The sequence below is a fragment of the Equus przewalskii genome, chromosome 2 (assembly GCF_037783145.1).
Source record: "Equus przewalskii isolate Varuska chromosome 2, EquPr2, whole genome shotgun sequence".
NCBI lineage: Eukaryota > Metazoa > Chordata > Mammalia > Perissodactyla > Equidae > Equus > Equus przewalskii.
Genome location: NC_091832.1, coordinates 44,304,390 through 44,874,590, shown reverse-complemented (window position 1 = coordinate 44,874,590; position 570,201 = coordinate 44,304,390). Strand labels below are relative to the sequence as shown.

The 570,201-nt window shown below is 53.2% G+C and overlaps 6 protein-coding genes across 73 annotated transcripts; 2 read left to right on the top strand and 4 right to left on the bottom strand.

The window, feature by feature from the left end:
- Positions 1-238,263: 238,263 nt before the first annotated feature.
- On the bottom strand, positions 238,264-367,343 carry NPHP4 (nephrocystin 4). 29 transcript variants are annotated; one of them, XM_070611049.1, is made up of 33 exons: positions 366,688-366,827; positions 365,750-365,912; positions 365,581-365,648; positions 361,181-361,353; positions 353,835-353,987; positions 347,785-348,005; positions 345,598-345,770; positions 344,402-344,466; positions 341,470-341,625; positions 329,408-329,544; positions 327,093-327,274; positions 326,260-326,386; positions 312,503-312,685; positions 304,692-304,830; positions 284,220-284,281; positions 282,227-282,334; positions 281,954-282,102; positions 281,609-281,800; positions 280,952-281,139; positions 267,985-268,145; positions 264,605-264,785; positions 258,886-259,011; positions 255,962-256,173; positions 251,530-251,756; positions 251,111-251,297; positions 249,678-249,761; positions 243,191-243,347; positions 242,594-242,679; positions 241,963-242,048; positions 240,663-240,834; positions 239,793-239,972; positions 239,361-239,504; positions 238,264-238,804 (listed from the first exon to the last, which is right to left on the bottom strand). In XM_070611049.1, exons 11-33 carry the CDS (start codon positions 327,155-327,157, stop codon positions 238,664-238,666), a joined length of 3,357 nt encoding a protein of 1,118 aa, XP_070467150.1. In that variant the 5' UTR covers positions 327,158-327,274; positions 329,408-329,544; positions 341,470-341,625; positions 344,402-344,466; positions 345,598-345,770; positions 347,785-348,005; positions 353,835-353,987; positions 361,181-361,353; positions 365,581-365,648; positions 365,750-365,912; positions 366,688-366,827; the 3' UTR covers positions 238,264-238,663. The 29 variants fall into 29 exon arrangements, 28 of the variants coding, with proteins under 28 accessions (XP_070467150.1, XP_070467145.1, XP_070467137.1 ...); XM_070611044.1 differs by lacking the exon at positions 366,688-366,827 and adding an exon at positions 366,350-366,445 and having other exon boundaries at positions 281,954-282,105; XM_070611036.1 differs by lacking the exon at positions 347,785-348,005 and having other exon boundaries at positions 281,954-282,105; positions 366,688-366,884.
- KCNAB2 (potassium voltage-gated channel subfamily A regulatory beta subunit 2) lies at positions 367,087-458,179 on the top strand. 19 transcript variants are annotated; one of them, XM_070611072.1, is made up of 17 exons: positions 367,087-367,227; positions 403,527-403,655; positions 404,850-404,891; positions 430,065-430,108; positions 430,938-430,975; positions 438,829-438,908; positions 441,572-441,616; positions 443,844-443,888; positions 444,898-444,941; positions 445,976-446,062; positions 446,887-446,931; positions 449,876-449,961; positions 452,123-452,243; positions 452,378-452,472; positions 453,460-453,580; positions 453,942-454,030; positions 455,180-458,179. In XM_070611072.1, the coding sequence occupies exons 2-17, from the start codon at positions 403,579-403,581 to the stop codon at positions 455,267-455,269; spliced, it is 1,149 nt and encodes a 382-aa protein (XP_070467173.1). In that variant the 5' UTR covers positions 367,087-367,227; positions 403,527-403,578; the 3' UTR covers positions 455,270-458,179. The 19 variants fall into 19 exon arrangements, with proteins under 19 accessions (XP_070467173.1, XP_070467177.1, XP_070467180.1 ...); XM_070611081.1 differs by lacking the exon at positions 446,887-446,931 and adding an exon at positions 387,276-387,560 and having other exon boundaries at positions 367,149-367,227; XM_070611075.1 differs by lacking the exon at positions 367,087-367,227 and adding an exon at positions 387,276-387,560.
- Positions 458,180-458,714: 535 nt separating this feature from the next.
- Positions 458,715-525,502, bottom strand: CHD5 (chromodomain helicase DNA binding protein 5). 11 transcript variants are annotated; one of them, XM_070611019.1, is made up of 42 exons: positions 525,148-525,502; positions 515,149-515,276; positions 507,375-507,554; positions 502,889-503,007; positions 502,053-502,291; positions 500,259-500,383; positions 498,520-498,643; positions 497,737-497,903; positions 497,341-497,562; positions 496,066-496,272; positions 495,665-495,876; positions 493,515-493,646; positions 493,307-493,415; positions 491,917-492,108; positions 491,630-491,830; positions 488,391-488,528; positions 488,180-488,301; positions 487,166-487,339; positions 486,623-486,764; positions 485,305-485,436; positions 481,319-481,493; positions 479,922-480,046; positions 478,609-478,840; positions 478,345-478,455; positions 477,842-478,014; positions 476,847-477,021; positions 476,250-476,342; positions 475,942-476,030; positions 475,490-475,623; positions 474,892-475,036; positions 474,336-474,495; positions 472,557-472,636; positions 472,190-472,322; positions 467,877-467,966; positions 467,110-467,247; positions 466,760-466,868; positions 464,953-465,085; positions 464,356-464,551; positions 463,412-463,575; positions 463,187-463,301; positions 463,021-463,074; positions 458,715-462,450 (listed from the first exon to the last, which is right to left on the bottom strand). In XM_070611019.1, the coding sequence occupies exons 1-41, from the start codon at positions 525,224-525,226 to the stop codon at positions 463,067-463,069; spliced, it is 5,922 nt and encodes a 1,973-aa protein (XP_070467120.1). In that variant the 5' UTR covers positions 525,227-525,502; the 3' UTR covers positions 458,715-462,450; positions 463,021-463,066. The 11 variants fall into 11 exon arrangements, with proteins under 11 accessions (XP_070467120.1, XP_070467119.1, XP_070467126.1 ...); XM_070611018.1 differs by having other exon boundaries at positions 458,715-462,380; XM_070611025.1 differs by having other exon boundaries at positions 481,319-481,436.
- A 6,044-nt stretch (positions 525,503-531,546) lies between these two features.
- Positions 531,547-538,317, bottom strand: RPL22 (ribosomal protein L22). Its single transcript, XM_008532266.2, has 4 exons — positions 538,182-538,317; positions 536,242-536,346; positions 533,997-534,121; positions 531,547-531,746 (listed from the first exon to the last, which is right to left on the bottom strand). The coding sequence occupies exons 1-4, from the start codon at positions 538,191-538,193 to the stop codon at positions 531,602-531,604; spliced, it is 387 nt and encodes a 128-aa protein (XP_008530488.2). The 5' UTR covers positions 538,194-538,317; the 3' UTR covers positions 531,547-531,601.
- Positions 538,318-542,401: 4,084 nt separating this feature from the next.
- Positions 542,402-557,826, top strand: RNF207 (ring finger protein 207). 11 transcript variants are annotated; one of them, XR_011537614.1, is made up of 18 exons: positions 542,402-543,164; positions 543,259-543,449; positions 544,136-544,268; positions 545,431-545,575; positions 545,671-545,752; positions 545,827-545,902; positions 545,982-546,107; positions 546,565-546,611; positions 546,888-546,960; positions 547,048-547,116; positions 547,558-547,626; positions 547,712-547,809; positions 548,603-548,789; positions 548,963-549,148; positions 549,416-549,645; positions 549,785-549,902; positions 554,847-554,927; positions 555,818-556,761. XR_011537614.1 is itself a non-coding variant. In XM_070611062.1 (18 exons), exons 2-18 carry the CDS (start codon positions 543,259-543,261, stop codon positions 555,987-555,989), a joined length of 1,905 nt encoding a protein of 634 aa, XP_070467163.1. In that variant the 5' UTR covers positions 542,402-543,164; the 3' UTR covers positions 555,990-557,826. The 11 variants fall into 11 exon arrangements, 7 of the variants coding, with proteins under 7 accessions (XP_070467163.1, XP_070467162.1, XP_070467168.1 ...); XR_011537612.1 differs by having other exon boundaries at positions 548,882-549,148; XM_070611062.1 differs by having other exon boundaries at positions 549,416-549,467; positions 555,818-557,826.
- On the bottom strand, positions 557,166-566,246 carry ICMT (isoprenylcysteine carboxyl methyltransferase). Of its 2 annotated transcripts, XR_011537615.1 has the most exons (6): positions 565,591-566,246; positions 564,737-564,825; positions 563,695-563,864; positions 562,700-562,917; positions 560,192-560,572; positions 557,166-557,893 (listed from the first exon to the last, which is right to left on the bottom strand). XR_011537615.1 is itself a non-coding variant. In XM_070611090.1 (5 exons), the coding sequence occupies exons 1-5, from the start codon at positions 565,783-565,785 to the stop codon at positions 560,390-560,392; spliced, it is 855 nt and encodes a 284-aa protein (XP_070467191.1). In that variant the 5' UTR covers positions 565,786-566,246; the 3' UTR covers positions 557,166-560,389. The 2 variants fall into 2 exon arrangements, 1 of the variants encoding a protein (XP_070467191.1); XM_070611090.1 differs by having other exon boundaries at positions 557,166-560,572.
- Positions 566,247-570,201: the final 3,955 nt, after the last annotated feature.

Sequence of the window (570,201 nt, the reverse complement as noted above, 5' to 3'; positions counted from 1 at the left end):
TGGCACAATCTAAACCTGGTCTCTGTGGCCCTACAGCTCAGATTCCTAGACAATCTCCTAACCTGCCCCCCTCCCATCATTAAAATAAATATCTGAAGTCTTTACACGATGCTCGGGCTGCACAGGCCTCGTCCCATTTGACCTTGTCGCCCCCCCATAAGGTGGGCGCCATTGCTGTGGGCATTTCACAAGGAGGAGGCTGAAATGAGGCGGACGAAATACCTCCCTGAAGTCACACAGCCTGGAGGGGACAGAGCCAGGATGGGAGCGGATCACAGGACTGTGAATTCTGCTGGATCCCCAGAGTGAGGGGGCCTCATTCGTCACCGGCCAGCCTGGCACAGCATTGAATAAACACGGAGCCCTGGTGCCCAGGGAGAATTTCACTAACTTGCAGAGAACAGGGGTCTAGATGGGGCTGAGGCCCGGCCCTATCAGACTTGACCCCATTAGGTCAGCCCTAACCCTTAGATGCGGGGCAACTTATTTCATCTCTCTGGGCCTCGGCGTCATTATGTGTAACACAGAGACAATAATACCGACTCAATGGGAAGATATGCATGTGAGGAATAAGCATAGAAAGCAGAGAATATACGCACAAAGCCCGGCGGGATACAAACTCTCAAAAAATACAGCTCTTACTTTGTAAGCAGAAAAGCAGAAAAGTCACCGATTCAGAAAAAGGGATCTCGGTCAACTTGCCGCAAAATTCAAGTCTCTTGCTGGATGCGAAGGGAACGGCCGTTCTGAGGCTGTGGTTCAGGAACCGTCCTGCACGTTGGGGCCCTGAGGGCATGTGTCCCCACAGGCCAGGTCCAGGGCTCCAGGCAGCCAGGCTGTGCCTCGGAGGGACCAGTTCCAGGCAGGGCCCGTGGCTGGCCACGCAGGACTGGGAGCCAGTGGGAAACCCAGACCCAGGCGGGAGACCCTCCGGGGGAGGCGGAGCCAGCAGTCCCTCTCAGGCTGGAGGAGACAGGCAGCTCACCGCAGGCCAGGCAAATGCCAGCCTCAGGGGCTTTCTGAGCCTGGATGGCATCCCACACCTGGCAGGACCAGTCCCCTGCTGCAGCAGGGCAGTGGCTCTGTGGCAGTTTAACATGTGAGCAGACCCCAGCCCCCTACCACTCCAGCCTCAAATGCCAACCAAATCTGAGCTTTGGGGTAGAGTCAAGCAGATGCCCCAGGCCCCAGGCAGCCTGAAGAAAACCATCAGGCCAACAGGACGGCTGCTGGAGGGAGCCGAGGATCAGAGGCAGGCAGAAAACCTAGGAGGTATCAGGGTCCTCTGGACACCAGCCTGTCTTGCAGTCCCTCATTCAAACACGGACGTGGAGGACAGGAAGAATAAGTATTGGAGAGGATGTGGGGAGAAGGGAACCCTCATACACAGCTGGTGGAAATGCAAACTGGTGCAGCCGCTATGGAAAACAGTATAGAGTTTCCTCAAAAACTTAAGAATCATACGATCCAACTATTGCATTGCTGGGTATTTATCCAAAGAACATTAAAGCACAAATGCATAAAGATACATGCACCCCTATGCTCATCGCAGCACTATTCACAATAGCCAAGACTTGGAAGCAACCTAGGTGCCCATCAAGGGACGAATGGATAAAGAAAATGTGATATATACACACAACGGAATACTACTCAGCCATGAGAAATGACGAAATCTGGCCATTTGTGGCAAGGTGGATGGATGTTGAGGGGAATATGCTAAGTGAAATAAGTCGGAGGGAGAAAGTCAAATACCATATGATCTCACTCATAAGTGGAAGGCAAAAATAACGACAAACACATAGAGACAGAGACTTGGATGAGTGGTTACCAGAGGGGAGGGTGGGAGGGAGGAGGGCAAAAGGGGTGATGAGGCACATGCCTGTGGTGATGGATTGTAATTAGTCTTTGGGTGGGGAACATGATGTAATCTACACAGAAATCAAAGTACATAACAATGTACACCTGAAATTTATGTAATGTTATAAACCAATGTTACTGCAATAACAAATTTAAAAAATAAAAAAAAATGGATGTGGAATCTTCCAGAACGAGGTGCAGGTCAAATGAGATAAAGCGCCATGCAGCTTTGTTATTGAGGAACAATAATTGGACCTGACCTCATGCCCAGCAATGGAGGAGTGGTTCCCTTATAACGTAAAACAGAAAGCTGTAACTGGAGAATAGAAAGCTCTCCTGCATTAAATGTGAAGTTGGAGGAGAATAATGTCCTTAATAAGTGGTATTTTTATTTTTATGCTGTGAGATTTATCCTGCATGCAAGAATATATATACATGCACGGTTTGAGATGAGTGTCACTTAAGATCATCATTTCCTGTGCAGTCGAAGGCCCGAGCCACTCCCCTTCCCAACCCCAAGAGGCACTCACCAGCCTAAGTTTGTTAGTCCCGCTCTTTTCCTCCTGTGGTTTCTCCACAGATGCGTGTATCCTACACATTATGTTGTTTAATCTTCCAGGCTTCAAACGCACTACGAGTGGGTCGCATCCGTGTGTCCTTCTGACCTGCTTCTATCACCAACATTTTTTTTTCGGAGTTATCCGTGTCTAAGTACACGCTATAGTTCCATCACTTCTACCCCAGTTGCGACGCACCACAATGTATTACCCGTGCTGCTGGTGATGGGCGTTCGAGTCGTTTCCTTTGTTTTTTTCTATTACAGATCAGACTGCTGTGAGCATTCGCGTGTCCCGGCGTGTTTCTGGGGTTGGGTAGCCGGACGTGGGACTGCTGGTTGTAAGGTAAGCGCATCTTCAAATGTACGGGAGGGCAAATTGCTTCCCACGGTGCTTGTACCAACCTGTGCTCCCACCAGAATACTGAAGCTGCTTCGTGGCCTCTCCCAGTTTCTGGCATTGTTGTACATATTAGTCAGGGTCCCGGCAAAAAGCAGATTGCTCCGTGAAGAAGCATAATGAAGAGACGACTTCCCAAAGAGTGGACAGGGCTAAGAGAAGGAACAGAGGGGGTGAGGCAGCCAGGGACTGGGAGAGCCAGAAGCTGGTACCACCCCTAGGGGTGAGGGGACAGGGGAGGGAGGTGTGGCCAGAGCCCAGGGACGTGGGGAGGAAGGAGGAAGGCTGCCCACAGGAGCTCCAGGCTTGGAGAGAGGCCGCTGCAGTGGGGCTCCCACCTCTCAACCTGCACCAATCAGAAGCCAGCAGTGACGTAGCCCACGGAGGTCGGCCTGAAATGGCACAGAGTAGGACAGGAAATTGTCAGTCCATCAGACTTTTGTATTTGTACCTGACTGTTGGGGATGAGATGGTTTCTCATTTTGATTTCAGTTTACATTTCCATGCTTACTAACAGGGGTGCGTATCTTTTCACAAATTTTATTGGAAATTCATGAATCTTTTTCTATGAAATGCGTATTTGTGACATTCGCCCACTTTTCTTATTGATTTGCAGGATCTCTTTGTATCTTTAAGGTACTAATCCTTTGTCAGTTAATGGATAGTAAATATCTTCCCCGGTTGGCAGTGCGTCTTTCACCCTCTCCATGGTATCTTCAGATAAATGGGAGTATTTAGGTTTAATGTTGTCAATGTACCCATCTTTTACCTGATGATTTATTTTACAGTGTGTGTCTGTGTTTTACTGGTCCATCCATTCATACACTCATTCTCCAATATGCTCTTCTAAAAGTCTTAAAATCTTGCTTTTCCCTTTTAAGAGCCTTATCCAACATGTATTCATTATTTCCATGAACACCATGAGGGGTGAGCATGTGATTTCATTTTTCCACAAGAATAAACCACTGTTGCAATGTGACCGATTGGTTCATCGATCAGCCGCTCCTCTCTCCACTGATCTACAACGCCACCCCTGCGTACATCCTGCTGTCTGTTGCTGTGATATGACCATACTGTCTTGATTTCTATGGTTTCCTAATAAAGTTTCCATTCTATATTTCTTCTTCAGGGGTATTTCGGCTATTTTTGGATCTTTACTCTTTCATATGAATCTTGAAATCACAGGTGAAGTTCCACATCACATGCTACTGGGATTTTGATTGAAATTACACTGCATCTACAGGTCAGTTTGGGGAGAATGGACACGTTTATAATATTGTCTTGAATTATCCATAGATAGGCAATATATCTTAATTTCTTTAAGTAATTTAAAGATGTCTTCAATGAAGCTTTTAGGACAAAGATCTTGCATATCTTTCATCAGATTCATTCCTAGCTTCCTTTTATTGACATTGCTATTTGTAAGTCATATTTGTTTAATTTAAATGTTTAATTCATCAATGCTGGTGTGTAGGAAAGCAATTAAGTTGTATATTTATCTTATATCCAGTAATCTTACTAAACTGTCTAATCAATTTGTACAATTTGTCTCTTCATTATTTTGGATTTTCCTAAGACAAGCATATCATTCTGTACATAATGACAGTTTTATTTATTCTTTCTGATCTGTATATTTTTATCTCTTTTTCTTGTCTTATTGCACTGTTTAGTTCCTACAGTGCAGTGTGGCATAGCAGCAGGGCTAGTGGGTATCCTTGGCTTGAAGAAATGCTTTAGTTATTTTGACATTGGATATGATGTTTGCTAAAGGTTTTTAGAATCTGCATCAGTGTTTTGGAGTTTGAGTAAGACGAGTTTCTCTCACAGAAGAGCAGTAAATTTAAGTAAATGCTTTTTCTATATCTATTGAGCTGAACATATCTTTTTTTCCTTTAAGTTGTCAGTGTAGAAGAAATATATTAATCTATTTTCTATTTTTGCTTTCTGGAATAAAACCAACTTAATCACAATGGATTCTCTGTCTAATACCTTGCTGCTGTATTTGGTTGGCATATTTTTAGGTGTTTTTCATCTATGTTCATGTTTGAGAGTAGCCTGTAATTTTCCTTTCTCAAACTACCCTTGTTTTGATATCAAGATTATATACTTCTCATACATTGATTTTGTAAAGCTCTTCTCTGAAAAATTTTGTATAAGAATAAAATTATCTCTTCCTTGAATAGTAAAACTGTCTAGATCTGGTGTGTTCTTCATAGGAAGTTAAAGAACTAAATTCAATTTCCTTAATGGTTGTAAGAATATTCTGATCTTTCATTTCTCTTCAGTCAGTTTTGGGAATTTATACTTTCCAAGGATTTTGTCCATTTTGTCTAAGTCTTCAAATTTACTGGCTTAAAATTGTTCATGATATTCTCTTATGATCTTTTTTGATTATGTGGCTTCTGTCCTCTTCATGATATATTGGGGAATGAAGTGAGTCAAAAAGTAGACTGCAAAACATACCAAATTACACACCAAAAATGTAGGAGTATTTATGGCTGAGTAGTTACTTCTGAATTATTAATAGTTTTTGTTTTCTTCTTTATACTTTTTTATATTTTCCAATTTTCCATAATGAAGATGTATTGTTCTTAAAACCAGAGAAAAAACAAATACCATTGTTTCAAAACAAAAGCCATCCCATGCTTAGCAGCCAATCTACCAAGATAGTTGGGAAAACCTACCCAGAGAGGTGGGACAGCGTCCTAATTCTATCTTCAGGCTGGAGGTATTTTGACCTTTCAGAGCATTTTTGCATCTCCTTTACTTTGATTTTCTCCATTTCCATCCCACCCCCCAGAGAGCCCATAAGCCAGGCCAGGAACCGCTATCCCCTTTACATATGAAGAAGCCCACAGAGGCACACAGGCCCTGTGCCAGGCACGTAGAAAACACTGAATAAGTGGTTCTTGCTTCCGCTGTGGTGTAAACTGAGGCCCCAAAGGATTAGTGACTCACATTAAGAAACAAAGCAAGACAGTGGCCCGGGCGGCATTAAAACCCATTTTCTGAGGGAAGGTAGAGGGTCTGAATCGTGACCAGGTGGAGACTCTGGTTCCCCGTTTCTCTAGACCTAGGCCCTCAGTTTTCTAACCAGCCTGGGGGGCCTGTGGGTTGAGGGATGAGTGGAGTCGCCACTCTGGGGATGTTTGCTGTCTGGGACCAGTTCTCTCCCTCCCACCTCTGGCCCCCTCCTCTCCTCTCCTCCCCGACTCCACCTTCTTCCCTCTCTCTCTCCCACCTCCCATCTCTCCATTTCTCTCTCTCTTCCTCCTCTTTCTTCATCTCTTTCTCTGTCCCCGTCTCTCTCTTGCTCTTTTTCCTTCTCTCCCTCCATCTCTCTCTCCCTCCTCCCTGGCCCCAAGATCAATAATCAATGTCAACGCCACACAGCAGCCCAAGTTTTCCCTGGATTTCAGTGAAAGGAAAACCTTTGGAAGAATCAAAACAAGGTCTCCCATGTAGAACCTGGCCCGTGTAGGTGACACTTCCACTTCCACTAGCACGTGATGTGTCGAACAGAACATACCCTGGACCTGGGAGGACGAGTCTCAACGTCAGCTCAGAAAATCCAACTGGACACCGGGCTGGGGGCTGGATTGTTTCTGGGTGGAGCTGAAGCGTCAGAACAAAGCTGCCTTTTCCCGTTTCAGGTTCTGGTGGCTGCTGGAGTATCCTCTAGAGTTTTACCCAAGTGGGAGGGTGAGATGGAGGCCCCTTGAAATCCGGTCACCTCGTCTTTTAAGAGGTGAGTGAGATCTGGAGCCCTGGGGCCACACCACCCGGGTTCAAATCCCAGCCTTGCTAGCTCTGGGAGCTTGGGCTATTTTTTGTAAAATTTATAAGCCTCAATTTTCCATCTGTAAAGTGGGAATGACGATAGTGCCTCCCTTGGAGAATTAAATGCAAATGTGAGGGTGAAGTGTCAGCTCTCCCCGTCACTGGCCCTGCTGATGCTGGTGGAAGTGCACAGGTGGACTTGACGAGAATCACTGTGCAGCCTCTCCCAGGTCCCGAGGGGCAGCGCCCCAGGAGTAAGTGGAGACATCACTCAGATGCGAAGAGGAAGGCTGAAGTACTCACACTTGGCCTCCCATCCGTTACAGTCCTGATTCCACGGGCTCTCCCTGATCCCACAGGATCTGCCTGGTTCCACCGGATCTGCCTGATCCCACAGGATCTGCCTGATTCCACAGGCCCTCCCTGATCCCACAGGATCTGCCTGGTTCCACCGGATCTGCCTGATCCCACAGGATCTGCCTGATTCCACGGGCCCTCCCTGATCCCACAGGATCTGCCTGGTTCTACCGGATCTGCCTGATCCCACAGGATCTGCCTGCTTCCACAGGATCTTCCTGATCCCACAGGATCTGCCTGATTCCATGGGCCCTTCCTGATCCCACAGGATCTGTGTGATCCTGCAGGATCTGCCTGATTCCACAGGTCAAGGAGCCATAAGGGGATCTTGCCTCTTGCCAAGGTTGCCAGGTGTTCACCTTGGAATTGGAGAAACAGCTCCAATTAGAGACATAGTAAATTGTTCAGCGCTGGGCCCACAGGGAAGCTAACAGGTCTGACCTGGGTCCCTCCCCGCATTAGACCCACTCTAACCAGGGGACCATCAGAATGTGTCAGCTCAGAACAGGCGCCCAAGAGTCCTAATTTTGGACATTTCCCTTCCTCTGTCACAGTAAAGCTCAGATGAGCACACATCCTTGGGAGAGGACAGAAGGTCCACACCCTGCACCTGTGGCTCCGTCACAGGTTCTTTCTAACCCTCCCCCCACTTCAAAGAACTTTGAGTCATGAACCGACTCCGGTGTAGGAATTCTCAGGGTTCCTGACTCAACTACAGATTTCAAGTCACAATTCTGTTTCCAAGCCCGAGACTTGTATTTACTCATTTCTGTATTTACATCAGTTTACAAATCAAGTAGGTGTTGGTCAGCTGCCCTTTGATTTGATTCCAAGAACCCTGTGATCAATTGCCCACAGCAAAGACCTCTGACCAGCAAACTAACCCCCATGCTGCCTGTATGCCCACTTCCCCTCCTTCTCTGACGGCTTAGTGTGGCTACCCGCCTCTGTTCTCCTGGGGCCCCTGCCCAGCTGCCATTGCTGTTACAGTCCTAAAATTACGGCCAATTTTCAGTGATACGGGGGCTTCCCTCTCCATTATATTGTCAAGTCCTTGGTAAAGGAAGTGTGATCGGGGCCTCCTCAGGGACATAGTGTGTGTGTGAGAGAGAGAGAGAGACAGAGAGAGAGGGAGTAGTTGGTAAGAAGGGAGAATGTCATAGATCCCCTCCATAACTGCACCCCCTTTAGTCTTTAAATCCCTTCCTCTATTATGCCAAGAAGTTTGGGGATCTCATCTTCACTTATTAAGAGCTAATTCTGAGCCCAGGTTAGCATTAATCAGCAAGAAAATGACTAGGTCCCCTCAGCTGATCAGGGTGGTCCCTTACATTACCTCTATACTGTGCTGTAGATGTGTCCAAATTATGTGTCCCCAGGACCTATGAAAACGACCTTATGTGGAAGTAGGATGTTGCAGATGTGATCGAGTTAAGATGAGGTCATTCTGGATTAGAGTGGACCCCAATTCAATGACGGTTGTCCTCACAGGAAGGGGGAAGTTTGGGGGGAAATGGCAGCAAGAACAGGAGAGGGAGGAGGTCCTGTGACCCGGGAGGCAGAGATTGGAGTGATGTGTCTACAAACCAAGGAGCGCCAAGGACTGTCGACAACCACCCAGAGCCAGGAAGAAGCAAGGAAGGATCCTTTTCTAGAGTGTCCAGAGGGACAAGCCCTGCCCGTGTCTTGATCTCGGACTTCTAAGCCTCCAGAACTGATAGAATGTTTCTGTTGTTTGAAGCCCACAGCTTGTGGTCCTTTATCACAGCAGCCTCAGGAAGCTAACAGAACCTCTGACACTCACAATACAGTGCCTGCCTCCCCGTTTATAAATTGAACCCATAAATTATGTTCTTTCTCCTTGGTTCACCACCCTAAACATTCCTCCCCACATACATGAACCCAGACTTTTTATGACAGGAATTAGCAAATCCTGCCACTCTTTTGTAGGGCAAGGCTTCTGGCGTCATTTCATTTTGCAAAGGGTCCCCTGGGACATGCCAAGGTCTGACTCTAGTAACTGAGGACAATGGAGGGAATGAGGGATGTTCACTCTCTCACCCAAGGGAGCTTCACCTGGATGCGGGGGACGGTATCCTGCGGTAATGAAGGAAGCACTTCGTCATGCAAGGGATGGGGGCCCCTTCCCCAGAGGAGTTCCAAGGCTAAGCAGAGGGCTGCAGATTCTCCCACCTGTTTCTAGTCCAATTTTCAGGTTTCCGTTCTTTCCTGATCAGTGTCCTTTGTCTTACACACAAGACTTGGAGAAACCGTGAATTCAACTGATGGTGTAATTCAGCATTCTGCAGAGCAAGCTCAGAGGGCTTTGTTGTTATTGGTTTTTGTTTGTTTGTTTTGTCTTTCTGCCAGCTAAAAGATGGATTCTTACAGCACGGTCACAGAGGGTCCCTGGGCTTTGTACCAGGCCTGGAGCTAAATATTTGGAGACTGGAGCTTTGACCTTCTCTTGCCTTTAGTTATTCTGTACAGCAGAAATGGCCAGGCCACTCCTCTAGTACTAAATTGTCCATATATCACAGTTTATGGTGGTGCCAATGTGACCCCTCCCTCTCCATGTCTCTGCTCTACTGAGCCTGGGATTCCAGGTCATTACAGGCAATGACGTCATTAGCTGCACACTATGGACTGCCACTTTTGCATCCCAGAATATGAATTGGAGTTTGCCTTCCTCCCACCCCATCCTGTAGTCGTGATTTCTAATGGCTCCAACTATCCAGTCTCTCTTCGTTGCAGCCTTGGAACTCTCCTGCCACCTGCTAGGAGAGCACAGGACTGGCCAGCTAGACATTAGCTCCACAGCCTCCTGCAGCCAGATGTGGCAATGTGACTAAGCCCATGGGATACAGCAAAGGTGATGCACGCAGCTTCTCAGTCATGTTCCCAAAAAGAAAGATGATTTCCCTCCAGTTCCTCCATCCTTCTTCCAAGTGGCCTGGAAACCATGTCATCTTAAGCCAAGAAGCCACACGTTGAGGACAGCAAAGCCTTCCCAGCACTCAAATGGCTACGCGAGAGAGAAATATCCGTTTATCTTGTCCTAGCCACTCTACGTTGTGGTCTCTCTGACATAGCATCTCAGCCTACCCCGTAACTGATATAAATCCCAAACTTTCTCCCTATCCCTGAGGGTCTCATGTGTCCACTCCACTCCTGGTGTTAATTTATGCATTAGTTCTTCGTAATAAGCAAAGAAACCGACTCTTGGTAAATTTAGTACAGGCCAACACACACACTTTAGAAAGCTATCCAGTCCTTTCAAAGTCTATAGAAAAGTGAGGGACTAGGCTTTAAAATGGGCGGAAACCAAAGGAGTTATGGAGGGCCAGGCAGGAAAGTCACAAAGCAAGGTTACCTGACCTATACGTCCACCATCACCACTGCTGAGAAGAAGAATACCTAAATCGTCCCCAAGAGCATGAAACACTTACGGTAGACTCAAGGATCTGTGGGCACGCATCTGATTGGCTGAGAGTAAGTCATGCATCTACCAGCTGGCATCTGATTGGCTGAGAGTAAGTCATGCATCTACCAGCTGGCATCTGATTGGCTGAGAGTAGGTCATGCATCTACCAGCTGGCATCTGATTGGCTGAGAGTAAGTCATGCATCTACCAGCTGGCATCTGATTGGCTGAGAGTAGGTCATGCATCCGCCTGCTGGCTGTGTGGAGGCAAGGCAGCACTGCTCCACATCAGGACCATACACAGAGGGGGATTCCCTGAAAAGGAAGCCCATGTCTACTGTGATACAGGTTAGAGAAGGGTCCATCTCAGCACCCAGGTCCTCGTTCCACACCTGAGGGCCTTTGGGAGTCAGGAGGCCTTTGCTTTAGGAAAATAGGAAATTTTGAAACCTCACAAGTTTGGACACCACGTGTAAAAAAATTTGAAACAAGAAAATTTTGGGGTCTCAGCGAAGCAGCCATTTGGATAGGGGGCCTGCTGCCAGAAGAAAGCCTGTTACTTGTTTCCCAAGAACTTCCCAAGAAAATCTTTGTTACTTTAGAGAATGTGCTGGAACCAGGATCTTACTCTCAGTCTGCAAGCTAAGAAACCAAGAGCATGTCCACCTCGCAGATGTGTACCCTAGTAAACAAAGCTGGCAGGCTTGTTGTATACCATCTCAACTCTGCTGTGTTGGTTTATGGGGAGAAACCTGAAGACGCAGGGAGCAGAGCACTCACTGTGCAGGACGAGTCCATTCTATCCCAGGAGGAAGACTGGCCGGGGACGCTGATCATAATCAGAATGCGTTTGGTGAGCCAGGAGTTAGAACGAGGACAAATATTTAACTTGGGGGAGGCTGAGGCTTCCATCTCACTGTGGAGGTGGACTCGCCAAGGCCTGGAACAGCCGAGACCACTACTGGAGACCCCTTCTCCCCAGACAGGGCATAAAACAATTCAGCCATTTGGAAAATAGTTATTGAGGGCCTGCCATGTGCTACAGTGTGTTAGCTTTGGGGATAAAATGGTGTGTTCAAGAGACAAAAAGGGGCCCATATGGCTGAGTAACATTGAGATAGAAGAGGGGTGAGTGGGCCAGATGGGGGCCAGGGCACGCACGGCCTTTAGGCCCAAGGAGGTGGGTTGGAAATTTATTCTAAGTGAAGTGGGAACCCACTGAATTTGATTTATATTTCAATAAACTGAAGGAAAAGCTAGGAGTTCCACTGAAAACTGTTGCAATAATCCAAAAATGCTGGCTCAGCCTGTGGAGCAGCCCGTGGATGTGGAGAGAGGAAGGGAGGTTTGAGATCAGGGTGCGGGGAAGAGCTGGAAGGCTCCTGAGAGACGGGGTGTGGGCTGAGAAGGAAGGAGAAGGAAGCGAGGACTGGGGTTTCTGGCGGGGCCTGCAGCGAGCAGGTGGTGCTGTTGATCAAGATGAGAAATGTCTGGGTCTCTGCCGCTTCTCCCCGACCTGAGTTCTCAACTCAGTGAGGAATCAAACTAAGAAGTAGCAGGTGGCAGTTGAAATATCCCTTTTGATGGGGGACAAATCAGAGAACTGTGCGCCTGAGGGCAGAGGGCGCCTGAGAGGAGGGAGGAGCCGAGGGGACTCCACTCGGAGTCCCTCCCAGATAAAGTGCTCCCCTCCCCAGCGCAGAGCAATGGGAAGTGCCTGATCAGAGGAGCTTCCCCCACCCACCCGGAGGGAAGCTCCAGGAGGCAGGGCCCAGCCCCATGCATGCACTCCCGACAAGGATGATTGAGCCAAAACCGGATTGGAGGGAGATGAATCTGGGATGTCCATCAGACAGCCAGGCGGAGCCGTCAAGAACGCAGGTGGTTTGAGCCAGAGGAGACGCCCGGGAAGGAACTACAAATCTGGACTCATGCATACACGTGAGCTGTTCCAAGGGGTGACACCAAGTGAGACCCTCAGGGCAGAGGTGCAGAGGGAGCTGAAGGCGGCCTTGGACCCAGCTGGTGAGGAGGCGGCATGGGGGGCTCCCAGTCGTTCTTCTCTTCCAAGCAAAGGAGCCCCCCTGGCATGTTCCTCCCAGCCTTTCCCTGCCTCCTCCCCCGCTCCTCCCCAGGGCACAAAGACTACCTCATTTGTGAGTTTGGAGGGAAGGATAGGTGTGTGTTTCCAGCCCGAGCCTCCCCATGAGTGTGCGTTTGGCTCTGCTGGCCAGGCGGTCAGCTCCCTGGGGCCCGGCCCTGCAAGGGAAGCCTTCAGTGTCCAGCACGGCTCAGGGACCCCTCGGAAGGGAAATCCACCTAGTTCTGGGCTTGCATCCAGGAAGCCCACGTGCCTGCAGCTCCCACTTGGCCTCCAGCGGCCAGCCAGGTCCGTAACAAAGACACCTGGAGGGTCCACGTCTGCCTCATTCCTTTGTCTCATCTCTCAGTGGATCCAGGACTCAGGCCGGGAGGGGCGTTGCTATTTATTGGGCCCACTCAAACCCCAACACGAGCCATGGTGAAGTCCCAGCCCAGCTGATCACGGTGAACCATCTTTTGGGGCTTCTGTGGCTGACAAGCCCCAGTACTGACCTGTTCCGTTTTTTTTTAAGTCAATACAGCAACTCAGGTTAGAGGGCAGGAGGGCCTGGGGTCTGCTTCCTGCCTCCACACTCACTTGTCTGGTTTTACGCATCGTGTAACCTCAAAGGGATGACCCTATTTCCACGCCTCTGTGGGGACGCCTGCTCGTGCCTCAAAGTATCCACTCGCATGCTCAGCTGGAATTGGGGGTCATTATTATGGGAACCAGACAGACATTTCTTCATGAAGTGTCTTCAGCAACCCGCAGCAAAGTAATGCTGTCAACAGGCTCACAGGTGGATTGCGGTAGTGTTCAGGAACTGTCTCCAAACGCCGCGAGAGCTCGGCCGCCCACAGGAGCGCTGGTTACAGATAATAAGTGTATCCCGTAGCCTGGTTGGAGGTACTGCAGACACTTGGAAACAATAAAAACTTTGCTTAATTTTAAAAAAACATATTCCACCCTAAAATTTTATTAAAGCCCTTTGCCCCACTCCCCATTAAGTAGCTTAAGTTGGTGATGGTGACTGTGCACCCAATATATATTATGACATATACGTACATAAATATATATTTGGATGCATGGCCAAGTAGTTCTCTGCTTCATGAAAGGATCTACTTTGGCAAAGCCTGGTGTAATTCTGGCCTTGATATATATAATATATATCATACAATGATGCACACACACACACGCAGAACCGGGCACGGAGCCTGGCACACAGTAAGCACCATGCATGTCACTGTCATAAGCAGCCAACACAAAGTCCTTCTACAGGTTCTTGAGCCACCTGAGCACAAAGCAAGCCTGTGGCTCCCTGGGGTAGTGAGCACCACAGCCGCCTGAAACAGCTGGACAGAGCAGCTGTTGGAGAGCCAGAGGGGCTGAAGTTCCCCGAGAAGACAAACAACACTGAGCAGTCTGAACGAATGCATACACTGACTGAATGGACAGTGGGTCCCACGTCAGTCTCCAAACCCCCTCCCCAAAGGTCACCCAAGACACCTCCAACCTGTGCAGCCAAGGCAATCATTCAAGTTCCGTTCTGGGGTTCCGGGTCCTCCATGGTGAGTGCCACCCACTTTTCCCCCCCTGTTGTGTCGGGGGGAGCTTCTCCAGCTCTCAGGGCAGAGGTCTGAGTTTGCAGCATCAGTACCTGCTTGCGGTTCCGTCTGTAAGTGGGAATTCTCTCCATCTTCCTCTCTCTCTTTCCCCCAGTCTTTTTCTCCTCCTCATCTCCCGCCTCATCCCACCGCAAAGACCCTGGCGTGCCTCGTACGCCTCTACAATGTCCTCCATGCTCGCCTCCCCATCCACAAGCACATCACGTGCCTACTACGTTTACTCTAAATTGCAGTTGGTTTCACTAAAATGGGATCGTATTGTGTGCATTTCTCTGTGTGGACAGAACAGAGAGAGCTGGCTATTAAACACGAGGGGTGGCGTGACCACTATGGTTCTAGGGAGACAGGAGAGAGGGCTGGTGACTGATCCCATGAGGGTGGAGTCACAAGTGACTTTCAAATGCCAATCTCGGTGAATGCGAACAGCATCTCAAGAAGGGACATTTAGAAAATCCTGGTTTGATGTAGGAAGGAGGGAGAGAAAGAGAAGACGGGGAGGGAGGGGGAAATAGAAGCAGAGCTGGAATCCCCCATCACCGCTATGAGTTGGAGCTGTTTGTGGCGACAGGGACAGATGTGTCCACGGTTCCCCCCCAGGGCCCAAGACGTGGAACCGGGAGGACGAAGGACAGCATCATTCCCTCCAACAAGGCGGACGGAGCCAAACCCACGAGCCCGGCCCGGAGACCCTCGGAGACCGCCCTCGGGGGGCCACACGCCCGGAAAGATGGGCCCCAGCAGACTCTCCCCAGGGCTGTGGGGGTTACTGTCAGATCTGCGTGTCCCACTGCACTCTCCTTGAAACCCAGGCACAAGCACGATGTTCACACACCCTCCCCCCATGAGCCCTTTTTCATCGAGAGCAGGTACCACAACCACCTGGGTGCCCCGCGGGCACGAGTCAACGCGCGGCACCCTGGGCTCCTGCCACCAATGCCTGTGACCCAGTCTCCACGCCACCAGGGAGCAGACACCACTCCGAACAGACACTGGTGGCAAGTGGGGGTGACGTCCACTGACCCCCGAAAAGAGTACGGTCCCCTCTGCTCCCCTCCTTGGTTCAAGCTCATCGAAAATCACCCACAACGGGAGGAAATACAGGGACTAACAGCAGGTTGGTAGTTCCTCAGAAACTAAACTAGAGAACCATGTGACCCAGCAATTCTACTCCTGGTGTAGACCCCAAAAATTGAAAATGGGGACTCAAACCAGGACATGTTTAGCAATGTTGATGGCAGCACTACTCACCAAAAGTGGAAACATCCCAGGTGCCCCCACAGACAGATGGATAAACAAATGTGGTACATTTATGCAATGGAATATTATTCACCCATAGAAAGGAATGAAATTCCTAAAGAGGCTACAATGTGGACGAACCTTGAAAACAAGCTCCGTGAAAAATGCTAAACACAGAAGGTCGCATATTGTAAGATTCCATTTCTGTGAAATGCCCAGAATAGGTGAATCCACAGAGACAGGAAGGGGACGTGTTTACCAGTGGCTGGGGGACGGGGAACGGCAATGACTGCTCACGGGTCCAGAGTCTCCCTTGGGTAGATGAAAATGTTTGAGGACTAGACAGAAGTGATGGTCGCACAGCATTGTGAATGCACTAAATGCCACTAAATGGTTGACTCTAAAACAGTTCATTTTATGTTATGTGGATTTCACCTCAATGTAAACAAAGCTAAGAGCTGGAAGATGCATTTGAGCTGGGCTTGGAAGAGCGCAGGCAGACGCCGAGGCCCGGAAGCCCAGGAGGCCTTGAGCGGACGGCAGGCCCCTGACCCTGTGGGAAGCCCCTGGAGCAGGCTGGGACGGCCGGTCAGGGTGGAGTCCCGGAGGGCCGTGGAGGACAGGACAAGGAGTGTGGACATGGTGCAGAGCTGGTGAAGACAGCGACTGCTCTGTTCTAGAAGTCGCACTGGACAGCAATTTGGGGGGCGGATCAAGGGCGGCCCTGGAGGAGGCCTTGGCCAGCTGAGAGACGATTACCGCTGTCCTGGCAGAAGGTGGTGGCCGCGGAACTGGGAGAGAGGGTGGAACCGCGGGAGACGCATGGAGGACGAGTTCACACGGTGGAAATGCGATCGAGCAGCGCAAGGACGACCCCGAGGTGAGAGCAGGATGTGAGCCGGAACAGATGCCACAGGCTCCCCTGAGGGTTTCCTGCAGTGGCTCTGTGTGTTTTCTCATTTATCCTGACGAAACCCAGTGAGGAGGGACTCTCGTAATCCCTATTTATAATGGAGGATGGGAGGGAGAAATGCTCGGTGACTCGCTGGGGTCCACAGCAGCGGGATGCAGAGCGGGGACTCAAAGCTGGCTCCTCGGGCCTCTTCTCTCTCCGTCATGACAGCCGTCAACAAGCCAGCTTTGAAAAGCAAAGGTGGGATCGCCACTGAGGACTTCCACCAAAGTGGCTGAGGGAGAACAGTTCAAACCAGAATGTCTGCAACTGGGGCTCACGTGGTTGCAGGCAGAAGAGGTGCGAGGAGAGTGGAGGTCGGCCCCCAGTGATCCAGTCTGGCCAAGGTCCTCCCAACTTCTCAGCCAGAGATAACGACTGTGGCAGGTCTAATAAAATGTCCACGTCGAATCCCCAGAACCTGTCATGTGACCTCATAGGGCAGAAGAGACTTTGCAGATGGGAATAACTTAAGGATCTTGAGATGGCAAGAGGATCCTGGATTATGGGAGGGCACTAAACGTGATCACGAGGATCCTTCTAAGAGGGAGGCGGGACGAAATTTGACACAGAAGAGGAGGAGGCCAAGTGAGCACAGAGACAGAGTTTGGAATGAGGCGGCCACAAGCCAAGGAATGCCAGCGACTGTGACTGCCAGATGCTGGCAGAAGCAAGGAGCAGATTCTACCCTAAGAGTTTCCAGAAGGAACCAGCCCTGCCAACCCCTTGCTTTTAGCCCCACAAGACTCAAGTCAGACTTCTATCCTCCAGAACTGCGTTACACCACCAGCTTGGGGGTAGTCTGTTACATCAGCCATAGGGCACCAACACCATGACCAAGCTAGGGCTGAAACCCTGGTCTCCAGACCCTGCCTCCAGAGCCAACAAACCTCCAGGGCACAGGAAAGTGTGCTCCCAGATGCATCCTGCTGACCCAGGCCAGGAGTGGCTGGAGGTATCTTCAGTCAACCTTTACAGCACACAGAGAACGCGAAGGAACCCGGACTGCAGCAACGGTCATGGCTCTCCCAGCCACAGACGCAGAAAACAAGACACGTGGAAGGGAGAGCGGGGTGGGCATGTGGCTCTGAGGGGGGAGTTACTTGCTGTTATGTCACAGATTTAGTTGTTTCTTTTTCCAGAGAATTCTACCAGCAGAATTTGGGACACACATTTTATCCCTTAAAAAAACTCACAGAGACACATTCTTTTATCCTCACCACATGTCCTTTCCTGTTAGTTAGGAAAATAAAGATAGTCACCTTGGGCCAAGCCGATGGCCCATCAAGTCCAGGAGTTGGTCTCCAAGATTGCTGCCCAGGGATGGTTTGAAATAGTGATCTTCTTTCAGTTAATTGCCGATTTCTCACTTGAGGCCAGTTGGCTGAAATATTAGCATCTGTAGGACAGGAAATTGTATAAGGCAGCTCTTCTGGCCCGTGGCTCCCCAATGGGGTTCCATTAGTGGAGACAAACGAGCGGTCACCCCACATGCCCTGAGCTCAGTCTTCAAGGCCGGCCCGCTGCCAAAGGCTTCGGAGGGTGGTCTGTGACGTCCCCCCGGGAGCAGGTGGGCCGGAGCAGGGGCAGCCCCCCAGGGAACATAAGGGTGCTGGACACGGACACAGCAGATCCGGCTGTAATCCCAGAACTTCGGTGCTGGAGGACACGCTCCGTCCACAGTGAGCCCAAGGTGCGTGCGCTAGTCCACTCAGGCGGCCAAAACAAAGGACACAGGCCGGGCAGCTTAAACAACAGAAATTCGTTTTCTCACAGTTCTGGAAGCTGGAAGTCCAAGGTCAAGGTGTCGGCAGGGCTGGTTTCTCCTGAGTCCTCTCTCCTAGGCGTGTAGACGGTTGTGTTCTCCCAGTGTCCTCACATGCTCGTCTCGCTGTGTGTCTGTCCTCATCTCCTCTTCTTATAAGGACAATAGTCACATTGGATTAAGGCCCAATGGCCTCGTTTTAGCTTAATCACCCCTTTAAAGACCTATCTCCAAATCCAGCTGCATCCTGAAGTCCTGGGGTTGGGACTTCAACGTATGAATTTGGGGGAACACAATTCAGCCCATCACAGTGCCCCGCCAAGACTGTCCTGCTACACACCCCACCCAGGGAGTACAGCCAGCTTTCTTTCCCCCCATCCGTTCAGCCGCTACTGCTTGACGTGTTTTCTCTCCCCCTTGTCGTCTTTCAGAAGGAAAGAAAGAACATAGAAACAGACATGAAAATCCAGCGAAGCTTCTATCGCCTGGGAGCGAGCCAGCAACGTTCTTGAATTACCCAGAACGGTTGACCCCGTCCTGCTCTTGGGGCAAGAGAAGCAGTGCACACAGAAGGCTGACCGTGCCAGCGGGCTTGTTTAGAAAGTGAACCAGCTCAAGAGGTGTCCTGGGGCCTGAAGAGAAACAGCCCAGGTCCACCCTCCTTCCACGGGCCTCCCTCGAGGACCGGGCACTGCCTTCCAAATGAGGCCCTGACCGCCACCACCCCCACGCTCCATCTTGGTCCCACAATGGGCTTCCCAGGGTGAGGAGGGGAAACCATGACTCTGTGATTTTCCACCACAAAATCTGCATTTCTTTCCCCCAGTTAACCCCCAGGCGACCAGAAAATTAATGAGGCAGAATCTCTGTTTCCCTGGGCATTCCAGGGACCAGAGGCCAAACTCTAATGTGATGAGGGATAATGGGAGGCCCGGGGACTAGCTGTGTATATTGATTCAGCTCCCGGAGAACCTTCGATTCTGCTCTTGGATTCTCCTCCTGACTCGGTCCCCAGCTTTTGTCTAACTCACTGGCGTCTCTCTCAGAGTGAAGCCAAGGATTAGCTAATATTTGCAGATAGAAAGGGCTCCCTCCAGAATAAACATGAATACCATTATGCCTGGGTCCCTGGCCGGCCCAAGATCCAATTGCAAAACCTCTTCGCCCTTTCGGACAGACGTGGCCAGGAATAAAGAGGAGACAGCATCCCTTTGGAACTCTGGCTCCAAATCCAGAGCCAGGACACAAAGCCTTCTCTGCACAGAATGGAGAATGGGCATCTACACGGAAATCGGCCCTCCACCTAGAGACCCCCGGGGATGAGGGAGACGCAAGCCCAGCAAACTTCCTTCAAAGTTCCATGAGGCAAAGATGAAACCCATGGAAAATGTCACCTGTGAGCATAGTCCTGCCCAGATGGGGCCTTTGGTGGGCAATCCAGAGAGGAAGGGGCCCCCCTGGATTCTGAGTTGGAAAGCTCCTAATAGTGGCCTTCAACCTTCCTGATGCCCAGAAGCACAGAGCTGCACTGCCAGCTGCAGGCCACGGAGCCCAGGGAAAAGAGAGAAAGTGCTGCGAGTGAGTACCTTGTGTTCCTTCATGCATCTGGCAAACGTGAGGCCCGCCCCTACCATTGTCGGCCTCGGGGAAGAGCGTGCACAGAGGCCCACGTAGAAATCACGCTAGCGAGCTTGAATGAAACGTGCTCTGGCCTCCCACCTCGACGCACATCCGTCCCAATGCCCCAGAAGGCCAGGCTCAAATTTAGAATGCTCCACTCCCTGAGCTCAGCATCAGAACCTGCACTGCAGCACGGGAGAGCGGGTCCGGACCCCAGCCCTGCCCCCACCCACGAGCTTCTCTCCCACTCTGTCTCCGTCCTGCACAGGAAGCAGTCCTGTCCTCGGAGTGAGTGCCCAGACCAAGCTCTGACCACACCCTCTCTCACAGCCCCTTGGCCACCCTGGTTTGTCCTGGGAGGATGAACTCAGGTGTGCCCTGGAAACTAGCTCAGGGATTTAGGGCTGGAAATTCTGGGGCCCTGGGTACCAGAGCATGAGCTAAATAGGTGGGGTGGGGACACAGGCTCCAGATGAGCGTGTCTCCTGGTCATACACACCTTGCTCCACCAAAGGAGATGGGGAGGTCCGTGGCTGGACATGGCGCTGGGCCCAGCACACACACGCACCGCCTGAGCTCCTCGGCTGATCACCTCTTAGCCAAGCCGTATCCGAGGGACACCGAAGCAGCCGTCTCGAGTCCCCACAGCAAACCCTTTGGGTACAAAGTGAGATGTAAACAAATTAATAATGAGAACAACAGAATTAACAACAGCGCGTTTCCCTGATCCTAAGACACGGTTTTTTTCCTCTCTTTTTAGCTTGTCTGGAATTGGGACACATTTTGTAATTATGATGAATGCTAAATATAATGGGGTTTCACATTCTCTCCCAGGATGCTGTTGTTAAGTCGACGGTGCCCCCTACAGTCAAAGGCATCTTAGAATTGGGTCTTTCAGGGATCAAGTCCTCATCCTGGCCCTGGCTCTGTAGGGTGAAGACCCTCTGTGGGAATCCAGGGACCAGAGGTGTCAGGTGGGGGCCACTGTGGGGCTGTAAAGGACCGGAGGAGCTGGGGGTGAGGGGAGTGGGCTGGAGGGGCTCCCCACTTCTACCTGGGTCCAGAGGACTTCTCGTTTGAAGCAGCAGCACTTGCAAGAGATGGAGACCCAAGACCTGGATTTCAGTGCCCGTGTGACCTCCCACTGGGTGTGCTTGAGCCCCGCACGTCCCTGGGCCTTGCGTTTTAGCCCTATTTCACCTCACAAATATCACAGACATGGCTCACTCAGCACCACTTCTCCAGAACTGGCTCTGGCTGTCTCTGCGTGAGCAATCACTGCTTCACTCCAACCAGTAAACATTCCAGAAAGCGAAGTTCATTTCCTCCGAAGCAGGCGGGAGCCGCCGCTCGCCCTTCCAATCAATAACTGATTATCTTGCTTGCAAATTCAATTCACTGCCTGAAACCAGCCTTCCTTGATGGGTCCTGACAGGTCCGATTGGTTCGGTGGAATCTGTCAAAGGGAAAGGTCTCCCGGGGCTGGGGGGTTCCACGCGGGCCCGGGAGATTGGGGGAAAGGGAGGGGGCCCCCTGCTCCAAGCCCTCTATCTTCCCGGACCCCGGAGACCCCATCCCAGAATAGCAGTGGAACCCCAAAATTTATTCATTGAAATTCAGCTTCAGCTCAAAAGCGTGGGCTGCAGGTGGGAGAGCGCAGACCCCCGACCAGTGAGGGATGGACGGGGGAGCGCCCGGCTCAGGCTGGTGGCAGAGGATGCAGTTTGAGCTGAGCTTTGGAGATGACAACTCCCCTGTGGTCTTAAAGCCAAGGACCAGGCGGCTTGGTAACAGGACCAGGGTTCCTCCCTAACAGGGATGCACGCTGCTAGAGCGCCAGGAGGCAAGCATTCTTTCCATTCGTTCATTCCATTCGTTCATTCACTGGTTTGCTACCATCGCCTCAATCCTGCACTGAGTCCCCTGGATACCAAAAGAATGACAGCAACTCATCCTTGAGGGGGGTCATCCATTCACTCATTCATTTATTTCCTGGATATTTATTAAGGCTGCACCAATGGCCTGGAGCTGTGCTGAGCCCCAGTGTAGGAACAGGACTCAGTGTCCACCTCTCAAAGAACTCATGACAGGACCACGATCTGAGACAGGGCGAGGCGAGGGTCCCGGGAGGGATGGAAACCGTGCAGCCTGGGACCCCTCAGAATTCACTCAGAGTCCAAAAATGATGACAGAAGTTCCGCTGTAATTACATTTGAACTATTTTTAGCTGTAATGAAAAATCAACACGTCCACCAAGGTGTTAATGGAAAGTTTCACACCTCGGAGACCAGCAGCCTGCTTCCTGGCTGGAGGGTCACCTCCTCCCTGGCAGGGCCTGGAACAAAGTCTCCGCCACCCTCCCCGTGGATGCATCCCTAGCGAGAGCGTCGGCGATCAGGGGGCTGTGGGTGACTGCATGGGGGAAATCAGCACCCTCCCACCGCTCCCGCGTGCGGGCTCCGGTAACGCCTGGCAAGGGCCCAGCTCACGGCCGTCTCCTCAACACGGAGAAGTAACCCGCTGGTGTGGGGTGCAGATGCTGCCGCTCTGGGGACGGTTTAAATGCTTCCTTAAAACCTGAAGGCTTCCTGTCCACCTTTGGTCTTGATAATAAAGAGAATAATTTGTTTTTCAAGCCTGGGTGCCAGTCTAGTTGAAGAGAATCTTAAGATTGCAAGGTGGACATTTTATCATTTATAACTATGTTCCTGGAAGGATCTGGAGCTTCATGTCAAGGTCCAATGGAAAACCTTCTGAAATAAGTTGGATGCTGAACCACCGCCAATTTCCATGACCCCAGTTTCAAATGTCGCGTGCATCAACATAGCTCTGTTGTTCTGATCTGATAAGAAATGTTATGAATCTGAACTATTAAGATTAATTGATGCCAATAAAATGCTGAGTTAATCCTTTGTTTACTTTTTCTAATTTTTCCTATGAAAAGTTTCAAACATACAGCGAAGTACAGAGAATAGTGTAATGAACACCCACATACCCACAAACCCCGATTTAACCTCAAGAGTATGTCATCACCACGAGAGCAAGAAGTTGGTGTGTTCTGTTCACAGACAGACCCCCAGCAGGCCAAGTGCATAAGGAATATTTGTTGAATGATGAGTGATTGTAACCGCTATTGCCATTTCACGAGGGAGAATGGGGTGAAGGTAACAACCATGACCACCAGAACCCGGCTGGCAGGGTTCAGATCCTGCCTCTGCCACTCAAAGCTGTGTGACCTTGGGCAAATCCATATCCTCTCTGTGCCTCTTGTCCAATGGCCGCATCCATTTACCACCTTTGCCTGAATCAATTATTCCAGTAGGGATTGAAAAGTGGTTCTTTTCTAATTCTAACAATCCTTTCACATTTGTTAGCTAAGATTTTTCTCTTAAGAAATGTCTCTCATCAACAAGGGATATATTATTGCTTATTTTCAGAGTAAGAATGTTGTGTTGCCAGTGGCTTGTTCTCTCTCCCTCTCTCTCTCCCTCCCTCCCTCTCTCTCTGTCACACACACAGACTCTCATTTTGTCTGACTCTGCTTGCCCTTTTGAAATATCATTATAAACGTACAGGTTTTTACGTATTCCGCATGATGCAATCATTTTTTATGCTCCTGCTCTCCCATTTTGAGTAACGGGAGTCCTGTCGTGTTGGCCCTCGTGTTCTTTGCTGGGAACCCGACGGTCTTTGACAGCTTCCGAGCTTTGAGGCCCAGCGAGCCGTCCCAGGGCAGGCTCACCTCCTGCGTTTCCCGCCCCAGACCCTGAGTCAGACACTTTTCCCCAGAGCCCTGGTCCCCAGCCATGAGGATGGAGTGTTGAGACCTCGTCTCGTTGCTAAGGATGCTTTGTGCTTCTGGGCATTTTTGGTGGGCAGCACCAACACTTGCATTTTTTAAAAAACAAACATATCTTGAGATTTTGCTGATATTTCCATTCAGACTTACCATTGTACGGATTTTATTTAATTTCTTTGATTTCATAGTGGTATCTCTTTTTTCACACTAAAAATCTTGGACCTTAATGATATAAATATAATCTGAACTTGCTTTATTTTTCTACGTAACACTTCTAAAAGAGTAATACCAATATTACTAAAATAATAAGACTTTCAAAACGAAACAAGATTTCTTTACAGCACTGTTGTACCTTGAGTATATTGACTCAGGATGTACACTCACAGTACTGTGTTCTAAAGCCACGTGAAATAATTCTTTTCACTATATAGTTCTTTTTTTCCAGCTTTGTTGAGACACAATTGACATATAACATTGTGTAAGTTTAAGGTGTATAACAGGTTAATTGACATATAACATTGTCTAAGTTTAAGGTGTATAACAGGTTAATTGACATATAACATTGTGTAAGTTTAAGGTGTATAACACGTTAACTCGATACACTTACATATTGTGAAATGATTCCTACCATGGCGTTAGCTAACACCTCCATCATGGCACATGGTTGCTATTTCTTTTCAGTGAGAACATTTAAGATGCATTCTCTCGGCAACTTTCAAGTATGCAATACAGTATTATTAACAGGTATTCAATGATTAACTACAATAGTACATGCCATGCCAGACTATGCGGTTCTTCCAATTTTTTCCAATTTTCATTTCTCTAGAGATTTTTACATTTATTTTTGTATTTATAAGCTTAATTTTATCCCTGTTACCAAAGTAGAAACTATAGAATAAGATAAATTCAGCAAAGTGTCGCTTTCCTCCTGCCCCTCCTCTGTCTTCCATCTGTCCCTTAAGAGGTAATCATTTGTATGAGTTTTATTCAACAATAATAAGCTATGTACACAAGTTCACACTTTGATTTTTTTCCGTTTAAGAATTTATCCTGGAGATCATTTCATATCTGTGAATAGATATTCCTCTCATTAATTTTAATTGAGGAAAAATTTAAATGCAGTATTTTGCACAGATCTTAACTATAAAATTCAATAACTTTTGGCAAATATATGTGCCAATGTTACCAACGCCTCAGTCAAGGTGAACATTTAATACAATATATCAATCAAGGTGAGTATTTAAGTAGATCGTCCAGAAAGTTCTCTTGTGCCCCCTTCACCACCCTAAAAGGCAACCGCGGGTATGCTTTCTATCATCAGATTACTTTTGCCGGTTTTTAAATTTCATATAAAGTAGAATCAGCATGGACTCCTGGTCAGCATAATATTTTTGAGATTCAAATATGTTTTTGTGTGTATCAGGAGTTTCTTCTTGTTTCATTGCTGAGAGGTATTGCAATGTATGGATACACCACAGTGTGTCCATTCAGCTATTAATGCATACATGAACCGTTTCCAATTTGGGGCTAGTATGAATGAAACTGATATGGATATTCTTATATGAGTCTTTGTGAATATATATTTTTGTTTCTCTTAGTAAATACCAAGAGTGGAGTTGCTGGGTCATATATCAAGTTTATATTCAACTTTATGATAAACTGCAAAAATGTTTTCCAAAGTGTCTATTATTTTGCATTCCTAGCAGTCATGTGTGAGAGTTCCAGTTGTTCCACATTCCTGCCAACACTTGGTATTGCCAGGTTTTCTCTTTTTTTAACCATTCTTAAAGGTACGTAGTGCCATCTCATTGTGGTTTCAGATTGCATTTCTGTGATAACTAGTGGTGTCAAGCCTTTCTCATGGGCGTGTTTGTCTTCCACATACATTCTCTGATGAAGCATCTGTTCAAACCTTTCGTCTATTTTTTACTGAGTAGTTTGTTTACTTTTTATTGAGGTTGAGCATTCTCTACATATTCTAAATACAAACCACGTATCAAATATGCGATTTGCAACCACTCTCTCCCCGTCTGTGGCTCGCCTTTTTATTCTCTTGAAAGTCTTTCACACAGCACATGTTTTTAATTTTGATGAAACCCAAATTATCCTTTTTTTCTTGTATTGATAATGCTTTTAGTGTCGTATTTGAGGAACCTTCACTTAATCCAATGATACAAAAATTTTCTACTGAGTTTTCTTCCCAAACTCTGTCGTCTGACATGGTTATTTAAACTAATTAAAATTAGATGAAACAAAATTCAGTTCTTCAGTCACACCAGCCACCTTTCAAACGCTCAGCAGCCACAGGTGTCAGTGCAGGTGTGCATGTTCTACTGAACAGCATCGTTCTAGAAGTTTGGGGATCATAAAAGGCAAAGTATGGGTTGAGGTTCTTTGTGTGTGTGTGTGTGTGTGTGTGTGTGTGTTTGTGTGTATTTCCAATTGTTCCAGCATCATTATTGAAAAGAATATCGTTTTTCCATTGAGTTGTCTTTGTACTTTCATCAAAATCAATCGCCCATATATATGCGGGTTTATTTCTTGGCTCTCTAACCTGCCCTGCCCTTTCGCCAACACCATGCTGGATCCTCTATTGTGGCTTTATGACAAGTCTTGAATCGATAGTGTGAATCTAAGGCAAGAAGTGTTCTCTCCTCTTCTGTTTTCTGGAAGAGTTAGTATAGAATTAGTATTAATTTTTGTTTAGTTTAAATATATTGTAAAATTCACCAATCAGGCCAACTGAGCCTGGAGTTCCATAGCAAGAATTTTAACTACAAATTCAATTTCTTTGACAAACATATAACTATTCAGGCCGTTTCTTCCTGAGTGAACTTAGGTAGTTTGTGTCCTTCAAGGAATTGATTCATTTTCAATTAAACTGTCATATTTATGGGCAGACAGCTGTTCGTCACATTCTGTCATTGTCTTTCAGTGGCTACAGTGTCTGTGGTGACTCCTCCTCTGCATGCACGATACTGGGTAATTCACCTCTTTTCTCTTCCATTGCTCAGTCTGGCTTGAACTTTATCAATTTTATTGATCCTTTAAATAAACAGCTTTTGGTGTTGTTGATTTTTTCTAATACTTTTTCTATTTTCAATTTTGTTGTTTTACTCTCTTTATTGTATCCCTCCACCTGCTGTTTTCCATTTAATTTGCTCTTTTTTTCTATTCTCTTAGAGTGGAAGATTAGGTTATTTCATGCAGGCCTTTCATTTATATAATATAATTATTAAATGTTGAATTAATTAATTAATTTTTAATAATTAATTGATTCATTTTAATGCTTGAAATTCCCGTCTAAGCTCTGCTTTAGCTGCATCCCACAAATTTTGATGTGTTGTGTTCTTATTTCCACTCAACTCAGAATATTTTCTAATTTCCCTTTTGGCTCCCTCTTCGCCCCAAGGGTAATTTAGAAATGTGGTGTTTAGTTTCCAAGATTTTCCAGATATCCTTCTGCTATTGATTTCTAGTTTAAATCTTTTACCATCAGAGGAAATAATTTCTATCATTTCAAATCTTTGAAGTCTGTCAAAGTTTTTCATAGAATAGGGTTCATCTTGATGAATGTTCAAGGCATGCTGAGTAAGAATGTGACATCTATTGTTTTTGAATAGAATGTTCTACAAATGTCAATTAGGTCATATTGGTTGAAAATGTTGCTGGGTCTTCCATATCCTTTCTGATTTTCTGTCTGTTTGTTCTGTCAATTACTGAGAGAGGAGTGCTGAAGTCTCCAAGCATAGTTGTGGATGTGTCCATTTCTCCTTTTAGTTCCATGGTTTTGCTTCATATATTTTGAAACTGTGTTGTGATGTGAAAAGTCACTTAGGATTATTATGTCCTCTTGGCAAATTGACCTCTTTATAATAATGCACTGTCTCTCTTTATTCCTGGAAATATTCTTTGTTTTGGAGTTTCTCTTGTCAGATATTAGCATAGCCACTCCAGCTTTCTTTGTATTGGTTTTTGCATGAAATATGTTTTTCTATCCTTTTATTTTTGACTTATGTTTTTCTATCCTTTTATTTTTGACTTATTTATATCTATACATATGAAGTGGATTTTTTTTACATAATATATAATCAAGTCTTACGTTTTTATCCAATCTGTTGATCTCTGCCTTTTATTTGGAATATTTAACCATTTACATTTAATGTGATTATTGACACGGTTGAATTTAGGTCAACCATGTTATTTTTTATTTTCTGTGTGTCTCCTCTGTTTTCTTGTTCATTTATTCTTGTTCCCTGCCTTCTTTTGACTGTTTTGATGTGGTAATATTCAATTTTAATTTTTCTATTGGCTTTTGGTTATCTCTTTGTACTATTATTTAGGGCCTTCTCTAGGGATCACAATATTCATACCTAATCCATCATGATCTACTTAGGGTTAATGTTTTTGTGTCACAGTTACTCCTCATACTCATCAATCCTTGGTATGGTGAGTCTTTTTAATTTAAGCCAGCCTGGTGGATGTAGTGGCATTTCATTATGATTTTTAGTTTTCACTTTTATATCTAATGATGTTGAGCATCCTCTAATGTGTTTATTTGCCACTGGCTTATCGTCTTTGGTGAAGTGTCAGTTCAAATCTTTTGCCCATTTTTTTATTGGGTTGTTTTCCTTATTACTATTGAGTTGTAAGAATTCATTATATATTTGGGATATAAGGTCTTTAGCAGATGTATGTTCATAATATCTTCTTATTTTCTATATGATGTTTGTATCATCTGCAGAGTTGTTCCATTTCCCTTTTTCATTCCTCATATTGGTAATGTGTTTTCTCTCTTTCGTTTTGATCAACTTTATTAGGAGTTTATCAGTTTTATTGATCTTCTCAAATAATCTACTTTGAGCTTCATTGGCTTTCTCTGTTGTATACCTGTTTTCTATTACATTTATTCATGCTGTTGTGTTTATAATTTCTTCTCTTCTATTTTCTTTGGAGTTGGCTTGGTTTTCTTTTTCTTGCTTCTTGAAGTGAAATATTAAGTTATGGAGTTTTCAGCTCTTCTTCTTTTACATGTATAAGGCTATAAATTTCTCTCAAAGCACTCCTTTAGCCACAATCTACAAGTATGATAGGATGTGTCTTCATTACCATTTAGTTAAAAATATTTTCTAAAGTCCGAGTTTCCATTGTGATTTCATATTTGAACCATGGGTGACTTAGAAGTGTGTGGCCTAATGATCAAGCAGTTGGAGATTTTCTAGTTATCTTTTCGTTGTTGATTTCTAGCTTAATGACACTGCAGTCAGAGGACATACTCTGAATTATTTTGATCCTTTGAAAATTGTGAAGCTTTTCTTTATGAGCTACTGTATGATCAATTTTGGCAAATGTCTCATGTTCATTTATTCAAGTTAAAAAAAGATACATTCTGTCTTTGTTGGGTGCGATGCTTTATATATGTCAATTAGGTCCATTTGATTAATTTGTTGTATCGGATCTTCTGTATCTTGACAAATTATTTTGTCAGCTTGTTCTTTCAGCTACTGGGAAATATGTCTTAATGTCCCTCACTATGATGGGTGTGCCTTTGTAACTTTCCCATTTTCATATTTTCTCAGTTTTTGGTCTTCACTTGAAGTATAAACTTACAGTGCCATCCTGACTGGGAGTCCACTCATATCTGCTTTATATACTGGAGTTCATGAAATATTTCATTTGGGAAAAATAAGTCCCACTTCTGATAAAGAAAAATGTTTGAAAATTGGCAGAGAGGGTTTCAGGAGAGGAAATGCTGATAATGGATTCTCTCCAGCCTAATAAGTAAGAAAAATGTAGAGCACTCCACGTCTCCGACTAACTCTCTCCCCTCTGCCCAAAATGCCATCTCTTGGGAAACATTCCATTAGAAAGCCTAAGGCTTTGGGCTACAGAAATCATTCCCAAGCTTCTGGAACTGGGAATTAAAATGCAAATGAGTCATCACTGAGTTAATATTTTCTATTAGTCAATTGAAATCATGAGAGAAATCTAAGTTGTCTGGAAAGAGAGGGAAGGTTCCAGGGACCCAGAGCAGGGAAGGAAAAACTGACAGAGGCAAAGGAATATGGCAAAGCTCCCCTTCCCTGACCACAGGCTTCAAAGGATGGACCATGCAGGATGGAGGGTTGGGGGTTCTCCTCTACTTGGAGTGATCTCCCCAGGTCCAGGCCAGGCCACAGAATACGGGGCTTTGGGTCTTCATGCAGCTAGGAGCTGCCCCCAAAGAGAAGGACTTCTCTGAGTAAAAGCGACCCTGACTCACAGCAACTGTGGGCAAGTTACAGCACCGCTCAGTGACTCATATGAGCAAAGCAAGTTACATGCTCCTGTATACAGCTGTTCCCCTGGGGCGGGGCAGGGGCCGGGGGTGTGACAGAGAGTCAACTATGAGAGATATCCTGAGCACCGAGCACATGCCCGGCTCTCAGCAAGGCACCACAGAGACTCTGGGGGAAGAGCCCCACTGGCCTTGCTCTGGAGGAACATGCAGTTTACAGAGAAAAGGCGATGGACTCATAAACCACCAGAGAATAAGGCAAGGCAACCATGGGAGACTCCAGAGCCAAACTCGTGTGCTATGGAAACTCAGAGAAGGGAGGGTTCAGAAAAGACTTAGTTATCAGGAAAGCCTGAATGAAAGGGGCGGGGCTTCACAGACCCTTAGAGGATGGTCAGGATAGAGAAAGAAAAAGAAGAGACCATCCCAAGCAGTGGGGACAGTGTGACCAGGACAGCGAGGGAGATGGAAACGTGTTGTGGGCACTGGTCAAAGCAGCAACGAGGAAAGTCTGCCGGGCAGAAATCTGCAAAGAAGACGCTTCTATTCTAGGATGTTCACAGATCTTTTTTTAAACAGCTTTATTGAGATAGAACTCATATACAATCGACCAATTTAGATTTTACAACTCGATGGTTTTTAGTACAGTGACAAAGTTGCACGACTATCATCATGATCAATTCTAGAACATTTTCATCACCCCAAAAAGAAACGCCATACGCACATTAGTATTCCAATGTATGGATACGCCACTTCCCACCAACCTCCTCAGCTCCAGGCAGCCACTAACCTACTCTCTGTCTCTGTGGACTTGCAGGTTCTGGACATTTCATATAAATGAAATCTCTTATGGGCTGAATTGTGCCCCCACCCCCGCCCAAAGAAAATTCAGATGTTGAAGTCCTCACCTCCAGTATCTCACGATGTGGTCCTGTTTGTAAATAGGGTCATCGCCGATGTAATTAGTTAAGTTGAGATGAGATCGTATCGGGATAGAGTGGGTGCTTAATACAATATGAGCTCTGTCCTTGTAGAAAGGGGAAATTTGGACACATAGACAGACACACACAGAAGGAAGATGACCTGAAAACACGGAGAGAAGATGTCTACAAGCCAAGGAACGCCAACAATGGCCAGCAAACGCCCAGACGCTGGAAGAGAGGCCTCGACAGACCTCCCTCATAATCCTCAGACGGAACCAACCCTGCTGATCCCATTGATTTCAGACTTCTGGCCTCCAGAACTGCGGGAGAATACATTTCTCTTGTTTAAACCACCTGATTTGTGGTGTTTTGTTACGGCAGACTGAGAAAAATAATACAGAATCGTACAATATGTTATCTTTGTGATTGACTTCCTTCACTTAACACACTGTGTCCCAGGTTCATCCACGTCGTAGCAACTGTCAGTACTTCCTTCCTTTTTACGGCCGAATAACAGTCCGTCAAATGGATCCACCGCGTTTTGCTTATCCATGCATCACCAACACTGGGTTGTTTCCACTTTGGCGCTATTGTGGATAATGCCCGTATGAATGTTCCCGTACCAGTTTTTGTGTTGACATATGCTTTTATTTCCCTTGAGTACATACCCAGGAGTAGAGCTGCCGGCTCATATGCTAACTCTACGTCTAAGCTTTTGAGGAACTGCCAGACTGTTTTCCAAAGTGGCTGCACCGTTTTGCGTTCCCGCCAGCAGTGTGCCAGGGGTCTAATTTCTCCACACCCTCACCAGCACTTGCTGCCCTCTATCTTTCTGCTGTGGCCATCCTGGTGGGTGTGAAGTGGTGTTCAAGAATCTGTTCTTAGTCTTTTTCACAGCCAGGCTACACACAGACAGCCATGATCTAAGACATTCCATGCTATTTACAAGCATAAAACCAATGTGCCTTCTGATCAAATGCTACCTTTACCAAACTCTAACATCCTCTCCATTCCACCTGAAGAGCAACTAAGCTGACACAGCACCAAGTGACCTCGCCACTCAGCCCCGGTCCCCAGGCCTGCCCCTTCCAGTCAGGGGGTGGGTAAGGAGCAGCACAGATGTCGCCAGCTGTGCCTCACATCTTTGCTCGCAGTTACTATAGAAACTGTCTTAGCCACAGGCTCTCCCTCGCCTTCTAGATGTTAATAAACAGCCTCATTATGTTGCAGAAAGCACTTTGGAAAATCAGCAGCCCCACAGTTTCATCCTGGCCAAAATTAATGAGGAAAGATGGTGGGGCTTTTTTTATTGACCGTGAGGGGGGAAGAGTTACGGCTCATTTGTGCGCTTTTGCTGTATTTATGTTTTATGTATCAGAAAGTGATTTCCACCTCCATTAGGCATCACTAATGCCCTCATTACATTAAAGGTACGGACCAGGAATATTTTTTGCACATCAAACCACCAAATAAATTGTGGTGAAAGATATTAGGAAGGATAATGCTTAATGGTCAGCTGGGCTGTGCTGCCCGGGGACAGAAGCTGTTTCTCAGCCAAATGTCGCTGAGAAGAGAGAGGTCCGGCACTCTCTGTGATGAGAGAATTGATCAGGGATGAGGGAGCCTCACAGACAGACTTTCAACCTGGGTGAGGCCACAGAAGAGCTGTGAAACGCCAGCCCCAGCTTCCTCATCCCTTAGTCGGGCATCGTACTAGAGGTGAAGAGGCACTCAGTACTCGAGATTCCTCCAGGGGCGAGCAGGATCAAAGGGAAAGAAAAGGCCCCTGCTTCAGGGAGCTTGCATCGGGCAGCCACACTGCAGGGTCACCGTGGGGACTGAGTGAGGCGCATGCATAGAGCTCCCGGCACCCAGCAGGTGTCGTAACGGGTCAGCTCCCTGCAGCCAGGACATCGCAGGCCCAGAGAGCAGTCACAGGGAGCTGGCAGCAGAATCTGACAAGCTAGTGCCTCTCTCCGTGAGAGGTGGAGAAGTAAGAAAGGACAGGCAGGGTGGGAACATGGCCCCGGGAGGAACCGTGGAAGACAACAGCATCTCTCCAAGGCCAGCAGCGCAGGCTCTGGGACCCAGACCACCCCGGTCTCACTGTAGCTCCACTACTCACTGCTGTGGGGCCCAAGCAGGCTCCTGGCCTCGCTTCTCAGTTTCAACATCTAAACAGTGAGAGTGGCTGTGGGGACTAAACGAGACAGTGCACTCGGAGTGAATGCTCAGACGTTTAATGAACGTGAAGTGACGGCACTGGCAGTAAGAGCAGCAGCAGAATGACACAGGCGGCTTTTGAGACCAAAGGAAAGAGGGTTGGGAGCCAACATCTCCAGCCTCTGAAAGGCTGCTGTGAAAATGCCATCGACACCTCTTCTGAAGCCTTGGGGACGCTGGTGGCCACAGCAGGCTCATCTCACTCTCTGGTGGTCAGTCTGGGAGTTGAAGACATCCTGGGTGACAGAGGCTTCCTTCGCCTTGTCTCCAACTCACCTGTCGCAAGCTCACATGTTCCTAATCCTGGGTTCCTAAGATTTGGGGAAAAAATTGCCTTCCTGCTCTGCCAGCCTAGTGTGTGCTGTGCCTGAAAATTCTCCCATGTTTTCATAGCACTGTGTCGCAGCACTTCCACGGATTTGCCTCCTGGAGTCTCACAAAAGCTGCCGGAGGATGGGTTTGAGCAGGTGCACAGGAATCAGGGAGACCAGCTCAGGGCTACACACATGCCCCAGGGTCAGTGACGCCCGCAGGGAATCAAAGAAAGGAGGTGGTGGTGGAAGGAGGAAGTGGAGTCCAGAGTAAACAAGGCCAGAAGAAGCAGGATGTGGGAAACCGTTAGACGGAGAAGGGCACCAAAGAGAAGATTCCAGAGAGACTCCAAATTCCAGCTGGGGGCGCAAAAGATGGGGGCTGGGAGAGCAGAAGGGAGGGTGCAGAGTCAAATTCCAGGCAGACGGAGATGGAGGTGTTGGTGGAAATGGCAGGAATGACTGCAGTTGGGGCAGAGTCTTCGGAGTCAGCTCTCAGGATCCATCAGGAAGACAGGGAAGGGACAGTGGGGCAGCGGCAGAGAAGGCTGGGGGAGAGGAACGAGAGGGGACCCCGAGAGCTGCCGGGGGGAGTTGCTGTGTGGGGTCTAGAGGCTACCAGAAGACTCGGGGTTTTCTTTACATCGGCTGGGATTGTGTGAGTTTCCTGTGGCTGCTGTAACAAGTGACCAAAAGCTAGCTGCTTAAAACCACAGAAATGTATTCTCCCACTGCTCTGGAGGCGAGAACTCCCTAGTCAAGGTGTTGGCAGGACCACGCTCCCTCCAGCCCTGGGGAAAATCCGTCCCTGCCTCTTCCAGCTCCTTGGCGTTCTTGACCCGTAGACACGCCACTCCTGTCTCTGCCTCCGTCTTCACCTGGGGCTCTCCCTGTGAGTCTCCATCTTCTCCTCTCCTTCTAAAGACGCCAGTCATTGGATTTAGAGCCCACCCTAGTCCAGAATGATTGCACCTCGATCCTTAACTAATTACATCTGCGAGGACTCTATTTCCAAATAAAGGCACAATCTGAGGTTGCAGGTGGATGTGGATTTTTGGACTCTGCTCACCCCACCACAAGGAACTACTGGAGGGTTTGGGGAACAGGTAGGACGTGATCTGACTTTGGTTTTGAAAGGATCCTGTTGCCTGTGTTGAGACAGGCTGGAGAAGAAGCTGGGAGGCATGTTAGGATGCTGCCATAATCCAGACAGTGATGGGTGGCCTGGACCAAGCCGGGGCTGTGGAAGTGTGATCAGTAGGATTCTGGATCAATCTTGAAGGAAGAACTGAGGGGGCTTCCAAATGGGTTAGATCCCTTTGCCTGCTAGCCCAGCCTCCTAAACCAACGCCTGCTCTGGTCTCAGATCACTCCTCGCCTTCCCTGGCCATCCTCGATGCTGCCTATTGCAGTGCCATTAGCTCTCAATCCATCAACAGGCCTCTGAAATGCATGCTGCAGCCCAGGGGTCTCTTCTCATCCATCACAGCCTTTGGCCCACATGGCTCAGTACCCTTGTCCTCTCTGGAGTGGGAGGGGCAGCCTGTGTCATTCTGGTTAAGGCAAGGTGGCAGATGTGCCTTGGTGCATGGATTGAGGTGCTGGTACCAGAGCCCAGTCCACACGTTGCCTTTACGTGTGGTGCAGAGAACTGCCAGCCCCCAGTGTCCATAGTAACCCCCAGTGGGGGACAGTGGTCCCTCAGCACCCTCAGGGGCCTCAGCATAGCTCCATGCTGATGTCTCATGCCCACTGAGAGTCAGTCATGCTCCAAGTGGGGAAATATTATGTAAAAACACCTGCCACCCAGCCCCTTTGATTGCTGCCACCTAAGTCTGGTTTAGAGCATATCAGGGAGCTCCATGGAGACGTTACTTAGGGACCACGGTGGAGCTCTCAAGAAGCCTGAAGTTGTTGTCCCCACCAGTCAGAGAGGGTTTGATAAGGAGCAGGATGCCCTCTTGAGAATTTCTTTCAAGAGAAAGAAACTATGAAGCAGTCACAGAGCCCATGGGTGTTCCAGAAGTGGGTACAGAGGGACTGGGGGGAACACCAGAGGCAGGACCCCTTGAGTAAGGTGGTGCCCTAAATAAACCTCCCTGGGTTTGGTTAAGGTCCAAGGAGAGCCCGTTTCACTCCTCCCCCATGTGAGCCTCTCGGGGAGATGGAGCCGGGTCAGCCGGCCGGGAGCCCATCAGGAGCCCGCAGTCAGCTTCAGGACCAGGTTAATCACTTCGGAGCCCAATGTCAAAGCCAGAGCCTGGAGCCTTAGGAGCCACGCTCCCCCCGCCCAGCCGTTAGGGGAATTTAGCAAGGGCCTTCCCATACCCACTCCCCAAGTGAGAACTCCTGTGTGATTTTCAAGACTGAATTAGGACTGAATTTCCCACTTCTGGCCAGAGAACCAAGTGCCCCAGATATCTGGAAAGTGGGTGTTCAAACATCATCACCCACAGGCAGAGCAAGTGGCAGTTCCAGTTCCAGGGACCCAAGAAGCAGCCATGGGAGAGGCCCCGTCTATCAGCAGGTCTAATGGGAGCGAGGCCACACCTGCCTCCAGGTAGCTCGGCCAAGAATCAGATGCCCCAGCCCAACCCGCCAGGCGCTGGGCATTTTCAGCCTCTTCTCTCTGGTGGAGCATCTATATCGCAGGCGCTCGGAGGCCTCACTCAGGCACAGACCCTGTCCACCGCAGGGCCCAGAGCGCAGACGTTTGGCTTCGTCATCTTGGCAAACAATGGGTTTCAAAACCTTTCTTCATATGCAGGCCCATCCAGGAGGAAAAGGACCCCAAATTCCCTCAGCACCGTGGACAGAGTGGGCCTCACCAAAAAGAACATCACTGCCTTTTCCCAGATGCCACTCAGTAAGGGAGAGAACAGATAGTTTCCTGAGCCAATATTTTTTCAGATGTATGTAACCACATAAATATTTGCACAATTTGTCTTCAATTCTTTTTTGGAACAAGGTCGGGTTTAAATGAATAACAAAATAATAATATGGACTATTAGCTAAAATAGAATGTAGCTAGAATCATAGGTTATCTGTATTTTAATCCTACATTTTGACTTAACATTAAGGTATAAGCATTTCCCCCGTATCATTATGGATTCCTGAGTCTAATTTTTAATGACTGTTGTGTTTCTTCAAGAACTGTAATTTACCAAAGCCTTTTCCGCAGTTGGTCATTTATTCCCAGGGCTCCTGAGTTGTAAATGTTTCAATGAACATATGAGCCAAATTATTCATTATCAAAGCATTCGCATTTGCCATTTTCCTTGACTTGTGTGACTGGGCTAGAGAAATGAGGAGCTGGCATGGTCCCTGCCCTCAGGGAGTCTGCAATTTATGGGGCTGGTGGGGTGGAGGGGAGGTGGGCAATGCATATTAAGCAATGATGAAAGACTGCAAGGCCACATATAAATGGGGGGGAGGAAATGGGTGGTGCAAAAAAATAAAAAATATATGAATAAAAATGTAAAGAAATAGAGCCAATCATAAATAAAAGTGTATGTGTGTGTGCACCACACACTAACTCCAGAGAAATCTAGTTCCAGAGAAAAACTGAGAGATGTTGACCTGTTGTAAACATTGGTAACAGTGGAGCCCCCGCCATTAGTAACAATGGAGCCCCCGAAGACTCTCCCGGTCGTACTCTGTCTGTGGCAGGGGAGTTGTGTCCAACCTGCATTGTTTGTTTTGAGCTTCTGGGCAGCCAGCAAGGCCTGGAAGGGATGGAGGAAGATCAGCCTGGAGGCCCCAGGGAACAAGAATGACTGACGGACCGAGACTGTCTCTGGACTGCGGCTGATCCTCTAAGAAGCTATCTGGCCTGGGGAGGAGGGTGGAGGGGTTTATCAGCAGATGCCGGTGTGCTCCCCCCATGGGCCCCCATGTGGCAGGAGCAAGGCCATTCCTTTTAGCCCATGCTCCCCTGGAGCTGAGCGGGTTAATGTTCACTGTGCTGGGCAAGTTGCCCTCCTGGCTGTTAAGATTCACAGCTGTATATGGAACACAACAGACTGTGAAATGTAATAAATCTGGAGTTGCCTCTCAATTTCACCAATAATAATTAGCAAATTAAAATGGAAATGTCACCACAAACCCATAAAAATTCTTAAGTGCAAGATGGAAAACTCTCTCAGGAACAGAAATGGCTTTTGTCCGTGTAATACCCAGGGCAGACGCACCATCAAATGTTACACAGGATAGCCATTGCGCCCAGAGAGCCCAGCTCAGGGCTGATTAATCCAGGGGTCGGCTGTCTTCACGTGTCAGCAAGCTAACATAACTGGGTAATCAAGCCTGCTTTATGGAGCCTGTAATACATGGACAGGGGGCTAAAGCCATCACTCTAACAAGGCAGAGGGGAGCCAAAAGCATGCCAGCCACACCTCGACTTCTCTGTGGCGAGCACCCTGGCTGCCATGCATCCGTTTGGCCAAACAAGAAGAGGACTGGGAAATTATGAGCAAACTGTGTACCATCTGGCTTGCATCTTGGAGAGTTGGAACCAGAGAAGGCCCCCCACTCACAGCAGAGCCTGGCCATGAAAATTCTCTCAAACAGGTCCTGGGGCTCTGCTCCGGAGCATCAGCCGTTTTCCCTCGTAATGGCCACAGGCTCCCTCAAAAGAAAACCCAAAACCGTTTGAAAAAGAACTTGTTGATTTCAAGATTTATTATAAAGCTACAGCAATTGAGATAGTGTACTATTGGCATCCACATCAACAAACAGCTCAATGAGATAAAACTGAGATTCCAGAAACAGAGTCACACATATATGGATAACCGGTTTTGCTGTTTGTTTTTTTTAAAGGTACTAAGGCAATTCAACGGAGAAAGGATAATTCTTTCAACAAATGGTGCTGGAACAGTTGGCTATCCATATGCAAAAAAAAGAGAGTGTTGATTCATACCTGGCACCATACATAAAAATTAATTCAGAACAAATCAGAGTTGTAAACATAACACCTAAACGTTATAAAAGTACAAAACTTCTAGCAGAAAACCTGTGTGACCTTGAGGTGGGCAAAGTTTTTTTCACATGATACCAAAAGTATAATCCATACCATAACAAATTAATAAATTGGACATCATCAAAATTTAAAACTTCTCCTCTTTGAAAGATCCTATTAATAAATGAAGGGATGAGCTACAGCCTGGGAAAGCAAGAGCAGAAAGCATATGTGCAACGAAGACCTTGTGTCCAGAACACATAAAGGACATAGAAAAAGAAAACAAATGACCCAATTTCTAAAAGGCCAAAATATTTGAATAGATACGTCACCAAAGAAGATGTCCAGATGGCAAATGAGCACATAAAAACATGCTCAATGTCATAAGTCATTACGAAATGCAAATGAAAACCACAATGAGATCCCACTACACATCTCTTAAAATGTTTAAAATTCAAAAGATTTTCCAGAGCAAGTATTGTGAGCATGTGGAGGAACTGGAACACTCACGCACTGTTGGTGGGAATGTAAAATAGTGCAACTGTTTTGGAAAACAATTGAGAATTTCTGACAAAGGTAAGCCATACAATTTAGCCTTTCCATGCCAAGATATTTACATTTACCCGAGAGGAAAGAAAGCATGTGTTCACACAGAGTCTTCTCCACAGATGTTCCTAGCCTTATTTGTAATGGTCAAAAACTGGAAACAACCCAACCGTCCACCAACAGGTGACTGGATAAACAATCATGGTATACCCACACAGTGGAAATCTACTCAGCAACTTAAAAAGAAATGAACTATTATACATGCTACAACATGAATGAATCTCAAAATAGCTATCCTGAAACCGGCCAGATCACTCCAAAAAAAAGAGAGTGTACACAATATGATTCCATTTCTATAAAATTCTAGAAAATGCAAACTAGTCTATAGTGACAGAAAGCAGACCAGTGGTGCCTAGGTATAGTGCGGGGCTGGGACACAGGAGGGACAAAAGGAAAGGATTAAAAGGCACCATAAGGAACTTTCAGGGCAATGGATGTGCTCATTGTCTTTAGTGTTTTGTTGTCCTGTTAGTTGGCTCAGGCTGCTGGTACAAAGGACCGTGGGCTGAGTGAATTAAAGAACAGAATGATTTTCTCACAGTTCCAGAGGCTAGAAGTCAAAGGCCAAGGTGTCGGCAGGGTTGGTTTCTTCCGAGGCCTCTCCTTGGCTTGTAGGCAGCCGTCTTCTCCCTGTGTCCTCACATGGTCATCCCTCTGTGTCCTAATTTCCTCCTCTTACAAGGACACCAGTTATATTGAGTTAGGACCCACCCTAATGACCTCATTTTAACTTAACTACCTCTTTAAAGACCCTGTCACCAAACGCAGTCACGTTCTGATGTGCTGGAGGTTAGGACTTCAACACGTGAATCTGTAGGGTATGCGTTTCAGTGCAGAACAGAGGGTTTCACAGGCGTACACTCATGTCGGATTGCTCACCTTAAATATGTGTGATTTAATGGAGTTAATTATACCTCAATAAATATGATTTTTTAAAAATATTGCTCTCTGATTATTTTGTTTATTTAATAATGAACTCTTCCATTGCATAGGATTTGGTTCGTCAAAGTACGGTTTGAGCGCAGCTGTTAGGAATGAAGTAGCCTCATGTGATAAGGCCCACTTGTATGTTTCTTTTCCCCATTTTCTCGTAACTGTTCATGCTTTGCTGTGCTAGCTTCACCCTGGAGCCTGACCTCCCCACGTTCCACACGGACGACAGGGGAAGATCCAGCGCTCTCCGTGGTCCTGAAAAAGAACTATTCGGGGATGAAAGCAGCCATTTCAGTGCTCAGCTTGGGCTGGTGGGGCTGTCTCTTGTCAACCTCTCACTTTCTCAGATGCCCTGGTAGCTGAAGAGCCTCGCTGGGAGTCTTCCTGGACCCAATCAAGGACATATTGCTCCCCTGTAAGCAACTTAGAATTCCTGGAGAGAAGAGCTAAGCTTGCCACTCCTCAAGCGTCCCCCATAAATGTTAACCCTCACTCTGTCCACAAATGTCCACATATGCACGACGTCACGATCGTTTTCAAGAAAAAGTTGATGTTCTACAGATTTCTCTTCCTCTCTCCATCCTTCCCAGCAGATGCCTTGATCCCCAGTTTGCCTCAGAAAACCTGGGCATGGATCTGCTGGGAACTGTTGGACAGGACCCCTTGGAGGGCCTCCTTCAGGCAGTTCTGGGGCTCACTTTTGTCCAGATGACATGGTGCCTTGGAAAAACAAGCAATCCGGGGAGAGAAGGGAGCCACCCAATTCAAATACGTCAGTCAGTGAGGACAGCTGGTTCTAGGGCAGCCCTTCCCTGCCCTTCTACCTCATTAGTCTGTTTATTCCCTGCATAGCGCTTAACACAGTATGCCTGCATCACTCTCTGGAATCTAAGCCCTACAAAACAGGGATCTTGTTTTTCTCACCCGTTGTGGTACCCCAAATACCTAACAAAACCTGTCATATGGTGGACGCTCAATAAATGTTTATTAAATGAGGAAATTGGGCTGTAAATGCTTATGGGAAGTCCTGAACCACCATAAGGCTCCTGCCTGGAACAAATCCGATGCATTTGTCCCCCTTTATTTATAGCAGCAGGCAACTATTTTGCTTTAGGAGCTGCCTCCAATGCCCAGGGGCGGGTATCTGAACCTTACCCTTACCTCAATCAGAATAACTTGTTTTTGCTTCTTTTATATATTGTGGTTCCATGAAAATTTTTGTTTAGAAAAAAAGAGATGTCATTATTTTTTAAATGTCTACGAATCACTAGTGTAGACTCAAATGGAGAAAGAAATCATGTCATTTTAATTAGGCTTCTTTGCAAATGACACCCTTCAAGACAGTGTTCCCTTTAAGATCTCACAAATGGAGTCTACAATAATATAATGATATTTTCAATATCATTCCATGTTAAGGAAGTTTTACAAACCACCCAATTTGTTGATTCCAGAGTTTGAGGTAGGAGGTTGGACCAGAGAATTTCTACCTAGTTTAATTGGTGCCTCTCTCTCTCCTCCTCTGCTTTCATCAGAGGCTGTGCGAGACGGGCATAATGCTGCCCAGATAGAAAGCAAATGAGAACAAAAGAGGTGGCAGAGGCAGCTGAGAGGAAATTTGGCTGCCTGCAGAGAGCAGAGCTGGCTGGAAGGTGGCAGCGATGATGCGGTGGGTCTGTGATGCTGGGGAGCCAGGAATCGATTATGCTGAGAAGGGGGAGGAGAGCACCGCCTTCTTCTTCAAGTGCAAACGGCTCCTGGTTTTCCCATCATTCTAGTCTCTGTTATGAGCAGTTCAAACCTTTCCAGAGTGGTCATTCCATCACACGGCAGCTCAGACCAGGCCTGTCCGGGAGACAAAACCCACGGCTTTCACAGGTGAAGCTGCTGACTCAGCATCTGGGTGATGATGGAGTGGACTCAGACCATGCCTCTTTCTCCCTCGCCCATCCTCCTGGTGGACAGAGGCACTTAGGTGTGGGACAAATGCCCCAAGCACGAGATACAGGACAAGATTCTGGGATTGGCTCCTGGACTCCCTGAACTTTACAAAGTGGTGAATTCAGTGCTGAAAATGGAGAGCCAGCAGCCCGTCTGAGATGAGCCCCAGCCCCCACCATGAAGGCAGGGGTCTTTGCGCCCCAGTTGGGGCTTTAGCTCTGCGAACGTCGAAGCCTAGTGTTCCGGTGGAGAGCGCCTGGCTAACTGCCAAGTTTTGTCCCCACATGAGCATCACCCTTTGTAGCTCTGATAAAATGAAACAGGATTGTAATGACCAGCAGGCAGAGGCACATACTGGAGTCACATACGGGATTCCTGCTGGGAAAATGCTAGAAGCCTACCCTTAAAAAAAAGCTCACAAAAGAGAATTTCCTGTGGCAACTCTCCTATACCTCAGATCTTTCTATGTAACTTGGGTACCATTTTACCCATTGCCCTTGCCCCATCAAGGATCTGCCTGCATGAGTCACCTATGTTGCCATACCCTCTACTGGGACAGCCCTAGGAGCAAGGCTGTCCATTGCCTATTTGCTTGGCTGGTTCCAACTTTAAACAGCTCAGACTTTGAGAAACTCCTTCCTTTTATCAGACAAAAATCTATTTCTCTAAAACCTCAATTCTGCCCCTAGGTTCACACAGAGAAAGAAGTTATTTCCCCTCTACAGAAATATCCATCTAACATTCAAAGGCAGACAAACGCCAACTACTTGACTTTTCTGTTCCAGGACAAACATTGCTTGTTGCTTCAACCCTCTTCAGAACCTGTTTAGATCTATAAATGAGGGTTTTCAATGTGTTATCAAACACTAAAGGCACCAGAAGTATGTCTAACTAGTAGGGAATACAGTGAGTCTGTGAGCTCCCAGATTCTGGGCACCCTGATTCATGTGTTTTCTGGCCTGTGGAGTTTCTAGAATTTGCCTTTCTCCCCATTTTGAAATTGGAATGTTTTTTATCTCTAATTTTCTGGAATCTCTCCCATTCGCCATGATTCCTCACGTTGCCAAGTGCTGTCTATAATTAAGCCTGCAGCCTCTGTGCGAGGATGAGACTGGATAAGAGCCGGAGACGTGAATATGCCCAAGCAAAGAACCAGAGGGTTCTTTTTCCTGCTTAATCCTCACGCACAGGTTCATTTTTCTTCCAGATCAACCCCATCATGGCAAATGCACTACTCACCCATTTTACCGATGATGAAAGCAAGACACAGAGTCGTAAGTGATTCCCAAGGTCCTGAGGCCAGTTGGAGGTGGATCCTCAATGATACCCCAAAGCTTCAAGCTCCCTGCACTGAGCCTCAACACTAGGAAGAAGGATTCCTCATCATTCTGGAATGTCCCCCACAGGGCCAGTTGCAGAGACAACAAGGCTGCCACCCATGATTATCTCCATCTCTGGATGGGGAGGGCAAAGATGTGGCACCGACAAGGGAGCATTGGGAGGTGGCAGGTAAGGACTGAGTCTGAGGCTTGAAGAAGCAGCTTTGCTCTGTGAGTTCTTCCGCGCCTCCCAGCCTGCATCGCGCTCACCCAGAGGCCCGGACACTTCACTCCTCACGACACAGGGAGACTATCTGCTTCCTCTGGATAGCGGAATCCTAAAGGCAGGCCACAGTGTGCCCCTCCCTGTGCTGGCCCAGGGGCAGGGACCTCTAATAACAAATGCATCCTGCCACAGAGTCTGAAATGGGGCCGGAAGGTGGCAGGAATTGGGACTTTCCAGTGATTTTTATGTTCCCTTTCAGAATGGCTGTAAAGAAAACAAGACATAAAATACCTCCCCTGTATAATTTGCTGGTTTATAGGTGGTTTCATCACTTTTTTAAACGGCTATCCAAAGTGATTTTTATGTTTCCCTTATGGTTGGGACTGAAAGCTTTGAAAAAGCCAAGAAAGCCAAGGAAACAGAGAGGCCCCAGGGGAGGCCAGGCAGCTGTGGCGGCCGGCAGGTGCGGGCGGTCCTCAGGACTCGCACCTCTGCTGGCTCAGAACTCTGCCTGCAGGCTGCATGGTGTTGGCCTGAGGTTTGACTCCCCTAAGGGGGAGCAGGTGGGGCTCCCTCGAGTCTAAATTTAGAGCTGAAAGGACTACACATATCTGGGCGTACAGCAACGCTGTATTAATAAAGAGGAGGAGGTGGGATTATGCTGCATCCTGCCTCACCTTGACCACCTGGTGGAAAACGGCTTCCCTTCGCTCCATCCTTTACCACCTATCCCAGCACCCAGCGAGCTGCTTCTTAGCCCTTACGGAGAGTTGCCATCATTTCATTGATCTGAGGCTTCCTTGCTTATTTAATTTTTTATAATAAGGACGAAAATCATCTAAGAACTTTACTAGCACATGATTTAAATATTTAGACCTCCTGCAAGCATTTGCTTATTGCTATTTATATGAACTTAGTATTATTTGAAACAATTTATTTTTAATATCAATTAAATGGAATCAAGCCAAATTTATTCAATGTTCAAGAAAGTATTAAATGTTGGACTATTAAATTATATTTCCACTTGACGTAATTATAGACTCACAGGAAGTTGCAAAAATAGTACGAGAGGTTGCATTGTACCCTGGCTCCAGCTTCCCCCATGGTAACACCTTACGCAACTGTAGCAGACAATGCCGTGCAGGAAATTAACACTGCTGTCATCTACAGGCATGACGAAGACTTCACCAGTTTCTGTAGTCACTCGTGTGCGTGTCTGTGCATGCATGTGAGAGAGTGGATGTCTGCGTGTGTCTGTGCATGTGTGTATATCTGTGTGTGCATGTGCATTTCTCTGTGTGTGGGCACATGCATGTGTCTCTGTGTGTGTGCGTGTATGTGGTTCGACTCAATTTTATCACATGTGTAGGCTCCTGTAACCACCATGATACAGATACAGAGCGATTCCATCACATGAAGACCATGACACCAGGTTACGTTTTGTGCGTGTGTTCACTTGGATGCCCGGAGGACCGGTTCCCCTGCCTATCACCACCGCACAGTCGGCCTCACATGGCGCCTCCAGAGAGCACGTGCCACCATGTGTGTTAACGAATGCCTCTACACCCAGGAACTCCTCAATAGCTCTGGACGTGAACGAATCTGAAGGCAACACTGGGGGCGGCGAACCAGGTTTCCTTCTGGAGCTTATGTGGGCCCCTCTGACCTTGGAGTGGCCCCCAGAAGCCCACCTACTCCTCTCAGCCCTCCCCCACGTTCCATACTCACAGATCCACTCCACTCACCCCTCCAGTGATGTGACAAGAGGGACCCTTCCTGGTTGGGGACACTTCCTCAGGGTCAACTCAGGAACAGATGATGATGGTGACCACCAAGTGACCCACCCCTATGGGGCCTCTAGGCTTTTGAACAGTGACCGAGAAGAAGGCAGGCGGGGACTGGGGAAGCAGCAACCCTGCGGACAGCCAGGGCTATTTTCCCATTAGTCCCCCACTGTCAACGCAAAGAGGTTAGAAGACACCCCCGCACCTCCATACTGTCCCATCAGGCAGCCCTTGGGGAATTCCTTCCTCTCCTTCCTTCAGAGGTACTCTGGGAGCTCACATCAAAGCAACGCCACCAGGATTCTGCTACTGGAGAACGCCCAGTGTGTCATCCCCTGGGCGTTTACTGGGCACAGCAACATCACAGCCCATTCCTGGTGGCCCTGGGCCAGAACACAGGGCCCTTGGCCTCCAGGCCTAGAGATGGCCCCAACCCCGTCAGTTCCTTTTGCCTCCGTCTTGAACCTGCCTAGGACCCCGGCCCATGTTCCCCATCTCCCAGGCGTCCCACAGCACCCATGAGAATGGAGTCCACGGCTGCTTTCTGTGGCTTATAGACTAGTTGATGGTTTTTAGATCCTCCTGGCCACCCGTGTCCATGGCAACAACAGCTCTCAGCCCTCCTCACCACAGCATCTTTTGTAATCCCAGTCTCCAAAGGGAACGAAGACCACTGGCCTCTCCTGGGCCTCAAACGTCCCCTGAGATCACAGTGGAACGAGGTAAGCAGAGGCTACCATCAGAGCAACCATCAAGGCTTGGAAAGCTGCTGTGGGGGCACCAGGTCCAAGAGGTACACATCAGACAGAGCCAGAAAGGGGTCTGGCCTCCAGGGTGGGGGTAAGGAGGAGTTAAGCATGTATTCTAAACATACAGTTAAAGCAAGCAGCAGGGGCTTCATCTGTGCTCAGAGGGTGGCCATTTGGGACCTCACCATCCCTGATGAGGCTGAACAGATCTGGGCCTGATGGCCATTTCTAGACGGCCCCTTGACCCATCTGCAGGTGCAAGAACTGAGACAGAGCAAGTCCCGAAGCACCTAAAGCATCGACGAGGGTTACCACGTGGGTGATGTTGGCTCAGCCATGAGTTACGGCATCTCTGAGAGTTACAATAAGCTCTGGCCCCCAGACAAGGGCAGAGGCTACCCCTAACCTGCAGCCCCACAGCTCCCTATCCCACCCTAGTCATGGCACCTAGGACTCCAGAAGCTTCTAGAGAGCTGAGACCATTGCATCCTCAACATCCAGCCCCATGCTTGACACACAGAATACCTATAGTTTACAACACTGTGTCATGTGCTTTAAAATACGTTAACAGACAGATCTTATGTTGTGTTCTTACCAAAACCACATACACAGAAGAGCTGAGGACACTTTTGGAGGTGATGGACATATTTAGCACCTTGATGGTATCATGGGTGTTTGCATATGTCCAAACTCATCAAGATGTATGCACTAAATGTGTGCAATTTTTTGTATATCAATTATACCTCAATAAAGCTAAGAAAAAAAAGAATGTTCTGAAAATGTCATTGTTGAATGAATGAAAGAATGAGTGAATCAATAAATTAGTGGACTAGTTTGGTGAATGTTGGGACTAAAACAAACCCTCATGGCTGTTTCGTGGACACTCAGCTTCTCGTCTGCCCACCTCGCCCCCGGAAACCTTCACGACAGTTTCTAGGACCCGGTCTCTGTTAGGTGGGACTCTCCAGTCTCTGCAGCGGGACGTGCTGCCTTCCCAGGACACTCACTCCATTTTGGGGACACTAATCCTTATATAGCTATTCCTACGTTAAGCCAAATCTAACGCATTAAGACTCAAAGTCGTTAAAGTTCGGGGGAGACAGAACTGTGTCATTTGATTTGCTCACCAAAGCGCAGGTCAGATGGAAAGGTTTTGGTCCTCTGAAAAATACTCTGACAACAGTTTTTTTTTAATTTTAATGTTATCATTTTGCCTTTTCAGAGAAAGAGTTTCTATTTATCCGTGATGAGTAAATGCTCCTGAAATCCGGGATTACTGACTCTGACCTTTTCTTTAACCGCAGGTAATAAAACGAACGGGCAGATGACAGAAATGTAATTTGAGGATTACAAAATTGATGGGGAGGTAGCACATTGAAGAGGAAAGTGATGATGATTTGAGTGAGAGAGAGAGAAGGAGGTGGAGAAAGGAAAACTTAAAGAAATTGTTTCCCCTGGACTCTGGGCTCTGGAGATGAAGATGTCGGTGGTCGTGTCCTGTCCACTCCCTGGCGCAGGGGAAGAAACACTCCCTAAATATTTTTTGAGTAAGGAAGTGGATAGGTGAATGACCCCACTGTCGGGCAATCATAAGACAATCCCTATAGAACATTTAGTTCGATATCTGACACGGGGCCACCACTTGGTAGATATGGGATAATTTTACTTTTTTTTTTTAAAGATTGGCTCCTAGGCTAACAACTGTTGCCAATCTTCCTTTTTTCTTTTAAGGATTGGCACCTGGGCTAACAACTGTTGCCAATCTTTTTTTTTTCTGCTTTATTTCCCAAACTCCCCACCCCCCACCCCCGGTACATAGTTGTATATCTTAGTTGCATGTCCTTCTAGTTGTGGGATGTGGGACACCGCCTCAACGTGGCCTGACGAGCGGTGCCATGTCCGCGCCCAGGATCCGAACCCTGGGCCACCACAGCGGAGCACTCGAACTTGACCACACAGCCACGGAGCCGGCCCCGATAATTTTACTTTTATCGTCATCGTCATCTCATCATCACTGTCAGTCTCATATAACGATGTCGCATCTGAGAGCAGAAAGCCCTGGGTAAGCCAGGTGTGTTGCTTACCATTAATTCCTACCTTTCAAAATACTGCAGACACCTGGTTGCAAAGCCAGGCCTGTCTCTGATTGCCATGCTTGTATCCGTTGGTGTTACGAGTTGAATTGCATCCCCCAAAAAGGTTTGTTCAAGTCCTAACTGCTCATATCTGCTCGTGTGACCTTATTTGGAAATAGGGTCTTTGCAGATGTAACCAACTTAAGATGAGGTCATACTAGATTAGGGTGGGCCCTAAATGCAGTGACTGGTGTCCCTATACGAAGAGAGAAATTGGGACACAGACAGAGACACACACAGAGGGAAGAGGCCACGTGAAGATGGAGGAGGAAGGGCACTGATGCATCTACAAGCCAAGGAATGCCAAGAACTGCGGGCGGACAACAGAAGCTAGAAGAGACGGGAAGGCTCCTCCCCTAGGGCCTTCAGACAGAGCGCGGCCCTGACAACACCTTGATTTCAGACTTCTGGGTTCCAGAACTGTAAGACAATCAACTTCTTTTGTTCTAAGCCCCTACTTCATGGTTATTTATTACAACAGCCTTCGGAAAGGAATATAATTGTGCATTTAGTCAATATGTATTGGCATCTTCTATGTGCCAGGCACTCTGCAGGGCATGGAGAACAGAGCAGGGCAGAGAACACAATCCCTGCCCTCACACCTGTGTGTGCCAGGTGCCAGGTGCTCAGGGTACCAGAAAAATACGCCAGGTCTCAGCTATCATGGATCACGCAGTGGGGACAAGAAACAAAGGGACAAATATCCATGTGACTTGAGACCAGTCCTAGGAGAGAAGCGCAAGCTGAGCTGAGGAAGCAGAAAGAGGCTGCTTCACGGGGGCTGTGCTTCAGGCCCCTGAGCTGACTTGACGAGGGGAACGCGTCGGGGCAGGTGGAGGTGCTGCGGCTTAGTCAATAGTATAATTTTATGTTATGAGAAAAATGCACTTTTTGTTCCTGATAGTAAATTTCTGAAAGTAAAAATTACTCCATGAAGTCCCTTTAGCTTGTGAAGAAACATAGAAGGCAGTGGGATTCCCCGCCAGGGGCCTGACCCCACAGGAGGGCCATTAGGGGGATGCTCCAGGTGGGCAGTGGGACACAGCGTGAGAGGTTGATGTTCGCCAAAAGAGTCCTGGGTTTAAACAACTGTGAGAAAAACTGTCCACTTAGGGCCGGGCTTCGACCTGCTCGGAAGAAAGCTGGCAATATAAGGAGGCAAATTCCCGCCAGGGAACTCAAAAAAACCTCCCCAGGACCTCTGGAACCAAACTAGGCCCGCAGATGAGCGCCGAACTTTGTCCGTTTTTAGGGAAACCAGGGCCAGCCCTGAGGACCACAGCCCAGCTCAAAGCAGCCCAACACACTGTGATTGACAGCTGGTCCATCCAATCGGGAGAGGGCTTCCCCACCCCTCCCCACCCCAACACCTCTTGGGTCTCAGGGCCAGTTAAGCAATGAACCTTTCCACTGGGCATGTCAATATATTTAGGGGAAAATCATTTTTAAATTGTAGGGTCAAGCTCAATATTTTAAAATGTTTGTTTTGATGACTTCCCAAGCTTTCCGAATCTTAGCTAACTTTGGGAAAGGATGAAAGAATTGCCAAGAGGTCTCCATGACCGTGGGGTAGGTGAGGAGAGGTGAGGGGTCTCCAAGGTGGAGGCTGTTGAAGCACTGACTCCAGCCTGGTCATGTCACACGTGCAGCTCCTCCAAAATACAGAAGCACAAGCCTTCTGAAGAGCTGTCCCGTTCAGCTGGGCAGGCTGTGCACCGCCGGTCCCCATCTGCTGTCTGAGCTTCCGGTGTCGCTGTTGAACGAGACTAATGGAGCAGATAGCTCAAAGGTCTCCAGTATGGAACACAATTTCTCGAGGCTCATTTAAATATTTCATGTCAAAAGAGGGACTTGGCTGGTAGATGTCACCTCCCAGATCCTTGTTAAAATGCGTAGGAGGCTCATGACCGTACTCTTGTTTGGCTAGTTTCTCTGTGTCTGTTGAGATTTCCTTTATTCTCAGATGATGCCTCATCCATCCAAGTGTCTCTGCTCCAAAGACCCCAGTAAGGGTCTCCGGTAATGGAAGAAGGCATGGGACCCTCAACCAGGTTAGAGAGTAGGGAGTAAGACGTTGCTTAGGGAAATACATTACTGGTTCAACTAATACCCATTGAGCGCCTGCTCTGCCTCGGGCTCCTGGGGGCTGCAACTAGAGTGTAAACAAAGCAGGTAGGTTCCTGCCTCCTGCAGCTCACGCTGGGGTGCCCCTGGGAGGGAAGGACGGAGGCCCACGCCTCAAATGGAAACCATCTTATGTTAATGTAGAAGAAAGAAATCCAGTTATTCACGTATTGAAAATCACAGAGTAAAACTTGCACATCTTCCAGCTGCTGAAACTAATGAGAGAGAGCGATCTTCAACTTGGAGGGCATTTCAGAATGTGTGGGGTCGGGGAGGTAATTAGATCTTTCTCTTAGTCAAAAGGAGGATGCATGAGTTGGCTAGTTCTGTTATCAATTTTGAGCAGATGAGATACACGCAAGGGAGAGTATTCCAACAGAACCAAAGAGTAAACCTGGAGAGGAAGTTTCTCGTGTTTTATTCTAGACAAGCTGTGGCTCCATAAGCATGTGTGCACGGGCCCATGTCCCTCTTCCACACAAAAGCAGCAAGCCATAGCACATAACGCCTGTGTCACCCATCTGGTGATGCACGCTGACGACCCTTCCAGATGTGTATATCTAGCTCTGCCTTTCTGTACAGGCTTCAGAGGCTCCACTGTAAGGATGCACCACAATCGATGGATCCAGCCCCCTGATGGTGGACATTTGGATTTTTCCATTTTTATTCTGGTGGATATTCTTGTGCGTACATCTTTGTGCACACATGCAAATCTATCTGTAAGATTAAATCCTACACATGGACCTCCTGAAATAAAGGGCATGGACATCTTAAATTTTGATAGATGCCAGCAAATTGCTTTCCCCCTGAAAAAGATTATCCCAATTTACATTCCCACCATAAGAACAATTATTTCCTTACCTTTTTTTGTCAATCCAATAGATCAAAAAATGCTGGGCTCAGGGAGGTTTCAGTACTAAGGATGAAGTTACTCACTTTTTATACATTTAAGAACCACCGCTATTTCCTTTTCTGTGAAATGTGCCCTTGGACAACGGCTCGAGGAAGCTGAGCACCTGGTGCATCCTCCTTCCCTCCACGACGGTCACACTTCTCACTGCCGATCCCCATGTGTCAGCCTGGCCCCGTCACCACCTGCTCTCCCACGTCCGGAAATTGTGTGGCACTTTTTAAAGCAAATTGGAACCAATTCTGTTTGATGGTTTCTGTGCCCTCCTCGAGACAGCTGACAGTGCGCTGGCATCTTTCAAGACCAGGATGTGAGCCAAAAGGTCTGGAGATGTCTCAGGAGCCACCTGAGAGAGGAAGGACGGAAGGCCAGAAGAGAGCGAGGAGAGGGCTCTGAGCACCCTCTGACACAGCACGCGGCTGCAGCTGGCTGAGCGTAGTGACTGCTCCCCCAGAGTGGGTCCTGGCTGTGTGTCCTGCAGCCCACAGCTGCACCCTGCTGGCAGAGCGCTGGGCCAGCTGCCGCTCAGGTAGATGAGCTGCAGAACCACGGAGTGGAATGCTAACATCCGGGTGCTGACATACACCCTCTCGGAGCCCAGACTGCAGGGGCCACTTCCCACACAGACTCTAGCCCCGGGACCGCGAGTCTTCTGTGCCCCGCCTGGTCGCAGACAGCACCAAACCCTATTTTGGGGCAATGCAGAAAAGTGTCTCTGGATGCCGAGCCATCGGTGGGCGATGCTTTCCCTCCTGGGCTGCCCGCAGCCCCAAGTTTGGGTTTCAGTTGCCAGGCCCATCTCGTCCTGGGGTGAGGACAGAAAGATGCAGCGAACCACAACACGAAGACCGAACCCAAAGCCAGCTGTAGGCTTAGACTTGAATTAGTAACGGTGCTTCAGTACCAGCCCATCTGTGGCAACAGATGTCCCCATTGGGCTAGGTGTTCATGATGGGGGACTGTGGGGGTGGGGAGAGATGCATGAGGACTCTCTACTTTTCCCACAATTTTCCTATAAACCTAACACTTCTCTAAAAATTAAAGTTTATGGGGCCGGCCCCATGGCCTAGTGGTTAAGTTTGTGTGCTCCTCTTCAGAGGCCCAGGTTTGCAGGTTCAGTTCCTAAGCTCGGACCTACACGGCTCATCAGCCAAGCCATGGCGGTGACCCACATATGACATGAGGAAGATTGCACAGATGTTAAGTCAGGGGCTAATCTTCCTCAGCAAAATAAATAAGCAAAGTCTAAAAAAGTGACTCAGAAAAGATTTTGATCCAAAACGTGCTTTCACATCCTCTCTGGTATTTGTGGCATTTTGTTGGGGTGCTTGGACCTCCCTTTTGGGCAATCACAGCAAGTTTCATTGGGGTTGGACCGAGGCTGGGATATTGAACACCTGAACTCTAAGGTTCATCCAACAAGCAGGAGCAGAAGGAGGGGTCAACGTTGACAGGTCAAACAAGGGCAGAAATGAGGTGAGAACGGACTGAGCTCAGAACTCATCAGGGTCCCACGGGCAGAGCTGTGCACAAGAGTCCCCGGGAGGTGGAGGAGCTGTGGGACAACATCCCCACCTGGAGCCCCCTCCCCACGTCTGCTCCGTCTACGCCTCCCTTCCTGCTCCATCCCATCCCCCCGCCCGTCCTCCCTATCCCATCACCCCACCCGGGAACGCCGGGCTCCTGGACCTCCCCTGCACGGGAGAAAGGGGCGGGGGAGGCAGTAGTGGCTGTGGCATCGCCAGGGCCCTGGTGTCCCCTGCCTTCATCCATTCAGTAATGGCACTCAAGTGCCTCGGAGACTCCTAGACCCGGGGCTGGGTGTCCGCCTCCGTGGCACTCAGCGTCTGCGGCTTTGAGTGTGAGACCCGTCAGATACTTCACTCCGGTGGTGAGAAGAGGTGCATAGCAGCCTCCCAGGAACTCGAGCCGGACGGGCCAACAGCAGACCCTGAGTCAGGCCCCAGGGAGGCCTGAGGACCCCGCCATCAGGGAGCTTGCACAACAGGTGGGAAAGGAGCCGCTGGAACCTGAGCCAGAGGAGAGGGAGGCGGCCTCATGACCTCACCGGAGGATACTGACACGGGGATGGAGGTGGGCCTGGGAAAAGGCTTTTGCACCAGGTGGTATTTGCCACCATGTTGTTGGACACGGGGTTTCTTTAGGCCTAAAGCAGGGAGTGGGGCCACCTCTCCATTCAGGAGCGTCACAGTCCAGCTTTCCAGTTGCTGTAGAAAATGCCCCCTCCCCACCCCCACACTCTTGTCCCCACATGTCCCCCATGCTGCCTGGCCCAAGCTTTCTTTGGGAACAGAGAGCAAGATCAATGGCCAAAACCAAGAGGAGCACAGACAAGCTTCCTGGCTGCCCAAGCTTCTCAGGAGGGCCTGCCCGGCCATGGGGAGCCAGCGAGCGCCGTGTGGGAGGAGGAGGGAACAGGCTGTGACATGGAGGTGGAGGGTGCACTGCATATTGAAAGTCCAGAGGTGCCCAGGCCAGCCCTCACCACAGCCCGTGGATCCCCCACCCCCCAGTTCATCATTGTCCCCCACAGGGACGCTGCCTTCTGCTGCCGCCTAGGACTCGTCCCTGTGGACTCAGACCACATGAAGGCACTCTGGGCTCCCTCCCTGCAGGGGACAGGCAGGGGGAAAGGGCAGCACCCAGCTCCTGAGGGGACCTCCAGGGAGCTGGCACCCTGCAAGTACGTCCCGCTGCCGATCTCGGCTCACGGGGCGCCTTGCATGTATTTCCTGCAGCGCCTGGACGATACTATGGGGCCATTGCCCTCACCCCCATCACCAGGATTCCCAGGACAGGGCCTGGTGCCAGCCGCCTGCATCCCCGGTGCTTGATTCCTGGGAGAGATGAACTTAATCTGAAGGCTCCTCTGGTTTAAAGCCTCACTTAGTAGGTAAGGAAACAGGCCCCAAGGGGCGGACACCAGTCAGCATCCCAGGGATGGGGGTCCAAGTCGGGGGAGGGCTGAACCTCTGGCTTTCCGCTGCACAGGGTCGCCTCTGCACCACCGAGTCAGTGCCATGCATTCCTGCACTTGCGGACTCCCCCCCACTTACTGAGGCCTCACACTGTGCGGGGAACTCCTCCAGCCCCCGGAAACCACAGTGTGCAAGACAGCAATTGTCCCTGCCCTCCTGGGGCTTAAAATCCTGCAGAAGGATGCCGTGTTCCCCAAGGACTCACCACACATGTGCCCTTGGTCTAACTGTGCAGCCGGGACCATTTGCAAATTCGAAACGGGCTGCAGACCTTGACAGGAGAGTCTGAGGAGGAGGAAAGGGCAGCTGGGCGGGGGCAAGGGGAGCTGGCATGAAGGCGGGCGGGCGGGCTGGCTGGGAAAGATGATGACTGCAGTCCAGGGAGGGGCTGCTGTGGAACGGCGTGACCCACGGCAATGACAAGAACCAGCGGAGCTCCACCGTTTACAGGATGCGCTTGGGGAGGGGCGGAGGTTTATGAGTTAGCAGCCTGACACAGGAGGAGATGAAGGCTCTGGTGGAGCAGAGGCAGGAGAACTCCAGCGAGGGGCTGGACCGGGGGCCAGACGACTGCAGAATCAACAAGATGGGGTGGGCGTGACGAGCACAGTGGGAAATTAACCTGCGCAGAGAGAGGTCTGGCCTTTGCCCTGGGCTCCTGGGAGGGACAGTCTGAGCCCTGAACATCCCTTTGATAAGAGTGTCCTTGTATATCTGGGGTCTTGGCCACCAGAGAGTCTAACAACGTGATTCAGGGGGAGGGCTGCAGGTCACATGGTGTCACCTCAGCCTCTGTCGGGGCTGGAGCCTGAGGTCGGCCGTGGGGGTGGTCAGCCGCGTCTAGGTGACTGGGCCCCAATGAAGACAGGACACTGAGGCTCAGGGGAGCTTCCCCGGCGGGCAGTGCCCTCTGTCTTACGGCCACACGTCACGTCGCTGCTGGGAGGAGTCATCGCTGCCCATGCCTCCAATGGAAGCTCCTGGAACTTTCCTGGACTCTGCCCCATGCCTCCTTTCCTTGGATGGTTTTAATTTGCAGCTTTTCACTGTAATAAACCATAACCGTGAGTATAACAGCTTTCAGAGAGTTCTGCAGGTCCCAGCGAGTTATCAAACCTGAGGGTGGTCCTGGGGACCCCCAAACTTGCAAGTAGCATTGGATACGAGGAACTGCTGTCTAACATTACAGAGTGAAGGCCAAAATGGGGTCCAAGTCTGGGAAGCCGGAGGATGCTCGCCAGCACAAAGCAGCCCACATGGTGGTGACAACGTCAGTTTGGGACATGCAGAGTTTGAGGTGCCAACAGGGCACCCTAGGAAAGATGCTGGGAGGGAGTCATGAGGAAGCAGCTCCGCTCACTCGCCCTCCGTCGATCCATCCATCCGCTGGGGAACGACAGGATGCACCAGCAGGACCCATGCTGCGCACGGGGATCGCCACGGGAATGAAACACACGTCGGGTGTTGTCTAGGTGCACATCAACAGGCGAGCAAAAACCACATGGATGTGCGCTCACAAATGGAGGTGATGAAGGAAGAGGAGGAGGTGCAGTAGGAGAGGACAATAGCAGGCTAGCAACCACAAGGGCCGGTGGATACAGACGGCTTCTGCAGGAGGAGCCATTTGAGCTGAGAGCCAGCCCGGCCAGGTGAGGAATGGGGTCAGAGAATTCCAGGCCTCCAAGAAACGGCTCCATGAAGGCCTTGGGCAAGGAGAGCTTGGGGTGTTCAAGGAGCAGAAAGATCAGTGTTCTTGGGGCCCAGTGAACAAATGCTTCTGGAAGGAACCAGACAGTAAATATATCAGGCTTTGCAGGGTTTACAGTCTCTGTTGCAATCAGTCATCTCTGTCGTTCAGCATGACAACAGCCGGAGACAACACACAGCGGGACGGGCGTGGCTGTGTTCCAACAAAACTTAATTCACAAAAACAGGCAGCGGGTTGGATCGGTCGGAGCACCAGGGTTTGCCAATCCCTGCCCTATGGTTGCAAAGCTCGTGAGAAGGCTTCCTGGGACCGCCCCTCGAGTTTTCCCCGGGGGTCCTACGGCTCTTTCTCTCCCAGCTCCTCTCCCACCGCGGAGTCCTCTGGACACACCCCAGTTCGGTCTGCCTCCGTTTTCGTGTGTGGCCTGACGGGTGCATAGAGGACTCAGGTCTCTATCTTCCCTCCTCTGACACCACTCTATAAAGGAAACCCAAACTGCCTTAGTGCCCAGACAGGCACCCATGGCCGCTCCCGCTGGCTCCTCGCACACTCACCTCTGTGCTCCTGTCTGCGCCTCCATCGTACATGCACGCAGTTGACTCAGGGGCCCAGCCCGAGACCTCCCATTTTCCTGTTAAGTTTCATCTTGTTAGAATCGACGCTACCACTTGAGACTGTCAGGGCTGTTTTAAATCCAGCTTCTGTCACCTGAATTCTTTCCCCACTTGGAGCTGTCACAGAAACCATGTTGGGGGGGAGGGGTGGCGGGAGTGTGGACTCGGGCCAGACCACCTGTTAGAATCCTAACGTGTGCACAAGATTTGTGGACTGAAGCAAGTTCCTTGCCTTGTCTGTGTCTCAGTTTCCCCAGCTGTAAAGGGGGATGTTAACGCTCCCTCACAGGGCTGTGAGCACTGGCCGAGGGAAGAAACGGAGAGTTCATTAAACGCGGCAGGTTCAGACCAGGCTTGGCTCCTAGAAAGAGCGCTCTGAGGATGAGCACTGACATGGGTACCGAAAAGGCCCAAGTCTATGCCTGCAACCAAGTCATTGAAGGAAAATCGTTCTCTGAACAGGGCTGAGGACGGGGCCCTGGGGCATCTCCCCAGGGACGTCTCTCCTCCAAACAGTCAGCCCACGGTCCCCAGACGCCACCAGTCAGCCGGTAAGGATGGCATCTGACCAGGGCCCTAGGGAAGAAGGCAAGGAGGGCAGGAGACAGAGGATGTCATTTAAGTGAGATTCCTCGGGGATGACCTTGCCTAAAGCCATCCCCTCCACCCCCAGCAATGCCTCAAGTTGCAGCTTCCTGGCCCCTCCTCCTGGCCTCTTTAAAACACAAACACACAGGGAACCTGGAGGCTCTTAGCTGGACAAGCTGCAGCTCACACTCACTGTGCTCTTGCTACACACCAGGCATGGGCAAAGCTCTGGGTCGTGCAAACTCACTTAATTCACCAGCTCCTAGAAGGCAGGTGCTCACCTTATCCTTGCAAGCTCAAGGGACCTCTCAGAACCTCAGTTTCTTCATCCGTACAGTGAGGATGACGGCACTTCCAGCCCACGATGGGGGCTTGTGAGGATTAGCTGAGTAAACACACATAAGATCCCCAGAAGAGTGACAGGCCTTAGCAGAGTGCCACCTGTTACCACACGGTGCGGCCAGGAAGCCATGGCCCCTCGGAGTGGTGAGGCCCACTTCCAAGTTTCCTCCGCTGGCGAGGAGCAGAGCTGGGATTTGACCCGGGTGCCCACCCCAGTCCCTGCCTGTCATGGCTGCACCCTCCCACCTCCTGTGAGCAAGACAGTGGGTCGGAAGCCCGCCTCCCTGATGCTCTGAGGCCATCCCATTTCCCGGGGGTCACGGTGCCGGCTGAGGGAAGAGCACCCAGAACTCAAACTGGGCCGCTGCCTGCCACACTTTGCCCCAGGCTGAGGCTGCCCCTTCGGTCCCGATGAATCAGATAATCAATAGACCCTCCAGCGCATCCAGGCAGTAAAAACGTCTTCATGCAGGAGAGCTCAGTAATTAACCCGGGCGTGGAGGCTGGGGTTTGTTTGGCGGATGCAATTGGCTTTTGGAAGGAGGGGTAGAAGGACTGATGAAGGCCCCCAACATTCAGTCCCGGCTGGGGGGAGGCGTGTGAGGGACCCAAAGACTCAGAGTCCCCGTCTTCTGCCAGAGCCAAGGCCCCGGGCTCCACAGCTGGGAGAAGGGAAATTTGTCTCTGACAGAGGCAGGAACCAGCTGTACCAGTGAGTGATGCACATCTCTTGCTCTGCACACACACCATTAATCTAGCAACCAGCTCGGGCCGGGGGGGAGATGGGAAGGCTCGGGACAGCCAGGGGTCACCTTTCCCATCACAGAGTCCTCAGCCTGCCTGGGCAGCCGCCCCATGCACCAGTCCACCTCTGGCTGAAGGTCAAAGAGAGCACGACAGCCAGGAGGCCGGGTGGGCTCGGGGATGCAAACCAGGAGCCTAGGTGGGTGTAAGAGGGAGAGACGGCAGGGGTCACATAAGTCGGAGGTGCAGACCTCCTCACCCCACCCCTTGCCCCAGCCCACCTGGAGACGGGTCTCAGTAGAGGCCACCAAGCAGGACCTCCCTCCTGGCCCCCGCCAGGCACCCAGGGGAAGCAAGACAGGACAGACAAGATCAGGCTGCTAGGGTGCACTGAGCAAGCCCCGCATGTACTGTTCCGAGGGGTACAACCTTGGCATCACAGCAGACCCAGGTTGAAATCCAGACTCTGACACTTGCCAGCCGGACACCTGAGGTCTGACCTCCGGTTTCCTCTTGAACAAGGCGGGGTGAGGAGAGAGTAACAGTGGCTGTGCAACAAGGGGCTGTGGAAACACAATCGTGCACGAAACGCTCTTAGCACAGAGCAGGCACAGACACAGCCCCTGGCGCCCCGCCTGGTCCAGGTGTGGGGACCAGGAAGGATAGCCCCCAAGGGTCCCTGCTGACTTGACTCAGCAGGGAAGGCTTTCCAGACAGCGTGGAGTGAGGAATTCAGGTTGAGGGGGAGCGCGTGCCTGCAGAGCGCAGAGGTGTGAGCCCCTAATCCCCATTGAAACGGGCCAGACCAGCCCGGGGGCTCCGCTCGCTGGACGGTTGAGGAGCCAGAGTTGGAGGAAGGAGCCGCGGATCATAGAGGCTTTTAGGCAGAATGACCCAGCAGTCAGAAGTCCCCTGTGTGCGTGACTCAGTCTCCCCAGTGGTCCCCAAAGGAAAGGAATTAGGCACCAGGCCATCCAAGGCGGCTGGCTCTAGATGCTGGGAAATGTCTGTGGGAATCGGGGCTGTGATTCAGAAGAGACAGAGCCGTGTGAGCCCGGACCTGGGAGCCCTGAACTGGGAGCCATCTCGGGGGACGAGACCATTCCAAGTGGGGACTCTGACAAGTCTGCCTTCACAAAGGCAGCTGCCTTTTTTGAATGTTCACTGTGTGTCAGGCCGGGTACTTTCTGACCTTGACAACCCTGCAAGTAGGCATTATTACCCCCATTTTGCATGTAAGGAAACTGAAGTTCAGAGAACTTAAGTAACCTGCCCCAGGTCACGCAGCTGGTAAGTGTCGTGGCAGAACTTGAACCCAGGTCATTCTGACCCCAAATCTCACAGTGTTTGTGGATATGCAGGCCCTTCTCTTCCCGGGGAGTCCTGACCCTCTGCCCTTCTCTAAGGCCCTATAAGTAGGTTGCAGCATCACCTTATACCTTGGACCAATGAGAACAGTAATTAATCGTGAATGTGAAACGGGGGCTTTCCGAGTGCCAGGCGTTCGTCCAAGCACTTTCCCCGTGCCGTATCACTCAATTCTCTTAACAACCCCAAGAGGCGGGTGCTATAAGCTTCCCCATCTTGCAGGTGAGGAAACTGAGGCGTAGCAGTCAGGTCTGTGCCCGAGGGCACGTAGCTGGTCCGTGGGGGAGTCTGCGGAGCACAGGGATGGCTGAGCGCTAGTGCCTGCGCACCCACACCTCCAAACCCGCCCTTGAAAAGGCGTGACCCGGAAAGAGCTGACATATCAGCGGGGCCCTGAGAAAATGATTAATGAGACCCAGGCTGGGAGATAAGGGGAATAATGTGCTGTCAGAACGCACCCTACCCTGCCGGCTCCGGGCATGCAGATGACTCGGGGTGCATCCAGCCCACAGGACACGAGGCGATGCGCCCTGCTCCTCGATCCCCACAGCTCCCACAGCCTGTCTGGGGTCTGGACAACACTCTCTCCCGTTCCGCCAAGATAATCGCTGGCGGGGACCTGATCCAGAAACGTCACCTGAGCGCACTCTGGAGGGAGACTGCTGGGAGGCGTTGCTAGGAGACAGGGAAGAGCGGAGCGGAGGGCGTCAGGACCAGGGGGCTCCGCGGTGCAACAGCAGGCATCACGCTCAGTGTCCAAGGAGCAGGAGGATAAATGGATGGATGCCCGTCTCGTGATTTCAGTGAGCTGGATCCTACCTGACATTGACAGAGGGCTCAGAGGATAATCTGAAACCTAATTGCTGGGTGTTTTGGTTTGGTATTAGAGCCGTTCCACTTGGTAAATATCAAGGACTGGATGCCTTCCCTGATGCTCTGGGCAAAGTTTACTGATGCTGCCCTGGCAGTGAATGAAGGACACGCAGAGCTGGAGAGAGAGAGGGTGCAGGAAGCAGAGAGGGGGAGGAGGGGAAGGAAGCCACCAGGCCAAGCCCCTCCAAGACATGTCTCCCCACAGTAGCCACACTCTATGCTCCACATGCAGAACGAATATTCCAGGGCCTGGCTTCCTGCGGCATCTGTGCATGCTCCCACCCCAACCCTACATCCCGGGACCACCTAGACGAAAAGATGGGGAGAGACCCTGGTGGAAGCCAATGTTCTACTCCTCAGGCAGCAGGCGTGTGAGGGCCGAGTCAGAGCTCCGGAGCTGGGGTAGCAGTTAGCTTTAGCCCCATGGGAGGAGGCGTGCGGAGGGGCTCCTGTGACCCATCTGCAGCAGGAAACAGCTGCATCTTAGAAATATAACCAGGAGTCACCTGAAACAAAAAAAGAAAGAGAGTTGGATCCTTACCTCACGCCTTGTACCAAAAGAAATAACAGATGGGTCCAAGATTTTAATAAGAGGGAAGGAAGCGAAGAAAGAAGAGAGGATGCAAGGAGAGGTAGGAATGAAGAGAGAAAGAAAGAGGTTAAGAGGGAGGGAGGGAGAAAGACAGAGAAATCATTAAAGTATTTGAAGAAACCACAGTTTTTTAAAAAAAGAAATAATCTCAGATGAGGAAAGGTTCTTTTAACAAAGATACAAAATCTAAGAGCTACAAAAAGATAAATGTTAAAACAACCACATAAACATGAAACTTTTCTGCAGGGTAAAAGCTATCATAAACAGAGCTTCATTCAGTTCTGTTTCCCTGAGGATAAACCACAAAAGTGTCTGCAATTCCTATATGCGTGGACTTAATTTCTCTATTAAATCAGAATTTCCATAAAACTCTGTAAGAAAAACATCCAAAAACCCAATAGAAAATGATAGCTCACAGAAAAGGAATTATAAACAGCTCTTAAACATATGAAAATAAGACCAACCTCATCAGAACAAGAGAAAAGCAAAATAAAACCACAACAAGCTAACATTTTTCATCCATCAGCTTGGCAAAGATCAAAAGTTTGCTGAAACATCATTGAAGAAGTTGTGGGGACATAGCTGGGCTCAGACATCACTGCTGGAACAATAAATTGGGACAGATTCTATCCATTGTGATTGAACAATATCTACCAGAATTACAAGTGGACACACTCTCTGATTTGGCAATTTCGCTTCCAGAAATTTACACTGCAGACACACTCCTGATGTCTGAAATCATGTACGGATAAGACTAATTATTACATCATTGTTTTAACGAACAAAAATTGGGAAATCACCTGTTATTCAATAGAAGACTTGTTATTTAAATTACAATTATCCCTAATAGCATCCAGAATACTATGCAGCTTTAAGAATGAATAAAGAGGGGCTGGCCTGGTGGCGCAGCGGTTAAGTGTACACGTTCCGCTTCGGCGGCCCGGAGTTCTCCGGTTTGGATCCCAGGTGCAGACATGGCACCGCTTGGCACGCCATGCTGTGGTAGGTGTCCCACATATAAAGTAGAGGGAGATGGGCACAGATGTTAGCTCAGGGCCAGTCTTCCTCAGCAAAAAGACGAGGATTGGCAGCAGTTAGCTCAGGGCTAATCTTCCTCAAAGAAAAAAAATTAAAATACTATTAAAAAAAGAATGAATAAAGAAAGGATGCTCATGGGAGCTGGCCCTGTAGCCAAGTGGTTAAGTTTGCACACCCTGCTTCAGCTGCCTGGGGTTCACCTGTTCGGATCCTGGGCGTGGACCTACACACTACTCATCAAGCCATGCCGTGGTAACATCCCATATAGAGGAACTAGAAAGACCTATGACTAGAATATACAACTATGTGCTGGGGCTTTGGGGAGGAAAAAAAAACAGAGGAAGATTAGTAACAGATGTTAGCTCAGGGCCAATCTTCCTCACCAAAGAAAAAGAAAGAAAGAAAGGATGCTCAAAAACAATGTCCAAGAAATGTTGTGCGGTAAAAACACCGAGTGCAGAACAATGTGTATATCGAACCTCTATTTCCGTAAAATAGGGGTGTATCTGAATGCACAGAGGATCGGCATTATCTCATGACTGCTAATAACTTAAAAGTTAATGCAGGCGAGACCTCTCTTTCTTAACACTAAAAACCCGAGGGATCCCACCCTTTAATTTTCCTAGCTCCCGTTGTTTGGCACATGATTAGAATGATCAGTTCTTTGAAAATTTGTAAAACCGTCCATACAACCACCTGGAGCTGGTGCTTTCTTTGTGGAAGATTTTTTTATGATTGATCTTATTTCCTTAATGGTATCGGACTCCTCAGGCTTTCTATTTCTCCTTGATTCTTGATTCGGTGTGCTTGGGAGCAGAGCGTGTCCATCAGAGAGACTTCTGGAGAGAGAGAAAGCCACAGGCTTCTTGTCTCCTGCCTGCTAAATGTTCCACATTCTGCCATGAGTCACACTGTCCCACGTTCACTTCTCAGAGCGCTCAGAGATCTAGTGTGGCCTGCCAGTCAAAATGTCAGTCCAAGGGTGGACCACGGCTTCAGCTTGAACACAGCTGTCAGCCACAAGTAGTCATGTCTGTTCCCTCCCACAGATCTGGCCGGTCTCCTACTACAGGCAGAGTGCTGATCCCCATTGCCAGGTTCATTGCTTGGGGTTTATAATCTTGCACGAGGTCCCTGTGGGGGTCGGCCTCCATAATCCTGATCTACCAGGAGTCTCAAATGGTGGTCCAAGGCCAAAATACAGCCCAGATATTTTGTATTTGGCCACATTGCCCACTTTTCCAGAACTGCTTCCTGTATCACAGCAGGTTCAGTTCGGGCATTTATGTGACCTCTGGCCTCTGAGAGGATATGAGCCCGAGACCCTGCGAGGTTGCCACCCAAGAATGAAGGACTCATGGGGGTCAGAAGAAACTGAGCTTATGTCTTGCCTCAGCCTTGGTCTACGGAGCGCGGAATCTCTGGCCCTCAGTGTCACCGGGCCTGTGAGACGAGGGTGGGGCAGCTGTCCACACGCAAGCGTCTCCCCAGTTGATGAAATCCCTTCTCAGTGCCTCTCACGGGGCGTTGACGGAGGCGAGGAGCGGGCGGCGGGTCAGCAGAGCGAGCGACGGAACAGGTCCCAAGGGGCCTTTCAGAGGATCTACACATGGGGCCGAGCCACACGGGGACCCAGAAAAGAGGACAGACAGCACAAACCAGAGCGGGGTTGGGAAGATGGATCAGAGTAGGGAGACAGGGGCGGCAGCTGCCGTTTCATCTGTGGCCAAGTCATTGCTGGGTTTTTGGACATGTCAGTGTGATGGCTGAGTAAACGGCTCTGGGACCAGGCGAGCTGATTCAGTGCTGGCTTGGCCACTGCCCGGCCAGGCAACCTTGGCTGGTAACCAGGTCATCGTGTAACTCCTCTCTCCGCCTCACGCCGCTCACCTGGAAAGCAGGACAATAGTGCTCTGAGGAGGCACTAAGCACATCACATGGGTGAGCCCCTCGAGTCCCCACAGTAACCCCGAGAGGCAGGACCCACCCTCAGCCCCATCTTCCAGATGAGGGAACTGAAGAAAGAGAAATGAGGGGACCTTCTCCGGGTCACGGGGCCTGGAAGACGCTGAGTGGTGGTTGGAACCCAGGCAGTCTTGCGCCAGGGTCTCTGTTTCCCCCTACGCAAGGATTCAAGCAAAAGAGTCTTTAGGACCTGGCATGGCACACACTGAAACCTCCATAAGGGGTGGCCATTATTAGTCTTTCTAATAGATCAGATTCCTTCCTCTCCCCTTCTGGGGAAATCCCGTCCACCCTGTGAACACCAGTCCCTTCCCTGCCGGCCCTTCGAGAGGTGTGGGAGCGTGGGCCAGCCGATGCACGAGATCATCCTCAACTCAAGGCTGCATTGTGGTCCCCTCACAGCTCAGCCACACTCTCCTCAAAACGCGTTCCCACCGAGGCCTTCGCACATGCTGCTCCTTCTCCCTAAAATGCTCTTCATACAGGTCTTCTCATGGCTGGGCCTCGCCAGTCCCCTCTCAGTGCCAGTGTCACCAGGGTGCCCTCCCCTCTCCCTGACCCCACGACTTCCAATCCTCTGCCCTGTTTTCCCCTGAGCACCTGTCACTGCTGAAATTGTCTGCTTTCTCAGGGTCTGCCTCTCCCACGAGAATGAACCTTCCGAAGCCAGGGGTCTCGTCTGTCTCAGTCCCCACTGTGTGCCCAGTACGCAGGATACTGCCTGGCATACAGCAGGTGCTCAGCGATGATTGGCTGCATAAGTGAACAAGTGATCAGATGCATCCCCGGCACAGAGGCCACTTGCACGGGATCTCACGGCCCCACAGATGGGCCACGGAGCCCACTCGCCTGGGGATGACATCCTACGGCTCTGTTTACGGATTTGGCAGACGCGTTGGATGTGGATGGAGAGCCAAGAGGCTGGCTTGTTGGGAGGTACGTGCGGATCCATTCTGGCCAGGAGGTTACCCGAGGAGATAGCATTGATTAACACATTAATAAATAACTTTCTATTAAAAGATGCTCAGTCGCTGGGGGATAATTGCCTTGGAAAGCAATGGCCCCTGAGTCTTCTGCAGGCTGGCTTCCTCCCGCCTTCCGTCCCCTAGTAAATCCTCACTGACTGTGCTCTGTGGCCCAGCCCTGCGCCTGCCCCTGGGGACGCAGGGGGCCTAAGCTGGGCCTGTAACAAGGACGGGAGGACCAGGGGCCACTGAGTCCATGGGCCTCTCCTTACAGCCCGACACCAAACCCCGCGGGTGGGGGCCTCAGCCTTCCGTTAGTCAGCTCTCGCCAGGCCGTGCCGCCGTAACAGCTGCCCAACCTCGTGGCTACAACCTCAGGCTTTACTCATCGCCCATACTGCGTGCCAGCCGTGGCACAGGCGGGCTCTGTGCTCCTGGCTCCTCCTCTCCGGGATCCAGGCTGCAGGAGCCCCCACCTGGGGCAGAAGGAGACAAGACCAGGGACAGACCCTGAAACAGCTCTGGAAGCTTCTGGTCAGACTGGAACATATCTCCCAGCCTCCCCAGTGCTTCAGGCAGGGCCCACCTCCAGGTGCACCTCCCCTACGTCTGGCCAGAGGGATGGTGGGGGCTCCGGGTCACAGCTTCAGGTTGCTGGGGCTGTCGTGACCCGTACCACAGACTGAAGGAGGAACACAACAGAAATGCACTGTCTCCCAGTTCTGCAGGCCAGAAGTCCCAGGTTTGGGTGCCGGCAGGGCCGGATCCTTCCGGAGGCTCTATGGGAGAACCCCTTCCAGGCCTCTCCCCAGCTCCTGGTGGTCTGCGGGCATCCTCAGCGTTCCTGATGCATCAGCTCATCTCTGCTTCATCTTCACATGGCGTTCTCCCCGTGTGCACATCTGTGTCCAAATGTCCCCCCGTCGTAAGGACACCAGTACTAGTGCATATGGGCCACCCTGCTCCAGCGTGACATCATCTTAACTAATTACATCTGCAATGACCCAATTCCCCACTGAGGTCACGTTCTGAGGTACAAGGGGTCCAGGCTTGAACATGTAGAGTTGGGGGAAACAAAATTCAATCTGTAACAGTCAGTAACTCAGGGCTTATCCTCAAAGTCACCCGTGAGGCTAGTCCTACGGCCCAGGGCTCACCCCACCCACGGCCTTGACCCCTCCGACCCTGCTCTTCCTGCCCCACCCCTGCAAATCCTCCAGGCAGCTGGCCCTTGGCTCTGAATGCCAGTCACTGCTGTCACACCCTCCTGTCTTGGGCTGCCTCCTGTTACCAGCTGTGGCCAGATCTGCCCCCAAGGGAGGCGGGGGGCATGGTGTGAGAAGCTCAGACAGACACGGGTTCAAATCTCACCTCCTCCACTTAGTGGGGTGTGACTTTGGGGGGACGTTCCACTGCCCCGAGCCTCGGAGTCCTCATCTCTAAAATGCTGCTCGGGAAGTGGGCCGTGAGGAGCACCAGGGCCAGACACACACCCTCCTCCTTGTCCTGGCCTTGCGCTGAGCCCCTGGGACCTGCGCCTGGGTCCATCTGGGCTGGACAGGCTCTGACCCCACCCCCCCACACACACACATGGATCAGTGCATCCCGCAGAGAATATTCTGGGTCTTGCTATTCGTGTGGCATAGCCCAGAGCTGAGTCCCTCTCCTGCTTCCCGCCACATCTGTAGCAGCAGTCAGGGCCTCGTTGGGGAGTGAGGAGTCTGCCGGAGAATTTCCCATGTGTCACAATATTGGGTGTGTGTGCGTGTACACACACACACATACATACACACACACGCTCATAAGCCTGCCTCCTCTACCTCCGTGGAAATTCCATCAACACCCCCACACCATCCTTAGTCTTCGAGGGGCAGCCTTGCGCCTGCCAGAAGCCACCTGCGACCCCGAGCTCCGAGCACTTGCCAACTGCCATGTGGTTCCTGCAAAATGACACATCAGGCACACACACGCTAAACGCAAATGAACCTGCATGATTATTGTTATTACCATAATTACCAGGGAAATGAGTGATCCTGAGGCGCCTGCAGCCCCACTCCAGGGACCCACTTGCAGCCCTGCCTCAGCACCACCACGGCTGCCCTCTCCACCGGACACAAAAGCCAGCCCCCTGAGCTCTGGCCCACACCCCAGCCCCTCCTCTAGCCCTGACTTGCAGCAAAAATCAGGCAGAGGGGGTGACAGAGGAGGGAAATCCCGGCTTCTGTGTGAGGAGAGCCCAACACCAGCCCGGTGAGGAAGGAGGAACCATCACTCCTGCTCACAGATGGGGTCCTCGATCTCTGAGGGTGGAGAGCTTACTCTCGGGTAGGACCCACACTGCCCGCCTCCAGAGCCGTGGCCTCACCTAGGACCCCTCACGAGCCAGTGCCACCTCTCAGAGCAGGGGACTGAGGCCAGGCTCAGTGACACACCTGCCCCGAGCCAGCCATTCCAGAATCTAAGACTAGGACCAGGGCCTCTGCCAGAAGCTTGGGCCTTTCCACCCTCAGGCTGCCCTGACAACCACGTCCCCCGCCCCCCAGGAGGGTCCTCCCTGATGCGTGTGGACAGCTACTTGACGCATCCCTTCCACCCTGTATTCAGCATCCAAGACCTCCGGTGGCCTCCATGATTCCATTACAGATGACTCGTGGATGCTTATAGTCACCTGTCAGGAGTCCTTCATCCCTGTCCAGCCCTGACCCCTAGGGGACTTCAGAACTCTTTCCCAGTGACCTTTGACAAGGCTCAGTGGCCACTCCCCAAGGATTCTCCCGGGGCTGGAGCCCAGCCATGCAAGCTCCTGGCTCGGGGAGGCCCAGGGGCGGAACTGCAATCAATCACTCGCCATCCTCCGTGTGCCTGAGCAGGTGACCTCACACTAGCTAATGACAAGGGCGTCTGGCCAGAGCATCTCCTCCTCCCAGAGCACAATCCCAAGGCCACCCCCACTTCTTCCCACCTCCGCGGAGCACCCCTTCCCAGGCCCTGCTCTCGTGCGCACAGACGAGTGTGCCTGGGGCAGGGGGCTGAGAGGCCTCAGTCCTGGGCAGGGTCATGTCACACATGGAAAGGGAGTGTCATGGTGTCCCTCCACAGCAAGCGGCTCTTGGCTCAGAGGGCTACACCTTCCTAACTGAGCATGAGGCGCTCAGGTGCCTCAGAATCAGCAAGATTCAGCTAGAATGCAGAAACCCCATAAAGAAGTCAGCCAAACTCAGCAACCTCACAGCTCCGCTCTGGCCTCAGAACCTGGTGTGTGACGGCTGAATTAAAACTGTCCAGGAAAATAAACACTTACCAATAAAAAAGGAATGAAAGGTTCAGTAAAGCCCATGATTGAGCAAAGCAGGTTTCCTCCCCTGATGGTGGTGTGGACAGAGTGAGGAAGTGGAAGCATTATGGCCCAGATGAAAAAGTACCCCCGAGGACCAGCTCCCCAGCCAGCCATGAGCCACAAGCAGGGCTATGCATCTGTGTGTGCATACGTGGTGTGGAAGCACATGCTTACATGTGCATGTGTATTTGTGTGCACACTTACTTGACATGTGCATGCTTGCCTGTGTGTGCACGTGTGCACAAGTGTGTGTGCATGCACCTGTGTTCACATGTAGTGGGTAGGCACATGTATCATGTGTTTCCTTCTTTTCCTCCCCAGGTACCTGCTGAGCACTTACCAGGCAGGCACAGAGTGAGACCTGGGGATCCAGAGGTGAAATCTCCCCTCTGTGCCCACAGGGAGTGTGTGGTCCGAGGGAGAGACCGGAATAAGCAGGCAATTGCAATGCAGCGTCAAGAGCCACCCGGGCTCTACAAAAATGCAAAAGAGGGGCACCCGCACCCTGGGCTGGGGAGGAAAGGCTGTTCACAGGAAGGGAACCACACTCCTCCCAGCGAACCAAAGGCAAGCTGTGAGCCTCCCCATCTCTGAGGCTCAGTGTCGTGTCCTGCACAAGTGGGCACTCAGCTAGCGTTTGCTGGATGAACTCTTCTGCAGTAACAGATCCAGAGAGCCTGTGCCCCGTGAGCCCCAGCCCAGTGCAGCAGCTTGTTGGGTCCCTGCCCCCAGCTAGCTGCTCAGACAGCAGAGGGGGACGAGTGCATCATGGGATTACTGACGATGAGCCCAGTTTAACTCACACAGCCCTTTTTGCTCTTCAAGTAGCTTTTCGCACATCATCACATTTAAACTCCTGGCTGTGTTTACAAAAAGAATAATTTAGCATATTAACTTAGCATATGGATTTATAATCCTTTTCCCATCTCTGAACCAGAAACATTTCCACAGTCATTCAATGAGTCACACTTCGGTTCCTGAGAAGCAAGCCAACAACAGTGACAATTTATTTTAATCCCCACTCCAGTCTTTGAAGTCAGACAGACGTGGATTCCAGCCCCGGCTCCACCCCTCGCTGGGAGAGCGCGGTCCAGGTGCTGCCTCACTGAGACTCCCTTTCTTCATTGTGCATCAGGGAAAATACTGTTTCCCCCACAGGGCTGTGCTGAGGGTGACACAGGATCACACAGCAGTCAGGACGGGCCATTTATGCTGCTGCAACAAAAGGAAAAACAAGAATCTCAGTGGCTTAAGCAACAAAGCTGACTGCCACGCAGTTTCATGTCCATCAGGAGTCAACAAGCGGGGAGAGGTGCGGGCTCATTGCAGTCACCCAAGGACTCAGACAGACGGACTTTATCCCCAAAGTTCTTCCCCAGTTGCAGAGGCTAAGAAAAGAAAATACAATGAGCCTCATGCTGCTCCTTAAATCTCCTGCCAGAAGGGATGCATGTCTCTTCTTCTCACAGGCTGCTGCCCAAGATGAGTCACGGGCCATGCCCAAATTAAGAGGGCAAGATGAATAACCATTTCATAGGGAGGGGCCCCAAATAAGTGAAACGAAGATGCAGATCGTTTGTGTCAAATACCAGTTAGTTCCTTCTCACTTCCTCCCAGCCTCTCTTCATTCCTTTGAGTAGGTGTTTCCTGTGTCCATTATCACTTCAGTGCCTCCATCTCCAAATGCACCTTCCCAGATGTGCAAGGTGATAACCAGTGGAGATGGGGTCTGCACTTGAACTTCCCTCCCCTTGACTTCTCATGTGGCCACGTGACTTGCTTTGGCCAGTGGAATGTGCTGGAAGTGAGTGCATGCTAATTCTGAGCCTAGGATTTCAGACGCCTCCATGCTTCACTCTGCCCTCTGTGCTTCTGCTATTGGCATGAGGAGGACGTGCTCAGGCTAGCCCCAGATGCCGGGAGGAGGATGACAGACACTTGGAGCAGAGGCAGCTCAGCTGCTCCAGCCTGAGCCAAACTGTCCAGCCAACCCACAGACCCAGGAGTGAGAAATGGCTGTCTGTTATCGTGGGTCTCTGAGGCTGGGGTCATTTGTCATGCAGCAGGAGTTAACAAATACAAATCCCTACCTCACCCTCCCTATGGAACAAAGAACCGAAGGATTCAAAAGGAAAACATGAAAAACAAATTTCCCGTTTTTAGAAGAAAATAAGGGACAATGGTCTTATGACGACAGGATAGAGAAGGGTATTTTTTTTTTTAAGGATTGGCGCCTGGGCTAATGACTGTTGCCAATTTTTTTTTTCTGCTTTATCTCCCCAAACCCCCCCTGTACACGGTTATATATCTTAGTTGCCGGTCCTTCTAGTTGTGGGATGTGGGACGCTGCCTCAACGTGGCCTGACGAGCAGTGCCATGTCCACACCCAGGAGCCGAACCCTGGGCCGCCACAGCAGAGCGCACGAACTTAACCACTCAGCCCCGGAGCCGGCCCAGAGAAGGGTATTTTTTAATAAGACAAAAAACAAACATCATAAAGTAAAATACTGACAAATGTCCACTATATTAAAAGCAGAAATTTTGGAGTGACAAAAAAGACATGAAGAACATTAAAAGACAGAGATAATGCACAAATAGGGAAAATGCATTTGTAAAGTATTTGGCCATAAAAGCACTGATATCCAGATCACAAAAAATATCACTCACAAGTCAGCCAGGAGAAACCAGAGACCCGAGAGAAAAAGGAGCCAGAGACCTCGAAGCAGTTCACAGGAGAGGAAGCCCAAAGCACCAGCAGACATGACACGGGGGCTCAGATGCAGAGTAATCAGGGACTGCAAATTACAACAAGGAAATACTATTTCACGCCCATCAGATTGGCAAATTGTTAGAAGGTGTGCTAACAAATATTGACGAAGATGAGCAAACAGGAACTGGCCAGCGGCTGCTGGGAAAGCAAAGCACAGCCATGGTCTCGAAGATCAGAAGGCTCTGCTTCGAGGGCACAGCTGAAGACTGGCACATCCCGAGACCCCAACTCCCACCAGGGGACCAGCCCATCAGCACAACAACGGGGGGCGGGGGCGGTGCACATCATCTGCTTGTCAGAAATGCGGAATTCTAGACTCATCCAGAAAATTTTGGTGAAGGAAAAAACCAAATTGCAGAAGGATATGTGTGGACTACTATTTGCATAAAATTTCGCAAACAAAAAAAAGACTATAAATTCTTTATGGACATGCATACTCAGTATTAAAACATGGACGGGGGGGATGCACATTGTCTTCACAACAGAGAGGGGGAAAGAGGTCAGTGGAACAGATCCGGGACATGTAATTCAAGCAGCAATGGAATCTGTGTTGTTTGATCCCCTTAAAAATAAACTCTGAATCCAATGTGTCATAAAGCTACCATGTATGAAGTTTAACTGGTAGGTACATGAAAGTTTTATATTGTTATTCTCTACCCTGTTCGGTACGTTTGTAATATTGTGTAATGTGTTAAAGAGCTGATATGGCCTGGAAGGAAGTTTCTAGAAATGGTGACAATGGTTATCTCTAGGTGGCAGAATTATAGGTAGGTTCTTTTTCTCTTCCTTTCTCCACTTTATTATCTCTTTTTCCTTTTGTGACGATTGATTACTGTTCCCATGGAAAAGCATGCATTTTAACCCCCCGTGTCATAAGCACGCTGGGTCCCAGCTGGGAGGACGGTGCGGTGGGAGCACCGTTCACCTGGGCAGCTCTGCAGAGAAAGATAGGGACACCGCTCACCTGCAGCCGAAGCGTTGAGAAGGCTCAAAGTGAAATGAATCATTCCAGTGGAGCTAAATCCCTGCCTTATCTCACTTTGTATCCTGAGGCTGATTAATTTAAACTCCAAAATAAAATAAACATCAGCTTTAAATAAGGATTAAATACTCAGCAGGGTCCTTAGTCGAACAAACTGACACTGTACATTTTTGTAGTATGAATGGAGGGGGCCCCCGGGTGGCGATGGGGGGGCGGTGGGGATGCTCTGAGCAAAGGAGAGAAAACACCCAATGCCTTGGGATTCTGGAGTGCATTCAGCTTTAGTTTCTTGTCTGGATGCCAGCAGAAAGCTCAGGAGCCACAGAGTGGCAGCTCTTCACACAGGAGGAGGCCTTGTGCCCTGTGTCCCCAGCTGCCCCTTGTCCCCAAGAGGGGGGCGTTAATGAGGGGAGTAGGGTCAGAAGACTGGAGGAAGATCCTGATGTTCTTAGAAAATAGCAGAGAAGAGATCCTCCTGTGTGGGCATTGCTAACAAGAAGCTGCCAAAGACCCCTGGCTCCCACACAGCCACTAATTGCAAGAGGGAACCAAGAAAGGTGGGGCGGGTAAAGGATGGGGTGGAGCTGTCTGACACGTGAGCCTGGAGGGACACACAAACCTGAGTCAGGGAGGAGGGAAGGTAGCTCATGGATTCTTCCAGGCCTGCAGCACAAAGCCAGACCATCACCACAAGAATGAGCTACTTCTGCATCCCGACCATCCCCACCCGTAGTGGTACCATCACAGAGCAGAGCCAGACTGCATGAGAGGCCATGTGCAGCATGAATGCAGCACCAGAGTGGGCTCAGAAGGTCCTAGACCTGGGCCCAGCTAAGCTTCTGACCAGCTGTGTGGCCTGAGCAACTCACTTCCCCACTGGTCTCCCTGCAGGCTCCAGGATGATGAAATCCCTTCAACAGATGTATAGTGAGCACCTGCTTTGTACAAGAAGCCACTGCGTTATTGGTTGGGCTATAAGACAAGCCACAGTCCCCCAAAGGTAAGCACTGCAGTAGCTGCAGAGCAAACTCAAGTTGCTACGGCCAGGTAGGGAGGGGCGGGTGTTAGATAGAGAGGCAGGAAGCACGGCAATCTGGAACATTTAATGATGGACCCCAAACACAGGGCTTCTCTTCCTATCAAAATTCGTAGTTGTCCCTTCAAAGCCGTCCCAGAGGTGCAGAACAGCTGAGAAACATGCAGATCAGAGAAGAGGAGAGAGCAGAGAGCACATTCTTGGCATTACCTGCTGCAGGCTTTTTGCAGGAAAGAAAGCAACCCCCCTGGGTCCGTGGGTGGCAGAGAAACGTACAAGAAGACTTGTTGACTATTCAGTTCATGGACTTGGAACATTTGCAGACTGAGAGCCTGAGTCTTCCCTAACCCAGATGGCACAGGGTGTGCAAGTACAGAAGGGACCAAAGTAGGAGGGATGGGGAAGCAAGGCAACAAGAAGGAGCCTCTCGATGTGACCAACCCAGAGACAAGGCTCTGCCAACAACAGCAGCGAGGAGCAATGAGGGCTTGCTGGTGTGCAGACATCACGTGTGCTGGCGAGCCCACGTGAGAGGGACTGCTGTCATCTGGGGCGTGGAGCCGTGAAATCATCACACACAACTGGGAGAACATCGGAGAGGCGGGGTAAATTTATCATCTTGCTGTTTGCTTTCTATCTTTCCCCTCTGTTGTTTGTTCCCATTTTCCTCTTTTTCTGTCTCCTTTTGGATTAACTGAGCATTTTTTATTCCATTTTATCTTCTTTGTTGGCTTATTAGGTTTAACTATTTTGTTTGGCTTGGCTTTGATTTTTGTAGTAGCTCTATGGTTTATAGCATACATCTTTAACTCATCACAGGCTACCTCCAAATGATATTATGCCACTTCATGTATACTATAAGACCCTTAAAATAATAACTTCCAATTTCCCCTTTTGGCTTTTGCGTCATTGTTTTCATGCATTTTGCTTCTACATATGCTATAAACCCTGTACTACATTGTTATTATTTTCTATTAAAAGGTCAATTATCTCTAAAAGACGTTTTTCAATGTTTCATTTTTATCTACATATTTAAAATTTTTGGTAAGTACTCTTCCTTCCTTTACGTAGATCCAGATTTGCATCCGTTATCATTTTCCTCCTTCCTGAAGGTTTTTCTTTATAATTTCTTATAGTGATAATCTGCTGGTAATGAATTACTTAACCTTTTGTCTGAAAGTCTTTATGTTACTCTCATGTTTGAAAGATGCTTTTGCTGGGTATAGAATTCTAGATTGACAATTATTTTATCCTTCTGTATTTTACAGGTGTTGCTCCACTGTCCTCAGGGTGGCATCATTATCGACTAGCAGTCTGCCATCATTCTTATATTTGTTCCTCTCTACATACTGTACTTTTTTTCTAGCTTCTTTTAAGATTTTTCTCCTTATCATTGGTTTTGAGCAATTTGATTACGATATGCCTTGATGTAGTTTTCTTCATGTTTCTTGTTCTTGGGATTCATTGAGATTCTTGGATCTCTGGGTTTATAGTTGTCATCAAATTTGAAATTTTTCACCCATAATTTCTTTAAATACATTTTCTTCTCCTCCCCATTGCCCCTCTTTTGGGGACTGCAATTACACATATATTAGGTCTGTTGAAGCTGATTCTCTGTTCATTTTTTTCTCTGTGTTCCATTTATGATAGTTTATGCTGCAGTGTCTCCAAGTTTACTCACCTTTTCTTCTATGATGTCTAATCTGTTGTGAAGCCCATCCAGTGTGTGTTCATCTCAGACGTTGTACTTTTCATCACTAGACGTTCAGTCTTGGTCTCCCATGTCTCCACCTGACATGCTCAGGCTTTCCTCTACCTTCTTGACGTGTGAAAATACAATTATAATAACAGTTTTAAGGTCCTTTGCTAGTAATTCTATCATGTGTCATTTCTGTGTCACATGCGTTGATTGACTTTTCTTCTCATTATTAATTGTAGTTTCCTATTTCTTTGAATGTCTAGTAATTTTTTATTGGATGACAGACAATGTGAATTTTACCTTCCTGCATACTGGATATGTTATGTTTCTATCAATATTCTTGAGTTTTGTTCTAAATGCAGTTAAATTAACTGGAAAGATGTTGATCCTTTGAAGACTTTCACTTAAGCATTTTTAAGTGAGACTAGAGCAGCTTTAGCCTAGGGCTAATTTTCCACAAGGCTGAGGCAATATATTTTTTTGAGTACTTTACCCAATGTCTCAGAAAGTATAAGATTTTTCCACTGTTGCTGGTGGGAATGCCAAATGTGCCTGGTTCTGTGAAGGGTTCAAGTAATGTTCCTGCTGTTCCATTCAGATGGCTCTTTCTATGGACTTGGTTAGTTTGCTCACATACACGCCATGGTCAATATTTAGCTGAAGAATTGGAGCGTTCTCCATTTGCAATGTCCTCCTCTCTGCTACTCTGGGTACTCCATCCTGCATAATTTAGCTGCCTTGGCCTCCCAGGACTCCCAGTTCCCTCTCCTCAACTCAGGAATATCACCAACCTCAGCCTGGGTCCTCCTTCCCTGGGCTACCTCCTGAGAACTCTCTAGGCAGTAAGTTGGGACAATCGTTTGCCTCTGCTCATTTGTTTACTCTCTCTCAGGGATCACTGTTGTGTGCTACCTGATAATCTGTTATAGAGTTAGGATTTGAGCACAAATTGTCTGACATCAGAAGACACACTCTTAACCACAGAGCCACACTTGTTCCTCAGTCCCACCTTGAGGGTTTCACCAGCTTCCTAGTGAGGAGCAGTTGGGAGTTGTCATCAGCACTATCCTACGTATTATTAGCAAGTGTCGGATGTCCTCATCTTACTGCCCAATAAGTTGCCTATCACTCACTCCAGGGCACGTGTCCCATCATCACTAACTAAGGTTAGTTCTTCATAGTCTCATTCCAAAGGTGCTGAGCCAAATCCACTCAAAGTGTCATTAGCAATCGAGATCTGGATGTCTAACAATTACAGTGAAGAGCCAGTCCTCAGAGCCAGCACATCAGGGACGCAGCCCCTATGAGAGAGGGGGTCTTAGGAAGACCACTCTTGGCAAGTACTCCTCATCCTGCGAACCTGGTCTTGAGGGGCTTGTAATATCGAATAAGGGAATTAAATGTGATGATTTCTCAGAATTTTTCCCTTAATAGCTATGAGTTTATAATTATCTACTTCCCCTCAGGGAAATAAAAATCGTGATTCCTGATTCACCAGTGAATTTAGGAAAAGGAAGTAGAGAAGACTGGATCAGACCTATTCCTGGAATACACTAGACAGCTTCTGGGGATTAAAATAATGACTGCTAATGGATATACATGTTTAATGTTTCAGTTACTGGTAAAATTAATACCCTGTTTAATATTAATAGAAGTGATGGATGTCTCTGGGGTTGTTAATCTGCTCCCTTTCCACTATGTCAGATGTAAAAATAGCTCCCCACGATTAGCCAGGTGGGTGCAGACGGGCGATGGCGGGGAGGAAGGAGGGAGGAACTGAAGAGTAATAATGGGATGGTGACAACAGCATGCATTTTAAATGCATTATGGCTCATCAGAATTCTAAGGGAGAACATTTTCTTCCAAGTACAGATAGTTTTTCAAACTTCATTCACGAGTTCATTCTTATTCAACAAATATTTATTAAGAGCTTTCCATACGGCACACACGGTGCTAAGCTCCTGACCACTTTACCTCGTTTAATCCTCACCTCAACCCTTGGGTGGGAGTGCTATTTTTCCCATTTTAAGGATGAGAACATTGAGGCTCAGTGTCCTACAGGCAAGAACGGGGCAGAGACAGCCCTGGGCCAGGTTTCTCTGAATCCAGAGCCAGCACTTCCAACTCCAGGCTTTTAAGGCTTTCTTCTTCCAAAGCATCTTTAAGCCTGTGACCACATAAACACTGCAAGAGGTAAATAGGAAGGTGGGACAGAAAGTGAGGGTGCTGAGGACTGGAAAGCCAAGTGCTCAGGCCCTGACTCCACAGGCGAGAAGAAGACTTTGGGGAAAATGCACGTCCTTGACAGCAACTTCAAGATTCCATCACAATTAAATAAATATGTGTTGAGTTTCTACTATGTGCCAGGCACTGTGCTAGACGCTGAGAAAACTGTGATCCAGAGACACCGCGCCTGCCCTCAGGAGGCTTATGTTTTGTAGTCTATTGGAAGAGACAGACAGACAGACAGAAATGCAGAGGAGCCACTAATAGAGACCAAACTAGTAAATGGACAGAAATAAAATAAACCCAAGCTGTGTCTGTGCTATGGAGGAAAATGAGGTGGTGGGGACCGACTTAAGGAAAAAGTCATCAAAGCCCTCTCTGGAGACGGCTGCCTGTGACCAGCCTTTCGGCAAGCAAGAAAGACCACCCCTGTGTCCCTCAGGGACAGGGAGTGCTGGGGGGCTGAGCTCAGAAGGGTCAGGAATGGGGTGCCCCAAGTGTCTGGCAACAGAAACTGCTCCAGCAGAAGATGCTCCAGAATGAGCACCTTCCAACCATTTGCTCTCCCTTCCTTTCCTCCTTCTACTCAAGACCGGAATCTCGGAAGTAGGGTGAGGAAGGGGAGAGTCCTTTTGGCCTGTTTTGGGTCATGTGACCACTCCATGGCTGGGTGACATTCGAACATCTTAATTTTTGCCATCTCATCAAGGCTATTCATAACAGTGGAGGGGAGATTCTCCAAAAAGTCAGGTGATCTTAGGAACAGAGAACAGATGCTGCAGTGCCAGAAAAGTCAACCAAAGGAGGAGACACTGGCTAGAACTGAGACTGAAGAATAAAGAGAAACAAGTATTTGAAAGCGGAGGGAAATGCAGTCTAGAAAGTGGGGACAGCATGTGCAAAGGTCCTGAGATGAGTTTATAAAGTCACTTTATAAGAAGTGAATTCCATTATCTAGAGAAAAGGAAGTGTTCTGTATGTAAAGATATACAAATAGAGCAAATACATATGTGTGCATACATGAAGAAGAAAGAAGAAGATGAAGAAGAAGGAGAAGGAAGAGAAGAAGAATGGAAGGAAGGAAGATCATAGATAGATAGATAGATAGATAATGAAAAGATTCATCATTGAAAATATAAGTTTACTGACGTAGGTAGATGGATGGATGGGTGAACAGAAGGTTGGATGCAAGAGTGGATGGATGGATAATTGGTTGGATGGGTGGGTGGATGGATGGATGGATGGATAGATGGATGGATGGATGGATTATGGATGGAGGGACAGTGGATGGATGGATAGAGGGATGGGTGGATAGATGGATGGATGGATGAATGGTGAGTGGATAGTTGGATGGATGGATAATTGGTTGGATGGGGGATGATGGATGGATAATTGGTTGGATGGGGGATGATGGATTGACGGATGGATGGACGGACGGATGGAAGATTGGACAGATAGATCTTCCTGAGATGTTGATATTTGGCCTTGTCCTGCAATCCTGTAGCATCATCTTCCATGGTCCTTAGATAGGTGATTGAGTGTAAGGGCTGGGATTAAGGTGAAGTGAGAGAAGCACAAGCTGTAGGGAGGGGCTCACCCCCAGTGTCGGGCAAGTGCCCTGCGAGTGAATGCCTCCTTGAATTTGGCACCCTAGGAACCTCACTCACCTCACCCTACTCCTGGCTTCAGTGAGTGTTACCCACACACCTCTGGAAAGGAAATGAAGTCCCCATTGGAAACAGAGAGCTCTGTCAGTGCAAATGCTCAGGGTGTTCTGCTGGTCTGTCCCCCTCCAGTTCCTCGATCCTTCGCTGCAACAAGGTGATGCACCAGAACAATCATCTGCATGGCTCTAGACCCAGACCCATGCTGTCAGCTTGCTGTGTGAACTGGAAGAACTCTATTCTCCTCTCTGGGCTTCTGTTTCCTTCTTTGTAAAACAACGGTGGTTGGGCTTCCCTCTGGTTCAAAACAGGGGTGGAAAAGAATGGCAGGAGGCTCCCCAAAGCCTTCAAGGCAACGCTTCCTTAGAGAGCTCGCACTGCCCCTCACCCACTTTCCCAGTATTTTCTTCATTTGTTGATTTTTACAAATATTCTTCCTACGTATCCAGCATCAGACTGGACACTGGGGTACAACCATGAGCCACGCAGACACTGTCCCTGCCCTCCTTTAGCTTAGAGTCCAGCAAGCAAACCAGGTAGTAAATCAAGAAGGCTGCCAATCACAGCGGTAATGGCCGCTGTGAAAGCAAAGTCCAGTGGACGACAGGACACTGGATAGCAAGCCTAACCCAGAGTGCAGTCAGGGAGGAGGAGGTGGCTCCCACAGAGGAGCAGGAAGGGATCAAGTAGATGACGGGGAAGAGATGACAGGTGCCCCCAGGTCTCGCCCTGAGGCCTGGGGAGGTGAGCTAGACCCCAGCTGTGTGGATCCCTCGTCAGGCCCCAGGGAACCTGCTCACGTGTGACAGCAGTGCTGCCTCCAGCTTAGAGAACGTCACCTTGGAGTCCTTACAAGCCCTTTACTCCGCCTTGTGCAGCGGGGTCTCGCGGAGCAGCTTTGAAACTGCTACTTGTTGGAGCAGAAGCAGCGGAGTGTCATTCTCGACACACATGCCCTGTGGCAGCCCGACAGGAGGGCTTAGAAAGATGACTAGGTGTCGGTTCAGAGGACGTGATTGCTGCATTCGCTTCTGCTTTTGATGTTTCTGACTCCCCTCCCGTCTCCCGGCTGCGGCCTGAGCCGCACAGAGCTCGCTCTTCAGACCTCATCTCATTATCCATTTTCCCCCGATTGCGTATTTTAGGGGCTGGTAATAGGGCTGCCTGCGGTGCTGTGTGTTACAGCTGACGGAGCCGCAAGGCGCTAACACCCCCACACTCCCCCACCACACGAAAGAGACAAAATATTTTCATTTCTAAGCCTCTAAGCCCAGAGGGAAAGAAGTTATGCAACTGTGTGATGCTGCGGCTGCTTAAGAGCCTTCGGTAGCTGGGGGAGGAATCGAGTCTCGGCTGGCTTTTCTTAAGTAACAAGTGTCTGGGCCACCTGACACCGCCAAGGAGAAATGAGGTGTTCCCAAACGCAGCCGCCTGCACATCCACGTGTCTGTCGGGAGGCGTCCGGCCCTCGCTCAAGACAGGCAGCTTCCGGAACGAAGGTGAGGACGGAGCCGTGCGAATCCAGCACCGACTATGCAAAGGTGCTGTGCCCTCCAGTCTCCAGTTGCGTTAATCTGAGTGTGTATTCATTATCCACGCTGTGTAACAAATTACCACCAATTTATCAGGTTTACAACAGCACAAACTCATTATTCGCTCTCAGTTTCCGTGGGTCAGGAGGCTAGGGACAGGTTAGCTGGGGTCCCTGCTCAGGGTCTCAGCAGGCTGAAATCAAGGCGACAGCCAGGGCTGGCATCTTGTGGGAGCAGCTCACAGTTTTCTTCCAAACTCGCTGGTTGTGGATGAATTCAGTTCCCTGCAGTTGTGGGACTGAGGCCCTCAGCTCCTGGGGGCTGCCCGCCATCCCTCCCATGTGGCCCCCTCCACAACAGAGTGGTTGGCTTCTTCAGAGTCAACAGAAGAGTCTCTGCTGCTTCTAGTCTCTCTGACTTCCAGGCCTTTTTTTATAGGGCTCACCTGATTAGGCCAGGCCCACCCAGGGCAATCTCCCTTTTAATGAACTTAAAGTTCCTTAAATGAACTGACTAAAGATCTTAATCACATCTGCAAAATCCCTGCACCTTGCCTTATAATGTAACCTAGTCAAGCGGGTGCCATCGCATCCTATTCATAGGGGATTACACAAGTTGTATACCCCAGAAGGCCATCTTAAAAAGCTGCCTGTCACAGCTTACATCATCATATGTACACTGCCTGGCCTCAGTGGCACTGCAGCTCGGACTGCCAGGGTTGAACCTCCGTTCTGACTCCCTCTAGCCGTGTGACCTTCGGCAAGCTACCTAACCTCTCTGTGCCTCAGTTTCAACAGGTTCACTGATTGTCCCCACGTGATAAGTTATTTCTGAAGGTTAAATGACAAAGGCATGTGGCCTGCTGAGCACCGAGCTGAGGGTGCAGCGAGCGCTTGGGAGAGGCCTGCCGTCATGACTTGGCCTAACCCCATCATTCTTCCCCCGGGAGGTGCCAGGACAGCGACGCTCTTCCCCCTCAAGCAGCCCCTCCTGCTCCCCACCTCCAGCATCCTCCTCCCTCCCAGGAGCAGCCAGAGATGCAGCAATTTCCCCTCGGTAATCAAAGCACACAGGGCCGTCGGCTGGGCTGCCAGGGGAATTTATGAACTCCACGGAAGCTGGTCCTGCCACGAGAGAGTGTGTCAGGGGGCCACTTCCGAGGTAAAGGCAGAAAACAGCCCATCCATCCCTGCCAGACCCTCCCCGTGGCAAAACACTAAAGCACTGCTGTCCTTGTCCGCATTTCCCAAACCTTCCACGGCGAGCCTGCGTTATTTTCATAATCAGATCGAAAAAGGCCCTAAACCTGATTTTTCATAGAAAAGTTTTGTGGTCAGAAACGCCAGCTTCTGCCAGGTTGCGTCTGCAGGTGGAGCCTTGCCAGGATGCCTGAGAGCTTGCATTTTTGTTTTTTTCCTTTTGTAAAACAAAGATCCATTATGCAAATCGATGGTAAAATTTTTAAAGCATCTTGGCCTGTCTCAATTAATTACAGCCTTCATGGGCCCAGCAGCAGCCGCAGCGAGTCCTTGCGGTGCGTGGAGGCTGCCCTGAGAGGCTAAGCCACTGGCCTCGTCCTGCCCTGGGGACCTCTCTTGTCCACTCAGCGCGCACCTGCCCTCCTGGCCACGTTGACCTGCTCGTCTCACTGGCCGGCTGGCCACCACCCCTCCCCACCGTCATCTTGTACACATGCATGCACCCACCCTGGCAGTAGCTGCTGCTCCATCCTCCAACAGGGTCCTTCTCCAACTGGATTGAAACTAATGGCCTGTAATTTATTGCTCAGCCCCTACGCTGCTGGCGAAGAGAAAGCAGCCGCTTGGCTTAGTTCCACCCGGAGAGAAGAAGGGAGTTAGGCCTCCAGAAACAGTAGCAGTGACCGCCTCTGTCCTCAGGTCTGTCCTCTGTCCCCTTCTCAGAAAAAAGTGTGTCCAGGCCCTTCCACAACCCCTTCTCTGTCCTGACAGCTTCTGAGCAACTGCCAGCAGCCACACCCAGACCCGCCGGCCCCAAGTCTAGAAGGCTGAGTTTTCCCTGACAACCACCCTCCCTTTTCTGCACATCCCCGTCCACCTCTCCGCTAACCCACCCACCCCACGTCTACCTTCTGCTCATCTCCAGAACCGTTCCTGCCTCATCCTACAGAACCTCACTCTCAAGAAAGGAACTCGAAACTCAGCCTCACTGAGGTCTAAGTGGCCAATAACCAGTAAAGGTATTGGCTATGGGCCCCCATCCCATTCTATTTGCATTTTAAGAGGAATCAAAGGATGAATTCTTTGTACTAGTTTACTGAGAAGGCTCAACAGGACAAGGCATAAACGTAAAGCATTTCATTTCCCCCAATAACTACCCCCAACAGTGCTGTTAATCTCCCCCACCCCTTCCTCCTGAGTGCCAGGGGCTTTGTCAATATCTTGGGATGTCTCGGTCATTAGAGCCACTCAGTTCCTAGAGCAGCCTCGTGTCAATAGTCAGGGGGTGTGTTCAGACCAGTGCAGAAGAGTAGCTGCTCTTGCAAAGAAAGGATGGACAGTGCACAAGAACTCAGGCCACGGAGGCTTAAACCAAAAGAGGAGATTTCTAAAGTGGGTAGAAATCCAGCCTTCATTCCTGGAAGAAGAGCTTCTGTTAAGGTTGTGGTTGTCTTGGTGCCCTAAGGCCCAGAAAGGCTGGCTGTGTACATGTTCCAGGGTGCTTGGGGCCAGAGGCAGGCTCAGAGGCCCCTGAGGACACGATGACTGATGGATGAGGCCACTCCAAAGGTTGCAGCCATGGGCAGAGGCCAAGGAGCATGGTCCATCTCATCCTTGGGGGCCATCTCAGCCTTGGGGGCCATCTCAGCCTTGGGGAGCCCATCTCAGCCTTGGGGAGCCCATCTCAGCCTTGGGGGCCATCTCAGCCTTGGGGAGCTTCCACTGTCTGGAAACCAGTCATTGCCTGGAAGTGGGGTGGGAGGGAGAGCCCAGGGCTTCCCAGAGACCCTGTCAGGCGCCCAGCCCCACCTCACCCTCTGGCCTAGAACATCCCAGCAGAACCAACCCCAGCCCTGCAAACCCAACCCCTCAACCCCTCATGAGCCCCAGGACCACCTCTCCCGGGAGGAATAACTCCCACCTTATCTGGAAGGATACTGCCCTCCCTTCGCACCCGTCTTTCCTTTCCTTCCTTTTCCCCCTTCATACGCGTTGAACAGAGTCAACAAAGATTTTACAGCATCCGCTCCACACTACGGCGTTGTCGTCTGTTTACCTGGCTCTCGGCCCACGCCTACTCACCTGTCTGCGCAGCCTGACTCACCTTCTACCTGTTACGCTGGGTTAGTAATTAGCATCATGAAAAGCCATGGAAGTGAGAGCCTTGAGTTGAGAGCAGCTGTATCGATTCAGAGGTCTAGACAACAGCCCAGGGCTTCGGGCGGCCTGCCCCACTCCCCCGACAGCCACGCTGGGCCACAGACCAGAGCCCGAGTGCTCGCCACGGGCTGGATGCTGCTGTGAGCTTCTTCCCAACAATGTCCTCATTTATCCTCAGGGTGACCACGCTCAGTGGCCCTGTTTTGCAGGGCTGGAAAATGAGGATCATCAGCCTAACTAAGGATCCAGCCCAAAGTCACAGAGCTCATAAACGGCACAGCCAGGATTCGAACGCGCGTGGGTTCCGGAGCCTGTGACTCTAACCAGGGCGGCATCCTGGTTCCTGGTCGAAATGAAAGGACAAAGAGAAGAGCCCTGGAGAGGATGGAGCAGCAGTTAAGAGAGAGAAGTAGTGAGTGAGAGGGCCTCTTCTGCTGAAACCCTGCCAGCCACCACTCTGTCCCCAGTGCTCAAAGGTGTGCATTTAAATTCTACTGTCAGACATTTGAAGCTCTTGGTGCCAGCCTCACCTGACCCTCCAGCCGAAGGATGGCGGCGCTCACCAGGGAATCCATCCCAACCAAGACGCTCCTTTGCAAAGATGCTGAGAGGAAGGAGAGAGACTGGCCCAGCTGGGCTGAAGGGGCCACCCAGGAACGGAACATGAAGTCAAGCCCAGGACCCGGGTTCAGATGGTAACAGTTGCCCATGTCTCGGCCCCCAGGCTCCTGCCCCGATAGCAGCCTCCAAATGGAAGGCAACCCTTCTGCAGATGGTTACAAAGATGCCCCCAAAAAGAGGGTCACGCTGAGAGCCAGGCACAGGCGGAGTGAAGGACGCTCGTACACGGGCTCCATCCAGATGAGATGGATGTGGCTGTGCCATCGCTGCCACCTGTCCCTTTCCGCTGGAGCTCCTCAGAGTCCCCAGCTCAGACCCAACGGGGCTACTTCCAAGAGGCGCAGTTGAGATCCAGGAACCTCACACAAGGAGGACGAGGCAGGCACGTCCTGAAGCCGCTCCCCTAAGAGCAGGAGACGAGTGGGGGCACTTTCATTTCAATCTGGACCCATCTGTTTAGGCTCGTGGAGTCTCGGGGGCACGTGACCTCGATGTTCCCACTCACACCTCAAGAGAAGGCTCACAAGCTGAAGGAGTTGCATTTCCCCCAATTATTGATCCCAGGTGGGGCTACTATCACCACAAGACTCGGGATCCAAGAATCAGGCCCGGTGTTCTCCTCTTTCAACTTGAAGCCGGGTGTCCCCTGGTCATCCTTTAGCTGAGCACGAAGCTTCTAGCGGGAAGCCAGAGAGGGGGACCACCCCGTCCACCAGGACACACGTTTCCTAACACATGAAGCAACGTGGGTGCATCACGTGCCATGATGTGAGACTCAGAGCCCAGACGTCACACTTCCACAACCGGGTGCAGACAGGTGGCTTTGCCATGCTGCTGGAGAGAGAACACAGCTTCTCGCCTTGATCAGGAGCCAGGCCAGGACCTGCCAGAGGACTTTGTGGGAAAGAGATGAAGCAGGAAGTTGCAACTGGTGGCAAGGTGCGACTTTAGGCCCAAAGAATGTAAGCCCCAGCATGAGTCCTCACGCTTCCTCACTAAGGCAATTTCCTGCTTAGGCCATGCTGGCAGGGCATCCTCCTGCAGTGTCCAACCTGGGCAACCAGACATAGCAACCCTACCCACAGTACAAGCAAGCAAGCAAGCTAAGAAGTTTTAAATGCATAGGCAAAGAAGTAAATCCCGAAAGTATGAATTGCGCAATCTCTCCATTTCAGGCACAGAGATACAAAGTTGAATTAATAAGATCTGACCCTGCCAGCAGGGCCCAGAGAAGGCAGGGGTTCGGTCCCTGGGCAAGCATTCATGTGCTCTCAGGCCAGGCCCTGGGGGGCTGAGATGATGGAGCTGTGGCCTCATCCCTGGCTTGCATGTGCTAAAGGAGGAAGGAACACACCAGATGAGCCATAGACAGCATGATGAGGACTCAGGTGGACACACGAACAGAGAGTTCTAGGAGCCCAGAGGAGAACCTGGCACTCTTCCAGGCCCGTAAAGCCCTGAAGATGGAACCCTGCCTCTCTTTCACTGCCCCCACCCACACTGCAACCCCCACAACAAACTGCCCCACACCCTCCATGCTCTTGGCACTTCTCTCTGCCATACTCAAGCTGTCCACCTGTCTCCACCTCTGTGGTCCTCGGGCCAGCAGCATCAGCCTCACCTGGGAGCCTGCTGGGAATGCAGAATCTCGGGCCCCACCTGATTCTGCTGGGGCTGAGGCTGCCCTTTACCCAGACACCCAGGGACTGACTTATACACATTTGAAAAGCACAGTCAAGAGTGACACACACTTGTCTGATACAGCCTCTCCTAGGATCCCATAGCGCTTCGGCTCATCCATGACGCCTTTCCCCACCCTCTCGGATGCAGACAGACTGTTGGCCCCTCCTTTGCGCAGCCCCGGGCCCTGCACAGAGCCTGCCCCGCTCTCCCCACAAGCAGGCCGCATGCCCCTTGAAGGCAAGGACCCAGGATGATGCCTCTAACATCCCTGACGTTAGCCCATGGCCAGGCACATGTGATGCGTGGTGTTCAGTCACAATACAGATGTGCTGAATGAATTCATAAACTGTACATGGGCTGTTTTATCTCACCACACCCTTAGTGCACTGACCAGAGGCGATGAGAGGACACTGGGTGTAACTATTTAAAAATCATCCGACGTGTTCACTGCCGTTTAAAATGTTCAGGGACGAGAAGGCTGTGACCTTTTACAGAGAGCCGATTAATGTGAGGCCTGGGGCCGGCAGCGCAGCACAGGAGCCGAGGGGGAGCCCGGGAAAGTGGCCCTGCATACAGAGGTCGCACAAGGGATTCCGTTTGTCCTTTTGTTCCTTTGTCCAAGAGATTAAAAGCCCCTCTGAGCTGGCTGCTCTGGGAGCTGTGTGGGGCTAGGACGGGGGAGAGGAGCATCGGCACGCAGCCCCCCACCCCAGCCCTTCCCGGGAAGACAGCAGTGATCTGAAAAGGAAACATCACCCTTCTTTTCAAAGTAAATTAAATTTCAAAAGCAGGAATTGAGCAATCGCCACATCTTCGGCATAGAGACACAAAGATCTCCAACACCTGGGGACACCTGCTCAGATAGTTTGGGGTCTGAGCGGTCTGTGCCCGCACGTCCTTCGAGCTTCGGCAGCTGACCTGAGGGAACTCAGGCAGTAGGGAAAAGTCCAGTGGATCTGGGAAGCAGAGCACGAGGAGAAAGATGCACCCGGGAGGGAGGACACACCACAGGGGGTGGGTGGGGGCAGGGCCGCAGTTACTAATGCATCTGGATGAAACCTCTAAACTACAATTCAGGGAGACTCTCTCCAACTTTGGAGCACGCAGAACAATAAACAGCTGCCTGCTTTGATTAATAGCCAGAGCAGCGTGGGCTTTGCCCAGCAGTCCGGGCCTGCGGCAGCGTGATGGCTCAAAGGCTTTCCCCACTGGGGAGGGCGAGCCCCTGGTCCTCCTACCCCAGGATTTCCCGAGTTCACTCCACCGACCTGATGGGGGCTGGAGAGGGTGTCTGGTCAAATAGGTTGGGGAAACAGCAAGTGGAACAAAATCTCAAAATCAGAATTAAGTAGGTGCCTTGACGGGGCTTCTCAGAGACCCACCGTGCTGACCATGGTAGCCGTGACTCTCCGAGAGAGGCAGAGGGGGCAGGGATGAAGCCCAGGACCCCTCTTGGGTGGGAATGCAGGAGTTTGAGGGGAAATCTGTGAAAGCAACCTGGAAGAATTCACCTTCTCCCCTGGGGACACAGCCTCGCAACGCCTCGGTCCTCTGCACCTTCCATCCTGCCACCTGAACCGTTAAAAAGCGACACAAAACACAGCCAGCCTTGTTCTCGGCTCTTCCAACAGTGTCAGGGTTCAGCCTTGGAGGTTGCATTAAATGTTGAGGACAGCTTGTAAGGGACAGGAAGGGACAGGGTGGGCCACCAGGCAGAGGCAGAGAAGGCTTCTGGGGTTGGGGCTGGAACATGACACGAGATACAGTTGAAGGAACCCGGTCTTTAGATGGCAGGAGGGATGACCAAGGAGAAACCATCATTATTACTTAAAGCCTATGACTGCCTTTAGAGCTGCTCCCAACATCCAGGTTCTCTCCTTCTGAGCAGAGAATCAGTTTCCGCAGTCCTCCCTGGACTTAGGGATGGTCATGTGACTTTCTGTGGCCGATGAAATGGGAGGAGAAGTTAGATATGATCATGTGACTTATTTTGGCCAATGGAATGGGAGCAGAAGTTAAGTATGATCATGTGACTTGCTTAAGTTAGGTTTGGTCATGTGACATGCTGTGGCCAGTGGAAGAGGGGCAGAAGCGTGTGAGCCTCCAGGCTTCCTTCGCTGGCCACTGGTGCCCAGTCATGCTGCAGGTGGTGAAGGCTCTCAGCTTGCTTCCCAGAGCGAGGACAGCGTGCATCAGAGCCCCCAGCCAACCCAGCATGCACACGGAGCTTGAGTGAGAATATACCTTTGTTCTTTAAGGAACAGAGATCTCGAGGCTGGTTGTCACCGCAACAAAATCAACTAACTGGGAAGAGGTTGAACTAACACAGAGGTTGATCCCAGAAGTAAGTGCTGCTGTAGCAAAAATCCAAATATATAGCTTGAGCTCATGATAGGCAACAGGCGTTTAGGAAACTGAGACGGTAGGCTGGAAAGATGGTGGCCCGTGTTCTGCGGTGGCGAGACATCTGGCAACGCTGTCGCCTGTGGGGACTTGAGAAGTCGATCAGGCACGCAGCAAAGCTGTGGTTCTGGGGGACGGGGTTGGAAAGGAGACCGAATAGCATGTTCTGGTCGCTGTCGGAATTTGGCAAGGCGTTACAAGAAAGAGGTGCCATCAGAAGAGAAATGGCCGGCGTGCAGACACGAGTGAAAGGGAATGCGGCCAGTTCTCCAATCGGGTCTAGGAGGTCTGGAAGAGCCAATTCTTCCCAACCCCTGGGGGTAAAATTAGATATTTGAGAAAGGTGTGGAACCCCAAAGGCTGACAGAAATTGAGCCATGTGGCGAAGGGCCAAATCCAGGGAGTGCGTGTCACACCCAGAGGTAAACTAAGGGATTTGGTGGCTCAGCGTAACAGCCCAACAAGAAGTGTGACAGCCATGGATCCTTCCAGCTGCACAAAGCAGCCCAGGGAAAAGAGTCTGCAGGTGTGGCTCTCCCACCACAGCCTGAGGTCTCGAGGGCGTTGTGATCACGTCTGAGGAGAAGGAGGAGGCGTGGGGTGAGGAGGCACAGAAATACAGAACGCAGGAGAACTCTGCCTCCAGAGGCAGGGGGGCTCTGGCTACTGGAGCATGCAGCTGACCAGACGGCAGATGAGGAAGCCACAACACGTTTGAGAGGGCTGTACGGCCGCAGGGACCCCCAGCGTGAACAATGGGGTGCCACGTGCATTCAAGACAAAATGAGCCTTGGCCTTCCACAGGGCCGGAGGCCGGAGGGCTGGGAAGGCTGTCCATCCCCAAGGAGAACACAGTCACCGGCCTGCCTCAGATGGCGGGGGAGGGTAGTGGGAAAAGCAAACCCTCCTGGAGGATGGAGCCAGGTGCTGCCAAGGACCAAGGACGCTGCTCCCTGGGAGCAGAAGCAGAGCCGAATCAGAGAGCATTTCGCACCTGATGGTAGAATCGGGCCCTCAATACATTCTCCCGGTGGGGGGATAGGGGGTTCAGAACTGGAGACTGGTGTGATATTTGGAGGGAGGGAGTAATTTGTCCTTTTACCGCTGGATATCCGAGCATGAGGGGCCGTGCCCAGACCTGACGCAGAGCCCTCGAGCCCCCGAGACCCTGGCCAGGCCCCGCTGGCAAGCCTGAGGCTCCAGGGCTGCCCTGCAGAGCGGGCTGAGAGCTGGCAGGGCCCCTGGATATTTATGTTTGGAAATATAGCGTTTGCTGATTAAAAATAGAACTAACTATATCTTTGTTCTGCATAAGAAGACAACTGTTTGGGGGAATTATAGTTTCCCTCCCTTTCGAATTTTCTGCAATCTATGGCACTTCCAAGCATATAGAACTTTTCAGAATATCTCTAAGAATAGCTTCTCCCAGGATCCATAGAAAGGGCATGAAATTTACCCTTTTCAGTGGAAAGAAAAGTGTTTCCAAACCCTTAAAAGAGTCTCCCTTGTTGGAAGCCAAATGAAGTCGCCAGGACAGACGTTCCTGGAGGACGTCTTTTGATCACACCGGGGGTGAAAGACTGCGCTGTTCTGGTGCCATGAGGCTCCGTGCTGCCCGCTGTCCCGCCCACCCGCCATCCTCTCCACCCCCTCACCTAATTGGAGGGGGCGTCTCCACAATGCCCCCACGTGGGAGGGCCATGTCTGGGACCCTCCGAGGGGATCTTCAGGCTCCCGCGGCAGAGACCCCCAGTGGAGCGCAGGGCAGGCCGGCTGCGCCGCCATGTGAGTCAGCACGTCCCTCCGAAAACGATTTGCAGTCACCGGTAATAGAAACACATCTAGAACGAGGCAGTGAAAAATAAAGAGGAAAGGAGACAGTTGTACAGTGAAAGCACACAAAACTGGAATAAAAGGAGAAACAACAGACTGGGGGAAATAACAGCATCAAACATGACAAAGAGTCGATATCTCTCCGCGGTGAAGACGCTGTGCAGCCGTGTCTGGAGACGGCGGGAAAAGGCGGAGAGAGCCGAACGAGGTACCAGGCTATGCGAGCGTGTGTGTGTGTGTGTGTGTGTGTGTGTGCATGTGTGTGTGAGATCAAATGTGACTGGCCGTACTGATGCAGGATCCTGAAACCAACTCAGTCCCCAGGGGCCACAGGGAACAGAGGAGCAGCGGGGCCGGGACGGCTGCGCTCAGACCCCAGCTCCGCTGTCTCTCGCTGCCGGACCTTACAGGCGATTACTTAGCATCTCTGGCTCTGTTTCCTCGTCTGCGAAATGGGAATAATCACCAGATGGCTGGGCAATTAAAGGATACGACACACATAGTGCCCAGCACCCCAACTTTTTCACTCTGTGCTGGAGACAGACGGACAGATGGCCCCTCGGAGCACAGAGGCTGGAGGCCCAGAGGCTGCCCGTCTTCCACGATGGCAGAGAGGTGCAGCCTCCAGCCTGGGGTGTAACCAGAGAATGGCCCCAGGTAAGGCAGGACGCCTGTGAGGGGTGGGGCCCAAGGAGCCTGCCTGGGCCTCCTCCTGTGTGGACGCAGCCCCGCCGCACACAGGGAGGCAGGAGAGCGCAGAGGCGAGGATTGATCCAGTGCTCTGGGTCCGACCACCCCACCGAGGTGCGGACCTCAGCTCAGCCAGCTCCTAACGTGACGTGGGCCAGTTACTCAGTTTCCCCCCTGGGGGCGAGGACCAAATGAAACACACCACAGGGCGTGGCACCCAGCAGGTGGTGCTGCTCCTGTTTTCACGTGCAGCGGGGACACTGAGCAGAGCACGCGCTTGGGGCCACACCAAGTGCCTGGGTGGGCAGGTGCCCTCTCGGTGCTGGTTGCAATTGGCATCAACTCTCTCTTTGGAAGAATTCCCTCCTGCTTCACAATGAACTCACGTGGGGCCATGGGAACAACCCCAAGAACCCCTGAACGAATGGGAGGAGGACAAAGGCAGGCTGGGGACACTCACATGGGGTGACAGCGAAATAACAAGAGAATGTGAACCCACGTTGAATGAAGAAATGCAAAGTATAGAACTGATGAGGTGCCGCTCTCAATTAGCAGACAGACATTTTTATGATAATAAGGTTGGGGAAGCTGACATTTTAATATACAGAGAAACATTCTACAAAAATTCAAACACTCAACCCTGGAGAGAGGTTAAATAAACACCATTCGAAGGAACTCTGTCGCCATCTACATGACCACGGGTGGGTTTTGTCATATTATTTATACTTTTCTGTAATTTCTGAAGCATCTGTGTCCTACAACAAGCATGCATGGCTTTATTGAGAGCAAATGCATTAGTTTTTAGTGTATGCCTAGAGCTAAGAGGCAGGTGTTTGAAAATAGGTGTACAAGGTTATTAAGTCACAACGAGTGAATCTGGCCCTCTGTCAAATGTCCTCGACTACAGCTAGGCTATAATTTTAACGACACAAAGTAATTAGGTAAACCCATCTGAGCTAGTTTCCCAGGACTCTAAAGCAGACCCCACGGGCCCAGTGAGCCCAGGCCCCGCCCCCGCGACTCCAACCCCAAGTTCTTTGAGTCAAACTCTGAACGCCCCCCAGACCATCTGCTCTTCCTCTCATTGCCACCACCGCCGGCCCCAGCCACCTGCCCCGGGACCCACAACATTACAACCCAGCCAGTCTCCCCGCCCTCACACTCCCACACCAACTGGTATGGGTGGAAGTGTGCCCCCCAAATAGGCAAGTTAGAATCCCCACCCCAGGGACCCAGAATGTCCCTGTATTTGGAGATGGAATCTTTGCAGAGGCAATCAAGTTAAAGAGAGGTCATTAGGGTGGACCTTAATCCCGTATGATGGTGGCCTTATAAAAAGGGGAAATTTGCACACAGAGAGAGACATACAAGGGAAAGACTATGTGAGGACACAGGGTGTAGACGACCATCAACACGCCAAGCAGAGAGGCCTCAGAGGGAACCGACCCTGCCAGCGCCTTGCTCTCAGGCTTCCAGTCCCCAGAACTGGGAGAGGATGGATTTCTGTAGTCTGAGCTCCGCCGTCCGTGGACTTGGTTACAGCAGCCGCAGGGAACTAACGGAAACTCTTGCTCTACAAGGCCGTCAAGGGGATTTTTTTGAAAATCTGAGCATGTCATAACAATGCTTGAAACCATCTAGTGACTTCCCAATGCTTTGCAGACTGAGATCCTAGCATAGACGGCAGGCCCCTCCCAATCTGGCTTCTTCCTCCACTCCCACTCCAGGACATTCCAGTCCCGCTCACTCCCCCCGGTGGTGGCCATCCTTCCCACCTTCCCGCTTTGTCACACACACACACACACACGCTCTGCGTGGGGCACTCTTCTCATCCCCTCCCTCTCTTCCCAACACACAAATGCACACAAACTTATGCTCGCACACACACACGCACCCTCGCCCTGCTCATTTCTCCTGCTCAGTCGGAAGGTGTCAGTCTAAACAACACACCTCAGCAGGCCCTGCTCTTTCTTCCAGTGGCTCCGTGGACACTTGGGGCCAGGTTGGTTTCTGTTTGGGGAACTTTCCTGGGAATTGCACATGCTTAGCAGCATCCCTGGCCTCCCCTCACTAGCTGCCAGTCGAGTCCCTCCCCACCCCAGGTATAACAACCAGAAGTGGTTCCAGACATTTCCAAACATCCCCCAGGGACAGAATCACCTGCGGCTGAGGGCCACTGCTCTCAATTGTCAACCCCACAATGACATGGATGGCATCTGCCTTCCTCACCATCATGTGTCCAGCACCAAGAGCAGATCCTGGTACCTGGAGCTGGGGTGTGCCAGACGGAAGGACCATGAGCAAGGGAACCAGCACATGCAGTTCAGTCTCTGTGGCCCAGCTGTAGCCTGATGCTCGCTTTTGCTCCTGGTACAAGAACAACCCCAGCACAAAGGCTGGGGGTGCCCACGGGAAACCCCCTCATGTAGTGGACACTTCCTGGTTCCTGTTTCTCTCTTTCCTGGGCCTTTGTGTAAACTTGTTCCCCATCAAGGTGAAAGCCAGATAAACAAAGATGAACCGACAGAAGAGCGAACAGCATCTAATCCCTCCCAGGCGGAGAGATAACATGCCACCTCTCTAGTGGTTGTATTAACAGTTTAACAGAGCTCCAAGCGCTGAGGGCCGGGCAGGCCTCCCCAGCAGCCAGCGGGACAGCAGAGGCAGGAGACGCACAGGGACTCTCAGGCGCCCATGAACGGCTCGGCCCGGCAGTCTGGGGGTCTGTCTGTCAGCACCTTGGTGTCCTCCATTCCCCAGATATGGGGAGCCCCTGCTGCCCACCCAACCCCTGAGCTCTGCCTGCTCACCCCATCATGGGTGCAGCCCTAGGGAGAGAGGGGCCGGAAACAGGGCCCAGTCCTCGAGCCGGGGGCTTCTCCTCTTGGCACTGTTGACTCTGACCTTGACTGGGGCAAAGAGACCGAGGCCCCCTGAGAGCTGAGAACGCATACAATGTCTTCCCAGCACAGAACTTGGCACACAGTCAGTGCTCAATAAATGTTTGTTGGCTGGAGGCAAAGAAGGCGGGGGCAGGGAGAGGGGAGGGGGAGAAGGGGACAACAGGTGTATTATGCCTGCGGCCAGAGAAGGCAGGTGACGAATCCAGCTACGACACTCAGAGCAGGCCCCACCACCCACCTGGTGCTCCCTTCTTGAACCAGCTGAGGAAGTCATCTGGAGCCTGAGGACCAAGGGCGGGCCTCAGGAGCTCCTCAGAAGCCAAAACACAGCGGCCTTGGGAATACGGCCGGGCTCCTGGAGGAGCTGGGAAGGCTGGATGGAGGCAGTGGGGTCAGTCAGGATGCTCTGCTGCAGCAGATGGATCCCTGCCTGCATCTGTCCCCACAGCGCCCAGACCACCCTCCCCACTGAGCAAGCTCCAGGAGGACAGGGGCTTGGCCTGGCGACTGCCAGCACCGCACAGCGCCTGTCTGTCCCGTCGCAGGCATTTGAATGGTGGATGAACGCTGTGACTAGGTGAGCGCCCAAAGCGCTGGGCTCAGGAACGTCAGCTCCGCCTTCTGCTGGAGACTCCTCGCAATGTATGGACCACTAGCCAAAGAGCAAGAGCTCCTGTTGCAACCTTCTTAATCAAACAGGCTGAGTTTGAGGACCCAGCTGCCACTTCCCTGCTGTGTGACCTTGGCAAGCCGTGACCTTGCTGCCGTCATGACTTCGCTGCTGTCCGCTCCTGCCGACACGTTCCAGGTACTTCCTCATGATGCTGCTGCAGGGACCAGGTGAGAAGACAAGTCTTGAAGCACCTTATAAACCATAAGGCGGCTGGTTCCTTGTTATCACTCCTGCAATTCAGCAAGGTACCTGAGTGAGCTTCAGCTCCCCGTAGGCAATTTGCCATCAGCTCTGCTTTGCATGAAAGAAAGGAGACACTGAGCCACCGCTGACCCCACCAGGGTCTCCCGGGAGCTGTAAATCTCCCCCTGGGCCTTAATCAGCAACCAGCCCAGCTGTCTCCCCAGCAGCTGGCTTCCTGAGCACCAAGGGTCTTTGAATGGCTGCTGTTTTCTTTATCGTCTCATCCCACAAGAGGCACGTCTTCGAATGGAGCCCTCATTACTTTCACATAGATATACAGGTCTGGGCCCAATACTTTGCAAAATCTTTTCTAAAATTATCAAAAAATGCACCCACCCACCTGCCCCCCACACACACATACACATGAATTTGAGTCGTGTAAATAGGATTCAACTTTTCTGCTCTGCTGAGAAATGCTGCAAGAAAAGTTGAAAACCTCATGTCTCAAAAATCAAATCAACAGGCACTTTTGAAAAACTGACACATATGAAAAAACAGAGAAAGAGAAAAAAGGCTTCCTTCAATGCCCCACCCAGGGCCCGCTGTGCGTCCACTGAACTTGCTTCAAGTCAGAGCAGCTTCACGTTCTGCTGACTTCGCCTGCTGGTTCGAAACCACAAGCCATATTTTTAAAATAAAGGAAGAAAGCCCTCATGTAATTTAGTGGTGGTGATTTGTCACCCACTCCTGAAAACAAATGCCCTTGGCCGCGAAGGCCAGCAGATTTATCGAGAGGGAAGATCTATATTTTCTGCGCTAAAGTGACATTCCCAGGTTGGGTAATTGCTGCATAAACAATAAGTTACCCATTGATTAATTGTGCTTCCAGGGTTTTCCGGAGAGCTCTTCATGCAGACAGCTGTGTACACTCTAGCAGTGAACCGGAAAAGGCAAAGGCCTGGGGACTCACCCCCAATAGGAGGGGACAAACACCATTAGCTGGATTTCAGAACACCCATCTATTTCACAAAGGCGTCCTTCGATAAGGGATGGCTGAGCACACTGGATGCACAAATATTCTCCATCTGTAAGGAGAGACTTAAAAATATACTTCCATGAAATACACTGCACACCTATCAGAACGGCCAAAATCCAGAACATTGCACCACCGAATGCTGGCAAGGGTGTGGAGCTGCAGGAACTCTCGCTCGCTGCCGGTGGGAACGCAACACGGTGCCGCCAGTTAAGAAGAAAGTTGGGCAGATTCTTACAAAACTAAACTTACTCTTACCATATGATCAGCAGTCACACCCCTCAGGGTTTACCAAATTGGGTTGAAAACTTGTCCACACAAAAACCTACACAGGAACGTTTATAGCAGCTTTATTCATAAATGCCAAAAACTGAGAGCAACCAAGATGCCTTTCAGCAGGTGAGTAGATAAACAAACTGTGGTACATCCAGACAACAGAATATTATTCAGTGATAAAAAGAAATGGGCGATCAAGCCATGAAAAGACATGAAGGAATCTTAAACACATGTTGCTAAGTGAAAGAAACCAGTACGAAAAGTCTATGTACTGTACAATTCCAAATACGTGACATTCTGGAAAAGGCAAAACTATAAAATGGAATGGATCGGTGGTCGCCAGGGGTTTGGAGAAGGGAGAGATTGAATTGGTGAAGCACAGGGAATATTTCAGGGCCATGAGCTACTTCTGTATGATGCTGGCAGATATATGACACTGCGCATTTGTCAAAACCCGGAGACTTTTACAGCACAAAGAGTGAGCCTTAATGCATGTACGTTTTTTAAAAATCAGTTAGGCAGTTGGAGGGCCCCAGGATGGGATGGAGACTGTGACAGAAGAATCTCCCTGTAATACGGCTGCAGGACACGGCCTCACTGAAGGAGGCAGCAGGGGTGGGGAAAGTGCTGAGCTCAGTAACTCTATGAATGAGTGGAGTCCGATAGGCTAAAGACAAAAGAAATTGGACGTAAGCACCACACTCTGGTTGGTAAAGTTGCCTCCTTCAGGGTACTGGTTAACAATTCCAATACCACTATACATACGTTCTAGGATTGAATAAACAAGTAAACAGATGCAGGATGGTGGGAGCAGGTTTCCCACTATTGGAGAGGAAGGTTCAGACAAGGGGAGGAGGCTGGAATGATCCACGTGGTGATGGATCAGACTGGAGACATCAGACGAAGAGACAGATAGGGAGATAGATAAATAGATAGATAGATAGATAGATAGATAGATAGATAGATAGATAGATAAATAGATAGATCATGTGTGTATATACATGAGTTAGTATGAGATCGTGATTTTTTTAAACTTCTGTGTGTTTTTCTATTGTTAATCTGTCTTTTTTTTTTTGGTGAGGAAGATTGGCCCTGAGCTAACATCTGTTGTCACTCTTCCTCCTTTTTATTCCCTCCCTAAAGCCCCAGGACGTAGTTGTATATCCTAACTGTAGGTCATTCTGGCTCTTCTGTGTGGGATGCCACCATAGCATGTTTCCATGAGCAGTGTGTAGGTCCACACCCAGGATCCAAACTGGCAAACCCCAGGCCACCAAAGCAGAGCATGTAAACTTAAACACTCGGCCATGGGGCCGGCCCCTGATATTGTGATTTATAATAAGAAATACATATTTGCTCTTCATCTCCATTTCTGGCACGAAGCTCCTAAAACGCTTGGAATTTCCTAAGTGATAAGAGCAGCAAAGGTGTCTCCCGTATGCTGATGAGGCGGCTTTTGGACACATCTAAGGGTGGGGGCTGGTGGCCAGGGGAACCAACCATGTGATGGAGAGTTGGAAATTTCAGTCCCACTGCCGGAGCTCCAGGGAGGGGAGAGGTGCTGGAGGCTGAATTGGTCACCAACGGCCGATGATTTAATCCATCCTGCCTATGTAATGGAGCCTCCTTAAGAATCCAAAAGGAGAGAGGTCCAGAGAGCTTCTGGGCTGGCGACACATGGAGATGTGGGGAGAGTGGTGCACCTGGAGAGGGTGTGCAGCCTCTGCGCCCCATAACTTGTGCTATGCATCTCTTCCATCTGGCTCTTCCTGAGCTATAACCTTATTGTAAACCAGTAAACTCATAAGTAAAATCCTTCTCTGAGGTCTGCGAGATGCTCTAGCTAATTAATCAGACCCAAGGAGGGGGTGTTGGGACCACTGATTCCTAGCTGGTCAGTCAGAAGCACAGGTAATAACCTGGACTCCCGATTGGCATCTGAAGTGAGGGTGGGGGCCAGTCTTGTGGACCGAGACCTTATCCTGTGGAATCCGACACTATCTCCAGGTAGATGAGTCAGAATTGTGTTGAATTGGCTGGTGTCTGGAGAATTCCTCGGATGTGTAGGGAAATTCCCACACACACCCACATTGGCAATTGGTCCCAGAACACCTTTTAATTAGTAAACATACACTTATTTCATTGCTCTGTCCACCGAGAGGACCTAGAAGCAGTGACATCCCAGTTGCAATGAGCACACCCAGCGCCCAGATCTTGGTTTCTAAATACCATTCTCCGATAAGAGAGACCAGGGCTCCCTAAAGAAACGGCTGACTCCTGGGCTGGGACAGGACATATACCAGATGAGCCTGCAGCATCTTGTAGTGCCAGAAAATAAGAAAGTGCTCCAAAACCACAATGATGGGGGTGTCTCGAAGGGACACAGGAGCTGGCTGAAAGAGCTCTCAATGGCCAAAGCTGGAAAGATTTGAGCAACAAAATAAACATAACCCAAAGTATAAAAGGAAAATCCAAGAGTCCATACTGATATAAACAAATGGTTGAATAGGTAAATAAATGGGTAAGAATAGCCAAACCTCCCATCCAGAGGAATTCTAACTAGTTTACATAGATACTTCCCCCTCAAGGAGGTGGAGCATAAGCCCCCAGCCCCTGAATGTGGGCTGTGCCTGCTGACTGCCTTCTAGAGAGCACGGCAGGGAAAAGAGAAAGGAGTAACTTCCCAGTGGAGAAGAACAACAGACTCAGCTGGGTGACCAAGGTCAACATCCACAGTGGTAAGTCGTGTTGATAGCTGGTTGCTGTGACATGATGTGATGAGAACAACACTGCTCCTCTGGGGTCATCCTCCCAAAAACACGTCACCCCCATCGAACCGTGAGAGAAACATCGGACAAATCCCAACAGAGGGACATTCTCCAGAACAGCTGACCAGCGCTCCTCAAAACTGTCAAGTCCCACAAAACAAGGAAACTCTGAGCGGCTGTCACAGCCCAGAGGAGCCTAAGCAGACGTGACAACTCAATGTCACGTTGTGTCCTGGGTGGGCTCCTGGAAGAGGAGAGGACATCAGGGGAAAACCAGCGAAATCCGAACAACATGTGGAATTTAGTCAATAATACTATATCAGCATTGGTCTGTTAATGGTAACGAATGTACCGCATAAATGTAAGGTGTTCAAACAGGGGAACCTGAGAGAGAGGCCTATGGGAACTCTCTGCGCTGTCTGCAACTTTTCTGTAAATCTCAGACTATTCTTTAAAAAATTATTAAATATAGATATGTATACACATATGCTGTTTTATGTCAGTCTCAGCCTATGATAGTGATGCTCTTGGCTGAGAATGCCGAGCCCTCACCGGGCCCAGACTACCTGCAGGAGCCAATGTTGCAGCCCGACCGGCCCTTGTGGTTCTTATTGTGGTTGCAGGACACCCAGCAACACCCAGCGGGGAACTTTGAGGAACGAGGTTTTTACTCACAGGTCCTGAGGGGCACGTGGCACACCTGGGGCCACACAGTGAGGTCGCGGGTAGAGAGAGAGAGTGCACACAGGGACCTGGGGTTCTGGCTCTGTTGGGGTCGGGGTAGGGGGCCTAGGGTTTCTCAGGTTCATCTTTATTGGTGGATTTAAAACATAAGAGGGGATCTAAAGCTCGGAGGGAAAAGCGGAGTTGCTGGAGCCGTCAGTTACCTGGGTCGCCCAGCCCTTTCCAGAGGGGACCTCATGGGGCGGGCGGCCTGGCTCCCTATCTGGTTGTGTAGCTGACAATGCATTTATTCGAGATGGGTGTCTTTGAAATGGATGCCTCTGCGATCAAAACCTTCATGTCAGCCACTTACTACACACACACACACACACACACACGAATACACACAAACACACACACAAACATACACACAGTCCCCGGCTTACCATAGTTCAACTTACGGTTTTTCAATTTTACAATAATGTGAAAGCAATGCGCATTCAGTAGAAACCGTACTTGGAGTTTTGCATTTTGCTCTTTTCCCGCCTAGCCACGTGTGGTCCGGTGCTCTTGTGATGCTGGGCGGTGGCCGCGAGCTATAGCTCCTGGTCAGCCACGCCATCACTTACAACCCTTCTGTACCCAGGCGACCACTCTGTTTCTCACTTTCTGTACCATATTCAATCGATTACATGAAATATTTGACACTTTATTATAAAGTAGGCTTGTGTGAGATGACTTTGCCCAACCACAGACTCATGTCAGTGTTCTGCACGGGTTTCAGGCGAGGGAGGCTAAGCTAGGATGTTTAGTAGGTTAGGAGGATTAAATGCATTTTTGACTTAGGATATTTTTAGCTTACGATGCGTTTATCCAGATGTAACCTCATCATTAAGTCAAGGAAGATGCGTATATATTTCCACAACAATCCTGGGCACCGATACAGAGCCCCCACCACCCCCCACAATCACAGGGCAGAATTCTGACAGCCAGACAGGAACGGCCCCCACACACTTTACTCCCTGAGGCGCTGTCGTACCCCTGATTCTGAGCAGACTCCATGTGCTGCGGTGGGACCTGGGGCGGGGGGTGCTGGAGGGAGGGTCAGAAGAGGGGGAGGCGCCCAGCAGCCTGGGTCTCTGGGCCGTGACCTCATCCTCACCACCACACCCAGCAGGTCCCTGGGGCCTCTCCAGCACGGTGGGCACTGAGGGCTGGGACAGCCAGGCAAGGCCACCGCACCTGAGGCTGGAGCCACCTGAAGTCGTATTTCAGGAAGATTTCTCTCAACAGCAGTTACACTTCTTTTTAATGCTTTTGCTTTGAAGAGCTAAGCATTTATTTTCTAGATATTCTAATTACGTTTTTAAAAATAAGCTTCCCCAGCAAAGGGCGCTGGCTTCGGCTCCAGCTCCCGTGAGATGCCTCACATATCTTGCCTTGCTTGATCTCATAGTAACATCCTAGGTTCTCTTACTCTTCTCATGTTGCAGGTAAAAAAACAGAGACTCGGGGCTGGCCCCGTGGTGTAGTGGTTGAGTCCAGCGTGCTCTGCTTCAGTGGCCCAGGTTTGCGGGGTCAGATCCTGGGCACAGACCTATATACCGCTCACCAAGCCATGCTGCAGCAGTGTCCCACACACAAAGCAGAGGAAGTTTGGCACAGATGTTAGCTCAGGGCTAATCTTCCTCAAGCAAAAAAAAAAGAGGAAGATTGGTAACAGATGTTAGCTCAGAGCAAATCTTCGTCACCAAAAAAAAAAAAAAAAAAAACCATAGAGGCTCGAGTCGATTAAAGACACAGCCCAGGTTCCACAGCTGATGGAGAGAAAAGCCAGGGTCAGGCCCTCACAGATCCCGTCCATTCTCCCCTCCTTCCCCACGCAGTCAACGGTGGACAAAGTCGGGTCTGCTCCCGGCCCCTGTAGCAAGCCTCAGGCAACACAGTGCCCCTCCCTCAGCACACAGCGCGGGAAGCCTGCTGTCAGCAGGCGGATCTGAGGCCCCCGGGGCGAGAGGCCAGTTCTGTGCCGCTGAGACAGAAGCCACAGCCGATCACCCCAGCCGGCCGCATCTGGGTCCTGCCGCCTTGAGCAGAGAGAACGCCATTCACCAACCCGCCAAGGCCCGCTGGGTGCGCCTCATCCTTGCAGCCATCGCTGAAGGGAGGCAGCCACCGGCCAGGCAGAGCTTCCCCGGCCCGGCGCCCTGTGCAGACGCAGCGGGACAGAGACAATCACAACCGTTAAACTGCGAGGCCCTCCAAGGGGTGAGGAAGCGGGAGGAGGTGGGAGGGAGCGATGGTGCAGATTCACCCACTGGGAGGCAGGAACACGTCACTCTTCAGAGAGACAGTGGTTTGCCTCATCTGACTTTAGGGTTTATTTTATTTTCTTGTTTAATATGTGAAAAGTCCTGGAGGTCTCTGATAGAGCTTGCCAGATGGATCCCTCCATCTCCATAACACATCCACACCTGCCTCTTGTCGCCATGGCAACCATCCTGGTCCGAGCCTCCCAGCCCTCTCTCCAGGGCCTGCCACTGCCTCCAAATTGTGGTCTGAAGCCACACAAGTCTGGTCTTTATTTCCTGGGCTCCTCCCCCACCATGTCCCCACCTCGCCTCACCCCCTCCACAACGAGGTCGCCAGAGAGATCTTTACAAAACAGAAATCAGACACAGACACTCTGCTGCTCAAAAACCTCCATGGGTTCCCCTCCCACTCAGGAGAAGCTCCTCCACGTGGTATGTGACCTCTATGACCTCACCCTGTCCCTTCCTCCCCTTCGCTCTCTTGGCTCCACTCACACTGGCCCCCTTTCCTTCCTCAAAACCCCAACTCTCGTTCCTGACTCAGGGCCTTTGCACTTGCTGTTCCCTCTCCCAGAGTGTTGTTCTCCAGAATCTGTGTGTAATAGGTTCCTCCTTCCCCTCAGCTTAAGTGTCACCTCCTCAGGGAAGCCTACCCTGATCACCAACCTCAATTCTCCCACCCACTGTCCCTCCCCATCACAACTCAGTTTATTTTCATCCTGACACCAACTGCTGCCTGGTCCTCTCCTGCGAATTTGCCAACCTCTTTCCTGTCGCTATCCTGGACTAGACCGCACGGCCCTTGCAGGCATGGGTAGGCTCTGCCTTGTTCCCCACTCTGTTCGAGGCTTCTGCAACACTGCCTGGAACACAGTGGGTCTTCACCTGGCTGGAGACCAAGGGAGGAGCTGAGGGTGCAGTTCAAGTCCAAAGGTGTCAGGGGAGGTTAGGCTTTTGTTCTGTTCAGGCCTTCGACTGATTGGATGAGGCCCACCATGTTATGGAGGGCAATCTGCTTCACTCAAAGTCCACCAATTTAAATGTAAATCTCACCCATAAACACCATTACAGAAGCAGCCAGAATAACGTTTGACTACATACCTGGGCATCGTGACCCAGCCAAGCAGACACATAAAATTGACCATCACAAACCCCAAATGGGATAAACCCAAGGGAATCTGTGCCAAGACGCATGGTAATTGAACTTCTGAGAATCAAAGACAAAGAAAAAGCAGCCAGAGAAAAATAACCCTGACCTATAGGAGAATTCGAATTAGAGCAGATTTTCCATTAGAAACCACGGAAGCCAGAAGGAGGTGGCACGAAATTTTTCACATGCTGCAAGGAAAGAAGAGTCAACCTGGAATCTTATATCCCATGGAAATGTCCTTTAGGAGTAAAGGGGAGGTCAAGATGTTCCCACATGAAGAGAAACCAAGAGAATTTGTCACTGACAGACCTCCTAAAGAATGGCTAGGGCCTTCTCAGTGGTGTACCGGTTAAATTCACATGCTCCACTTCAGTGGCCCAGGGTTCACAGGTTCGGATCCCGGGCATGGATCTACACACTACTCATCAAGTCACGCTTTGGCAATGTCCTACATACAGAATAGAGGGACACTGGCACAGATGTTAGCTCAGGGACAGTCTTCCTCACCAAAAAAAAAAGAATGGCTAAAGGAAGTTCTCTAATCAGAGACAAAAGATTTTTAAAAAAGAGACCTTGGAACATCAGAAAGGAAGAGAAGACATAGTAAGCAAAAAAAAAAGAGTAAATAAAATTTTACTCTTTTTTTACTCTTTTTGAACTCTTGAGTCTTCTAATTATGTTTGATAGCTGAAGCAAAAATTAGAACACTGTCCACTGTGATTGCACAGGTGTGTAGAGGAAATATTTACAATTATATTATAAATGGGGCATGGTAAAGGGACATAGAAAAAGGCAAGGTTTCTGTGCTTCATTCAAACTACTGAAATGAAAAAGCCAGTAGACTAAGGTAAGTGACGTGTATATAACGTAACACCTAGAACACCGTGAAAAAAGCCTAACAGAGAGATGCACTCAAAACACTATAAGCAAACAAAGTGGAATTCTGAAAATGTTCAAGTGACCCAGAGGAAAGCAGAAAAGACAAAATGAGAAATGAAAACAGAGAGAACAAACAAAACAAATAAATAAAATATGGTATTTAAGACCTAACATGTAAATAACTACATTAAGTGTACTAATGAAAAGACAGAGAGTGGCAGGGTGGACTTAAACCATGCCTCAACCAGACGCTTTCTGTAAGAAACTCGCTTTAAATATAACAGGATTGGCAGAAAGTAAAAGGATGGAAAAAGACATTATGCAAACATTAATCAAATGAAAACAGAAGTGGCTACATTAATATCAGGTACAGTAGGCATGAGAGCATAGAAAAGTACCAGCAACAGAAGGGGACATTATATTATGACAAAAGGGTCAGTCCACCAACAAGACACAGCAATCCTGAACATGGATGCACCAAACAGAGTTGCAAAATATGTGAAGCAAAAACTTATAGAATGGAAAGGAGAAATAGACAATCGGCAAATACAGTTGGGGACTTCAACAGCCCTATCTCAACAACTGATAGAACAACCACACAAAACTCAGCAAAGATATAGAAGAGTCATTAGCACGGTCAACTAACAGGACCTCATCGAGATTTACAGGACGCCCCACCTGACCACACACGCACGTTCTTTTCAAACGTACGTGGAACACACACCAGGATAGACCCTCCCTGGGCCATGACAAACCTCAAACGTTGTAAATAACTGAAACCATACAGACTATGTTCTCTGACCACAGCGGAACCACACTAGAAGTTCATAACCGAGAGACAATGTGAAAATCTCAAACACCTGGAAACTGAGCACACTTCTATGGGGGAAAGAGAAAAATCTCAGGAAAAATTTTTTTAAAATACGTTCAAATGAAAGCACAGTGTATCAACACTGCTAATGCAGAGCTGAGAGGGAAGTGTACAGCACTAAATGCACGCGTTAGGAAAGAAACGGTCTCAAATCAATAGTCTAGGTTCCCAACTCAAGAACCTAGAAAAAAAGAGGAGAATAAACCCAAAACAAGCAGAAGGGAGTAAATAATAAATATAAGAGCAGAAATTCATGAAATTGAAAACAGGAAAATAATAGAGAATATCAATGAAACAAAGAGCTGGTCTTTGAAAAGATCACTAAAATTGACAAGCCTTCAGCAAGACTGAGAGGGAAAAAAATGTAAAATACCAATTACCAATATGAGACATGAAACAGCGGTGTCACCATAGAACCTGTAGGTATCGAAAGAATAATAAAGAATGCTATGGACAACTCCACACACAGAAAGTTGACAACTTTGGCTAAGCAGACCACATCCTTGAGACATACAAACTACCACGACTCACTCAATATGAAACGGAGGGCTTGATAGCTCTGTAACTATTGAGGAGATTCAATTTGTTATTTCAACCTTCCCAAAAATGATTTCTCCAGGCGCAGATCACTTCAACGGAGAATTCTACCAAACATTTAAGGAAGAATCAACACCAGTTCTACATGGTCTCTTCCAGAAAACCGAAGAGGAAGAAATATTTCTTAATTCATTTGATGAAGCTAGTATTATCCTGATACTAAAACCAGACGAACACAGTTCAAAAAAGAAAAACTACAGAGCCATGTCCCTCACAAACGTAGACACAACATCCTTAACAAAATGTTAGCAAATATAATTCAGCAACGCGTGAAAAGAGTCGTTCACCATGACCAACTGGAACTTACTCCAGGGATGCAAGGCAGGTGCAATATTTGAAAATTAACCAGTGTGATCCACCATATTAACAGGCTAAAAAAAATCACAAGTCATGTCAACCAATGCATAGAGAGCACATATCAAAATCTAACTCATTAGCAATAAAAATGCCCCCAAAAATGGCAAGAGAAGTGAACTTCCTCACCATGACAAAGAACGCCTACGAAAATCTACAGCTAACATTTTGCTTAATGGCATAAGACTGAATGCTTTCTTTTTCTTGCAACGAACACCTGGATACGGAAATTTAAAATATATTACCATTTATAATGACCAAAAAAAATTAAGCACTTTGTTATAAATCTAACAAAACATGGACAGCACTTGTATGTTGAAAATAACACAATTCTGATGAACGAAATCAAAGATCTAATAAATAGACACATCGTGTCCATGGATTGGAAGACTCCACATGGCACAGATGTCACTTTTCCCTAAATCCCTAAATTTACGTACAAGGGTAACACAATTCCTAACAAAATCTCAACACAATTTTTTGTAGATATAGACAAGATTATTCTAAAATTTATTTGGAAAGGCAAGGGAATTAGAATAGCTGAAACCTTTTTGCAAAGGAGGAATAAAATAGGAGAAATCAGTCGACCCAATTTCGAAACTTGTTACAGAGCTGCAGTAATCAAGAGCATGTGGCATCGCAGAGGGACAGACACACGGGTCAGTCCAACAGAATGGAGGACCCAGAAATAGACCCTCACAAATATGCCCAACTGACTGTTGACAAAAGTGCAAAGCAATTCAGTGGAGGAAGGATAACTTATTCAACAGATGGGGCCGGAGCAATTGGGCATCCATAAACAAAGAAACAAAACAAAACTAAACTAACTTTGTTCCTAGACAAAAATTAACTCAAAATATATCACAGATAAAGTAAAACGTAAAATTATAAACTTTTAGAAAAAAATATAGGAGAAAATCTTTGGGACTTAGGACTGGGCAAAGATTTCTTAGACCTGACACCAAAAGCGCAATTCATAGAGGGAAAAATTGATACATTAGACCTCATCACAATTAAAAATTTTTGCTCTGTGAAAGATCCTTTAAGAGGATGACAAGATCAGCGACAGAGTGGGGGAGAACGTTTGCAAACCACGTACCTGACAGAGGACTAGTATGCAGAATACACAAAGAACTGTCGAAACTCAACAGTCAAATAGCAAACAAGTTCTCAGCATCTGTAGTTGCTGAGTTGCAATTGACAAATTGTCATCCTATCGTCACCTCTGGTGACCCGCCCGGCGATCGTGATTCGGCTGACGTCCTTGCTTTACGGAAGAGGGAAAGGAGATTTAGAGACTTGCCTCTGCTTCACCTCCTTGAGGGGCACAGAGCTGCATTATTCTGTTTCTTAATTTATCTTTTTAATTGTGTGAAACATACATAACATAAAACCTGCCTTTTTAACCATTTTTAACCATACAGTTCTGTGGCATTAAGTACATTCACATTGCTGTGCAGCCATCACCATCGTGCATTTCCAGAACTCTCTTCATCTTACAAAACTGGAGCTCAGTCCCCATTCAACACTAATTCCCCATCCCCTCCCCCCAGCCCTGGCACCCACCCTTCTACTTTCTGTCTCCGTGAACAGGACTCCTCTCGGCTGGAATCCTCTCGGCAGGACTTCTCCCTGTGTGCCTGACTTATTTCATTTATCATAATGTCTTCAAGATTCATCCATATGGTAACATGTGTCAGAATGTCCTTCCTCTTCAAGGCTGAATACTATTCCAGTGGTAGATCTGGATTTGAACGGCCCTCTGAGAAGCCAGCCCGGCTGGAGGCTGTCCCCTGAGCCCCGTGTCTGGAGCCTCCAGAGGGATGACATCACCTTTGTCATAAGACTCTACATACGGGGCCTGGAGAAGGTGCCCAAGGTTGACAAGGAAGATAAAAACTAAACTGGTTTTGGAAAAGGCACACGGTTAGCACAGACCGAGCAGGGGTCTGAGACCCTCCAGGGACCCGGCGGGGGTGCAGGAGGCTGGGTCCAGGAGGGCAGACGAGGGAGGAGGTGGCGGGAGCGTGGGTGGGAAGGGAGACTGGCGGGAGGCGCTGGGGTGCTGATGGGGATTTGCAGGCTGCTCCCCCAGCCCTGTTCTCTCACTGCTGTTCTAACACCGCGCCAATGCCAGGAAGGGCTCAGCAACGACGCGAGCGAGGCCGGGACCGTCAAAGCGCAGAGGAGGGGTTAAATATTGTTTAGGAAACCTCTTTTCCTCTAATTTATGCTGTGCCTTTGAAGATGAAGAAGGCTCAGGCTCGCAATCAGGGAGGGGACCGTGAACATCTCAGGACGGCAGAGGATGGGGGCTCCCACTGTCCTGGGGAATATCAATTCCAAAGGATTCTATTCCAGCACATAAAGGAGCCAAGCTTTTCAAAGAAAATCAGCCTTTCATAAAATTTCTTGGAAATCTAGTCAAGAAAGTGTGTGTGTCTCACTCAGATAACACTGCCGTATTATAGGCGTTTAACTCCGTCAGTGGGCTGTGGAAAAGTAAAGCACCCATTTAAGCCGAGTGTCTGGAGCTGCGGCCCGGTGAGGAAAGCCTCGGGCCCGCGAGGGCTCTGGAATGACGGGGTGGGGTTGCCGTGGCGAGCGTGTGCCCGATCCATCTCTGATGACAACCTCAGAGTCCTTGAAGGACCCCCCCGTCAGCACCACCTGGAGGCCCATTAAACACAGGTTCCCCCACCCCACGCCAGACCTGCGGAACCCAGACCTCTGTGGGGGTTGCCAGGAATCCGCATTTTAACAAGTTTCTCAGGTAATTCCTATGCACGTAGCAGGATGCCACAGCGGGACTCCTGCCTCAGTTTCTGCCGAGGGCCAAAGTCAAGAAATGCCAACAGCCACCTTTGCAGAGCGCGGCAAGGTACCGCGCCACCTGTGCGTGACTCGCAGCCTGGTTTCCCTGTCCTCGGCCTGAGCCACCTTGAGGGCATGAGGAGGACAGGCGCCGAGGAGGGCAGGGCGTGGCTGGAAATCGGCAAGTCCACCTCTCTAGAAAGAGGCGAGTCTGCTGTGGGGATCCTCTGGGGTGAGGGGTGCCTCCCCTCACCTGAAGGAAGGGAGAGGAGCTCCTAGGAGACCCCTGGAGGGTCTCACGTACGGCCCCAAGAGTGTGCAGGACACAGATGGAAGTCAACTCGCTCCCAAAGAAGGGTCTGCAGCAGAGGCAGCACTGCCCCCGGCGGGGCTGGAGACAGGGCGCCTGCCAGGGAGGTGACACGCCACCGAGGACAGGGCCTCCTGGGGACAGATGGCCCCACGTGGGAAAGATAATGTCCTGGGGCCACTTTAAAGAGATTCTTCCCAGGAGGATGACTAAGGGGTGGGAGTGGGCGGCCGGGACCCTGAGGCAGTCCCAGGAACCACAGGAGGGCCAGGGGAGGGCTGGCCTCCGTCACGGGCCGCACTCAGAGGGGCCGGATGGCTGGCCGTCTCCAAGAAGCCCCCAGAGCTCTCAGCGCCAAGTGCCCGCCCTCTTTCTCTCCTTGCTCCAACCTCAGAAGGACGACATACTTTGGCCTGAGAGGGCAGTGAAGGTTTGAGCCTGTCAGAGTAAAGAAAGCCGCAGGCCCCCGGCCCCCACCGCAGGCTGCCGGCCTGGGCCAGGCCTGTGCTGGGAGCAGAGACACTGATGTGGCAGGACGACCAGGTTTTGCATATTTTACTGGACTAAACACACTAAAGAAAAATCGGACCACTGCTATAACTAAAAATGACAATAGGACTTTTATTTTCTGAGGGGGACCAGAGACATCATAGGGCCTGTGTGGGATTCTATCCAAGGGACACGCCAGTGACCCTGCAGGCTGAGTCGTTCAGGCCTGGCGCTCAGCGTGCCCACGTGCCCCATCACGCCCCTGAGGCTTCAGCAGCTGAAGGAGAACCCTGAACGGCCTGAGTGTAGGGGCCGGCAGCAGCTCACTGACGCCCCAGAAACCCCTGGGAAGCTGAGCTGACCACTAACGGACTCAAGTCTCCCAGCGACTGAAAACCAATCCTGTAACATAGCCAACCACAAGGAGAGTAGGGGGCTCAGCGCTGTTGTCTCATGCACCCCGTCCCTGCACTGTGCACCCTGAATCCACTCAGAGGCTCACCCCCGAGAGGTGGCCAGACAAGACCTTTGACGGATGTGTCAGAGACCCCTAATTGCCTGCCCAACATCCATTCTTGCTATCTTCCTTAGGAACAGAACCCCATTTTTATCTGGGCAATGATGAGCCCAGCTAAAAGACTACGTATCCCAGCCTCCCTTGCACTAGGTGTGGTCATGTGACTCAGTTCTGGCCAACGAAATGTGAGCAAATCCTTATATGGTACTTCCAGAAGGCTTCCTTAAGGAACATGGATGGGATGGCTGGAGTTCTGGCACCTGTCTTGGACCATGAGGAGGAGGGCGTCCCGGAGTGTTGATCTCTAACAGCTTCCTACAGCCACCCACTTCCAAACCACTGCTGCCGAAAAAGGCATATAAACCATTTATCTTCTTTCAGACATTGTTGCCAAGAAGTTTTCGGTTAAATGCTGCAGAACCTAATCTCGGCTGGTGGGTGTATACAACGACCCTCTCACAGACGCCAACTCAGCAAGCACACTGCCAGCCTGGCACACGGTGGGCACTGGGAACAGGGTTAGCTTCAGGGGGGAACAGCCCTTGTGAGGTTTTGGCCTTAGCTCTCTACAGCAAGCCGAGGTGATGCATTGAGTTTACTGAAACCTCCTCCTAATGGGTCTTGGGGGCAGGTGACAATGTGGCGTCTGCTGACGGAAGTGATCAAGGTTCCAGACGAGGAGTGAAGGCCTGAGCTGTGAGCGGACCCGGATCTGCAGGTCGCAGGTTGCCCTTGGCCTGTGATGGCTCTTTGGGGAGACAAAACACAGCAGGCATTATGGGGTAAATTGTCCCCCCCAAATTCCCATGAAGTTCTAAGCCCTGCACCTCAGATGAGACCTTACGTGGAAATAGGGCAGTGCAGCTGTAAGGAGTGAAGATGCGGCCATGCGGCCTAACCCAATAGGACGTGTCCTTATAGAAAGGGGAAATTTGGACGCAGCACACGCAGGGAGAAGGCCCCGGGGAGACCGGAGTGACGCTGCCACAAGACAGGGAACTACCAGAAGCCAGAGGAAGCCTGGGACATCCTTTGCCAGCACCTATTGAGGGAGCACAGCCCTGCCGACACCTCGAACTCAACTTCTAGCCTCCAGAACTGTGCGACAATAGATTTCCGTTGTTTAAGCCATTCAGCTTGTGGGACCTTGTTACGACAGTCCTAGCAGACTAATACAGCAGGTTACACCGCATCAGCCTTGACCTATCAGGAGTTTACATGAGAAACATCACAGTTCACTGACTGGCTGGTACTCCATGTTTCTCGGGAAGGAGGACAGGTGGGAGGTAGGAAGGATGGGTGGCTGGATAAATGGATGTCAAGATGTGAGTGCATGGATGGGCATGAGGGTAGGTGGGTGAAGAGATGAATGAATGAATGAACGAACACACAGGACAGCTACCAGATGCCGCAAGCATTCTGCAAAATACATCACATGCCTACAAGTGCCCACATGTCAGTCCAGCACGTGCAGCTGGAGGAAAGGATGCATCGCCCGTGGATCCCACAGAAATCAATGCAACCTCAACACCGGGAAAAGATAGGCCACCGTTTCTGTAAAACCGCCACAAACTGCCCCGATCAATGACTGCATCCATCTGCCTTACTTTTCACGCTATTTTTATTCCTCATGAATGACAAAGGGGTCTCAAAGGAGGAGGCCAGAAGCAGGGTTTGCTGCAAGGGGACTGGGTGCATATCCCCAAGGGAGGTGGTGGGGGCAGGTCCTTCCATGAAGGATGACCTCTCAGAGGATTTCTTCGCCAGCCAGATGAGATGAGCAAGGAGCAGCAACAAGGAGATGCTAACTCCAGGGGATGCTGTCCTCCTCGGGAGGCACCTTGGTGGCAGGTGCTGGTCTTCTGATACAAGAGGGTGCAACCACTAACTAACCAGAATTAGATGGAACTGAGGCACCAAGGACACAGCCACCTGTCAAGGTGCAGATCCAGGCATTAGAGTGAGCAGTGGGACACCCTCCCACCGTGAGCACCTGGAGGGCAAACACTCCCCAGGGGCTTGGTGTGGGGAAGCGCCATCCCGTGGGCCTTGACCCAGGTCCAGAGGCATGGACACCCGGTGGTTGCAGGAGAAGGAGCAAGCAGGAACGAGGCCTAGGAGGAAACCCTCAGAGCCAGCCTGACCCTAGGATGAGCCTGCCCTCCGATTCCAGAACAAGGCCCCTGCCTGTCATTAACCCCCACTGGCCGGGGGCGCAGCCGGGCCAAGCAACGGAATGAAATAAACCAACACGGTCAGCGCCAGGCTGTCCCCAAGCCTCCAAGCACTTAACTGTACCAGTCCCCAGCACACAGGCCACCGGGTTTCTCCCTCCAAAAATAATAACTATTGGAAAGAACCCTGTGCGTGATGAGAAATCTCTGGAAGCTGCTGCCAGAAGACGCCGTTAGTTAATCTACTCCTTTCTGAAGCTCTGGACTCATTTGGCTGGGCTTCTGGGACGCTCGTTGCCAGCGCAGCCTCGGCTAATAAGTAATTAGGAGATAATTAACATTTGTAACATACAATAGGAAACATCTGGACCTACTGACTTATTAAAACCTAGGAACCTGATTAATCAACTGTGTAGTGAGATATAAAGCAGCCTCAGGTTGGGGAACTGGCTTCCTTGGGCTCAGCCTTTCCCACTTACACCGCACCCACCCCACCCTCGGGTCTCAAAGTCGGTGACACTCAAGTCTGGACTCTGTCCATCCGGGGCGCCCCTCCCCGGCCTCCCCCCGCTTCCTGCTCCCCCACGGATCTTCAAGGATTAGAGGGAAGCAGAGACTCAGCCCTCTCCCACCTGCCAAGGTTCTCCTGGGCCAGAGAGACAGGCCAATGACGTGGGTGCGGTGGCGCCCATGTCCCCATCCATTGCCTTCTCCTCCTGCTTCCTTTCTTCCTCAGACAGTCACCCAGCATCTCAGGGAGAGAGGGATCCTTGGGCATGCCCCCCTCAGATGGGACCACGGCGGCAAAGACGTGCGGGACTTCGGCTGGCCCCTAGTCTGCTCTCTGCCTCCGTTCTTGTCCCCCCTGCTCCCTCCTGCTTCTCCCCGTCATCTTGCAGGCAGCAGGGCAGGGGCAGATGTGTGGGAACACATGTATTTGATGAGCCCCACGCTCTCCCCAAGTGCTCTGGTTTCCAGCCAAAACATTAGGATGTCGCTCCACCAACTAATCATCCTCCCTCAGACAGGAGGGGGCTGAGATGAAGAAGCCGGTGTCTCTGTGAACGTGGGGAAAGCCGGGGAAACCCAGTGACAGCCGTGGAAATTCTCCCCGTGAAGTTCCGCCAAATGGAGGTCCTGAGGCTGCTCCTCGAACGTCACGCGAAGCCACTCCTGGGGTTGTTCTTTGAGAAATCCAGGTGCAAGCCGCCTCCATTCACGCTCTTCGGGGAGAAGCCTGAAGAGAAATACCCCAGGAGATGCCAACGAGGGTTCGGGTCTCTGGGACCCCATCTCCTCCCTCAGGCGGAATCGATTGGTCAAGGGGTGGGCAGTGATGCGGGCTGACCCAGCGAGAGGCCTATGCTGGGGTTTTTCTCCCTCGAGATAAGGGACGAGGCCTGTCTTGTCCCTCTCTTGGCTGAAAGCTTGTGACGGAGGCCTGGAGCGGTGGGCGGCCTGGCTCCTGACTTGGGAAGGTGGCATGCCCGCAGGAACACAGCCGACACACAGGACAGCAGAGGGGACCGGGGACAGACAGCCCAGGGCCCTCGGGTCCCAGTTCCAGCAGCTCCGGACCCTTCCCTGGTTCAATTTAGGGAACCAATGAATTCTTTGTGTTTCCTTAAGGCAGTTTGGGCTGGGTTCCTGCTATTTCCAGCCACAATCTGCAAACACAAATACCCGTCCTTGGTCCCAGTCATTCCTGGGGAAGGTGCAGTCGCTGAGCTGGAGGATGGGCTCAGACAAAGAAAAAATAAATAGAAGAAAGTGATATCTACAAGTTAATATAACCAACAAATCAGCAGGGGAAAAGGTTTAGTTTACTTAGAAGAATGAACTATTTTAAGTATTTTTAAACCAAGGCTACCCTCCTTTGCATGCAGCCAGGAAGGTTTTAAGCGGAAAGCCTCTCACTTGGTCGTTTGCAGACAACCCCTCTTGATCCAACCCCTCCGTGGTTCTGAGTTTTCAGCAGATTCTTTTTTTGAGTGGATTTCACCCGGCTTTCCAATGTATAAAGTAGATGAGATGGGCACTTCTCGGGGGGAGATGGAGACCACCCCCTACCCCCCAGTGGAGGAGGCAGAAGGTGCTCAGGGCAGGACTTTGAACTGAACAACCAGTGGATCCAGCCCCAGCCCCCAGGGAGCAAGGGAAAACTCCTCGCTTTACGGGGCCGACACTGCCCCCACCCCTGACCTAGAATCCTGAGATGTGGACAAGTGAGAAGAGACCACCCCAGGAGGGGACTGTCCAGGCAGGAGAGCCAGCCATGTCCTGAGCCCAGTGTTCTTCCCTGTACCCCTTGTAGTTTCCATGACCACCCAGAAGCATGGGTACCACTAGCCCCCATCACAGATGGGGACCTGAAGCTTGCTGCTGGGAAGTGGCGGGCCAGGATTTGAGCTCGGGTCCACCTGGCTCTCAAATCTGTGTTCCTCTGCCACCTGCTCTGGGTCATTGCTAGGTCATGACCCTTCACCCCGAGTTCCTTCATCAGGGTCCTACCCCCTCGTGATCAATCAGAACACAGCAGCAGGTGGCGAGGCACTCCCCCAGGGCCGGCTCACCATGCCAAGCAAGACTGGCAAGGATGATCTCAAGAGGCAAGCTGGGCCCTCAGCCAGCCCTGGAGGGAAAGCGGCCACAAGAGAAAACCCAGTCACTTAGGGCCACGAACTTACTAGGCAACCAATTTGCAGATAGCCTGTCCTTAACTTGCGCCGCCGGCAAGGTCCGCGCTGGCAATTTGGGTCTATCAGCCTTTAAATTACAGCCAGCCGTACCACTCCGTCAGGCCTGCCGCCGAGCCGAGATGGAGCTGCCCGGAGTGAGTGACAGCTCCAATAAATGCATTCCTGCCAAGAAAATAGCATTACCACGCAGAGGTGCTTTGGAAAGTATTGAACTTCAGGAAGAAATAAAATAAAAATAAAATGGCTCTGGCGCTCCTGGGTGTTCCGTCATTATTGCCAGACGCAGTGGGGAGAGAAGGAGGCCCATCATCCGATAAATCTCTCTCTGTCCTTGGTGGAGAAAGGCACTGCGTCCCAGCTCGTGAGCTAGTCCTAAGCCCGTGTCTGGCACCAGTGGGGAATCTTCCGGGGTCATCCAGGGCAGCTTCCTCAGTCACAGGTGTGGAAACTGAGGCCAAAGTCATGCAGCAGGTCAGGTCAGGTCAGTGGAGCAGAAGTTGGTCGAATAGGAAAGCCCACGACAGCCCGCCAGGCAAGACTGGCTCCCCAGTATGCTCTGCACTGGGGGCAATCAAGGGCTGCCCGCCCTGGGCCCAGCTTAGGGACCCGTGCGGCTGCTGTGCAGCCTGTGCAGGACACTGTCTGTGCCCTAGAGGAGTAAGGAAGGGCAGGATAAAACCAGAGAAGCCCCCAGACATCCCCAGCCTGCCACTGACTCCCTCCTAGTATGCTGATCGGCTCCTCCAGCGATGGGCTGAGTTCTAGTCCGAATGTTCAGCCGTCTGCCCTGGTCTACCTGCTCCTCCGCTCCCCCCCCAGCCCCCATGTCCTTGCCTTTCCTGGCAAATGAGAACCATCTGAGGCCCCCATCCTTCTCCCTCTCTGCTTCTGGAAGGCTTCTGGGAAGACCACGGGGTAAGCTCAGTGACAGCAGGCTTGCTCTCCCACAGTTGCATCCCCAGCCCCAGGACCGTGCCCGGCATGCAGCAGGTGCTCAGCAAACTGGTCACGTGAATGGACAGAGATCCAACAGTAGACCAGGCTTTGACACAAATAAGAGACTGGTTCCCCAACCCTTCTCTTTGTGGCCCTCTTACCTCCTCCCAGAATGCCCTGGCTCCTTCTGCACGGAAGACTCACGATCAGGTGACTGGACCTCCGTGGGATCCCCAGGTCTGCCCCTGGAGTCTGAGACCCTGCCATCCCCTACATCCCTGCCACACTCCCAGAGGAGGGGGCGCTGCCTGGTCTCCCTCCAAGTGTGTCCATCTCACGCTTCAAACGTCAGAGTGGAACCAAAGAAGGGCTGGGCTGGACCCAAGCATGTCCCCAAAGTCACGCTCATGTAACTCTGGGCCATCACTTTGCTCCCTGAGTCCAGTTTCTTCAGCTACACAGTGGAGGTAACGGTCCAACCTTGGAGGAGTTGAGTCGGGGAGAAAGAAGAAAACTTGCAAGTGCAGGTGCCTGGAAGTTGGCCGCACGGGGCTTATCGCTCTGTTGTTACTACAGCCTCGAATTAATCCCTGATGCTCCAACACCCCATCCTTCTCCCCCAGGAGCACGATCCGCCGCTTCCCAGCGTCTGTGCGAAGGGTTTGATTCTGAAGACGCGCTTCTTACGTCTGGCCTCTTGTAATCCTCCCTCCGTGGATTTATCTCCTCGCCCTTATCATGCGCTGCTTTTCTCCGTGATGTTTTGCAGCCGCCTTTAGAGTTAAACAATTGGAAACAATATCCGAGGCCTCAGGAGTGTGTGCCCACATCAATGCAACAAAGAATTTCTAAGATGAATTGTCGACTTCTTGAGTAGGAAACCTCTGAAAGAGGGTTTTTAACTGATTTTCCTGACTCTGGCTAGGCTATCATTCACACCCACTCAGGTCTTGGCGGCGAAATCACAGCTCAACGTCACAGGAAGAGCACGTTAACCTGGGGGACGGTCTTGTCGATCTGTCTCAGGTGGGACAGCAGCGGCCAGCCAGAGGCAGGTGCACAGACAGGACAGGTGAGGAGTGGGCTTGTCACCTCCAGTGTGCATGAGGCCAGGCGTTGACACCACAGCTGCCTGCAGATGCCTCGTCCCCTGCCGTCACATGCATGGTGAGCCCCAGGAGGTCGCCGGGTGGGTCTGGAGACCAGCCACCTGGGACTTAGAATGCCAGGGGTCAGACTGACCTTGACCTTCTGGGCCACCTGGGGCTCCAGCTCTGACCTCAGACACCTTGCCTCTTACAGGAGGAGCAGGAACTAGATCCGAGACTTCGTTCCTCCCTCCAAGGATTTGTCAAACCCCTGCTTTGTGGAGGCCCGGTGCCCTGAGCAGGGAAGAGAGCAGGTGCTGGGTTCAGGTCTCCAACTAAATGTAAATAATAATAACATCTATATTAAAACTTTCTAAACTTAAGCATGCCCCGGGCTTTCATCAGGTGGCAGGTGTAATGCTAACAACAGCATGAGGTGGGCAGGATTCTCAGCCCCACTTTACAGATTGGGAACCAAGGCACAGAGAGGTTAGGTAGTATCCCCAAGGTCACACAGACCAAGACTCTCACCCAGGGCTGCCAGTCCCAGAGCTTGAGTTTGTATGCATCACCCTGCTCTCAGAATAACTACAAGTAGCCTGTATTAGTTCCCTGTTGCTGCTGTAACAAATTACAACAAACCCAGTGGCATAAAGCGGCACACGTTTTTCTCCAACAGTTCTAAAGTCAGAGGTCTGGAATGGGTTTTACAGGCAGAGTCAAGGTGCTGGCAGGGCTGGATGCTTCTGGAGGCTCCAGAGGAGGACCTGTTCCTCACCTCTCCCGGCTGCTAGAGGCCGCCCGCATTCCTTGGCTCATGGCAGCATCATTCCAATCTCTGCTTCCGTGCTCACATTGCTGTCTCCTCTACCCAACCTTCCTGCATTTCTCGTCTAAGGACCTTGTGATGGCATTCTGCCCCCGGACGGTCCAGGACAATCTCCCATCCCAAGGTCACGTCTGCACGCTCCCTTCGCCGTATGATGCAAGCTTCCAGGTTCCCAGGATTAGGATTGGCCATCTTTGGGGGGCTCATTATTCAGCCAACCACAAACCCCAACAACAGCAGGACGTGTGCCCTCCTGATTACTCCCCACGGATCTACAGAGCAGATTTTGTCACCCATCTGCTGAGTGGCAGCCCAGAGTGAAGGTCTGTCTGACTCCTGGGGAGCACCAGGACCTCTAGCTCCCTCGCCTCCCACTCACCCCCAACCCTCTTCTCCAGGAGCATGCGGCCCCCAGCCCCTGTGGGAAACACTCCTGCCCAGAGCGACTCTCCTCCTGCGGACTCCCTGGCACGGCCTGGCCTCGGGCTGACCCCGGACGGGGGGCCGGATGGGCAGTGGATCTGCAGAGGGTGGTCTCCAGAGTTGTTTCCCCAGGAAGCCCCTCTGGCGACGTGAGGAGGGAGCACACCCCACAGGACCCACGCGGAAGCACCAGCTGGGTCAGGAGGGAGGGGCCAGGAGGGGTGGGGAGGAGCCTTTACTGTGGTTTCAACGGGGGGAACAGGGCAAGGAGGGGAAGCAGGCAAAGGACAGGCTAGTTTGAATTATCTCCGCGGGCTCAGGGGCATCGGGGCCGTCCCTGGTTATCTGTCCCTGCCCCGGGTGACTGGGGCAGGGGGAGGGTGGCCCAAGGGTCAGAGCCTGGTAAAGAAGGTGCTTGGGGGGGGTGGTTCTGGCTTGGATGGTTTGCTCCAAGGTGAGTCGTTTACTGTCTCTAGGAATTGGCTGATTCTGAGGGGGGCAGTCTCCCCAGCGTCAGCGAGTCCCCAGATGTCAAAGCAACAGAATGTAGAGAATAAAAGATGCAGTTAACACACATTTCCCCTGAAATCAGCCAGCGAGTTTCTGGGGCCACCGCTGACCTATACAGAGGCTTTTCTGCGAAGAAGGAGGTGCCCATTCCTCCAGGCAGAACCAGCCCTGAGCCAGGCACGAGACCTGGCAAGCAGAGGCTAGATTTCAGCGCCTGTTCCGCTTCTAGGCCATGTTCCCTTGAGCAGTGTACAACCAGCACAACCGTTCAGAGGCACTGGAAGGCCCTGCCCTCCCTGCCGGGAACCTGATCTAAACTCGTGCCTCCGGCTCAGCTGCTCTGAGTGTGCCCGCAGGGATAGAGCACCAGGTCAGCCTGAGTCCCATCGGCGCAGGCTCTAGACACAAGTCTAAAACTTCCAAGCGAGGCGGAGCTGTGTTTCGAAATCCTTGGGGGGTAAACATGCAGCTTGTAAGAGACCAGCAGGGGACAGAAACCGTCAGAGAGGAGCGAGTCGTCTCTCACGGGACATGCTGCCTTCCGGGGTCTGCTCCGAATCCCACCCTACCCGCCGCCCCAGCGCTGCCTGACCAGGCCGGGCCTTCCCTGGGGTTCCCACAGCGAACCGTGCCTCTGAGCCTTCTGTCCCCAGATCGGGGGGACTTCCCCAGAGACAGCAGCAACCCCCACTGGAAGCTGGAGAATAAACCTTCCCCCTTAGTTTTCCTCTGAAAAGACCAGAAGGACTCTCGCGGGCCTGGCGGCAATGGGCCATGTGGCTGAATTTCAGCGCTGTGGGTTCTGCTCTTGGTGAGGTTTATTTTTTCCAAGAAGAAGAGTGAAATGAAGTGATGTCCTAACCTCTGGCTCTAACATGTTCCGTGAGAGGCAATTTCAAAGCAGAAAGGTCAGTGGAAAGGAGAACACGGCTTCTACAACCGGAGCCCGCAGAAACGCAGGCACCCGGAGGCGCCACGGCCGCCAGCCCCTGGGTTCCCGGGAGGCTGGGAGCAGGCTGTCGTTCAATCAGGATGTTTCAGCAGGGCCTCTAGATTTGGTTTAGTTCTGCTCTTTTTCGGTCAGATGTTACTGAAAGTCATATCCGGCTGTGACCAGCCCTCGAAGGCCAGCTCAGGGGAGCCCCTATCTACCACCCAACCCCAGCCTTGGGGAAGACTCGGACCCCAGTGGCCCACTCTCCGCACTCTGCCGCCTCCTGCAGACACGAGGATGCCCCGACGCTGGCCCCGGTGTCACGGTCAGAGCCCACATGTGCAAACAGGGTCACGGCTGCAAAGACAAGAGACACAGCCCCACAGGGACACTGCACCTCACCACCAACGGTGCAGGCAGCTCTCCCTTCAAAAGGGGCGAGAGCCCCCCAGGCTAGGACATCCTGGTCCAAATCCACAGGGTGGAATTTCACAAGCAACAGTCCCCAGACCCAAGCCACACGCTCTCTGTAATAAACCATGTCTTCAAACGCAGATGTTTAAAGTGTGAAGTGGGGACAGCGTTTGACAGAGGAACGTAAAGTTGAACAGCATCTTCAAAGCCACCTGGCCCCACAGCCTGTGTCTGTGATGGGGACAGAAAGGCCCAGACAGGAGAACGTTGCCACGGTAACGGGAGAGGCAGAGCTGGGACCACCGTGGTGTCCTGCCCCCACCCGGGTCTTAACACGCACCTCCAGGGGGAGCCGCCACGCCTGTGTGAGCTGCCCTCTTCTCTGAAGCCGCCCGGCCCCAGACTTTGAAGTCCTGTGTGTTGAACGGCCTCCTGAACCAGCTGGAAGGACCCGGGAGGCTCGCTCTGTCCCCAGCCTCCTTGGCCGAGAGGCCGTCCTGCGATCGTTAATATCAACTCTGCGCATTGGACCAGCCACACAAGTGGAAGGAAAGTGGCAGACAGAGTCAAGGCCACGTCTTGTGCCGCAGGAACGTGGGGGCCAGGGGAGCGCCAAGGGGCCCTGTTGTTGGAGACGAACGTGCAGAGCTGCCAGGCCGCCGGCAAGATGAAGGCGCCACCGGAGCCCCCGGCGCTCTTGCTGCTGCCACCGCCAGATGCTGCTTCCTTGTCTCTGGAACCTTCCGACAGTTGCCCAGGTGGTTCTCGTGACGGTGGCTCCTGCCACCGAGGCATAAAACAAATCCAATATGGGCTCGAAAAAGAGCAACGACTAAGCACACAGGCCTGGGAGCCCACGGCTCCGAGTGAGGACAGGCACAGCTGGATGCCCCCCACGGGCTTCAAAGCCCCTTCAGGGAGCAGGCCAGAGGGGTGCCGCTGACCTGGCTTGAGCTGGGCCTGCACCAGCCAGGGGCCAAAGCGCAGACTGTCTGGGCTGGAGAGGGAGCATGAACCGCGCCCCAGAGACAGCTCCATGGCACCACGGGGAGCCTGAGCTGAGGGAAGGTGGAGGGGCCTGGGAGCCCAACTCTTCCGTGCAGGGCACTCACTGAAAACCCCTTTGGCTGGTGGAGCAGGAGGGCTGCCTCCGCACCCCCTGGACCATGGGGTCACAGTCCGAGGGCACTGCAAGGTCCTGAGTGACCTGAGCCCGTGATAATGTCATACACACCGAGCTCAAGCAGGCTCAGACCACTAAAGAGCTATAGCCTCCGTCCCCACTGGGGACAAGAGAGAGGTGGCTTCTCCCGGCAGGACATTCAGCAGCACCTCCTCCAGGAAGCCCACCCTGACTTCCCTCTGCCATGAGACAGCAGCCCTCCCGGGGCTCTCGGAGCACCTGGGCACCCTGCTCGCCGTCCATGCTCTTGACACACGTGATCCCATTTGGAGCTGCCTTAATCCCGTTTGGAGAAAGATGGATATAAAAGCTTATGTTGCACCGAATTTTAATTTTCTCTTCACTTGTCTCCCCCTCCGGCAAAGACCGTGTTTGCCGTTGCACACAGAACTCGGCGACATGCCTGCCCATAGTCAGGGCTGAAATAATAAATGTCGCAGATCTAAGAATAACAATAATAATGGCCGCCAGGGCGGTGGGCTCTGGGCCAGCACGTGCAGACCCTTCACCTGCTGGGCCCAGAGAGGCCGCTGTTCTGGACCCAGGGTGCGTGCAACAGACCGTGTAGAGGGGCTCGATCCCTGGACCCAAGTTGCCTCGCTGCTCAGGGACAGAGGATGTGGGATGCCACACGGCCACCCGACACTGTGGTGAGCTCAGTCCAGGGTGGGAGGCGTGGGGCGAGGGGGATGCCATCCTCGCACCGGTGCAGGAGGCACACCGAGTCCTGGGTCAGGAGGCCTGGGATCCAGCCCGTCCTGAGCAGCCCACGGCAGCCAGGGAGGGGCCTCACCCCACCCCACCCCACCCCCAGTGTCTGAGCTCCCCGGCCTTCAAAAGGTGTAACACTGTGTGGACATAACTCGAATCCTAGCGCTTTCTCGGGGAGCCCTGGAACCCCTCCTGAGCCTGGGAAAGTGGTGACAGGTTTAGCGGTCCAGCCTGGGAGCCAGAGGAGACAAGGAAGACAGGAACCCAGCGATGGGTAGAGTCGGGGGTCATGAAAAATCACCCGGGGTGGGGGCGTCCCGGAGGGAAGAACAAGCCTAGAATCCTTCCCACGCCAGGTGCCTCGTCTGTGTCCGTGCCGTGCGCCGGCAGGCCTCCAGGACAGCTGACCCTGGTGCAGACCAATTGCTCCAGGCCCGCGGTGTGTGTGGATGGAGTGATAAATTTCATCAAGTGTCTTTAAACAATTAATGCCTGCAAGACCACTGGAAATCCTGACAATTAAGTCTGAATTAAATGCCACTTGGAAATTCCACTTTTAGGTCTAGACTAGCCATAGTCAATTCAAGTTGATGAGACTGAACTGGCATTTAAATGTAGACAGGAAGTGGAGATCAGGACCCGACATTGAGGCGGGGGGCAGGGGGTGGGGGGTGGTGCGCATCCAGTGGGTTTTGGTCTGTTGTTTCGTGGTGCTGTACTGGGTGTTTGCCTCCCCCTCCTTTTGATGACATTCTCTGACCACCCTCCCCATTCCTAGATATTGAGTTTGGGTTGGGTTCATTCCAACCCTGGTTCCAGAAGTGGACATGTGACTCAGACTTGCCCAATCAGAGAAAGGCGCTTCTCTGGCCATAGTGAGTGGTCCAGGGATGGGCATGTGATCCCAGCTGAGCCAATAGATGCCATGGAACTCTTGCCGGGCCTGCTGGGAGAGAAGCCTGGAGGAAGGTGAGACTGGAGCAGTGGCAGCTATCTTGCTACCATGAGGGCACAGCCAACGAAACAACAGAGAAGGAGGAGAGCAAAAGCAGGAAAGGGAGAGAGTGGGTCCCAGGGACTCTGAGCCCCTGGATGAAGCCCTCTTTTCCACCAGATGGTTGCATTTTCCGTCACTAGCCACTGACAAAGATGTCCCAACCAGCACTCTGCTGCAAACCATCCCCTGCCCCTAGCGATAAAGACCAAGGACACATCTCCCGTTTTTAAAGGAGCTTTGCAGCCGTTTGCCCTCGAGGTTTATTTTGACTTATTTCACAGCCTTGTCGAGATGCAGGTGGCCAGCCCAGGGCGGGACTGGCCCCATTCGTGTTTCGTGGAGGGACTTTGCATGTGCGGGGCTGACTGGGCGCCCGGCTTTCTCGCTCCCTGCACTGGCCTGGACCAGGGTCGCGGCCAGGGTGCTGCAGGTGAGGCTTTTGCACACCCCACGAGCCAGCCCCTCTCTACATTCTTTGCCGTGGGTGCCTCGCTCCCCTCAGCCAGTCCAGCCCTGGTAGGGACGGTGCCCCCACCAGGTGGGAGCCGGACCACAGGCCACAGCAGATGCTGGAAGCCACTAACCCCGAGATCCAGCCCCGTGTTGCTGGCCCTGGGCAGCTGCTTCTTGTCTTGGGGCTTTGCTGTCCTCATCTGTGAGATGGTAGGGGTGACGAGGGGACCTCCTTGGGCCCGGCTGGCCCTAAGTTGTACGATTCTTCTGAGGACTTTAGGGCAGCAAACCAGTTCTGAAGACCGTCACACAGCCGTGCCCGGTCGGCCGCATCTGCAGACCCCTCCCGGTGCCTCGGGCGGGGAAGGTGGGAGCTGGCTGTCTGCACCCCGTGACCTCAGCAAGATGGAGCACGCTCCCGACTCTGTGGCTCCTTGGGATGCCTGGGCCATGAGAAACTTCCAGACGAGGGGAATCACTGTCGACTGGACAAAATGAACCTCCTCTGCTGGGGCACCCGGGACACGCAGCCCCTGCGGCCTGTCCAGGCTGGTGAGCAGGCCGTGGCAGCCTGCCTGACCTCTGCTCACTGAGCCCTCCTCCTCTGGCCCCCGGGCTGAGCACCACAGCCCCTCGGCCACATGTGGCGCTGCAGCGAGCCCGTCTCATGCTCTAAGCCCTCGAGGACGAGCAGGAGCTGGTCAATCCCCGAGCAACCTGCCAGACACCCTGTGCTCCCCTGATAAACAGACAACTCCAACTCAGAGTGAGATCTGTGCGCCGTCTGCAGGACACGAGCCAGCACAGCGTGGGGGTGGCTCAGCCCCACCTGGCAAGGGAGGCACCCCAGCTCCAGGAGACACGGGGGTCCTCCCGCCCGCTCTGCCTTCCAACCTGCTGCCTCCAGCTCTGCAGCCGAGAACAGGTCCCAAGGTGGAGAGGGGACAAAGAGAGGAGACTCTGACTGAGAAATCCAAGCAAAGCTTTCCTGGATCTCTCTCGTTGCTGCCAAATTTCCGGGTCATTGCTGGGTGCCCCAATAGCTCCGTCCTCATCAACATCGCCCCCTACACGGTGAAGTCCTCATAGCTGTCCTCAGGAGCACGGGGCCCAGGTCCTGAGGTCTGAAAGCCCCTGGTCCAAAGCCCAGCTCTACCACAATGGGGAGCAGTGACTTATCATCTCCCAGCCTCTGCCTCCTCCTCCAGAAACCGGAAAGGACAACAGGATCGTCTCATAGGAGCGTTGTGATCATGTGTGCACAGCACTTAGCAGGGAGCCTGGCACAGAACGGGCCCTCAGCAAAGTGCAGCAGCTGTGCGTTCGGGTCTCTGCAAGGGTCGTGGACTCTGCCATCGTTGGGCTGCAGGGGATGGGGCAGGCAGCACTTCCAGGGGGAGATCCTGCAAAGGCTGATCACCGCAATGCGCCCATTGGTGTCGTGGAACAGGAGGGGGCAGAGCAGGCTGCCAGAGGGGCCCCTGGAGGGGGCGTGAAGCTCAGGTAGGATCTGGGGTGGCATTGCCCAGGGGGAGACAGAAGCCCAAAGCGGAGGTGAGGATGCTACATGCAGTGGCAGTGGCTGGATGGGGAGACATTCTGCCCCTGGTTCCTGCTGTAAAAGGCCACAGGGCCCCGGAGCTGGGAAGAGCAAGGCCATACTGAGAGTCCAGGAGAGCTCGGGGGGCCGGGTAGGGTATCAGCATTTGGAATGCCATGGGGCTGGCTGCAAGGGGGAGGGCCACTGCAGGCAGCAGCAGGAGCCAGCAGGATTTAAAGTGCTGGGGGTTCCCATCCATCCCCAGACACCAGCCTCCCTGCCAGACTAGGCTCCAGGTGAGCAGAAAGAGGGCTGGCTGTAGGCGGTCAGCTCCCCCTCGCAGGGGTCCAGCCCAAAGTCTTCCACATGCCGAGTACCAATGGTGCACATCTCTCACCTTAGCACTGTTGGCATTTTGGGTGGAATATATCTTTGTTGCGGAGAATCACCCTGTGCATTGTCAGATGTTTCACAGCATCTCTTACCTCTACCCGCAGCCCTCCCCCAATACACACACCCCCATTGTGACAACCACAATGTCTCTGAACTTTGACACATGCCCTTTGGGGGTAAAATAGCCCCTGGTGGAGGCTGGTGGGTTAGTGAGAGAAAGAATTAAAGGCTTTGTTTCAGAAGAGAGTAGAGAAAAATAATAAATGCTCCCTCATTCCTTCAACAAATATTTATTAGGCAATTATGTTGTACGAGGCACTGTTGACACGGAGTCTGCAGTCTGACCATAGTTGTCTACAGTAGGAAAGGCACCCAAATGTGCCTAGACGTTTGCTTCTTTAAATCTTGCTCCAAATCTATTCTCTCTTAAAGATGAAATGCAACCTTCAGGAGCCAGTACACCATCTCCATCCTGAAATCTTCCCCAAGCCCCGGGTTGGGGCCCAGCGCCTCTCCTCTGTGTTCGCCCAGCAGCTGTACCCCCTGAGCCCCCCCTGCAGGAAGCTGGCTTTATTCCCATGCACCCCTGTCTGTGTCCTCTTTTAGGCTAAACTCTAAACAGACCTGCCCTGACATCTGGCTCACTTTGCTATTTCGTATAAGCTGTTGGCATTATGTGGAAATTTAACCCACAAGAACTCTCCTATGTGTGCTTGGGGTTGCAGGGAGGGGAATGAAGAACCATCTCTCTACGTGCTTACCTTGGACCCCAACTCTCTTCAAACTAGACCTGTTGTGCACCGTCTTTTATAGGGAGGGCACAGCCAAAACACAGACACGCGAGAGAGGAGACCCCTGGGACCTGCTCTTCCAAGGGCCCAGATCCAGGCGCTGGATGGCAAGGCCGTGCATTCTTTTGACCTATGTATACACGGGAACCTAAACCCACCCCTTCTTGTCACGAGTTTATCTTCAGATCCAGGCACTCAGCACATTGCCCAGCACGTTATAGATGTTCTGCAAAGGTTTGCAGAGCTGAAATGAGCCGAAGCTAATACCACTGCTTTGTTATTTCTATGAAGCTTTCTAGTTTCATACAGAAAGTGCCACATCCTCCAATCTGCATTAAGCGGTTCCCTGCCTAAGGAAGCCCACCGTCCGCACCATGCCCTCCGCTGGGAAGCGCAGCTCACGCAGCAGCGGCCCCTGAGCAGCAAGGGAGCTTCAGAGCGCCAGCAGATGCCCCTCAACTTGCCAGCCTGCAACCCCAGCCTCAGGAACAAGGACCCAGTGACCCTCGACAACCCACAAACTCTGATGAGGAAAAGAGCTCCCCAGTCCCTGTCAGGCAGCCCCAGTCACCCTCCAGGGGAGACCCCGGGGGCCCACAAGCCCTGTCTGGGGGGGCCTTGGGACCCACCTTGAAGATACCTGTTCCAAGAGCTTCCCTCAAGAGGAGCAGAGAGGGGACTAGATGTGAGGACAACCGTCAAGTGAGTTCCCTGTGCTGTTAATTAAAACCTGAAAATGCAGCTTTGGAATTTCATTAGCAATCTAAGTGCAAACAATAGAGGTTTTGCGGGGGCTTTTCTAACACATTGATAACCCTTCACTCACAGCTAGAAATGCAGATTGCGTTACGTAAGTGATGAACAATAAAGCAGAAAAGGCACTTGTCGTTTCTGAGAGTCACAGTGTCTCTGGCTGTCAGTATTCTATCACACCTCACTGGAAAAGGGCCTGTGAGCCAGGGTACCTCAGGTGGCCGTGAGCGCAGTGCCAGCCAGCAGACTGAGGCTGGAGGGAGACACCAGCTCCGAACAAGCTGGAAGATTTGCAAAATGACAAGAAACTGATGGAATCACCCAAGTCTGCAAAGTGGGTGCTTCTCCTCCAGCTCCCCCACCTCCCATGGGAAGGGGGTTGGTGGAACGTGGTGGGGATGGAGAGAAACGGGCTGGTATCCACACTTGACTTGGACTGACACCTGGCTCTGGGGCAGGCACCAGCACTGTCACCTTCACCAGATGAGGGAGCAGGCTCAGCAAGGCTGAGTTACTCACCACTGGGACATAGTTCTCCAGGGATCTCATGTTTCTGCACCTCCTGGAGAGAAGCACTTACTGCTTTTTTTCCAGACTATCTTCCCAAGGGATTTGAACAGCAAACAGCCTTGGGAGACTGAATGACCATCTCCCTCCAGCTGTTCACGGTGTAATAAAGATGACGTCTCCCTCCCAGGCAGAGGCCAGGCAGAGTGACTTGCAGCCCATTCAAAAAGATCAGGGCTCTCTAAGTCAGAGTCCTCAGTCGTGAGGCAAACGCTCTGCACACACAGCACCTAGGCCACCTGGTGTCACTTCTGTGGAGTTTAGGAGACAAAGGGGACCAAGGAGACCACGAAGCTGGTGTTGTCTGCTGTGCGGTGAGTAACAACAACCTTTATGTCTGCCCCAGGGGTCTTGTGTCTTCGGCCAGCATCCACAAAAGGGTGGCAGGATGGCTTGTTAGCTTGCAAGTAGGGAAAAATCTTAGACTCAAGGTTGCTGAACTTGCCCAAAGTCACACTGTCAAAAAACAAGCAGCAGGCTGGGATTCCATCTCAGCTCAGAAGTGTCCCAGAGTCTGAAAGCCTCTTCTTTCACCACACTGCCTCTTGTTCTCTTGTGTGCACCAGCCAGGAGCGTCTGGACTTGAGGGAGTCCTGTCCTAGTCATGCAGCAGGAAATGGAGCCCCCACCTCTGCAAGGAGAACCAGAACTCGGGCTGTGCCCCGGGGACGCAGACTCTGAGGGGCTGGCTGCAGGGGCCTCTGCACCTGGCTACAGGCCCCTCTGGTAGCAAAGGCAGGGGGGCTTCGCTTTGTTTTCTGCTAGATTCCCAGTGCCTAGAAGAGCATGTGGCACAGGAGGTGCTCAGAATTTATTAGAGAAAGGGAAGGGAGAGAGAGGGAGGGATGGAGGCGGGGAAAGGGGGGAGGGGGAGCAGAGGGTCGCGGCAGATGCTCTTGAGGGCAGAGACGGGTCTTCAGCCAGCTCCCAGAGTCCCAGAAAGCTCAGCTCGGGGAAAGTCCCACCCTGCGGCCCTCTCACTCATCTGCTGTGCCCACTAGCCAGACTCTCCCTGGCGCCCTCCCCATCGTGGGCATGCAGGAAAAACGTGATGAGTGAGTGAGCGAGCAGGTGAATGAGCGACCAGTCAATGCAGCGTTCTGTGCCATCACTGAGAGCTTGCAGGTGCGGGGCTCCACGTGATGCCTTGGCCCTGGGACTCTCCTGTTGCAGCAGAGAAAAGATACATACATCAAAAGTGCCCAGCACACTTAGGCTGTTAATAAACACCTGATGGGTGAGGAAAGAGGCTCAGAGACCTGAGCTATTTTGCCCACGAGCCAATTTCTAGAAAGTGGGAGAGGCAGGATGCTGTCACGAGCTGTCCCACTCCCCAAAGGATTGAGGACCCCGGGACACCTCACCTGCCCCGACAAGCTCTGCCCCTGATGCCACATGCCCCCCGGACCAGGAGAGGCTCCAGGCTGTTGGCCGGCATGCTGCAGAATAAATGGACCCTCCAGCAGCCGTCTCAAGATGGGCTGTTAAGCTGCAGGGGCTGCATCCTGCTGAGGTGTCTAAGGCCCTGGTGTAACCTTATTAAGCTTTTCTGCCAGCGTTAAAGGTTACCCACATCCAGTCCTTGCTCGCGGGGCCTGCACCCCACACGGCATGCGTGTTGAATAATTAAAGCAAGGACTGTGTTCCTGAGCAGAGCTGTGTGACCTTCTCCAGGAAGACACAGCCCCTGGGGCCCCTTGGGCCTCTGACAGGGTGTCCGGCCCCCGCCTCTGCTCACCCAGCCCCCATCAGAACAGCCCGAGGCCAGCAGTGGGCGCAGTGGGCATGGAAGGGGCCCACTCTGTGTCTCCAGGATGAGGTTTGGTTTGCTGAAAACATGGTTCGTCTGGGGATTGTGTCTTCACTGGACTGCTTTCTGATGAGTTTGGTTTGGGGTTTTAGAAAGACATTTAAAAAAAAAAAAACTCAGGCTTCCTTCCTGCCTCTGAACCTGCCAAGGCGTGGGGACCCATGGCTGCCTCCCAGTCTCCCGTCCTGTCCTCTGGTGAGGGAAGGGAGTCTCTTTGGTTCTTGTGTGCTCCAGCAGGCCAGCTGCCAGCGAGGCCCAAGCCTGAGGGCTGACCCTGTAGCCCTAGTCGGTGCGCTTGCTCCATTCGGGGACCAGGAGCAGGGAGCAATGAGCTTCCCCTCCCTGCAGGCAGACACACCAGGTGCTCTCCAGCCTCCGGGTTCACAGGTAAGCCAGGTGCTGGCCTGCAGGACCCCAGGGCCTCCAGGTTCACCAGTAAGCCAGGCGAGGCCAGGGACCCCTCATCCTTTGAATTTTGGTAAAAATGATCCCAGTGCCTCTCATGCCTGTGGGGTGCCATGTGTCCTCCCAAGATTTCTGCAAACCCCAGAGTTTTCCGTCCTCAGACTCCGCTCTGCTCTGAGTTCTGGCTTCCACAGGACTCGCTGTCTCTCGTTTTCTCTCTTCTCTTGTCTCTGGGCTGGAGCTTCGTAAGTCTCACCCCCACCAGTGCCCCACACAGGCATCTCGCTACCCCAGGCTGACTAGTGGCTCCTTCAGAGGGCTCTTACATCTCAGTGTGGACGAGCAGAGTGGCTGGAGTGAACAGAGGATCTTTGGCCATCCAGCCACTTCTCAAATCTGGGCTTTCTGCAGGGTTCTCCTGGGTGATGAAGCAATTAGAAGCACCCACCAGTCAGTCAGATCAGATCAAGAAAGTTCCCAGAGCAAAGGATGACTCAGTGCTTCAGCTCTGGAGGCCCAAGTATGGAGCACTGGGGAAGGAACTCCATCCCAGGGCCCGTCTGTGTCTCTGTAAGCAAAACACCGGGATGCCCGACATTATCCCGTCCTTTAACAAGCTCAGCAAGGCCCTGAGCCAGCTCTGCCCACGGAGGACCCCAGAGACGCCGCTCCACCCTTGGGGGTGCACTGCCCAGTGTCCAGCTCTCTGCGGGCTGGACTGTGCCAAGTGGATCATAAGGAGTAAGACGCTGGTCCCAGAACTCCCTGGGCCCAGTGAGGACCCCCAGCTCTCGAGTCCCTTCCAGGCCTCCAGGAAAGTTCTCAGCCAGGCCGGCTCAGACGAGCTATTCCCGTGGACTGGAGGGCACATGAGCGGGCAGGCGTCACCTGGCACTGAGAGGCAGACTGGTGGAGTGAAAGCAACGAGGGTAGCAGGGGTCGCTCCACTGCCCCCACAGTCAGTCACGTGCTCCCTGCTCCTCACTTGGTACCCTGCCTCTAGAGAGACGCTCATGGAGGGAGACCCCCATGGAGGGAGACCCCCTCTGACAGCCAGCTGACCTCGGGAAGAGCAATGCGGCCCTGACCGCCCTGCCCTGGGCACCCCGCCCCCCGTCTCCGTCAGGGAGTCAGTGGCTCCCGGGCTCCTGCCCCTTCACAGCCCGGCAGTCTCCTCTGCTTCTGCCAACCTCGTGGCTGAAGGCCTCTGCAAGACCTGCTTCTTTCCTTGGCCGAAGCAATTTGCCTGAAAAAGGTATCACGGTGTAAACGTGGAGGAAGATTTGGAATCCTGAGCGGCCTCTTCCAAACCATCGCCACTTAGCAGCGGTCCCAGGAGCGGCCAGCAGGGCTGGGGGAGGGGTTGGGGGGTCCTATCCCTGGAGGCCAGCCCCCGCTTCCCATAGGTCTCCAATTAACTTCATTCTAAAGCAAATTTAATGTTGGAAATTAAGTCAAATGTGCTGTCGAAACTGTTATGTAAGCAGCTTACTTTGAAAGACTGGGGCCAGCGATGGAACCTTGCAAAGCGCTTACATCAGCTCAGAGATAACAAGCCGCTGTCACGAAGGGCCCTGTGCCTGCTCCCAGGCCTTCAAGGGACCTGTCAGAAGGCAGAGCCGGCCACTCACGGCACAGGTCAAGCCGGAGCGGAGCCCCCACCTGACTCCCACCGCCCACCTACAGACACGGGAGCCCAGAAACAGAGGCGCCAATGCGCAGAGACGCAGGACAGCCTCTCAATCGGGCTTCTCCCGCACCTGATGGGAAGCGGCCTGCGGAGGAGCCTCACAGGGGCCCCCGGTTTGCCTGAGCTCCCTCTGCACCCCACCCACCTTCCACCTGCCTCTCGGGTCCAACCCCTTTGCCATTTTTAAACTGGCTCCCGACCCAGCAGTGAATTTTCTGCAGCACATTTTCATCCCATAAGAGAACTTCCTTCACAGTACTTTGCACGCCTGTCGCTCAAGCTTGCTCTCGATTTCTTCTGGGGGGCACAACGCGGAACTCCTCAGAAACTGTGTCTTATTCATCATTGCTTCCAGCTCGTAGTACACACGCAGGACAATGGTCATTGAGAAAAGAAAAGCAAATGGCCATTACACAAGGTTCAACCTCCCCGCTGATCAAAGGAACGGAATTAAATGAGATTCCTTTTCACCTTTCAAATTTATCAAGAATTTTTGTAATAAATTTAAAAGATACTATTCCAGGTAAGGATAGAGTAAGACAGACACTCGCAAACACCGAGGATGAGGATGTAAATTGGCATAACCATCTGGAAAACAATCTGTCACTTTGTATCCATCAGCCAGGCTAGGCCAGGGTATCCTACAGAGAAAAACTGCAGCAGACAGTAATGGCTCGTAACAAAGTTTTGATTGTTTCTCGTGCCACATGTCCAGAGCGGTTTGGTTGTCTGCATATGATAATGTTCTTCACTCCAAGATGAAGCAAGAAACATCTAGAATGTTCCCATCCACTGTGGCAGGGGGAAAAGGAATGTAGCAAACAAGAACTGCCCCCAAACTGCTGCCCAGTGGCGCCGCACATCCCTCTGCTCCTGTTTCAAAGGCCAAAGGCAGTCATGTGCTTTGACCTCTAGCACAGCTACGTGATAAAGGATGGCTGGATAGATAGATGGGTGGGTAGATAGGTAGAGACCCACATACATACATTCATACATATATAGAGACACACATATATACAAACATACATATGTAGACATACACATAGATGCATAGATGGATGATGGATGGATAGATGTATGCTCCATGAGGGCATGGATTTTTCTCTGTTTTTGCATGGTAATGATTTTTATGTTTTGAACAGCACTTGACACATAGTACAGTTTTTGAAGGGATGGTTGATTGAAGGAATGGATGATGGATGGATGGATGGATGGATGATGGATGGATGATGGATGGATGGATGGATGGATGGATGATGGATGGATGGTTGGATGGATGGATGGATGATGGATGGATGGTTGGATGGATGGATGATGGATGGATGGTTGGATAGATGGATGGATGGATGGATGATGGATGGATGGATGGATGGATAGATGATGGATGGATGGATGGATGGATGAAAACTGAAAGAATGAGCACTAACAAAAGCAAGAGTAAAGGCAGGACTAAGAGAAAACCCATAAATGGGAAAAATGGCCCAGAGAGAAGGGATCTAACCTCCTGAGGGCTGGAAGATATCAGGAGAGAAGGCCAGTTTTTTAACGGAAACCCAGTTGTGTCCCAAAAGTATACATTTGGGGCATTTGGGACACTCTGATCTTTGTTTTGTAACTTTAATTCCAAAGAAGGAATAAAAGACGCTGAAGAATCAATCTCTCTCTGTCTGCCCTCCCCACCCGCCTGCCAGCTTCATAAGAACACACTGAATGCCAACTCTTTATAAGGTAAATCCAGGGAATGCCAGAACCAAGAGAACTGGCACCTGACAGTCCTGGAAGATCAGGGAAGGACACTCAGAAAAGGTGACCTCTGTCCCAGGCCCTGACAGATGGCAAAGAGTCGGCCAGCTGAGACACCATGACAGCAGCTCACAGGACAGGGGTGGTAAGGAGAAAATTAGACTTAGGACGTGAGTTAGTCAGTCAGACCAGCTGCTGTAACAAACATTTCAGTGGCTTCACAAAAACCCAAGTTCTGGCTCCACCAGGGAGCAATCCACGATGGAATTGTGAGGTGGTGCTCCTGGCTGGTTCTCTGTCAAGCAGCCCAGGCGCCTTCCATCTCTTAGGTCCTTAAACTCACTGTCTGGTCATCTGGAGGAGGAAAGAGAGCAAAGTAACCCGCAGGGTGTCCCAGGCCAGGCCTGGAAGGGGGCCCTTGCTCTTCCATCACTTTCCGTTGTCTAGAAAGCAGTCACGTGGCCTGCCTGACCGCAAGGGAGGCTGGGAAATGTCATCAAGCTGAGTGCCCAGGAGGAAAGGACACAGCTAGTAGCATCCAGCCAGATGGAGATAATCGTACTAACTCCCTTCCACCCCCTCAAGCCCTGTACACTCTGAGCTGACCCCCACGCCCACCTGCACAAACGTTCAGCCACATGGAGCCTCCTGCCTTATCATCATAGGGCATCCTGGCTCCCTCCCGAGAGCCAAAGGGCAGACTTTAGAAAGGCCTCTACTCCCTTTGTCTGGCTTCTAAGCAACAATAGCACAAATGAACCACCTGGCAGACCTCATTCTGGGTGTTTCACGTCGACCAGCCGGCTTGTGCCTCAGAAGTAAAAGGGGCGAGGCGAAGAGAGGGAGGGAAAGAAGGTGAGCCGTTGTGGCGTTCCGTCGTAGTGCCTTCCTGGAAGTTCATCCCTGCATCCGTTCCGCAAGTAGAAACTGTGCCCACTCTGTCTCCGGCTGTGTGCCAGGGGCTGGGGATATTTAGTGAAGGCAGGAGGATTCAGTCTTATTGGGAAGACAGAGAAATTGGCAGCGATGATCCAGCATGATGTGCAAAAGGGGGAGGACAGAAGATGGAGAGTCTGGGGAGCTTTGCTGCCTTGAGCAAGTGGGACGGGGACCACAACCTGAAGGGAGAGTGCAGTTTGCTGGATGGAGGCAGAGGAAAACCGTTCCAGCCAGAGCCAAGGGTGTGTGCCAGGGCCGGAGCAGAAGGAAGGCTGAGGCCTGGGAGTAACATCCTGCAGGGGGCTCAGAGGGAGGGAAGAGGAGAGACAAGGCGTGGGAGAGGAGGGTGGGTGCAAGTGTGACCAGGTGGCTAGGAGCAACCCCGAGGACCAGGAGGCCCACGGGCAGGAGGGACCTGGAGGGGAGGGAGGCCGGGGTTCCAGGGCCCCTGAGGGAGGCGGAGAAGCATTGTGAGCCTTTGCTTTATAGAATGACCATCTTCTCCTGCCCTCCCCCGTGAAACAGGAGGGGAAGGGACTGACCATCAGAGGGCAGCCCAGGGGTCGCGTCCTCCCAGGACAGACCTGAGACAGAAAGCTGAGATGACCACAGGCGGCCACGCTAAGCAGTTAAGTCTACCTGTATCTACAAAGACAACAGGTGTATTACTTTCCAAAGGACAGGAAATCAACTAGACATCGAGTAGGCACCTGTCAAAGACACACCAACATGTCACCAGCCTTCCCGGAGGGTCAGAGGTGATGCCTCTAAAACAAAGCAGAGAGGACCTGGGCCTCCGTCCACAGTGAAGGCAATGGCACCCGCAGGGACCCAAAAAGATTCTAGAGACGCTAAGACTTTTGGATGGAGCAGTATATGGTAGAGGTATTTGGATAAATCCTTCATTTTCTGGGGTCAACATCTTGGGAGGAATTTCCACAGGTTTCTCATCTCGACCGCTGACCACGAAAATAATGTGAATGACTATTTTCTCAGTAGTCCCAAATAGCTAGTTCCAGATGCCGAGGACTGAGGTTAATTCACGCAATGAGGGGAGTCCTCGGGCATTGGGTCCGCATCCCCTCCCGCTTGTCAAACCCCTCGACTCATTGAATCCCCGGTTCATTCTGAAAGCCAAACTAATTGTTTTCAAAGCCAAACAGTCACCATGAAGGAGTTCAAAGTAAATTTTCAAACTTGAAGAGAAGATATTCCATGAGCACTGGTCTTTGGAACCAACTGTGGCGGGTGAAAACCCTGAGTGGGATAAGGAAACCTAAGATGTGCTGGCCCCATTCATACAGGCAACAACCCAATAACCGCCAACAGTTTATCAGGTACTTGAGAAATCCGTGATCTGTCCAGGACACCTGAGATAAGGGGAAAGCAGAGACACGAGGGTGCTGAACCAAGGAGAGCTTCCGGACCTCCGATGAGCTCGGTACAGAGGACAAATCAAGGACCTGAGTTCCCATAGCACCCAAGCACCAGCACCACCTGGGGAGACGCTTTTCCAACACAGTGTCTTAGGCCCCACCGGGGTGAGGACGGGACCAGGCCAAGAACGGAGCATTTGTAACCAGTTCCCGATGACTCTTATGAAGAGCTGGACTGGGGAACCACTGCTGTGGTCGCAGCAAGAAACTTGTCCTGGATCCTTCCAGAACATTTCCAAAGCAGGAAGCTACCCTGATCCACCTGGAGCTGAATGAGTGTCCAAAGGCCCTCGTGTCCTGGCCCTCGTCTCACAATGTGCCCTTTCAACTTGATGTGCTGCACGTGCACACATGTGTGTGCTCATGCACACGCAGGTGCAGACATGAACACGCACATACACAAGCACACAGGCACATGCGCACACTTATACACACACATATGCATAAACACACGCAGGCACAGTCCTGGGATGTGGAGAAAGTTGGGCGTGACTGGCGGGCCCACCTGCCTCCTCCCCCACCACCTGCTGCCTAGAGGCCCTGCTCTCTGCTTGCTCACTCCTTTGAGGACAAGCACCTGCCCTTCCTTTGATGGGCCTGTGCCTCGTGCAGACTGAGAGCTCGGGTGGGCTTGGCCAGGTGCCCGGGGCAACTTCAGCTGCTGTTCTGACTGCACGGGGCCTGGTGAGGTCCTGGGAAGATTGGCTGGGGGCAGGAAGGGGGCGGGTAGTGGGAAGGCAGCATCTCTCAGTGTCAGCCAGGTAGAGTCCCTCTCAACACACAGAAAAGGATTTCCCAGGCCGTCCACAGCCCCACCATCCCCACGGATGCACTCGTCTCTTGCCTGCAGGGGGCTTCTGGATCATTTGACCAGATGCCTTCGTTTGACCTTAGGTTGTCACCCTGGTCTTGGTCCCTTTGGCCTCCCCGCCGAGGTGAACTCCCCTGCACATGCCCAGCTGTGACCTCACGACCCCCTCCCCACCACTCTGGGCACTGATGGGGAATGAGCTGAGCTAGCAGCTGGGCCTCAGACTCTGGCCACATGGGCATCCTGCACCTGCAGCCCGCTTCCTGATGTGTTGGGTGCTGTTCAGGCCCCGAGAAGGAGGAGGAGTGTCGCCAAGAGGGAGAAAAGAGCAGTGGTGTTGGCTTCCAAGCCCGCTCCACTACCTGCTCTGTGCGACTTTGGGTGACTTATTTATGCTCAGCGCCTCACATGCAGGCCAACTGTGCTGATGCCCCTGCCCACAGGTCCCAGCACAAGGATGACATGTGATCATAGGTGTAAGGAGTCCTGCACGGTGCCCGCCACACAGGAGGCTCAGAAATAAATGAGGTTACAGCAGCCCCCTCCCAGGAGAAGGAGAAGCAGCATCTTTGGGAGAGAAGAAGTGTGCCCGGAGGTAAGAATTCCAGGAGGGTGGGAGCAGTGACCGAGCCCCTTTCTCCCTGAGCTGCTGCCCCATCCAGCTGACCTTAGGGCTGCTCACGTTCAGGAAGAGGAAAGACACAAACTAGCCACAAGTTTGGTCCCCCTAGGGCCCCCCTCCCCTCTCGAGGAGAGATTTGATGGCCCTTCCTGACCCCTCAGAGGCTGTGCCCACCCCAAGTGCCTGAGGTCCCAGCAGGAAGCTGGCCATGGGCTGCTGTCAGCCGGGCTCCTTGCCTTCACTGAGACCCTGGTGGACCCAACTCTGTGGTCTCAGCGGTGGATGAGACGCAGTCCCTGAACTTGGAATCACAGCCAGGAGGGAGGGACAAACAGCCACACAGGCTGCCTGCGGCACCGGGAGCCTGCAGCACCCAAGAATGAGCTTCTCTAGGGTATTGCCAGGCAAATCTGGTGACAGCAGGTGGGGGCCGTGGTCCTCAGCCAACTCATGAAGCCAGTTCCAGGCCAGGCTGGCTCTCCCCTCCAGGCCCCCCGACCCCCTGGGCGGCTCCTAGTCTTCCGAATCCAAGGACACTGTCACTTCACCAGGCAGGAGCTGCTCATCCCAACTGCCAGGGGAGAGTGTGGAGGAGCCCGGTTTCTACACAACCTCCAGGCTCTGCACGAGGGCTCCGGTCCTGCTGGGCCTTCCAGAGCTGGCGGCCGGCCCCTCCAGGCGAGCTCCCATCACTCACCTCCTCCCTGAGCCCACAGACACAGAGCTGGGGGAGGCGGCCCATGGGGCCCACAGCTGCTCTCAGCCTGTGCTCTGCTGAACACCTGGCAAGAGCAGAATCCTGCCTCTCTCCTCAGCAAGGAGTGTCCACTCCAGCTGGGGAGGCAGCCCATCCCACACTCACGGACACGCATCCTGGGACAAGCACCCCCTCCCCACATGGTCCTGGGCATATGGAACAGTTCTCACTACGTGCCCTGGGCGACAAGAGACTTGGGCCAGGCTGAGGACCATCATCTCCAGGCCCAAGAATTGTCCCAGGGCCCCAGCAAGACCTGCCAGGCCCTTCCATGAGACCTACTCTCTCAACACTGCCAGAGGCAAGCTCTGTGCCCTGTGCACTGAGCCGTCTGGGTGAACCACAGTTCCAGCACAAGGAGGCGGGCTCCTGGGAACGTGGCCCCCACAGCAGGGCAGCACGGAGGCCTGGAAGAAGTCAGAACCCCACCTGCCCAGTGGAGCCCCAGATCCAGCTGTGCAGGAAGCTAGACAAGCCCGGACTCTGGTTGCTTGGGCACTATCATGTGTGTCTGTGTGTGTGTGTCTGCGTCTTTGTGTGTGAGTGTGCATGTCTATGTGTGAGTATGTTTGTGTAAGTGTGCACATGCGTTCCTTCTTTTCTTCTTTCTTTTGTTTATTTATTTAATTACCAACAAGCTACTTTGACGCTTTCAACTAGAAGAGTCCCAGCGAGTCCAGGCATGAAGCAGCAAGCCCACATTCCAGGAACTCCCCGTGCTGACCGGCGGGGCTGATGCTGAATGCATCCGGGATTCAGAGAATCCAGGGGTCAGAGCGGGCCCCTCAGCTCTGCTTCTGGCTCAGCCCCTGCCTAGACCTCCATGAAGCCTGTCTGAGATGACCTCAGAATTCTTCATCTGAGATTCTGCTCCAATGACCAAATTGAGGCACACACAGACACAGACACAAATACACACACACATGCAGACACACACAGAGAGACAGACACACACACACACAGACACAGGACACACACACGTACACACACACACAGACACACCTACACAGAGACATACAGACACACACACAGACACGCACACACCTATGACGCTCCCAGCCTGGCTGCACAGGGCCCTTGAGGCCATTCCTGGGAGGCCAAGTTTGCATGGGCTAATCCACATTTTCCTCCCAACACTGGCCCGAGGACTCTGGGCAGAGCCTGTCCCAGGTTGAAAGGGCGCCCAGAGGGCATCGAGTCCGGCGCCCCGCCTTCCTCCCTCTCTCCACCCACCTGCCAGCTCGGGACCCCGCAGGAGTGAGCTGTGGTAACAGCCAGACGCACAGGCAGAAACCCACACAAAGACTCTCTCACGCGTGTGTGTACATTCCAAGGAAGAAGTAAAAAAAATCCCCCTCCCGTTGCCATGGCAACTAACTCGGAGCTGCGGCAAGAGCTTTAATTGGAAGTGCTTATTTGGCTGAAACCCCAGGAATAATCAACAGGAGATTAGGAACATTAAAAACCAGCAGGAGCCACAGAGCATCTTGGAGGAGACGGCGACGGAAAGGACAGTCCCTCTGAAAACTCTCTTGACGAGAATAATACCCGTCATTACCATCTGTTGAGTGACGGCGTCACACCAGGCCCATGCCCGGCGCTTGGCACCCATTGTTTCATTGAATCCTTCCAATGACCCTTCAATCATTTCTCCCATTTTACAGAGAGAGAAACTGAGGCTGGGAGCAGTTAAGGAGGTTGCCCAAATCCACATGAGATGTAAAGCCACCTCGGTGGCTCCAAAGGCCACCGTGTTTTTAAGCCCTGGGCTGGGCCTCATGTCTTCCAAGAGCCACCAGCATCCAGTCCCAGGACCCCCGGAGCCTGCAGCTCTTGATCCCCACAGCATCCCAACCGGTGAAGCCCGCAGCTCAGCTAGCCAGAGGGCCTGGGCAGAGTCGACCTCCAAGACACCAGCCAACACCTGCATCCTCCCCTCGGCTGCCTGCCTCTCTGCTCCTGGCCTCTGGCGTCCACCCTCCAGCCCGCCGTGGACCTGCTGACCCCTGGTGGCAGCCATGGGGACTGCCCTGAGACTTCAACTTCCTCCCAGACTCCAAAGAGGGAAGGCGCTGGTCCGGGAGGCTCCCATGAGAGAGCGTCTGGGAAGGTGCCAAAGCAAGATGGGAGGGACAGCTTAGCCAGCAGCACCCAGCACCTTTTGCAGGTGGCCTGGAGTGAAGAGAGAGGCTGCAGTAGGTGGCAGAGGCCAATTAGTGCCCAGGCATCTTCTGGGCACCTCAACACTGCCCCCAACCACCAGCAGCTGGGTGAGGCCCCCGGTCCCTCCTAGAGGGCAGCAAACAGTGCCCAGGCACAGGAGCTGCCCCATGCCAGAACCCTGGCGGAGTCCGAGATGTAGAAGGGCGCGGCGGTCTCTGATGACCGCAGGCAGGGCCCTGGGCCCCGAGCTTCATGTCTCAATCAGAGTTGGTGCTGGTGCTGTCTAATAGCAGGCTCTCCCGGGAGCCACCATCACGCCAAGCACCCCGGCACCCCGGCTTCGTTCACAGCACTATTTTGGGAGCAAATAGTGCCGGGCTGCGGTGCTGGAGGTGCTGGCCAAGCAGCCCCAGCAGACGGGCGCACACGGAGCCCACCCCAATGGTGGCGACAAGAAAGCTACTCTCACCCGAACGTTTATCCACCTGGCAATTTAAATTACTTTTTTAAAGCAAGTGGCATTTACTCAGTTGGCATCTTATTAACTTCCCCCCCTTTGAACTACTCGAATATGCAAGTCACTGTTATTCCAAATAAGAGGACTTACAATTCAAATAGTGAGGGAGCAGTGTGCAAAACAGCGGACGCCCCACTGGGGGTCAGCGCCGAAGGCTGCAAGGCCATCGGAGCCGAACCTGCCAAGCTGTCCGTCAGGGACATCTTGATCGCAGACTTCTCCAGAACTGAAACAACAAATTTCTACTGGGTAGGCCACGCAGCCCGTGGTACTTTGTTACAGCAGCTCTAGCAGACTCATCCAGATGACCAGACTAGGGTTTCTAGAGCCAGCAGAATCCAAGAGAGATTCTGACAAGTAGGATAATCCACTGCCTATTCCAACGCTCCCTGAAATGCCGCTGCTCCCAGATCTCGTTCTGGGGAGGAGAAGCCCAGCCTGCGCTGACGAGCTGAGTGAGAAGAATCTTGAAAAGCTGGCTCAGCCCTGGACCCATTACACCTGAAACTTTAGGCAAGAACGTCACCTCGCCGCCTGTCCCAAGGGGAGATCCCCCTGGATAGCGGAGGCTGAGGACGGCGGGAGGCAGGTGTTCATACAAGCATCTGCCTCCACCAGCCTGGAAGTAATTTTTCAAAACAAAGCGAGATTGAGAAGCTTCGAGCACAGGCACTTACCGGGGTCAACAGAACCATTTATCTGGAATTATTCTAAATAAAGCCTCGTGTCTGCCACTTGGATTCCATGCGCCCCTCCAACAATGGCAACAAGTTTCCGTTATTAAGAGAGAAAGCTCTCAGAGCTGAAGGGGCATGAATATTTGCAAATTCCATGCAGATTCCACTTTTCTTTTCCCCACAAGCCAGCTACTTACAGAGCCTTTTGGGTAGAACAAGCAGCCCAATTAGAAACGCTTATTTGTCCTCTCGATTCCAGGGACAAGAGCTCCCCCCTTTGTCACCTGCTGGCCGCACGCACAGAAGCATCTGCAGGCCCAAGCTGCAGCTGCACCCTGAGCCCAGACCCCACTGCTGCGGGGGTGGAGGCTGGGGTCCCACTCCCCACTGGCCCCCCGCAGACCCTGAGCACCCTCCCTGAGGCAGGGGAGGTGGGAGTGGGTACAAAGGCGAGAAAGCTCTAGACCTCATTGGCCACGTGGTAGGTAGACCAGACGGCTCAGTGATGCCAAAGAACCGGGAGAGGACAAATGTTCCAGGAACACGGGAAAGCAGGGAAGCCATGCCCTGGGGTCAGAGGAGGCAGGCAGAGGTGTCAGAAGCTGTGGATGGAAGTCAAGGCACCAACTTAGCACGGGAAGTTGAGCTAGGGAGGGGATGCTGGAGAATGAACCTGCTTCCTGGAGACCAAGTAATGCAGAGAATGGATGCTGAGGTCCCTACCAGCACCCAACACAAGGGCACTCAAGAGTCTGCTAAATACACAGCCTAGGCCCTTTCTGTCTTGGGTCCTCAGGGTCTGGATTGGGCCCCTGCAAAGTGGCACCCACCCTTCTGGCACTAAAGTGGCAAGTGAGCACAAATTGCTGTGTCCTTCATACCCAGAACTATCATTTCCCATCTGCCTCCAGGACAGCCCACACTCAGGGCCCCGAAGGATATCCAGACATGATGTAGAGAAATAGGAAGAGTCGAATGAAAGCTAAAAGTCAGACTGATGGAAATGAAGAGCTAACAGTTATTGGAAAGTTTCTGTTGAGGTTAAATATGGCAACTAATCACGCAACAACCTTGGAGGCAGGAACTACCATTCCTAGCATTTTGCAATCCAAGAAACCAAAGCAGAGGAGCTGTGTCACTTTCCCAAGTTCATTGCAGCCGGGCCAGGAGCAAACTCAGTCCCTCCAGCTCAGAGTACAGCTCGTGCTGTCCTGACGCGCCCTGCTGATCCTGAGCTTCCCTAACCGCCCCTGGAGACCCTGCCGGAGCCCCTACAGCTGGGAACTTGTTCAGTGAAGCTATGGGACGAGGGAGAGAGGTGCTTAGGACTAAACCAGACCAAGAGAGCCTCTGGTCCGATCCTCTCCCCATTTCTCAGGGGAACAGGCAGAGGCCCAGAGAGGGGAAAGGACCACACACTTCCTCAAGCGCTCACTCCTGGATGTTCTACATCCTTGCGTGACTGAGCAAGACTAAGCGGATGAGCCAGCAAGAAATCCTGCCACTGACCTGGAAACCTCGGGGGTGAGCAAGCCACTGAGAAGCAGCCCAGCTTGCTCGGGCTCTGGGGTGACGTGCTGATGGAGGAGAGAGCCTCAGGGACGATGAAGGGGCAGACGAACCCCATGAGGGGACCGAGCCCTGTCCCAGAATAGGACCACAGCCCAGAGGATTGCTTGCTCTACAACTGAGCTGAGGCACTGACCAGCCCCCTTTTCTCAGCTTCTTAAACAGGCCCCTGCAACCCGGGGCTGGGCGGCTGTCCAGAGACGGTCACTCCTCCAAGGACGCTGTAGGGCTGCCAGTAAGGTGATTTACTGGAACAACGTAAGTCTCGCTGGTGGGGATTCTGGTCACTGAGCTGCAAACCCTTAAGGACAATTCACCTGCTCGTTCGTGAACTCTCCCTTCCCATGGACACTTCAGTCCACCGTAGGAGCTGCCCCGAAAGGCCTGGGAGATATCAAGGAGCAAGGAAGCAGGCAAGAGAAACACGGCTGAAGACGCCCTGCCCCGCCAAGAGCCTCAATTTCCCAGCAGCTTTCAGGCCAGATTCTGGGCTTCCCGTCCTGCGGAGAAGTTCCATGAACAGCAGGGGCCCTGCCCGGGTGGCCACCACAGCGCACCCATCTCCAGACTTTCCTGTTTGGGCTCATTTTGCATCCCATCCCTCGTATATCTGTACTTTGTAACATAAAAATAACGCTACATCCCTAAACCTTGGCGATAAACGAATGCTGGAGATGTCTCTCGTTCAAGTGGATGTAACTGCAGAGCAAGGCTCTGGACCTCTCTTGGCCCTGGCACGTGTCCCTGGGCAATGTGTGCAGGGGGCTCTGCATGTGGCCCCGGTGTCTCACTGCCTCAGCCCAAATCTGAGCTCTGCTACTTTCTTGGCCATGTGACTTTGAGGGAATGAAGTCACTGCTCTGTGCCTCAGTTTTCTCATCTGTAACACAGGGGCAATGACAGCGCCTACGTCATTGAGAGTTGGAGGGCTAAAGATCCCCTGCAGGAAATGTGCTTGGAACAGTGCTGGGCCTGAGAGTTCCTACTGGACTGGTCAGCTTGCCATGCTGGGGAAATCGGGATGGCTGGGGACCGGCCTCGGGGGACTTCTCTGCAGAGCTCAGGAAGCCCACCAGGTCCTGGCAGAGAGGCAGGAGTGAAGGGGACAGCAAGTGAGCTCCCAGCCCTGCTGACCCAGCCACCAGGAGCCGGAGCAGGTAGGGAGGCGGCGGGGGAGGCCGTGGGGCCCACACTGGTTCTCCATCACGGCCCCACTCCCAAAGGGGGCTTTTCCTCCCTGCCTCTTCCCGGGCAGCACTTTCGAAGCCGAGACTTCACACAAAAGTGGAGTTTTCAATAAGAGGGGCTGCAAACCTCATCCCTTTCATGGCAAAAGAGCACGCACTCATCAGAGTGGCCTGCCTGAGCCGCATGGCGCTCAAGCGCTCCTCACGGCCCCGGCTTCAGGAGGTCTCCAGGTATTCCTTGGCGTGCAGCCCTGCTGTCCTGTGCTGTGCCTGCTCTGTGCTCTGAGCGAGTGGGAGGCGGGCTTCCCCTCTCTGCACACTCAAGGAGGCCCCTGAAAAGGCGGCATCCAGGAGGGGGCAAGGGCATCGGGAGAAGCTCTACAAATCCCATCCGGTTAGAGTACCAGGTGGACCCTGCGCAGACATCAGGAGCTTGAGGACGCCCACCTCTCCAAGGTCAGACACCATCCCCCCAGGATCATACCTCTGGAGCTGGCAAGAGAGGGGCCTGCGTGGGCAGGTAAGGGAGACCCCCGGCTACGACACGCTCCACGCACAGCCTACAGGAGGGTGTGCAGGGAGCAGGACCTTGTCCGTCTTCCCAGCCCTTTCTTCGGTGAGCGAAGCGAACAGCACCCTGTAGTAGTTTTCAGTTGCAGCCGTGTAAATTGCAAACTTAGTGATAAACACAAAGTTATCTCGCAGCTGTGTAGTTCAGAGGGCTGGCATGGGTCTCACTGGGCTGAAACCAGGAGGTGGGCAGGGCCACGTTCCCTCTGGAGGCTCTGGGAGAGAAAACATCCCCTCACCTCTTCCAGCTTCCAGAAGCTGCCTGCAGCCCTTGGCTCATGGCCCCTTCCTCCATCTCCAAAGCCAGCACCATTGCCTGTCTCTCTGACCTTGCTCCTGTGCTCACTCTCTGCTTCCCTCTTCCACTTACGAGGACCCTGTGAGTGCGTTGGGTCCGTCTGGATAATCCAGGATACTGTCCCTCTGTCAAGGTCAGCTCATGGGCAAGCTTGAGCCCGTCCTCAGCCTTGATTTGCCCTCACCATGGGGCCTACACGCTTACAGGTGCTGGAGATTTGGACTTGCACATCTGGGAGGCCATTGTTCTGCCTACCACATACCTATTGCACAGATGATAATGACAACAAACCACAAACACCTATTTGGTGCCTACTGTGTGCCGGGAACACAGCACTACATGCTTTCGATACATCAGGCATTGTTTATTCCTCTCACCGGCCCTGTGCGGTGGACACACTATCATCCCTGTTCTGTGCACGAGGAGCCGAGGTGCCGGGAGGCCAAGGGATTTGCCCAAGGTCACAGCACCACTGCTGAGCCCAGGCCACTGGCCCAGGAGCCCGGCCCTGAGGAGCACACTTAACACCCAGAGGCTGCAGAGCTGGCGCCGGGATCCTGAGTGCACACCAGCCCCCCACGGAGACCAGCACGCGTCTGCGCTGGGGGCTCCGTGACAAGTACCTGACCCCCACTGAGGGGCCAGCAAAGCCTGCGGCCCCCGAAAAGACAGACTGTCCAACCTCAAGCTGCACGAAGGGGGCGCCGAGAAGTCTTCGAGGAAGCCAGTTGTTACCTCAGCGACAGCTCGGCCGCGGCCCCTGCGGTCCCCGGGCGCCCACTGAAGCGAGAACACGGCATCTCGGTGGCAACACAGAAGGCAGCTCATCTAGACACTTGTCATAGCTCTGGGCCAGCTGTTAAAATAACTTTTTGGTTGTTATTACAAAGTAATAGATGTTTATTGCAGAAATTTTAGAAAATGCAGACAAGCCAAAAGAAGGGAATAAAAATTACCCAAGATCCCAAACTGCAAATGTACCACTTGACATGTTTTTGTACATCCTTCCAGTAATTTTCCTAAGCATTCATTTCTGTGTTTTTCTAAAATGAGCTCTCTAAAAATGGGCTCATACTTTTCTTCCTGCTTGGCAAAACGCCTTTTCTCCCGAGAGTATCACGAATACGTGGGGGGAGAAAGCGCTCTCCCCTGCTCACCCCCCCTCCACCTCAGCCCCTCCCCAGGAAAGGGAAGCTGATGGGGCTGCATTTCCTGATGGGCAAGGTGGTCTTGTGTTAAGAGATTGTACACACATACACGCACATATACACACATATACATATACATACACATGCCTGTATACCCACTACACATGCATTTATGCACACCTATATGCATGTGTGCATATGTACATATGTGTGTGTGCACGTGCTTGCACACATGCATGCTCATATATACACACATGCATATGTGTACGTATATGCACACTCAGGCACCGCTCCCTCCTCTCCCTGCTCCGGGACGGTCTCCTGCCCAGGGCCGCTCTTGGACTCACCCTGACCCTTTTGCTCTGCCCGCACGTGTCCTCACATGGGCACGCTGGTGCCCCCATCCATGGTCTCTGCAGTCTGACCTGAGAGGGCGGACGAGCCTTACTGCGGCCTTGAGCCCAAGCCCTGCCCTCTGGGCTGCTCTGCAGAGAACCCAGTGTGGGGGGTCACGGGCCTGAGCCCAGCCAACAAGACCCCATGTGCGCTGCCCGTCTGCTCCTGCTCACTGGGCACATGTCCACCTCGGGGCTCCTGGGTCCCCTGGCCAGATGCCATCTAAGAGACCCCAGCTACTGTCTGGTGGTGGCATCTTCCTGCTACACTTTCCCAGGACACCACCATGGGGAACTGCAGCCGCGGTGCAGACTACGTGACCATCCCCCGCTCATGGACAGAGAGTCCCCAGTTGCCCCACTTAGTACACACAGTACCGTGATCAACACCACACAGCACGGCTGTTTCCTGAAGATCCCTGCAGCAGAGGCAGGGAGGGTGCACAGCCCCAAGCGGGTGTGATGAGACAGGGTCGCTGTCGGGGGAGACCAGTGGGTGGGGGCAGAGTGATGGGGGGCCCAGGGCCTGGGAAGGAAGGCACTTCTGGAGTCTTCTTTAAGTGCAAGGAGAACCATTGCAAGATTCTAAAACCATGGCTCTGGCCACTGTAGGGACACAGTTTGGAGGGACTTCCTGGCCTAACTCGTCCCTCTGGTCACTCTCGATCTCCTCACTGAGGTGGCCTGCCAGGGCAATGTTAGTCTTGTTGGAAGAGAGCCAGAAGCTGCTCTTCGTTTCTGCCCCAAAGGGCGTGTCTCCCAGAAGGGCACAGAGCCGGCCTACTGTGTCCAGCCTGCGCCCAGCACAGGGAAGGACCCTCCAAGGGAATCCTTGTGGTACCAGGCCCAGCCGTGCCCGTCATCCTGCCTGCAGTGCCCCTGCCTGAGGCAGGCTGCCGCCTGCCCTGGGAGTGGGGGGCCTTCCCAAGCTCCAAGAGGAGGACCAACAGCAGAACTGCTGGGAGTTAACAGGAAGGCTGAGGGAGGACAGGCGGAGGCACGGGTGCCTGGGTCCCGCAGGGGAAAGGGACACAGGGACAGGACGGGCCTGACGATGGTGGCAGCGACGGCACCTCTCCTCTGAGGCCAGGAAGCCGGGACACCCCCTGCTCAGGGGCCGGCAGCCAGAAGGGCGCTGAGATGTTTTCCTCCTCCCAGCAGCCTCGCATCAGGAGGCTCTGATCCTGGTTTCTGACGTTTGCGAAAGGCTGGTGGCTGTGGAGCCTCACCGGCCTCTCCCTGTTGTGCTCCCCATGTGGACAAGCTGAGAAGAAAGCTGCGGGCTCCCTCCTTCGGTGCTGACAGGAGATTCAAACTACACCAGCCCTGCCCACATGGGACCTCTCACCCAGCCCCCGCCCTAACCAGGATGAAAGCCGGGCCAGGCTCCCATCCCCGCTTGAGAGGCCTGCCCTGTGCCTCCAGGGACCTCTACTGTGTGAGTCATAAGCTTTTCCAAACTCCATTGGGGGTGTGTGTGTGCATGTGTGTGTATGTGTGTGTGTTTGTGTGTGCGTGTGCGTGTGTGTGTGCGTGTGTGTGTGTTTGTGTGTGTGTGGCATTGTCAGTCTTGACGCAGGAACCAAACTCTGGCTGATGGTCCCTCCTGCTTTTCAGCTGACCATACAACTGCCCAGCAACCCAGGCCACAGGGCCCCTGGCCTGGCCCCAAGTGGCAGGGAGTGCCACGCTTTGGAGCCCCCTTCCTGCCAACTGTCTAAGCCCTCCCCCAAGGCCTAGGATAGGCAGGGCGCCCCAAGAATATTCCTGCATGGGTCCCGACTTGTCTCCTTTGGGGTGCTCTCTGCCACTCCACCTGGAGCCTGGGATCACCCAGATGCCCCAAAGAGCTCTAAGATTCACAGCTGTGGGGTCCTCTCGGGGGCCCAAAGTCAGGCTTCTGCTCTAGTGGGGGGGCCCTGCCGAGCTGACAGCTCCCGCTGACCTGCGTGGTGCATTTGTCATGGGATTTCATGAGACCAGGACACCAAAACAGTGCCAACCTGTTGTTGGGTGACTCTCATTCATGTCCATCACAGGATGACTTCGAGGCTCTGAGCCTCGACAGTGCCCCGCCAGCTTTGGGCTGGAGCCCCTGTGTGGGCTCCTGCCTGTCTCTGTGCTGACCCTGGGCCAGCGTCCTTCACGCTGTGCGCCCCTGGTGCTGGCTCCCACCTCTCACCCCACCCCTCTGCAGTCTCTACGCTGCAGGTCAGGCAGTCTCCAGGGAGGGCCGGGCCTATCTCTTCCAAGGTCTTTTTTTTCTTTTGAAGCTTTTATTTTCTTAAAAATTCGCCAATGTGGAATCAAGCCCCTCTTCCCATCCCCTCACCATTCTCTCAGATAAAGACGCTGTTAACATAGTGGTCTCATATGTCACCCAATATTTACGGACAGTGAAGGGCCCACTAAGAGCTTTCTGATGGGCCAACACATCCCTACCTGGCAATTCCTGTGTACACGGACTAATGCTGAACATGAAGTTACTACATTAACTGCCTTCACAATATCTTTTAAATTCAGCTTTTTATTTTCAGATAATCATAGATTCACAGGCAGTTGTACGAAAAATACAGAGATCCACGTGCCCTTCACCTTCCCAGCGGCAGCATCTTGCAAAACCATAGGACAGTATCAAAACCAGGATATTGACACGGATACAGTCAAGATACAGCACATTCCCATGGCCACAGCACCCCCCCATGCTGCCCTTTTGCCATCACACCCACTCCCGTGCCCAGCCCCCTCACGCCTGCAACCACTACCCTGATCCCCCTTCTGAAAGTTTTGTCGTTTCCAGAATGTTATACACAGGGAAGCATACAGCGTGCAGCCTTTCAGGGGTGGCTCTTCTCACACAGTGATGTTCTCTGGGGTCACCAGCTGTGTTGCCGGGGACTATTCCACAGCACGGAGGGACCACAGTTTGCTCAACCACAGGCTGCGGCAGGGCTTCTGGGTTGTTTCCAGGTCCTGGCTGTTACAAATCAAGCTGCTACAGACATACGTGTGCAGGTTTTTGTGTGAACGTAAGTCTTCATTTCTCTGGGATAAACGCGCAGGAGTGCAATCGCCGGGACATATGGTAGCTGCGTGCTTAGTTTTTTAAGAAACTACCAAACCGTTGTCAGGAATAGCTGTCCCAGTTTACCTTCCCTCCAGCAATGTAGAGGTGGTCTAGTTTCTCCACATTCTTGCCAGCATTTCGTATTGTCGCTTTTTTTTATTTTAGACATTCTGGAAGATGTGTAGGAACGTCTCACGAGGGTTTTAATTTGCATTCTCCGCTGGATAGTCAAGTTGAACTTCTTTTCGCCTGCTTATCTGTCATCTGTGTATCTTCTGTGGTGAAATGTCTGTTCACACCTTTTGCCCATGCTCTAATTGGATAGATTTCTGTGACCTGAGTTTTGAGAGGTCTTTATATAGTTGAGATCCTACTCCTTTGTGGTTTATGAAGATTTGCTCCACCCTGCAGTTTGTCTTTTCCTGCTTGTAACAGGGTCTTTCACAGTGTGAAAGTTTTAATTTTGAAGAAGCCAAATTTGTCACATTTTCCTTTTATGGATTGTGCCTGTGTTGTCAAATCTAGGAACTGTCTGCCTGGCTGATATCCCCAAGACTTTTTCCCACTTTTTTTCTAAATTTTCTATCTTACCTGTAAGTCCATAATTAGTTTTCAGTTAATTTTTGCATAAAGTGTGAGATTTAGTTCAAGGTTTAATTTTTTGCCTCTGGATGTCCAGCTGCTCCAGCATCATTTGTTGAAAAGGCTATTGTTCTTTCTTCCATTGAATTGCTTTAGCATCTTTGTCAAAAATCAGTTGAGCATATGTGTGGGTCTGCTCCTGGGTTCTCTGTTCTGTTCCCTGTGTGTCTCTCCCTTTGCCACTACGACACAGTCTTGACTAACATGGCTATGTAATGTCTCATATCAAGTACACTGATTCTTCCCACTCTATTCTTTTTCAAATTGGTCTTAATATTCTAGTTCCTTTGCCTTTCCAAATAAATTTTAGAATAATCTGGTCCAACTCTATAAGAAACATCTTCTGGGATTTTAATAGGAATTGTGTTGACCTAAGATATCAATTTAGGGAGAACCGACATCTTTACTATGGTGAATCTTCCAATCCACGAACAAAACTTATTTCTCTATTTATTTAGATCCTCTAATTTTTCATCAAAATTGTGTATACAACACACAAGCCCTGCACATGTTTTGTTAGATTTATACCTGAATATTTTATTTCATTAATTTTGAGCAGTTGTAAATAGTATTATGTTTTTAATTTTGGTGTCCATGTGTTCATTGCTAGTATGTTGAATTATAATTGATTTTTGTATGTTTATTTTGTATCCTACAAACTTGCTGGACTCATTTACCAATTCTAGGAGGGTCTTTTTGTAGATTCTTTGGAACATTCTAAAAAATGATACCATCTACAAACAGCGACAGATTTCTTTCTTCCTTTCCAACCTATATGCCTTTTAATGCCTGTTCTTGCCTTATAGCCCTGGCTAGAACGTCCAGCACTCAGCTGAACAAGAAGGGAGAGAGTGGGCGTCTTTGCCTTATTCCTGATCTTATGGGGGAAGTATTCAGTCTTTCACCATTAAGTATAAGCTTAGCTGTAGGCCTTTTGTGGATGCTTTTTATCAAGTTGAGGAATTCCCCTTTATTCCTGCTTTTCTGAGAGTTTTTATCATCAGTGGTGTAGAATTTTGTCAAATGCTTTTTTCTGTATCAATTAATATAATCATGAGATTTTTTTTCCTGAGCCTGTTAATGTGGTAGGTTATACTGATTGGTTTTCAAATATTGAACCAGCCTTGCATTCCTGGAATTCTTTGGATACGGTGTATAATTCTTTCTATATATTGCTAGATTTTATTTGTGAAGATTTTTGAGTCTATATTCATGAGAGAAATTGGTCTGTAGTTTTCTTGTTTTGTACTGTATTTGGTTTCAGTAACAGATAATGCTAGTTTCATAAAATGAATTGGAAAGTTTTCGCCTCATTTCTATCTTCTGAAAGAGATTGTGTAGAATTGGTATTAATTCTTCTTTAAACATTTGGCAGAATTCTCCACTGAAAACTTCTGGGCCTGCAGATAACATTTTTTGGCATTTTTAAAGTATAAATTCAATTTCCTTAATAGTTACAGAGCTATTCAAATTATCTATTTCATCTTGGGTGAGTTGTAGTAGTTTGTATGTTTCGAGGAAGCAGTCCATTTTTCCTTAGTTATCAAATTTATGTGCACACAGCTGTTCGCACTTATTCCCTGATTGTCCTGTCGACGTCTGTGGGTCCTGTAGTGATTTCCCCTGTTTCACCCCCCATTATGCTTTTGAGCCCATCCTCTAAGCTTTTTATGTCATCTATTGCATTTATCAGTCTAAAATGTCCACTTGATTCCTCTTTATATCTTCTATTCCCTTTCTGGGACTTCCTATTTCTTCAGTGAGACTTTCTGCTTTTACATTTGTTTCAAGAGTATCCATAATTAAGGGGCTGGCCCGTGGCACAGCGGTTAAGTTTGCACACTCCACTTTGGCAGCCTGGGGTTCACCAGTTCAGGTCCCAGGTGTGAACCTAAGCACTACTTATCAAGCCATGCTCTGGCGGCATCCTACATATAAAATAGAGGAAGATGAGCACAGATGTTAGCTCAGGGCCAATCTTTCTCAGCAAAAAAGAGGAAGATTGGTGGTGGATGTTAGCTCAGGGCTAATCTTCCTCAGAAAAAAAGTAGTGTCCATAATTGCTCATGAAGCATTTTTAGCATGGCTGCTTTAAAATCTTTGTCGGATAATTCTAACATCTTTGACATCTCAGTGTTGATATTTATTGACTGTAATTTTTCGTTCAGTCTGAGATGTTCCTGGTTCTCAGTATGAGGAGTAATTTTTTTTACTGAAACCTAGACATGTTATATTATGTTGAGACTCTGTTTTAGATGGCTTTCTCTGGCACAACTCCAGCAGTGGAAGCAGGAGAGCGGCTCTGCTTCTTTGCTAATAGGTGGAGGTTCCCCAGTCTGCCTCCACTGACACCTGATTGGGGCAGGGGGCTTATCATTACTGACAGGCGGGGGCTGGAGTTCCAGCTCCCCAAGTGGTCTCTGCTGACACCACACTTAGGGTGGCCTCATTACCATTTCGTGATGATGAAAGTCCAGACTCTTCATCAGACCTCCTCTGATGCTGCTCCAGAGAGGAGAGGAAGGGGCAATTCGCCACTTCTAGGTGGAGGTAGTAGTCCAGGCTCCCCATGTTGTCCTCACTGACCACACAGGAAAGGGAGACCTTATTCCTTGCTGGCAGGATGAAAGTTCTCTGCTCGGCCTTCTCTGACACCACCCTGGTGGGTGTTTGGGGGCATGTATTCTATGGACTTCTAAGGCATCACTCTTCAAAGCAAACGAGTCTCCCCAGTTTCTTCTCTCTTGCCTCCAATCAATATGGTGGCATTGTGTTTTCCTGGGTCAGTCGTGAGATTTGAACAATGACAGATGGACATTCCTTGTGCAAATGAGGTGCCTGCCTATCCTTCCTGCTGGTGTCAGTGTCTGAAAGGCCCGGAGGGTCTTGATACAGAGATCTCATTCTAAGGATGCAATGATTCTGGCCTAAAGATTCAAGAGAAAACACCGTAGAGAGAGGAGTTGCTCTATGTCTGTGCTGTGAAACCACAAGCAGTGACTGTAACATGAGAAACAGAGAGCTCATTTTTGTTCCCATTTTCCTTCATACTCTGAGTAAGAATTGCATTTGTGGTCTTCATCAGCGAAGCAGAGCATCCTTCCAGAGTCACCGGAAGCCAGGATCACAGACTACGCAGTGGATGATGCAGCACCGCGAGTAATATTGTAACCAGCATTAAATACATGGTATCAGGGGACTGCAGAGTTGAGTTTCACAGTTTTCTGGGTTGTTTTTGTTTTTGTTTTCCTATATTGCTTCAGTACAAACAGGCTCCAAAGCTCCAGGGCTCTCTGAGTCATGAATGTAGCTGCCTTTTTCTCATGGCAGGAGAGATGAGATAAACCAAGAACAGTGCATTTAACAATAAAGAAGAGGAGGTTTCTGGACCTGAGCAGGAAGAGATGCTGCCTGGACACTAGGAAGAATCTTCACGTTTATTGAACAATGGACAAATACATAAGCTCTTCCTTCAACTTATTAGTCTAAATCTACACCGATAAATCACTGTACCTCGCATAGGCCCATGCATTTTGCAGTACATTTTAAAATGGGCAAACTTGTCCTGGAATGTAACAACCCTGGGATGACCGTGGACACTGGTCAGAGCTGGGGGCAAGTGGAGGAAGGAGTAGAAAGGGCTTTCCTGCTGGAAATTTCCAGACGCATCCTGAGTGCCAAGAACTGAAGGGTGGGGCTGGTTCCCAGCTCTCTCCAAAAGCCAGTGATGGGGCTTTAAGAAAGCCAGGCAGATCTCAGCATAACCGCCTCCCTTGGAGGGTCCTCCCCGGCCCCTGCCTAAACTAGGTCTTTTTGATATGGAAGCATTGACCTCAGTGTGCTCCTGGAGGACCCCAGGGACATTTTGGGTCTCCTGGAATTAGTGTCAGCTCAGAGCCAGAGTCCAGTAGTCCCTGAAAGGCCCGACTATTTCCCTTCCCATGATGCAGTCTCCCTGGTAAAAGGCCGTAGGGCCCTCTGGGGAAGGCTGGGAGAAAAGTTAACGATAGAAGTTTTTGGCCACGTGGTGGGTCCTTCCTCAGGGGGACCTGGACTCTTCATCCAGGGCCTCTGGGTCTGTGAACCAACTCAAGTCTGGGAGTTGATGGGGGCCGAGACTCTGTGACTCTGCCTGCCCTCAGGTGACCGGGCCAGCCCCTCCCCTCCAAGGATTGTCTTCCTCCCGCTGTCCTGGGAACCACAGAAAGAGGCACAGGCGTCCCACAGGGGCAGCTGGGCAGAAACAGACCCTGCCCAGCTGAGGCGGGAAGGAGGCCAGCGGTCCCCCTTCTGAACTGGATGAAGATGAAAATACAAAATGGCAGGAAAGCTGCGTCAGAGGAGTCGGCTCGGACTGAGGGCTCCCTCCCTCTCCATCCCGAGTCTCGGCTTTGGGGCCCTTTGTGGAAGGATCGGGCCGGTCAGGGGACACTTCCCAGCCCAAGAATGGAGACTCGGAGCTGACCATACCCAGTGAGCAGGAGCAGGAGGAGGCGGCCATGCCTCAGGTCCTCAGGGGATCCTGGCTCCTCCACATCTCACCCGGTCCTCCCACAGAGGAGGTTCGGGGGGGCGGGGAGAACAGGGGTTCCCTCCCCAGGAGGCCAGGAGGGCTATGGATGGTGCGCTGTGCCCATGCCCGCAGCAAAGCCCACTGGCCTCTGCCCTGGCTGAGCGCCACCTGCCTGGCTCACTGCGACTTGGGCACCGTCCGCCTCTGCCTCTGTTGAGAGTGTCTGCTCACAGGGGATGAGGCGGCGATTGTCTTATTAGCTCCATCTCTTTGCATTATAAATGTGCATTTTACAAAAGTCAGGAAACAAAGGAAAAAAACACTGATCATTTTATTGGCCAAACACAAACATAAAGGACCATAAGCTGCAGGATAGAAAGCTTAGAGCACAAAAGAAAGAGGAAAAACCAGAGAGGGTGTGGGGCTCAAGGCAAATGCGGTCCGCTTCCAGCTCTCAACACCCCTCTTCCCTGCCTCCTGGGGCCACTGCTCCATGCCTTTGCCTCTGACCCCCTCACGCCCACCCCCAGCCCCTGGCATCCACTGATCTACTTTCTATCCGTATGGATTTGCCTGTTCTGGACATTTCCTACGGATGCAATCAGACAGGAGGTGGTCTTCTGTGATTAACTGCATCATCTCTCCACCTCAACACAGGTAGACGGCACACTCTGTCTACCATAAGGACACCCGTCTCTTTTTGTTCTTTCGTTGTTATAAAGTCTACCATCCTTCCGTGGGCGAATCCAATACTCGGCCGCATCCAGAATCGTGTAGCTAATAAACGCAGAGCCAGCTGGAGACCTTCAGCGGGACTGGCCGTCCAAAGTCAAGGCCGGTCCCTCCACGGCACAGTTTCTCCACCTCGGCACTCGACACTGGGGGTGAAAGCACTTTGTGGGGAGCTGTCTCGCACAGTGAGGGTTGTTTCCAGCATCCGTAGCCTCCACCCACAGAGGCAGTGGGCGAGAGCGCTCTGTAGTGGGCAGCAGGGCACAGCGCAGGGAGCACGGCTCTGGGCTCAGACCGCCTGGGTGGCATCCTCACTCTGCCCCTTACCTGCTGAGTGGCCTGGGCGTGCTGCACAGTCTCCTTCTTTCCACCTGTAAAATGGGCCTCCGCCTCCCGGGGGTGTCGTGAGAGCTGGGTGTGAAGAGGAATAGAACGCACTTGGCAAAGCTTCCAGCTCACACTCAGGGCTCCCCAAAGTTCAGCTCACCCCCATCATCCGTTTCATCTGAGGGGCCCGCCTTTCCAACCAGGCACCTGCCTAGAAGTAGAGGAAAATGGGCAACCACAGCCTCAGACGCTTGGCGAGGCCCCTGCCAGCCCCGGGAGCCCAGGGCTCCTGACCGGGCCCTCGCCACCGGAAACAGCATCTACAGGCCGAGGCCCCGCCTGCTCCGCTGAGCCATCCTCTGACAGGGGGGCCGGATCCTTTCAGCACAAGTCAGTTCTATCAGAGGAAGACGTTTCCCCGGCAGTGGGACAGCTGCAACATTTAACGAGCCACGTCCCCCCTGGGAGCCCACCTCTAGGACTAGTTCCAGCCACATATGTTTTCGTTTTTTCAAAAGGCAAATAAATGGGTCAGAAGCCAACAAGGGGCACCGGAAGCTCCTCTGGAGGATAAGTTCCGAAGGATGAAGTTAGAAGCTGAATTAAGGAAGATTTAATGAGTTAGAAAGGGATCAGAAACAGGACAAACCCAGGGCGTAAATCACAGATTGATCATGGTAAAGGCAAGGCTTGCTAAGGCATGAATCAATAGCCCTGGGCTGACTCGCATCCATCTGCCTCCCTAAAGGGTTTCCAGAAATCTGGGGCTGAAATGGCAGAGGGGGCAGGAGGCTGGAGGAAGAAGAGAGTCGCCATCAGCCAGGAGATGACAGAGGCGTCCCCGAAGACAAGGGAACGCTGTCGGCTGTCCCGCCGTCCCCTGGAGCTCGTCTCCCCCAAAGGCGCTGGGCGGGAGCTCCGGGCGGGAGCTCTGGGCAGGAGGAGCCCACTCCATCTTTCATTCTGCTTAGGGGGCCCCCCTCCTCTGTGCTGGCCCAGTCCTGGCAATGACGGGCGCCATCTCTAGCCCTCAGTCCCGCTGAGGTCGGGGATGTAAGTTAGCAGTGCCAGCAGGACGCCCACCTGGGCCCTTGGGTTCAAGTCTCTCCCTCCTCCCAGGACCCTGTACCACCCCCGCCCCTCCCCAGGGAAGCCTTCCCACCAGCCGTGCTGGGAAGTACAACACATGGATGTGCCAGTTGCAGGCAGGGAGCCCTCCACCGTGTCAGCCCCCTCTCAGCCCTGCTCTCACAGCCTTCCCCCTCCAGGAAAGGGCCTGGTTACCTTGCGAGCATGACGGGAGCAGAGGTTTGTAGGGCCAACCCAGCTCCTCTTTCGACACTGACCACTTCTGGGTAGTCAGCCCCACACCTGCCACCCCTACCCACTCCAGGCTGGAAGTGCCTGAGCATTGGTGCCCCGGGACCAGCTCCCTCAACGCTTGGCTGATGCGTTCATTTGCTTGGACTGCTGTAACAAAGTCCCACAATCTGGGGGCTTAAAAGAATGGAAATTTATTCTTTCGCAGGTCTGCGGGCCAGAAATCCAAAGTCAAGGTGTCGTCAGGGCCGTGCTCCCTCCGAAGGCTCTGGGGGAGCATCCTTCCTGCCTCTTCCAGCTCCTGGTGGCTGCAGTCATCCTCAGCTAGCGTCCGCATCACTCCATGTCTGCCTCGGTCCTCACAGCGCCTCTTCCTTCTTCCCTCTGTGTCTCCTCCTCATCTTTTGGGGACACCAGCCATTGGATTAGGGTCCACCCTAACCCAGCACGACCCCGTCTTAACTTGATGACATCTGCAAGGCCCTATTTCCAAACAAGGTCACACACACAGGTACTGGGTTAGGACTTCAGCAGATCTCTGGGGAACACCAGTCAAGCCTTCGCAGCTGGGGGAGCTCTGAGGTGCAGCCTGGAGCATGAGGACCATGGACCAGCAGCATCGGCCTCATCAGGGAATGTGTTAGATGCAGAGCCCAGGCCACCCCAGACCTGCCGGGCAGGGTCTGCTCCTGACAAGATCCAGGGCCCGGGTACTCTTCCACACTGCTGTACAGAGGTCCCCAGGGGGACCTACTGCAATGGCCTCAACCCTGCCCCTTCCCAGCCCTGGCATGTCCCCTCCCCTGAGACACATCCTGGGGTCTGATTCCCCATCAATCGCTCACACTCACTTCCCTGTCTCAGTGTCTACTTCAGGGGGTCCCACCCAAGACAGCGGTCGAGGGCCCAGAGATCCTGATCCTTTCTAGAAACCATGGCCCACAGTCACCAGCTCACCCAGAACGCAAACATTCAGGCCATTAACCCACCACACCCAGGCAGGCGGTGGATGGAAGAGAGGCCAAGAGAAGGGGCCGGTTCTGGGATGCTTCCTTCAGCCCACAGCACTGGGCGAGCTGACGGCCTCCGGGCACAGATGCAGGGGCTTGGGGAGAGGAGAGGTGGAGTGAGGGACAAGGGCTTGGCATTGGCTCCTGGAGAGCAACCCACCTCCTTGCCAGCGTCGCCCTACTGCCTGCCTCTCCACAGTCTCTGCGTGGGCCAGCGCTGCCTCCAGGGCCCTCCCTGGACCTCACAGGGGATTAAGAGAGGGAGGGTCCCTAGCGTTGGACGGAAGCAGAAGAAGTAGCCTCCCCAGACGCCCCAGGCCCCCGCTGATGGACCAGGCCCCACCCGATTTTCTGCGGGATATTTTGGGAGATGGGAGGACCTGTGCCAACTGCGGCTTTGATGCCCTCCAGGCCAAGGAGCAGGTGCAGCCGCTTCTCATCTCCAAGCTGCTCGGCGTTCACCACCTGGAGACGAGAATCCGGACTCGTTTGCTGTCTTCAAAACACATCTCCGGTCTCTTTTAAAATTTCCCAAAGAACAGGCTGACCTGCGTGTTACAGGACCGTCTCTGTTCCCATCAAACAAGAAAATCACTTCTGGCGGGGAACAAGCTGTCCAAAGGCTCCTCACAGAAGGGTTCTGTGGGAGCTGACCTCACGGCGGTCCAGCCCTTTTCAGACTCTCAGAAGGCTCAGGGAAACTGTTCCGGGAATGTTCTTAAATGCCCGGAGATGCAGTGCTGCTGCAGCACCCACGGCCTGGCTGTGGGATGTCCGGTCCCACCACACGACACCACGGGAGGGCAGCTTGACCCCCGCAAATTCCCAAGAGCGAGGGATCCAGGGCTCAGGCACGTCTGGTGCAGACGCACAAACCCCAAAGGACGAAAGGGAGTGGAGCTCAACTCCCTAGAGCCAGCATGAGTTTAATTCAACACTCACTCATTTGGTGCCTTTGATGGGGCCTGGGAGGCGGGGTTCACACGTGGGCTCAGGGGTCGGGGTGCTGGGCTTGGATCCCAGCTCAGATCCTCCTGAGCCACAAGGATCCCCCTCGGTGGGTTATGTGACCTCTCGGTCTCGGTCTTTTCTAGTCTGAAAGCAGGAATAGTAAGAATATCTACCGCTTAGGGTCATTGTGAGAATCGGAATTCATGACATGCATGATGTGCTTAGAACAGCATCTGGGAACAATAATGAAACCCCACACAAACGGGCTGGGCCGGAAAGGGGGTGCATTGGTTCCCACAATTGGGACATCCAAAGGGTGAGACCAGCCTTGAGGATTCCAAAGATGCCACCACGTCTGTGTGTGTGTGCCTGCACACATGCATGGGCACGTGCCTTCTCTCGGTCTCTCTCCCTCCCTCCCTCTCTCAGCTCCCCAGTCCTCCGTGTTGCCTTCACTTCCAGGCGGGCTTTCCCCACGTGGCAGCAGGATGGCCACCAGCAGACCAGGAGGTCCTGGCATTTACTGTCTTATGGCTGGTGATGGGAGGATGGGGGGCAGGGACCTCTTTCCCCATTATTCCAGCAAAAATCCCAAGAGCAAATCTGATTGGCCCTGCCTGGGTCATGTGCCCACCCCTGAGCCACTCACCACGGCTGAGGGAGGGAGCTCTGAAATTGGGCAGTGGAGGGCACATCATGCATGCTGGACTGATAGAAAGTTATCAGTTTCCACTGCAGTGTCGCTCAGTAAATTTTTGTAAACATTAGTTGTTTTTTTGTTAGGACACAGAGGGTGAGGGGGGAGCATTTTCTGTGTGCAGCCCCCCAGCCAGGCACTCCCTCACCATCGCAGCCCCCAGCACAGAGCTCCCCAGAGGCCAGGGATGGTGCCCAGCCTGCCTCACCAGCCCTATCAGAGCTCTGCTCCCCTCCCCTCTCCTGGTGCTGTGAGCTCTGTCAACAAGCTTCCAGGGGCTTCCCGGCCCAGCTCAGCCATCTGCCGTCCCTGCCCTCAGCTGGTACATGTCCTCACCCACCCTACCCTGGCCCTGCCTGGGAACTGTCTCCTCTGAACATCAGAATCAGCTGCTGGGCGGTCAGGGGCTGGTTGGTGTGGCCCGGGCCCTGAGCTCTGAGCAGAGGCTTCGGGCGGAGGGGACAGGACAGGGCAAATTGCTCACTGCTCGCAGAAACGGGCCTTGGGGCGCTTCCCACGGGCAGCAGAGCCCTGGCTGCTCGCCACCCCTGCCTGGAAGCAGCATCGGAGCCCAGGCACAGAAGAGCCAGGGAGCTCCTGGGAGAACCTGGTCCTAGGCCGAGGGTCCTGCTCGCAGGACAGGCAAGGGACAGAGGAGGACAGCAGGGATGTCACAGGAGGAACACGGATCTCTCTGCCAACAGCACCAGCCCCTCCACCAGACACTCCACCAGCTCTGGGGGTCCACGGCCCACAGTTCCCTAGGACCGGAAGCTGGCTCCAAGTCACACTCACGCACGAACTGGAACTCTCTGGCCTGCGGTGTTAGCCTCCGTCAAGGGGTGATGATGAGGTCGCTGACCCTCACCGAGCTGGCCACGGGAAGCCTTCTGAACGCACAAGCACATTTACCTCTGCTGAATGGCTGTTACCCCTGCCTCCTCACACCAGGAGGTTAAGCAAGGAGCCCGAAGCCCCATAGCCAGCAGATCAAGGGTGGAATTCAGCCCAGCCCTCTGACCCCAGAGCCCCTGCCCTGGCTACTGTCCACCGCCCAGGGCAGCCCAAGAAGGCAGCCAATGGGGCTGGGTGACCAACAGCTCTGTCCGTGCAGAGGAGAGAGAAGCCAGCACCCCAAGTGAAGGAAGACTGCCAGTCGGATGGGATGTGGACCGCCCAGGCCAGCATCCTCCCTGGGGGACAGAAAGGGCCACTCAGTGCAGCCCTGAGGAGCCCAGAAGAAGAACTGGAGGCCAAGGGTGTGGCAGTGTCTCCACGGGCATTTAAAAGACCCCCGGCACATTCAGAGGGTTCCTAACCAGCACGGGGTCCTGCACCCCAGTTTATCCAGAATTCCATGTCTCTGTCTAGGGCCTTTTCTGAGCAAGAGTCCCCAAGGGGTCCATGATGCCCCCCTCCTCAAGTTAAGAGCCAGCCCTGTCTGAGATGATGGACATGGCACCTTCTACTGCTGCCCCACTTCCCTGAGGGGCACTGGGACCCCCAGGCCATGCTCAACCTGAGGCTTGATGACTTTTGCTGGGGCACCTGCTCGCCTCCCATGAGATCAGCACGACCACACTCTGCACTTGGCAGATGGGGAAACTAAGGCTGAGAGAGGAGAGGGGCGAGGCCAAGGCCACCAGATTCTAAGTGAGAGAAGGATCTGGTTCAGCTCAGTTTTGCCCAGCTGACTGTCTAACCACTGAGCCGCATGGCCCCGGGTGCTCAGTGACTCGGCCGGGACTCCCTCTTTCACAGTGGCCCCGGCAGAGTGACGAGCGTGCCTCAGGCTGTCTCCTGTGAGGGTTCAGGAGGAAGGAGACGAGCGGCCACCTGTCCCTTTCATGTGCCATCTCTCTTCCGCACATCAGTCACAGAAAGCAGAGGAGCTCGCCGTCAGCGTGAATGCACCAGTGAAGCTGTGTGGAAACGGCCTTGCCTGCGTCCCCCCCTTGCTGGCCCTTAGCCCTGCCAGGCGACAAGCCACTCCAGGGATGTGAGACTCACTCTTGACGGGCAGTACGTAGCCTCAGGTTTCAAAAAGGGTGTCTGGCGTCAGATCTGTGAATTGTTTAACAGGATTAATCTGACTCGCAAGCACTCTGCTGCTGCTTTGTTCCTGGTGAGACGAGCGCTGGGAGGAAGGAGCAGAGGCAGGCTCGAAATCCAAGGAGCCCGGCTCCTGCGCGTCCCCTGGGAGCTCCCACCACCAGAGCATGGGCCTGTCGTGTTTGTTACTGAGACGCTGTCAGGGCCCTGGGGGCCACTGGAAGAGAGCCGGACCACTCTGGTGTGGCCAGCGGGGACCGAGAACCCCGGCTTCCCCCGCAAGGTCGCAGTCATTCAGGATCTCGGCAGGCTGCCCCTGCATCCCCACGCCTGCCCGCCTTACCGCCAGCCCTGGCCCATTCAGGTTTGTCCAGAAAGCCCAAGACCCAAGATCCACTGGAGCTGCAAGAAAACCCCTGGTTCTGCTTCAAGCCTCGGATGCCACAGTCAATGTCAGAACCAGATGGTCTGGGTCAAGGGACCTGGGTCCAGAGAGAGAGGTGACGTGGTGGTGTATACATTGAGGGCATGAGGTAGAGGGGAGATCCAGATGGCCTGGGCTCATATCCCAGCTCTGCCACTTTCTAGTGGACAGCAGTCAAGCACCTTAACCTCTCTGGGCCTCAGTTTCATCATCTGTAAAGTGGGGAGCTGATGCTGAGAATGGGACCTGCATCCCAGCGGCCGATGTGAAGGTTAGACCAGTGGGTACATGTCCAGCACTCAGGACAGTGCCTGCCCCAGGAAGCACACTGCACGCGCTGGCTGATGCTATTACACTATAGCTCTTACATTACATTAAAGATTAAATTATTATATACCATATAATTTTAATATAAATTATGTTATTACATTGTAATTATTATATCATGTATAATTATTATAATTTGCTTTATTTTAGTATAAAGGATTCTAGCATAATCATTTATAGACGTGGACTCAATTATAGTGTAATTGCTGTTATATTATAATTATAATATGGAATAATACTATTATTACCATGCGACAGGCAGTGGACTGAACTCCTTCCACGAATCTGTATCTCGTCTAGTCCTCCCAATGGTCCTCTGACGTTGAAAACATTCAGCCACTGTGCAGATGAAGAGCTGAGACTCCCAAAGTTCACGCGATCTGTCCGTGGCCCCACAGCCACTGTCAGCAGAATAGACGCCAGATCCAGGCCATCGGACTCCAGGGTGACTTGACTTAACCCGACCCCTCCACACAGGCTTGAAGCTCAGACGCCCATTGAGCCAGCCAGGCAACTTAAATGACTGGCCAAAAGTTAGATGACAAACAGCAAGGGACACACGGGCTTGGCATTGGAGAAGCTATAGGGAGCAGTAGTGATTGGGGCAAACTGGAGCAGGCGTCCAGCTTAAAGGGGGCAACTGCTTCTCAGACCCAGGTGATTAAGACCATGGGGAGTATGGGCCTAGTGTGGCCAGACCTTTCTGTTTTTCAAAAGAAATATGTACTTTTATTTAATTTTTAAAATCTGACAAATTATTCAAAAATTTTTAGACACAGAATGACCCAAAATATATATATATATATATAGAAAAGCCCTCCAGACTCAGCATGCAGCCCCCCAGCCTGGGGTCCCTGAAGTAGTAGAGATGACCAGAGGACCCAAATCTCCCGCAGGCCCATGTCCAGGACACGTGGTTCCATCCCCCTGTCCTCCCCGGGGCCATGTCCCTGCAGGAAGCCCGATTTTTCTGGCAGAAGGAAGCAGGCTGCCGACCTGGGTGGGGGCCAGGGCTCACCGCGCAGCTGTATGCCCCACAGCATGCTCCCCTGAGCCGCCCACCAGAGCAGCAGCTGCTCATGGCCCACGGCTCAGCACCGCCCCCGCTGACCACGAGAGCCAACGAAGGAAGAGCAGGCGCCCACCCAAGGGCGGGGTGCCTGGAGGCGAGCTCATCTGCCTGGGACCTGGGGTCTGCTCAGTGCGTCTCGGTTAAATTGAAGCTCGGAGCTCTGGAAGCCTTACAGGGGCCTGGTGGAAGCTTGAGGAAGTGGTTTCCACCACGGCCCCGCTCTGGAAGCCCTTAGCGCCAAGCGTCACGGTGTCGGGTCCACATCGTGGGCCTCCTCTGGCCCCTCACGGGCACAGCTGTGTCTCATGCATCAGGACACCACCAGCCCCACAGCCTGGCACCGGGGAGAAATGAAGGAACAGGAAGACCAAGGAGGCAAAGAGGAGCTGGCTGTACGGGCAGGAGGGGAGGAGAGTAAGACGTCTCCCAGCACAGCCGGCAAAGGCCTTGCAGAGGCCCTCAGCTCAGCAGCGCCACTGCCAGCTCCGAGAGAAACAGCACAGGGGCCTCCAGAGAAAGGACAGCCTGTGACACATAAGGGTCATTTCCCCCATGTGACTGTAGCTCGGAAAAGATGCCCCTGGCGGAGGACCTAAACCCCTCCCCCACCGGCCCTCTGGTTCAAGCCACAACTCCTGTCTTCCAAAACCACCTGGGACTTCCAAACCCACCCCCGGGTAAGCTAAACGCTTAGCTCAAGCCCTTGGCGAGAGAATTTCCTTGGGGGCAGGAAGGAAGCCACCGTGGATAGACCGGCAATGAAATTACCAGCTCTCTGTGTTCCAGAACAGAAGCAGAAAGGGGGTCAGACCCCCCACATTCTCTCCCCACTGAATTTAACAAGGGGAACGTGTCCTGCTCCAGTCAAAGAAGGCGAGAGCCGGTAGGATCCTGGTGCACGTGAGGCCCAGAACTTCCATCTCACAGCAGGGACGGAGGCCAGGGAGGGAAGGGCATTGTCCAGGGTCATACAGACATGCCACAGAGCACTCCTGGGGCCTGGCCACTCTGAGTCCTGGGCCACGGAGCAGGCTGGCCTGGACTGCAACTCCCGGGCCGCACAGGAAGTGGCCTGCACGCTCCCCAAAGAAGCGGACTGCACTCGGCAGGGGGCTCTTTGTGTGCCGGCCTCCATCACCTGCCACGAGGCCCCCATGGGATTGGAGGGACGCACTGCATCGTGCCACAGACCATGAAAACACTTTGAACATTTTACACTTTGAAGCTCCCTCTGACTTTAAACCCAGGCTGCAAAATATCTTTGCAGAAAAATAGCCTAGATTTGTCATGGCACATTGTGACACATTTCTATGGTCCCTTGATCCATCCCCAGGCTGACAATAGCTCCCTGGTTTCACTTTAAATAAGAACATTCACAACACAGACAAGAAGAATGGGGGGTAAAATGGGCAATTACTTTTTTAAAAAGTAACTTTCACAAATGTGAAGACAAATTCAGTCTACTGAGAATGGAGCCCGGTTTCCAGCCATGAGACAGATTCATAACCCAGCGGCCCTAACAGCTGTCGACAGGCCCCAACCTAAAAGGGAGAGAAGAGAATGAGGGTGAGGCGGCTGTGGAGCGGGTAATAGGATTCGGAGCCCTTAATTTGCAGGTCACTGGTTTTAATTTAGCCCAAATGCTCTGTCCCTGAGAGTTGCTACATCTGGCCGCTGAGGAAGAACCGGCAGGCCGGGGCCGTGGACGGGAGATGGGGCCCCAGGAGCTCATCTGGGCAGCTACTGCTCGGGAAGCCGTGGTGCAGGAGGACAGACACCAAGCGTCCCTCTGTGGGACTGGAAGTCAGGTCTGCAGCGGGGAAGCTGAGGGCAGGTCCCTGCTTCCCTCTCCAGTAGCTCTCTGTTACCTCCACTCCGAAATCAACCTAGCCCAGACTGGCTGCGATCCCAGCGCTTCCTCCCTTCTTAGGAAAAGCCGCTCCCTTGGCTCCTTGAGCACAGCCGTGTGGGATTCTCATGGCGGCTCCGTGGGCGGGCGCGCCTCTGCCCCAGTGCTCAGGGCTCCCAGAGCACCAAGGTTTGCCCCTGAAGGGGACGAGCCAGAACACAACCCAGGGGACCCCAGCTCCAGAGCGGGCGCTGCAGTCTGCTCAGGTGACCTCCCGCCGCCACGGCCCATCCACGCAGTTCAATCAATCGATGCCGTTCAACGTGCAGCTGGATGTCACTCTGCCGCAAAAAGACGCAGATTCTGGCACATGCTACAGTGAGGCTGAACGTCAAGGACGTTATGCTCAGTGAAATAAGCCAGTCACCAAAGGACAGGTCGTGTGTGACTCCACTCACACGAGGCCCCTGGAGGAGTCAAATCCATAGAGACAGAAAGTGGAATGGGGGTGCCAGGGGCTGGGGATGGGGGTGCAGAGTTAGTGTTTACTGGGGACAGAGTTTCAGTTGGGGAAGATGAAAAAGTTCTGGAAATGGATGGTGGTGACGTTTGCACCACAATGTGAATGGACTTAATACCACTGAGCTGCACACTTAAAAATGGTTAAAAAGGGGCCAGCCCAGTGGCACAGCAGTTAAGTGCACACGTTCTGCTTCGGCAGCCGGAGGTTCACCGGTTCGGATCCTGGGTGCAGACATGGCACCGCTTGGCAGGTCATGCTGTGGCAGGCATCCCACACATAAAAAGTAGAGGAGGATGGAGATGGATATTAGCTCAGGGCCAGTCTTCCTCAGTAAAAAAAAAAAAAAAAAAAAAAGAGGAGGATTGGCAGCAGATGTTAGCTCAGGGTTAATCTTCCTCAAAAAAAAAAATGGTTAAAAAGGTAAATTTGACGTCATATATATTTTACCACTGTCTTGGTCTATTCGGGCTGCTATAATAAAATACCACAGAGTGGGGGGCTTATAAACCACAGAAATTTATTTCTCACAGCTCTAGAGGCTGGAAGTCCAAGATGAGGGTGCCGACGCAGTGGGGTTCTGGTGAGAACCCTCTTCCGGGTAGCAGACTGCCACCTTCTCGTTGTGTCCTGACATGGTGGGAGGGGAGAGGGAGCTCTCTGGGGTCCCTTTTATAAGGGCACCAGTCCCATTCATGAGGGCTCCATCCTTAAGATCTAATCACCTCCCAGAGACCCCGCCTCTTAGTACCATCACCCTAGGGGGTAAGATTTCAACATATGAATTTGGGGGGACATTAATATTCAGAGCATAGCAACCACATACCAAAACACAGGTGCATCTCAGAGCCTAGACATGGCGCCCCACACTGTGCCCTCCGCTGCCTCCTTTCAGCCCTGTTGCTCAGTTCTTCATTAAACAACCATTTCTTAAGGACCTATTATATGCCGGGCGCTCTGCTGGGCACCAGGGCTGGAGATGAAATATGCTTTCTGCCCCAGAGAGACCTGAAGCCCGGTGAGGGGAGATGGGCCAGAAAACCCTCAGCCCCTCACTGTGTACGCGGGCACATGGCTGGGTACGGGGATGCCCGGGATGGGAGAGTGGCTGATGCCTGGCAAAGAGCATTGAGAGCCATGGGGCATCCTCCACCACAGGACGGGACTGCAGTGGACAAAGAAGGCTGGAGCACGCCACTGCTAATACAGAGCCATCGCCAGGGCCATGAACATTTCTTGCCATTTATCCCAGAAAGCTCTGGGGCCACGCTAGGAGTGACAGGTATGGCGAAGCTCACCTGTCTCTGCCCCACCAGGTAATCTGTCTTCATCTGGGTCTCCGTCCGAGTGAACGGGGCCTGTGCTCTGGGATGTGAAGGATGTGACGTTTGCTCGTTGCTTGCCCGGCCATTCCTCACGCGCCGTCTCCAGGAGGCAGGAAGAGAGATGGATGGCCCAGGCCTCTGGCTCCCCGCCCCAGACGGGAGCAGGGACGTGCACCCAAGTTTCACTTCCAACGTCATCCATCTCGACTTTATTATATCCTGACAATGTCCGTTTGAGGTCTTTGCCATTTCCCATACCGAGGCTGATTTTTCACTTTTGGCAACTTGTCGAATGTGCTTTCCGTTGAGTCGTTATTTCGTTTTGAAGCCCCTTGGTCTGGCTGTGATTGAAGGTGCTTAATAGAGTTGCTCAGGTCGTAGAGAGATTTCATATCTGACCATTGACAGCTTTAATCTTAAAAGAATCCATTAAGCGAGGCCAGCCACACCTCACAGCATGCCATCACCAAGTAAATACACTGAGTCACACCTCCGGTACTTTTCCAGATCGGCAGGACTTGCCCTCTGGGAGCGGCGAGCCCACTCTCACCAACCACCAGGAGAAACGAGGCTGGTTCCCCGGCACCGACAGCCAGGCTCTCCGGTGAGGAAGTTTTTACTTTTAAAAACTGCCCACGGCAAGGATGCACTTTCATATGAACACGAGTTTTGATGAACTCGGTCCAAGCAGACCCACCGAAGCAGATCCCAGGCTGCAGCCTGGACCTTCGAGGGTGGTTGAACGTCACACACAGCTTCGATGTTTCCATTAGGCAACTGGCACTGTGGATCTGCAGACTGCAGGGGTTCGGGTAGAGATAGGACCCAGTAGAGGACAGTCCAGACCATGGATAGTTGGCGAGCTGGCCATGAAGGACCTCTGACCTTCAGCACCTTGGGCTGGACAATCAGCTGTGGCTGGAGATCTCGAAAACGTTGTCCCATCAATACTGTCGCCCACAAGGCAGAGATCATTGCTCCCTCTGGGAGGTGCCCCTGATCCACAAGGGTCCCATTGACAGCCCACTCGTTCCACCTGGTCCCTCTCCTGGTTGCAGCCAACTGGACCAGAAGCGTGCATCTGACCCAACAGAAGGGATGTGATCTCCTCTTCTGGGAATGTTGAGTTGGAGCCAATGGAAGTTGCCTGTCCGGTGGCTGGTCTATAACCTGCACGCTCAGGTACCGGGGGCAGCCACGTGGGTGGCAGAGAAACCTGGGCCACAAAGACAGGGAAGAATGAAGAGGAGAAACAGAAAGGAAGAGAGAGATTGAGGCTGCCCTGCGTCCCTAAGACGTGCCCTGTGCTCGAGCAGCACAAGGGCTCTCCGTGCTGGGTCTGTGGCGCCCTCCCACTCCCGTGAGGTGGGGATGCGGGACTATCAAGACCAAACCCCTCCAACCACAGAAAACGCCCAGGGAGCCCAGTCCTCAGTTTCAACATGCAAAGTGCGTGAATTTCAAACATGCTTGCTGTAAATTCAAACAAATCGTCACTTAATCATCAACGTTAATGGCGTTAATGCAAAAACATCTTTAAAACAAGTAAGCAACCAACTTTGCCAGCCAACCCAGAGTCAGATAGAACCCGAATTCATGAATTTGCTAACGAGTACCCCAGAATGGACGTCAACGCCTGTTTGATCTTCAGCTCCCTCAAACGTGTCAAGAGTCCTTGAAGCTGCAAGATCCACACACGAGAGGAAGAAAGACCGGGCAGCCCGGACGGGCCTGGTGGGACTGAGGACACGGGCTTCCGTCCTTTAAGAATAAGATTTAACAACAAAACAAAAAAAACAGCAGAGAGAAGAAATTATTTAAACCTAAACTGAGAATCATCCCAAAAATAAATAAATAAATCCCCAGCCGAGTCTGGCGACTTCCACCTGCTAAACGAGACAGCAGAACTTCTATGGCGGTTAGATCTCTATTGCTGCGTAACAAATTAACACAAACTCAGTGGCTTAAAACAGAAGACTGCTGTCTCCCACATTTGAGGGTCAGGAGTCGGGGCACGGGGAGCTGGGTCCCCCACTCAGGGTCTCAGAGGCTGAAATCAAGGTGTCAGATGGCTGCGTGCTCATCTGGAGCACGGGGCCTCTTCCAGCCCCGTTCAGGCTGTTGGCAGAATCTAGTTCTAGTGCTCATAGGACTGAGGTCCCGTCACTCTTAATTCCTCCGGGCCACCCTCAGGCCCCAGCCACCTGGCCTTCTCACACGTGGCAATTTGCTTCTTCAAGGCAGGGAGGAGAAGGTTCAGCTTCAGGAAGGGCCTAGTCTCTTTCAAGGACTCACCTGATTAGGTCAGGCCCATCCAGGATAAACTCAAAGTCAACTGGTTTGGGACCTTAATTGCATCTTTAAAATCCCTTCGTCTTTGTTGCATAAGTGACTTAATCACTGAGCCTTGAGGAGGCCCTGAAGTCCTCATGGCCTTAGGTAAGACCTTTCTCTTCACTTCTTCCACGGAAAAAGCAAATAGGACTTCCTGTTTGTGGCCACCACCCACAGATCCTGTACGACTCGAGTGAGGATCCCTGACAGGCAGGGCAGCCCCTTCCCTGTGTGAGCGGCACCCCAGCCCCGCTGTGTGTGACCCGCACTCCTCGCAGAGGAGGCCGAGGCAGCGGTCCGCTCTGGGTGAGGACAAAGTTAGGGGGACGGCACAGTGAGGGAGGGGCCCAGTCAAGCCCCACTGCAAGCAGGGCCTGCCACTCTGTCCTCTCTGGGCGCCGAGTCCCACCCGTCAGCAGTCCAGACCTCCATATGTGACAACACGTGCCTGTAACCGGGGCTTTCTGCAGGCATCGAACGTGTGCACAGGAGCAACCATAGAGAGGCAGGGCTGTAACGTGCTCACAAAACAGTTTGCTCAACTTCCCTGCCTGCAGGTTTCGAGTCAGCCTGGATTCCGTCATTCCTGCAAAGGGAGGGATTGAGGCTGACTTCCTGGAGTCGGAGGCCGCAAGCAGGGTCTGAGATGGGGAGGGGCTGGGGACGGCTTCCAGGCAGTTTGGGCCACGTGTGGGCTGTCTGGGCTCCTGGAAGGCCCAGGAGTGGAGAAGCGTCCAGGAAGAGCCCGGTTTTCCGTTCCTGCGTCCGCCATTCCTCCTCCCGCTCTGGTGTCCTTGAACCTGAGGAGCAGGATCTGGTGACCTTTGCAGAAATTTCTCATCAGTCACAACTCCCTACATCAGCAGGAAGGAATCCCGTCACAGGGAGACTCTGCTCCTTGCACCCGCCTTCGGGAGGGTCATGGGTGGGACCACTGCACTGGGAGGAGCATCAGGCAGCCAGGCCTCCGGCCAGGACGAGACAGCAAGTGACCACTCGTCCAGACGGATGCCTCCTGAGAGCCCCCAGGCTCATCTTGCTTTTTAATACATTTCCTGATCTAATGAAGGTGAGGTGGGGACCAAGCTAAAAAAGCTCCAAGCCTTGATCAGCATCTCTGGCTTGCTGCTGCCCAAGCCACCAGCGCCCCCTCCCGTTTTCACACAGAGGCACGATGATGCTGGAACTCGCACCTGGAGGATGGAGACCCAGCCGTGACCTGCAGCTGAGGCCTCGGTCAGCAGAGGCAGGAGGGAGAGGCATGGGGAAGGGGCATTTCAAAAGGCCCAACCCCACACAGTGCTGGACATTTGTACATTAGAAACTCGTTCCTTGAAACAACCTGGTGTCTGTAGACTTACAAATGCACAACCAGATGTGGCACATCCACACCGTGGAATATTATTCAGCCAGGAACAGAGGTGAAATTCTGGCGTGTGCTGCAACATGGATGAACCCAGAAAACATTGTGCTGAGAGAAAGAAGCCAGACACAAACACTCACTCACTGTATGACTCTATATCTATGAATGTGCAGAACAGGCAGATCCACAGGGTCAGTCGGTGCCAGAGGCTGGGCGGGGCATTGGGGTGACTACTAATAGCTTCTGGTCTCCTTTGGGGTGAAGGACATGGTTGAGACGGTGCTGATGGTTGAACAACATGGTGAAAGTACTAAATGCCACTGAATCGTATACTTTAAAAAGCTTAATTTTGTGTTATGTGAATGCCACCTCAAGTGAATTTTTCTTAATTCATTTTTGTGCATGAAAGCCCCAGGTTTCCAAGATCCGCCTGTTTAATAACACTTCTAAACAAAATAATACATTTGTTCATTCATTTAAAAATATTTATTGAGCGACTGTTGTGTGCCAGGCACTCTTCCAGACGCTGAGGGACGTGGAAGGAAGGAGGAAAGTCCCCGCCCGCAGGAAAGGTACTCGTGGACACGAACGAGAGCATCGCAGGCCAGGCAGCTTCCCAGCCATCAGAGTGAGAGGCCCACGGGGCCTGACAGGTGACCAGGAGCTGGCAGAGAAGGTGCAGCCTGGAGCCGAGCGTCGAAGGGACATGAAGGGGCAGTGACAGGGCCCTGGAGGGAGAGCCGGGCAGCCAAGACACTGTGAATTCACTTTGCAAAGGTGGGGGAGGGGGTGCAGAGGGCAGGGAAAGGATTGTAAACCCCTAAGGCCAACGTTAACAGCTTTATTGAGATATAATTCACATAGCATACAATTCACGCATTTAAGTACACAGTTCTATGGGTCCTTTTTTTTAGTATAGTCACAGATATGTGTAACCATCATCACAGTCAATTTTAGAACATTTTCAACACCCCAAAAAGAAACCATTAGCTGTCACCCCCACTAGCCCCCTCCCCCCAGCCCCTGGCAACCGCTAATCTACCTTCTGGCTCCATGGACCCACCTGTTCTGGACTTTTCATAGACATGGAGTCACTCCCTGTGTGCCCTTTGTGTCTGGCTCCTGTCGCTCTGCACGGTGTTCTACAGTTTGTGCGTGTTGTAGCCTGTGTCAGCACTCCATTCCTTTCCTGGACGATCACCTTCCACGGCGTGGACAGACCACCCTGCGCTGATCCATTCGTCTACTGACAGACGGCTGAGTTGCTTCCGCCTTCTGGTGACTGTGAACAGCACAGCCGTGAACGCAGGTGCACACGTTTTGTGCGGACGTGTGTTCTCAGTTCTCCCGGGTGCGCCCCTAGGACTGGATCTGCTGGCTCTGCGCTTTCTACGTTCAATCGTCCTCACTTTCTTTCTAAAGACCCCCTCTTTGTGCTCTTGCCTTGGAATCTACATAAATGCAGTTGTCCCTATGTGTCTGTCCGGCTTTTCATCCCCAGCCTGGAAGATGGATTTGCATCACCTCGAGAGTTTGCTCAGCACGGTGGAGCCGAAACGTGGCTGTGAGCTGTGCACAGGTGGCGTGGGGTGGGGCCCAGCGCTGTTCCTCCACCCTCGGGCTTAGGGGCTTACACGGCCTCGGCACCTGTGTGTCTTCGTCTAGAGAACAGAGGAGGCAGACTCGTTGACGCTTCCATGGATGACATCTAACTAGGATGCTAAGAGCAGTGCCCGCCACACGACGGCTGTTTCTATTTTCGTTCAAGACTGTTACTTGAGAGGACCTTGGGAAGCATCACAAGGAGCCGGGCAGGTAAACTGAGTCATGAGGCCCTGAGATCTCAAATCCCAGACAGGCCTGTGTGTCGGACCAGTTTACTTGTTTGTTCCCCAAAAAGAATCTCAGAAAAGAGAGAGTCACAGTTGATCTGTAGACTCAACACCATCCGGATCAAAACCCCAGCAGACTTTACACAGAAACAGACACGCTGGTCCCAGAGTCCATCTGGAAACGCAAAGCAGCTTGATGGGTCCAGACAGCTTTGAAATAGAAAAACAAAGTTGGAGGGCGAATACTATTTTATTGCCAATTATTCTTCATTGAAGCTGTTAAGAAAGGAAAACAAGAGAGAGGGTCAGCTTGTATTCTGGTCTTTACAAAGGCTCTCAAAGGCAGAGTGTTATTCAGGAGCGACATGCTGTGCGAGGTGTGTTGAAATACAGTGGACAGAGGAAGCCACAGGGTCACAAGTGGGAGAGCTGGCCTGACAACCAGTTGTACTGTCGGAGCTGTGGGCCCTGGAGGTGCTTCTCTGATGAGCCGCTTTATCTGACGTCCTCCAGAAGATGGCTCAGGCGTTTCTTAGGAGCCAGGCACCGTGCTAAGGAGTCTATATACACAATCCTATTAAATTCTCACATCATCTATGAGGTGGTAGGTTCGGCTTTTGCCCCCATCTACAGATAAGGAAAGGCCAGCTCAGAGAGGATGAGTAACTTGCCCAAGGTCACACAGCTAGTAAGTGGCCAAGTTTGGTTTGAATTCTGGTTAACTGATACCATTAGCCATGATGTTATGCTGTCCTGCCAGGTGCCAGGCCTGGGACTGGGGACGTGTCCAGCTCTGCCAGACCCTCAGCAACCACACAGCAAGAACCCTTGACAGTGAAGTCAAGACACCAGCCACAGCAACTGTGGAAAACAGGATGAACTTAAAAATAGAACCACGACGTGATCCAGCAGTGCCGATTCCGGGTATCTATCCAAAGGAACTGAGATCAGGATCTCAGAGAGAGAGCTGTGCGCCCGTGTTTCCTGCAGCATTATTCACAAGAGCCAAGATGTGGGAACAACCTAAGTGTCTGTCAGTGGGTGAATGGAGAAAAATGTGGTGTATATACAATGGAATATCACTCAGCCCTGAGAAAGACCGTAATCCTGCCATTTGTGATGACACGGATGGACCTCTAGGGCGTTATGCAGAGTGAGATAAGTCAGACAGAGAAAGACAAATGCTGTACGATCTCACTTATATGTGGAGTCTGAAAAAGCTGAACTCAAGAGCAGCAGAGAGCAGAGCGCTGTTTCCCAGGGGCTGGGGGGAGGGGAAACAGGGGGCCTATTGGTCAAATTGTGCAACGTTCTGGTTACACGATGAACACGTTCTGAGGATCTAAGGCGCAGCATGGTGATTACAGCTAACAATGCTCTATTATAGATTTGAATGTTGCTAAAAGAGTAGATCTTAGATGTTCTCACCACAAAAAAGGAAATGGTAATTCTGTGACAGGATGGCGGTGTGAGCTGAGCCTGTGATGGCAATTATCTTGTAATATGTATGTTTCACATCGGCACGTTGCCCACCGTGACCTTACACAATGTTATATGTCGATTATGTCTCAGTAAAGCTGAAAAAAAGACAGCAGCCGCTTTGCCGAGTGGATGAATTTAGAAACAGCTTTTGGCTCCAATGACATAAGCGGAGGCTCTTGAGCCCCTCAAATCCTGTATCCGCCAGAAACGAGGGAGGAGCCTTACGTTCTGATCCCCCAAATCCCAATTATAAGGGGGTTCACTACTGCTTTCCTGTGAACCACAAAGCATCATTTGGGGAAAACGAGTTGCCCTGAAAGACCCCGAGTCAGCATGGCCTGGGGTGCTTACTGAGGTCACTGATAAAGTCACTGTTGCAGGAGGCGCACAGGTGCGGTCATACTCCTGGAGGAATGGCTCCCGGCGTGGGGGTTGGCTATGCTTGTAACAATCTCCTTAGAGGACGATAGTTAGTGGTCACTCTCCAGAGATCACATAGCTACACTCACAGGAAAAAGGAAAAAGAAATGACTCTTCTAGTTTTAGGCAAATAGATACGTGCAGCCTAGAATAATACTTTCCTCATCGTGCACGGGTTCAAGGCATCCTGTAACCTTTATCTTCTTCGTCCTCTCATCTAGTCCCAAGGCCATTAGTCAGAGCCCAGCCAGGCAGCATCTGCAGGGGCTGGAGGGGAAGTAACCCAGTGTGGGGGTGTTGGAGCCCCAGCAGGGTGAGGACAGGACAGGGGGTGGGTGGGAGCAGACAGTGTGGGGTGCTGGAGGCCAAGCAAAGTGGGCGGGAGTGGGCACAGGGGGTGCGAGGGAGACGGGGGTGATGGGAGATTGGTTACAACCCAGTTCCAGCCTGCAGGTTTGGACAAATAAATTATAGCATGTCCCTACTACGGGATATTATGGAGCCATTAAAATCGATGTTGTAGAAAAACATTTAATGACATGAAAAGATGCTCATGAAATATTAAGGGGGAAAAGCAAGTTACAAAGGACTGTCCCCGGTGATCCGAATGGTCCCTGTTCCGGTTCTCCACCCAAGCTGGTGCCGTTGGATTCTGCTCCTGGATGCTGTAGGCCAGGCCTTTCGCGAGAGCACAGCAGGGTCGCTCCTCTCTGCTCCAGGAGGTCGGGGGCCTCAGCTGGGATGGCACAGACGGTTGGGTGGAACTGAGGCTGGAGGCCTCATCCAAGACGGCGTCCTGGCGCCGGGACTGGGGTGGCTGAGGGACAAGCTCAGCCGAATGGTGAACCCGAGCACTTCCACGGTCCGTGCTGGTGGACTCCAGCGGGGCAGCCTTGGGCCGTGGGGCTTCTTACACGGCAGCCCAGGCTCCGAGGGCCGGTGTTGGGTTAACTGGGGGGACACCACCTGGCCTTTGGTGACCTCACCCCGGAAGTCACAGGCTCACTTTCACCATATTCATCCTACAAAACCTGCAAGGAAAAGGGCAGGGCGGCGACCGCGCCTCCTTGGAGGAGGGTCACAGCATCTGCAGCCGGGGTCAAAAAGCACCACATCGTCCCTCGAAAAAGGTAGGACGGCTCCAAATGTCAAGCAGCATGTCCCAAGACCGTGAGATTCTGGGCAGCTCCTTCCTCGGGCTTCCCTGTGCATTCTAAATATTCTCCGATGAGTATACGTTACCTCGTTAAACAGGAAAAAGGATGCGGAAACGTGAACTGAGGCCTTCGTCTCCCTCTTTCCACCGCCGGGCCTCCGCCTGCTCCAGCAGCACCAGCACCGTTCCTGCGGTGCTGTGGCCGAGGCTCTGGCCGGGAAGAGCAGGGGACCTGAGGGACTCCCCTCTCTCTGTGCCCCGCGGCATTTCCTCACGTGACAGCCTCCGGAGACTGGGTGGATCTTGTGGGGAGACCCTGTGCCGTTTTCACTGTCATCGCAGAGGTGAAACAGTGCTGGGTGAGTCAGAGCTCGAGGCACCAGGACAAGCAGAAAGAAGGCTCGGGGGGTGTTAGCCAAACCCCCTTTTCCAGAACCCTGTGGGTGTGGGAGGGGCAGCGCTCTGCAGACTGCGAGCTCTCGGAGGGCAGAGCTGGGCACCCCCCGGTGCTGGCGCCAACACCAGCAGCACAGAACCAGTGCTGGACATGCTTCTGAACAGCTGATGCGCTCAGTGGTGGCCCCACCAGGCCTTGCAGACAGACAGCTGCAGCCCCGATCCAGCCAGAGACAAAGGCTGTTTGGCCCACCCGACAGTTACCTTGTGTGTTTCTCACTTGAGGCCACATTTAAAAATCAGGAGATTATACAGAAAATCCCAGCCTCTGGGTTCTCTTGAGAAGCTGGCGATTTGGTGACACAGGCCCACCCTCCTGCAGGGCCACCATCAGGACTTGCTCCAGTCCCCTCAGCCCCACAATGCCATGCGGGCACTCACACCTGGCCAACATCACTCACCCACTTTACCTGCACAGCCCCCAGGACCTTGGCTTTGTGACCCGTGGCCGGCTTTGCGATCCAAGAGTCTCAGCAGTGAGAGAGGCCTCAGAAGGAGCCCGCGCCTTTCAGGATTACAGTGTGCCTGGCAGATGTTCATCCTGTCCTACTTAAATACTCCCAGGAATGGGGAGCTCACTCCATTAGTCAATTGTCCTTATTAGAACAATTTTCCCATTTTAGGCAGTTGTCCTTCTTAGAACAATTTTCCCATTCAAAGAAACGTACCTCCACATGGGTCAGATCATGCGTCTCCTTTGACTTAAGCCCACCAGGGCTTCCCTTCATGACCAGAATATGGCCCAAGACACTTACTGTGACGTACAAGGCCTGGCCCAGTCTGGCCTTGCCTAATTCTCCAGCCTCACCTTGTTCCACCGGTGTGTTAACGCCTCTTCCCAGCTTCTTGTACACCCCCTCTGGCTCTTCTGCCAACAGGCCCTTCCCCAGACACCCTCAGTGGTGGCTCCTTCGCACACATCCAGTCTCAGCTTGAACATCACCTCCTTGGATAGGCTTCTCCAGTCACCCAGCCTGAAGTCAATCCCTCCCACCTGCTATTCTTTCTCTTTCTAGCACTTAGCACCATGTGGACTTGTTGTACTTGGTTACTTGCTGGGTTATCTTCCTCCCCTACGAGGGTGTCAGCCCCATGAGGCAGGGACTGGTTTGCTTTGTCCGTTGTTGTCCTTAACACCAGGAACTGAGGTGCCTGTTCTAATAATTGGCATAATAGGTGCTTAATAAATATGTAAGTGATGGAGGATGGATGGGTAGATGGATGGATGGAAGATAGATGGCTGGATAGAGGATAGATGAATGGATGGATGGAGGATAGATGAATGCATGGATGGAGGATAGATGGCTGGATGGAGGATAGATGAATGGATGGATGGCTGGAGGATAGTTGGATGGATGGAGGATAGATGAATGGATGGAGGATAGATGAATGGATGGAGGATAGATGAATGGATGGAGGATAGATGAATAGATGGATGGATGGAGGCTAGTTGGATGCATGGAGGATAGATGAATGGATGGATGGATGGAGGATATTTGCATGCATGGAGGATAGATGAATGGATGGAGGATAGATGAATGGATGGAGGATAGATGAATGGATGGAGGATAGATGAATAGATGGATGGATGGAGGCTAGTTGGATGCATGGAGGATAGATGAATGGATGGATGGATGGAGGATAGTTGCATGCATGGAGGATAGATGAATGGATGGAGGATAGATGAATGGATGGAGGATAGATGAATAGATGGGTGGATGGAGGATAATTGGATGGATGGAGGATAGATGAATGGATGGGTGGATGGAGGATAGATGAATAGATGGATGGATGGAGGATAGATGAATGGATGGGTGGATGGAGGATAGATGGATGGATAGAGGCTAGTTGGATGCATGGAGGATAGATGGATGGATGGATGGATGGAGGATACTTGGATGCATGGAGGATAGATGAATGGATGGATGGATGGAGGATAGTTGGATGCATGGAGGATAGATGAATGGATGGAGGATAGATGAATGGATGGAGGATAGATGAATGGATGGGTGGAGGATAGATGGCTGGATGGAGGATAGATGAATAGATGGATGGATGGAGGATAGTTGGATGGATGGAGGATAGATGAATGGATGGGTGGATGGAGGATAATTGGATGGATGGAGGATAGATGAATGGATGGGTGGATGGAGGATAATTGGATGGATGGAGGATAGATGAATGGATGGGTGGATGGAGGATAGATGGATGGATGGAGGATAGATGAATGGATGGGTGGATGGAGGATAGATGGATGGAAGACAGATGAAAGTACCATTATTCATTAATTCACACTCTCATTCAGTGAATATTTCTAAGTGTCTGCTGGAGACAAAATTCCAATCCTATCAAAGGGATCTACATACACTTGGTTGGCCAGGACAGCCTTTCAGATACTGAAAGAGTCGCAATCACATCTTCCCTTAGTGTTTCCGCAGCTCTGAGGAACCAGCCCCCAGAGCAGTCGCTAGTGACCTGTGTCTCCTCTGACTCGTTCCCCTGGCCACTTTGTTTAGGCCACTGTGTAGGGCTGTAGGCTCCGCTAACTGTTGTCACTGTCAACAGGATTGCTCTCTAAAGCAGGCTTGTCAACTATCTGTGGAGGACACGTTTTTTATTTCCAATTTGTCGCAAACCAGTACTTTTGTCAAATATGGTAAAAATGAATGATTATAAAAATGAAATGAGAAAAGATACACAATACAAGCCCAAATTTTTTTGTTAGATGCAACAGACATGAAATTACCCTGAAAATTGCCACCAAGTTTTCTAAACGCTTACTCTCAATTTCTGTCCTTATCGAGTCAAACTGGTAACAATTTGGGGACCAGCCTGGGAGCAGCTGCGTGGCACAGCACCGCAAGCCCATGGAAGTGTCTGAGCGGCAGGTGACGAGAACACCTGTGAGTCAGAGGACCCCTGCTGGGGGGCAGGCCATGCGGTGGCCCAGGGTTTGTGCCGGAGAGGCCAGCAGGCAACGCCCCACGTGCTCCTAGGAGCCCAGAGGGTCAACTGTAAGCAGCCTCCACTGGACCCTGCTCCTGGCCCAGCTCCTTCTACCTCCAGGGCCAGAGTCTAGTCTGGCCATGAAGAAAGCAGTCAAAACTCCTGCCTTCAGAAAGCTTATGTCCTAGTTGGGGGAGGCAGAAAACAGTTAATAATTAAGTGTATGGGGACCAGCCCGGTAATGCAGCCGTTAAGTTTGCACATTCTGCTTCGGCAGCCCAGGGTTCGCCAGTTTGGATCCTGGGTGTGGATAGGACACCACTTGGCAAGCCATGCTGTGGCAGGCATCCCATATATAAAGTAGAGGAAGATGAACACGAATATTAGCTCAGGGCCAGTCTTCCTCAGCAGAAAGAGGAGGATTGGCAGCAGGTGTTAGCTCAGGGCTAATCTTCCTCAAAAAAAAAGAAGAAGAAGAAAATAATAACAATAATTAAATGTATGGATGTCAGGTGGTACCCATGAGCAGAGCAGGACTGGAGGAAGACAGTTTTAAATATGGTGGTCAGGAAGGCCCAATGGAGGAGACCACAAGTACCTGAAGGAGGGGCAGGAGGGAGCCATGTCAACACTGGGTGAAGAGTGTCCCAGGCAGCAGGAACGGCAGATGCAAAGGCCCTGGGGTGGGAGTGTGAGAGGAATGTTCCCAGAACAGCTCTTCCAGGAAAAGGTGGGAGGGAAGACGGGAGCATTGAGTCCTGCCAGTTCCCCTCAGCTGAAAGTCTTTGGCCTGGAAACTGAGAGCGAGAAGTAACCACTCCTTGCTCTCTAGTCCCAGGTGGTGCTGGTATGGAATTTAGGCTGACAGCCTCTCTCTGATGCAGCAAATTCTGCATCTGACCTCTCTGAGCCTTACTGGACCTGCCTATAAAAGAAGGATAGGATGCACGCACACACCCCCAAGGATGTTGTAAAAATTTAATGAGAAGTCACAAAAAGTATCTGACATTGAGGCTGGCACGGTCAATGAGATGACTCAGCAAACATTAAAAAAAAGAAAAACACAACCTTGAAAGGAGACATGCGTTAGGCCCAATCAGTCATTTCCACTTTAGTGAGAAGTAGCATCAGAGTCTTTCCTTGGGACCTCCAGGTGGGGACTAGAATGCTGAAGGGCGCTGGGGGTATGAAGGCAAACTCGGCCAGGCCCCTCTCCTCCCAGGGTTCCACGATGTCTGAGGGAGCCGTTCCCCCTCAGAGAAGAAAGGAATCCCGGAGGTCAGCCTATCCAACCTACCCGGGGGCTCCTGGGCTTGAATGGCCCTAGGGACAGAGGACACACTGTCTGATGGAGGGAAGGGCCGGTGGGCAATGCCAGGTCCTCTGAGCCTGGTGTGAAAGTTTGCGTCACTTACAACACATTCCTTTCCCGAGAGTCATTCTCTCAAATGTGTCTGTGCCCATTCTTGGTCCCCTCCCTAAGCAGAAGCCCTAGTAAACCATGGCTCCTGCAGGGGCCGGGGGTCAGCTGCAGAGCCCTGCTGACTCCACAGGGATCCCTTCATGCACCTCCCACACAGACACTCACAGAGACGCCCCCCATGCTCACAGGCACACATGCAGATGCACACACATGTATATGCTGACATATACACACACACATACACACGCCGCACTCATGCACCCACACAGACACACACACATGCATGCACTCATGCATGTATGCTCACATGTACGTATACACACATGCATGTGTGCACACAGGCGTGCCCACACACAGAGGCATTCATGTATGCATTTACACACACACACAATCGCAGGTTGAAAGGATTAGCAAGTGCTCGCTGGCTCCCATCTGGCAGGGGACCCAGCGGGGCTGTCTGGAGCATACGAGAGCTGAACAAGAGCTCTGGCCTCCAGGCAAAAGAGAAGCTAGAGATGGAGCCTGTGCTCAGCGCCTCTCATGTTGGAGACACTGCAGACACGAGTTTGAGAAGGCTGGGTGACATCTCCACATCCAGCTCCCCATTCTGTGAAGGAGGGCTGGGTCACACATGGGGGTGTGGTGGCCAACAGGTGTGTTCGCACAGCTTACCCATTTCACTAGGCATCTTCACAAGCGAGGAATTGGCTCTTAACCTAATCTTACTCCAAGCCTGAAAAGAGGAAACACATACATCTCTGAAAAACAGAACCATCCATCGCCATTGCACACACACGGACCGGCTGGGAGGCATCCGCTTCAGCCCATGAAGATCCTGCACTGAGACCCCAGGACCCTGAAGTGTGATCAGCGTCTGAGAACCCCAAGGAGAAAGTCTGACCAGGACTCCAGGAGAAAAGGTGCACGCAAGGTAAGCCCGGGGGGGAGGAAGTGCTCAGAGAACAATGCCAAGGACCCAGCAGCCGGCTGGAGGGGTTCCCTCAGCCAAGTCTGGGACGATCTGAGCAGAAAAATAAGTAATGATGGTAACGGATGATAGCTCACTGAAGAAATAGGAAGCCATGAGTCCATACGCATATAAATCAATGAATAAATAATTGTTTGATAAATAAAAATGCAATAGATGGAATAAAGAAATTTAATAAAAACTAAATGATAACTTCAATAAATTAATGGGCAAGAAGGGAGAGCTCTTGCTCACAGTAGAATGCCTATGCAAATGTGGAAGGAATGCTGGGAGCAGGAACCATCAACCCATGCAGACACCAGTCGATGTAAAGAGTTGTCTAGGAGTATGACATTCACCTAGTCTCAAAGTATCTACCCCAAAACTACCTATTAATTATAAAGGGAAAAAAGCAACTTGCAGTAAGTAAAGAAACTGAGTGCACAGCACCAGAGCCAAGTGGTCAGCGTTGACAGCCGGATACCGAGGACACCTGTGCCCCCGGCACGATGGACGGAGAAGGACGTGACATCCCGCAGGAGCCTGTCTGCCCGGGAGGCATAACGCAAATCTAAACATGAGGAAATGATAGAAAATTCCTATTAAGACATGAAATAACTGGCCTATTATCTTTCAAAATGTCAAGGTCAACGTTCGCAGAGACGGGCTGAGGAAGCATCCAGATCAAAAACAAGAACGAAAGATGTTAACTAAGTCAGTGCATTAGATCTTGGACAATGAGAAACAACGGGGATAAAGGACGTGATCGGGACCATCGAAGAAACCTGAAGATATTTACTGAGATGGAGAATGATAAAGCAAATTGGGCAAAATGTGAACAATGGTTGAATTTTGGTAGAGAATACAAGAATTCCTTGTACTGTTCTTGCAACTTTGGTATAAACTTGGAATTACATCAAAATTTAAAGTTACAGGGAATCTAACTAGGTTCTGTCCACCCTCCAGAGGCACAATGTGCTCCGGGGTCCCCAAGACCACTCTGAGGGTCAACGATTTGCTAGAAGGACTCACAGAACTCAGAAAAGTCACGCTACTCGTGCTTCCAGTTTGTTACAGTGACGGGAGACAGAGGAAAACCAGCAAAGGGCCAGCCCACAGGCCGGAGTCCAGCAGAGACCAGGCAAGAGCCCCGAGTTGTCCTCCCCCAGTGGAGGCAAGCGGACAGCCAGCGCTCTCCCAGAAGTGATGAGGGGCGACGGACAAAGTATTGCCAACCAGGGAAGCTGAAGCGAGCCTCAGTGTCCAGTGTTTTTCTACTGGGGGTCACATAGGCATGGCTGACTGCCTGTGTGGCTGACCTGCGGTCTCCAGCCCCTGCAGAGGTCAAATTCATACCATGTGGCTCAAAGTCCCCACCATAAATCACATTGTCAGACTACCTGTGTGACCCAAGGCCTCAGGTAACAAAGAGACTCATGTCAGGAAGGACATTCCTGGGGCTTAGAGCCAGGCAAGGGCCAGACCTGTCTTTGGAACGTGCAGGGTGTGGACAGCCCAGACCTGCTGAGGTTGGCCTTCACTGCACACACGTTTGCAGTAGTGCGGAAGCAAGAGTCGGAATAAGCCGGAAGAGAAGGGGCAGGAAGCAGGAGAGAGTATTTGCAAAGGGCACATGGGGGTGCCTGGGGGTAGGCAACAGGGTCTGCATGGGGATTCCACTGGGGGACTGTCCAGGAGGAATGAAGTCAGTAAATCTCACGAAAGCTGGGGTCTCGAACTTTCGCTCTGAACCTAAGCCAGCACTCTCCTTCAACCATCCGGTAAGCACTTAGCGAGCCCTAGGACGGCTGATTCTAGGCACAGCAGAAACAGCCAGCCAGGGCCTGCCCTCCTGAGGCTGCTGGTCCGAGGGAGGGAGAGACAGTTTGTAAGGAAGCAGACAGCGGGAAATCATCGTATCTGGCTCCTCTCCCGGGTCTGCCATGCAGAAGGAGCTGCCCCGGCCTCCCAGCCTCCCGGCCTCCCCCTCCCGCTCTCAGAGGGAGGGGACGATTCAGGAGGACCCCAGCCTGCCCTCCCTCCCTCCCGTACCATCACTGTTGCTGTCAGCACCAGACAGGGAGAATCGAGCCCACGTGCACCACAGAAGAAAATGCAGCTTCCCTCGCCCAAACCGGCAATGACTGCAGGGCTGGGCGGGGTGGGGGTGCAAGAGAATCCTGCCTCGTTGGTCCACCTGACTTTGCCTTCCACTGGGGTTCACTCACTCGTTCTACCTCTGTATCCACTGAGGGACCCCAAGGACAACAGCAGAACCCCCTCCCGTCGTAGGGGTTAGGAGCCAAGCTGGGGTCAGGGACCGTCAACCAGGTAAAACGTTGCGGCCAGCAGGAAGCCCCACCGTGGCCAGTACCCCTCCTCGCAGCTTTGATAACCCGATGCCCTTCCAGGATCTTTCTTCTGAGCCTGCCTCTGCGGAGTCGAAGAGGACAGCTCAGCCAGGGTTTCTCTAATCTTTGCATCAAACACTTGGTACCAACATGTTCATAGTAACGGCTAACAGAAAAATGATGGGAAGGTTCTCAGAGCGCATTGACGGCATTGATCAGCAAAGCCCTGTGAGTTGATCTTCTATTGTTAGGATCCCCATGGCAGAGGAGGCAACTAGAGCCCAGAAATGGTGACCGGGCTATTTCCCGACATATCCCCGTCTCCTGTACGGCCGCTTCTGCGAGGCGCCCCTCAGAGCAGGTGCACGGGGCCTTTGATCAGACATTTGCAGGTCCACCTCTCCCTGGACCGTGAGCCTCATGGTGGCCAACGGGTGCTGCAGACGTGGCAGGGTGCCAGACAGACCCTGCACTTGTTCTCACAAAGTATGTGGCCTGGAGGGAGACGGCCGTTAAACATCACCACCCAAATACAGTTATCGTTACAGAGTGCAGAGGTTGCCGGGACGGAAACGACCACCCGCTTACAAGAGGAAAATAATGAGAGGGACTTGGAATTTAGATTGTGGCTGGAGAGGGTGGTGGTTAGAGCAGGAGGGACCCAGGCAGAGACACTGCATGCACCGGACTTGTTGGGGCTCAAGAGGGGCCAAGAAATGACACCCGCTTCCCCTGGCTGAGTTCTGATCCAACTGAAAACATGATCAAGTGGTAGGCAGTGGAGAACAGAACTGTGACCCTTGTGACCGTACAGGCAGAGCTGAAGGAAATGGCCTGGGGCAGGAGTTCCAAAACCAGAGACTCAGCTCACCACCAACGGCAAGCCAGCCCCGGGGCAGGAGGAGCAGGGCGGCAGGGTGCTGCACCAGAGGGACTGCCCCCTGGAAAGGCAGTGCCAGGACCCTCGGAGGGTGCGCTTGGCATCCCAGAAGACAAGAGGAGCCCCGCTCCGCGAAGTACTGAGGGCATGGGCAGGGGTGAGCACAGAGCCTGACCGGGCGCTTGGCTTTCCTCCCAAGAACGATGGGAACCATCGGCCAGCTTTGACAGAGCAGCATCGTGCTCCAACTTACACTTCTTTAATTTGTTTTATTTTTTTCTAATTATTAATTGTTGGGGTCAGTCCGGTGGCCCAGTGGTTAAGTTCCCACATTGCGCTTTGGTGGCCTGGGGTTTGCCGGATCAAATCCCAGATGTGGACCTACACACCGCTCATCAGGACATGCTGTGGCAGTTGTCCCACATATAAAGTAGAGCACATATAAAGGGCATGGATGTTAGCTCAGGGCCAGTCTTCCTCAGCAAAAAAAGGAGGATTGGCAGCTCAGGGCCAATCTTCCTCAAAAAAAATTATTTATTGTTATTGAGATATGATTGGCATACAATATTGTATACAATAAGGTGTATAACACGCTGGTTTGATACATTGATATGTTGCAATATGATTACCACTCCAGCGTTAGCTAACCCCTCTGGCGAGCCACGTAATTATCATTTGCTGTTTAGGGTACAGACTTGCAACTAGTAGCTAAATCCGCTCTGGAGATGTAACACACAGCATCGGGAATGTAGTCAACAATACTGTATTTTAAACTGCAAAGTTGCTAAGAGACAAGATCTTAATTGTTCTGACTTACATTTTCAAAAGGTCTGGTGAACTTGTTGGAGGGGGAAGAGCAGAAGCAGAGGGACCCGTAGGAGGCTGTTCAGGCGACAGTGCCGAGTGGGCAGGGTGGCCCCGGAGACGGGGAGGGCTGAGGGATCACGGCAGGAAGGAGCCGGGCCGTTTCACCCCAAGTAGGGTGGCTTCCCATCTTCCCATCTCAAGAGTTTGATCGGCAGCACCCCCGACACTAGTGTTTAGAGCAGGTGTTAAAGGAAAGAGGAAATGTTCTCAACGCCGTGGAGAGCACCGGGGACTCTCTCCAGGCCGCAGGAGCAGAGGGGAAGTTTCCAGTAGCTAGTCTGCCTGGGTTTTATGCCGCAGGCTTTGGGAACAGAGATTTTTGTCTCACACATGGGAGGCCGGGGCCCTGTGGAGCATCTGAAAAGACACTGGAGAGAGAAACAAGAGGAAAACCGGCCTTTTCCAGGCTCGAAGACAGTGCCTCTCAGAGCTCCTTCGGAGAAGCCCGGGGAATCTGGAGGGCATCTAGCCCTTATAGCAGGAAATGTTCCGTGAAATCACTAAAGGGAAAGATTCCGCTTTCTCTGAACCTGAAAGATACAGTAATTACTGAACCAGAACTCACAGCCAGAGATGTTTTATGGAAGCTAATTAAAGTTAAGTGGGAGGAGAGAGTCATCAGAACCGTGTAAAAGGATACATAATGGGGAGGAAGTGAGCAGAGCAGAGCAGAGGCAGAGCAAGCAAGGAGGGGCTGTCCAGGGAGAGGAGGCGTCCCACCCACGAAGAGCTGTGCGCAGGGGTGGGCGAGGGCGGCTGCTGCTCCCAGGCCCAGCACGAGGCCAGGCTTCTAAACGATGCCGTGTCCCCTCCAGCAGCCCCCTTGAAGACAGCCCACCTGTACCTGCATGCACACACACATTTGCACACACATGCATACACATACACAATATACACATGTATGTGCCCGTGTGCACCATGTGTATGCAACACGTGTGTATATGGGCGTGCATGTGTGCACATGTGCATGGGCAGGTATGCAAACATGTGTGTGCACTGTGTGTATGCATGCAGGTGTGCACATGCATACATACGGTATTTCATATATGCACATGCACACATGTGTGCACACACACATACGCACAAACAGCTCCTCTCTTCTTCAGTCCACCACAGAGAATACAGCCCTCTCACCTCCTGATGCATCAACCAGGACTCTGGGGGGCTAGGGCCATCAGCAGCAGAAAGACAGAGATGGACAGATGGTTGCTTATTCTCTGTGGAGCCCTGAGCACTGGTGTGTGATGTTTCCATATCAGCAGACACCAGGAGAAGCTGGAACAATGCAAAGCCCCGCCACCCCAAGCCAGGCAAAAATAATAGGTCTTAGCATGGGATTTCCAGCAAATCGAGCCTGAGGCAAGGTTTAAAGGGCTGCACTTTATCTGGGAGGTACCAACCCAAGTCAGCCATGGTGAGGGATGGAGAAGAGGCAGAAGGCCACGTGAAGCAAGGCAGAGTGATGCCCCAGGGGGCCATCTGCTGCTTCCTGATGAGCCGCAGAGAGCAGCTGTCCCTTGGCAGGTGTGCGACCCTGGCACGTGCGCCTCTCTGGCCGGGCTTCCAGCAAAAACTGTGCTCCAATTATTCCCTGAGGAGGAGGAGGAGTTGACCCACCCACGTTGTCCAGTTTCCCATTGGTCAGAGGTTGGCGCCCAGGGCTCTGATTCCCCAACTTTTTGCTCAGGATGTCAAACCCCACACCCTGAGGTGAGGGCTTTCATCCAAGGCCAGAAGTGCAGGGAGGAGCCAGAACTCCCTGGCACATGTCAGCTTGGCCCAGTTGGTGGCAGCAGCTGAAGGGGAGGCGCCCACACTCCCAGGACCAGGCTGGTCCTCAAAGACAGCATGCTGTCCTGGGCTGGTTAATATCATTGCGGGCATCCAAGATTTGTGTTTGACACAAACAGTCAACTCAAACTCCATGTGAGCCCAGCACTGCGCTACACACCACTAGGGTTTCAAACCTTCACTCCTGCCAAGGTGGTCTGTGCCCTAGGTGAGCCCACTGCCTTGGCAGAAAGTCAAGGTTGCAGGCACATAAAGATAAAAAGGACACACTGCAGTGGAAACTCAGCCAACGGTTTCTGCGATGGGGGCTTCTCTGACCCCCACTCCCCAAGTGTGCCACGTCCCCTCTGCCTGCTTGACTCACCAGCTGGACCAGGCCTGGCTCCTGTCCTGGGCTGCCTCTCCAAGACAGAGTCTGTCTCTCAAGCATCTTTCTATTCCTGGAGACCAGCACATTATAGACGCTCGATAAAATGGTGAAGAGCAAATGGGCAGATGGACAAATGGATGGGTGAGGAAGGGAGGAGAGTACTGGGGCATAAAGAATCAGAGAAGCTTTCCAAGGAGACATGTGTCCCAAGGCAGGCCTCGGAGGTAATTGATTAACGCAGAGACTAGGGGACCTAGCATGACTCCCTCAGAGATGCGCAGTTACCTGGGGAGCCACAGAGGTTTGTTATGTATCAGAGTTTTAGCTAAACTTAAGCCTTTCCTCCCCTTGGTCTAACCTCTAGGCCCATTTCTCCCCAGGTACAGCCTGCAGCCCCCTGCATCCGAATTTCCCAGAGCGTTTGCTAAACAGGCTGATCCCTAGGCCCTGCCCAGCCCTGCAGAATCTGACTCTCCCAGGGGATCCAGGAAGCTGCGTCCACCCCTCTCTCCCAGGGGAGACCACACACCAGACTTTGGAAGCTCACCAGCAGCCCCCGGCTCCCTCGACAAGCCCACAGCCAAAGAACCCGAATCCCACTTCTTCCTTCAGGACGAGAGGTTAGTTTCCTAGAGTCAAGAAAACAAAATCCATGAAGACTGGGAATTTTTTTTTTTAATGGAGAAATGAAATTAAACAAAGGAAATCCAGCAGCCTGGAGCTCAAGCAGAAGCAAGGGGGAATAAACGGGGCATGCCGTGTGGTTCACGAAGTCGGCTCATGTGATCAACTTTGCCAGTCCTGCTGGGGTGAGGACAGTGTAAGGTGACAAGAGGACAGGACACGCAGTCCTTGGAGAGCTGTGCATGGAGCAGAAAGTCACCCACTCCCACTTCGTGGCCTCCGATGGAGAGGGGAACCCTGTCCCCTTGGCAGAAGGGGCCACCGGCCCACCCCCATCCCCTGGGACCAGAAGAGCGGGTGAGGCAGCCCTGGTCAGAGAGGGTCCGGCGCCCACCGGTCTCCAGGGAGATTCTAGAGTCTTGATTTAAGTTCCCCACCAGTCACTGCCACCACTCCCTCCCCTCACCCCACCTGCCACTCCATCCCCACCCCAGGAAAGGGTCAAGGTTTCCCCAGGCCATCAGCGGGCTCTGTCCAAAGCAATCAGGCACGCTGACAGCTCTCCTGGAAAAATGGGAGAAATGTAGGCAGGCAAGGACACCATTAGGTCATTTCCCCAAGACCCACAGGCAGTTTTATTCCCACCACATTTGGGGCTGTGGTTTCGCCCAGCTCTCTTAACCCCATCTGTTTGGTTTCATTGGCAGCTGCCAGCAGCGTGATGGAGTGGAGAGGGCCCAGAGCCGGGTGCGGGGTCAGGCCCCCTGCACGCCTCTGTAGCTATGTGGCCCCGGACGGACCCTTAACCTTCCCAACTCGTCAATGGGGCTCTCCACAACGGCTCAGGCACTGCAGCATCAGAGGTTTGGACTTCTGTCACGGGAGCTGCCCAGCATCTTAACGCCTCTCCCAAGCTGATACCAGGACCCCCGGGAGCAGAGGGATTGGGGCAGCTGGGGCCCCAGGTGCCAGGGGATGGGGTGCCCCGCCTCCTCCTTCTCAACCTGAAGCCCAGAGGGGACCCGTGTGAACCCATCACTTCTCTTGCTGAGGTCCAGCTGGTGGAGGGGTGGGTGGGGAACACTGCGGAGTTGCAACGTCACATTTACCTGGGCGGTGTGGGGGTCCCAAAGCTTTGCCAGGAGCACTGTGCAGCCCATGGGACCGACTCAGCACAAGCAAAGGTGGGCTCCATCCAGCAGAGGCTGGAAAGTGACGTGGTGGAGAAGGAGCCTCAGGAAAGGAGACATCTCCCGGGCCGAGCCGCCTGGAGACCCGGAGCTCAACTTTTACCCAAAAGCTCAGCTTCCTGCACTGCAATTAGCAGGAAACAGTGCAGTGGAAGCAGGAAGGTTCCCCTTTCCCTGCCGATAAGTGGGTAAAACCCAAACCACTGGCTTCAGTAAGCCCATCGGGAGCACAGGAGACCGGGAGGAGGAGGCTGGGGGTGGCCTCCCAGGCTTGGTCTTCTTATACGGGACACAGGGGCCTGGGGAGAAACTCCAGGAGCCAGGACGGGGTCAGAGGGGTCCCAAGTGCAGAACAGACAGCTCCTGCCTTTGGGCAGCTGTCGGCGGACAGAGGCCAGCAGATCTTGAGGGGTTCTGCTGCCCTGCCTGGTGCTCCTCTCTTGGCCTTCAGCAAATGGAGACCACCCAGGCTCGGGTGTGGCTCAGTCCCAGAACGGGGTACAAGCCCTCATTCCCTAGAGCCTTAGAGACCCAGGTCTGTCTGCAAATGCCTGGGGTCAGATGGGACCCGCCAGGCCATGTGGTGGGGGAGGCGTCTCCTCTCCCTGCACCACAGGGTGGCCCTGGTGGCCCTGGTCAGCAGTAGCTGGAAGCCCATGGTCACCTTCTGCCGCCTCCATCACTCCAGTCCTATGAGATCCTGAGTTTCCAGGGTCCCAAATCACAGATACTCAGCCTCCAGAGGAGCCGACAACCCTCAGAGCAGTGCCCCTGAGGTCAGAGCTCCAAGCCCAGTGTGGACAGCGGTCCCCAACAGGCAGCTGCAGTCTCTCTGGGTGTCTACTACCGCTGATGGCAAACACCCCCAGGGGTGGGGGTTGTTCCAGCTCAGCTTTTAAACGAAAGAGCAATTTGGCAAGCCTGAGAGAAGGAAAACCAAGGACTCAGGGAGCTTGTCAGGGTCAGCAATCACATTATTTATCATTCAGACAGGAACTCAAACAGACACTTGTGCGGCCAGGGCCACAGCAGCACGATTCAGTCACCGACACATGGAAGAAACCCAAGTGTCCCTCACCCGATGACTGGATAAACAAATGTGGAACAGCCACACAATGGACTATTACTCAGTCGTAAAAAGGAATGAAGCCCTGACACGCACAACAACACAGCCGTACCTTGAAAACATTAGGCTGAGTGAAAGAAGCCAGACACAAAAGACCACATATTTATTTATGTGAAATATCCAGAATTGGAAAATCCATAGAGTCAGAAAGCAGATCAGTGGTTCCTAGGAGCTAGGGAAGGAGGGGTAGAGGGTAGCGGGGAGAGACTGCTTAAAGGGTACAGGGCTTCCTTTGGGGAGGATAAATTGCTTTGGAACTAGACAGAGTGATGGTTGCACAACATTGTGAATGTATCAAAATAAAGTCAACTGAATTGTTCACTTTAAAATGGTTAATTTTACATTATGTGAACTTTATAGAAAGAAAGAATCAAAGGGGAATGACGAATGGTAAACAGGAGAAGACACAGGACTCAGGCATAAACCCAGACTGCCCCAGTGAACAGGGCTGCATGCTCACCCGCCCAAGGACGGCACCAAGGATGGGCAGCTGGGGCAGCCAGGTTTGCCCGGGGGCTACGGGGATGCACTTGTCAAAGCCCTCACCCAGCCAGCAGACCAGGCATGGAAGGGCACCTGGGGCCACCCAGAGGCTCCATCAGGCAGAGGCCAATGGACACAGCCCCAAGGTGCAGCCATTTCCAGATGGGTTAATGCAGCCTCAGGGCCAAGGTGGGGGGGGGGGGGGGGCGGGTGGCAGTGGATCACTAAGAGGCCCGAGCACAAAGCTTGTTCTCATGCACTGGAATGACGGGAAGGAGGTGAACTGGGGCTGCTTGCTGGGGTGTCCCCTCCTAGGAGAGGGCAAGAGCACCCTGTGGTCAGCCCCCTGTCCCCCGACTTCAGCCGCAGCCTCCTCAGATGGTGCAGTCCCCTCTGACTTAACCTGTTAGAGACGAGGCTTTCTAAAGCACCTAGAAAGGTCCCTGTGGGAGAGCTCACGGTCACCTCCCGCCATCTCAAGAGTGTTCTGGAAAGAGATCTTGCCTGTGAGAGCAAAGCCCAGCTCTCCTTCCTGAGCCCTCTCCAGCCGGGAATCCTTTGGAAAGACCCCCACCCCTGCAAGAAGTGGCGATGGACCTCGGTGCACCTGGAACCCCCCTTCACCGGCCCTCTCGGAGCTGCAGCCCTAAAGCATTTCCAGGAGGTCCTGGGGCCCGAGGGATGTGCCTGACCTCCTCCACATCTGGGGACGCACTAATTGATGCTGAAATCGAGTTTCTAGAAATGATTACCGCCTGTGCTGGACAGAAGGCTTAACAAGATGGGAACGATTTAAAACAGAAGACGTGCAACACATCAAGGGGAATTGTGAGCCAGCAGAGCCTGCTTAGTGAGGGCCCGGGAGGGGAAGTCAGTGTCCTGAGAGGCTGGCGGTGGCACCGGCTCAGTTAGTGAGGTCTGTGTGGTAGTAACACCCATTATTAAAGAAAAATCCCTCCCCACTCAAAGGAAGAGGAAAAAATACAGTATCTCTCTCCTCTGCCCTTCGGCTGGTCTCCTCATACATTCAAGCCTGGAAAAAATTTATATTCCTGGTATTCAGGCCAAGAAAGTGGATGGGGGAGTGTCGCGGATTGAGTGGTGGCCCCCAAAAGGATGTGTCCACTTCCACCCCCAGAACCTGGGAATGTTACCGACCTGGGAAAGGGTCTCGGCAGACGTGAGCTAAAGAGTCAATTCCTTGACCTGAAGTTGAGGACCTCAGGAAGACTTCATCTTGGCTTATCCGGGTGACTCTAAATACTACGGGTCTCTTTGTAAGAGACACACACAGGGGAGGCCTGGGGAGAAAAGCGGAACACCACGCCGAGACGGAGGCAGAGATTGGCGTGACGCGGCCACAGAGATCACCAGCAGCCCCCGGGAGCTGGAAGAGGCAGGAAGGATCCTCCCCTGGAGCCCCAGAGGGAGCGCAGGTGGCCCTGCAGATACTGTGACCTTGGACTTCTGTCTTCAGAGCTGCGACAGGGTAAACTGCTGTTGTGGTATGCCCCCAGTTTGCGGGGATTTGTTACAACCACCAGGGACACTGAGGCCCGAGCCTGGCCCTGGGGAGCCTGACTTTTCCAGGTCTCACTGCGGCCCTCACCTGGCAGGCACTTCTGGGGCTCTCTGCCACCTTAGGAGTCTCCCAGGACTTCTGTGGGCTGGCCCCATGTGCCTTTACAGAGGGGTTCGCCCATCCCAACCCCAGCCGTCCTCACTGCACCCAGATGAGCTGTGGTGCTGGCAGTGGGGGAATCAGACCAGGCCCTTTTGAGGCGTCGTGGATTAGAGGCCATGAGCCAGGCCCACATCAGGACAAGAGGACCCTGGGTCCGTCAGTGACTTCTCACTTCCGCCAGCCATGGTTTCAGGCCCTCCACGGGCCTTGTCTGGCACCACATCTGGACAATCCAGGGCCAGGGGAGGCAGGTAGCAGTTGACAGCAGCCCCATGGCCAGTCTCAGTGGATCTCAGAGACACCTCACTGGGACAAAGCCACCGTGGCTACAGGGACACTACCTGCCCTTGGCTGGCCCCATCAGACCCAGCTGACAGCATCCTGCCCATGGCAGGCAATTTATGAGCCCACCTTTCTGCCAGGCTCAGCAGGCTGCTGCTTCTCTGCAGAGGCCTGAGACCCAGGCTGCATTACAGGTGTGAATAAGGAGGTCACTCCTGAGACCCTTTCTGTCCACAGCTGGGCAAGTCCCAGTGGCCAGAAGACTCAAGAGAGTGCCCTCAGGTAAGGGAGGCCATGACCATGGTCTGCCCCTTGTGGGCTGCCCTGGGGCACTCTCGTTGTCTTGCCCAGGGAGTGGGCAGAAAGGAAGGGAGGATATGGGGAGGCAATAGGTAACTACTGCTACTACTCATGTGACTGCCCCCACTCAGCCCGGCCCGTCCTACTTGCTGCAGGCGAGCAGCACAGTGTGGCCCTGGACAGCTCAGACTGTGGATTTGAATCCCAGCTTAGCCATTTACTAGCTGTGTGACCTTATATAAGTTACCTACCCTCTCTGGCCCCAGTTTCCTCATCTATAAGTTGAGAATGATAATGATAATAATACCTATCTCAGGGTTGTTGTAGGGATACATTAATATTTGTATAGTTAGAAATAAACAAACTCTATGAGCCTCAGCTTTCCCATCTGTAAAATCATAGAATTGTCCTGAGCAACAAATGAAATGAGGTATGGTGCTTATTGAGCACAATCCCTAGAAGACAACCCACGATAAAGAGTAGCTACAAGCCAGTACCACCATCGTCATCATCATCATTATCGTGGCCACCATCATCATTGTCATCACCGTCACCATGGTCATCATCACTGTAGTCATCTCGTTAGTCACATGCAATGGGGAGAGGCAAGTCTTTGCTACGGACCTCACAGGGCTGGAGGGAAGTAACTCAAGTTAAATAATACCTCACAAATGCATTGTTTTTATCGTTTCTGGTCCCCCAAGAAAGCTGTGCTGTGTTTCTTTCAACCTCTGAATAGATCTTCTCAAAAACAGATTTCAAGATCCTTGTACTCACATTATTAGGACATCTGCCCCTCAGTTCTCAGCTCCAAGATCCAGAAGTCTCGCATCTTCCTCAATCCAGGGGTCACTACCTCCTGTCTTTACAAGTTAGGGGCCCATCTGCTCCCCAGGATCCGGGCAGGCTGCCCCAGATCCCACTCAGCCAGAACCAGGCCCCCCGAAGCAAACATCCACTGTATCGACTGAGCCTCTGACCTCTGATGCTCACCCTTCTTTCAGCTCCACCCACCATGGATTCCCACACAAACACACACACACACACACATCATCAGCATCATCATCATCATCATCTGCTTGCAAAGGAACATAGGAATGATCCCAGGGCAATGACCTAAAACCTCTCACCCCCAAAACATCTTAACATTTCCCATTCTCTCTCGCCTGCCACAAGCAAATGCCACCCAAGTCTCTGGCCCCTCCCCAGCAAGCCACTCTCATCAGTGACACGCATCTAGGTATCAGTTGGTATCACACGATACTCCTGGAAGTATCAAGCTCATTGGTTCAGACATGAACAATGTAAGAAAGCCTGAGTAAGTCTCATTCAGAAGTCGTCACTCTCTACTGGAGGCTCCGTGGGGATTTCTCTCCACAGACAGAGGTCAGCGCTTAGCAAGATGCTTAACCCTGGGTCTTCCTGACCCCAGCAAGCTCTTTCTCAGAGCAAAGGAGAAATAAGGGGAGGGGCAAGAGCCAGGGACTTCCAGGTTCTTTGCCAGAGCCTTGGGGTGTAACACGGTTACTACAATCCACCAAAGAAATCATTCCTTCTTTCCATCCACCCATCCATTCACACATTCTTCCATCCATCGTCTATCCATCCATCCATCCATTCATGCAGGCGTGGATCCAACCATTCATCCATCATGCATCCTTCCCCTTCTACCCATCTATCCCTCTGTCCATCCTTCCACCCATTCATCATCTGTCCATTTCTTTGGTTCACTCAGAAGTGATGCTTTCCCAAAGGGTTTTGCATGCAGAATAGAACTTGCCACAGTACCTGGTCCGTGTGGGAGATTCACTCAAATGTAGCCTCATCAATCTGCTCTAGGGACTTTGGAACTCAAGATACAAATGTTTCCAGAGGGTGTTTTTAAACAGTGGTAAAGATGCAAGACTAGTCCCTGTAATCCCTTTTTCGTTTGTTTGTTTCAAAAAAAGTGAAGACTTTTTTATGTATCCCAGCAATAAAGTAGTTGTTTGGAATATTCCCATTTTATTTCTATCCAACCCAGTTCTTACAAGGTTATCACATTATCTGGAAAAGTCAGATCTCCCTGGAGGCAGATTATTCGGCAAGTGCTAAGACTGCTGGGAAACCTCATCCTGTTTCCAGCAGAGGACCCTGCAGAGCTCGCCCTCACCGGGATCCCTTTCTGATCCTCCATATACGACCTCCACCATAGCATTTCATTCCTTCAAATGGGACCATCCTACCAGCATCAACATGGCTTCCCATCTGACTTTGGCATAGTAGTTGATTGAATGATTCTAGGTGGTAAAGAGGTTGAATAATACCAGGTCACAATGTTCCCCAGGAATACAGCAATAGTTTAAGCAAATTAGGAAGGGAAGTCTCAGATGTTGCTCTGTATAGATTTCTTTTTTAATTCTGAGGCTAGGCAACCAAACCTTTGTATATCTCTTAACAAAAAATCGACATAGGCATGTTTCAAGTTGCCTCTTTAAGTTTTGGCAGGTTGGGGCTTTGCAGGAAGAATATCAAAATAAGTAGAGCGTGATAATACCACATTCCAGATGCCACCCTGGAAAACAGAGTGGTCAATTTTAAGAGACCAAAATTATTGAAAAAGGCCCCAAACTACCCTTATTTTTCATAAGCTACACTCTCTCCCAAACTTAGCAAAATTAGCTGGCCTAAATATTTTGACTACCTTCATCTCTCTTTCCTCAATTTGAACTGACTCCAAGAGCCTTTCAGAATTGATTTGATGTAACGCTGCTCTGTTTCATTATCGATTTCAGTTCCATGTAAAACAAGAGTTTATGTCCACATTTAGAACATAAATGCTACCACACTGTCTAAATATTATACCTCACTGTCACAAAGTGACAGCGAAAGCATAAACATACTTTTAATTGACCTTCAGGCACTTACATTAAGTGTAATTCATAGATGCGCCAGGACTGGAACCTGCTCTCGTCACTAACACAGCATCCTCCGGCTGCGCAAACACTCGCAAAGCCATTTCTCTTCATTAAAAAGTAAAGACATGTGTAATCCTCCCTCAACAAAAGCCACCTCCGCCTGTCCACTCCAAGAAGGCTGAAGGGACAATGAACATAAATAGTGTGTCCACCCACCCGGAAATCGTTTTTTCTCTCTGGTAACAAATGATGCTTTTGAAGAGTGAAGGTCAAGCATGGCCAGTACCATGGACAGAGCACTGGACTGGCTATCCACCAAGGTTCCTAAAGGAAGACAGTTTAACCTTCTACCTGTCCATTTGCTTCCAGAAAACATAAAAAAGAGGAGGAGTAAGTTAAATCTGAATTAGACATTTTTTCATATTCAGTGCTTTAGACCAGAAGTCAACAAACGTTTTCTTTCTTTCTTTTTTTTTTTTTTTTTTTTTTGGCTTAGGAAAATTCGCCCTGAGCTGACATCTGTTGCCGATCTTCCTCTTCTTTCGTGTGTGAGCCACCACCACAGCATAGCCACTGACAGACAAGTGGTATAGGTCCACACCCAGGAACTGAACCCGGGTCGCCAAATCAGAGCACGCTGAACTTAACCACTAGGCCACCAGGGCTGGCCCAACATATGTTTTCTTAAAGGATCAGATGTAAATATTTCAGCTTTGCAGACCATACAGTCTTTGTCAAAACTTCTCAACTCCACCATTGTAGCCCCAAAGCAACCAAAGACAACAGGTAAATGAATGGGCGTGGCTGTGTTTCAACAAAACTATTTACAGCAGCAAAAAGATTTGGTCTGTGGGCTGTGGTTTGCTAACGCCTGCTTTAAGTTAGTAAAACGCTGGGAAATGGGTGCGAGTGTCCGACAGGTGGGAAGTGCAGGTGCCTCTGGTTTTAGAAGGACTGCGATTGTAGCCGGGTCACCACTCAACAGTAAGAGACCAGCTTTGTATCCCCTGCTACTGAACAAGGACCTGTCAATAAGGTTTTTTTGGTTCATCCTCTGATTTGACCTCCTTAAGCGTTGCCTCACGACCTTGACAGTTTGAAGTAAGAACTGAAACAATGAAGAAGATTCGAGACACCAGTGAGCATCTCTCTAAAGATCGTTCCTCAACTCTCTACCTGGTCGTCTTCCTGGGGCCAGAGAGCCCCAAGAGGAGGGAGAGTCAGTACTGGGCTGATCCCCATGAGCATCCCTGTAACTGAGCAGCACGATGCCCCCACTCACTCGGAAATGCCACAGGGCCACACAGGAGGTCGGAAAGGAAGCTGGTTCTTCGGGGAATACAACCGGAGAAAAATAAGGAAAAATCAGGCAGAACTGGGCTGAAAAGCTGCTTCTGGAGAGGCTCTCCTTGGCTGTACATCTGAGTGCTTCTCTCATAATTAAACATTTTAGAAGCTAATTGGCTTCAGCAATTAAAAAAAAAAAAAGACTAGATTCAATTTCCACTCCCTTAAAATGCAATCTAGACAATTTATGAAAAGCAACCAAATATACCGCAGAGATGAATAGACTTTTTCTTGCCATAACCTTCCTTAAAAGCACTTAGAGAGGTAAAAATATTCTTAAATCAAAAGGAATGCCATACTTAATAAAATGAGAGTTGGCATAATTAATTCAGTGGCTCCTCTATTATCATAAAGGACAAATAGAGAGAAGTTTCCACCTGTTAGGTTTCTTCCCAGATGAATCCACTTAGAGTGGGCAATTACAGAACAAAGAAGGATCAAGCTGCTAAAGAGCCGCAGGCCTCCAGCTATTCCGAAAACGCTGGTGACCTCAGCAGGAGGACAAGCCTTGAAAAGAGCGAGGCCCAGAAGAATGGCCCTGGGTGGATGTGAAGAGAGGCGGGGCTGGTGATGGGGATCTGGGGAACCAGGTGTGAAGCTGAGGTGGAAGTTTCTAGAAGAGAGATAAGGAGTAAGATAGAAAACCTGTAAACAGGCGAGACGAAGGCGCTGAGGGAGACGGTGAGGGGAGGAGGCGCCCCCAGGAACCCCCACTTAGAGAGGGCCTCTCACACAGTGAAAGTGAGCGATGTGGATCAAGGCTGCCCCAGGGAGAGAAGCCCAAGGCGTCCTGGCCTACATGCCGATCTATACGACCTGATTCATGTCTAAAGTTATACCACCACACAGCACCCAGACCCCACCTGCACTGATACCATTTAATGACTTTTACATCATCTTCCCTTGTCTAGGAAAAATAAGTCACATATCCATGCCTTACAAATTGAGCCCTACCCTCAACACACCACAGCCCTTCACTGCCCATGGGTCTGTCCCCATGCTATTCTCTGAATAAAGGAACACAACTACCAGAACTTGAGAGTCCAAGAAATCTTTCTTTCGACTCTTCTGCTTACCGAGCCTGCATCCGTGAGCACTCGTGCACACAGCACACCTATGGCACTCACAGAGACACAGACACACACCGCCCACATACACACAGCCACGTACACGTGTACACACGCAGAGACACATCCACCCAGCCTGAGACACAAACACACTGGCACAGAGCAGATGGGCACACACACATGCAAACACACACGGATGCACACACACCTCACACAGTCACAAACACATGTGTACACAGAGGCACACACAGACACATCCACCCACACACTGAGACACAAACACACAGACACAGACTAGGCAGAAGCACACACATTCAAATACACACGCATATACATGCTTACACACCGACACAACATACACACTGAAGACGAATACAGAGTTGCTTCCAGGCCTGGTGTAGCGTCAAGGACCTCTCTCAAGGTGCTTGGGAAAACTGGGCATAGAGAAGAAGCAAGCAACTTCATCCGCATCTTGCTAAGGGCTGTGTTCTGAAGATGAGGGATTACTTATCACCAACATGCAGCACGCGGCCTGGCACGCGGAGGGTGCCCAGTATGTGCTGCATGAAGCACAAATTGTCTAGAGTTTAAGTCTAAAATCTAAAACCATTACCTGAGGCTTCTGGCTCCTGACTCCCTCCCACCCCTCCCCTCGCAGGGAGTATGGGGGTGCCCTTCTGAGCTGACTGCTCCTCCCCTCACACAGACTCTGCGGGGAGGGCCAGCACGCCCCCGCCGAGCAGGCCTGTGGTGTCACGCCTTCATTCTGCAGAAGTGGGCAAAGGAAGTGGCACGGAGCGTGGCCCGCCTGCCTTTAATCCTTAGCTCCACTCCAGCTTTGCAGCCTCGGGATCGCTACTGGGGCTCTCTGTGCCTCCGGCTCCTTGCCTGTGACACGGGAATTGGAGTTTAAATGAGATGAAGCATGTGAAACTCTCTCTGCTAGAGGAAGATCTCCCCCCACACCTGCTCTGCCTCAGCCCTCTCTGTCACAGCTGACGGCAACTCTGTCCTCCCACTGCGGTCGTCCTCGGTTCTTCCCTTTCTCATGTCCCTAACACCCCATCTGCCTGCCAATCCTGCTGGCCCCGCCTTCAAGGCAGATCCAGACTCTAAGCTCTCCCCCGCCTCTACTCCCTCGTCTCTCTCCTGCCGTGACCGCCTCCCTGGTCCCCGCTTCTGCCCTGGCCCCCTGCACTGAATCCTTAACTCACGCCGCAGTGCGATGCTTCACGGCGCCCATCAGATCACCCGGATCTCACCCAGAGTGAAACGCGCGTCCTTACCCTGTCCCGCAGGCCCGCACAATCCCCCTCCATAACTGGTCTCACTCCAGCTGCCTCCTTTCTGTCCCCCGGGCACAGCAGACAGGTGCCCACCTGGGCCCATTGCAACGGCTGCTCTCTCTGTCTAGAATATTCTGCCCCAGATGCCTGCAACCAATTCTCTCATCCCTTTCAAATATTTGCTCAAATGCCATCTTCTCCCGCAGCCCAAGGGTACCCACTCCATTTTTCACCACCCTCTGCCCCACCCCAGCCCTGACACTTTACTTTATTCCATAGCAACGTCACCTTCTAATCCAGTATATCACTCACTGGTATGTTATGTACATCTTCATCTTTTCTGCTCACCGGTGTGTTCCAAGCCCTTAGAACAACGCCTGACACCTAGGACGCACTCGCTGAAGATTGGTTGAACAGATGCACGAATGGCCTGGGGCTCAGATGCCTCTGTGCGCTGTGCAAGACCTGGAGACAAAAGGGCCAGAAGGAAAAGGGCCAAAGGTCAAATGCCAGCACCCCCCCACGAGTCCCTCTTTCTGTGTTTTCACAACAGCTCTGGGAGGTGAGACACTCAGATTTTTTTCCCATTTTAAGGACTTGCCCAAGGCGCTCAACAAGTAGCACTGTGAGAAGTCAAAACAAGCGCTCCAACTCCAGATTGTGGAGCCGCTCAGACAGCTCATTGAGCTCACTCTGTGAACGCACCACCACCGTCTAGAAACGGCTGCGGTTATCAAAGACGCACCTTATTCTGACTCCGACCCGGCTAACCGGGTAAGCAGGCACGGTTTCGGAGGGACAGACTCAAAGGTGAGGATCCAGAGGCAGTTAAAAGCAGACGTAGGAATGTTTAAATAAATCATTCACCCAGGCGGTTCCCTCCATTTTTCACCTGCACCAGAGCCACAAGATGCGTTGTTAAAAAATTTATTATAGTCTCAAAGAATAAGAGAATCCTAGATCCAGGGAACAAGCGATCCCTCTGTTTTGCGCTAAGCATGGATTTTTTTGTTTTTTACAAAACTGTGATGTGACCCAGGAGTGAGAGAGGGAGTGGACTCCAAAGGACAAGTCGGGGCCCTGGAGACCCCCCTCCAGTGCAGAGTTGGGGTGCAGAGGGTGGCAGGGGCTCACTCATCCACCAGGAAGGGCCACGGCCCTCTCTTCTCAACACTGTGGGGACAGCACTTTGGGGGAGGCATCTGACGTCAAGGACTGCTGCCTGGGGGCTCTCCCACCTTAACGGAAGCCGATGTCATTGCCATTGCCCTTCACCCACAGACAGCCTGTCACATCTCCAGCATAAAGCCTCTTCCAATTGACATCTGCCACTCAAAAGCCCTGCGGCCTTGGGCAGGCTGCTTAACCTCTCTGGGCTTCCATTTATTTCCCCAGCCCACTCGCAGGGCCACTGGGAGAAGCCAAGGGGAACAAGGAGAGGGACCACCCTCGGTCATCTCTCAACTCACCCCACAGCCTGACCACAGCCCTGTCCTCAACCCTCTCCTTCTAGAACCCAGCTCCAGTCCTTCCGCTACTTTCTGTAATGGCTCCCCTCTATGGTTTCCCCACGCTTCTCACAGACTCATACATACTCACACACTCATATGCACACACACCCATCTGCACACTCTCAGGTGCAGGTGCTTGTGCAGACTCTGGCCTCTCCCCTCCAGACATGAAGCCCCGCACATTTCGGCCCAGAGAGGATGTAAGGAGATGACGCCTCCTTTCTGATTGTACCACATTTGCAAAGAATTTCTCCCTCTGGATAGCAGACCGAGTTTAAGATGAATAAGGTGGGCTCTTGCCCATCAGGGACAGGGGCCAGCTAGGAAGCTGGAGAATTAGAGCCACGACGTGTCCAGCCTCGTAGAGAAGGAAGAACCCGTCTCCTCCCTAGTCGCCGGCCCCATAAACACTCATCACAGGGCTCGGGGCCCAGGCTGTCAGCTGCTGCTAACGGCCTCCAACGGGATCACCAGACAACAGCACAGCTAGCCTGGGGCTCGGAAACAGTGCGGCTGGCTGTTTCAGAGCTATTACCACTTTCCAAAAGGCAAGACTCCTTCCAGGGCCACAGGTGCACTCTGGAATCCTCACAAGTTGGAAGTCTCTGGTAAGCAGGCAGAAGGCAGGCCTCTGCCAGAGCGTGCTGATGCTCCCGGACAACCTCCAAATGTGTCTGTCTCCTCCCAGATTTGCAGAGCTGCTCAACACCATGTCAATGAGGAAGGAGCCTCAAGAGAACCAGTGGGATCTTCATGACTGGAACGTTCCACATGAGGGAATTCTGACTCCATTTGGTTCCATTGGATCAAAAGTGATGAGAACACCGTTTGGGGATTTGAGTTTGGGAAGATAAAATTTTTAAGTCAAGACAACCTGAAAAGAGAAATCAATTGTGCACAACTATGAGAAGACATCTTACCCAACATGAGTGTAGACTGTCACCTCCCAGGGACCTGAGTAGACAAACCCCACGCCTGAAAATGAGGTCATTCAACTGGAAATGCCCTCAGAAGCCATTTTTAGATTGAGGTGGTATGGTGTATTGATCGGATCAACTGAAGGCCTGAAATTCTGCTCCGTTGACTCCACATGAGAAATAAGATGAAAAGGAAGCCAGGAAAGAGAGAGGCTTTAAAAATGAGCTGAAGTCTTCACTGGAAAAAGTCAAATGTGAGATTGGCTGAGAGGACTCAGACTTCAGAACGGTCTTGCCCACAAGTGGAGCTGTATGCCCTTCACCAACTGAGAGAATACGGTGACACTTTAGATCACCAATGCAGACACCACATCAAGAAATCGTTTAACCTGCTTTTTCTAGAACCCTTTGACCAAACACCTCATCTTTTCTCGCCTCTGCATAGGCACCTGCCAGATCAGCGAAATGGTACACACCATTCTTTCCTCCAGAATCCCTCCATGATCTGTCCAGATTAAAAGCATAAATACGTCTCGCCCGATGACAGGAAGCTGGGCCTGGAGTCAGACAGACCCGCGTTCAGACTCCCGCCCGGCTCTCCCCGCCCGCGGGAACTCTGCCTAGTCCTCACTTCCTCGTCTATGAAATGGAGACATTAATGCCTGCTTCTCCTCAAGGTGTCAAGAAGATTAAATAAAATGACGTAAGAAAGCATTCGCCTCCGTGCCTGACCTAGTAAGTGCTAAATAAATATTAATCATGTGAATAAAGACAGCACTGCCCACAGCTTTTCAATCTTTATTAACAATGATTGTCGGAGAGGAATGTTTTCTGGTTAATAGGATTCTCTGGCTAAGTGGACATACTCGGCCAATTAGCCCTGGCTGCTCTAGCGAACCACACCCAAATCTCAGCGTTCACACAACAGCAGTTTATATCCCTCTGGGTCCTAGGCCAAGTGGCCCTTCTTGGGTCTTCTCCAAGTGATGACTCAGAACCCCAGGCTCCTTCAATCTTGAGATAACGTCCTCTTGATACCCAAGAGGTTGCCAAGAAGGAGAAGGGCAAGCATGGACCGCCGTGCCAGGCCTGAAAGTGGTACACCCCGCTCCTGACCTCATCCTGTTGATTGGAACCCAGTCACGTGACCCTGCTCTAACCACACAGGAAGCTGGGAAAGGTCGACTTCCTGTGTGCACAGGAAGAGGAAATGGGATTGATGAGAGGACCACCTCAGCAGGCTGGCCACGGTGGTCACGGAGGATTAAACAGAAAATCCTTTTTGTTCAAACATTGTCTTTTTAGGGTTTTCTTTCCTTTTTCTTTTAATGCACGTAATCTTCCTTTGGCCTTAGTAAACAAAATCTTCTGAACACAGCACAGTCTTTCTCTGATGGCTGCAGGGTCATCATTCAAAACACTGGTGGAGATGTGTGATGTGTGACGTGTGTGAGATTTGGCTCACGGAACCCAAAGACCAGCACATGACCGGAACTTGAAAGTCGACTCTTATCAGAATCGAGGGGTCCCTCATCCAGAAGATCTGCTGTTACAACTTCTTCCGCACCTCGTCATAAATGTTTAGGGCCCTGTCATAAATGTTTAAAACGTTTATCATAAATGCTTGAAGCCCGCCACGCTAAACGTGTCCTGGCAGCATTTCCGCGTGCCAGCCTGTTCTCCCTAACCTCTTAAATTTCACCCCAAATCTTGAATCGGGGAGACGGATCTGAGGGCACACGCCCCCTGTCTCCCTGCAGATTGACCTTACAGAATAAGGCCGATTTCTCCCCCAAAAGCTGATGCTGCATTTAATCAACTGTTTGTGCACACTGGGCACGAGAACCCCAAATTCATGCAGTAACGTGCAACATATTAAAGTGCAGATATCTGAGCCCCATCCCCAGTGACTGGAAATGGGCCAAGTAGCTAAATATTAACACACTCTGCCAGTGTTCACGGCTCGACAAAGTCTGAGGATCCACCAATGTCAGAGAGAGAAAACAGCCTTTGGGAATTAGAAAGTCCTGGATTTCAACCTAAGCTCTTACAGGATGTGCTCCTTTTGAGACAGGAACCAGCCTAAGGAGACAGGGCCATCTGTAGGGCCTCTGGCCTAACAAAATAAGGCCCCTAACCAATCGGCAGGCTGGGAGCCTCAGATAGACGCAGCCAAGATCCACATTCCGCAGCCTCTGGACTTCCCTGGGCTTACGCACATGCCCTAGCTCCCAGGAGCCCACTGAAGGTGACCGTAGCCCCATTAGCGTAGTAAACATCACACCCAGGGGTGGGGAGCTAGCGCACTAACGATGCATGCGATGCATGCAGTAGCGTGCTTTGTGACTGCACAGACGCAAGCGCAGCCCCGCCTCCACGTGCCGTGACAAGGCCCTCCTCCCGAGCCTTTGCCTAATACAACCCCACAGTCCTGTTCCCTGATGAGCTGGTCACCTGCCCCTTTCCTTTCTGCACCGGCTCTCTTATGCCTCTCCTGTGCACAAGCTAGTCAACTTTTATTTTTCTACTCCCATTTGTTGTCTCTCTTGATTTCCATCCTGGGGGACAATAAGAACCCAACGTGCTCGTAACACCGTGGTGGAGGTATTTCAACTTCCTGAATCTCAGTTTTCCCATCCATAAAATGGAGGCAACACCCCCACCCTCCGCCCCAGGTTTCTGAGATGAGTTACCAAGACAAAGAGCGTGAAACTCTAAGTCCAGACTCTAGAGCACAAAGGAGCTGGTGGCTTCTGTTATTGAGGAGAACGAGCCCCACACGTTGCGAAGGTCCATTGGCAGCCCAGTGTCTGCCCTGGAAAATAAGGACTACGAAGCTGTTTGCTTTTACCTGAAAATGTTCCAAAATGTCCACGGTGAAGGGAAAGGGAGAGAGACACGGAAGGCTGTGATTTCATCTCTAAATGCCTGTGGGAAAATCACCATTAAAGCAGGACGATTCCTAAGGAGGCCAATGAGGCGGTGGTGAGAGAGGGGCGTCTCAGAGCACCCCAAAGTCATCTCCCTCCCGGGAGAGCCCAGCGGAGAGGAAAAAGCAGCTCCCAGCCAAGCTGAAGTCAGGCCATCCCAACATGAGAAAGGGAAAGGCGGAGCTCAGGGAGCGTCTGGGGTCTGGGGAAGGTTCCCAAGGGCCCAGAGAGATTTGGGGGAGGGGAGGGGAGGCCATGGTTTAAATCTGTCTTCACCTGTCTTCACCGTCTCTCCTCCTGCTGAGCTCTGTTCTTAAGGAGAGAGAGAGAAGGGGGAGGGCGGGGAGGGAGGGAGGAAAACAAACGCAAACGAGAGCTGCTCCCTGGTAAAGTGCTGTTGCCTCTTCGTCAAGTTCCCTTTACAGTGACTTCTATCTTTGAAGAATGGGTTCTGGAGTTTCATTTAGGGCAAAGATATACACACATTTCACTTTTGAAACAAATGTATCTAGCTAAAAAGCCGAGTCCTTTTAAAGAATGATAATGATAATACGGTACACGCATTGAGGACAAGGCCAAAGGTGTTGAGAAGGTGAGAAACGACTGGGTTTGGGTGAAACTGCACCCCCTGCCCCGGCTCCCCCCACCCGCGCTGCCCCCTCCCCACCCTGGCATGAGGAGAGCAGATCTGATTGGTCGAAAACCTGGACACCTGGGCACCTGGGGAGCATCCTTTGCCCATACGCCTTATACCTCTGTATATACATGAGCCTAAATATTCCTCAAGTATGGACCCCAGCTTTCTCTACCACTGACACGGGCAGATGTGGCTTTTCATCCCACCCAAGTGGCAAGGTCTGAGACTCAGGTTTGAGGGGTTGGGGAGAAGCTGGAGCCGCTGTGGACACTGTCAGCCCAGCTGGCTGGAGCCCAGCAGGGGAGCCGGACCAGAGCCGCAGCTGCTGACAGAGCGTTGCTCACTTCCCTTTGCCTCCTTCAGGCATCTCCCTCGTCTCCCTGGGGGCTTTGCAGGGAGGAGGGGCTGGGCCAAAGCAGAAGGGAGGGGGCCAGGCTCCCTAAACAACGTAGTGTCCTCACACCTCCACTCATCAAATTTTTACAATGTGTGACCAGCCCTGTGTTAGATGCTTCTGTGTATATCTCGGTTAAACATTCTCCAAAACGTGTTCAGGTGGCCTTGGGGTGCCATGAACTGGTTCCACTTGGTTGGAAAATTGGCCAGGGAAGAAGAAAGTTGAACGTACCTCCATCATATGGCAAGATTTTCTTTCACCAGCTGGGTGGCCGGAACCAGCAGCTCTGACATCCTTACTCCCTGATCCGTTATAACTAGGGACACATCAGTACCAGATGGTACTAACTCTGCCCCGGGGTGACCTTCACAGGACACCCACCCACACAGAAGCGTTGTTGCCAATAGCATCTCCTGTCTCTCCCAGGGGCACACAAACCCAGAAGCCCCGAGGCACAGGCTCCTTTTGAAGGCACAAAATCACCCAGTCATCTCCTATATCTTCACGATGAGTAAGGGGTTCGTATACGCACATTAATAGTAAAAATGTATCCCAAACTTGGGAAAAGGACATATGATGACCGCTGCTTTGCTGATATCCTGCTGGAGCATTTTCTAAGCCTACTGGAGCATCAGATTCTCTGAGGAGCGTGGCTTAGCTTCCCGGACAGTGTGCGTTGGCCGGGAGCCCAGATGACTGCCTTCCTGTGAGGCGAGGGGTCTCAGTCTGTGGAAAGTGGCAAGGAGTAGTGGTTTGCTGCCCAGTGGAGAAGCTGGCCCCAAAGGTTACCCTTGTTGTGCCCTGTAGGCTACTTACCAGTTTTGAATCTAACTTAGCCAGCTCATTTCAGCTTGATTTTCCCAAGTCTTACAAACGCCTGCTCCTGACCTGCTCTTCAAGTCAGCTACTTTGGACTTCCTACTGGTTCACTAATTCCTTCGTTAATGAGCTACATTAAACTTTAACATGTTCTCACCATCTATTTGTATGAGAATTTTGTTTTAAGCAACATATTGATGTAGACCACTACTTATAGGACAGATACGTTAACAATAACAATAATTATAATTATCATAAACAAAATTCAACATTTATTAAATGCATACTCTCTGGTGGGCAATGTGCTAGGAGCTTTATAAATATTATCTACTTTAATCCTCATAAAAGCCCTATAAAGTATAAAATATAATTATGCCCTTTTACAGATAAAAAACTAGGCATAGGAATGGAGCAACTTGCCCAAGGTCACGCCTCCAGGGAACTAGGATTCAAAACCAGGCAGTTTGGAGCACCCCTGCAAAAAAAAAAAAAAAAAAGGAGCCAAAGGCACTCTTAACACGATACAAATAATGAAACCTCTTATCCCGCCTACTTATAGCCATCTTGACAAACCACAGAAGCACACAGTAGGCCAGAGACACTCCGAGGGGTCAGGAAGGAGCAGCAGCTCAGATGCTGATGCGGGTCTGGCTGTAACTGGATCAGTCTCAAGTTTTGGAGGCCCTTTCCCCTGCTCTGACAGGTGGGAGGTTAGGGCCACGTGGCGTGTATTCCATGCTGCCCTTAGGAGAGTGTAATGTCCAGGGAATTACTGGGTGTGCAGATATGGGACACTGGCTCTCTCCATCTGTTCACCATCTTCCAGTGTGCGATCCTGGACTATAGAAGCCAGAAAGCTAAAAACTACATTTCCCAGAATCCCTTGCAGCTTGAGTTCCAGGTGAGATGTAGAGTCCACCAATCAAATGCACTTGTGCCAGACTGATGCTGGGAACTGAGTTGGGTGGGTGAGTGGGTGGGCTCGCCTGGCTGCAGGGCAGCTTCCTGACCTTCACGCTGCAGCAGCTCCCTGGCCAGTCCATTCCGTGGTGTCACTTTAAAAGTCTTTCCTGGAAACTCAGCCTTGAGTTTCTTTTTTCAGGTCACCCAATGATTCCTTAAGCCATTTAATACCCTGTAGTGAATCCTTTTACGCTTCAACTAAGTAGAATAGATCTTTTCTCTTCCACTGAAAGCTGAACCTCACAGAACTCAGTACCAGGAGTGAAATCTGGGATTGGTTATCTGACCTCACCACATCTAAAGAGAACACAGGGTTTGCTGAAGTCCAAGGATGGAGCCTGGTGGGGAGAGAGGTCCATGGTATACACAGGTGAAGCAATTGCCCTGAGATCTCGGAGTGACGGCGCCTCCCTCTGAGAGGCCAGGGGCATGGTGACCCCGATGGGCGGCACAGCCAGAATGCTTATCAGAAGGGCTAAACTCCTTGGGCCGTTTTATAAAGGTCAATTGAAATAGGTGGGCCACCCTCTACAGTCCTGCTTGATCTGTATAACCAAAAAAAGCCCTCTAGGCCTGGTGACCAGAGCCCTGAGTTGAGGCAGCAAATAGCCACAGCCTCGTACCCTTCTCAGGGTCAGCTCATGGCCCATGAACCCTTTGAATGATGAGGAGGCCAGGTTCCCCTGGGAACCAGCACTGGGCTCCCACCTGTGTCTGCCAGCTATTGCTGCACAACAAACCACTCCAAAACTTAGTGGCTTACACAATATCATTGCTCATGAGCCTTTGGGTCAGCTGGGAAACTCTGCTTAACCAAGCCAAGCTCAGCTCATCCTGGCTGGCCTCTCTCACGTGGCATGGACACATAGGTCCTCTCTTCTGAGCAATTCTGCTGGACCGTGTATGCCCGGTACACATTGCCAAGCAACCTTGAAGCCACCAAAGGAAGCATAAGGAGTATGCCCAGTAGCATTGGCTTGTCTCTGCTCCACATGGTCTCTCGTCCCCAAGCAGGCCAGCATGCACTTGTTCTTATGGAGGAGGCAGGGTTCCAAGAGAAAGAATAGAAGAAGGCAGGGCTTCTGAAGGCCTTGGCTCAGAACTGGCACAATGTCATGTACACTACATTCTGTTGATCAAAGCAAGTCACGAGGCCACCCAGATTCAAGGAGAAATAGTCTCCACCTCTTGATGGGAGTTGCTGCAAAGCCACACTGCAAAGGGGCTGGGCATACAGGAAACAACAGTGGCCATCTTTGCAAATGAGCTCCCGTAGCACCACAGGTGTCTGCTGTCAACCTTCATCTTAACCCTCCCCAAAGGCACCTGTGGTCACTGGCCAGGGCGCTGCCCACGGGAAGGGAATACCCAGACCTTTGGGGTTGTTAGATAGTGGCCTTGGGCTAATGCTAGTCCCAGAGACCCCGATCCACTGTGGCCGCAGTCAGAGTGGGGAAGAGCGGAGGGCAGACCATGTTGAGCTTGAGCCTGAGTCAGCTCATGGTGAACCCAGTGGGCTCACCAATCACGCTGGTTACTTCTGCACTTCCTAAACGTGTGGTTGGGAGACACAAGCTTGGAGACCGACACAATTCTACGCTGGCCCCCACCCATGCAGTGAGGGTTATTATGGAAGGAAGAGACAGGTAGAAGTCTCCGGAACCATTCTTTCCTACCAAAATAGCAAATGAAAGCAACCATGCCTCCCTGGGGGAGATTCAAGTCCAGTGTCACCATCAGAGACCGAATCTTCCCACATTCCCGCTAAGCTCACCTGCCGGACCCACGCTGAAGACAGGAGGGTCTTGGAGGGTGACCGGGCATCATCGCAAACTTGTTCAGGTGCTGAGTCCCATTGAAGCTGCTGTCCCAGATGTGGCCTCCTTGCTGGAGCACCTAATGCTCGGCTGCTGATCTGGCAGGTGCTTTTCTCGCCCTGTCACCTGTAGATACGCTTTGCTTAACCCTGACAAAGGCAGCCATACAATTCTGTTGTCATTCCTGGAGCTATGTCAGCAGTCTGTCTTGGAGTTCTAATTCCATCCATAGGGGCCTTCATCACCCCAGTGTCCCACAGGACATCATGCTGGTCCACTGCATTGATGACCCCATGGCGATAGGATCTTAGAGCAAGAAGTCTCGAGCAGACACTCTGAAACCTCGCTAAGACCCAGGTGTGCTGGAAGGTAGGAAACAAACCTGAAAATTCAGAGACCTGATCTAGGGTGTGCTCAGACAGCCCCTCCAAAGGTGCAAGGAAGGCTGCTCCACCTGCAACTCCACACTCAAACGGAGGCACCGGCTCCCGCGCCTCGAGCAGGGAAGCATCATTCTGCCTCCTCTGAGTGGGGCCAGAGCAGGAGGCTCGCTGGCTGGTCCGGGCTGCAGCCCAAGAAGATTTGCCTCTTGGCACTTGTGGTCCTTGAGCTCCAGCAGGGCTCAAGGTGTCTGTGCCAGGGGGGAGACTGTGTGGAGAGCCACAGCGCCTGCCCCCTGGGTTTTGAGGCAAAGCCAAAGCCTCTTCAGCGAGCAGCGATTTCCCTTAGAGACGCAGTCCAGCAGTCCTACTACAACTAACAGATACTCTACTTCTAGTCGTGGATCCCTAAGGAGTGCCAAGAACATTAACCGGGTGGGATCCGGTCTACCAGGCCCCCCCACCCAAGGCCATGCTCAGCGGCAGCCCCCACCTAAGGTGTATACAAGAGATCAGCTCAAGCAGGTCCTGAAAACACAAGAAATGGCATCGCGCTCCAGCGCACCCACTCCAGTGGCTTGGCCCCGTCTCCCTCCACCCACCCCATCGTCCCGGGGGTCTCCTTGTGACCAGTTGACTGAGGAAGAAAGAAGTTAAGCCTGCTTTGCAGGCTCTGCACAAAACACCGGCACCAGCCAAAAGCAGTTGCCACCGCACCACGGCCCCAGCCTGGGGAGGCCTGGAAGTGGAGTGACAAGGGAAGTCTTCCCATCGGGCAGAGCCCCAGCAGCACACTGCTTTTCCACTGGGTCCTGGAAGGGGAGGTGAGAGCACATATGCACAGTGCACGTGAGGAAGATCTAAAGGTTTGGCCCAATGGTTAGGGCTTGGGAAGAGCAAGGTTGGAGGGACTTGGGGGCCGGGCCTCTCAGAATGAGCCCAGGGCGGTAGGCCATCTGGTCCCCCCTGCAGAGGAGGCTCTCGGTAACCAGACAGACAAGCTGATCCATTCTGAGCATGTCGGTGGGCCTCTTTCCACAGCCACCCCCGTGCATGCTCAGTGGGCTCACGGCCGCTGAGACATGGAGGCAGGAATGGAGATGATGGCGGGAGCTCATGACCTGTTCTCCTCTCCCCATGGAAGCTCTGGCTATCACCCTCCCAAGTGCAACAGAGACGTCAAGGGAGCCCCACAGGAGCACACACGCTGGGAGAACCTTGCCCTGTCCATCAAAGGTAGGGAAACCAGTTAGCCTCCCCGGGACAGACACTTAACCTGAGCAGGTCTGCTTCTCCTGCTCGCCATGCCTCTGCCAATCTATGGAGCAGCTGACTGCCTTCCATGCATCTCACACAGTGCTGCTCCTGGCAGAGGAGCTCATTTCACAGACAAAGAAGGGAGGCCATGGTGTGACATGTGGAATTCACTGGTCTTACCCTGCATCCATCACCCAGAAGCAGTTGGTATTCCAGAATAGTGGGGCATGGTAGAAAGACCTTATAGAGGCCAGCCTGGTGGCGTAGTGTTTAAGTTTGCACACTCCACTTTGGTGGCCGAGGGTTCACCAGTTTGGATCCTGGGCACAGACCTCCACACTGCTCATCAAGCTGTGCTGAGGTGGCGTCCCACATAGAAGGACACACAACTAGGATATGCAACTATGTTCTGGGACTATGGGGAGAAAAAAGAAAAGAAGATTGGCAACAGATATTAGCTCAGGGCCAATCTTCCTCACCAAAAAAACCCCAGAAAGACCTTATGAAGACTCAGTTACAGTGCTACATCGAAGCTGATGACACGTGGGGTTGAGTGCTGTCTTGTCGGGTACGGCGTGCGCTCTGAACCAGCAAATATCATGCAACGCTTTCTCCCCTGGCCTGGCTCTCCCGGGTCGGGGAAACAAGGGGTATGTGAACCCAATGACTAATTGCAGAATTTTTGATTCTTGCTTCCCGTCTCCACAACCTTAGGCTCTGCCGGTTGAGAGGTCTCAGTGCTCAAGGGAAGACGTGACCAGAGACACAGCAATGCATCTAATGAAGCAAAAGTGCCACCTGGCCGTTTGGGGCTAATTGTGCCACTGGATCAACAGAGAGAATGTTAGCTCGGGTAATGGATCCGGAACATCAAGGGAAAACAGGGCTGCTCACCTCCGTGGGATGGAGGGAGTGTTCTGGATCCCGCGTGATTTGGGGGCCGCTTCCTGAGGCCTCTGGGGTTCTGGAGCCGGTGGTTGCAGCAGGAGTTCCCGGTTCAACAGAAACAACCTCCTGATTGGGCCTCAGAGCCCAGGCTGGAGCCTGTTTCTTTAGCCCTCCTCAAAGTTCAAGGGCCCTGCACACCCTGTAATAAACTCCTTTCTGTGAAACTCCTCCCGTGAAATCTGCTCTCTGCCTGGGGCCGGACGGGTCTGCCAGGATCTTTCTATGCTAATTTACCGCTCAGAATCGAAGGGCTGAGTTAAGCTGGGAGACGATCACAGAGTTAGGGTTCTTGAGAAAGGAAGGTATAGAAATGGATTTAGATCATTTAACCCACTTCCCTACTCAGGATCCCTTTCTTCGGGTTCTCTAGAAATATTTCAACGGTAAATCATCAGCTGAGAAAACACACAAACACACAGTGATGGAAGCTTTAGAAAGGGCATCTTTGAGTCCTTGAGCCATGTGTTCTTTAGATGTCAGACTACAAGCCGGGTCAGAAACTGGGACGCAAACAAAGTGATTTCCCTGCTCTCACCCCCACCTCCCCCTCCCCTGGGCACCAACCGCAGGTGCCATGGGACCTGCCTCCCTGAACCAGGCCTGCTCTCCACTTCATCACTGTCACTCTCCCTCTATAGCCCTGCCCGGGGGGGATCACCAGGGCTGGGCAGGGGCCTGAGGCCCAGAGAAGGGATGGAAAGAGAACACCAGCGCTCCTGGTCCAGGGCAGAAGCTTTCCTGACATCCTAGGGAGCAAAAGGATAGTCCCTCAATGCCCAGAGGCCGTTTCCTCCAAACACCAGCGATTTTCTTCAGACGAGCGATCCCGCCTGGATTAAGGACCTTCTCAATTGGATAGAAGCACAACTCCAAGTTGCCCAAGCATCCTGAGGGACATTTTCAGCTCGTGTAACTGACAATTCCAAGACATGTCTAAGACAGCTGCTGCCAGGCCCTGGAATCCTGCCATTGGGACTCAGTTTCCCTCTCCGTTGTTCAGTTCTGCCCTCCTCCCGCTGGCTTCATTCCCAGCAGATGGACTCCTAGAGACAGCCCCTGATACCATAGGCCTACATTCCACCAGTTTCAAGATTGGACCAAAGAATATTGATGTACACCTAAAATTTACATAATGTTATAAGCCAGTGTTACCTCAATAAAAAGAAAAAAAAGAATAGAAAATTTTTAAAAAGAGGTTGGAACAAAGACATTTTCTCTTTCCAAACAATTCTAGCAAAAGTCCCAGGATGGAAGCTTCTTGAGTCAACTTGGGTCATGCATTCAATTATTTTGGAGAGCCCGCAGGAAAACTCTGACTGGCTAGGCCTAGGTGCCACACCTACTCCTCGAGCAGAGTCACGGAGCAGGGAGGGGTGTCCGGTCCATGTGACCCACACGGACCGAGAGCGGAGGAAGGGCTCTCTCTACAAAAAGAAAAAAAGAGTGTTGCTACCAGAAGAAGAGGACCAGATGGCAGACCAGCCAAACAACAGGTGTGCAGGTGTGCCCAGGCCGGCTGAGGAGCACTGGCGCTCCTTTCGAAGAGGCTGCTGGAAGTCAGAACTCTGAAATAGGGACAGAGCGACGAGGGCAGGGCAAGAATCCCAAAGAAGAAGGCTGCCTGGGAGGGAGCGGGGCTGGACCCTGCAGTGCAGTGCGCACCCCAGCTCCTCTCAGAGCGGAGTCCCAGTCCTTTAAGCAGCTTTAGAGAAAACACCCCAGTGTTTACAAGACCTGATAACTCCACAGAGTTCAGCTGCTTGAAATGAACACCACAGAGCCCGCTCAGCTGTCAAAATGGCATGAAATAAAAGCCCCAGGCGGGCACTGTTCTCCCCCGCAGGAAGAAGAGGAAACCGCGTCGTCCTCCCCAGGCCGAGATGACCTGCCGGTGGGAGGACCCCCACTGGGCTTCTCTTCCTCATTCTTCCTCTCTTCCCTCGTCTTCACGAGCTGGAACGTGACAGCCCGGGAAAGCGCCCAGCACAGCATGGCACAGGCCAGGGGCAGGGCTGCTCTGCACCTGACGTCGGAGGCTGGAGGTGCGCCTCACTTCCCAGGAGTTCTCGAGTCAGCCCTCGGGTAAGAGAAACTGCGGTGGAAATGCAGAGGTCGGGCTGCTTAAAGACATCCTGTAGCAAGGTGTTTAGTGCTGTGAGAAGTCACCTCTATTTGTCTTCATGAAAAGCATTCAGGTTCCCGAGTGGGACTCCCTTGATTACAAAACGCATCACTACCAAGTGATATTGCCTTGTTGATCACAAAGGACTTTTATGCCATTTGAAGATCAGAGAAATCCTATCTAATAGAGGGTGGCAGTGGTGGTGGTGTTGATGGTGATATGGCATGGTTGGTGTTAGGTAACAGCAGGGTGGGTAGAAATGGTGGAGGTAACGGCTGGAGGGGTGGTGATGGTGGGTGGTGACTGTGGTGGTGGTGGTCGAGGTGGTAGTAACACGGTGGCAGTGGTGGGCAATGATGGTGGTGGTGGTGATGCCGATGGTGACAGTGATGTCAGGAGTGTGCTGGTGGTGGTGATGGTGACAGTGATGTCAGGAGTGTGCTGGTGATGCTGATGGTGACAGTGATGTCAGGAGTGTGCTGGTGGTGGTGATGCCGATGGTGGAGGTAATGGCTTGGGGGACAGGTGGGAATGGTGGCTGTGGTGTCACTCCCATTTTGCTGATGACGAATGTGACTCAAGATTCTTCGAGCTCCAAATGTTCTGTCCAGAAGAGATGGGAAGCTTTGTTACGTCTACTCCAGCCCAGCCAGCAAATACCCAAGTGGGGCTGCTCTAGTGACGTTTAAACTGCTCAGTACCTATTTCATTTTGGCCGTGCATTTCACCAGCTTCCTGAGTGACTGAAATACGTGGGACCAAGTGTTTGGTCCTTCTGGGAACTCATCCGTGGAATCCAGCCGCCAGGCTGTGAGGCGGCCCTGGGCCTCAATGTCTGCTTCCAGGCCTCGGGTTGCAAGCAGAACAGAGAGTGTGAACCTGATTTTCCTGGATTTCAGAAGCTCCTTGAATGTCCGGGAAGTGTTTGCAAAAGTGGGTATAGAGGTGTTTCTGAGGCAGGAGTCCACATGTATTAGTTAACTATTGCTGCATAACAAATCATCCAAATTTAACAGTTAAAAGCATTTATTATCTCACAGTTTCTGTGGGAGAGGCTTCACGGGGTGGTTGTGGCTCAGAATCTCTCGTGAGGTTGCAGTCGAGCTGTCAGCTGGGGCTGCAGTCATCTGAAGGCTTGCCTGGGGCCGGAGGACCCTGTTCCAACATGGCGCATGCACATGGTTGTTAGCGGGAGGCCTCCATTCTTCACTGACTTTCGCCAGGAGACTTGCCTTTGAACCATATGGATTGGCTTGGGTGTCCTTGCAGCGTGGCAGCTGGCTTCTCCCAGAGCAGGTGATCCAACAGAGGGCAAGGCAGAGGCTGGAATGACTTTTAGGACCTAGCCTCAGGAGTCGCACTGCATCATTTCTGCAGTATCCTATTGTTTACACAGGTTGGCCTGCGTAAACTATTCAGTGTGAGAGCGGACCACAAAAGGGCATGAACATCAGGAGGCCAAATTGGAGGCTGGCTGCCATAGCTTTCGTCATTCTCAAGAATGTCCTGACCCCCCAAAAACGTTAAGCATCTCTGAGTTCTCCTTCAGATTTTGAGTCCTAGGGGTCTGTTGTTACTGATGACTCCATCTGCTTCCCTTGGAAATGGAACCACCAGAGAAGTGACTATGGCCAGAAACAGGATGGTGTGTCCTCTCCTGACCTGTCCCACCTCCAGTAGGTGAATGAGAACAGGGTGGAAGAGGAAAGGGGAAATGTGTACCCTTACTTTCCCGTCTCTCCCACCAGCCCCATCACTGCCCCCAGAACAAGCCATCTACACCCTTTCCATTGAGCCAGCTCATCCCGGAGAAATTCAGTGGCCTCCTCTCCCATCAGAGCATCTCTGCTCCTTGAAGATGTGAGGCTCTAAGGCAGAGATGTAGGGGTTTCTGCCTGCAGCACCCAGAGCAGCAGTCCCTGAGAGGAGGTGACAAGCTTCGTGGTGACAAGCATGGCTTTGGAGGCTGGTAGATCTGAGTTCTGACCGCAGCTCCAATGTGTAATGGCTCAGGGCAAGTGCCTCAATGTCCATGAGCCACCACATCCTCACAGCGTTCTTGAGGATTATTTTAATAAGAAGAATGAAGTGTCATTGTGTGCCCATCCCTGTACTAAGTGCTTGACATGTATGACCTCCTCTGATTCCTGAAATCGGCCCCATTTTACAGGAGGGTAAAGTGACGGGATGCAGGTTCTGCCTCAGGCCACCAAGTTTGTAAATGGCACAGCCAGAAAGGAAACCAGGAAAGTCTGATTCCAGAACCTGAGTCATTAACCACCAAACGAGCCCGGAGGCTGGAATGAAGATGGTGATGGTGATGATGATGATGTTGGAGATGATGATAATGGTGATGATGATGGTGATGGTGGAGATAGTGATGGCGGTGATGATGGTGATAAGGGTGGTGATGAAGCAGGTGCAGAGACAAGGTCCCAACGACATGGAAGGGCTTTTAGGCCAAGATAACCTAGCAGAGTTAGGGCAAGATAACCAAGAAGAGTTAGGGGAGCTGTAAGGCAGGGAACTCAACAAGGGGAACAGAAAGCCAAACCCAGGGCTGAGGGGAACCCCTGCCAACACCAGGGTAGAAAGGAATGGATCTTGTTCAACTCTGCCATTTCCAAGATGATCAGACGGAGGCCTGGAAAGGAAAAGCCGCTAGTCCCAGGTCACCAGCCTGCATCAGCACACTGGCCCAAGCCCATCTCCTGGCTCCTAGGGAGGAGTTAGTCCCCCAGCCTCAGAATCCAGGGCAGAGATTCTCTCCACAAAGAGCTGAGTGCCAACACAGCTGGGCCATGGGAGGGCTTTCATCCGTATTTGTTGAATTCCTGTCGACATATAGGAAGTTCCCAGAGTAGGTGAGAAGTCTGGAAGGGTGTCTGGAGGATGCAGCCAGCAGAGTGCCCAGTCTGGCCTGTCTTATAGGGAGGGCTGAGGGATCCCTGGGGCCCCAGGAAGGTTAGCCTGGCAGGAGGCCGGACAGCCTGAGAACAGAGCCCTTCCTGCCAACTGCAGCTGTCATCTCGGGGAGGGGCAGTGGAGGTCGGAATCGGACCACCCAGGCCAGGCCAACAGCCAGCCCATGGCTGCTGACCACACAGGCTACAGCCCCCTCCCCAGCTACAGAGAGGGCCTGAGCCGTCCCCAGGGTGCCAGGAAGCCAGCAGAAGCAGGACTCCAAGGATGAAGAGAAGCCCACCAGGCCCCATGAGCCCGCAGGGTGGAGGATGGATAAAGCCTGAGCTGCTGGCTCCCTGGGCCAGGCCCGTCCAACAGCTCCATCCCTTCCACTCCTGGTGTCCAGGCCCTCCACTGTCGACTGTCCAGCTACCATCCTCTCCACCGCTGAGGAAGGCCAGGGATCTCAATGAAACTCATCAGTGGCCTCAGGCCAGGAAACCCGCAGTGGTGACTGGAAGAAAGAGGGCTTGCTGCCTACCCGCTCCCCTCCCACAGCCCTCCCTCGCTGGCCCCGGCCCAGGAGGCTGCAGAGCTGGCTGGCCCAGTGCCTTGCGTGAGCCCACAGCGCCACCATCAGCTGCCGGCTGGGAAACCCTCCCCCTGGCTCCACTGAGACCCACCTGAACAGGGGCTCAACCTAACCCATTGGCCCCTCCTGGGGAACCACAGACTGACTAAGAGACAGCCGCCACAGGGTGTCCACAGGGCTGCGAGGGAGCCTGTAAGGTCGCGTCCTCTGCCCCAGTCATCCTCGGGTTGGAGGCCCTGTTCTTGCTCCTGCTCTGAGGGTCTGCAGGATAATGCAAAAATCATGTGGTCTTTGGATTCCTGTGAGCTGTTCCAGCAAATTCTCCAACCTGAGGAAGGGATTGTGGGAACCCCTAATTTATAGCTGGTTGGCCAGAAGTACAGGTGACCTGAGACCTGCAACTGGCGTCTGCAGTGGGGGCCATCTTGTGGGAGTGAGCCCTTAAACGTGGGATGTGTGCAACTCCAGGAACTGAACTGAATTGTTGACACCCAGTTGGTGTTGGGGAATCAGACAGGTGGCACAAATCGCTCAGGGTGCTGACGTGGCTGGGGTAGAAAGGGCAGTGCATGCCCAATCCAGGGCCCCTGACCAGCTGACAGCTCCCTCCAGATGGGCCTCCAAGAGCCCCAAATTGGGGCGTGCCTCCCTGGAACAAGCCCTGTGGCCTTGTCTTGTGCGCGGCTCAGCGCCGCTCCCGGGCTGTTTCTGGAGCCCTGCAAAGTAGACCAGCATAGAAGTGGATTCACTTCTCCCAAACACTGCAACCCAGACCAGACCCACCTGTTCATGCTCAACAGCACACAGTGGGTCTTCCAGGCACACAGTAAGCACTTGTTGGACTTGCTGAATGAATGAGTGCCTGCACTCCCCACCCCCAAACCCTCCTTCTTAACATGAGTACCCCTCATTACTCTGATTTCTGGACTGGAATCTCAGGGGCACAGTCTGAACAAGTTTCCCCGGCCAGCCACTCCCTGCAGGTGTCCACTGGGCAGGACTCTCAGCCCGGGATGAATTACTCTGCAGGATGTGCTCACAGGGTCTCCAGTTGCCCCGTGGTCTGGTCTGTTGTTACTCCAAAGGCCCCCTGAGGGCTCAGTGGCCACTTGCAGTTCCCTTGGGAGGCATCGATGGTTGCTCACGGACTCCGGCGCACACTTACCCAGAATGAGGAGGAGCCAGGAAGGCCGAGCCAAGATGGCAAACTGACCGCCAGGCAGGCCGCCACTGTCCCACATGCTGGAGGTGGCACAGCCTCTCAACACCGCAGGGACCTCGCTTGTTCCCTAAATTCCAGGTAACAGCGTCCTGGGCAGGCACCCCTGTTGCCGAGGGTTAGGAATAGCAGTGCTGAAAACGGGAGCTTCGGCAGCAGCCCGACGCTGTCCCTCTGCCTCCCGGCTCCCACCTGGGCTGCAGCCGGGTGTGGGGGCGATGTCTGAATGAGCAGAGCACACTGGCTTTTTCCCCACATCACAGACTCTACCCGTGACCCAGGCCGACCCCGGGGAAACCAACAGCTGGGACGGGAGGACAAAGAGGGGTGTCCTCACACCACACCTCAAGTCTAAATCCAGACAGTGCCGGGGAGTGGCCTCAGTTGCCTCTGGGTACAAAGAACACCTCCGGACAACGACCTTTTGTTAACCTGACGAAGATGCTCTCCTTAAGCAAACTGCAGGCTCCTCCGAACTCTTTGCACCCAGGCCTCGACTTGCAGACTTCTGGGCTCACCTCTGCATTGTCCAATTTCAGCAAGAAGCCTCTGGCTCGGTGTAGCCAGACACCCTCACCCCTGATGTCTCCTCTTAGTAACTTCCATCCACAGCCCCACCTGACCCTCAGCTGTAATTTCCCGCCTTTCCTTGACTCAGCGCTGAGCCCTATCTCTCTCCTGCTGCAAACCCCAGTGCAGCGGGCCCTGCACCCATCACAATGGCCCCTTGAATGAAGTCCGCCTTACCCTCCTTTAACAAGTGTCACTGAATAATTCTTTTTAACCAAACTCGAGGGAAGGAAGAATGTCTGAGGCACATCAAGCTGAAGCTGTGCTCTGAAAGCCCCATGTCTAGAAGCAATTCCCCGCTCCTTCCTACCCCCTCACAGCATTCACTTTCTGCCACCAGACCAGCCCTGAGTCCCGCTCCACGTGGGCGTCGTAAAGCGGCATCTCAGGCTGGGGGCTCACTGCGATGGGGCAAGGGTGCCAGGCTGGAGGCACCTGGAGATCACTGAGACGAAGCCCGGCGGGGAGGGCTTCTCATCTGCACGTGCCCTGCGCCCAGCACCTAGAGCGGTGCCCGACACAGAGGATGGATTCAGACATCACTGACTCAGTGAGCGAAGGGAATGGTCACCCTGGGGAGCACGTGCAGGAGTGGAGCGCCCCAGGAAAGGACAGGTCCCGGAGCAGACGACACACACGCACTAGCGTGATGTTGTGGAAAGGTTTCCTCTCGGAAACCCAGTGGCCCCACGACTCAGGGGCTGTGACGGGACAGCTGGCCAGCATGAGACGGAGGAGAGCTCAGAGGAGGAGAGCAGGGATGTCATCCAGCCAGGGATCCCATGAACGTCTGGAAAATGCCACCAAGAGAGCAACGCAGGAGCCAAGAGGAGCCTGGAGGGTTTCCACGGTGACAGAATTCCCCAGGGAGGAAGGCAGGACTCATGGCTCTGGAAAGGCAGCCTGGCACCACCGTGCCCTGGGCCCCTCCCACTGTGTCCCAGACCCTCGGCTCCCTCTGCAGCCCAGGGGCTGACTCCAGGCTTCAGGGAGCAGCTGAGGACGTCAGTCTGCCCCCAGCCCCAAAGGCGCCAGCCAACCCTCATCCCCTCGGCTTTGCCTGTAACTGGGGAGATGAGAAACGGAGCCAAGGAAAGAAAGAGCCACACGCTGGTCACTGCCCTGGCCCCTGGGTCCGAGTCTCACCCAGCGTGGGGTTTCCTCCCTCTTCTGAAGGGCCACTCCCCACAGCCCTATAGATGAGCCCCGTAACCACCAGCACTCCTCAACCAGCTCAATACCGCCGGTACTTATTTGAGCCCCAGCTCACCCTTTGCTTCCTGCCCTTCACCTCCTCCCAAAAGCGTGTTTACAGGAAGCCTCGGTGGACCCTGGGGACGAGGGCGTCTTCCGCATGCTGGCCACTGAGCACCTCCTCTGGTTTGGACAATCCTCCAGGGCTCCAGGGCAGTGGCAGCCCAAAGTCTCCTCCCATTCAGCCCCCTTTCTAGAAGAATGTGTCCTGCTCTCCCTCCACCTGCTCAGGACAGACTATCTACCCAGGCTCTCTCCCTCCCAGGTGGGGGAGTGGAGGGTCCCCGGAGGATGCGACATTGATAAGGCCCACTGTTCTAAGGTCAGACAGTGCCCAGAGCCGGCAGGTCTGGCTGCTGCTTCTCAGCGAAGGCAGGGCTTCAAGCCCGCGACGCCCCCAGCTGCGAGCTTGGCCCGGGAAGCCAGCCTCCTCTTCGAGTCTCCTTTGATGTTTCTCATTTTCCCGGAGTTTCAGCTGGCCTGGGGCCCTGAAAGGTAAGTCTGGCCCCACACCTGCTCAGCACCAGCGCAGAAAACAGGCTAAGCCCACACAAAACATGAGTTAGCTTTCTGAACTGGGGCAGGCGGCTCTCCTCTCCCCACCCCTGCAGAAGTCCTGGGGGAAACACGCCTCACAACCCCCGCCCCCCTCCCCATTCTGCCCACAGGCATCAGAACTGGGGCTCCCTCAGGCTCCGTCTACACCGGGGGCCAATGGGACAGGGGTGAGGGCCTTGCCAGGGAAGTGGTAGCCCAGAGGCGGCTCTGCCCCAGCCCTGTGTGTCAAGCTGGGGGCGGGGATGTCCTGGACCCCCGGCCCAGCCTCATCTCTGCCTCCATCCCTCCTCCTCCCTTCCAGCGCCTTCCAGGAGCTGCCTGCCAAACCACTCAGCAGAGGCTTAGGGCAGGGGATCCCCCTATCCTGGGTGGAGCGCCAATCCCACCACTGGTGAGGTAGCCACTAACCCTGCCAGAAATGGGGGTGCTATTGACCAAATGTCTGTGTCCTCCCGAAATTCGTATGTTGAAACCTAACCCCCAATGTGATGGTGTTAGGACATGGGGCCTTCGGGAGGTGATTAGGTCATGAGGGTGGGGCCTTCAAGAATGGGATTAGCACTCTTGTGAAAGAGGCCACAGAGAGCTCCATCCTCTCTTCTGCCATATGAAGACCCAGGGAGAAGACGGCGTCTGTGATCCAGGAAGAGGACTCCAGACACCCAGCTGCCGGCACCTTCATCTTGGACTGTGAGCAATAAATGTCTGCTGCTTATGAGCCCCAGTCTGCGGTGCTCTGTTACAGCAGCCCGACCAGGCCAAGCGGGAGGACAGAGAGCAGCTCTCCTTTAATGTATTCCCTTTACAGGGCCGTCCTCCACTCTGGAGTGCGGCCTTCCTAAGTTTGAGGGCTTAAATGTTCTTTCTTTTATAAAATGATGGTGACAGTCATAGATCAGGTTTAGAAAGAATTCTTTTAATGCCTCACTTGGCAAATAAAAGTTAGCAGTTTTAAATTGATTCTCCGATTTTTTAGTATGATTTTTTTATTGACCCATGATATCCAAAAGTTACCAGCTCAGGGGGTGAAACTTCTCACCAACAAGGACCCACATGGGAGCCCCCGGTGGCTGACCCCCAGGTTGCCTAGTTACCCTGCTTGATCACTGGCTCCTAGAACGCAAAGTCGTTGAGCGGGGACCAGGATGGGGCCAGTTAATGCCAGGTGGCTGGGAAGCAGAGGGCGAAGTTATGGTTTATAATTTCCATGAGCTGAGCACAACTTGGAGCTATAAAAATAAAATTAGGAAAGTTCTCTTTAGAGGCGAGCGAGGCTCAAACACGTCATGGGATTTTATTAAGGTCTGAGCCACTAACATGCCCCAGTGCGCCCGCTGGGGAGAGGAGATGGATGCCGGGCGGCCAGGCTGGGCATGGCCGGGGTACACTTATCGGGGGCTCCCGGCATTGGCTGAGACGCCTGGGGCTGCATCCCCGGACAGAGTGCTGGGGGTGGACGGCCCACGGGGGCAGCTCCAGCCTAGTTGAACCCGGCAGGGTCTCCCCTCCCGCCCATCCTGGGGGTGGAGGGTGGGGGACGTCCTCTCTGTGAATGCATTTGACTGTCACCAGAATCCAATTTTCCTCCTGACGTGGAGGACATAGCAGAATAATAAGACAGGCAAGAAGTAAACGGGGGGTGACAAGAGCATGGTGTCACTGTTGGGGACAACTTCATCAGCCAGCCTGAGAAGGATAGAGGCCACTCTCGCTCCCTCCAGGTCGTCACCGATGGGAAACCCCGTCTTCCCCCAGTCAAGCTGGCTGGTCCCTGTATTGCACAGGTAGTGTGTGTCTCTGGGTCCAGCCAGGGATATCCCAGCCAGGACTCCGTCAGGCAGTTCAGACCCCGAAGCTCTAAGGGCACGTGGTATAAGGCATCTTGCCACCACAGTAGGGCCCCTTCACTGAGACCCAGGGACGGCCTCACCCCAAACCTCCAGTAATGGTGCAGAAGGCTCAGCCTGTAGAGTTGAGGGTCTCCTGAAATCTCCTGGCATCTCTCTTTCTGGAGAACAACCAGGCCTTCCCCCTGGACCAGGGGGGTACCCACCCCCCCATCTGAATGTGGCTCTTTTTTTTAAATTGAGATATAATTCACATGCATAAAATTCACCTCTTTAAAGTGTACAGTTCAGTGCTTTCTAGTACATTCACAATGTTGTGCAACTGTCACCTTTATCTAATTCTGGAATATTTCACCCCCCCCACACACAGAAAGGAACCCTGGGGGCTGGCCCAGTGGTGTAGTGGTTGAGTTCGCATGCTCCACTTCAGCCACCCAGGGTTCACACATTCAAATCCTGGGCGCGGACCTACACACTGCTCATCAAGCCATGCTGTGGCAGCATCCCGCATACAAAATAGAGGAAGATTGGCACAGATGTTAGCTCAGGGCCAATCTTCCTCACCAAAAAAAAAGAAAAAAGGAACCCTGTACCCATCGGCAGTCACTATCCACTTTCCCCCTAATTCTAGGCAACTACTAATCTGCTTTCTGTCTCTATGGATTTGCCTACTCTGAACACGTCATATAAAAGGAATCACATAACATGTGGCCTTTTGTGTCTGGCTTCTTTCACTCAGCATAATGTTTTCAAGGTTCATCCATGTGTCCGGGCTTCATTTTTTTTTTATGCCACATTGGTTTATCTGTTGACAGATCGAGGTTGCTCCTAAACATGATTCTAATCGAGCTGTGTCAGTGGAGGGCCAGCAGAAGTTCATTGTCTAGTTAGGGCTAACATAGTGAGAACAGACTAACTGTGTTCACGGGGTCCTGAAGGCAAGGTGGGATGGCCCCTCGCAGGAACAGGGACAGAGGGACGATGCCAGACTTCAGGGTCACGGTCTCTGGGCCTCAGGGCAGGGCTGTGCTGGGCCTGGCAGAAAGGGGGTCTGGGCTGAAATGCCAGCAGAAGGGGGCTTCCTGCCTGGACAGTGCCCTCCATTCCCCCGGCCTTGGTGAATTCAACCAGATCAATGTTCACTGCCCACCACTGGGAGGCAGGACCATGGGGGCCCTGGATTCGAGAGGTCCCTGCTGTCCGACTGAGGGAGGCAGCAGGAGTGATGACCATGGGCAGCACCCGATGAGGCTGAGTTGGCTCTTCCCAGCATGTACTGGCTGGCTCAGTCACTTCCTATCAGACGGGATAGGTTCAGCACTGAGAGCCGACTCCTTGCCTTGAGCACCCTGGGGCCAGAACCAGGTTGAGGGCGCAGCCAGCCCGCCACCAGACGTCAGGATTCCGCAGTGAGCTGCCCCGGACCCGGGCCCCGTTTGGAGGGGGGTTGCTCCAGGAAGACGCACTTCACGGGCGAGTCGCTCAGCGTCCTCCCTGTACACAGGGATTCACGGCTGGCAGCAGCTGTAAACCCAGCCTCCATGCCTGTTGCTCAGTAATCGGCATACGCATTTGTGGATAAAAGGCCTCTTTGATTAAAGCTGTCACATCATCGCTTTACACATGTTGCCCAAGGCTGAACGCAGCCAAGGCCTTCATTGCCTGTTGAGCCGGCCTAAACTTTCCTGGAAGTCCAAATGTGCGGGACGGCCAGGGGACCCTCCCGCCCCGCAGGTAACAAACCCTCGGTGCCCAGACTCAGGGGCACCTCAGCCCCCAGAGCAACTCCTTCCCCTGCCCCAGGCTCAAGGCACCCCCTGCAGGTGGAGTGGGGGTCCTTGCACAATGCCCCACGGGCCCTGGGCCCCCAACTCCCTGAGCTCCACCCCTCCAGGGCCACGGACACGGCCAGCTTCCCAGGAATGGCCGTGCAGGATGGTGAGCCCCCAAAGGGTGGGCAGGGTCCCGCTGTTTTCTCCTCTGGGATCCCTGAAGCCACACACGGTGTCCCCAGGAGTCTTGCGTGACTGCAGCAGCTCACCTGGCCCCTCTGCTTGGAATGCTCTTTCCTACGCACACACGAGCCTCGGCCCTCAGAGCTCAGCACAGGCTTTCTCCTCTGGGTGGGCCCCTGGCACCCCATCCCTGAGAGGGGGGCCAGCAGCCCCCCATGGGTTCCTGCAGCCCACTCTCACCTCGGCGTCACAGCTCCATGCAGAGGGCACAGGTTTCGTCCACAGCTCATGAGCAACGTCTCACTCTGTTTCCTCAGCCCCGAGCACAGCGCATCCCTCGGGGACACTGGATGTTTCCCTGGAGGGCCCTGGCCAGGAACAGCCTTGCCGGCCACGTCGTCCAAACCAAAGGCCCCAAGGCAGGAGTTCTCAGAGCCCGGGCCCACCAGCAGCCCCACACAGCTGTACCTCCCAAGAGTTAGTTCACTAGTCACCTGGCCTGGGGTTCAAGGATCTTTCTAAAACATTCTAGAAACCCAGTCTTATGTTGGGGCTTCAGGGGGTCAACACACGAGACCCCTGTGGTACATGGATTACTGTTGAAACTCTTGCCTCCCTCCCTGAAGCAGCGCCCACACCCCACCTTTGCCTTGCACTGCCTCCCAGGAGGGCCGGCCCAGCTCACAGTCCACCCAGCAATGGTGGCTTGGCCATGGGTTTGCTTCGGCTAAGCCAATTTGAGTGAGTGTGATGTGAGCTGAGCTCCCAAACATGCCTGGTGGTTTGACTCACCCACTGTGTCTCTACCATCCTTGAAAAGAAGCCCTGGGAGGTCACTGGGCCCAGAATGAGACTCACATGGAGCCAAGCTGACCCTGACCCTGACCCTGACCTAAAGCAGAGCCACCACGGTGGCCACAGAATTGTGAGCAAAAAAAAGTACTACTATTGTAAGGCCCTGAGCTCTGGGGATGCTTGTTTTGCAGCATTACTGTAGCACGAAGCTGCCTAATGCACCCCTTCTACCCCCCAAGCTCTGAGCCAATTGAGACAAAAGGAACATCAGGCTGATGGAGACCAGGTCAGGTTTCTACAGATGAGGGTGAGTTCATGGACATTTCAGGGGCAACAACAGCTTCCTAACACCCCCCAGATGCAGGTAGAAGTGCCACCTGTCACAGGTAGGCACACAGACCAGGGCCAGGCTCACTGCAGACTGGCACGTCCCAGAGAGAGAGGGCGGTGGGGACAGGCTGAGCTGCCAGGCCCGGGGCTCCTCCCAGACTCTCCCATTATCAGTTCTCGCCACCTCCCACCCCAGGAGAGTGGGAAACAGGACCGGCTACATAGTGTACAGGGCGCCATGCAAAATGAAAACACGGGGCCCCTTGTCGAAAAATTATTAAGAATCTCGAGACAGGGGCCGGCCCTGTGGCCAAGCAGTTGAGTTCGTGCACTTTGCTTCGGTGGCCCAGGGTTTCACCGGTTCAGATCCTGGGCACGGATGTGGCACCACTCATCAGGCCATGCTGAGGTGGCGTCCCACATGTCACTACCAGAAGGACCCACAACTAAAGTATACAACTATGCACTGGCAGGCTTGGGGGAGAAAAAGCAGGGAAAACAAAAAAGAAGATTGGCAACAGTTGTTAGCTCGGGTGCCAATCTTTAAAAAAAAAAATGAATCTCGAGACAGCAACAGCAGAGCATTAAACCAAGTGTGGAGCCCTCCGGAGCACGGAGCCCCGTGTGAGTGCACCGTCCCGCGCCCAGGAAGCCGTCAGAGATGGGGAAGAAGTGTCCCCGCCTCTTTCACGCACCAGCCTGGGCTTGATAGGACTGAATGACTGTCTCCCTGCACAGAGTGGGTCTCGGCCCTCAGAGGCCACGAAGGGGCTGGTGGCTCGGCCTCTCCCTGCCCTGGGCTGCAGTCCCTGGAGCTGTTCCCGTCTCCTGGGTGGGGTGTGCGTCCTCCAGATGAGGCCCAGGAAGTCGCCCCACCTCCAGCTAGCTAATGCCTCCTGCAGGTGCTGAGGACCCAGCTCAGCTCCACCTGGAAAGGGGCCACTGGGGTCAGAGGGTGGGGCCCTCCCAGGCACCTTCCCTGAACACTGCAGAAAGCTAATCAGAACCCACCCCCAGGACACCCAGAACCCCCCTGTGGGGCAACCCCTGACCAAACCTATCCTCCTGTCCAAGTGGACAAATCCAAAGACCCAGCAGGACGACTCTCTGCCCGGCTGCCCGGCACCACGGCCCTGGCACAGGCCGCTTCCTTAGCTGGGGTGCAGGAGGTATCTTAATTGCATCTGTGAGCGAGTGCCTGGGGCTTACAGCATCCAATCCCATTTAGTCTCCACGTGACTCTGTTGCTGTCAGTCTAACTCTGATTCCTGCATCAGCATCCGGTCCTCACGGAAACCTGACTGGTTCTGAAGCCTTAAATGGTGCCGCTGATCCGCCCGCGGACGTCGCGGCTGACAGCAGCTGAGGAAAGACCAGGGCTCGTCCATAATCCTTAAGAAGTGTTATTACTCTAGGAAAATTGTTCAGTTAATGTACTTTAATAACCCTGTGTGGGGCCTCAATATGCTGCAGTCTTTACAGTATTCACTTCAGAAATATTAGTTGTCACTTTCCACTCAAGTGGAGCAATAGAGAGGCACCCAGCACGGGCCCTGGGGGTGCCATTCACCAGCTTCATATGCCATAAAGAGCAGTGACATTGCTCCCCTCGGAGCAGGAGTCTCCCCAGGACTACAGCGGGCTTTGGGGGTGCAGGAAGGAAGAGCAGTTAGTGGCTCCAACCAGCACCCACGGCAGGAGAGAGAATCCCCTCCCATCCCCGCCCAAGGTTGTACTTCTGAGCAACGGTCCCTGGGGGCCACCTCACCCCCCAGGCAGACCAGGGCCACCTTCTGCCCGGTGCCCAGGGGACCTGGGACTCTCCACCGTCAGGGCGCTGACCTCAGGGCCTGTAATCGAGGGGTGGCGACCCGGCTGCGTTCTGAGGATTCGGAGACGGAACAGTGTGCCTGGAATGGACAGACGTCACCCAGTACGTCGCAGATCCCTGAGACACAGCTGCTGAAGGAACGAACGAATGAATGAACCAACCGGAACAGCCTCCTGGTAGGGCCACAGATGCCCACTTGATGGCCTGCAGGGCCACGTTCCCAGCGAGATTTGTGTGTGCTGAGGTGACCAGCCCGTCCTCACAGCCACTCCCCACCACCCTAAAGCCCCCTGGCCATCTCTCCCCCAGAGGCCCCCGGCTCGGACAGCCCGGCTATGGCTCCTGCAGCAGTGGCTGCCCAGCCTGAGAACCAGCTGTCATGGCTGATGGCCAGGCCCTGTGGGGGCCGGAGGGTCAGGGACAGGTTCCTGGGGATGCAGTTGCTCCCCAGACTCGGGTCTGGCCCAGGCCTCCCTCGGAGCCCCAACTTCAGATCTCTTCCCATCCAGGCTACTCCTAGAAATAAATTATTTCCTGCAGTGTCTGTTTCCAAATCCTCATTCATTTCGCCTGTTTTCCCAGCTTCCTGTCACAACAGGTTATTGTGGGTGATGGATGGGATCTCACCCTGTGCTGACTCGCCTCTTCAAAGCCTCCCGCGGCAGGACCTTGCCTGGGGCTCCCGACGGCTTCAGGGAGGGGCCAGCAGGTGTGTGGAGGCCTCTCCCTCATCCGCCCCAGGCGAAGGCGCCGGATGTGGAGCTCATGAGATGGACGGTGGAGTCCACCTGACTCCGGTTCAAACACCTCCTGTCACCAAGACCTTGGACAAGACACCCAAGCTTGGGGTCTCATCTGCCCAGCCCCAGGGTCTTAAAGGACCAAACATGATGCAGCAGGGTGTGGTCCAGGGCGGCCCACGGTGTCAGGAACCAGCTCCCCTGCTCTGCCATTCAGGCCCTCAACCTCCTGGCCCCGGCAGCCCCTGCATCCTGGGCTCCGGGAGGAGAGGAGCCTGGGGAGTGAGGCTTGTATTCTGGGTGGCCAGGTGACCCTCCTCCCCTGCCCCTGCTCCTCTGCAACCTGTCACAGAGACACGTGCCCCTCTCCTCCTGCCTCGCAGCACCCACACCTGCCACCTGCTGGGACTACTTCTGCCCACCCAGCCCCTCCCTCCTCCAGATGCCCAGAAGTGAGTCCTCAATGGCCGCCATGTACAATGCAGCTCTCCGCAGGGGCAGGGTGGGCCCCAGTCCTCTGTGTGTCCGCAGCCTCCAGCTCGCCCAGGTGTATGACCCTCCCAGGGCCAACTCGGCTCTAACCTGATTGCCCACACAGACTGCGATATTAACCAGGGATCTCTGAGAAACAGTGCCAACAGGATGTGCAGACAGAGAGGTTTATTTTAAGAGATTGGCTCACATGATTGTGGGGCCGGCAGATCCAAAACCTGCAGGGCAGGCCGGCAGGTGGGAGACCCAGGGAAGAGCTGATGCTTCAGCTCGGGTCCGAAGGCCGTATGGAGGCAGAAATCCTTCTTCCCAGGGGACCTGAGTCTTCTCTGAAGGCCTTCAACTGATTGGTGAGGCCCACCTACATTAGGGAAGGTACTCATTACTCAAAGTCTACTGATTTAAATATTAATCTCATCTTCAAAATACCTTCAGGGGCCAGCCCCGTGGCCGAGTGGTTAAGTTTGCGCGCTCCAGTTCTGTGGCCCAGGGTTTCGCCAGTTCAGATACTGGGCATGGACATGGCACCCTCATCAGCCTATGCTGGAGGCAGCATCCCACATGCCACAACTGGAAAGACTCACAACTAAAATATATAACTGTGTGCTGGAGGGATTTGGGGAAAAAAAGCAGGAAAAAAAAAAAGAAGATTGGCAACAGTTGTTAGCTCAGATGCCAATCTAAAAAAAATACCTTCACAGCAACGCCCAGTCCAGACCTTCACCAAACAACTGGGCAGCGCAGCCTAGCCAAGTTGACACATAAAATTAACCACAACTGGCCTCATGGTGCCACCTGAACCAGCAATGGTTTTCAGGGAAGAACTGGCCCCTTCTCAGTCTCATTAAATGCAAATGCCTGTGGGTCCCGAGTGAGTGCCGAATGACCCAAGTCATGGGCTCTCCTCTGAGGCCAGCTGTTGTCCAAGAGCAGAGACATGGCCGGACGTGGAGTGTGGGGCCTGGGCCAGGGTCACCGAAATGACAGAAAGGGGCCCAGGCTCACAGTGGCTTTCTGTGACCCCAGGGCCCACGGAGAGGGACACGTTAAGCGGAAGCCACGCTCAGCACCACAGGAAGAAGGCCTCCTGCCATCCGGCTTAGGAACTGTGGGAAACTCCTGCCTCTGCTCCTCAGCTCCCAGGGGCCGCCAGATCTCAGGACGCGACCCTGGTGGACCCAGCCACTGAGCAGTCAGTCTCACGCCAGGCACAGCCCCAAACACGTGGCATTTCTCCCTGATCCTCTCAGCACCCAGGAGGCGGTGGCACTGTTGTCCCGTCTCACAGGTGGGGAGGTCGAGGTGAAACAGGTGAGGAGCTCGCCCAGGTCAGCCAGCTGGTGAGCGTCGGCACCAGGGGACGGAGACCCGCCTAGCGATGAAGACAACACCGCTTACATCTGAAAGGGCTCATCGGGCTTGTTGACGAGGAAACTGAGGCCAGAGAGGGTGGCCAGTCACTTGTGGGGAACACGTGGCAGCCCAGGTCTCCCTCCCTGCTCCGTACGGGGCCTTCAGACCAGTAGCACGGCTGCTCCTCCAGCCTCCAGGGAGCCCACTGTATGCACGGGCCCTCGGGACGGCAGGGGCAGCCGGGAGCAGGTGCCGCCCAGACCCGGCGAGCAGGCCCGAGCATCCTTCCCGAGACCTGATTCGGGGATACGTCCTGACTCCATTTCGAGAGGGAAGTCGGGGCCCCCGTGAGCCCTGTCTGGGGGGACCCCAGGCCACAAGTCCCAGAGGGTGGCAGTAGCATCGGCTTGGAGCTCTTTTTTTTTTTTAAGATTGGCACCTGAGCTAACATCTGTTGCCAATCTTTTTTTTTCTTCTCCCCAAAGCTGCCCAGTACATAGTTGTTTATTCTAGTTGTGAGCTTCTGGTTCTTCTATGTGGGACGCCGCCTCAGCTTGGCCTGATGAGCGGTGCCATGTCCGCACCCAGGATCCGAACCAGCGAACCCCTGGGCCGCCAAAGTGGAGCGTGTGAACTCAACCACTCGGCCACGGGGCCAGCCGCAGCTTGGAGCTCTTGGGAGGGAGTGAGGGGGCTTCAAGCTGCCCCCACCACCGAGCACAACCTGCATCCAGACGCCAGTGAGTGTTGGAGGCAGCCGTGGAGGACCAGCTCGGGAGACGGCCAAGCAAGTCGGGGCTGCCAGCCAGCCCAGGACAGACGGGCAGAACCCAGCAGGGGCTTGCAAGGCTACCCCAGGCCCAGGATGTAAGGAGAATGTCCGGTCATCTGCCCCCTGGGCCCTGGGGCCTTGTTCCACAGAGACGCAGTGACCGAGGTCTGCCCAGGGGATGGGGGCAGTGGGTGGGCCCTGGGCAGAGCCCAGAGGCTGGGTGGGCGGAGCCTCGAGGCTCGTTGTCCATTTCTGTCTCATACAGGATGACTCACAGGTGGCCCCCAACTCAGCCATCCACCCCCACACGCAGCCCTGAGGATCTGGCTTTGTAAGGTCATCAGGAAACTTGAAAAGTGAGGTCTCTGTGGGGCAGAAGAGAGAAGACTGGAGTGGGGGGTCTCAGACACTGGCCACAGACACCCTGGCGGGATTTCTGTACAGAGGAGCAGGGAAGGTAGTGGTCAGAGGGGAGGACGGAGAAAGGAAAGGCTCTTCTTGTCAAGATGGGTGATAGAGAAAGACTGCAGAATGTTCCAGAAGAGACAGAGAAATCGATGATGCAGGAAGGGATAGGAACTGCAGGAGTGAGACCCTCAGGAGGTTTGAGGGTGGGATTCGGGCGAGGAGGGAGCAGGCTCAGGGGCAGCTGGGCCACAGATCGATGGGACCACAGAAGGTTCTGGTTTGGTTCCGTGAAGAAAGAGGCAAGGTTATCAGGTGAAGCTGATGGTAGAAGCTGGTGGTCTGAGAAGAAAGGAACGGGGGTGCCAACATTTCTGCTGCAGACAGCAGGCGGGAGCGTCAGAAGCTGAGGAACAGAGCGCAGCAAAGGCAGTGGAACCTTCCGGAAGGGAGAAGCACTTCACTCATTCATCCACTCAACTTAATACCTTTAAATACTTAATAACAGGTGGGTGGCACTGTGCTCGTCCAGGAATGAAAAGATGTAGTCACATAACACACTTGGAACAGAGCCTGATCGACGGTCAGTACTCACTGGATGCTAACTCTTAATGACCATTTAGTCTAGTATTGTAGGACTTCAGGGAGAAGGAGCTTGTGTCCTCAGGATCTGACATGCTAGTCGGGAGACACATAAATAAGCAGGTAAACAAGTAAATACCAATTGTGATTGGAAACACAAAAGGCAGAGGTGGAGCCACATGAGGACGGCTGTGCCATAACCCACCCCAAACCTCAGCGGCTTCCCACAGCGGCCATTTCTCAGCTCGTGATCCCACAGGCTGGCAGTGGGCTGGGCTCAGCGGTCTTTTGGTCCAGGCAGGACTTGGCCACCTCAGCTGGGTCACTTGTGCGTCTGTAGTCAGCTGGGGGCTGTCTGACATAGGATGGCCGGAGGACGGCTGGGACATCTAGACGTCTCTCCATGTGGTCTCTCATCCTCCAATAGGGTCCCGTGGGCTCGTCCCCATGTTGGCCTTGGGGTCCCAGAAGTGGATCTAGCCTAGAGGGGGCACCAGCCACGTCCACATCCTAGCAAGCAGACAGGCACAAGGTCAGCCCAGACGCCACCTTGATGGAAGAGCTGTAGAGGACTGTGGCCGTGTTTGTGACCGACCCCGGGGGGAATTTCTACCTTGGGCAGGCTGCCTGGGGGAGGCCTCTCCAGGGGAGACCCACAAGGATGAGGACAGCTGACCACGTGGGGAGATCGGAGCAGAGCGAAGGGAAGGTGCAGGCAGCGCAGCTGAAGAGAAAGTGGGCGGTGGCAGGAGCGGAGGCTCCCGATGCGGAGGGGATTCATGGACTGCTGTCACAAGGTGTGCGGACAGCGGTAGGAGGCCTCTGGCGGCATGCAGGGAAGCCACTGAGCTGGTTGACGCTGTTTGACAACATTCAGCCCTCCCACCAATATTCTCGGAGCCCCACTACGCGCCAGGCACCTGCGTGGGCACAGGAGACCCGGCAGGGAACAAAGACAAATCCTGCTCTCGGGGAGCTTATGTTGCGTGAGGCGCATGGCGGAGATAGACAAACAGATGGAGCAGACATAGCCAGGAGGGCAGAGGCCCATGAAGAGCAACAGGAAGTGGGGCAGGGAGGGCCATTTTAGGTGGGGTGAGCAGGGAAGGTGGGAAGGGGGCATCTGAGCACAGCCATGACTGAAGCCAGGGAGTGATCCTCGCGAATGTCTGGGGAAGAGCGTTCTAGGCAGTGGGGACAGCACGTGCAAAGGCCCTGATGGGTAGTCTGCTGGACATATCTGAGGAACAGCATTTGAGCCCTGGATCCAGCCATACCTGAAGACTGAGTTTCCCCACAAGGTATGAGAAGCAATCACAGCTGCCTCTGGTGTCTGGATCCAGAGTCCTGCTCACATGCACTGCCGGAGCTAGGGGTGAGCAAAAGGGGCCTAACCAACCTTAAACAGGATTCCCGCCTTTATCCCATCCCCAGAAGGGTATACACAGTGGGGCGACAGGATCAGGTTTGTGTTTCATAGCAGTCACACTGGCTGCCATGGGCTTTGGTCTAGAGGGCCAGGGTGAAAGCAAGGAGAGCACCCAGGAGGCAGTGACCCAGGAGGGAGAGAGTTGGAAGGCAGAGACTGAGCCTGTAGCCCAGGGCCTTTGCACGGCCTTGGAGACCTCACCCCTTCCCACAAGGCCTCATGCCCATTCTTTAAGCCTGAGGCGTCCTGTCTGAACCCCCCTGCATGCCTGAACCTGAGGCCTCATCCCCCTGCACGCTGGCACTTTCACATGCAAGGAGGCCCTCTGACTATTCTTCTGTCAGTGTCACTGGAGCCCTCATCTCCGTGCCTCCGCCCCCCGTGGAGGAACACGTCACTTCGGTCTGCAGTTATTTCAAGGTTGAATTCTCGCGATGGAATTTATCTTTAGAACTTGAGTCACAGATCAATTCAGGATGGCTGACAAACCGAGATGACAGACAGTGAAGCCTGCCGCTGCTCCTCCGTGTGGCAGGATGACACCTCTGCGGCGAGGACGGCCATGCTGGGGCTTCTCCACATGACCAAAGGGCCACCCTGTTGAGGGGTCATTCCCTAGATTTCTACTGGGACCCCCCCTCCCAAAGACCAGAAATCTTGATTTGCTGATTACATGAATATTTAAGACCCTGGGCTATGTGGGTGCCTCAACTCCTTCTGTGTTAGTTTCCTGGGGCCACCATAACAAACTGACCGTGGTGGCTTAAAGCACCAGAAATTTACCCTCCTGCAGTTCTGCAGGCCGGAGTCCACACTCGAGGGGCGAGCAGGGTTGGCTCCCTCTGGGGGCTCTCAGGGAGCATCGGTCAGCCTTCTCCCCTGGACTCTGGCGGCTGCCAGCATCCTTGGTGCTGCGTGGGCAGCAGAGGCATCACTCCAGCCTCTGCCCCCATCACCACGTGACCATCTTCTCCGTGTGCCCCTTTCCACCTCCTCTAAGGAGACTCATTGAATTTAGGGACCACACTAAGCCAGTGTGATTACATCTCCATCCTTCTTAACCACATCTGCAAAGACCCTATCCCCAAATACGGTTACATCCTGAGGTTCTGGCTGGACATGAATTTTGGGGGGGCCTATTCAACCCTCTACAGGTGGGGTGACTGTTTCTCAGTCCATTCTCTGACTTGCACCTGGCATTTCAGGTCTCCCTAGCGGCCTCAGGGACACGAGGAGCCACCCAGGGGGACACGACCAGCCGGGCGGAGGTGGGCCTCCCCGACATGGAGAGAAGGCTTCTCCGCTTCTGCACAGCCCCCACAGACCAGCTCGGATGCGGCTGTGCTTTGGGGTCAGGAGAGCCAGAGGGACCCACGCGGCATGGCCAGCAAAGGTGTCCTAATTAAGGTGGAGCGCCAGCCCCTTTACCAGCAGAAGGGCCTCCAGATCCACTGCCCGTCCACCAGACTCAAGGGCAGAGCTCCGTGCGGGACCAGGGGAACCCTGCCATGCTCGGGCCACACCTTCCAGGGACCCACGAGAACTACTTCTCATGGCAGGCCCCCAGCTTTTCCCCCGCCCCCTTCTTCCTAAAGGTCCCAGCGCACGTCCTGAAAAGAGAAACTGCCATGGTTAGGTTTCCGGGGCTCAGGGTCCCAGGCACCTCGGCCTGCACACGGGGAGAAACAGGGCCGTTAAGGAAACATGAGGGCTGATTCCCCAACCCCGTAGAACCTGAGGCAGCAATTTTAAGAGGCGCCTTAATTTATTTCTAAACAGAGACAAACATAGCATTAAATCATTATCAGACATGAGAAAAGCAGCGCAGCAATCTGGCTTTCATTTGACTCCATTTAGTTAAAAGCAGCTTCCTACAGGAGTGGGAGGAGGCAGGCGCGAGAGGGAAGGAATAAAATACCACCACGGAAAACGCCCTGATGGAAATGAGAAGGCTCCCTGTGGAAGCTGGTGCGCCTTCGCGTGCGGGGAGAAAGCCCGGCGCCCAGCCCTCGGCAGATCCGCGGCGCGGGCCGGCTTCTCATGTGAATAGCGGCGCCAGCTGGACCAAGGAGGGCAACCAGGAAGTCAGACGGAAAAGTGAAACGCCAGTCCAAGTCTAGGCATCGACTCAGAACAGTCTGGGTCACAAAGGAAGGGAGCAGGCCCATCCCCGCCACCCAGAGAGCACAGCGACCTTGACAGGGCTCGGACGCCAGGATGGGAGCCCGGAGACGGCCGATCGCAGCCATGGTGCTGGCTGTTACGGAACACTGAAACTTTACCATAAAAGGAACCTCTATTCTTTGTGAGAAAAGAAAAAAAGACAGAAAAAGAAAGGGAGGAGGAGGGGAACCGCTCAGAATGGCATTAAGTTTTGAAAAGCACAAGACCCCATCTTGTGCCCGATTCTCATTCCCCAGAGGGGCTTCAGATCCTGACCTGTGCCCAGGAGCGGGCTCTGTCCCCAGAGTCACCAGACGGCCACAGCCCGCTGGGGGACGGGGACTGGGAGGACGGAGGGTAGAAGGGCAGAGGAGGGGAAAAGAACGCCTGTTTGAAGAACCCTCTTTCCTGACCTAGCAAAGCATGGATGCCCCCCCTAGCCGAGCACAGGCTGACCCGCCCCGTGGGCACCGAGGCCACGGGCAGCTCATCCCAAGGGCCGCACGTGGCCTCAAATGTGCACAGGGCCAGGACGAGGGGAGGACGGATCACTAATTCGGCCCCCAGTCTCAGTCCTGGGCGAGGTGCCTGTCCACCCCAGACCCTCAAGCTCTCATCACCCCCAGAACCAAGTCCAGACTCCTCCTTCCAGCCCACAAGTCCCCGTGACCTGGCCGGCCCCCGACCCTGCTCCGGCCCCCTTGTCCCTCCAGTCCTCCACCCTCTTGCTAAAGCAGAGCCCCTCCTTCACGCCCTTACCCTGCTTGGCCCCCTCACAGGCTTTATTGCTGCCTGACCTATACAATGGGCCCATTTGTTACTTCCAGGCCCCTCGAGGAGGTCGGTTCCTGGGGCAAGGACCGTGTCTAGTTCACGGCACCGCAATGTGCCCACCCCCCGCACTGTGGCCAGCACAGAGGAGCACTCAGGTCATGGATGAACAAGTGAATGAGGGAGTGATGAATTGCAGTTTCTCTAGCTGATCACATCTCTCTTGCCAAAGGCCAGGCCACTGCTTCCTCGCGTGCCTGACCGCCCCAGGCCTGCCCAGGAGGGGCACCACCACCAACCAACTCTGACCAGACAGCACCGGCTTCATTTGGCTCTGCTGTTCCCACCTGCGCACAGTGGGGAACAGCGCACCCACCCAGAGGCCGTGCAGAGGCGTGCGCCAGCTGGCTGGGGAGGGTGGCGTGCTGCTAAAGTACACTTCACAGGAGCGCAGTCAGGACAGCAGGCCAGCTCCTTACAGCCCCCGACCTGGGCACCCAGAGCAGAAGGCCCCAAAGGGCCCCCAGTCCAGGCTTTGTCTTTCAGCCTAGACGTGGGGCAAGAAAGCTCTTGTGGACCCACCATTGCGCAGGGACGAAGCAGACCCCAGTGGATGTACCTCTCTAGGAAAAGCAGCATCCCCTTGATATTCCGGCTCTTGAAACCATCTGGAAGTGGGAAAAGATGAAACGAAAAAGTCCTGTGCCTCCCCCACCACGCGCATCCCCTCCCCACTTGCTCCCCATCCCACCCTGTCTCAGCCAGGACAGCGAGCAGTTAGGTTCCAGATGTCCTTCCTGTAAAGGGTGCCGGAGCCACACAAGTGACTTTTCAAAGCGCTGCCAGTCCAGGAGGGTCTTTCTGTCTAGGGTAGGACAGCGCCTCAGGTGTGAGAGCGCAGAGCGAGGTCTGGGGAGCGTTCTCGGCGCAGGGTGCCCCGACGATGCGCCCAGCCCGTGGAGAGCAGGGCATGTGGGCCGCAGTCCTCCCCCCAGCCACCGACATCCTGACCTCCTGCCTGGAGCCTCTCGGGGCAGAAGGAGGCTCCCACTGCAGATGGCAGGAGGGAGCAGGTTTTAGGGAGGGGTAATCTCTATCAAGAGCCCCCAGTGCGCCCATGTTTTACGGGGTGTAAAGATGCTCCAGGGGCACAAAGACCATCTCCCTTCACCCACGGCATCAGCCATCCCCACAGAGGCCACCCTTCCCCCTCACCCCACTGTGTCTATCCCCTGACATTCTCTCCACTCGCCCACCACGTCCCCCTGTGGCCAGCAACGTTGTGGCCAAGACTGCTGCTCGTCCCCCAAGGCCTGCTCAGCGATCCACACCCCAAGTCACCCAGACACACAACCACCTGAAAGAAGGCGGACATTTCCCAGACCCCCTGGAGCTGGGTGCGGCCATGTGACTAGGTTCTAGCCAATGGGACTGTGGTGGGCAGAATGATGCCCCCCAGGTGTCCCAGTCCTGACCTCTGGCACCTGGGACTCTGTGACCTGACAGGGGAAAGGGGACTGAGGCTGGGATTGGATGAAGGATCTGGAGACGGAGTGCTTCTCCTGGATTTTCCAGGTGGCCACAGTGTCATCACAAGGATCCTTCCGAGAGGGAGGTGGGGGCAGAGTCAGAGAAGGAGATGTGACAAAGAAGCAGAGGTCAGAGTCGCCCCCTCCCCCAGGTCAGCCTGAGCAGACTCTCCCGGAGGCCACAGGCCACCTGACTGTCCCTCAGCCACGGTGTCCTCAAGGGAAAACCAAGCTTCTGCTGTAGACGGAAAACCCCTGACAGTGGTGAAAACAGTAGAAAACACTCAAGGAAACTGTCAAAGAGAAAATATATAGAAGTTTAATGTTTCACATATAACTTTAAAAAAAGATACGAAATAATACCAGTACAAAATATAGCAAATAACATATTTGTACAAAATCCAGTAAGAAAACATAATTTTATCAGTTAAGATGATTCATAAAATACACTTTGCTAAAAGGAAATCAAAGCGCTGCAGACAGTGACAGTCTCCTGCGTGAAACGGGCTCGTGCACCCGCGGCTGCCTTCCCGCCTGAGGACGGTTGGTGCCGCAGCAGCTTGACTGCACTCAGGCACCGCAAACGGTCGGGGGCACGGTGATCCCGTCCTGCCTCGGCCAAGTTCACGGGTCAGCGGGCAGGTGAGCTGAGGGGAGAAGGGTCGACAGCCGCAGGGGGCCTCGCGGGGCCGGGCGCCCCTACTGATACACGACCTTCACGCAGAACGTCTCCTCGTTCTTGTCTTCGTGGTCGTTGATGTAAATCAGAACCTCCTCCTCCCCGGCTCTCTGACTGGGCGCAAACCGCAGGCCGATCGTGTAGGTCTCTCCTCCTGCAACCTGGAAACAAGCATCAACATCCTAGCAACCCCCGGGCGCTCATCTGTCTTCCAGAAACTTGTATGTACGCACACCTGTATTTTGGCAGCACAGCGGATCACGTGGCTGAGACTTTACTCCCAAGCTCCGGCCTTCAGCGCCGGGGAGGGCAGCCTGGCAGCGCCGAGCCTTGCAGACTCCAGCACACTCATGTTCTGGACTGAACCTCCTGTGTCACTGTGAAACCCGACATGCTACGCCCCACGCCCTCGGGGGACGCTTCCCAACCGAAGACACCCCCACTGACCAACGGTCTGCGCCTGCTGCACCTCCCTAAAACATTCACCGAGGACGCAGGGCAAACGTCCCGGACAGTTCTGGGTAAAACTATCGAGAAACCACGGACGGTGGGTCACCAGCCGCCCCATAACCGTGCCTAGAACCCAGAGCGGAGGCGCGACGCTCGCCCCCCTGGACTTCTTGACGGAACTGCTCCTAACTGCCTGTTGACCCCACCTCCGGTGCCACGCCTCGAGGCCGCGCCCCGTGCCCAGGCGCGCACAGCACCGGCCCGCACCTGGAAGGAGTCCTCCTTGAACTGCAGCAGCTCAGGGTGGTCGCTGTGCAGGTGGTAGGTCCTGCGGGAGGGGTAGGGGTTGGTGTAGGTGATCCGCTTGTTGGCGCCCTTCCCATCCCCGGCAGCCAGCGTGATCTCAAAGGCCTGTGGGGGGAGGGGAGGGCAGGACTCGGCTGTGGGCTCCTTCTCCCGGCACTTCCGGAGCCTGCTCTGCACTGGGGCCCCCAGACACTGGACATCTCCGGAAATATGACAGACGAGCCCTCTGAGCTCCCAACTGAGGGGGCTCACAGGACAGAGGGAACCCCCCACCCAATCCCAGAGCCACAGAGGATGGAGGAGGAAACGCCAGCCTGAATCCAGGCAGGCCTGGGTCATGGGACCAGGTGACACACCCGTACCATGTGGCCTGCGCACACCACCCCTCCAGACCTTAGAAATAAGCGGCGTGCGGCAGGAGAGGCAGACGAGCCACGAGGCCACCAGCTGGTGGTAGTCCACGTCGACCAGGTTGAGGTGGACGAACCGGCTGCCCGCCCGGCAGGGCCTCACACTCACGTGCAGGTCCTGCACCCCATGAGGTGGCAGCACGAAGACACCTTTGGGATCCGTCTTCAAGGACAACAGAAAGAAGCAGGTTGGGACACAGCCTCTTACACGGTGCACACGAGGGGCTTCCTGGGCACCTGCAGCCCAGTGGACCGAGAGAATCCTAAGGGCTCCCCCGTTGTTTGGGGGTGACAGCCTGTTCTGGGGGGGCCACATGGCCTGCGCGAGGTCAGAGGGGCCCAAGTGAAAATGCAGATCTGACGCCAGACCCCACCTTGCCATCAGTGCCAGCACCACGGCGTGTCACAGTCTGTGCTGGACAAGTCCCCCTCTCACATGGCAACGGTCCCCTAAGTGCCAGAGCTGCCTCAGCAGCGGGCGTTCACCAGGCTCGGAGCCTGGCTCCCTGGCAGGGAGTCTGCATTGCCCTCATTATCCAGACGTCCAATTGTGGCAGCACGAATTCCAGAGTTACTATTAATATTTACCTTCCAATAATTCTAAAAATTGGCCTTCAGAGCTTTATATGTCACTCATCCCATGACGGCATAGCTAATAAAGGCAATCTGAATGAAGACTCTGCCAGAGTATCTTAATCTTGAAGTGCTCGAAGGCTGTCCTTGGGACCAACCCCTGAGCTGCAGCTCAATTTCCAGCATCCTGCCCCACCGCGTCCAGTCCGTCCCAAGGGTGGGGTGAGGACAGAGAGGCCTGAGAACACCTCAGTGACCAACAGCCCCCAGAAAGCCATACCGTCAGCTCCTGGGGGTGCGAAGTGAAAGCTCTCACGTTCCTAACTGCCTGTGTACCCCGAAGGACAAGGGACAGGCGGGTCCGCTGGCCTGTGACACAGGAGACGTCCACGCGCTGCAGGGAGTGGAGGTGGACCTGCCATATCTGGATGGGCGTCGCCAGCCAGCGATCCCTGAACGAGACAGAAGCCACGTGCAGCACTGGTGAGGACAGCGGCACCAACTGTGAGGGAGAAGCCGGGAGCCGGGAGGATGGGGTGCCCAGGAAGCAGGCCTGGGGCACAGCTGCTGTCACCCTGCACAGCTACCTCCCCCACTAACCAGAGGACTCTCAGGCGGGGCTGTGGCTTATACGTGGCCTTGACTGCACGGGGCCACCTCGGGTGAGTGACAATGTGGGCCTTGGCCAGATATGCAACCTCTGCCAGCTGAAACCCCAAACTCCAAACCGGGTCTGAGGCAAAGCTTGTGGGCTGCACGGGATGGGAGAGAACGTGGGTTTAGATGTGGCACAGGCCTGGGCGCAGAAGCCCCACTTGGGCCGCCCAGTGCCCTCGGACGCCAGCTCTGAGCTGTGCAGTGGGCCAGTGATGCTCCCCAGGGGGTCGTTGCGAGGACTCCACTCTGCCGCGTCCACACAGCCCGTGAGGCGCACTGAAAGCAAGTGTTTGCCCCGCCCTGGGAGGCTGTACAAAATGTGCCAGTTTTCAAGAGTTCAAAGGGCTGGGAGATACGACTTGTGAGGAAAAGGTCAGGGACGGGCGTCACTTCAGCCGGTGAGAGGTGAAGGGGCGGTTTATAGACAGTCTTCAGCGTCAGAGGTAAGACCTCCGTCTCCCCTGGGGGGCCTCTGCTTAGCTGCCCTCAGACTCGATGACAAGGGTGCCCAGTCAGTCCCGGGCACTCGTGAAGGGCAGAAGCTGCCCAAGTTTCTCTCCTCGTAGGCTGGAGCGCGTCCCTCAGGCTGTTGGTGCAGCCTGAGCAGAGGGAGCCCTCTGCAAGGCCCTAGAGTCTCACCTCACCCAGCGAGAGCCCACCTCTCCCACCACGAGTTTACAAAGAACCCACTGACCCCGCAGCCCCCCAGCAGCGCCCTCGCAGGCCCCTGGCCCCCTGGCAGCCCCCCCACAGCCCACAGTAGCCCCCCCACAGGCTGCAGCAGCCCCCGCAGCACCCCCCACGCAGCCCCCCACAGCCCCCCAGCAGCGCCCCCATGCAGCCCCCGGCAGCCCTCCCACAGCCCGCAGCCCACTTCCCCCTCGGCTCCCCCGACCCCAGACGGCAGGGGTTCGCACACTCACGCATAAATGGTGACAAAGAAATCCTTGCTCTCTGGGCTTGGCCCGCTAGCGACCTTCAGGAACACGTCCCGCGGCTCCCCGGGGCCCTGCCAGACAGCGGGGCACGTCATGCAAACACCACCGTCCCCATTTGGCCCCTGGCCCCTAAGTCCACAGAAGCAAAACCAGGCGTGAACCGGGCTCCCTCCCCCTCAACACATTTTTCATTTCCTGTACTACTCAGAACTCCCTATTTTTTTCACTATAAAAGAGAGAAAACCATTAACTTCTTAATTTTATATTAAGTTCAACCGTTAAATTCTGCAGGAGATTTCTCCACTTTCCTAACCAGTCATAATACAATTACGGCCGTTATTCTTTACACAATGGCAATTAATAAGCGCCATAATTACCACTCACTTTACCTCACGCCTCTTTTCAATCTTAATTCAGACAATCAAGGAACTGATCTGCTTGCAGGAAAAATGAAAACTCATTCATAAAGCTCTCACAAGGGTGTCAAAACAGCCCTCTGGCACCTTAGAGAGAAAGCATTTCCCCAGACACACAGCGAAGGGGCAGCCGGAGACACGGGCGCCGACGGCCATGCCCTGCTGGGAAGGTGGCCCGAGGTGGGGCTGAGAGAGCTCACCACATCCTGGGTCTCACAGACGACGTTCGGGTCGCTGCAGCGGACGTGGATTGGGGGGTCCTCGCCGGGCCTGCCCACGGGCGCGCCTGGAGAGAGGAGAGCAAGACAAACGTCTTTGCCGGACAGGCCTGGGCGTCATAGGAGCTTAACAGACGCCCGGCGGGAGGTGATGCCCCTGCCCAGCACACGCCCGCATGGACCCGCGCTCCTGCTCTAGCCGCCTCCTCGGGGATTAAGGCAAAAGGAGAAACGCAAATGCCACAGAGCACGTGCCAGAGGAAAAAGACCTCGTTCTGTTCCAAAGGGCACAGACAGACCATCAGTGAGTCAGCAGGTGGAGGGAGCGAGTGTCCCTGGGCCTAACCCTGGGCTGTGGATGTGAGGAGGGTGGAATCAGCTGGCCAAGGTCACACTTGTCCTCTCAGAGGAGGTTGAGAGGGCAGCCATTTCAAACAATAAAGGCAGGTGGCAGAATTTACAGATGTGTCACATGTTGTTGGAGGAAGAGCATGACAGGGCAATGCCACTTGTCACCCTTGGGGAAAAGCTTTTTCCCATCTGTTGAACCCGCCAGCCTCAGGGTCAGACGGGACCTGCCTGGAAGTGTGTGCCAGGGCGGCAGGCGGATAGCCTTCTTCAGGAAGGTGAGCTCCGGGTGGTAGAAGCGGAAGACCTGGTCCACGACATGGGGCTGGGGCTCCACCGTCAGGCAGAGCACGGCGATGGGCTTGCCGCCGCTCGCCCGGAACAAGACCTGTCGAGAGAGCAGACAGGGCTGGCATCAGAGCCGGCACAACGGCTCGCGGGCAGCCGTGTGTGCGGCGCCTCCTTCCACAGATAGGGACAGGGGTCTCCTGGGGTCCACTCACCCCATGAGGGGGAAGGACAGGCATCGTCAGAAGCGGGAACAGACCATTCAGCAGCAGGTGCCCAAATCAAGGGGACGACACCCAACAAAGGGTTCACATGCGGACATGCTCCTCTCACTCGTGTACCACACCTCCTGTGGCTGCTATTTCTTATAAGTAAAGCACATGCCAAGGATGCCAGCGAAGAGGTTTCCAGGCCCAAAGTCAAACGCTACTGCAGCCATAATTCCACCTTCCTACACGCCTGCTGTGTGTGTGCTGGGAAGTCATTCCAGAAGGATCTGGACCAGGTCCTCATGGGTTGTAACAGAGCACATTAGCATGAGCTCTTTGATTCCAGACCATAAAAGGAGGCTGAGCCCAAACCCAAAGGGCTAGAAATAGAAACTTCCTTTTTCAAAAAAAGTTACTAAAAAACTTACTTGTCCAAAAGAGGTCCTAATTTGGACAACTGATAGAACAGGTACCTTTATTCCATGACTCAGTCTGGCCCAGTGAGCTCTGTAGGCCCAGGAATGAGGGGGTACACAGAGCCTGACCTCTGAGACCAGGCAACCTTTCCACCTCGACGCCAAACTCCAGCCACCAGACAAACCTTCCACGTGGGAGGGACATTCCTCTACTTCGGTACGTTTTACTAAGGAATCTTTTACATGTGCATACACGCAGGAACACAGAGGTAAAAATAAGCTGAAGTCACAACTTCAGACAGCCCCCCTGAACTCACGTCCCCGCCTGCAAGGGGCAAGCCGTCGATGCCGCCCAGCTCTCTGTGCCCCCAGCCCCGCCCGCCCCGCCCGAGGAAGTCGCCCTCCTGAACTCTGTGGTCGCTGTCCCTGGCTGTCTTCGCTGTCTTCCCACCTTGGATCTTTGAGCAACACTGTGTTTGGTGTGGCCTTTTTGGAGCTGCACGTGGGAGCTGTTCCAGTGCAGGTCTGTTTCCACACCTGCTGTGTGCTCATCGACCTCGTGTTCCGGCTGGGAGAGAGGCTCCCTCAACCATGGCCCTGTTCCCGTCATCTGGGCCCTGACACGTGTCAGTCAGAATCCCACCGCTCTGCCGAGACTCCGATTCTAAAATGACCGTTCATTTAGCTGTTGTGCCCGTTATGAACAGGGCTCTATCCCACGCCCGCCCTGCACTGCTCTCAGGACGGGGCCCCTGCAGACCACGTTTCTCTCCACCAGCCGCTCCTGGAAGTTCTGACCACAGGGCAAGGGCAGGCTCAGGCATGAAGCGGGGCCGTCCCGCCTGTCTGCTGCCCTCCTGTCGGCCACCCCGGCAGCCCGGCCTTGTCCCAGCAGCTGCAGCTCCTCCCACGGCAGGACGTGGATCCACATGTCAGCACCGCAGACCCAGCCTCACGGCTCCCCAGCAGGACGCTGCCAGCGGCCATTGCCCCTCCTCGGAGGCCTGGGTCATTACTTCCAGCTTCGTCCCTTTGTTCCTGGCACTAAGAGTGGCAGATAGTTGCTTCCTGCCGTCTCTACCTCCTTGAAACAAAGTTCTGGTTTCACTCTTCCAGTGGCCTGGTTAACAACGTTATACCTAGTTGTAATGCTTCATCCTAAGTTCTCTCTGTTAAAAAACCTGTGTTGGGGACAGCCCGGTGGTGCAGCGGTTAAGTTCACACTCTGCTTTGGCAGCCCAGAGTTTGCAGGTTCGGATCTCGGGCGGGAACCTATGCACCCCTCATCAAGCCATGCTGTGGCGGTGTCCCACACAAAAAACAGAGGAAGGCAGGCACAGATGCTAGCTCAGGGACAACCTTCCTCAGCAAAAACAAAAGCTGCATGGTCTCTGCCTCCTCAGCGCCCTGATCAGCTGTCTTCCCGGGGCTACTCAGCGGGGGCTGGAGGAAGGACAGGCTGCAGCCAGCCCACTGTGGTTACAAAACACACTTCTTTCTCTATAGTGCACTGACTTAAAATGAGTCATCAGATTAAAGAAAAAAGAGTCTTACAGACGCAAGTGTCCAAAGTCCTGATGACTGCCCACCGCCCCCTGCTCTATTTTCTCCACAGCACGACCACCACCCACGTCACATTTCCTGTATTGCCACGGTTGGTCCCCCACAGGACGGAAGCTGTGAGGGTGGCCATTTGGCTGCCTGTTTCCTGTGGCCGAGGGTCCAGGAAGCTGAGTGGGCAGCAGGACGTGAGGACCCAGGAAAGCCGTCTGGACCAGAAACCCAAGGAACCTGTGAGCTGGGAAACCCACTGGGCTGAACCTTTTTCCAAAACTGAGAGCGGCACAGTGGCAACACCCATGGAGATCCTGCCTTTGGAGAATCTGCAAATAAAACTGGAAGACTCAGGCCCAACTTTTATATCCTCTCCAGTTTTTAGGACGCTTAGAAGTTCTACAAGAGTTGGCAACATTTGTACAGGTGAGTAAAAGCTTTAAAAATGGCCAATCGGTGAAAAGTTAGCCAGCCCCTTGGGAGAGGCATTTAGCAAAATTGTATGTGTATAAGCTATTTGTTGCCACACTGTTTGTAACAGGAAAAGGTGAGAACTCAAAAGTCCAGCAACAGGGCACTGGTCGATAAGCGACGACGTCCACACGTGGACCCTGATCTGAGAGTGAACGAGGATGAGGAAGTGGTCTCAGGACCACACTCGTGCCCTGCACTTGCACACATGTGCATACACACACACACAACACAGGACAGAATGGGGGGTGGCAGCAAAGGAAGCAGGATCTTCCTGAATATATCCAATTTTACAGTTTGATTTTGGACTTATGTAAATGCTTTTAGTTAGTTAAAAAACTAAGATCAAAAAGGAAAATGAGGGGTCGGCCTTGTGGTGTGGTGGTTAAGTTCACACGCTCCGCTTCGGCAGCCTGGGGTTAACTGGTTCGGATCCTGGGCACAGACCTACACACCCCTCACCAAGCCATGCTGTGGCGGCATCCCACACAGAAGAACGAGAAGGACTTACCACTAGGATATACAACTATGTACTGGGGATTTGGGGAGGGGAAAAAAGAGGAAGATTGACAACAGATGTTAGCTCAGGGCCATTCTTCCTCAAAAAAAGTGTCTTTAAAAAAAAAAGAAAGAAAAACGAATGAAAGATCTCTATATATTGAACAAACTGAAACAATCAAATAAGCAAATCTAGCTGTGTATCAAGTTGGTGATGCAACTACTCAGGGCAAAAGGATTTGACCAGTGTGGTTGGCAGCTGGTTGCCTACAGGGGAGCTGAGCAACTGGTAAAGAGACTGAAGATAGCACAAGCCAGGTTCCTCACTCACAGAAATGGGAATTACAAACATGGGACAGGGCAACTGGAACAAACCCTGCGAGGCTGCTCTGGCGCTGGAAGCACGGGTGTGAATTCACGGCCTTCAAAATGTATGGAAAGGTGCAGACGTTTGTGCACAGACATATGTACACACAGACACACACTCTTTAGTGCTCTCTGCTAAGAGGGACGAGAAGCCCAACCCCCAGACTTTGGTTTCTAAATACCATCCTCCACTAAAAGGAACCTTAGATAACGGCTGATTCCAGAAATGGAGCAGGGAAAGCACAAGATGACTCTGGAACACCTTATTTGCCATGCAGTAAGGAAGTGCTCAAAGAATGACAGGGCCATGTCAAAAGGACACAGGAGCCAGCTTGAGTGGCTGCCTCTGGTGAGTCAGGGACAATATGAGCAGCAAAGCAAATGGTGACAGTAAAAAATCATAACCCATTGAAAAAAAAGAATTCACGGTCCAGAAGGGTACAAAAAATAAATAAATGAATGGGATGAAGCTAAAGCTCTACCTTACTTAGAATGCCAACTAATGCGTGTAGAAGGAATGATGGAATGTGAAAACAGCCGACAGGCAACCACCATGCTGACTCACTCCGGCAAGAACCGCCAGGGGACAGCAAACCTAGAGGGCAAGCGTTTGATGGGCAGGGCATTTACATCATCTAAGAGTATCTCCTGACAAAATACTTATTCATTACTTTCTAATTATCAGCTATAAAATACTCCTTAATTAACTTTATGGTGAAGAAGCCTGGGAGACACCATCCTAACGAATTAAAAAAGCTAACATCACTGGCAACAGAACAAATCAACATCGCACCCCTCCCAATAAGAGGTTCTGAGAAGAACACAGCAAAACATCCGTGCTATTCCTGCCCTACAGGCCTAACCTGAACCTGATCATGAGCAACTCAGACAAACCCCAACTGACGGACACCGTGCAAGGTAACTTGGCTTTACACATCCAAAGACCAAGGCTGTGAGAGGCAAGGAAAGCTCGGGGCTGGGGGGGGTGGGGGGGGGGGGGTGGTCCCAGACTACAGAGAGGAGCACCAAACACCGCGTGAAGCTGGCAGGTAGGTCAGTGATCCAAGACCGGGATATCTGGTCAGGTGCAGACGGGGTCTGTGACGAGACCTATCGGTGTCCAGGTCCTGATTTTCATGACTCTGCTGTGGTTATGCAAAAGAGTGTCCTGATTTTCAGGACATACAAGCTCTAAGTTTCATGGAGCAATGGGGCATTATGTCGATAACTTGTTCTCAAATTGTTCAGACAAAAAATGGGTAAACACAGACAGAGTGATGAGGCAAAGCTAAGGCATCAACGGTGGGCAGATCTGGGGAGATAATATATGGGAGTTCTTGCCCTATTCTTGTAACTTTTCTGTAAGTTTGAGATGACTGCAAAATAAAAAGCTAAAAAGAAAAAGGCCCAGGAGCTAACTTGAAAGGGATGGCAGTGGCCGGAAAGAGGGGGCAGTTACATCATCCAACACCTGCCGTGGACAATAGAGCAAATACAAAATTGCGAGTTCATAACAAGACTCCAAAACACTGACCGTCTCTGAAGGTCACTAGGCCACAACTCAATATTTGAAAACCTGATAACAGAAAGGGAAAAAAATCCAAGACTATCCTGACTTTCTGGTATAAAGTATATTTCAGAGTAACCAAACTGCTGCTGGGCAGGGTTCTTGTTCATAGAAGGATCGCAGCTAATAAGTCGAGGAAGAAAGGGGGGAGCAGAACTGCACTGCTTCCTCCCTGATGGAATAAGGAGTGAGGGCAACACATACCGCCACCGTGGACCACCAGCCACTGCAGCCTCTGCCCGGGACGTGGTGGTCAGCCTATGCGCAGCGACCCCAGCGACAGAGCCCCAAGGACAGCGGGCCCTGACCCCAACAAACCAACTGTGAAAAGACGAGTGGGCGTGGCCTGGACCTCAGGTGACGCTGAGATTTGCTGCTAATCTGGGGCAGTGACAATGGCACGCGCTGGTTAAAGAAAGGCCGCATCGGTTAGACACACACTGCAGTAATCATGGGTAAACTCAAAAGAATTCTGGGGTTCGCCTTCAAACTCCAGTCATGTAAGGAAAATTGTATTAGCTCTTGGATTCGATCTATAGCCCTACATAAAGAGCTGACCCCTTCCTTAGACAGAGGCAAAGCTGTGGCCCCATGTTTAAACAAAATCAAGCAAATTTTCACTGGTGATGGGGCCATGGGCACAGGGCTGCCACCTGGAGAGACTCTGCAGTCGGGAGCCAGTTCCTCATCTGGGGCTGCACCGAAATCTGTTCTCGGTGGCAGGGGCAGGAGGCGAAGGTCTTGTTGTTTTTGTTTTTACTTTCAACCTACTAAAGAAGGCATATGTCTACAAAAAAGCTTCAGAAATTCCTATCACCTGACAGTGTCCCAAGCTCCTCCCGAGGACAGTCGACGGCAGGCAGGCTGTGGGTCAGTCCACCTTGCAAGCTTGCCGTCCCCTAGAGCGTTCGTGAGGATTAGGTCTCACTTCCAGGAAGTAACCTCCACGCGTCACACTGATTTCACATGACACGGGAATGCCGTGGAGCAGGGTCGGAAGAGCGAGGCTAACTGAGCGTGGTGGCCTCGTGCTGTGACAGCTGGCCTCGCACCCAGAGCGCCCAAGGACTGCACAGCAGAGAGTTGCCAAGGAGATGTTTCCACACCAGACACCCACTCAGCGGGCCTACCAGCATCTGGCTGAAGCTGTCACTGCCCTGTTAGGACATGAAAAGCTCACCTCCAAGGGCCCCGCCCCCACCCCTCCCGTCCAGGAGGCCCAGGCCCCAGAGGCGCAGGAACAGAGGAGCTCATGAACACTTCACTCCGTCTGCTCAGAGGACACGGCTCATGATGCAAGACCTCAGGAACATCCGGGCCCCAACGTCTGTTGTCTTCTGCCCCCTTACCTTGGCATGTTTAGTGGGCATCGTGCTGGACTTCAAAGGCGATTCAGCATCTGCGCCCTTCTCAGACCTCAGCTCAGCAGACACCTGTGAGAAACCAATCAGCACAGCAGGTCACAAGATGCAGTCCTTGGGGACAGGCACTTCCTTCTCCTGGAGGAACAGCTGCCACCCTGGGCCAGGGCTCCCGCGTCTCATCTACTCTCACAGGAACCCTCGGGGCGGCTACGGTTATTTACCAGCCTCAGTGCCCCACAGAGGAAGCAGAAGCTGCAGTCAGCCGTGAAGGGCGGACCGACAGGGGAACCCAGCTGTGCCTGAAGCCAAAGGCCCACCATCCTCACCACATCCTTTCCACCTCTCATCCCAAAAGCTCATCCAAAGATGCGCATGGAAATCTGTGAGCCTCTAGGAATCCCTCAGGCCCGTTTAAGGGATGCTCAGTACCCCTAGGACTGACCTCAAAAGGTCAAATAAATGAACACACACCCTGCACCCTGCCCCATCACACACGCCACACACATACAACCCACACCCCTGCACCCTCCCCCATCACACACGCCACACACGCACAACCCACACACCCTGCACCCTCCCCCATCACACATGCCACACACACACAACCCACACACCCTACACCCTCCCCCATCACACATGCCACACACACACAACCCACATACCCTGCACCCTCCCCCATCACACATGCCACACACCCACAACCCACACGCACAACCCACACACCCTGCACCCTCCCCCATCACACACGCCACACACACACAACCCACACCCCCACACCCTCCCCCATCACACATGCCACACACATACAACCCACACGCACAATCCACACACCCTGCACCCTCCCCCATCACACATGCCACACACGCACAACCCACACACCCTACACCCTCCCCCATCACACGTCACACACACACAACCCACACGCACAACCCACACACCCTGCACCCTCCCCCATCACACACGCCACACACGCACAACCCACATCCCTTACACGACATCTCGGTCTCTGCGTTGACGCAGAGGAGCGGACACTCCAGGAAGAGGTGGACGAACAGCATTAACCAGGGAGTATGACATGCTGGGAAGTTTCAACCCGTTACCTCTTCTGAGGTTTAAGAAAGGTTCTTTCACCAGTTTAGCAAAGAGAGCTCAGAGGGATGGTCTAGCCTTTCCCGAGGCCCACCACTTAGGCAGGAAAAGTGAAGCGCCTGGGGCTGCCGCACGCAGCACAGGTGCCAGAGCGCATGGGAGGAACAGGGGGAGCAGGCAATGGCCAAAGGCTAACCGCCTACAACAGCACAGGACGGACACGGGCAAACGGTTAGAGGGCTCCCAATTTCCCAACAGTAGCTAGCCAAATGGGATCTCCCCGTATGCCTGCTGACAAGCCCATCTGGCGTTGGAATGGCCTTCCCCACCTGCGAGGAGGCTGGCTGGCCCACGGAAAAGGTCTGGTATTTGAAGGGGATGTGGGCGGTCTCCCTGGGGCGCAGGAAGAGCTGGGGGGCGAGGCCACCCTGCAGGTGGAACATGTCCTCCTCCACCGGCGTGTGCAGGTTGGCGGCCTCTTTGAAGTATCTCCACTCCTGACTGTCCAGGATGAGGCTGGAGTGGGGGGAGACACGATGCTGAGGAAAAGCTCCTCCTGCTAAGTACCCTGCAGGGACATGCCCCCCACCCACTCAGAGCTGGCTGTCCACAGAGGACGTGGGCGAAAGCCAGAATCAGCAGGACCCACAAAGGACGAAATCAGCTTAGCTTTCAGGCAGAGCTCAGAGTCGCCCCACCTGACCCCGCTGCGACTGCGGGCTGAGGAGCGGCCGCCTCGTGCTCCCACCTGAGCTCAGGGTTGTCCATCTCGATGGTCACTGTGTGCTGCATGTTGTGGGGGTTCCTAAGAGCAAACTCGAAGAACTCGGCAGTGCCCAGCGTAGCATAGAGCGTGTGCCATGTGGTGATAGACAGGCTCAGCGCGCTGGTGATGCTCTCGGCCTTCGTGCGCTCCCGGTAGGCGGCGATGACCTGCAGGTCGCGCATGTGCTGTGCACGGACGCTCTGCTGAGCCTGCGGGACATAAGGGCCTGACCCAAAGCCACAGTCCTGGGGTACACACTCCTTCTCGAGGGCTGTTTTCTAGCTACCTTCCCCCTACCTCCCCAAACACCAAATTTCTTCCGGAATCAGCACCACCCCCTTCCTCAGCTCGTGGGTTGGGTGGAACTGGACCACCTCCAGCTGCAGACAGAGAACGGGGCACGCCTGTCCCTCCCCGCGCAGGACCACGGGAGCACTCCTGGCTTCTCTCTGTGCCACAGGTCATCTATCCAGGTGGAGCCAGGGTCTGCTTTGCATGCTCCCAAGAGACTATAACCACCAACTACCAGAAACTCTCCCCACAGCCGTAAGGCTGGTACCTGGGCACAGTGGGGAACTAAAAACAGAGGTTTCAAATAAAAGAGAAAAGAATGGCCTCAAAACTAAGACAGACGACCTGGTCACTGGCCAGGTCCCCAGTGTGGCAGCAGGAATCCTGTCTGCGAGCAGAGTCCGGGGAGGGGATGCGTCCGGACCTAACTGATCTCAGGCTGGGTCAGGGTCCAGCCAAGTGACACGCAGCCTTGGTAGGGCTCAGCCATGAGTCCTCTGTCCATCTCCTTCTTCAGATGCCCCGAGATTCAATGGGCGTGGCCACCTGGATGTGTTCTCGAGGCTGGAGATTGGCTTATTTTTCTTGTGTGCCTTATATCAAACAGAGAGGTCCACTGGAGGCTGCTTTGCAAGATCTAAAACCCAGAAGGGGCCACCACCATGCAGGGGAGTCAGCCAGGCCCAGCTTTGAGGACCTTCAAGCACTGAGGAGGCCCAGACATCAGAAGGCAGGGGCCGACTGAATGGCTTTGGACTTGAACTCAAAAGGTAAGGACTAAATTTGATTTCTGACTTAAATTCCTTTGGATATTGACTTTCCAGTACCCCAAACCATGACCTTTCCCTAGCAAGGGGATTGAAGCTGAGCCTTTAATTTCCCCGTGGGAATCTGAAAATGGGAGGGTGGTCATGCTCACATCTGAGGCCTCCCTATGTGGGCATTTTATAATTAGAGCCTCTCAATGGAGTGGAACCTCTGACGGACTGCGCTGGACATGGCCAGACGTAATTTAAGATAAGAAACAGAACAGAGAGTGGCTTTTCAACCTTGCGTTGAGACAGGGCATAGTTCTGACCCGCCCCCCCACGTTGAGAGGACAGAATCTATACTGCTCACCAGCACAGCAGCCCCAGGACAATACACTGAGGGCTCTAGGACAGAGGCCACGTGAAAATGGACCCAAGACTGGCCCGTTAGATTGACTGCAGGGGGCGGGCCACGGTGACAGCCACTCCTAGGTTTACCATAAACCAGACGGTTCAAAGCAACGAGTAGAGACAGCGTGACCCTGGGTCATGAGAAGGATGACCCCTGGCCATCTCCCTCCACACCCCAGAGGAAGCTGTGAGCCTGACACCCCTGGCCTCCCTCCCCCCAACGCCGTCCACCCCATAGTAGATGGGAGACTTATCTGATAGAAAGTTCGAGAGCATGAACCAGGCAGGCATAGCCCTGCCCTCCCTCTCCTCTTCCTTTTGGGATCCACCTGCCTGAAGACACCATCAGGCGCTCACATTGCTCTCGGCCAGGTGGTAAGGTGTGTAAGAAGGACCCCACTGGTGGAGCCGCCTGCCGCTGTCTGGCATCATCCTGACTGGGTGACTGTCAGCAAGTCCAGGCTCGGTACTAGGAACACCCTGCCTACAGATCCAAGCCAATTCTCCAGTGTGAGCTTTGCCAATAACGAGAGTCATCAGTAAAGCAGATGTGATATTTTGGTCTCTCTCTGCCACACTCCTGTCTTATTTCCTAATCAAGCCAGAACCCAGGCAGACAAGGCCGATGGCACTTACTGGATCTCTGAGACCCCACCAGGCAGCCAATCCCACTGCAGGCCCAGGAACCGCTTCAAGGATGAGCACGCCACCCATTCAGAGCAGGGAGACCCATCAGCCTTTGCTGGAAGTTCTGGAAAGTAAAGCTCTCTCTTCCGAGGCACCCGGAATGGGATGACAACATGGAACACGGGACTAGTGCCACCAATCTGCTACCCTGAGGGGGGATCCTGGGTGGCACGTCACTTTAGGTTGCACACAGAAGGCAGAGGGGAGAGGTGCAGGGCTGGTCCCTGGTGATACCGCCTGAGCTACAGATGCAGCCGCAAGTCAGCACTGCCTGGGACTATACTGTCACTGCGGCCACAGACTGAATGGTCACCCGATCAGTGCCAGGCTCGGGGCCTTGGGACATCACTCAAATGCAGGCTGGCTGGCCTGGAATGCAGGCTGAGGGCCCTGGGACACGGCTGCTGCACGGACAGGTATGTGCGGGCATTAACCCAGTCCCAACCACATAGGAAGATAACCTGCCAGCCCTTCTGCCCAGGCCCAGGTCCACAGAGAAGGTGCTCAGAACAAGGCCTTTCCGTTGCCTAGGGCTTCACCCCTGCACAGTGGCTGATGCTGACCGACAGCAGTCACTGGGGCCAGCCACTGTCCTGGGCACTGGACCCATTAACCCAAGTGACCCTCTCGAGGAGGCCTGTGACTGTCCCAAGACACAGGGAGGACTCCAATGCAGGCATCTGGCCCACACTCTGTGCTCCTGGCCCTCAAGCCAGACCAGCTCCCCCAAGAAGCCCAAGACACTCAGCCTCCCTCGAGTCTCTCACTGTTGGAAACAGAGAGCTGCACACCGGGCTGTTCTTTCCTCCCAAGGCATGATCTCAGTGCCTGGGACTTCACCACGATCCACAAAAGGGTCCAAGGATTGGCCCTCAGCCTAACAGCTGCTCTGGTTTCAACTCTCTTCCAAAGGACTTGCTGACTTCACAGCATGCTCATCCCTTCCTCAAAAGAAGGTTGTGAAAGCTCTAGAAGGGATAGAAACTACTTCACATTTGATAAATCAAGTTACTTTCACCTCAAAATTCTCCAGGGCTACAAACCCAGGAAATCATTAGAATTTAGTGGAAATTATCTGTGCATTGAGAAATCCAGTTCTTCCAAAGGCACGGCTGTGTTCAAAATGAGGGTTCTAAGCTGCCGATTTCTCTATCAGAGCACATCAAATAAGAGAAAAACTAGCAAACTAATCATAGTAACAACATTAACACCACCACTGGCAGCTGTCCCTGAGGACAAGCCGTGTGCCAGGCCACCGCTCTGAAGCAGAGACACGGGCGTCCACAGGTGCCGCTGCCCGGCTGAGGCAGGTGAGGGGCCCCACTCCGAGGCTGCGCTGCCAGGAGGGAGGGAAGTGGCCGCAGTGCACCGCAGCCGGGGAGGAGGCCCATCTGATGCCAGCCCCACCAGCTGGCCCCCCTTTGGTTCACTGTCACAGCAAAGACTCTGCCCCACTCTGCCACCACCCCACTCGTCCTGCTGGCTCAGTCTGTGCCTCTACCCGTGTCCTCTCTCGTGTCCTCTCACTGTGCTCTACTCCTCTCCTAGTTGGACTGAAGAGTCTTTCGCTTGTTGACTTCTCTCGCCTCCCTCCCTACAGTCCACCTGAGGGTGAGAGCCCTTCCTATCGGTGTGACACACCAGGGGCCACACACAGTCAGGTGGAGTGGGGAGCTGCTGACTGTGTTTACTTAGCCCTGGAGAAGGGATGTCGTCTATTCAGACACCTGCCGGCCTTAATGTAAAGGGCCATCTCAGAAGATCTTTCTCAAGGCCCCTGCGGCTTCTTTATTCTATAAACTCATAAGGTACAACTACTCTCTCCTCCCATTTCTTAGTTGCAAAATATTACAGGGTCTTATTTAGATTTTTAGTTAAAGAGGGAATTTTTGGTCAGAATGATTACTTGACACCCCATGACATAGAAGTCATTCACAGCTCTGCTCCTCAAACCTGGGGAGAGATCAGAATTCCCTGCAGAGCCTTCTTAAAAACCCAGACTCCAGGGACCCTGCCAAACTGACTAGAAACAGAATCTCCACGGGTGGAGCCCAAGTCGGCTTTTACCAAAAGATCCCCAGGTAATTCTGACTTGAAAACTTCCCTTGGTGGCTGAAAAGTTACGTTCTCTTACATTCTGCAGGTAGAATTCGGGAGGAAGAGAGAGAACCACGCAGGAGGAGAGGAGAGACAGGGCACAAGGCGCCTTTGTTCCCAGTGACTCCTGGTCCCACAGAAATGTCCCCAGGAAAGCACGCTCTGGACAAAGCCCTCACCGCCACGCTGGTCCTCGGGCCACCGAGCTCTGCTCCGGACTCCTGTAGGCGCACGGACCTCATCCGCTCCAGCTTGCGCCTGCGGACGGCGTCCCCCTCGCGGCCAGCACCCCGGGGCCCCTTGTGCCCCTGCTGAGTGTGGGTGAACAGCAGGGCGGCCAGCTCACTGTCCACGTCAGCCAGCTTCTGCGCTTGGACCACATTTTTCACCGCTGGGAGGTTCAAAGAGGGAACGAGAGGTTAGAGGGTAGAGTTTACGTTCATCAACAGAACCAGCAACAACCTCCCGAACCACGGTATCCAGCGAGGGAACTCAGTGCATGCCCGCTCTCTTCTGCATATTCTAGGATGTTGATGAAGACAGTAATTATATAACCCGGTCTCCACTGCGGCCCTCCTTTTACCAGCCTCTCAAATAAAAGGAATTCTGATCTTGGCCCCTAGACACAAATTTACTAATATACCACTAGCTGATTTTGCAGGGAAGAAAAAGGTCAGCGCTCCAGAAGGTCAGCTCAAGCTCTCAGATTCTCAAGGGCCCGCTGACACCCTCACCCAGGACTGCCAGCCCCTGCACACAGGCAGCCCCTCCAGTGAGCACCTCCCAACGCCCAGCACCACTCCGAGCTCTCAGTCACAGTGTCCCGCTGGGTCCTCAAACCGGGTCTGGGTGGGAATGACATGAGTCCTGAGCTCAGATAAGGAATCCGGGGCTCTGATGAGTTGCACCCCCTGGCCTGAGGCCCCCGGCTGGTCAGGCCAGGCTTGGCTTCCAAGCTCACGCCCTCCACTCTGTGCCCTGCTGCCTCTGGATGGCCTGGCCTCCCAGGGCACCGTCTCCTTCAGGGGGCTCTACTCAAACCCTGGATACACAGGAAAGCCGAGCATCAGACAAACAGAAGCCAAAATAAGCCAGACACCGGCAGGTAGAAGAGTTACATTTTCTTTTTTCCGTCAGTGACTATGCTGGTGACAAAGCCACACATGGCACACGCCATGTCACAAGGTGACATGAGATTCCTGGACATTCACTCAACTCAGCACAGGTAGGCAGGTGAAAGAGAACACCCCAACATAGCCCTGGGGCCCTTCCTGACTCCCAGCACCACCAGAAGCCACAGGAAATAAACCCCTCCTGGTCCCCACTCCCTGTCATCACACATCTCCAGCCTCCTACTGAAGCCCTCCACGCAATGGGAAAGCGATTTTCTCCCCTACTTGCCCACCCCTTCCTCCGTCACCAGTAAACAAGTCTACTTCCAGGTTCCTTACCACCACTCTATTTTAAAGCCATTTAATTGCTTTTCAGATGCCACGTGATGGCTTAGATGTCTTATGGCCCCAGGAGCATCACATCCCTGGGACACGGCATGCAGGGAGGGGAGATCCAGCCTGGACTGGGTTCCAGTGGTCCGAGGCCCACAGCCCTGAGCGGAGGGACGAGGGCAGGAGACCAGCAAGGCCGGGGTTAATCAACGAGCTCACATGTTGAGAGTGCATCACACTACAGGAGCCTCTCCCTGTCCCAGTGAAACCAGAAGTGAAGTTCCAGAGTGACCGTGCAGGCGGCCTGCAAGCCAGGGGGCACTTTTAAAAATTCTGCACAACCTCCTCCTTCCAGAGCCTTGCCCAGTGGGACAGACGTGGGCTCCCTGATAGAGGCCGCGTCCTCTGATTTCGATCAGAACAGAGACTGGAGAACTGATGACTCTAGAGGCTCTCAACGCTCTCAACCAACCCTCACGGCTCACAACTCCCTGCACCGCCCAGGGGAGCCCCCGACCTGCTGGGCCCGGGGCCGTGGATTTCACCAATATTCTCAGCCTCTGTTCCTGGAGTGTGGGAACTCCTCACTCCACGGTACCTGCTCTCCATCCATTCTCCTGGGGGCCAGAGGGACCCGCTGGGGATGGAGAAGCAGTGGCCCCAGAGCAGGAAATCCAGATTCTAGTCCAAGTTCAACACCCTTAACCACAACGACCAGCTAAGTCATCTGAGCTCTCTTTGCCTTGGATGCTTCAACATTAAAATGAGGAAGCTGGCCCAGAGCAGACCCTCCGCCTGCCTGGATCATGGACCCCTCTGATCATCTGAACATACAGGGCCCCCTCTCCCTAGAATGTATGAGGACCCACAAAGTTTTGGCTGGAGTTTCAGGGCACTCGTGGGATCCTGGAGGCCTTCCAAGATGGAACCAGAGGCCCCCCCAGTCCTAACCAGCCACAGCTCTGGGACTCCCTCCTGGAGCAGAGGTTCAAGGCCAACAAAGTGAGAGGACGGTCAACACTCGGTTCACGTAAGATGACCTGCAGCACTGGGGGATGCTACTTAAAGAGCAGCTCTCACTTCTCAGTCCAACAAGTATCTGATATTCAGCTCTGTGGGTCATTTTAAAGGGATAGAAAAACTTCAGAACTTCCCTGCTGTGAAAAATATTTTCACCAAGCCCAGGTCTTTACTTCCCAAGCTTTGCAATTGGCTACTCTTCCTCTTCTCAACATGGTGAGTTTCAAATTAGTTTTTGTAAGTCAGTCTATATTCATCCTTACCTTTTCTTCATTTCCTCTTCCCCTGCAGATGAGCAGCTAACCAAAAACAAACGCTACTCATAGGAGTATAGTTTCTCTACGAAATAACACAGGCAGCTTCACAAGCCCCGTCAAGGGAGAGATGGGTTTGATGAACACGGTCAGTCGACATGGCCTGGAGGTCCACTGAGGCAGGGCACTGACAGCCACCGCTCTGCCCCCAGATGCAAAGGGGTGTGGATACCAGCACACAGGCTCACACGTGCACGTGTGCACACACTCAGGCACACCCACACACATACACACAGCCTTCTGCTCCTCGCTCCACCCCTCCCCTACGCCAGTCCCGCACACGTACCACCCGCCACCCTCAGGTCCAACGCTCTCTCCACTCACGTCTTGGGCCCCCACGCATGAGGAGGCTGCCTCCCTCGAAACGGCTGGCTCCGTCATTGGAGATGACCCGGGACCTGGAAGGTGGCAGCAAGCTGCAATCTCTCACTCTCTGTTCACACAAGCGACCTAAATTTAAAACACCCGGCATAAGATATTGATACCAAAAAGAGTCTGATGAAATGCATCAGCACACCCTCTAAGGAGTTCCGGCTTTCAAATGGCCCATCCACACCCCCTGACCTGCTAAGATCCCCAATTCCACTCTTGGTTCTGAATTTGTTTTGAAATTGAGAGAGGATGGGAGGAGCTTGTTTTTCTCTGAACTCTTCCTTCTCTATGTTCCTATTCTCTTCCATCTGAGCATCTCTGCTTTCCCACGATGAATTAAAAACAAAAGCTCGGACGCTCAGAGTGTGCTTGCACATGGACTCTCACTTCTCGGTCTCGGGAGCTGCCCCAAGCAGCCCGGTGACGTGCATGGTTCGCAAACTCTAACATCAGCCTTTCGAAAGTCACATTGTTCAAGGCAGTCCTTCGTGCACTTCTGTAAACATCTGACTCCAAAAACACTCGAAGTAAAAGAGCCTCTGCAAACTAGAACCTTCTGGAGCTGTTTTCATCTGGAAGCCTTCGGAGATAGCGACCCTGCTTCAGAGGGAGGGACACGTGCCCAGAAGCCCAGCACAGCATCACACTTCCCTCCAGCTGAACTCGCCAGCATGGGAGAGTCCCAGGGGATGAGACTGTTTGCACGCAGAAACGCTTCTCCCGGGAGGATGGACTCCTGCCCTCGGAACACGCCACCTCTGCGTGGACGTGGCTCCCACCTTCGGGAGGCCACGTGCAGCCAATTAAGTTACGTTCCAAAATGAACCATGCGAGCTCCAAACACAAACCGCTGGTGCTGCTGACGTCCTCGGTTCCAGCAAGACGGTGTTGAACACACGCAGGTGTGGGGTGCCTGGCGGTCTTCCTGGGAGCTGTGAGAAGTAGAACCCCTTCTGGGGGCCCATTTCCCACCTCTCTGCAACCACTCCCTCCCGGCCTCCGCTCTGCCCTGGGGAGGAGGACAGTGACTTCCCTGCTCAGCCCCACCCTCCTCGGCCTGTCTCCAGGTCTACCTGCTGCTCTGGGCCTCACGACAAGCTCTGCGCCTGCAGGAGGCTGCTGTCTTCAAGGGAGGTCAGGTGGTCTCTGTGCTGCTCCACATGAGAGCCACCCCCTCCAGGCCCCAGAAAGTTAGAGAACCCAAAGATGTTGGTGGGACAGCAGACCGTCCCCCAAGACTGGTAGGACAAAAGCCCTGATCTAGGCTGGGAAAGGCGAGATCCAGAAATGATAGACAGACTGAAACCACCTCTGATCAAATCAAGAAGCGATTCACTTGATATGGTCTGAAGGTTGGAGACACAGCCGCGAACAGAGCCTCCCCCCCGAGAACTTCCATTCCCATTTTCAAATCCCTTTGGTCTTGAGTGTTTTCTGGGAATCAGCTCGTGCTGGCCTTCCTCCAGCCTTCCCGCGACGGAGCCTCTCTGGGTTATCTGCTCTGCCGTCCTGCTCACAGCTCAGAAAGCAGCCCTGGCCAACGCTGCCATTTTAGCCGTCTTCCACACCTCCCTCAGGGAGACCACCACGCCAGGGAGCCTCCCTGAGGCAGCTTCCTCAGCTCAGGGAGGGGCAGCATGGGGTCAAGCCACTGGCCCTCAAAGGCTGAGAAACAGTTCTGCAGCCCAGGCTCTGCTGTGGGCATTCACGCCATCATCACTGGACGCCAGACAGCACGGCTGCCTCCTCCCCGGCCAGTGAGCTCCTCACTTCCTCCTTCTGCTGAGGCCAGCGACAACCCATGCCAGGACTCCTCCTAGGCAGCTTCCACGCCAGCCCCGTCCAGCAGGCACGCCCTCTCCTCCTGCTGTTCCTTGCGTGCCACCTCGGTGTCAGTCTCGTGATGTGAAACAGACAGCGGCGGTGACCCCCCCCCCCCCCACACACACACAGAAGGGCTGCACGCCACCCTGTGAGGTCCTGCTTCTCCTCACCGCCTCACTCAAGCGTCGGCCATGGCGCTGCCACCTTCAGGCTCAGATCTTGCGGACATCTACGCTACCACTCCTGTCCCTCCCTCTGGTCCTGCTTCTTGAGAACAGGCATCTGGAGTCAGAATTGCTCTGGAGAGAAGCTCCAGGACCCCCTCCGCCATGCCCACTCGCCGTCCGCCTACAGCTGCCTCCACACTCTTCCCAGGGGTCGTCCATCTTCCCCTGCAAACTGAGGCTGGCAAGTCTTTTCCAAAAACATGTTCTTCTTGCTCCTTTGGATCTATTTTTGACTCCTGACAGCTCGCTGTCGCAGGATCACCATCCTCATCCCTAGGAGAAAAAGCTGGTGTCAACACCCCTTCACGTGGAGCAGCCCAGGGCCTGTGAGCACCAGAGTCCAAGAAGAACAGAATTCCATGGCAGGCCGGGCTCTCAGACTTGCCTGCTCATGGATCTCCTCTTGAATCTTCCCACCTCTGGGCTAGGTCAGTGTGGTCACTGCGAGGGTGAACATCACAACAAGGAAGAACGGGCCAGTGTCCTCAAGGAGTCCCCAGATCCCTGGGGACGCGGAACAGTGAACAAGCAGAAGGGCAGGGACAGACAGCCTGGCTGCGCAGGGAGGGGGCAGCAGCCTGTTCCAGGGCCCAGCCAGTGGGCGCCAGAACTAGAAGGCCTGGCACTGACACTCGCTGTCCCAGCTCTCCCCCCACAGCCCTGCCTTCCACATGAGAGAGGAATGAAGCGCCCCCAGCCCCAAGTCCTCGGTTCCTGCCACAAGCTCAGAGACGGTCCGGGCTCTTCCCACAGCAGGGACGGTGGTGCAGGGCCTGACAGGTCTTGGCAAACTCTCCATCCTGTCCTGAGGACCTGCTCCGCCAGTCGCTCGGCAGTGGGTACTTGCCCCCTCCCTTCACTGTGGGGCACAAGGGATTCACGCCACACCTGAGAGAAGCCGGAATCTTCTGTAGCTTTCTCCACCACCTTAATCCAGCAGCTGGTGGTTCCCTGAATTGCAGGCGAGGAGGCCCTTGGTCCACCTACATCTAACTGAAATGAGTACTGACCTATTTTAAGCCTAGTAATCACTCCACTCTGAGAGCTACACAGAAACTGCTGCAGGGTCAGGATTGGTCCAGCCAGGGACAGGAGGCCAGCATGCCTGGAGCACAGGCTCTCAGGAGGAACGACTGCCACTGCAGCGTTGGGAGCAGAGGACCACCTCCCGACAGACCAGGGCCATCCCTCGGCTTCGTCACCACTTTCTCCTGCTACATCTGTACTCAGAGCAGTGGTTTGTTTAGAGGATGGGACGACAAACTAGATAAGCTGAATTCACATTGGCACAATCACCAAAGGACCACACAGGAGTGAAGAGGCTATATTTCATCAGGGCACAACCCGTTATCTGAAATTGCCACAGGTTTTCTCCCCCTTCAGTGAGACAGAAGGTTACAGCTGGGGACCAACACGTTTGTGATGGGAGCAGCAAGTCCCTTCAAACGCACGGGCTCCTGACTCGGCCGTACAGCTATTCCACACTCCGCTGCAAGAGGAGAGCACGTCACCACCACCTGACCCCAAACCCAGGTCATCTGTCAAAGTCCACACCACCCTGCTCTCCTTCAACCCTGAGAACACAAGTGCTTGACTGTGAAGCCAGGGGTCAGGGCCGCCCGTGCCTCCCTGGGAGGCCCCTAGGGAGGGCTGCAGATACAAGTGACAACAGAGCTCCCAGCTGAACCGTGGTCATACTGCAAGACCAGGATCACTGGAGTAAAAGAAATGGACGTGGCTCTTGTGATGTCTGTATGAGGAAAGACAACTGAAAGAGAGCTGCAGAAGAGGCTGTTGAGAGCGTCACAGAGCGAGAAGCCACCTAGCACGAGGACGGCCCTCTCCCACGGGAAGATGCACAGGAGACCTGGGGTGTTGGCAGCAGATGCCTCGTTCCGCGGCCTCACACTTGAACACACCACTTGTGAACGTGGGAGGCACACAGTCTGTCCAAGCGAGACCAAGCCGGGCACCGTGACACTGGCATCAGCCCTGCTTGTCACCCTGAAGGCTCACAACACCATCAGCCAATCTGCTGGCCCACCGCTCAGCACATAACCACCACTCTTACAAAAAAAGAAAAGCCACAGCACATTTTTTTCCCCAAAAAATGCAAAATTTACGGAGGAAGCCGAAGCACAGCTGCAGTGACACAAGCGCACTGCGTGGGGCGTCTGTCCTCTGTTAATCTCTCCCCGCCCACGTCCGCACGGATCCTCTCGAGCTGGGATCTCAGACTCTCCTTCCCATGGGCTTATCTCTCTCTTGCAGGCAAAGTATGAAAATGACAATTTAAGATAACATATAATGGAGCTAATCTTTCTTCTGAAGATAAGATTTTAAAACCAGGAGTCACTGCACATTTGTGGGCTGGTGAATTAAATATAAAAATAACCAACACAATCTCAAAAGCAGAATGTTTCTTGCGACTCCCTCGGTCACATGAGCTTTTGGATAATGTCTGCTTCTCACATGTGGCTCATTTATTCCTCCAGAACCTAACTGAGTTTTGCTGTTTCCATATTGTCTTTTTTCCAGGCTGCCTTGGATCTGCAGTTGTAAACAAGCAGGCAGAAACCTCAAACCCAACTTAATGAGCTGTGCGCTCGCTCCTCCTGCTGCTCCACCCCAGCCCTGCCTGCCTCCATGTTGGCACGGGGGGATGTGGCCCGTGGGGCTTGAGGCTTTAAAATCAGGCTGGGTTTTGAGGAATGGAAAATTCCCCAATAAAACAACAGTGAGGTTTGAGTCCTGCCCAGACAGACACAGCTCCAGAAACTTCAAGTCGCTTGGTCCTTTCCTGCTTTCAATTCTGCCTAGAAAACCCCCAAGCCTTCCACAGTCCCCTCAAGAGAGACTACTGAGTGGGCTTGTCACTGGCCACACAGGAGCTCCCACTGACCCTCTGCTCTGAGGCGGGCAGGGGCAGGCATGCCCGGCCTACAGTCCCCTGTCCCATCGGGGCCTCAGCTGAGCCTCCAGAACGTCCAGGCAGGACCATCCCAGCCACAGCAGCCCCAACGCCCTGCCCACTGGCACGCAGAAGGGGGAGACTCAGGGCCTTGTTCCGTCTCTCAGATAGCAGCTCTCGGACACCACTGATGTAAGGTCAAGGCGCCAGCTCTAAAGAAGGACATGTGTCTGTCCCCTATTCCCAAGCTGTATGGAAGGTCAAGGACATTTCTCTTTCTCTTCTCCGCAATGAAGCAGTTCTGTGCACTGATACTTCAGAGGAAAATCTCTCCTGGAACCAGTCACTTTATTGGAGGATGTCACAGAGATGCCCGTGGGTGGCACTAAGAAACAAAATGTAGGCAAGACCAAGATGACAAATGATCCAAATCCTGATTAGAAATCAGGAACCAAACTACAGGACAGGCTCAGTGGTCAAGGGCAGACCTGGCAGTCAAGGACAGACTCTCAGTGGTCAAGGGCAGGCTCAGTGGTCAATGACAGACTCAATGGTCAAGCTAATAAGAGTTTTTCTGGATGGGATCCCACTGAGTGTATGATGCCCACAGTGTGGCTGCTGCCCACAGGGAGCTCACGCTCCAACTGGGATGACAAGCAGCTGCCTGGGAAATGGCACGAGACCAGGCAAAGCTGACAAGGACTCTTACCCACATTGGCCAAGGTGAGGTGCAGTCGGCCCTTCACCACTGTGTGGACACCGATGGGCTTGACGCTGCCAAAACCAGTCACGTCTCCACTCACCACCATCGTGTCCTGCTCGTATTCAGTCGCCACGACCTCAAGCTCATGTGAGACCTGCACAGCCGGCCGCCCTTGGCGGAGGAGATGCTGCAGAGGAGAAAGGCACCAATCAGAGGGCAGCTGGGGCAGAGTCCACCTTCTTCTGAAAACCTGAGTCCTTGATATCAAGTCTTTTCCACAAATTCTTTAATAAAGTGCAACCTGATTCACTCACTGGGTAAACACTGGGGATGCACAGCCCGCCTCATGCAGCCTCCTCCATGGGGAGAAAGACGGGAATGGAACAACAGCACAAGGCAGTGCTGCTGAGCAAGCCCCATCTCCGGGACAGTGAGAGCGCCAAGGGAGGTCTGAACTGGATCAGATCAGGTCAGAACGAAGATGTGCCTGCAGGCAGGGAAGGCGGGGGACACACCAGGCCCAGGATGCAGAGTACAGAGCCCCAACCCCCCGGCTGGGAGCAGAGGGCTTCACTATGGCTGAAAGACAGGCCAGGGGTCAGGAGGAGGGGTCGTGGGGTGGTCAGAGCCAAATCACGAGGACCTCCGTGCCAGGCCCAGGCTGGTCAGTGCCGAGCGAGAGCAGACGCAGGGCAGGGTCAGGACCTTCCTGATCACAGCTTCTTCCGCTGATCAAGTTGAACCCCTCAGTCCTCTGCCTGAACCCAAAGGCCAGTGCAGCCGACTGGGGGGGATGATGAAACCACACTCTGCCTCCGGCCCAGCTAGGACCCTCTCCCTGTGAGGCCTTGGGAACACGGCCCGACCTCTCAACTAGCGCTTCCCACAAAGAAGGGAAGCGGAAGCGCGGGGCCAGGCCAGGGCCCTGGCTCAAGGAATTCTTGCACTGCTCCCACAGCAGCAAAAGGGCTTGTCTCAAAGTGGAGACACCTCGACCTGCTCCCTCCCTAGGGCCCAGGGGCTTCCAGCTGCTTCTGACTCTGCCGGCTTCGCAGTGCTTGTCCACAATGCCCACAGCCACATACACGGCCATGGTGCAAGGGTCTCGGTGGCTGGACTACCGGAAGACCCCTCTGGAGAACAGCCAGGCAATGCAGGCAGCGACGCCCAGCCGTGCCGGGAAGCAAAGAGAAGCCAGCAGAAACGGGACAGTGCTTCTCACCATGAGGCTGTAGCAGCTCCTTTAAAAGCTAACACCTCACAGAGGCAAGAGCACAGGAGGCAGCGGGCCCCTAGTCGCATTTCAGGAAGATCAGCCTTGACGGCCTCCTGGGGCTGCAGGTCCTGTGGCTCGGGCACCTGAGGATCCCACGTTTGCACACCTCTCACTCAGAAATGCCACTTCCAGGCAGTTCTCATCTAGGCAGAGCATGATGGTAAAGGCACCAGCGTCCGAGTCAGAGCTGGGCTCAACACCTGGCCCTGCTGTTGTCAGCGTGACCCTGGGCCTCGGCCTCTGCGCCGGACACAAGGATCTAGGGCTGCGCTGAGGACACGTTCAGTGAAGTGGAGGAGCAGCCAGGCATCGAGGCAGCTGTCCTGCTGCCCTAACAAGGCCAGCACTGCCAGCACCCTCAGGAAATGAGCTCAAGATGCAAACGGGCGTCAGACGTCCACCATGCTGTCCCAAACAGGAAAGCAGCACCAACACGGCCGACCACAGGGAACGGGGTAACCGCGTCAGAACATACCCACGGCGGCGAGGACGAGTCCATCAAAGACTAACACAGCGCCTGAAACACCCCGGGGTCTGCAGTCACAGGGGATTTTCCTTCCTTACCCAAATTTTCCATCTTTTCTATATGAATTTTGAAGTTAAGGACTTCTTTATTTTTAAAAAGTAAAATTGAATTTTAAGTTATCCAAGTCTGTTTCAATAAACATAACAGCATTTAAGGGGCTCCTCATGAAGGACAAGATCAAATAACTCCATCTCCAGGTGTGTAGCACAAACGGGACATGAGAGTCCAGCTGGGGATAAAGCAGGAGCGACCAAGGGTCCCGAAGGCTCCACAGCCAGGGTTCCTCTCTGATCCTCCAGTGTCCCAGCACCGCCATGGGCATCTCCCCCGTCCTCCCTCCCTCCGTCCATTCCCCTCTTCCCTCCCTCCCTCCATTCGTTCACTCTCGGCCATGCAGTACCCACTGCAGCATAGGACTATGCCGGAGATGGGTCAGCAACCATTCCATCCCACCCTCTATCTGTCACCAGCCAGTGTAGGAGACAGACAAGCAATGGCCATGATGACCCCATGAGGCCTAGGTCACAAGCCATGTGGGGACTGAGGGTCTGGGATGAAGAATGAGAACAGCAGCCGACACCTACTGGTCCTCACTTGTGTGGACCCCCATCCCAGCAGTTTGTGTGCATGCAGGGCCCCAGAGGAAGAGGAGCCTGGTGTCAGGGGAGCCATGCACACAGCCCGGCCACTGCAGTACAGAAGCCATGAGCTCTTCACGGTGAAGAGGCGTGGAGGTGCAAGGAGTGACGGGTCTGGATCTGCAGGTCTCAGTGACCATGCCAGCTGCTGCAGGCGCAAGGCTCAGGCAGGGGGACTGAGGAGGGGCTGGAATCCTGAAGGAAACAGCTGGGTGGGATTAAAGAAAAGTGGATGAATGTCAAAGAGACTCAGGAGCTGCAGTTACGTGGTGCTGTCTCCTCGCCCACCTCCAGCCCAGAGCTGGGAGGAAAACTCTCAGGATGTCACGTCAACAAGTGGGCATGGCCCCGTCCTGGGCCCAGGAGCTACCACGCAAACTCTACGTTGACTCTCTGGGGTCCCCATCATGCAACAGAGAAGGCTTGGGGAGAGATCCCAGGGAAGAAGATGGAATTAATGCATGGATTTAGGTTTTAGTATGAGGAGAATGAAAAGCACAATCAGAGAAAGAATTGGATTCTAATACTAATTAGCATTAGAAAAGTACAATTCACTAACTGATAACAGGCACAGGTAACGTTTTCACACCCCATCCCTGGATCCCTGGTCCCTTCCTTCCACGCCAGGCCCTCAGGTAACAGGCTGACCTGGAGCTGCTCTCAGGGAATTTACAGCCTCAGGTCAAAGGAACGGAAGGCGACATTACCTGGTAGGTGGGTTTGGAGGAGGAACTGATAACCGAATCTAACCTAGCATTACAGAAGTTAGACTTCGTGAGAATCTTTTCCTTTTGGGAAGGAGAGAATTCAGCAGTGTTTTTAATTTGTGAACAAGAAGCCGAACCACAGTCCAGAGCTGGATGATGATTGACAGTACTGAGCAGACAGACCTGCCCAGGAGGGACGCTCCCCCCTCACTGTGCTCGGCCCACAGGAGACCCGCTACCTTCATCTGCACGGCCGCAGATCCGACGAGGAGCAAGGAGTCACCGTCCCAGACGTCGATCTGCAGGGTCTGCACAGCCAGGTAGTGAGTGAACCAGCGCTGCTCTCCAGGTTTCAGGAATCCAGGATCCACCAGGTACTTCAGCTGGAAGCCGGGAGACCCTGTTCAAAGAGGCCCCAGACAAGTGCAGAAGTAACTGGAGTCATTTATCATCTTTACACTTTGAAGAGATTCCTGCTCTGGTCCTGATTACTAATTTCTGCTTCCATCATAGCTACAGTTTAATAAGCACATTAATCAAAAACACCATAAAGTATCCAAATTAACAACAAAATGAAGAGTCGTGTTCAGCAGACTACGTTTCTTTCCAATACATACAATAAACTCCACCCAAAATAAAATTTATGGTTGTCGCCAAGTCCCCGTGACACAGTCCACACTGGACGAGAATAAACGTGGTGGGCTGGCAGGGACTTTATTATTCTGGGCGCACGGGATTCAGGGAGAAATGCAGCCCAGATCTGTTGGCACCGGGACGGTCACACACACGCAGAGCTTGAGCTGAGATCAAGCTCAGCACACGCCGCTCAGGAGCCCCAGAGCCCCCACCCCACGCCCCAGGGGACCCAGCCCCTCCAGGGCTCACTCCAGGCTCCCAGGCTTATTACTCAGAGACGGGACCAGACTGTGGCCCCTCCTTCATCTCCTCCAAGTGGCGTCGTCATTAATTCTAAACTGACAAAAGTGCCACTGAAATCACCGTCAGTTAAAGTGTCAGAACAGCCACGCTGGGGAGCACATTCAAAACAGCATCTTCCCCCTTCCTATCAGAAATGTGACAACATTCATGAAGCCCTGATGAGGAGAACACTGGCTCTGGGGAGGGAGGGGCAAATGTGTACTTGGCCCCATGAGGCCCCGGGCTGAGGTCCTCACCCTACTCCAGCCACTGCAGCCCACGGGCGCCCACACGGCAATGTCCCCTCTGCTCTCCTCAAGACCAGATGGCACTTTCAGCAGAAGAAGGGAAACAGGCCCAGATGGGGACACAGCTCTGGGGGCTAGAGGGGAGGAGGACCCCCGGTGGGCCGAAGGGAAACGGAGTGAGGCCCAGCTCCAGCCACAGCGGGATCATGGGTGGGGGCACCTCACAGAGTGGAGGCACAGGAAGACGTGAGGAAGAAGGCGGGGGGAGGGGGGAACCTGGCAATGACATCATGCAGTGGCAGGCCAGCCCCCAGCATTGCATCTCAAGTGACCAGACCAAGTCACAGGGCCAGCGGAGGCCAAGAACACTCATGGGCCAGCTCTAGAACTAAGTAGCCCGTGGCGTCTCGTCAGTCTCACAAGACCCACTTAGAGACAGGCGCCCTGTAGCTGGTTCCCCAGAGGCGCAGTGGGACTGAAACAAGTGCCCGTGAGTGGCCAAGCCCACGCTCGCGGCACCAACCGCACAGCTCCACTGCCAGGCCCGCCGGGACTGCAGGGAGGGCGCAGCTTGAGCACCGAGCTCCACAGTGCTCAGACTCCTGGCTCAAACAGGCAGAACAGATTTGAACTCTGTGGGCCGACATCCCAAATGACACCTACGGACACCGTTCCCTGGGTGCTGCCCACATTCCACCTCCAGCGTCTCCCAGAGCCACTGATCCACCACCACTGGGCTCTCCACCCAGAGATCTACTTGCACCCAAACGCAGCACGGCCCAACTGGGCCCTGCATCTGCTCCCCAAGTCAGCTGCTCCTTGCCTCATCCCAAACTGCCCCACAACGCCCAGCTCGCCGGCTCCTCCTGCTGCACCATCGCTAGCCCATCAGCTGCCAGGTCCTTTCAGTACGACCATTAATTCACAGTCAGCCAGGGTGACGGTGCACTGAGCGCTCTGGGGGCGACATTGACAGCGTGGGGGCCATCCCAGTCTGGGCACCGTCACAAGCCCCTCATGCTGGAGCCTCCCAGTTCTTCCCCACTGCAGGCTCAGACAACCTGCTCCTCAGTGGTTTTTCCCTGAGGTCCAAGCTCTGCACAGTCCATCCCACAGCACTGCCAAAGCGCCCACAAAGGGAACACTGTGTCATCTCCCTCCACTCAGAAGTCCATGCTGGTGCTGACTCAACCCAGACAGACTCCCAGGGGCAGTGGCGCCCCCGCAGGGTCCACTCAGGCTCCCGAGCTTACCTCCCTGGCCCCTTCACAAACACCATGCCCCAGCCCAGCTGGGTCCTTACTGGGCCTCAGTCCAGCCCCACTCCCATGTCCGAATCTGGTAGCTGCTCCTCCTCTGGCTAGATGGTCCTTCCCCACCCCTCTTCTCATTCTCCACGTCTGCATCATGACTCACAAACACCTGCTCTGTGAAGCATCCACATTCCCTCAGATGACAGACACGAGGACACTCAAGTCTACAACTCACGATGACTGTACAGCAGCTACAAATATAAGGAGCAAATAACCAAGCAGACATCTAAGGATGCAAGGGGAAACAGACGAAAACACAGTGATAGTAGAGACTGACTGACCACTCTCCTTCCAATGCAGGTCATGGAGACGATAAATAAGTAAGAACATAGAAGACCAGACCCGCCAATCCATAAGATAGAGCGTATGCATATACATCTAACTCTGTACCCCAATAATAGAGACTACATCTTTTCAAGTGTATCGGAACATTAATAAAAACCAACTGTATATTACACCACAAAGAAAACCTAAATATGCTCCATAAGGCAGAAATAATACAAACAATATTCTCTGATCACAATGCAACAAACTGGAAGTTAGAGACAATTTTTAGAAACAAATTTATATACTTACTCTAAAATAATTCTGTCAAAGGGAAAACATAATTAAAACAGATTTTCTTGAAAATACTATTTATCAGAATCACCAAAACATAAAGCAACAACCAAAGGAAAATTCATAGCCTTGAATACTTTATATCCATAAAAACAAAAGAATTAAAATAAACGAATTAAGCAACTCAAATAAATTAGGAAAATAACAATAAAGAAAATCAAAAAGCCAAAGGAAGGTAATAATAAAGACAAATGCAAAATTTAATTGATCAGAAAACAGCAAAGCTTATAGGAGGCAAAAAGAAAGACACGGAAGGAGAAATGAGCAAATAAAATCATGACTGTTCTTGAGCAGGACAGCTGCCATCCTACAAGTGCAATTCTCTCCACGTTAACCTTTGAGCTCACCAGAACCCCAATCAAGAGCCTAAAAAGTTCATATGGAAAACTAAACAAGCAGGAATGTCCGGAGAACCCTGCAAGGAGGAGCACAGTGGTGGTGTGGAGCTTACCAGAAATCAGAACAACGTAAGGCTCTGACAGCACGACAGTTGTGCGTGGACAGACAGACAGTCTGAGGAAGAGCTGGCCTACCCAGCTGTGAGCTCAAAATGGCTTTCATATTTTCAAATGGTTGTAAAAAAAAAAAAAAGAAAAAAGATCCCATATGAGACGCAAAAAGTCTGAAATATTTACTATCTGGCCCTTAACAGAAATCAGTGTGCCAACCTCTGGTTTAATGGAACAAAAGAGAAAATCCAGACATAAACCCAAGTATTAAAAAAATGTTGGTATAGGGGCCAGCCTGGTGGTGCAGCGGTTAAGTTCACACATTCCGCTTCGGTGGCCCGGGGTTCACTGGTTTGGATCCTGGGTGCGGACATGGCACCGCTTGTCAAGCCATGCTGTGGCAGGTGTCCCACATATAAAGTAGAGGAAGAGGGGCACGGATGTTAGCTCAGGGCCAGTCTTCCTCAGCAAAAAGAGAAGGCCCGGCGGCAGATGCTAGCTCAGGGCTAATCTTGCTCAGAAAAAAATAATGTTGGTTTATGATACAGGTGGCTCTCAAGTTACTAAAGAAAAAGATGGACTTTTTTAATAAATGGCAGTGGGTCAACTGGATAGACATTTAAAAAAAGATAAAACTGGATCCACGTCCCATCACACAGCAGGATGAACAAATAGATCAGAAACCTAATGCAAAAGGAAATCTACATGTCCTGGAAGAAAACATGCATGACTGTCTTTACGAGCTGGGAGAGGAGAAAGCCTCATCCAGGGCTCAGGAATCTAGAAGCAATAAAAGAAAAGATGGACACATTAGACTACATAAAAATAACACTTTACACAGCAAAACCCACCGTAAACAAGTAAAAAGACAAATGACAAAGAAGGAAAACATATTTGCAATTTACATCACAGGCAACAGTTAATCTCTCCAATAAATAGAGCTTCCCCCACCAGAGGACAAAATAGACTAACAATCTGATAGAAAAATGGGGAAAGATATGAATAGAAGTTTGCAGATAAATACAAACAAATATCAAAGATGCTCAACTTCATTCATTCCAAGAGGAATACAAATTAAAACTTCAGTAAGATCCATCTCATATCAATCAGACTGTAAAAATCCCAAACTTTAACCACACCTTCTGTGGGCAAGCCCTGAGCACACAGGAGCCTCACGCATTGCCAGCAGAGCACGGAGAGGTCACATGAGAACAAAGGGGAGGCGGCCCTGTCTATCAACATCACTGAAGCCTGGATCCCAGAATCCCAGTCCTAGCAATCTGCCCTAAAAACACAGCTCTGTACACAGAAACATGAGGTTACTAATTGCTGCATTATCTGAAATAGCAAAACCCTGGAGGCGACCCAAACATCCCTCAGCAGGACACGGGTTGAACGAACCAGACAGAGCATGCACCCAGTGCAGTATGACGCAGCTGCAAAACCAATGCAGCTGATTTCCACAAGGAGGGGGTCTCAGGATATGGGTCCTGAAAGAAGCAACGTGACAAGAGCGTATTTTTGGTGTATATTTGGTGTGCTACCTATTGAATAAGAAAAAAAGGAAAAATAGAAATATAAATATTTGCTTATTTTAAAAAAACAAAACAAACCAAAACACTAGAAGGAGAAGCCAGAAACTAAAAGCCTGGTACCTCTGGGAGGCTGAGCAGGGCAGGATGCTCTGAGGGAAGGAGAGTTGAAGAGAGCCTGAAGTACACATTTGACTACAGTTTTACATTTTGAGTCTTGTAAATATTCACAAAAATTAAATCAAAAAGGAAAGAAAGCAAACACAAAATTGAAAACAAATTGAAACAAATGAACCTGACCAAATATCAAATTGGTAACCTGACTCCACAGAGAGAACACTCGCAAGGGCTTTGCTCACACTAAACTAGCGCTCCCTCCCCGGCGGATACGGCCCAAGGCCAGAAGAACGCAAGGAAGGCTGACCTGTCATCAACACATGCATCGTCAGTACTAACATCAGCAGTGTAATTCTGAAAATACGTTACATAAATTGTAAGAGAAGTGAATAAGTAAATATATTATCAGGAACCACGATTTTCAGGGTAAGAAAAAAGAGATACAAATAAAATATTTTAAGGAAAAAATTCTAAATCTGCATTAGAAATATCAACATGAACTCAGGTTTTAATACACATTCCCTTGCTCTGCCCAGTGAAAAGCCTAGAAGCCGAAGCACCCCAGATCTTGATCTCTAAGAAGACTCCCCACTCAGGAGCCAGGCTCAGAGGAGAAACGGCCGATCCAGGTCTGAGGCCAAGAAAGTACTAGGTGAGCCCGGGACTCCGCACCGTTCCAGAGGCAAGGCCGTGCCCAAGGACCAGTCGGGGCATGTCAACAGACTCACATGTCACACTGGCCAAATGGGGGAATTAGAGCATCAAAAAGTAGTAACAGCGACTACAACACAATGAATAAGTAAAGATCCAAGAGACCAGAGTGATACTCAAAAGACACAACAGAAAACAAAAACCAGACACATTAAACCTCGCCTGTCACCACTGGAGGAACTATTACAATAACTTCGTACTCTGAAAATTGGAAACTAAAGGGAAAATATTAAACATTTGTTCTGTCTCTTTTGGAGGGCAGATAAGTAGTTCACCCCTGGTTGATAAGGGAAAGTTCTTTTTTTATAGAAGAATGTCGGCTAATAAAAGGAGGCCAAATATAGAATTATGAAAATTACCATTTTGAAAACTCTTATTAAGTAACTGATCCACGCAAAGCTCAGCCAAGGACGTTGAGAGAGCAGGTGAAAGGTTGTTGGGTCAGAGATTCACATGAAGCCAAAGAGCGGCCCTCAGAACTCTGCGCTGAGAGCAAAGCGGAGACGCCGCTGTCTCCCCTGGAGACATCTGGGGCAGGTGCCTTAACCAAGTGACCAAACCAGCACCCCAACAATGCGACCTCCTGACCGTCAAAGCTCCCGAAGGGATGCCACATGAAGCATGTGGTACTGACAATGAAGTGTTCATGCCAAATCCGGAATCAGACCTAGCCTACAGCTTAAACCCCCAGCACACAAGAACTACCAGAGATGAACAAGGTCAGCAACATGAGGGAACCTTCAGATACACAAAGAGCATGGGACACTCCACAAGACAATCTGCATGATCTCTTCAAAAAGTCAGTTACTGGAAAAAAAAAAGAAGAATGCAGGGGACAATTCCAGATGAGAAGAGATTAAAGAGAAAATTACCAGTGCAATCCATGGACCTGGATTGGATATCGAAGCAAAAAGAAATAGCTATAATGCACATATGGGGGAAATAGGAAATTTTACTATGAAATCCTGATTATCTTAAGTATGAGAGTAGAATTGTGTGCACAAAAGGGCGTCCCTGTCTTTAAGTAATGCACATTGCTGTATTTAGAGGTGAAGTGTTACCACGCCTGCAACTTATGTCCAAATGATTCTGAGGGAAAAAAAGACAAACAACTAGTTAAAGCCAGTACTTTCAATGCACTGACACACTTTCTGTAGGTGGGGACACAAGAAGAAGAGTCTTGGAGAAGGCACAGGAGGGGTGCTGGTCTGCTGCTTCCTGGCTGGGACAACCCTGGACAGAAGGCAGATGAGACCCCTTCAGAACAAGAGATGCTCTTGGCTGACCCAGAACTCAATGACTCCAGCTCAATGACACAGGGAGGAAGACCCCACTAGACAAAAGCATCGAGAGGAACATGTCAGAAAAACAAAATTCCAGGCCAGAAAGCAAAAGAAACAAAAAGGAAGGAACACACTGCGCATATGGTGGAGAAGGACGGGACCCACACAAGCAGAGGACACCACAAACTCAGCCAAACCTTCCTGAAAGGCAGGGACAGGAGTAAGAGAGGAGCCCCAGGGGCACACCCTACTCCTGAAGAAAAGGACTTCTGCTCACAGCTTGGGACATCAAACCAAGGAGCTTGGGGCAGAGGCAGCCACCAGGCCCACAGGCTGTGGGTTCCGGAAGCTTCTGCTCAGGAGGCTGCAGGTTTCTCCCACTGGACCAGATCTCCTCTGGCGGACGTGTAAACTGGTACAAGCACTGGGGAAAACCGCTTGGCAAATTTACTAGAGCTAAGCACGTGCTACCCTTTGACCCCGCAATTTCACTCCTAGGCACACACCCAACCCAAACGCATGCACGTGTGCGCCAAAGAATGTTCAGAGCAGCATTATTCAAAAGAGTCAAAAGCCATGGGGCTGGCCCCTTGGCCAAGTGGTTAAGTTTGCGCGCTCCGCTCCAGGCGGCCCAGTGTTTCGTTGGTTCGAACCCTGGGCGCGGACATGGCACTGCTCATCAAACCACGCTGAGGCAGCGTCCCACATGCCACAACTAGAAGGACCCACAATGAAAGAATATACAACTATGTACTGGGGGTCTTTGGGGAGAAAAAGGAAAAAAATAAAATCTTAAAAAGAAGAGTCAAAAGCCAGAAACTATTGCAATGCCTGGGAACAGCAGAATGGATAAATACTGTGGAATACTCAGACAACGGATTTCTATGCAACCAAGACAAAGGACGAACTGCTGCTGTACAGCAACACGGACGAGCCTCACATATGCTGACACGTAACGTTAGCAGAGTTGTTAGATCCAAAAGGGTACATGCAATACGATCCCATTTAAGCTCAAAACAACAGGCAAAACTGATCCGCAGTGACAGAATTCAGAGGAGCGGCTCCCGTGGCGGAGGTTAACGACTGGGGGTGGGAGGTGAGGCACGACGGAGGCCTCTGCGTAACGTTCTACAGCCCTCTCTGGGTTGAATGGTAGTTATACACATGTTCACTTTGTACAAATTACACCTTTTATAAAAATTAACTCAAAATGGATCATAGACCTAAATGTAAAACACAAAACTATAGCACTCCCAGAAGATAACAAAGGACAAAACCTAGGTGACCTCGGGTTTGGTGATGACCTTGTAGATACAAAAGCATGATCCATGAAAGAAATAACTGATAAGCTGGATCTTCATTAAAATGAAAAACTTCTGCCCTTGAAAGAAACTGCTAAGAGAATGAAAAAAGCAAGCCACAGACTTGGAGAAAATATTTGCAAAACACACATCTGATAATGAACTTGTATGTAAAATCTACAAAGAACGTTTAAAATACAACAATAAGGAAACAAACAACCCAGTTTAAAATTGGGCCAAAGATATGAACAGACACTTCACCAAAAAAGATATATAGATGGCAAATAAGCATGAGAAGAAGGGCCACATCATACGTCATTAGGAAACTGCAGATTGAAATAACAATGAGATATCATTATACACATATTAGAACAGCTAAAATCCAAAACACTGCCCAAAAACTGAACAAAACTAAACCTACTCTTACCACATGACCTAGCCAATGCACTTCTAAGTATTTAACCAAAGGAGGCGAAAATTTACATCTACACAAAATCCTAAACAACAATGTTTATAGCAGCTTTATTCATCGTTGCCAAAAACTGGAAGCAGCCAAGATGTCCTTCAGTAGGTAGAAGGATAAATAAACTGTGCTCCATCCGGACAATGGAGTATTATTCAGCGCTAAAAAGACATGAGCTTTCAAACCACAAAAAGACATGGAGGAACCTTAAATGCACATTGCTAAATCAAAGAAGCTAGTCTGAAAGAGCTATATACTATACAATTCCAACTGTATGACATCCTGGAAAAGGTAAAACTATGGAGACAATGAAAAGATCAGTGGTAGGCAGGGGCTGGGGGAGAGGGGATGAGTAGGTGAAACACAGGGGAAACTTAAGGCAGTGAAATCGTTCTGTCTGACACTGTAACGGCAGATACATGATGTTATGCATTTGTCAAAATCTATAGAATCTACAACACCAAGAGTAAACCTTAATGTAAACTATGAGCTTTAGGGGCTGGCCCGGTGGCGCAGCAGTTAAGTTGGCACATTCCACTTCAGAGGCCCGGGGTTCGCCGGTTCGGATCCCGGGTGTGGACATGGCACTGCTCGGCAAGCCATGCTGTGGCAGGCTTCCCACATATAAAGTAGAGGAAGATGGGCATGGATGTTAGCTCAGAGCCAGTCTTCCTCAGCTAAAAGAGAAGGATTGGCAGCAGAGGCTAGCTCAGGGTTAATCTTCCTCAAGAAAAACTATGAGCTTTAGTTAATAACAATGCCTCAATATTGGTTCATCGATTCTAACAAGTGGACCACGGTGACACAAGATGTGGATAACAGGGGAGGCTGTGGGGGCAGGGAGTATACAAGAACTCTCTGTACTATCAGCTCGATTTCTCTATAAATCTAAAACTGCTCTAAAAATAAAATCCATTAATTTAAAAAAATTCATGGAACTGTACACTTTGTTGTATGCACGTTATATTTCAACAACAAAAGAAAAGAGATCCTAAGTGAGGTTCATGAGAGACTCAGTGCTGGACTGATGCAGCTTTGAAGGCTTGGGGAACCGTGCCCGTCCAGAGAGGAGCCCCAAGCTTGCCCATCGAGGGAAGACCCCCCAAGCTTGCCCATCGAGGGAAGACCCCCCAAGCTTACTCATCCAGGGAGGACCCCCCAAGCTTTAGCTGCTGAAGGAAGCCCAGATTTGCCCAGGCAGAGGGTACCCTTGGCTGAGGCTCGGCTGTGTAAGAAATGGAAAAGGACTTTTTTTTTGGACTTCAACTTAAGAATTTTGGACTCTGAATTTTAATTCATGACAAGAAAATTTGATTTTGGAGTTTAATTTCTTCGGACTTCAAATTGCTAGGAAATTTAACTTTCGGACTGATTTCTCTCTGGGAAAGTCATAACGGAAAGGGGTTGGTATTCAAATCAGGAGCATCTCTAAGTGGTTGGCCTTTTTTACTGAATTATCTTAACACTATCATTTAACCTCATTACAGAACCTGAGCTACACTGGGTAAAGCGATTGGAGAGAATTTAGAATGGGAGATAGAAGAGGGAATGAGTTTTCGGCAATGGGTGCTAAATCAGCACGTTATTCGGATCCATTCCAGAGCCTTCTGGGAATGTAAGCTCAACTGTCCAATGGTCCCGGGAGGTGTGGCAAAGCAAAGGCAGTTGGGTTGGGAGACGCGGTCCCAGCAAGGTTGAGAAACTACCCTGGTGGGATCTGGTCACAGCTCGGGCTGCCCAGAGACTCAATGCTTAGGCCTAGTGAGTGGAGAGAACACCCGGGAACAAGGCAGGAGAAGGCCCTTCTCCAGCCCGTGCTTCCCTGCAGAGGGACCTCATGTGCCCGCCCCCTGCACAGCGCACTCTCCTCCCAGCTCAGAGCAGCTCGTCAGCTGGAGGGTTGGGGGAAGGAACAGGGCCTGAGCTGCTCACCCTTCCCCTCTATCTTCTTTTCAGATTTGCCCACAGGAAGAGAGGATGTTAGGGTCCACAGGCAAGCAGGGGTCGGCAGCTCTGCCCCAGGGCCTGAGGCTAGCTGCTGCCGTCCAGCCCCACCTCTGCCTGCAGCAAAGTCCATCCAATCAGGGGTGAGTGCCTGCAAGTATGTCTAGCTCTCGGACTACCCACAGGCCCACGACAGCTGACTCTCGATTGACCTGCCCTTGGGAAGGGAAGGAGCATTACCTGTGCACCTGTGACCTCTCGTGCCCACAATTTGGCTGACCCCGTCTACTGCTTCTTTGTTTTCTAAGCATTAATGTTCATTTTTTAATTTCTTTCCTTCTACTTTTATTGGGTTTCTTCTGTTTTATTCACCAAACTTCTTGAGTTGAACAATTACATCAGTATCTTAAAATTTTGATACTTTCTTCTTTCCCAATATAAGCATTTAAAGCTGTAAATTTTCCTGTAATTACCATTGTATTTGCATCTCACTAGTTTTGATATGCAATATTATTCTGTCATTCGATTTTAAATAGTCATTTCCATTTTGATTTCTTCACTGACCTACAGAATAATTAAAAGAATGTTTTAAAAGTCAAAAAAAAAATCAAGTTTGGAGCTTTTTGGGGAGAAGGAGTGACTGATTTCTGACCCTGTGGTGTTATGGTCAGAGAATGCCATAAAATAAAATTTGACATAGACTCCCTTGGTATGTGGTAATATATGCTCCGTGGCCCATATACGTACATATATCTATGAATGATCAGTTTTTATGTTTCTAAGTATGCTTGAAAATGATGCATACTCTCTAAATTGGTTGTATAGGTTTTATAAGATCATCCTTTTAAACTATAATTATAATATCCTTAATTTTTTTCTGCTTGATCTAAGAATTTACCGAGAGAGGTGTGTCACAATCTCCTATGACTGTAGGGTTGTCAGTCTCTCTTATAAAGCCCCTCGGTTTCTCCTTTTATTTGGAGACTGTGTGTGTTGGACGTTCACAGACTCTGAACTGTTTCTTTTCCCAGTGAATCATCCTCTTGATTATTACTCAATAGCCTCTTTACCCCAAGCTCTGCATTCGCCTTTGTCTCTTGTCTGATGTTAATATTGTTAAACTACTTTCCCTTGGTTCGTATTTTAATAAGTCTTTTTCCACCTGTTACTTTCTACTCAGGAGGCAGCAGTAATTCAGATCCCGACTCTGTCCCTTACGAGCCATGTGACTGGCCAAAGACAAGACAACTGACCATCAATAAAAATAACAACATATTTGGTCTGTTTTGATCCCCTGCCATTTAAATCCCTTAGTTCATAATGATACCAGAAAAAAGATCAATGGCCTCACCCTTGAAGGATGCTGGGAACTGTCTCACTATTCTGAAAACTAGTAAATGAAAGAGAAGAATCAAGCTTTCTTCTACCTTTCCTATATGAACTGCACCTCAAGGTAACCACAGAGCGGATATGGGGAAGTTTCTCTTTATGGAACCACTCCAGCAGGGCTCTAGAAGTAAAATGTCACCACCATGCAACCTCGAATGACATAATCAGTCTGCAAGCAGCAGTCCTAATGGCCACAGACGCTGCCTGAAAAGCAGCAACGAGACGTCATGCTGTGCAGCACCAGCACAGAGAATCCTGCCCAACAAAAAGCACGCACCTCATCACGCATCTAGAGCTGACTCCCAATTTACAGGACACGGAGAGGAGCACCTTGAGTGTCACCACTGGGACACAAACATAGCACAGCCTGCGGGAAGCTCCACGGGGCAAGCAACATGGCTCCTTCAACACAAGAACTGAAATGCAAAGAGGGGACGGGACGGTGGTGGCAACCACAGAGAGAAAGAGACTTGAGAGGCACACTGTTCCGACAGGTGGACCCGACTGAGATCCTGACTTGAACAAACTATTAAAAAATTGTATGAAGTTATTGGGAAAATCTTAGCATTGGCTAAATATTTGATAATATTAAGGAATTATTACTAATTTTCAGATGGGATAATTTTATTGAGCTCACATTTTTCAGAAAAGACTCCTTAGTTTTTTAGATAAACACAAGGAAAAATTAATAGAATTATATAATTTCCAGGCTTTGCTTCAAAACAGCCCCGATCTGGGGAGGGCCACGTGGGTGCATGGTGGACGACTGTTGGAGGGGAGTGGCGGGACCCTGATCCGCTATACCACCCTCTCAGATTCTGTGTGCATCTGCAATTGTGGGTTGTGCGATATTATTTCTAATAGTAAAATCCACGAAGGCTCGCGCTGAGCTTCTCCCTGTGCCAGGCGCGAGCACTCACCAGCGTCATAGGAGCCGTCCTTCTCGATCAGGACGAGCAGGTGCGACAGGGGGCCCAAGCTGGTCTTCCCAGTCCCGTCCAGCTCGACCAGCTGCAGCCGCGGCGTTGTCGTGGGGGGGAAGCGGTAGAACTGGAAGGTGAAGCGCACGGTCTTCGGCCACGGCAGCCCCCAGCGGCCCTGTGACACTCTGAACCCAACAGCAGCTCGGCATTAGTCCAGCGTTCGCCGCAGAGAACCACGCTCTCGTCACATGCACACTGGTGCACAGAATGCCTGGGCGCCACAGCAAGAGCCCACCTCCCTCACCCACACGGACAGCACTCCGTGACCTTGGGGAGCCCACTGGACACCAACCCCTTCAGCTCTGGCTGGAGAGCAATGCTCTCAGAGCTGCACGAACACCCGAGAACCAGCCAACACACTGGCTACATTTTAATCAAGGACCACAGAAGACGGAACAAAGCAGGTTTTACAGCATCTGGAAATGGCTGTGAGTGGGTCCTAGCCAAACTAAAATTAAAAAGGATGGCATTCCTTAATTTAATAAGACCTGGGCATAGAGACTTCTGCCAGGCAAGAACCGCACAGAAGTTTTTATCAATGCAAGAAATGTAAAAGACAGTAAAGGTGAACAGACAGAACACTCAAGAATGTACCTGCTGAAGGCAAGAAACTGCAGCACTATTTCGTTGCTTTGTAGACAATCTGATTCTTCCTTTTGAGGGCTGAATTTCACAGGATCTGCAGGGTTTACAGCCTCGGCTGGTTGCTTATTGGCATCCAGAATCTCAGGAAAGCCGGAGGATTGCAGGAGCACCAGCGAGGCTCGCGAGGGCTTACTCCCAGAGCTGAAACAGAGAGACGTCCTCAGTCAGCCTCCAGGAGACGCCGGGAGAGAGCGGGACCTGGACGCCACCTCTCTGGGGAAAGCCTGTTGTTGAGAGTCAAGTGGTCTTGATGGCACAGCACCTGCCCGAGTCCCTCCCACCCCCACCCCTCACCTCCTGGTCTGGGCTCCCACGATGACCGGGGCGTGCACAGGTGTGAAAGGCAGCTCCCGCAACTGCTCAGCGACGGACATTGCCAGGACTGAGGACGTCTGGCTCAGGTCAGCCTCCAGGTGAGAGATCCTCCCCTGCAAGGGGAGCTCCTGCTGAATAAAACAAGGCCCCAGGTGAGGCCAGCAAGGATCCCAACCTCTAACGACCAAGGATGCTTGGACGTGGGGGTTCGGCAATGAACTGCCTGCCAGGGTAGTGGCTTTAGCAACTTACCGCCTGGGCCAGGGAGGGCTCAGAACCCAGTCGCTGCGAAGAAGAGCGTGTGGCCGAGCGGCGCTGGGCCTGGGGCTGCGGGGAAGCCGCTAGCTGGGAAAGCGACAGCTGAAGGGAGGAAAGCTTGGGTAAGATGATAAAATGCACCCCAGTAATTTCAGGAAGCCCCGCTCACCCACATTGGCACACACCCATTAGAAGGAAGGAGGCCTCTGGATGCAGCCAGAGAAGGTAGTGAGGTCTGCAACCTGCTAAGCGGCTGCTCTGGAACCAACACCTGTCTAATTTCCTTTACTCTAGTTATCCAGATGCAACTCTGTGATCTCTCTCAGGTCCAAATATTTGAATGAAAATATTATTACAAGGAAAAGTAAGTGGAAAGGGGGAAAGGGCCGGGGACACCAGGTTCTCTGCCACTCCTGGGCTGCGGGCAGGCTGTTGGTTGAACCTCTCTGGGTCTCGCTTCCATCCCTGGACTGAACATCTCCAAGACCCCTTCCCCTTCTCACCCCTGAGTGCCTATGACATGAACCTGCCTGGTCAGCCAGTGACCACAGTGGCAGCCACTGCGGCTCTGGAGACAGAGCTGGGATGGAACCCACGCCGCCATGGCATTATCGTGTGACTGGGGCAAGTCACCTAAGCTCTTCTTGCCTCAGTCTCCTCACCTGCAAAATGGAGACAATAATAGCACCTGAGTCACAGGACTATCGTGAGAAGTAAACGAGAATTCACAGACAGGGCTTGGCAAGGGGTAAGCCTTCTATAAATGGTACAACTACTTGGAAAACAAACGCTGCGCTAAAACGCTGGGGGAGGGACAGAGGGCCCACACTCTGCTGAAGAGCCATCCCCAAATCCCAGGCTCTGTCTGTAAGGTACACGCCATACACGGGACATCTGCCGTCCACGGAGAAGCACTCGCACATGAGGAGACGTCGAAAGCGTGGATGAGGGGGCGTGAACGAAGGGCGACCTCGGCGGCATCTTCAGGGAGCAGAGAAGATCTCAGGGTCTGCCCAGCTCCCTTCAGAGCCTTTCCTGCCCCTGGAAGTGGGAAGGGCTGTTCTGTGGTCCCTGACCTCTTAGGGGTAACATGGAAACTGCTGGAGGGAAAGCGCTGCACCAGGCCAGCAGGAAACCTGGGAGGCTGTCCCCAAACATGTGTCTTCAGGCCAACACGACATTCACTTCTGATCCGGTTTCCAAGCTGCACGTATACACTAACCACTTTCTGAGACAGCCTTTGATACTGAATTATTCAGCTTTTCTGGAAAGTTAATTCCCAGGGTGATGCAGGCAGACAACTTCATCAGGAGGACAAGCCAACTCTGACCTCGTTCAAAATCACGTGGCCAGAGCCAGTCCGGAGCCATGGGAGAGCCCCTTGACCTGCTCAGGATTCCAGGGTGCGGTGGCAGCACCCTTCTTTCCACTCAAAAATGCTTGCCCGTGGAGAGGACACTTGCCTTCTGAGAGGCGTGCTCAGCAGGCCAGGCCCCTGTCAGCTACAGCCCCGCCTCCACCAGCACCAGCTGCTCAGCCTACAGGCCGGCGCTGCCCCAGGGGCTGGTGACAGCCAGGCACCTTCTCCTGGCAGAGACAGCGGGAGAGGAGGGGTGAAGGCAGCACCTCGATGTCTCAGGAAAAAACAAGGGCTGTTCAGTCCTGAAAGATTCTCCACCATGAGACGTAACTGCCAGGGAGAATATGTCATTTTTAAAAGTGTTGAAACACGCCTTCGATGGCAAACTGGAGGATCACTAATCATCACCGGAAGCCATGACCCTAAGGGACAGGAGGGAGACTGAGGACAGCCAACCATCCCAGCCAGCAGCTCCTCCCCTTCTGGCATGCCAGGACCCTTCCCAGCCCCAAGAAAGCAAACAGGACATCGACTGTTTTTAAAGATGCAAAGAGAACTCTCCTGCACCTGGAGCATTAAATAATTGATTTTGGAATTCTCAAACAGGTCTCTTGGGCCTGGACTTACCCCTGGTCCCACCGGCGAGTCCTGGGGAGTGGTGAGCGCCTGGGGCAGTGGCACTGGCGGGCCTGGGGAGAAGCACATGGGGACAGAGAAGGGGGCGTCAGCCTCAGCGGGGCCCAGGGCACCCCGCACCCAACTCCATCAGGGCCCAACACATCTCCCTGGGCTGTAGGTGGTGCTCCCGCTCAGAGCTGTGCTGCCCAAACACTAAGCAGTTTGCAGAAGACGTGGGCGCACGAGACAGATCACGGCAGCCCCCTCAGTCAGCGCCTCAGAGAACGGTACCTGAGCTTGACCTGCTGTCACCCCAGCCCCCCAACTTCGCACAGCCGGCCTCATTCTTCCGATGGTGTGGTCTCACTGAGAGTTGGCTTAATGAGAGGTGAAAGTTGTCGGACACTTAAAAGTTCTCTAACGTGCCCACCCTGTTGCTTTCCCATCTTTCGTCTGCTCACACATCCTGCCTTCAAAGAGCCAGGCTCTGATGTCTGCCTGGGCTAGTGCTTCCCTGGCTGGGGCCGACTTCTTGTTTTGTTAAGTCAGAAACTTCTGAACAGAGGCCCGCGGCAGACGTTGTCAGCCGGGCTCACATTGCACTCCATCACCCCGGTTCTCCAGCCCTCACAGCCCCACCAAGGCCTGAGCAGCACGGTCTGTCCTCTGAGTCCGTCACTCTAGGTGTGAGCATGTCAGTACCAGGAACAGTCCAGGCCAGCCCCTCATGCAGCCCCCTGAACAAGGGACCAAGGGTGTCCTTTGACCTTGGGGATGCCAGCCTGGTTCCAGATGGGTCCAAGGTGCCCATCTACAGAGCGAGCAGCGTCCTCCCACAGGGCCATCCCCACCTGCCCAGCACTGTCCCCACACAGCGGCACAGGGACAGGCAGGGCTGGTGTTTGCCTGTGCTGCTTCCGCCTCCCATCCCCGAGCCACGCAGAAACCTCAAGGCAGAACAGCCCCCAGGGCTCCCGGGCCCTACACTCCCGCACAGGAGCCCCAGGCATCTCTCAACTGAGTCTCCAAAACCTCCCACACTGCCCACACTGTTGTCTCATGATCACTTCAAAATTACTGCTCTTCTTCCGCCTTCACCTACAACGGCACTCTCTCCAGTCTGGCCCCCCACCCACTCGAAGACCCGGGTACAACTCATCTGGATTCCCTGAGGACCACAGCCCATCTCCAGCCCTTGGGGCCACACCCTGACCCACTCATCATCGTCCCCTTCATGAACACCAGACTCTGTCTGCAGGGCATGGACACCACCCACTGCTGGACTTTAGGACAGCCAAGACCCCGACAAATCAAGGCCCTCCCCCAGGAAGACTAGTCCTGCCTCCCGACACCCTCATGTGTCCCTGACCGCCCACCTGTGGCTTTCTCTCCCTTCTCTGTTGCCTCTGCTGCTGAAGTCCCCACACAGCCACATCTAAGCCCTGGAACAGGCAGGCGCCAATGATGTACATCAAGCCAACGAAGTGCTCACAGCTCCCTGTGCCCTGAATCCCACAGCACACAGCGAGGGTGGGCACAGAGTGGGCACTCAGTTCCTACTGACCAGTCAACTGAGCCACGGGGGTCCATGATTTTAGACGCTGTACCCTCTGTATAGAGAATGCCCAACGACTTCCTGTGCCGCTCTGCATCACAACAAAAAGAAAATAACAGCAACAAAGACTTTGTCCCCCAAGGAGGAATCCAACACATAAAGCGCCACCCTTGACCTGGCCCTGCTGCACCCACAGGGCCGACCCACCACCCAAGCCCTTCCAGCTGTTTCAGAAGCCACTGGAGAAGGTGCCGCAGGCTCAGCACAGACTGAGGGACCTGCGGAGGAGGAACAGGGGGCAGCGACAGAGGGAGCGCCCCCCCTCAGGTGGCCCCAGCCTAGCAGCACAGCTCACGTCCAGCCACTCGTCCACCCAGCTCCTTTCTAACAAGCCAAGAGCGCTGGAGCACTCGAGCCCTCAGTTCCTGGAACGAGCTCCCTTCAGAAGGAGTCAGCAAATCATCGAGCAAGGTTTGCTTCCCAGGAAAATGTAATCTCACTAGAAGCAAGATGCAGATGAGGACTCTGCGGGGCCCAGCTGTCCTTGAATCTCACTTTCAGAGTTCTGCGCAGCAGCTCGCTGCCCCCAGCCCTCCCCGAAATGGTCTAAAAGACGCACCAGAAGAACAGTGAGCGGACTGCTTTGTGCCGCCCTAAGTGGAGACTCTGCACACCCCGCAGGCTGATTTCGGTAACGAGGTAAAAATTGCAGGAAATGGCTCCATTATCCGCTGCTAAGAGAACCTGGCACTCAGGAGCCTGCCGGGAGCCCTCCGCGTCCTCCAGGCGAGGGAAATCTGAGCCCTGCGGAAGTTAAACCTCGAAGCCACTCAGCCTCGTCACGTGTACTCTCAGGTCCCCACGTCCCCTCACTGGGCACGTGTGGGATGCTGTTAAGGTGACTCTTTACGTCGTGACTTATGCAATCTTATCTTCCTAGAGAATAAGCAGCACAAGAAAGGCTCTGGCAGTGGATTAAAAAGACGCCCGCTGGTGATCCCAGGGCCAAGAGGTATGCACATACTCCAGTGAGGCACAGGCTGGAAGCAAATACACCAAAACCACAAAATAACTAGGCTTCAACACTTTTTTCTTTCATGTTTCATGTAGTGATCGCTGGTTAAGCTGCTTCCCAAATGACTCGATGGAACAGTCGTGCCCAGAGAACATGGCCTTTCGGAGTCTCCCAACAGCCAACGGGGTGGACTGGGCAGGGCAAATGCCGCCCAAGAGCATGACCAGACTGAGTGCTATCCGGGCAACACGCACGTGTGCAAAGGACACGTGTGCGGTGTCACCTGCAGCATGCACGAGCGTCTGCAGCAGCCCTGCTGAACACAGCAAACCGTCAGAGGGACCAACACACTCCTGACCCGGAAGTAGTACACAGGCCAACACACCCATGTGCGAAGTGTGGAAGCAGTTAAAGGGGGAGGTCACCCGGGGGGCCTGACAGGGAATGGTTGCCCAGACAAGTAACAGAGTAGAAAAAGCAAGGTACCAAACAATTTGCAAAATGTAATCCATCTATGTTAAAAGGGAAAAAAAGAAAACAACTCACTGACGTAGGCATGTAGGGAAAGCCACTGAAATTTGTGGGACAGTACGGAACAGCAGGTCTGTAACCTCCCCATTATCCATTGAGTAAGAACATATTTGTGCATCACCTGTGGCATTAAAAACAAACTTTGCTTTAACAATTACTGTAAGACAAGCCTTTGCGTCCCCGCCAGAACATGAAAACCAGCGCTCCTGGCTGAACCAAGGACACGGCACAGCACTGAAAGAGGAGATTTCTGCGGCGGGCGCCTGTTGACTCCAGGTGCTCCTGCCCCACTGCTCATACCCTGGCCGGGAAGGCTGGGCTGCTCACCGGGAGGAACATGGGCATGTGGCTGAGCCACAGGGCTCTGGTTTGAGGTAAATAACCTGGAAATTAAGAGAAGACTGCAGAGACGCAGAGACACAGAGACAAGAGCTCTGCCTGATGCTCAGAGGCCAGGGGACCCAGGAAGCTGTCCCTCAAAGGCCTGGGCCTCAGAGCCATCCACAGGGAACAGTGGGAAGGGACAGTGTCTGCGGTGCCCCACGCACCCACTGCTAGTGCAGAGCGGACAGGCTCCACACTGACTGCTGGCAACAAACAACTTACTTTCCAGCTGCAGCCGGCCTCTCCACCTGTCTGAAGATTAATTCCCCTGACACTCTATTACTCCGCAATCAGTCTCCACTTGCTGAAAATCACTGTCAGCAAAGGCTCAATTGTCCAGTCCTCTCTCTGTCAGGGCAGCTTCTAGAAGCCCAAATGCCCTAAACTTGCCCCAAAGGCAAGGCAGGGGCATGCAGTCTGCCCCAAATCTGGGCTGCCCGTGTCCCACTGGGTCACACAAACACCTGAGTCCTCAGCCTTCTCTGCATTGTGCCTGGAAGGGGAAGTGCGGGATTATGCAACTCTGAAGTGCATTCCATATTCTACAAAAAGAGGGACCACTTTTCAAGTCCACACACTTCAGCCAGCACTTTCGGAGAGCTGAATGGGCTAGGGTCACAGAAGGATGTAAAAATAAGCACACAGGTTATCGAATGATCAGAAAGTGGTCTTCACGGAGACATCCTCCAGGCTGGAGAGAGCAGAGGCCTCGCCAGTGTCCTCTCTGGAAACAATGGTGGGGTCCCTGCAGCATGACCACCTTCCTGCCGATTGCCGACCAGGAACGGGCCTGGGCAGGAGGCAGTGTTGAAGCCCTTTATCCCCAAATGCAAGCTGCCTCCCTGAAAACACTTACGTGTGAACATAGCAGTGTGTTCTTCGGGGAGACTGAAGAAAGGGGAGTCAGCAGGCCGGGCCTGAGGAGGGGCGTTCATGGAGGACCACGCTGCCCAGGGAACAGACCCGCCCGGGTTTAACTGAGGAGTCAGTTATTTGCCGGGAGAGGTGGCTGTTACTTAGCAACTTGCAGCAGCTCAGGCCAAGGCAGGGAAGGGGCCAGGCCTTGGTCCAGGAGGAGCGGGTCTGGTGATGTGATGGGACCGGGGTGAACAGCTGGTCCCAAAGGCAGGGGAAGGAAGAGGGCACCAGTGCTAAAGACACAGCTGGTGTGATTTAAAGAAAGATCGTGAAAAACAGCTTTCCTCATCAGACCTTGAAAACAAAGGAGTAATCAGTATTTAGGGGTACTATAGATACTATGAATTCCTAAGGCAAACCCATCTGAAAGGCCCTTATTCCTAATTATTTGGGGTTAAAAAGTCATTTTCCCTAAGACTTTGACCACAGCAATGGGGGCAATGAGCAAAATCAGGAAGAGCTCAAGGGACAGCTCAATGATGGAGTGATAGAGTGATGGAGTGGGCTCAGCTCTCGGTGCAGAAGGAACTCAGGGGACAGGTGCCGAAGAACCAGAGGGGCCTCATCTCGGTTAACCAGGCCAAGAGCAGTGGGGAGTACGGTGACGGGCCCTGAGCCCTAGGCTGGGCGTCACCTTCACAGGCTGGTCTCAGAAACGTCACCTCCCTTGTCAAGCCTCTGCTCTGAACCACTCACTGACGTTCTCCAGCAGAAAGCACCCGGATTCCTCTACAGCCCGCACACTAACTTCTGTTCCCTGCTCAACAGCTTCCCGCTCTCCCCGCCGCTGCACCACTTCCTGGAGGACACGGCTCATGGCGAGGGGCTGCCTGCGGGAGAGGACAGCCCAACAGCATCAACAGCGCAAAAGGTCACAATCACGTCAAGAATGTAACTCAAAATATTGTGGGAAACACCATGATTACATATTTTCAATGACCCCTTCTACACGGCTGTTTTTAAATCTATTAAGCAAACACCGCAATTGTGACACCACCAGAACATTCAAAAGCAAAATCCAGGTCAGGGCAATTCCATTACAGAAACAGAGCCTGAGTGTCCCCTAGCGGCTCAGACGCGCTCTTCCAAGGACGGTGACGAATGGACCTTCACTCTCTCGTAGTTTCAGAGAAGAAATAAAAGGATTATCCATAACAGAAAGCAGCGCAGATCATTAGGATTTCCAAAGGAACCACGTAAGCTGGTAAAATACTGAAGTAGAAAAAGTTTCCATCATAAGTTAAACACTAGCAGATATTTTAGTCTCTTACACTGGGTCCTGGGAGGCAACGTCTTCCAATGTTTGGAACCTGGGACGAAGGCCATCATATTAATGTGACATGAACGCAGCAATAAATCCAAATTAAATAAACCAAATGAAATCAGGTTCTATCCATGCAAATCTGCTGGTCCCCAAACGGTAGCTGCAAACAGATGACGCTGCTCCCACCCATCTGCACTGGAGTCCAATTCCTGATCCCCCCAGCAACTGAGGTATATGCTCCTCTGCCAAGGGCCTAACGATAAATCCTCTGGGGAAGAGCTACGAGCGTGTGTACCCAAGAGCTCTGCATCTGAAGAAGTCAAACCAAGGCTTGGTGAGCCCTACGTGGGAAAGTTACACCCTGGGTGCAGTCATGCAGAGAGAGGCCCATCCCAGCAGGTGACAGGATCCATCTCGAGCCAAAAGCGAGCTGCCTCTGGAGGGGAGCCCTCCCTGGGAGGGTCCCCTGGCTCTTGAGCATCCACAAAGCTCCTTGGAGCCAAAGCACATCTGGCCTCCCATGGGTGCTGCTCTGTGCCCAGAGGCCCGTCTAAAGGTCAAGATGGTGGGTTTCGAGAGGACAGGCTGGTTCTCACTGGTCTTCATCCTCGCACAACAGGATGAATAGCAGGAATTACCACCTCTTCCATCGAAGATTGAGAAATGCAGGAAAAGCTGGTCAAAGCTGGGATGTGACCATGCAACAGAAGCAGCAGAATGTGCTACAGGTCCGAGACTTGGAATCAGGAAAGCAGGCCCTCCATCTCTGGGGTGACCACACCTGCCAGTTTTGCACACCATGAATCCCTACTCTCTTCCCAGCGCCAATGGTTTCCTTTGGGGGAATCACCCTCCTGGCCCTTACCCACAGTCAGGGTGGGCCAGCCCACGCCCCACATCAAGAGAGGGTGTGTGGCCCAGGACCACCCACCCCATCCTATCCCCATCACAGTCATACGGGGTAAAGGCAGGTGACACAAGAGAGTGAGGGGGCTCCATCTCAGACTTTCACTGGAACGACTGAATCAAAGAAGCTCTTTCTGCTGGGATTCCTCAGCCCAAGGATAACCACAGAGCTCCTGGGGCCACCACACGGAGAAACCGTACCTGGACGGAAGCCAACACTGAGACAGCTTGAGGGTGAGGGGCAGGAGTGTGGGAGAGAGACAGACAGACACACCAAGTTCTCAGGACATCCCCTGAGTGCTAGGATACAGCCAGGCTAACACCAGGGCTCTTCTGTCGCATGAGCCAACAGATCCCCTCTCGTTTCCTCTATTCTGAGTTGAGTCTCTATCTCTTGTACGTAAGAGTCCTGATTAATTCATTTACTCTACAAACATGTGTTGAATGCTTTACTATAGGCCAGGACTCTACTGGACACCAGAAAGATGAGCAGACACAGTTCCGCCTGTGAGATGCTCCTATGATAGTCTTTAGTACTGAACAAATATGTACACCAAAGTTCTGCACCTCTTCACCTTCTGTGCACAAATTAGGGCCTCTGCCAGCCCTGCAACTGGGTGGGGCCACGCGGCAGCTTCTAGTCAATGAGGCGGGAGAAGTCACGTGTGTCATTTCTGGGCCAGGGCATCTAACTGTGGAAGGAGATCCTCCGGAGGCCTTGCTTTCTCTCTGGCGTGGCATCAGCAACACTCGAGATGACAACTGTCCTCTGTGACCACAATGAGCAGAGCTACCACCAACCCACAATGGGGAGCAGGAGCAGGAAACAAACCTTTTTGTTTTAAACTGGTGAGATTTGGGAATTACCTGTTACCATAGCAAATGTGACTGATACACTCCAAAAACAGTATGGGAAGGAAGAAACATAGAAAACAAACAATGATATAAAATAAACAGCAGTATCTACACAGGGCTGTGAGACGCAGAGGAGAAAGCTCTGCCAGGGAAGAGACATCTGAGCTGGTCTTTAAAGAAGAGCAGAAGTTTCCACATGAAAGGACAACAAAAGTTTAATATATTTTTTTAGTGTCATAATAAAGGAAAACAGAAATTGAAATCAACAACTTAAAATCAATTATAGATCAAAACTTATGAAATAGGTCCAAACTGTACTTGGAAGAAAACTGCAGAACCTTAAATGCTTTTATTATTAAACAGATAAATGGAAAATAAGCTAAAGCATTCAACTTTAAGAAAAAAAATCCTTGAAAAAAGTAAAAGGATAGAATTAATAAAGATAAAAGCATATAAAATTAAAGATAAAATTAGAAATTTAAAGAACAAGAGAACCAATAAGGAAAATGACAGCCAATTCTTTGAAGAGAATAGTGAAATGGAGAAAGTTTCGATAAGCATGACTGAGAAAGGGAGAGACCCACCAAAATTTCAGAATGACAAAGGGAACTAATCACAGATATAAATTAAAACTTTTAGATTAGATATAATTTTATCATAATTTCCTTGTAAACTAAAGAAAGTGACCATTTCTCTGGGGAATATGTATCCCAAAAGTTAACACAAAGTTAGATCAAAAACCTAAATAGATCAATAATCATAAGCAGAAATTCAAATAGTTGTCAAAAAAAAAAATCCCATCACAAGACACCAAGTTGCTGACGGTTTTACAGGTTGAAACTATCTTTCTGTTGACACTATGTTAAGACACAGGAGAAGACGGAGAGCTTCCCAGCTCGTCGTGACGGTTTATTCTGTGCGTCCACTTGACTGGATGGATCACAGGTGGCCAGACACCTGGCCAACCACTCTCCTGGGTGAGTGTGTGAGGGCGTTTCCAGATGAAATTAGTGTCTGAATTGGTGGACTCAGTAGAGCATTTGCCCCCCACAGTGCGGGTGGGCATCGTCCAATCTGCTGAGGGCATAAATGAAACAAAAAGGCAAAGGAATGAAGAACTGGGCCCTTCCTGCTGACTGCTCACTGGGACAGTGGTCTTCTGCCCTTGGCGCTCCCAGCTGTCAGGCCTTCAGACCCGGACTGGAATCTATACCTTTGGGTCCCCTGGCTCTCAGGCCTTCAAGCTCAGACTGAATACAGCACTGGCTCTCCTGGGTCTCCAGCCTGCAGACGGCTGATTGTGGGACTTCTCCTCCTCCATAACTGCATGAGCCAATTTCTTAAATAAATATCTTCCTATACATACAACCCACTGGTTCTGTTTCTCTAGAGAAACCTGACTAAACACTCATTTTACAAAATGAGCACACTCCTAATACCAAAACCTGATAAAGACACCACAAAAAAGAAAGCTATAGATCAGCAGTCTGCAAATTATGGCCCACTGGTCAAATTCAGCCCACAACCTGTGCAGTTTCATTGGAACACAGCCACACTCATTTGTTCACACATCCTCGACAGCTTTCACTACACACCAGCAGAGATGAGCAGTCACAGGAGAGGTCATCTGGCCCACAAAGCCTGAGATATCTACTCTCTGGTCTTAAAGTCTGCTGACCTCTGCCACAGATGAACCTCAATTATGGAAATAGAAACAGAAGTCGTGACACAAGTTAACCGAATCAAGATAGGCATAACTGTAAAGTTCCCCACAAGTTATTCTCTATCTCTATTATCTCATTCTCTTTTTTCCCAATAGACTTTATTTTTACAGACATTTTACGTTCACAGCAATACTGAGCAGAAAGTACCAAGAATTCCCATGTACTCCCTGCCCCACACAGGTACAGCTTCCCCAACTAGAAACATCCTGCACCAGAGTGGGACACTACCCTTTCTGCTACCTAAAATATGTGGTAGTTTGTTTATTGTCTCTCTTTAAAATGTAAGCTCCATGAAGACAGGAGCCTAAACAGTCCTCTGGCACATCACAGAGTCCCAGTAGGGATCTGCTGAATGAAGGAGGAGTGAGAGGAGGGAGGTCCATGGAGCAAAGCCTATCTGGGTAAACACCCCCTCAAGCTCGTCCAGAAAGGCTCCTGCAAAATGGGAGGAGCAGAGCTAACACCAAGCTTTCTGGGCTGAGTGAGAAGCCACTTCCCTGGACAGTGTCACAGGCAGTGGTTTGTACCCATCGACGACTTTGGGGTCAAAATAACATCCATGGAAATCCTCAGAGTAACCACTAAACAAAAAATCAGAGCAGAGCCACAATTCACAAGAGAGAAAACTGAGAAATCCACTTCAGAACACCACCAAAATGAAATGGCAGTCAGAAATACAAAATAAGAGAAATAATGGAAACATAGAACAACCAGAAAACAAGAGATGAAATGGCAGTATTATGCCCTCATATAATAATAATCACTCTAAATGTAAATGGACTGAATTCTCCAATCAAAAGACAGAGAGTGGCTGGATGGATTAAAAAACAGACCCAACAATATGCTGCATTCAGGAAACACATCTCAGCTCCAAAGACAAACACAGGCTCAGAGTGAAGGGACCAACAAAATAAAGCAGGTGTTGCTACACTTTTATCAGACAAAGCAGACTTTAAGTTAAAAAAGACAATGAGAGACAAAGAGGGGCAACATATAATGATAAAAGGGACACTCCACCAAGAGGACATAACACTTTATTAATATATACACACTTAACAGAGGGGCACCAAAGTTCATAAAGCAATTATTAACAGAACTAAAGGGAGAAATTAATAGCAACACAATAATAGTAGAGGACCTCAACATCCCACTCACATCAATGGACAGATCATCCAGACAAAAAGTCAACAAGGAAATAGATTTAAATGAAACACTTGATCAGATGGACTTAATAGACATATATAGAACATTCTATCTGAAAATAGCAGAATATACATTCTTTTCAAGTGCACATGGATCATTCTCAAAGATAAACCATATGGTCAGAAACAAGGCAAGCCTCAATAAAATTAAGAAGACTGAAATCACCCCAACCATCTTTTCTGACCACAATGCTATGAAGCTATAGATCAACCACAAGAAAAAAAGTATGAAAGTCAGAAATATGTGGAGACTAAACAACATGCTATTGAATCACCATTGGATCATTAAAGAAATCAAAGGGGAAATTAAAAAATACCTGGAGGGGCCGGCTCCGTGGCAGAGTGGTTAAGTTCGCACACTCTGCTGCGGCAGCTCAGGGTTCGGATCCTGGGCGCGGACATGGCACCACTCATCAGGCCACATTGAGGCAGCGTCCCACATCCCACAACTAGAAGGACATGCAACTAAGATATACAACTGTGTACGGGGGGGTTTGGGGAGATAAAGCAGAAAAAAAAAAAAAAAAGATTGGCAACAGTTGTTAGCCCAGGTGCCAATCTTTTAAAAAAAAAAACCTGGAGACAAACAAAAATGAAAATACAACATACCAACTTTTATGGGATGCAGCAAAAGCGGTCATAAGAGGGAAATTCATAGCAACACAGGCCCACCTCAACAAGTAAGAAAAATCTCAAATGAGTAGTAATCTTAAAATGCACCTAACAGAGCTAGAAAAAGAAGAACGAAGAAAGCCCAAAGTCAGCAGAAGGAGAGAAACAATAAAAATCAGAGCAGAAATAAGTGAAATAGAGACTTAAAAAACAGTAAAAAGGACTAATGAAACTAAAAGCTGGTTCTTAGAGAAGATAAAATTGACAAGCCCTTAGCTAGACTCACCAACAAAAAAAGAGAGAAAGCTCAAATAAATAACATCAGAAATGAAAGAGGAGAAATCACAAGATACTGCAGAAATACAAAGGACTATAAGAGAATACTATGAAAAACTGTATGCCCACAAATTCGATAACCTAGAAGAAATGGATGAATTCCTAGACTCACACAGCCTCTCAAAACTGAATCAAGAAGAAATAGAGAATCTGAACAGACCAATCACAAGTACACAGATTGAAACAGTAATCAAAAACCTCCCAAAAAACAAAAGTCCAGGACCACATGGGTTCTCTGGAGAATTCTACCAAACATTCAAAGAAGACTTAGACCTATCCTTCTCAAACTATTCAGAAAAACTGAAGAAGATGGAACGCTTCCTAACACGTTCTATGAGGCCAACATCACCCTGATACAAAAACCAAACAAGGACAACACAAACAAAGAAAACTACAGGCCAATATCACTAATCAACTTAGATGCAAAACTCCTCAACAAAACATTGGAAAACCAAATACAGCAATACCTTAAAAGGAGCATACTCCACGATCAACTGGATTTATTTCCAGGGATGCAGGGATGGTTCAACAACCACAAATCAATCAGTGTGATACACCACATTAAAAAATTGAGGAATAAGAATCACGTGATCATCTCAATAGATGCAGAGAAAGCATTTGACAAGATCCAACATCCATTTATGATAAAAACTCTCAATAAAATGGGTATAGAAGGAAAGTACCTCAACATTATAAAGGCCATATATGACAAATCCTCATCCAACATCATACTTAATGGTGAAAAACTGAAAGCCATCCCTCTGAGAACTGTAATGAGACAAGTGTGTCCACTCTCACCACTCCTATTCAACATAGTACTAGAGATTTTGGCCAGAGCAATTAGGCAGGAAAAAGAAATAAAAGGAATCCAAACTGGAAAGGAAGAAGTAAAACTTTCACTATTTGCAGATGACATGATTCTCTATATAGAAAACCCTAAAGAATCCACCAGAAAACTATTAGAAATAATCGACAACTACAGCAAAGTTTCAGGGTACAAAATCAATTTTAAAGAAATCAGTTGCATTCCTATACACTAACAATGAACTAGGAGAAAGAGAAATCAAGAATACAATCCCACTTACAATCGCAAGAAAAAGAATAAAATATCTAGGAATAAACTTAAACAAAGAGGTGAAAGACCTGTACACTGAAAACTGTAAGACATTACTGAAAGAAACTGAAGAAGAAGACATAAAGGAATAGACAGATAATCCACGTTCATGGGTCGGAAGAATAAACAGAGTTAAAATGTCCATACTACCCAAAGCAACCTACAGACTCAATGCAATCCCCATCAGAATCCCAATGACATTCTTCACAGAAATAGAACAAAGAATCCAAAAATTTATATGGAACAAGAAAAGACCCTGAATAGCCAAAGCAATCCTGAGAAAAAAGAACAAAGCTGGAGGCATCACAATGCCTGACTTCAAAATGTAGTACAAAGCCATAGTGATCAAAACAGCATGGTACTGGCACAAAAACAGACGTACAGATCAAAGGATCAGAATTGAAAGCCCAGAAATAAAACCACACATCTATGGACAGTTAATCTTTGATAAAGGGGCCAAGAACGTAGAACGGAGAAAGGAAAGTCTCTTCAATAAATGATGCTGGCAAAACTTGACAGCTACATGCAAAAGAATGAAAGTAGACCATTATCTTCACCATACACAAAAATTAACTCAAAATGGATTAAAGATGTGAATGTAAGACCTGAAACCATAAAACTCCTAGGAGAAAATGTAGGCAGTACACTGTTTGACACTGGTCTTAGCGACATCTTTTCGAATACCATGTCTACCTGGGCAAGGGAAACAAAAGAGAAAGTTAACAAATGGAACTACATCAGACTAAAAATTTTCTGCAAAGCAAAGGAAACCATGAACGAAACAGAAAGACAACCCACCAACTGGGAGAAAACATTTGCAAATCAGTTATCAGACAAGGGTTTCATCTCCAAAACATATAAAGAACTCAGACAACAACAACAACAACAAAAACAACCCAATCAAAAAATGGGCAGAGGACATGAACAGACATTTTTCCAAGGAAGATATACAGATGGCCAACAGACACTTGAAACAAGGCTCAACATCACTAATTATTAGGGAAATGCAAATCAAAACTACAATGAGATATCACCTTACACCGGTCAAATGGCTATAATCACCAAGACAAAAAACAACAAATGTTGGAGAGGGTGTGGAGAAAAGGGAATATTCATACACTGCTGGTGGGAATGCAAACTGGTGCAGCTGCTATGGAAAACAGTATGGAGATTTCTCAAAAAATTAAAAATAGAAATACCATATGATCCAGCTAACCCACCACTGGGTATTTATCGAAAGAACTTGAAATCAATGATCCAAAGAGATTTATGCCCCCCTATGTTCAGTGCAGTATTATTCACAATAGCCAAGATGTGGAAGCAACCCAAGTGCCCTTCTACAAATGAATGGATAAAGAAGATGTGGTATATATACACAATGGAATACTACTCAGCCATAAAAAAAGACAAAATTGTCCCATTTGCAACAACATGGATAGACCTTGAGGGTATGATGTTAAGCGAAATAAACCAGACAGAGAAAGACAAATACTGCATTTCACTCATATGTGGAAGATAACAAACATATGGACAAAGAGAACAGATTAGTGGTTACCAGAGGGGAAGGAGGTTGGGGGGGCGGGCAAAAGGGACAAAGGAGCACATGTGTACAGTGATGGATAAAAACTAGACTACTGGGGGTGAGCACGATGAAGTGTACTCAGGAAGTGATAAACAATAGTGGACACCTGAAACTACACAATGTTATAAACCATTATAACGCCAATCAAAAAAAAAAACCTCCATGGAGATGTGCTGCATTTGCCCCTGCCCTGGTCATCGCCATGTTTCCAGTAAGATTTGGGATCTGTGTCTAATTGGGTCAGTGGTGAAAGGGGTATGAACATGGGGTCACTGCCCACTGATGATGCCACCCAGAGGGATGACAACAGCAGTGGAACCACAGAGACAATATTAACGACCGCCAGGAGCAACTGTTCAGCATTTGCTCCGTATCAGGCAGTCCTGAGCACTCTGACGAATCTGTACTCATTTCATCCTCTCTGTAACCTCTGATATCCTTTGTCCATTTTTCTTTTCTGTTGTTTATCTGCTTATTGATCTGGAACAGCTCTTTCTATCATCTTTCTTCTTTCTAATCTTCTAATTCTTTCAATGAAGTTTTAATGGTTATATGTATTGCAAATATCTTTCAGTCTGAGGTCTGTCTTTTAACTTTGTTTATGGGGTCTTCTCTCATACAAAAGTTTTATATTTTAACATAACATGCTTCTCAATCTTCTCTTTTTGGTTTATGCTTTGTCTATCTTGTTTAAGAAAGCCTTCCTAACCCCAAGGTCACAAAAACATTCTCTGATTTTTTTCCTAACATTTCTCAAGTTTTGTTTTTCATATATAGGTCTTTAATCCATCCCATTTTACAGCCGAGGAAACTGAGGGACAGAGACATTAAGTAACTGGTGTAAGGTCATTCAATTAGCAAGTATGCTTTCCTAAACAACACATACAATTGTCTTGAAAGTTACTTAAATGCTACCATATATCCTTTCAGAACTTGCTGCTCCCACTCAACATACTGTCTTGAAGATTTATCCACCATGATATGTAAAGATCTATTTCAAATTCATTTTAACCACTACACAGTGTCCCGTTGTCCAAATAAGTCAGCGGACGTATCCACTCCCCGACAGGGAGCACCTGAACTACTAAGAGCAGTGCTGTCATGAACATCCTTGTCCAGGTCCCATGTACAAATGAACTGGCTGTTCTCTGTAACAGGAGTCCAGAAACAGCATTTCTGAGTTGTAGGGTATGAACAAAATATTACGAAATTGCTCTTAGAGCAGCCGTTCACAACACACTCTGTGCATGGTGAGGGTCTCTCTCTTCCCACATGCTCATTAACCTTCACGCTATGAGACGGCTACTGAGGGGGATGAAACCATTTCTCCTTTTATTTTGCATTTCTCGGATTGCTGGTAAAACTGAGCACTTTCTCATGTTTACTGCTATCCTGGTTTCTCCCCTGTGCGCTCCCTTTTCATATCCTTCGTCCATTTTTCTTTCCTGTTATTTATTATTTCTCATGGACTTGGAGGAGCTCTTTCTATAATCTTTCTTCTTTCTAATCTTCTAATTCTAAAATTTTCTGAAAGTTCTGGGTTTGTTTTGTAACCCATCTGGAATTTATTTTTGTACATGATACGAAATTAGGATCTGATTTTGTATTTTCCACACGGACAGCCCTTCCAGAACTGTTAGTTGATTGGTCCATCCTTCCTCCCTGTAGTCAGCAGAACAATGTTCCCCACCCCAAAAAATGTCCACCTCCTAATCCGCAGAGCCTGTAAATGTGTGGTTACACTACCAGGGGAATTAAGGTTGCAGATGAAACTAAAGGTTGCTAGTCAGCTGACCTTGAGATGGGGAGAGTATCCTGGGTGACGTGTGTGGGCCCAACGCAATCACAGTCCTTATAAGCGATAAGAAGGCAGGAGGATCAGTCAGAGAGACTTGAAAATGCTACTTTTGAAGATGGAGGAAGGGGCCAAAGGATGCAGGTGGCCGCCAGGAGCTGGGAAAGGTGAGGAAACACATTCTCCCCCAGAGCCTGCAGAAGGAACCGGCCCTGCCCACACCTTGATTTTAGCCAGTGAGACCCATGCTGGACTTCTGACCTGTAGAACTGTAAGTAAGTTTGTGCTGTTTTAAGCCACTACATTTTGGGTAATTGATTATAATAATAATAGGAAACTAATACACTCCTTATCTGTAATTTGTCATACATCACACTTTTTATTTTGTCCTATCATCTATTTCTCTATCTCTGCACCAATGCCATCCTGTTCTATTACTATAAATTTACAGTAAGTCTGCAAATCAAGAAAGGTGAAGCCTCTTTTCTTCTTCAAAATTGCCTTGGCTATTCTGGACTATGTAATTTCTTTAATTAAAAAAAAGAATATATCTTAAAAGAAAATAAATGCAGTGCCCAAGGGAGATACATTCCAGGCAGGGAGCATGAGCCAAGACTCAGAGTCATGAAAACAGCGGCAGGATCATCAAACCACAAGTCGCACAAAACAGCTGGGAAAACTTTCAAAACCACTGGACTCTGAGCCCTGGGAGCAGACGACTTCAACAGCCTAGAAACCATTAACAGCTAGCAAAGACTTTTACTGCTGGCCATGATGGAGTAACACTGACCAAATTTACCCTCCCAACTCAAACAAATTGTTTTAAATCCAACAAAATATATAAAACAACAGTTTTCAAGACACTGGAATTCAGGCAACAAAGGAGAGCAGTCCTGAGGAATGGGCAACAAGAGAGGCGAGCCCTCTGAGTGCCATGGCTCACAGTGCTTAGTGAGTCAGCAGGTCGAGGAGCAGGGAGGGAAACCCAGACAGAGCACAGTGGACCCCTGATTTGAGAAGACAGAGCTGGGAGTTCAAGGAGACCAACGAAGCTGGAGTTCACAGGGCCGAGCTCTGGCAGGATGAGGTGCAGAGGGAAAGAACTCCAGTCACTCACAGAGGGTCCCTGCAGGCTTCAGATGACTGATCAGGAAAGAACCACTGCACAGCAGCCAGTGCTCAGATAGCCAGAAAGAGGCCATTCCATAGGCCAGACTGGCAAACATCCTAATTCAGGGACACTGGGAGGGTACTCCAAGGGGTCTTCTCACCAAGTGGAGAATAATTAGTCCTAGAAAGAATGCTGCTCCGGCCCCACCTAACATCTAAGGGCAAGACCCAAAAGGGTCAAACTGTCTCCAAAGCTCCAGAGCATTCACCCAGCACAGAAACGTTCAGCCCCCAATAGGAGAAAATTCACAGTATTTGGATTCCAAGCAAAAATTACTAGGCATGGGGGCCAGCCCCATGGCATAGTGGTTAAGTCCGGCGCTCCGCTTCTGTGGCCTGGGTGTGCGAGTTCAGATCCCAGGCCAGGCGCAGACCTACACCACTCATCAGCCACACTGTGGTGGTGACCAACATATAAAGTAGAGGGAGACCAGCACAGATGATAACTCAGGGATAATGTTCCTCAAGCAAAAAAAAAAAAAAGAAGAAGATTGGCAACAGATGTTAGCTCAGAGCTAAACTTCCTCAAGAAAAAAAAAAATGCCATACATGCAAAGAAGCAAGAAAATATAACCAAAATTAGGACAAAAATCAATCAATCAAAACTGATCCAGAACTGATAGAGATATTAGAACTAGCAAACAAGGATATTAAAATAGTTGTAACTGTATTTCATATGTTCAAAAAGCTAGAGGAAATACTGAACGTGTTAAGTCAAGACATGGAAGACATAAAAGAGAACTTCTGGAAATGAAAACTACAGTATCTGAGGTGAAAAATACATTGGATGGGGTTAATGGCAGATCAGACACTGCAGAAGAAAAGATGAGTGGACTGAAGACACAGCAATAAAAGCTATCCAGAATGGAACACAGAGAGAAAAGACTAGAATGAAAGGGAACAGAACATCAGTGAGCTGTGGGACCACTGATAGATGTGTAATTGGGGCCCTGAAGGAGAAGAGTGAGAAGAAGACAGAAGAAATTATTTGAAGAAATAATGACCACAATTTTTCCAACTGTGATAAAACTATAAACCCAGAGATCCAAGCTCAATGAACTCCAAGCAAAAAATCAGTTGAAGGACAATTCTGGCAAATCCAGACAGCAGCAGACTACGTTTTAAATCTCCACAAATCCCCTCATGAAAACAGGGCAACCAGGACAGCAAAACCAGAGCCCACAGCCCAGCCAGGAGAAGCCGACGGTAGGTCCTGCCATCAGTTTACAACCAATCAATCAGAGGGCTTCAAGCCCAACCAGCTGCTTGCTGCCAGGACTGTAACTACGTCATAAATCAGACACCTGAAAATTCCACTCCAGAAAAGGTAATTCCATTTTTCCCTTAACGCTAGCTGTACAAGTCTATTCTCTAGGGAAATGATCTATTCTGGCATTTCTACGGACACAGGTAAACAATGTTTATTACATTTCACTATTGTCCTTTCAAGTAACTTAATCAAAAACCAGATTAATCATGTTTGATTTTAACCACAAAATATGCCTATTTTTATAATCAATGATATTATCTTTCTTTCCTATATTTATGTTTCTTACAGGTTGGTATTTGTTTTATTTTTAAAATGTAATTATGAATATATGTCAAAGAAGAAAACACTAGATTTAAAACAGGGAATGGGTTAGATATAAATGTGATCCTTTGTTTAGTTTTTTTATTTTTAAAGATTGGCCCTGAGCTAACATCTGTTGCCAATCTTTTTCTTCTTTTTCCCCTCTCCTTAAAGCTCCCCAGTACACAGTTGTATATTCTAGTTGTAGGTCCTTCCGGTTCTGCTACATGGGACACCGTCTCAGCATGGCTTGACGAGTAGTGCTAGGTCCACACCCAGAATGAGAATCAGCAAAACCCTGGACAGCCGAAGCAGAGGGAGTGAACTTAACCACTTGGCCACAGGGCCGGCCCCTTTTGTTTAGTATTTTTAAATTATATATTCTATGCCTTCAACACATTTAACTTTACCAACTAAAACTGGAAATTTATTCTAAACTGACTCTGACAGAAAATACATGCCTACCACGCAGCACTGCGAGGGATTCTAGCAGATACTCTGGCAATTTCTCAAGTACAAGTGGTGCTGTACATTTCAAAACCACTTACATAAGACGTGATTATTAATGTACACATTAGTGGCAAAGAGGAATCGTGAGAACAATCCGGTACGCACAATATTCAAAAACTGAAAGAACAAAACAATTAAAACCATCAAATGTACTGCCCTTTTGAAAAGAAGGAAAATACTTAATGATGTGGTTTGTCCCACAATCAGCTATTAAATTTGGGTACCTGAGTATTTTTAGATATCTCAGAAAATCCTGGAAGACCATGAAGACGGAGGCCAGCACATCGAGTTCCAGGCCAAAGAAATAAGTGTGCTGCTTCCACCAACTGTAAAATTAAACGCAACAAGGCCAGTTTCCATAAACTACAATCTCAACTCATAAAAATCACTGCCAAATGACAGGCTCGCTTGCACCTGTGCACCAGCACCAGGCCCTGCAGCCGAGAGACAGTGGCCGGTCCTCCCTGGAGACCTGAGCAGCACCCGAGAGGAAAGCCATCACAGGACGGATGAAGACTACGCTCCCCTCTACCAGCTTGCACATTTGTTCATTCCCTGTCTTTCTAACTTTCTAAGAGACTAACCACCTGTGATCTAGAACATTCTTTCAGCAGGAGAGATCTCTAGAAGAGCCAAGGACTCAATGCTCACTCAGGGTGAACTTCTCCAACACTCCCTGCTAACTTCCGCTCCTCTTTCACCACAGGTGGAATTCTCAATCAGGACGCCAGCTTGGGGGTCCTTAGGCATAAACTAAGGGCCCTGAACACAAGGTGTCAGCCACAGCAGAAGGCGCTGGGCCAGCCAAACACGAAGCCGAAGGCCTCCATCACTCCTCGGCCAGCTACACTCATGCAGGCACAGCATCACCCACGGGAAGGACGTCACTTTCCTGGTAGCCCTGGCTCCCTTTCTTAAACCTGCATCTGAGATCACAGACTCTCCACTATGGCAGAGCTTCAAGGGAGCAGAAAGCACTTTTTAAAAATGACAAACTCACGGCTATACTAACAGTGCAAAATAGAACTGGCAGTCCACAGCTTCCAGCCAACCTCTAATCTGCAAGCCCCGTGTCTGCAGGACACCCACATGAAGCGCCCTTTTAGGCGTCACCAACAGACCTTCCACAGGCCCTCGGTCAGGGGACTGCAAGTAACTGAGCTGATTCGTGTCTGAAGCAGAGGTGACAACTGCTGGGCCACACCTGATCACTGTTCAATTCTACACCTCTATATTAAGGAAAAATTCAACCAACTGATTCAAATTAAAGCAATCTATGGCCACCATTTAATAATCTATGATAATGATTATATCTATGATGATCTACGATAATCTTTGATAACAATCTGATAAACGGTATTGTACTGGACAAAGTCCCTCGGGAACAGAGGGAAGTCATGCTGTGTGCCTGAAAAGTCAGCTCTCTGCAAACACTTACTTGAAGGGGACGTGGATGGCTTCCTGGAGGGCCTCTGCTCTGCCTTGGGGCCACTGTCGTGCCCTGTGGATGTGTCCAGGAGTCCTTCTGGGCTCAGCGAGTACTGGAACTGGACGGTCCCCGACTCCACCTGCTTCACCTACAGTAGATCATAACACAAGCAATGACGGCCACGCTCTCTTCATCAGCATCCTTTGGTTAGAATAATTCAAGCAGGAACAATTCGCCTAGCCCTCAAAGACTAGGCAAAATCAAGGATCTCTGAAGCCATGTGTTCTGAGATGATAATCAAGTACTTTTCTGAGCAGAAAACAATTGACTGTGACACTAAAATCCCAGAAGACCACATTATCACAGAATGACCCTTATGCAAGTAGCAATCAAACTTTTCTCCGGCTTTGAATGTTTTTAATTAACACGTAAAATTGACTTCTTAAAGTTTGGAATACATTTCTATGAGTTTCAACACGTGTAACCACCACAATCAGCGTACAGAGCAGCTCCGTCAGCCAAACACTCCCTGGTGCTGCCCTTCGTACCCCATCCTGCCCCCCCCTGACCGCCACAGTCCCCCAGCGGCTCCATCACGTGGTCTGGTCTTGATAGACGTCACATAAGTGGAATCACATGGTATCTAACTTTTGAGACTGGCTTTTCTCACTCAACACAATACTGATGAGACTCCTCCAAGTCATTCTATCTATTATTATTTGCTCCTTTTTACTGCTGAGTAGTATTCTACTGTTTGACAGACCACAGTTTATTTATCCATTTACTCATTTAAGAACATCTGGGCTGTTTCCAGCTTGGGCGATTACACACAGAGCTGCTACAAACACTGCTGTGCATACTTCTGTGTGAACGTAAGTTTCATCTCTCTAAGAACAGGATTGCTGAGTCATGGGGTAAGTGTCTTAGGAAACTGCCCAACTGTGATTTACCTCTGGACTCTACTCTGTTCAATGCGTCTATGTGTCAGTTCCTTCACCACAGCACTTTATATTGATCATCGTAGCTTTATTGTAAGTCTTCAAATTGTGTATTATGATTCCTCTAACTTTTCTTTTGAAAATTGTTTTGATTCTTCTAATTCTTTTGCCTTTCTATAAAAATTTTAGAATCGGCTTGCCTATATTTACCAAAAAAATCCTGCTGGGATTTCGCTTGAAATTGCATCTTCTATAGATCAACTAGGGGAGAACTTATATCTTTATATGTTGAGGTTTCCAATCCATAAAGACGTTATGTCTCTCCATTTATTTAGGTCTTCTTTGATTTCACCTAAGAGTAACCACAATGAGAATAATGACATGCAGCAGAAGGAATGTTTCATGGTTTTCAGTATTCAGATCCTGTACATATTTTGTTAGATTTATTTCATTGAGGGGAGGGCTTTGTAAATAAATACTGTTTTTTCAAACTTTACTTTCCAACTTTTCATTGCTAGTATATAGAAATACGATGGAATTTCTATCTTGACCTCCTGTTGTCTCCTGCAACCTCAATAAACTCACTTATTTATTCTAGGAGTTCTTTTGTAGATCTCTTGGGATTTTCCACGTAGACAATCATGTTGTCTGAAAATAAGGACAGTTTTGATTCTTCGTTTCCAATCTGCATGTGTTTCCTGTTGTCTTCTTGCCTCACTGCATTGCCTAGGACTTCCAGGACAATGCTGAACGAGATTATGAATGCTGTAAGCAGACATCCTTCACTTGTTCCTGATCTTAGGGGGAAAGCATCCAATCCTTCACCGTTAAGTATGATGTTAACTAAAGGGTTTTTGTAGACGGCCTTGATCAGACTGAGGAAGTTCTCTTCTGTTCCTAGTTTGCTCAGAGTTTTTATCATAAATGGATGCTGAATTTTGTCAAATGCTTTTTCTGCATCAATTGCTATGATCCTAGAGTTTTCCTTCTTTAGGCTATTACTACAATGTATTACATTTCTTGATTTTCAAAAAGAAAACAGACTTGTATTCCGAGGAGAAACTCCCACTTGGTCATGGTGTATTTTTTTTCCATATTGTTGGATTCAACTTGCTAATATTTTGCTGATATTTTGTTTTACATCTGTGTTCTTGAGGGATATGTGTCCACGGTTTACTTTTCTCATACTGTCTTCTTTTGGTTTGATATCAGTAATACAGACCTCATGACATGAACTAGGAATTGTTCCCATCTCTTCTATTTCCTAGAATAGACTGTATAAAATTGGTATCATTTCCTCTTTAAATATTTAGTAGAATTCACAGTGAATAGGGCTGGATATTTCTTTTTCAAAAGTTTTTTAATTATGAATTCAATTTGTCTAATAATTATAGAAGTAAACTACTCAGGTTATCTACTTCATCTTGGATGAGTTTTGATAGTTTGTTGTTTAGGATGAATTGATTCATTTCATCTAAACTGTCAAATTTATGAACACAGAGTTATTCATAGTATTCTCTTACTGTCCCTTTGACCTTGTGGCCTGTAGTGACAACCCTTCTTTCATTCGAGTAGTAGTAATGTGTCTTTTCTTTTTCCTTTTTCTGTCTTGCTAGAGGTTTGTCAATTTTATTGATCTTTTCAAAGAATCAGTTTTTGGTTTCATTGGTTTTCTCTATTTTTTTCCTCTACTGTTTTTGTTTTAAATTTCACTGTTTTCTCCTCTTATCTTTATTATTGACTTTCTTCTGCTTGCTTTAGGTTTATTTTGCGCTTCTTTTTTCTAGTTTCTAAAGGAAGATTAGATTACTGATTTGAGACCTTTTTTCTTTTCTAACATAAGCACTTAACCCGATAAATTTCCATGTAAGCCCACTTTAGCTGCATCCTACAAATCCTGATATGTTGTATATTCAGTTCAAAATATCTTTTATTTTTTTCTTGAGGCTTCCTCTTTGACTTACAGATTATTTAGAAATGTATTGTTTAATTTCCAAGTACTTCTAACTTTTTATGTCATCTTGGTTGTTGATTTCTAGTTTAACTCCATTGTGATCACAGAATATACCCTGTATAATTTCAATTCTTTTAAAATTATTAAAGTTTGTGTTATGACGCAGGATGCGGTCTATCTTGGTGGGCGTTCCATGTGCACTTGAGGAGAGCGTGCGTTCTGCTCTGCTGGGTGGACTGCTCTACAAACGTCACTTACATCCAGGTGGTTGATGCGGATGTTCAGTTCTTCCATAACCTTGGTGATTTTCCATCTATGTGTTCCATAGTTTACTCTGGGAGGAATGTTGAAGTCTCCAACTAGAACTATGAATTTGTCTGTTTCTCCTTCCAGCTCTATTAGTGCTGCTTTATGCACTTTAAAACTCTGTTATATGCATATACTTTTAGGATTGTATGTCTTCTTGGTGAATTGACTCTTTCACCATATGTAATATCCCTCTTAATTCAGGGAAATTTCCTCTGCTCCCCAATCTACGTGTCTGGTATGAATACAGCTACTCCAGTTTTCTTTTGATTGGTGTTCGCAGGGAATGTTTCCCCTCCTGTTACTTTTAACCTGCCCACATCATTACATCATGAAGGGAGTTCCTGGTAGACAGCATACAGTTGGACCTTGATTTTTTGTGCAACCTGACAATTTCCATCCTTCAACTGGCGTGCTGAGACTATCTTCATTATTTAATTACTGGTATGTTTGGGCTCAGGACTATCATTTTACTATTTGTTCCTTCTGTTTTTCATTCCTGTTTTTCTTTCTGCCTTCTTTTGAATAAATTCCATTTTATCTATCTACTAGGTTTTTTACTATCTGTTTGTATCTCATTTTGAGTGATTCTGCTTGCATTTACAACGTAAATATTTAGCTTGTCACAGTCTACTCAGAATTGAAGTTTCATTCTTTCAAGTGGACTGGAGAAACCAGGACACCGTATAGGCCTCTCTACCTTCCCTCTCTGTCTTATTGCTGTCTTACCTATTATGTCTACATACCTTAAAAATCCTATCACGGTCCTAATTTCTGCTTCAACCACCAAACATATTTTAAAGAACTCAAGAGGAGGAGAATATTTTATCATATTTTTCATTTCTGTTGCTCTTTTTTCATTCCTGATACACCAAGTCTCCATCTGGTATCATTTCTCTTCTGTCTGAAGAAACTCCTTTAGCAATTCTTTTAGAGCATATCTACTGCCAATGAATTCTCTTAGTTTTAGTTCGTCTGAGAATGTCTTTATTTCACCTTCATTCCTGCATGACTTTTGCTGGGGAGAGAAGTCTGAGTTCTGGGGTCTTCCTGTTAGTGCTTATCAAATGTTGTTCCACTTCCTTCCAGCCTCCATGGTTTCTGCTGAGGAAAATACTCGAATCACTGCTCCCCTAGAAGTAAGGCAGCACTTTTCTATCGCCGTTTTCAAGCCTCTGTCTTTGTCTCTATTTGTCAGCAGTTTGTGATTTGTCTGAGTATGGATTTCTTTGCATTTGTCTCTGGGGTTCACTGAACTTCTTCAATCTGTAGGTTTATGTCTTTTGACAAATTTGGGAAGTTTTCAGCCATTATTTCTTCAAATATTTTTTCTGCACTGTACTCTCTCTCCTCTGCTGGGACTCTGATGACACAAGTGTTAGCCTTTGTGGTACTATCCCAAGGTCCCTGAGGCTTCACCCACTGCCTCCCGATCATTTTTCTCTCTGTGGTTCAGGGTGGATAAATTCTATTGATCTATCTTCAAGTCCACTGATTCTTCTGTCATCTCCCTTCTGCTATTAAGCCCATCTAGTTTATTTTTATTTTGGTTATTTTTCCGTCCTAAAATTTCCATTTGCTTCTTTTTAATCTTCTATCTCTTTGCTAAGACTTTCTAGCTTTCCATTCGTTTCAAAAGTGTTCACTCTTATTTACTGGAGCATTTTTATAATGCCTGCTTTAAAGTCTTTGACAATTCCAAAATTTGTGTCATCTCAGTGTTGCTGTGTGTTGAACGTCTTTTCCCTGTAAGGTGAAATTTCCCTGGTTCTTTGAATGTCAATTAAGTTTGGATTGTATCAAGAACATTTTGATGAACATTCAAAGACTGTGAGTCTCATTTAAATTCAATGGAGAATGTTGATATTTCCGTTTAGTCTGGAATCAACCCAGTTGGGTTCAGGCCACAGTTTCCAACCAGCCTTCCGTGGGTTGTGGCTTCAATGCCAGTTCCGTTCTCAAAGCCTGTGCAGTGCTGTCTGGATCTCTCCACAAGTGATCCACCCGGCCGGCAACTCCGTGCCTGGGTGGTGATCTACCCACAGTTCAGTTCTCCAAGTATGCTGTTTAGGCTCAGACTCAGGCATGCGCAGCTTGGGGGTCAACCCAGCATTTCTTAAACAACTTTATGGGGTTGCTTTCTCAGCCCCTCCCTCTCCACAACCTCTCTGGTACTTTCCAGTTCCCTGTGGCTCCCTTCACAATCCTGCGGCCAGGCCCTGCTGTGCTGCACGTCTCCGGCAACAGCACCTAAATCCAAAGCCAAGCAGTGGGAGGACAGAGCGTTTTTTGTTTTGTTTTGTTTCTATTTTTCTTTTTTCTCCCCAAAGACCCCTGGTACACAGTTGTGTATTTTTAGTTGTGGGTCCTTCTAGTTGTGGCATGTGGGACGCCGTCTCAGCATGGCTTGATGAGCGGTGCCATGTCCGCGCCCAGGATCCAAACTGGCGAAACCCTGGGCCGCCAAAGCAGAGCGCACAAACTTAACCACTCGGCCACGGGGCCGGCCCCCTGTTTTTTCTTTTAAGAAGTGCAAGAGTATATTAAAGAGCTAAAGTTCTCATCTATCATTACTGGAAGTCAATATATGATGTCTAAAATTTATAAACCAAGAAATAGTAGTAGAAGCATAATATCTGGAAAACAAAGTAAATACCATAAGTCACAGCTAAGAGTTGAAAGTGTGCCTCTGGAGATATAAATTTTTTTTAAAAAATACAATTATTTGCTCAAGGGAAAAATACAGGAGTTGTTTAGGAAAGAAAACATAATCATAATATACTACTTACCTTCACAGTAAACAACATGGAAATAATCATAAAATAAACCCCAAAATTTACTTAGCCAAAAATTATGGGATGTTTATAACATTTATATTTTTCTTTGATTAATATCTGCCATTCCCACTCAACTGTAAGTTCCATGGGATCGAGGATATTTTTCCTATAGCATATATACATGCTCAATAACAATTCACTGAATGAATGAATAGGATCCAGAATTAACTGGCCTGGGGGCAGAGAAGAGGCAGGCCTAGGGCTCTGCGCTCTCTCACTCGCCAGGTGCTGCACTGCTTATAAGATAAGAAAGAGAGGAAGAAGCAGAGGAGCGCTCCTAGAAGGCAGGGGAGCGAAGCGAGTTTGTGAGTCTCCGTTCATGATTTCAGTTAATTACATCTGTTCAGAGCAGTGGGCCTCAACTAAGGGCAATGTTGTCCCCAGCAGACATTTGCGGCTGTCACAATTGGGAGGATGATACTGGCATCTCGTGGGGAGAGGCCAGGGCAGGTGCTGACGATCCGCCAACGCCCAGGACAACCTCACATTAAAGAATCATCTGGCCCAAAACCTCAGCAGTGCTGAGGCTGAGAAACTCTGATTAGAAGTGATATTCCTTGTGAAAAAATGGTGGTATTTGATATATTTGTGTTCTTAATATACCCCAATATAGTTTACACACTTTAAGAGTAAAGGAAATGCCGTGGCATAAGAAGGGTAACATTAAATAAAATAAATATTTATTTATATTCATACAGACAGACAGAGAGAGATCATGAATGAGGAGAGAATGGCAAAGGCTTCAGCATTTCTAATGGCAATTTGATAATAAGGGCTCAAACTAGACCGTGTGGGAATGCAGCAAAATGTGGTCCCATAATGAGAGACATTCCTTATGATAAGGAAAGCTGCACAATCAGCTGTTCCCTTATTCAGGTCCCCAAAGCAGTCTCTGAATCATAAATAACAACACTGAAAATAAGGTTTGTCGCTGGAGTCAGCACACAGGTGACATTCTGAAGTGACAGGTATAGTCCCCTTACCTAAGAAAAATGGGACAATTGAGTCCTAAAAGGTTCCTATTTGCACTGCTGACAAAGGCTGGGCATTTTTCAGGGATGGAAGCAGAAGAACCAAATGATGTACCAGACAGAAACCCCGCCCCGACACATTAGTGTCAGGAAGGACTGTCACATGGTGTCAGGGGCACCCTGGGTCATGATTACCCATTCTGCAAGCCCACCAAGGGGCCAGGGGAGGCCAGGGAATGAGACCCTCACACACACTTCAACTCGCCCTGCCCCACTTTTATACACTGGGGTGCAGAGAAAGCTTCATTTCAAAAGTGGAAATCCTGCTGTAATCCCACCCTCTGTACACAGCTGGAGAGAGCCGAGGTCCAGCAGGCGTGAGTGACAAGTCGCAAAGACGAGCCAGGGCTTGACACCGACCACCTGGCTCCCACTACAGCACTCGTCCCACACAGGCCCATCCTCCAATGCACCAAACATTTCAAAGGCCCTTTTTAAAAAGACTCGTACAGCACAGAAGTCGATCTTGTTGCAAAGTGTGTACAAATAAGAGTCACAGGCCCAGCAGGTCACCCCAAGAGACTGACATGTGAACGGGGATGCTGTGAGACCCAAGATGAAAACTGGCCTCAGGGAGGCCACAGCCAACTGTGACTCAGCAATGACACAATTTTTAAGGGCATATTCATGACAGGAAAAAACTCTGCTCATGAAACATCTGCAAACATTTGTCAACTTCTGGTTTTGAAAATATATGAACTTGCTAGAAGCTCACAGGAAAAGAATCATACTTACGAAGTGTCTAAGAATTTACCTCTTCGGAGCTCATGCTGGCTGGGGGTACCTTATAGACCAGGCGGTGCGAGGGGTTGGGCTGGATCCCACCCTGTAGGGGTAACGTCACCCTCCCAGAGCTGGCTTCCAGGACGGGGTTCCAAATAGCCCAGCGAACCAGGTGCATACATGCCAAGCTGGACAAAGAGGTGAGGGAAGCTGCCTGGAAGGGAAACAAAGCACATCGGTGCATGAGTTATCCGAACACCCGCCTGGGTCAGGAACATCACGGTGCTTTCAGGTAAACTTGAACTAGAGAGCAGTGTATAAGGCAGGGGATCACCCGTTCCATTTTACCAAAGCAGGAATGGAGGCAGGAGCAGGACACAACACCACATGGGTGGCACAGAGTGCCAGGAGGCCAGCCTCCCATCCTGAGACCCCACCCTCCTAACTAAGACCCCTCCCACCCCGAGTCTCCTTTGCGGCTTCCCTCCTAAAGACCAACGCCGTCTTCATGGCTCCTGATCCCATAAGGATCTCTCTGCAGGTTTGTAAACACTCAGCACCCTGACAACATCTACCTGAATCCATCAGGAAAACACCAGGACCCACCCTTCGTGTTAGTGATAAGAAACTGTGTGAAACAGCAGAGAATATGGGCAGATATTCAATTTAGGGTTATTAGCACAGTTTCTGCAGCAGTTTCAGCTCGTAATGGGGTAATTTATCCATGTGACTTTATGTGCAACTGTGAAACCACTGGGGTCGAGTTTACGTGCTGCTCCTTTTTCACCTTCGCTGTCACTGGCCAAACGAAAGGAATGAGGACACTAAGGACACCCTAGGATCAGCATCCACACTGCAAGGTCATTTCACAAATATGGTTTCAGGGCTGGACGCAGCAGCGTTTTAAAGGAACCCTTCCATCCTTCATTCAAAAAGCAGTAAGAATGAAGCCCAACTCCAGGCCTCGGTTGGGTACCAAGACGCCACTCAGCTGGGCTCTGGGACTGGGACTGGACCCTTGAGAAGGCAACTCAGAGACACCGGCTCTGACGGAGGCCCCGACTGGCAGGCTCTACTGCCGTAACAGCAGCACCCCAGGAAGGCCAGTTCTCAAGCCACAGAATCCAGGGGGCACTTGGTGACACCAGGTCAGACTGGGTACCTGGGAAGAGCATTTCCCACCCCCAGAGTTCAGCTGCACTACCCAGAGTCAGACTGGAATGGGCCAGACTCAGGGGCAGCAGCCGTGCCCCTCGCCCCAAGATCCCTAGCCTTGCGGCAATGTGGGAAGAGGTGTAGGCAGTCACATGGAATGTGAGCAGGGTCTTCTTGTCCTAAGATCTCTTCATGGGTAAGAGAGAGCCATCTGCACATCTCTGTTATAAGGAAAACAAATGAACCAGGTGGCTCCTCACTGTCTCCGGGCAGCTGAGGGAGCCAAGGGCCCTCCACCTCTCTTGACCACCAGCCAAGTGCACTAACCCAGGCAGCCCTGGCCATAGGGAGGGTGGACAGCCTGCAAGGAGGGGCCTCACACTCCTGAGAGGAACAGAAGCCCTGGCCCTGCCCATGGTGGTGAAGAGCAGCTTCCCCAAAGAGAGGGGAGGCCAGGGGAACCGTGGACTCGCAATGCATCAGGAGCCACTGAGGAGGTATGGTTCCCGCGGTGTGGCTGGGGCTCCCGCGGACCCTGCTTATTTGGCTGGACCCACTGAGCTGCTGTGCCATTGTCACGGCCATGACTTGACTGCACTTGGGTCCAAGGCAAGTCTCCACACATGCACATAAAAGGACTCTGGCTGGACTCCGGCGCAGACGGCAGGATGGTGGACGGGGTTAAACCACAGCCGAGTATACGCGTGAGCGGTGCCCAACAAGAAAAGAAAGTGTGTGCATTTCATCCAAGTCAGTCTTCCCAGCCTGTTTCCTGCCGGAGGATATCCCCTCCTGTTACAACCTCTATATCCACGCGGGCATATAAAACACCCAGAATCAGTGTCTGGTTTTGAATTAATCTCTCTTTCCCGAGGCCCCATCGTAACTGGACCTCAAACAACCAGCTTCAGCTGGGCCTGGTCCGATCCTTTCCTGGAACCAAATTTTAGATCACAGGTTCGGCTCCTGCCACATTCTGCCAGGTCACGGGGATGAGCAGGGATTCAGGGCCCTGACAACTCAGTGAGGAAAAACCCACATCTTGGAAGGACTAAGGACGAGCAAAGAAGCCTCAGCGTGCGACTCTGTGCCACTTTCCACATCCGTCAAAGCGAAGACGACGTCTGCCTTTTCCCACCCGGCTCACTGGGTGACGGTGTAAAATGCTGCTGAGCAACTACAGTATATCAACAAAAAGACGATTAAAATCCATCACTTTTTAGAAATAAAATTATTATAAATGTATTAGGAAAACTGGCCACTAAAAACACTATAAGGATTCAATAATATCTAGAATACTTTTGTAAATAGTCGTCGTCTAGAAAACCCAGAAGTTTATTACAGGACCAAAATATGTATCCAAGTTTTCATACTGTTTGTGCAAGTCCTTCTGGTTTAATTTTTTAAATTAGGTGATTCCGATACCTAATTTTCCACTTTCACAGTTCCTTTTGGTTTTTTCGTTCTCAATCAATACAGCTATCTCCCCTGTGAAGTACCTGTCAGTCACACAAATATCTGTTTTCCCTCACTTTTGTTTCTAACAGCTCTAACAAGAGACGGTTAGTGGCTTATTGATCACTCCTGCGCAAAGACTTCAGTGGGACTATTAGCGCCTGGTGGCAATCCAATTGCCATTTATTAGCGTGCACTCTCTCCCAACCAGCCAGGGTGACACCTGCAGGTGATAACCTCCCTAACCCCCCCACCCGACTCTAAGGGGAAGGTCAGGTGCAGGGAGCATGCGCACAGAGCAACGGTAACTATGTAACAGTCACCCAGCCGGAGCTCCTCCTACCAGTGAACTAGCGCTGAGCCCAGATCTGTTACTTTATAACGTCCTTTCCTGCCAAACCGGCTTTGAGTTGACGCAAACTGAAAAGAAAAAAAACAAAATACACTGAATTTATCCCATTTAGACTTTCAATTATAATAGCAAGTAATATACAAAAAGCCAAAGGAATACACCTGGACTACGAGCGAGGTTTGTCGTGGAACAGAAGCGCCACACTGTCATTCATCAGGCAAAGCGCAAACAGATGACATGTGACCCAGGGGGATGCACAATCCACGTCCCTGTGGTGGGCGGGATGGTGGCCCCAAAAGGACATGCCCACACCCGAACCCCTGGACTCTGTGACTGTGATCTCATTTAGAAAAGGTGCCATGCAGATGTTATTAAGTATCATGAAATGAGGAGATCTAGATTATCCAGCTGGGCCTGAAATCCAAGGACAAGTATCCTTACAAGAGCAGGACAGCGGCCAGCCCCGTGGCCTAGTGGTTCAGTTCAGCACACTCTCTTTCAGCAGCTCAGGTGCGGGAACCACTTTGGTTCCTAGGCGCAGACCGACACCACTCGTCGGTGGCCAAGCTGTGGCACAGCTCACATACAAAATAGAGGAAGACTGGCAACAGATGTCAGCTCGGGGCAAATCTTCCTCAGCAAAAAGAAAAAAACAGCAGGACAGAGAGAGATTTGAGACACAGGGAGACACGCAGAGGGAGGGCCATGTGATGATGGAGGCAGAGGTTAGAGCAACGCAGGCAACAGCCAAGGAACGCCGGCAGCCAGGAAATGCCAGAAGAGACAGGAAGGACCCTCCCCTAGAGCCCCCTGGAGGGAGCGCAGCCCTGCCCACACCTCAGTTTTGGCCCCGCAGAACTGATTTTGGATCTGTGGCCTCCAGAACTACGAGAGAATAAATGTCTGTCATTTTAAGACACGTAGTTTGTGGCAATTTGTTCTGGAGTCACCTCGACTTCTGTCCTCAGACCAACTCAAAAGTCACTTAGAATTAGAAGCAGGTAAAAACTTCATGTTATTTCATGAGGCTGATTTTCTTTGAATTTTCAGTGAGATCTTCTCCTCCCGCCCGGAGCCCCATGCCAGCCGCCAGAGCCCCCTCCACACCGACTCTGGGTAGTGAGCCCCAAGGCCCAGGGGTAGAGTGGCCCCTACAGGGAGGTCCTCTGCCCCTGAAGCCGCCAGCAGAGACAGAGCTGGGCCCCAGGCACAGACCCTCGATGGGGCGAGCACACTGGGGCACTCAGCTGAACGCAAAGGGAAAAAAAGACAACCTGTTGTCTTGAAACGACTCCAAATGTCCCCAGTATGACTCAAATCACAGAGGAAGGAAGAGGCTCAAGAAAGAGAGAGGGAGAGAGACTGAGGAACTATATTACAGATGAAGGAGGGAGCAGGGGGCACAAGGAGGAGGCAGCCCGGGGCCCTGGCTGGACACAGGCATGTCCCACATTCAGATGGTGCAGGCATGTGTGACCCTAACCTCGGCTTGACTGCTGACCATGAGAGGCTGCAAGCACATGCGGCGGGTGGGCCAAGGCCCAACCAGGTGGCACAGACCAGGAACTTCCTCTGAACTCCTACAGAGGTGCACACACCCAAGATCATTCATCTCAGCATCATCTACAGCTGGGAGATAGTGAGAACCACCTAAATATCCAACCACAGGAAATCGGGTGAGTAAACTGTGGGACATGACGGAGTGCCCCCGGCTGGAGAAAGGGGTGAGGAAGCGCTCCGGAGACTTCCAGATACGACCACCAGCGTGTACTGGTAACACGAGAAAAAGCAAAATGCAAAAATGCACACACATAGTCGATACCCCCTGTGTATTAAAGGGAATTAAGAAAACACACACCTGTTAAAATTCACAAAAAGCGACACAGGGAGGATGGACCAGGAGCAAGAGTGCTGGCTCCCCCCAAGGGCTGGGTCTGTGGAAGGAACACAGTGTGGGACGCTTTTCTCAGATCACCTTTCGGTAGAATTTTGACTTTTAAAAGCATATTAGTGTTCTATATATTAAACAAATAAATTTAAATCAATAAGGATGGGGAAGAGAAATAAGCACAAAACCGAAAGCCGACAGCAACAAGAGGCGCCAGCGTAGCTCAAACGAGTGAGGCGACCACGCTGAGGGGCAGAGCCTGGAGACAGGAAACGCTGCCTGATGGCTGCCCTCGGTCCTGGCTGCTAACGGACCCTGGACTCTTTCCAGTAGGTTTGGTTTTTGTAGCCGCGTGAACGAAGCAATTCTAACATTATTTTAGATGCTTCCTAGGACTGAGCACATGAGCAGCTGTGCTGATGGTGCTGGCATGCAGCCAAGGGTCTCTGTGGAGGGCGGGCGTGGAGAGCCCTGTGGGCCGACTGGGACTGAAGGATCAGCGAGGACTCAATTCCTGAGCCGTGGATGTGTACATGGATGTGTGCTCACGTGCGTGTGTGTTTGTATTTAAGTATGTGCATGTATGTGTACCTATGTGTGTGCGTGCACGTGCATGTGTGTTTCCACATGGAAATTTGCCAGCTCTGTCCACTGAGAGGCCTCAGAAACAAGACAAACCTAGTGCCCAGATCCAGACTCTAACACATTCCCCTTTAAAAAGCACCAGGGCTCATCAAAAACAAGGAAAGTCTGAGAAACTGTCACAGTCCACAGAAGCCTTAGGAGACATGGGGTCTAAATATAATGTGACATCCTGGATGGGGTCTTGGAACAGAGATGGACATTAGGTAAGGAAATTCAAATAAAGTCTGGACTTCAGTTAGTGATAATCTATCAATACTGGTTCATCAGTCATGACAAATGCACCATACTACCGATGTTAATAATAGGGAAAACTGGGTTGGGTATATAGGATCTCTCTGTACTATCTTCAGTTTTTCTGTAAATCTAAAATAAAAAGTTTATTTTGAAAAAGGCAGGGGTGGAAAACCATGGCTCCTCACAGGAACAGCTGATTCCAGAGCTGGAGCAGGGAAGATGCAAGATGAGCCTGGAGCATCTTGTTACGCCAGAGAGTAAGAAAAATGCTCAAAAAGCAAAACATGATGGAGGCTGTCACAGGACACAGCCTGAAGGAACTCTGGCCAAATCTGGGACAATCTGAGCACCAAAATAATTAGGGTGGTGATTTTTAAACTTATAGGACACAGCAAAAGTGGTACTAAGGGGGAAATTTATAGTTATAAATGCTTACATTAAAAAACAAGAAAGATTTCAAATCAACAACCTAATGTTACCACTTCAGAAACTAGAAAAAGGACAAACTAAACCCAAAGCTAGCAAATAATAAAGATTAAGGCAGAGACAAACAAGACAGAGAACAGAAAAAGAATAAAGAAAAATCAATGAAACTAAAAGTTGGTTCTTCAAAAAGATCAACAAAATTGATAAACCTTTAGCTAGAGAGACTAAGAAAATAAGTGAGAAAACTCAAATTACTAAAAAAAATGAAAGTGAGGACATTACTACCAATTCCACAGAAATAAAAAGGATTCTAAGAGCATACCATGAACAGCTGTATATCAACAAAGCGGACAACCTAGATGAAAAGGACAAACTCCCAGAAACACAAAACCTACCAACACTAAATCACAAAGAAATAGAAAATCTGATCAGATCTATGACTGGTAAGGAGATTGCATCAGTAACCAAAAATCTCCCAACAAAAAGAAAAACACTTGGAACTGATGGCTTCACTGGTAAATTCTACCAAACATTTAAAGAAGAACTAATACCAATCCTTCTCAAACTTTTCCCAAAAAATGAAGAGGAGGGAACACTTGCTAATTCGTTCTATGAGGCTAGCATAACCCTGATACCAAAGCCAGAAGAAGACACTATGAGAAAAGAAAACTACAGATCAGTATCCCTTATGAACATTGATGGAAAAATCCTCAACAAAATACAGTTACGTGCTGCATAACAACACTGTAGTCAACGATGGACCACATATACAACAGTGGCCCCATAAGATCAGCACCATAGAGCCTATGTGTACAGTAGGCTATACCATCTGGGTTTGTGTAAGGACACTCTAGGATGTTCGCACAACAACGAAATCACCTAACAGCGCATTTCTCAGACTGCATCCCTATCATAAAGTGACATACGACTGCACTAGGAAACAGAATTCAGCAATGTATTAAAAGGATTATACACCACGATCAAGAGGAATTTACTCATGGAATGTGAGGATGGTTCGACATACAAATCAATGTGATACACCACATCAACAGCATGAAGGGAAACCACAATCATCTCAACTGATGCAGAAAAAGCACTGACAAAATCCAACACCCTTTCATAACAAAAAACACTCAACGAACTAGGAAGAGAAGGAAACTACTTCAACATAATAAAAGCCGTATTTGAAAAATCCACAGCAAATATTAAACTCAATGAAAGACTGAAAGCTTTTCCTCTCAGATAAGGAAGAAGGACGGACGCATGCTTTCACCACTTCTGTTCAACATAATATTGGAAGAATTAACTTAACCAAGGAAGTGAAAGACCTATACAATAAAAACTACAGACATTGCTGAAAGAAACTAACGAAGACACAAATAAATGGAAATACGTCCCATGTGCATGGATTGGAAGACTTAAGATTATTAAAATGTCAATATTACCCAAAGCGATCTACAGATCCAATGCAATTCCTATCAAAATCCCAACAACTTTTTTTCCAGAAATAGAAAAACCCATCCTAAAATTCATATGGAATCTCAACAGACCCCGAATAGTCAAAACAATCTTGAAAAAGAAAAAAACTGGAGGACTCATGCTTTCTGATTTCAAAACTTAATACAAAGCTACAGTAATCAAAACAGCATGGTATTGGGGCCAGCCCAGTGGCGTAGTGGTTAAGTTCACGCACTCTGCTTCAGCAGCTCTGGATTCACAGGTTCAGGGCCCAGGAGTGGACCTACATACTGCTCATCAACCACGCTATGGCAGCATCCCACATACAACATAGAGGAAGATTGGCATGGATGTTAGCTCAGTGACAATCTTCCTCGAGCAAAAAGAGAAAAATTGGCAACAGATGTTAGCTCAGGGCCAATCTTCCTCCCCCAAAAAATAAAAACCAACATGGTATTGTCATAAAGACAGACAAATAGACCAAAGGAATAAAATAGAAAGCCCAGAAATAAATCCTTGCATATATAGTCAAATGATGTTTATCAAGAGTGCCAAGACAATTCAATGGGGAAATGACAGTCTTTTCAACAAATGGTGCTGGGAAAACTGGATATCCACATGCAAAAGAAGTTGGACCCTTACCTATCACCATATACAAAAATTAACTCAAAATGGATCAAGGACCTAAATGTAAGGCTAAAACAATAAAACTCTTAGAAGAAAACATAGGACAAAAGCTTCATGACACTGGATTTGGTGATGAGTTCTTGGATATGACACCAAAGGGACAGGTAACAAAAGAAGAAATTGCACTTCATGAAAATTTTTAAGTTCTATGCATCAAAAGGTACTACCAACAGAATAAAATGGCAACTCACAAAATGGGAGAAAATATTTGCAAATCATATATCTGATAAAAGATTAATATTTAAAATATATAGAGAACTCCTAAAACTTGACAACAAAAAACAAAAAACTTGATTCAAAAACACACAAAGGACTTGAATAGGCATTTCTCCAAAGAAGACTGGAATGGCCAACAAGCACATGAAAAGATACTCAACATCACCAATCATTAGGGAAAGGCAAAACTACAATGAGACACCACCACACACCCACTAGGATGGCTACAATCAAAAAAAAACAGAAAACAATGTTGGCGAGGATGTGGAGAAATTAGAAGCCTGGGCACTGTTGGGGGGAAAGTGAAATGGTACGGCCACTGTGGAAAACAGTACGGTGGTTCCTTAAAAAACTAAAAATAGAACTACCATATGATCCAGTAATTCTCCTTCTGGGTATACACCCAGAAGAATTGAAAGTACGGTCTCAAAGAGGTATTTGTGTACCCATGTTCACATCAGCATTATTCACAATGGCTAAGATATGGAAGCAACCCAAGTCCATCAATGGATGAATGGATAAGCAAAATGTGGTATATCCATACAATAGAATATTACTCAACCTTAAGAAGGAAGGAAATTCTCCAACACACTACAACATAGATAAACCTTGAGGACATTATTCTACGTGAAATAAGCCAGTCACCAAAGGACAAATACCACCTGATTCCACTTACATGAGGTACTTAAGAGTAGTCCAAATCATAAAGACAAAGTATACGGAGGTTGCCAGGGGCTGGGGGGAGGGGAGAATGGGGAGTTAGTGTTTAATAGGCACAGAGTTTCAGCTTTACAAGATGAAAAGAGTTATGGGGACGGATGGTGGTGATGATTGCACAAATATGTGAACATAACACTAGAGAACTGTACACTTAAAAATAAATGGTTAAGATGGTAAATTTTATGTTATATGTATTTTACCACAGGGAAAAAAACTCAGATTTTCTAAAAAGTCAGAATGCCACTGAATTGTGGCATATAAAATCATTTTAGGTTATGCGAATTTCTCAAGAAAAATTTTGTTTAAAAAAAGACAAACGAGGGGCTGGCCCCGTGGCCGAGTGGTTAAGTTCGCGCGCTCTGCTGCAGGCGGCCCAGTGTTTCGTTGGTTCGAATCCTGGGCGCGGACATGGCACTGCTCGTCGGACCACGCTGAGGCGGCGTCCCACGTGCCACAACTAGAAGAACCGACAACGAAGAATACACAACTGTGTACCGGGGGGCTTTGGGGAGAAAAAGGAAAAAATAAAATCTTTAAAAAAAAAAAAAAAAAAAAAAAAAGACAAACGAAAAAAACAATGTTAAAAAGTTGAGTGAGTCGATATCTTTCTTAAAACCACACAGGAAACCCAACATTCAGGACAAAATAGCAGATTCAGCACCAGGTTCTTCTTCAGGAACCTCCGAGTGTCAGTGGTTCCCTCCACCTCCGCAGACAGGCTGAGGCTCGGCGGCCGGCCTGCCCTGGGGAGACTCTGATGGCAAAGCCTCAAGGGGCCCAGGGGGAGACTGGCTGCATCATACACACGGCCGCATGGGGACTCGACGGGGCACACCTCTCCACCAGGGGACAAGTCAGGGTTTTGTGAAAGATCTCCCGAAAGCCCTCAAGACATCTGTACTTCCAAGTTCCAGGAAATTTAAATTTATATAATCTTCAGAATATATTAAGGCATGATACTTATGTTCCAAATATAAAATATTCAAAATACACAGCTCTGATGTGTCCTGGGCACCCAGACCAGCACCTCGTACATGGTAAACACTCAAATCTTTGTTATATGAACTTGTTTTGTTCAAAGAATACTAGCAAATACATAAATAATACATTAGTTAGTCTCTACCTCCTAGAGATTTGGAAGAGGGTCATTTTGCTACATGACTCCCCCCAAAAAAGGACTGTTTGGACCCCTGGCAGCCCCGTGGGGATCTGCACTTACTCTGACACTGGGTCCGCTTATTTTTACAGCTCTCTTCATCCCATGTCACTCTCTTACGTTCTAGAGAGTCCACTCTATCAACTTCATTCAATCAGCAAACATATATGGAGCCCACACTTGCACAGCTCACAGCATGTCAAACTGGCCAGCCAGTGTGGGTACACTGTCCGCAGGGACTCAAACTTCTAGAACGGAAGCTGTCTGGATGGGAAGACCTACTTCCTTTGGCTCTCCACAGCTACCCAAAGACAAACCACAAAGGCTCTGGCGGTTCCCGCTAACTAAAGATGCACGCATTTCACAACACGCTACAGACAAGGGTGTGTCTTCTCAAAACATTTTTTCTGGTTTGTTTTTAATGACTATGAAATACTCAGGGCCAAAACAATTCACTCCGACTCAGGAGACTGGGCATAAACTGGATACCCTGAGCCCAGATGCCTCTGCCATCCAGACAAACCACCTACAGAAGAGCTTCACAAAGGGCCTCAGGAGATGCAGGCTTTCAGCTCCCGCCAGACACAAGCAAAGCGACGCAATCGCTGGAGGCCTGGCCCATCTTGGTTCATCAAGCGTTAGGAATAAAGAAACGCAGATGTCAAGAATGCAGCAAGGCCATCTTGAGAACAGGTCACACGTCAAAGACGGCACTGCCGACAAAACACAGCGGCCGCCAAGCTCATGTAGGAAGACTTCATTCAGGAGTCATTTTCCAAAGAAAAGTACATTTTTTTGGCTTGTCTATTTCTGATTAAGTAAAGTACTTAAATGTACAACCCAGCTGACTAGACATTTGATTATACTGAGAAACTTATCGTAGTCTTCTGGGTGTGAAGATGCTATTGCAGGGGCATCTCTAAGCCCCCATCTTTTGGAGATACACACTGAGCAACTCAAAGATGAAGTGACCTGACGTCTAGGATTTGCTCTAAAGTACTCGGGGAGGAATGGGGACAGGGGAGGAAGAGCCGAGACAAGACTGGCCATGAGTTGATAACTTCCAAGGCTGGTGATGGGTACTCCGGTTTCATCATACACTTCTCCCTACCTTTATATTTGAAATTTTCCATCATAAAAAGATTTTTAAAAAAAGAATGCACATGCCAAAGTGTTTGCAGTAATCAAAACAGATGCAATTATGACTGGAATTTGCTTCAAAATAAACCAAAATGGGTTTCGGGAGAGGGTATAGACAAAGATTGCCCACGAAGTTGATAACTGCTGAAGCTACATGGGGTGCATTTTACTATCTGGTCTGCTTTTGTTTATGCTTGAAATTTCCATCATATAAAGTTTTTTAAAGAGGAAAGAAAAAGGAGAAATAAATGTGCAGGCTGAATGCAACTGCTCCACAATGGACTGCAGAGGGAAGGAGGAGCATGCTGGGCGTGAGCTGCTCCCCCCAAGGCCATGCCCCGACCTTGCAGGAGGCCCTGTGGGTGGTGTCCCCACTGTCACACAGACACTCCTGGGGGAAGGAACAAGAGCCCACACTGGCACCGTCACCGTTGTTTTCTCCTCCATCATCTAAATCCACTCGTGATGCGAATGCTTGATTCAGGTTTCACCCAATGAATGCTTAACCCATTTCCATTGTTCCACACAGCAAGTAATTTGTGTGGAAAATCATTTCATCCACAGGAACATTTCCTTTCCAGATTACACTGAAGAAAGTACACTTGATGACAGGAAAATGGAATCCAATATTCCATGTTAAGATAAACTCCACATCAACAAGAAGTGATGTGCTCTTACACAGCCACATTCCAAAAGCTCCATGAAGCAGCAACGCATGTCGAAACACCTGCCACTGGGTGAGCATTTCGATGAAGAGTTAAAAAAGAAGAAGAAAGCGCCACGTAAGACATATCAGTTTCAGCACACAGACTATAATCGCAAGCAAATTATAATTAACTTTCTCGAGGGACATTATCTAAATGTAAATGAGGAATGGAGAGCGACTGGAGGCCCCACCAAGGCGCTAGGCCATGGTGCTGCTTCGCTGGCTCCCTCCACAACTCCCTCCTAACCATTGGACAAGAGCGCCACACATGCCACACCTGAGCCCACCAACTTCTCCCTCAGCATCACTTCCCAGCCCCAGACGTCCCTTTCCTCTTGGTGAAGGCCCATGCCCAAGCCCAGAGCGCCTGCCCACACAGCCAGGCGTATCACACACAGTTGCATTTTAGCTGAAATTTCTAGTAACAAATAAAGAAAAGCAGAGCTGGGGACAAGAGCTTCATTTAAATGACTGATTGTAGGGGCCGGCCCGGTGGCGCACTGGTTAAGTGCGCACGTTCCGCTTCTCAGCGGCCCCGGGTTCGCCAGTTCGGATCCTGGGTGCGAACATGGCACCACTTGGCAAAAGCCATACTGTGGTAGGCGTCCCACATATAAAGTAGAGGAAGATGGGCGTGGATGTTAGCTCAGGGCCAGTCTTCCTCAGCAAAAAGAGGAGGATTGGCAGTAGTTAGCTCAGGGCTAATCTTCCTCAAAAAAAATAAAAAAAACAAAAAAATAAATGACTCTGTGTTCAGCTATAGTCAGAATGACTGCCTCTAGATTTATTCTCCTAACTAGGACCCTGAATTACACAGACTCGAGGTCTGGACATCAGAGACGTCAGTTTACTGCTGAGTAGATCAGAAAATAAAATGCATCTATGCCCTGATACCCCATTCTCCTTCCCGCAGCTCACCCCAAGAGTGTCCTACATCCTTCTGCTCTGGGTCAGCTGCACAGTAATGCTGGCAGACTGGGACACCACCGAGGGCATCTTGTTGGCGTTTTTAAAATTTTTAATTGACTTGTTAAATTGACATCTGCTTTTTCAAACAGAACACTGAACCTTAGGAATAGCAGACTTACAATGATGCAAACGATGTCTACACATTCTACTTCTTCCAAGTGAACCCTGCAAATTCTTACTCTTAGTTACAACACAGGCACATACAAAATTCACTGTAAGAAAATATTTATCACTCGTGTAGATTCAAGCTTTACTACACAAAATACATTAAAATGGCCTTATTTTTCAAAATAACTATCGATTTGATAATTATGAATTAATGCTATTATGATACATCCCTATTGAACTATTTATTACCACCAGCCAGCAGAATGTACTATTACCATAAAGATAGGAAATGATTATAACAAAGCTATCACTAAAACGAAGCATTTTCTAGAGTCATATTCCATGCTTGTTTTCCATATTGCTAATAATGATTACACTGCTTTTAATGAAAAAATATTAATGGCAACAATATTTATTCTTAGCGCATGGAGCCCGCGGCCAGGTGGAACCTGAAGTGATGCGATGGTTCTTACATTGCCGTCCACTCCCGAAGGACTGTTAAACACATACTCCAGCTGAAAGACGATGGCGAATGCGGGGTGACGGACCATCTCGGGGAGGCGGAGGCGGCTTCTCAAAACAAGAGCCTGGTTTCCAGAGCTAGGTCAAGAACACGAGACAGAGGCACATCAGGCGGTGGCCTCCCCTGCCCTGCACCCACCTCCATCACCGGCTCAGGCGCTGGGACACTGGGCGCTGCCGGTGTGGCGAGTCCCCCCAGCAATGCCACTGAGCTCTTCTGTGCGTTTGGCCTCCAAGGTAATCCCCAAATAGAGGGGTTTTTTAGGTACCACAACCAACACTTTTTCCAAACCGCCAGAGCTGGGTGCAGGAAGACAGAACGACAGCCAGGTCTCCAGGGACGCTCCTCCTCGAGGACCAGCCTCCGCCCAGCTTTGCACATGGCACCCCTTGGAGATGTGTCTGATTCTGATTTGGGAAGCACAGGACTGAGCAGAGTGGCAGGGCTTCCTGCCCTCCGGTTCTCCACCAAATGAGAAACTGATCACAGGGCACATCTGCAGGAAAGTGTGACAGGGTCTGCACAGACTCTCAGTGACCACAGCTGGAAGCGTCCGTGATGCTAACTCCAAAATCGTCAGAGCACAAAAACAGGGTTTTCCAACCTAGGTCTGCTGCTAATGGGCACAACTTGGCAAGAGGAAACAGAGGCACCAGTGAAGAGCCCCAGGTGGATGAGTGCACACTCACGCCCAAGTACAGCTTCATCTCCCTTTGATCCCTGGTTACATGCCCACCTCCTCGTTCCACGGGGGCCAGGACTCAGGATCCTGGGAAAAATTACCTGGCCTTCGAAGAGGACCCAACTTTCCTGCTGAAACTGGCAGAGCGTGTCAACGCCACCTCCATCTCGGGCAGCAGCACCACAACCTGGGGCCTCTGCACGAAGCCCAGCCCGTTGTGCACGCCCACACACAGGCGCCGCTCCAAGATCTCCAGGGTGCCGCCGTCCTGTGGGCTGGCCCCCTAGGAAGAGCACACGGCAGGCGGAGTAAGTGCTGGGCAGAAGGGAAGAGGGAGTGCACCAGAAAAGACCCAGCAGAGAGGTGAGCCGAGAAGGAACTGTAACAGGGGTTTCGGACATTTCCAGATCAGAAGGTGCTTGGGGAAATGAGTCCAGGCAAACGACAGACAAATAATCCGGTCAGAACTGGCTGACCTAGGGCATTTTCTAGTAGGTGAGGGTTTTCTCACACACTGTGATCTTCTCAGAGCAACACACTCCAATGCACCCCCTCAGATGCCTGAATCACCAAGCTCTCGCTCTGGGTTTCCAAGGCTAAGCTACGACTCTCAAGAGGCAGCGAACTAGCAACCAGGGACTGCGACTCCTCCAACGGGACCCAGGGCCCCACAGTGCAGGAGCCCACTGTCACCGAGGCGGGGCGGGCGATGACGGAGGCAGAGCATGTCAGGTTCCTGCACCTCTGCCTCTCTCCACACTCAGGACACTCGAGTCTCAATGGGAAGGGGCAGCACAAAGAGGGAGCATATTTAGGCAGTAAGTCATAAACCAATAAAAATGGAATCTGCCCCAAAGTGATCACTGGATATTAAAGCATTTCATCTTCACAAAAAATGTACAAGCATTGTAACAAATGGGCAAGGATAGTCCTCCAGGCTATTACTGTTTATTAAATTATGTGATCATTGCAAAGTGACCCCTGAAATTTCAAGTTTTCTTCATTGCCCATTAATCAAGCTGAATGGACCTAAATTCAGCCTATTAGTCTTTGGGAAATGAAAATAAAACAATGCAGATAACTGAGCATCTTCCAGTTGGACAGGAACAAAACTACAAAGGTAGTAAAACTACCTAATAAAGTGACTTTTATGGGAATATATAAAATTCAACAATGATACTCTTAGAGCATCTCTACCCTCATACAATCCACTCCAAGCAATAAGAAAACAGCAGGAACTACATCACGAAAATGTACGTTGCTACTTCAATCCTCTTTTCTGCTTTGTGTTTCTATCTCACATGAGACCACATTATGTGGAACTACATTTTCAAGAAAGACTAGAGAGCAAAAAAAAGGTCCATCTCGTTCATATATGTGTGTGTGATTAATAATTTGCTACCTTCCCAGACTACTAGGATGGGCACCAACTGATTGAATCATTTGTTCTCACGACAAACAAATATTAAGACCTACTATGTGCCAGCACCGTTTCATGCACATTAGGTGCAGTGGTGAACCTAACCAAGTCCCTGTCCTCCTGGTGCAAACACTCCACAGAGGCACCAGCAGCAAACCAGCAAGCAGGCAAGGAAACCAGGCGGTCTCAGAGAGGGCCAAGCACCCCAAGAAACAAAACGGGTGACACACAGGAAGAGCCAGGGGTGGGGGGAGGGGGGTGGACACAACAACGTGCCCAGGGGGGCCTGTCAGACAGTCAGGTGTGCACTGAGACCTGAGGCCTGAGAGGACCCACACAAGCACCGGACCAAGAACATACAGGAAAGCGAGCTATGTGTTCGAAGGCCCATGGTGGGGACAAGGTGCTGCCACAACTGCCAAGGTGCAGAACCCCACACACAGGCTTCCAGCTGAAGACTTTACAGGACATGTTCACACAGGCAGGCAGCACTTGACAGAGTCAGAGCAACCGCCCGTCACAGAAAACTGCTCTGATGGGATAAAATGATTGCAATTTCTAGTCATCTCCTTGGAATGAGCCAAATATCCTCAAAACGTCCTTGGTAAATGTAGACTCTTTTATGGGCTTCCCTTTGCTCATTTGGTGATTTAATTTACTTTTAAATGAGGACTGTTTTAACATATATCAAAATTAACGTTAATTAACATCTCAGGGTAACAGCACCTTCATCATCCTCAAAGCTAAGACACGGGCTGGAGCTCTGCAGGGGCTCGGCTTCCAGCAGAAACGGCCCAGCGCTGAGTCCTCTCAGATCTACTTTAAATACCAGACCAGGGACAGAAAGAGGTTAGCCACAGAAAGGGGAAAAGACAGGACCACATCACCAGGGGCTGACTGCCCACCCAGGCGGCATTAGGGGCCACAGCTTTCCCAACTCTGCTCTGAAGTTTGCATTCCACGGTTCAGACTAAGTTCTGTGACATGAGACAGTACCTCCTGGAAGTGATCACTGATAAGGAGTTCCAGAAGCTCTTCCTCAAATTTCTCAAGGGAAGGATACAGAGTGAAGAATAAATCATCCAGGTACCACGTGACAGACTTCTGAAGGCGAGGCTTTCGGAGGGCGTCACCTGAAACAAGGAGAGGGCTCACACAGATCATCCTTGGACATAAACCCCCCGGGGCGTCCAGAGGGCTCTCACCCACCTGAGGTCCCAGGCTGTGGGTGATGGGACCTCCAGGCAGAGAAGAAAGCATGAGCACACCACTCAGAACACTAAATTAGAACCCACCTCAGTTCAAGCAAACCACTAAACTGATTAAACAAATACAAATTTCATTTGCAGTCCAAATTCCACCCAATCCTCCTCCGGGAACAAATTTTATAATTCGGCAATCCAAAGAACACAGATTACAGAACGCAGAACAACATCTGTTCCCTTCAGCTCGGCTTCCCTTTATCACTTACATCCTCTCTCGCAAGAACATGGCCAAGTCTGCCTGTTCTCATCCCATTACCTTCACCCTGAACCATCTGGAAACACGCAGGAATACTCATGAGCACATTAAGGCAACAAGCAACAATACAGTCTGGGCTGGCACCACAAGAGAAAAGTCCCTGTCCTGACCAGCAAGTGCCCCCAACTGTGAGCTCCATGAGGACAGAAGGGACAGTGGCTCCTGCCATCAGGCCCAGGGTGGGCACAGAGCAGGTATCTGAAAACTCTCGGCTGTGAGAAGGGAGAACCAGGTCGTCTGGACAGCCCTTCTCCACGGGCTCAGGAGCAAAGACCGACATGGAAGGAAGAAGGCAAAGTCAGCTGCTCCAGCAAACAGACCCCACGGAGTCTGCTCCTTACGTCCCCATCATTCTGGTTCTGGTCCTCTCCGTCTCTTCCTAAATTTTATCATTACGTAAATATTTAGGTACAAGGTCTTAGATTTTAAAAGCCAACTACAAAGTTAAAAAAAGAAAACAGTGACATAAGACTCAACGCTAATAAAACTGCTGTGAAAAGAACACTGTGCTGTCCTGCCGGGAGGTAAGAAGTCAGAGCAACTGAACGGCAACTGTGTCTTTGCCGCCAACGTATCAGAGCCTTAAAAATATCCATATCTGCCTTCTGCCCCAGGAATTCCACTTTTTGAACCTATTCAGCAAAAATAATCAAAGATGGAAACAAAGCAAGAATACTCATTGGAACACTATTTATAAGAGAGAAAAATAAGGAACAACCAAGCATTCAATAATGGGAGAACATTAAGTAAACTATTGTTCATCCACATAAAATGAGAACAAAAATCATGCTGTCAAAGATTATCTAATAAGGGGAAAATATTCATGATATTGCAGGTGAAATAACATATAAACTATCTATAAGTCCATTTGATGCCAGTTTTATTTAAAAATATATGCATTCGTAGATACACATGTGTACCTGCAGGCAGTGCTCATAGATTATTTTATTTCCTTCTTTATGGTTTTCTACGTCTTCCCCATCACAAATATGCATTAGGTGTGATGACTCTGAGAAAGTTTATGTATTCCTTTCATAATTTAAAAAAAGTGTTTAAAGCAGGCCAGTTGATAAATGAGAACCAATTAAGTGCAGGCAGCATTACTCACAACAGCCAAAATGTGGAAGCGACCCAAGTGTCCATCAACAGATGACTGGGTAAGCAACATGTGGTGTATCCATACAGTGGAATACTATGCAGCCTTAAATAGGGAGGAAATTCTCACAGACGGATGAAGTTTGAAGACAGTATGTTAAGTGAAACAAGCCAATCACAAAAGGACAAATACTCTATGATTCCACTTAGATGAGGTACTTAAAGGAGTCAAATTCAGAGACAGAAAGTAGAATGGCAGTTGCCAGGGGCTGGGGGAGTCAGTGTTTAACAGGGACAGAGTTTCAGTTTTGCAAGATGAAGAGTTCTGGAGGCAGATGGTGGTGATGGTTGCACAACAGTGTGAATGTGCTTAATGCCACTGAACTACACACTTAATGGTTAAAATGGTAAATTTTATCTTACGTCTATTTTATTTTTTTAAATGCAGAAATTATATATAAAGCCCAACCTTTCACGAAATGGTCCAGTGAACGTCTGATGCACATCCTGAACTAAGATGCTCCATCAGAGAAAGAGAAGCCAGGGAGGGGAGGGGGACAAAGCCAGCGCCCTTCTGCCACATGGCCTGAGCCGCGGCAGGTGCAGAACCTCAGACTGCGTTAGCCGAAGAGACCCCTCCCCTGGCAGCAGAGGCTGTGAGGCCACGAGGCCCCTCTGGAGCTAACCGGAGAGCTTGGAAGGAAGGAGGGAGGTCCTGTGACCGTTCCCACGCCGGTCCAGGTGAGGGATGAGCTCAGCAGCAGCGAAGCGAGCAGGAGGCGAGAGTGGAGGAGATGGCAGATGAAGCAAAGGGAGGCGGAGGAAGGGAACCAGCAAGGCAGCTTGCGCTCTTTACTCTGCAGACCCCGTGTTTCCCATTAAGGAGCTGTAACTGCACTCTCCAGGGCAGGTCAGGCGTCCACGACAAGGGTAAACGTGGACGCGATCCTCTCCCAGTGACTCGGCCTTGTTGGCGTGTGGCCAGTGTCTTTCTCCACGCCTCCGAGTGGCACGACCACACACGCACGCTGCTTTACAGCACAGAGAGGCTCCTCTGCTGGTTACCAACAATCCCTCTGCTCTGAATCACAGTTAAACTGTTGGTCAACGTCAGGTAGTCCAAGTCTCTATGGGGCTCCAGGTAAGGGGCCCCATCTCCCCACCCCAGGGGGAGGTGGCAGTGGACCAAGCTCCCTGTGCTCCTGGTGAGACCCCCATCCCACACGCGGAGCCCCCCCACTCTCCTAGACTCCATCGGGCCCATCTCACCCTGCCCCCTGACCTGAGCTTCCATCACTCACCCCAGGGAGCCAGGACTCCCAGGGCTCCCACCCTCTCCTCTCCTGGCCACAAGCTGCCCCTGGGGCCACCACCCACTGGGCGCAGGGAGGAACAGACTGGCTGCGTCCAGTGCCCTCTCCCCTGACAATCCTGCGCTGGGCAGCGAAGGCACTGTGACCTCCAGACTCCAGCCCAGTCCACCTTCCCGAAGTGCGGTGAGAACACACTGGATCTTCAAACAGTGTGCACCTTCCCCTAATGTGAGTCTTGTTTTCTACAGAAACTCACAGGGAAAACTCCTCGGCCTGCCCACCACAACCTGCCCTCTCCCAAAAGCTGCTCCCATGCAGCTGGTCGGCAGACCCCTCGGAGGGTCTGTATAGGCCCCAAGTCAGAAATTGTTCAAATGTTCAAAAAGCACCAGTGACAATGAGAAGACAAACCAACCAGCCTCCTTTCTGCAGGCTGCAATGAAAAGAGAAGGAAAACCCAGAATTGATACCTTCGCCCAACACCCCGAAGGTCACAGCTAGAAGAACCACCATGTGCTCAGTGGCTGCGCACGGCACAAAGGCCAGGCTGCTCGGTATGAAAGCAGAAGCCCAAGGAAACGATGCCGTGGGAAAAGGACCCGAAAGAAAACCGAGGAGAGAGCAGCCCTGAGACAGACAGCGCCAAAGGTTAAAACTGACAGTGGTGGCAGTAAACAGGGGACAGGCCAGCTACCGGCCACCAGAACCCACAAGAGCCTCAAAGCCACGTCCAAGATCCAGTGGAGAATGACAGGCTGGGCTACGGGGCGAGGGGACAGGCTCGTCAGCCCTGCTGTGCCCATGACTTGCCCAGTGGACAGTTACCAGAGCAGGGCCCGTGGGCAGGGAGAGGGCAGCACCTGACAGCTGGGCCTGAGTTTTGCTGGGCTGACAGTACCACCTGCAGGGGGACAATGGAGAACACTTTCACAGGCCTCAGCCTGAAACAAGGGAGGGGATGGGGAGTGGTCACACAGGCTCTGGAGCCAGGGGCCCAGGTGGGAACCCAACGCTGCCTACGGCCCTGGGCCTGAAACAAGGGAGGGGAGTGGTCACACAAGCTCTGGAGCCAGGGGCCCGGGTGGGAACCCAACGCGGCCTATGGCCCTGGGCCGGGGCCTCTTGCCCAATTTCCAGACCTCAGTTTCCTCAGCCGTGAAAGAGAGGCGACTGCGCCCAGCCCAGGACACTGCTGTGGGGACCAAGACAACACTGTCCACATTATGCCCTATAAAGTGGCCACCAACACTGAATCGGTGAATACCGAACCACGGCTCCCAGGGAAAAGCTGTACAAACAGACACATACCTCACGTGGATTATAATCTCAAATCCCAACAGAGCTCATCCTGGTAGACTCCATTCTCTTTATTTGACAAGAGGAACGGGTGCAGAGTGTTAAAGGACTTGCTGCCCCACTAACAGGCGCCAGAGTCGAGACTCAATCCCATCCACGTGGCCACTCCCACTCCACCCTGCCAGCATTCAGTGTCTCCATACGAGGGCAGGGCTGACACAAGAAGCAGCATCGCCTTGCTCAGCCTCAGCTGGGAATGCGTGTGAGAGAAACTCAAGTATTTAAGCTGCTCAGCGCACACCCACGAATGGCAGGGAAAGCACTGTGAGCGCTCATTAGGGAGTGGGCAGATTCGCAAACACAGATCCACTGGTAGTGAGGAGAGAGGATGCACTGAGGGCCGTGAGCTGGAGCAGAACTGCGTCGTGCTGGGTGATGCTGGCCTTTACAGAAAAGGGGACAGCCTAGAGGTTAAGTGCAGCACGCTCCACACTGGCAGCCCAGATTTGGTTCCCAGGTGCAGACCTACACTGCTCTGTTAGCGGCCATGCTGTGCTGGCAGCCCACATACTAAACAACAGAGGAAGATTGGCATAGACGTTAGCTCAGGGCGAATCTTCCTCAGCTAAAAAAAGAAAAGAAAGAAATGGAGGGGAGGTGGAGACAGACAGACAGACAGACTGGCCCCTGTGCTACGGCTGCAGCCTATCCCAGCAGTGACCTGAACATCCTCGACGTATCCCCATTACATGCTGTGTAAAGAACATAAACCAACACAGCGGTGGACAAAGGCCATCTCCCTTAGGGACTGATTTCCCTTAGGGAAGGATCCTTTTGGTGCCACAGCTCAAGGACAACAACTCAGCAGAGGAAGCAGTCACAGGTGTCTGGAAGGTGGCTTCCCAGTGCTTCCAGAAGTGGTCCAGGCTGGGCAGGAAGCAGACTCTGCATGACCACCATGTGACAAGGTGGCCCCGGGGCCCAGAGCCACTATCAGCTACAAAAAGTCGTGACCCTGGTCTTACAAAGAGGTGAGCAAGCGAGTCCCAGGCACAGAAGTTGGATGAGGAGGAAAAACGCGCTTCGACCAGCATGACCAGACTGAGGAGCCACATCTGCAGTGGGTAGAACCTTCCAGATCCTGAAGGGCCCGGAAGGCAGGGCAGGGCTGGGTGTCATCCAGCTGGCCTCCTCCTGGCCACATCTTGTGAGAGGCGCAGGCTCTGGAGTAGAGCACCTGAGTTCCAAGCCTGGCTCAGCCAGAACCCGCTCTGCAACCTTCTGGAAGCCGAGACTGGAGACAGAGTAGCTCTCAAACAGAAGGCAGATCAGAGCTCCAGGACATGCTACTGTAGGAGGCAGCAAGCCCAGCAGATCCCAGCTCAGGTCAAGGAACAACTTCATGCTCACGCCTGCTGTGCACCTCCTAAGGTCTCGGCTCTGGGGCCTTACAGACCACCTCATGGCTCCCCAAATACACCTTTATGGGCAGGTCCTGATAATGTGCCCATTTTACAGAGGAGACAGCAACAACAGAGGCTTGGAGAGGTCCAGAAACTCGCCCTGGCTCACACCACAGCCAGGACTGGAGCCAGCACACACCGAGGTCTGTCAGCCTCCACCAGCCTTTCCCCAAACACCCTAGCATCACCCACAGAGCGGAGTTTTACCACCTGAAATTGTCTGTCATTCAATCAACTAACCAACGGCAGTGGCCAAGACAGACACGCACTGCCTCTGCAGTGGTGGCGGGTCACTCTTGGTCCTCATGCTCTGTAACCAGGTCAAGCTTTCACTCGTCTGTTGGTAAGTCTTTGGGTGGGAATGCAATTCCCAAAAACAGCACTGCTCCTACGGAAAACAAACCCCACTTCACAATGATCCACTTTCTTCTGGAACTCCCACGAATGTACTGCAGAGAAAATGGCGATTACCAGCACTTTCAACAAGCAAGGACCCCTCCCTAGTGACATCCTTTAAGGAAGCGCTTGGAAACACCTTCCAGATGCCCAAGGAGTTCTCCACTAGGTCCTAACAGAGTCCCCCGACCACAGCCACCCGGGGACACAGCTCTCCTGCCAAGGTTATTTATTTCACCAGATGCACCTCACAAAACAAAGAGAATGCTGGAATAGTGGCAGCAGAATGAACACTAAATATAGGAATGGTTTAGGCAGGGATGGAAATGAGTTTGAGCCGATCCACGTTTACTCCATGACACCTTCTTCTGCCTTTGACAACTGTGGTCAGACTCGAGGTCTGTCCTTCCTTAAACTCAACCAAGAAAGATCTATTAACCATCCACTCAGAGCTCAGCACTATCCCCTCAGCGCCCAGCAGGGAGCCTGCTGACACAGCATCTACTCAATAAATATCTGTCCAACGAATCAATGAGGAAACAAATGGATCGACGAACAAATTAATATATAAAAGGTATACCCCAAGCTACCAGCAGTGGTCTTCTCTGGGGAGTGAGACTAGAAAGGAGAACTTCTAGTTTCTACTGAATTTATTGAATAAAGATTACTTTGTCATTTTAAGCTGTCTACAGCGTCGTATAAAAAGGGCACACAAAAGACAGAGCAGGAGCCACAGCAGCCTGTCCAGTAGCTCACACGGATCGGGGGAGCCCAGCTCTTTTCCCTGTCACTCCCTCCCTGCAGCGGACAGCAATCTAGAAGATGAGCTCCCAGACTCGGGGAGGGCAGGCGTTCCTCTACACAGCCTGGGAAGAACCCCACAGCGACGTAAGGTACTCAGGCTTCGGGTGCGGAGGCCTCACTGAGACCTTGTGTGCTCTTTGTTAAAATGCAACATCAGCAGGTTGGGGCTGGGGGAAGCAGCATTTTTAACAAGCACCTCATACAATTCCTATGCAGGTAGCACAGGACCCCAGCCCAGGAAACACCAACCTAGAGGAGGCCCCTGGGTGGCAGACCAATAAGTACACACTTCAGGCAAGTGAGTTCTCCACACAGCTCTGCCGAGCTCGGGTACAAGAGATGAGGGAGCAGGGGCTGGAGCTGAGTGAGCTGGCCCCGAGACAGCCCAGCACCCAGCACAGAGCCTGGCACATCGACTCTCGAGATCCACAAGGAGGGAGACTCAGTTCTCAAGGAGCAGACAGCAGTGAGTCTAGATGAACAGGATCTGAGAGGTGATTTACAGGTGTGAGTGCCGCACAGGGCATCTGGCACTCAGCAGCTGGTGGCTGGCAAGCACAATGGTGCTGCCAAGCCACCGCACACGCTAGTTCAGCTCCACACGCCAAGCCACTGCACACGCTAGTTCAGCTCCACACGCCAAGCCACTGCACACGCTAGTTCAGCTCCACACGCCAAGCCACTGCATACGCTAGTTCAGCTCCACACGCCAAGCCACTGCACACGCTAGTTCAGCTCCACATGCCAAGCCAGTGCACACGCTAGTTCAGCTCCACACGCCAAGCCACTGCACACGCTAGTTCAGCTCCACACGCCAAGCCACTGCACACGCTAGTTCAGCTCCACACGCCAAGCCACTGCACACGCTAGTTCAGCTCCACACGCCAAGCCACTGCACACGCTAGTTCAGCTCCACACGCCAAGCCACTGCACACGCTAGTTCAGCTCCACATGCCAAGCCACTGCACACGCTAGTTCAGCTCCACATGCCAAGCCAGTGCACACGCTAGTTCAGCTCCACATGCCAAGCCCCTGCACACGCTAGTTCAGCTCCACAACCCCAGCCTGCACTGACCGCCCACTGTCCAGCCCCGGCGCTGCCCAGCACAGTGCTCTGGACACCACCTTGCCACCCCTGCTAGCCAGACTTCCTGTAGTGGCTGCAACCCAGCTGGCCAGCCTTCCTCTGCCTCTCTGCCAGGTGCACGCCACTGTCACCCGCAGCACGGTTTCCAGACTCACCCTGAAGCACTGCAGCCATCCAGACCACCTCAGTGACAGCAACCTATGGACTCCAACACGAAAGACTGAGCTTTCCTCCAGGTCCCCCCAAAGGCCTCGCCCACTCCCAGAACTCCGCCAACTCTCAGCTCGCTCCTACGAGTCCCTAGCAGAGGCGTGTGGTCAGTGCTCCGTCTGCTTCAGACGCTCCTGTGGGTGTCGGCTTGGTCCAGGGGAGGGTTCTCAAGTGTATTGAGACTCTCTGCTCTCCTCCAGAGCCTAAGGGCAAAGGCATGGTGGAGACGCGGACCCAAGACTCCCTGCCCCTCCCTGAGCACCCACCAGGAGGCCTGGCTCCAGACTCCATTCAGTCCCAGCGCTGGCCGGTGGCCTTAGAGTCCAGGTCTAGAAAATGGGCTTCTGCCTTACATTTATGACAAGGCTTCCAGTGCATTTGGCTACCTTACACAAAGTTCTGTGCCCCCTCCACAGCAGCCTGGGCGACCCAAGCATTCTCCCAGGACTGGCACAGTCGGTCAGAGAGGCAGCAGCAGGAGGACAGGGCGTCTGACTGGCACTCAGATCTGTGGCCACAAGCGCAGGCCAAGGAGTCCCAGCACTGGAGGCTCACTCTAAGCAAGGGCGTGGGGACCCCTCTCCCTGCGAGAATTGGCTTTTGGGAGCCAGAGCACATGAAGCACCCGGATGTTGACGCAGCTGCTCACTGTCCAGGTCGGTCAAACAGAAGCAACTGGAAAGGTGGGAAATGAATAAAGAACAGAAGACATGCAAGAGGGAGGCTGGGTGGATATCTGAGTTGCAAATAAAAGATATTATGGAATCGGCAGCATTTGCAACACTGGAACAATTCTAAGAGCTTCCTTGTAAAAAGCCGCTCAAGGAAAAAGGCCTGCCTTTCTTCTGGGGAATGACAAAGAGCTGCCAGAATGACCAGAATTAAGAACGATCATTTCTAGTCATTCCCACGTTGAAAATTACTCTTAAAATTCAATCCTCACACAACACGACGGGAGTATGCATCCACCCGGAGGGACATGAGTAAGTCTGGTGGGCTGTGTCGACACCAGGCACTGGTTATGATGTTGAACTACCGTCTGGGGGAAACTGAGCAAAGGGGCACCGGGTGCCTCTGCTTGATTTATTAAAACCGCATGGGAATCTTACAATGACCTCAATAAAAATCTCAATTAAAAACAACTCGATCCTCCTATACTATGGAATTTTACAAGCGAACAAATATCCAAGTCCCAATATAGCATCAAAATAAAACCGAATCCTCTGCAAATTAGACAAATGAATTCCACCACTGAGGCCAGCACCGTCCCTGCCTTGGCCCTTTCAGGAATATAAACATTATCCAGCAAAAAAAGCCTTTTTCAAGAGTGAGTCACAAAAGCCCAAAAGATCCTGGGCAGAATTTATAACAGAGATAACCACTGCCAGAAAGCAGGCTTGGGGCCTGCAAGGCTACGGTTATATTTTCACTGTGGCATCCTGCACATAAGTGGAAGGCTGAGCAAAATGGGTTTCTTTTCTCAGATGATCACCAGGGGACTTGATGAGAAGCTGTATTCCAGAACTTTCTCCCCCAGAAGAGCAAGTGCATCTCCTGCTCGAGTGAAGTCAGTGTTCCTTCCTGCACGCCAGACTGCATTCAGGCTCTGCTTCCAGAGTCCCCGGTCATTGGTTTTTAAACAACAACAAGGGAAACTGTTGTTTATTTTTGCAATTTTACAGGCACCGCCTGTATCCATTAAGTGCCTCGGGGAGGCTGCTCAACACCACAGGGCAAACAGGAGGCCAGAGGGGCTCAGGTCTGTTCTGAAAGCGTGAGCTTTACGGATAAGGAGCTGGAATCATGCTGCTTTAATTCAGAACTCCACTCCGTAACGTGGCCCCTCTGATCCCCTAGTCTGACCTGAGATACTAAGAACCAAACTCGGGGGTCATCTGGGCACCTGAGCGCCTGTCCCCATCCCAGCAACGACACTGAAGCAGGTCCACCCACACCTGTAGGGTGTGAGTGTCTTATCTGCACTTCTACTGACACCCATTGGCAAGTCACCAAGTGATGGATGGAAACACCTCAGGCCTCAAGAACATTCTGCTTAAATACCCAGAGTCCCAGGTCAGAAAGACTTACAGAAGCTGACAACACAGGAGTGCACCTCGGTTCTTAGTATCAGCACACACCATGCAGTGCTTACAGGGCCTCCCTGACCAACGGGGTGAGGGCAGGGGGACAGGCCGCAGCCGAGGTCTCCGGGCCATGTGCAGGTTTTCATGTTCTCCTTGCTCAACCCCAACAGCATGACCGTGAGGCCTTTTCTCTGCCTCCCTATGACTCTAACCCCGCCCCGTCTCAGGAGAACGCAGGCGAACTGTATAGGGTAATGAGCCTTCCTACAGGGGTTGGGGGGACGCTTACAGCTCAGTGACCCCTGGCTGGGACCCCTCCTGATACTTGCTCCTGTTCACAGTGGATTTACCATTTCTCGTCTATCAACGTCTCTTCTCTGGGATGCTGGAGAAACAGTGACCTCATGGTCATGATGGTCACCATGCACTCATCCCAGAACCACAAGCACTCAAACAACGATGTCTGCACCCAGCGGGGACATCGTTACTGCAGACAAACACTCCCCACACTGGAGCTGAGCGTTCTGTTCTGGGCCAAACACTCAGCACGTCTCCACTGCTCACACCCAAAGCCGATCCCACTCTCCCTGAAACGCTCAGCACGTCTCCACTACTCACACTCAATACTGATCCTGCTCTTCCTGGAGGGGAGCGAGGAGTCAGCCCATGAGAGGTTCCAGCAGCACTGGGGGAGAAGGGCTGGTGAGGGGGTCCCTTCTCCTGGATTCCTCCAGACAACTAGACAAAAAGCCTCCAGAAGTGCCCAGAAAGAACACAAGGCCCAGGTCTTGAGGCCGTCAGCAGGATCCCAGAGCAGAGCACACCCCATGGTGATCTCAGCTGTGAAGGGGTTGACCCAAAGCCACCACTAGAGCATTAACTTCTAAACACACCAAGATAAACACACCTGGGCCTTTCACATGAATTTCAGTTTTCAAAACTAAGCCACTGCACACCCACGTTCACAGCAGCTTTATTCACAACTGTCAAAAGGTGGAACCACCCAAGAGTCCGTCAACAGGTGAATGAATAAATAAACTCTGGTCTATCTATGCAACGCAATGTTATTCGGCCTTTAATAAGGAAGGAAATTCACACATGCTGCGACGTGGAGGAACCTTAAGGACATTATGTTGTCTGAAATAAGCCAGTCACAAAAGGAAAACTGCTGTATGATTCCACTTCTCTGAGGAACCTAGAAGAGTCATAGTCACAGAGACAGAGAGAGAACGGAGGGTGCCAGGGGCTGGTGGGATGGGAGCATGGGGGTTAATGTTTGATGGGGACAGCGTCTCGGCTGGGGATGGGTGGTGTGCTGGGTGCACAACAATGAGAATGTATTCAACGCCGCTGAACTGCACACTCAAAAACGGTTAAGATGTAAGTTTTACGTTATGTCTACTTTACCACAATAAAAAAATAATAATCAAGCCACTGATGTGGTGGTACAGTGAGGGGGACAGCTAGCGACAGTGGTTTTCCTAGCCATGGTCATAAAGACAGGAACTTTGTCTTATGAAAGCATTTCCCAAGGAAAGAAGACACAAGTGACTTGAGGGATGTGAGACACTGTTCAGGAAGGGACCACAAACAGAAATGGCATTGCCCTCCTCCTCCCCCCCTCTGCCTCCTCCTCCCCTCTGTCCTCACGCCCCCCAACCATGCTGCTTGCTGAGAGTGCCTGGCCACACCCAGCTGGCGGCGTGCACGCCGCGGAGCCCAGTTCCGGCAAGGCCTGATTATAAACTAACACGGACTCACCGGGCGGAGAGACCAGAGCAGCCCTTACCTGTCTCTCCATGAGCTGGGAGGAGGCCAGGGATCTGCTGCAGACCAGACACCAGAAGGTTCTCGGGAAGAAGGTGGAACGCAGGCTCCAGGAGCGGGTGTGGTCTCAGGGTGTACTGCAGGCTACAGCTCTCAATGAGGGTCAGGTGTTTGTTTTCTAGGGGAGAAAACACCTTATGCGAGAGCTGAAACCAAAGGCACTTTCAGTCAAACCAGCCAATAAACTGATCATCTTAGAAAGAAACACCACAAACAGGAAACATATTTTTCTAGAGAGATGGAGGAATTGCTCTGTTAGTTCAGCCAATAAGTGAAAAAGAATCAATCCTTAAAAACCATCTCTAATAAATCACAATGAAAGAGATACTTGGTTTGGGGTTTTTTTTAATTTTTATTTTTCTTTTTTTTTGGTGAGGAAGATTGGCCCTGGGCTAACATCTGTGCCCATCTTCCTCTATTTTGTATGTGGGATGCCACCACCCGGTGGCTTGATGAGTGGTGTGTAGGTCTGCACCCAGGAACCCCGGGCCACCAGAGCAGAGCACAGGAACTTAACCACTATGCCACTAGGCTGGCCCCAAGAGATACTTGTTTTTAACCCAACAAAACAAAACCTCTCCCGCTCACCTCCTCCCCCAGGGTGGTGCCGTCCAGGCTTTGTTTGGTGCCATACTCAGCGGGAGTCTGGAAGGCGCTCTGGACCAGAGGCCTGCCTCCCTGTCAGTCTCAGCAGTTGCATCCATCAAGCCCCACAAAGCAGCAGGACCAGGTCCTGGGGGCCAGTGGCCTCCAAGACAGAGCCTGTCCTCAAAGAGGGGCATTCTTCTTGGGTGACAAGTAAGACACAAACACACCAATATCCATAACACACGAGAGAATGGGATCCAAACCCCAAGAAAGGCTCAGACAAGCCACTCGAGGAAGCGGAAAAAGGGGAGGTCCTGGAGAATGTGATGACCAGGAAAAGCTCAGATAGAGAACACCAGAGAAGGTAGAGGGGACAGCATGGAGAGAAACTGGGGCACAGGAAGGGCCCTACCCCAGAGCCACAGGGCCTCAGGGTTGAGAGGGATCACAGACATGCCCTGTACACATTCCCACCAAACCGTCCATCTTGCTTGGGCTTGATTTCCTGCACTGATAGGGGCCTTACCACCTCCTAAGGCATGCTAAGTGACTTGATAAGAAAAGAGCCAATATGATCTACTGCATTCATTAGAAAAAGGAATTAATGAAAACCATATTTTTAATTCTTAACCACTCCAAACATGGGATCTCCTTACTTTAAAATTTAAAATGGCCTAAAAGGCACTTTCCCATGTGGCTGGTTGGAGAGCAAACTGGTACCACCTCTGTGGAGAGCAAACAGGAGAAATATTACAAACCTGTGAGTGCACAGGCCCTGGGACCCAGCAACTCCATTTCTGAGAATTTATCCTACAGATTCGCCTGCACACTTGCAAAAGGACGGACGTCCAGCACAGCAATGCTTCCAACCTCTATTCTTACAGAACCACTGAGTGTCCACTGTGGGGGTCCATTCAATCACAGAACAGCAAAGCAACGAAATACCACGTGACCGTAAAAAGAGTGAGGGAGCTTCTGTGGACTGACACGCAGCATTCTCCAAGACAAATCGTTAAGGGAAAAAAGCAAAGTCTGGGACGAAGAAAAGGAGGGGAGAAATCAGAACAGGGCCACACGCATTTGCTGGTACCCCTCAAGAGGCCTGGGCAGGTCCCCAAGACTGAGAGGGAGGTCACCCGTGGTGCAGGGGAGGGAGCTGAGCAGCCGGGCGGGGAGGCCCCACTCTGAGCCTTTCTATACTTCTTCGTGCTGTTTGAATTGAGCCACGTGAATGGATTACCCATTCCAGAAAAACACCCGGAAATCTTCGGAAATGCCAACTGAGAAGATGAGCATTCGGCCCGTGGCTCGTTCCTCCTCGGGCCTCCTTTCACAGTTCACACTCCCACACACACATTCCAACAGCACCCAAGAATCGTGGACATGGAGGAAATGGGGTGGCTGTGCACATGGTTTAAAGGTCCCGATTCTCAGGACACTTAGGGAGTGAAAATGCTGGCAAATTAATGATTGAATTCAATTGAGAAATAACCTAAAAGCCAATCTCCATCAACAAAATTAAGTTTCTGACTGATTGTTCCCTTACCAAAATCCATCGGGGAGAGGGGGGATGGGGTTGGTTTGACTTTTTGGCACAGGCTTTGTGGCATAGACAACATTCCCGTCATGGAATCCGGGCAACACCTCAAGAAGACAGAGTCACCCCCTCAAAGAGCTCCACCTCCAATTTGACCCCCACGCACACCCCACCGCAGTCAGCAGAGCTCTCCACCTTGGGCCTGCACATCCCTGCTGGCTGCTCGGGAGGAGGGGTCCCAGAGGCACAGCATGAAGCCCCCCTCCCCGTTCTGCTCTAAGGCAGGCCCTCACGGAAGGCGGGAGCCCAGTAATACCACAACACGGCAGGTGTTCCTGCACACCCTTCCTCTTGAGTTAGGGGCAGCCGGAAGGCCTTGCACACTGGATAAAATCAACGGACTTCACAAAGGTTTCCTGTGACAGCTGGGGGCCAGAGATGGACAGCAGCTACTCCATCTGGCAAGCAAAGCTGCTATCCTAGGGGCAAGCAGGGCAACAGCCCTCCCGGCAGGTGGCTTCCAAGGGGCCAAACCTCTCCCATGGTCATCCTCACAAAGCAATGCCCCCTTCCAGTCTAGTGTACTTCAGTTCCTTAAATTATGTCAAAAATACTAGCCTGTGATACATTTTGCCCAAACCTACTGAATAAACTAGCTAAGCTGATAGTGGTGTAATACTCAGGGAAGTTCTAAGATGAACATGCTGCTGAGGACAGCAGCACTTTGGCAGCTGCAGCGCCTCAGGCCAGGCCAGGCCTCATCTCTTACGCTCTATGGGGTCCTGGAGACGCGGGTGCAGGAGGGCTCTCGGGGTGCCACGATACAGTCTCAACCTGCAAAACAAGCCCACGAAATGCACGTCAACTTTGCATCTTCCATGTGGTCATGAAACGCCAGCTACACTTCTCAGAAGGAAAGCATGTGAGGCCCCCAACCACCCCCACACCTTCTAGAGCTTTTAAATGCCACCAATTGCATCCTCTACAGAAAAAAAGAGATAGCAGAGGATCGCATCAGCCCCATGTCTGCAGGGGTCTTGGCCAAGCACTCCCAGCATCCGCAGAGCTGTCCCAGTGCAGCCTGAGAACCAGGGCGCTCGAAGACAAAGCCAGGGAAATTCATAAGGCTCTGAAACAGCCCAAGAAAGACAACGTTTGAGCAATTTCCATGGCTGTATATCTAGGGGAGTGGTTCTCAACCCGGGATGATTTTGCCCCCAGGGGACATTCAGCGATATCTGGAAATGTTTTTGGTTGTCACAGCTGGGGATGGGAGGGTGCTTCCGGCATCTAGTTGGGGGAGGCCAGGGATGCTGCTAGACATCCTGCAGTGCACAGGATGGCCCCCACAGCAAAGCCTTATCCAGCCCAAATGTCAGTGGTGCCAAGGTTGAGAAACCCTGAGTTAGAGTGGCAAGATGAACTTCGACCTTGGCTGAAATGGTTACACACTATCTGGATGAGCCATCTTGGTTTGTCTAGCTCCTACACAGAGCCTGGCACATAGCAGATGACCAATCGACATTTGTTGAAATGAATACCTACTGTTTACTGGGTGCCTGTTTGTGAAAAACATACGATTTAACACTTCCATGACCCTTAGGAGATGCACGTTATCCCTCCTGCACAGACGAGCTGATTCGGAGTCCAGAGTTTAAATCACTTGCCGAAACCTCACAGGATTAAGTAACAGCGCAGGACTTTAGCCCCCGTCCATCTTACATCAAATCCCACACCTATAGCCAAAGCCAGTGCCACTCCAGCCTAAAAAACAATTCTTCGACTTACTTAGAAATGGCAAACCAGTTACCCCATAGCAAAATACCTCCCACAGTCTACTGTTATGAACACACAACAACATAAGCTGACAGGTTTCAAGCTTTCTACTACAGCCGAATGATGAGCAGTTCAATCACCACAGAAGACAGTGGAAAATCCCAGGGACGGAGAAAACAGGGCAGATACCGTTTGTCCTGGGAGGCAGAGGTAGGAGATTCCGGTTTGCTGCTGAAGATCCGAAGAATTCCAAACCCACATGACAAAGCTTGGAGGGTCCCATCTCGTTTCCTGCCTTCAGTGACCACTTCTACCACAGCCACAATGTTAGGGTGGTTTAAGGACGTATGAAAATACAAGGGCTGCAAAACAAAAACAAGAAGCTAGATGGCGGCCTGAATGTTTACCACCCGCGGAGAAGGAAGCAGAAAAGGACCAGACGCACTCCCTGTTCACCCCCTCCACCATCATCACATGAACGCCACAAACACGCCATGTGGGGAACACCGCGTCCCTCCCAGGGCACCAAAGAAGGGAACAGGTGCCATAAAATAACTCCCCCAGAGCTGAGAGCGGGTGTCACGGCTTCTCATCCCAGAGCGCCTGACACCCAGGACATCAGACTACTTGCTTCTGCTCCACAACTTCCCATCTACACAAAATGCCAGCAGTCACCAGACCCTCCAGGAAAGAAAGAGGCTGCAATGGCTGTGCCCTCACCCCAGCACAGGCTGGACCACAGTTAAATAAGCCCAAAGACGTGACGAGCTCACTGCCAGCACACGCATCTGCTGGGCCTTTCTGTAATACTCACTGTACAAAACTTCAATCATAACTCGCTGATATTGACTCTAATCCCTGTTTTATGTGGAACGACAGTGAAGCTGCATCTGCACTAATTTTGTTCAAACTAAGCAGGATCCTTAGATTTCTTGGGGTGCTGTATAATAATCGCCAGTTCAGAGCCAAACTAACGTCCTTTTATGACAAAAATCGCCTTGAGGTCATTTTATTACAAGGTGTCTGGGACCTAAACCAAGTAGATGATGTACTAAGTGCTCCGACAGAGTCTTCCACCTGTAACTGCCGTTCCCCAACAGGCGGTGGGAGCCTCCAGCTCTCGCCGGGGGAGGGGCATGAGAGAGACAAGGCAGGTGGGACACCTGTCCCGGCTGAGACGACAGCACCCACTCCCCACTGCCGTTCTTCTTTCACGAGAGCCAACACAGCCGTTGTTATTTAAAACTGGTCAACGTCACAGACACAGAACAGAAACACACGTGCTGACGGGGTTTAGGCATCAAGAGCGGACAAGGGAGAGGCAACAGCCATAAATTGGGAGCTCAGGTGCAGTCCTGAGCTATGGCTCTGGACTCAGAGTGGTCCCTATCCCCAGTGTCCGTGAAGCAGAGATGCAGGGTCACCAGCTGAGCACAAAGACCACGCCCCACCAGGCAGAGCGAGGGAAGGCAGGGCCCGGCTGGGCTCCTGCATCATGATTTAAACTCGGAATAAGCCCCCATTAACGAGTCATTACCATGGTGTCACGGAGAAAACGTTTACTGTGATCACAGACTGTCAGCCCAGGATAACAGAGAGACACATTAAAACATCAGCCATGAGATATAAATCGTTATTCTATTATCTTTTATTGCAAAATGATGAAATAATGACCACTTACAGCTGACAGGTGGTTGGACCAAGAAAGAATTATGTTTCTGGTTCTGAGACTCAAGAACTGTTTTAAAAAGCCACGCTGTAAGTCGAGTTTGTCATTATCTCACCTTTTCTATCTATACGTGTGCGTACCGGTGTTCTGAACACTCCCGTTCTTCTTTTCGGCAGTGAAAGAAACACTTTAAACTCTGACGTGAAGCAACAATAATCTGGGAGCTTAGAGGTCACCTTGAGATTGCTCTGCCTGAAGGCGGTGGCACCAGCTTTGTCCCAAGTACAAATTTATGGCTGTTGCCTCTCCCTTTCGTTTACCACTGAAAACAATTATTCCAAGACCAAAACGACAGCAGCAGAGCCCCACCAGCATCTGTCTCCAAAGACTCCAGCTCCAAGCGAGGGGTCGGCCACTGGAAGCGCAGCAGTTGAAAGGCGACTGAAGGGCCGATGGGTGTCATGATATTATGAGCGCTAAGGACGGCCCTTTTCCAAACATCACTACTGACCCTCCAGTGTGGGACAGCACCATGCTAAAGAATTTCTAAGGAACCTGGAAAACATGATCCAGCCCTCGAGAAGGCCAAAGTTCACAGGCAAAGGCTGGATTAGGCAGGCACAAAATGCGACCCCGCTCAGGACCCCCCAGCTCGGAGGTTCTGGAAGCAAAGCCCCCAGGGACGGAGCCCCATCCTCCCTCCTCACCTGGCGGAGCGGCCCCAGGAGGGCAAAGCCGTGCAGCCCAGCACACAGCACTCAGAGGGGCTCAGCAGAAATCCCGATGGCACTCAGCTGAGCAAAACCTGCAAAGAAGCCCTTCCGTCTAAGGACATTAATTAACACCACGCAGGACACTGTGAGAGGAAAATCCTCTGCCTCCACGGAAGTGGCACGAGGAAACGTTGGAGTTGAGCCCATCAAATGACCTGCAAGAGACAGAAGAGGGGCTCTCACTCGCCCCCCACCACACTCCCCCATCTCCACCTGACAAGTCTCCTCCCTGACAGGACAAACAGATTAATAAATCACTGAAATGCTCCTGTCTGAATGCCTTCATCTTCAAAAACACAGACACCATCTGGCCTCGGGCCGAGATTCCATTTCTCACCCATGACAGAACCGAGATTGGGCCTCTGATGATGCGCCTTTATGGAGAGGTTGCAGCCATGCATTCCCAACCACACTGCCACTCAACCCAACCCAGTGACACGCAGCTCTTAGTCCCAAGCAGAAGATGAGGTTGGGTGACAAGGCCAGAGAAGAGGAGAGCAGAAATTAAACCAGTACCTTCCAAAGAACTTTTTTAAAATAAACCTTTAATAGAATATCTTCAGGAAGGGAAATAATTCACAAATACTTCCTGCAGGTTCTACCTGCCCGCTCCCCCTCCCACCGGAGGCTAGAGCGGTTTCCAGTACACCACCCCCGTGAGACCACTGCTCCAAGCACAGTGGACTCTGCTGAGCAACCCTCGCCTCTGAGAAACACAAAATCTCTAATTCCAAACTCAGAGGCATCCACTCATCCAGGCTTTGGCCCACCATTATGTGACGCAAAATAACACAACAATGGAGACAGCCCCCCACCAACAGAATTACGCAACCCAAAATGTCAGTGGTGCCAAGTCTAAGAAACCACAATCTAAAGTGGCAATGTGACCTTCAACCTCGGCTGAAATGGTTACACACTATCTGATCCATCTGGGTGTGCCCAGCTCCTACAGAGAGCCTGGCACACAGCAGACGCCCAACCAGTGTTTGTGGAATGAATACCTACTGCTTACTGGGTGCCTGTTCGTGAAAAACATATGATTTAATACTCCCATGACCCTTATGAGTCGCATCCTGTTATCCTTCCTGCACAGATGAGTGAATTGGTTTACATAACTGGCCAAAAACCCAACAGGAATAAGTGACAGAGCAGGACTTTAGCCCCCGTTCATCTTACATCAAGTCCCACACCCACAGCCAAAGCCAGTCCCGCTCCAGCCTAAAGAACAACTCCTTGACGTACTTAGGAAAGTCAGTCGGTCCAGCTACACCCTCCCGCAGTCTACTGCTGTGAACACACAGTGACATAAGGTGACAAACGTGAAGCTCCCCACTATCCCCACATGGCAGGCAGTTAAGTCACCACAGACTAAACCCCAACTCCGGAGACGTCACAGAGGGATGCTATTTCTCCCTCTAGAAACACTTCTGTCAGCCCCCACTTCTGGCTCAGAGTCGCTGGGAGTGGCTTCTGTTGAGCCAGAGAGGAAAGAGGCCGTCCTCGGAGGGCACGGCTCAGGCCAGACAGACTCTCTGCGGAAGCAGCCCTCTGGAAATGAAGCTGGTTCACACTGTGGCTGTGATTACTGACACGGAGGGCAGCGCGGAGACGGAGGGAGAGGCGGCAGGGCTGTGCCGCAGCCGGGGCAAGTGACCAGTCGAGTCGTTTGGAAGGGCTTCTGGGAGCTTCACTGGGATTACACTGATATTCCTTGACAGCATCCACTTTTAAAGGGGAAATTACATCGGTGTCATCACTCTGATGAATAAGAAAATTCAAGAGTCGGTTTCTCATGGCAGTGTTACAGAAGTGGAAAAAACCCAACCATCTATTCTCTCGAGGGCAGTTGGTTTACCTACTCCAGCCATGTCCCAGACAAGGACACTTCGGCCAACGATAGACTGCATATACAACAGGGGTCCCACAAAATTAGCACCACACAGCCTGGGTGTCCAGTGGGCTGTACCATCTGGGTTTGCGTAAGAGTGTTCCATGATGTTCACGCAAGGACGAAACCACCTAAGGATGCATTTCTCAGAACGTATCCCCGTCATTCCTTAAGCCACACGTGACTGTACTTTAGCGATACCGGGGGCTGAGGGGAGCTCTGGGAGGAACAGCCCCCTGGTCTGGATGTCTATGGAGAGCCACCAGGATCCCTCCCAGTCACTCTCATAAAATAAATAAAGGAGGAAAAATGAGCCTGTCATTGAAAGGCTGAGTGTGGTTAGTTAAGGAAAGAATTTAAGAGAGAAATATGTTCATCACAAAAAGAAAATGTAGAAACTGCATGGTACTTTGGCCTCCCACATTATTTTTTAAAAGATACTTTTTGAGGTACTGAATGAATTATTAGCCATCTCAGTGGAAGGGAAGGGCAATTCCTCGACATAGGGGAAGGTCTCGAAGGAAAGCACAGCATCCTGAGCTCTGAGCTGAGAGGTCTGGGAGCTGGCCACCTGGGCTCCCCAGGCAGAGCGCCCGGAGGCTGGGACCGAGAGGGGAATCTGAGCCCAGGCAAGGAATTCATCGTTTACAGGAAAAAAAAACCCAGCTTGGGCTCAAGGCGAGACTTTTTTCCAAGGCTTTTTTTCAGGACATTGTTTGCAAAGAAATGATATAGCATCTTCCTTCTGGGCTACGTATTCCACCAACAGCTCAATAAAAACCAAGAGCACACCAGGCTGATCCATCGATCCATGTTCAGTCTGGACAGCCACGCTGGCTCCAAGTATGGTTCCCTGCTCCTGGCAGCTTGCGATCTCTAACCAGATCACCCCCAAGCCACTGCTGATTGGAAAACCAGAAAAAATTGGTAATTGCCAGAAAACACAGGCAATTAGTAAAATCAGAAAAAAAAAACCTTCACCAAATTTCAGAATCACCTCTTAAAAGGGCAAATTGTATTTAGCTCTATTTCCACAGGTGTGGAAGCAGAGCAATTAGTCAGCACGATGCAACCACATAAGCAGACCCTCCTGCTTATTAACGCCAGCATGGGAACGCTCACATTTCGACTGCACGGGTGCATGTAAACATGTAAGGTATGTAGGCACATGCACGCACAGGCACACATGGTGAAGGAGGAGTCTCCTTAGTAACTAAACTGGAACAAAACCTCTTTTTCCGTAGTCTGAACGTCAAGGAAACGAGAGAAAAGTGCTGGGCGTGGAGGATGCTGCTGAATGGCTCATGAGGACAGAACTCATTCCTGGGGCATCACTGGCCTCTGCTGCTCGCCGTGGGCATAGCAGCTGGAGAACAGCAGCTTCCCTGAGCATTTCGTGGTGTCGCCTCCCAACCAAGAACACAGTTCACCCCACACCAACCCTGCTGCATTCTCCACTTCAGTAACCCCAACACTAAAGGGTACAGATTTTCCCTGAAACTGTAAGGCCTGTGGTCCTCACTCACCCACTGTCCCCTGTCCCCATGCCCAGCTCAGCAGAAGACAAATGGTGAGAGAGGCCGACGCTGAGCTGGAGCAGTGCTCAGCTCCCAGAGGCTCAGAATACGAGACGAAATCTGTTTTCCTAACTCGGACCTGAACTGTGAGCTGAGAGGGCCCTTGATACACAGCTTCCAAGATGCAGCGACATCTGAAGAGTCACTCAACATGCACAGCAGCACAAGCCCTCCGGGGGTGCAAACACTGAACCCGGAACAAGCCCAGGAGGAGCAGCAGCTCTGGAAGCTGTTTCTTATGGCTTCACCTCCACTCGCGGGGATCACTGTAATGGAGTGAATCAGGGGGGTGACAGCCCCCGCTCCGGCCCGGGGCCTGCTGGGGTCCTGACTGCCGCTGCTACAGAGACGGGTGCCGGCCACTCTGAAAGCTAAACAAGAGGAAGGACGCGGAGGAGCGAGCTCATCTCAGAAGCTCAGTGCCTGCAAAGCACTCCTGTGTTGATTTCAGAGCATAACCCCACCCCTCGAGACTCTTCCAAGTGGAAACCGCAGGGCCCCGCTGACACCTGGGGTTAAAAGAAGGCCAGAGAACAGGGCTGTGGTCAACGTGCAGGCCGTGAGCCAGCCTCACCAGGCCCAACTGCTCTCGCCCACTCTCACAGCCTCGTGAGCTCCTGGATTACTCTGTACAGAGGGGACATCGTAATACCAACATCCAGAGGAGGATGGCAGAACGAAATAACGTAAATGTGCTTCAGAATGAACACCTGGCCCAGGGTGACTGCCCAACAGAGGACAGCTATGTCACCACCCCCTTCATTATTCACTGACTGTCACAATACCAGCTTCCTTGGGCCTGACTGTACAAGCAAGAAAGATGCAAACAGCCTGGGTGTCAACAACCACAGGGCCCCAGACGCTCCTGATGAACCACTTCCTGCCCTGTTAAGGGCATGGGGCGATTTGCTGCCTGTCCTGAAACAGTGCTGTAAGGGGCTGCCCACGGCTGCACATGTGATCTACAACACAAAACCTTTGTCTCTGACATGGCCGGCCGGACAGACCTTTAAGCGGCATTTGCACAAGCTGTTTGACAACCTTAACATCAGACACATTTTTAGTCCCCACAACACACATTTTACCAAGGCTTTATTTAATTGTCTGACCTCTGGGGGCATTATCTCCCTCTACTACTGTGTTAAGTAAGGGCACCAGTCAGAATCAACCCCCGCCAAGACACACAGCCCTGACGCTGGGTGATGGCCAAATGCAGCAAGCAGCACATACATGCTCAACCAGACCCCGGTGGCTTCACGCCTGTGGCCAGGGCAGTCCCCCGCAGAAAAGGCGTGCCTCGGGCTGTGGTTACACACAGCGACGTCTCCAAGGACAGCTATGGTCACCGCCACCACCTTCGCTATTCACCGTACTGTCACAATACTGGGCTTCCTTGGGCCTGACTGTACACAGGTGAAAGATAAATCCACATGGTACGGATCCTCTGCATCCCTGTGACCGTCACCTGCAGGAGTCCAGTCACGCAGACCTGCTGCCTCTGGAAGCTGCCACTCCAGCTCAGGAGTGCAGCAGCGAAGCCACACAAATGACCTCTACAACACCTCCTGCTCTTGGAGTAAAACCCCAGCGTCCCCAAGAAGGCCCTGCCCAGCCACCTCAGCCAGCCACCCTCTGCTGTGCCAGCCCCTCCCTAACCCAGCCACCTTAGCCTGCCTCACGCCCGGGCACTGTCGTCCTGCCCTTCACGGCTCAGGCGGCAGCTCCACAGCGATGCCCTCCTTCACCCTCGCAGGTGTCCCTGTTCTTCTCCAGGACAGCAGCTATTGGTCTCCTTCCGAGAACTCACCACACCTGCAGTGACTCTGTTACCTGCTTTTGTGTGTCACCCCAAAGACCGTAAGTTCTATAAGGTGAGCACCATGCCCCTCTCGTTCACCATCATCTCCCTGGCGCCCAGCACAACGACTGGCAGACAGAGGGGCTGAATAAACATTTGTGGGATTGGTGCACTGAACAAAGACGGAAATCACCTAGCTGCAGGGCGGCCGTATGCAGAGCTACATGGGCAAAATCATGTTATCAACCAAGGCCAACGCAACCACCCAGCCTGCAGACACAAGGCCTAGGGGGAGTCCAGGCTCTGGCCCCCTGACCTGGGCAAGTCACCTTCCTTCTAAGTCTCAACTTGCTCATCTTAAAAAACAAGAAGGAAAATAAAAAGAAAGAAGAGTGAGGAGGAGGGGGAGGGGAGGAAAAGTCGGGGATCAGATGAGATCTATAACTTCCCAACTTTGTTCCAAGAACCCGAAGGCTCTTTGAAGGTGACGAGGCCCCACATGCCCAACCTGCTGCAACCAGAGCAGTGCAGGCTCAGCTGTCGGGACATCTGGCTTCCACATAAGATTCTGTTTGGAAAGAAGCTGCCACACGGCTAAGAGGAGCCTTGCAATGACGGGGTCTGCTGCTCAGGGGCGTTCCTAGGTCTGAGATGCACGGTTGTGTCCCAAGCTCAGAGTGAACCCCCACGCCCAGGGGCCCCACCCGCCATCATGGCCCACCTCGTTGAAGACGATCCTGGACGGCTGCCTTGAGAGCTGCTCAGCGGGCCTCACTGTAGTCTTCAACGTCCTCCCAAAGAAGTGTCGGTAGGTGACATCAAAGAGAGACACGCGCAGATGGCATCCCACCTCCGACAGCACCTCCAGCACTCCCTAGGAGACAGAAGGGGATGGGCCCAAAGGGTCTCAACATCACGAGCCATCCCACAGGTGCTAACCAACCATCCTGGTAGAACTGGCCCATTCGGCATCCATCCTCTGGTTTAAGTATCAATTTCCTTTCTCTCTCCCATGGCCAGTGGTCCCTGGTGAGGTTATGAGTGAGTCAAAGTGCATGACCCTCCCCTGGCCAATCAGAGCACTGAAGTCCCTAGGCACAGACATGGGCTTAAGACTCACCCAGAGCCAATGAGACACAAGAGGTCGGGGCTGGGGAGAGAGACGCACCTGACACCATGGGGAGCCAAAAGAGAACAAGTCCAGGTGACAGCACATGAGACTCTGGATCAAGCCACACCTGAAGCTTATGCTATGTGTTTGTCTGTCATGTGAGTTAATAAATTACATGTAGCTTAAGCTATTTTGCATGGGGTTTTTTAAAATCATTTACAACCAAATGAGTCCTTCCTGATATAACAACAAACTCTAAATCCTCAACTTGCTAGAATTACTTTGGGGTGGTATCGGCAAAGGAAAAGCAGATCTTTGAGGACTGAGAAGTCATGGCTACAAATATGGACAAAACGAGCAGACTATAAAGACACGCCCTTTCCCCAGAGCTGCAGCCCCACAGTGAGCTCTGCCCAGGCCATCAGCGCCTCGGTTACTGGTGCCATGGCAATGGCACAGCTCTGACTGTCTGCCCACACGACCAGGAGTTCTCTGCTCTCCTTTCACGCATTCATTTAATAAACATTAATTAAGCATCTATTCTGTAGACCTACTCTGTGCCAGACAATGTTCCAGGCACTAGAGACAACAGGGAACAAAACAGACAAAATCTCTGCCTTTGGACTCCCATGAAAGAAAATAAAACCAGGTGAGGAGACGGGCATCTGCTATTTTAACAGGAGGGCCGGGGAAGGTGCTCTGAGAGATGTTTGAACTGAGCACTAAGGGAGGGTAGGAACCAAGAGTGCATGTAGGGAGAGTGAACCAAGGGGGAAGGAGCAGGAAACTAAAGGCCTGGGCAGGACAGAGCGGGTGCTCGGGGACCAGTGAGACAGCGTCCCAACTGTACTGAACTGTATTCACTAAGGTTTGTTACTTTCTGTGTTCTTGATGCTCTGGCATCTGGGGCCTCACTGAGGGGGAGACTGTCCCCCAGGGCCAGCTAATTGCTAGAGACGGTAAATGACCTGCCTTCCAGGACATCTTAATATACAACCAATCCAGAGTCCAGACCCCCACCAGCCCCTCCATCTGGCTCTTACTCCAGGAGGCAATATTCCCCTGCCCGGATCATCCCAGGGCCAGAACTAGGCAACTAGGGGCAGTCCCTATACCCCAGAGGCAGCTGAAATCACTCGAACTGGCCAGTTCTAAACGCGGTCCCCTGCCGGCCCCACCTGGCCCATTCCCTCTCCTAGGAAGGCTCTGCCCGCACTCTCCCCTCACCCCCCTGCCTCCTGACCGCCCGGGCTGCTTTCCCATGTGGCCCTGCGTGGCGTGACGTGCCCCTCCTCTCAGGAACCACAGGTGACAAACTGTCTTTTCATTGATAATCGTCTCCTGCTCTTTTGGCCTCACCAGACCTGGACAAAAACAAAATCCCGGGTACATTTTAATAGAGAATGTGCACATGACAGCAGCAAGGCGTGAGGGGCGGAGAGGGGGGAGCAAGAGCCGAGAAGCGCGGGAGCAGCTCCCACAGGCCTCGCAGACAGGACGGAAGCCGGGGGACAGGCTGAGCAGATGCCACACGCTGATTCAGGACTCTAAGAAAACCGCCCCATGCGAGGTGACGGCTGAGTCAACTCGACTGGGGACCCTCTCAGAGCGGACACATACAGCAAATCAGCAGGCTGTACAGTAGCTTCCAATTTTGTCAATCATATCTCAATAAAGCTGAAAAAAAAGAAAGAAGAGAACCACTCCAGCTACCACGCGGAGACCAGGAGGGGGCAGGAGGGAAGCCAGGGCATCAGGGGGCTGCTGCCACCACCCGAGGTTGTGCATGGTGATGGGAAGGGGGCACACTGGGGGGTGTCTGAGGGAAGAGCTGAGTGACCACTGTGATGGGTCAGACGTGGATGATGAGGAAAGAGCAGCAGGGAGGACAGGGAGCCTGGCTGCCCGGTTTGCCCAGGCCTCCCTGGGTCGAGCAGCGTGAGTCCCACATACTAGTGAGGACTATGACAGCACGTTTGCCATATGGGGCAACTGGAGAAAGGAGGTGTGGAGTGTGGTCGACGAGAAGACAGCAGACAGGCCTGGGGAGGCTTCGAGCCCAGCATCAATCATCCCCACTCACTCCCGCTCACTCGGCTCCAGAGCCGCCGCTCACACCACCGCTGCCTCTCTGCCCACCGCCCCTTTCCCCGGTCCTCGGTCCTCCCGGCCACCCCAGCCACACTGCCTCCCTGGTGACCCTCACGCGTGCTGCTCCCTCCCTTGCTCGCATCAGGGGCCCGGACAGGGAGGCCTTCCCTGACCACTGCCATCTGGGCCACCATCCTCTGACCCTGCTAATCCCCTAGAGCTATCAGCGTACACGCTGACGTCTGTCGCCCCAACTAGAATGTAGTTCCAGGAGAACAAGAGCCTAGAATATTCTCTTCCCTGCCCTATCCTTAGGGCCTGGACAAGATTTTGCACATGTAGGTACTCGGTGTGGACACCTCCCCTCACTGCTGCACCCACCCAGGGCTCCACCACTGGCCCCCTCCTCCCCCTCCGCACCCCCCTCTCTTCTTGGGGGAGGTAACCACCAGCCAGGCCCTGCTAACTCCCAAATCTCTCTTGCTGGCTTGGACGTCTCCCCAGAACTCAGACCCTAAGCACCCTGCGCCTCTGTGCTACTGTGTTCCCAGTTCTACTCAGGTAAGTTTCTAGATCCATCTCCCCTCACTGGACTGAGAGCTCCGTGAAGACAGAATATGGGGCAGTCACCTTTGTGTCCCCTGCACAGTTTCAAACACATAACAGGTGCCCAATAAACATCAAATTCCAAAGAAAAGAAATGCAATCAACATTCATGGTAAAATGAAACTACACAAAAAAGGGAAACGGAATACTATGAAAAACATAGTAAAATTATTAACAAAGTGCCTCAAGTTCAAAAGAAGCCTGTTATATTTTTAGCGGACACCTCTCACAGGGAAGCCTGCTGCCATCTAAAGCTGCCAATTCTCAAAATAAATAAAATTGCACAAACGTGAGAGACTATCCAAATTCAACTTTTTTTAATGTTTCCTACTTGGTCTTTTAAATCCTATCTTTTCACTGATTTTTGTACTTAAAACCGACTTTGCATTCCCGCAATAAACCCCACCTGATCATGATACACTATCCTCTACACAAACTGCTGCATCTGATGTCCTAATCTTATAAGGATTTTTGTGTTAATACTCACGTGGGTTATCATCTGAACTTTTCTTGTAGTGTCCTTGCCTAGTTTGGGTATCAGAGTTATGGTGGTCTCAAAAAAGACCAGTTGGAAAGCGTTCCCTCCTCTTCTATTTTGAGTTTGTCTAGAATTGGTCTTATTTCTTCCTTAATATTTTATAAAATTCAACAGTGAAATCATGTAAGTCTGGAGTTTTCTTTCTAGCAAGGTTTTTAATTATTAATTCATTTTCTTTAATAAATACAGGGCTATTTAGATTTTCTATTTCTTCTAGTGTCACTTTTGATAAGTTGTGCATTTAAAGAAATTTGTCCATTTTATCTGTTATTACATTTATTGGCACATAAGTTATTCATAAGGTCCCTTGATTATCTTTTTAATGTCTGCAGGATATGTAGAAATGCTCCTTCTTTCCTTCCTAATATTGGCGATCTGTGTTCTCTCTCCTCATCATCAGTCTTAGTAGGGGTTTATCAATATTATTAATCTTTTCAAAGAACTAACTCCTAGCTTTGTTGATTTTCCCTATTATTTGCCCTTTACTTTACTGATTTATGCCCATATATTTACTATTTCTTTCTTCTATTTTAAGTTTAATCTGTTCTTTTTACCTAGATTCTTAAAGAGGAAGCAGAGGTCATTGATTTTTATAATATAGTCATATAAAGTCATAAGTTTCCCTCAAAAGACTGCAGTAGCTGTATCCCAAATTTTGATATGTTCTCCCATCATTCAATTCAAATTATTTGCTAATTTCTCTATGAATTCCTCTGTGACCCATGGGTTAGCCAGCAGTGTATTGTTTAATTTCGTACTATTTGAGGATTTTCTAGGTATCTTATTGTTATTGATTTCTAATTTAATAACATTAGTCAATGAACATATTCTTTATAATTTCAATCCTTTTAAATGGACAGAGACATCTCTATGGCCCAGCAAACGGTCAGTCTCAGTGAATGCTCCATGCGCACTTGAGAAGGACGTGCATTCTATTTGTTGGGTGTAGTATTTTAGAGATGACAAGTCAAGGTGGTTGATGGCGTTGTTCAGATCTTCCAAAACCTTCTTTTTTTGGGCTGTCTGTTCTATCAATCATCGAGAGGAGAGTTAAAAGTCCCCGTTATGGTGGTAAATCTGAACGCAGTCCCCTTTAGCTCTACACAATTTTGCTTCATGCGTATGGAAGCCACATTACTGGGTGCTGTGCACAAAGGAGCTATCACAGCAGCCTGTGATGCTTTGAAAGGCTGGCTCACGGGCTGACCCTTGGCTGGACTCTGGGAACTTACATTTCCAGAAGGTCCCTACCAGCCTCATAAGAATGGCTCACTGTGCCTAAACTGTACGAAACTGTTTATGCTGAACACCTGCTTTCCTTCTGGGAATCTGGAATTCTGGTACATGTTACGCAAAGGATGCCTATGTGACCAGTCCACAAAAATACCCTGAGCTTTTTCAGAGAGCCTGGGCACTGAGTCTCTAACTCAGATTCCTTGGTTGGCAGCATTTCACAAGTGTCATCACAGCTCCTTGCTGGGGGAATCAAGTGTCCTGTGGGATCCACCAGCAGAGGGCACTTGGAAGCTGCGCCCATTTCCCCCAGGCATCCTCCCACATGCCTTTTCCCTTGGCTGATCTTGCTCTGTATCTTTTTGCTGTAATAAATCCTTCCTGTGAAGATGACTATATGCTGAGTCATGCTGAGCCGCCCAGTGAGTCATCAAACCCGGGGGTGGTGCCACCTGTGGGCCTGATACAGGTGCACACACATTTAGGACTGCCTGTCATATTTTCTGGATTACCATCACCGTTATGAAATGTCCCTTCATCTCTGGTAATGCCCTCACCTTGAACTCTACTTTGTCTGATATTAGGATAGCCACAAAGCTTTCTTATGCTTGGTGTTTACAAGGTGCATCTTTTTTCCATCCTTTTACTTTCATACATACAATTTGAAGACACTGAGTTTATGTCTTTATGTTTAAAGTGTGCTTTTTTACAAACAACCTATAATTGGGTGTTAAATGATAACTTTGCTGGGGCGGGGGGGGTGGTGAGGAAGACTGGCCCTGAGCTAACATCTGTGCCAATCTTCCTCTATTTTGTATGTGGGATGCCGCCACGGCATGGCTTGATGAGCGGTGTGCAGGTCCACACCTGGGATCCGAACCCTGGACCACTGAAGCAGAGTGCTCAAACTTAACCACTACACCACCAGGCCAGTCCATTAACTGATAACTTTTAACATATGATTTTGGATCAGGAATTCCACTTGTAGGAATTATTCTACAGACATATGTGTACATGGGGAAAAATTATGGAAATGAAGTTATTCACTGTAGCAGTGGCTGTAAAAGCAAATTACAGGAAAACGTCTAAGTGTTCACCAATAAGGGCCTGGGTAAATAAACGATAGTTCATCCACACAAAGAAATACCATGCTGTCTTAAGAAAGAATTTCTTCATGTAATGACATGAACAATCTATAAAACTTATTGTTAAGAATATTTTTTAAAGCAAGATAATACAAGTATATTTATTTGTTGTATTTGCTTAGAGTTTCTGGAAAGCTGTACAAAAAACAGGTAACCCTGGCTGTATCTAGGGTGGGACACTGGGCGCCTTGGGGACACCATGGGATGACACAATTCCCTCGGGTACCTTTGTGAATTCTGAACTATAGAAATTACCTTTTTAAAAATAAGTAAATAAAATAGAAAATAAATAAAATTTCCTTTGTAAAAGTCCTAGGAAAGAAGAAACTGCTGTCTGCTATCTTGAGAGCTCCTGAAGGCAGGGGCTGCTGGAGCTGGTCAACCTCGGCTGGCATCCCCGCTGGCCAGCTAGAGCTGGGTCACCCCAGGGAACTGACTTCACTTCTCTTGGGCTGTTTGCTCCTCTGTAAAATGGGGGTAATGGTGGCACCTGCCTCATAGGGCTGTCATGAGGATGAAGTGAATTCATACAAGGAAAGTGCCAAGAAGCAAAGTTGTACAAGCAGCAGCTACCACAGCACCCAGCTCAAGGGCAAACACCCAGCGGGTGCTCCGTCAAGGTGTGGAACGGAGCTTTGCAGGATGTGAGCCATTTATAAGAGAAGGTTATTCACAGACCAGCGCTCCAACAACTTTGAATGCATGGAGAATCGCTCTACCAGCTGCGGAGGAGGACAGTCTTGGTAAGCCAAACCCTCTAAGAGGCATGTGTCCACAATGGCAGGCCTGGATCCTTCCTGTGCATCCTCACAGGCCACCGGGCCTCACTAAGACACTCCAATTACATGGCTGTTCTGTTAGCAGTACAGAAGCACCAGCTTCTCCAGCAGGTTCCCTGCCACCTGAACGGCACAGATGGACGCAGAGCCACAGAGCCAGGGCCTGAGCGTGCAAATGGCTGTGGTCCATCCAAGCACAGGGCTTCTGCCAGGATGCCCAGAGCTCTGCCTCTGCAGTTCCCACTGCCAGGGTGAAGCAGGCTGTGCTGAGCCGTGCACAAGGCCACCTCTTACAAACAACCTGGCTCAGAAATAACCCAGGAAATCAGATTACCTGGGTTTTTAAATTGCCCCACTGTGGGCAGAAAGAAACCTTTACCCAGGGTCAGAAGTGCTGACCGAGTCGCTGAATCACATCCTCTCTTTGCTGATGGGCCACTTTGCCTCCTGCCAAGGCCCAAGGTAATGGGTACAGTGGTGAGACTCAAGTAAGTGGAAATCAATATCATCTCAGCTGAGCGCAGTAACAACGTGCATTTGACAATAAATAGCAAATTTCTTTACCTGCTTAATTAGCGGACCATCGAGCCACTTCAGGACACACTGAAATGCTGTTGACTCCCTTAAAGGCTGACGTGCTCTCTGTGGGTGGGGAGGTACCAGCACGTTTTGATCAAAAATCCTGTGCCAGTCATTCATCGTGCCAGTCTGAGGGTCACTTGGGCCTGTAGGATTACCTGTACCATTCGTGTTCAAATAAACAAAAAAGTTACAAGGGCCACTGTGCTCAGAGCAATTCTCAAAGTTTCCTACCTTCCACTGAACCCCAGAGGAACCACCATCCCCAAAACCCACACTCTGCAATCCTACCCTCCAAACCCCAGTGCAGTAGACTGGCACCCATGCTGCCTTCCCCTAGTAAACGTGCCCATCTCGCTCCAGAGAACCTCTACCCCTCCTCTCAGGAACCAACCAGAGCACAAGTACCCTGGCCTCAGTGACTGGTTCAGGGTTGGGGACATGCAGGGCCACTTTGTGCAGTTGTGGAGGTTGAGCAGTGCACAAGGGCACCAGGCCGTGGGAGCAGCTACCTATAAAAAAGCAGGCAGTGCAAAAGCAAGAGCAAGGAAAGGGTTGGGAGGTCATCAGTAGAGCCCTGGCTCACGGGGACACTAACACAGTCACCCCAGGACAGCTCAGTGCTGTGAACAGTTCCTTGTGACCTAAGCTCGTTTCGGAGCAATTTTGAGTGCTACAGGCTGCTTGGAGGCCTGGCTGTCTAAGGACGTTATCTGCCTTCCAGCCAGACAGGGATCTGAGCTGCACTAGACTCTTCTGCTGACACAGAACCTCGGCTTTGATACGAAGCTGAGCTCTGTACACTAAAACGACAGGCGAGGAGAAAAAGCAGCAGGTTTGGTCTTCTAAGATAGCAGCTCTCTGTGGTCCCGAATCCCGTAAGTTCCCCAGGGTTGTCAAGGGTTCCACAAGGTCAAAGCCGTTTTCCTCGTCAGCTGACATAGGCCTTGCTCCCTGTGTTGGCACCTGCTCCGATGGAGCAAAGGCAGTGGTGGGCGAAGCCACTGGTGGCTCGGCCTGCCCCGGACCCAGGCACCACAGCCTCCCAGCCATCCCACGCCCTCACTTCTTGCAGTAAAAAATACATCAGCTGCACTTAAGAATGCCCTTGATAATGCCGTTTTAACTTGCTTACATCTCGACCCTTGAGTGTAGGCATATTCAGCATTCTCTGGTGAAATGGGAAACACACAAAATCACCTGCTGCAAAATGCAGGACAACGGTCACTCCCATGAGCCTGGGTGGCTGTCTGGGCTGCAAGCTGAACCAGCTGCTCTTCCAGTCAACAACGCCATTTTTACTAAAAAGAATGGCTGAGACAGGCCATGCTTATTCAGACTTGTACCTGGTAGATTTTCTCTCCAACAAACGAAATGAGCCCCTCACTGAAACACCGTAATAAAAATCAAGCTTTTGGGCAAAAATTAGAATCGGGAAAATCGGTGTCCTCCACCATGAGCCTGCCAGCTTCACATGCCTTAAAGACTTTTCTGATGAGATGGGTAGTGACGGCAGCAAAAGGGACCTTTTGAAATCGTATGATTAACCGTGTCAACATTTGGAAGATGTGTGTAACTCACAACCAGATTTTCTAAGTGAATAATGCATAATGATACAAAATCCTGCATGAGTAAGAGATCCACCAAAAACGCAAGACAGCCCAAAAGATTTTCACGTTGAACAGAGCATGAAAAGCTCACCGGAGGCCATCTAACTCCACATCGCATCTGTGTCATCTGCAGCTGGGACTAGTGTCAAGGACCTTGAGGTGGGGAGACGATCCAGGTGGGCCTGATGTGGTCACAAGGGTCCTTCAAGGGAGGGGCAGGAGGGGTCAGAGAAAGGACCCGGTGACCAGAGGAGCAGAGATGTGACGATGGAGGAAGGGGCTATGAGAGGAATGCGGGTGGTCTCTAGAAGCTGGAAAAGGTGAGGGAGTGGGTCCCCCCCGCCGGAGCCTCGGAAGGAACCAGCCCTGCCCACACCGTGACGCTAGCCCACTGAGGCTGACTTCGGACTTCTGGCCTCCAGAAGCAGAAGAGAATAAAGCCGGGTTGTTTCAAACCACCCAGTCTGTGGTAATTTGTTACAGAAACCACAGAAACTCACACAGATGTCCACAGCCTGGAAGCAGACGAGGCCTGCCCGATACCCAGCTGGAGAGCCACCTGCCCAGGAGGGCTTCTGGGTGGCTCCCAGGGGTCCAGCCCTCGGGCCCACACAGCCCTGTGCTTCCAGCGTGCACTTGCCACCTGCCCCATACTGATCTGCCCACTGGCCAACTGCTCACAGGAGTTGGCCACAGGCTCACAGGAGTTTACTTTCCCGTGTCCTTGGTACCTGGCTCACCATCAAAACTCAAAAAATATTCACAAAATCAAATGGAAGTTTCAATAAAGTTGACTCCCAAGCATTTTTTTTTTCAGGGAAATGTTGTTTTCCTATTGACTTTCAGTATAAAACTGGAACGTTTATTCATACAAAGTGAGCGCCACAATGGACTGAGATGGCATCTCTACAGAGGATGTCCTTCCTGCCCTGGGAGCAGTGGCAAAGCCCGCGCCCTGAGACACCTGGAAGGAGCGGCGCCCACTGTGCACTCCGCCCCTCGGCAGCATTTCCCCAGCCCCAGGGCTGTGCCTCCTTTGTGAGTGGCTCCAGACTTTGCTCACTTGCCCCAGATTCCTGGCCCAGTACCTGCCACCCCTTCCCTGGACGGCTGCAGGACCCAAAGCGGCCCTTGGCCAGCAGAGGCGGCTGAAGGCCACTCATGGTCTGGTCCACCCTGCCAGGAAAACACATCAATGGGATGATTCCCTGCTGCACCCGTAAGACACACCCTGGGAAGGATCTCTTCTGAAAGGCACTGCCACCCAAAATCAAACCCCTGAGCTGGGCAGGTGGAGGCAGCCAGCAACAGTCCACATGGGCAATGGAGGAAGAGGTGACACCTGAGACAGGCTCCTGGGAGTGGGAGCCCAGGCAGCCACAGGGGCTGTGACACACAGAGCTCTTCCTGCCCCCAGCCCTCCCTCCTCTCCAGCTCCACTCTGCCCTCGCCTCAGCGCCCCCAGACACCACGCCCTCTCTGTTCCCCTCTGGAGGGACACACACACCCATGGTAACTCCTACTCGTCCTTCAGGAGTCAGAGCAAATGCCACCCCCTTGGGGTGAGCGCCTCATCCCCCCCGGCTCCTCCCCCACAGGATCCTGTCACAGAAGTGCCACCACACTCCACCACACTCCACCAGGCAGGTGGTCACTGCTGTCCTGCCAGACTGTGAGCTATGCCAGGTTAGGACCGTCCTCAGTGGAAATCTTTTTAGTGATTAGGTAAGTCATTAATCACGCTGTGCAGGAATTAAGAGTGTTGTGAAGGAAGGGCAGATGGGCCTGTGGGGCTAGATGAACAAAAAAGAGAAAACTGAGAGGGTTCCACGCTTTGAGCCCAAGAAAAGAGTTCAATGGACTCTCCAGGGGTAAAAACATCAAGAAAATCTAAGAGCTTTTATTGAGCCCCTATTGTGAACCAGGCATCTGCATTTTTATATTTATTATTCCAACAGCTCTATAAGTTAAGTACATTATCCCCATCTAAAGATGAGGAAAGTGAGACTCAAAGAGGGTAAGTAGCCAGTACAAAGTCACACAGCCAGTTGTGACTACCCTCAAAGCCATTACAACCACACCTGCCCCTGTGTCGCACCGAGGCCAGGAGAAGCAGAGGGAGAAGAGGCCCCAGAAGGTACAGTGAGAGCCCTGGCCAAGGCCCCAGGCTAATCCTCGCTCTCCTCTCTGACTTGTGGAAAATCTCTTGCCCTCCCTGCATCTGTTTCCCATCCACAAAACGAAGGGGCGGTGAAGCTTCCTTGAGGTGTGTGCTGCTGCAGACCTGTTCAACGAAGATGCACCAAGCACCTGCTCTGTGCCAGCACGTGCGGTGGGGAAGACTGTCAAATGCCCCATCTTCCAAGAATCTAAGAATCCAGCTTTATTAGTATAAATCTTGGATGGAACTGAAGCTCTAAATACCCAATTTAGAGTGCTGTAGTCTTATTTACTGCAAGAATAAATTCTTGTCAGTGGCATAAAAAAAGAGAAAGGCAAAAGGGCAAGGGTGAGCAGCACAGAGGCGAGAGGCGGAATCCAGGCTCTTCCTGGGGGCAGACAGGGTGGAGTAGGGAAGAGGAGGGAACCAGGGAGCTGAAGAGGTGAGCTGGGCTGACGTCTCACAAATGAGGCTGGCCCGAGGACTGCCAGGTACAGGGACGCTTCCCTCCCAGAAGTGAACAAGATGTGGAACACCTGAGACCCGAAAGCTTTGGGCAGCTGTTTTGGGAGTAAGTGGAATTCCCTTATTCAAGGACTATTGTGAGTACCTACCAGGTGCCAGGCCCTGGAAAAACCATCTTGCACTCAGCAGACAAGCTCCCTGCCCTCATGGAATGTATCTGGAGGGACGTAGAAGGAGGGGATACAAATTAGCACACAAAAACCCATGGTTGTGAGCCAGGAAAACAAAACAACGGAGAGGAGTGGAGGGGGCAGTGACCTGTGATGGAGATCTGGGTTAGAAGCAGGCCCACCATCTGCAGTCATCTGAAATACTCCTTTCCAACCACACAAGCATGAGGCTGGACTTCTCGGTGTACTTCATCCAAAACGACACACAGCCACAGGCCGCAAAGAGATGCGCAAAGGTGGGGCCTCTGAGTCTGAAGGAGCGGGCAGAAGAGCAAGCACTCAGGCCTCAGGAAGGACCCAGGTGAGGTGGGGCAGCAGAGGTGAAGACGGGAGCGGCTACAGGGGCAGCCCGAGGCAGGTAGCGGGGCAGAGCCTCCTGCAAGGGCCTGGGAGTCTCAAAATTTCCACTGGACAGCAGTGCTGGGATGGGCCAGCAGGGGACACACACACAGATGAGGACAGGCATCCAGCCCAGGGACACGCACTTAGGCAGGGACAGACACCCAGCAGGGGACAGATTCAGCCCGAGGACAGGCATCCACCTAGGGACAGGCATCCAGCAGGGGACAGACACCCAGCCCCGGGAACAGGCAGTTGGGGACAGCAAAGGTCCCCGGCAAGTGTGGCGGGGACGCAGAGTCAGGGAAAGCCAACGTCAGGGTCCCAGCAAAGCCCAGGCCATCCGCACCGAGCTGTCCTTAAACTAAGGGGCCGCAGAGGGGCGCTGGGTCATGGGGCAGAGGGCGGAGGCTGGGCCCCCAGGAGTCCCAGACGCCCAACAGACCCCGGCGGCCCGGGCCGCACCAAGTGTCAGGGCGGGGGTGCGGGTGAGACTGAGGCGGGCCCAGCCCCGCGCCCCGCCCGGCCGCCGCGCCCCGCGGGCACCGGGTCCCCAAGGAGAGAAGTAAGGAGCACGCCCACCCCGGACCGACGGCACGGCCGGCTCCGCGGCCCCCAGCTTCTCTCGCGTCCCAGCCTCCCCCGCGGCGCCGCCACCATGGTTTCGCCCACCGCGGGCGCCGTTACCTAGGAGACGGGCCCGCCGCGGCCGCGCCTGGGCGACGAAGCCCACGCTTCTGAGGAAGTGCCCCCACGACGGAACCAGAGCCCCGGAGAAGGGCCGCGGCCGCCCGGAGCCGCAGGCCTGCAACCCGAGAACCGGCCGCAGAACGTCCAGTCCTCTGCCACCCGCAGGAGGAGCCTCGGAAGGCTGCGCGCCGCGCGCTCGGGCCGAGGACCCGCCCCGCGTCGCCGTCGTCGGCAGGGCCGCAGGACCAATCAGAGCCCAAGTCAAGAGCTCCGCTACGGCAGCTCCAGCCAATCGGCGAGGCGGCGGGCCCGTCCTGATTTGCATGGCCGGCGATCCGTCACCCAATAGGAATGTGACTGGCGTGACGAGCAGCCAATGAGAAGCTGGAGGAGGCGTGGCCCCGGGCGTCCCACGAGGTGAAGATGCTGCGGGCGGAACCTGGCGGAGCGTGCGGGATTCGGGGGCGCTAAAGTCGCAGGGGCAGGGCGGGAAGGAAGATCCGGAGCAGGAACAGGATCCGGAGCTGGAGCCCCCAGGTGAGTGCTGGGGGAGACCCCCGCGGACTGCACTGTCCGCGGCCGTGCTCCGGGAGAGCGGCGGCGGGCACCCGAGAGGCCCGCGCTGATTCTCCATCTCCTTTTCGCCAGCGCGTCCCCGCGCCCGCCTCCGTCCTCGCTTCTCCAGCAAGCTCACCTCCTTCTGCATCGTCTCCCTTCCCCCATCTCGCCCTCCCCAGCCCGTCCTATCTGCCGTCCCGCCCGACCTTTCAGCTCTCATCCCCGACCCCTGCCCCAAACTTCATCCCTCCCCTGGTCCCAGTGCATCGCTTCCCGATCTCTGCCCCCTCCCGGTTCATCCTCGCCTCCCCTGTCCCTATCTCGCTCCGCTTCCCCTCTCTCGACCTCTGAGCAGCCCCATTCGAGCGCTCCGGGTGGTAGTCCTCCCCATCTCATCTTTCCTCTTTGTTGCTCCTGCAGGCTCATCCTGCCTCTCCTTCTTGGTCCCTGTCCCCATCCTCCCACTCGTTCTGCTCCTAGTCCCTCCGATCTCTCCCCGTGGGCACTCTCTCCACCTTGCCCTGCTCCCCAGGACCTTGGCACTCCCTTCCTGCACCAGTTCCTCTGGCTACTTACACCCCTACCTGCCCCTACCCCTTGTTCGGCCTCTCGCTCCCCACCTCCCTACCTGCTGCTGCTCCCGCAGGACGCAGAGACTCAGCAGCTGCACCGCTCCCTGCTGCAGTAGCAGCTGCCAGTGTACCTGCCCACCTTCCCGCTCTCCCATCCAGGCGCACCCTGGCTCTGCTCCTCCTGGCATTTGTCTTGGGGGCTCTTCTGGGGGCTGTGCTTTGCCTAGAGTTTCCAGATGGGAAGCCCCTTAGCACCCTTTCCTGCCTTCCTCCCTGGCCACCATCTCCCTCCCCACCCCACCCCCACTTTCCTGCTCAGCCTCACTTTGTGATTCAGCATTTTTGGGTTTGTAACTTTCTTTGCTTTCTGGCGTGATAGGGACCTGGCTGTGGGGCTGAAGGCAGGGGGTCTTGACCCTGCGAGATCACCTTAGGAAACAGACCTGAGCTGCCTGGTGGAGGCAGGAGTGGGGAGCAAGGGACCCACCAGTGGGGGCTGTCTTTTCCTGCCTCTCATTTGTCTGCCCTGTATTGAACTGCATCCAAAGGGAGATGACATAAGTAATAGCTCTTGGGGAAATGGGCTATTAGCATTTATGGAAATTAATACATCCACATCCGAGGAACAAGAACACCAAGTTCAGGCCACAGCTGTCCCACTGTCTGTCGTTTCAGGATTTCTTCTTTCCCTGCAATTTCTCCTCCCCCTCAAAAATACCATCCCCCTTCCAATGCCAAGAGCAAGCTCCTGCTCTGCTAAGGAAGCTGCATTCAGGCCCCACATTGCAGGGTTTGGGGACCTGTGTGTGGAGAGTCGCATCTGCCCTCCCAGTTCTTGCTTGGCAAGCGTATCCACCTGCAGAGCCCAGGCTTGTGTGCAGCTCCTGGGCTCCTGTCCCTGTGCCCGCGCAGTGTGGGGCCCAAGAGGGCATTGGCTCCGCAGGTCCCATCTCGGGAACTCTCTCCAAGTCCACACCCCACTTCAATGGCACAGACTGTGTTTGGGCTGCAGTGTATTCCAGTCTCTAAAGCAGCCTGCCGGAGGCTTCCTGTACAAAACCGAGCTCCAGTTCCTTGTGTCTCTCTGCTCTGCCCATCGACAGACTCTGTGGGCACGCCCAGGGACTGAGCCAGGCCATGGTGGGCAGGGAGGGTCATGAAAAGTGTGAAACCTGGGTCATGTGCTCCATAGCCTTTTGGGTGTGGATGTGGAGCCTGGATGGGAAGAAGTAGGCACAAAAGCGATTGCACACAGCAGGTGTGCCAAGACGGGATGCCACTGCTTGCCTGGGGAGGGTTCTGGGCCGTGGGCACTGGGAATAGGAGGTGGAGCGAGCCCTGAGGGCGGGGCAGCTGTGGAGGCTTCACACTGTGGGGCTGCTTTCTTTCCTTTCCTTTTTTCAATGATCTTCTAAACCCCAAATGATTCAGGAGGAAATGAGTGGCACAGAGTTTTGATTTGGCAGTTTCCAGCAGGGGCTGGAAGGAGAGCTACCACTAGACTTTCCTGTTTGTTGGTGCTGGGCCCCTGGCAACTGGGCAGCACAGTGTGTGGCGAAGAAAGGCCTCCTCCACTGTTCGAACCCCCGAGAACATGTTTTGTTTCCAGGGACTCCGGCTGGAAGCAGCATGTATCTCGTCCTTGACTGAATTTTCAGTGACCTTCACGTCACCAAAGGTCCCAGAGCCAGAGCAGTTTCCTGGAGTCCCTGAATAATGGGGCAGCACAGTGGCAGCTGTGGGTAGCATTTGGGAGGGACCGTCTGTGAAGGTGTCCAGGGCCCAAGACCCCAGGCCTCTCTGCATCCCCTCTCTCAGCAGCTAGGAGGTCCCCCCTCATGGAGGCGAAGCTCACTAGAGCTGAGAGGGTCTTGGCCACCTTCTCCCTCAGAGGAGTGAATGGAAGCCAGAAGCAGAGACTTCTCCAAGGTCACTCAGAGGCAGGGGCACAGCCGGCTTAGACCCCCTCACTTCCTGCCAACTTGCGCCCAGGACTCCCAGTTAGAGGAAGCCAACACTGCATGGATGTGCCTGACCACCAGCTTTGGCCGCCCTTCGGGCAGGCCGCTCAGGAGGTGTTGGTGACTTGCATGGAGGAAACCAGGCCCTGGGGTGTGTCTCAGTCACTGGGGGCTGTTGGGAGCAGGAGACACCACCAACCACAGAGAATTCTCAGTGATACCATCCTGCCCAGCCTGGCAGGACCCCAGAGCAAAGGCACTGTGGTTTCAAAGGTATCATCAAAGAGATGGCAAGTAGTTAGATGGGAGGCCAGGGGCTGGGCCAATGGGTGAGATGAAAAGGAAGAAGAGTTCTGCCCACGTTGGAACTGCTCTTTCAACCTGGCTGCGCCATGGGTCCTTGTAAATAACCCTTGGAGGTAGGCCGGTTAGTTTGGATGGGGAAACTGAGGCACAGAGCAGTGGCAAGACTGACTCGGCCTCCCATCTCATGAGGAGAACTTGATTCTTTTCCTGCTTTGCCAGGACTCTGAGGCGGGTGCCTGCTCCCTGTCGCACGGAGCTCCAGCAGCTGCCTCAGCCCCACAGATGCATCTCCTTAGGCTCGCAGAGGGGTCCAGGTTCAATCCCAGCTCCCGGGGGACATGGAAACCCACCTTTTTCATGAATGGGCAGCCCAGCACGCTCATTCCTCCATCCGCTGCATGCCCCCCTTTCTTTGGGGGCACTCTGTGAGGGGATGTGGTTCTTGGCTCAGCCAGTGTGAAAGAGAAAAGGGAATAAGGCCTCCCTGGGAGAGAGCAGGCACTGGGTGGGGTGGGAATGTTACCCACCTGGTCATCCTGTCACTGTGGGCGTGGCTCCAGGCTCTCCATTAGGCCTGGCCTTGGCAGGACAAGCGTCTCCCTCTAGGCCTTATCCCTTGCCGCATCCCACGGGGCTCAGCCAAGTGCTGGCCTTCCCTGCCCTCTATACCGTGGGATGAGCCCCCAGCCTAAGGCTGTCTTGTGCCCTCACACCCAGCTTTCTAACCCATAGCCCTGCAGGACGGGGTCTCAAGAGGCCTCTCCCTGCTGGTTAACCCCTGGGCTGTGGGCGCATGCCTGCCTGCAAGGTTGTGTGTCCCTCCTCCCAGAGCCATCCCCCTCGAACGCCCGTGTTGCCTGCATCCCTGGCACCCACCTTCCTTGAGCTTCCTCCTTGCAGGCAGCCGTCTTCTCTCTCACTCCAGCGCACAGGCGCTTGCAGAATTGACTCTCAATGCCATGCAGGGTGCGGATAAAATGGGACTGGGAAAGGGAAAAAGCGGAGAGGGAGTGAGGTCCAGCTCCCTCAGCTTCACACTGTACTGCGGACCCAGCTAAGAGGGTTTTCCCCACGATGATCTGGAGCCCTGGTGGGGGTTTTTCCCCCCAACTTGATCTGGATCTTGAGCCCCTTTAGGGGTTTTCCCCACTAACTTGATCTTGATCTTGAGCCCTGGCTGCTGAGCGGTTGAGATCCGTCATCCAACTCAACGACTCAACGGCTGAAAGCCCAGCGTGTGTTTCTCCTTCTCAGATCTCCACACCAGATCCCGTTCCTCATTGGGCTGGTTTCCCCAGTGAGTGAGCAACTTCTTGGGTCCCATAGACGGGCGAGTCTTGTCCACAGGACCCTCTGTCACCAGTCCTGGCCAGTTCGCACCTTCTCAGCCACTTGGCTCCACTCTTGGATCTCCTTTTTTCTGGGTTGGTGAAATGAGGCGATGTGGGGAGAACCATGGGGACGGTCCCTGGCACACAGCAGGCACTCAGTGATGTCAGCTACCTTCTTCTACTTCTAATCATAGACTGAGCCCAAACCATTGCCCTAACTTGAGCCCAGGTGGCCCCCAGGAAAGCTCGGGCAGAGTGACTCAGGTCCCCTTCTGAGTCATTTCATGAGCCCAGCCGGGGCTCCTCAGAAGGGGCTGCCTGCTCCTGGGGCACAGCCTGGGAGAGCCCAGCTTCATGGAGGATGGGGTTGGGGGAGGGCCTATTGCCATCAGTCTGCAGGGAGGAGCCTCCTGTGAATGGAAGGATGCACCTCGCCCTATCCCCCTTACCCCAGGCCTCCTGCAGGGCCAGGCAAGCCTGCCAGGTGCCCGTCTGCACGCCTGCCCACCCGCCTAGCAGCCCGTGGGCACTGAGGGGCTGCAGAGTCACACTCTGAGCACACCCAGCCCCCTTCGCCATGACGTGTTTTTACGTTCCATCCCTCAGCGGCTTTATGATCTTTCAGAGAGAACTGCGACCCTGATGTCCGCAAGCTGTCAACTGCAGCCCAGGACAGAAGGATCTAGAATTCTGCCTGGGAGTCTTGCCATCCTGAACACTCCGTGGTGGCAGGGCCTCTCTGGAAAAGGTGCACTTCCCACCCCTTCTAGATAGAGGAGAGTCAGAAATAACTAGAACCTGTGGACAAGGAGATTCTGATGAATCCATGCATTAAAAAATAAATCAGAATTTAAATACTGTTTAAAGCCTATAAATACCAATGATGGGTAAAGGCCTTTGCAGGAGACTTTTGAAGGGCCAAAAATGAGCAAGACACCACCTCTACATCTAAGGGCCAGGATCCAGCCAAGGGATGCAGTAGCCACACACCAGGACCGTTCAGAGAAGCCTCTGCTGATGGAGGAGAGATTGGGGGAGGTGGGGAGGCATTTGACCCAGACCTTCAAAGACGGCTGGGTTGTGATAGGAAAGCTGGGAAAGGACCGTCTGGGAGAGGGACCTCCACAGGCAAGACCCCAGAGGGAGGGCTGGGCCAGTTGCATAGTGGCTGAGACCCAGGGGGAGGACAGGCGGGATGTAAATATGGGAATCGTTGAGGGTGAACAGGAACAGGTGTCTGGGAGACCAGACTTTGGACCCCTGGGGGCTTTGGAGCAGGGCAGTGATGTGTCTGGGCAGAGATGGAGGAAGCGGAACATGCCCATGGCAGGGGGCGAGGACTGGCAGGTGATAGCAGGGGACACAGTGTGCGCGTCCTGAGAGCAGGAACTATTGTCTGTGTTGTTTGCTGTAGCCCCAGCATCTCGCAGAGTGAGACCCCGTAAATGTGTCTTGAGCGGTGAATAGAACAAATAGAAAGGAGGGCATTGAGGCAAAGCTGCTGGGAAGCTGGATGGCGACAGGCTGTGGGAGGTAAGAAGAGAGTCCAGGAACCCCAGGCTTTGTGGCCGGGTCCATGCAGGCTGAGCCAGGAAGCACCACACCAGGCCTGCCTCATTGGGTCAGAAGTCCATACCTGGGCCAGTCATGCCTACAGGCATTGAGAGGGTAGGCCTGGGGTTTAAATGAGAGGTGATTGCCAACCACCCCCAGTACCAGCCCTGACAGCAGACAAGGGTCACCGAGGAGCTAGTACCGAGAATGAAGGGGACAGAAAACAGAGCTGGGGAGCAGCCATGAGTGCAGGATTTCAGAGGGAAGATGACAGTCAAGACAGACAGGAGGAAACCCTGGATCATCCTGGAGCCCAGGAGGAGAGGGAAATAGAGGATGAGGGTTGGAGTGCCTGCGTGAGGGGGCCCCTCTGTGTGGGGAGGCAGTCTCTGCTGAGAGGGGAGGCAAAGCCGGGCTCCAGGAGTGGCGGGGCAGCAGAGCCACCCTCACAGTAACAGGTACACGGGCCCTGTTCTAGGTCAGCTCCTCCCTGTCCACGGGCAAGTAGCTGCCATTGTTCCCATTTACTGGTGCAGAAACAGGCGCTGGAAGGCGAGGTGACTGTCCTCAGGTCAGAGTTCGAGGAGGAGCCAGGACCTGAGCCCAGGCTGTTTGGTGCCAAAGCCCTCTCTCTTACCCTCTGCACTCTGCTGTCTAAATGGCTCTGGAGAAACCTGATGGTGAGAGAATGGAGGTGAGGGGAGCTGTGTGCTCGAGGGGTCAGCAGGTTGGAGGGAAGAAAAGTCACTTTTCTGGTTAACTGAGTCCATGGCAGCATCCGCTTGTGTCTGTCCTTTTGTGGACGATTTCCTTGTTTGTGATTGTTTCCTGCCCTAATGGGGACGTTTCTGGGGACACCTGTGAACTGCAGGGTCAGGGTTCACCCTTCCAGCTTCACTGTGGCTCTGCATGTAGTGTAGCTGCAGAGAGTGCGGGCCGGTCGCGGTTCCAAGCGCAGCCTTCTGCAGGCACCAGTCCTGGTTCCGGGCGCCGCCTTCCGCAGCCACGGGTCAGGTCCGAGCTGCACATAGAGAAATGCTTCCCGGCTTTCAGTTTATCCGTGAACTTTCCGTTTCCACTTCTTAAAGCGGCACACAAGGAAACACACTTTGATGGTCAGAAGCTCTCGTGGGAAGGGCTTCACCGGGCTTTCTTCAGTTCTCGAATATACGAAGCCCGCATTCTACCCAAATGACCTGCTATGCTTTCGTCAGCTTTGAATCTCAAGTCATGCTTTTTTCCTGATGTGTGGTGACATGCTGTTGTTGGGAGGGTCCCAGCTCCTTGGAATGAGGTTTGGGTGGGGGTGCCAGTGGTCCAATGTGGTGTGGAGGACGCAGGAGCTCTGCAGAGGAGCGGCCCTGTCTCACTGGGGACTCGTCCTGTGGCATCTCCCTCCCCTGTCCCAGCAGCTTCCTCACCACTCCTCCCTCACCCCCAACCCCCCCACCACCCTCCTGGGGGTATTGCCTTTCCCTCTCAATGAGGAGAAGCTATTTTTAGTCATAAAGGCCAGGAGGTGTTCAGGTGTCAGGGATGGGAGGCCCAGAGCCATCGCTGTCCTTTTGCTCCTGCAAAGGACACACAATGCCCAGAACAGGAATTACAAATCCCAAAGAAAAATCGCCACCTTTTCACAGGAACACAGGTGCACTTTGACTTCCCAGGAGCAGTGGACACGTCCCTGTTGACACCTGCCCCTAGAAAAGGGAGCCAGGGTGTCTGGGGACACCGGCTGCCCCAGCCAGGACACTACAGAGGCACCAAGGATGCTGCCTCCCTCTGCTCTCTCTTGATCCTGAATGACGGGTTTGGGGAAGGCCCCTGAGGGCATGAGGGGTGGCTGCTCCTGCGAAACGTGGACCCACCATCCTAAAAAAGGACCTGGTCACGTGAGACACGTCGGCCATCCTGGGCCCAATGTTGCAAGTCAAGGGACTGCGTATGCACGCAGGGGACACCATGCTCCTGACCTGGCTTTGTGGAGGTGAGGCCTATGCTCGAATGTCACTCATTCCTTCACTGATGCAAGAAGCAGTGGATGCAGACAAGGATGCTGACCTCAGGCCCTGGGGGAGGAGATGTAGGGTCCAGCGCACAGAGATGCCACTCAGACCACAGTGGAAGTATCTGCAAGCCCAGTGGGCACAACTGGGCAATGTCCATCGTACATGGTCAGGAGAGGAGGAGGCGAGGCTGGAGCCAGGCCTGAAACCAGGTGGGGCTGCATTGGGTGTCAGAGGGAGAAAGGACAGGGTGACCTTCTGGGCTGGGAGAGCTGCGTATGAAAGGTCCAGAGGCAGCATGGGATGTTAGGGGGTCTGCGAGGAGGGGGACGCTAGGCTAGGCAAGGAAGGGTCTGGGGGGCTGCTCATCTTTCGAAGATGCCTCCTGCCTCCTCTGTGGGAGTGAGCTGGGTCATCCATCCAGCATGGAGGGAAGGTAGCTGACTAGGTCCCAAAAGGCCCCCAGCCCTGTCCCGATCCCATGGTTCCCTCAGGGAGCCCTGAGCTGCTGCAGCTGCCATGATCACCCCCATCCCCGAAATACACACATCCATAGAGCCTACGTGCCCGGCTGGGCCCTAGTTCCCTGAGTCACCCAGAGCTGGAAGGTTCTGGCAAAGCCCACCAGGGTGCCATGGGGAGGAATGCGGAGGAGAGGGTTTCTCCCCACCCTCCTGCAGCCTGGTAACCATGGCAACCATGGAGAATTGCTGGAGGCACCCAGCCACCTGCTGGCTGTATGGGTGCCAAGAGCCTGGCTGGGCCCCATGGTGCACCCGTGTGGGTCCCTGCGTAGCAGCCTGTGTGAGCACCTGGTCCCTCTTAAACCTTATGCCTCGTGAGTACGGGATATGTCTGTCCCATAACTTCTGTACCCTAGTTCAGCCATCAGGCTGGCACATGTTCTCAGCAACCATCAGAAATGATGGACTCTGCCAGAAGGCAGAGCTGGGTAGGAAATGGCACATGTAGGGCCCTCCACCAAATCAGAGCTGCCCTCTGCAGAGCTGGGAAGGGGTATGGGACCCTGGCCCCCAGACTGGGTGGCTGCCACCTGACTCAGGATGATCAGAGGACAGAACCCTCTGGGCAGAAACCAGACCTGGTGCCAAATCCTCCGTAGGACTGTTCTGTGCATCAGACCCATCGTTGGAGGGATCCACCCTCTTGTGGGGGTGCTCCCGTGTCCCCCAACCAGGCCTCCCCCTTCCTAAGCCAGACAACATGTACTCTGTCCTTTGGGGAAGCCCTCATTTCCCCATAGCTGTTGGTGAATTTTGTTGGTGCTCAGGGCAGGACCCCATGAAAAACAAAAGGCATTACCCCGCCTTGGGCCACAGGGCACTCACCTGACCAGGCTGACTTCAGACTCCAAAGTGCCCATGGTCCTTTGAGGTCAGCCCACTCAAGGGTTCGACGGCTGACCTCACCCCCAACTTCCTCGGGACATTGATGTCCAGAGCTCAGCGCTATGGAGAGAAGTAAATGCCACAGTCCTGATGAATCCAGAAGTTCTTATGAAGCTTGACTCAGAGAATGATGTCATACCACTGGCCCTGGCGCTGCCCTTGGCCAGGGCTGCTCTCCCACCTCCCCTCCTGAGGTCCCACTCATCCGCCCTGGGAACCGCTAGAGGCCCCACTTGGAGGAGCTGACCTGCACCCCCGTCCTCATGAGCTTTGGGTCCTTAAGCTGAAACTGTGGGACTAAGCCTGGGCTCACTGGGGGCAGGCAAAGGCTTTCCCCGTCACGGGCTCCCTGAGTTCACCTCCCCCAGGCTGGCCACCCCACTGACACAACCTCCCCAAAGTGCCTTACCCCCCAGGCCACAATCCTGCCACACCCTGAATAACAGGGAAAGCAGAGCAGCCCTGGCCTCCGTGACCTGGCACCTGGCCAGAAAGTGCAGCAGGTGGGGACGTAGCCTGCCACTGAGTCAAAGCCAGGTGCATCAAGCCTGCATGCCGGGGCAGCTGTGGTCCTGGGGCTGGCATCGTAGGCTGATAACCATAGGCTCCCAGCCGCCTGCCATCTGGAAGGATGGGCTCCGTCCTACAGCACCTCAACCTCCCCAAATAGACTGCACGTCTAGTGCCCAGCAGCCGGGATGCTGCTCGTGTTTTTACAACAGAGCCACTTAATTATGCAGAGATAATTCCTTCTAACTGCAGCAGCCGTCCCAGGGCATCCAGATTGAGTGGTCCCAGGTGGCAGGCAAAGAAGGTCATGGTCCCATGAGCAGATTTCCAGGAGAGCTGGGGGCCTCCAGGGGAAGGCTGGACAGCTGAAGCCTTTGCCCTGCTGCGGGAAGGAGCAGGTGCTTCGTTTGATGCTGGGAGATGATGATCATGGTGATGGTGAGGATGAGGATGATGACAGTAGTGACGATGGTGGTAAAGGTGATGATGGTGATGATGGCCATGGTGATGATGGTGGTGATGAAAGAGGTGGTGGTGGTGATGGTGATTGTGATGGTGATTGCTGTCACTGTCATTATTTGTATCAGCAGCTGCCATTTGTTGCAGATCTGCTCTTTGTCAGGCCCTGCTGAAACCTTGCTTGCATTTACTCTTAATCCTCCAGCCACCCCACATCTAGGTACCATGATAATCTGTGCTTCATGGGTGAAAACTGGTGCTGTGCCTTACTTCGGGTCATGCCGCTACCAGTGGACAGAGCTAGGATATGACCCTACGCCCCGGACCACCTCATTAACAGGGGATGCTCACCCTTGGCCTTGCTCCTGGGCCAGGGCCACCACGATGCCTAGTAAGGGGAACCCCTTGAAGGCGCATCCCGGCTCCCAGCTGGCTTCCCTGCTCCAGCTCCCTTTGCTGCAAGTGAAGCTGACAGAGCCTCCTGTGGGATTCCTCATGCTGCCCCTGGAGCCTCTCTTTCCCTGCCTCACGACACAGGCCCTCCTCGCCAGGAGGTCACTGAGACTGCGGCAGGGGCAGTGTGGTCAGGAGGAGGGACCCCTCCCCACTCACCTATACACTTCCCCCTCTGCCAGCAGAGTCATGAGTGCTCTCTGCTGTCCCTACTCGACATTACAGCACAAGCACTTTCCTAGAGGGACAGTCACCATGAGTGACCACAGCCTATCCTATTGCTTTCCCATCAAATATTATTTCCTTAGGGATTTAGCGTCTTTTGACTCTTCCCAATAAGACTGTAGTCTTATTGTGCATCTGCGTTTGTTTCCTCTCTTGAATGGTTAGGATACATTTATATAAGCAGGATTTCTGGATCCGAGGCTATGGACCTGTCTTGCCCAGGTACCTTCCCAGAAGATCGTACCTCGTGCCCCAGAAGCAGCAACATCTCAACAAAGTAGCTTCATCTCAACCTTACCAGCAATGAGTATTTTTTCTGTTATTTATACGGTTGCAAGGGCACGGGGCCTGATGGCTTTCTTGTGCATATCTTTTAATTCGGCAGAGCCTTTCATGAGTTAGGTGGAGTAAAGCTGGCTTTCAAATTGCTGGTGTAGTGCTCCACAGGCAAGATATTAATCTTTCATGCCTCCCTCACGTGGTGCGAGGACCGTAATCCTCTTTGAAACCATTTGTTATTTATTCTTACAGTCCCCTGGAGAGCAGGGAGAGCCCAGGAGCCTGTGCACAGATGCTCTGCGGGGAGAGCTGCAGAAATTTCCTGCAAACTCCCCCTCCCTCCCGAGGTGAGGAACTGAGCCAGGTCTGGGGCGGCAGGGGGCAGGGGTCCAGGCCCCCAGCAAAGAGAAGGCCATTTCTGTGCTTCCCACACAACCTGCTAAGGTTAGAGGGTTTGAAATGTTAGGTGGGTATGTTAGTTTCCAAAGGCTGCAGAAACAAATTAGCACAAATAGCCTCAGAATAGCTGTATTTATCCTCACGGGTCTGGAGGCTAGAAATCCGAAATCAGGGTGTCCACAGGGTAGGTTCCCTTTGGAGGCTCCGAGGGGGTGTCTGTTCCAGGCCTCTCTCCAGCTCCTGGTGGCTGCTGGCAGTCCTTGGTGCTCCTTGGCTTGTAGTCGCATACCTCCTCTCTCTGCCTCCGTCGTCACATCACCTTTTCTGTGTCTGTGTGTGTGTGTCCTCCTCTTCTTCTAAGGGCACCTGTCATTGGATTGAGGGCCCACCCTAATCTGGGATGTCCTCACCGCAGGATCCTTACTTTAATTACACCTGCAGAGACCCATTTGCCACATAAGGGCGTGTTCACAGGTCCCCGGGATTAGGACTTTGAAGCATCTTTTAGGGGCGACACAATTCAACCCACTATGGTGGGTTTCTGCCACTGATTCCCACCCCCAACCCCAGGGCCTCCTCCCAAAGCTTCCATGCCTTGCTTTCTAGTCTGCTGATTCTCTTCCCATCGGCGGGATTGCACATCAGGTGTTCCTGGCCGCGGGGTGAGCATGCAGGAGGGTGGAGCGCCAGACGTGACATGGAGCTGCACTGGGTTGGATCACCTCGCCAGAAAGCCAGAGGTCACACCTGGAGCTGGGTTTTGTGCCCATCCCATGATAAGGAGTGGGATGGAGTGTGGGGTCTCCCCTGGCTATACCTGCCACGTACTTGGAAGGCAGAGCCCCCCTTCTGGCTCAGTGGTGGGCTCAGCAGCCTGGGGAGGCTGCTGGACGCCTGAGTCCGCCTCTTACTGGAGCTCACCTGAGGGCGACAAGGCAAGCAGGTGAGACAGGGCAGCACATCCCCCTGAGGGCAGATGGGAGGCATTCAGTTGAACCCCCTCTTCAGGATGCCAGCCTGTGCTTCCCCTGGGAGGGATGGATTTGTGCTACAGACTTTAGGGGGCCCCACGGATGGGTATCTCAAGGGCTTTGCTCTGGAAAATAGGGGAGTCTTCGGGTCCAAGGGGCAAATCCATCAGACCTGCTGCCTAGCAAGCATCCTTCTTCTCAGACTCCCAGTTCCCCTCTGCAGATGGAACCAGGGTCTGTCCCCCCAACTTCTTCCAAGGGTTGCTATTGAGATCCACCTAAAGTCCAAGGATAAGAGCTTCTCTCCAGGGAGCCAGCACCCACCAGGTGTAAAATCAGTATGGAGTTCTGGGGATCAGCCATGAACGGCCAGCCTTATGCTGTGCCAGGCACTGTACTGAGCACAGGGGAGGGAGCCTGGCTTTACATGATGGCCAGAGTGTCCCTGCAGGGGGATGGCCAGAAATAGGTGGCTCCCATCCCCACAGCCCATGACCAGTCCCTCCATTGTTGCCACAGAAACTCGTATGAGTGGGTGAGATGTGAGCACCCGCTGATCCCCAAGTCACTGTGTGGGGAGTCCCCCGCAGAGTGTGGGTTCATTCAGGGCTCCAGAGAGGTAGAGACCCCAACCACACCTGGGGGAGGGCCAAGTGTCCAGGGACTGCTTGGTGGCACAAGAGGACAACAACGTGGCCACCTCATGTAGAGAGACTGTCTCTGAGATTGCCCATCTGGGGAACACCAGGATGCTGGCCTCCCATTTCCCATCCTGGGATAAAGGGGTTAAAACCCACCCGTCTGCCCAGGGAAGGGAAGTGAGGGAAGCAACTTGGAGCAGCTCCATCCATCCTCTGAGAGCTGGGGCTCCATGCATCCTCTAAGAGCTGGGGCCGCCTCTGCTCCCTCCTGTGTTAGCCGTGCCGACTGCTGAGTCAGGCTTTGAACACAGTAACCATCATGGTAATCACCGTCCGGGGTTCCTTGTCTTCTCCCCATCCCCCTAAGTGTGTGGTTTTTTCCTACCTTGGCTCAGTTTAGAAGATTTCAGTCTGGCTATGAGAGGAGACGCAGCATTTCTTTCCCCTCTTATTGTGGATGTCCCCATAGGACTGGGGGAAACCAGGCCCTCCCCACAGACACTCTTACGTTGCAGGGGGGTGGGGGGAGCGTGTCCTCGGCCCTCCCCGCTCCTGCAGATGCTCAGCTCATTGATTATCCCACTCAGAGGTGGATGCAGAGGTCCCGTCTCTGACGCTCCAGCCAGGTGCTCACGTCACTGCAGCTGCAGCCATGGCCCAGGCATGGATGGAGATGCTGCAGCCGTGGTGGCCGCAGGGTGCCCTCGGCTCAGTGTGGTCTGCAAGTGCTGCCTGGAGTCCTCTGGGATTGCATGGGCGTCCCCAAGGGAGCTGGTGAGTGTGGGGGTCCAGGAGCTGCTGCCTCACCCAGAATCCCGTTGCTGGCACCAGTGAGGAGGGAATCCTGGAGGTGGGCCATTAAGACCCTCAGGTTGTTTTCTGCTTAGTATGAAGGGCAGGGCTTAGGTTTCACAAGGGAGATGCCCTCCAGGCAGACAGTGAGCCTAGTCCTGTCCACTGTGCTGGGTCCCCTACATCAGGAAGCCCCTGTCCCCCTGACGGTGGCCTCTCTGCTCCCATGGACGGCCAGCACCAGGGACAGATCACCCTTGTTCCACTGTTGATTATGTTTAAGAACCTTTCCTCTCTGAAGGACAAGATCATCTGGTCCTGATGCTAGAATGGGAGAGAGATGCTCTTGGTGTCAAAAGACCCACCCCCAACCCCAACCAGCAACGGATTGTGAAAAGAAAGCTGGGGCAGGGAGTGTGCGAGGCTGCATGCACAGCTGCCCTGAGAGCGCCGTCCCACCCCTCCATCCCCTGATCTCACGCTGTGTGTAACCCTCATCTCCCCCGGAGCCACCACAGAAGGGCTGGTTCATGTGGGCTTGGGCTGCCTGGTGGGGAGATGCCTGTGGCCTTGATCATGGGTCCCCAGAGGGAGGCACTGAGGCAGCCCTGCCGGTTGCTCTGGGAGTGGATGCAGTGAGAGCTGTTGAGGTAGGAAATCGGCATGACCAGGCCCCAGACAGAGGTGCATTTCATCCCAGGGGAGGTGGAAACAGGTCCAGCCCCCTCTGCCTCCCCCCAGAGGTGTGGGACACACTCTCTGCGTCTGTGTTTGAAATGTGCTCTGGCGGAACAATCACTTTTCCTGCGGACAAGTCCCACAGTCACCCAGATGGCATTGCGCAGTTCTCAAGTCCTTCTGGTCCCCCTACTCTCCCTGTGGGGGCCGTGGGCCCTTGGTCTTCACCTGCCCTGTGGAGCATGTGCTTCTCAGAGCATCAGGAGGCTGCCCAGGGGGCGGCCTGGAACCGCCAGCTGACTGGCTGGCCGTGAGTTTTGCAGTTCTTTCCACTCACGGGGAAGCTCAGCCCCACACTCCTGCCTGGTCTGGGTTGGGGCGTCCAGCCTGTGCAAGGAGAGACCTTTCACTGGCATCCATCTGGGCACGTGAGTGAGCAGCACATTGTGGGCCCGTGTGTGTGCATGCATGTGTGTGCGTGTGTGTGTATGTATGGGTGTATGTGTACACATACACCTTCAGATGTGTGTACCATGCCGAGACCCCCCCATCAGAGCGTCTCACCAGGGCTGGCCTGGAACGTGCTGTCCTGCCGGGGTTCCCATCTCTCCCTAGATTCTCTTGATAAACTTCCTGTAAGAGGAGGAACTCTGACACACTTTCATAAAAGGTGATGTAAAATTAGTTTTAAAAGAAGAACTCGTGATGACCTGGAATTCACTTTTGCCCTGGGGTTCTGCTGTGGACTCTACATGCCTTCTCCTGGGATTTCTGGAGATGAGATTACAAGGCCCACTGGCTATTAGGGAGCGCCCTCTTACACTCACTTCTCTCTCTCTCTCTGTCTCAGTATCTGTCTCTCTGTCTGTCTTTGTCTGTTTCTCTCTCTCCATCTTTGACAGGTGTTCCCACACTTCAGCCATTGGCCTTTCATCCTAGGGTTTGAGTCATATGTACACACTGCCAGTCCTATTTCTGAGTTTGCATTTTTCTTTTAGTTGGTTGAATTTTTTCTTAATTACTTGTCGTAATTCAAGGGTAACTAGAAAAATAAGTAGATAGATAGTAGATTCACAGACCATCTCCAGTGTGACAGGGGCACATGGACTTTGAAAATCCCTGCCTTAGCGGGTCCTGGGACACGCACTGGCTGGTTTTCTGGGCTTTCGGGAGTGTGCCACCAGCCCCATCCCCTAGGTCACAGGTGATATGCCTGGTGGAGGGTGATTCATGTTATCAAGAGCAAGTTGAGGAGTCCCTCCTGTGCCTGCTCAGGTGAATATAAAAGATGGGCAAGCCTGGGGGGGGGGGGGTGTCACTCCATTTAGCCCCTAGTTGGATTTAAGCTGGGGGCTTATTGAGGATGAGGGTGCCCAGGGGCTGGGCTGGCCTTTGAATGTCGAAGATGTAACTCAGTACGCTGTAGGAAGCATTCTTCTCCAGAAATCTTCACGGGAGTCTGGGACAAGTGGCATGAGGTTGTATTAAGAGTGTTGCCTATGTAGTCAGGCAGACCTGCCCAGCTCTTTGCTTCTTAGAGTTGTGTGACTTGGCAGGTGGTATAAAGATGCACATGGTAGAAGTGTTAGAAATGGAAAGTGCCACTCCTTCCCCACTGTCACCCACCCCGAAGGTAACTACTGCAAATAGTGTGGGGTGACCCATCCAGGCCTGGGAAGCAGCCTCTGCATTGAACCTTGAGGCTGGTGAAATCCCTAGCATATGGGGAGACACAGTGGCTCACCAAGGGAACAGCAGGAGCAAGGGCGGGGGCTACTATGGGCACAGGAGCATGAGGGAAAAGAGGCAGGCAGCTGTGCCCGAGCCCATGTGTGCAGGAGGGCCAGAGAGGAGAGAGAAAGCTGGAAAGGTAGACAGGGCTGGCTGTGAATGGTCCAGCACGCCAAGCCAAGGTGCTTGGACCTGATGCTGAAGGCCCTGGTCGGCTACTGAGGGCTTTAGAGAAAGGTGTGACCTGATAGATATGCAGTTGAGAAGTAGGAATGACAGGTGGACAACCCAAGGTCAGTAGTGGAGATGGGCAACAGAGGGAATGTTCCAGGTATACCCATGTGGACGGAGCCAGCAGGCACCCAGGAGTCTAAACCTGGAAGTGATGGAGGTGGTGGGTGTGAGGAGGTATGTGTGTGCGTATACATACAGCTATACACCCGTGCACGCATGCTCATGAGATGCCTGGCTCTGTGCGTGCTTCGTGAGGTGGGCATCTTCCTGGTGGGGGACTCCGGACATGGCAGAGACTGTCAAGTCAAGCCATAGCCTGAGATCTTGACCTGGGCCTGTGCGAGCTGCACTCTCCCACCGTGACACCCCTCAGAGGAGGCTGCTGGGGCTGCAGGACAACCTCTCTGTCCCTTGGAGGAGCAATTGGAACAACCTCTCTCCACCTTCCACCACCCTGCTTGGCTGAGCCTCACACTGGAGTGTGTTAACTAGAAGGAAAGGGCAACCTGTCCAGAGTGTGTGTGACCCACTTTCATGCACTCAGCAAAGGCCCTGTCCCGGGCGTGAGCAGTTCCACAGGGAACGAGACAGACCCAGCTGTGTCCTCTGGGGCTCACCGTCTGGTTGGGGGACAGCCAGGTGAACAGTAGCTGCAGGTAGAGGTGGGTGCTCCGCAGGAAACGCATATGCTGATGTGATGGACGGGGCACTTTGGAGTGAGCTCTCCAGGATGGCTTCTCTGGAGAGGTGACATTTGATCTGGGACACAAAGGAAGAGCGGAGGGACCACACCTGCAAAGACCCTGCTGCAGGAGAGAGGAAATGGCTCCAGCTGGGGACTGAGGAGGAGCCTGGAAGAGGACGCCGCCAGCCTCCCACCTGGATGTCCAACAGGCACCTGGGATCAGACACAGCCGCCACCCGGCTCCAGGACTCCCCCAACCTGCCGCAGCCACCGATTCCCCATCTCAGGAACTGGCAACTCTTCTCCAGAAAACTGGGGGTCACCATGCACCCCATCTTTCTCTGACACCCAACGTCCACCGCCAGCTGACCCTTTGGTCTAAACCTCCCAACTCCATCAGCCACTGGTCACCCCTCATCCACCCCGGCCCGCGCCTTCCCAGCTCGCACTTGGATCATTGCATGGTCTCCTAAGGAGACCCCTGCTCCTGCCTTCCCCCTCCAGCTCAGTGGTTCTCACCTGGCCACCCATGGAGAGATCCTGAAAAGCAGAGATGAGCTCTCTCCTCCTAGGAGAAGGCCTTTGTTGCTCCTTCTCTGCTGGTGGCAGCACAGGGCTGTCAGGGTTTGGAGGATGGACTCCAGGATCACCGTGGGCAGGCCAACTTGCCCACTCTGAGCCTCAATTTCCTCCGCTGCCATCTGTGGTTATTAATAAATAGTACCAACCTGCCAGGGTTTGGGGGAGGATTATGTGATTGAGGGCATGTGAAAGCCCTTATCCCAGTGCCTCACACGCACTGCCCTCGGTCCCCACCAGCTTTGACCAGTCCCCTCCCAGTGATGCGGACCAGGGCTGCCGCTCAGGTGGGCGTCTGGCGCCTCCTCCACCCACTGCACTCAGAGGGCATTACTGTCTCTGGACCCCCTGCCATTCAAAGGCCAGCCTCAGTGCAGGACCCTGAAGGCCCAGCCTTTTCCCCAGGACTGGACTGGTCACCACTTCCAGGAGAACAAGGTGCAGCATCCCTGTCCTGCTGTTTTCGTGAAGTGCGAGGGCCGGAGCAAGAGGGCAGGTGCCCCACCCCCCCGGACAGCGCTCTCCAGGTGTGTTGGCTCCTCTGCCCTAATCACCAAGCAAGACAAGCAGGGTTTAAAAATACTATGCTTATCTCATTTCAGTGCAGGAGCGAGAAAGAGAACATACAGTCTGTATGAGCAACTCAAATCAAAAATAAATGAGGCAAAAAGAGAAACCAAAAATAGTACGGCATCAGAGGCAGCAGCCTGCGTCCCGCGGCCAGCTGTCCCTGGCGAGCAGCTTCGCAGGGAGCGGCTGGGAGGGTGGCTTTGCATGTTTACTCCGGAACAGATTAATCAGGCCTGCGATCCGATGATAGATCCGAATTACTGGCAAAGTAAAAGCAGGATGATGAGGACTCAGGGCACAGGGCTGCTGTGCCTTCTCCCCCTCCCCGGCACCCCAGCCAAGCAGTGGGGTCAGGGGCTCAGCCAGCAGGCAGCATGGGGGTCATCTTTGACCTTGAGGGCCCTTCCTGACACAGAATGTCCCCACAAAAGGACAGGGCCCCAGCTCCCTACAGAGCGGAGCTTCGGGTGCTGAGAACATCTTGAGGATTTCCACTTCTGTCTTAATTTCGTTACAGTGGATGTCACCCTTTTTTTAATGTCATAAATCAGAGGTTTGCAAGCTATGGCCCAAGGGTCAAATCCACTGCCTCTTCTGAGAAATAAAGTTTTATGGCCACACAGCTGCACCTTTCATTCACATACTGTCTCTGGCTGCTTTTGCATGGCAGAGTTGCACAGTTGCAACAGAGACCGCCTGGCCCACAAAACCTAAAATGTTGACTCTCTGGCCCTTCCCTGCATAAGTTTGCCATCCCCTGCGGTCAGGGTTTTTCATCATAAGCTCAAGCATCCTAGGGAAGTATCGCATCCACCTAAAGACAACACTAATGGGGTTTTGTCTGGTGGTGTTCTGTGTGCTGCTGCTGCTGCTGATTTGGGGCTTTAGAGATGTTTAAAAAAAAGATTCTGCAGTCGTTAGTTTTCTCTTATGCATGGAACATCTTTTGAGAAGGGACATTTCAGTGGCGTGAGGAGCCTCAGGCCCTCTGCGAGAGGGAAACATGTGCCACTGGCACCCATCTGCCACCCATGGAGAACTGCAACCGTTGGAGCCAGGGGACCTCCCACAGGCTCCCGGGGACCAGCCGTGGTCCCCCGGGGCCCACCTTCTGGCCACCCTCCCTGCTCTGCTCCCCAGACGTCTGAGGGAGAGGAGCAGGTAGAACCCTACAGGGCAGGGCTGGCTGGGAGGGACCTCCCTCTTGGGAGTTTCTTTCCCTGTGACGTTATCCCCGTCATGTCTCTCCCCACCGCCATCATTGTCGTCATCGCGTGTGTGTCCCCAGCTTCTTCCGTGAGTCAGGGTGGAGCCATGTCAAACCTCAGGCAGTGGCCACGGGGCCTCAGCGGGAGGAATCCTTTCAATAGACCAGAGAGCCTAGTTCTGAATTCAATGAGGTGTTTATACGTGGCCTATCTTGAGTGCCTGGAAAATTTGCATAACATGACACTGGGGAGGTGTCTCGCAGAAAAAAAATGCAGCGAGCTTTTCAACCGTGAAGGTTTGCATTTCTGTGAAGGCTCTGGGAGACCTCTCACACGTGTCGTGGCTGCGGGGATGGTAGGCACAATGGTGTTGCTGAGTGCGCACCAACAATAAATCCCGCTGGACTGTGACACGTGGCCCCTGCAGGCGTCCGCATCAACAAGGGTGCCTCCCACGTGTCCTTCCCCCCACAGTGAGGCTTCCAACTGGGATGGGCAAAATGCTACAAATCACACCGCCGCGGAGTGGGTCTGCCTTCTGAGTACCGGTTATTAAAGTGGATTAGCGTGTCCAGTCCCCAGAGAGGAGGCTGTCATCTCAGAAGATGAAAACTCTCAACAGAATCCCAGGGTCGGCTTAAAAGTCAGCAAACCACCTGAGATGCACCCAAACTCAAGAGACAGCAAAGTAACAGAAACCAAGAGTGTGCTCGGAGCCCGGCGCTGAGCCACACTTAGTGGAGCGCCACACAGAGAGAGGTAAAGACCCAGAAAACAAGTGCGGGCACGTGGGGGTGGGAGGGGGCAGGGACGGGGTCCGGGAGGGGGATGTGGCTCTGAGGGTGTGTGCGCAGCAGAAGCAGATGGGGGTGGCTCCGTGTCTGAGGCCCTTGTTGCCCCAGGAATGAGGGTGGCCTTCTGTGGGGTGTGGGAGTGGAGGGAGCGCTGTCCCAGAGCAGAGCTCGGTGAACCTATTCCCCAAAGGCCCAGAGAGTCAATGCATGAGGCTCACAGCACAGCCTCTGTCACAGCTCCTCAGCGCTGCCGTGTCACGTGAAAGCATGGACAATTCGTCAATAAGTGTTATGGATTGAATGTTTGTGTCACCCAAAATTCACATGCCGATGTGTGTGGGATGTATTTGGAGGGGGCTCTTTGGGATGGGATTAGGGTTAGATGAGGTCATAAGGGTGGGGCCCCAGGATCAGACTGGTGCCCTTGTAAGAGGAGGAAGAAACCTGTCCACATGTGAGGACACAGTGAGAAAGAAGTTCTGCAAGTCGGGAGGAGAGCCTCACCAGACACCAAATCTGCTGGACCTTGATCTTGGACTTCCAGCCTCCAGAACCGTGAGAAAGAAATGTCTGTTGTTGAAGCCCCCATTTGTGGCCTGAGCAGACCAAGACAACAAGTGAGTGAGGCTCTGTGCCAATAAAACTTTATTTATGGACACTGAAATTTGAATTTTATGTAATTTTCATCTGCCATGAAATAGTCTTCTTTTGTTTTTCTTCCAACTGCTTAAAAACATGAAAACCATTCTTAACTCCCAGGCCATGCAAACACAGGCACAGGACACATTGGGCCTGCGGGCCGCAGCCGTTCTGACCCCTGTCCCAGCGCAAGGAGGGAGGCCGCCCCGCTTCACTCGCTGCTGACCACGACCTGAGATGCAGCTCTTGGTTCTGGGCGCCTCTGTTGTTTTCCAGAGGATTTCATCGAACTGCCGCACCTGTGAAGGAGGTGACGTGGGAGTTCAGGGAGAGGCCATACCAAGTGGGGCTCACTAAGTGCCCCGAGTCTGGAGTTGGACCCTCGAGCACCAGATCCCTGCTCTGCCACTCACCAGCTGGCTGACCTCGGCCTCAGCGTCCTCGTTGGCACAATGGACAGTCACCCGGCCGGCCTCTGAGCTTCCGTGGGGTTCTGTGTGATAGCCATGTGAAGCATGTTGCATGACATTGGCCCAAATTATATTTATTAACTAAGTCGGAAGCCTTGTGTGGAATCGTTGAAAGAAGCAGCATTGTTCACTCCCGATGGGGCGGGTGAGCAATGCCAGGTATCCCGAAATGCTCAAAGGAATGCCGGACGACAAAGAGACCGGATTTGTCTCCAGAGGATGCAGGTGGGCCCAGCAGGTGGAAGTTACGAAGAAGCCAATTTCAAATCAACATAAAAAGGATGTTTTTCATCTTTTCAGTTGTCCCCAGGGGAATGGTCTGCTCAGGGTCTCCCATGGGTGAATTGCACGAGACCCACTCACGGGGGATCTTACAGGGGGAATCATGTGTCTGCAGAGCCCTGGACCTGTGCTCCATGCTCCTCACACCGGGAGAGTCTGGGACGCATGAACCCAGTTCTCTTGCTACACTCAGGGGACGTGCCACCCCCCAGAGTCCTGGGCCAAAGGAATGTGAGTTGCATCGAGGCAGATTTATTCAGTACTTGCTCCTTAAGTTGTGAAAATATCTAGAACTTCTGTGAGGTCCACACTTAGCAGGAAGATATTTTTGGTGGTCCCAAGACCAGCCTGGCCACCACCTTGTTCTGTGGTTGCACTGGGGGGACAGTACAAGACTACTTGCTGCACGGGTCACCCCACACCGTCCTTGGTGTTGCCACCTCCTGCCCCGTGACCCGGCCCGAGACGCCCCCGCCTCCCCCCACATCCCTTCTGCTGAGAATGGGGGCAGAACTTGGTTGGCAGCCTCCTCCATGAAGAAGAGCATACGGGAAGAGCCTGTCCCTTTCCATCAGGAAGAAAAGCTTTCCTGGAAGTCCCACCCCCCAGGACTCTGCTGATAGACTGCATCCTAGGCCATGCTCACTGGAGGATAATTCAAGAAAGGGGCTCTTGGGTGGCATGATCAGTCAGCAACTCTCTCTGCCATGTTTATTGATCCGGCTTCAGCCTATGGTCCAGGCACATCGATGCAGAGGGGAGCTGCTTATTGACTAAACGAGGCATTTCTAACCTTGCCACCCAGCGTTTAACAACCCTCTGCCTTCCTGGTCCAAAGTCACTTTTTAAAAGAAGTTGGCAAATACCTGAAAAAATATGATTTACTTTTAGGGGCCAAGAATGGAGCTGCGGTTTGAGGTCTGGTTCGTTGTGGCTAACACACTTCAAAGCAACTGGTGAGCTCGCACGAGTTCATTTGAAATGTTTGACTTTTACCCGCTGCTCAGAGATCCGGGATAGCAGTGAATTAAGTCTGCATTTGCAGACCCACGGAGTCGGTCCTGGCAGGCAGTGGAGGGTGCTGTCCTGAGTCAGGCCCAAGGGGCTCCAGGGCCAAGGGAGGTCACTGTTATACTGGTAGAGGAAAGAGCCCTAATCTGGAGCCAGACGCACCTGAGTCTCGTCCCAGCTCTGCCATGGATGGGCCAGGTGGCCCTGGGTGGTATTTAGGATCCATGGGCCTTGGTGTCCTCGTCTGCAAAAGTGCCCTTCCCTGTGGGAGTTAAGGGCAGGAGGGCTGAGTCGATGCCCAGAAGGGCTCGGCTGTGGGACACCACCCCCCGCCATCTCCCTCCTGGATTCTCCTTTTTTTCTCATTTTCCATGTGCTCTCCTTGCTCCTTCTGTCTTCTCCATCCTGTTCCTCTCTCGATGCCTCTGCTTTCATCAGCCAGTTATGAGATGTTTACTGAGCACCCAAACTGTTGCTTCTCCCTTCTCTTTCCTCCTTCTTCACCCCATCGCCCCATCTGTGTCTTAATCCCACTGGGACCCACTGGCACTTCCCATCTGAGGCACAGGCGCCAGGCTGGCTGACTCCTTGCCTGAGGCTTCAGAGCCCCCGCCCACCCCTCGGGAGGAGGTGGGGTCCACCCCATTCCCCCAGAACGGGCTGGAGACAGCCTAGCATAGTTGGCCAGCACGAAAGGAGATGGAAGGTTCCCTCCGAGACCTCCCTTTGCCTCGCTCTCCCCCCGGTGAGGGACCTCCTCAGGCAGGAAGGGCAGAGCAGGAAAAGGCTATGGTGGGGAGGAAGAAAACCTCCCCAAGAACGAGGACCGCCCCCATCCTCCCAGGCCACCCCACCCCGCACATCATCTGCTTGCACCTGTTGTGTCCTGGCACAGTGCATGTCCCCTGGGACCGCGAGTGGGACATGGGTGAAACAGAGCCCTACCCTGGGCTCACCCTCCGGGTGAGGGCATCTTAACAGTACTCAGCTCAGAGCACAGATTTGCAGTCAGCCGGCACTAGGTTCGAATCCGGGACATGGGCCTGACCTCTCTGACCCTCACTGTCGTCACCTGTAGAGTGGAGAGAGTAGCAGTCCCCCTCCCAGGGCTGCGGGGACGACAGGATGCGGGGGCACAGGTGAAAGGCATGTAGCCCGGCACTGTCACAGAGCTGGCGCGAATAGGTGGGAACTCTTGTGTGTCACCAGGACTAGCTGTGGCTGCACATCTGTGCCCCTCCGTCCCTGCAAAGGGCTCGCAGCCTGCCTGGGAGGGTCTGCCTCCTGTCCCGCGCAGCTGCTACACTGCCAGGAAGGCTGGGGGCGTGTGGGGCCCTCCTCGGGGCACTTCTGGGACTGGAGGCCACACCCAGCACCCCAGGGGCCCAGGCTTGCCAGGCGTCCTCCGCTCTGCGTCGCACTTGCTGCCACCAACTTCCTGGTCGGCCTGGTCCCTGCGTGCTCTGCTTTGCTGCAGTCGGTAACCGCGCCTTCCACCTCAGACACAGGAAAATGCTCTCGTCTCTGGCCGTTCTGATCCAGGAGCAGGTACTGGGGTGTTTCAGAGACCCTGTTTCCCAGGGTGGGTTTTGTGCTTGAGGGGCGGACACCAGGCTCCATGAGCAGGGCTTGGGTGTCCCCTGATGTCCAGGATGAGTCAGGCCTGCACCCCTGTGCCCCATGCCCCCATGGGGCTGGCTGCAGCGGGGTGGGAGCTGCCCCTGCAGACACCCTACCAGGCCCCATGTGGCGTCCTCCCTGCCTGCCCAGTGACTGCCCAGGCAGGCGGGGGGGTGGGTGCAGCAGCCCGGCACCCAGAGGAGGGGTCTGACGGCGACATGGCTCTGCCAGCCAGGCTGCTGGCTTCTGCTTTCATCCCCAGGGCAATGAGACTGGAGGCGCCTGGAGATCCAGAGCACCGCGGGGCCGCCTCTGTGGGGTGGGGCGGGTGCCAGCTGCCGAGCAGTCCTTGCCAGCTCCTGAAGAGATTCCTGCCCCTCTGCTGACTCCAGGGGACCCTGGCCTGGGAGGTCCCATCTCTGAGTGGAAAGTGGTTTCGCAGGAGGAAGAGGCGAGGGTCCCTGCCTTAAAAACAAAGCAGATGAGTCCCCACCCCTCCTCTCTCCTGCAGGCTGAGTGCAGGGCAAGGGGGCAGGTGGCTGGAGGACCCCTTGAAGCCCTTCCCCACCCTGCAGTTCTGTCCTGGAAGGGCGGTCTGTGGTCACCACGCAGGGGAGGCGGGGGGTTAGCCAGCTCCCGGCTCCCGAGGGGCTTCCCCCCGCCTAGAAAAGCCGTCAGCAACTCTCGGTACACGTCTCTTCCCTCCCCCACCACGTTCTCTTCTTCACTTCTGGGCCCAAGCAGGATATCGGGCAGGGTGTGGTCACATGGAGGCCGGGGCACAAGATGGGGAGGAGGCTCTGAGCTTCCCCGGGTGGGAGAGGAGAGCTATGCCATGTTTGCTGAATGAATGACTGAGAGAGGCCTGTGGCCTGAGCACTCAGGAATGGTTATGGAGATTCTGAAGCGCCGTGGGCTTCTGCTTCCTGTGTCTGGCCCCAACTCGCTGCAGGTCACTCGGTCTGTAAAGCGCTGAGGCCCACTCCCCCCGGCACCAAGTGAGGGCCCTGCACCCTTCCACCTGTGGTCACCAGGATCAGGGTGGAGCTGGGGGAGCCCCCAGGAGATGAGGTCCCTGACCCCCATGGTCTGAGCCTCTGTTCCCTCGCAGGGAAGGAGGACGGCTGTTCCTAAGCCTGGGGGCCTTTGGCCACTGACCCCGGCAGACCCCCAGCCATCACTGTGCACAGCCCAGACGTAGCCAGGAGCCGCAGCAAGCTTTCTGCTTCAGTAGGAAGGCACCCAGCCTGAGAAATGGGTGTGGATGTGAGTGGGCTATATAAGTGGGAAGGCATTTCAACTCTGCTTCGGGAAAGTTGGAATTTTTTGGCTATGGTCTTTTTTTTCTTTAAAGATTTTATTTTTTTCCTTTCTCTCCCCAAAGCCCCCGGGTACATAGTTGTATATTCTTCGTTGTGGGTCCTTCTAGTTGTGGCATGTGGGACGCTGCCTCAGCGTGGTTTGATGAGCAGTGCCATGTCCGTGCCCAGGATTCGAACCAACGAAAACACGGGGCCGCCTGCAGTGGAGCGCGCAAACTTAACCACTCGGCCACGGGGCCAGCCCCCGGCTATGGTCTTTTTTTTAATGGTGGCGTTAATTAGATATGAATGGGGACGGTCCTTGCAACAGTCTAGACCTGGGCTCTGTGCTGGGTTGACTTGTTGTTTATAATCAGGAGACAGACATTTGAATGTGGCTTTGAAAAGATTGAAATTTTCAGCCTGTGATCTTTTCAAGAAATTCTTACTGGAACATCAGTTAGATATATGAACAGACGTTCTGTCCGGTAGTCTGGCCCTTGGGCTCCGTGGCTTGGTCCAGATGCTGCACTGTTGTCTGACCACGTGAGGTCCACACTGCTTAGTGTCTGGTTGGCGGGTCACCATGCCACTCGGCTCCCCCTGCTTAGGCCTCGAGAGCTTGGACAAGAGAGAGCTTTCTTTGTGGTGAAGAGCAGGTGGTCCTGGAGGGCCTGACTCCCAGGCCCCAGAAATGTTTGTACCATTCTCCCTCACCCCATCTGAATCTGAGCAGGACCTGGATGGTGCTGTTTTGGAACTGGGTTGTTGACCTCCCGACTTCCAGCACTGGGCCTCTGCTTGCTCCTGAAGATGCCCCCGCAGGCAGAGTGGATACCCCAGGGGCACTCAGATTCTGCAGCCGCCTTGGTCAGCAGCACTCGCTCTTTGTCACTAATCTTGCTCGTAGGAGAGGAGTGGGCTCCAGTCTCGGGCGCCTGGCATCCGGGAGAGGGGAAGGGTGTGTTACGCAAGAACCTCTCCAGATCTCTGTGGTTTCGAGCAGTTACACCTCTTCCTGTCGCTTCATGAGACGCGTGGTCATGGCCGTGGCCTCTGCAGGCTGTGGCCCCATAAAAGGCGTGGTTTCGTGCCATGTAGTAGTCATAGCAGCACTGAGGGCTTTGGCGGGCAGGATTGCCAGGGTTTGAGAAGCAACATGCAAAGTGGCATCAGTTCAGGAGGCAGGAGCTTGAGTCCTAGCCCTGAGCCCTGAGGCTGCCAGGAAGATCACCCTGCCGTCTGTCAGGTGGAGCCGTTCCTCTGCTCCCCGTCAGTCCGCATGCACTGAGCATCTGCCTGTGCCTGGCGCTGCTCTGGGACACACCCATGAACAGAAGAGATGAACCTCGCTGTCCTGGTAAAGCCAGCGTTCCATGGTCTCAGGGGATATGGAAATGGAGTAAATGTGGGGTGCTGTAGTAGTGACCCCCAAGATGGCCTGCAATGGGCCTGCCCCTGGTCCTTACATCCTCCCTCATGGTATTGGGGTTGGTCTTTGTGACCAATAGAACAAAACTTCGGAGCCTCTGTCATAAAAGACATCGCAGCTTCTCCCTCTTGATCCCTCACTCTTGAGAAGCCAGCTGCCTTGGCGTAAGAGATCCAGATGGTGAGGAGCTGAGGACCCCTGCCCACAGCCACGTGCATGAGACATCTAAGAGGCACCTCTGGCTCCAGTCAAGCCTTCAGATGAGACTGCAGCCCCAACCAACATCCTGACTCAGCCTCGGGAAAGACCCTGGGCGGCACCACCCAGCCAAGTCAATCCCAGTTTCCTGGCTCTCGAAAACCGAGTGAGACATGTTTGTTGTCTTAAGTTGCTAATACTTGTCACGTGGCAAAAAATAACTCATATAATGTTATCATTCTTAAGACCTCAGCTAACTAGGAACAAGCCTTCTGGAAACTTGGAGCTTCCAGGATGGTCCAGAATTGGGATGCAGCCACAGAAGGCCAAAGAAGCCCAGGTCTCCCCATGACGCAGAATCATACCTGTGCGTGGCTGGTTGCATCCATAAGAGATGAGCCTTCTTCTGGAAAAGAAGAGGAGCCTTCTGAGAGCAAAGGCAAGAGGCAGTGAGGGGAAAGCAGATGTTTTAGCAAGCCTGAGGACGCATCTGTGCAAGAGGGACTGCATTTGCCTTTTGCACATGGTGCAAATGTCTGGGAAGGAGCTGTGGTCAGCAACTTTCCAAGAAGCACCCCCCCCAGGCCGTGGGCCAGCGCCTGCCCTCTGCCAGGGCCAGGCACAGGCAGATCCCAGCCTCCGTGCCCATCGCTGTGCACCCCCACCTGTTAGCACGTGAGACCCTCTCCCAACTCCTGTTATTGTCCTATTTCACAGATGAAGAAACTGACACTTGGGAGGGTGGAGAGATTTGCCCAAGGTCATCCACCAATAAATGATGGAGTTAGGATTCAAACCGAGGGCCAGATCTGAACCCCGACAGGGCCTTGCCTCCTCCCCAACACCTGGAATGGTCTCCTTGGGTCACCCAAAGAGGGTGGAATTATGGCATCGACCCAGCCCTAGGAGAAGAGAGAAATGTGTGTGGTAGGCTCCGCTGAGATTTCGATTTAGAAACAGTTACCCTCTTCAGTGTTCAAAATGCTCACTTTGGATCAAGAGATCTCACTAAATGAAGGTTCCCACCACCCGAGTTTTCTTGTGCTCTAGAATCTACAGTAGGGAGACAAACATGGCCTCCTTTTCCAGTAGCTTGAAGTAGCTCCCAGCCACCCACCAGAGTTATAATTTAATAAGGATGACCCCGGAGAGTAAAGCACAGCAGAGCGTGCTCCCAGGAGTGCTAAAGTTACAAGTCCACTCACCTGCTGTGTAACAGTCCTGGTGGAGGCCACAGTGAGCGTTCATTTATCACACATTCGTGGTCGGCAGGCTCCAGGCTGCAGGGCTGCTGGCAATGCCCAATCTAGGCTGGTGGCTATTGCATGTGCAGCCTGGCCTCTTTGGACCAGCCAGGTGGTCTGGGGCAGGTTCATCCAAGATAACGGCAGAGGCTCCAGGGCAAGTCTCGGATGGCCACGGCTGGAGCTGGTGCATCGTCATTCTGCTCACTCTCCATTGGCCAAAGTGTGTGTGTGTGTGTGTGTGTGTGTGTGTGCGCGCGCGCGCATGTGTATGTGTGTGCATGTGTCTGTGTGTTGAGGGGAGGCATCAACCACCCAGCAGAGGACATGGATACTGGGAGAAGTGAGGAATGAGGGCTACTGGTTCAATCTCCTGTACCCTCATACCCTTCGTCCATGCAAATTAGATGGCAGCTCAGTCAACCAGAACATCTGGGTAACCAGAACAGGTGGTTCCCAACCAGGCCCGATCAGAAAGTGTCTTCTGTTATTTTGTGTCTCCGTCCTGCACCCATGAGCTCGGGTCTGACCTTTCTTCGTAGTTTCTCGTTTTAAGCTGCATCTTCATTTTCTTCTCTCTCCTGCATGCGCTGAATTCTCCCCATCTCATGCAAGGAGCTCTGGTCAATGCTGAGAGGCTGTGGATTCCATTTTTAATGCTGAGTCTGAAGGGATCAGTGAGAGAGGGAGGGAGGAAGAGAGGGGGAGCCCTTCGCAACTCCAACTCAGACCCCCGCCTCCAGGCACATTTGCCCCCAGAATAATACAGTCATTTATCCTTAGCTCCAACAGAGGAATTGAGGGTTATGTAGTCTAGGCCCCCATTTCGCAGATGAGGAAACTGAGGCTCAAAGAGAGAGAGTGCTCGTGTGTCTGGTCATGGGCGCCTCACCTTGGTCCACTGGACCCCAGGACTTCTTGCAGTTTATCTGGTTTATTCTGGTGCTTTCCCTCTTTGCACATAAACGTGCTCGTCCGTATTTAAAGTCACCTCATGGGTCCGCTTTTCCAGAAGACTGCCAACCCCAAGTCTCAGGGCCAATCTCAGGCCCCAGGGTTGCCTGGAGGGGCCCGTGGGGCCCTCAGTCAGTCCCTGAAAGAGTCTACACAGCGAGGCCTTGCCAAAGCTGCAGCTTTGAGGACAGCTTAGGACCTCCAGGAATCCGTTTTTGTGTTTTCTTCTGGACTAAACTCGGCTGCCTGCCCTCTCACCTCCTCTGCACCCAGCGCCCTGGGCCGCACGTTGGCCCTTCTAGAAAAACTGAAGTTGAGAAAACACCCACAGCAAGAGGTCGCAGGGGAACCGGAGTCTCGCACAGCCTCAAAAAACCGCCCCCGCAATTGCTGGTTAGTTACGGAGGGGATGCACTGGGCCAGGCGGACACTGCCTTAGCCAAGTGACTGCACCTGGCTTAGCCCGGGATGGACAAACACGTGTACCTCCTGGTGGGATATGCGAGAAAGACACAGCTTGCAAAAAGGTTTAGTCCCATCTAATGGTGAGACAGCAATCAGACAAATACAAAACGTGGGACAGTCTGCTAGACAAATGGCCTGAGCTTTTAAAAAAAGATTCAGTGTCATGAAAAACAAAAATGAAAAAATGGGGGGCTTTGGGGGTGCTAGATTAGGAGAGGTGGAGGGAAATAACCAAGGCCATTTGTGGACCTTGAGTGGATCCTGGGTTTTTTAAAAAGCCATAGGATATATTTTTGGGATAATTGGGAACGTTTTAATATAGGCTGTATATGAGGTGGTATTGAATTAGTTACCTTAGGTATGACCAAGTATTGTGGTCGCGTAAGACAAAGTTCTTATTCTCAGAAGATGTTTGCTGCCGTCTTTAGGGGTAAAGCACACGAGATCACAACTATCAAATGTTTCAGAAAAATGTGTGTGGGGAGGTGGGGGGAGAGGAGCAGGAGAGAGAGGGGAAGGGAATGCAGGCAGATGAGGTGAAATGTAGACAACTGGCGAATAGGATGAAGGGTATATAGGTGTTTGTTGCTATTCTGATTTTTTACATCATTTCTGATGTGTGAAAGTTTTCAAAATAAGTTGGGGAGAAGGAAGACAGTGCCCACATGTGAGCCTCCTGACCTTTTAGGTCCCCTGCCATCCCTGTCAGCGAGAGAGCTATGATTTACTCAGCATCTTTCCTCCCGGGTTCAAAGTGTTTTCATATCTTACTTCTCTTTGCTCCCGTGAGAAAGCGTGGGGGGACCTCTGTGAGCGCTTCGTGCCTCAGTTTCTCCAAGTATAGATTGGGGTGGTTTGCTCAAGGTCACACACAGACCAGGTGGACATGCAGGAAATGGAGGCACCCAGACTGCAGACTCCCAGCCTGCACCCCAAGCCAGCACCCTCCCAGCTGCCAGGCGCCCCCAACCCTCCTGTGCCTGGTCTGTTGTCAGATGGTTTCTGAAGCCTTTCTCCCCAGCTCCGCCTGCCTCCCACGCTCTGTGGTGCAAGCCCAGCACTGCCTAGGATCCACAGCATCCTCACTAGCATGTTGGCTCCTCAGGGATTGGCCGCTGGGCGGAAGCAGTGGCTCCTGATTGGACAGTGGCAGCTGCAGAGTAAGGAGGTGGGCTCTGGGCAGGTCGACTCTACCCCTGTGACTGCATCCTGAATACAAAGCAGGGATCGTGGGAAAGCTTCACCGATCCTCCCCCTCCACTGTGAGGTGGCAAATGTGCCAGCCCCCCAGGAGGAATGAGGCCTGCGGTTCCTCGTACAGGGGGCATCGGAGCGTGGCCAGTACCCTGCTGTGGCTATAGACTAGAGAGCTGGCCGCTGGCTCAGAGGAAACCTGACCTTCCAGAGTCCAGGCTAGGTAGGGGTGTGGAGTGGGACAGGTGGCCTCCCCAGCCACACATCCTTAAGTGCAGCCAGTGATGCTGGTTGTCCCTGCACCTGGAGCTTCCCCGAGCGCCCCCCCTGGACAGAGCAGGCATTGCACCCTCCAGAGAAGACTGCCCTTGTCCTGCCTGCAGCGCCGTCCCCAGGCCCTCCCGGTGTATTCTGTTTGCAGTTAACACAGACTGCCCACCCGCTTCCCTTGTGCTTCTTCCCGGTGGGCCTTCAGCAGGCTGAGTCACAAAGTCATTCATTTATTCATTCTTTCATTCAACAAATATTTGAGTGTCTACTGTGTGCCAGGCACGGCTGTGAACACAACAGAGAAAACTGCCTGCGTTCATGGAGCTGGCATCTTGCTCAGGAGGGAGATGCAGATCTAAATGGGGCAGCAGGTAAAGTGTGGGGTATGTTAGAAGGTGACAAGCGCCAGGGAGAAAAGTGATGCACGGAAAGGCCTAGGGGAGTGTGGGGGAGACGGGGTTTGCAATTTAAGATAAGATGTCCAGAGAAGACTCTGTGAGAAGGTGACCTTTGTATAAAGAGGCGGAGGTCAGAGAGGGGGCCCCAGGAGGAGCAGGGGGCCCTCTGACCCCTGATCTCTGGGGTCAGAGAGCCTCTGATGGAAGGAAGAGCAGGTACAAAAGGCCTGAAATTGAGTGTCTGCTGGGTCCATGGGACCCCAAGGAGCCAGTGTGGCTGGGGCGGAGTGAGCAAGGGGGCAGCAGGGGATGTGGTCAGAGGTCATGGGGCGGGTGGGGCGGGGCCCAAGGTTGTCGCTAAGATTTGGGCTTTCACTCTGGGTTGAATGGGAAACTGGGAGGTTTGAGCAAAGTAACGACATGATCTGATTTATATTCTAGAAGGTTCACTCTGGCCCCGGTAAAGTAGTTGATAAGGGGTAACTGCGGAAGCCGGGAGAACTGTCAGAAAGCTGTTGTGGGGACCCCCGCGAGAGAAGGTGGTGCCCTGGATCAGGAAGGAGGTGGTGGGGACCGCTGTGAGAATTTTGGGATCCTGGATGTTTCTGAAGATGATCTGGCGATGGGAATGGCTGTGGGAAGAACAGGGCCGGGGGAGTGAACCCGAGGCACGTCTCTCACATCCTCAGAGATGCCGAATGGGCAGTTGAAAAAATGAGTCTGGGGTTCGAGGGAAAGTTGGGTGCTGGAGATATAACCATGGGGGCTTGCAGTCTAGTGACCGAGTTCAGAGCCAGAAGACTGGTGGAAACCTGAGGAACTTTGTGTGGATGGAGAGAAAAGGAGATTCAAGGCCTGAGTCTGGGCAGCTATGGAAGTTAGAGATCAGAGATGAGCAGGAAGCGGCCAAGGAGACTGAGAAGGAGCAGCTGGAGACAGGGAGCAGCAGAGCCAGGAGCTGAGCGAGACAGCGGAGAGCAGGCACTGGGGACTTCAGAAGGAAGGAGTGGGACGTTGTCATCTTGAAGAGCAGGGGAGAGAAGGGCCCGGGCAGGGGTCAGCAAACTTCTGTAAAGGGCCAGGGAGTAAATAGTTTAGCCTCATAGGCCAGAAGGTCTGTATTGCAACTGCTCACGCTGCCCTTGTAGCACAAATGTGTGGAGGTGTTTCAATAAAACCTTACTTCCGAAAATCGGCGGCAGGCCAGGTTCAGCCCACTGTCCATAGTCCAAGACTGAGGCCCCAGGCCAGCGGTCCTCAAAGTGTGGTCCCTGGACTAGCAACATGGGCACCACCTGGTGACCAGTAAGAAATGCAGATGCTTGGGCCCACCCCATATCTGTGGAATCAGAGACTCTTGGTCCTCATGCTGTTTCAAATGCAGATTGAGTTTGTGATTCTGGAATTCTGGAAGTTAAAGACCCCTGAGTGCCCTGGCTGGGGGTTGGGCACCATTTCTAGGCAGCTGGACCCAGCCAGCTGCTGCCATGGAGGAGACAGCAAGGTGTGGAGTGGGCCGCACCCCCCAGGCAAGGGCATGGGCACCCCGGTCTGCTCTTGGCTGCCTGGCCCCCATTCCCTTAGCCTGTGTGAGGACATCCTGACCCCGCCTCTCCCAAGGCCGCTGGACCAGCAGGTTTTGACAGGCCTTGGGGACAGCTCTCCTCCCAACAGGTGGTGCCTGGTGCCCCGTGCACCCTTAGCCCTGTGGCCATGGTTTACTGTTTGTGTCCCTCACTCACTCTGGAGTGCCTCGAGGCAGGGGTACCAGCAGCCGCCAGCACCTGCGCACAGTAGGGCCTCAGCAAATGTTCTGTGGGCTGGTGAGTTCACCACCCTCTGATTTAAGATTAACCACTTAGTGAGATGATCGGATTTCATGCCCTGAGTCACCTGGGAGAGCAAACTCCAAGAGCAGCCAATGGGCTCAAAGGAGAGGCTGTTCTTGAGGCTCCCCAGGCCCCAAGGCCACACGGACTCAATTCCCCCGGAGCCGCATAACCAACTGCTCTCCCAACAGTTAGATGGCAGCCACCTCTGGGCGTGTGGTGGCCCAAAAGTGCAGTGCCTGTCGGCGGCTCGGGGCTCTAAGAAGTTTCTTGCATAGATCTGGGCAGGTGCGCATCAGGCTGGTACCTCTGGTGACGGTGACGCTGATGGAACCCAGAGTAAAGGAAAAGGTGACCAGGAGGCCTTCAGTGTCCGCCCAGAGCCAGCCTGCAGGGCGATGGGTGGACAGGGCCAAGTGGCCAAGGTCCTGGGTGAGAGGAGCACCGAGGGGCCCTGGGCGAGGTTCACCTGGATTACGTCCTCACAGCTGACGAGGAATCGCCTGATGAGCCAGAAGACATGGATTCAGCATCAGCCCAGCACCTGCTGTTTTTCTTTTAAGGATTTAAATGCATTTTTATTTCTTTCATCATTCCATTCCAAATGAGGCTCTTTCAGAATAAAACTCTGGGGACCCTTCATTGACCCCACGTCTCCATCATCTCTGTGAGGTTGTCACGGTAGTGACTCTGACCTGTATTTTCTCTCCCCATTTGTCCAGCGTGTTCACACACACACGCTCAACCCCTCAGTCAGAGACCTCAGTTATGAGCGGGACCTAAACCTGCACCACGAAGGTGCCAGCACCAGGGGACGGGGAGTGTCTGGAGGAAGCCCACATCCTGGTGACGGTGACAGGAGGTCCCTGGGAATCACGTGAACAAAGCCCTCCAGCTTGGCACTCGGCTGGGGAGTGTGCTTACCCTCCAGTTTTGGGGCCCCATCACGGGTAGGGCTGTGTTTTGAGCCCAGACCATCCCTTTACCCATTGGTGCAGGACCACGCGATTTTGCATCTGGGGGCCGTCACTCTTTCAGGAGCCATGTGTTAACCCCTGCCGAGGGCCAGGCCCTGTTGTAGGTGCAGAGGATATAGCCATGAGCGAGACCAGCAAAATCCCTGCCCTGGGGAGAGCTGGCGCTCTAGAGAGGGAGCCAGAACCCAGGGACAGACAGCAAGAAGCTTGGTTGGTGTTACCTACACAGCCTCCCTACACGGGTCGGCTGGCTGAAGCTGGGAGAGAAGCCCTGAGCGTGAGGTTAGGGGCGGGCTCGCCAAGGAGGTCCGACAACGAGAAGGGCTGTGGCACAGCGTTCAGGCAGAAGAACGGTCAATGCAGAGGGCGTGCGCTCAGCCTGTTGCGAAGGCCAAGGCGGCTGGGGTCCATGAGTTAGGGGTGGAGGGCTAGAGGGCGCAGGTGGAGAGAGTCAGGAGGCAGAGCGTGGAAGGCCTGGGTGCCATGACCAGGGGAAGGAGAAGAAAGGGTGACGTGACCTAATGTACTTTTTACAGGGAGTCCTCTGGCTGCCGGGTGGACAGGACTGCAGGCCTGAGGGTGGAGCGGGGGATCCGTTCAGAGGCTGATCCAGTGGTTCGAGTGAAAGGTGACAGCCACTCAGCCCAAGGGTAGCAGCAGCAGAAGTGAATGGATGCATGTCGGCTGTCGTAGTCATTATCTGTTGATGCATAAAATATTACCACAAACTTAGAGGCTTAAAACAACTTTTATTCTCTCAGTTCCTGTGGGTCCGGAGTCCTGGCACTGCTTACCTGGGTCCTCTGCAGAGCTTTTCTGAGGCTTCACAAGCCTTCAGTCAAGGTCTTGGCCAGGGCTGGTGTCTCATTTGAAGGCTTGACTTGGGAAGGATCCTCTTCTAAGCTCCCATTTGAAGGAGTCATTCTTGTGGGCTGTTGGAGTGAAGGCCTCAGTTCCTCGCCACATGGGCTCCTCCAGCATGGCAACTTGCTTCATGAGAGCCAGCAGGGGAGAGAGCCTGCTAGCAAGACCGAGGGCGTGATCTGTGTTGCCTAATCATGGAAGTGATGTCCCAGCACCTGTGCCTTGTTCTCTTGCTTAGGACCAAGTCACTAGGTCCAGCGTACACTCAAGGGGAGGGGGTTACACAGGGGCATGAGTCTCAGGTGCTGGGGGTCGTGAGGCATCTGACAAGCTGCTTCCTTAAAGCTGAGCAGTGGTACCAGCAAGTGGCAGTGGGCTGGAGTCAGGGGTCAGGGAAGATGAGGCATCAAGGATTACCCTGCATGACCTTGGTGCCGCTTCCTGGGACGAAGAAGACAGTCCCAAGTTCCGAGTCCACAGATCCCCTCTGGAACCGCCATTTCTGCATAGTTTGGGCAACAGGAAAGTGCTCCCAGAGCCTCAGAAAAGCAGTCGAGAGGGCAGAAGGACCCCCACGAAGCATTGGGGTGGGAAGTGGAGAGATGGAGTGGAAATCATTCACAGAGTCATTGGACCCGATCATCAGCCTTATCTGAGCCCCCGGGTCCATCTGTCTGTCTGTCTGATGAGGGACATACAGATCCCTGAGGAACTGGGCCTTCACGATCAAGACGCCGTTGGTCTTTTTTAACCACCTCCCCTCCCACTTGGCTTTTCCTCCAGAACCTTCCCTCCGTGAAGAAGAGAGCAGGTCGGGACCAGTGAGGCCGGCTCCATGTATCCAGAATCAACCACGGGCTCCCCTGCTCGGCTCTCCCTGCGGCAGACAGGCTCCCCCGGGATGATCTACAGGTGACCCCACCCACCCCACCCCCGGCCCCTCCCAGGGACAGCCTTGCCTCTGAGGAGGAGTCCCCCTGAGTCAGTCTCCTTCCCTTGACCCAGAGGGAAGGACCAGGGCTCTGAGTGGCACGCAGGCAAGCATTTTCTCCAAGGAAAGGAATGGAAGCTTTTAAAACTAAAGTGGGAAAGAAAAACCCAAGATTTGCTGGGTGGACCCAGGATTAGACTCCTGCCTTGTTCCTGACTGCTCTGAAATATTCCACTGGAGGTGACAGAGGCCCGAGAGTGGGCTGGGGCCCCTTCCCGCTTCCCTTTCTTTCATCTTACACATCGCAGCTCCTGTAGCCCCCTGTGTCCCACCAGCTCCCCCAATGCCCTGAGGGAGCCTCAAAGCCTTGCAGGCCTGTAGGAACCATGTCTGCCCATTTTCAAATGCTGGGGGAGGGTGGGGGCGGCCAGGTGCTCAGGGGACACCCTTGACCTCCTCCTTGTGACAGCCACTTCCAAATCCAGCTCTGGGTCTTTCTGTTTGGAAAGTGGTCCAGGTTGGACCACAGGGAGGGCGTGCAGAAGGCCTTGGGTGTGAACTGCTAGCTCCGTGGACAGAGCACAGAACCCAGGTGGCAGTCACTGTTACGAAAGATGAGGGCCCAGGTGCAACCCCCAGGGCCCTTCAGTCCTTGATTGATTGGAACTTCCTAGACAGTTGTTAGCACCTGAGTCAGAGCACATGTCCATGGAACCCACAGGGGAACTGGGTGTCCCTCCTTCCTCAAGATCCTAAAAAGAACCCCATGGCCACATGCAGACTTACCAGCATGTGGGGTGATGGGCACAAGAAGATTTGAGGGTTTTCAACTATTGTTCCAAAGCATATTTCATTAAAACCCAGACAGACTGTCCCCTCAAGGTTACCTCTTGTCTTCGTTTCCTGTTCAATGTGGGATTGAGGCCAGGCACAGAAGGACCCCCTAGTGTCCCAACACAGCGGGCCTCTGCCTGTGAGTGCCACTGGGTGGCACTGCTGCTGAGCACTTGGTACCCATTGCGCATCCTCCTGACAGCGGAGAGCAGAGCGGGGTGGGGACGGGGCTGCGGGCGTCACTGATGCTGCCCGGGCTGGCCCCTCCCTGTGGTTAATGCCAATTGTGGACTCTCTCTCTTCTCTCCCCTCCTTTCTCTCTCCTCCATTGCTGTCCGCAGTACTCGGTATGGGAGTCCCAAAAGACAGCTCCAGTTTTACAGGTAACGAGCCCTCCGTTCTCCCTAAAACCCGCAAGCTGAGGCAGGGGAGTGGGTGGGAGGGCCACGCCCATCCAGGTCAGGTGTGCTGGTGATTTCTCAGAAGTGAAAATCCCCGGATAAGATTGGTGCCCACCCACACACCATTATGTACTGTCCCAATGAAAACGTGAATTCCCATTCACTGTATGTGCTAATCTAGAATTCGCTTTCATTTGCACAAATGGACTTCTGACACCTGCTTAGCTCTCCCCAGATCTGCCATAAAACCTCACTGCTCGGGCGGCAGGTGAGGTGCTTGCCTGTCGCCGCGAGTTTGTGCTTCTTAGGTTATCAGAGTAAAAGACGGTGTGGCCAGCCCAACCCTCTCCTCCTTTCCAGGATTTGAGCTGATTTGTGGCCTACAGAGCTCAGGGTAATCAGAGGCCAACATCTTTCCGGGGAAGTGTGGCTGCCCCGCGGCCTGGGTTGGGGTTGGGGCAGGCTTCCGACCTCTTTCTGATGCATCTCCCTGTTTGCGAATCGGTGCGCCGGTGTCTGCGGGCGAGAGGCTGTGCCCTAGAGGGACGTGGCGTGGAGAGGCCCGGGCTCGCGGCAAAATCTTCTAGGCCAGTCCTGTCCTCCCTCTGGGCGGCCTCTTCCTAACCCATAAAGTTCGGGGTGCTCCACAAAGACACATGCTTCTTGGGAAGACTCTAACTCCAGGAATTCACTTTAATTGACATTTTCCTCCTGTTGGGAAAATGTCAGGGGTACAGAACCCATGGGCCAGCGCCGCCAGCTTTGGGACTGTGTGGGGATTCAGTGTGGCTCTTGGCGGCAGGGCCCTGGTGTGTGTTGTGCATCTTGGTGTCCAGGCCTGGGAGGTCTCTCTGTCTAGAACCAGCTCCCCAGGGTCACGCACACCCACTGGTGACAGCCGTGGGGCAGTTACTGTCCATGCACCAGGAAGCTCGGGCAGTGGGCACTCAGTTTCCACGTGGCATTTTCCTTCCCACAGCCTCGGCACCTCTGCACAGGACCGTGGGCCTGGGTCCTCAGACTCATTTTGCCACTGTTTCAGGGCCTCCCGTGAGGTCTCACTCCTTACAGGGAGCTCTAATGAGATGACCAAATCTTTGATTCTACTGAAATTTTTCCTAGAAAAGATTTTGCCTGAAATAGTTAGGTCTGAACCTGGGCTTGCAAATGCTTTTATTGGTTGAAATGTTTATCGTCATCTCTGTATGTGTGGCATAAGATGTCAGAATGCACATGTGAGATTCATCCCAGAAGGATGTGACCAGCGAAACCAAACATGCACTTGAACTGCATCCTCAGCGATCCCAGGCCTGCCTCACTCCCGGAAGGAAAGGAGTAGGGGAGACAAGTAGGCAGAAAAATCCCAGGCACAGCCGGGCCGGCGGAAAGGGCCTTGCCCGTGGGAGACACGGAGGAAATTGTTGGATGTGAATGAGTGGAAATGAAACAGTGTTCCACGCTCCTCGCTGGCCCTCGGAACCCATGGATCCAACCTGCTGCCCACCCCTCTGGGCATGCTCTGGACGAGCATCCTGTTCCTGTGAGGGCTTCTTGCCCCAGCGTGAGCTCTGTTGGAGAGCTGGACCCCGGATCGGAGGACCTCCCTCTCAGCCTCTCAGCTCCACATTTGATGCCACAAGCTTTGGCCATCCTGCCCTTTGCATCTCTAGTGTGGTTTCTTCACAGGGACACTCAGCGTCTCTTGCGAGGCCTCTGACGATGACCGCCAAGGGGGTGGGATCTTTGTTCACCGTACTCGGTGCCACTCCCAGTGGGGCAGCCTCGTCTCTCAGGCACTGACATGGCTGTGGGGCGTGTGTGAGCCAGTCAGCAGTGTGGCACCCTCTCCTCTACCAGCTGAAGGTTCCAGACGTGTGCCCTGCCCTCAAGCAGCTCACAGGCTGGTCAGGGAGGTGAGACCCTGTATCTGTCAGTTCTCACACAGAATGCTGCATAACAAACAAGCCCAAATGCAGTGGCATAAACACTAAGCATTCATTTCTTGCCTATATGTCTGTGGGTTGACCGGAGCGAGTTCCTCTAGGCTGAGCTCCGCTGGCTTTGTCTCTGAGCTGCAGGTTGGGTCCAGGTGTTCGCCGTCTCCCCCTCCTTAAGCTGGGGCTATCTCAGACACATTCCTCTCATGGCAGAAGTGCCAGAGGAAAAGCAAAAACATGTAATGTCCCTGAAGGCCTCTGAAGGCCTACGGTTAGAACCGGCACCCTGGCACTTCTGCTTATTCTTTCTGCCTAAGCAAGTCTCGCCCCAGCCCAATATCAAAGGGCAGGAAAATATACTCCTCCCAGTGTAGGAGGAACTGTAGTCATGTGATACAGAGCAGGGTACGGGACCACCAACAGTAATGATATCTACCCCAGAACCCGAAAGACTCTGATAATATCTAGAAGGCAAAACTTGTCGTGGGAAGAGTCCACAGAGCTGTTGGGGTTCGGAGGAAGGAGTGGTCCTGGCCAGCTGAGAGTAGGGGAAGGCTTTGTGGAGAAGCCAGCACAGGGCTGTGAGCCAGACCTTGAAGGCTGAGCAGGATTCAGCACAGAGACCAGGAAGAACATTCCAGTAGATGCAACAGCCTGAGCCACACCTTGGAGGAGTGGACAGAGAACAGGAAGTGGCGGTTCAGACTGGGCCATGAGGGATGGGATGGAATGTGACAAGAGGCCAGACTGTAGAGGAAGATAAGGGTCTGATGGGCAAAGACCTTGAATGCCGAGCAGAGGAGCTTAGACTGCATTCAGTGGGCACTGGGGAGTCATCAATGGTGTTTGAGCAGGGCAGGGATCAGATCCCTGCTGTAGGAAGGAAGCCGGGTCACAGGGAGTAAGATGGGGGACAGAGAGGCTGGGTGTGGGAGACCAGGAAAGATGGAGAGGGGCGAGTGAAGGGGAGTCAGTGTCAGAAGCCACCTCCACGGCGTTTGACTTGACGACTGACCGGCAGGCACTGAGAGGGATGTTGCGTTGACTGGGGGAGTGGCGGCCCAGGGGAAGGAGATGGGCCTCCTTCACAGTGTGTCTGGCTGATGACGCCACCCAGCAGTGAGGCCCAGGGCCGCCTCCAGCGGGGGATGACACGTGACACAGAGGCCGGAAACTGACATGGCAGGCTTGGGCCTCCGAGAACCGTCCCAGTGCCCTCACTGAGGCCTCTCCAGAGAGTCGCCCACTGCTGCGCCTCTGGCTCGCGGCCCCTCCTGCCCACCCAGTTCATTTACCTTCTGCTCCGGGTCTAAGGCAGTGGTTCTCCCGGGGTGACAGCCACCTCGTTTGCAGGTTTGTCACAGCTAAACAGCTCAGCCTCCATCCAGAATCCCACTGGCACTAGTGCACCCTTTTAGCCAGTTCTGTGTCAGAATTTTTTGGCATCCTGGGATGACCCACAGTGCCCCCAGGGTCATGACCCTGGAACAGGGGCCCAGGATAGCCTCACCCCAGAGCTCAGCCTCGAAGCATTTCCCAAACCCCAGGTCAGGACGTGTGCTGTGCAGAAAGGTCCCTGTGCCCCTGCCTGGAGGCAGTAGCAGCATAGGGTCCAAAGAGCAGACTTCTAGAAACTTCCAGCCATTTATAGGTACTGGGAGTATAGGGTGTATGATCTACGGCATGTCCCGGCAGAAGGGAGGAGGGGCGTCCATCCACGGTGCTGACAGGAGGTCTCGCCAGACCCCAGCCCCTTCACTGTGGGGGGGGGAGGGGTCACATGCCGTGGGGACCCGGCTCCCCAACTGCAGACAGTTAGGAATGTGATGGGGCGGAAGCTACAAGCCAGGCCCCGTCCTCAAGTAACAAAAAGCGCAGCCCGCTGCTCTCACCCGTGGTCCGTATCTCTGGCACTCGGGGCAGTGGAAGCAGAGGGGTGTCCCCCAGGGAATCACAGGACCCCAGCAAGTGCCCCCCCCCCACCTCCAGCCCCGCATGCAGGAGCAGCCTTGCCAGGTGGACCGCGCAGCTGCACTTCCCGGGCTTTTAGGGGAAGCGGCGCTCGTGAATAATTCAGCCTCTTTCTCTGAGATGAAAACACCCTAATAGGACTAATGGACTCGCTGCCTCCACACGCGACCCTTGTGGGACTCTTCTCATTCACCAATTGCTTCTGACGTTCTGCAGTGACACTCCCTAATGAAAAAGCTGCTGCACCAGATCCTCAGAGCGTCTGGTGGACCCTAATAAATCCTTTTTAACAAGCAGACGCCTGGAAGGCAGGTGAGTGGCCCCGTCAGCTCCAGGAGCGCAAGTGGCAGCGCCTTCTTCTAGGGATGCTGCTTGGGGGCGAGCATCCCGGGAACCGAATAACAGAGGGACGATATTTGGGGATGTGTTTGGCTGATCTGAAATGAGACCCAACTCTATTTTTTCAAAGCGGAAAACCTCAAAAAAGGCCAGCCCCAGGTCCCCGTGAGATGACAGCCGGAGGCGGAGGGTGGGCATCTGCGCTTGAGCATGCTTGCCTCCCGGTCCTGCGAGCAAGCGAGCGCCTGCTGGCCGTCCGTGTCTGGGGGAGACCTGGGCAAGCTGCTCCTACCTCCGTGGGCTCCCCACTAGGGTTCAGCATTTTCAAGTTTCCTGGGGGTGGCAGCAGGGAGGTCTGTGGCTGTCTGAAGGTCTGTCTGGAAACGCAGGCCGTGAGCACGGGGCTGCCGTTCGGGCCTTGGTTTGCTGATTTTTCTCCAGCGAAGATCGTTTTGTTCCTACCGTGACGCGATGCCGTGCATTTTAGAGCCGCGCTCGAATGATCCGCTTCCCCCGCATCCCGCTTTCAGGAACTCTGGCTGCTTTCTCTAACATCGAGGCAGATGTCGCTGTTTAAGAGATAGTCAGGATTCCTTGCACCCCTCACGTCTCATGCTTTGGTGGCTGTCAGTAAACAGACCGCAGCTCAGCAACGCCGGGTGGAAGACTGTTCCGGGAGGTCGAGATTCCCACTGACTTAATGAGGTTAACGTCTCCGTTTCGTTTTTCCGTGTCACGGTGTTCAGCCACATGAATTCCCCGGAGCCCCCCAGTCCACAAGAATAGATTTGCAAAAGGTAGGCCCAGAACCTGCAGGCGCGACGTGATTAGTGACGGCTGCTGAGGAGGGGGCTCACTTTCCTCAAGATGGGGTGCGGGCTCAGGATGGTGAGGAGGAGAAGCGAGAGGTCGGGGTCACTGTGCTTTGGAGCTCTGAGAAGCGAGGGGGCCGAGGCAGGAGCCCCAAGGATGTGCTCCCCCTCCCTTCTCCCAGGAGTGTCTTCCTGGGGACCCTTCATCCGAAGACCCAACCCTGCTCGGGTCGCCTTGGGAGGAAGCGGGAATAAGCCCCAGCATGAGGAAGTCCTGGGAGCCAGACTGTCCTCTCCCACTGGGCAGCACTGGTGACTGTCAAGTCCCACTCTGCCTTCTGTGTCCTCCCCCCTCAGGGTGGGAGGGGGTCTTGCCTCCCTCCAGGACCTTGAGAGGAGGAACACCTCCCAGCCTCTCCTTTGCTGTGCCCACACCCCACTTCTCCACAAATCCCCTGGCCCGAACCTGCCCTGGCACCACGGGACACTCACAGCAGGAGGCTCTGGGCTCCTCTGAGCTGCAGGTGGCCCCGCCCCACCCACAGGCCCTCCCAATGAAGGGTCACAGCAGAGGAGGCCGGGCCCCACAGAGAGGGGCCCTCTGGATCCTGGCCGCACCCATCTCATCAGGAATGTGTGCTCTCTGTGAGACTTTCCATCCTATTCAACATTCTCTAGTGGTGTTTGGTGTCCGCACAGCTCCCTCGGGTCACTCAGGCCCATGTTCACGTGTACCCCTCTCCCTGCCGGCCTGCCCCCTCCCCACCCTGTTTTGTGTATTTTGGTCCCTACACAAGTTACCGTAACTGTGTCATATCCCACGCCTTGTTGTCAGCAGCCGCCTCCCCACGTGCAGCAAGCTCCCGCTGCAACACCAGCCCCTGTCCAGTTGTCCAGGCTGGTCCCATGCAGCCCGAGGCAGCCTATGCAATAGGCCTCTGCTCGTGCCACTTCACGGACGTGGAGAGTGAGGCTTGGCAGGTCAAGCTGTCTGACTCAGTAGCGCTGCGTGGGTACCCCTGTGCAAAACCTGGCTGCTTAGCCACTGTCATCCCAGCCCCAGGGCCTTGGCTAGATTTCCAGAGCCAGACCAGACCAGGGTTGCTTTTTGTGGGTAATATCTTGAAAGCTAATGGCTATTGATCTCAGCCTGGCTGGGAACGTACGTCTGAGGTGGGCTCTGCTTTTTGGGTGAGCTCCTGCAGCTGCAGCCTGCGTGGCTGGTCTTCTCTCTGAATGCAGACCCTGCTTTCACCACCCCCCCCCCCCACCACCACCAGCAGCCTCTGGAACAGCTGCCTGACTGCCCTGTGTGCACTTGAAGGTGGGGGGGGGGGTGGGGCGGAAGGGAGGGAGCTGCTGCCTGTGGGCCTGCAGGGCACTGTTTCCTGAGACAAACCCCACCCTGGAGCCCCGCGCCCCTCTGCTGCCCCAGAGCAGTTCTCCTGGAAAGTGGGGATTTTTGTAGAGGGACAGCCCTGCCTGCTTTAGTGTCCATCAGAGACCTTAATCCAAACCCTTGGGGACACCAGAGGTCCTGGGCCCTGCAGGCTCCCTCTGTGGATCTGAGCCACAGTGAATGCAAGTTCTGGCCTGGGAGTCCCCCACCCCCGCCAGAAGGCAGCCTGCAGAGCGCCATGCCTGAGTCAGGGAGCCACCTCCAGCCCCGTCAGGTGCTGCCGGGCACTGCCAGGGAGATGCTCAGCTACTGCTGCAGGCACCGAGCAGGCAGCAACGGAAGCAGACAGAGAGTGTCATCCCCCCACCCCCCCAGCCTGGACCTGGGGGATCAGATGCGACAAAAAGATGATTAGAGAAGACTCTAGCCATTAGATGATGATACGTGCCATGGAGAAAAATCGCAACAGGAAAGGGGATATGGAGAGTGGAGTGGGGCGGAGAGCTCACCCAAGGAAGGGTGAGCCCAGGGCGGCTCCCGCCACCTCGCCCTCAGGCACTGAGCTGCAGCCTCTGCAGCTGCCTCAGCTCCGGGGACAGCCCCTCCAGCCCTTCCCAGGGATAATCGAATTTGTTCTCCCTTGGAGCAGAGGTCGGGGCAGTGCTGGTTCCTCCAAATCCCAGGGCTCGGCTCCGGCACCCGGCTTTGCAGCTGACCCTGCAGAAAGGGGGGCTCCGTCTTACCTTCTGTCCTCGGTGAAGATGCTGGGGCCGCTGTGCAGGCAGCTACGCCAGAGTAGAGGGCTGTGGTCAGGTGTGGGGTGAGTCCCTGGACTGTAGACCACCCCTGCCCCCCGAGGCTGTGTCCTTGTTGCCTGCTCAAAGATACCGCAGGATGTGGACGCCCAGCCATGATGCCACCTGTCGTTGATTCACTCACTTATGCACGTGAATTAACGCAAATGGTAGCATTCCATCATGCACACACTTCTTCCTCTTGCCTTTTTTTTTTTACCACTATCTTTTAGGACTCATTGCATATCAGCCCATGTAGAGACGCCTCATTCTTGATGGCAGCACGACTTTCCATGATATGGCTGGACTGTCGGTTACATAAGCAGTTTCCCCATCGATGGACGTGTATGTTGTTTTTAGTTTCGAAGAGTGTGCAGACGTTATTCAGGATGACTATTTAGCAGTGGTTCTTAATATTTAAGCTTTGAAATTTCCCCATCCGTACTAAGCCTATTCCCCCTCTTTGTCTTCCCGCCTTCTCTTGCAAAACTTCGTGGATTGTGACATACTTAGTTATCATAGAGCATGGCGCCTCGAGAACTGTGCTGGTGTGATGACGCTTTCTACAAGTAGAGAATGCGTGTGTGGACAGCCTTTCCCTTTACAAGGCTTGAAACAAACGCACAGGCCCTTCCTGGGACGGGGCGCCCCTGGCGTGTGGGGGTGAGGTGCCACGTGGCCTAATCACACTAGAGTTTGCTTCAGCAACAAGTGCGTGGCTCGCTGGGGACAGCCCTGTACTGGTTTTATGCTGCGAACGCCTCCAGAGAGCGCCGTGATGTCATGTCTTCTTCTTTGGGGGCTCGGGCTGTCTGCATGCTCCCCGTGCCCCCATTTTCATTTGGAGCACTTTTGAGTTCTGCCGCCTGGAATGCAGCTTCGCCTGTGCTTGGCTCACGAGTGCGGGGGCAGAAGGGGGTGACTTAGCCAGAGCTCCCGGCCAGTGCAGCTTTGAAGACTGAGAATCTCATGCCAAGAGGTATTTACATCCTGGGCCTGGCCCTGTCCCCAGGCACCAAGACCCCTTGGTGGCTGCTCTAGTTGGAGGATGTGTCTCTGCAGCCGCCCTGCCCCAGGGCCAGCGTCCAGCCCGGGCCCTGGGAGTAGCAGTACACTCTCTAACCCACCGCACCCGGCGTTTCCCGTCTGGACAGTGGTGGCCTCCAGGCCGGGCGGCACCATGTTGTCCATGACGTACAGCGAGAGCCTGAGGAGCGTGAGCAGCAGGTGTCACTCGGACTGGGCCCTGCACCCCGTCCGCCAGACCGACACGCTGGAGCTGCAGCGGCTGCGGGAGGTGCGGGCGGCCGCCCAGGCCAGGAACATGGAGAGCTTCCTCCGCATGCACGGCCTCTCCCTGGACAGCTGCACCGCCCGGCGCACAGGCATGAAGTACCGGTAAGGCCGGGCTGGGGCTGGGCGGGCAGGACGCTGGACGCGGCAGGAGGCCGGAGGCAGGTGCTGCAGGAGAGAGGAGCGCGGGAAACGTGGGTGACGACTTGACTGTGTATCAAGGTCGACGTTTTATATTTAAAAATGCCAACCATATAGAAATGTACAAAAGACAGAAATGAAAGTGTGCATAGGCCTATCCTCCCAAGAAAGCACTCTTAAGCTAGGTATACCCTCCATGGGAAAAGGGTGTGGTTTCTTGAAAAGACTTTGCAGCAGGGGTAAACGTACTATTTCATTTGTCTTCTTGCAACATCATGGAGACAAATTAATTATTAGGAGTTAACTAAAGATGAATTAGCGAAAATACCTCAATTCATCATCTCTAACAAACCCATGTGGCACCAGAAACCCGTTGGGTCCTGGGGGCCAAGATGTGCTCCCCTCCCTTCCGTCCTTACATTGGGCTGTTCTCGTGGGACGTGGTTTTCCACAGGTGGCCTCTGATTGGTTGCTGCTGCTCCATCTGTAACTGTGATGGCGAAGGCTGTGGATTAAATGACCTTGTGTTCTCCGGGGCACAGGCATGTGGGGCTAAATTTCCTGTGAACCTCAGAAGGACATTCTGTTTAGCTTGCTCCTCATTGGAATCAGCATCTGGGACAGTGCTCCAGCCCGCCCACCTTCTCCTCTAAAAGCCTCAGAAAGCGGCCAAAAAGCCTGGGAGCTCGCATTTTCATTTATAAATTGCGTATCTGCAGCTTTAGTCCCCTGCCTCCCCAGGAACATGCCCTTGCCAGAGGCAGTTGGCCAGAGGGGACACTCCCCACAAATAAAAATACAGATGCCTAATTGAATTTGAATTTCAAATTAACATCAATTTACTTTTTTAGTCTAAGTATGTCCTGCACTATTTTGGGGACATACTTATGCTAAAACATTATTTGTTGTTTACCTGAAGTTCAGATTTAACCGGGTGTCCTGTATTTGATCTGGTGACCCGGAAATCTTTGGCTTCCATCCAGCAGGCCCCAGGGGTTATCTGGCTGTTCTCTGGAGAAGAGTGGAGGCCAGCCTGTTGCTTTAACATCTTCTGTGGAGAATGTGTTTGGGCCTTTGGCTGATGGTTTGAGCGTGTGGTTGTCTTTAAAGGAACAAAACACTTCAGCTGTGAGCCCATTAGATGGCAGAATCCTTAAGACTTTGTATTCTATCTAAGCTCCAGCTGAAAGGGAAGGACAAAGGGTCAGCTAGTTTGGCCCCAAAGAGCTCCTAATTCTGATGGAAATTTCTCAAGAGGGAGATGAGACCGTACATTTTTTTTCTTTTTTAGCTAGTCATTGATACTTTTCATTAATTCACCAAGTGTTTATTGAGGATCTACTTGGCTCCAGGGGATGGGCGTGCCAGATGCCACATGAACAAGACAGACGGGGTCCTGTTACCTCCTCGAGGAGGGAGGCAGAGAGAAAGCAAGTGGACACCTAAGGGAGTAAGGGGGGCCGGGGACAGCTGAGACCCGAGCCATCTGAAAGGAGACATTTGAAGATGTGGGACAGAACCTTCTGGGCCAGAGAAACGGGTGCTTTTGGGGAGAGAAGGCCTGAGTGGCCTGGCCAGAGTGAGGTGCAGAGCAGCAGGGATGAGGCAGGGCGGCCAGAGTTTGTCCGCCCCGTGGGAAGACCCGGCTCCCTGCGTTGATGTGATTTGTGATAGAGGGTGCACAGGGGTGTATTGTGTACCCCAGAATTTCATCTCCACCCGAAACCTTATTTAGAAATAGGGTCATTACAGATGTCATTAGTTAAGACGAGGTCATACTGGAATGCACTGGGCCCTAAACCCAGTGACTGGTGTCCTTACAAGGCCACGTGGAGACACACAGGGAGAGGCCGTGAGACAGTGGAGGTAGAGATTGGACTGATGTGGGCAAAAGCCGAGGACCGCCTACAGTCTCCGGAAGCTGGAAGAGGCAGGTGAGACGCCCCCCCCAGAGCCTTCAGAGGGAGCGTGGCCCTGCTGACACCAGCTCTCAGACTCCTGGCCTCCAGACTGTGAGAAAATCAGTTTCTGTTTTTTAAGCACCCCCAGTTTGTGGTACTTTGTTACAGCAGCCCCAGGACACTGACACAGCTGGCACAGGGTGGGTGGAAGGGATGGGGACGAATCTCTCATGTGCCTGACAGCCCAGGAAAAGGTCTGTGTGGTGTCTGAAACATGCAGAACCGACTGGGGCCTAAATACCCTGGGAAAACGGGCTTCCCAAGGGGTAGAGGACACCGGAAAACCACTGGTGGCGCCTTTAGCATTTGATGGGCCAAAGGTGGTCGCACCTTCGGACTTTCTTTACCTGGCGGATTTCATCTTGCTGGGTTCAGGGGGGTTTGTTATCTGGGAACAGGGCCTCCCCACCCAACGCCACCAGTTATTAAAGATCCCAGATAAGTGCCGTTCCGCAGTTAACATCCCCATCAGCAGCTGGACCGGGACTCAGTTAAACTTGGTCTTATATAGTAATATAAAAAAGATAATGCCTCCAGATAGATGCTGCTCGGTGGAGCTAGAAGACACGCCTGCCACAGGCCAGACATTTTATCAGCTGAACTGAGCCTGCAGCTGGGGAAAAAGCTTTCTTGTTTAACTTCTCCCATTTTCTTTAACTGTCCTCGACTCTTGCTGTTCAAAAAAAATGCACTAAATTTTTAAATCCGCACAGTCCCTGTGTAAGCTGCCCCTTTGTGTGTCCGCCTGGTTGTAATGATGGAGAATCCAGAGATGTGGCCTGACAGGGCAGCAGCTATGGCCTGGGCCCACACGGTGCCAGCTGGACCCCCAGCCTTGGTTCAGCTGTGTTCCTGCTCTGCTCCCCCATGGCACCAGGAAGGAACCCAAACTCCCCACAAGGCCCCGTGTGGCCCGTGCTGCCTCTGATTTCAGCTTGGCCCCCTGTCCCTCCTGCTTAGGATGCTCCTTCCTTCCGTGTCTCAACCACAGAGCTCATTCTATCCTCAGAGTCCTAGCACACTCTCTGCCCTCTGCCTAGAAGGTGCGTCCTCCAGATTTGGACAGGGCTGGCTACCTCCTGTCGTTCATCTCTTAGTCCTCGAAGAGGCTTTCTCCATCACCCAGTGTAAGTAAACACCTAATGAGTTCTTCCCAAGCTCAGGATCCTGTCCTGTTGTCGTCCTCACACTTCCCACTCTCTCTCTCGCCTTGTCCTTGCCCTTCTGGACCCCACTGAGAGCAGGGCCTTTGTCTGCTCCCAGCACTAGAACATTCCAGGCTTCTAAAGTGTGGCTGGATGGTGTTGAGTGGTCTCCGTCTTAACCCACTTTCCAGAACATTCCCCTGTACACTGTGTCTCCTCCTGCTGCTTTCCTGACATCAGGACTGGAGGCTGCGGCTGAGCCCCTAATGCAGCCCAGTCAAGGAGGGCAGGGAGCCCTGGGCATGAGCTCCCGGCAGGGCCGGGAGTCCTGCCTGCCTGCGATTTCTGGCTCTAGATCGTGGACTCTTCCCATGAGCCCGGAAGATCGCCAGATGGTATTTGATTTGTGGTCGTGTTCACTGAGCAGACTCTACCTGGTTGCTCGGTTATCCACAGGAGATAACTTCCAGCTGGGCTAGTCGGGGGAAGGCTTCCTGGAAGAGCTGAGAACACAGGTGTGTCTTAAAGGACAGGTAGGAAGGAGGACACCGTGGGCAGGAGCAGAGGCTGGAGAGGGCCAGTGGGTGGACAGTCTAGGGGGCTGAGCGGGGACAGGTCCACCTCGAGAAAGGTCCTGTATCAGTTTCCTGGGGCTGCCCTAACAAAGGGCCACGAACAGTGGCTTAAACCCACAGAAATCGGTTCTCTCACAGTTCTGGAGTCCAAAATCCAGGCGTCGGCAGGGCTGTGCTCCCTCTGAAGGCTCCAGGGGAGGACCCATCCTTGCCTCTTCCAGCTTCTGGTGGCTGCAGGCCATCCCTGGCATTCCTTGGCCTGTGGCTGCCTCACTCCGGTCTCTGCCTCTGTCATCGCATGGCTCTTTTCCCTCTGTGTGGATCTGTCTGTCTCCAGATCTGTCTCTCCTGATAAGGACAACAGTCGTTGGATTTAGGGCCACGACCTCATCTTAACTTGATTACTTCTACAAAGACCCTATTTCCAAATAAGGCCACAATCACAGGTGCTGGGGGTTAGGACTTCAGCAGATCTTTTTGGGGCACATTTCAACCCACAACAGGTCCCAAGGGGCTGACTCAACTCCTTGAGCCTGCAGGGACTTCTGTGGGTGTTTTGGGAGGAATCCCAGCTCCCGCCAGGTACCTGTGTGACCTTGGACAAGACACCTGCTTTCTCCACATCTCAGTGTCCCCATCTGGAAGGTGGAGACTTTAGTCACTTCCTCACAGAAGTGTCCTGAGGACTGACTAAGTTGGTGCTGTGACTCTAAACTCCACACTTGCTCCTAGTGGGAGAGAAACACCAGCCTGGGGATCTCACGGGTGCACACAGTTCTCTTGGCAATGCAGCTCACGCCCGTGTGGACACAAGCAGATGTGGAGGAAGGAAAGGGAAGGGAAGGAAGGAGGGAGCTGGCGAGACCAGCCAGTCATTCTGGAAGAGCTGCCGTGCCAGGAGCAGGGGCTGGGAGGAAGCTGGCCGGCAGGGGCGGAGTCTCCTCCAGGACCTCCAGGGTCTCTGTGGAGGGCCTGACCAGGACCATGGTGTCAGCTGCCCGTGGCCTGCGTTCGTGCCAGGACTGCTTCTGCTGGCAGCGGGCTGCCATGCTGGGGCCCGGTGGTGGTCCCAGGCCTGGAGACAGCCATCCCTCTGTAGGTCCCGACCTCTCCAGCCCAGCTTCCCTGCCTGAAGGGACATAGCAGCAGCCCCCCACCCCCCACCCCCCACAGGCTGCTCTGAGGGGAGCAGGGGGAGCTGCAGGCATCCTCGCACGTCTGCTGGATTGCTCTGTAACCCATCGCGATAGGGCTCAGCGCTTCCCAAGCTGGCCTGGCCACGGGGATCGGGACGCATCTCAGCAGCATAGAGCCCCAGGCCCCTGACCCGAGAGGCTCTTCTCATGGGGCAGGGACAGGGCCGCTGGAGGGCTGGCTCTCCTTCGTCCCCCTGGAAAGGTGGGGGTCCGCACACCTCAATCAGATCCGCAGACGGTACCCAGCAGCTCCCCGGGACTGCCCCCCGCCCTCATCCCTCCATCTGAGGGTCTGGGAACAGGAGCTCCACAAGGCAGGGGAGGCCCGGCCGTTGCGCACCTCCTGCCCTACTGCCACCTCTGTAGATGAGGCCTTCCTGACTGGCCTCTCTGTGCCTCAGTTTCCCCAAGCGTGAACGGGACCATCACAGGGTCCACCTGGAAGGTGGTGGGAGCTTAGTGAGCTGGTCAGACAGCGCTTGGCGCAGAGGCTGGCATGGCGAGCGCCATGTAAGTGTGTGCACTGTGGCTGTCGTTGTTGTTGGTATTATTATGCCTCAGAGGTGCTTCTTAGAATGAAAAGAGGAAAGGCAGAAGGGCTTACTCGGGGCTGGGCACAATCGCTTGGTCCGCGACAGCAACTAAGAAGTGAAAGGGCCTTTTCAAGGCCAATTCGACATGTTCCCCTTTTAGGGTGAGTAGCACTGGACATGGCTGGGGTGTGGGCTCCTGAAGGAAGCCACAGCCACAGCACTCTGCCCCCGAGGGGTCTTCAGCTCTTACCTAGCAGATGACACCTCCTCCAGGAAGGCCACCAGTCTGCCACCCCTTGCTCTTAGAAACTTCAGGGGCCAAGGACCTCCCATCCCACTGCTCCATCAGGGCAGCCCCCAAATCTTTAGCAGCCGCCCCGCCTCCTTTGGCAGGGAGTCACCTTTGGGTGCAATCCATGCTCCGTTCAGTATGGTCGAGATGGCCTCACTAGTACTAAGGAGACATACAGCTGCTTGTCCTCACTCTTGAGTTACTGCTGCAGTCCGTGCTTTTAAAAGCCACCTTTAAAACTTCTACTCCAGGCCTCATTCTGTGCAGGGAGAGTGTCCGTCCCCTCCCACTGTGAGCCTGTCACCATCTTGGGGGAAGAGTCTGGCTGGGTCCCAGCTTTCCCATCTCTTCGCCCTCCTGGGGCAGGTGTGGTGGGGGGTGGTCCCAGGCGGCTGCACCGGAAGCTTCTGTTCCAGGAAGCTCTTTTTCATGGCATTGCATGGACACAGAGCAGAGCACTTAATTGGGGTGGCTGAGCCTCTGATTAATCACAGCAGGAGCTAGCTGCTTCATTTTAACAACAGCAAGTACTAGAGAGGCCAAAGAAGAGCCCAAAAATCTTTGTGGATCAAAATCAACCATCCGCGCTCGGTGCGTCTGCCCTAAGCCCGTTTCAAGTCGACTGACATGGTCTAGGATTCAGCTTCTTCTCCACCTAAACACGTTTGAGAAGAGACTCTCTTGGGGGATGAGTAATTGTGGCAAGTTCAGATCAAGGTTCTAAGCTTTTGGGTCCCCACTCTTGTCTAATTCTTGAGAGTTTCTGAGAATATTACAGGTCATGACTCCTCTTTTGGGCAAGTAGAAAGTTACAGCCTCTGACCATCCTTTAAAAATCCACCTGCCCGCCCCCCATGCTTGGCCGTCCTGGGCTGGGTGCAGCATGTTCGTCCTGGATTCCCCGGGAGAGGGGAGAGTTCTGAGGTCGGATGTTCATTCCCATCGTCCCCACAACACGTTACAACGGGATGGAGCGGGGGCTGGGGTTCCGCCACAGGGCCCCTCGGGAGTCCTGCAGAGGGAAAGCTTGACTCCCGCTGATGGCTGGGAGGAGTGCTTCTTGCCAAAGGGAACCAGCAGCTGGGTCCCGGCCCCCTGGTATCTCTGGGGAGAGCGTGGTCAGGGGCGCCCTTGGAGGAGAGAGAAGTTACCGGTGCTTGGGGGGCTGGCTTCACACCGCATGTACTATCTGAGCTGATGTCAGAGGGTGAGGAGGAGATCAAAGGCAGCGAAACGGGAGGGGCACTCCCACAGGGAACAGCACGTGTGAGGCCTGGAGCCTTTTGAGGCTAACTTTTTTTTGGTAACAGTTTTCTTGAGATATAATTCACATACCATACACCCATTTAAAGTATACAGTTCGATGGTTTTAGTATATTCATAGTTGTGCAAAAATCACTACAATGAATTCTAGAATTTTCATCACCCCAAAAAGAAACCCCATACTCTCATTTGCTGTCACGTCCCAATACCTGCTCCCCCCAGCCCCTGGCAACCGCTGATCTACACTCTGGCTCTAAGGTTTTGCCCGTTCTCGACATTTCATATAAATGGACTCATACACTATGTGACTGGTTTCCTCCATGATTTTGTGACTGGCTTCTTTCACCGAGCATAGCATTTCCAGGGTTCCCCCCCGGTTGTGGCATCTGTCAGTACTTCACTCCCTTTCTGTGGCTGAATAACGTTCTGTTGTGTGGATGGACCACATTTTGTCTATTCATTCATCAGTTGATGGACATTTGGGTTGTTTCCACCTTGTGGCTGTCGTGGATAATGCTGCTGTGGACATTTGTGTCCGAGAGTTTGTGTGGCCGTGTGTGTCCAACTCTTTGGGCACGTACCTAGGAGCAGAATTGCTGGGTGGGGCGGCGAGGCAGATGACCTTTCACACACTGTGGTGAGTACGTCTTTGTGGCTCTCACTTAACTCGGTGCTGATTAAGGCCCACCGTCTGGTTAAGGGCCACCCTGAGGAATAGGAAGATGCCAGCCCTTGTGGGATCCAAGAGTTTCCCAGAGCACAGAGAAGTGTATAAGGAAGAATGGGGTACGGGTTTCTGCATCTGCTAGGCCAGGCGCATAGCACCACTCAATGCTCTGGCTAGAAACACAGCTTCCAGGGCCCCGCCCCAGAGCTGCTGACTGAGCAGGTCAGGATTCTGCATTTGTAACAAGCTCCCCCAGCAGCCTGGTCAGGTGTTGAACAGCCGTGCCCCAGACTGTGAGTTCCATGAGCGCTGGGGAAGGGCCGGGGGCAGTGCCTCTGCCATCTGCAGCCTCTTTGGCAGGCCCGTGGGCTTCCAGAGGCCGTGGCTCTTTCTCTTCCAGTGCCAGGGTTCGGCTCGCAGAGAGGCCCAGCTGGCATGTAGGGTCAGCCCTGCAGGCTGCCCGTCGCCTTCCCATCACCCCCGCCCAAGGAACTCAGGGAGGGCCCAGCCGCCCTGAGAGCAGGAACCCAGGCCAGCCGGGCTCCAGGGCCTATATGGGCAGGTGGAAAAGGAAGGCAGAGCTGGGCCTATGGGTCCCCAGGGGCCCCCGCTGGCCTTTGTAGGTGGCGTGTGTGACCTCCCAGGGCCCCCTTGGCAAAGGGACCAGCTCTGCCCTCCCAGATCCTCTGTCCCCAGGTCCGAATCCCACATTCAGGGGGTGGTTCCTGCTGCCATGTCAGGCCTGTGCACTTGGGAAAGACAAAAGGGATCCACTTACCAGTGGTGGGGGGCTGGTGAAGGAGAGTCTCACACAGGGACCTATACTGACTCCCACCGCCAGAAAGTCATTAGTTTCTGCTGAGAGATCCTGGGAGCTGGCACCGTTTGTGAGCACTTCCAGGGACCCAGCCCGGGATGAGCGCTCGGCAAGCGTGATCTGACCATGTGTTTGTGATCTACACCGGACACTGGAACACTCAGGAACAGGGAGGCCAGGACCAGGACAAGGCTGTATTCTTAACTTCTGTGCCAAAAAGGCAGGGCCGGGGCTGAGAGCGGGTTCCGCCTCCATCCGTCGTGAACGTCTGAGTGGATTCTTCTCTGTGTGCTGTCAGAGCACAGCATGGGCAGCCAGCAGATGTGGAAGGTTCCCGTGGGGCTGAGCTGGGAGGGACAAAGTGGCTTCTCAGACCATGCATCTCATTTTGTCAGTGGAGGCCCACAGAGGGCAGGACACCTGCCTGTGATCACACAGTGAATTCACAGCAGAGCCTGAGCTAGACCCTCGACCACCGGCCTCCCATCCAGCACTCTTTCTCAGCCCCTCCCACAGGGAAGAAAGGACCCAAAAGGCAGCTTTGGCCAGGGCCCACCCTACAGGGCGAGAGTGGGATGCTCGGGGTCAGAGGGCAAAGCCAGCCCCTCCTGCCCTCCGGGGCATCCCTCTGGGTTTCAGGAAACTCCATGAGCTTTGTTCCAGGACAGCTTTGTTCTCAGTTCATCTTGAGTCCATGAGTGAGAGAGAGGAGGCTGGAGTTGTCGGGGGAGGGCTTCATTCATTCATTCACTCATTCACTCATTTATTCCAGAAGTATTTATTAAGCATCAGCTGAGCTACACACTGTGCGACGTGCTGGAACTTTCCTGGTCTCTGGTCCCTTGACCCCCTGGTTTCTTTCGTTGGGTCGTCTGTGTCACTATTACCTAGACAGAGTGGTCTTTCCTCCTCCACATTCCTGGTGATTTGGCTTCTCCTTGTGCCACGCCCCAGAAAAGCCCCCCTTTCCTGGGCAAGAACCACGAGCAGATAGAGCTGGCCACAGCTGCGTTGCCTCTCTCGGAGCTAGCTGCCCACAAGCTCAGCCATCCACCCAGTCCTGGCCGAGCGGCTGTCAGCCTGGAGCAGCCAGTGCCGGCCTCCCGGGGATCGACCAGGGCAGGCGGCTGGTGCATCCCGCTTCATTAGCAATTAATCCCCAGATGCCTCCTGTGCCTCTCACCGGTCACCTAATTGACTTGGTGGGAGCCCCAACAGCCCATGGTGTGCAGAGCCAGGAGCTGGATACAAAGCTCCCTCTGAGAGGCTCAAGGAAGCCTGGAGAAGCAGCTGCTCCCCACGACCCCAGGCCGCCCCCCTAGGAGAACAGTCACAGCAGCCTGCTCGGGCCCCCAGGCCGCGCCCCGGAAGGCGCCCTCCCTTCTCCCATCAGAGGACGGTGATGTCGCTCATCTGTCAGGAGTAACTCGCAGCCCAGCCCTGCCGGACGCTGCTGGGCTGGAGGCTCAAGCAGCCAGAGCCAGACCAGGGTCGGGGCAGAAGAAGGACCTGCAGAGACAAGAAAAATGTGAGAGGGGAGAGAAAATGGCACCCGCACTACTCGGCTTCCAGGTTCTCTCTGATAAGGTCTTTTCTAACACATTTCTGGAAATTTGATTCTCTGCCCTCGGAGACTGCGCAGGCTTTCTCTACATCGTTGCCTTGGGACATCCTGGCTCTTGAAGGGACACCTCGGAGCTCCTTTGCCTTCTGGGATAAAGTCTTGTCCCAGGCAGAGAAGGGCTTCCAGGGGACAGATGACTTCGGAGCCCACAAGGAGAGGGGACGCGGCCAGGAGCTGAGCGCCCGGCCTCGGCATGCAGGTGTCCTTCGTGTGCTCAGAGCATGGCCTCAAGGGCCGGGGCCCCGAGGAGCGGCTGGGCCGGCCGGCAGCCAGCAGCCCCAGCCTGGGCACCCACAGCCGCTTCCGTGCTGTGGCCATGGTGGCCCGGAGCCTGGGACAGCTGTCCGTGCAGAGTCTCCCCAGCGCCGGCGACGCCTGCGTGAAGCAGCCGGGGATGAAGTATAGGTACGGGCACAGGGCCGCGGGGCGGGGCGGGGGCCCTCCCAGCACCCCATCTGGGAGAGCGGATCAAATCTGCAAATCCCTTGCCAGCCTTGGGCAGCGGCATGCTGAGAGGCCGGGAGGGGCTCTTCCCAGCACTGGGTAGGCAGACTGAGAAATAAAACAAGCTTGGGGCAGCCCCAGGTTTCCTCCTGATGGCGGGGAGATGGTGCATGAGGGCCCCTTTGCCTTCCTTCTGCTTGTTTGTTTCCCTTCACGGCATGGGGGGAGGTTGTAATGGCCAAGCCCCCCCATGTCGGACTGTGCGATGCTTCCTCTTCCTGGGACCCTCAGGGCACGGGCCACAGGCCCCCGGCCTCCCTGCCCTCCCCCTGGGCACACAGGGCCCCGTTTGTCCCGTGGGTAGTCTGACGTCTTTGCAGCCAGGCCATCATGACAAACGCTCGTTTTGTGTAGTCAGGGGCTATCGGGTGAACCATGGGATGGGATTCTTCCCTCCGTGACCTGAGCCAGACCCCAGGCCTGGGTTCCTCTACGGGCAGAATTAATGCTTCGCAGGGCACAGAGCAGCATCTGGCATTTCCTGCTCATGACTCAGCCCAGGCTGTCGTGTGTCCCTCTGCTCGCGCTCAGTCCCCCACCTGGCTCTGGGGTCCCTCACCGTGACTTGTACGTAGAGATGGTGCAAAGCGCCAGTGTCAGGGTCAAGGACCCTCCTGCCATTCCTTGCATCCCCCCATGCCCCACGCAGGGCCTTGCTCAGATGCTCGGTGGTTGTACCCAGGAGGAAAAGGAGGGCCCTGGCTTTGTGCAAAGGGCCCCTGGGGGCAGATTTGTGGGGCACCCTGCCGGGGGGCTGGCCTTTCTTACTCCCCTTGAGTCTCTGCACCCAGAGCCCTTGGCGCTTTGAGAATGGTGTTCCTGGGGAAAGGGGAGTCCTTACCGCAAGTGATCTGCATAAACTGCAAAAGCTAAGTCAGTCTCTGGTTCCCAGGTTTCACAGGAAAGTGTTTCCAAAACAGGAGCCAGGTGCAACTCTGCTTTCAGTGACTCAAACAGTCCCACAGGCCACCAGCCTCAGAAAAACCCACAGACAATTCTAGTTGTATTCGAGGAGAGTGTCCGGGTTTCTATCTGGTTTGCTGCCAACTCAAAAAGTATTGAGAGAATCAATCCTAACAACTGAGACGTATAGCTTAACCTCCCCAAAACCATACCCGAGAGTTGGACCTCATGGGAAACAACTACATCATAAGTCCCGTGCCTCATCAAGGGGAATTCTGGACCACCTCCGAGTCCTTCTGCATCTACGCCCGCATTCCCTCCTGCCCTGGATCCTCGGGCGATGTTTGATGTTCTGTAGTGAACCTCTGCGGTAAAAGGTTTTTGTTCCCATCCTCTCAACTCAGTGAGGACAATCCAGAATGGAATTCTCTCTTCTAGAAGCTCTAGTAGGTTTTGTTAAGTGGGGATCAAAAGCTACGCATAAACAGATTATGTATTTTTTAGTTTAGATACCAATTATCCACTGCAACTTTTAAGTCAATCCTAGGATCATCAAAGGAGTTAATACAAGTGAGACTGTTTCTAAAAATATAAAGCCCCCAGGTACATGGAAAGTGTGGCTGCCAACGTGACTCCCCTCCTAAGATCCTAAGATCCGTGGAGGAGTGGATCTTCAAGAGCCGGAGTGCTCAAGATCACCACGTGTGCATTGTGAGTGCGTATGCCTGTGTGTGTGCACGTATGCGTCTGTGTGTGTACATGTGTGGGCACGTGTGTGACCCATGCTGGAGGCAGGGAGGGCGAGATGGGCAGTGAAGGGAGGTGCTCACTGGGCTGGGGCTTTGCAGTCTGAGGACCTGGATTCAGATCCCAGCCCCAGTGCTTCCCAACTGGGTCCTGTCCAGCCTTACACACAGCAGCGCCTCGAGGCCAGCTTTTCTTGGCAGTGTTGGGGGGGAGGTGGGGTCATACTCCGGCAAGATGTGTAGTTTCATAGGGGCTAAAATGGGAGCCAGAATCTAAACCATTGGGTGCCCTTGCTGAGCACGTCCACCTCCTGCCTCACAGAACCTGCCCCACGGGGCACCTGCCCCACAGGGTACCTGCCTCATGGGGTTGCTCCATAATGACTGTCCCAGGGCCGCAACCAGGGTGGAGGTGGGGCTGTATGGAGCCTGATGGGATCCGCCCCCAACTCTGACCGCTTCCTTAGGAAGCTGGCCCTCCACCATGGCGTGCTCCAGGGCCAGGAGGAGGCCTCCAGCCATACCCGTCATCGCTGGGGTTAAGGGAACCAAAGCCATGTTCTCACCACAGAGCCTAAGAGGTGCTCAGTGCAGGGAAGGGGACCCCAAGTCCTGGGAGTAAGGGGAAGGGCCAGCAGTCAGTCACAAGGGGCTGGTCCCAGGGCCTGGGCTTCTTACACTAACGAACACCCCTGGGAGCCTGCACTGCAGGCTGCCTCTGAAGATGAAGACCCAGAAGCCCAGCCTGACCTAAGGGAGCCTGGAGTCTGGGAGCGGGGCAGACCTGTGGACAAATAATCCCCCCCAGCGCGACAGCTGACCGGAAAACAGCCTGGCCTCTTATTCATCAAACCAGCTCATCAAGGCCACGTTGCTTTCCGTCCCCTGATCAAATTTTTGTCCTCTGCCCAGATGGCTGAAGTCGAAGGCGCTGAACTGCTGGTTTTTAAAGGATCTGTGACTGCCCGGGGTGTGAGGTGCAGAGTTTAGGGGGCAGAGCCGCCGCTGGCTGTACGATGGGCGTCAGTGCTTTCCTCCGGCAAAGGTGAAATCCGTGAGTCCTCGTTAGCATTTTTCGAGACCACAGGAGACACATGAGGGAAATTAATGAAGGCTAACGTTATTTGGGTTTAGAGATTTAGCCAACTCTTTTATCATCATGTCAAGTTTTAATTAGGGGAGAAAAATCTGTTAGGAAACGATTTTCACGTCTTGAAAGTTTTGAGCGTGTCCCCAGCCCCTGTCCAGACGAGGCTGTAATTTGTTGTTGCCACCCCCACTGAGCAGCCGTATTTATAAAGCTGTTAGCCCGGAGATGTCCTGTCCCTTCTCATTCCTTCTCCCGAGGCCTGGCAGCGGATGGCAGAACTAATACCATCATTTTAACGAGGAAACAACTTGAGCGGGATGATTGCAGCATCGCACGGTGTCCTAGTTTTGTTAAATTATCCTGTGGGCGGTGGGTGGAGAAGCAGCTGGAGAGCCAGACGCGCCGGCTCCCTGCCCTGGCACTGGAGGAGGCTCCGAGCCCCTTCTGGTGGGCAAGGGGTGACCCCTCTTCAGCTGCAGACACAAGTGGCCTCAGCCTGGTGTTCTGTGTCCTCTGTCTGTTGCTAAAGCTGCTTGTCCCCCTGAACACACAGCATGTCCTGGCATTTGGCTCCATGCTGATAAAAGGGAAGTTTCAGGAGGACCTTCCTAAAAACCGTCCTTCCACAGAGCCTGGCCAGGAAACCGCTCCCACAGTCCCGCAGTGGGTGGTGGTACAGATGCAGGGGTCAACCCCCTCCCGGCACCTGGATTCATCCAGACTGGGCCCCCAGGGGGCCTGAGGCTCTGCAAACGCCCAGACATTGCAAATGAGGTTGTGAGGGTTTTTATGTCTGTGCACACATCCAGGGAAGGGGTCCAGGGCCTTTACCAGTTTCTCAAGGGGGTCTGTGACCCCGACACAGTAAGAACACTGATGAGAACCTTCAGTCTTTTGCTTTGTTCCCAGACTGCTTATATGCACTGTTCTGATTTCTCATCCCAGGTGCTTTCTAGCTAGGGTGGGAAAACAACGTAACCTACTAAATAGACCGGGCCTGAGGCCGCGTCCGGAGGCGATCTGGTCACGCTTTTCTTTCTAGCAGTCCCAGACCCAAGCTGCTCCAGGTTGGAACATACAAGCAATGCTGAGGGCATTGTCAGATTACTTCACTGATTCGTAGGCGAAAAATCAAGGGCAAACCTCTGTTCCCTTTTTGACATGGTCATACTAAAGCCTCCTCGATTTATCCGTCGTCGTTTATCATATGAGGAAAAAGTTCTGTGCTGTGTGTCTCGGAAACAAGACACTGGCAGAGTCAGTGTCCCGTGACCCTGTGCTCCAGGCATGTGTGTTATCTCATTTCATCCTCACAGAGACCCCCATGAGACAGACAGCGTCGCGAGCCCGCTCTGCAGATGGGCACACGGGCATCAGGCAGACGGTTCCACGACACGCCCAGCGTACAATCAGGGAGATCAAACCAGGACTTGAGCTCTGGCTTCAGAGCTTCTGCCCTAAAGAGACGCCAGCTGCTGTCCTCTCCTCACTTAGGGGAGAAGCCGGCACTGCCTGTGAGAACAGTGGGCAGCAGCTGGACGGGCGTTCACTGGAAATTTGAGAAGAATGCTGGGCAGTTTAGAACTACCTTGAATTGGACACACTAAACTGTTGTCAAACTGCTTACAAGTTTATTCTATCCACTCGCCCCACCAAAGACCGCCTGTGATGTGGGCAGGGTCCAGGGATCTTATCACCAGGGAAACCGAGGCTGCAGAGGCTCAGAGAGGAATGGGTCAGGCTGCCTTCCCAGGGGGCCAGGTGGGTAGAGAAACTGAAGACGTGGCAGTCACTGAAGTTAGAAGTGGGGGAGCACCAGGGAAATTCAGGGAGCCCTTGGGGAAGGAGGCTGGAGTTTATCCTCTGCGTCTCTTGAAGCTTTCTGACTTCCCACGACATAGAAGGCTGTCACACCGCCGGCTGGTCCCCAGAGCAGCACCCCGGGCTGGTCCCCAGATCCGTCAACCAGGATCCCAGGAGGGAAGGGGAGTCAGAACCCAGATGAGTCAGGGCCCCAGCTTCGGCTGGGACACTCACCCTGCCACATGTCATCTTCACCATCCGGGCAGATCACATCCTGTGTCACCTATAAATGGGGTGGGGGGCGGGGGCGTGCCACTGTGGTGCGGAACGTGCTCTGAGCCCACTGCCTGGGTGGACCCCAGCTCCCCAGCGCCTGGTAGGTTTGGTGTGCTCTTCCATAAAATGCGAATGTTGAGAAAAGGACGGCGCCTGCCCCAGAGAACTGTCGGGGGCTCGGTGACAGGATGCTGGAGGACCACCTGGCCTGCTGCTGTCCCGCAGGCTCCTAGCCTGACAGGCATCTCAGTCCTCAGTAAGGCGCTGCCACGCTCCATCTCCTCCGCAGAACATCAATGATGGCCTGCAGCCTGTCCATGTGGACGCTGGGGTGCGCCCCATCCAGCGGGCACCTCAGTGGGCCCTTGATGGAGCCCTGGGCAACCCGTGCAGCTGTGGCTGCTGGTCCTGATCAGAACGTGTGCTGCCAGAGCATCTGGATCTCGCCCTCCCGAGCGGCCCTGGCTGAGGCTCACAACAGAGGCTGGGGCTCGGCCTAGCGCAGGAACCGGCACCCTATGATGGAGCTCTAGTCCCCCCACATTCCTACCACAGAACGACAGATCCGAGGCCCACGTGGCCCAGGAGACGTGGGACTAGCTTCTGCTCTGCTCCTCAGAGAGAGGGAGTAAAGATACACAGAATCCCAAACATGAAACTCTGAAGAAAAGGAAAGAGAAGCTTCTTAGGAGAGGATGCCCTGTGGCCAGGACCACAAGGCCTGAATCAATCTCGTTACAGCCCATAAAACAACACGGCGTCCATTCCCTCATTCTCTCTCTGGGGTGGCTCTCCAGGTGCATGTGGTCTCCAGCGTGGCCTGTCCCAGCAGCATGACCGTGCCCTGCTGTGTGTGTGTGGTGGGGGGGGGGCAGTTGGCCCTTTACTCCTGTTGAGGCGAGCAGCAGGCCTCTCTCCAAAGGTCCCCCTTGCCTTCAGAGCCTCAAAAGATGCATTGGGGGGGGGGGGTGGAGGTTCAGGAGGCTGGGATGAGGAATGGTGGAGGGGGAGCCTGAGCCTGTCTGGCAGGTCCCACCCTGGCCACTGAGAACTCACACCGTATTTGTTTTTCAGGAACCTGGGCAAGTCAGGCCTGCGGGTCTCCTGCCTGGGGCTCGGTGAGTGTCGGGGCCCCTTGGTCCAGCGCCACCCGAGGAAGCAGGGGCTGCAGGAGGACTGGGCGAGGGCTGAAGGGAACCTCTTCTGAGACGGGGCTGCACCTTGAGCCAGGATGGGGGGAACAGGGCTTGGTTGCCATGGTGACCACAGTGCCTGGGGTCTTGGAGAAGGACAGAGATACAGACTTAGCAGGGGAGGGGAGGCAAGAACCAAGGGCCTTTGTGCAAACAGCCCCCTGCCCCACACCAGAAAATCAGAAAAGCACCCTGACCCCGGGGGGTGGCGGGAGGAAGCCCCTTTCCTTATGCAGCAGAGTCCCTCCTGAAAGGCTGTCAGATTTTATCCATCTTCCTTTTTCCCAAGATGTGAGCTCCGTTCCCAGATCATGCTGTCCCTTCGCCTCCATGGTGCACACGCTACTTCCCCCTCACACACACACACACGCACACACAGGGCCCGGGGAGACTGAGGACGTGGCTGTCAGACCTCGCCCATCTTCAGGGAGACATCCCTCATCCCTCTCCCTGCGGCGTGTCCTTGGGAGGGGGGCCGCATCAGCTTGAGCCCCAGCGAGCATTTTGAAGGCCTGCAGCCAGCTGCCTGCTCTGGACACTTACTGTCCCCTCAGTTTGGTGGCCCCAGGAGGGGGAGACTTGCACTGAACGCCAGGTGTCCACACATGCCGAGGACATGCTCACCGCAGAGCAGAGCAGCATGGCGGCCTGTGGCTGCCCCCTGGGCCCTACAGCCTGAGGTCCCACGGCCCCAGGGGGAGAATTGGGCTCCTTGGGGAGGTTCTCTGACTTGAGCCTGTGTGTCTTCTTTCAGGAACATGGGTGACCTTCGGAGGCCAGATCACCGATGAGGTAAGATGGGGCTCCCTCGGCTCTCCCAGGCCCAGCCAGGGCTGCCCGCGTGGTAAAGTCCACTGAATGCACGAGTGAGCCTGTGCTCACGCCGGCCACCGTGGCTTCCCTCTTCCTGCTTCTCGCGCCCTGAGGGAAGGCGGAAAGGATGCACCATGGCAGTGGCGCCCACACTTAGCAGCTGGGCACCTTGGGGCTTCAGCAAGTCCCCTAAAGTCCCGGAGACTGGGATTCCTCATCTGCAGTTAGCCAGGAAAATTCAGGGACCTCGCATTTTCCAAATCATGCAGCCGGATGCAGATCTCAGCTGCTCCTACAGGGTATGCCCACCTGAATTTGAAATTTGAGTAAGTATCTGTTGAGATCATTCAGAATGCAGATTCTGTGGATTTTGCTGCAGGCTGAAGCCTGAGTAGATTTACGTTTTACCAGCTCCTCACTGCACACCGTGCATAGCTGTCATTAACCATGTGCCCGGCAGTCCAGTGGACTTGCTGGGTCTTCTCTCTTCACAACGGGGATGCAGCGCGCCCAGCATCTCTGGGTCTGTCCTGGAGGGGACGATGCATTCCCAGGCTGGTGTGCACTGCTGGACAGTGAGTGGACATCTTAGAAATGAGAATAGTGGCATTGCACAGAGAGCCCTGGATATCAGCTCAAGAAGGTGTCTTCACATCTGTCCTACTTACTGTTGGGAAGGGTGCGTTTAAAAATTAATGAGTGAGTTCATTTGAGACCTTGTCAGCTGTGATTGCTCAGTTAGTTTTTAAAGAAAAAGCTTTGTTTCCATCAAACTCCAAATGCATTCCATTTGTGTCTTTGTTCCTTTTTCTTTTTATGACAGCAGCAAGTAATAGAACTCTTTGTCCTTGCTTTGAGGTTCTGTGTCTGGGCTATCTCAGGGTGAAGTCAAGAATTTTTAATTGTTTTACCTGTGGCCACCAGATTGGTGCTGAGCACTTAGAATAGAGCCCCAGGGTACATGGTTCACCCTGAATAAGTTGTGTTGGACTCTCCTCGTTTCCCTTTCAAGCTTGTTACTAAGTAGATGGGAGAATTCTCCAGAAGACTGTGACTTCACTTCCATTGGCGTTAGCTATACTGCATGTGATGTCCTCGTGGGAAAGGTATAGAGAAGTGGCCCATCCAATTAGGTGACTTTTTCACCAACAGATCCATCACACCCAAAGAGTATTGATTAATGATCTGGTGGCAGCCCTGCTGGCTCCGGCCTCTGCCGTGTCTCCATCAGGGACAGTGACACGGATGAAGATACTGGAAGTCATTTCCGGATGACACAAAGCTGGGAGGACAGCGGATACAATAGATGACAGATTCAGGGTTCCAAAAGATCCTGGCAGGCGAAAATGATTGAGTGAAGGAGCAAGCAGAATTTTCGTATTAAATTCTACAGTTAGTGTCCAAAAAAATCAATACGTCAAGTATGCGGGGCCCATTTCACCATGGTTCAGATGAAGAATGCCTGGGTTTTATTCTTTAGCTGGCTGCCTGCTCGTCTGAGCCAGCGGGGCAGACAGCCACAAGGACCATCCTGGGCTGCAAGAGGAACATGTGTTCTGCAGAAACCCAGGGAGGCCGTGGGCCCACCCGGCATTCCAGATGGGTGCCCGTCTGGGACACCATGTTCCTTGCTAAGCTCATGTGAAGGAAGATGCTTGACTTGCCCAGGAATCCAGAAGCAGAGTCCTGTTTTTAAAGTTACCTCTTGTGTGCAAGACACTTGCCCAGAAGCCAGGGAGATACAGAATCAAGACACTGGTGGATTTACTGTAGCAAGGGGCGTTCCGTGGCAGGAGTCCAAAAATGTCAGCAAATGGTGGCCATGGGCCGAATCTGGCCCCTGGCCTATTTTTTTTCTCTTTTTATTTTTTATTAAATATTGGAAACATAAAATTTGCCATTTCTAACATTTTTTATTGTGGTTAAAATATGCATAACATAAAATTAACCATGTTAAGCATTTTTAAGTGTACGGTTCAATGGCATTAAGTACATTACTTTTGCTATGCGGCTATCACCACTGTGTATTTCCAAAATTTTTCATCACCCTGAACAGAAACTCTGTACCCATTAAGCAAGAACTCCTCAGCCGCTGGTAACTTCTAATCTACTCTGTCTCTATGCATCCTGTTTTTGTCAATCAAGTTTTATTGGCAGGCAGCCACGCCCATTCATTTACCTACTGTCTGTGGCTGCTTTCACGCTCCAAGGGCGGAGTTGAGTAACTGCCACAGAGACCATCTGGCCCACAAAGCCTAAAATATTTACTTCCTGGCCCTTTACAGGGAAGGTTTGCCGTCCCCTGTCCTATGGGGTTGCAGCAACTGTCTGCAAATATCTTCGGGGCCGCCGTCCCAGGCAGGGAGGCCTCCATGGCCGTCAGAGTGGAGCCAGCCGACAGACGGTGTTCGTAGACCCCCGATCCCGTGGCCAAGCGTCGGAGCTGCCCTCGTCAGAGTCAGGTTTCCAAGCTCCAGTTCAGTGCCCCTTCTGTGACCTCACACGGCTGCTCAGGAGAAAACAACCCCTCAGAGCATGTGTTCAGAGCAGCCTGGGCAATAACATTTAATAAGAATAGCGGCTAAGGGGGCTGGCCCCATGGCCCGGTGGCCAAGTGGTTAAGTTCGCACGCCCGGCTTCAGTGGCCCACGGTTTCACTGGTTCGGATCCTGGGCGCAGACATGGCACCACTCATCAAGCCATGCTGAGGTGGTGTCCCACATGCCACAACAACCAGAAGGACCCACAACTAGAATATATAGCTGTGTACTGGGGCTTTGGGAAGAAGGAAAAAAAAGGGAGATTGGCAACAGATGTTAGCTCAGGGCCAATCTTTAAAAAAAAAAAAAAAACAAGAATGGCTAAGAGCTTGGGATTTATTATGGCACTCACTCCTCCACCAACCCAGGGAGGGAGGTGTCAGCATCCCCATTTCAAGGAAGTGGAGCCCCAGAGACTGAGCAGGTGCCCAAGGTCACACCTGCAGAGTGGGAAGGGAGATGCCACCTGAGGTCTTCCCTCAGAGGCCATGGCCGGCTCTCAGCTCTGGGGAAACCCGCTGGGGACAGGAAGGACTCCTTGTCCCCAGATGAGGGTGTCAGGGAGTTGACCCACATGTTTCCTGAGGTTCCTTCTGCCTCCACATTCTGGGACTCTGACGATGGAAATACCAAAGAGTCACCAAATAGAGGCTCCGTTCCACAAAGTAGGCTGCACCCACAGGGCAGAGGTATTTAGAAGTCACATTCTGAAGAATGATGTGGGGACAGGCCCACAAGGGAGCACATGGAAAACACAGCAGATAGAGCATCTGTAGGTCAGAGTTGCAGTTTTGTGGGGAAAAAAGCGTACATTCACATAGAAAAACCTGGAAGAGGAATTACACCAAAATCATAGCAGTGGAAAAATAAGAAAGCACAGCCCTGAAAATTCCCCGATTCCCTCATTCTCTTTCTGTCTGTAGTCCTCCAAGGGCTGTCCTGGGTGTAAGTAGGATCGCGTTCATGTCTCTCTTTCTTCTAAGGGTGGGGGGAAATGAGGATGTGTATCCCCATGTCGGAGGGTGCTCATCTCCCTGCGGTGAGCAGGCGGGTCGGCCAGGCTGCAGCGTTGCGAGCTCACAGAGGTCATGCCCTAGAGTCTAGACCAGGAGGAGGAGTCCTTCCTGGGGTGGGCAGAGCAGAGTGAGGAGTGGCCGGGGCAGTGAGGACGTGGAGGAAGGGCCCGTCTGGAGGCCACGGAGCCCCTGGAGGCCAGTCCATTCAACTCATGCCTGCTGAGCACCTGCAAGGGCCAGGTCCCTGCCCTCGGGCTGCGCACCTCCTGGGAGGGAGACAGACAGTGAGCCCACCTCACCCCTGAGGGGCAGAGAGTGTGTTTGCTTCCTGGGGCCGCTGTAGCAAACCTGCACCACCTGCGGGGTTTCAGAACAGGAATTTCTTCTCTCACAGTTCTGGAGTCCGGAAGTCCAAAGTCAGTCTCACTGGACTGAAATCAAGGTGTCGGTAGGGCCACACTCCCAGTGGAGGCTCTAGGTGAGGGTCCTTCCTCGCCGCCTCCAGCTTCTGGTGGCTGCTGGCAGCCCTCAGCCTGTGGCACCATCACTCCAGCCTCTGCCTCTGTGGTCACATTCCCTTCTTCTCTGTGTCCAATCTTACTCTGCCTCCCTCTTACAAGGACACTTGTGATGGCATTTAGAGCCCACGTAGATCGTCCAGGATAATCTCCCCATCTTGAGACCCCTAATTTAATCACACCTGCAAAGACTCTTTCTCTCCCTAAAGTAACACTCACAGGTTCCAGGGCCCTGCTATCTTTGGGGAGCCATTATTTGTTCAGCCACAGAGAGAGGAAGACCAGGTACGGGCTCCTGGTTTATACAAGACAACCGGGAAGGTGGAAGTGAGAGAGTGAGCCACATGGTGATCCAGATAAAGAGCATTCCAGCCCATGGGGACCGCAGGAGTGTGCCTGGCCTGCATGAGGCCGTGGCAGGGGCCGGGGGTGGGGAGGATGTTAAGAGATGGGGTCAGAGGTGAGGCAGCGGATCTGATGGGGACTTTGGCTTTGACCATCTGTGGCATAGAAGCCACTGGAGGATTTTAGCAAAGAGGAAATTTGACCTCACTTAAATCTTAAAAGGCTCGTTCTGGCTGCCGCACTGAGGATGGCCAGTTGAGGGGGGGTGCTTCTTCAGTTGTAATGTGCACACAAAGCCCCTGGAGAGCTGCTTGAAATGCGGATTTTAATGCAGCAAGTCTAGGGCAGCACCTGGGATTCTGCATTTCTGATGCTGATGCTGCTGGTCCTTGGACCGCACTTTGCCTGGTCAGGGTGTCGGGGCATGGACAGAGGCAGGGAGAGTTAGGGGGCTACTGCAAAAGCCCAGCTGAGGGCTGCCCCCGCTTGAACCAGGTGGGCACAGTGGAGGTGGGCAGGAGCGGTCAGATTGTGGGTTAGTTTGCAAGGGGGAGCTGACAGGATCAGCTGACGTTTTGGATGCTGCAGTGAGAGAAAGATGAGTGAAGGAGGACACCCAGGTGTTTGACCTGAGCACAGGATGGGCAAGACCGCAGGTGCAGCAGGGATGCAGGCTGCCCTCCTCGGCACACACCAGCCCCTTTGCCTACAATGCCCCCTCTTCCACCCACTATCCCACTGCCGGCCTGACAGACTCCTAACCATCCTTCAAAACCCACCCCTGTAAATCCTGTGACATGCTACAACGTGGATGCACCTTGAGGGCATCATGCTAAGTGAAATAAGTAAGCCTGTCACAGGACAAACACTGTATGATTCCACTCAGGAGGAGAGGTACTTAGAGGAGTCAGATTCGTAGAGACAGAAAGTAGAATGGAGGGGCAGGCCCGGTGGCACAGCGGTTAAGTGCACACATTCCACTTTGGCGGCCTGGGGTCCACCGGTTCAGATCCCGGGTGCGGACATGGCACCGCACATCAAGCCATGCTGTGGTAGGCGTCCCGCGTATAAAGTAGAGGAAAATGGGCACGGATGTTAGCTCAGGGCTAGTCTTCCTCAGCAAAAAGAGGAGGATTGGCAGATGTTAGCTCAGGGCTGATCTTCCTCAAAAAAAAAAAAAAAAATATATATATATATATATATATAGAAAGTAGAATGGAGGTTGCCAGGGCCTGGGAGAGCAAAGGGGGTGGAGAGTTAGTGTTTAATGGGGACAGAGTTCAGTTGGGGATAATGAGAAAGTTCTGGAGATGGATGGTGATGATGGTTGCACAACAATGTGAATGTACTTAATGCCACTGAATTGTACACTTAAATACGGTTAAAATGGTAAATTTATGTTGTGTATATTTTGCCACAATTTTTAAAATTTTTTAAAGTAAATTAAAAAAGAAAAAAAAGACAACGAATGAAGGAGCTCTCCGTGAACCGATGTGGGTTGATGTCCAGGGTGTGTTGGGAGTGAAGAGCACAGCGCAGGATACCCATAGTGCGCTGCCCTGCATGCAGGAAAGACGGGGCTATGAGGAAATACGTGTGTGTCTGAAATGTGGAAATAAAAGCCCTGGGCCTGCGTCACCTCGGCTCAGAACCCTCCCCAGGAGGCAGCATGCGCCCCGAAACCGTCTGTCCAACCCCACCAGGCATTCTCCTGGGCAAAGCTCAGACGGTGTGGTGGGACACATCCAGGAAAAGTGAGGCTGAAGGCAAGGACAAACTGCAGAGGGGCCTCGTGTGCCGGGGGCACCGGAGATGAAGAGAGGAGCCCTGAGGCAGAGAGAGATGCCTGGGAGGAGGAGGAGGCTCGGAGCCGGGCACAGATGCACCTGATGCCTTGTTACCCTTGAGCTACAGGAGGGAGGAGAGGAGCCATCAGCCCTGCGCATGGATCCAGAAAACTCCACCAACGGCCCTCCCTCACCTGGGCTTTCTGACTCAGATGACAGCAGCTAACTAACAGGGTCAGCTTTGGCCTGCTCAGTAGCTGAAATCTTTGAGGTTTGTTGCCAACATCTGAAAATCAGATTTTAGCCCCCGCCCCCGCCCCCCCCCCCCGAATATCCTGGATTTCTGGCTTCTCTTGAAAGATCAAGGGCTCTGGATGCACTTGGCCACCTTCCCACAGACAGCGACCGAGCCCCCTCCACCCATTGATGCCCACTGGCCGCCAGCCTCACTCTTTGTACCTGCCTGGCCGGTGAGGCTTCTGAGTTTGGTGTGGGGAGAAGCTCCGGGGAGCTGCACCTGGCTTTCTGTCCTACAGCTTTTGAAGGTTGTTAAGTCTTGTTCACCCACGCTCCACTGGCTGGGGAGGGAGGCTTGGTGCTCTGAGCCGAGCTTTGAGAAGTGGGGGGTGGGGGAGTTTGCATCTGTGACGCTCAAAGGGACACCTGCACTGTCCAGAGGCTAGCAGAGTTCGGGGGTGCCTTCTCTACTACATCTTGGAGGGGACTGTCAATTGCAGGCAGGGCTTCCCCAGCTCCTTGGTCCTCGCCCCCACTACCAGGTGGTCACCAGTCATCAACCCCTGCCTGCAAGGCAAGGGGAAAGGGCCAAGGCCAGAGTACTAACTGAAGATGCGGTTTCTCCATCTGCAAACAATAGCAAGATCATCCTCCAGCCGTTGCTGAGAAGGATTCGGATTCCATGGGTACAGCGTCACAGGAGGCGGTCTAGCTGTAGCTTTAAAACAGTATTTATTCTGCCAATACCTATCACGCTCCTGTCGCAGGCTGTGTTTGTTTCCCAGGACTGCCATAACAAAGTCTCCCCAGCTGAGTGACTTTAAACAACAAAACTTTATTTTCTCCCAGTTCCAGAGGCCAGAAATCCAAAATCCAGTAGTTGGCAGGCCCACGCTCCCTTCAAGGCCCTGAAAGAGACTCCGTTCCATCCCCTCTCCCAGCTCTGCTGGCTGCTGGCAATCCTCGGCACTCCTTGGGTTGTAGACACATCCCCCACTCTCTGCCTCCGTCTTCACACAGGTCTTCCCTGTGTGTGTCTGTGTCCATTCTGGTAAAGACACCACTTATATTGGATTTAGGACCCATCCTAAGGTAGTCTGACCTCATCTAAACTAATTACATCTGCAAAGACCCCATTCCAAATAATGTCACGTTCTGTGGTTCCGGGTGGACATAAATTTGAGGGGACACTGTGCAACCCAGTACAGATGCTAAGCCCCGTGATGACCCAGCAGATGGGGTCCCTGCTCGCAAGAAATTCACAATCTGTAGGCTGTTTCTTCATTCACGTCATCCTCTTTCTTCTCTACGAGTCCGTCACCGAGAGCTGCCCCTGTGCCTGTCCCGCGACAGTGCAGCCTTCCAGCAGGGCCGCTTTTCTCGTTTCAGATGGCAGAGCAGCTAATGACCTTGGCCTACGACAATGGCATCAACCTCTTCGATACCGCAGAAGTCTACGCGGCGGGCAAGTACGTGTCTTTTCGCTTGGGAAAAGTGGTGCAGGCCGCGGCGTCCCTGGGAAGAGCCAGAGATCCTGCTACTCCCAGGCTCTCATTCCCAAGAGGGGTCACACACTGCCCACTCTTCTTGGACACTGGTCACTTGCTAAACTCCCTGTGTGTCCAAGCAGTGAGATGACCATTGTCCCTCAGGTGCCAAAGATGCTGTGCTGGGCGAGAGCTGTGATTAAGCTGTCGTCTGGGCCCTTCCTGCCGTGCCTGTGACCTGCAGCCAGCCCCACATGCCTGACATTTTCACGTCTTAATGGTGCAATTAGGGCTGCAGGGAAGGCAGGGCCTCTCAGAGCCGGGCAGAGCGGGTCCTGGCAGCCAACGCTGTAGGAAGCACTTCCCATCTTGGCAGTGAACTTTCCTACTCAATTCTGTAAAAGCCCTCTTCAGCCAAGGCTGCTGGCTTCAATTTTAAAGACTGGCTGTAATCAAATCATCCACCCTCCTGCATCGGGTTTCCAAAAGTCAGCTTTTGTTTGTGAAGTCATTTGTTGGCTCTCTGTTCGTCCTCCCTCTGGCCCCCTCCTGCCTGGGGCGAGCCAAGTTCCCATCGGCTGGGCGGCTACAGCCTGGCCTGCTGAGCACCATGGCCCCGGGACCCACACCCGCCTCGCACGGCTCCGGCTCCGGGTTATTACCTGCGGCCTGTGATGGGATCCAGAGAATCTGGGAACCCAGCTGGGCCTTTGCTCAAGGCCCGACCCAGGGTCTGAGGAGCTGACAGCCCCAGGGGCCTCCACTGGGACCCCCAAATCTCCTCCAGCCCCCATCAGCAGCCCTCTGCCCCTCCTAATGCCACAGCCCCTTCCCAACCTCCCCAAACTGGCAGCAGCTTCCCATCAAAGTGCAGTTCTTTCCAGACAGATGAACTAAGCCAAAGGGTCAGAGGTGGAAAAGCCAAGCCCACAGGCATCCCCTGTCCCGAGTGCCCCAGCCGCTCCCTGGCCCCAGCCTGCCTGGGTCCTGCTGCCCGCGAGGGCTGCAGGAGCCAGCTCCGTGCGTTTCCTCCAGTGCCAGATGGCCCGCCTCCTGTGTACAGGCCTGGCACACTGTATTTCACAGCAGCCACACTCTCTGTGTCACTGTTTTCCCTTCCCCCTTATTAACTGGACACCAAGGGCTGGCATGCGGGGCAAGCACACTGGGACTTGGGCAGGCTCGGGGCCTCTCGGAAACCACTTGCCAAAAGCCAAGGACTTGGGGAGCAGCTTCCCAGGGGTTGCTGTTACCCCTAGAGCCCACTGCCTTCATCCAGCCCTCCGCTCCTCCGCCAGCCTCTGCAGCTTCTTCCCCGTCCGGCCTAGAGCTGAGCCTGCCTACTCACCCCCCCATCAATGCCTCGGTGCCAGCAGCCGCTGTCACGGGAAGCCGGGCACCTTGTATCAAGGGACAGGCAGGGAGGGGCTGCCCTTGGCAAGGGCTGCCAGGCGGCTCCAGTGGGTGGTGGGCCAGGCACTATCCCTCTCACTGCCCAGAGTGCCAAGCACGAAGTTCACTAAGTCGCCCTGCTTCTCATGCTGACACCAATTTAGGCGCTTCCCAGAGAGCCGCAGAATTCCTGTGCCCCTCTGGACAGGTGCCAGCCCTACCAAATTCATAGCCACGAGAATTCAGGGCCACAAGCAACAGGCCTTGGTTATCTGTCTACAGCTCCTGCAGCCCCAGGGCCACTGCTGGCTTTTCTCTCTTCCTCCTTTCCTGATCCTTTGTCCCACAAATGAGGGACCAAGAAATAAGAGAAAGAGGCCCAGGGCTGAGTGAATTTCTGTGCATCTTGACCACAAATGAGGAGCATTCAGAATGCATGCTAAACAGCTTGCAAATTAGAGCCCATTATTTCTGAGTGGATTACTCAGGCGCTTTTATCATCGGAATGTAGCGCCGGGTATGGCTCGTTCTCCGTCTGTTGTTTTTGCTCAGAAACATTTTGCTATAAGCAGAAAGTTCTTAAAAGTTAATCCAGTTCTGCTGTGCCAAGCGAGGCTGGAACAGCCCCACTCGTGACCCCGGCTGGCTGGAGTTTGGTGCAGGGCCCGGAGTGACGCCAAACAGAACAGACAGCGGTCAGCATGGCATCTGTCTCTCTATTGTTCAATAGCAAGGAACAAGAGAGAGTCACACGCACCCACACACATGTACGCACGCACAGACTCTGCTGGAAATTCAGCCCCTGGCCCTGAGTACATGTTGATTGTCTCTGAAAACAGAGCATGTACTTGATGAATAATTTACCTTTTAAAAAACATACTTGTCTGGAAACTTCACCCACGTAACGTTGCCAGGCGTTTTCCCTGGTGGATTTCCAGCAGCCCAGGGAAGCGGGATGCTGCTGGCCTTGCCAAGCAGGACATTGGCTCCCTCCCTCCTTCTCTGCAAGTGCTGGAGCCACTGCTGCTCCGATGAGCGCCTGCAGAGGACAGAAGCCACCTTCACGGAGAAATAACACAGCCGCCCCCAGACTCTCTCCTCTCTGGAGTGAGCTGCCCGAGCCAAGGTGGGGATCAACAGCCTGGCTCTCTGGCCCCAATGGCATTTTCACAGAGGGACCAAGTGGCCAGCTGTCACTGTGGTTGATGTTTCTGTTACGCTGTAATGAAATCCCATGTCTCGGTCTCTTGCAGGGCTGAAGTCGTGTTAGGAAACATCATCAAGAAGAAGGGATGGAGGTAATTGCTCTCTCTGTGGTCCACTCCCGGGGCGCACACGGGGAAGAGCCTGGCAGAGGGCTCCGTGAGAGGCAGTTGTGCTCTGGAGTCCTGGGTGGGGTGGGCAGGCTGCCTGGGGCGAGCGTGGGCTCGGGTCCCATTACTCTTCCCTCCTGTTTACCACGGAGGGCCCAGGGTTGGCCTCCTCGGCCCTTGTGCAGCCAGCCAGTCTTTCTAAGGTCTAGGAAGTCCCAGAATTTTTCTCGCTGGAAAGGGGAGAATGTCTCAGAATGGAGGCAGCCCATGCTCCCTCCAGGGAGTGAGTGCTCACACTATGGGTGGCCGCCCCTTGTGGAGCCCGGCACTGGGCTGTGGTGAGGTGAGGACGCTTTCGTGGAGTCGCGAAGTGGAGTGCCACATTCAGTGCTCTAAGACAGGAGGCGACTCTGCTGGAGAGGAAAGTCGAGTAGAGGCCCAGTCCCCTAAAACTCTGCCCCAGCTTCTGCCCCAGCTCCTCTGTGAGTGGGATTCCGAGGGCCTGGGTCCCGGCTTGCAAAGCTGACTTGGGTTAGGCCAAAAAGAGGTGAACGTGAGACCTTCCTGATGGCCCGGGTACGGCGGCCACAGAGGAGAGGTGTTGGGATCACACCCACGCTGCCCGGTCCACAGAACCTGGCCAGTGTCTCACCTCTCTGGAGCTTGGTGTCCCCACCTGGGAAGGGACCACAGTCTGACCTCCCTGGCAGGGCTGTCCTGAGGGTCAAGTATGTAAAACACCTGCCTGGCGCAGGACTGGACGTCACTCCCACCTGGGAAGGGGCAGCTCTGACTGCGGTCTTCCCACATACCCCACTGTGTCCCTTCAGGCTGGCCCCCTGGGAGGCAGGTCAGGAGCCTGATGTCCCTCGTCAGGCAGAGTTCCCCCCCTCCTCGGGACAGGCCAGGCTGAGCACCTGCCTGCGCTTTGAGCCCCTTGTGGCCCGAGGGTCTTCATTTTCAGAAAGGTCAGAAGCGGTTATAAAGCTGGGTCTCCCCCTCCCCTCCCCTGTGAGTGCCACTCAGAATCTCCCCCAGTCCCCACTCCCCCACTGGCGACTGACACCCCTCCTCTCGCCCCACCAAAGCTGCTTCTTCTTGGCTCTAATTCATCCCAAAATAAATTCTTCCTCACTCCGTAATTAAAGGAAATCACACATATTAGCAAGTCCCCTGATTATGTCCTCTGCGAACACACACGGAGAGAGACACACACTAGGTCATCCACCACCTGCTTCTGGCTCGGAGGCGCAGCCCTCCCCCACCCCCACCCCCAGGTGGGAGGGAAGCACAGCCATGGGGGGCATTGTCACCCCTTCCCTTGGGAAGGGTCAAGGTCAAATGTGGCCAGGAGGGGCCATCATCATCCCTGCGTGTCCCTCCAGGACAGAGTCTCAGGTGTCAGCATTTGCCTCCTGTGGATTTAAAGCAGTAGACCTGAATCCATTCCCCTCCCCTGGGGCTCTCCACTGCCCCAGGCCAGCTTCCCGTCAACATCACTGTACCTGCTGCTTCCTGCCGCTCGTACCCCGGTCCTGCCCCGCCCCCACCTTCCCGCCCTCCATGGGCCCCTCAGCCTCCCCGCCAAGGCTGTCCCTCACACAGCTTTTCTGAAACAGGGCCTGCAAGGGAAAGCCAGACTGCTTGGCCCCCTTGCCTTCTTCCATCCTCACCAGAGCCCCTCTGCCCGCTGGGCAGCCCCTGTACTTGACCTCCTCAGAGTCTGCTTTCACTGCTCCCTCTGCCCGCTTCCGCCCCTGACAAAGTCCACTGGGTAGGTGGCCTTCCCATGCCTTAAGCCCCGTCACCCCTCCCACGTACCCCTCTCCTGTGTATACCCTGTACCGAACGCCCCTCCTCCTCTGGGCTCCAGGCACTGGTCACCCTAGACTCCATCGCCACCTGGCCCCCATGGCCCAACCTACAGTTACACAGTTAGTTGCACCTGCATGGTTAGTTGCACCTGCGTGGTTGGTTAGTGGCATCCACGTGGTTAGTTACCTGCATCCTACGATTGCCTCTTGGCTTGATGGGGACCCCCAGGACCCCGGGCTCAGCACACTGCAAACTGAGTCTGATGATAGAGAAGCATCCCATTTCACGCCCCGTGCTCCCAGATGAGAAGGGTATTAGGACCCCTATGCAAGAGCTGAACATGGGGGGGACCCCCAGGCCCATGCCCAGCAACTCCTCTCCTTCTCTTCTTTTACAGACGGTCCAGCCTCGTCATCACCACCAAGATCTTCTGGGGAGGAAAGTAGGTGCTGTGGGCCATGCTTCTGGTGGGGTTCAGGTCAAGCAGCTGCAGCCCCATGTTCTGCAGAGACCCCTCGAGTTAGGAGTCTCCCGGGGGCGGGGAGGGAGGCAGTCATCCTGGAGAAACAGAGGGTCCACAGGGTCTGTCCTGGACAGGCCAGCCTCCCGATAGCCAGGAGCCAGCCCAGTGCAGTTTCCTATCTCCTGGTGCCCAAAGCATCATTCCCCATCTTACCTGGATGGTGACCATCCCTACTGAGGGACATCAAGTTCCAGAAAAGCAGCTTTGGCTGAGTTTGTCTTTTAGTCAAACCTTGTGGTTTTTTGACAAGGAAGATTATTGCTGAGCCAACCTCTGTGCCAATCCTCCTCCATTTTGTATGTGGGATGCCACCACAGCATGGCTTGATGAGTGGTGCTAGGTCCACGCCCGGGATCCGAACCCGTGAACCCTGGGCCACCAAAGCGGAGCATGCGAACTTAACCATTACGCCACCAGACCAGCCCCTTGTTTAATTTTTATTTTTAGTTTCATGGGTGTGTTATTTTTCTGATTACAAATGTAACATCCCCAAAATTCTGGAAAACAGAAAATTTATAAACTGTCCTAATGATTCCACCTTCCCTGGGCCACAGACCACCCCTGCCCGTCTCCAAGGGTCTGGCCCCACATTCTCTCTGCGGCTGGACAAAATCAGTTCCCCAGGAATTATAAATATGATTCATTCTTAATTTAAAACAAAACAAAAAAAGCCAAACAGAAGGGCAGATTGAAAAACCAAAGCCTCTGTTCCCCACTGCCGCTGCACCTCCCCAGGCCAGCCAAGGGGGCCGCCCAGGCCTTCCCCCGCCTGCGTGAGCCGATCCCTGAAGCCTGGTGGTTTTATCCCCAAAGTGGAATCAGACTGCATGGGGCAGGAGCTGACCTACTTTTTCGCCTAACGTTGCATCATAAACATTTTCCCCAAAACCGCTTGCAACATCATGCACGCTGTCGGCCTGTTTTTCAGAGCGGAGACCGAGAGGGGCCTTTCCAGGAAGCACATAATAGAAGGTGAGGGGGCTCTGGCTCCACACGGCCCCCCAAGCCCTGGGAGCCTCCCCTGGATGCGGAAGTGAAGAAAGTGCAGTGGCTAAAGCCTCCTAAAACCCACCAATGATCTGGTGCAGGACCCAAGTCCTAGGGACACTGGGTGCTCTGGTCCCACCCTCTCCTTCCACCCAGGCTCACACGGGGTGTTCCCTCCATGTCATGAGGGAGGGGGCAGCAGTATGGGCAGGTGGGCCATGTCACCCTCGGATGGGCAGTGTTGTCTCCACAGAGGACATACACAGGCCTGGGTTTCAATCCAGGCTGAGCCTCGTGCTGACTGGGTGACCTTGAGCAAAGGACGTCACTTCCCCAAGCCTCTGTGGCAGCAACTGAAATATGGGTGCAGTGAAAGCACTCCCCTCGAGGGTACTGGGAACCTGGAAGGACCCGGGCAAGGGTGGATGTGGGACACAGCCTACCTGGGGCTCAGCACATGGGATGCTGAGAGGGGTCTGCCAGAATGTCTCACTTCCCCTGTATTTTTCGTCTTCGTGCCTTTCTATCCATGTTCATTGCCATCAAGGTAATATAGGCGCTCCATTAAAAATAATTGGTGAGGAGGCCTTGCTGCCCACCCTTCGCCTCCGCAGCCCGAGCACTTCTGCTCTGCAGCTCTGTTCTGACCTGTTGCTAAGTACAAGGTCACAATCTTCACATCTCAGGCACCACTGGCCTTGATGTGTTAGACACAGATGCCGCGCTCCCTCCATGTCCCATAACCTAGCCTCCCAGTCGCCACACGGCCACCAGCAGTCTAGGAAGGTCCCCTCTTCATTCACTCACAGGACATTTGGCCTGTGGACCCACCCCCACCCCCTTTGGGGTGTCGTGGCTTTTCTCGACCTCGGGTGGCACCTGCCTGCCGTGCTCCCCGCTGTCTGACAGCTCCCAGTGCCAGGGGCCTGCTCTCTTTCTCTCTTGCTCCCTGAGCCGCACACAGGTGAGCCCCAGGACTATCTGTGAAGCTGGTGACCGTCCCTCCCAACTCCCCCCAGGTCTGAAGGCCTCTCTGGAGCGGCTGCAGTTGGACTACGTGGACGTGGTGTTTGCCAACCGCCCGGACCCCAACACACCCATGGAAGGTAGGTTCCCGCCCAAAGCACCGGCCAGCTGGGCGGGGCACAGCTTCTCAAGGACAGCAGGTTCAGAACCTGAGGCTCTGATGGCCGCCACCACGGGGCCCTGCTGGGCACCCAGGCCAGTGGTCAGAGGAGACCAGGCCGGGGGGAGGAGAGGGCCTGAGCTCAGCCTGAGTGTTGTCCCCCCACCCTACCAGCTGCGTCCTGGCACCTCCAGGCTGAGGCCTGGTCCTTGCTCTGGGTCCACACCTGATGCACACCCTGTGCCAGGCCCCCTCCTGGGTTTAGAACTGTGTGGAATGTTCTCTCCTGTCAGCTGTTAATATTTTGTAGCTAAATGAAGTCACAATATGATGACTCTTTGCAACTGCTGTGTTCTTTTCAGTCAGCTTCGCTGGGAGGTTTAGGGGAGCTTTGCTCGGGGGGGATGAATTGTTACCGAGAGGAGAAAACCCGGGCCGTGCTGTGAAAAGCAGTTTTGGTGTCTTTGGCGCTTATTTATTCTTTCGGCTCCTGTGACCTCAGCCCCCTCGTCTCCCCAGCTCCCTGCTCAGGCTCCTTCTCATTTGTGCTTTGCTGCTTCAGGAACTTGGAAAATTAAGTTGTGTTTAAGTTATTTTTTCTTCATTTGTTTCCATATATACCATGTGCACGTGCGTGTGCGTATATATATGTGCGTGTGTGTGGTGGTTTTACTTTTTAACAGAACACGTGTTCTGCGGACGGTGCCCCTGTGCCTCCCTCCCCATGCCCTTTGTCATACCACGCCTGTCGGTGTTCCCACAGCTGTAAACTCTGGTCTCTTTAAATCTTTCTTTTGTCACCAGGGGACCCATTTAGTTCCTCCAAGTCAAGGACATTCATCATAGAAGGTACACAGTACCCTCGGCCCGACTATTGACTTCTGTGTCCAAGCTGCATTTTATGAGACAGTGTTTTATTTACACGATTCTTTCCCCACCGATGACAAACTTCTCCATAAAATGCATAAAGGGAAAATAAGTGCCCTCTGAGAACATCTTGCAAGTGAAAGAAAAGCGAAGCGGCGTGCCCCTCGCGACCCAGGCCATGCTGTCATTTCATTCCTCCCATCCTTCTGCGCATGACCCCCGCCCGCCTTGCATTGCTGCGACCCTGGGGGCCAGCCGTCGGTCCGCCGGGGCCTCCTCCTGATTTGGGGATGCCGTGATCAGCATCTGAAACCCCAACCCTGGCTGGTCTGGGAGAGGGCTGGGGAGACGGGGTTCCCACAGAAGCGAACACATCAGGGACCCCAGGACACGTGGCCCCAGCAAGTCTCATTTTCTCCATGGTTCACGTTTACTAAGCTCCTGCCTCAACCAGAAGCAAAAAGCCCCAGCGGCAAGCCGACCTCTCACAGCCCCTGGCTCCTCTGTGAGCACCCTGGCTGCGTGTGGAGCTCGTGTCCCCTGGGTGGGCTGGGCCACCTGCCACTCTCACCCGCTGCCGTGCAGCCTGACCTCTCCATCCACATGGAATCATTTTCCTCCTTGAGGAATACCTACATGAGCTGGGGCAGCCTCTGGCCATGCCTGGCCTCTGCCCGCCCCTAAGCTCAGGGCCCCCAGGACCCCACAGGGAGGGCAGGCCTCGGTCTCCCTGGGACCTGGGCTGTGTTCCACCATAGAAGGGCTCCTGCCTGCCGACTAGCACTGCCACCTGACCCCTCCCGTGCATTATTTGTGACGTGGCAGGACATGCCGTGGGCTTTGGTCATGGGTTCTGGAAGGATTTGGTCCTCCTGCCTCTGCTCAACAGCATTAAGTATTGAGGTGAAGGCCATTTGCCCCTAATTGTCCCTGTTTCTGGGGCCACTGACCTCGGGCTTGGGCAGAGCGCAGAGTGCTGTTCTCCTGTGTGTGGGCTCCACGTCCCGCCTGCCGCTGCCCGGAACCATCGGGGAACCCAGGAGCCTTTGCCCAGGACTCTTCCCTCTCGGGCCGGCATGGGCTCTCAGGCTCTGCCCCTGGGCCTCGCCCCCCAGGCCCGTGGACTCCCCTCTCTGCATGGAAGGGGCATCACAGTGCATTGTGCAGTTGCCCTCGTCAGGAGAGAGCCATGTGCGAGGGCGTGCCAGGGAGCCAGGCTGGAGAACGAACGGGTGCCCTCTGCTTGCCTCTCTCCGGCATGTGGCCCTAAGCCTTGGCTGAAAAGAATCGGGCAGTTATGCTGCATGGTGACGGGTGCCCCAAGAGTGTTTCTAAAACACCTGACGAGGACAGCCAGGCCGGGAGCCTGGGCTGGGGGTGGATGTGGGCACATCTCCTCCTGGGACCCTCCAGCCTTCCAACCAGGCACCATTCTCCTTCACCTTGAATGGCATTAACAGTTAAAGCGGGCAGCCCATTGGAGGCCCCAGGGCGTTCAGGCTTCCCTGCCAGCCCTCCTCCTACGATGGGCAGACAGGAGCCCAGTCCCTGACCTTGGAAGGAAGGAAAGGGCAGGGTTTGGCCTGCAGGCATGGAAGCCCAGGGGTGATTTTTCAGGGATCCTGGGCAAACCCGCTGAGACCTCTACCCCAGAAGGCCCAGCTTCCTTAGCTTTCTACTGAAGGAAGGGACCTTGGCCAAAGGGGCACCCCGGGACCCAGGCCGGGTGGGAAGTAACACCCCAAAACAGGTGCCGCCTTCTGCGGGAGAAGGTGCCCATGGGCTGTGCCATTCCCAGGTGGAGCTTTCAGAACAAACCCAGCATCCTCCTTCCTTCCTTCTGGCTCTCCCCCTACCCCTGGCATCGTCAAGGACCTCAGCTCCCCCATCTTGGTGGCAAATGAGGAGCAAGCCGCTCCGGGAGCGACGGGGACTGTCAAGGGTCAGAGTTATGCTGTGTTTTTAGAAACACTTGTTCCTCCTCTCTACTCCCTACACTGCGTCTGGCAGCTGAACTTGCAAGCACTGTATGGGGCCTGTGAGACATCAGAGGCAGTGGCCCTTCACCCTGCAAAGCTAAGAGACATTTGCAATCTCAAAATTTAAGGCCAAGTTCTGTTTTAAAAACCACAACATCCCCATGAGGCTGAAACAGCCTAGGGGAACTATAGCTGGCAGATTTTCTTTTCTCAAAAGCTTTTTTGAGCACTAGGAAGGCTGCCGTGGAGGTGGGGGACAGTCCCGTGTCTGATGTTGGGCTGGCCCGAGAAGGCGGGCCGTGGTCCAAACGGGGCTTTCCATGTCTACTTCTGGCTCTCCTGGACCTTAGCAGGCTCCCCCTGCAGCCCCGCCCTGCCCTTTGTCCCAACAGATGCCATCATTAGCTCCCCAGTCAGTTCTCCAGATCCTGATGAGAATCTGGCATAGCCCCACGTGGGAGACGAGAAACGGACAAAAATTGTGTTTACTTCCTGTTGCCTTCTGCCCATCTGACTGTAACCTTAATCCGTTATCTGGTTCTTCCTGAGGGATCACGCCCCGGATTCTTTCCCAGACTAGAGAATTCCCCCCATTCTAGAGTCTAGCATCACATTCTTTGATCTCACCTTTCCCCCATCCCTCTAATCTGCCATAAAAAGTCACATTCCATCCATAACCCGTTTTTCAAGATTCCATAAGACCTGTCACTCTTTGGGGAAACTGTTTTCAAGACCAACCTCTCAGATCGCGGTTCAGTTTTTTCTGTCGTCCCAGAAAACCCCTGCCACCCCCCACGTCAGAGCCAGGAAGTACACTGCTTGCAAGATGTCTTTGCAGCACCCTCTCCCGCCTCCCGGCGCCCCACCTATATTTGCAGAGTGTCCCTGGGCTGGCCCCGTGCCCCTGGCCACCCCCTCACCTGTGGTTTCCCCTTCTCTCGTGACAGAGACCGTGCGTGCCATGACCCACGTCATCAACCAGGGGATGGCCATGTACTGGGGCACATCGCGCTGGAGCTCCATGGAGATCATGGTATGGTGACCTCTCCGTGTGCGTGTGGCCACTCTGTGGAGGAGATCCCCAGCCTCTGACAGATTCGCTGCCGTTGGTCCCCACCACACTGGGGTCTAAGAGGAGGGACAGGACAGCGGGTGTGGTGGCGATGTCTTCAGGCCTTGCAGACAGGGGTCTTAGCTCGAATCCCAGTGCTGCATGGGATTTATCTGTGTGAAGACAGGTGGCTTAACCTCTCCGAGCCTCAGTTTCCTCACCTGAAGAACAAGACCACCGGGGTGACCTTCCCCTCCTGAGGCTGTTCTGAGGGTTATCTGAGAAAACAGGTCCTGGAGCTCAGCCAGTGCTCAGCAGTGGTAACAGTCCGTGCCACTCGTGCTGGGCTCCCGTGACGTTCCAGGTGCCATCAGATTCTCGTTTCTTTTTAACGATCAGCACCTGAGCTAACATCTGTTGCCAATCTTCTTCTCCCCTCCTCCCCCTCCCCCCTCCTCCCCCTTCTCCCTTCCTCCCCCTCCCCCTCCTCCTCCCTTCCTCCCCCCCCTCCTCCTCCCTCCTCCCCCTTCGCCCCAAGGCCCCCAGCACCTAGTTGTATATTCTAGTTGTAGGTCCTTCTGGCTCTGCTGTGTGGGACACTGCCTCAGCATGGCCCAAGAAGCAGTGCCATGTCCACGCCCAGGATCTGAACCGGCGAAACCCTGGGCCGCCGAAGCGGAGCATGCAAACTTAACCACTCGGCCACGGGGCCGGCCCCGAGGTGTCGTTAGATTTGACGGCTTCACGTGGGCTCACTGCCGTTTAATTCTCCCAATGCCCCATGAGGAAAGTGCTGCTGTCGTTCTGTTTTTCAGATGTGAAAACTGAGGCACAGAGAGGTTACATAACAGCCCCAAGGTCACACAGCTCGTGCCAAGATCGGTGCCCAGGCTGTGCAGTTCAGGGCTGCGTCAGGATGTAGGCCGGCTTTTGGGACCCCGGGCTTCCATCTCCTAATTCCTGTTTCCCCCTCACCTGCACTTTCAGAAAAGCATCCGCTTCACTGTCATTTCCCTCCATGGGAGCCTGCAGAGGCCAAGGGTGGCAGATGTTCTTGATAGTTTGGGGTCTCCCAGAAGGGTCACAGGGTGGCCCCGTGCTCCTCAGAGGCAGGCAGCTAGGGGGCAGGGGGTTGGAGGGCAGAGGCCCGGGACTGCGTGCGTCTTCCCAGCACTGCTCAGGTGGACCCGACCCACCTGCTTCCAGGCCCCGTCCCAGCCGGGCCTTCCCGTGCCCGGCCTCCCAGGCTTCCCCGCATCCCAGTATCCCTGGGAGGGGCTTGTCTAGTGAGTCCGAGATTTCGGCTTCCTCAAAGAAATGGAGGAGGATTTTTATTTCCCGTTAAACACGACTGTACAAGCCCCTGGTGTTAATCCGCATTTGTGGTGTTAACGAGCATCTGGCAATCTTCTGAAGCTGCCCCGAGCCAGCACTGAGCTCACCGAGGTGTCGGTACCTTGTCCCCATTTTACAGATGTGAAAGCTGAGGCTCAAGCCAAGGGGGAGAGGGCCTCTCAGCTAAGGGGCAGACAGGGCCTCCCCGGGAGTCTGTCTCGAGACGTCAGCCCTGGCTCACACCCGTCTGGCAGGAGTGGAGGGAGAGTCTGCGGAGGAGTCGAGGCCTTGCGCTCCCAGTCCCAGAGATGGGCTGATGCCGGCCACTCTCCCTCCTGACCTAGCGTCTTCTGCCACTGCCGTCGCCCCGGGTCCAGGCCCTGGAGTGACAATCCTAATAAAACAGTAACAGCACAGCGGGCAGGCACTGGGTACCGCCATGGGCCAGGCCCTGTCATGAGGGCTGCAAACACTGTTGGTTCATTCGACCCTCACAACAGATAGGGAGACTGAGGCACAGAGGGGTGAGCCCTTTGCCCAAGGCCACCTGGCCAGTAAGTGCCAGAACTCAACTCTCACTACTGGGTTGGGCTTTCCCCTGAATTCCTTCAGCCTTGGGGTCCAACAACCCACCCCCCTTTTCCTGGCCCGCTAGGGGCTAACAGGCTGCGAGGAAAGCTGGGTGGGGGGAAGGGATGGGGGCCAGCTGTTTCCCGGGGATGCCTCGGTGCCTTCTCCTTGCTACCCAAGCAGCGCCCCAGACCCGCTGACTGGCAGGGACCATCCGTGGCCCTCTTTGCATCCACAGGAGGCCTACTCCGTGGCCCGGCAGTTCAACCTGATCCCGCCCATCTGCGAGCAGGCCGAGTACCACATGTTCCAGCGCGAGAAGGTGGAGGTACAGCTGCCCGAGCTCTTCCACAAGATAGGTGGGCTCCTCTGCCCTGCCCGCCCCGCCTCGCCCCGCCTCACCCTTCTGCCCCTCCCCGGCCCCCCTCCCTCTCCTCTGCACCCTCCCAAGCCAGGGCCCTGGGCTTGACCTCGCCTGGCTTTCCTCTCCCAGGAGTGGGCGCCATGACCTGGTCCCCTCTGGCCTGCGGCATCGTGTCCGGAAAGTACGATAGCGGCATCCCGCCCTACTCGAGAGCCTCCTTGAAGGTGAAGAGCGGCTGGGCTGGGGTGGGGACGGGCAGGGCACAGGTCTTCCGGAGAGGTGGGGCCTTGGTGCTGGGCAGGCCTTCCCCGGGCCACTGCTTGCGCGGAGACTTGGGGTGGGTAGGGGGACCTGGTTCGGGGCATGGGAACTTAGAGCTCCTGCTGGCCTGACCCCATGTCTGGAAGGGCTGCCCATCCCAGGGACGTGTCCCAGGTGAAGAGGCCCCTTCACCCCCATCCCATCCTCTGCCGCCCACCTCGGTTCAACATTCACAACCTGGGCTGGGTCCACAGGTGCCATTTGGGATGCCCCCTTAGCTACCTCTACTCTCTCGGCCCATCTCTGAGACCTCTGGCCTGAGCTCAAGGCTGGGGGCTAGAGAGCTTCTTCAGTTGTCACTCAGAGGTGACCCTCTGGGACAGGTGCCCCCCCATAAACGCCTCTGGAGTGGGGACTCAGGAGGGTCTCCAGACTGCAGGGTTTGGGGGATGAGGAGCAGGCAGAGAAAGGCCTGCCCAGGCCAGGGCACATCCAGCCCTGGAGCCCAGGCCCCGGGTTCGAGGGCAGGATGGCCTGTCCCACCCACACTGCCCAACCCACAGTGAAGTCAGGGAGCCCCTGGGAGGCACTGGAGTCCCCCCAGGGATGGGGACAGGTGAGTCCGCACCCCCCAGAGCTGAGGGGAGTGGTCCTCTGGGCCAAAGGCAGCAGCACACCTCCCCAGGCCTCTGGCCTCCTGGGAGGATGACAAGTCAGCACGTCCACCTCCCTGTCCTGGCTCAGGGGCCCAGTCTCAGCTCCCTCACAGTCTGCAGGCTTCAGATGCTACAGGTCCCATCCTTCCAGCTGCCTGGGTGCAGCCCACAGTGGGACATGGTTAGGCCGAGGGTGGAGAGGGGTGCTGCCCTGGCACAAATCATCAGCCATCTGCTGGCAGAGGTGCACGTGACTCTCCTCACCTGTGGGCTGTGTTCTCTGCCCACAACCAGGGCTACCAGTGGCTGAAAGACAAGATCCTGAGTGAGGAGGGCCGGCGCCAACAGGCCAAGCTGAAGGAGTTGCAGGCCATCGCCGAGCGCCTGGGCTGCACCCTCCCCCAGCTGGCCATAGGTAACAAGGCTGGGGCGGGCGGGGTTGGGACCCGTGTCCCTGGGAGACGTTGGGAGTTCTGAGTGCCTGGGCCACCCCCTCCATCAGCCAGCCATGGGTAATGGGGCTCCCACATTCATGTGAGAGGATGGGGGCCCCTGAGCACTTGGGCCACCTCTCCACCCAGGACAGTCAGTGCCAGGGCTCCCCCAGCATCCCCTCATCCAGCACTCCTGAGCGCTGGGCTTGCCAGGTCCTCCTAGGCACCCTTGGCCCCATGGCCAAGAGGCTGGGTCTCCCTGGGTCCAGTCAAGGGCAAGGCGAACCAGAAGGGAACCCTGCAGTGGCTGCGTGTCCCTCACCTGTGGTCTTGCTGCCCCAGCCTGGTGCCTGAGGAACGAGGGGGTCAGCTCCGTGCTCCTGGGTGCTTCCAGTGCGGACCAGCTAATGGAGAACATCGGAGCAATACAGGTGAGTAGGGGCCTGGGGGCCGAGCTCACATCTCCGTCAGTCATTTGTGCCGCACGTATTTGTGGAGCACCTGCCATGTGCCAGGCACTGTTCCGGGAGTCAGGGTTGCGTCAGGGAGCCGCCAGAGAGCCCTGCTCTTGGAGAGCTCGCTTTCTGGCCAGAACAGACAGTAAACACTAAACTTGAGAAATAAGGAAATTTGAATGTGTGTCGGAGAGTGATAAGCAGTATTGGAAAAACTAGAGCAAGTCGGGAGGTGGAGAGAGAGGAAGGGGGCCGTGGGCCCCGTTGAAGGGGTCGTCAGGGGCAGCTTGTTGAGAGAGTGACGTGGGAGGAGTGGGGCATGCACACATGTGGGAAGCGAGCGTTCCAGGCTGATGTGAAGGCGCAGGTGGGCACGAGCCCAGAACCACAGTGAGGCCAGAGGGCCCAGGGGCGAGAGGGGCAGGAGGGGGCAGGTCCCGCCCTCGCTCTAAGGACGTTGGTGATCATTGTTTGTGAGATGGAGCCATCTCGAGATTCGAGATTCGGAGCAGAGGAGGAGCGTGGTCTGACCTAGGTTTTAAAAGGATCCCTCTCTCTGGCTGCTGAGTGGAGGGAAGACTCTGGGGAGCAGAAGGGGAAGCAGGGATCTGCTGTGAGGTGACGACAGTCCTGAGTAGCGAGGATGGCCGTGGTTCGGAGATGGGAGAAGTGGGTAGATCCTGGATTTTGAAAAGTGGGGCCCATGACTGGCTGAACGAGGGTGAGGAAGGACAGAGTCAAAGACTCTGGTTTTGTCACCTGGGAGGGTGGCGTTGCTGTCGGTTGAGGTAGGGAGGGCTGGGCAGAGCAGTTTGGGGGGTCTGGAAGTCCAGCATTCTGGCCCTGAAATCTGCATTTTATGCCGCTGCCGTCCTTCTAGAAGGTTCCAGAGCACTCTGGAGTTTGAGAGGGAGAGTACAGACCAGGCCAGGCTTCCTCTCCTCCCCAAACCTCTGGAATACAAATGCAGCGTGGCCCCCATCTGCTACAGCTGGAGCCTGATGCGATGATGGCGGGACCGGTCTGGGCCAGCAGATGGCTGGATGAATGTCGCCCCACCTTGTCCATGGGCCGGGACGGGCCAGTCTCGGTAGAATTCTGATTAGCTCTCATCTTCGCACACAGGTCCTTCCAAAACTGTCGTCTTCCATTATCCACGAGATCGATAGTATTTTGGGCAATAAACCCTACAGCAAAAAGGACTATAGATCCTAAGAAGCCCCCGGCCGCTGGCCCGGACAGTCTGTTTCCCTCCTAGTCTCTGTCCGCTCGCTTAAGCTGCTCTGAAGCCAAGTCAAGAGTGTGGTTTGCATCAAAATGAAAACAACGCACCAAGATGTCACCAGGAAAAGATCTCTTTGTCGCTGCAAGACACCATCTGCCGCTTCGCAGGACCACTGTCGGACCAGGCCAGGGAGAGGGCACTGATGCGGAAGGACAGTCCATCGGTCCCACCCAAGCCTGCCACCTCTGCTCATCCTCCAAGAAGACAGCACCATGTTCTCCCAGCCACGGCCCTCCTCAGAGGCTCAAGGCCAGGCCAGGCCGTGAGCCGGTTGGGTCCTAGGGGCAGGCAGGGCTGATCTCTCCTTTGTCGAGAACCCCGACCTGGTGTTCAGGGAGCAAAAGAGGACACTGGGTCTGGCTCTTCCTGTGGCCCCCGCTCCCGGGGCCCTGGGTCTCCCTGCTGGGGGTCTCCCCCTTGCCGAGGGCTCCAGGTTCTTTCCAACAGGCCTCACTCCGGATTCTTCCCCTGCCCCCATTTCCACCGCCACCCACCCCAGTGGTCTCTGAGGGGCCTTTCGTGCTGTCCCTTGACCTCCGCCTCCCCCCTTGCGGGCAGGGGCAGGGATCCAGGGGAACTGCTCTGCAGTTGGGGACGCACGAAAAATGTCAGGGTCTGGTTTCTGGCTCATCGCCCTGTCTTCCTCCCTGCGCACAATCAATGAGCCGCGTGGCAGGGAGGCCCAAGTGCTTAGGAGGGGCCTGGGGGAGCGGGCTCCAGCCCAGGTCCCTCCAGGGCCCCACCTGCCGTCCCTGCCAGGTGCCCAGTCCATTGCCCCTCTGTCCTTGAGCCAGAATGCTTTGATGTCATGCATGCTTAGCTGGACTCTGGCTGCTGACCACTCTTGGGGTGGGCCGCCCCTGCTCTGCCCCAGGGTGGTGGCCTTGGGATCTGCAGAGAGAACATGCTGAGACCCTTTCACTGAGGGGGGTCCCTGGGGTTTTCCGTGCTACGTGCCCAGGGGCTGGGGGCCCGAACACCCAGCAGCAGCCCACACAATGTAGGAAAAGACCCCGGGAGTCTCTCCCAGGAGAGATGCCCCTCTGAGGCCCAGATCGGGTGGGGGTGACATATTAGTCTCACGGGGCTAAGTGTCTACATGCTCAGAGCTTGGGACCTGGGCAGGCAGGCTGCAGTGCAGCCCCTGCAACCACTTCCCCACACCCTGTGAGAAGTGAGGACGATGGGGTTGGTCCTTCCCTTCCAGGCCCCACCCCAGCCTGGAACAGCTTGGGGACAGGGAGGGAGGGCAGGACAAGCACAACTGTCAGACCCTTTGCAGCCCCTGCCTGGGGCTGGAGGGATTTGGGGTGGAGGGCCTGCAGCCAGGAGCCCCAGCCCCTGTGGTCCTGGGGGGTACCCCAGCCTTTGCTGGCTATGTAGGGGCTGGAGCCAGGCTCTACAGATGTGCCAGGCCACTCTGTAGGGGCCCCCGTGTGCCTCCCGCCCCACCCGGCACACCCCCAACCCTCATGCTCCGCGGATCCTGCTTCGCCCTTCAGAGAAGCTGCTCCGAGAGGGCCTCCCCGCCCCTCCCTGCATTCGCATTCTCAAAGGGCTTGCTGTCCAGTCCTGCCTGGGCCCAGGCCTGGGAATTGGCTTTAAGAAAGCCGCAAAGGCAGGGGCGGAGGCGGGAGGGGGAGACTTCCTCTACTCCCAACCTTTATGCTGACCCTAGAGGCTAGAACCTTCCCCTCCTCGTAGACCCAGCCCCTGGAGGTCTTCACCAAGTCTCCTACAAGCTTCACCCCGTGGGTGTGGGGAGGGGGCAACGCCTGTCCCAGCAGAGGTCCCGGGCCTGCAGCCACTCCCCACCATCACACAGGGCAGGGGTGTCCTGCTCTGAGGACAGGGCCCCACACTGGGCATTTCGTCCCAGGCCCCCTCAGCCAGTCCCAGTGGCTGGCCGTGCTGAGGGGCCAGATGGCCCACCCCTCACTGGAGAGAGTGGCTGGGCCCCCTCCACACTGCTGCCCCCCTCCCACCCACTGTTGGAAAAGGGACCGGGGCTTGCAGTGGGGCCCGAGGTGGGGGCTTCTGCCCCCATGAGCCACACCCGAGAAGGCTGAGCCCCTGGTGGCCACACGTTTCCCAAACGGAGAAACAAGGGCCCCCAGTTGAGCTCAGCCAAGGCAGAAATGCCCAGAGCAGGACCCAAGCAGCCTCAGGCCCTGGGGCACCATCCACAGCCTGGTTCTGAGGTGTCTTGTTTTTCACACCCACTCGTGGGGAAGACAGGGCTCTGCTTCCTGGGGGAGGGTCCCCCGATTTAGGCGGGGGCTGGAGTGGGGAGGAGGGCTCAGATGGAAGGTTCAGGATGGGCCTGGAAACGGAAGAGCTGGGGGGGGCAGGCACGGAGGGGTGGCCTGGGCCTTGGCACGGGTTTAGGGCCAGCCGGCCTTACCCTACTGGGTTGAGGGAAGCCCACCAGCCACCCGCCAGCCAGCCCCTCGCCTTCCCCTTGAAGCAGAGTGTACCCCGTGGGGTCCCCTCCAGGAGGGCCTGACACAGGAGGCAGACCGGGTCTGGGGGCAGGGGCGGGACCAGTCTTCCTTGTTAGTGACACACGGAGCCCCCACCATTCCTCATCCCAAATCTGTGGTCAATTCCAAGGTCTGGAGGAACGCCAGAGGGACTTGCTCTGTCTCCTGTTCTCTCCCACCCGTGTAAATAATGTGCTTTTTTTCCCCTCCCTTTTTTTTTAATGACTCTGGTTCCTCAGCTAACTGCTTCCCCACGTAGGCAGAGATGCCATACGCCTCGCACCTCCCAATGACACTCAGCCAAGACACAGCCACCGTATTTATGGAATGACAAAATAAAACCCAAGCTCATCGGGGTCTGCGGCCTTCTGCTCCCCTCCTTTCCAGGGTACAAGGCACTCTGGGTAGGGCTGGGCCAGGGGCAGCAGGGAGGGAGGAGGGGGCCGGCAGACAGGCTGAGCCTGGGGCCAAGGGTGGGCTGGGAGATGGGCCCCGGGGAGAGGCAGAGGTTGGGAACTGAGACCTTCCCCATCTCTCCCAAGTGAGGCAGAAATGGAGGTGCCCCACCCCAACACACACATTGTCTGGCTGTTGGGAGGCTGCTGTGCCCTCAGGACAGAGGTCAGAGTCTGCGGAGGCTGTCACTGGGGGCTCGGTGCTTCTCTGATGCAGTGGTCGGTGTTTAGGAGCGCGGGTGGGACAGGCAGATACCATCCCTGCACGCCCCTCCTTGGGGTGCCCCTCCTTCCCAGCGAGCCCAGCACCCTCAAGGGCTGTGTCTTCTCAGGTGGGAGGTGGCTTCAGTGACACCCCATACCCCCCACATCCCTCCCTGGCCCCCCCATCCCTTACCCCCTTCCTATACCAAATGAGAATCTCAGGAAAACACTGATTCAATCCTTTCCCAAAGGATTTATTAAAACACAGAAAACCAAGACATACACACAGTACAAAGTGAAGGGGCTGTGCGGGCTAAGTCTATGTCGGGCCTCCACATCCTCCCGAAGACAGACAGTCACCACTCAGGGGGGCTCAGCTCCAGCCCTGGGCCGGGACCCTCCAACTGGCCCAAAGTGCCAACCCACCCCTCGGCTGGCCTGGGGCTGTACCTGGGGGAAGGGTCCCCTCTCAGCTGGGCCAGATTCCGGCCTGGGCTGCTGGCTCCCCACACTCCGCTCTCTGGCGCAGGGAGCAGAGCAACCCCTCATCTCCAGGCGTGAGCACAGAGGGGCCAGTGGGGGCTCAGGCGCCCATCTCAGTGTTGGGGGTTCAGGACACACACACACACCCAACGGGCCCTTTCTGGGTTATCGTACCTAAAAAAATACTTTGTTTAAAAAAAATCTGAAAACTAAAAAAAATCCAAAAACACAACGCCAATGACTTTGGGCTGATGCACCACAACCTGTAAACTTCTGGAAATATAAAATGGGGCGGGAGCCAGCTTCCTCGACGGAGACTGTGGTGGGCACAGGACAACCGCAGGAGCCGGGGTGGGGGGGCACCCTAGGCCGTGTCCAGGCCAAGACGTCAGCCCCCGCCTCCCAACCCAGCCCCTTCGACCGCCACTGTGCTCCTGCCACACTGTGGAGGTTCTCTGGTCCCCGAGCCCACCCTCTACGCGACCCCCTCAGGTGCTCAAGAGCCCTGGAACAGGACACTTGGGAACAAGGGCTACAGGTGTCGTGGGAGCAAGACTCAGCCAGCCCCCGACCTGGGCTGGGGAACCCCTAGAGGACCCTGGGATGGGACCCCCGACGGGCAGGAGGGAGGCACCTGCACCAGCTGTGGGCATCAGCAGGGCCTTGATCACAATTTGCAGAAAACAAAGGAGCTTCTGCAGGTGGCTTGCAGGGTGGGTCTCCTCACATGGGGTCTCAGGATGTGTTTCCGTGGCATGCACGTGTGAGGGGGGCCCTCCAGACACAGTCGGTCCAACCAACTCCCCTCGTCACCCGGGCGCCCAGCAGGCGATGCTTTGTGAGACCGTGGCCCAAAGGTGGATCAACAGAAAGCTACTCAGCACTGGTTTAAATAATAAGGTGGCTGGAAACAAAAGTGCTGGCTGGCACTTGAGGATCCCGCTTGCACACAGTGACCCTCATTCTGCCAGCAGCAAAAACCAAATCCAGCCTGAAGATGCCAAAGACAGTGGATGCCCCACTCCCTCCACCACCACTTTTGGTAGGAGAAAACTGATAAATCAGGAAGAAAACATTCTTAAGATTCTTTTTCCTCTCCAAAACCAGTCAGCCAGAAACCCACTCCCCAGCTGTCCGCAGCCCCGCTCCCGGGCCTCCAGGGTGCTGATTGTGGAGAGCTGAGCCCTTCCTGGGCCAGGCAGTGCCAAGGGCCAGGTCACCCGTGGGTGCCCAGCTCCGGCCTGGAAGAGGAGAAAGGGGAGACTGGCGAGGCCTGGGAAGGAGGCAGAAGTGGAAGGGTAGAGGGTGTCCTCCTAGGGAGGAGGGCTGGCAGGGACCCCCAGCCCTCAGAGCAGAGCGGTGGAGATGCAGACTCCCGCCCTGCCACCATGTGCCTCCTGGCCTGACACTCAAGACCTGTGCACTGTGGCCAGGAAAGGCCACCACTGTTCCCAAGGGGGCCAGCCCGAGGGCTGACAGCCTGTCTGGGAGGGGAGCATGACAGGGCCCGGGGTGGTGGGGAGGCTCCTGGCAGTCACCTCACTCATGGCCTGAGCCAGGAGCCTCTGCAGGGAGGCACTGACCGGAGAACACAACACGCACGTGCACGTGGGACTGGACGAAGCACAGTGGACAGCAATGACTCTGCCCTTCCCAGAAGGGGGGGGTCAGCCACTGCTGCACGCGTGTCCTGGAAACCTGCGTGCCACTTCCAGGATGCTCCCCACTCCGCCCGCCCGCAATGCTGAGGTGGGGTCGGACTTGGAGATTCCGATCAAGACGAGAGCATGGGGACACCAAGATGAAAGGGGCCTTGGGGTCCAGCCCTCCAGGGTTCAGAGAGCCATTTACAGATGAGGACATCTGGTCTATGAGGGCTGGTTAATCGCCAAATGTCCCCAAGACATGCCCCCAAATCCTGGCCCCAGCCCCAGCCAGGGAGCTGTGCTGAGCCCCTCCTGGTGCCCCTACCCCCAACCCTGGCCCAGCCTGTCTCTTGCTCAGACAAGATTCTGTACCCAGAGCACCTCCCCAGGAAGCCACCTGCTCACGACTTGCAAATCCCTTCCAGGCTGAGCTAGGACCAGAGGGAGCATCAGACACAGAGGCCTAGGCCTGGCCCACTCCCCTGACCCGTCCCAGCGACAGCCATCACAGAGACCACCGGCCGAGGCGGGAAGGGCCGGGATTTTGACGGGGGTTCCTGGCAGGAAACAAGGCAGGAAGCTCCAGTGGGGAGGGCTGGAGAGGCCATCGAGTCCAGTCCCCTGCCTTCAAGCGGAGCTTTCCCCAAGCCATCCGAGAACACAGCGAGAACAACTCATGTGGCAAGTGTCCGGATCTAGGCTTCTCCAGGGACAGGAGGACAGGGTGACTCCAGGCCCCAAGGGGTGGCCTGGTTTCTCCACATCTGTGGCCATGAGGCCGCACAGGGAATATGTACCTGGAGGTGGGTGTGATGGGCCTCCCAGGGCACAGGGCAGGCCAGGGGTTCCTGGGCCACCCTCCATGCCCCTGCGACCTCCCTACTGGGATGCCAACATCACCCCGACAGAGGGCAAGCCCCTCTCCGCAGTTGCCCAAGACAAAGACTCTGGCAGGCCCTACGCCCACACCCGCAGGCCCTACCCCCCGCTGCCAGGCGCAGGGCAGGAGCCACAGGCCCTCCAGTGCTGATGACAGAGTCCAGCGCCTGGGAGACATGCTGGGCCAGGGGGACACAGCTGCTAACAGAGCCCCCTCACCCATGGAGATAGCACATACCTGGTGGTGTCCAGCCCTGGCAGGAAGAGGGGGCAATAAACGCCCTGCCCTGACCCAGGCACTAGCCAGGTCTCTACCCTCAAGACAGGCAGCCGCTCCCCAGTCCTGACCCCTGGCACTGGGGGGACCCCAAGCGGGCAAGGGGCCGGAGCAGGGGCAGTGCAGACAGGACGGAGTGGGTGGGGGCACCGAGGGCTCCCAGGGCAGACGCTGCGTCCTCCCCCGCAGGGCCAAGTCCATGGGCTGCAGGGCTTCCAGGAGCTTCCCTTCGGTCCGGAGCCCGTCGACAGAGGGATGTAAGTGCTGCAGGTCAGATTCCTCCACACGTCACTCAATTTTATCAAGACAAACGAGTTCAAGTCTTCAATAGGAAAGTGCAAAAGATGTACAAATAAATGGAATCTCTTCTACGAAGTCGTTCTGGCAACAGTGACCGAGGGGCACATCCCGGTGTGGCGTGGGCATGACGCCGTGTGGAACACTCGAGTTACGATGAGGTGGCACTTCTGGGCTCTGGCCCAGCAGAGCAGGGCCTCGCCCCCCGTGTGACAGCATTACTCAGTTTCCCTTTCTGTCCCAAGGTGGCATGGCTCCTAGAAAGGTGGCAGCTTTTCTCTCCTGTGGGAGTCAGGCAGCTGGCCCGGCAGGCGTGGCTGCAAGGGGCAGATCACAGGTCATGCAGCTGGGCAGTCAGGTCTCCACTCAGGGAGAAGCACCTGTCACCTGTCACAGCCACCGTGATCAGTGGGGGCTCCCAAGCCAAGACTGCGCAGCCTGAGGTGGGCCAGGCTGTGGCCACACCCAGGGGACTGGCTTGGTGGAGGCTGACAGCCCAGATGGAAGAGGCCAGGCTGAGCTGCCGGCTTCTCAGAAACAAGCTCCCTCTCCTAGCCAGTGACACTCCCCACCTCGACCCTGAGCCACCTTCCTGGTCCTGGGCAGGGGCAGGGGTGGGCTGAGAGGACAGGTGATGTCCTGGGGTACCCATCATCAACAGGCAGTGGACGTAGAACAGTGGAGACAGGGTTCCAGACTGGGGGCCACGATCCCTGACTCACTGCCATGGACATGCGTGCACACCGTCACATGTGTGCACACCAGACACACCAGGCCCAAGAGGGTCCCCAGGGCAGAGGCACCTGGGGCAGAGGGTCTCCAGGCAAGTGGGCAGCTCCTTCGCAGTGAAGGCCCCAAGGCTCAGGGGTGTGAATCCAGCGCATGGACCAGGGCTGATCTGGGCCAGGCTTGACTCACCAAGCTGAAGGACAGTGGACCATCCAGGGGCAGCCTTACCTCAGCTGGAAATGAGCGCTGCAGCAGAGGGAAGTCGCGGGGACGGCTAGATGTCTGTCCCAGAGAGAGAGAGAGAGAGAGAAAGCCTCGGCTTGCCTGGGGCCGTGGTGGGCAGGTGGGGCCGCGGGCCCCCTGTGCATGCTGCCCGAAGCAGACGGGCACCTACCGGTCACATAGGGCCCCAGGGGCATCTGGTTGTAGTTGACAATCCCTCCCGGTCCAGGGCCCCGGAAGTTGGGCCCAAAGTTGTTGTTGTACATCTGGGAGGAGCCGAAAGCGCCCTGGAGGCAAGGACTCAGGTTTAAAGGTCACAGTCGTGCACCCCCAAGCCAAAGGCGCCCAGGATGTGCGTAAGTGGGACGTGGGCCCGGGGCATGCGGCCGAACCTGACCTGCTGGATGGTGGGGTCACCAGCTCGGTTGGTCAGGCGGCTCAGGATGCTGCGCTCCGACATCTGGAGGCGGGCAGCCACTGGGGGGATGCGGGACAGCATGGAGGGCAGGCGAGTCACATCAGCCTTCATGTCGCTCAGCAGCTCCTCCAGCTGGTTCAGGACTGCGGGCAGGAGGTGGGAGGCGAGAGGAGTGCAAGGCAGGCAGCCCAGGCTGCTGCTTATTTGCAAGGGGGTGTTACTGCACTCCCAGGACAGCAGACACCAGGGGGTGCTCCTCACCCGGCCCCCCAGACCCGCACAGCCAAGAGATGCCAACTGGGAGAAGAACGGGGTTTTCCAAAGAGCTTCTCCCTGGGGCCCGAGGGCTGCAGAGACGAGAGCCGGAAACTGACCCAACCCTGGGCTTCCCCCCAGGCCCCGAGTCAGCCTCCCGGCTCCCAGGAAGGCCTGCAGCCCTGGCCCACCGCGGGGGACAGGGCGGGAGGCTCACAGGCAGAGCCGCCTCAGGAAACATCTCCCAGACAGAGCAGGGGCCGGCGAGGCCAGGGACTCTCGTGTGAGCTTGGCCTTGGCTCACCCCATCCCCCCAGCCAGCTTGGGAGCTTCCTGAAGATTTGGAGCACAAGGGTCAAAGGTCTGAATCCAGGAGATCTTGGGCAATTACTTCACCTCCCTGAGCTTCAATGTCCCCATCTTTAAAATGGGATAATAAACCTCACCACTTACAGATATTGCAAGAATTAAAGATACAACATATTTAAAGGATATTGTCAGGGCTTAAGGGACTGGGAAACAGACTGTGCCATCCTGGCCAGGAGGTACGCCCTGTGGGCTGACGTTCTGTCCCCAGCCCCGGCCCCGCTCAGAGCCCTCATCTACGGCCGAGGATCCACTGGGCAGGAGGAGGGCGCTGAGCCGGCTGCCAGGAGGGACTCGCTCACCCTTGTGCAGGACGGCGTTGGCAGGCTTGTTCCCGGCAAGGGACTCCTTAGACAGGTGCTGGTGGCTCTCAGCAAGGCACTCCACCTCGGCCAGGCGGGCGTTGAGGGCCATGGCTGGGTGGTTGGGATCCTGGGTCATGTTGAGGTACGCAGCCCTCCGGAGTTGCTCCTCGATGACCAGCGCCTGCTCCAGCAGCTGGCGGGCAGGAGGACTGAGTGTTGGCCTGGCCCCCTCCTCCATCAGCACCCACCCACCCGGGCCAGGGCTCTGGCAGAAAGGAGGGAGGGAGGACACATTCCTATGCAGCGTTCCATCCTCTTCTGATCTCCGCTACCCCTTGGAGCCCTCACCAAGTTGGGTTCTCTGCGCCCATCACCCAGGGCAGAGACACTTGCCCAATGGGCCTGGCACAGAGGAAGGATCCAGCACCCTGTTACTTGATTGACTAAAGCACTCCCTTTCGTGGACAGCCAGGTGTAAGTCCAGATGTAAGAGGAGGGGATGGCTGCTCGCTAACTCCTTCGCCCCAGGCCCTCGTGTAACCTGCCCCTCTTGCAGCCCCCTCCCCACAGCCTCAGGCCCTGCCAAGGACCGACCTTGAACCTGCGGGCCAGGAACTTGTTCTTCATCTCCAGGTAGTTGCCCTTGTGGATCTCAGACTTGAAGGGCTCGTTGAGGATCATGTATCTGGGGTCGTTCTGGATGTCCTGCCAGCGGGCGTAGCCGTGCCTGGGTGCGGCACCGTTAAGGGCAAACCTGGCCAGGGGGCAGGAGGCGGAGGGACCAGCCCAGGGTTCGGAGTCCTGCCTGTGTGCTCTTGGGCAAGTCATTAACTTTGGGGGCAAGATGAGCATGTTGATGACGATGATGTGACAATCAGCAGACACTGACAGGTGCCCTCGGGGACCCAGACATGGCACTGAGGCTTCACCATGTTAACTCCTTCATCCCAACAACCCAGGCAGGGGAAATGTTCAAGACCTAACCCCTGTACCTGTGACTGTGACCTTATTTGGAAATAGGGTCTTTGCAGATATAATCGAGTTAAGAAGGGGTCATACTGGGTTAGGATGGGCACTAATCCAAAGACTAACATCCTTATAAGAAGAGGGAATCTGCAAACAGACACAGAGACACCCAGGGAAGACGGTGATGTGACGACAGGGACAATGACTGCAGGGATGTGGCGGCTGCAAGCCAAGAACGCCAAGCATGACGGCCACCGCCGAAGCTGGCAGAGGCATGGAAGGGTCCTCCCCCAGGGTCTCCAGAGGGAACAAGGAGACTCAGTAAAGTCCTCTCGCCCAAGGCCCCGCCTGAGTGAGGGGCAGAGCCGGGCTGTGAACCCAGGCAGGCTGGCGCCGAACACCTTAACCTCCACAACAGGGATCAGCAAACCACAGCCCACGGGCCAAATCCAGCCCACAGCCTGCTTTGTAAATAAAGTTTTATTGGAACACGGCCACGCTCACTGGTTTACGTATTGCCCGTGGCTATTTTTTGCTCCAGTGGCAGAGCAGAGCAGTCACTCTGCAAAGCCTGAAACATTTGCTCTCTGGTCCCTTCCAGGAAAGGCTTGCCAAGCCCTGTTCTACAACACTCCACCCCCTGGTCTAAGAACCAGCCCCACTCAAGGCTGTCATGAAGGCCAGCTCTGCCGGGGGCCCTCCCCAGGGGGCTGTGTGCCTCTCTCCTTGCCTCTGGGAGGTCTGTGCTCGAATGTCCCCTTCTCTGACCATCCCACTGGAAAATGCAACCCCCACGCCAAACCTCCCCTCACCCTCGCCTGCTTTACCACATTCCGTTGAACCCCACACCTCCCTAACTCACGGTATTCACCGTCTACCCCCAGGAGGATGCCACCTCCAGGTGGACGGGAATTGGGGGCTGTTTTGTTCCTGGCTGCATCCTCCATTCCTGACACATGGTAGGTGATCAGTAAAGACGGACTGACTGAATGAAAGCGCTTCGTAAATGGTGAAGCGCCCTTCAGGCATCATTCCTGGGAGGAGGTGCACTCGGGATCATGTAGGAGTTAGGAGCATTTGTTGGTTTGTTGTAGAGTGAGATAGATGGGCTGTGATTTATTAGCTGTGTGTCCCTGGGCAAGTCACTGGGCCTCTCTGAGCATCAGTTTCCTCCTCTGTATAATGGAGATCATATGAGTGCCCCTATTGGAAGGCTGCTCTGAGGATGAAGAGAGGACTGAGCCTAAAGGGACAAGCTGCTGCTGTGGTCATCATCATCGTCATCGTCACGTCATCATCATCACCAGGAAAAGGTCTCTGGTGCCTGGTCAGGGGCGCTGGCTCCTGACTCCTCACGCCACATGCCCACGTCCCTCCCTGAGGTCCACACAGGAACAGGCCTGGGTCCTGCCCGGCCTGGCGCGGACAAGGATACGTCACGATGCCCGCGAGCAGCCAGTAGTCATGGCGCCGGTGCCAGATGTCATAGATTTTCCCCGAGGACACAGCGGCACGTTCCTCATTCTGCCACAGTGTGTGCAGCTCTGAGAAGCCAGCCAAGGGGAACAGAATGAGAGGTGCCCCCCGGTCCCTCACACAGAGGTGGGCCCAGAAAAGCCTCTCCCTCAGTGTTCCAGCGTTCTAGGAAAGGTTATGCTATGGACTTTTATCAACCACTCACACTTCAGTATAAAAGAACCATCTGCCCAGACTCCTGGGATCCACAGTCAGGCAGGCTATGACACAAAAAGCCCCGGCTCCCTGCCCACTGCCCCACCCCAATACCTGTGAAGCCCCCATCTGCAATGTTGAACATGAACTTGAACTTCCCATTCTTGTCCTCCTTCTTCCCCTCCTCATCTTCCTCTTTGTCACCATTTTGCTGTGTTTCAATGGGCTCCTTCTCTTCCGCTTTGGAGTCATCTGTGGGAGGACAGACCCACATTCATCCATCCATCCAAAAGCCACTGCCCAGGGGCCTCTCTCTGCCAAGGGCTGGGCACCCAAAGGCAAGCAGGAAAACGCATTTCCCCACCCTCAAGGGGCTCCCAGCCCGGAGGGATTTGAGATGGACGAGCCGGCAGCTCCCTCTCTCCGTCCTGAGCAGGGAGGCTGGCTCCAGGCCCGAGTACCCCTCCCCCACCAAGCCAGGACCACCCAGAACAGCAGGAGAGCACTGTGAAAAGTGCAGCTTATGTTCAAGGACGCAGCACTGCCTTAGGGGTCTGCTCTGAGGATGACTGTTCCAGAACATTCCAGCAACAGAGGTACACAAAGGTTCTATCTGAGCCCCAAATTCTCCAGGCCGAGCTCCCAGACCAGCTCTCCTTCCTTCTACTGGTGGCTGGGGCCACAGGAGGGGTCAGGAGGTGGGGTGGGGAGGCATAAGGCTGCGAGGGGCTGGCGAGTCCCGGCTCCCACCCACTAGCTCCAATCAGGGCCAGGGACCCAGAGGACTGTGGCTAGGAGGCCACAGGAGGCCCAACAGAGTCCAGACAGTGCCCGCAAGAGACCAGGGGACACAGGACAGAGCACACACAAGAGCCCCAAACCTGGCCTGAAATCGCTGCCATCCCCTCTGCTGTGAATCAAGCTTAGTTCCAGCTTGTCCAGAATTTTCTCCTTCTCAGGAAGTACTTCTTCTGTAAGACAAAGGGTGTCCAGGAGTGGGGAGGAGTCCAGGAAGGGCAGAGGGGACTCTGGGCTGGTGGCTTTCCAACTCTGTTTCTGCCACGCACAGAACTCTATCCACCATTTTAGTCAGGAGTGCAACAAGTGCCACCAAGGACAGCTCCTCTGGGGAGGCAGTTCGGGGGCATAGACCTCCTGGAACCCACCCATAGGCTTACCCATCCCCTCTCATCCCCATCCCAGCAGCAGCCCTCCCCCCCAACTCTCAAGGCACAGTCTCAGCACTGGGCCCTGGGCTTCTGGAAACAGAGGGGGACATTCCCACTACCCAGGTGACATGGGATTCCCATGGACCAAACAATCCCTGATGAAAATGCACCCAACCAAAACTTAGAAAACAATTATCCATCCACCAGAGAGACAGAAAAAAGAAGGAAGAGAAACCATAAGAAAAGGCGAGTCCAAAAAAAACAAAAATTAGAAAAAGCCAGATAAAACTTCTAGAAATGAAATACACAATCATTAACACTTTAAACATTTCCATTGCAGATTTCTAAGATGTCGCCAAGACTTCCCGGCCCTGGAGTACAAGCCTTGCATAGTCCTCGGGACTGTGGATGTGATGGATTCTACTCCTGTGAGTCATGAGATGAGACACAGGTGATTGTAAACGAGGGAGATTATCTGGGTGGGCCTGACCTCATCACACCTCGGACTGGTCACAGAAAAGGATGGCAGAGATTCGAGGCATGAGGGGGATCCAGGGCACCATTGCTAGCTTGAAGATGGAGTGGGCCCTGTGGGAAGGAACACACATGGCTTCTAGGTGCTGAGAACAGACCCCGGCTGACAACCAGCAAGGAACTGGAACCTTCAGCCCGCCAACCCCAAGAAGCTGAAGTCAGCCATCAAGAACGGGCTTGGAAGCAGATGTTTCCCTCAAGCCTCAAAACGAGAACTTGGCCCAGCCAAACCTTGATTTCGGTCTTGCGAGACCCTCTGCAGAGAACCCAGCCCCGCTAGGCCAGACTCTGACCACAGAATTGAGAGCTAATAAACGGGTGTTGTTTATGTGGCTAAATTTCTAATAATTTGTTTTGCAGACATAGGAAATAATACAAATGGGTAGGTTAAAAACAGCTGTATAAAGAAAGCAGAGCCTGAAGGGAGACCTGAGGATGACTCAAACAGCCTTACAGAGAGATGGGAAACAAGCTGGAAGGAAATGATGTGAAAGACGCGTCAACCCCCATCTTTTGCGAACCTCGTACTGGGCTTTCTTTTCTTCATTGCATTTGGAGCCTGTTGTTGAACAAGACGTATGTCTGTTTATTGCTGATCGCCTGTCTCCCCCACTAGAATACAAATGGCAGGGAAGGCTTTGCTATTTCGGTTCACTGCTCATGTCCCCAGTGCCTAGGACGGCACCCAACACACAGCAGGCCTTCAATACATATTTGTTGGATGAATGAATGAATCGATAAATAATACGAATACCAGGAGAAAATAAATATAATGGGGGCAAAGACAATTTTCAAAGAGGGAATCACTGAGAATTTGCCCATAGTTGATGTAAGACATAATATTCAGCTTTAAGAAGAACAGTCAGTCACAAGCAAGATAAATAAAAACTTCATTGTAGTGAAACCGCACATGACTAAAGACAAACAATATCTTAAAAGTGGTCTTTCAATGTTAGAAAAGACAGAAAAGGCAGATTTCCTACAAAGAAGCAACAATTACCCTGAGAGTAGTCTTTCTCAGCAGCAAATGGAAGCCAGACGATAAAAGGAATAACATCTTCAAAGTGCTGAGGGAAAATCCCCATCCCACCTTGAATTTTGCTATTATTCAAGAGTAAAGAAAAAGTAACATAATGAGAGAATTTGCCAAAAGCACCACTCTAGGGTGCACTTCAGGAAGAAGGACATTGAACGAAGCAACGACCCACAGATAAACAAATATGAGACTGCCAAGAATGTGGGAAGTCCTAAATAAGGACCAAGATTGAGAAATAAGCATAATAACTAATCCAGAGAATTAAAACAAGCTGAAACTAAAACACTGGGCAACAGCACCCAGAAGATGGAAAGGGAGTGGGTTAGAGCTAAAGTTGTCTGCAGCCCTTACAGCGTTCAGGAGGGACACATGCCACAAATTTAAGAGTACGAAACAGAGTTGACTATAAACTCTCCAAAGGAGTTGAAGAGAAAAAAGGAAATATAAAGAAAATTTGATCAATCCTAGAGATGCAGGAAAGGAGAAAAAAGAAAAAACAAAGCAAGGGTAATCTAAAGCACAAAATAAGAGAGTAGAAATTCATCCAAACACCTAGCTACTACAATAAATGTAAAGAGATTAAACTTGTCAGCTAAAAGATAGAGATTCCATGATTAGATTTAAAACAAATTCCTACTATACACTGTTTACAAGGGACATACCTAAAACGTAATTACATAGATTAAAAGTAAAGGAATGAAAGAAAGTACTCACAAATCACATATCTGATAAGGAATATGTATCCATAAAGGAATCATACAACTCAAGAATAAAAATACAAATAACCCAATTAAAAAATGGGTAAAGGATCTGAATAGACATTTATCCAACAAAGATATACAAATGGCCAATAAGCACATGAAAAGATACTCAACATGTTCATGCAGAAGAGAAATACAAATCAAAACCACTTAAGATACCACTTCTCACCTACTAGGATGACTACAATCAAAGGACAGACAATAACAAGTGTTGGCAAGGATATGGTGAAATTGGAACCCTCATACCTTCCTGGTGGGGATGGAAAATGGTACAGCCACTGCAGAAAACCACCTGACAGTTCCTCAAAGTATTAACCATAGAATCACCATACGGTCCAACAATTCCACTCCTGGGTACACACCCAAGAGAACTGAAACCTATGTCCACACAAAAACTTGAACACAAATGTTCACAGCAGCACTATTCACAAAAGCTCGAAATTAGAAACAGCCCAACTGTCCATCAACTGAGGAACAGATAAACAAAATTCTATCCACACAATAGAACATTATTCAGCCATAAAAAGGAATGAAGTTCTGATCCATGCTACAACACGGACGAGCCTTGGAAACATTAAGCTAAGGGAAAGCAGGCAGTCACAAAAAGGCATATACTTAATGATTCTGTTTACATGAAATGTCCAGAACAGGTAAATCCATAGAAACAGAAAGTGGACTAGCAATTGTTGAGGGTTAAGGGGAGAGGAATGGAGAGTACTGCTAATAGGTTTCTTTGGGAATGATGACATGTTGTAAAATTACTTGTGCTGACGGCTGCACAGCTCCATGAATATACTAAGAATCACTGAATTGTACACGTTAAGTGGAAGAAGTGTACGGTATGTGAATTACATCACAAAGTTGTTTTACATATATACATTTCTCTTAAGGTTTAAGGGATAGAAAAAGATATACTGAATATATACTAAACAAAAGTAAGATTGATCCAAATCAGCCCACAGAAACTTTAAAGCTAAGAGTATCAGGAGGGATAAGAGGGTTATTACACAGTAATTAGAGGCACACTTCATCAGAAAAATATAAAAAACTCGAACCAGTATGCCCCTAACAACCAGTCTCAAACAATATGAAGCAAAATCTGGCCTTAGAAGGAGAAAGAGACGAATCCACAATCACAGTGAGAGATTTAAACATAAGTCTCTCAGACCTGACTGATCAAAGCAAACCAAAAATGAGTGAGGATATAAGATTTTAACAACATGATTAACAAGAATATCGAATAATCTAACGCATATATTTAGAATCTTATGCCCAGCAATTAGAGAATAGATATTCTCTTCAAGCATTCAAGAGCATTTACAAAATCTGACCATACTAACCCAGAAAGCAGGTTTTAACGATACCACACAGAAGCAATATCACACAGCCTCATGTGTTCAGACCACAATGCAACTGCAATTAGAAAGCACTAACTTATTCTAATATTAGAAATGACTAATAAAAAGATAGCTCAATAACCTCCAGACTGCGAGTGGCAGGGAAAGTCAGAGCTCAGAGGGGAGACCTGAGCCCCTGGCTCTCCCCTCACCCCGGGGCCTATCGCGCTGGGACAGAGCAACGCACAGGCCACCACTCAGCCAGGGAGAAGCGGGGTACAGCAGTCTGCCCGCCCGCCGCCCGCCCGGGGCTGCTGGGCCAGACGCCGCATCGCAGGGTGACGAGGAAGCCCGCACCTTTCGGCAGCTGCTCCGGGGAGAGCTGGGCCTTCTCTGTCTCCTCCAGTGGCTCCTCTTGGGCTCTCTCCTTCCCGTCTGAGCTCTCCTGCTTGTCCTCGCCCTCCACTCTGTCCAGGGCAGTTGGGAGGGCCTAGGGAGAACAGAGGAGGGGAGCTGTGGGGCCTGGGGCCTCAACACGGAGGGCGGGGAACAGGCGCTGGGCCGGGAACCCACTCTCCTGGCCCCCGTGCCTGCTCCCAGCCTGCTCCCCTAGACCCAGAGGCCTGAACTGGGAGCCAGGAGGCCTGGGCAAAGCCTGAGCAGGTCCCCAGACCCAACCCCCACCCCACAGCCCCAGGGACCCTGACATCAGCATCTTCCGTACCTGGATTTCTGGAGGCTTCTTTGGCTTCTGTACCCCTGGCTCCTTCTCATCCATGTAGCCCAGCTGGGCTTCCATTTTGTCTGAAAGATCAAGGGAAAGAGGTGAGACAGGTGGGCTCTGGCGGGGAGGTGGAAAGGGCAGGAAGTAAGGTGCCAGAGAGGAAAGGCAGGGCCTGGCCTTCAGGAGGCTCCCTCCAGGCCAGGCCCCTTCAGAAGGACAGGACCCCAGACGAGCCAGGGAGCCCAGGTCAGGGCTGCAACATGGGGATCCTTGGAGGACTGTGGGCCCAGTGAGGCCAGTCAGGGGCTGACAGAACAGGGCTGCCCACAGCACAGCCTCCCATCTGGAAGCAGGGAGGGGAGGTGGGGGAGGCCTGGACTAGGAGCCAGGATGCCTCGGCCTGGTCCCGGCTCTCAGGCTGACTGGCCGTGTGCCTCCTCACGCCAAGGCAGTTCCTGACACACCGCAAAGTGCTGGTGACATGTGTGCTCTGAGTAGCCCTGGGAGGTGGACACTATTCCATCCCACATCACAGAGGAGAAAACAGGGCTCATGGGGGTGAGCGACTTGCCCAAGGTCACTCAGGGCCAGGCGAGTCTAGCTCAAGAGGGTATGCTTGTGCCTGGAAGCAAGATGTCCTCCGAGGCACCTAGCCTCAGGGCCTCACCTGTCACCTGGGGAGAGGTAGGTCGGCCCCAGGCCTGACAGGGTCAACTGAAAGAAGACGCTTTGTCCAGATAAATCCACGGATCAAAGACACTCAGAGACAAACAACCCAGCTAAAGATGGGCAAAGGCTCTGAAAAGACATTCCTCCAAAGAAGATACACAAATGGTCCAGAAGCACATGAAAAGATTCTCAACGTCGTCAGACATCAAGGAAATGCAAACCAAAACCACAATGAGACGCCACCTCACACCCACTAGATGGCTTTAAGCAAAAAGTCAGACAGCAAGCGTTGGTGAGGATGTGGAGAAACTGGGCCCTTCATTCACTGTTGGCGAGAATGGAAAATGCTCTGGTCCCTGTAAAAACGAGTTGGGCAGTTCCTCAAAATATTACAGCATATGATCCAGCAATTCCATTCCTAGCTCATACCCGAGAGAAATGAAAACACATGTCCATATAAAGACTCAAATACAAATGTTCGCAGCAGCATTATTCACAACAGCCAGAAAGCAGAAACAACCCCAAATCCATCGGCTGATGAACGGATAAACAATATGTGGTGGATCCGCACAATGGAATATTATTCAGCCACAAAAAGGAAGCAAGCTCTGACTCACACTACAACATGGATCAACCTTGAAAACATCACGCTGACTGAAAGAAGCCAGACACAAAAGGCCACATATTGTAGGATTTTGTTTACATGAAATGTCCAGAACAGGCGAATCCACAGAGACAGAAAGTAGCTAAGCAGTTGGCAGGGGCTGGGGGCAGGCCAGGGAGAGAAGGGATGGGAAACGACTGCTGATGGGTACGTGTTTCTTTTTGGTGTGATGAAAATGTTCTGGAATTAGATAGAGGTGATGGTTGCATATATACCAGAAACGGCTGAATAGTACACTTTTAAAGACTAAATGTTCTGTTACGGGAATCACATCTCAGAGCTGTCATTAAAGAGAAGAACTCTCAGGAGAGCAACACTTATGCAGGCAGAAGCTTCGAGGGGAAGTGTGGCCATCCTTTGTGGGGTGTGCGGAGGACTCAGGGTCTCCTGGGGCCTTGCCATCTCCCGGGACCCAGGTGCCCTCCCCCACTCATCGGAGCCCAGACCTGGCAGGCCCAGCGAGGCAGGTGGCAGGTGGGCGGGGCTGGCGGGCACTGGCGTGGTGGGATCCGAGGAGACGACCTCGCTGGGCTTCTTGCCCTCGGGCCCCTCAGGGATCAAGTCTGGGGTGCTGTACTTCCCGTTGACATGCTCGAACTCCTGGACCTGGGGCAGGTGGGAGGGAAGGAGGGGGCAGTCGCAGCTCAGATCTATGGGCCTCAGGACAGCCTTAGGACTGGGGGCGTCCAGCTGGGGACAGACACCCCCGCCACCTGAGGCCGGCCAAGCCAGATGCACTTCTGACAACAAAACCCCATGGCAGGCCCCGCCCCGAGCCCAGTTTCCCTGTGTGCCCTCTGCCTGTGACCTGCCATCCTGGCCTCCAGACCCCCACCCCCCACCCAGAGAGGCATTCTGGGTTGGTCCCTCTGGCCTGGCTCAGACCCTGGGTAGCTGTGTGACCCTGAGCCAGGCACTTGCCCGTTGCCCAGTGACCCCCCAGGGGTACGCCGGGTCTACTGCAGCCACCAAGAAGGGCCCAGTAAAGGCTTACTCACCCACCTTCTTCCTAACTAGTGACATGACCCCGATGCGCGTGAGCACATGCTGTCTCGAGAGGCCCTCGCGGGGCACGCCGTCCGCGAAGGTCTCTGCGCCGTCAGCCCCCGGCTCACACAGGTGCCGCATGAAGAGGGACACATAGGCTCTGGGGTTGGGGGGGACTGGGGCTCAGGGAACGGGGGGTGGCAAGAACCCTCTGCGAGGGCTAACAGGATCCCCAGGGATCTCCTGGCTGGAATCACCATCCATCACCTGCCTCCCAACCAGGCTTGCTGGGTCAGACGCCCGGGGAAGGACAGAGGAGGCCTCCCCTGGCAGGGGAACCACTTAGGACAGCCCCGCTCTGGATAACCCAGATGCTTCCGGCTGCCATTCACACCAGCTGGTCCGGCAGAGGTGGCTGCTCAGTGTTTTCTGCACATCAGCCCTGCCCAGGCCTGGACCCCAGCTACCCAAAGACCAGAGAGTAGTGATCTCTCAAGACCTCTTTGGCCTGGCGCGAGCAGAAACGCGGCCAGTTGTGCTGGCTGGCCCAGCCGGAGTCTGCCGTCTCCAGAGTGGGCAGCCACACCCTGGGCCACCACCTCAGCCCCTTTACCTAAATTCCTTCTCGCTCTTCCCTCGAAGGTCGCGAACCAGCCAGTGGGAGTTGAAGGCGTCCTGGGGAGGCATGCCCCAGCGCATGATGGCATTGAGAAAGGCCTTCCGCTGTCGGGCGTTGAAGCCCAGCACCTGGATGGGGCAGGGGATGGGGTGGTGGAGCAGAGAGCTCAGGGAGGGGAGAAGGGGATGGCGAGGGGAGGAGGCAGGGAGGGGACTGGGAGAAGACAGGGCCTCCAGCTGGGGCAGGACCAGAGGGCGGAGCCCAGACCCAGGGTCTGTCCCAGCCTCACCTCTACTTGACGTGAGACCCTGGGCAAGTCCCAGCCCTCGCCTCCAGCCCTCCTCTGTGCCCAGGGGTGGTAGCAGGGTGAGCTCTTTGTTCGGAGAAGGGACAAGGTAAATCGGGAGAAGGGGAGCTGGGAAAGTGGGGGTGCAGGAGGGCCCCACCTCGATGTTGCCGCCGACACGGGCGAGGAGAGGTGGCAGGGGCTTGTCCCTGTCGCTCTTCAACTGCCTCCTGGATTGTCGCCGTCCACCTGGGGGGCAGCCCCGCCACAACCTCTCAGGGGGGCCCGGGGCATCCTGACCCCCTAACCCATCTGCCAGCTCGCCCCAGGACAGCAGGACCCTTCAGGATGACCTCTGAAGCTGCCCTCGAGCCTGTCCTGACACCCCCAGGGGGACCCCCGGTTGGCCATCAGCTCCTGGACACACGGCCTTGGCCCCAGCCCAGGCTCACCGGCACCGAGACTCACTCTGTCCTTCCGGCCTTTCCTCAAAGTCCTCATCCTCATCCTCGGAGCCGATGGAATATTCAGACTGGTTGTCCGAGAGCTCATCCTGCCACTCTGTGGGGGTCCAGCAGAGGGGCACAGAGTGAGCTGTGCAAACAGAAGCCCACCCCAAGACCCCCAGACCCAGGGCCATGCCAAGCCCCCACATCCCAGCCCAATAACAACAGTAAATGAAAACGGCCACCACGTACTTCCTGTGACCTCACTTAATAATCCCAACAGCCCTACATGATTTCCTAGGGTGCTATACCATTGTCATCCACCTTTTACAAATGGGGAAACCCAGGCTTGCCCACACCACTAGCGGTGAAGTCACTGGACCACTACCCATCTTGTTTTCCTAAACACCCCACACCCCACACCTGCCCTCAAGCCTCCTTTCTCCAAGAAGCCCTCCCCATGGCACCCCAGCTCAGGCCGCTCTGACAAAGCTCCCATTCTCCAGCCCCCGGGGGCTACCTGCCACAGGGACGCCCTCTGCGACCTACTAGAATCCTGTCCACCCAGGCCCTCCGCCTCCGGGGCACGTGCACCCACCCGCCCAGGCCGGGCACGCACCCTGGTCCTCCTGGGAGGCGTCATTGTAGTTGACCTGCTTGCGGATGCGCTTGCCCTTGCCCAGGTTGCGGGCCAGGTCCTCCTGCTGCTGCTCATAGTGGTGCCGGAGCAGCTTCTCCCAGTAGTCAGGGTCCACATTCTCCTCCTGCTTGATGATCTCTCGCTCGACCTCCTCCTGGGGACCCAGGCGCCAGGGGCCCAGTGAGGCCGGGGCTAGCAGGCAAGCGGCCAGCACACACGGGCACCAGAGGCCTCGGTGGTGCAGGGCCAGTAGATAGGGTATCTGCCCCTGGGAGGCCTCATGCCACCTCCACCACACCTCACCTTCTAGGGGCCCAACGATGAATCGGAAAGCCCACCCGCTGCAGGAAGCCTTCCCTGACCACCCGGCCCCACAGCCGGCCTCCCGCTTCCTGCCCCTGTCCAGTCACTCACTCACTCATTGACTCCGCAAGGATTTCCTGGCCTGGGCCAGGCACTGGGGTACAGAGTTGAATAAGCTCTACGTCTGCCCTCAGGAGGCCCCCAATTTCAAAAGGAAAACTGGCACGTGGAAGGATAATAGTACCCAGGGTCTGCGTGGAGGGTGGTGGGAGCCGAGGAGGAACAGAGGGGACCACCTGGGAGAGACCCAGGAGCTGGCCCTTTGAGGACAGTGGAGTTTGCTGGGTGGTGAAGAGAAGGTGCAGTGGGTGGGAGCTCAGCGCTTTCCGGAAGAGGGGGTGGCCCAGGGGAGCCTGCCGCAGGCACCCAGGCAGGGAGTGGGAGCGGCACCGGGCAGGGCTGGGAGGGGCCTGAACGCCAGACCCTAGACAGGGCTCTACGCAGGGGGATGGCAAGGCCGTCCGCAGGTCCGTTGGGCAGTTGTGGAGCCAGGGACACCAAGCAGGCTGCCGCTGAGGATGTGAGCAAGGGCAGTGGCCCTGCCACGCGGCTGTCGCGCACGCTGTCCCATCTCCCGCCCGACAGCCCGGCCATGGCAGGGGCGGGCTTACCACGCCGTCCTCCTCGCGCACCACGTACTGCGCCACCTTGAAGGAGCTCAGGTACTCGTTCATGTTCTGCAGCTCCGTGTCATCTGTGGCATCCTGGTTCCGGTCCAGCAGCTTGGAGATGGCTGCATCATCATAGTGGATCACACTGCTGTCCTCCACGTCCTTGTTGTCACCTGGAGGCAGACAGAGTGCAGAGTGGGGAGACAGACGGGTGCCCAGGTCCAGCCAGGGGCCCCCACCAGGGCAGACTCCTGACCATGATCTGTTCCAGTCCCCGGCAGGGGCTACAGCAGAGGAGCGTGGTGACCAGAGAGCGGAATGTACACTGTAACACCCCCACTGCCCACTCCCAGCAGTCCTTGGGCACCCAAGTATGGGGCTAGAGGGCACAGGCAGGGGAACCCGACAAAACAGAGACCAGGTGTAGCAGGATTGGGCGCCACTCCCTTTCCAGGAACACCACCTGAGGCACAGGAGGGGCTGGGGGCTGGGCTGGCCCCTACCTGGTGGGGTGCTGCCATGCTTTTTCTTCGCGCTGGCAGCCAGGGCTCCCCCTTTGGAGGGCTGGACATCAGGGATGGGTGTGACAGGCCTCTGACCCTGAGACATCATGCCTGTAGGACAGAGGCGGAGGGGCTGCAGGGCTGCACCCAGAGAGGCCACCCGGGGCCCTCTCCACCCTGGCCAGGAGACAAAATTGGGGTGCAGAGAGAGGAGCTGTGCCTGTGCAGCCCCCACCCCAAGCTCCGGCCGCCCTGGACACTCACCCTCCACATCGTCCTTGAAGAGCTCCTCTGTGCCGAACTTGAGGATGTCGTCCAACTCCTGCTTGGTCATGGAGCCCGACTTGGAGCCGAGGCCGGGCCGCACCACCAGGTGGGTGAGCATCATCTTGCGCTTGGCCACCTGCGTGATGCGCTCCTCCACCGACGCCCGTGTCACAAAGCGGTAGATCATCACCTTCTTGTTCTGCCCAATGCGGTGGGCGCGGCTGAAGGCCTGGGGGCAAGCTGCAGCTCAGCACCCCAGGCTCCACCCAGGGCACCATGGGGGGTGGACGTGTGCTCACGAGCATGTCCTACGTCGACCCAGTGACGTGACTGTGCGTGGAGATGTGTGCGCGCCGGGTATTGTGTGTGTCCCAGGGTAGCAACGACGGCTTCCTGACTGTGGAGTCTCATGCAGGCCTGGATGCCCGTGCAGGTGGAACTAGGCGTGACTGCAAGTGTGCAGGGGTGTGTGCACGGCGCAGGCGGCCAGAGCGCTGGATGCAATGAAGCTGCACGGGGGCTCAGATGGTGGTCATGGGGAGGCAGGGGCTGCACCTCCCTGGAAGTGAGCTGCTAATGGGATGGCAAGTCCATGTGTTGGTGACACACAGCCACCTTGCAAGGGCAACAAGGCCAAGAAGCGCCCAGTGTGATGTGAAGACATGTCTGAGGCTCTGTGCACTGGATCCCTGCATAATGTTACGCTGATGTGATTAGATCTGTGCAGGTGACTGTGCACAGATGCACACACCTGTGCCTGAGACAAGAGTTTGTGTGTGTGCACCTAAGAGTGTAAGTGTTCAACATGTGTGTATGTGTCCCTGCCCCAAGTGGGGTGACCAGGGGACTTTGGGGTGTGTCTCTGCTCCCACAACCCTTAGCTCCCCCCAACCCTCCCACCCTTTCATCACCCTATCCCCCTCCTCCATCCCCTCCTCTCCCCAGCCTCTGACAGCCCTTCTCCACCCACTCTATTCTTGTCCCCTCTCATACTGGCCCCCTCTGGGTTCCAGGACTCCTTCGTCCTATCTCCCTCCATGGCCTTGGTCCTGAGGGTGATGGGACGGACCAGCGGTCCCCTGCCCTCTCTGGGCCCGTTTCCTCCTGTGTACAGTGAGGAGCTGGAGGAGCAGGGCAAAGCCTCCACTCATCTCCCTGGGCCCCGCTTGGGGCTGAGACTCCATGGGGCTGGCCCAGGGGGAGGTGAAGCCCTGAGACACACAGTCTGGGGGATGGGGGAGAGGAGGGAAAGGCCACGGAACCAGGGGCAGTGAGGGGTCTGAGAAGGTTCCAATGTCAGGACCACAGACCTGGATGTCATTGTGTGGATTCCAGTCCGAGTCGTAGATGATGACGGTGTCTGCTGTGGCCAGATTGATGCCCAGGCCACCGGCCCGGGTCGAGAGGAGGAAGCAGAACTGCTGGGCCCCAGGGGCTGAGGAAGAGAGGCCAGTGCCGGCTAAGGGGCAGCCCAGGTATGGGTGGGGCCAGGTGGACGGCAGACAGGAGGGCGGGAGGGGAGACCAGAGGGAAGGGGGGGTGGGAAGTGTGGCTCTATCACAGACCACGACAGCCACACCTGTGCTCAGGGAAGCCAGAGGAGGCCTGGGGCCCAGGGTGGGACAGAGCAGCCCACCTGAGCCCCACTTAGTTGCCAGCTGTGCTTTGAGTCCTGATATAACAGGAGGGAGTAAGAGGGAGCCAGAATGAGAAAGAAGGCGATTTTCAAAGCCCAGATGGGCAAAGACCACACTGCGAACAGCCAGCAAGTACGGGCAGAGCCCCCAGTGAGGGTCAGCTCCCTGGAGAGCTTGGTCCTTCGTGCCCTCCAGCTCCCCCCAGCCCATGATGCTGTCAGGGAGCCCTCAGGGTCACAGCCCCACAGCAATCCCAACTGGTTCTGGCCCTAAGTGACCTGGATCTGACCACAACCCCCACCAGAGCTACAAACAGGTCCCCCGTCTGCCCGATGCTTCAGACACTCCCACTTCACGTGTGGCTGGGGCCGTGTTCGATCCTGAAACTCTACTCGCTTTATGTCTGGCGTGAGTGGGCAACATGAATCGCAGCTCTGGGCATTTGGGCAGTGGGGCCCCAGCCCTGCTCTGAGGGCGGAAGCCAGGAAACGGCCACAAGCCCAGGGAATCAGAGTTCATGGCTACTTGCTGCAAACCTGCCAGTTTGCAAAAGGGACCCCAGTTCAGCTGACCACTACCCGGCTCCAGATGCTTCCTTCACTATCAGGCAGAGAGCTCCTGCTTCTCCCGGTCACCTCTCCTTCCCAGGCAGGAAGAGAGCAGACGGGAGAGTCTGGGCGAGTGTGGGCATGTGTGGCCCTGCCTTTCCTCGCTCTGTCCTCTAGGAAGCAGCCCACAGGGAGTACGTGCTGGGCTCTGTCCAGCACTGCTTGGAACTGGCAGTTTGTCTGGTGTCAGTATGAGAAGCCAGAGGTGCCAGTCAGACCCTCGGCACCAGCTTCATGTAGTAACAAAGGTGATATTTTCCTCCCCTTGCCTTTCTCCTTGTCTGCTTCCCGGTTCCAAACAGGTGTTACCCACCGGGCCCCTTAGCACCCCAGCAGGCCCCCGGAGGTTCCATGGAATGAATTCGTTCTAGCATTTTAAACTAAGAGGCAGCTGTTAGGACCTACAGACTGTTCGGCTTTCATGGGGTCCCAATCAAGAACCCCTGGGTGAGGTGCGGGTACCATTGAATCTGTCGATCGCCTCTTGCCGGAGGCCCCCGGTGATGCCGCCGTCAATCCGCTCATACTTGTAGCCCTCATACTCCAGGAAATCCTCTAGGAGGTCAAGCATCTTGGTCATCTGCAGGGGACATGGTCCTCCTGAGGGGCTGGCACAGAGCAGGGCACCCCACAACAGCTAGGGGAGGATCGAGCAGCCTGCTGAGTGGGGAGACACGTGGGCCCCAGCAGACCTGACGCGGGCTTTCTGGAGAAGAACACAGCCTCCAACCTCGACCCCTGGAGTCACTCCACCCCCACACCAGCCACCAGCCCTACAGCCTTCTGTCTAAAACACAGCTCTGGGCCTGCGCCTCCTTGCTTTCACATCCCAGAACAAAGGCCCAGCCCCTCAGCCCGGCACTCCAGGCTCACAGGACCTGGTGCCCAGTCCATGTGGGTTTCACTTCCCAGTGCTTCCTCCACACCCCCAGCCATCCCAAGTCCTTCTTCCTGGAATGCCCACCCCCTTCACTGCCCCGGGAGCTCAGACAGCACCTCCTCTGTGACGCCTTCCCTGATCTCATTCCTCCCCATGAGAAGAAAAGGCAGGCCCTCCTGAGCATCCCTGACCCTGTGTATTTCCCTTCATTCCCAAGAGAGTTTAGCTGGATATAAAACTATCAGCGTTTGCCCCGCCGTGTACTGAAGGTGTCGTGATCGTCACCTGCCACCTGTTGTCGCTGATGAGAAGTCTGAGGACAGGCTGACTGTCACTCCTTTGTGGCTGCCAGGTCAGAAGTGCTGCAATTCCCCTCCGATGTGTCTACAGAGCGGTTCCTTTATTCCTACTTATATTTCCCTTGCTTGGTACTCAGAGTGCACTTCAGATCTGAGACCTCATGTCTTTGCCAGGTCTGCAAACTCTCACTGAGTCCAGCTTCTTCCCCATTTTCTCTCTGTCTTCTTCTGTAAGTCCTGTTAGACGACTGTTGGAGCCTCTCGAGGTGTCCTCCATGCTCTCTCTCAGTTCTTTTTCTTTCTTTTTTTTTTTGAGGAAGATTAGCCCTGAGCTAACATCTGCTGCCAATCCTCCTCTTTTTGCTGAGGAAGACTGGCCCTGAGCTAACATCCATGGCCCTCTTCTTCCACTTTATATGTGGGACGCCTGCCACAGCATGGCTTGCCAAGCAATGCCACGTCTGCACCCAGGATCTGAACTGGTGAACCCCAGGTCACCAAAGCTGAACATGCACACTTAACCGCTGCCGCACCAGGCCAGCCCCTCTCTCTCGTTTCTGTCCTTGTCCCTCCAGGCCACACTCTGGGGAAATTCCTCAGTGCCAGGTTTCCATTCATCCATGCTTTCTTCAACAGTGTCAAGAGTTTATCCAATCTGTTGAAACGTTTTATTTCAGTTCCGTGCAGATCATTTTCCTATCCAATTATTCTTGTTTCATTTCTTCCTGCTTGTGTTTAATTGATTTCTTCTTGATTTATGGGTATTACTTCGTTATTTTTGAGGATCCTAAACATGTTTATTTCAATTCTTTTCTAGGCTCTTCTACCATTCTTTTCATTTGGCTTCTACTTGCTGTTTGGTGGAATATCTTATCATTCAGTTTTGTCTGAGTTTTGGGATTGGGATGTGGGCTCATCTGGGACGGCAGGGTGCTGGCTCTGTCACTTTCCTCTGTGCACATTGCCAGGAGTTGTGAAGGTCCCTCTACCTGGTCCCTCAAGGCCTCAGCCCAGAATCATGTCTTCTGTTGGCAGGGGTCTCGAGGGGACTGTGGATCCAGTCTCCAGGCCAGCCGGCACTCACAGGCGTGGTCAGCCTCCCTCACATCCCTCAGCGTCCTGCAGGCCCAGGGCGGGATAGGGAGCCACAGGCAGCAACAGCTGTTTCCAGCTGACTTTGGTACACAGAGGAGCCACCTCCTAGTCTCTGGCTTTGAGCAATGGGCCTGGCTTGGTCCCAACATAAGGGAGCATTTTTAGCACCAGGACCCTATAAGGCCATCATTATGACCCCTGTCACAGAGCTGACCACAGGCTCAGATAATTATCTCTTTTTTTTTTCTTTTTTTTTTATTGAGTTATTGATAGGTTACAATCTTGTGAAATTTCAGTTGTATATTAATGTTTGTCAGTCGTGTTGTAGGTGCACCACTTCACCCTTTGTGCCCACCCCCCACCCCACCTTTCCCCTGGTATCCACTAAACTGTTCTTAGTCCATAATTTTAAATTCCTCATATGAGTGGAGTGATACACAGATTATCCTTCTCTCGCTGGCTTATTTCACTTAACATAATTATCTCAAGGTCCATCCATGTTATTGCAAATGGAATGATTTTGTTCTGTTTTGCAGCTGAGTAGTATTCCATTGTATATATGTACCACATCTTCTTTATCCATTCGTCTGTTGCTGGACACTTAGGTTGCTTCCACGTCTTGGCTATTGTAAACAGTGCTGCAATAAACATTGGGGTGCATAGGACTTTTGGGATTGCTGACTTCAAGCTCTTTGGATAAATACCCAGTAGTGGGATGGCTGGATCGTATGGTAGTTCTGTTTTTAATTTTTTGAGGAATCTCCATATTGTTTTCCATAGTGGCTGCACCAGTTTGCATTCCCACCAGCAGTGTATGATGGTTCCTTTTTCTCCGCAACCTCTCCAACATTTGTTGCTATTAGTTTTAGATATTTTTGTCAATTAATGGGTGTAAGGTGATATCTTAGCGTGGTTTTGATTTCCATTTCCCTGATGATCAGCGATGATGAGCATCTTTTCATGTGCCTATTGGCCATCAGTATATCTTCTTTGGAGAAATGTCTGTTCATGTCTCCAGCCCATTTTTTGATTGGGTTGTTGGATGTTTTGTTGTTGAGTTGCGAGAGTTCTTTATATATTATGGATATTAAGCCTTTGCCAGATATATGACTTGCAAATATTTTTTCCCAGTTAGTGGGTTGTTTTTTTGTTTCAATCCTGTTTTCATTTGCCTTGAAGAAGCTCTTTGATCTGATGAAGTCCCATTTGTTTATTCTTTCTATTGTTTCCCTTCTCTGAGAAGGCATGGTGTCCGAAAAGATCCTTTTAATACTGATGTCAAAGAGTGCACTGCCTACGTTTTCTTCCAGAAGCCTTATGGTTTCAGGTCTCACCTTTAGGTCTTTGATCCATTTTGAGTTTATTTTGGTGAATGGTAAAAAAGAATGGTCAATTTTCATTCTTTTACATGTGGCTTTCCAGTTTTCCCAGCACCATTTGTTGAAAAGATTTTCTTTTCTCCATTGTATGCCCTCAGCTCCTTTGTCAAAGATAAGCTGTCCATAGATGCGTGGTTTTATTTCTGGGCTTTCAGTTCTGTTCCATTGATCAGATAATTATCTCTTTACCTGTCTGTCACACTAGACTGTGAGTATCCTGCTGGACCCCGTGCCTAACACAGAGCCTGCCATATGACAGATGCAGACAAATGGATGAAGGAGCAGCAAGTGCTCAGAGGAACGGAGCTCCCAGGCTGAACAGTCCTGCTCTGACTGCCCGAAAAGTGATGCTGCAAGTGCGACTTCAGGACCAAGCTAGAGAGGGAGCCTCCTAGAGCTGTCCCTGCACCGAGCTCTCCTGAACCAAACCCAGGACCCACCTTCATGAGAAGCCAAGCTGCAGGGGTGAGCGGTGGGGGCTAACGTGCTAGCTTGGACACTAAGGCCCAAACTGCTTCAGGAGGCGCAGGCCAGAGGGGCAGGTGGTACGGAAGATGCTGGCCTTTATAGCCAACATGCCCTGAGCTTGGCACCGGCCAGCTTCCCTCGGCTGCATCATGCCATGGCACAGAGGAATGACCCTTGATGTGCAACCCATGGGAATAGCATCAGGCCCCGAGGGGGGCCAGCAGGTTGCGCCCTCAGCTACAGGGGCAGGACACCCTCTGTGGGGTGTGGAGTTGGGGCTGGGGTAGGCAGGGAGACCAGCCAGCCAGGCACGTGGGGGTAGCTCACCTGGGAGAAGATGAGCACACGATGCCCTTCGTCCCGCAGTTTCTTGAGCATCTTCTGCAGCAGCATGAGCTTCCCTGAAGACTTGACCAGGGAGCTACCATCATAGGAGCCATTGGGCAAGACAGGGGCCTCCTGTAGACATGGCAGAAGGTGAGGCATTGGGGGGCTCCCGTCTCCTCTCTGGTTCTGCACCAAAGAGGCCCCAGGGATGGACAAGGGCCCAACAACAGGCTGAGCACCAAGCCCAAGCCCAGGTCAGGCCAGACTCCACAGAGTGGCCAGCCTGTGGGTCACATGGGCCTGCTCTCAGCACCATATTCCCAGGCAGGGCTCAGACTCGCCGGCCCTGCCCTCCGTCTTCCCGCTGCTGGCACTCCACAAGACCAGAGACATCAATGAGCAGATGGGCGACAAAGAGTCTTAAGCTAAGCCAGCCTTCCCAGCAGGAACCTGGCCTGGTCTCTGCGGTCCCAGCGGGGCGCACCCAGGCAAGGCCAGCCCTGAGCCCCGGGCAGAATGTCAGTCAGCAGGCCTCCGTGCGCCAGTCATAAGAGCGATCTGGGGCTGCCTGAGTCTGGATCACCCGCCACACGGCCTCCCACACCTAATTCTGCATTGGTCTTTTTGTTTGGGGGGGGGGGGTGGTAAACTGTAGAGGGTTTATTTTAGAACTGGAATTGCAGCGGCAGCAATGATGATGGCTAACATTTCCTGAAAACCAACGTGCCAGGCTCTCTGTGAGGGCACTGTGTGCACTTTCTCATCTGGTCCTCACCCTTCCAGGTAGATGCTGCATTGTTCCCATTTTATAGTAAAAAACTGAGGCTCAGAGTGGACCATTAACTCCCCTGAGACCACAGGGCTGGAGCTGGTGTCTGACCCAGGGTCCAGTCTCTCACCCAGGGCTGTGCATCAGAATCACCTGGGGGCCCCAACCCGGCCTTCCGGATTCCCTTGGGGACAGTGTAGCCAGGTCAGCCCTCAGAACCCTGGCCTCGGGGAGAGCTTGGGGTGACCCAGTGTCCCCTACTACTGTATGGGTCACAAGAGCGAGCCAAGGGAAGGAGAGGGCCTGCCCAAGTGATGGATGGAGGTAGGTTTTCAGAAACTTCTGGCATGATGGGGACCCACATCACCTCCAGATCCTCATATCCAGGGAGGACAGGGGGCTGAGGGCCCAAGCGCCTGCCACAGCAGCCAGGGCCACCATGGCAGCCACGGACACTCACCACGATGGCCATGGGGAACCTTCCACAGCAGCCACAAGGACCTACCAAGGTGATTTCAGGCACTTACCATGGCAACCACAGGTACCTACCACGGCAGCCACGGGGAAGAGGTAGGGGTGGTTGCAGCACTTCTTTAGGTCCATCATGATGTTGAGCAGCGACACCTGGTTCCCGCCCCCCTTGGAGTTGAGCGCCTCGAAGTTCCGCGTGAGGATGAACTTGTAGTACTTCCTACAGCGGGGCGCCGAGGAAAGGCGGCTGGACGCACGGGCCACGCCAGCCTCCGAGAGGGCGCTCTCCGCTCTGCAGGGAGGCTGGGGGCTGGTGGCCAAGCACCCATTTACAGAGAGACAGGGGAGCCCCAAGAGGTGAAGCCACAGGCCTGGAGTCCCCGGCAAGTTACTCGGGGGCATTGTGAGAACTCAGGCAGCCCCAGACCCTGGTCACTGAAATCAGAGAAGAGGCCCCAAAAAGGAAGCAAGTGTGAAAGGTGAGTCAAGGCCTCGGTGAGGGAAAGTGGCCCGGGAAGGCCGGTGGGGGCCTTTTCGAGAGGGGTGGCAGAGGAGACAAGCCCAGGGGAGAGGGGCAGGCTGCTCCGGGGCGGGCCCCCAATGGGCTGAGCCTCCACTCACTTCTGCATCTGGCTCAGCTCCACGCGGACGATCAGCTCGGTCTTGGCCGGCATGTTCTTGAAGACGTCAGCCTTGAGCCGCCTCAGCATGTGCGGCCCCAGCAGATCATGCAGCTTCTTGATCTGGTCTTCTTTGGAGATGTCGGCAAACTCCTCCAGGAAGCCCTCTAGGTTGCTGCAAGAAAGAGCTGGGATGAGAGCCAAGAGAAGGGCGCAGAGCAGGCCAAAACCCTCTGCAGAAGGAGGCAGGATTGTGGGGGAAGCCAGTCAGGCAGCCCCCTGCCACTTGCCAGAGGATCACAGGGCAGGCCTGCTGGCTGGTGGGCCAGGGAGCCCAGCCACACCCTGGGTGCCCTTTCACTCTCTGTCTAAGCCTGTGTCACCCCACACATCACATCTTTCTCAGCCACATAGAATACCTTCTTATCCCCAAAGCCATCCTAGACAAGAACTCTCGGATTCTTACCCTTCTTACAGCTAAGGAAACTGAAGCTGATGAGTGCCCAAGGTATACGAGGCAGCCTGCCCTCCAACTGACATCTCCCGATGCCAAAATCAGCACTCTCCACCCTGAACCCCCATTCTTGGCAGGAAAATGGGGGTAGGTGAAGACAAGGAGGCCGGGGAAGGAGACCTCAGGACTTCTCCTGGCCAGGGCTCCACCAGCGCCACCCCTGGCCTTCTGCCTCCATCACTGTTGCCCATGTAGTCACTTAGGTCTTGTGGAGGGAAAGGAATGAGACAGGGGTGTCGGGGCAGGGACAGAAGCCCCAGGAGGACCCCCTTAGGCGCAAAGCTGTGGAAAAATCACGGTGTTAGCAGCAGCTGATGTTTACGAGCACTCAGCGTGTGCTGGCATTGGGTCCCCTCCAGTGCAGGCCATTTGAGGTGGACGCTGCTAACGCTCCCACATGACTGATGAGGACACAGCAAGCAGTCTGGGCCAGCATCGGACACTGACACTTCTTGCCTGGCCACCCCAGCGCCCGCTCCCCAGCCAGATCTTCCGACTCACTTGAACCTCTCTGGAGTCAGGAAGTTGAGGAGATGGAACAGCTCCTCCAGGTTGTTCTGAAGGGGGGTCCCCGTCAGCAGCAGCTTGTAATCGATCTTGTAGCTGTTCAAGACCCTGAAGAACTTCGAGGAGCACAGGGGGCCCGTCAGGGGGCACGAGGCAGCCGGCCCACCCAGGGCGGCCCCAGGAGCCAGCGGGCAGCACTGCCTACCTTGGACTGGTTGTTCTTGAGCCGGTGGGCCTCGTCCACCACGAGGCAGGCCCACTCGATGGAGCCCAGGATGGCCTGGTCGATGGTGATGAGCTCGTAGGAGGTGAGCAGGACATGGAATTTGATCTGCACTTCTTTCTGGAGGGAAAGAGGAGCGTTTGGGAGGAGAGCTGGGAGGCGAGCAGATCGACGTGTCTAGAGACAACGAGGCAAGGAGGAGGCGTGAACGGGAACCCCCAGGACCCCAGGGAGCCCCTGGGACTGAGAGGAAGATGCTGGCCACCAAGCAGAGGGGGGCGGCTGAGGCTCGGAGCACAGTCCCCAGGAGCGCTGGCGTGGAGAACGAAGCTGCTGCCGGCACCAGGGCTCACGAGCACAGGAGCTGCCACTTCTGGACCGGGCTGCACGGGGAAGCCCTGGGCTTGGTTCCTCACTGGACTCTCCCCTCACCCTCACAAATCATCCAGGCTACGTTACCATTGTCCCCAGGGACGGCTCATGGGGTCTCAGGCTGGATAACTTTCCCCAGGTCCCCATGGCCAACAAACGGCAGAGCCAGGATTCGAACAGAGAAAGGGACCTGCACTTGGGGTTCAATGCTCTGCAGTCACCAACTTGAAATTCTGAATAATCTCACTGCTGAATTTGTGTTTTGCACGAGAAGGCCTACAGAGCAATCGCATGAGTGCTGGGGGCTGGGAGCCTGGGCACGCCCGGCCAGGTTCTTAGCCCCTGCTCCCCTGCCCCTGCCCAGGGAAGCCTGCTGCCTTCCACCCCCAGCAGGGGCCTGGGCAAGGACATGGGGGGACATCCACCCTGCAAGTGTCCCTCTGCTGAGGGAATGTAACGTTAAATAGCAAATAAAAAACACCATGGTAGGTCAAGCAAGAAAAGAAAAAGCTGTGTCCTGCATGGCCATTCGGCACTGAGCCTCACAAGTGCTGGAATCCCTCCTGGCCAAGCCAAGCACCACCCAAGTCCCTGTGGAAAGGGATCGGAGAGGGACAGAGGCCTTGTGGCACAGGCTTTGCCTACAGGTTGCAAAAGGTTTTGCACCCGGCCCTGCCCCTCTGAGCTAGACCCGAGTCAAGTTCATTAACCTCCCTGAACCCCAGCCTCCTCCCCTGTAAAAGGCAGGATGCTGTCTCGCCACGACAACTACAAGAGCTAAGTCTGTTCCTCAAGGAATGGCACAGAGAATTACCATACTGTCCACCAAGGCCACTGCTGGGTACATACCCAAGAGAAGGGAAAGAAAGCACTTGGACGAATATTTGCATAGCCATGTTCACAGCAGCATTATTCACAATAGCCAAAAGGTGGAAACAAGCCACGTGCTTGTGGACAGAGGACCGATAAACGACATGTGTCCCATCCACACAATGGGATATCACTCCACCTTCAGGAGGAAGGAAAGCCTGACACACGCTCGGCAGGGAAAGGACGTCATGCTGAGTGAAATGAGCCGACACAAAAGGACAAGTTCTGTGTGAGCCCACTGCTATGAGGTACCGAGAGGCGTCAAACTCAGACAGACTGAGGAGAATGCAGGTGCCAGGGCCTGGGGACAGGAGGACGGGGAGTCAGCGTTTAAGGGGGACAGAGCTCCAGTTTTGCAAGACAAAAGGAGGCAGATGGTGGAGATGTCTGCACAACAATGCGAATGCTCTGACTCCCCCTGAACTGCACATTTACGGATGGTTAAGACGGGAAATACTATGTTTCTGTGAATTTTCCCACAGTTTTAAAAAGTAAAATAGAAGAGCTGAGTCCGTGGAGGGCCGGGCCCGTCTCGGGATCCCAGCGCGAGTGCAGGCGAAGTTCTCCGTGGGACTAACTGGTCTGCAGAGTCACTGCTGGGATCCCTGAATCCTTCCCTCATTCAACACAGAGCTCCTGAGCGTCTCCTGGGGCCACGACTATTGTGACGATGGAGAAAGCTGAGGGCAGAAACTCTGGGGGGCTGGGGATGACCCGCCTCTGCCAGCCCCCAGCACCGCAGCTCATGGGAGCAAAACGACTTGCTGAGGCCTGCTACGTGCAGGCACTGTCCTCAGTGCTTCTCAAAGGGCCGTCCGGGGACCAGAAGCGTCTGCATCACCTGGGACTTTGTCAGAAATGCAGTCTCAGGCCCCACCCCAGAGCTGCCGGACCAGAGCCTGCCCTTCCGCAAGACCCCTGGTGACTCGCAGGCACAAGGGGGTCTGCCAGGCCCTGCCCAGTGCTCGCTCACTCCTTCAGGCCTCCACAGCTCTAGGGGATGGAGCTGCTATCTCCATTTTGCTAGGAAGAATCTGAGGCACAGAGAAGCTGAGTGACTTGCCAGAGATCACACAGCTGGTGTACGGGACTGAATTGTATCCCCCTAGAATTCATGTCCACCCAGAACCTCAGAATGTGACCTTTTTTGGAGATAGGGTCTTTGCAGGTGTAACTAGTTAAGAGGAGGTCATTCTGGAGTAGGGTGGCCCCTAAACCCAATGAGTGGTGTCTTTATGAGACGACACAGACACAAAGGGGAGGCGGCCATGTGACGACAGAGCAGAGGTGGGAGTGATGCAGCTGTAAGCCAAGGGATGCCCAGGAGGGCCTGCAGCCCCCAGAACCTGGCAGAGGCAAGGACAGCCCCTCCCCTGGAGCCTTCAGAGGGAGCGTGGCCCCGCCGACACTTGGGTTTCGGACTTCTGGCCCTTAGAATGGTGACAGAGTAAGTTTCTATTGTTTTGAGTCCCCCAGTTTGTGGTACTTTGTTACGGCAGCCCCAGGACACTGACACAGCTGGTAACTGCCTCAAGAGAAGCTCTTTGCAGGGCCAGCCCAGTGGCATAGCGGTTAAGTTTGTGCACTCCGCTTCGGCAGCCTGGGGTTCACAGGTTCAGATCCCAGGTGTGGACCTACACATGACTTATCAAGCCATGCCATGGCAGTGTCCCACATGGAAGAACCAAAGAACTTATAACTAGGATATACAACTAGGTACTAGGACTTTGGGGAGAAAAAAATAGAGGAAGATTAGCAACAGATGTCAGCTCAGGGCCAATCTTCCTCACCAAAAAAAAAAAAAAAAAACAAATTACTATTCTTATAATTGAAAAAAAAAGAAAGAGAAGCTCTTTGCCAGCCACTGGCCTCCAAGGGAGCCAGAGCAGAGGGACCCCCAACAGACTGGAGAGCCCGTGTGGCCCCCAGGGCAGACCAGGTGCCCCTCCAGAGTCCTCCCTGGGGATGGAGGTGCTCACCTTCATGCGGAACACCTTCTTCCCGCTCCGAATGGCGTTGTCCTCAAAGGAGAACTCATTCTCCCGGATAACGGAACGGCTCTCCTTGTCCCCCGTGTAGGTGACCACATAGAAGTCAGGCGCCCACATCTCAAACTCACGTTCCCAGTTGATGATGGTGGACAGGGGCGCGCTGACCAGGTAGGGCCCCTTGGAGTGCCCCTGGACACGGAGAGGGACGCGGTGAGGCCGCCTGCCCACAGCCGGCGCCAGGCAGCCCTCCGCGGCCGCGTACCCCCGCGGCGCACCTCCTTGTACAGGGAGTAGAGGAAGACGATAGTCTGCACCGTCTTGCCCAGACCCATCTCGTCAGCCAGGATGGTGTCGGTGCCCTGGGCCCAGGAGAAGCGCAGCCAGTTGAGGCCCTCCAGCTGGTATGGGTGCAGCGTGCCGCCCGTGGAGTCGATGTACCACGGCTGCTTATCAAACTTGACCGTGGGCTGCAGAGGAGGCAGACCTTCAGACACACCCTGAGCCCTAGGCCACCAGAGCGCACCCCCCCGGCCTTTGCACCCACAACTCCTTCTGCCTGGAATGCTCTTCCCACTCCTCTCGTCCCTACTAACTTAGGTCTTGGCTGGAATGCCTCTTCCTCCAGGAAGCCCTCACTGACTCCCAGCCTGGCTTAGGTGTCCCCACCATGAGCTCCGGTGCCCTGTACTTCTTCTATCAGGGCAGTTTCCTTCTTGCTGGATTCTCTGACTTCGAGCCCAGGTTGTGGTCACCACACCGGTCCTGTCACCACCGTTTCCTCTAAGTTCCATATAGTGCCTGGGATGTGGTGGGCACTTGTTCAACATTTGTTCAATGCATGCCTGGGGCGCTTCACAGCTCGATCCAGAACATCGTCCTCCTTGCCTCTCATCCTGCAGCTCAAGGCTACCTCCCCCATGAAGTCCTCCCAGTGTACCAGACCCAGCTGCCTTTCCTGGCATCCCACAGTCCCAGGGTGAACCGCATGTTCTTTGTGTTCCCGCCACAGGCCCCTGGGAGATGGGCACTTCTTGAAACAGGGGGCCAGGGCACTTGTCCCCCCAGGGCCAGCCCAGGGTCAGGTGCCGACAGATACCCCAGGGAGGTCTGCTAAATGACTAAGTCACCCTTCCAGTCCCGGAGGAGCACCAAGCCCCCGGGCACTTGTGAGTCTCCTCCCCTGAACAGACAAGAATGGTGTGCGATTAGCATATCAGCTATCGCGATTCTGAAATTAGAGACACTTTTTGATTTAAATCCTTGGAATTAGCTCATGGAAAGTCACGTACATCTGTGAGCCCGGTAGAAACTACCTGCCCCCCAGTTTGTGCCCCCTCTGACCCACATTTCAGATTGCACAGGAAGCCAAGACCTTGATCTGCAGGAGCTGCCACGCTGCATGAAGCTGGGGGACCGAGACCCCAGGGTGTGAGGTCACCCTGCAGGGAGGGGTTGTCTTGTCATCCTTGTCCCGTCAGGCGCCTGGGGTGAGTGGACTGGACCGCGGGGCCCCTGGCACGCCCCCTCCTGCAGGGGCATGGCTCGTGTGCACAGGCCGGGAGGGCCCAGGGTAGAGTCCCCTGGAGAACAGGCCCTCCTCTGTGGCCAAGCCTGGTGTGGAGGTCCTGGCAGCCCCCCTGCCTCCGTGTCCCCTTCCCCACTCACATCCACAATGGGCGTGTCCGGTGGCTTCTCCTGTTTGTCGTCCTTCAGCTTCTTGCCCTTCTTGACCAGCCTCTTGGGCAGTCTGGCGTCCTCTCCCAGCATCAGCTCCCTGGGAAAGAATGTGGGGTGCAGGTGAGCAAAGCTCAGGCCAGCCAGAGACGACCGCCCCGGGGGCACCCCAGCCCAGCGCCCACTTGCCGTGGCCCACCTGTGGCCCCAGTAGGCCTGCTTCAGGTTGTCGTAGTAGGGGATGTCGATGTCGTCGATCTCCCAGGTGCACTGGTCGTAGGGCAGGTCTTTCCACTTGATCAGGTAGTGCACATCCCCCTTTTTGTCGAAGCTGCAACACAGTAAACGGGTGGGGGGGAGGGCGGGTCACTCAGGCATCGGCCGCAGCGAGAGTGCATGAAGGGCGCCTCACAGGATGCAAAACCCCTCACTCCCATGGTCCCCCGGATCCTGGCCCCAGCCAGGGGAGCGACGCCCGGGCAGTGGCTCCAGAGAGGTGAGGTGGCTTGCCCAAGGCCACACAGCTAGTGAGAGGGAGGGAGGAAGTGGCAGAGAGGACAGGCCAGCAGGAGAGCAAGGAGCCAGCGTCCTTTCTATCATTCTCCGTTGCAGCGATGAATCCCATCCAGGCGTGGGGGCTGGACAGCAGAATTCTGAATTTCTGAGTTGGACGGTTCTCTCCCCTGACCGTAGGGCTTTGTTTTCTAACTTAAAAACTTCAAAGAGCGAGAGCGGAGCCCATCCATCTCCACGAAGCAGACAAGGACCGACTGCCGCAGGTGGGATGGCCTCCTCGGAAGGCCCCGTGTGACACGGGACCCAGCCACAGAGGGGGGCTCCAGAGAAGCACCTGCACTTCGGCTTGAATCTGGCCCCTGGAAGGTCCTGGGGGTCTCCCACCCAACCTGAGCTGACCGGGCAGCCGAGCCCAGGGAGCACTCGGGGCCGGGGAGCCGTGGCTGCGGCTCGCCTGGGGACCAGTAAGAGAAAGACCACTCTCCAGCCACCTGAGACCGATGGAATATTTTCGATAGTGGGTTGTTACTCAGACTTTGGATAACAAACTGAGGGGAGATGCACCGGCCCCACGTTGGAGACAGGGAGAAAACTTGCCATTTACGTTTTTAACGTGCAATTTAATAAAAGTTAAAAATGGCAGGACAGTTCAATGGGAGGTCGGGGTTCCCAGAGGAACTGACCCTCTTTCTCAGGGTCATTCTCAGTGAGGGCTGGGGGGGCTGTTAATAGTCAAGGAGAGCAGCTTTGTCAACTTCTCGAGCCCTTCTCTTACTAAGGCCGCACTAGCAGGCAAGTGCCCTGCGGGCTCCTTTCGTCATCCTATTTTACACGAGCAACACTGCGGCACAGAGCCCAGGAAGCGGCGAGCCAGACTGGAATCTGAGAGGCTGGCTCAGATTCTCGACCTCTGCTCTGCCCAGCGGGTGCCTCCAGGAGGCCTATGGTCTACTGCATCCCATGTGCCCCAAAGGCAGAACCCATGAGTCGAGATGGGTAGCAATTGTGAGGCTGCGTGCCCGCCACCATGCGGCAAGCACCCCGAGCCCCGCCTTGCGCCACCTGTAGGCCACAGCCAGTTCTCAAGCCCTGAGCTCAAGAATCAGCAAGAGCTCCTACCGTTGGCCAAACAAAGTCAAACTCGTGGCGTCCACAGGCCTCCTGCCTGGCCTCTTCGTCCTGCCTGCTGCAGCCCCTTATCACTGCCACCTGGGAATTTCTAGACTGCTCAACAGAGTTGTCTCAGGGGCACTGGCGTTTGGCTCCACAGCCAAGAAAGCAAGTCCTACCATCAGAAAGCACTGGGTTCAAATCCCAGCTCCGCTGCTTCCTGGCTGTGTGACTTTGGGCAAGTGATTTAGTTTTGCTGTGCCTGCTCTCGCATCCAGAGAACAGAGGTAGAAATAAAACGCCCACCTCCTGGGACGGATGGTGCTCAGTTAGCTGTTGTTACAAAGGAGGGGCAAATGTGTACACACCTCAGGTCCACCTCCATCCCCGGGACCCTCCTACAGGTTATTGAGCACTAACTTCGACAGAAACCCGGAGCACAGGGTCCCCACCCATCGAGGGCCCCACTCTGTGCAAGTTTCACAGGCCGTGCGTCAAGTTGCCCCTTTATGTGTGTGACTTTGCAACTGCTCTCCCACCACGACTATGACGTGTGTGCATATGTGAGTGTGCATGCATGTGCCCGTGCACATATGACAACCTCTCCAGCTGGACAGTGGGGGCCCTCGGCCCCTTCCTCCCGCCGCGGGAGGAGCCAGTGTGTCCGGGACCTGTGGGCGCCCACCTCCAGCGAGGCTCCGGGCTGCACCTGCCGGCACGCACCTGTGGTTCAGGATGCGGTGGATCATCATCCACTCCGGCTTGATGCTGTAGCGGTAGAAGCGCTCCTCCATCTTGGCATAGAGGGGGTCCTTGTTCTTCCTCTTCTCACTCTTGCCGTCCTCATCGCCAGAGCCATAGTCAAAGGGTGGCGGCTCGTCCATGTCGTTCTTTCTTTGGTAGTTGCGGTACATCACCGTGTGGTATAGCTCCAGCTGCTCACCGAGGGGTCAGAGGTTATGGGAGGGAGCATGGCGCCTCCCAAGCCAGCTGCCCCAGTCCCCAGCCTGGGTCCCAGGCAGGACAATCCTCACCCTCAGCCTCCCCCTCCCCAACTCCCAACTATGCCCCTTGCTTGGGTAGCTGACCACCTTGGCACAGCCACAGCTGCCCAGGTGCCTCACCTGTAGCTCCTTCACCCAGGAGCAGTGCCAGTAGGAGAGCCCAGCCCACTTGACAAAGAACTCTCTCTCTGGGATGCCCTCCAGGGGCTTGGGGGGTGGGACGCCAGGTTCCACATCGGGCCCTGGTAGCCCCACCATGAAGGGGGCTGGGGGCTCCGTCCACCTCCAGTGTAGGATCCGCTGGACTTTGCCCTTCAGTGGGGGACACTGTAGACAGAGGAGGATCCCCAAGTTCAGGGCCCCACCCTGAGGCTCCAGTGACAGCAGGCTGTCACAAAGCTCCCTCCAACAGGCTGCCCTGCTCCCCATGTCAGACAGCAGCACAGTGACTCCACAACACCCGCCCTGTGCTCAGGAGCCCGTGATGCTGTGCATGCAGGAGACGGGCCATATGGGTCTGCACACACGTACCCACTTGCGCACACACACAACAGAAGCCCACGGGCACACAGGGCAACCAAGAGCTGGCCACAGCACAGCCCAGCACCCATGGGGAGGGATCCAGCGCTGGGGCTGGGCCTGGGGGACAACTCGGAGCATGGGGGCCTTCAAATGCCTACAGTGACTGGGGGCGCGGGTGGGGGGCGCTCTCCTCTCCCTGTGGCAACTGCGGCTTCAGCCCCAGGGGCCATCTACCCTCTCACCACCCCTAGCCATAAGCCAGGAGCCAGCGACAGGGTGGGTCTGAGTGGTCAGTTCTGCTGTTATGTGGGCTCAGGCAAGTCACTCTACCTCCCTCAGTTTTCTCATCTAAAAATGGGACTAACAGAATGCCTGGTACTGAAAACTCGCTAGGCATTAGAGACGCCCAGTGACAGTGGCTGTGGTGGGCCGTGCCATTATCACCACCACCTGTGTCTCTCTTCTCATAGCGGCTCAGGTTTCGGGTAAGAAAACTGCACCTGAGTTTTATGGGGACTGAAACGCAGAGGGGGTGGCGGTGGGCGGGACTCGGGGGCTGGGCTCGCCGCCAGCGGGGCAAGGCCTTACGGGGGCGAGGGCTGGGCGGTGGGGCCAGGGCAGGCGAGGGGGGCCGACGCCTCGGTAGGCGGGGAGCTCTGGGTGGGCTCGGGACCAGCAGAGGCGGGGCCTTAGTGGGTGGGACCTAGAGCGGCTGGGGCGGGACTTTTTGTGGAAGGGCGTGGCCTGGGCCAGCGGAGGCGGGGCGTGGGTGGCCAGGACCTGCTGGGGGCGTGGCCTTGGTGGGTGGGGCTGGCGGGGGCGGGGCCTGGCCCGCAGGGCGGGGCATTCGGCGCGGTCCGGCGTAACACTCACAGTACAGCGCGGGCACAGCCATTCACCGTTTGGGATCTCGGGCAGCGGCGGGTTGAGGCAGTGCAGGTGGTAGGAGGAGGGGCAGGCGTCGCAGCAGAGCAGCTCGCCGCCATCCTTGCACACGCGGCAGAACTCCATGTGGTCGTCTTCCTCCTCCTCGCAGCCGCCCTCCTCCTCCTCCTCCTCCTCGTCCTTCGGCTCCCACTGGATCCCCTCCTTCTCCTGGAGGGGGGAGTCCAAGTGGAGGCACCCTGGGCCGGGACCCCCTCCACCAGGTGCGACTCCCTCCCTCCCACTCGGCACTTCCTCACGTTCTGCCCCGAGATGACCAGCACAGGGGTCCCGGGAGCCAGGCACAGGCTGCAACCTGCCCCAGGGCCTCTGCCAGGGGCTTACACAGTGGGGACAGCTCCACTTGCCCTCGGGAGCCTTCTCCAGCTCTGGGTCGAGGCAGACGAGGTGGTAGGCCCGTGGGCAGGTGTCGCACAGGATGATCTCGCCGCCCTGCTGGCACACCTCACAGTAGTCCTGGTGGTCTGTCTCATAGCCATCACCATCATCAACTGGGGAGGGGGCAGAGGGGTCATGGAGGGTCTCATCCCCACTCCCCATGCCCAACCAATCTCCACCCAAAGCTGGACTGGCACATACTAGGTGCTTAATAGGTGCTGGATAAATGGATGGTGGATGGACAGATGGGGTGAAGCAATGTTGGGGGGATGGCTGAGGGAATAAAAGGGTGAAGAGATAGATGATGGATAAAAGGGAGGGTAGGAGGTAGTGGGATGAATAGAAAAATGAATGGATGGATGGATAAAGGGAAGTGAAGGAGGGAGAGAAGGAGGGATAGAAAGAGGAAGGATGGGTAGAGTGGTGGATGACTGAATGGCAGATGGTGGATAAGGTTAAGAAGCACTTTCTTCCCTGGTACCCCCCTCAGCCAGTGCAAATGCCCTGGGTTGGCTCACACCATAGGTCCCTAATTTAGCCTCACTGGGACAAGACCCCCTCTCCTGACCATAGAGACCAGGGTGGTTGAGGAAAAACACAGGGGAACTGCCTGGCTGAGGCCAGGAGAGGCTGAGGCATGAGGATGCCCTCCTCCACTTCCCAAAGGGGGCTCTGCACCCTCCGCATCCACCATGGGGCCACGGGAACCCCGCAGATGGGCAGTCCTACTCCTCTTTTTCTTGCGCCTCCTCTTGCTCTTCTTCCCCAGGGCTGCAGAGCACTCCGAGCGCACGGAGGAGCTGTGGATGCTGGCGCTGTCGAAGTCCGATTCCTCCCGCTCATCCTCCTCGCTCTGCAGGGGCGGGGGAGGGCTCTCTGAGCCCAGGGCCTGCCTGGCAGGCTCGTCCTGAGAGCTTCATTGGCCTGGGCAGACGGTGGGGTAGGGCGGAGCACCTCGGAGCACCAGAGGCACCGTGCTCCCTGTCTCTTCTCGTCTCCTCACCCAGCTAGAAATCCCAAGGGCCCAGCCCACTGGTCCAGCCTGATGTCCTACCACCCCCACAAGCTCTGCTCTCCCTGCCCTCAGACACTTCCCACATTTTCCACCTCCCTGCTTCTCCCCGGGCCCTGCCCTCCACCCTGCCAAACTCCTACACATCCCTCAGGGAGCATTCCTAAGGACGTCTCCCCCAAGGAGGCTTCCCAGACCTCTCCTTAACTGGACCTGTTGCACAGCCTGTGTGACAGGTCTGGTCTGTCCCATCTGCCTGTCACTGGCTCTCTCCCAGTGTACATGCCCAAGCCCCCTCCAGACTGTGCGTGCCTCTGGAGCAGGGCCCTCCATGGCTCAGCAGAGGGCCTAGCACATTAGTATGTGCTCAAGAAATATTTGCTGAGCTAAGCTGGACCACCAGCTCCAGCCCGGGCCACACCTGCTGCTCCATGCTCCCCTCCCGAGTAGCTAAACTCGAGACCTGTCACTTACTTCCACCAAGACACAGAGCAGTGGCTTCCACCTCTGCCCCTCTGCAGGGCTGGGGCCAGGTGAGGGAAATGGTTGCTGGGGGGGGGGGGGGGGCAGGTATGTGTGAATGCCACCCCCCACGGAGGAGGGAGGTACCAAAGGCCCAGACGTGGACTTAGGGGCAGTCTGAACCTGGTGCCAGAGCTGGCTCTGGAAGGGTAAGAGAGGGGCAGGGCTCCAGCCCAGCCTGATCCTGCCTGCATGCCGCCTTCCTGGGGTCCACCCTCCCAGCAGACCTGGGCAGCCAGGCTCACACACTCATGCTCACACTCATACACACGCTCACATACACATGCTCTCACACAATGCTCACGCTCAGACACACATGCTGTCCCATACTCTCCCACCCGCTGCCCAGATGGAGCTGCAGCTGAGGGCAGTGGGAGCCAGGACCAAGCTCTCAACTCAGCAAGGTGGGCAGGAGAGGTCCCACCAGAGGCCAAGCGACAGGGGCCTTTGGAAGATCCAGTCTGAACCCCTCCCCAGTCAGACAGGGAAACTGAGGCCCAGTAGGCCTCATGTAGAATGGGCGGGGTTTGCAGGACCTGCCCCACCCCATTCAGGATGAACTGACAGCCCTGCTTTCCACAGTCACCCCAACTTTTGTGTGCCATGCATACTCAGCACACATGCAGATGTGCAAATGCACCCCAAGGCTGCTCACATGTCCACACACCCACACACACTCAAGTACGTGCAGCCCCACTGTCTCTCACACACACATTCACATTCCAGTCCGCCTCTCTCACACACTCACACCCCCACACACTCATGATCACTCATACACACGCTCACACACTCATGTTCACACTCATGCAGACTCATGCTCACACTCATACAACACTCACATACACATGCTCTCACACAACGCTCCTGCTCAGACACTCACACGCGCTCACACACTCACACACGCTCGCTCTCACACACTCACACTCATGCTCACCGAGGAGCCTCTCTTCCTCTTGGGGCCGACCCCTCCGAAGCGGAACTTGAGCCCAGACACCTTCTTCCCTTTGCCCTTCTTCTTTGCGTCCTTGGAGCCTTTGATCTTCTTCCTCACTCCTGGCCCTGAAAAGTAAAGTGGGATAGCAGCCCGGCCACACCTTGCTGCCGCTCCACCACCCAGAGTACCCTCCACCCTCACAGTAACTCGACAAGGAAAGGACTACTTCCGTCATTGTCATGCTTTTCAGATGAGAAGACCGAGGCTCAGAGAGGTCAAGTCCTTGCTTAAAGTTACACAGTAGGTGACGGGGGAGCCAGAGAATCTCCCCGAGCCAGGCTCTGCTCTGGCCACCATGCTGCCTCTTCCACCAACAATGCAAATGCTGGCCATCTTGGAACAACACTGTCCTGCCCCCTCTCCCCAGAAAGGAGTGGTCCCCAGTGGGGCCATGGGCCCCCATGGCCAGCAGAGCCACTGTGGGCACACCCACCTACCTCTGGCCCCTACCTGGGTCCTGAAGGGATGTGGGAGGGCAGGAGGCCCTTTCCCCAGCTGCCAGCCAGGCAATGCTGGCACCACCCAAGGCTGTCTTACCTATGCCAGTCACCCCAGGAAACGCTAGCTCCCAGGTAGCCAGCAGGGTTAAGGCCATTTTTATGGAGCTGGCCACGGGACAATTAGCCACCTGAGTAGTAATGACCCTCCAATGGCCTCTCCCACCGCCGAGCAGGGAAGATGGGGGCCTGGAGGCAGGTGGCCTCGCCCCAGGCCCTCCACCAGCCGTACCACACACAGGGAGATGGGCTGGGAGCCCAGCCGTACCCTCGGCAGTGCCACGGAAAATCTATTTCAATTTTTCAGGCTCTGAATAGGCGGCCCAGGGAATCGATTAGCTCAGCGGCTGGAGCCCGGGAGGAAATTAGAAAGCGAGGCAGGCTGGGAGGGCCCAGGGTGGAGGACGGCGCAGCAGGAGACCAGGAGCAGTCTCTAAACCCCATGTCACTCTCCCCACCAGGCCCTGCAGGGACCCGGCAAAGGGGACATGGGCCCAGAAACCAAAGCTCCTTGAGGCTGAAAAATGGGGTCCCCAGAGCCCTTTCAGCCTCCCATCAAAATCCAACTCAGGGCACCCAGGAAAGCTGAGCTGTGAGCGACCCCACCATTGAGAGCCCTGGGAGATCAATGTCCCCACCCCCAAGGGACCAGAAACCCTCCACCCAGGGGATCTCCCTCCCCCAGAACTTCAAGTCCCAGAGAGCCTCTACTGTCCCCCTTCTCCCCACCCAGGCACCCAGACACCCAGACACGCCACCACTGAGTCTGATTTAGCATCTGGACCACCTTCCAGGCCTCCCCAGGAAGCCAGCAGGGACCATGCCCACGCCCATGCACGTCTTTTACCTCGAGGGCCTGGGGAACAGCCCTGCACACAGTAGGTACTCAGACATGAAGGATCAATGAGCTAACCTTGGGACCCCTTCTCCCTGGGAATGACACAGCCTCAAACTCAAGAGCCCCCTGACTCCCAGCAGCATGGGCCTCTGCTCTCCCTCTCGCCATGGCCAAGTCAGAGGGGGCCAGGCACAAAACTCCCAAAGCTCTGAGCACACTGTCTCCTCCGCTTCTCCACCAGCCCCAAAAGGCAGGCAAGACAGAAGCTACGAAGATGCTGCATTACAGCTGAGAGAGGGGGAGTGGGTTCGAGGTCAAACGAGGCACTGGGTCCTTAATAAAGGCCACTCCAGCTGCCCCAGGCTCCAGGGCTTGGGGCCCATCCACCCGCAGCCTTACCCTTGCCCTCCTTGGTCTTGGCCTTGCGGATGGGCACAGGTTGGGGTGGCTGCTGGGGGCTGATGGCCAGCGGAGGGGCGATGGTGACAGTCTCCACAGCTGCAGCCACTGCCGCTGCAGCTGCTGCCGCCGAGCTTCCCTTGAAGGGGTTATTGGCGCTGAACTCCCGCCACTTGGCACCCAGGACGGTCATCATTTTGGACATGGGGATCTTCGGGTTCTTCTTGGCGATGAGCGGCCTGCATCGGGGAGTGAGGCGGGAAGGTGAGGGCAGCGCTGTGGAGGCATAAGACGCCCCCCACCAAGGGACCCCGAGCAGGACCCACCCTTCTCCCACCCCTGGGATATGTGGCACCAGCCCCATGTTCCAGGTTGGGAAAACTGGGCAGAAAGGGGGAGCAGGGAAGAGGACAAAGCTTGAGACAGCAGTCCACCCCCAAACATTCTTGATTCCCTGTTTATAAGACTGGTGATGTTCCAATTGGGTTTCCTGACCCTGCAAGACTTGAGGGGCCAGAGAGAGGGGCCTGCAGCAGACCACTGGGTGTCTGGTCCCAGTTCTTCCAGAGCTGAGAGAGGCCATGGGGGCCTAAGGCCTCTGGGATTGACTGGGACCACTATCAATTAAATGTGTGTTCATCTGCCACAGTGAAGGGGGTCCTTCCTCCACCTGCCAGCTCTGCCTGGGGTCAGTGTTGGCCTGACAGCCCCACCCCACCCCACAAGCCCAGGGTTCTGTCCTTCTGACCACCCCGACTTGATGCCACCTGGGGAGTGCAGGCCTCAAAGTCAGTCCCCATGGACGCCCAGCCATGGCAGCCGGCCCCACGGCCCACCTGAGAAACTGGCTGAAGGCCTTGTAGTTGGTCAGCGTGTGGTAGTCAGCCTCTGAAAACAGGTAGTCCACGTCATCCAGGCCCCACTCAGCCATGAGCTGTCCAGAGGACTTAGGCTCCTATGGACACATGGGCCAGAGGAGGAATCAGAGGCGGGGGTCCTTCTAACCTGCACCCCTACCCCCAGGGCCCCCATCGAGGAGGCCTCGGGATAGAGCAATGGAGCGGGGAAGAGGTTGTGTCTGCAACTTAAAAGAGCAGTTCTGGGGCCGTCCCAGTGGCACAGTGGTTAAGTTTACATGTTCCGCTTGGGCGGCCCGGGGTTTGCCGGTTCGGATCTCGGGTGCAGATATGCCATGCATAGCAAGCCACGCTGTGGCAGGCGTCCCACATATAAAGTAGAGGAAGATGGGCACAGATGTTATCTCAGGGCCAGTCTTCCTCAGCAAAAAGAGAAAGATTGGCAGCAGATGTTAGCTCAGGGCTATCGTCCTCAAAAAAAAAAAAGAGCAGTTCTCACTCACCACTGAAAGCATCCTAAGGCAGCCCAGCCTGCAGACCCCTTGATCAGTGGGAGCGGCTCAGATGCCAGCTCATAAGGGGGTACAGAACCAAGTGGCTGGGGGTTTAATGTGGGGCTCTGGTAGGGGAGGCCATGTGCGTGCCCAGGGCAGGAATAATGTAACAGGACTCACTCCCTGGAAGGAATCTGTTCCAGGAATCTGGGTGGTGGCACAGAACAGTGGCCTAAAGATGGGTTTTAGGGGAGCAGATGTCCTTGGGGAGGCGGCAGGGCCAAGGGGCAGTCTAAGGCAGGTCGGGGAGAAATGGGGCCGCCCAAGGATGCCCCCCAATACAGTCACGCATGGACCTCATGAAAGGACTGGCCACTGCCGGGTTCTGGGGCCAGGAAGGTGAGCCCTGGCCAGGACAGGGACATAGGACAATGGCCCAGCTAAGGGCAGAGCCTTGAGAGGGTCCCTCGGCTACTGCTTCACTTTCCAGATGGGGCACTGAGGCCCAGGGAGGAGTGTGACCTCCCAAGACAGCCAGCCCAGTGTCAGATGACCCAGCAGCCCCAGGTTGGCTGGGGTAAGGTAGGGGTAGGAGTGCTGGCTATGATGGGATGGAGTGGGGGTGGGGGCGCTGGCTATGACTGGCTATGATGGGATGGGGTGGGGCAGGGGTGCTGGCTATCATGGGATGGGGTGGGGGCAGGGGTACTGGCTATGATGGGATGGGGTGGTGGTGGGGGTACTGGCTATGACGGGATGGGGTGGGGGTGGGGGTGCTGGCTATGATGGGATGGGGTGGGGGTGGGGGTGCTGGCTATGATGGGATGGGGTGGGGGTGGGGGTACTGGCTATGACGGGATGGGGTTGGGGTGGGGGTGCTGGCTACGATGGGATGGGGTGGGGGTGGGGGTGCTGGCTGTGACAGGATGGGGTGGGGGTGGGGGTGCTGGCTATGATGGGATGGGGTGGGGGTGCTTGCTATGATGGGATGGGGTGGGGGTGGGGGTACTGGCTATGATGGGATGGGATGGGGGTGGGGGTGCTGGCTATGATGGGATGGGGTGGGGGTGGGGGTGCTGGCTATGATGGGATGGGGTGGGGGTGCTGGCTATGATGGGATGGGGTGGGGGTGGGGGTACTGGCTATGACGGGATGGGGTGGGGGTGGGGGTGCTGGCTATGATGGGATGGGGTGGGGGTGCTTGCTATGATGGGATGGGGTGGGGGTGCTGGCTATGATGGGATGGGGTGGGGGTGCTGGCTATGATGGGATGGGGTGGGGGTGGGGGTGCTGGCTATGATGGGATGGGGTGGGGGTGCTGGCTATGATGGGATGGGGTGGGGGTGGGGGTGCTGGCTATGATGGGATGGGGTGGGGGTGCTGGCTATGATGGGATGGGGTGGGGGTGCTGGCTATGATGGGATGGGGTGGGGGTGCTGGCTATGATGGGATGGGGTGGGGGTGGGGGTGCTGGCTATGATGGGATGGGGTGGGGGTGCTGGCTATGATGGGATGGGGTGGGGGTGGGGGTACTGGCTATGACGGGATGGGGTGGGGGTGGGGGTGCTGGCTACGACGGGATGGGGTAGGGGTGGGGGTGCTGGCTATGATGGGATGGGGTGGGGGTGCTGGCTATGATGGGATGGGGTGGGGGTGCTTGCTATGATGGGATGGGGTGGGGGTGCTGGCTATGACGGGATGGGGTGGGGGTGCTGGCTATGATGGGATGGGGTGGGGGTGGGGGTGCTAGCTATGACGGGATGGGGTGGGGGTGCTGGCTATGACGGGATGGGGTGGGGGTGCTGGCTATGATGGGATGGGGTGGGGGTGGGGGTGCTGGCTATGACGGGATGGGGTGGGGGTGCTGGCTATGACGGGATGGGATGGGGTGGGGGTGCTGGCTATGACGGGATGGGGTGGGGGTGGGGGTGCTGGCTATGATGGGATGGGGTGGGGGTGGGGGTGCTGGCTATGACAGGATGGGGTGGGGGTGGGGGTGCTGGCTATGACGGGATGGGGTGGGGGTGGGGGTGCTGGCTATGATGGGCTCTGGAGCCAGAGAGACACCAGTTCTAATCCTGCGCTGCCATATACTGGCAGTGAGAGGTAGACAAGCTACTTCACCTCTCTAGGCCTCAGTCTCCCCATCTGTAAAACGGGGTTACAGCACCTGCCTCACAGGAGGGAATGGGTTAGCACGTGTGCTTGCAACAGGGCCCTCACTGCAATTTTCCACCTGTTCCAGACAGCCTTGAGCTGCCCCAGTCCCAGCCACTGATCCACTCAGCCAGTCAGCACAGCCACTCCCAGGCCACAGCCATTGGTCCAGGTGGGCACATGACTTAAGCCAGTGCGGCCAAGGGGACCGCTGGGTCTCCTGTGTGGACAACTAGGACACAGGCCTGCTTTCCCTCCTGCTGGATGGGGCAGTGGGTGGCAGAGAAGCCCTGAGCTGCTGCTACACCCATTCCCAGCCACAAGGGTGCCTGGCCTGAGGCCGGAGCTGACCCCGCAGAGGCAGGGTGAGAGATGCAAAGAAACAAGGCCCCAGAAGACACCACTGGGCCCCACAGGCTGGAAGCCTCCTTGCCCATCAACTCTTGGGGCCCTGATCCGACAAACCCCCTTACTGCCTAAGCCCCATGGGGCTGGGCTGTCTGCTCCTACTAAGGAAGGCCGCCGGGTGGAGCATCAGGCTCCCTCAGCTTGAAGCGCCCTGGAGCTGAGAACCAGGCCTGCCTGGCACAAGAGAGCAGCTCCAGAACTCGCTTCCCAGCCTCCTCCTGCTCTCTGTGACAGTTCAGAGGTGCTGCCATGGGGGAGCCCCTCCCATGACCGACCTGCCCCCATGACACACAGCCATTCCTGGAGGCTCATCAGGCCTTCGGCCCCCGCCCCCAGGAAGCAGAGCAGCATGTGAGCGAGCGGGTGACATTGTTACAGGATAACCCTAAGTCGCTCCCGTAAGTTCATCTTTCAAAGCTGTCAGCCCTTCAGCTATTATCAGCCGCAGATGACTCACGACACACCTGCCAAGGGATGAAATCCCTCTGGGTGTCGGGACACCACCGGAGCTTCCCAACTTCAGTTGCTGACAGTCACTGTTTCTACCTCCCCCAACAGCCACTGTACTAATATTTACGGAACACTTATCTTTAAATCCACGGCCGGCCCAAACTGAGGCTGGGTGCCGTGAAAGAACAAAGGAAGCAGGTGCTCCTGATGACTCGCTGACCTCTGCCCACTGTGCGAGGGCTAGGCCCAGAGCCCGCCCACCAGCCTCACCCTCGCCCCGTCTCTTCCCAGAGGAGCCCCGACAGGGCGGCCTCTGAGACCAGGAGCCTTGGCTCGGTTCACATCATTCCCCACCTTCATGGGGAAAATGCTTTTACCCAGGGGGAGCTGCAGGCCCCCGAGTCCTGCTCACGGGGACACTCTGGCCCACGAGGGCGGGATGTCAGAGTGCGGCTGAGTGACAAAGTTCCCCTCCCACCCTAAGCGGAGCTGTCCAGCCGCTTCTTATCGGCAAAGGCTCCATTTGTTTTATTTCCCCAAACTGCTCCAGGCAAGAGGCTCCTGACACAAAACCTAAGCTCAGACCATCACTCTCCTCAGAACAGCTGTGCGCGCGAACAGGCAGAAGAGCAGACAGTACATCAGCAAGAGGCTGCGCGACTCCTCCCAAACCCCTAAACGCCACCCATCGTTATTTCAGATATGTCTTCAAGACCTGTGGCTGCAGTATTTCTCACAAACTGCATCCAAGCTCCACGTGCATGCACACACACAGGCACACACTCACAGCCACAGACCCGTCCACTCCCGACAGCCACCGGGGGAAAGGATGCTCAGGTCTTTCACTCAGGGGCTCCCAGGCCGGGAGACAGAGAACTGACAGCAGGAGGCCCAGCCAGTCCCGGCAGGTGTGGCCTCTCGGAGTCCAGTCCCTCCAGCCGGCCCTCAATGGTTACCTTCAGGCATCCGTCGTCATTATCATCCTCATCATCATCCTTCTTTTTTCTCTTGGCTTTTTTCTCCTTCTTGTCCTTGAGTTTTTTCTTCTTCTTTTTATTAGGGGAGTAGTCACTGCCCTCGCTCTCTGACTTCTCTTCCAGATCCTCTTCATTTTCTGATAGTTCATCATTGCTCCCCTGGAACAGAAAGGGAGACAGTGAGGGCTACACAGGCCCCAAGCAAGTCCAGAGTCCTGGGCAGCAGTACTGCCCTGAGAGTGGCCGCCCAGCAAAGTCAGTCAGCCCACGCTTTCTGGATCATTCGGTGTCCCACTGGTCACAGCTCAGCACTGAAGCCCAGCCAGAGGGTCTGCCCGGAGCCGGCACACGTCAAGGGTCTCATCCCCGCTGAGTGGGCAAATGGTGGAGTGTGCAGGTGAGGCGAGGCCTCTGGCGAAGTCAGGCTTCCCCATGCAGCCTGCTTGGACTGCCCTGGGGAGGGGAGGCTCGGGCTCTGCTTCCATCAGAACAGGTTTCTGTGGATGTTGGGATTTTAAAGTGTTGCATGATGGTGCTCAGACCCAAGAGCCCACAGCAGAGGAGAGGCCCAGAGAGCCAGAAAACAAAGTGCACTGGAAAAGTCCCAGTTGGGTGGGAAAGAGAGCCTCTCTCCCAGTACCTAACCTCTCTGCTTATGTATGCATCCTATGGAACTGTGCCGGTCAAGTGAAACCTAGAATTAACGCAGAACACACATCCCAGTTTTGTCTGCCTGTGGGCTCTCCAGAAGCTGCTATGGCACAAGCCCACCTTCCCTACCACCCCCACCCTGGCCGCTGTGTCTTAACATGAGACAAGGTAATTTAGGCAGCTCTTAAGCTTGGCTTCCTTGATTTAGTTTCCCGTCTGTACAGGCAGAAAATGGCCCATTTATATGGAGATAAGGGCGTTTACAGCCAGAGCATCCCCACCAGAAAGGCACTGCCCCTCAGAGAAAGCTGTTTACTCGCATCCTTTCAGATGCAAGTGGACTGGCAAAGCCCTTCCCAGCCTGCTCGGCCCGGGTCTTCACAGAGAGGCTGGGCACTCATGCTCCAATTACAGCACAGGCTTGTCATCTTCATGCTGGCTATTTACTGTTTTCAGGGTGAGCAAAGAGAGGCATGGAAAAGATGACGAGAGAACTGGAGAGATGGAAAATGAACTCAGGAAACAGCAATGGGGGAGAGAGGCATAAGAGGAGGGAGGGAGGGAGGGGGAAAAGAGAGAGGAGGGAGGGGGAAAAGAGAGAGGAGGGAGTCAGCAAGGGCAGCAGGTCTGTCTGGAGAATCTTGGGAGGCCCAAGCCTGATCTCTGCCCTTTCGAGCCACACAGTAAAGAGCTGAGGGTCTTTTTCCCAGGAAGGAGGCTCTTCCTGAGAAACAGCTGGGAAAGGACGCCCCCCCCCCCCCCAACAGGATCCCTGCACTACCTGACTCTCCTGGAATCTCAGCTCCCTCTCTGCCGCCAGCTCCCTGCTCCCAAACCTTTTATGCTCATTAAGCCGCTGAGTCAGTGCGCTGGCTGGTGGTTGGCAGACAGCAGGGCCTCTGCGCCTTTCCGGAACCGGGTGTTTCCCAGAATACTGACTTCGCCATGCTGGCCCCAGGGGCAGAGCCAGTCCTGGCTACTGCCAGAGCCTGCCCAGGGCAGGACAGCCTTGCAGGTAGGCTCTCATGCTGCCAGCGCTGGTGGTGAGGCAGGGCCCTGGGGCCACAGCTCCCAGCTATGCCTCATTCCTTTGGGGAAATGGGGGTCAGACAGGGACGTCCATTTTCCCTGAGGGCATAGAGTTCGGCCAGCTTCGAGAGACCACCCTTCAAAAGACCTGAGACAAGCGCTACCCCAGCCCTCATCCCAGAAAAGGTAAGGATGGAAGAAGGTGGCTGCCAGGAACTTCAGCACCACGGACAGAGGCTGTGGGAGCCCTGAGGGAGGGTTACAGGGCTGGCCCTCCACTGCCCTGGGGCAAATTCCACAAACCAGACCAGGGATAAGGCAGGAGGACCCACAGCTGATACCCAGCTGATACCCGAGTGGTCTGACTGTGGGTCCTGGGGCTCCCTGGGGAGGCTGCAGGACAGAGAATGCCTTGGAGCTCTGCCCCTTGCTAGCCTGGGAACAAGGCAAGTCACTGTGGCACCTCGGCCTCAACTTCCTCATCTGTGAAATGGAGATGCCACAAAGAGTGCTAAGAGGATCACGTAAGAGACGGCCTTAAACGTTTTGAAATGGAAGAGACCCAATACCCATGACGACCCCAAATCTGCTTGGAAGCCAAAGATGCAGGCGAGACGACAAACTAGACACACACCAGCCTCATTCTCCTCGTTTTTGCATTTCAGGACTGAGCTAAAGCCAACTACATAGATGTTGCCTACAGCTGGGCGACAATTACAGTGCAGAGTGACAATCTGATGCCGGAAGAAGGGGCTGTTGTGGCCGCACCTGAGGGAGAGCTGACCTGAGCATCTGATGGGAAGCAGGCATGGCCACTTCCCAAGTACAGGAGAGGCCAGGAGTGGCCAGCACAGCTGCACATGCAGGGCCCAGAGGGAGCTGGAGAGAGGGGAGGAGGAAGGGAGGGAGGAGGGGAAGGCGCCTCCAGTAGATTTCGTTTGTCTGTGCACAGTGCGGTGTGGGGGAGGGGGAGTGAGGGAGGCCTGGCAGAAGGCGCCAAGCTGGGCATCCACTCCAGGGCTAAGTGGGAGAGCAGGAGGGCAGAGTTCCTCCTTGAGGAACGAGCCAGAGCTATGGCAGGGCTCGTCTGCTACTTGTCAGTGCCCAGTCGTCCATGGGTGATGGCAGTGATGGCAGCCTCACATTTCAGGGAAGGGCAGCCTTCTCCCTCTGCTGTCTAGCTGCATTGGTGAAAGCCCATCAAAGAGAAAGCTCTGATTCCCCAGTTCACCCGACCCCTGCCCACTCATCCCCTCCAGGCCCTAACTTCTCCCTCCACCAAATGTAGCTCGCACCACCTGGGCCCACCCCCACCTGCACCAGATCTCATCTGAACCCTCCTGCCCACACCGGGGGGCTGGCTGAGGGTGAGGGGCAGGGCAGGTCTTCAGATACTGGTTTCGCGCTGGCACAATGAGTCTGCATCCGCAGCATAGGCACATCTCTGCATCCAGCTGTTCGGACACTTCTAGACCTGGGCCTCCTTTTCTTTCTCTCCAAAATAATCTTTCCTTGCAGAGAAAGGGGCAAGGAGAAGGGCAGCAAATGGTTCTGAAAACAACTCGAAGAGAACTGACCCAGCATCAGGACCTGGGATGCGGCATCAGCCAGTGGCAAGGAGAGAAGGAACGACGGAGAACCAGGAGGCCAGTCGTTCAGTATCTTGAAACTTACGGAGTCGGGTGTGGGCCAAGCCACGATCAGGGGAGGAGACACAGGCACGGAGCAATAACTCCCTAATAAAGCCCTGGACCAACCTCAGCCCTGAGCCACACCGTGGGGGACGACAGTGAACTTCAGGATGACAGTCAGTCAGGGCTTTGACCTTGATGCCGTCCTTTGGGCTGCAGCAGCCCTGGGCGTGGCTACAGGAGATGCGGCTGCTGGTAGAGGAATCTTAGTGGACTTGGAGCACCCAACAGCATCCAGCTGCAAAGCTGTCTTAAACACCACACCCAGGCTGTGTGTGCAGGCAGCTGGGGGCAGGTGGGAGGGGTCTCTGCCCTGAGCCCCAGGCCCACTGAGGCCCCAGCATGCCCCCAGTGCAGGCCCTGGGGACCCCAAATGGACAGTCCCCGCCCACCCTTCCTCCTCCCCAGCTCTGCAGATGTCTCTCCATCAGGGCCTTGAGTCTCCCTCTCCCTTGCTTCTACAACCAGAACTCAGCACAAAAAAGGAGGCATTTACACTGGAAAAGAAGGACTTGGAGAGTTGGTCATTCTCAATTTGGGGTCCTTCAAGACTGAGAGGGAAAAAGAAAGAATGAAATATGAGCCTTCCCATTCACGAGTGTTATAAACAGTTATAATTTAGCACTGAATAATTGGTTGCTATGGTAACCGCTGCGGTACAGGTTGAAATCATTTCTCCCTCCTGCGCTGGGTCTGACAAGGAGCTTCATCTACATATGCTCAGGTTCTGGCCGCAGCCTGGTTATTTTATGTAAATCAGAATCCACGACTTGCTTCCTGCCCACCCCCCTCCAAAAAAAACTATGGCATGGATTCCGCCGCCCAGCCCCTCTGCTGCCTCCGCCCACCACCCGATCTTGGGGCCACCTGGTTGGAGACGGAGAGGAGGAAAGGGGTGAGATTGCCCACCTCACGTCCTGAGGACCCTGGCCTATGGGTGCGCGGGGGGCACAGGGGGGCCAGGATCCTGCTCTCTGGCTGCAGCATGCTCTAGACCCTCTAAGATCTGACAGCTGGCCAAGCCAGGCTCTTAGGAATTCAGGGGAGAGAGCAGCAATGGCCCAAGGGTCGCCTTGGGGGCCTGTCTGGCACTGCCCGGACATCTGCAGGCCTCTCGTCCACCCAGCCCTCCACCCTTGTTGAGAACCCGAATTGCATCTCAGTATAGAGAGGAAGGAGAGAGGGTAAGGAAGTGAGGGGAGGGAGAGTGGAGAGAATGGAAGAGGAGGAAGAGAGAGAAAAAACGGAGGGAGTGAGGGAGGGAAATGAGGCTGGAGGGGGAAGAAGAAATGGAACAGGAGACGGGGCAAGGGAGACCGAGGAGGGAGAGCAAGAGATGTAAGAGAGAGTCCAAGCGCAGGCCAGAATAGTGAGAGACAGACAGACAGAGAGACAGGAGCCAGAGGGACAGACACAGTGACAAGAACAAGAACGTGTGTCCAGGTAGGTCCAGAGGAAGAAGGGAGGGAGGAGGCCTGAGTGACCCTGGTGCTGGGCCGGGGGCGGCAACGCCAGCCCTCAGGCCTTGGGGGCCACATGGCCCACCTCTCCACTGCCGACCTCCCCCTAGCCCCCCACCTCACCACTGTCCACGCCCTGCCCCCCTCCAGCCTCCTTCCTGGCAGTGGCAGGGGCAGGGTCCTGCCATACCCTGTGCCCAGGAGGGCGAGAGAAAAGCCAGCCCTGCCTTGGCTGGGGAGGGGAGGAAGGCAGGCGCCCACAGGCCCCTGTGGCACCCCTGGTGGTCCTTCATCTGCATTTGGGAACTGGGTAGACCCAGCCTGAAGGCCTGAGACCAAGGACATGATGGCATTGAGCCTCCTGCCCAGTTTCCAAGAGAAAGAAAACATTGAGAAGCTGGGGGGCGCGGTGGGGGGGAATCTGTGCAGGAAGCCCCTGCCCCAGCCACTAGGCCTCAGGACCCTAAAATCCACCTCCACCCCACGTCCACAGAGCCTCAGGTCTGGGGGTGAGAGGAGTGACCGCAGCAGAACAACATTTCACAGCCTCAACCAGGAAGTCGGCCCCTGCATCCCAAGGTCCTGCCAGCTCCAGAACCATCTATCCTCTGCCCCTCAGAAGAAACAAGGATGGTGAGGGTATCAGTGGCGGGAGGGTGGGGGGTGGCGGGCACAGCAGGGAATTCAGAGGCCCCTCCCCATGGCAGAGGAGCTGGTCCACAGCATCTCCCCCACTGAGATGCTCCCTTCCTGTCTGCTGCCTCCACTTACCCAGCTGGATAATGGGGACAAAGCCTCGGAAGAGTCTCAGAGCCTGTATGCCCATGTGCCGCCCCAGGGTGAGGAGCGGGGTGTCCTGGGAGGAGACACACATCGATTCTGGACCAATGCCAGGAGCCCAGGCAGTGAGGACAGAGCTGGGCGACAGCAGAGACAGAAGGTGGTGCCGGGCAGGGGCAGCACTGGGCTTGGAGGAGGCTCAGGGAAGAAAGGGCAGTCCCCACACGCCGGGGATGTGGCACAAAGGAGGCAGGGAGGGGGCCTGGGAGGCAGCTTTGAGGCCTTGGAGCCTGGACAGGGCAGCTGTGGGGCGTGGTGAGACATGTCCCTTAGGAAGTCCTTCCCAGGAAACAGAGGACTGCAGGGGCGTGGCAGGGCAGGAGCCAGGACAGCAGCACAGTGGAGGGTCCAGGTGAGCAATGCTGACCCCAACCTCACCAAAGACACAGGCGGGACGCACCTGGGGTGGTTCCAGTCGCAAGGGCCAGGGGCTGACACCTCCCTGTCCCAGGCCCTGAGCTCCCAACAGGTCGGTCCCAGGCTGACCACCATGGCAACCTGGGGCACAGTCGAGGCAGGCCCTGCCCTCTAGACACATCCAGGCTGACACCCTGGATGCCCCCAAGTGCCTCTGGCCTTCTCCGTGGCACTTCTCACATAAAGGTACCCTGCTGGTCCACATCTGGTTCACCCCAGAACAGGCAGGGGAGGTGGACAGGTGGTGCCCCCCTTACTGCGGACACAGAAGCGAGACTCAGATAAGGTCAGGCAGTGGCTTCAGAGGCAGATTCTCAGGAAGAAATCTTTCCCCTTCTCACCTGCCCAGGGTCATGAGCCCTCCATCCTCAGAGGTCTCCTCCATTCTGCCCTCTCAGTGCCCTCAGGAGCCTGTGGGAGCTGTCATCACAGACCTCTGCACAAAGCCTTCCAGTGACCCCTTGTCACTCAGGGGACAAGCAAGAGGCCCACAGTGGCCTCTGAGGCGCCTCTAGCCTTGAGTCATTCACTGGCTGCACCCAGAACACTCTGACAGACACCTGCACCCTCAGCCCGGGATATGCTCTCCTCTCCTCACCTCACTCTGAGTCTGGGCCCAGCTCTGCCCCAGGGCCACGGAGGGCGCTAATACCTCCCCACCAAACCTCCCCCACCACCTCCCCTGCAAGGCTGGGCCAGGTGGGTCCCCCTCTGGGAAGGGGAAGTGAGAAGGCCGGAGAACTGACATCACTTCCCCTCAGGGCAGGCGGGCCCTGGGGGAACGGGCCAGGGGGGTGGCTGGACACAGGAGCAGTCCCCAGTCCAGATCTTGGCTGTCACTGCGACCCTGGACAAGTTCATCTCTGAGCCTCCACTCCCTCGTCTGTAAAGCGGGGCACACGCCACCACCTTCCCCACGGGCCGCCTCGAGGATCGGGGATGACGCCCAAAAAGAGGTGGGCAGCAATCACAAAGAGAGAAGATGGGAGCTGTCACACTGTCCTGTTACCGTCCCTCCCCCCTCCAGGTGAGAAGAGCTTTAAGCTGCAAGTCAGCCTCAGTTTCCCCATCTGCCAAAGGTGATCATCATCCCCATCTCACCGATTCCCAAGGTCGACCTTGAGGATAAGTGAGTCCCTGTGGAAGCATTCCGAAAATGAGGTCACAAAGCTCACGGTGACTCAGAGGGGACCCCAGCCCCACCAGGGCCTCCTTACTCCTCTCCCACTTTTATCATTTTCATTAGGATTCCAACTCACAACAGATTGGAAGCAGCAAAGCAGGACAGAGGGCTGCCCTGAGGCAGACGGGGCCAAAGGCAGAAGGCACGGCCAGAGTGACTGGGACAGTGGACGCACAGTGCAGTGGGAACAGGGGCCCTTCAGTGAAGGGACTCGAGTGCTGGGGACCCATGTTGTCACAGCCCAGGATGGCCACGACAGGAGAAAGGATAAATGACCCCCGGACATTCACAGGACGTGTCGGATCCCTCTTGGGAAGGTCTGTGCCCACCGCTCAGCCCACTGTGCACGGGTTTTGGTGTTTCTCACTCAAACTCAGCTCCCAGGACACCCACCCTGGCAGGTCCGGGAGACAAGCGCTGTCTGCGCAGGCCCGGGGTGGGCAGCCAACACCTCCTCGCAGCCCCGCCCCACCCCCACACACCTCTTTCTTCTTCCGCTTCCCTTTAGACCTGTTCTCCTTGAGCTTCTTGGATTTCTTCTTCTTGGGAAGGCTCACGGGCTCCTCAGGGAAAAAATCATCGAAGGCTTCGAGGCCACCATCTTCTTCTTCTGGAGGAAGCAGAAGGGGGAGGGGGTTACTCCCCTGCTTCCCTCCGGGAGACCCCAGGGACACAGAGTGAGAGGTGAGGACTGCTGGGACAGCCAGCTCCTCTGCCACCCAACACTGCCAACTCATGGCCACCCCATCCTCCCTAGCCCCACCCCTCCCCCTCCCTCCTCACCCCCACTTATAATCCCCACCCCCCACCCCTTTTCCCTCCATCCAGCTCCCCTGCCCCAGCCTCCTCCCAAACCCGCAAAGCCACCCCCTACCCAGACTCAGTGATTGGAAAAACACTGAAATCCCAGCTCTGGTGGGCTGTGTCCCATCACCTCACCTCTCTGGACCTTTCCTTCCCTAATCTGTAAAATGGGACAGTAACACCTACCCTGACATGACAGTGCTCAGGAAACTGAATGTGCTGAGCAAAAGTGAGTGACTGACTAAGAGGTCTTGTTGATGTTGTTCCCTGGGGAGAAAGCGGTCCCATGGGATCACAAAGCCATCTCCAGCTGGCCCCAGGGAGGGGTTGGGGCCCATCTCTGCCCTCTGGTGGCCCATGGTGTGGCTGGGAGACGGCTTGTGAATGCAGGTTGACGGGGACACACAAGTCACGTCACCCCAGGACCACGTGGAGCCGCTCAGCAATGCCCGGGGGTTTGGAGGATGCCAGGACCCCCCTTAATGGGGAATCGAAGACCATGCTTCCTCTCTCACCCTGATCCCGCACATGCACCCACACGGTACACTCCCCCAGACACACACACACAGCAGGAAGCCCAACACACTCCTGCTGGGCACCAGGAAGATGTGAAATTCCACAGAGATGCTGCATCCACCACACGTGAGTTTTCAAGAAGCTGCCTGCCCTTCCCGGACCCCCTCGCTCCTTCATGAATGTATGAGGCCGAGAGGGCAGCAGGCAGGGTGCACGTGTCAGGTGGGGTATCACTGAGGAAGCAGCTGGCCGCGAGCTTCACACCACCCCCCACCAAGGGGAGAGGGCTGGATGCGTGGCCCGCTGCCTTGGGGGCATAGTGTCTAATGCCACCTGGGAAATCGGGTGAGAAAGGGCAGTGAGCCCTGAGTTCCTGGGGACCAGACATGGGCCACGGAGCGGGGAGGAGGGAGGGTCCTCTTGGGGGCAAACAGCAGCAAGAAGATGCTACAAGAACAAACCACCCAGAGTAGAGACACATTCATTTGCCTGGAGCAAAGGAAGCTTCCAGAAGAAACCAGCCAAACCTCCAAAAAGTCACAAAAAGGGGCCCACGAGACAGCCAGTGCTCCACACAGGCTGGGGGCCCTGATGCCCACAGCCCAGCTTGTCCTACCTCATCCCCCTTCGCTGCCCCACATGCACCCAGGGGGGCAAAGAGAAGAGCCAACCGGGGTGTGCAGGGAGACATCACTGGGGTCGCACTCAGCCTGGCTACAACCTCGAGCGGGACCCCACTGCAGGGCTGCCCCCCGAGAGACCCTGAGGAGGGTGAGAAGTCCCAGGAAAGGGGCAAAGCGGCCCCCATGCATCAAGTTTAAAGAAACAGGGCCCCACACCTCCACGTAGGAGGTCTTTCACCCTAAAACATTGTGGTTGTTGAATGTGTCAGACCCACACACCGCAGATGCTCAGACACGTGTGCACACTCAGGACACACCAACATCCAGCCCCCCATCCTCCACACGGGTCCACCCTGGCCTGGGACCCTTGTCCCACCAAGTCCCCAGGGAGAAACGGGCAGGCTCCCACCCCAGGTCTTGTGACTCCCCTCGCCACACTCTAGGTGCGGCTTGAGGGAGCTGGTGACTCTGGTGGCCCAGTGGACGCCCCTCCCACCTCCACAGCCCACAGGTCAGTTCCCACACATACCACCCCCGACCAGGGGAAGGTGGGGGCTGGACCACTGTCTGGGCACCCCTCTGCACCAGGGCCCCTCTTCAGGGCGGCCAGAGGCCTATGGCCTCCTCACCCAGGGAGCAAGTGTTCACCCTGACTTGTACAGACCCCAGGAGTACACAGGGGCAAGGGGCAGAGCATGCCCAAGTCCCAACCCTGTCTCCATCCTGCGAGGCAAACCCAGGCATGGAGGGAGGCCGACTCCAGGCAGGATGGGGAGCTGCCACAGAGGCAGTGGCCTGAGTGCTGGCCATCCCCAGGGGCTGAGCTTGGTGGTTCTGACTGGCAGAGAGGGGTATTGCTGAGGACAAGACCACATGGAGGGCACAGCGGTGGCCTTGGCCGGGGCTATGGCGGACAGGGAGTGGGCAGTGAGGGGCTGGGCCAAATCTGGGTTAATGTGGGCAGGCTGCAAGCAGAGCCAGGCTGAAGCTGCTCAAGCTGACCCCGTCCTGTCCCTCTGACCCTGATGTGGGAGGGGCAGGGATTGTTCAGGCCAGTTGCAAACATGCACAGGGACCCCCAGAGTCGTCCTGGAATGGAGGGGCCTGGGGAGCAGTGATGGGCCTGGCAGAGAGCCTGGCTGGGGAGCGGACACCCATCCACGCCTACCCACTCCCCCGCCCACCTCCACCTCCCCCAGTGCCGCAGGGACACCGCCTGGGCAGAGCCACCCCCACAGCCTGGCAATGCCCAGCACCGGTTATGTAACGGGCTCAGGCTGATGCAATCATGAGGGGTTCTCTCCCTCCTGCCTCCCGCAACTACCCTGCATCCCCTGTCCCCTCAGCAGGGTGGTCCCCTAGACTGGGAAGGCCAGCCCAGCACACAGTCACTAATCGAGAGCCCAGCAGAACAGACAAGGGGATGCACAGGTGGCTGTGGGAGGTTCTGGAAGGAAGCCTGTGATCTGCCATGGGCTGTGCCCCACCCTGCCTGGAGAGGAGGTGGTGCGGGGTGGCCCACACTCTGGCCCTAATCCATGCCCAGAACGAACCTCAGAGGATAAGGCCCCAGACCCTGTGCCCATGCACAGAGCTCCTCCTCCGTTCCCAGAAGACCTCACAGCCCAGGACCATCTGCCTGATTAAATCCCTCCTCCAGGAAGCTTCCAGGGCTGGCACTCGAGGATGGAGACCCCACCCTGCCCCACCATCTCTTAACAGGCCCTTCCTCTCCCTTCACGGCTTCTGGCAGCCCTGAGGACACTCCAAGGCTGACGTCCTACGACTCTGCCCCCACAAAGCCCCCATGATTCCCACCCTAGCCCCAGCCCCTCCTCCCTCTTCTGCAACAGGCCCTGAGCTTTCTGAAACCAGACGTGGGGAGTCACATCCCATCAGCCCCTCCTGGAGCCCCCAGCCCTGTGTCCTGTGCCCCCCCCCCGGCCCACTCCTCAGGGTATAGCCAGTGGTAAGGTGGGATCAGGCCCGCCTTGGAGTGAGGAGTGAGGGTCCCCAGGAGAAACGGCCTCAGGACTCCTTGTCCTGCGAGCTCCTGGCCCCTCCTGGCTGCCCCACAGTGCTTCTGGCCTGCTTGGCAGTACCCTCCCGCACCAGCCCTGCCCCTCCAGGGCGGAGGCTCCATCGATCCACGCCGGGCTATAATTAGGACCCATTAGCCTTGTTATCTCTCCTACCTCCTGAGCTCCCAGGTCGGAGCAGGCCTGGGGAGGCTGCGTCAGAGATGGAGACAGCAGGGGAACGGGTAGGGGCAAAGGGGCAGAGAGAGGTACCTTCTGCTGCTTTTCCTGAAGCTCCTCCCAGCCCCTCTGCAGCCCCCTGCAGATGCTCCAGCTCAGCCCTGCAGGCCCCCGAGGCCACACTGCAGACTGCAGCCCAGACAAGCTGAGTGGGCCCTTCTCAGACTAACACGCTATAACCACGGACGCACCTACATACCACCTGCACCGGGCTCAAAGCAGGAAGCATATGTTCATATTAATTCATCTACTCCACACAGCAAGCCTGGGAGATGCACTATTATTACCCCATTTGCAGATGAGGAAACTGAGGCTCGGAGGATCTCATCACTTCACATCTCAGTTTTACAACTGGCAGGTGGTAGAGCCCGGATGGAACCCAGGCAGGCAGCTCCCACCACTATGTGTGGTCCCTGCCCCTGCCCCTTCCCCCAGGCATTGAACCCTCCCAGAATTCAGACTTACTCCATATTAACAAGCATTTAAACAGCATGGCCTATAAGCCAAGCTCAGGGAGTGGCCTGGGGACACTAAGGTGACTCAGGCCAGCCCCTGGTCTGGAAGGTCTCGTGGGGTCCCTCAGGGAGGTCCCAGCTGGTCCACTACAAGTGTCCATGCTCAACCCATGGGTAATGCTCAGCCCAGCTCCTGCCCCCTCCTCTGAGGAAGGGCAGCCAGGGAGCCCAGCTCAGAGGGGCCTAGGCAAGAAGGCAGCCCAGCCATGAGCCTTGCAAATAGGAGGTGATCAGACAAGCATATGACTGTGGAAAGAAAAGCCAGTTCATCTGATCTAGAGGGGCTGAAGGATCGGCGGGGGGCCGAGCCAGGAGCTGGGACAAGCGCTCCCTCCCTGGGTTCTGCAAATCTGCCAGCTCAGTGCCCACCACCCTCTCCGGGCCTGGCGAGAGGGACTGCTTCCGTTCCCCACCCCAACCCAGCACCAAGCAGGGAACAAGACTACCTGGGGCCCAGGAGGAGGGAGGAACAGGAGCGTGCATACTTCAAACTGCCACCCTTTCCTGGTGGGGTCCCCCAATGAGCCCATTTCTTCGTCCTTAAAATGGGCCTAATCCTGCCTTTCTCACAGGGTGATGGAGAATTTGAAAGTAGGAGTGAAAATTGCTGATATGATGTCTAGGAGGTGCTCAGCGATGGAGGTGGCGCCCAGGGAGACCACACGAGGGTCAGGACAGCGGGTAGTGAAGGGGTGGGTGGCAGAGGGTGGGGGGTCTCTGGTTTGGGCACTGCTGGGTCACCCTAGGGCTGGCCATGGAGGGGGTACCAAGACTAAAGTTCCCATCGGTCTTTGAAGCGCCCCCCCCATGCCACAGGCCCTCTGCTGCAGTATTCCTGCCCAAGAGAGGAGCAATAAGTTATTTACGCCATTTAACAAAACCCAGACATCGTCTCATTGGCGTCTCATCAAAGAGTCAGTCCTGAGCACGCTGGGCAGACGGGAGGGGGGACAGGTGAGCCTTTTATCCTAAGGGACTGGGAGCGGGGAGAGGGAGGAGGGGGGAGTTAGGGGGCCCAGTGAAGGCAGGGGGAAGCCCCTCTGCAGGCCCAGAGCACTGCAGGGATGGGGAGGGAAGAGAGGCAAAGGAGGGAGAGGATGAGGAGACACACCCAAAGGACCAGGGAAAGACAGGACAAAAGAGGGCAAGAGAGCCAGCCCTGCCGAGAGAGAAGCAGAGGCAGGAACTCAGGGAAGACAGACTGACAGACTAGGAGACAGACAAACTGAGGGACAGACAAGGGGATAGACTGAGAGAAAGAGACAGAGAGAGGGAAATAAGGACAGAGCCAAAGAGATAAAGGAGAAAGTCTCAAAATTTTACCTACAAAAGCCACAGAAAGACACTAGAGAAGATACTCAAGAAATCACTGTTGGGTCTGTGGGTGGATGGGTGGATGGATGGATGAATGAATGGATGGCTGGATGGAGAGTGGGCAGGATGGATGAATGGATGGATGGAGAGTGGGATGGATGGATGGAGGATGGAGAGTGGGTAGGATGGATAGACGGATGAAGGATGGGTAGATGGATGGAGGATGGAGAGTGGGTAGAATGCATGGATGGTGAATGGAGAATGGGTAGGATAAATGGATGGATGAAAGATGGGTGGATGGATGGAGTGAGCAGGATGGATAGATGGATAGATGAACGGATGGATGGATGAATGGATGGATGGATGGAGAATGGAGAGGGGGTAGGATGGATGATATGAGTGGGTTGGATGGATGGCTGGTGGGTGGTGAGTGGATGTTTTATGGTTGGATGGGTAGACGTTTAGGTGGGAGGGTGGATACACAAGTGGGTGGATTAATAAGTGGGTGGGAGATTGAATGAACTGATGAAATGATAGATGGATCTTAGTCTCTGATCAATTTGGAGTGAGGTGAAGATGCCCCAGGTCAAGCCACTGGGCAAATTGTGATGATCACTTTGCCTCTCTCTTCCTAGCAAAGAGTATTAAATATAATCAGGCTTCTTGGGACCCCCAAACCCACATTTCCCCATGGTGGGGGACAAGCTAAGAAGGCAAGGACCTTTGGGAATCATAGCTATCACTCTTTCCTTGCCCCTGGGTCCAAGGAAGCCTAAGATGCTCACATGGCTGGGGGCAGTCCTGTGGGCTGGGGGGCATGGGCCAGTCAAGTGTCTCTTGGGCCAGGGTGGTCACACTACCTGGCCAGGAGAGAAGCTGGACTCACCAGCTCTGGAAAACCCACCCCCCTGGCTGTGTGTGATTGAGGAACTTCTGAGGGAAAGGCCCAGAGTGCTGAGCCCCTCCCTCCTTCCCTCGCTCCAGCCCCTCCATGGGCTTCACATTCCTAGCCCTCCCCTGGCCCAGGCCCCCATGCCCCCCTGCTTACTGGATGAAGGTGCAAGTCTCGGAAGCATTTCCTTGAGGAAGGCAGGTCAACTGCCCCGCCTTGGGTGGTGCCAATCGTAATAGTCACAGTTTATTGGGCACCTATGATGTGCTGGGCACTGTGACCTAAATGTTCCACGTGCACCATCTCCCCCGTCCTCATAATAACCCTCTATGAGGTAGCTAGTGCTAGAGCCCCATTCTACAAGTGGGGACACTGAGGCAGAGGGGCTGGGTAGCTTGCCCAAGGTCAGGCAGCTAACAAGCAGCAGAGCTGGACTCATTTGACCCTTGAGCGCTCCCTTTGCCTGGCCCTCTGAATCCCTGGGAGAATTTGGCAGCTGCCAGTCCCTGAGCTGGAGAGGCAGGCACTCACCCTGCCCTCCTCCTCAAAGCAGGCTCGCCCACCTGCCTCAACGCCAGAAAGCTGGTCCAGCAAAGCCCCCATGTGGGAAACAAGAATACTGCTGAGGGGGAGGTGGGAGACGGGGCAGAGTGAAAAGAAAGTCGATTTGACAAGTAACGAGTCCAACTGCTGCAGATTTAAAAATGAGCATGACGTTGCCCAAACACCAGCTCCTCCGCCCGCAAACTGTGATGTTTTGGAACCTACTGGCTCTAGGTCTGGTCGGGTCACAGTCTCCAGCTCAGGCTGAGGGCTGCAGAGCGGCTGCAATGGAGGGCTAGGGGGCCAACTGGCTAGCACTTCAGGAGAGACACGAGGCCTGGGCTGAGGCTGTCATCGCATCCGGGGGCCAGGGGTGACCTAGCGACTCCTAGTCCTCAGACACTGAGATCACAACCATCTCTTGAGCCCGCACAGTGCCATGTGCCAGGCACGGCATGTGACCAAGGGAGTTACCACTGACACAGAAGTTGGCTGGTGATAATATTCCAGGGAGTAGAAAATGCTGCCAGAAAAATACAGCATTCAGATGGGTCTGAGAGTGACAGGGGTGGGGCCACACTTGAGCCAGGAGGTCAAGGAGGGACTCCTTCTGGTGTCATTTGAGCTAGGACCTAAACGACAGGAAGGAAGGAGGCAGCCGTGAGCACAGGAAAGAGCAGGTCAGCAGAGGTCACAGCCAGTGCTCAAGGGCAGGATGGAGTTTGGGGGGTTCTAGAAGCAGCAAGAAGGCCAGTGTGGCTGCAGCACATGAACAGGAGGAGTGGGGGCGATGACGGAGGGACAGAGCAGGGGCTTTGCAGTCAATCGAAGCCACGGGGGTCTGGGTCTGATTTACAAAGGTGACCCTGGCTGCAGAGTGGAGCGCAGTCATTGAGGACTGGTTAGGCGGCTCCGGAGTAGACCAGCAGGAGTGGACAATGGCTTGGACCGGGGACACAGAGGGGAGCTGGGAGCTTGAGAAGGCTCAGGACCCACTCTGAACGTTCAGGTGGAGCATCTAGTCTTGCTGAAGGATGGGGCTGCAATCCCCAGGCCAGAGAGGCCGGAGCATGACCCTCCTCTGCAGGGCTTTGGGACATTCCTAGAGGCCCTGGGGACAACCTCACCCCCACCCCGCCCCGCCCAGAAGTGATGGACACAGCAGGAGGCAGAGGGAGAATGGGTGGTGGGCAGGTGACTTCGACCAAGGCCCAACCCCTCTGGCCCAAACAGAGTGAGTTGGGTGGCCACCAGCCTGGGGTACCTTCTCTGGCCTCCTCCCCTCCAACGCTCCCCTCTCCCTGAAACAACCAGGGAGAGCCAGAGTATGTGGGAGAGGGGGACAGGGGACCCCATCACGGGGTTGATGAAGTCCTGGAACAAGCCTGTCAATTCACGTCCACTACCCCTATCAGTGCCACAAAAGGGCCACGCCCTGAGCACCAGCGGGAACCACTTACTGAGGAAGCCCGTGAACGGCTCACGGAGGAGCCAGCCTCCTGGGTAGAAAAGAGCTACGGGTTTCCGTGCCTGTGCTCCCTTCTGGGGAAAGGGGCCTGATTCCCTGGACCCGGGGATGTAAGAGTCCACCACTGTCCAAGCAACCCCACCCACATGGGGCCACGTCACCCCCACTCCCTCCACCCCAGCAGGAGCTTCGCAAAGTTGAAAACCAGGGTGTCTGAAAGGCGGGGTGAGGCCAGGCTCCTGCCAGGGGGCCATCACAGCATTAAAACAAGCAAACAAGTGGAAGAGGGAGGAGGCCCCCCTAGGCCTGGCCTCCTGGAGGGAACCCCCTGGCTAGGAAGACCCAGCAGCCTGGGGGGCTGCTGCCCACTGGGTCCTCCCCTTCTCACCTCCTGCACACTGGAGTTGGGATGCCAATTTGCGGAATATTCCCCGCCCCCCCCCGCCCCCCCCCTCCCCCCCGTGGAAGGCACTCCTGGGGCCAGACAGCACAGTCCTGGGCCAGGGAGGGCCCCCGGAGCTCCCACAAGTCTCTAAGGAGCCCAGGAGGGGCCACAGATTTGGTGCAGGGAAGCTAAGAAGTAACACAGTCCCCCATAAGAGAGGGAGGGAGGTTGGTTGACAGGGTGAGGTCCTGCCTAGCTGTGCCAGGAGGGGAAACGTCCCAAACAAATGGTGAGCAATTAACTAAGGGATGATCCTGCAAGGTTACCACTGACGCACAAGCCCTGTTTATGCTGAATTCTGAGAGAGATGGCAAGAGCAGGGGCAGTGGCCCTGGGCTCAGGCCGGTAGCCAAAGCGGGGTGGGCTGGGAAGGCCACTACCCTGGTCCATCGCGGGCTGGAGACGGCGGCAGGCACTAGGGCGTGCCAGGACGACGCCGGCGGCCCAGGCAAAGTGTTTGGGAGCGGCGGTCATAGCACTCAGCGGCAGCGGAAGGGGAGTGGGAGTCCAAGCCGGTGCACCCCAGCCTGGAGCCCTCGTGGGCCCAAGAGAAACCACCCAGGCCAGGGCGCTCGCCAGGTCCCGGAGCACGGCTCGTCCTCACGCTGCTCCGGGCCCCACCCACCCCAACGCGCCCTGGGGCCGAAATGGGCCAGGGACCCGGGGCCGCGTCCCGCCTGCCTCCAGAAGGCCAGAGGCGCGCGGCGGTGGGGCCACAGCGCGGGTTGCGCGGCACCAGGAGCCGAGCGCGATTCCCGCCCCCTTCAAGGGCACGCGGGCTGACCCCGGCGGCGCCGCGCCCCCTCCCCGCCCGTGGCGTGCAGCGCAGGCCCCCCGCGGTCCTCCGCCCGCGCCTGGCCCGCGCCTCGGCCCGGGTGGCCCCGATCGCACCCCGCCCTTGGCCGCCCGCGTGCCGCGCCCCGGCGCTCGCCTAGCCCCGCGCCCTTGGCCGCGCGGCGCCAGCAGGGCGGGAGCGCAGCCCGCAGCCTGGGCGCCCCCTCCCGCGCACCGCCAGCGCCGCCCGCGCGGTCTGGTCCCGGAGCCTCGCCGGTCCCCGCGCCCCCCGCCGCCCCGGCCCCGGGCGCAGCCGGCGCCCCGCTCACCTGACATCTCGTCCTCGTTCTCCATCTCGTCCGCGAACAGCCGCGGCAGCTCCTCCTCGGTGCCCAGCGGGCCCCGCATGCCCGGCGCGGGGGGGAGGGGAGGTGGGCGCCCCCCCTCCCGCCGGGCGCGGTGCCAGCCTTAACCCCTGCGCTGCCGGACGGGCGCGCGCGGCGGGCGAGGCGGCCTCGGCGAGAAGATGGCGGCCGCCTGCCCCCCCACCCCCCAAACCTCCACCCCCCCGTCTCGACCCCCTTCTTCTCGGCCGCTTTAGCCTTGCTCCCCGCAAAGCCCAGGCTGCTCCGCCCACCGCGCCCCGCAGCCCGAGTCCCGCAGCCGGCCGAGGGTGGCGGCGGCAGCGCCGGCGGCACGGCGGGGGGGCGGCACACATGCCCGGATTGTGACGTCCAGTCTGGTTGCTGTGGCAACCCCATCCCATCGTTCCGGCAGCGCGACTAGTTAACAGCAGAGAACAAGTTGGGAGACTAGTCCTGAGCCATTGGGTGGAGAGTGGGAGACAGCGCGCTCTGGCCCGGGGAGCCGTCGAGGCGCCCGCGCGCCCCGGGACCCGACGGCCGAGCGGGCAGCGGGGACTCGGGCAAGCCGGGCCCAGTGGGAGGCGGGGAAGCGCAGAGCTGGCCGCCGCCGCCCCCTCCAGAAGGCGCTCGGCCCCGGGAGTCCCCAAGGGCGCGGAGGCGGGGTCCTCGCGCCACCGAACAGCGAGCTCCTGCACTCCGCTCACACGCACCGAGACCCTCGCCTCCCCGCACCCCATTCCGGACTTGACACGCTTCTAGTCACCTTTCGAATGAGGATTGGAAGAAAAATATGTTCCGCACTTGAGGAAGGGCCACTCTGAAGACAGCGGGTCTGATTCCTCCAGAAAAGTCCGTGCAGACTGGCTCCTCCCTCACCCCTTCGCACCCGGCTCCCACCACCCACGTGCCCTCTTCCAAAACGCCCCTCGAGGCTGGGTCCAGTTTAAACACATCCGGACCCCTAGGGGTGGTGCGGATCAGCGTTCTCTGTGCCCAAAACTCCCGCTCAGAAGCGACACCTGTCGCGGAGCGGGAAGGAACCGCCACGAGCCCTCGGTTGTTACAGGTGAAGATGGAGGCCAAAGCCCTGGGGAGCAAGACTGGAATTTTAAATGAGCGCCGCCAGTCTCGGCTGCAGCAAGTCTTAAAGCTGTTCAGAAGGCAGAAGTTTCAGTGGCCGGCAGGATGGCCAGCCCACTAACCTAGAATGTCCAGTAAAGGGAGGGCACCCTCAAACTCACTGCCTTCAGCCTGTGGAACACACTGGAGCCCCATGTGGCTGCCAGGGACCTGCAGGATCTGCGTGACTTGGAAGCCAAGAGCAGGCAGAAGTTCTTCTCTCTAGCACCAATCCCTCCCATCTTGGCAGAGCACCTGCCCCATCTAGGTGGCATTCAAGAGTACCCAAGCCACACTGCCATCTCCAGAAGGGCTATCCCTTTCCTGGGGCCTTCTGGGAACCAAGAGAGTTGTACCTGCTTGGCAAGGGCCCTCATGCAAGACCTCTTGGGGAGGTTGCCACAACTCAAGGCACCGTAAGTCCAAGGTAACCAGAAGGTGATGGATGGCCTGGGGAGGGCTGGAAAGATGTATAGCAAATTTTTCCTCCGCCTTCCCATCCACATGAATTGCCAGCAAGCCCCAAACAAAAGCTCCTCTTCATTCATTGCTGGGCAAGAGCAGGTCTGTCCAGCCTCTGGGATCACAGTGCGGGGTGCTGGGAATCCCCTTCATCTCCTGGATCACTTTTAAACCACACTAGAGAGAGATGTTGAATCAGCCCAGGGCAGGTGGCCTGCAAGGGCAAAGGAAGGAGGGCTAAGAAAGCCAAGGGCTTCTCACGTCTAAGGCTGTACTTCACATCACTGGGCATCTAGCCGAGGGGGCCCCAAATCACTGACACTCTAGCAGGCTTGCATTTTCACTGGCAAGGTTGCCTTGCTCTTTCCAGACTTCCTGTCTTCCTGAATGTCAACCATCCAGGAAAAAACCCTAAGCACCGCCAAACACACCCACCCTGTTACCAGCCCTGCCTCCAACCCCTTCCAGATGGCAGGATGAGGTCTGGACACTTGCACAGTTTCCCTGTCCCACTTTAGAGAAACTTTGACTTACAGTATTTCCCATAACCAGAGAGCACCCCACCACACGCACACACCATTAACCTTGGCTCCAATTCCCAGGGCGAGACTCAGTCAAGACATCATTCAAGAAAGAGCAGTGCCAACTGCTTAATTTGGCAACAAATTAGAGTTGAGAGGCCCATCACTCTCTCTCCCCATAATCCTCTCCCCATCCTTGTTCTCGCCAGTGGCTGCAGCTAGGTGACATTACTTACAGACCAACAGCGAAACAAAACCAACACTGGAATGGCAGAAACAAATGGATTTTTGACTAGAAATCTCCAGGAATATTTAAAGGAGAGCTGATTGTTAAACTATTAAATGTGCATTTTAATGACAATGGACCAAAAATGCCTGATGTTGAAAGCAATCCCTAAAAAGGTAAAAATTCAATAAACTCTGCAATTCTGAGAACAAGTCTATCATTAAGGTTACAATTTCAGGAGACAAGATTCTTGTGGATGCTGATCACAGAGCTTGTAATGACACCTCAGTGACAATTCAAAATCAAAATATTTTTAAAAAATATATTGGTTATGAAAGCACCAAGGAAAAAATGTTTTTCCAAGAACAGAGCTGCAATAGCGGGTCTCTTCAACACACACCCCACTCAGTTCGGGAATTCCTCACACAGGCACCCCTGAAGTCCCACCTCAGGACAGTTCCTCCAGCAACACGTCCCACTGTGGCCACCTGATGGCCCCGACATGACGCGAGGCTTCGGAAGGGCAGTGAAGCACTTGTTCCTGCAGCCCCCACAGCCAGTGGCACAGGTGCAACTGCAGCCTCCTCGGAAGTGGCTGAGACCACCACTCCCAGGGTTGCAGGGTCCTCTGAGATGAAGGGTGAGCACCCCCTGCCCACCAAGACCTTGTACTTGAAGCCTGTTTCTCAAGGCGGGGGCCTTGCCCCACCCGTATCCAAACCTCTTGGGGTTGCCGGGGATGGGGGGGAGGGGCTTCCCAAAAAGGCAGACTCCTGGCCGTGGCCCTGAACCTGAGGAAGTACTTGTGTAAGCCATAAATTAAAGCATCTTAGGGGTTCTTTCTGGGTTCCACCCATGGTAGCAGCTAACTCACTCAGCTGGTTAGCACAGCCTTAACAGACAGTTTTAGGTTGGCCTGAAATAGCCTAGAAAAAAGTGTGGATTCTCAAATCCTCCCAAATACAGGAAAGATAGGAAAATGTCTGGATCACATATTCATACTTTTTCTTCCCCGAGGTAAGCACCACTTTGGCATCTTTTGAGGCGGCTTCCACCTGCTCCCCTCAGCACCGCCTGATTGCTGGGATGGCAAATCCCCCAGACGAGGCCTCTGTCCTCTTCCTCTACCTCCAGAAAGAGAGGTGACCTCCACAGCTTATCACCCCAAAGAACAGAGGCCCGTCACTGTGATTAGCCAACACCTCCAGCAGGGGCCTATCCAGGCTCTTCTCCCCAGGGGGCTTCTGACCTCAGCCAGCCTCGTGCTCTGAGGTTACCTGCAGGGAGGTCTGTGTGCTTGGTACGGCCAAATCTGTGGTTGTCTCTTGTCAAGGAGCCCCATCCTAGGCATGCACACCCCTCACAAGGAGGGACCAAGCACGCTACTCTGCTACCCACACTTGATAAGCTTGGGAGGGCGGGGGGGAGGTGTCATTGGAAGTCATGAGAATGACCAAGCAGCAAGTCAGAAAATGAAAGCAAGCTGCCAAAGCCAACTTCCAGCCTCTCCTGAGGCTCCAGGGAGTTCACCAGGGCCCGTTATCACCACAGCGGGTCCTGTGCACCTTCCAAGAAATCATGTCCCCGAAAAAGGCTGTGGTCTAAATACCCCAGAACATTCTGTAATTCTGACTGTCTTAATCTTTGATATGATTTAACTCCCCCCCTTCTCCCACACAAACATTTCTGAACACCTCTGTGCTAGGCACCACTGGTGAAGTTAGGACCTCTTCCTGAAGAGGTACGAGGATGACACTACTCAGAAAAGAGCAGTTTCAGCCCGGAAAAAGCCACAGAAGGGGGTCGCTGAGGCTTTAAGGAAAACAAACATTAATGCTTTCAACAGAGATGGTGTGGATCAAGCCAAGGGAGGGTGCTGGTAACCAGAGCCAGCTGAGAACAAGACTGCACCAACTTCCTACTTCACTTTTATGAACGTAAATCTCAGCTTGAAACTCTCCATGACCCAATCCGTTTCTGTGCCTTGAATATTTCAGATCAGGCAGGCGGGTCATGAGACAAAACAGATGAAAAGGAAACCGGTCTAAAATGTGGTTCGGGCACAGCTGGTGTAACAAGATTCAGGTTCACATGACACATCCCCCATGCGAAAAAATAATTTGTTTGCAAAGTTCTCCTCCAGGCTCTGAATCTGAAGACATTCTACACGGAGAGCTCCAGAATCTCACCGAGGCACAGCGGCACAATCAAGGTGAAAAAATGGGAATACAGGACTTTTTTTTCTCAAGCTTAACGAAGACCAAGGTCAGTGTTGGTACAGCAATTAATCAGTAGGATAAACAACAAAATTTTTGTTGCTAAACAGATTAACATGCCAATCCTTTAAAAAAAGAAAAAAGCCTGCACGATAGTAGCCATGTGTTAGCCACTTTAATACAAAATGTGATCAAAACTCAATTACAAGAGTTCAAGAAGGCATAGAAAAAGTTTCCATTTTATTACAAGTTTTAAAATCTGGGAGTAATTTTCTAAAAACTTATATGCTAATTTCAGCCCAGGGTTAATTTTTTACAACCAAACTAAGAATTACTACAAGGGAACATCATCGCAGCAAACAAGTGAAATTTGCAAACCCAAGTCATGAACTTACTAACAAAGTTAGTGATCATGGAAGGGGCAGCGCCAAAGAGCAACTGATGCCTCAGTTAAATCTGAAAGGACCCCTGCCTTCTGTGAGGGCAGAGGAACCTGCAAACAATTCTGCTTCAAGAAATTTGCATAGAAATAGAAAATGCTAGAGCCTTTACCACAAATGAAATTGCAAAGCCTCAACATGTTAAACTCAATCCAAGGAGCACCAAATGTTAAATTGGAGCCAAGGCAGGACTCAGACACTTAATTTCCAGCTAGGCAACTAGCAGAACACAAGAATTTCAGGTGTGGAAATTGGCTGTAGGCAAGCTCTTTAAAAACATGAATTTTATACACCGTCATTTTAAGACAATGCAGACAGTTCTGCAGAATTGTTTAGATGCTAGAAGGGCACCACAAGGCATCAGGGTCTCTTTTGAAAGTATACTCGATTTTCTGTCAACAACAATTACATCGTTACAGCCTCATGAACCACCTTTCACAGCTCTCTAGGCTCCACACAGGGCAAAACTCCCAAGACAGACGTGGTTTTCTGCGGGAACACCACTTTCAGTTTGGCCCTACTTAATGTCAGTTTGTCGAAGGACTTTTGACATTAAATTCAGCCACGGCCTAACTGGCATGAAAGCGACTACTCCCAGGGCATCTCAACCTCTCCCTCATCTCCTCAGCATGGACCATCTCCCAGCGGCTCTCCTGCACACCCACCGGAGAAGCCTCCAGCGCTCCGGCTATCAGAGCAGGCAGGACTCTCCCTCCTCTCCAGCTCCCCCTGCTGGGGGCCAAAGTGACAGTCTGTTACAAAGACTTGTAGAAACGATCATTTACAAATTCATTTTTGTACACTTTTACTTAATTTAAAACCTGGGACTTTTACAATCGCTCTCCAAACCCTTTCCTGAGGGAAATAAGAATAGGCAGCAAGACCAAAGGACCACATTTTATTTCTATAGGAAGAAAAACGATTAACATATATAATAATTGTGTGCCTGAAGAGTAATCTGTAATCAAAAAATGAAAAGACAATGCCCCAGAGCCGTTTTTCTCGACTGCCATTTTCTCACAAGAGAACCTCAGACAGAAGTCAATGGCTTTGCTTTCAGTGAACTGAGTCCTCACATTTGTACTACTGACCCTTTGAGGAAAGCAGATAAAAATGTCATACTTTTTACAGTAAAAGAGTGACTAACCGAAGCTCACAGCCCCACACCCTCACCCACCTGCTCAGCGTCAAACTGCCGGCAGTCCCCTTAAAAGAGCTGGAGGCTTCGGTTCCGGTACTGCTACCAGGAGAACTGACATTTTCAAGCAGAAAAAAGTCTAATTACAAGTAAATGAATGGCAGCCCAAAGGAAGCCCTTTTACTACGATTTCCAATTTTCTGTTCACGTCACACTGCAGACATACAAGGATAACCACCAATTTGGTTCCCAAGTTTTATTCAAGAAGTCATACAAAATATCCAGATCAATGAATTTTAATCCTCGTCTTCCTCCTCCTCTTCATCTTGATTAATCTGGAAGTAACGTAATTCGTAACTCTCTTTGCTGTTAGCAACTACGCGCAACCAATCACGGAGATTATTCTTCTTCAAATATTTTTTGGTGAGATATTTCAAATACCTGCAGAGAAAGAACACTTGAGAACTCCACTAGACACACAGCCTTCTTACATTTTGAAACAATGTAACTTTTATGAAACCCACGCATTCAAGATCATTACAATTCAAGGTGTTTTCCCACAGCTCAAAAATGGCAAAGATAAAGCAAATATACCCAGCCAATGTTCTAACAAGAATAAATATCGGCCACATTTCATCTAAACTGGTAATAAAAATGAGAACAGACGAGAAGATGCAACAGCTGTCCATTAAACAACAGCAAACACCCATGAAATGGTTTTTAGCAACCAGTGGAGAAAGATATCATGGTAGTAATGTGACAATTAAGCACAACCTTAATACCTTTTATTGAGAAATCACTGGGTTTCCAACGAGCTCCAAGCACTTTCCATACATCACCTCATTGATCCAAGCCTCCCTGAGGTTGCTCAGGTTATCAAGATTGCTTATTGGGACTGTTACACACTCTCACCTCTAACATGTGGCGCTCACTACCCAACGTCCCGGAACAGGGGCACCCCCGCCACTGCAGGCGCTCCAGCTCTGCGGGGAGAGCACCCAGCCTTCTCAGCCTGTCTGCCCAACCGCAGCCTTAGCCTGGGTGACAGCTAAGCAGTCACCACCACAAACTGCCCGTTAGGAAACCTGCTATTTCTATAAGGGCAGCAAGGGCTTTTGTGCTCAACCTAACACCCGCAACGTTGTTTCCTCTCCCACCTGTCTGCTTACGAGCCCCTGGAATATTATCTATTCCAGCATCTTCCCAAAGCCATACAGAGAAGAGGGTACAAAAGCCAAGCAAACACACTGCTGGGAAAATTAACCTTCCCGAACCTCAGTTTCCCTCTCTATAAAATGGGACTCATGATACTTAACATCTCTTCAAACAGTTATGAGGACTAAATTAGAAGCACAGGCAACCTCTGACATATTAGCAAGGACCCGAATGATAATGAACCAAGAAACTCACCATCTCCAAGAAATGAATACTGTTCAACAGTGTTACTTATGCCAACAAAGCAATCTTCACAGAGATGTGAAGATCTCAGTTCAATTCTATCCACTTTTCCCTACATAAAAATAAATCAATTTGGTCGTTCCATCTAAAAAGTATTCTTCTTGTTCATTTATTATTTCTACCACATTGTATTCAGGTGAGGTAATTAATTCAAAAGTTCCAGTGGTTTGAAAATTTTCATAATAGAATATTGGGGTAAAAAGCTGCAGAAGTTCAGAGACGAGCAAGAAAAAGTTCTAGATTAGGAACACCTTGAATGTTTCATGAACATAAAACTATTATCATCGAGATAGGCAAACTTTAACAGAAGATTAAGGCTCCTTTCCTGCTCCGCTGGGTAAAGAAGAGAATATCTGTGAAAACTGAAGTGCGACGTGTTAGGAGACGGAAAACGGGTCCCAGAAAGACCTTCCCCAAGGGCTCTGGGGAAGCCTAGCAAGTCCCAGGTGCACGGGTCTCTCTCGCACATTGCCTTCTGCACATAACTCAGCCGGCAGAATACGAGTACTTCAGCAAAGCTTTAAAGTCATCTCGTGACCGATTTAGTTAAAAATAAAAGCAAAGGCTTAACTATCACCATTTTGTCCCAACACATCTTCCAATTTCCCACTACTTGATTCAGTTTGATTCAGAGCTCCTCATACAACATGCCAGGCTCTGGGCTAGGAGCTGAGTATGCACACGTCCAATTCTTTAGTGACTTGGGAAGTGTTTTAACCTTATCCTCAAAACAAAAACTGTATAATACAGCTGAGCAAGTGAACTGATGTATCTGACTTGGGGGCAAAACGTGCTCACAGGCACTAAATGGAGCGACTGCAGTCTGAACTGAGATGTCAGAGTCCTCATCCAGCTATAGTGGCACTTACAGGAAAAACAATAACAGAATTAAAACTGAAAGCTCTTCACTATGATCTAGAGGCAGAGGAAGCAATATCTTCATTTTTAAGAACACAGTCTAAGGAATTCTGAGTGTCTTTCAAGCAGTAATACTTGAAAATACTTTGCAGCCTGCGCAAAACAAAATTTTTACAACTACCAAAAGTTGAATACTTTTAAGTACCATGTTAACATTCATTCATTCACTGCCTCCTTGCACTGGGCATTGTTCCAGAAATTAACGGATGCAACCACAAAACAAATTCCTCTGCAGGCAGCAACATTCCTGTCCGGGGCGAGGGTGGGAATCTTAGTGCTAGGACGCAGGCAAGCAACACTCATCTCCCACCATACCTTTTGGAAAAAGGCACCTCAGAAGTTACAGTAATCTTGCTCTTGCTCCTCTCAATGGTTACAACCCCTCCACCGAGATTCCCAGCCTTTCCATTCACCTTGATTCTCTCCTGAAGAAACTGCTCCTGTAGAAATCATCAAATGGACCAATCAGTGAAGTGACAGGCTCAGCCCTCCCACCAGCAGAGTATTTTATTTTTTACACTCCTAACACTGAACGGATAGAGTTGTTTAAATGTTCAGCCCTTAAAAAAAATGATAGCAAATCGTTAGCTATTATATAAGGTCTGAAATCTAGGAACAGTGATTAGAAAATGACACTATTCAACTTGATTTACACGAATAATATGAAAACACCACCTTCACGTGAACATATTCACTGATCCCGCAGAAGGTCCAACATGCCTCTCCATGGAAGGCTTTGACTTCCAGGTCAAGCCCAGGGCCCAATTGTTACAAGGTGCCGCAACCAAGGCTGCAGGCCACTTCTGAAGCTAAGGAGTATAGAGCACTCCTCAGTAGGATCAGAGAAAATAAGTCTTCAATCCAGTAGAAGGAGCAAAAACACACAGTGACCAGACAACTACAGATCCGATCAGGGGCCACGTGCACAGTACAGACAGGGCAGAGCCCAGAGAGGACTCTCGGCAAACCCCTGTGGAAACCTGGGCTGGTCATTCACCTCCATCGGCTTCAGGGTTCTTTGTCCAAAAAGGAGGACTCTGGTTTTCTTGCTGTTGCAATGATATGAAGTTCCTTTCAGCTGAAAACTCTAAAATCCTGTTTAAAAACTCTAATACACAGTATGTCAACCGATCATGGGGTAAAGAGTGATTAGATCAGAAATCTTGACTTTTCCTTCTTAGACTAGACTCACAGACAACTCAAGTTTCCTATCCTAACGAGGCATCTAGAAGGAAAGACAATCACAGACACAGATGAGCATAGAGGAAGGGAGGAGGGAATGATGGCAGGATAAGGCCACCATGGACACAGACTGGAAGAAACCACTATGGTTAGGAAGGAAAACGAGGACAGAGAGAAAAGCAAGATGACAATGGAGAGAAAGAGAGAACTAAGAAGCCAACTGAAGGACTTCTGGGGCAGTGCAGGGACACGAAAGGAATCTACCCAAGGGCCGTGAACTACAAGAAGCTGCCCCAATTCCACTCTGTGTAATTAGTGGCTATACGCTGAGTTTTTAACTTTTCTTTATTTGAAAATTATTCTTGCTGTAATGAAATTATCTCAGCAATAGTTGACCTTCTGGAGACTGAAGAGCAAACGTAAATTCAGGAGGCTTCTGCACAGTAAGTCTGAATCCCCCAAGTGTGACTATTAGAGAAGAAAACAGTAAGGCCCGGCTCGGTGGCGCAGCAGTTAAGTTCACATGCTCCACTTCAGCGGCCCGGGGTTCACCGGTTCAGATCCCAGGCACGGACATACGCACCGCTCATCAAGCCACGCTGTGGCAGGCGTCCCACAAATAAAATAGAGGAAGATGGGCCCAGATGATAGCTCAGGGCCAATTTTCCCCAGCAAAAAGAGAAGGATTGGCAGCAGATGTTAGCTCAGGGCTAATCTTCCTCAAAAAAAAAGAGTACAAAACCAAGTTACAGAGTCAAAATGTGGCAATGAGGTTAACTTTTCTAGATTTAAGTGAAATAGAGGAATACTGGGGAATGGGGCCAAATATAGGAGCAAAATATCAAGACAGAGCAAGGTCTTAAAAAAAAAACAAGCTCCAAGTGCAAGTTAACAAGCAGGACATTTTAACATAAACACGAAAGCTCTGATGCTTAATAAAATGGGAAGCTTAAGGAGATGCTACCATCTGTCCCACACTCCACAGCCAAGGAGTCAGGCCCAGGAGGGAGGCGCCCCCTTGTTTGTGAGGCTCAGGGCCCACAGCTAACGCTTACACACACCAAGGATGTCAGATCTAATGGAGTTTGCCTGTTGCCCAGTAACTTTTAAGTGATTTCATTTTTGGAAACAAAAGGAGGAAAAGAAGAAAATAAGGTAGTTCTCTAGCACATCAGTTTATTCCTCACAACTCTGTTATACACACGAGAAAGCAAGACTTAGAAACCAATTAACTAGACCAGATCCAGAGTTAAATGGCAGAGCCACATCTGCAGAGCAGCCTAGGAGCCTGAAAACAGAAACATGCTCCAGTAGGTTTTCTCAGCACTATCTCGAAAGGTTCCATACTGTCCTGAGTGGCATCAATGGTATCACTTACAAAATTGGCAGCATCCATGATTCCATCTTCTACAGGGTGGGTGCAGTCAAGGGTAAACTTCAGAACCTGCTTCTTTTTTTTGCCCCCCTTCGCCACAAGCTTTTTCTAAGAAAGTATACAAATGATAACAGACATGAAGGCACAACCATTCAAAAAAAAAAAAATTAACCCAAAATGCCAGAGGTATAAAAGCACATACAAATGCAAAACCCACGGAGTTGTGTTCCCCGGCAAGGGCGCCAAGACCCATGCTCTGTCCAAGAGTGGAGGAGAGATAATACCCAAGATGCTGCTCTACAAGCTTAGGGGCCTGGGGTCATGCCCTTCTGCAGGGGAAATCATTCTAGCACTCTTGACCTATTTACACTTTCCAGCCTCCCCAACCTCTATGGGCACGAAGGTCTGTGAGCTTACAGACCACAATAAAATGAGCACTGCCTTTTATTTGCCCTAAAATTTCCAAAATAAAGTTTCAAGAAATACTCATTTATTTCATTCCAGGATTATGGCACAGGCATACGAATGCCTTGCATATCTAAAACAATCTTAATCTGAAAGCAACACTTGTCCTAACTCTCCAGGCTAGGGTCCTGATCTGGTTTAGCTGCTCTCCCTGATTCCTGTCTCACCTACCTTCTCAGAACAGCCACAGGAAGTGCACATCCTGGCAGCACATCTACCCCAGCCGGGACAAGGGTACGGCTAAAACTTGGGTTCTAATCATAACACAACTGTCAACAATTTCTGGCCTTTTGACTGCTTTAACCTACGAATTCACACTTTCAAACTATCAGTTTGAGCACATCCTACAAAGTTCAGTTCCTTTACTCTCAGAAAGAAGCTTATTATTAATCTCCCTCTACAAACTCCAACACTATTGAAAAAGGGTTTGTACAACCTACCTGTGCTTCCACTTTAACAAGTTTTGCAGAATCTAAAAAGACCTTTTCAAGAACACATCTTACCTCCCTTCATGTTTAAAAGAACTTCATCTAAAACTTGTATCAATTGGGTCAACTTTTCAAACGTTTACTACTGCAAACATCACTGTTTTTTTTTCTTTTTACACTTCTCTTTCTAGTAACAATCAAAAGGACTGCTTTAAGATCTAATCCCCGGGAATATTCAATCAGCACGTAAAAGACCTGCCCACAATAGGCTTGATAGCTCCCATGAGGTTTTAGACCAAAAGCATACAAATGCATACAAGCATTAAAAGCCCACCCAGGCAGAAAGGTGAACCGGAAATGTTCACAAGGGTGTCCCAACAGCGGACAAGAAAACTTTCTCCAAGTAACCCAGGAGGAGAGCAATCTGCAGGCAGAGTGACATGAGGGCGCCACACGGCCCAGTCCCAGCCAGGCTAAGAGAGAATGGAACCGGGCCTTCGCCCTACACCAAAAAGGGTCTGTACAGCTGCGCCCTGAGGAACTAACTTCCTCCGGACACGCTACAGGGGTCCTCAAAACCAGGCCTCTCTCCGAAAACAGGCCGGCCAGGCCACTTTCGGTAGACACTCCCACTCGTCCCCGAGTCCTGACTGCAGGCTGCCCGGATGCGCGGCTCCCAAAGGTGGCAGGTCCCCTCCGCATCCCCCGCCCTCCGCCCAAGTAACCAGGCCCAGACCCGGGCTGCTCCACGCCGGCCGGGCTCCAAGGGCTGCAGCCTCGGCGCTCCAGCTCCTCGCCGGCCCCAGGAAGGGGCCCCAGCCCGAGCCGCGGCCTCCGAGAGCTCGGGTCTCCCCCTCGGCCTCGGGCCGCGGCCTCCTCCGCCCGCAACGTGCGGGGCCCGGCGGCGGCGCTGGCCCGCTCCGGCCGCCTGCCAGCCCAGCCCCGGCCGGCCGCTGCAGTGCGCCGCCCCGCGCGAGCTGGGCAGAGGCCAGGCCGGCGAGGCCCACGTGCCTCTCCCGGAGCCGCGGCCTCACGCGGAGCCATACTAACCACGGGCGCCATGGCGGCAGCGGAGGCAGAAAGGGAGTTGGACGAACTACGCAGACGCAAAGAGCCCACAGCGCGCAGAGCACGCAGGGCCCAGGCCGTACCAATCGCTCCGCCACGCCCCTCGGCCGCCACCGCTTCGCCCTGTTCTGCACGATCGGGGAGCAATTGGTCTCCCCTGGATGCAAAGCCCATCCTCTCGTAGGCCCGGTGGGTTGTCGGGGGAGGAAGGAGGCCCGGTGGCATGTCCCACTGCGAACGATCGGAGGGGGGAGCATGACTGGACGAGCCCAAAGAGAAATAAAGGGGTTCGCTTTACTTTGGAAAGTCTTGGAAAGAGAAAAGAAAGAAGGAGATCTGCTAAGCCATAAGTTACCAGCTAGTGGGATGGGAGTCGACCCCACTAACTTGGGGAGGTGAGGCCCTTCTGGCGCCGGGGTCCCAATGCCCGAGAGCGCTTGGCTTCTTCCTACCTAAAGTGACCAGCTCAGAAGCTCGGGCCCCGAGACTGTGCCCCTGTGCAAGCCCTCCTTGCTGCGGTCAGGTACACTCTCAAGTTGCACCCCTTCACAATCTCAGATTCAAGCCACCCACCCTCCGAGCACCACCTCCTAGCTTTCCAGCTCATCCTTTCTCGTTTCCCAGTTCCAAAAATTCTTCTACCAGTGCTTCTCAAACTGGCATATAGACAGAAATCCCCTGGGTATCTGGATAAAATGCAGATTCCAATTCAGCAGGTCTCAGTGACTTGAGATTCTACATTTCTCACAAGCTCCCAGGGATGCTGATGCTGACGTTGATGTTTCTTGTCCATGGAGGAGCAAGGGTCTTCCTCCTCCGGCCTACAGCCCATTGACTGGACTACTTTTCACCTACCCTCACCCCTTCCTGTTCTTACCAGTTACATTCCAGGGCCCTGTGTTGTAATCACTCAGTTGCATACACCTCCACTCCCTCTATCTGGAGGCAGTGTAGTCACCTAGCAGAAGCCCAATCCTGGCTTACCACGGTGGGAAGAAATACAGCACACTGACTCGTCTAGATTTAAACTCAGGCCTACTTGTGCCAGTCGACCAAGCTCCAAACCCACCCTGCTATTCTTCACTGCAAACCACATTTCTGCTTTGCCAGCTCCTGGTTAGGCTCTTTCAATAAGGGGCTGGGGAGAGACTGCAGGGCTAGAGGGGGAAGAAGACACTGCTTCCTGTTGGCTTCCTGCTTGTTTCTGTTCTGTCGTTGTCACCCATCTTGCTTCTTCATGGTGGAGGTGGCAGTTGGGACGTTCCAGAAGCAGCAGTTGAATCCAGTTTGCAGTTATTCTGACACTTGGAGAACCAGCCTCGTTTTCTTCTCCTCAGAGGCCCCAGCCCCAGCCCAGCATCCCCTCGTTGAGGGGCCCCTCCTTCCAGCTTCTACTTTTTACCACCACCCTAGGAGTGGTAGCTGCTTCCTGCACTTGCTACTGTTTTTTCATCCCTCCAGTTACCTAGTTTACAGATCCTTATACCTAGTTAACAACCCTTTATATTCCGTTAAAATACTAGCGTGCTTTCTCCTGATGACACCACTCCTAACCCCAGCGAGCCCTTGGGGCTGCCCGGCAATCCTGAAATCCAAGTGACTATTTCCCACCTCTGGTCAGATGCCAGCCCCTCTTCCCCCAACCTCCCTCTCAGCTGATGACTTCCATTGCCCTTTCTTTGAAAACATAGAAGCAATGCAAGAGAATTTTCACACACTCCTGCCTCCATGTCTAACCTCCAGCAACATCTACACCCGGCTCTGCCTCCCCTCTTGATACTATGGAAGAAGTTTCTTGTCCCCATCTGAGGCCCACCCCAACACTTGGGCATTAATCTCGTATACCGCTGCCTCCTTGAGGACATCCCTGTAACAGGCCTCACCCTCTCACGAAATCATCAATGTATCCTATTTCTGGATCTTTCCCATCAGCATGTAACCATTCTTTAATATGTCCCGTCTTAGAAAAGGAAAAGCAATCTCTTGACCCCCAACATTCCCCTTCAGTTACCACCCCTTTCTCTCCTCTCTGCTATTGGCTGAATGTTTGTGTCCCCCAAAATTCATATGTTGAAACCCTAATGTGATGGTATGTGGAGGTGGGGCCTTTGGGAGGTAATTAGGTTTGGATGAGGTCATGAGGAGGGGGCTCCATGATGAGACTGGGGCCCTTATAAAGTGAAGAGACACGAGACCTCTCTCCACCATGTGAGGACACAGTGAGAAGGCAGCAAGCTACAAGCTAGAAAGAGGGCCCTCACCGGAACCAAATCTCCTGCACCTCCATCTTGGACTGCCAACCTCCAGAACTGTGAGAAACTGTTGTTCAAGTCCCCCAGTCTGGTATTTTTGTTACGGCAGCCTGAACTGACAAAGAGCATCTCCTCGCACCAGATTTCTTGGAAGAGTTGCCTCTGTGCACTGTCTAAAATCTCTCCTCCTGTTTTCTGTTGAACCCACTCTGGTCAGGCTTTTGGCCCCCAGCCACCAGGACAGCTCTCTTCAAGGTCACCAGGGATGTCCCCCTGCTAAGCACCAGGGTCAGTGCTCAGTCCTCCTCTTCAGGCTTCTCTTAGAAGCCTCTGACACCGCAGGTCACTCCCTCCTCCTTGCTGACCTCTCCTCCCTGGACCCCCGGGACACCAGGCTCTCCTGCTTCTCCTCCCACCTCGCTGGCCGCTTGTCTCCATCCCCCTGCTGCTCCCTCCTCCTCCCTGGACTTGAAGGGCTGCAGGGCACAGAGCTCCTCTCGTCTTTATCCACACTTGACCTTTGGCTCACCCAGGCTCATGCCTTTAAATACAACTCCCAAGTCTGTGTGTGCAGCCTCAAGCCCTCCTTGGACTCTCGACTCACACAGCCAGTGGCTTCCTTGACATCTCTAATCTAGAGCACCAAGTAGACCACTCTCCCCGCCACCAGCCCACTCTCCCCTCCCACCCTCCTCCCTACACCCCTCCCCTCACTCACCTCTCTACCTTCACCCCACTCTCCATCCTCAGCCCACACTGAGTCCCTCCATCTCCACCCACACTGGTCTCCTTTTCTTTCCTCTAAATTTATTCCAACTTCTGGGGCATTGTACTTGCTGTTCCCTCTGCTTTGAACTTTTCCTGGCTTTTCCCATGTCTGATTTCTTCTCATCCTCTGGGGTCTCAGGCTCAGCACCCCTCTCTGCCCATGAGTGTGCCCTCAGCTCCCCCCAGCTGCCCTCCACCACATCATCCTGGTTATTTTCCTCAGAGCCCTTACTGCAGCCTGGCATTACTGTACTTGTTCACTTATGCACTTGGTTAACCTTGGCTGCTGTGTTCCCTTCCCCGTGTACGGCCTGTGGCAGATGCTCAGTAAATGCTACTTGATTAGACGAAGACAAGAATGGATGGATTAAATAAGTCCGAGTATCAGGAACAAACATCTATCTCCTACTGCCCCTCCAGAGGGAAACTAATGAAGCCTTCGTTTCTAAAGCACCCCCCGGTCTTGTATACCAGCTTTACCCCTTACTAGGGTAATGTTTTCTACCACCTAAGGTCGTTGTCAGAGTTAGATGAGTTAATACAAGTAAAAGAACTTTGATTAGTATCTTGGCCCAAAAACATTAGCCATTGTTATTATTGTTATTATGACTTAGAGCACAAATGGAACCAGGGCTAGGGAGGACCCTTAAAAGAACAAGTAGTTTCTGCCTAGAATTCAGTTGCTTTCTTCCCACTGGCAAACTCCTACTCATCCTTCAAAACCCAGCTTGAATATTGTCTCTGAGTTTTTTCTAACTGATTAGTAAGACTTTATTGACCACCTTCTGTGGGTCAGGCTCCAGGCTTGACTGTGATTGCAAGAGGGGCAGAGACAGGGGCTGCTTTCTGAGAGCTCAGAATAACACACCAGATAATGTTGGCCTAGGGAGAGGGGCACTCAGGAAAATAACACTGGGATAAACGGGCACTCACCAGGCCAAGAACAGCATAGGGGCCCTGCTGGAAAGGCTCAGAGCCTCCTCTCCCACCCTCCCACCCAAACCTACCCCTTTTGGGGACTAGGCTGGCAATAGGGGTGAGACCTCAACCATTTGGAAGTCCAGGCTGTGCGTTTCACTTCACCTGCGTTATTCCACTGAAGTCTCACTCCATCACGTGGAGGATGCCCTGTTCTACCCAAGCTCTGAGGCTCTGAGAGGTCGGTAACCTGGCTGAGAGCCCGGAGCCAGCCAAGGCAGGCCAGGGACTCGAAGGCCTCTCCTGCGCTCTCTCAGATGCTGGGGCGTCTGCGGAAGGGCGTCCGCTGCTCTCTGGCGCTCCCCAATCGGCCGTCGAGGAAATGGGGCTACGCAGACCCATTCCCGTTCCTGTCCAAGTCTGGCGGGAGGGAGCTGGCCTTGCCAGGGAGCCCCTGCACCTCTGAGCGCACAGCCAGGGGCCTCGCCCCCCCGCCGCCTCTGCAGGCGCTCCAGCGCTCCGTGATCTGGGCACTGTCATCCAGGGCAGGGTCCAGTCGGAAGCTCGGACCCTTGGCGCCGTCCCTTCCAGCTACGGCCTCTTCTCCTCCTCCCGGGCGGAGGGCGGAGTGTCGGTGGCCGGAGCCGCGGGACAGCGGCCGGCCTGGGGAGGGTGGACCGGAGCACCGAGCCCGAGCCATGGAGCGCCGGCACCGAAGGGGTGTCCTCTGCAGGTCACCCAGAGGACACTGGGAGGGGAATTCCTGCGGTGGGAGTGAGGGGAGGTGGGAGAGGTGGAGGCAGGGGAGGCCGGGCGTTGGGTAGGAAGCCTTGCCGGTCCTGCAGCCTGACCTTCAAGGGCCACAGCGGGTGCCGTGCCGGAGAGACTGGGAGGGCGGGCACAGGGCCCGGCCCTCCGCACGCCCCCCTGCTCATTCTCTGCGGCGGGCACGCCAGACCCCAGCCCCGGGCCTAGCTGCTCCTCGCTCCACGACCGCTGGACGCCCCGTCGGGTCCAGGCCGGAGAGGTAGGAGGGAGCGGGCGCCGCGACAGGGGTCGCGGGAGCTGGCTTGGCCTCCGCGGCCGCGCCCCCGCAGCGCCTTCCTGCGCTGTCCCCGCAGATGTCGGGAGCTATCTTCACGCCCCCGGAGGGCCCGGGAGCCCTGGACGCCGTGAGCGGCCACCCGCTCGTGTGCCCGCTGTGCCACGCACAGTACGAGCGCCCGTGCCTGCTGGACTGCTTCCACGACTTCTGCGCCGGCTGCCTGCGCGGCCGCGCCGCCGACGGCCGCCTCGCCTGCCCGCTGTGCCAGTGAGTGCTGGAAGCCCCCAGGACCACCCCCAACCAGGAGGGGAGATTGGCTCCGCCTGGGCGGGATCTAAGTGCAAGGAGGGCAAGGCTCCGACTCCCTCCCGGCAGAGGAGGCTGGAGAGGCGGCACCCAGCCGGTACCTCTCCGCGGGATAACGCGCAGGCTCCCGCCCATTTGCCAGATTAGGTTAGCTGAGGCCTGGGGTTAGGGGCCCAAGGCCTCCCACAGAAGGTCAGGGGGCAAGTGCTGGGCTAGAGCGCATGCCTAGTCGTGTAGCTGGGCACTGCTGGAGTACCGGGTCTCAGCAAAGCATCCAGACACTCCCAGTACCTCACTTGGGGGTCCCTGAAGTCTCAGGGCAACATAAGCAGGTTCTGTTGGCTCAGGTTGGGTTGGGGGGCTAAATTTGCCCAATGCAGTGAGAGAGGGTTAAGGGGAGGCCTCTGCCTTTGACACCCAGGGTCACCAACCCCATGGCCTCCCACCGTTCACCCAGGCCTGGGCAGGCAGGGAGACGGACAGGGTCAGAGTGAGCACTGGCTGAAATATTTATAGCAGATGCCAGGCCTGCAGGCACCCCACCTCCCGCCCTATTTTTAGTTCCAGCCTGGAATGTGGGGGGTGGGAGTGGAGGTAGGGAGCCATGGGGAAGGGGCCTCTGGATCTTGGCTGCAGCTTCTCCGCAGACACCAGACGGTGGTGAAGGGCCCCAGTGGCCTCCCTCCAGTGGATCGGCTGTTGCAGTTCCTGGTGGACAGCTCAGGGGATGGCATGGAGGTGGTGTGCTGTGCCAACTGCGACCTGGAGTGCAGCAAGCAGGCAGGGCGCCTGGGCAGGGGGCGGGGAGCCGAGGGTGTGCGGCTGCACGGCTCTGATGCTGCAGTGTGCGCCCAACATGTCCTCAGAGGACTACCCATCAGTGGATTCTCCAGCACCTCTCTAAGGCACCCTGGATCCCAAATGTGGGCCCCATTTTACAGATGGGGAGACTGGGGCCCAGAACAAGTGGCTTGAGCCAATAGCCAGATGGCGACAGAGGTTCAAGCCATGTAATTTGGGGAGCGCTTACTGGTCCCCAATTCAGGGTGGAGTTGTGAACTGGCACAGGAAGGGCAGTCCAGTGCTGGTCCTTGAGGGTCCACTGTGCACAGCTGCCTACAGCCCAAGGGGAAGGGAGGACAGTGTGCTGGTGGGGATCAGCAATCTGCCCCTGAGTCTAGGAAAGCCAAGAAGCAGAGTCTGGGCTTTGGGCTGGGCTGTGAAGGGCACCTGGGACTCTGGCCTATGGAGGCTGGCTGGGGTATTCTGAGTCCTGGGAGGATGGCCCTTTAGGAGCAAAAGCTCAAGGTGTGCTGGGCAAGTGCTGGGATATGTGTGACACAGAGTCACAGGTGACCTCCAGGAGGTAGGGAGAGCAGGGGAGAAAATGGCCTTGAATGCCAAAGTAAGAAGCTGGGGTCTGTGCTTTCATAGCCCTTGCTGGGGTCAATGCCACAGCTATAGCCCAAGTCCTGGACTCAGCCCTGGGTCTGGCCTGGGGAAGGGAACCAGCAGGCCCTCGTTCCCTTTCCCCTCCCAGCCAAGTTTTGACTCCAGATGGCCAAGGGGAGCACTGACATTTGGTTACTATTGAGGGTGCCAAGGGGGGCTTGAGAAATCTTCACACACACACACACATTTCTGTTGTAGGTAAAATGTTTTGCCAATGCAGTTTCTGCGCTGCCTCCACACCCACCCCGTGTAACCACCTCCCAAGCCCATTCGGGGTTCTGCCCCTCCCTGGACCTACTTACCTACTCTTTGAACCTCGGTGTTCTCGTCTGTAAACTGGGTATATTAGAGCGCTGGGCGTCGGGATTGCATGAAAGGGCTGCATTTGGCCACGTACCTTACCGGGCTGGGACCGAGGCGCGCAATGACATGCAGAGGCTGCAGTTTCCGCGCGGCCCCTGGGCGGGCTGAGCCCCAGGTCTGTCTGCAGGACGCAGAGACCACGTACTTCTGCAACACGTGCGGGCAGCCGCTGTGCGCGCGCTGCCGCGACGAGACACACCGGGCACGCATGTTTGCGTGCCACGACATCGTAGCACTGGGCCAGCGCAGCCGCGACGTGCTTCCGAAGTGCAGTGAGTATAGCGTGCGGGGTGGGGACCGGGACCAGGGGCGGGACCCGGGCCGCCGGCAGGCCCTGCCCGAGCCCTCACCGCCCCCCTCGCCGCAGCGCTGCACGCCGAGCCCTACATCATGTTCTCCACGGACAAGAAGTCGCTGCTGTGCATCTGCTGCTTCCGGGACATGCAGGGGTGGGTAGAGGGAGCGGGAGGTGAGGGGGTCAGGGGGCTGCGGGGAGCGGACCTCATTCGCGGTTTCCCGGCAGGGAGAGCCGGGCCCACTGCGTGGACCTCGAGTCGGCGTACGTGCAGGGCTGCGAGCGGCTGGAGCAGGCGGTGCTGGTGAGCATGGAGTGCCCGGTGCGCTGGGGCCGGCTCGGGGACCAGAGCGTCCACAAGCTTGAGGCCGCCCTGTCCCCAGGCCGTGAAGGCCCTGCAGACGGCCACGCAGGAGGCCATCGCGCTGCTGCAGGCCATGGTGGAGGAGGTGCGCCGCAGCGCCGCCGAGGAGGAGGCTGCCATCCATGCCCTCTTCGGCAGCATGCAGGTGAGGCGTAGGGGGGATGACAGCCATAGGCCGAGCGCCCTCATCAGCCGTGGGCTGGCACCACGACCTAGCCCAGACCCAGGGAGCCCTTGTGGAGTTTCAGTGTAGCAGGGCTGCAAGCGTTGGACCCAAGCACTGAGCTACTTCCAGGAGTTAATCATTTTTGGGGAGAATTCCAGAGGGCGTGCCGGGCCTGCCCGAGGCTGGTACTGCAGGGGTGGGGGGTTGGGGGGGTGGTCAGGGAAGACTTCCCCCAGGAGGTGACATTTAAGGTGAGGGCATAGGGCTCTCAGGCAGTGGGATGCAGGAAGGAAGGCCTCTGGCTCAGGTAGCAGGGCAGGTAGGGTGGAGGGATAGCCAGCCCAACCAGCTGTGTGGCTGGGGCCCAGGGGAGTGGGAGGGTGCTGGGAGGTGGCAGGGCTGGGATGCTCAGTCAGTAGCAGACTGTCTCTCCCAGGACAAACTGGCAGAGAGGAAAGCGCTGCTGCTGCAGGCTGTGCAGAGGTGAGTGGTGGCAGGGTCCCCACCCCCTGCCCCTTGGCCTCCATCCATATACCTAGCTCACAGCCTGGGCCTGGGCAGGCCCCGCCCCTCCCTGGGGAGCAAGACATCCAGGTGTCCACCTGATGAGGAGGGCAGAGTGGTTCAGGGTGCACGGAAGGGTGACAGGGAAGGACACACAAAGCTGGTGGGGAGATGGAACTGCCCGGCTCTGAGGCCCCCCTAGGTGGGGGTGGGCAGCCCTCCCCTTGGAGATGAGGCTGCCTGCCCCTCCCCCAGCCAATATGAAGAGAAGGACAAGGCCTTCAAGGAGCAGCTCGCCCACTTGGCCACTCTGCTGCCCACCCTGCAGGTAAGGGGAGCTAGGGGTGCAGAGCTGGGCACCCCGGCCCCAGGGCCACCTTCCCGGGCCAGGCACTGAGCAGTGTCCCTCTCGCAGGTTCACCTGGTCATCTGCTCTTCCTTTCTCAGCTTGGCCAACAAGGCCGAGTTCCTGGACCTGGGCTACGTGAGTACCCCCAGCTCCTGCAGGGTCTCCCCTCCCCACCAGGAGCCCATCCTGCGCACCCATGACTGCCATCTCAGGGCTTGGCAGCCTGTCACCTGGAGGACTGGACAGGGGTCCCTGGGCTTACCTTTCCCTCCTCCATGCCATCATCTACAAACCCTCAAGGGGCCAGCTGAGTCCCTTTTAAAAGGACAGCAATCCTGGAAGGGAACATAAGCCTCCACTCCCTCACCTGCAGACTGTCCACTGGAGTTGGCTACCTTAACCTTTCCTGTGGATTTGGGGGCAGGGTGGGGTGGGGTTCCAGATCAGTCTCAGGGACGGCTTGGAGCCTCCAACGGACATCAGGTAAACTGCCAAAGATAGGCTTGCCCTCGGGCCTTCCCGCTCGCTGTCACCCCCACCTTCCACCCCTGAGCGCCCTCCCGCCCGCCTGCGCAGGAGCTGATGGAGAGGCTGCAGGGCGTCGTCACCCGGCCGCACCGCCTCCGGCCGGCGCAGAGCAGCAAGGTGCGCAGGCGGCCCGGGTACCGGGGGCCGGGGGCCAGGCCGGCAGGGTGTGGAGGCTGCCTCATGGCCGCGTCCCACCCCTCAGATCGCCAGCGACCACCGCGCTGAGTTCGCGCGCTGCCTGGAGCCGCTGCTGCTGCTGGCACCGCACGGGGCGGCAGGTGCCGGGGGTGGCCCCCACACGTGAGCAGCGGGGGTGCCCTCTCCGCCACAGGGACGGGCCAGGGTGGGGGGACCCGGATGGCACAAGGTCCCCATCGGGCAGGGAGGGCCGCCAAGTGGCTGGGAAAGGCCAAGCACCGGCCTTTCCGCCTCGCTGAGTTCCCAGCGCAGGGTCTGGGCACTGACGATGGCCACGGGGGAGGGCGAGTCCGCCCAGCCGAGAAACAGCCGTCAGGGCTGCCTCAGATGGGAAGCCCATGGCAGACCTGGAGCAGAGCCTACCCCGGCCACTCCAGGAAGACGGAGAGGATGTGGGGGCTGCCCCCAACCAGCCTCGATTGCGGCTGCCAGGCGTGGTGCCTGAGGATGGAAGGGAAGGGGCAGCTTGGGGTGGGGCCTGACTTCCGGGGCCCTAGACTGGAGAGCAAAGACACCTCCCTCCCCTCCCCAGGAGGAATTGGGAGAAATACCCAAGCTGGACATGTGTGCCAAAGGCCCCAGAGCCGCAGTCAAGGGAGACTGGGCATCAGGCCCAACTGGCAAGGTCCAGTGTGTGTGAGTGAAGACACCGTTTACTCCGGACTAGCCCTGATGACATCCTGAGGGACTCTTTCTAAACACTGACATCACCCTGGAGATTTTTTAAAATACCAAGCTGATGTCCTGGCCTTGGGTGCGGCCTTGCATCAGGCTTTTGCAGGGCTCCCTCCTGGTTCTGATGTTCGTCCAGGTTGAGAGAGCCCTGGGAGGCTGCAGGGATGGGGGGCAGACCCTCCCAGCCGCACACCTGCATCCACACTGGCTCTCCCCCTAGGCTAGCAGGGGGCTCAGGCCCCAAGGTGCTGATGGGGCCCAGCTGCCCTTCCCCGGTGGGAAAGATGTTGAAGTCGCCAGTCCAAAAGCCCACGCTGCACCGGTCCATTAGCACCAAGGTGCTGCTGGCCGAGGGCGAGGATACACCCTTCACGGAACACTGTCGCCACTATGAGGACTCTTACCAGGTGAGGGGGGCCAGGTACCTGCAGGCTGGGAAAGGCTTCAGCCTGTCCTCATCAAGGTGCAGCGATGGCCTAATCTAGTCCTGGTCACCCAGCCTGGAAGCCATCCCTCTGAGTCCCTGGCAGTGGACACAGCCTGCAGGAACCACAGGTGCTCACACGGGCTCTCTGCACAGCGCCTGCAGACGGAGATGCAGAACCTGAAGGACCAGGTGCAGGAGTTGCACCGGGACCTCACCAAGCACCACTCGCTCATCAAGGCCGAGATCATGGGAGACATCCTGCACAAGTCCCTGCAGGTGGATGCGCAGATCGCCTCGGAGTACACTTCCGTGGAGGGCATGAGAGCGGTCTTCCAGGAGGTAGCCCCTCCCAAGACACCCAACTCGCCTGCAGCCCCACCGTCAGCACATACATGGGCCACTCCAAGACAGGAAGGGGGAGAACGAGGACCTTGGCCTGGTGCCCCATGGGGCCCTCATGTGCCAGGCTCTAGAACCTGGTCTGCTGCCTGGAACCACATGAACTGGCTAGGGGTCCCATAAGGCTCTGAGTAGCTAGAGGACAAAAATGCCACCATGGAAATTACAACTCGCCCCATGCGACATCCAGCTTACTTTCTCTTTCAGATTTGGGAGGAATCCTCCCAGCGGGTGGCGAACGAGCAGGAGATTTATGAAGGTCCCACGCAGCTGCTTCTGGGTGCACCCCTGTCCTGGAGCTAACACACGTGCTAGCAGGGGCAGGAATGAGTTACCCACTAACCAGACACCAACCCCCATGCTCCTCCCCTTAGCTCTTGACTTTGCCTCACAGCTGCCAACTGGCCCCAAAATGATGCATCTGAGGTCAGGATTCAGTAAGTAGAATGCCCCCGCAAGTCTGACCTCACTCTTTGATTAAAGAGGTGATCACTGAAATAGTTGGGATACTTAGGTGTGAGGTTTGAGAGTTAAAATCTGAAGCCAAGACCCAATGCTCTGGCCTTGGCCCCCCAGCCCAGCTCCATGACCTTCTCCAGCTGAAGCAGGAGAATGCCTACCTGACCACCGTCACCAAGCAGATCACGCCCTATGTTCGTTCCATCGCCAAGGTGAAGGAGCGGCTGGAGCCCAGGTGAGACTGGAGGTGTTCCCAGGGGAGCCAAGACACTTCAGAATGTGTGTGGGAAAGGCATGACACAGTGGAAGAGCCCCTTTCAGGGAAGTCAGTGGGCCAGGTCATAAGGGCTCTAATCGGGCATCTAGGCAGAGGACCAGGTGGACATCTGCAAGAACACAGAGTGAGGGCCAGCCCCAGTGGCCTAGTGGTTAAGTTTGGTGCACTCTGTTTCAGCGGCCTGGGTTCAGTTCCCAGGTGCAGACCTACATCACTTGTCTGTCAGTAGCTATGCTGTGGTGGCAGCTCACATACAAAAAGAGGAAAATTGGCAGCAGATGTTAGCTTAGGGCGAATCTTCCTCAGCAAAAAAAAAAAGAAAAGAAAAGAAAGAAAGAAAAAACATAGCAAGTGGGCTGCTCTGAGTTTCTGCTTCTAGGCACACAATCGCCCACCTCTAGCCCCCAGGAGTAGGTCAAAGGAGAAGATACTTCTTGGAGGTATAATGAGGGTCCTCAGCTGATCCAGGCAGCAGGACATGGAGGAGAGAGCAGAACTTCCTTAGCATGTGGTTAAGCCAGGTCTAGACAAGAACCTAGACCAGGTTCTCAGCACCGTATGTGGGCATCAAAAGATGTTACAGAGGGAGAGGGATCTTGGTGGCAGGTCCTCAATGTGCCCGTCTCTCAAGTCACTGGGTCCCCAGGGTGGGCTGTTTTCCCTGTATGTCTGGTGCACAGCGGCCAGCCTGGGCTCTCCCTCCACCACCCTCCTGGGGACTCCACTTGCTGGGCTCGTGCCCGAGATCTCCTGCTTCCTATATCCCACGTTCCCTCTTTCATGGTTTGGTGGAGCCAGCTCCCAGTGGCTCCTTGAGGAAGGGTGTGCAAGAGGTGTATGTTTTGGCACAAGCCTGAAATGCCTTTATTCTGCCTTCACACTTGACCAATAGCTTTGCTGGGTATGGAATTCTAGACTGAAATTCTAGATTGCAAATGATTTTCCTTTGGCATCACTCTATTGTCTTCTAGCTTCCAAGGTTGTCCTTCAGTTTGGGCATATTTCTTTTTGAACTAGTTAGTTGATTTTTTCTGGAATTCTCATTATTGGACTTTGGCCCTCCTGGGCTGGCCCTCTGAATACCTTCCCTTCTCTGTCCTGTTTTCCATCTCTGTCTTTTTGCTGTCCTTTCTGGGAGATCGCCTCACTTTTCTTCTAACCCTTCTATTGAGTTCTTTATTTGTTTTTACTTATTTATTTTTTAAAAGATTTTATTTTTCCTTTTTCTCCCCAAAGCCCCGTGGTACATAGTTGCGTATTTTAGTTGTGGGTCCTTCTAGTTGTGGCAATGTGGGATGCTGCCTCAGCATGGCCTGATAAGTGGTGCCATGTCCGCACCCAGGTTCCGAACCAGCAAACCCTGGGCCACTGAAGCAGAGCGCGCAAACTTAACCACTCGGCCACAGGTCAGGGCCCATGAGTTCTTTATTTTTGAAGAAAATTTCTAAGAGCTCTTTTTAGGAAGAGTTGCCCTGAGCTAACTACTGCCAATCCTCCTCTTTTTGCTGAGCAAGACTGGCCCTGAGCTAACATCTGTGCCCATCTTCCTCTACTTTATGTGTGGGATGCCTGCCACAGCATGGCTTCCCAAGCAGTGCCGTGTCTGCACCCGGGATCCAAACTGGTGAACCCCGGGCCGCCGAAGCAGAATGTGTGCACTTAACCACTGTGCCACCAGGCCAGCCCCTAAGAGCTCTTTTTAAAATGTTGAATTGGTTTTACTGTCCAGGAGCTTTTTAAATGTTCGTTTTTCATGTCCAGGAGCTCTTTTCTGTACCCTGACTGTTCTTCCTCAGCATTCTGCCGTTTCATGGACACGCATCTTCCCCTTTGGGCAGATAGGTGTTTTTGTGTCTGGTTTTTAAGTGTCCTTCTCCCGGAAGGCTTTTGTTTACAAGTTACTTTTCATCTGCGTAGGTTTCCATCTTCCATGTTAAAGGCTCTTCTCAGGGCCGGCCCGGTGGCACAGCGGTTAAGTGCACACGTTCCACTTCGGTGGCCCAGGGTTTGCCGGTTTGGATCCCGGGTGCAGATGTGGCACCGCTTGGCAAGCCATGCTGTGGCAGGCTTGCCACATATAAAGTAGAGGAAGATGGGCATGGATGTTAGCTCAGGGCCAATCTTCCTCAGCAAAAGGAGGAGGATTGGCGGCAGATGTTAGCTCAGGGCTAATCTTCCTTAAAAACAAAACAAAACAAAAAAGCTCTTCTTAGATCTCAGGAAATCTTTGAGCTTCTGCTCATATTAGCATCTGGGGGGAGGGGAGCAGACTGGAAGCCCTGAGCACCTGGGGAGTGCTTCCCTGAAGGGGCCTGGGGGGCAGGGCTTCTGTGGCTGCTTTTTGGAATGCCCCAGTGTCCATGGCAGGTCTCCTCCCCGTTTCCTTCCTAGAAGGTCACTGTCTGGAGCACTGGCATGCACACCTGATTCTCTGGTTTTCAGGAGCCCTCACCTGTGGGGTGGACCCTCTCAGAGACTCACCCTTTAGACTTCTGTGAGTGGGGGAGAGGGGACCTTGACCGTCATGGGCCTTCCTATTTCAGCCCCACCCTCCCTGTTGCAGGGGTGAGGTGCCAGTTTCTGGACCCCTGAGGATTCTGTGGTGTGGTCGAGCCTCAGCTCGTCCTGCTGTCTGCTTCGAACTCAGGTTCCTCAGATCTGCTAGTTACCACTCATCCACATGCTGTCCAGCTCCCAAAATTTTGATGTTATCCTTTCCAGTTCTCAACCTGGAGAGGTTTTTCTTTCCCCCTTGTTGTTTTGGTCCCTTTAATAGTTTCGGGAAGGAGGAAAATTAGAGTGTGTGTGTGCAATTGCCATATAGATCCAGAACTGACAGGCCACCTTTTAAGTGACTTTTTTTTTCTTTTTTGGTGAGGAAGATTGGCCCTGAGCTAACATCTGTGCCAACCTTCTATTTTATGTGGGATGCCACCACAGCGTAGCTTGACAAGCAGTGCTAGGTCTGTGCCCAGGATCCAAACCTGCAAACCCTGGGCTGCGGAAATGGAGCATATGAACTTAACCACTACACCACCAGGCCAGCCCCTTAAGTGACTATTCTAACACGTCACACTGAGAGGTTAAACCTAGCATACCTTTTGCACAGTTTTGATCAAATCTCTGTCCACATAGAACTAGTTGCAATGTTTCCTCCTAGGCTGACATTCGAAGTAGTTTACTGCAGATACTGTATGATTCCATTTATAAAACCTCAAAACCCGGCAGACTAACCTCTGGCTGGTGTTGGCAGTGGCGCTGGTGACTATCCTGGGAGGCCTCTGGGTGGAGGCAACGTTCTGGGTGTTGCCTACCCAGCTTGTTCATACTGTGTGCACATGCTAAGCCCTGCTCTTATCATCTGCGTGCTTTCACTGTGTGCTCTGCTTCAAGGAGTGTGCTTCTGCCTATCTGCAAGGGGCGGCACGCTGGCAGAGCCGTGTCTGCAGGGGAACGGCCTCCGCAGCCAGTATCAGCAAACGGAGAGGAGCTCAGGCTGGAGCCCAGCTCCTGGAGGTTGGGGGCGAGGAGGGAGGCCATCCCTGCCCCTCTTCACGGTCCTCCTTTCCAGATGTCTGGGGTTGCTGCCTCTGTTTCCTCCCCTCCCACTGCTGGCAACCCACTGCAACCCCAGCCTCCAACCACACGCACCCACCTGAGCCCGCCCGCCCCCCAATCTGCTCCTGTTGCCATCGTCAGCAACCTTTCGGCCACATCCCGTGGCCTCTCAGCAGCACTCCTGAGCGTGGACTGTCCGTCGTCTTCGCCGTGCTCTCCTCTTGCTTCCAAGACATTCCACACTCTGGTGTCCCTCCTGCCTCTCCAGCCATTCTTCCCTCGTCTCATTGGCCTGCTCTGCCTCCGCGGCTCAATGCCCAAGTGTCACTTTTCCCCAGGACTTAGTCCCAGGCATTCTTCTCATCCTACCGCCTCTCCTTCAAGGGCTGCATCTGGTCCCCTGGCTGTAAGACCCCATTGTGATGCAGACGACCACCAATCCCTCCCCCTAGCTCCAGACATCGCCACTGCCCCTTCCTGGGGGTCTCTGCTGGGATGTCTCACAGGCACCTCGAATCCCACGACGGCCTGCAGAACTCGGTTTCCTCCCTGGAACACGCTACTCTTGTTTCACCTCAATAAACGGCGTCGCAGTCACCTGGGGGCTCGAGTATAAGGCCTGGGGGACATCCTGGATTCCTTTCTTTCCCCCAGCCCATTTCCAACCCATCCCCAGTCTTGTTGACTCGATTCTGCCTCACTCTACCTGCTTTGTCTCCACTGCCACCCCCAGTCTAAGCCACTATCGCCACCCCCCGTCCCCGCCCCGCGCCCAACCTCTCCAGCATGTCACACAGCCAGCGGTCTTTTGAAAGCCTCTGCTTCCCATCACGCCGGGGCCTGACAGCCCTTTCGGGACCTTCCCTGCCCACTCTAACCATGTCGGCCCCTCACGCCTCAGTCACGATGGCCTTTCAGTTCTCAAAGGGCTGGACTGGCTCCCGCTTCCGGGCCTCTGCCTGGGACGTTCTCGCTTCAGAGCGTCCAGTGGATCTTTGTCACTCAGGCCTCAGCTTGAATGTCAACAGCGGGGCCGTCCCAAACCACCCTATTATATAGCAGGCCTTCTCACTGTCACTCCCCACCGCCTGGGCCTGCGCTGCCTCCTTCCCAACCGTGGCACGGCTCCTCAACCAGAACGGAGCTGGCCCGGCCTCTCTCGTCCACTACTGCAGCCCCGGCCCTGGCGACTCGCCAGCCCTCGTAAATATCTGAGGCCCGAGTCCCTGGGCAAGCCCTTGAGTGTTTGCCCAAGTCTGGTTCTTGTGCAGGGTGACCTTAAGGACACGCAGTGGGCTGGCTCTGCTCCTTCAAGACTCCTGGTAACTGCTTTCTCCGGCGCAGGTTTCTGGCACCCGCGGATGACCAGTCAGAGCATCCACAAAACATGTATGAGGACAGCGTGAGCGGCGATACCCAGGCCAGGTAAACACGTCCCTCCAAGACCAGGGAGCAAACGATTTAATCTGAGAGAGAGCTACAGACGACAGGACGAAGACAGACCCCAGCTTGTCCCTGACCAGCTCTGCAGCCTCAGCTGGGCCTCAGTTTATAAAATATGGTTCTTAATCTGGACGGTGACTTCAAACAAGTGACTTCCTAGATGACAGATGTGACTTTGACACATATGACCCGTGTTCTATGACTCTGGATGCCGTGGCTGCTGCCCGCACCGCTCACATCCCCAAGAGCCACAGGTACTTCCGCCAAGTGAGCAAATACACTTCTGTGAGAACAAGTGACTGAGGACTGTTTCTTGGTGAGAGCATCACCGGTCACTGGAACCACAGTGGCTGCCAAAACACTTGGCAGAGGAAGGAAAGAATGTGCAGGAGCAGACACGTCACTGTCACAGGCTGACCCTGCAGTATTTTGCTCCCAGTAAAACGTGTTAAGTCACGGGGCGGAGAAGGGAGCTGTAGGAAGCTGGAGCTGGAAGAGCCCAGAGGGCGTGGAGAGGCGTGCTGTGGTCCAGAGCCACAGCAGGGCTGGTGACGGAGCACAAACTAGTCCCACCCTCCCTGGCACCACGCTTAGCTCAGCTTGATGCTTCAGGGGAGTGTCACTTCAAAGCTTGTTGTCAAAAGCTGCTGAAACAGTCTGAACTGCTGATGTTTTGGCAACTAAAAATCATCAGAAACAAGATTAAGAATCCTTCAGGAGACATACAGTTCTGGGTCTGAAGATGTGGTCACCACTGGTGCCTTCCAGAAAGGCTTTCCACTCCGAAAGCCTTGGCCCAAGTGGATTTTAGTGCTGGGGTGCAGTGAAATGGGGGGCGGAGTACAAGAGCTCATGTCCAAGTATTCCCTTAGGAATGATCCGGTAAGTGTCACGGAAAAGAGGGAGAAGACCTCAGAGCCTAGAGCAAACAGCCGGACTCCGAACAGCCTCACAGAAGAGCCTCCACTGAAAAATAAAGATCCTCACAGACCCAAACCAAGAAGCGGGGGTGACGTCCCCACACGGAGAGAGCGCCCCACTTAGCAGATAGGACTGGTCCCAGGGGGTTGGGCATTTTACAACACATACATCACCACCACGACGTTTAAGAGGAGGTTGTTTCCATCACCATCATGTGTTGAAAGGGGAGTCATTTATCAGCCCAGAAGCCCAGAAGCCCTCTGGCAGGCCCAAGTTCAGATTCTTCAGCGTGGGCTAAGCTTCGTTTTCCCTGTGTCCACATCCTGTGAAGTCTTGGTCCTCATCACACTGACCTGGGACGCAGTGCCCGTCCACACGGAAAACGTGACATGAGCGAACATCCAGCCTCAAGCCCCTTGCTCACCCGGCGTCTCCCTAGTGCAGAGCGCCGGGTGGGCACGCTCCCGTCAGGCAGGGCGGGTCTGAGTCCCAGAAAACAAGACCCCAGCTCGGGGCGGCACCTGCCGTGCCTCCCAGCGATCCAGCTTCCCCGAATCACAGCCCCACTGTTAGCCGGGGCATCGCTGGCAAGGTCCACCCAGTAATCTGAGCACTGACTCGGCCAAAGGGAAAACCTTCGCTCCAGCTTTTCTCCCTTTCCGGCAAAGGCCGAGCGTGGAAAGCAGAGGAGCAGCGGCGCAGCGGCGGGCACGTGCGTGGCAGGAGACGGTGACCATCGCCACTTCTCCACTGCTTTCCCAGACTGCCATCCTCTCCTGTGCTCACCATCTATCGAGAGTAGAGCACGATTCTGCAGCAACTTTTCTCTAGTTTTCCATTCCTACACAGTATCCTGTTTATCGAGTGCAACTTAATAAATGCTGAAAAAGGAAAATTTACCTGAATGACCTAAAATTTAAAGTTTGGGAGGCAAAATGATGCCCAGATAGTCACATTTTCAGCAAAAATCAGCCTGACTCAGTGGCTCAAACAGCGAACGGCTCCTACGCACCAGGGAGGCCCGCACGTCAGTACATTCACACATCAGTCGCCCCAACAGCCCAGGCCTCTGCGCCTGCCGTTTCAGAGCCCTCACGTGCCCACTCCAGGCATCACACACTCCCACGGGAGCCTGAAGGGCAGGAGGAACTTGTCATTACAATCTGGTTAGAGGTGGGAACTCAGAACTGAATCAAGTAGGCAAAATACATCTGGTTTTATGCTGTAGGTTCTGGACATTTCTTAGCCGCAAGTGACGTGATCTTAAGAGTTTCTGCATCCCACACAATCACACCATCGTTGATAGTGAAATCAAGTACAGTTTTATTTAAGAATTGGAAAGGATAATCAGTACCTGTGAAAGAAAATCCAATTTAAAATATTTAAATCAACATTTCTGCATGTAAAAAGAAGAGTAGAATTACTCCATTAAGTTACTCTCCTAGCTATGGGAGGGCTTCCTAGGGAGTGAGCGCTGGGGACCACGCCCAGGGGACAAGGACAAGGCGTCAAGCTTGCACGCAGGACAGAGAGCAAGCCTCTCCCACCACGCTGGAGAGGTCAGGCTGCCTAACCTCGCCAGGCCACTACAGACGCAAAAGACGGTGGGAGACAGCGCTATCTGAGGCAGTAAGAAAGTGCAGAGAGGGTCAGTGGTTTACTGTACCTGTTCCGGAGGGACTGCTACCAAACGAGCTGGGGCCGAGACCCCTGAGCCGAACCTATGAACACACATGTGGGGACAGTTCCCCAAGCATGTCGATCACCCAGAGTGTTAAATAAATGGGAAGGATTAATGAAGTTTACATTTTAGGCTCAAGAAGCAGTTGATACCAATGGAGGGACGGTGGGGTATGCTGCCTTTTGCTTTCTGCCAGGCTCATTCCACTCACTACCTCTTTTTTTGTAAACTGCCATTCTCAGCTGCAACCTACAAATTCTCATAAAATGCTGAATTTTACGCTGCTTCAAAGTGGCTTTGTTCTGTGCAGTGCCTGGTTTCCACTTAAGAATCTCCACTTTAAAACCTGCAATGGAAGAAGAAATCTCTTGATGGTTTCTTAATTTGAGGGAACTGGTGATGTGGCCTTTACCCAAAAGCTTTTGGGAATACCCAAAAAGCCTGTACCTCATTAACCTGATTCTCTGCCGTGTACACTGTCACTGCTAAATTTATAAAGCTAAAAATAATCTGAGGATCTCAGTGCTGGATGAAAGTCAATCACGTTCCCAATCCTGCCCCTAAGGAGTTCATCTCCATCTCTAAGTCGTTGCTGACTTCTGCCCTGGGGTTGCGAACGAGGGTAGGAATGCTCTCTCCCTGCCTCCACCCACGGACCTGCCTTCACAGCAGAGCAGAATATAACGTCAGGCAGCATCTCACTGCAAACACTGAGGCCCACCTTCTGAGCTCGGCCCGGCAGGAAGGCGGGCTTTCTGGACCCGGCAGGGGGAGGGAGTACAGATCATCAAAGCCAACACCTCCAGCCTGCCGGTCCACAAAGCCAGTGCCGTCATGAGCTCCTCTCCATCTATTAAAAAGACAGCTTCATGGCCACTAGTAGGAAGGAAAGTTGGGTCCCATCCTGCTAGATGCAGCAAGAAGGAACTTTCCTTCAGAGAGCTGGGGATGGCTGCCAAAACCCCAGCCACGCCCTCCTCCATTTGCAATCCTACAGAGTGGAGTTCACTTCACTCAGCGTGGTCTGGAGAACAAGTTTAGAACTGATTCAACTCAAGTTCCCAGACAGAGTAAGTGCATGCTGCCGTCCCACGGGGCGTGTCCATGCCAGAGGAACCTGCTGCCAAGGGCTCGAGCAGCCGCCCTGGCCAGAATCTGACCGCCAGACCCTGACCGGGGCTGACAGTCGAGTCTGTCTAGTTCTCACACCAGCAAGTGTCATATCAGCAATCCAAGAACCCGTAAACCTCTTTGGTATACATAATAACAAAAAAACTAATTAGGCCATAAAATCTAGAAATGAGTAAATATTTTGAGTTGGTAAAATGCTCTTTTGAACACACATTTCCAGTATCTGGTACAGTTAACCAAATGTCCGTTGTGTAGGTCATATACAGTATAGACTTCATTTATGTCATTTCTCTAAGTATTAAAAACGTTTGACGTTGTTCTTCTAAGTCTTCACAACACCCCTGTGAGGTAGGTGGTATCGACCCCATTCTACAAATGGGGAGGTCTAGGCACAGAAAGGTTAAGTGGCTCCTCGAAAGCCGCGTGGCGTGCGTGGCAGCGGAGCAGCGCTCCCGCTGGGGGCTGCCGCCGACTTAGTTGGCGCCACTGCAGAAGTGCATGGGACGGGTTTCACACTGAGAACAGTTCCTATCTAGTCCAGAATGAACCAAGCGTCTTAAAACTTCTATGTTTGACTCATAAAGCCCATCACTTCCCCCAAACTCGAAAAACAATACTGTTGAGATTATTTGCTCTATTTAAGACTTTTATGAGTCGACTTGCTTGAATTTTGTAGTTGTATATGCTCTCAAACGCTTTTGGAAAAGACAGTTTGAAATGGCATTAGGGACGATGGAATTCTGAGAACAGAACGTAGAAATCCATACTTAAAAGATTTAAATCAAACACAAAAATACAAGCTATGGGAAAATACAATAAAATCCCAAGTAAATGGGGAGCAGTATTTCTCAAAGTTTAACAATGCCTTGCACAGAGCAGGCGTTCAATAAGCATTTCTTGGATAAAGGAAAAATGACACATCTTTGACATGCCTGTCACTGATAACTGCCTCCTCTCGGGAGACCCCGGAAAGCCACAGGGGCCCACGGTCTCCCAGGCCTGGGGTGCTCTGGTGACACAAAGCCACTTGGCCAAAGTGCCTGGAGGTGTCCATGCTTCCTTTCTGCCAAATAAAAGCTGGGGCTATTAACACCAGTGAGTCCCCTTTGAATTTATACTGCTATTTATAAAAAATAGATATGTAAATATGATTAAATATAGGAAGAGCCAAAGTGCTTTATAACGAAGTATCTTTAAAACGGTATAGACGCTCATGCACGTAAAGACAGAAATAAGGAGGTTAAAGCTGTGCTGTCTGTGTTTTCCACTTAAAGATTTTGAATGTGTTCCTAACGCTAATAAGCACTGGCGCTCACATCCCCCTGCCTGCTGGAGAAGCCTTCCTCGACGAGCGAGACAGTGAGTCCACCTCTCCCGAGGGGTCCTGGTCACAACCCACATACACTGTCGCCCCGTGGGGGATGGAGCATGGCCTGGGTTTTCACCAGGGCACTTCTGGAGGGGCACTGTTGGATATTGCTATTATTTGCTCTTGTCCATCTTTATATCCTACCTTAACTCAGCCCAAGAACAGATCGCTCCGGGGGTCCTTTGGTCCTAAGGCCTTCTGACCGTTTGGTCTTGAGTGATATTCCAGAAGAGTAACTGGTGATGTATAAAACGATTAAGAAAATCCCTTCTGCAGAGTGGCCAACAGGAGGCAGTTCCATCCTGGGCTGCATGGACTGGGAGGCCCCCGGCCCCTGCTGTGTCATAGCTCCACCTTGACTCCCTTTATAAAAGGCAGGCCTGTGGGCACCCGCTTCTTATACTCCAGGTACTCCTCCCCGAAAAAGTGAATCAGTGAGATCTCCTCTTCTTCTGTTCGATCACGGAAGAATCGCCACACTGTCAGGGCGTAGCCAATGCCACAGATGGGGTTGCACAGCATCACCTGACAGAGGGAAGAGGAAGTTGATCAGTGTCAGAGTGACGCGACACCCGAGCTGCAGCAGCATCTGCTTCTCTCGAACACTCACAGAGGACTTCCTGCCAAGGGCCAAGAGACTGCCGAAATACTATCAGTGTCTTTGAGAGTCAGGACCAGGATGGCGTTAAGTGAGATCACATGACCACTGTCACGTTAGAACTAAACACTCATCCCTGTAGCTTTCCTTCATACCCTCTGCTGCTGTTCCTCTTACCTGAGAGACACCTAAAAATTAAAAGGAAAGATCAACCTCTTGGATTTCAACCCTCAGGCTGGGGTGACGACTCCTCCTCCTCTGGCCCCCATGTGTGAATGACCCTTCCGTGCACACTGCCTTCCCGCACGGCTCAGCCCGGCCTCTTCCTGCCCCACCGCATCCTAAGGCACCCCTCCCTGCTCACAGCTACCTGGTCCCTTGCCCTTGGCCCCCAAAGCCTAGCCCTGTACCCGATACACTGCCACTTAACCGAACTTCCGAAGTCACTTCTTTCATCAAACCACTCCCCTGCTCAGGTCGTTCCAACACCTAAACCTGGAGAAGGAGCGCCTCAGCCCACCTCTTCCAGCCCCTGCGCTCAGCTACATTTACTTTGATTGCCTCTCACCTCCTTACTCGTGGTATTTCCACTTTTAGGAACGTCTTGCCCACTGATCCATCCCAAACAGTCCTTCCAGGCCAAGAGCATCGCCCAGCTCTGGGGGAAGCTGCTGCTAACCCACCCTGCCCACTTGGAGTGACCCTCCAGACACAGGTCCTCCCCAAGTGGGTGACTCCCACCAAGAGAACCAGCCACACGCCCTCGACTCCTGATTCTCATCACTGTTTATGGAGTGCCTACCGTGTCCCCAGCACATGCTAAGCCCTTTAAAACAATAAGCCATTTGACCCCCGCAGCCAACTTCTGAGGTGGTGCTGCTGTCCCCACTTAATGTGGGAAGAAAGGGAAGCCAAGCAGCCAAGGTAAGAGCCTGGACTGGCTGGCTGGGTCAGCAACCCCAGAGCCTGTGCCCTCAGCCGGCAGACATGGGCAGCTTCTTGGCACGCCCGGCGGCCAGGCTTCCCAATTGAGGCCACGACCCATTACTGAGCCATGAATTCAATTCAGGGCATCATAAACAGCACTACAATTAATAATAAGAAAACGGAGTGTTCTATACACAATAAGTACTGTTCCAGGAAAGGCCTGTTCCATTTTCACACATGTATAAGCTGAGTCAGTGTAAAAACATCTACAATCAAAGAGGTATGAAAAACTCTTCAGTCCCAGAGCACTTAGGCACATAGTTAGCATTTATGGCAAATTACATGATTCAACTATAATGGATGTGTTCCCAGGGAATATGATTGTTAATACGGGGATCTTAAGTTTCAGAAATGCAAGTTTTAAAAGAAATGCTGGGGGGGTAACCTGGCCCTACTCCACCACTGGGGGTCACCAGAGAATTCCCGTGGACCATGCACTGCCGATGGGACACTTAGGGGCCCAGACTGGATTTCCCAAAGAGGTGACGAGTTTTCTAAGCTCTGATCACATTCTCTGGCAAAGTCCTTCTAGGACCAAGAGAAGAGATTCAGGGGACAACGGTCAAGAAACAAGGCTCGGTCTGCAGCCAGAGACAGAATAAACCTACACAGCTCACATTAAACCTAGAATGTGACCATGGCCTCACCAATAGCAGCTCCTAATGAAAATCAGCTAAGCTGCCACTTGCATGCCAGAGGGCTCTCCCCCAAAGCCCCATCTCTGTCCTCACCTCACTGGGGTGCTCCAGATCTAAGTTACAGAGGCAGAGAAGGGTATGGGAAATGGGGTAACAGCACCTGGAATCACCAAGAGCCTACAAATTGAGGATGTCCAGATCTTAGGTATACGGTAAAAGAGGTTAAGGACTAAATCAGTTCTTGTGACCTTTATTTAGCTATCACTTGAAACATGACAGAACACATGTACCTATTTAAAGAGGACCAACAGCCTTGTGAAAACACTAAAACCCACTGACTTGTACACTTTGAAATGATTTATGGTATATGAATTATATGTCAATTACAAAATTGTAAAAGGGAGACCTGTGTCATGTCTGATACTGTACCTGGGTTCCGATACTCCAGTAAAACCATCCAACGTAAGAAGGGTGCCGGAACCAAGCATACACTCCGCTTGTCACTAGAGTATGGGTTTCTGACTTTTCATTCTGCACCACGTGGTTGAAATTGGACCCCGCTGTAAACATCGCCGCTTTCCTCAGACATTCTCCAAAGACCACCATCAGCAGCCCCGTGGCACTGAGCCACGTGATCTGCTTTAGTTCTGCAGGAGAGACATCGTCGGTGACAAACGGGAAGTGAAGAAACTGGACTGTTGAGCTCCCCCCTTTGAATACTTAAAATTAACTCATTTTTCCAAAGACAGGAACACTAGGAAACATGCTAGTGTGCACTTAGCATTCATCATCACGTTAAAATTTAATTATAAGCAAAACACATTCTCCTAAGTTATGCTGTTCATCTGTTTATTTCAAAGTGCCAACAAGCCAATCAGAGCGCCATGGCAGGGCTGATGGGCTCTCAGTCCACGTCCCCCGGCCACACACTCCCATCCTTCACTTGGACACAAGCACAGCTAAGTGAAGCAGAGAAGCATCCAGCATTTCCTGCCTTGGCCCGTCAGAGAGTCCTGGGAACCACATATATTTTATTTCATGCGCTGTGCAAAGTTCGACCTGAGAGTAGGTGCCAGATGCACAGGTTTTTGCTAATAAAAACTTCACATGAAATTTCTCAACTCACAGAAAATGAACAGAGCCAAAATCTCCTCTGCCTATAAAATGAGGACCATCGAAGGCTGGAGCTTTATATTAGACGGCGCACTACGTTATGCAAGGTTTAAAGCAAAAGGTCAACCCGTCCTCGATTCAAAATCCAGAAGCGGAATCCACAAGCGGAGCTCGTCCTTTATAAAGAGCTTAGTGGAGACGGAGGTCCCAGGGAGATTACACCTGAGAGGCGAACCCAGGTCACTGTCCCCAGGCCCGAGAGGAAGACACCCTCCTCCCCTCCAGATGGGAAAGTAGGGCAGCACACTGACCTGGCCAAAAGATATTTTCAAGTGTGAACTCGATCCAAGAAGAAAGAGCAGCTACTGTATACTCCAGACTGTGATTCAGGAGAAAGGAATCCAAGGACAGACTTTTGGGATTGTTGACCGCTGTGACTAAGTATTCAGAATAGTGGAACAATGACAGGGAACACATGTACCTATTTAAAAACAAAAAGACAGCTAAGTCAGGGCAAAAGAATCAGGTTAGCCACAAGTCACAGTATGGATTTGGGTCTGGTGAACTGTCCCTGAATTCTATGACGTGATCCTGTCGTCACCTGTCTGAAAGTGGACACCAGGCACACTATGTGGCATGACTCCCTTAGGTTTGCAGAAAGTGGGGTTTCAAAGGGACTACATTTTTTAATGTTACAGGCAAACAAACACAGGTTAGGAAGCCATTATGGACCCCTCAGCCTTTAAAAAAATGACCCTACGCACAGTAAAACAGGAAGGAGAGAAATATCAAAATAAAGCAGTGATGTATGTTGAATACAAAAATTCAACAAAACTGAAATAATTCCAGCAAAGAAGGATGCGACGGCTCAGAGTGTTGATAATAGGAGGTAAAGCTTTTTACCTCGAAGCCACTGGTTCATGTCCAGGTGAGGGACTAGAAGCCTCAAGGGACTGAAATCATAGTGTAGGGAAAAATCCTACACTGGCTGTGGAGGGTGCACTAGATGTCACTTAATAGAAATCAGAGACGGAAAAGGTGTGTGAAGACGAGCCAGAGCCTTGCCCACGCCGTCGCGGAGGACCTGGACTCTCTTCCGGGAAGGGCTCCTCATGTTACTGAGGAGGGCACCTGTGAGCAGGGCACCAGGCAGGGAGACCTGTTTCTGCCTGCAACAGAACCAACCAATGGGCACCAGGTCTGAGATGCCGGCATCTCGGTGGAAGCTAGAGACCTCATTTCCACGGAACCCTAAACAGCCTTCAGCCAGTCAGGGAGGAGGAAACAGCACTACTGACCGTCTGATCCCCCCCACTGGCAACTCAAAACCATTATTCGCGAAGTACTTCTTACCAGCCAAAGTGATTCCAAGAAGACTGGCTGAAACTTAGCAGCATGCCGCAGCCGAACACAAAGCCAAGGAAACAAGCGCGGATGGCTATCTGAAACGGGCCCAAAAGAAGCTCAGTCACCCAGCTGTTCCGGGCTGCAGGAGCAGACGGTGGCGAGCATGTAGAGCCGATCTGCTCAGAGGTTAAGAGGGTGAAGCAGGGCTGCCTGCGTTCAAATCCCAAGCCCACCCCTCTCTGGCTGTGTGGCCTTGCGGAAGAAACTACACCCCTCTGGCCCTCGGATTTCCCCACCTACACAATGGGCATGATAGTAGTACCTACCTTTTAGGATTACCCACGTAAAGTACGTGAGAGTAAGTGCTGCGTAAGTTCTAGCTGCCATTACTATCATTATTATTGCTATCATTACTCAGGACTGTGGGAAAACTGTATGAACCTAGTTAACTGGCCAGATTCTCCCAAGTCCATGCAGCGAATCTGGTCGGGGCACCCGCGCCTCTGCGCCCAGCCCCCTCCACGAAACTGCGGGGCCCCTGACCTCAAACTTGGTAGCAGGTAGGTCTCTACACCTTAAATTACATAAAGGGACCCGTGGGCTCGCTCATTCCCCACGCCGGCGCATCTGTCGCAGCTGCCGAACCGCACCAACTGCAATTTCCCACCCACTCCGCCGGGTGGAGCGGGCCCGCGCCCCACGTCCCCCGAGCCTGGCGAGGCAGGGTCCCTCCTGCCGCCTGAACTTGCGGCTAAACAACACGCCTGGAGGAGGCAGCCCCTCTTGCGGGCCCCACCCCGGGGGGAAGGAGCCACGCGCATCGCCCCGCCCCCGCGCCCCCGGCCCCGCGCGGTCTGCACCTGGTAGCGCGGCGGCCGGTAGAGCAGCAGCAGCAGCGCGTTGAGCCCGGCCACGTAGAGCGCCAGCGCGGTGCGGCCCTGCAGGCCGGCGCGCGTGAGCAGCGGCAGCGCGAGCACCGAGGCGCCCAGCAGGAAGGTGGCGAGGCTGAGGCGCGCCTCAGAGCCCGGCGGAGCCCGCGCCGCGCAGCCCGCCATGGCGCAGGGCGGCGGACGAGCACACGGCGGCGCCGGCGCTGGCTGTAGCCCTGGGAAACCCGCCCGCCGCGCCTGCGCACTGCGCCGCCGACGCCGGCCGGGAAGGGCAGCTGCCCGGAGCTGCGCGCCGCCCGCGAGCTCTCGCGATACCGCCGCGCCGCGGGGCTGGCGCCCGAATTTGGCGGGAACGCCCCGCCCCGCGGCCAAGCCCCGCCCCGGCGGCTCCCCCGGGACCGTCTAACCCAGGCCGAGTGGCGACCGGCCGGGCGGGGCGGCGGGGTAACTGGGTCCTGGGCCGAGAAGTCGTCGCCGGCGTCTGCCAGAAGTCGGTCCCAAACTCCAGAATGTCCCTGTCCGAAGAAACCATGTGAAATCTGAAGCCAACCCCGCCTCGACCGGCCCCGCGCGGTCCTCCCCGAAACTGACACGCTTCGGCGCGCAGGCGCGCGCGGGACCTGCCCACCCAGCCCACCGCGCTGGGGCCGCGCGCAGGGTCCGAGCCGCGCCTCTCGCCCGCCCTCGGCCGGTCCCCGAGCGCCCGCTGGGTCCCAGGTTGCGCCGGCGCGGGGACACTGCCCGGGGGGCAGCCCGAAAACCCAGCACTGGTCGTCCACGCAGCAGGATGACCGCCCACTTCAGTTCGTGTTCAGGGAGAATGTTGGCCGGTGGTGGAAAAACTTAGGACATCTTAGGTCTTTTAAAAGGCAGAATACAAAACTTTAGTGTGATCCTGACTTCACTTGGGAAGAACAAAAGCGTATGTGTGAGCCTGGGAAAATGATTGAAATAGAAGCCCAGATTATGTAACCGCGGTTATCTTCAGGGGGTAGAACTCTGGGCGACTTGTCTTCTGTTTTTTGGTTTGAGTTTAGTTTTATTAACTCTAATATGCACGTCTCTGCAGAGAAGGAGGATTGAAGGGAAGGCCACGTGAATACATGAGAACACAGTGGTTGAGAGCATAAAATTTGGACTTAACGAGAGCTTGAGTATAATTCTGTTCTCTATCTGGGTGACTTTAGGGAAGTAAGTTAATTTTTGTTTTTTTGAGGAAGATTAGCCCTGAGCTAATTGCTGCCAATCCTCCTCTTTTTTTGCTGAGGAAGACTGGCCCTGAGCTAACATCCGTGCCCATCTTCCTCTACTTTATATGTGGGACACCTACCACAGCATGGCTTGCCAAGCGGTGCCATGTCTGCATCCAGGATCTGAACCAGCGAACCCCGGACCGCCGAAGCGGAACGTGCGCACTTAACCGCTGTGCCACCAGGCTGGCCCCAAGTTTATCTTTTGAAGCTTAGTTTTTTCATCTATGAAAGGAAAATAAATAATACTTAACTCTGTATGGTGATGGGTTGGATTTAATAATGTGTGCCAAGCCCTTAGCACAGGCAATTGCTCAGTAAGTGGTAGATAGTATTCATAATTTTTTAATTTACCGATATGTTAACAATGGTTATTTCTAGGTGATGGGGGTTGTTGTCTTCTTTGTATGTTTTTGTATTTTCCACATTGCCCACAAGCCACATCAGAAATTGTTCTTAACTTTTTGAAAGAGTTAATCTCCCCCGCCCCCCCCCCTCCCCCGGCCCCCGGACCTGAGGAGTTCACAGAGTGATGGTGGAGGAGAAAGGCAAGTAAGCAAGTGACTAGCATAAACCACAGTGGGGTAGGAGTGAGGCAGGAGCCAAGTAAGGGTGGAGAAGAGAGAGAGGGACCCCAAGGAGAGGCCTGAGGGTGGGAGGGCCGGAGGGTTAGGAGTCTGCCTGGAAAAGAGGCAGGAGCTAGGTCTCGGGCCCTCAGGGACCGGCAGCCTGCCGCCACTGGAAATGAGTGCAAGGGCATCTGAGGGGGGAGAGGGAGGGAGGGAGAAGGGCAGGCACGGAGTTTACAGACACAGAGGCAGGAGGAAGCAAGCCTGAGGCGGGATAGGGGACAGGCCCCCGGGGAGCCTGGAGCCCAGAGTAGTGGGTCAGAGAGCACTGAGGCCAGGCAGGCAGGGCTGCAGTCAGCTGGGCCCTGTATCTGAGCCCCTGGCTGGCCCCCTCTCCTCTGTCCCCGAAGGACCTGGCAGAAGGCCTGGCATCTGGGCAGCTAGGCTTAGAGAAGGATGGAGAGGCTGGGCTGGAATCTGGGTCCCAGCACTGCCGCAGCCCAGCTTTGTGACCTTGGGCAAATTACCTCTATGAGCCTCGGTTTCTGTAAATTGAGGATCCTGATTTCACCGTCAGGTTATTGATAACATTCTATAAAGCCCAGTACCCTGTTTAAATGGTGCTCAGAAACATTTGCTAAATTCAATTAATGGGAACTGAAAGGAGATTTAATGTTTTAAAATCCAAAGTGGCCCAGCTGCAATGCCACGTGGGAAGGAGGCCTGAGCCTTGCTGAAGGCTGAGAGCAGGCTCTCCTGCCACTGCCCCCAGTTTCTCACGGTTTCCCCCAGACTCAGGACGTCTCCCTCAGTGCCGGGACACCTCGAGGCCGCTAGAGGGCACTCATTGCATTTTCACTCCTAGGAGTGGGCCTGGTCCCGGGGCAGAGAGCTGCTCCAGGAAGCTCTGTCTCTGGCCATTGGCGTCTGCTCTCCACCCTGACTTCTGACCCTGATTTGCCCCCAGGGACTGTCCTCCTTCTGGGGGCACAGAGTAACATGTAATCCAGCCTGAGCAACCCTCTCTCCTCTGTCCATCACTTCCTCTTAGACCCTACATCTCTCCATTAGCCCCATCTTGGAAAAGGGAGAAAGAAAGGGGAGACAGTCCCCTCCCACATGATGCTGGACCTCAGGCGAAGAAAATTTTTAGAAGCCAGTGGAGTTCCTGAATCTGTCAGGGACCAGGGCTCACAGAGCAGTGATGGAAGAGAAAAGCAAGTAAGCAAATATATGAACACGCTGGCATAGACCCAGAGAAACAAAGTTACACACAGACACACAGAGAAACAGTAATTCACACAGAGATACAGACAGAAACACACAGACCTGCTTTCCCCCCAGAGAGGAAAGCAATCTGATCAGACAAATCCACTCTGCACCCAGCTCTCCAGTGTTACCCCAGTTTGTCATCCCCCAGGCTAGGGGAACCACGAACCTACAAAAATATAAGAAAGGAACGCTACTCAGCCCTGGGATGCCCCCCTGCCTTTTTTTGTAAATAAGCATTTGAATGTGTTTTGTTCTTGGAGCTGCAGGCAAGCACAAAGAGAGCCCTTTCTCATGCAGGAAGGTCCCTCTGCAGCGCCCCCAATCCTGCCCTCCGCCCACCAGCTGACGTGGCTCTCCATCCTGGGCCCAAGTGGGTATCCTTTCTGTTTGAAGAGCCCTAAGGACCACGTTGACTTTTCCAAGTTAAACTGCAGGCTGAGATGAAATTATGCTTTCTTAATTTTTCTTAAATGGGGTCGCTTTATTGAGCAAGAGAGAATGTAGAAAGGGAGGATGGCCCAGAGCAAGCAGGAGACAGGTGCAAGGATGGGGCGTTCTTGCCTCTCCACAGTGGATAACCAAGCACCTCAACCCACACCAACTTCCCAGGATGAAAAGTTTGCTCCTGTCCAGCCTGACAGCAACTAGGACAAAGTCTGGGAAACCAGCCTCTCCCTCCTCCCTGCTGGTGGGTCCCCAGTCACTCATTGTTAGAGTGGCCTTCTGGGGCTCCTTGTAACTCACAGGCCTCTGCCCTGTCCAGTGCCCACATGGAGGCCGGGAGGGGCCTGTCCAGTGTGGCTGCAGCTCTCTCTGGGAGGAAACCCTGGTCCTCCAAAAGTTGTCCTTCCCTTCCCCTGGCTATCTTGGGCTCCAGGCATGAAAGCCCCCTCTCCCTAGTCTGGAAATGGGTAAATGACATGTAATTTATGAGCACATCAGCCGAAGTGCATAAGTTACATGTGCACAAAGGGGCCGGGTAAATATTTAAAGATTAGAGCCAGCTGAGGAGAAACACAAAAGGCTGGGACAATGGGGGTCTCCCTGAATTCACTCTCCCCAGGCCAGGCCAGCTCGGTTCAGTGTTGATGCACTCACCAGAGTCCCAGCCTTTGTCTCCTGGAGGGGCCCTTGGCTGCTGGGATAGTCAGAGTCCCAACACAGCTAAAGAGAGTTAAACAATCGCGGCCTCTCCAACCCCATCTGGAGACAATTGGCTGAGTCATTTCAGTGCTTTTGCTGTGTCCCAATAGTTAATTACATGGAGCCATCACTTCATTCCACTTTGAAGTGCATCTGCGGAGGGAGATGGTGCATTTCTCCCTTCAGTCACCACACCAGCAGCAGCCTTCCTGAGCATTGCTTAAAATGCCTGGGGGCTGCACGAGGGAGGGTCCACCCAGGACTGAGACCCTGCACAGGGCTGTCACCTGGGATGGCTGGTGGGATGTCTAGTAGGGCTCTTGTCCTGGGCCTGCAAACCCCCTCTT

Bases quoted from the DNA above. Each gene is read 5' to 3' on its own strand.
- RNF207 (XM_070611061.1), top strand. From the start codon at position 543,259: ATGTCGGGAGCTATCTTCACGCCCCCGGAGGGCCCGGGAGCCCTGGAC. The intron at 549,149-549,415 runs GTAGCCCCTCCC...TTTCTCTTTCAG, and splicing joins TGAGAGCGGTCTTCCAGGAG to ATTTGGGAGGAATCCTCCCA. The intron at 554,928-555,817 runs GTAAACACGTCC...GTATTCCCTTAG, and splicing joins AGCGGCGATACCCAGGCCAG to GAATGATCCGGTAAGTGTCA.
- ICMT (XM_070611090.1), bottom strand. From the start codon at position 565,785: ATGGCGGGCTGCGCGGCGCGGGCTCCGCCGGGCTCTGAGGCGCGCCTC. The intron at 564,826-565,590 runs GTGCAGACCGCG...GGCCCGTTTCAG, and splicing joins ACCGGCCGCCGCGCTACCAG to ATAGCCATCCGCGCTTGTTT. The intron at 560,573-562,699 runs GTACAGTATCAG...TCCCTCTGTCAG, and splicing joins ACTGGAGTATCGGAACCCAG to GTGATGCTGTGCAACCCCAT.
- RPL22 (XM_008532266.2), bottom strand. The intron at 534,122-536,241 runs GTAAGTGATACC...TGATTTCTACAG, and splicing joins TCATGGATGCTGCCAATTTT to GAGCAGTTTCTTCAGGAGAG. The intron at 531,747-533,996 runs GTATGGTGGGAG...CTTTCTCTGCAG, and splicing joins GAGGTGCCTTTTTCCAAAAG to GTATTTGAAATATCTCACCA.
- NPHP4 (XM_070611030.1), bottom strand. From the start codon at position 367,324: ATGGAGAATCAGCGCGGGCCTCTCGGGTGCCCGCCGCCGCTCTCCCGG. The intron at 353,988-361,180 runs GTAAAGAAATTT...TCTGTCTCCTAG, and splicing joins ATGGTCCGCTAATTAAGCAG to GGAGTGCTGGAGGTGCTGTC. The intron at 329,545-341,469 runs GTAAGGGCTGCT...TCCTTGTTTCAG, and splicing joins CCCAGCTCATGGAGAGACAG to GTGACGCCCTCCGAAAGCCT.
- KCNAB2 (XM_070611069.1), top strand. From the start codon at position 413,342: ATGTTGTCCATGACGTACAGCGAGAGCCTGAGGAGCGTGAGCAGCAGG. The intron at 444,942-445,975 runs GTGAGGGGGCTC...AACTCCCCCCAG, and splicing joins CAGGAAGCACATAATAGAAG to GTCTGAAGGCCTCTCTGGAG. The intron at 446,063-446,886 runs GTAGGTTCCCGC...TTTTGTCACCAG, and splicing joins CCCCAACACACCCATGGAAG to GGGACCCATTTAGTTCCTCC.
- CHD5 (XM_070611019.1), bottom strand. From the start codon at position 525,226: ATGCGGGGCCCGCTGGGCACCGAGGAGGAGCTGCCGCGGCTGTTCGCG. The intron at 491,831-491,916 runs GTGCGCCGCGGG...CTCCGTGTCCAG, and splicing joins TCTACTCCCTGTACAAGGAG to GGGCACTCCAAGGGGCCCTA. The intron at 463,302-463,411 runs GTCAGGTTCGGC...CCTTGCCTCCAG, and splicing joins GTGACCCCACCATCCAGCAG to GGCGCTTTCGGCTCCTCCCA.